Source organism: Bombus fervidus, chromosome 15 (genome assembly GCF_041682495.2).
Source record: "Bombus fervidus isolate BK054 chromosome 15, iyBomFerv1, whole genome shotgun sequence".
In the NCBI taxonomy this organism is placed as follows: domain Eukaryota; kingdom Metazoa; phylum Arthropoda; class Insecta; order Hymenoptera; family Apidae; genus Bombus; species Bombus fervidus.
In genome coordinates, this window is record NC_091531.1 from 3,037,764 (window position 1) to 3,540,754 (window position 502,991).

The 502,991-nt window shown below is 34.5% G+C and overlaps 36 protein-coding genes and 9 long non-coding RNA genes across 72 annotated transcripts; 25 read left to right on the forward strand and 20 right to left on the reverse strand.

Moving 5' to 3' along the window:
• Positions 1-5,287: 5,287 nt before the first annotated feature.
• Positions 5,288-10,063, forward strand: LOC139995201 (uncharacterized). Its single transcript, XM_072018427.1, has 5 exons — positions 5,288-5,658; positions 8,509-8,686; positions 8,758-8,912; positions 9,114-9,227; positions 9,525-10,063. Exons 1-5 carry the CDS (start codon positions 5,639-5,641, stop codon positions 9,694-9,696), a joined length of 639 nt encoding a protein of 212 aa, XP_071874528.1. The 5' UTR covers positions 5,288-5,638; the 3' UTR covers positions 9,697-10,063.
• Positions 10,064-11,164: 1,101 nt separating this feature from the next.
• Positions 11,165-14,170, forward strand: LOC139994820 (uncharacterized). Its single transcript, XR_011801765.1, has 3 exons — positions 11,165-13,639; positions 13,724-13,927; positions 13,992-14,170. It is a non-coding gene; the product is annotated as an uncharacterized lncRNA (long non-coding RNA).
• Positions 14,171-21,941: 7,771 nt separating this feature from the next.
• On the forward strand, positions 21,942-31,047 carry LOC139994631 (uncharacterized). 2 transcript variants are annotated; one of them, XM_072017475.1, is made up of 10 exons: positions 21,942-22,490; positions 25,647-25,714; positions 25,799-26,165; positions 26,347-26,527; positions 27,255-27,292; positions 27,383-27,577; positions 27,683-28,001; positions 28,152-28,738; positions 28,961-29,618; positions 30,569-31,047. In XM_072017475.1, exons 1-10 carry the CDS (start codon positions 22,468-22,470, stop codon positions 30,938-30,940), a joined length of 2,808 nt encoding a protein of 935 aa, XP_071873576.1. In that variant the 5' UTR covers positions 21,942-22,467; the 3' UTR covers positions 30,941-31,047. The 2 variants fall into 2 exon arrangements, with proteins under 2 accessions (XP_071873576.1, XP_071873575.1); XM_072017474.1 differs by having other exon boundaries at positions 27,255-27,577.
• Positions 31,048-33,401: 2,354 nt separating this feature from the next.
• On the forward strand, positions 33,402-34,254 carry LOC139994723 (uncharacterized). The gene is made up of 2 exons (XR_011801703.1): positions 33,402-33,493; positions 33,899-34,254. It is a non-coding gene; the product is annotated as an uncharacterized lncRNA (long non-coding RNA).
• A 1,502-nt stretch (positions 34,255-35,756) lies between these two features.
• On the forward strand, positions 35,757-40,463 carry Atg9 (autophagy-related protein 9). 4 transcript variants are annotated; one of them, XM_072017592.1, is made up of 9 exons: positions 35,757-36,070; positions 36,757-36,865; positions 37,071-37,390; positions 37,472-37,932; positions 38,014-38,198; positions 38,297-39,250; positions 39,319-39,690; positions 39,895-40,219; positions 40,255-40,463. In XM_072017592.1, the coding sequence occupies exons 2-8, from the start codon at positions 36,812-36,814 to the stop codon at positions 40,078-40,080; spliced, it is 2,532 nt and encodes an 843-aa protein (XP_071873693.1). In that variant the 5' UTR covers positions 35,757-36,070; positions 36,757-36,811; the 3' UTR covers positions 40,081-40,219; positions 40,255-40,463. The 4 variants fall into 4 exon arrangements, with proteins under 4 accessions (XP_071873693.1, XP_071873694.1, XP_071873696.1 ...); XM_072017593.1 differs by having other exon boundaries at positions 35,757-35,969; XM_072017595.1 differs by lacking the exon at positions 36,757-36,865.
• Positions 40,464-41,216: 753 nt separating this feature from the next.
• Positions 41,217-50,413, forward strand: LOC139994708 (uncharacterized). The gene is made up of 4 exons (XM_072017615.1): positions 41,217-41,437; positions 42,590-42,721; positions 43,017-43,200; positions 50,088-50,413. Exons 1-4 carry the CDS (start codon positions 41,339-41,341, stop codon positions 50,174-50,176), a joined length of 504 nt encoding a protein of 167 aa, XP_071873716.1. The 5' UTR covers positions 41,217-41,338; the 3' UTR covers positions 50,177-50,413.
• Positions 43,468-62,544, reverse strand: LOC139994697 (sodium-independent sulfate anion transporter). Of its 3 annotated transcripts, XM_072017598.1 has the most exons (12): positions 50,287-50,343; positions 50,119-50,200; positions 49,003-49,184; positions 48,296-48,491; positions 47,787-48,007; positions 47,446-47,590; positions 47,182-47,334; positions 44,740-44,901; positions 44,414-44,554; positions 44,201-44,346; positions 43,819-43,980; positions 43,548-43,689 (listed from the first exon to the last, which is right to left on the reverse strand). In XM_072017598.1, coding segments are annotated over exons 2-12 (1,620 nt in total). In that variant the 5' UTR covers positions 50,120-50,200; positions 50,287-50,343; the 3' UTR covers positions 43,548-43,578. The 3 variants fall into 3 exon arrangements, with proteins under 3 accessions (XP_071873698.1, XP_071873699.1, XP_071873700.1); XM_072017597.1 differs by lacking the exons at positions 50,119-50,200; positions 50,287-50,343 and adding an exon at positions 49,355-49,550 and having other exon boundaries at positions 43,468-43,689; XM_072017599.1 differs by lacking the exons at positions 50,119-50,200; positions 50,287-50,343 and adding an exon at positions 62,529-62,544.
• Positions 50,499-66,269, forward strand: LOC139994702 (trissin receptor-like). 3 transcript variants are annotated; one of them, XM_072017608.1, is made up of 5 exons: positions 50,499-50,621; positions 50,915-51,126; positions 60,909-61,095; positions 62,046-62,697; positions 64,159-66,269. In XM_072017608.1, the coding sequence occupies exons 3-5, from the start codon at positions 60,921-60,923 to the stop codon at positions 64,580-64,582; spliced, it is 1,251 nt and encodes a 416-aa protein (XP_071873709.1). In that variant the 5' UTR covers positions 50,499-50,621; positions 50,915-51,126; positions 60,909-60,920; the 3' UTR covers positions 64,583-66,269. The 3 variants fall into 3 exon arrangements, with proteins under 3 accessions (XP_071873709.1, XP_071873708.1, XP_071873707.1); XM_072017607.1 differs by lacking the exon at positions 50,499-50,621 and having other exon boundaries at positions 50,719-51,126; XM_072017606.1 differs by lacking the exons at positions 50,499-50,621; positions 50,915-51,126 and adding an exon at positions 60,447-60,555.
• A 1,263-nt stretch (positions 66,270-67,532) lies between these two features.
• Positions 67,533-76,475, forward strand: LOC139994699 (D-3-phosphoglycerate dehydrogenase). Its single transcript, XM_072017600.1, has 7 exons — positions 67,533-67,645; positions 69,367-69,507; positions 73,846-73,997; positions 74,801-75,153; positions 75,268-75,486; positions 75,576-76,013; positions 76,119-76,475. Exons 2-7 carry the CDS (start codon positions 69,373-69,375, stop codon positions 76,361-76,363), a joined length of 1,542 nt encoding a protein of 513 aa, XP_071873701.1. The 5' UTR covers positions 67,533-67,645; positions 69,367-69,372; the 3' UTR covers positions 76,364-76,475.
• Positions 76,476-76,598: 123 nt separating this feature from the next.
• Positions 76,599-78,735, reverse strand: LOC139994706 (cation-dependent mannose-6-phosphate receptor). The gene is made up of 5 exons (XM_072017613.1): positions 78,050-78,735; positions 77,865-77,973; positions 77,468-77,668; positions 77,182-77,391; positions 76,599-77,105 (listed from the first exon to the last, which is right to left on the reverse strand). Exons 1-5 carry the CDS (start codon positions 78,199-78,201, stop codon positions 77,049-77,051), a joined length of 729 nt encoding a protein of 242 aa, XP_071873714.1. The 5' UTR covers positions 78,202-78,735; the 3' UTR covers positions 76,599-77,048.
• An 8,797-nt stretch (positions 78,736-87,532) lies between these two features.
• LOC139994709 (uncharacterized) lies at positions 87,533-89,409 on the forward strand. The gene is made up of 2 exons (XR_011801698.1): positions 87,533-88,524; positions 88,938-89,409. It is a non-coding gene; the product is annotated as an uncharacterized lncRNA (long non-coding RNA).
• Positions 89,410-106,483: 17,074 nt separating this feature from the next.
• Positions 106,484-130,516, reverse strand: Gw (trinucleotide repeat containing adaptor protein gawky). 7 transcript variants are annotated; one of them, XM_072017586.1, is made up of 18 exons: positions 129,947-130,510; positions 124,922-125,115; positions 123,438-123,487; positions 122,944-123,056; positions 120,853-121,027; positions 115,524-117,551; positions 115,027-115,394; positions 114,565-114,898; positions 113,727-114,251; positions 113,205-113,581; positions 112,700-112,897; positions 112,056-112,211; positions 111,470-111,946; positions 111,193-111,292; positions 110,957-111,117; positions 109,986-110,215; positions 109,453-109,816; positions 106,484-108,695 (listed from the first exon to the last, which is right to left on the reverse strand). In XM_072017586.1, exons 4-18 carry the CDS (start codon positions 123,010-123,012, stop codon positions 108,354-108,356), a joined length of 5,904 nt encoding a protein of 1,967 aa, XP_071873687.1. In that variant the 5' UTR covers positions 123,013-123,056; positions 123,438-123,487; positions 124,922-125,115; positions 129,947-130,510; the 3' UTR covers positions 106,484-108,353. The 7 variants fall into 7 exon arrangements, with proteins under 7 accessions (XP_071873687.1, XP_071873686.1, XP_071873684.1 ...); XM_072017585.1 differs by having other exon boundaries at positions 110,957-111,292; positions 115,027-115,343; positions 129,947-130,512; XM_072017583.1 differs by having other exon boundaries at positions 110,957-111,292; positions 114,565-114,895; positions 129,947-130,511.
• Positions 130,517-131,032: 516 nt separating this feature from the next.
• Positions 131,033-135,630, reverse strand: LOC139994701 (ubiquitin carboxyl-terminal hydrolase MINDY-3 homolog). 2 transcript variants are annotated; one of them, XM_072017604.1, is made up of 7 exons: positions 135,576-135,630; positions 135,390-135,469; positions 133,901-134,167; positions 133,289-133,718; positions 132,749-133,017; positions 132,186-132,483; positions 131,033-132,113 (listed from the first exon to the last, which is right to left on the reverse strand). In XM_072017604.1, exons 3-7 carry the CDS (start codon positions 134,004-134,006, stop codon positions 131,807-131,809), a joined length of 1,410 nt encoding a protein of 469 aa, XP_071873705.1. In that variant the 5' UTR covers positions 134,007-134,167; positions 135,390-135,469; positions 135,576-135,630; the 3' UTR covers positions 131,033-131,806. The 2 variants fall into 2 exon arrangements, with proteins under 2 accessions (XP_071873705.1, XP_071873706.1); XM_072017605.1 differs by lacking the exons at positions 135,390-135,469; positions 135,576-135,630 and adding an exon at positions 134,254-134,409.
• Positions 134,893-140,546, forward strand: Micu1 (Mitochondrial calcium uptake 1). Of its 2 annotated transcripts, none has more exons than XM_072017603.1 (11): positions 134,893-135,478; positions 135,607-135,760; positions 137,691-137,850; positions 138,246-138,283; positions 138,608-138,722; positions 138,803-138,963; positions 139,260-139,376; positions 139,438-139,562; positions 139,767-139,894; positions 139,996-140,085; positions 140,375-140,546. In XM_072017603.1, the coding sequence occupies exons 1-11, from the start codon at positions 135,255-135,257 to the stop codon at positions 140,527-140,529; spliced, it is 1,467 nt and encodes a 488-aa protein (XP_071873704.1). In that variant the 5' UTR covers positions 134,893-135,254; the 3' UTR covers positions 140,530-140,546. The 2 variants fall into 2 exon arrangements, with proteins under 2 accessions (XP_071873704.1, XP_071873702.1); XM_072017601.1 differs by lacking the exon at positions 137,691-137,850 and adding an exon at positions 136,522-136,681 and having other exon boundaries at positions 134,894-135,478.
• Positions 140,547-140,817: 271 nt separating this feature from the next.
• On the reverse strand, positions 140,818-152,514 carry Sec24ab (Protein transport protein Sec24AB). Of its 3 annotated transcripts, none has more exons than XM_072017590.1 (17): positions 152,356-152,514; positions 151,849-151,984; positions 149,754-149,900; positions 148,708-148,857; positions 148,413-148,528; positions 148,129-148,231; positions 147,923-148,049; positions 147,681-147,790; positions 147,198-147,429; positions 146,921-147,078; positions 146,465-146,690; positions 145,885-146,214; positions 145,496-145,606; positions 145,047-145,219; positions 144,445-144,780; positions 144,190-144,293; positions 140,818-144,113 (listed from the first exon to the last, which is right to left on the reverse strand). In XM_072017590.1, exons 2-17 carry the CDS (start codon positions 151,966-151,968, stop codon positions 144,002-144,004), a joined length of 2,655 nt encoding a protein of 884 aa, XP_071873691.1. In that variant the 5' UTR covers positions 151,969-151,984; positions 152,356-152,514; the 3' UTR covers positions 140,818-144,001. The 3 variants fall into 3 exon arrangements, with proteins under 3 accessions (XP_071873691.1, XP_071873689.1, XP_071873692.1); XM_072017588.1 differs by having other exon boundaries at positions 151,849-151,992; positions 152,356-152,513; XM_072017591.1 differs by lacking the exons at positions 151,849-151,984; positions 152,356-152,514 and adding an exon at positions 150,419-150,573.
• A 497-nt stretch (positions 152,515-153,011) lies between these two features.
• Tbcb (tubulin-binding cofactor B) lies at positions 153,012-155,183 on the forward strand. Its single transcript, XM_072017612.1, has 6 exons — positions 153,012-153,485; positions 153,566-153,709; positions 153,796-153,883; positions 154,185-154,376; positions 154,446-154,518; positions 154,602-155,183. Exons 1-6 carry the CDS (start codon positions 153,366-153,368, stop codon positions 154,717-154,719), a joined length of 735 nt encoding a protein of 244 aa, XP_071873713.1. The 5' UTR covers positions 153,012-153,365; the 3' UTR covers positions 154,720-155,183.
• On the reverse strand, positions 154,809-156,986 carry Tango4 (transport and golgi organization 4). Its single transcript, XM_072017610.1, is given in 10 exon segments — positions 154,809-155,364; positions 155,433-155,462; positions 155,464-155,549; positions 155,636-155,813; positions 155,815-155,951; positions 156,088-156,155; positions 156,158-156,361; positions 156,439-156,566; positions 156,632-156,757; positions 156,862-156,986. Coding segments are annotated over 7 exon segments (786 nt in total). The 5' UTR covers positions 156,285-156,361; positions 156,439-156,566; positions 156,632-156,757; positions 156,862-156,986; the 3' UTR covers positions 154,809-155,204.
• Positions 156,987-157,038: 52 nt separating this feature from the next.
• Positions 157,039-158,613, forward strand: LOC139994703 (ribosome biogenesis protein NOP53). The gene is made up of 3 exons (XM_072017609.1): positions 157,039-157,621; positions 157,681-158,186; positions 158,427-158,613. The coding sequence occupies exons 1-3, from the start codon at positions 157,283-157,285 to the stop codon at positions 158,497-158,499; spliced, it is 918 nt and encodes a 305-aa protein (XP_071873710.1). The 5' UTR covers positions 157,039-157,282; the 3' UTR covers positions 158,500-158,613.
• Positions 158,614-158,841: 228 nt separating this feature from the next.
• Positions 158,842-161,558, reverse strand: LOC139994707 (cilia- and flagella-associated protein 157). Its single transcript, XM_072017614.1, has 8 exons — positions 161,195-161,558; positions 160,780-161,051; positions 160,519-160,672; positions 160,224-160,403; positions 159,607-159,979; positions 159,357-159,469; positions 159,116-159,239; positions 158,842-159,040 (listed from the first exon to the last, which is right to left on the reverse strand). Exons 1-8 carry the CDS (start codon positions 161,383-161,385, stop codon positions 158,921-158,923), a joined length of 1,527 nt encoding a protein of 508 aa, XP_071873715.1. The 5' UTR covers positions 161,386-161,558; the 3' UTR covers positions 158,842-158,920.
• A 290-nt stretch (positions 161,559-161,848) lies between these two features.
• On the forward strand, positions 161,849-166,259 carry Hrd3 (HMG-coA reductase degradation 3). Its single transcript, XM_072017596.1, has 7 exons — positions 161,849-162,450; positions 162,804-163,291; positions 163,400-163,638; positions 164,296-164,775; positions 164,903-165,131; positions 165,216-165,622; positions 165,733-166,259. The coding sequence occupies exons 2-7, from the start codon at positions 162,847-162,849 to the stop codon at positions 166,156-166,158; spliced, it is 2,226 nt and encodes a 741-aa protein (XP_071873697.1). The 5' UTR covers positions 161,849-162,450; positions 162,804-162,846; the 3' UTR covers positions 166,159-166,259.
• A 1,040-nt stretch (positions 166,260-167,299) lies between these two features.
• On the forward strand, positions 167,300-170,864 carry LOC139995250 (cilia- and flagella-associated protein 157). The gene is made up of 7 exons (XM_072018525.1): positions 167,300-167,629; positions 168,417-168,688; positions 168,896-169,049; positions 169,554-169,842; positions 169,994-170,257; positions 170,359-170,484; positions 170,595-170,864. The coding sequence occupies exons 1-7, from the start codon at positions 167,505-167,507 to the stop codon at positions 170,790-170,792; spliced, it is 1,428 nt and encodes a 475-aa protein (XP_071874626.1). The 5' UTR covers positions 167,300-167,504; the 3' UTR covers positions 170,793-170,864.
• A 550-nt stretch (positions 170,865-171,414) lies between these two features.
• LOC139995254 (uncharacterized) lies at positions 171,415-173,606 on the forward strand. The gene is made up of 4 exons (XM_072018532.1): positions 171,415-171,535; positions 172,030-172,312; positions 172,405-172,633; positions 172,719-173,606. Exons 1-4 carry the CDS (start codon positions 171,513-171,515, stop codon positions 172,799-172,801), a joined length of 618 nt encoding a protein of 205 aa, XP_071874633.1. The 5' UTR covers positions 171,415-171,512; the 3' UTR covers positions 172,802-173,606.
• Positions 173,249-177,428, reverse strand: LOC139995253 (mitochondrial 2-oxodicarboxylate carrier). 2 transcript variants are annotated; one of them, XM_072018531.1, is made up of 7 exons: positions 177,256-177,428; positions 175,020-175,248; positions 174,787-174,893; positions 174,601-174,657; positions 173,910-174,209; positions 173,640-173,785; positions 173,249-173,429 (listed from the first exon to the last, which is right to left on the reverse strand). In XM_072018531.1, the coding sequence occupies exons 2-7, from the start codon at positions 175,198-175,200 to the stop codon at positions 173,309-173,311; spliced, it is 912 nt and encodes a 303-aa protein (XP_071874632.1). In that variant the 5' UTR covers positions 175,201-175,248; positions 177,256-177,428; the 3' UTR covers positions 173,249-173,308. The 2 variants fall into 2 exon arrangements, with proteins under 2 accessions (XP_071874632.1, XP_071874631.1); XM_072018530.1 differs by lacking the exon at positions 177,256-177,428 and adding an exon at positions 175,937-176,237.
• Positions 177,429-177,620: 192 nt separating this feature from the next.
• Ntpase (ectonucleoside triphosphate diphosphohydrolase NTPase) lies at positions 177,621-183,599 on the forward strand. Of its 2 annotated transcripts, none has more exons than XM_072018526.1 (7): positions 177,621-177,782; positions 179,601-179,731; positions 179,928-180,336; positions 181,127-181,300; positions 181,709-182,137; positions 182,216-182,392; positions 182,568-183,599. In XM_072018526.1, the coding sequence occupies exons 1-7, from the start codon at positions 177,762-177,764 to the stop codon at positions 182,643-182,645; spliced, it is 1,419 nt and encodes a 472-aa protein (XP_071874627.1). In that variant the 5' UTR covers positions 177,621-177,761; the 3' UTR covers positions 182,646-183,599. The 2 variants fall into 2 exon arrangements, with proteins under 2 accessions (XP_071874627.1, XP_071874629.1); XM_072018528.1 differs by lacking the exon at positions 177,621-177,782 and adding an exon at positions 178,824-178,953.
• A 7,426-nt stretch (positions 183,600-191,025) lies between these two features.
• On the reverse strand, positions 191,026-194,051 carry Twdlt (TweedleT). The gene is made up of 3 exons (XM_072018529.1): positions 193,911-194,051; positions 192,375-193,034; positions 191,026-191,823 (listed from the first exon to the last, which is right to left on the reverse strand). The coding sequence occupies exons 1-3, from the start codon at positions 193,923-193,925 to the stop codon at positions 191,548-191,550; spliced, it is 951 nt and encodes a 316-aa protein (XP_071874630.1). The 5' UTR covers positions 193,926-194,051; the 3' UTR covers positions 191,026-191,547.
• A 2,818-nt stretch (positions 194,052-196,869) lies between these two features.
• Positions 196,870-199,595, forward strand: LOC139994781 (uncharacterized). 3 transcript variants are annotated; one of them, XR_011801731.1, is made up of 3 exons: positions 196,879-198,079; positions 198,142-199,375; positions 199,510-199,595. It is a non-coding gene; the product is annotated as an uncharacterized lncRNA (long non-coding RNA). The 3 variants fall into 3 exon arrangements; XR_011801730.1 differs by having other exon boundaries at positions 196,870-198,079; positions 198,142-199,595; XR_011801732.1 differs by having other exon boundaries at positions 196,870-197,432; positions 198,142-199,595.
• Positions 199,596-201,008: 1,413 nt separating this feature from the next.
• On the forward strand, positions 201,009-202,762 carry Tyrrs-m (Tyrosine--tRNA ligase, mitochondrial). The gene is made up of 3 exons (XM_072017568.1): positions 201,009-201,332; positions 201,407-202,302; positions 202,391-202,762. The coding sequence occupies exons 1-3, from the start codon at positions 201,208-201,210 to the stop codon at positions 202,738-202,740; spliced, it is 1,371 nt and encodes a 456-aa protein (XP_071873669.1). The 5' UTR covers positions 201,009-201,207; the 3' UTR covers positions 202,741-202,762.
• A 102-nt stretch (positions 202,763-202,864) lies between these two features.
• Positions 202,865-204,113, reverse strand: LOC139994685 (60S ribosome subunit biogenesis protein NIP7 homolog). The gene is made up of 4 exons (XM_072017569.1): positions 203,941-204,113; positions 203,573-203,798; positions 203,193-203,333; positions 202,865-203,086 (listed from the first exon to the last, which is right to left on the reverse strand). The coding sequence occupies exons 1-4, from the start codon at positions 203,994-203,996 to the stop codon at positions 202,967-202,969; spliced, it is 543 nt and encodes a 180-aa protein (XP_071873670.1). The 5' UTR covers positions 203,997-204,113; the 3' UTR covers positions 202,865-202,966.
• Positions 204,114-205,308: 1,195 nt separating this feature from the next.
• On the forward strand, positions 205,309-227,613 carry LOC139994970 (very long chain fatty acid elongase 6-like). Its single transcript, XM_072018068.1, has 3 exons — positions 205,309-205,586; positions 225,510-225,915; positions 226,182-227,613. The coding sequence occupies exons 2-3, from the start codon at positions 225,590-225,592 to the stop codon at positions 226,726-226,728; spliced, it is 873 nt and encodes a 290-aa protein (XP_071874169.1). The 5' UTR covers positions 205,309-205,586; positions 225,510-225,589; the 3' UTR covers positions 226,729-227,613.
• On the reverse strand, positions 225,756-226,185 carry LOC139994977 (uncharacterized). The gene is made up of 2 exons (XR_011801839.1): positions 226,047-226,185; positions 225,756-225,939 (listed from the first exon to the last, which is right to left on the reverse strand). It is a non-coding gene; the product is annotated as an uncharacterized lncRNA (long non-coding RNA).
• A 721-nt stretch (positions 227,614-228,334) lies between the features above and the next one.
• Positions 228,335-235,526, reverse strand: LOC139994972 (uncharacterized). 2 transcript variants are annotated; one of them, XM_072018070.1, is made up of 2 exons: positions 233,667-235,526; positions 228,335-233,143 (listed from the first exon to the last, which is right to left on the reverse strand). In XM_072018070.1, the coding sequence occupies exons 1-2, from the start codon at positions 233,803-233,805 to the stop codon at positions 232,455-232,457; spliced, it is 828 nt and encodes a 275-aa protein (XP_071874171.1). In that variant the 5' UTR covers positions 233,806-235,526; the 3' UTR covers positions 228,335-232,454. The 2 variants fall into 2 exon arrangements, with proteins under 2 accessions (XP_071874171.1, XP_071874172.1); XM_072018071.1 differs by having other exon boundaries at positions 228,335-233,408.
• Positions 235,527-235,607: 81 nt separating this feature from the next.
• On the reverse strand, positions 235,608-236,819 carry LOC139994976 (transmembrane protein 242). Its single transcript, XM_072018075.1, has 2 exons — positions 236,352-236,819; positions 235,608-236,004 (listed from the first exon to the last, which is right to left on the reverse strand). The coding sequence occupies exons 1-2, from the start codon at positions 236,392-236,394 to the stop codon at positions 235,628-235,630; spliced, it is 420 nt and encodes a 139-aa protein (XP_071874176.1). The 5' UTR covers positions 236,395-236,819; the 3' UTR covers positions 235,608-235,627.
• A 276-nt stretch (positions 236,820-237,095) lies between these two features.
• Positions 237,096-241,411, forward strand: Vimar (visceral mesodermal armadillo-repeats). The gene is made up of 10 exons (XM_072018067.1): positions 237,096-237,253; positions 237,721-237,849; positions 238,059-238,292; positions 238,649-238,815; positions 238,992-239,223; positions 239,308-239,454; positions 239,532-239,927; positions 240,067-240,199; positions 240,311-240,576; positions 240,673-241,411. Exons 1-10 carry the CDS (start codon positions 237,244-237,246, stop codon positions 240,792-240,794), a joined length of 1,836 nt encoding a protein of 611 aa, XP_071874168.1. The 5' UTR covers positions 237,096-237,243; the 3' UTR covers positions 240,795-241,411.
• A 1,125-nt stretch (positions 241,412-242,536) lies between these two features.
• Positions 242,537-284,201, forward strand: LOC139994967 (protein qui-1). The gene is made up of 20 exons (XM_072018064.1): positions 242,537-242,773; positions 265,746-266,751; positions 267,396-267,574; positions 272,120-272,199; positions 273,248-273,370; positions 273,565-273,710; positions 274,952-275,109; positions 277,090-277,482; positions 278,128-278,538; positions 278,691-279,037; positions 279,177-279,707; positions 279,847-280,087; positions 280,719-280,902; positions 281,106-281,580; positions 281,782-282,088; positions 282,361-282,586; positions 282,823-283,018; positions 283,111-283,639; positions 283,700-283,966; positions 284,086-284,201. Exons 3-20 carry the CDS (start codon positions 267,466-267,468, stop codon positions 284,097-284,099), a joined length of 4,737 nt encoding a protein of 1,578 aa, XP_071874165.1. The 5' UTR covers positions 242,537-242,773; positions 265,746-266,751; positions 267,396-267,465; the 3' UTR covers positions 284,100-284,201.
• On the forward strand, positions 264,213-264,693 carry LOC139995120 (uncharacterized). Its single transcript, XR_011801874.1, has 2 exons — positions 264,213-264,307; positions 264,649-264,693. It is a non-coding gene; the product is annotated as an uncharacterized lncRNA (long non-coding RNA).
• Positions 284,202-284,320: 119 nt separating the features above from the next.
• On the reverse strand, positions 284,321-293,000 carry LOC139994968 (bifunctional 3'-phosphoadenosine 5'-phosphosulfate synthase 2). 2 transcript variants are annotated; one of them, XM_072018066.1, is made up of 10 exons: positions 292,441-293,000; positions 287,964-288,134; positions 287,281-287,806; positions 286,781-286,881; positions 286,421-286,608; positions 286,089-286,335; positions 285,645-285,851; positions 285,411-285,516; positions 285,047-285,223; positions 284,321-284,713 (listed from the first exon to the last, which is right to left on the reverse strand). In XM_072018066.1, the coding sequence occupies exons 1-10, from the start codon at positions 292,486-292,488 to the stop codon at positions 284,616-284,618; spliced, it is 1,869 nt and encodes a 622-aa protein (XP_071874167.1). In that variant the 5' UTR covers positions 292,489-293,000; the 3' UTR covers positions 284,321-284,615. The 2 variants fall into 2 exon arrangements, with proteins under 2 accessions (XP_071874167.1, XP_071874166.1); XM_072018065.1 differs by lacking the exon at positions 292,441-293,000 and adding an exon at positions 288,331-288,621.
• A 96-nt stretch (positions 293,001-293,096) lies between these two features.
• On the forward strand, positions 293,097-300,556 carry Eaf6 (chromatin modification-related protein EAF6/MEAF6). The gene is made up of 4 exons (XM_072018072.1): positions 293,097-296,066; positions 297,038-297,241; positions 297,503-297,539; positions 299,223-300,556. The coding sequence occupies exons 1-4, from the start codon at positions 295,995-295,997 to the stop codon at positions 299,555-299,557; spliced, it is 648 nt and encodes a 215-aa protein (XP_071874173.1). The 5' UTR covers positions 293,097-295,994; the 3' UTR covers positions 299,558-300,556.
• Positions 300,557-301,151: 595 nt separating this feature from the next.
• Positions 301,152-304,715, reverse strand: LOC139994974 (uncharacterized). Its single transcript, XM_072018073.1, has 4 exons — positions 303,576-304,715; positions 302,381-302,433; positions 302,023-302,272; positions 301,152-301,467 (listed from the first exon to the last, which is right to left on the reverse strand). The coding sequence occupies exons 1-4, from the start codon at positions 303,609-303,611 to the stop codon at positions 301,198-301,200; spliced, it is 609 nt and encodes a 202-aa protein (XP_071874174.1). The 5' UTR covers positions 303,612-304,715; the 3' UTR covers positions 301,152-301,197.
• A 237-nt stretch (positions 304,716-304,952) lies between these two features.
• Bonsai (28S ribosomal protein S15, mitochondrial) lies at positions 304,953-306,347 on the reverse strand. Its single transcript, XM_072018069.1, has 4 exons — positions 305,977-306,347; positions 305,643-305,776; positions 305,309-305,504; positions 304,953-305,235 (listed from the first exon to the last, which is right to left on the reverse strand). The coding sequence occupies exons 1-4, from the start codon at positions 306,213-306,215 to the stop codon at positions 304,977-304,979; spliced, it is 828 nt and encodes a 275-aa protein (XP_071874170.1). The 5' UTR covers positions 306,216-306,347; the 3' UTR covers positions 304,953-304,976.
• Positions 306,348-307,733: 1,386 nt separating this feature from the next.
• Positions 307,734-436,635, reverse strand: LOC139995286 (midasin). The gene is made up of 27 exons (XM_072018616.1): positions 436,314-436,635; positions 435,729-435,955; positions 434,938-435,177; positions 433,708-434,732; positions 432,168-433,582; positions 431,713-431,980; positions 431,434-431,615; positions 431,177-431,363; positions 430,454-431,098; positions 429,916-430,357; positions 429,419-429,782; positions 428,847-429,164; positions 428,359-428,658; positions 427,960-428,184; positions 427,661-427,789; positions 326,216-326,363; positions 324,691-324,920; positions 322,712-322,923; positions 320,017-320,487; positions 318,656-319,065; positions 315,844-317,048; positions 311,469-315,682; positions 310,102-311,354; positions 309,586-309,942; positions 308,605-309,394; positions 308,305-308,545; positions 307,734-308,092 (listed from the first exon to the last, which is right to left on the reverse strand). The coding sequence occupies exons 1-27, from the start codon at positions 436,392-436,394 to the stop codon at positions 307,910-307,912; spliced, it is 15,762 nt and encodes a 5,253-aa protein (XP_071874717.1). The 5' UTR covers positions 436,395-436,635; the 3' UTR covers positions 307,734-307,909.
• Positions 348,002-400,270, forward strand: LOC139995314 (uncharacterized). Of its 2 annotated transcripts, XM_074112099.1 has the most exons (4): positions 348,002-348,091; positions 348,424-348,693; positions 399,151-399,352; positions 399,864-400,268. In XM_074112099.1, the coding sequence occupies exons 3-4, from the start codon at positions 399,159-399,161 to the stop codon at positions 400,150-400,152; spliced, it is 483 nt and encodes a 160-aa protein (XP_073968200.1). In that variant the 5' UTR covers positions 348,002-348,091; positions 348,424-348,693; positions 399,151-399,158; the 3' UTR covers positions 400,153-400,268. The 2 variants fall into 2 exon arrangements, with proteins under 2 accessions (XP_073968200.1, XP_073968201.1); XM_074112100.1 differs by lacking the exons at positions 348,002-348,091; positions 348,424-348,693 and adding an exon at positions 398,863-399,020 and having other exon boundaries at positions 399,864-400,270.
• Positions 378,223-383,704, reverse strand: LOC139995315 (uncharacterized). Its single transcript, XR_011801941.1, has 2 exons — positions 379,649-383,704; positions 378,223-379,555 (listed from the first exon to the last, which is right to left on the reverse strand). It is a non-coding gene; the product is annotated as an uncharacterized lncRNA (long non-coding RNA).
• LOC139995306 (uncharacterized) lies at positions 405,033-423,990 on the forward strand. Of its 3 annotated transcripts, none has more exons than XM_072018661.2 (5): positions 405,033-406,530; positions 411,646-411,750; positions 414,136-414,318; positions 417,714-418,013; positions 420,531-420,700. In XM_072018661.2, the coding sequence occupies exons 1-5, from the start codon at positions 406,297-406,299 to the stop codon at positions 420,537-420,539; spliced, it is 831 nt and encodes a 276-aa protein (XP_071874762.1). In that variant the 5' UTR covers positions 405,033-406,296; the 3' UTR covers positions 420,540-420,700. The 3 variants fall into 3 exon arrangements, with proteins under 3 accessions (XP_071874762.1, XP_071874760.1, XP_071874761.1); XM_072018659.1 differs by having other exon boundaries at positions 405,038-406,530; positions 420,571-423,990; XM_072018660.1 differs by lacking the exon at positions 411,646-411,750 and having other exon boundaries at positions 405,039-406,530; positions 420,571-423,990.
• A 35,512-nt stretch (positions 436,636-472,147) lies between the features above and the next one.
• LOC139994818 (uncharacterized) lies at positions 472,148-473,036 on the reverse strand. Its single transcript, XR_011801763.1, has 2 exons — positions 472,916-473,036; positions 472,148-472,813 (listed from the first exon to the last, which is right to left on the reverse strand). It is a non-coding gene; the product is annotated as an uncharacterized lncRNA (long non-coding RNA).
• A 3,090-nt stretch (positions 473,037-476,126) lies between these two features.
• LOC139994837 (uncharacterized) lies at positions 476,127-478,230 on the reverse strand. The gene is made up of 2 exons (XR_011801769.1): positions 476,896-478,230; positions 476,127-476,793 (listed from the first exon to the last, which is right to left on the reverse strand). It is a non-coding gene; the product is annotated as an uncharacterized lncRNA (long non-coding RNA).
• Between the last annotated feature and the right edge of the window lie 24,761 nt (positions 478,231-502,991).

The following is a 502,991-nucleotide window of genomic DNA, read 5'->3' on the forward strand; positions in this document are numbered from 1 at the left end:
CCGCATACAGGAAGAGCGCTGTAAGAAGAACGAGACAGAGAAATAGAGGGAGGGAGCTGTGATTCAAGTGTCGGAGGCTTAAATCCGCCGTAGTCGTCGTGATCGTTCTCGTTTCGTACCGGGGGAATACCGTGTCTTCGACCGTTGTGTTTATACCTACTCGTAGCTTCTGCTTTCTCTGTTGTGCCAGAGGAACGTCTCGGTTCTTTGAAATCAAGAGGATAGGAATGGCTGGCTGCAGGGAGCTGCGAAGGAAAGCAAAGTATGCGGAGGAGCAGATGGTCGTTGAAGATGTGGGATTAGGACGAATCACGTGAAACCACACCGCCATCCCCTCATACGCGTTCAACCGTTCTTAGTTACAGGTATTCGGCGAAAATTTTCCGAATTGCCTTCCCACATTTTTTTCTTCGAAAATTTACTGTTGGTTTCATAGAATTCGAACGCAGCATTCGAATTCAAAGAGTTAGTTGAAAAAGAAAATCTTAGAGCGCGAAATGTAGTTAGTTGCGGTAGTATTGTCGGACGTTGATTATTTCCGTAAATGTAGTTTTTCCTTTAGAAATCTGAAAATCTACACGGAAACTGCGTGCTGCGAGCATCAACGCAATAATATTTTTTTTTTATTTATTTATTTGGATTTTTTTACAATTTGTCCAGAAGGACATTTGGTAAAGTATTATATCTAGGTGGAAGTGAATAAAAAATAAAATATAGCATGTGGGTGGCTACCCCCAGCGGGGTACCATCGTCGTGTTTGCTAGGTTATATCCTTTGTGAACGCAATAATATGCACAAAAATCCGCAGTCTAATCTAACAAATAAGACGCGAGCGAAAAACTGATGCAGCAACCGCTTCGACGAAAGTTGCAATGGAGGTTGCCGTGGGTCAGCGAGATTGCTGCACTCGTGCGGTGTGCACGGAGAAACGAAAAATCATTGCATATATATACCGCGCATATCTATGTAGCTATATACACACGTAGGTAGGTATACCGCGCGTACGTGAAACTGGACGCTGACAGCTGGAAACTGGTTTCTAGAGAACGGCCGTACTCGAGTTGCTTGCGAGAATGAGACGAAACAGGAGGAGTAGGAGGCAAAGAGAGAAACAGAAATAGATGGAAGAGAGAAAGAGCGGAGAAATGGACGTAGTACAGCGTCCATCGTGTTCCGAGTACAGAGGTATCGGACCAGGAAACAAAGGAACGACCCAAAGAGCAACGCTGAACAGCAGATATAGGGGCACACGAGTTAAACATTCACGAAGTTCAACGAAACACGTTCGATACACATACATACGTGTTATAGATGTAGAGGAGAACTCGAGTTTCTCAGTTCGCGAGATTTCTATCTTTCCGATCGAATCGAGCTAAGCGTGAATTATTTGAGACAGAGGAGATAGAAGAGGAAGAGACGATTTAAGATAAAGCGTGCATGCGTGATCACACCTAACTTTACGCAGCCATTGTGCCCCCTTCTCTCGAAGGAGCAACGAGATTCGTCGTGAATACGAACAACCTGCCGTATACCTCTGGCACATTCTTTCACCTTTCACCTGCGCGAGTATACTTAGTGAATCAGAAAAGTAAACTTTTTAAAATAGACCTCCTATCAACGAAGATATCCAAGTTATCGATAACAATCGCTCGTGTCGTTTGAATATTACGAGTTACGCGCCAACGTGGATCGAATTAAAGTAAAAGCAATATATACACAGTCGAATGTAAAAGAAATAAATCTACGAAAAAGAAAAAAATAAGAAATAAGAAAAATGAAAAAAGAAATAATAATAAATCTACATATATATATGTATAGTAGGAGGTATTTTCGTCTGTTCTATCAACGTAGATCGTTTACTCACCATGATGAAGGAAAATGATACACTGGTGCGAGAGCAGCAAACTTCGACAAACATCCAAGGATACGCGAGATGAAAAAAAAACACGCGACACTGACAAGTAGCTGATTGAAAAAGGTTCTGATGAATAACTGGCACGGTTATCGAAAGACAAATACGGCGATTCGGCGTGAACTATGATAGGGAAAAGAAAAGAACGTGGGAGATAAAAAATCACGAGAGTGTACCGGTAAAGGCACGCCGGGCCCGGAGCGGACGAACGTCAGGCCGACGGCGATGCAACAAGTGACAGACAAGAGCCTCGACTCTTTTAGTTCGCGTTGCGGCTACTTTACCGGATGGCGCTACTGCTCGGCCCAAGCCGAATACGAAATTCAATGGCACTCGTTTTTTGCCGCCATTTCCTTCGTCCTTCCGAAATTCTTTTCGACGAGATTGGAAAGTATTCCAACACTTGTATAAACATCTTTACGAATACATTATAAGCGTTGTACGAAACACTTTGAAATTTCATTGATACGGTTACGCACGAAATTCGATTACGAAGTAGAAGTTCATAGATCACCTATTTTGAAAATAACGTATACAAATGCATTGCAAAATTTTTTGCAAGAATATATCGTTAATATTTATATGCAATTTATAAGTTCAATCTTGAAATATTCGTTTGTTTTGATCGATCGAAATCTCGTTGATCATCGATGGAGTTGATGTACGATCGTTCATTTAGAAAGTGGTGTAATTGGGAACAGGTGGTTGCCTGTAATTCGCAGAAGCACTCCATGTACAATTTTGTCGTAAAACGGAGGAGAACAAATTTGGAACTTCAGATTTATCATCGATCGATCCGGGGAAATTGCAAAAATTTGAGAACATCGCGTTAACACCTTCACATGGTAATAACATTAAACCGATTACACGTGGGAAATATGAGGATACGATACGTTTATTACCTTACGTAACATCGAAATAAAAAATAGAATGTACTTAACATTAACCTTACAAGCATTCTGTTACGGTAAATAAGTAAATGTTGAAACGAAGCAACAGCATTTTGTTCTTTCTGTTCTTATTTATAAGCGAAAGTGGATTAAAGCATAAAACGTAAATTTCAGCAATCAAAATTTTATGAATTGTACGATACAGTCATTTTGAAGATGGCGTAAATTCATTCATGATCATGGAAAAAGATATAGTTAATTCTCAATAAATCTATTCGAAGCTATGATGAATTTATTTGGATTTGACAATCGACGGAGTTGCAAATATCTCGATATCTCGAATCAAAGGAAACTGGATTTACATCGTTTTCAAAATAAACGTACAGGTTACAAAATATTTATTCGGTGGGATTATTTAATACTTATCACATTTAAGTAATACATCAACTGGTTGTTCATACTGTGTAATATGTACAAAACGATATAATATTTGGCAAGAATGTCATGGTACAAAATATCTCAATATATCCTTGTTTTGGGGGCAAATGTACGAAAATGTATAAAATTCGCGTGGCAGTGATCGTGCAGAAAACAACGAAATGAAGTAACCGAGCGCACAATCGATTCGGTTCGATAGTTTGATCGATCTTAAAAAGATGGTAAATCCTTGGATCGTAAAATCCTTTCGAACGCTGCTAAACATCGCCGAGAGGTGACAGCACGAGTTTTACCAACGATACGAGTCGGTCGGCTCGACATACAGCCAACCGATTTCTAGGAGAGGACGCGTTCGCTTCGATTTTGTTTACGGAACGTTGAACGAATAAAATTCAGGTGTACCAAAATATTGAAAAAATATTAAATTAAAGAAAGACGCGACAGAATTCTGCCTTTACACAAAAAATCGCGTAACCGCGAAAGCGAAAAAATATAGCGACACGTAATAGCGCGATAGTCGCCCCGCCGCGATACGTCGTGAAAGTGTTAAAAAATTAAGAATCTAACTTGGTAAAGAACGTGAATCGTTTCACCTTGGTATGCTAATTGTACGGATTAAGAGAATTACGGTAGCTCGATGTACATACTCGTATACATAGTATCGAATGCCAACTGAAATGTGGAACGCGCAATTGTACTTGCCGCAATACACCTCTTGACATTTACACACGGAAGATCCTGAATATTTTTCCAACCGCGACGACGCCGAGAGGAGTTCGAACAGCGACCTGTCTGGAATTGATTTTATCGGTAAACAAAGCGATTCACGATCCGAATCGAAGGAAGGCCGATATGATGCTACCTTTCGTAGATGCCGATTGTTCCTTCTAGAATTATTAGGTTAGGTTATAAATACAGATTCGCGAAAATACTCGAAATTTTTATGAGCATATTATTTGCGTTATAGGACACATTTTGAAATTTCGTTGGCATTGTAACAGGATAGAACTATAGCGACTATAATGTGTAGAACTAATTATAATATAGTAACACTAACGTATATCGCATGGACAGGACGGTTAATAGGTTAGTAAATTTCCAGAGTTACATGCAAAATCGAAAGAGACTCTAAAAGTCAAACGAAAAAATCGTGTTCTTTATATGTTTTGCAATAACCAAGCGAACTAAACAGCGTCGAGCTTCCTGCCGTTAATAATTTCTCTGTCAGATAACTTTATCCTCTACGGACGACACGGTGGAATTTCAAGGATAATCGTCGTGTCTAGCCAACAAGACCATGGAGGCTTTCTTTAGCCTCTTGGAAATTTACGACCTCTCACCATATTCTCGAATGAATTTCCGTCGATTCCACACAAAGGATTATGTGGAATCAAGTTAAAAATAGCACGCTGTCTTTCCAATCTTTCGCCTTTGTTACCCAACGTTTCTCTCAATTTCGTTCAGAACGATATGTACTTGAAACGCGTTACAACAATGAAAGAACGTATTCGATGGAGGCAAGCGCCATGACAAACGATTGCAAGTAATAGTAAATAGTAGAAGTTTCTTCGACGAACAATAATAAGTTGATAATCGTAAAAGGGAAACAAAGTCAGGACTCAGGGGACGATAGCAGGATATCTGGCATTCTTGCCTATGGACAGGTACGAGGTCCGTGTCGTTCACTTTCACTGCTTACGCTCGATCTAACTATAAAACACGTCCTAAGCGGATCGATTCGTTCGTTTCGGGGAACGATCGATTCGATCGCCGCTCAATCGTTCGCTCAGTCGGCTTCGTGTTACCAAACTGTGATTCACTAGCCCTGGAAAAGCAATTTTCCAGCGAGACGTTACTCGATCAACGTTCCAAGTTCGCGCTTTGAAAGCGTGAGAGTTCGATTCTTCTACGAGACTCTGCTCGCGTAAAGTATCGAATTTTTGAAAAATGTCGAATTTATCGGCGAGGAAGGGTCGGAGGAGAAGCTCGTGTAAATCGAAGAAAGATTCTAACCGAAATTGGACGAGCGCGTGGGCAATGGCGTGGATATCGCGTGGATATCGCGTGTTTCGCTGGCTCAGGATATACCAAAGTCGCATGCACGATAGGTGGATGTGGATGGGTTCGGCCACGGGTGGTTGGTGCCAGAGTGAGAGTGAGAGAGTCATATATATATAGAGAGAAGGGGAAACTAGACTCGGCACTCCAAAGTATACAGCCTCCGCGATTGCAGTGGTGTGCTTTCGGTTCCCTCTACACGATATTCATTCTTCGCGGCTTCGCGCCCGTGGTAACAGTCCGATCCACGTTTCCACGTTGCACGCGTTGCAGCAGGGCAGCTTCCGGAACCAGCTTTTCGTTCGTTCATCATCATTTCGTCGACCTACCAACCACTACCATGAAGCTCGCGATTTTCGCGTAAGTATTCCATCCGCGATCCAATATAACGCGAATAGCTCACTCTTGCCTTTTACTTTGCTCGCGCGAATCTTTGCACTTTCCCCGTGACCAGTGCTACGATTCCACGCAGAATAATACGAGTATTTTCTCAAATTTCCTGTTCTCTCGAGCAGTGATTTCTCCAAATTTTCATATTTTCTTTCGGTCGTCGTGTCACGTTCCTTTTTCCGAGTAGTAGCTTGGCTTGAAATTTGCGCAAGACGTTGCAAATGTTTGGATACAGCGACATTTACGGATTACGGGTATTTACGATAGACAGTGATTGAATCGGTGATCCTTTCGACTTGCAGTTTGTATCAAGGCCTTCGAAAGGTGTAGTTAAACGAGCTACACGTTTCAAGCCCTCTGGTATTCGGTATCTGTCGCAAGTGATCATTGAAATCAGGCTCGAGCGAATTTCCATCGCCACGCGAGTGCAAGCAGAGCGAGCGAGTAATAAATAAAAGAATAGAGAAATGCGTTATGCAAACGCTGATAGGCCGTTCGATCCTGTTCTCAACCAGGAAATCAATTAGAAAACACAGCCATCTAACACGTAGTAATAATAATAATAATCGATCAACGAATCAGAATTGCAAACATCGTGCAACGTGTCTCGCACGGTTATTCTCGATTCCCAGTTACCGTTGCTTTCCCTTGACATTATCTACGCTCATCGTCTATCGCTACATTGGCAAGACCAGTTAGAAGACGAGTTACCTTACGCAACGGTTTTTGAAAGCCATCGAAATTTTGATTGCGTGTAATTTCTCGCCGTACGTGACGAAAGAACGTGCACTAACGCCGTTCTTTCATATTTTTCTCCAAGTAACCACGAAAACGAACAACCGTAACGTTATGTCACAACCGCGATCACGGTTGCTGGAGCGAGCAATAGAGTTGCGTCAGGATAAGGCCGGACACGAGAAAGCACGAAACACCTAATGCTTTGACCGTGGAATCACGTTTTACTCGGTTGATCCGAGAAAAGTTGAAATTTCTCGGCTGCTTTGAAATCGTGTTACGAAAAGCCATTGTTTTATATTCTTCAGCCAACTTGGCCCAAGTTTTCCAAGAAGCTTTACGGAGGCGTATTTTCTTCTGTTTCATAAGGAATCACCTCGTGCCCGATTCCTACGTGCTATTCGTTATTCGGTCGGACCCTGTATACATATGTATGTAGAGGCGATCGAGTTTCACCGATTTTTCGGTGAATGTTATTTTAGAGGCAGAGGCGGGCCACGGGTTTCGGCTAGTTCCCGTGACATTTGTCAGCCGTCTCACGTACTCGCGTGATTCGTACTCGAAACGGGGCGACAAATGCTGGGAGTAGCGCGAGTTGCACGAGCCAAGCCAGAGAAAGTGAGTTTCGTACGTGAATGTCACAGGTCACGATCCAGCTGGTTTATACGCGGATCTACAACGACAAGCGTGCGAGTATCGTGCTCTCCGGCGCACGCCGGTTTTGTCCACCGATCGTACGTTACGATCCCCGTGCACACACCAGATTCCCCTCCTTCGGGAGGACGAGCAACGTCCTCGGATTCTATTTTCGATCCTTGGCGAAAGTTGTACGACCGACGAGTCCGATATCCTGCGAGGGACGCGTTAACGCGCCGCAGAACCAACCTGATTCCTTTCGGGAATAAAACTTTTATTAAAACACGCTCAACAAGCTTCTCTTTCTTGTTCGATCGAACCATCCTATTAGATCGGTTTCGGTATGAAACGTTAGAACGTTTATATATAGATACGAATTTCTACAAATGTTCCGATAAGAATTTGCTGAAATATTCGACTAATAAAAGGTTGCATAAATATCCATAGTTTGGTAAGAAGAAATTTGCACGTTCGCGTGCAACTGTTCGATTCTCGATGGTCGAAAACACAGAGAGCGTCACCGACTAGGAAGTGAACGAGAGCAGCTGCGATCGATTATTCAGTTCGTTGGCGTTCGTCAGGAACGAAAGCGTTTCCTAGCCCTGAGCTATCCTCCGTGTGCACGATCATCGCGCTTCCTTTCACTATCGCTCAACATCTTCGCTTTTCAACTTGGCAAGATTCTGCACTTGCAGTGTACAGTTATCGTGGTAACTAGGCCAAGCTGGCGTTAAAATATAATCGTTTGCTCGGCAAGCGGCAAATTCTTAACTCTACCTAATCAATTCGCCTGTAAAATATCTGTGAACACGTATCGACTCGTTGAATCGGCCATTCTATGCAATGGACCAATGCCATTCGACGATCGTATCCGTACAACACGCGACAACACTGAACAAACGAATTTCCGCTGATACGAGCGAATAAAAAACGTTGGAATGTCGTTTAGATCGACGTTAACACTTTACCGACCGCTAGCGTACGTCCGACGGGCAACTCAGGCATTAGATTCTTCCTGGCGCTGGCTTTCTTTCGGTTTCTTTTCGTTCATTGCGAACGGTAAGTTTTTCAAATTGGTATAAAACTGTGGCAGTTTACAGAGCAACGCAATCGACGCAACTGAGCAAGGTACCTTAGTACTAAATAGCAAATTACTGCTCAAATAATGAGAAAGATTGTCGCCGATAAAAAGCCGATTAATAGGTTAGGGGTCGGTAAGCGTCGACGACAAAAAGCTGATTAATAAACTATCGGTCGGTAAACGTCGGCGACAAAAATCCGATTAATCGGCTATCGATCGGTAAAGTGTTAACGACCATCTGTAAAATCTATCATCGTTTCAGTTATGCTGTTCGCTGTACAGTAATTTTCATCATTGACGAGTTCATTTTACACTGGCAAGCAGGTTCCAGTAACAACTGTTGTATTTACAACGCGTTTGCTTTGTAGATTGGTGGTGGTCAGCTGTCTGATAGCCGTGGTCAGATCGGCGGAAGAGGAATACGATTACGAGGAAGAGCCGGCAGCTCCGGTGACCCCTGCACCGGCTAGATCGAATTCCGGCCGACTGGGTGGACTATTGTCTTCGCGAGGACGAGTAAACGTTGGAAGGAAATCGTCAGCGCCGGTGAGTTGCGATTCGTTTGGAACGAACCATCGAACCGAACCGATAAACGCGCTCTGTCTCTCTCGTTCCAGGCGCAATCGACCACCGCCAAAGCGGTGGAGCAGCCGGTGGAAGCGGAGGAAGAGGGCGACGAGGAATTCGACGATAATCAAGATCAGCAGGAAGAAATTCCCACCACGACCACCGAATCCTCGAAGAAAGTTCGCGGCGGTGTCAGACCTTTCAGGTAATCGCAACTTCCATTGTCTAGAATTTCGAGCGTGTTATGGTGGAATAGCGCGGAATCTCGATTGCTCGAACATCGATCAATAGATTAGAATTCGCGGATGGTTTCTGGCGAGATAGAAATTTTGAAATCTTCCATCGATTCGGACAACGAATATACTGTTCGAATAAGATAACGAAAAAGGATCGCTTTGGTTTCAAGGTCGAACCAGGATCTCTTAGCCGCGTTAAAGAGAAGAAGAGCTCAAGTAGGACCCTCGCATAAAGAAACGTCTGGTACGCAAGCCGCCTCCGAATCGACAACACCAAAATCCAAGTAACTATGACGCAGAATTTTTAATAGTCTTTCTAATGTAGCACACTTTATTCCACATACGAGTAAATAACGGTGGGGGGAGGGGGAAAGGCAATGATATTTAAGACAGCAGTCACGCCATCTTGAATGTTTAAGGTTATTACGGTTCGTCCAGGACAGCTTTTTCGAAATGAAAAAATTAACAAAGTTATAGAAATATAAAATATCAAATTTTGCTTATGGCTATTTGGTATGGGACGAGGAGCAGGGAGATGGTTGTTCCGTGGGTTACGAATAACGAAATGTTCTGATTTCTAGAGCGACCACGCACAGCCGCAGCAAAAGCACCGCCAGCGGTGCGAACGAAGCGAAATCATCGGGACGCGGCAGGTTCGGAGGATCCAGGGGAAGCAAACCTTTGCAAGAAGAGGTGGAGGAAACCCAACGAGAGGAGGTGCAAGTGAAACCGAAACCTTATCGCAGAGGATAAATCGATAGCAGAAAGGGGTGCGAGTTTCCAGCTTTGTTTGACTTGAACGCGGAACGAAACAATTAAAAGGATTGCAGCGACCAACGTCGATCTGTTCGAAGCGGCGTGAACTTTTTCCCTTCTTTCGGACGAACACGCGAAACTTGCAACGAAAGTCTCTCTTTTATAATCCGCGTTTGAAAAATTAGAACGCGACAAATGAACGCGTGGCAAAAGAAAAGCGCCAGATACTCGTGTAACATTTGCGTACTAAAAGTACATTTCGAAAACTATGATATGTATATAGAAGAAGGCTGCCATTCACCGAATACTCAAGGTACTTACTGTATAAATGTAAATTAATAACAATAAAATTTCTAGAAACAAACACTTGGAAACTACGTACATAATTTATTAATTAACGGGTGTAACGTGATGGATTTCGAATTGGAATTTTCGAGATCTGCTAAGCGTTACAATGCGACTAACCTTGACGAGTCTAGGAATCGACGACTAACGCCACGATCTTTATCTCGTAAGTTACTTTCCTTCGGGCGTATTTACATAGCCGCGAGAATGGTGTGGGATGTAAGCAGGAGAAATTCCAACCACCGACTTTGGAATGTCGAGGGCGTGCTCCATCTGCACTCTCGCATTCTCATCTTTTATACATCTCGCGCGTACACCACTCCCAAACTTTGAAATCTTGCCGCTAGCAACCGACAGCCTTACAACCATCATGTTTGTAGAACACACTTGGCATCGACAATTCGTCTTCGTCGCATCATTTTGCCGCTTCTACTTCTATCGGTCTTCCCCTTTAATATGTTTGTTAATTTAGCCATGCTCACGCAGGCGCTATGACCCGAAAGAATGATGACCTTTTGCAGCGTGAAGTACGCATAAGGTAAGATTCTTGAAAGCAAACGGGATATACCGTCGAAAAATACAAAGGAGCTAGAAAATCAAACGTATTGGTAGAAAGACGACTAGAACATGAGAAATGGAAAGGAAGTGGATGGAATGGGAGAAGAAGAAGACGAAAAGAAGGAAAAGAGGAGAGGGCGAAAGGCGAACTCGACCAGGCTCTGTTGTGTATACGCGAGAGGTAGGAAAGTGAGAGGTAGTATCTCGTCGGCCTTGAAGCCTTTGCGAGAAGCATTTCACTCGCAAAGACCATCCGAGTCGCGTCACCGGTCTGATAACACGGGAGGACGTTGAGAAGCGAACTCGAGAAATCGAGAAATCGAAAAATGTCATCGGGAGAAGCCGGGAGAAGTTGTTTTTCTTAAAACGTACTTCATACAATTATTTGCCAATTATTTGAATAAAATATCTGAAAAATGATTGTTTCAATGACATATCGTTTTATCAGTGACAAACTTCTCTACGGTGTCTTACGTACACAATTACACTTGAACGCGTATTATTATTCGAAAATAATCGATAATATTGTCTTTTAATTTACGGTTTAATATGCCGTAAGAAATATCTTGCAAACGCGAGAAAATAAGAAATGTTTTCGACCTCTGGAATACCCCAGCGAAATATTTAGAAAGTTTGCTTATATTCGGAACGTAATGTGTAGTGTTTATGTTCGAATAACTACGAGTGTTCTAATTTTAGTTGCTACTGTCGCTTACGTACACTGTTACGTTATTAAGCTAAAAATTTGTCTTTCGTTGATGAACGCTATTTAGAGAAATAAAAAATTAGATGTATCTTCGAGTTGATGGCATTTAATTAAGAATTGCGAATGATAGATGTCCTATTCACCGGTAATCCTTGACTGGGACTACATTCCGTTAAGAATTTCCCGTTTCACTCGACCTCTACCACGGTACACGACCGATATAGACAAACCACGACCGTTTCCATTGTTACATTAACCTCTGGAAACGTATCACTACAATACAGTAAAGTCTTCGACGTGTGAAAACTGTTGTTAGGTTAATTGAATTTCTCGTATAATAAAACAACCAGTTTTCTAATTACAAAGTGTCGAATTTATTCAGAGCGTCAAAAATATTCAACCGGGAGTGGAGAAAATTGCCAATTTATTTTAATATTTAAAAGCTTTTTACCCTGGCAAAACTACGCTAGGAGGAAAGTAATCGTGTTTGGCCTCGATGTATGTTCATCGTTTGGCCCTGCAACTTCAAAACGACTTAACCAACTTCAACTTTGTAGGTCTCGATCGATTCCTGTCACGGCAGTGTTGCAGGTTATGTAACGTATGCGCCTAAATCGGCGAATTCCGAAACTGAATCTGTCTATTTTCTTCTTCGTTTACACAGCGCGTTTATTTATAGGTTTCGCAATGATTATAAAAATCGTCACAACGACGATCAATTCTTTTTTTGTTTCACGTATCGTTCGTTTTAACGTTTTCTTTTTCAATTGCTAGTTTTAACTGTCACGTACTGCGAGAGATATTTGGCAGGCGCATTTTCCCTTCCATCGATTACCAATTACCGAGATAAACAGCTATTATAAAATCGAATATATTACACGTCTACGTGACCCAAGAGCCTACTTGGCGCATCACGTGCAAGTGACTTTTAAAAGTGCACCTCACCATGCATATATTCGTGATTCGTGTCCAGAGACGACCAGTGCTACGTTGACCTTTCGATAATGTCGTCGAAGTCGGCGGCTGCAGCTGCGGCAGATGCAACGCTAATAACGATCGTGCTTCTCATCTGTGTACGTGGCGCCTTCTCCTAAGCCAGTGGTTCTTAACCTTTTGTCTACCACGGACCCCCTTTAGATAATTTCTCTGTCGTCACGAGCCACCAACATCTAACTCGAACTTGAAATCCTCGAAAATTAAACGTTGTAACGTTAGTACCCGTATAGTGTCCAACTTTTTGGACAAAACGATGCGAGCAAGGACCTCGTGACAGGTTAAGAATCGCTGTTCCGAGCCATTTTAACGCCACTGCGCTTTCTAACGCGATCGAGAAGATGTATGCAAAAGCGTAGAACGTCGATAAGTTATCAGTCCCGAACCTTTCTGTTCGATCGACTACGACATAGTCGAGGACGATCGAAAGTAAGGCTATTGCCGGAAGGAAATTGCGTAAACGTTTCTCGAGCTTGCCCGAACGTTAGAAAGTTTCAAATATCTCGTGTCACCAGTCGTTCCGAAAAGTTATTCACTGCAACTTCTCTAGCTAGGGATTTTCACGTGTCGATTATATCGATCCTTCATAGCATAATCGATATACTTTATTCGTCGCGGCAAATATTTATCCTGTCAGGAATTCTTTTCAGGACAAATGTATTTTTCGAAGCAATTAGTAATAATTAGTCTATCACGTCTATCACGGTCTTTGTAACATAAACGCGTGGATTATTGAAAAAGCGAAAAGAAAGAAAATAACCTACAGAAATGTAATACCAACGAAGTCACGCAGAACGTATTCTCGGTGGTTTTTAGTTACTTTGCAAAGATTATCGATCTCTTTTCGTTCCTAGGCGTTTTTAGTGCGTTCTATCGCGTACGAAATGGTCGATTTCGTTCGATAGAATCTATTAACAAAGGGTGTTGTTAAATAAGACTTGTCAGACGTTGGCTGAACGCTTCACATTTAACCAAACACAGCGTGATCGTTGTTTCGTCGATCGTTTTATCGAATTACAAATGGACATGGAAATCTTCGTAAAACTTGAAGTTTGAAGGCAGCGCGACAAAAATCGTAAAATCGATAGGGATTTTTAAAAAACCATAGACTAAGAGAAGAGAGAAGCTGCTGTGGACGTGAAAAACGAAGAATGGAAACATGAAAGTAAGAAATTGGAAGGAAGCCACCTTAGGACACCGCACCTTAGTGCGCTAAGAACTAAAAGAGAGCATAAATTGTATTCTCAGGAGAACAACAGGAGAAGACAGTGAACAACGGTTCGTGTCGTAAAACGGAAAGTTGTTGCGAAACGAGGAAACGATTATAGAAATGCAACGGTATTATTTCTCATTATATTGCACAAAACTGTAACGCGGCGTGCTCGGTTGTTCGTTATGAGCTGTATAGTGCATTTCCCCCAGGCAAATATACGTCTGCGCGACGAGAATAACTCGTAATTGTACTTCATTTAGACGAGCTCGTCAGCTCTTGTGCTCACCTGCTTGAAAGGCACGTATAATCGGATTTATCGTTCTTTTCGATGTTCTTGAAAACGTTTCGAACGCGACGCCTCTTACAACACAGGGCGGAAAAGGCATCGAGTCGTTGAAGAAAGATCAACGATGGTAAGTAGAGAAAGGAGTGGAAAGAACGCGTAAAAAAAATACACCGTCAGCTTTACTTTTGTAGGGTAAGCGAAGAAGCGAGATTCTATGGCTTAGAATAACACGAAAGTGAAGAATAATAGAATTAAGTTGCAGACTTGCTTACTTATCTCAGGCTGATGGTCAAGTAATTCAACTTGGCTTTACTTGCTATACACAGAAACGAAGTTAGAACCGATTAAAACTGAACATAATACAGCTGTATCGATTCTTTGGTTATTCTCCCTCTTTGTCTCTAAATATCTCCCTATACAAATTCTACTCGTTACACTTTATTCATTCCACTTATCCTTTGTCTATGTGTTGTTTTACCTACGCGTCAGTTGCTGATTGCTGAGAGTAGATTGTTGAGTTAGTACCGATTAAAATTGAACATAATACAGCTGTATCGATTCTTTGGTTATTCTCCCTCTTTGTCTCTAAATATCTCCCTATACAAATTCTACTCGTTACACTTTATTCATTCCACTTATCCTTTGTCTATGTGTTGTTTTACCTACGCGTCAGTTGCTGATTGCTGAGAGTAGATTGTTGAGTTAGTACCGATTAAAATTGAACATAATACAGCGGTATCGATTCTTTGGTTATTCTCCCTCTTTGTCTCTAAATATCTCCCTATACAAATTCTACTCGTTACACTTTATTCATTCTGCTTATCTTTTGTCTATGTGTTGTTTTACCTACGTGTCAGTTTCTGATTGCTGAGAGTAGATTGTTGAGTTAGTTCCGATTAAAACTGAACATAATACAGCTGTATCGATTCTTTGGTTATTCTACCTCTTTGTCTCTAAATATCTCCCTATACAAATTCTACTCGTTACACTTTATTCATTCCGCTTATCCTTTGTCTATGTGTTGTTTTACCTACGTGTCAGTTGCTGATTGCTGAGAGTAGATTGTTGAGTTAGTACCGATTAAAATTGAACATAATACAGCTGTATCGATTCTTTGGTTATTCTCCCTCTTTGTCTCTAAATATCTCCCTATACAAATTCTACTCGTTACACTTTATTCGTTCCGCTTATCCTTTGTCTATGTGTTGTTTTACCAATGCGTCAGTTGCTGATTGCTGAGGTCGACTGATGGAATAACGAGTGGATGAATTTGTAATAAAAAAATATATTAAAATAAATAAAAGTATAAATATAAGTGTAGCGTATACTGATTCAGATCCTCACTCTTACAGTGTTACAGTACAATAGAAGAAGCTATGACAGGGAGCACGTTTATATATTTATTGCTAAAAAGTTAGCCCTGTAGTTCTAGCTTGAAGGCTACAAGAAACAGCAATAGAAATCTACTTATAGTTCTTTTATTTCTAGACCTTGTAACTCAAAACATAATTTATATTTAAGGTTCACAAATCTTCACCCTTGGTTTCCGCTCTTGAGCTTCTCCGTTTGTGATTTTCCTCCTTTTCCTCCGTTTCTTCTCTATTTTTAACCAGCTTGTACATCTTCATTTCTTCGACACTCAAATTCATTCCATGTATCATTTCACGTTCCTCCTCGCAGTATCTCCACGAGTTTCCCCCTTTTCCGAGCAACATATATTTTTTCTCCTCCTCTTTCAACTAGAACTTTTTTGCCTCTTCGACATCCACCGCATCTTTCATCTCCCGTAGATGATTCGCCAGATCCGCCGTGCTTCATTTTCACACACTTCGGACGATCTCCTCGACTTCGTTCGTTGCGCGAATTCACAGGTCACGCTGTGTAATGGCGTGCAAATGCGTTGTTTACGACCTGTGAACACGAACATGACGCGCGATGACTATGATTTAGAATAAGACGAAAGCGAAGAATAAGAAACTTGCGTCCGAGACTTCCTCATTTCCAGATATGTTACGGAATCCTCTTCACTCGGCCCGTGGCGTGAATTTAGGGCCCACGGCATATAAACGTGTTGTTTACGATCTCTGAACACGAGCATTACGTCTCGCGCGATAATACGGCCGACGGCCCAGAATAAAACGAAGCATTGCTCGATGGAGAGGAAGAGGAAAGGACTTTCTCCAAGCGGAGATCCTTGTTCGCTTTCCCTGATATCGTATCCGTGCGCGTTTCTGCATCCCAAAGGTTCGACGTAAGGGCGTTGCGATATAAAGTTGCAAACGTACGATCCGCGTCCTAATTTTCAGCGTATCGATCCATTAAAAGACAACTTACATTTTACAACGTTTCGTAACGCGATTACTCTACGACGCGCATGTGTGCTCAACTTTAATTACTTTCGAGTTGGTTTCTGCCGGTTTGCCAAAAATACCGAAAGGCAAAGTCGCCTTCTTCTTGCAGCATCCTGTTCAATTTCTATCTACAACGTGACTCATTAAGAACCATGGAGAATCATGAAAGAGTTAAGAAATCTTATGAGGTTTTCCAAGATCGATATCGTTCGATGCACGGACTACAACGCCTACCTGCCACCGTATAGCAATATACACGCCAATGTTAAGGTCGTGCCATCTGCGGTGGCCGCGTAACAAAACGTAATGGAAATTGGCGATCGTCAACGCGAAATCTAGGTCAAGTTGATGTCCGGTTCTGCGAAACCGGAATATGTATCAGTAAAATCTTCCCTGATGCTAGTCCCTTACAACGATTCAACGCATTCAAACTTGCAAGAGCAAAGTGGCGCGTTGAAAGTTTTCTTAGTTCGTGAAATTCGCCTTATTTTAATCATCTTGAAAAATTGGAAAAAAAGAAACACGACTCGCCGATCGCCACGCTGCTGACTAAAAACAATGCATCGAACAATGGGAAATGTACCGAGACGCATTCCTTATCGTAAATAGTCAAGAGTAGACGAAAGAAGAGTAGAGTGTTTGGTTGGCGGTAAAAGATGTACGAGTAATCAAGACGACATCGTCTTACGTAATAAAATAACGACTATTCAACGAATCGTAGAAAAATATACGCACACGACCACTTTCACGGATGCTTCGCCATGGTGAATGGTGTGGCGAACGGTTGGCTTTACCACGCTGTTTTACGATGGTCGGGAATAGAGGAAACCGTATGACGCAAATATGGCCCTGGCGTTACTGTTCTCACCTCTACTATGCAAATGCCACGACTCGTCGATCATTTGGCCGTACTCGTTCGCCAAAAGGTGAAAAAGGATGAAAAGAGAAAAAGAAAGAAAAGAAAAACGAAGGCATCCGGACCGGTCGACCGGTGGGAGGTAGAATCGATGACGATGGAAGGCACTTTCCATGAAATTCCTGAAGGCGCCTCTCGGCAGGTTTCATCATCGCGCTTACCCAAAGAAATCGAAAACTATCAACCACGCCGAACGCATTGTTGCGGCCGAATATTCGTAAGCCGCCTGGAAGATGCAAAATGGCGCCTATTGTATTGGAGAGCGAAAGTCATCCACGATATTCACACGTGTCTTAGATTCCGGTTCTTGGCTGTCCTTAACATTGAACGGGCTGGTCGTGTTCGACCTTACGTCGAGAGGATGTTTTGCAACTTGCAGATTTCACTTCGATACCCTGCATTCTCACCGATCCAATGGCCAATCCAATCGCGTCCATCGCGTCCATCTGCTATTACCATCGAGACGGAGCATAGTACTCGGCTATGGAATTAGAATCGCAGATAGAAATTTCATTTCTCTGGGATACAGCAGCTGTCGGCGAACATGCATCACATTTTAAGAGAAGACACGAGCTGTATCGAAGGCTCTGATCAGCAAGCGTAGATAATACGAAACGGTATCGTAGACATCGAGCAAGAATCGCCGATATCCTCGATCTCGACCACATCCTGGCGATACTCGAAGCGTCGGACACACCCGTGACCAGAGAAAGTGAATTTTGTAAAAGCAAATCCCAAGTAGAAACGAAATGTATCGGTGCCTTTTTCTCGCTTCGGACACGCTCTTTTTCAACGCACGTGTTGTTTCTTCGCGTTGCAGGATATCGCGATGTAATAAAATTGGAAGAGCGTCGATTTATTTCTAACATAATTTACATCGATGTTGGGACACGGCGTTGTCTCCGCGCCGAGAAATTGAAGTTGTCCTCAGGTAGGTTGCTACAACGTTATACCGTGCAAGGAACGCAAGCATCGCAGTCTGTTTGCTATCCCAACATCGCGAACCTATGGCGAAAACTGGAGAAAAGATCGGTCGTCCGCGTCATACCTAAACGAGTAGAATTTCGAAATAGTTGCTCACCGCTATAACGAGCCAGTGGCAAACTTGAACCAACGTATATTCGATTTCTGCAATCGCGTTCTTCCACCGTACCGTATACACGGTGCGCTTTCGATCTTGGCTTGTCATCCAACTTAATTTCGATTAGGATGACGCACGAGGTGCGGCGTTCGATGAGCCACGCTCGTGTTCACGAACTTTGTAGTTACATATGCTACCTAGAACGCAAACACGGAGAAAGTGAATCCGGCATCGCCACGTTGTAAATCGCCGATCGAAAAGGCGTGGGCTTTTAGCGTTAAAGCATCATCCGTGTTCAGAATTTCCTTGGAAACGCGTATTTCAACGTTGGTTCACGTGCATAAGACGAGCGGATAGTGTGCAACTGCCTCGATGTCCTCTGGAACTTTGTAACGTTGCTGCGGAAATTTCCTTATAGATAACTTTTGAAAAAATTCCACGAACAAACGTCTCTCGAAAGTGTATCGAGAAATCGCGCGAATCGCGAAGGTCCATTGAAATGCAGGCCGAGTTCCGCGAAAGTGCAGTCAAGGTTCTCGAGTCGTTCGCGAGTATCCCGTACACGCGTGCATCGATACGTTATGCCGCGTATGTATCTCGTACGAACCGTCGTGATTTCATCGATAGATTTCACGGTCAACCTGGATATCCCGTCGATACCGTTGTTCGAGCTTCAAACAAAAAATTTGAAAAATATCCATCCTCGTATTGTTGGCGGCATTAGACGACGAAACTTTTCGACTGCTTCGCGACACAGAGCGCTTACCATCAAAGCGTAAGGCCGACATACTCAATCTACTATCGATATCTCTATGGTCCTTTTGCCGAATATTCGGAAGAATGCATATGTGACAGCCGTCACGGACGTCTAACAAACGCGTGCGTAGTGGGGATGTCGAGGGACAACAAAGAAAAGGATCTGTTCGGTTTTGAACAAAAGATTCGTTCCGTTTCAAACAGCAAAGTGCAAAGGGTCCGGCGTAACAGCGAAGCAAACAGTTGATTGTTGATTGTTGACTGTTGACTGTCGAATGTTGAGTTTGAATGTCGATTGTTGATTGTTGATTGTTGACTGTCGAATGTTGAGTTTGAATGTCGAGTGTTGATTGTTGATTGTTGATTGTTGATTGTTGATTGTTGATTGTTGATTGTTGATTGTTGATTGTTGATTGTTGATTGTTGATTGTTGATTGTTGATTGTTGATTGTTGATTGTTGATTGTTGATTGTTGATTGTTGATTGTTGATTGTTGATTGTTGATTGTTGATTGTTGATTGTTGATTGTTGATTGTTGATTGTTTAATAAACTTGAATATCGGGAGTATTCCTTTACATCTAACACCACCTCATATTAATTTCTTCAGCTTCTCTTACTCGATGCGTTCCGCAAAACGAAACCTATACGATGATGTGGCTTCTTCCTTGCAGATTCGACTATTCGATCGTTCGCTTTGGACACCACGCGAACCATAGAGAAACGTGTCATACAACAGGATCACGGTTACTATCTGCCTACGCGAACATTCTTTCGTGCAAAAAGCGTGCCTACGTAAAGCTGTTTGCTTGATGCGTCATACACAGTTGCATCCGCTGCTACTTGATTCATTTTGCAAGCGTTTTGCGTAGCAGAGATTCGAGTAAAATACGAATATCCTTGCGAAACGCTGTTGGCGATGATCGCGAGTTAGGGGAAGAAAAAAAAATGAAGGCAAAAACGAAGGTAATAGCTCGGTTGAAACGAGAGAGCGTCCTTCTGGCCGGAGAATGCCGGTCGTAATTTCTGGTATACGACGCACCTGTGTTCACGGGCGCGTACAGTCAATGGCCGACCGTATTTAGCCTTCGATTTGTACGCAGAAGGTCCGAGGTGCAGCGGATATAGTAAGCGCCAGGTTGAATGGTAATCGAGCGTGGCTAATTCATCCATCATCCATATACGACCAGGCGAATTCGTAACTGCCGTTTGACTTTACTTGCACAAGTCGTATTCGCTAGCCTCGATCGAGGAACAAGCCTAACTTGACTCGGGTTGGGTCGCATTGTAGTGTAATAACGCACGAGAGAAGACATTGTTCTCTGTCGCTTCGCGTGCTTGCTCGGTAAAGGGGCGCGCACGAGTGCTCTCCTTGTCGAGAGAAAGTCTCGTAGCTATACATATTCGTAGCAGTTTCTGTCGCTTCGTGTATCAACCACGGTTTATTTACTTCTTTATTTGCTCATTTAAAGTTAGATTCCCCGTGTATCTACGTTACGACACGTAATCACGCTGCATGTAATAAACGCATCGTTTAACTTTCAATTACATCGGATGGAAGAGAAGCGAGTGATCAAATATCCAAATATCCGACTTTCGGTCTAATCTTATCCCATCCTCCTTCAACAGACACCAAACCTCCACTTTCGATTCCAATCTCTTTCGCAACACATTGCTAAACGATCCAACGTGTACATTCCAACCTTGATCCAGGTGTCTAAAATAGTCTCAAGCGGCAAGGTTGCACATGTTCTTCGTCTACCATGGATTTATCGATTATTGAAATTTCTAATACCTTCAAATAGTCTACAACAGCGTTGCAAAGTTTCGTGCAGGATTCGAGTGACGAGTTTACGTAGAAGAATGATTAGAAACGTAAACGAAAAGGGGTGGGGGGAAGAAAGATGATAAAGAAACGATGTCAATGCGAATGTTGGGTATAGTTGATCGCGGATTATCGTGGCATGGCCTGGCCTGGCCTGGTCCTAATGGATCGACATTCTTCTTGCGCAACGAGACGTAAAGACCTTTAACGCGGCACCTACCTTCTGGTTCTCGTCGCTGTGCCTCGATACTTTGTATGTGTAGGATTACGGAACTCGCAGGCTCTACCGGGCCTTGACACCTACGATACCGATCGCGAAGCTCTGGAAACGCGATCGACTAATCGTTGTCGACCTTTCGTTCGATGGAAAAGGCGGAAAATTTCGCGCAACAAACCACGAAGATACTATAGATACAGGTAGCGGTACACGATGAAAGTAAGAGCGATGTTAGTCGAATCCTTGAAACGTGGAATCCTCGAAGCGAGGCGAAAGAAAAGCAGCCGGTTGCTGGGAGGAAGACCGAGCATTTTCACTTTGTCAACGTTCTAGCTGCGTCTGTGTTCGATAATCTTCGCTCGTCTGCCGCGAGCAGTGCCTTTCAACACCGCCATATGATTCACGCGATTCGTGAAAGCGGTTACGCCGAACAAAAACCGAGTCGACACCTCCTTGGAATTCCCGTGATTCCTCCAACACCCGAGAAAACGAATCTCCGTTGCGAACGAAAGGGAAAACGAAGAAAGCGTCCGATGATCTTTGCAAAGGTCGTCGGGAGAAGCAAAAAAGCAAGAAAGGAAGACGAAGAAGAGGACGACTGATCTCTACAATGATAAAAAAGAGCAAAGATCGATACAAACAAAGAGGTGAAAAAGAAAAGAGAAAGAACAGCGAAACACAAAGATTCACATAAACGTGGAAACGGTAGATGCAAGAAGACGGAGGACGAATGATACGATACAAAGCAAACTGGATCTGTCTGAGAATAAAACTGAGAGTTCTGCGACGGAATAGACGGTTAACTAGGTAAACCAGCAGCTAACTCGCTCGCCGCGATTCCAGTGAGTAACCAACCAAATAGTCAGGATCTGTTGAGTCTCGTTCTCGAGTGGCGTACATCGAGTCGAGTTCGACTACGTGGTGTCCAGTTTTCATGGGCTGGTGGGGTGTACTCCAGGTGGCCGTGGTGGGTGGCGTATAAGTAGAGGCCTGCATTCGCCGCCGTTCTCATACCCTCACCACGTCCTTCGACTACCTCTTACTTTTATATATACATACACCGGTGGTCTTTTTCCGCTTCTCTTTCTCTCCTTTTCCATATCCGTATCTCTCTTCTCGTAGTTTCGTACAACATAGTCGGACAGTCCTCTGCGTGTCACGTCGGGTTAAAAAGAGGGAGAGAGAGAGAGATAGAGTGAAAGAAAGAGAGAGAGAGAGAGTGAGAGAGAGAACGCGTGAAACGTATCGAAGGTACAGGTCGTGGCGTTCGTCGGAGAGACACGGCTCGTTTCTCGGATCGTCGCAGCTGGAAGACGAGTGTCGTCGAGAAGAAAGGGCAACGATGATCGCGAGTGTCCGGTGACAAAACGTGTTGCCAGTATTCTACGGTCGTTTCTTCCGTTACGATAGTATTCGCTGGTGCGAAGTTTCGAAGGTTGCTCGACCAACGTGCACCACCACATCTTCTACTTTACATCGTCGAGGAACTAGCGAGAGCAAGAAGAAGTGCAGAATAAGTCAACATGTGGATCAAATTCGCTCTTTTGTAAGTACAATTGTATATCGTGTTTCTTCGACTTTGAACATCCTTGAACTTTAAAGTTCGAAGGAATATGTTTTTATGGAAATGTCGACGTCGATGGTAAATCACGGATCGACACGGTGCAGCATTGGAAATTATTTCGCAAGCCGTCGCGCTCGAAAGCGCGGCTAATGGGGCGCAGTGACATTATCGCGCTGCTGTTTTCATTTTCGGCAAGTTTTCGTCCGCGCTGCTAACGACGTCTGCCGAGAATGGTGATTAACCGGTAACGTAGTCTGGAAAAAACAGTCCGCGTGGCTTTCTTCTCTCGGCTCTTTCAGCTGCTCGTGTTTCCCTTTTCCGGCATATCTCGCAAATTTTGCTGAACAATCAGTATATCTCGCGTATGTGGAGAAATTTTCATGGCAAGAGGAAGGTAGAATTTCGTGCTAACAGCCGATTCCACTGTCGTTGCAGCGTCCGTATTCGTGGGAAAAGTATCGACGAATGTAAAAATTCAATGCGACGAGAATTTCTGTATTCTACGAAATTGACGTGAACGAAATTTCTCTGATCGACGAATCTCGATGGGAGAAAGATTAATTATCGAAAAAGTCGTATTAAATATATAGGGAAATGTGGTTTCCTTTTTTTCTTCTCGTTGCTCCAACATCTCCATGCGATTTGCGCAACAGTGGAAAACAGGTTAAATAGAAAGTTCTCTCGATTACATCCTCGAACGTTTGCAAAGCTGTTTAACGCGCGATTCATAAAATTACGTTGCATCGGTGGGACAAAAAATATTTGCCGATTTTCAAATAGGCTTTCGCGGTAATGTTGTGAGTTACGTAACGCGAGTGTCTCGTGCCACTGCAGATACCGCGTATACACGTTGTATGCTTACGTAGATAGTGGCTTGTGAGCGAGACAGCTTTCTCCATATGGAAACACGCTAAATTCTATCGCTGTGCTTGCGTCCCGAGCTCAACCTTTCCATCTCTCTCGTAAAACTTCGTCTTAAAATCTTCTCTGTTTCTTCGTAGTCCGCATACCATCTTCTTCTAAATCTGATTTAATTAAATCTCGATAAACCTACTAAGATGATGCAAGCAGATAGGAGATTTTTTTCCGCCAGGCTCTCGCTTGGTAAAATGAAAGTGTTTAAATCGATAGGTCGGTAACCAGGCGAAAATAAAAATCTGATTTTTCCCACAACAATTTGTTCAATTACGATAATATTTATTTATCTAAAGGTAGGATCAGCGTTCGATCGATCGATCGATCGTACACGCAAGAGACAGGATATACATATATCGTTGCTTTCGATCGTGTTCGCAAATGTCGCGGTACAACTGTTCGAAGCCATCGACTTTCTATCGAACGGAAACACAGCGAAGCGCATACAATGGAAAAGGATCTCGAATATTTCGCACGACTATTATTTTTTTTTGTTTAACGAGAACAGCAAACCATGTATTCTTCGCATTATTAATCTGCTAAAACAATTACTTTGCCAGAGAGCGATAAACTTTCGGATGCCGAGTAAAAGTTCATTGTAAAATCGGATATTACAATTGCACGTGTAAAACAAGCTTGCAAACGTATCTCGCGTCCGGCGAAATATTTCTAGGTGTTTCGTTCGTCCTAATATTGGGTTGGTAACTAAATGATTGCAGAGTTTGTCAATAGATGGTATTGCCAACCCAATAGATACAATTTTTATCCGAGCAAATCTTCTACGATCAAGCGATCCGATAAAATTTTCATCGAGATAAATTGTCTCACGAATTATCAGTGGAAGATGTGGATTTTTCTGGCTGACTGTACGTAAAAATCCGTTGCTTTATTACACTGTCAGAGGGTTAATTTTACAGTAGCGGCTCTCCTTCATCGACAGAGGTAATCGATCGTAACCGATCGACCTTGTGGATAACTCGTTTCCTTGTAGCTGCTCCATCTTTTCTTTTTCTTTTTTCTCCCTCTTCTCGTGGGATTCTCGTCTCGTCTCGCCAAATCGGCCGACGTATGTGCATCATCAAATTACCCTTTTGAATCGACGCTTTTACAAATTTGCTTCTCGTTCGATCAGCGACAAGATCGTCTAACGATAAGAGCGGATCGATGGATGTCGATATCGTATGAAATTTTCGGACCTTTGCGTGAATCCGTGCAAACAACCTTGAGCCAAAGGAGGACGAGGTCGCGCTCGTATTCTCAGCCACGCTACTAGACGACCTTGACTTTTTCTTTCAATTAAATTATTCGCGCGTCAGAAAAATTCATCCTTTCGCGAACCAAAATCGATTACCAAAATGATTTCTCCCATCATTTCGCATTCATTGGCAATATTTTCTCGCGAATCATTAATTCACTCGTACAATTACTTTTTTTTTTCCAACTTTCAAAGGTCATCATAGGTGAAAGTTTTGAGTAGCTCGTCCTTTTTAAATTAAAAAATTAGACAATCGCGGATATCGAGTTTCTCTGCCCAATGTCGTTTAGTATTTTATTTAGTAATTCCACTTGTTCATTGGGAAACATAATAAAAGAATAATTGCAATTTATTGGATGATGAACAAAGTCCAATTGTACTGAGAAATAATCTCGGAATATATAGTTTCTAATTGTTTAAATAAAAAAAAAAAAAAAAGAGTAGAGAAATGATCGCATACAAACGCTACACATTTACTATTTGTTTAAATTAAATCCGCCATTTGCTATCATTTATCTGAATGAAATTATGGACACAAATGATCCGTCAATCGTGCATTTTCCCGCAATTAAATTGACAAAACTGATAAATTTGCGGTTGAACTTTAAGTCTAAGGGAGCTTATCGGTAGTTTTAGAGATCGAGTACGAGTTGAAAAAGGACAAGCCAAGTTGGTTGCAGCTTCCAGCTCACCGGCCAGGCACGAACTTTCACCATACCGAGCGTTGTCTCGTGGTAGAATCTGTACGGGTTTCTCGGAGATAATGCGTTTGATTTCGCTACGATCTTAACCCATTGCACGCTACCAAATTAATTTGCTAGCTGCCTGGTTTAGAATTATTTTTTTTTTTTTTATTAATTAGCAATTAAGCGTTCGAATACTTTCGTAAGCCAACTTTCACGATAGTCTTCAAGGGTTAAGCAAACGAATTGAGAATGGTAATAAAAGTGGAATTCTTGTTAATTCAGGATATCCTGTACCATCGCAAATACACTGGCAGACAATGGACCTCGAAGTAAAGCGGTGTCCATCGAAGGTAATACGTCTTTTCTTATTTTCCACTGCGTTCGATTATTCGAGCAACGTCTCTCACGTTGCTTTCTTTTCCTAACGTTGGTAGAATTCGTAACCTCGCACAAAGTGCCGGAGAACATCGCACGGCCGTCGGATTACGACGAGGACGACGACGACGTGGTCGACGTGGAAAGAAAAACGATCTCGAAGCACGGGAAACACACTAAGAAGGTTATACCAAAGTTCGAGAGTTTCGATAAGAAACTGGGCGATCTGGATCCAGTCAGACGTTTCGATTTCGTCGACGAAGACAAAGCGACTAACGGTAACAACGCGAAACGGCAGGTTCGCGTTGAATTGGAAAACTTCGGCGACACCGGAGTCCTTCAGGAAGATGGTATTCGAAGATCGGATACGCACAGATCGCGGCTACAGAGTAACAAAGACTCCGTCATTCCTGGAGTGCACGTCAGGTAAAGACATTTGCTGTTTCAACGATTTACAATTACACCGATTTGCCAACTCACTTGAACAATTATCGTAAAAAAAAAAAACTTGGATAAATATGTGAAAGTCGTAGCAGTGGTTTGAAATGTTAAAGTTGAGTCTGCATAAATTTGACCATCGAATTTCGTTTTCGAAATCGAATTTCAGCGACGAGTATCCGACTACCATGATGCCGGTTCTCACGACGCCACGCGAGGCGCGTGCTTTCGATTTCGTCCCGGTGAACATCATCCGTGACGATGGTAAAGAAACGTCGTTCCACGAACGCAACTTTGGCGACTTCAGCGACGTCAGTTTAGTGCCCGCTGGAACGAATTCGCGTATCCAGGTGACAATCCCTCTCCATTTTAACGCGTTCTTACGTCCAGTAGCCGGTTATTTCTCGCGCTGACCAACCGATAAAAGTCATAGGTCGAAGAAACTTTTCTCGTTTAGATTGTCCGAAAAGTTTATTTCATTTTATAAGGAAATAATAGACGCACAATTTTTTGTTTTATATCTGAGGTGATATTGGGTGTAGTACGTTAAATAATCACTCGGTGTTTAGGTCAACAATATATTTACTAACAAGTGTTTTTTTTTTTTTTTTTATCGCGTCGCGTATCGCTCTCGGTTTCGCTAGTCAATCTCGCTGCCCGGTTACAGTTCGACTTTTTCGCTTCCTGGTTCGAACCTAACTGTCGATCGGATTCGATTCTTTTCTTTTTGTCACCCCCTTAGTATTCCCACCATCCACGCGTCCGTTAGGCGTTCGCGATCGTTGCCACGCGCGCCTCCTTCTCGAATATTCGACGGAAGGACCGTTGGGATATTGATGACTCATTAGGCACTTCGCTTCGGCGATGTACATTGTTGCCGAGTGCTGCCACATATCAGTTTATTGAATTATGCGCGAACATAGTAATAGAAATAGAACGAAATGGATCATACCTAATTCAGTAAAATAATATACAACAGAAATTATTGTTCATCTATTATCACCTTGTGAAACGAAAGAAACTTTTCGGACAACCTAATATCTATACAGAATTAACGCAAATCTGTGGCTACAACAGGTAAAGAAAGGACCGAACGGAAAGGACTACGAATACGAGTACGTATACTATTACTATGACGAGGAGGACGAGAACAAAGCGGGTACAGCGGACTCTGCTGTCACCAATTCTTACGACGTTCCTTCTAGAACTACGTCCGCTCCTAGACGCGGAGGATCCTCCGCCAACAGAAGCAAGTACAGTAACGTGGAAAGGTCCAGCACGGTGGAACCTGCCAGCAACGAAGTGATACCAAATCGCAATAACAACAGAGGCAGGCAATTGGTCGATGCGGAAGATGTCTCCGAAGAAAGGTTACCAACGAACACTAGATTTCCACCTAGGTGCGTGTTTCGTGCGAAACCTTAACCATCGTCCCTTTCCTTTCCATTTTTCCTTCGCGCTGCTATTCGAGTAATAAATATAGCTACAAACTCGTACGACAACAGATCACGATCGAATCACAACACGGCGACCACGGAGCCTTCTAGAACCCGTGGGAATCGTCCTAGACCTGGTCTAGACCTCGTTGACTCGAGCAGTTTTCGAACGCATCAAGAGGGTCCAGAGTTTCCTCAGGTTCTACCTAAGGGACCCGTCAGATTTCTCGGTGTTACTCCGAACGAGGACAATGGAGAAGAGAGAGCGACAGCTAGAGGACGCGGCAGACCACAAAGGGTCCAAGAACCTGCTCCTGTAGAAGAGCTGGTCGAGGACGTGCCCGCTCCCACGACTAGGAGGAGACCGATCACCACAATGTCGCCTCAAGTAATTATCACACCGTTTCATTTATTTTTACTTTTTTTCGTGTATTTTTCTTTTATATTAATGCTACAACTCGTATAACTAAAGATAGAATTCATAGCAATTATCCGTTGAGCGTATCCCAAACAGCTGTGTAATTATATTTCCTTGCAGACCGAAGGCGAAGCAGTCAGAGGATCCTCGCACGGCAGCGAAGAGAAAGAAGAACAAACGGAAGAAACGTCTTCGTCAACAGAGAAGAGCAGAGACAAACAACCATCCTTGGAGAAGCAAGAATACGAAGACTCGGATTCCTCTTCAACGACCTCGGCAAGCACCGCTTCAACTGCCACGGAAGATCCAACCACAGAGTATCCGTCTTCGATGGACAAAGTGGCGCTCGACTTGTACGCTTTCGTGCAACAGGGTCAAAATAATTTGGTGGACGCGTCTAGCAGCGAAGCTACCGACTCTTCGTCAGACGAATCGACGATCTCTAACGAGGAAGCTACTACCGATCTGTCAGCTGTGACGGATATGTCCGCCACCACGGTGACCCTGGAACCCACGACGATCACCACTGCGGCGTCACCCACCGAACCGATGACTACTACGGCTGCTACAACTACTACTGTTAGTACCACCACGACTACTACGACTACGACGACCGAACCTCCTACTACTACAACTACTCAGGCACCTGCTGGCAGGGGAAAGTTCAGGAGGCCAGGAATAGGGGGAACTACAGGTTCCAGAAATAGGTAGGAAAAGATTTTAAACAAAGGATTCTTGTACGACGATCTGATTCCTTAACGTTGCGATTTTGACATTGGGAAAAATCGTCGAATATGAATATAGTCGTCTTTGAATATTAATAGAAATTAAGATGTGAAATTTATGGTACCGTGCGCGAGTCACTCGCAAGCGGAAGACAATTTTCTTTGCTAGATTCAGATTCAACAGCGTCTTATTTCCTTCTCCAGATTCAAATCCAACGGAGGCGGAAGTACGACAACCACCGAAGCTCCGGCGGAACCAACGCAGCGTACGCGAAACCGCTTCGGAGGAAACGGTTCGAACGGCGGTGGTTTCAAGAGAAACCGTCCTGGACAAAAACAAGCGTCCGTGGAAGAGGACGCGGTGCAGAAAGAGAGTTCCAGCTCGGTGCACGCGGAACGTCCTTCCTCCAGTACTCGTAGCAGATTCCGTGGCACTGGATCCACGAGATCCGTCTCGTCGACGACACCAGCCACGTCGAATGGTGGGTCGACCGCCGCCTCCAATGGACCGTCAGGAATATCAAGACCGTCTTTCAATAAATTAAACATCAATCGGCGACGTGGAAGACCGACTACGAATGCTCCAAACGCTAGCGAGGAGAGCCAGGAGTCGACTCGCTCGGAAACAGCGAAGGAAACCGCGCAGGAATCTGTTACAACCGCGCCAAAGTCTACTGTTCGTGGGCGACTTCCGGCCACAGGAGTCAGACCAGTCATTAAACCTGGAGCGAGGATAAATCTGAGAAGCAAACCGGGTCATTCGACGACCACTACGACTACCACGCCGCTGCCTGCGGATAAAGAGGAAGAATCGTCTATCGATGAGCCAGCGGGAGAGGGGACCGAAGAGGAGACTCATGAGGTGAGTTTTAAGGGTCCTACACACGATCGATGATACACAGCGCAGCAGCAGAAACATCCAACGGTTTTTAAGTCTCCCTCCGTCTGCAACCTTCTCTTTACTGGCGTCGCCTGCATACGACGGTAGTTTAAATCCTTAGGTAGTTTATTTTAAGTTCTCGTGTTTCGAGGGATCACCCAAAATTCTTAAACACTCTCCCAATAGTCTGAAGTTTCATAATAAAACGCAGAAATAAAACAGTTGTTTTTATCGCTACGTTTTTATAGTACAGAAAAAAGTAAGAAAAATACGGACAAACCGGTGTATGCAGGCGGAGAGTTAAAACGAAGAAGCATTGTACCCAGAAGGAAACGCGAAGATTTATCGTTTCATGGCGGTACACAATGCCGATTCCGTGAAAAATTAACAAAACTTATATTTGGGATATATTCATACAGTGTCTTGAACAGTTTGGTAGACAGAAGATACTATACATTTTCTATAGTACTCTGTAATATTGGATTATGCTGCTGTTGGCGAGAAAATCGTAAGATACCTTGTAAACACTGTTCGTAAACACGTTTGCTAGTAAATACGGCGTCTGAATGTCCCTCGGTCAAACTTCTCTGCATTTCGCTTTCACTAAATGCCCTTTCGCAAAATGTCACATGCCGTGCATACTTTGACACTAATTCGCGTCTGTTTCTCGTCTTTCGTGTGCCAGTTGCGTACGACGAATGCCTTGCATGGTTCTTGTCGTCAATTTCAGTCAGTCAATTTCACGTTCAATTATTCTTGCATGTTGGAAAAGTTGCACGGGCATCGGTGTGTAATTCAACAGTCGATACACGATACACCATGAAAATGTTGGTTATGGCTATGAAAATACAGCGGTTCGTGAAAATCTTCCAACGCTTGTGCGTTGTACTATTAACAATTTCTCCATTCGCTCAAAATATTTCTTTATCCAGGCACCGGCAGAGACCAGCCCGCCGCCAACGCGTTCCACCACTGTGAATCCACTAAACAAACTGCGAAATCGAAACAGACTACAAGTACATCCGAAAACAACTACCAGAGCACCAGTGTCGCTAGCATCGAGAAGATCGCCATTGTTGCCACGTCGCAAGGTAACCGAGGCACCAGTTGCCCAATCTAGCCAGGAGGAAGCGTCCGAGGAAGCAGACAGTTCCAGCGAAACAGAGGCGACCGAAGCCATATCGGCTGAAACGAGCACAGCAGCGAGCACAAAACACGAGGAAACCAGAGGACTCGGTGGACTTTTGGCGCCTAGGCGCAGGATAACGCCGCGACGACCTGGTCAAATCATCTCGCGGGAGTAACAGTGAATAATTAAACGAACGATCCTATCTATCCATCGAGCCGTTTCTATTCCTCGTCGTAGTCGGAATCGAGAAGGATCAAAGTTACTTGAAAACGCGATCAATTACGAATCTGAGGGGAGGCCGACAGAGAAGCTCTTATCGCGAAAATTGACGCGAGAATTCGAGAAGAAAAGGCTTAAGATAGTAAAGATCGCATCGTTCCTGAATCTTCAGTATTCGTGTCATTTTTCAGCTCGAATTTTGTAGGAGAAAAGGGAAATTCTGTCGCGTTAGTTTATCTCGATCGAACGACAATCTCGAAAACTGCTGACGAGGCGAGGGGCCATCCCTCGGGTGTAAATCGCAAATTTTGAGAAAAATTATGTATGATGTCGTAGTTATGGAAAAAATATTTGACATGTTTTTTTTGTCATGCGTATAGAGCGAACGTATGAATTAGACGGTGGATGTAAGTACGTACATGATGAAAACCGTTTCCGGTTTTCACTGAGAGAATTTTCATTGAATGTGCGCGCACGAATATCATGCGACCGCTATTGAAGATAATAACGCGATTTCTTATCTTTATTTAATAAATAAACGCGATTCTCGTAGAAAGATATCGTCAGATGCACTTTGCTAAAGCGATACGTGGTCGCATTCGACTCCACACTTTTAGAACGATATACAACTCGCGTCGTATCGTAAGACAATGTTTCTGTAATTACAATGTTCCATGATACGCTGTAAATATGATATTGCAATTAAAGATATGTAAACTCAGATATATCGTCACTCTGTTTCCCTTTTAATTTTCATCGTAAGTTCTCTGAAAAAAGATTTAAGGACAACTGTTAAGGACAGTCAAAGGCCCACGTACCGTAATTCAGACGCTCAATAAACCTAAGGAACCACCATAAACAGAATCTTTTTAACGAAATCTGCAATCCTGTAAGTATGTTCTGTTTGTGACTGGTACTTAAAACAGTTCTTGGGATTATTATTCGCTCTTAAAAATCACGGAGAAAGCGGGTATTACCTAACGGGAAAAGCGAGTATTTGTCTAACGGAAAAGCTGGTTGTTCCCATGAACAATGTCACGCACGAGTCACGTTGGTAGGAGACTTCCTCCCCCTATCTTCATTCTTTAACGTGGATCATCACCAAATAGGCATCGCAGATCGTTACGCTCACTTTCCTGACGAAAAGTGTGAACAACGAATCCGCGTTCTTCGTTCAAAGGGCACACCCATACTGAGCTTTCCTTCGTAATAACATACAGTAGCGGACAAAAGTTTAAGATGATGATTTGTAAACCGGATTACAAACATCTTATACGCATATTGTTCTTCTATTCGGTTTGTCTCTTTGGAACAACATAGCTGTATGTTTTGACCTTCGTAACCTCAGACCGTCAAGTTGTTTAATACAAACAATGTAGGAGTTACAACAGTTAGTTACCGCTTAGCACTTGTAAACAGTGGACATTAGTTTAAGACGATCTATGTAAAACGTAAATATGAGTACAGTTTTTTGAACATTTTGATTCTGGAATGTCAAAATCGTTGTTTAGTGTACCTTTTATTGCTTAAAATTCATTTAGGTAGGAACAGGCTATGGGTAAATCAAAGAATTGACTTGAAAACGAAAGGGAAGAAATTGTAAGGCTGTGAAAGCAAAGTAAAACCTTCACCGAAATAGCAAATATAGTGAACAGGTCAGAAACTGCTTGTAAGCAAGCTTGGTATAAATATTTAAAGGTAAGCGTGTATTACGATCAACTGAAAAACGGAAGACCACGAAAAACAACGCTGAAAATGGATCGCCGGGTTTATCGATTGAGCGAAAAGGATCTGTGGATCCTTGTGAGCATCGCAAGGCCCGTGGTGTTCTTCAGTCGTCGGTCTTGTATCCTGTGTGTCACCTGCTTTGTGCGTTGATCGGAGGTGAGGCGTCGAGAGTTTGCCGAAGATGGAAGGGCCCGTTCCGTGTTCGTCGTAATGGTGTAAGGTCCAAGCTTGCCACAGCCGTAGGGATTCGTGATGATGGAAGTATATCTCTCTATGGTAGCGCGCTATCACGGTCGCACAACCTACACACCCTTTTCGCTGTCGATCACGTCGGGGTCACCAATTATGTGGCGGACTAGGCCCGTGATAGTTGTATAATTGGCTGTAGATGTCGCTCGCTGCTGGGGGGTCTATGGTATTTACTTCCTAATTATTGTATAGAATTGGAAGAAAAATATCGGACTACGGGCACCGGGATTTGAACCTGGGTACCGAACGTTCATAACTTAAGCCGTTAATCACTGCGCTATTGTTGTTCGGTGCTAGCTAATGTCTAGTGGCGGTATTTGTTGTCGAATGCCGCTACAGATCGTTTTCGTAGTGCAAATAATATTTCTGCGCAGATAAACTATAAAAACAATACACAAATTAGTGCTGTAACTGTTAGGAGAAGATTAGAGCACTAACTTGAGAGGACAAAGACCCCAAAAGAAACCACTACTGAGCTCTAGGAATCGAAAAAGACGACTTGCATTTGCTAAAGCTCATAAGCACTAAACAAGTGAAGATTGGCAAAAGGTGTTGTTTTAGGACAAATCGAAATTCAATCGCGTCTCTTCTGACGGGATACGGTATGTTAGACGTGGAATTGGTAAAAGTTTGAAAGCACAGTGCGTTTCAAAAACTCTTAAACATGGTGGTGGAAACGTTATGGTGTGGGCGTGTTTTTCTCGAGGCGGCCCTGGTCCGATATGTCGTATCAATGGAATTATGGACCGTTTTCAATACATGGACATACTCAAGAACACGATGTTGCCTTTTGCACGCAACAATATGAGTGATGATTTTATTTTTCAAAATGATAATGATCCGAAGCACACGGCTCGGGTTGTGAAACTGTTTTGAAGAAGAAAATATTACCGTGCTGCCGTGGCCGTTGCAATCACCAGACATTAAATTAATCCAGAATTTGTGGAGCATCATAAAAAAGACAGTACAAGGTTATAAAGCAAAAAATTAAAATGAACTTTACAATTGAAACAGCTTGGAGTAATATTACGGTAGATCAATGTGAAAAATTAATAGATTCTATGCCAAGAAAATGTACCAAAGTGATAAGAAATAACGGATATTGGACAAAATATTGAATTTAAACAAAAATTGTGTATATTTTCTTACCAAAAATTAATATTTTTTGTGTAATCTTACACTTTTGACCGACGAAATATTATACAGATTTCCTTCCTTTTTTATAACTTATCTACTGAGCAAAATATCAAAATGAAATTTTTTTTGTAAGTGTACAAACAAATGTCTAATTAGTTAATGCCAAAAATACAACACTGTATTTATATTTTTTATGGAAAATAAATCAATTATTTATTTCTTCCATTTTGTCTTAAACTTTTGTCCGCTACTGTAAGAGCGAATAGTTAGTTAACACCATCTCGAGTTAAAATACAGTTCGAGGAATAGAAGGAGTCAGAAGTCAAGTCATCACATTCGCCAAGTCGAAGACAGTCGATCGACAGAAGATACATCATCACAGTCGCCAACACGAAAGGAGTCTCAGACGTAACATTGTATCACATTGAAGTTGTTGGATTTTTAAAATATATATTATAACCTGTTAATATCAGCGTTATACTTACTCAACCACCCTTATTATCCCAAAAGAAATAAGAGATCGATCGATTCATGGCGTCGATTATTCAAATCGTAACGGAAATTTACGACTCCTGTTGGCGCTTCTTCGAAATAGCGTCTCCCCGCGAACGTTCGAAAGTTCAACAACCAAACTTGAAAATGCAATTTACATCAAATCTTAAACCATCAGCTCGATGCATATGAAACGACGTTTAGTCGAGATTTGTCACTGTTCACATCTCAAGTTTCAAATTTTCAAACGTAAATTTGTTACGTAACGTAATATATATTTTTACATGTACGTATAATAATAGAAAATAACAAATAAACAATCTCAGCGGCTTTTAGAATGTGTTGCATATGTGTGATGCGATAGGGTGATATGATAGGGTTAATATGTAAGTATTAAAATATAAGTACACATCTGGTTTGTGCCCCCAACGTCTATGTATATGTCGGAGATGAAAGAATATCTTTCTTTCGGAATGTTTGGGAAGGTCCCCAATACTTTAGTCCAGACATTTTATTATAGCTGTATTTAAATAATAAAACTGAGAAATAGTTGTTTATGATTTCATCTGAGTATGAGTAACGGGTCGCTGAACGTAGCCACGGTCACGATAGGGACGCATACCTAACAGAAGTATGGAGTAATTAAATAGCTCTCCTTAAAAACAAAGATTGACCCGAGGGGTACAGAGAGGTACGGAGAGGGGTATATAAGGGCAGTTCTACTTGGACTGAGATTTAGTCAGATAAATTCTACTTATACTGTGGACAAGTACGTTGAGTCACACCCGAATCGTGGATCAGTAAGTTGAGTTCGTTTTAGACTGTGGAATAAATCGTATTCGTCATCCCGTTGACTGTGGATTCGTTATTGAGTCTAAGATCATTGCCATTCACATCCCGAGTATCTAATTACCACAAAATTCTGTCACAATCGTAATTATACTAGTAAATATCTTCGCTCTTGCTAACAACAATGTCTAATCTAAAGAAAGATTCATTAAACGATCTTAACCCTAATGTTAACCCGACATATACATTCTATGGCTAAATATGAAAACTAAAACAGAATCGATAAGTGTTAATATAGAAATCGTTTTTATCAACTGTTCAACTGGAAATAGCGTAAGTAATGCTTTCTAGAATCAACGCGTGGTTCGTGACCAGCAGAACAAGGTGGACTACAAATAGAAGGAAAATTGAGTAAAGATGGTGACAAACGGGGAAGTGGTCGAATGTTTCGAACAGTTAGATATCTAAATTAGCAGTAAATAATCGTTCGTGCTCCGGTCAACATGTGAGTGGAGATTCATGAGTTTGCAGACAATAGTAATAAACACGTGTCAATTTGGAAAGAGGGATAAAAGTCGGCAAAAACGAAGGTACGACAGGATGCTTTGTTTATGGAGATCAGCTGTGTTACCAAACATTCCTATCGCTTTCGCTGCAGCGTCTACGACGCTTCTATTTTCGTCGAATAAAGGTCAGCCAAAAGCATAGACAAAAGCGATGCTTGATGCACAAACAATACATCGTAATTCAACCACATTGTTGATAATCTCGCAAAATCGGACCTTGAATTTCATTTTTAAAAAATATTGAAAAAATCGAATGCATCCTCTTATCGGAAAATGAATCGAGTTTTCTATTGCGCGTTCACTGATCGTTCAATTTTTCATTTTTCTTAGTCCAAAAAACTAAACTGTTATTGTTACATATGTATGTATGCGTCACGTTTTTAATTTCTCAATATCATCAATCACGCGAATAATATTTTAATAATTTAACACAATGTTAACTTCGATTGTATACTTGCAAAGAACTTAAACCGAAATGTAATGGTTAAGGATGCATCTTGGAAAATATTCACTTTGTGCTTATACTTGCAAAGAAATTGCATGAGAGCATAGTGGTTAAAAAATATCTTTTTATGTGTTAACATATTCTTTGACACAAAGGATGACCAATTGATTGAGAAACATTGATGCAATCTTCAGATAAGAGTATAATTGTTAAAATGTAGACAAAGAAACTTCGTTCCTTTTGATATTTATATATATATATATATGTAATAATAGAAATGAAATACAATAAGGAAATTAATAGGCTAATATAAACGCAGTTTCTATCGCATTAACAAGTTCATTTGGTGGGTGGCTTACATTTTAGATGCTTGTGAAGCAACCGTTGACCGGTAGTTAATTATTCTTAATGACATGTGAGAATGAAACGAGAAACTGTCATTACCTGTGTAGAGCCAAACCGACGAGCAAAAACGGTAAGGCTGTAACATTTAGGTAATTAATAATCCATTATCCATTGTTTCTATTCCTATCCTCTCAAAACCATAAGAGAATACATTACAATCAATGTATTTTCTGTATTAAATACAAATTTTCGATTAATTCTATGTGTACTAGTCTTCTTATAAAATTGAATTAATTTATTGAAAAAATAAATCTGTATGTACCACGTTTTTCTAGATGACGACGGTATTGGATGGCAGCTACCAACGTATGGAGCCATACGATGGGGAAGAAGAGGATGGAGAAGACGATGATGAACATGAGGAAACACCTCAGGAATCTGGTGTTATGATACACGTAGTACCAGAAGGAAATAAGGCTAGATGGAATCATATTGAAGATTTAGATTCTTTTTTTACAAGAATGTACCACTACCATCAAAAACATGGATTCGCTTGTATGATACTCCAAGAAGCACTTGAACTAGGACAGTTCATTTTCGTAGTTACTTTTTCAACTTTTCTCTTTCATTGCGTCGATTACTCCGTATTGTTCAAGTGAGATTTGCTTAACAATATTAATACGATAAATAGCAACATAAGTGAAAAACTCGACTAATAGATTTGATATATTTCCAGGAACAAGCCCCAAACATCGCACAAAACGTCGATAAGCGACGTGATTTTACCAACGAGCGAATGTGTAGCATCTATGGGTCTGGTTACTTGGATCTGTATTTTAGTAGCCGCGATTTTTTGGATTTTACGATTAGTAAAAGTTTTGTATCATTGCACGCAGTTTTGGGACATAAAGTTATTCTTTAATACCGCGTTGAAAATCGAAGACTGCGATTTGGACAATCTCACCTGGCACGAGGTACAAAAGCGAGTTAGAGAAGTGCAAAAGGAGCAGGAAATGTGCATCCACAAAAGAGAGCTTACGGAATTAGATATATACCATAGAATATTAAGATTTAAAAATTATATGGTGGCTATGATCAATAAATCCTTGTTACCTGTTCGACTCAAAATCCCTGTTATAGGAGAAATTATTTTCATGACAAGAGGATTGAAATACAATATGGAGCTATTGTTGTTTTGTAAGATTCTATATTCTTGGATATTTATTAATTAAAAATAATATATGTATAAGAATAAAAATATAAATTGTTTCCACACAGGGGGACCATGGTCTCCGTTTGAAAACAATTGGCACCTCAAGGAAGACTATAAAAAGTTAAACAAAAGACAAGAACTTGCAAGAGCACTATCTAAACATATTTTATGGGTTGGAATAGTGAATTTTCTACTTTGCCCGTTAATTTTACTCTGGCAGATACTCTATTCGTTTTTTAACTACGGCGAGGTGAGTACACGGTTTGATTCAAGATAAATTTCTTGCTCGATATATATATTTCGTCTCTTAGGAATAATCTTATTGGAAAATATTTCTGTTCCGAACAGATCATCAAGCGAGAGCCAGGAACTTTAGGTACAAGAATGTGGTCTTTATACGGCCGGTTATACCTCCGTCATTTCAACGAACTTGATCACGAATTGAATGCCCGTCTAAATCGCGCATACCGTCCAGCTTCGAAATACATGAGCATATTTACATCCCCCATTATGACTGTTATCGCGAAAAACGTTGCTTTCGTAGCTGGAAGTATATTAGCAGTTTTATTAATATTAACCGTATACGACGAGGACGTACTTACGGTGGAACACGTGTTGACTACCATGACCATATTGGGTGCTATGGTCGCAGGAGCAAGAGCGTTTATACCGGATGAGAATTTAGTTTGGTGTCCAGAGACTCTTTTAACCGCTGTCTTAGCGCATACACATTATAGACCGGATAGTTGGCGAGGTCATGCTCATACTCAAACCACGAGAGCAGAAGTAGCACAACTATTTCAATATCGTGCAGTTCATCTCTTAGAAGAATTAATTTCCCCTCTGCTTACACCATTTATTCTGTGCTTTCGGATGAGACAAAGAGCTTTAGATATTGTAGACTTCTATCGTAACTTCACGATCGAAGTTACAGGCGTCGGAGACGTTTGCAGTTTTGCACAAATGGACGTGCGTAAACATGGCAATCCAACGTGGCAAACGGTGACTAGAAGTCCTGTCATAGATCAGACTGGTAGATACGATGCTAACCAGTACGTCATGGATCCGGAGAAACTTCAAATTCCTGTATCAGATCAATATACGCAAGCAGAAGACGGGAAAACCGAATTGTCCCTTATTCATTTTACCTTAACGAACCCCGAGTGGAAACCACCGAGTCACGCTGAGAATTTCGTCGCAGCTTTACGAGAAAGAGTGAAGAAAGAAGTGCAAGGTGGTATACACGGTGAAATTAATCCCCTTTTGACAAGCTTGAACAGTTTATCTAGTTTGGAACCGGGTGTAAGTGTTTAATGCATCTCTATTCGAAATTAAAACGATGTAGAATTTAATTTGTCCAATCGTTTCAGTACAATGATATAGTATCGAACATAATTCGGAGCACAATGGTAAATCAGCCCGGTGGGCTAAGCACGAGTAATATGTTCGTGAACCAACCTGGTACCTCAACGGTTTCTGCCGCTGGAGATGAATTGTTGAATGTGAAATCGGACATTTTACCGCATGCCGTTCAACGTGGTTTAAGCAAAGCCGAAGGACCTGTACACAATGAAAAAGGATTTCTGTATGGTTTGCAACAAGGTATCTCGAATCAGTCTCTAGGGGCCTCTGTTTTTGTATCGAGCCACGAGTTATCTACCGATCTATCTGTACCGGTGGAGTTAATCGCTGCCGATATGTCTCTGTCTACATTGTACCTGCATGAACTTCATCACAGACAAGTATGTTTTCCAGCTGTATTTTTAAATGGCACCAGTGATCGATTGAAATAAACATTGCTGAATCATTGGTGTCATTCGTTATTAGAATAAAATGCTTTGCAAGAAACATTAAATATCAACATTAATATATACATGTACATTCATGTATGAACTATATTTATATAGAAAAATTAAGTGCCGGATTAAATAATCTATCAACTACAGGTTCGGAGGAGGGGCTATCAAGAAATGGCTGCTAGAAGCGTATGGCAACGAAGCCCTGTTCAAGAGCTTGCTACGCTTCCTGAAGTTAGACAAGAGAGAGCACCCTTGCTCTTACATCAAGATTCTTCTATAAGAAACAATAGAGAATTTAAATATAACATGAACACTCATTTAGATAGCATCTGAATCATTCGTGCAGTGATATCGCCACTTTTAACAGAATAAAATATTTTCATTCGCTTAACGATGCGATGTCCTCGTGATTTATTTTATAGCAAGAGAATAGCTAGAACGTTTAAGAATCTGTGTTATCGATGTAAATACAGTATCGAAATATTCCTTGACTAGACTCTCGTTTAGAAAGTGAAACGATCTCGAATGCCTATTTTAATATATTCGAAGGCCTACGCGTGTGTACATTTTGCGCATCAAATTACGAATAAAACGCTCCCCAAAATTGTGCTAGGTTGTTACGTTATACAACATGAAGAACCAATTGGGTTTCCCACGAAGAAATTTTTGTGAAAAAAATTCATTACTTGTATACATATTGCAACAGACAGAAAAAGCTATTAATCTCTTTTTCCTTTTTTTGTTTTTTAAGTAAATGCAATTATAAAGATACGAATCTTCTGTATGTATGCGTGTGTGCGCGCGCGCATGTGTGTGTCTGTGTGTGGTAAGATCAGCTCTAGTTTTCAATGCCACGATTCTCTAGTCATATGAAATGAATCACACGCCATAGCATAAAGAATTATTTATTTCTTAAAATGTAGTTACTCGATAAACACGATGGCTGAACGTTAACGGCTACAGCATGCGAGAAATCGCTTATACACTGTATATATACTCGTATCCGAGCATCTCTTTAATACTGTCACAGAATGCAGCTAAAATACGAATACGTTTATGTTTCATAAACTGGCAGGTTATCACGAGGTATAAATTTAGAAGCGGCTTTAACTCGTGTTTATTCTTCGTTATGTGTAATGTATAGCAACTTATACGATACAAATTCTTATCGTAATTAAGACAACTATGATTTACGTATTTTAAGGATCTTTTAATTAAGTGACGCGTAATGAAAATAAATAAGAATCTTATCAGGATAAAGATCTTAATAGAGATACGGTTCTACGAATAAATTTTATAAAAAGCAAAAAGGATGATAATAATAATAATATCGAGATGATATTAATTTAAGGGTTCTTTGTAATTTATCATTATAATATACAACAAATAAATACATTACGTAATAAATTAGTTTTCGTAAAAACCTGCGAATATTTTTGTTCATGTGTGTCATATACAAGTCTATATATAAATGCGAATGTGGTGTAACAAACGAATGTTGAAAAATATGAATATCGAAAATATTGTAATAATTATGAAATATGAACGCTTACCATAGCTGCAAGATTTTATCAACGGATTAAGGGAAGCCATGAAGTACAATTTACGGTGTAACCGAAATATCAGCGAAAAGATGACGAAAAAAGACTTCGTATACGACATTCGTCCGCCAATTCAAAGTTCCAGAAAGGTAGGTTATTATAACTCGTATAACCAAATATCCTTTTCTCTTTCGATGCACACTAGCCTCACACGAATTATTGGTTTTCGTTTAATTCATAAATTCGAGATTTAGATTCGCGAATGCGAGAATTAGAAAAATCAGTATTTTATTAATGTGAATAATAAAACTTGAACGAGACACCAAGATTTTAAATCGAAGGTGACGCTACCGGTACAATAAACCAACATGGCGTATCATTTGCCCGCGCGAGAATATTCAAGGAATATTGAAACGATTGCCATGAAATATTAAATTATACTTCATACCGGTGTATTTGTAGTGAATTTAACGATATATTATAGTTTAACGATAGATAATTTACATTTTAGAACGTTATCTGTATCTTATATGATTGTTAAGAAACTGGAATATCAGGAACTTTTAATATTTTGAACTATGTTATTATATATATTGAAATGAATGAACGTGGCGTCGTGTTTGACTGCGTACAACTTTTTACGAATATTTTTATTTGTATTTCATCGAAACGTTATTGAAATTCACGATATTTTGAACTTGTAATCACTGAATACGCACAGTTCTCTTTATATTAGCAAACTACATATAATATGGAATAAACCATAAAAATTAACGGGAGTATTCAAAACGGTCAGCACGGTTAAAGCCATATTTGGTCTGACGTATCATGCGCATTGCGCAGTTTCTGTGTCATTTGAATACTCATGTTCAACATTCGTAAGAAGTTATGTTTATAAAAGCAATACTTGTGATAAAATTTCATGAAATGTAACTACCATTTTCGATTTTACGACTCTGCAATGATTTCAAGACGTTATTAGAAATATTTCCAAATGCTATAAAAGAATCGTTATTATAACAACTAGTAATGAAATAAATATAGCTACGGAAACTAAAGTATATACTTTAAAGCATATCGAACTGATGTGATCTTGATTTCAAATGAAAATAACGTAAACGATAATTGGCATTTAACGTTGCAATATTTAATCTTGTATATTTGAACGTTCCTAGATTTTCGTATACGTTTGTATGATATTCTATACGTTACTTTGACATCGGTAGTATCCTTTTGTAACTTTTGGGCGCCATTAGATGCTTGTCATAGATGCTCTTATAAAAAAAGAAATGTGTTTACAGCTGGAAGAAGGAAAATATCCAATCGTATTACCACTACAACTGCGAAAAAAGCATAGTACCGATTCGAAAATGCCCCAATACTCCGTTATTTCGGAAAAGAACGATTACAATCAAAATGACGAGGAAATGAATGTAAGTATGCAATTCTATCACTCAGTATGAAATTTATACCATTAATTGAACTATTATATACAGGATTTATTATACAATTTGTATAATTAATGTATCATTGTATTAATTGTTATTATATCCAATGTGTATTTCAGGAATATCTGCATATAGTATAAATATTATGTATATCTGCTTCGATTATTAATCGATCGATATTATCAATTGTCGATAATGTCAATCTAGTTCAGTATCGTATCGAACAACAATCGTATCGATATTTATCATTCAGAAAGGTATATAAATTTTTTACTCATAGCTTTCAGAGCAACGAGCCTTGAAATTCGAGTGCAATTTCTGCCATGAACAAATTGCTACACTTTTGTCTTTGTCCACTCACATTAAATTTCATCGACGCAGATATTGCAAGTATTGCTATTGGATACTACCAGAGAACGAAACGATGAAAGAGCATATCGAAAGTACTCATCGAATCGATCCAGGTATGAACACATATACATTGAATTTTTCTATATGAATAAATAGTCAATCACGACAAAATGTCAATATTGTAAAAGCGAAATTTGACAGCAAAACAAAAATGTTTCGTACGTTGTGTAAATGCGAACCTATATAAATTTCTATCATTGAGGTGTTGTATCTGCTTGATATTAATCTAGATTGCTATTACCTGGCATTTTGTCTGTTTTTGAATACGTAGCTTATAAAGAAGATTACAGAATCATAAACAGCGCTATGTTTTCAACAATGCTTTTATTATATTTTAATCGTTTATAATTAAAATACATCAGTTTTTTAACAAATCATATAGTATGTACAAGAAATATAAATATTATAGATTCGTCTATTAACATGTATATTTATTGATCTGGAATAACAGTCTTCAATATACTTTCAACATCATCTTGACAGTTTTCATAAATGATATTCTTTCCTTGCAGTCTTAAGTCGTTTGCCAATAGCTTAAGGTTCTACAAAATGGGAATTATTTGAATTAACGGATCAAGATATAATTTAATTATTTAATTATTATACATATTGGTAATTTTCTTCGTAAGTGATGGCCCTTTACAAGAAGAAGATTTTAATACATCATTTACCTTTGCAACCGTTACATCAGTCCTCTTCAAATTTCTACAATCAAGTACAACGTCGTATGAGTTTTCGTCTGAAAGCTTCATTATGTAAGCTCGAAAATGTTCCGCTGCTGGAAACGTGATACTCTCATCAGGAACAATGCGAATCACTGTTCTATCTTCTACCTACAGTTCAGGAATCACTTTACCACACACGATAATAAATTTTAGTCTATACGCAACGGTGCTAAGCTAACTGAAACTACTAAAGTACCTTAGTTAGCTTGGTACTATTACAGTTGACTGGAAACTTATTAGTAGCTAGTGCACAATGAGTTAAGAATGTTAGAATAACGTTAAATACTTAAATAGTTAAAATATCAGTTTAATAGTTCAATTAATTTACCTGTTCGATTTCGGTTTGAACCGAAGGTCGAGCCGAGAAATACAATAATATTGCAAGATTTAACGCTATACCGATAATGATTCCCCATTCCAGTTTAAGAAAAACGCAGAATAGTAAGGTAATCAACATGAGGAAAAAGTCGATCTCTGAAAAGAGGCGCAACCGTTAGGAATATGAAATTGAATCGCGTTTGTCACGATCCAATTTACTTACTTTTTGCGCGCCATAATAGAGCATACGTTTTGAAGTCGAGCATGTAGTACATAGAGCATATTATAACGCCAGCTAAAGTCGCTTTAGGAATAAAACGAAAAGTGGATGTGAGCAAGCCAGCAGCGAGTAATACGAGAGCGCCTGCAAGCAAGGAATTGTCACGATTAAGAAAAAAATTCAGGGGATTCATTCGTATGTTTTCCAACTATCTTTATATTGTATTTCATCTTTCTTTTCTCCTTTGATGATATATATTATAAGACATTGTAAGACATTTATAACGCTTGTTCGAGAAGTCATATGCACACACATACACACACACTTACCTGTGAATAAACCTCCAAAAGTAGTTTTCACTCCAGATGAGTTATTGACAGCAGTTCGTGTAAAAGAACCTGTAACTGGCATTGATCGAACAAGCGAACCACCTATGTTACACAATCCTAACGCGAACATTTCTTGCGTGCCGTCCAAAGATTTGCCCTTTGCTAGAAGTTCATAGTTCGCTCGAAATTATTCAAGTAATTTTAATTATTAAAATAATGTTCAAAATTGTACTGCCATTTAACGAATATACATATACGTTCATAATTGTTCGAACGACCTTGATAGCGGATGAACATTTGCTGAATAATTTAACACTAGAAATTTAAGAAGTTTAAGAGATAGCTATCTCTACCAAAACCAGTCAAACGACTGGTCTTTAAAAAATATGTAATAATGGAATATTTTTATACTTATTGATTTATTATTATTTTAGAAAAGGAACTACATGTTCTGAGATCATAAAAACTATATAATAACAACTATAATAATAATAAGTACAATATTGAAGAATATTTAGTAGCCAAATCTTTGGTAACAAGAATATTAAAATAAATTCCCATAATAGGCATAATAGAATAAATAAAATACAACTATAACTTAAATTGTTAGGTACAAAAGCTATCATTCGTAACATTTCTTACAAACGTTAACTTCCTTCTGCGTGCATTTTCCGCATACATACTTTTTACAAACATTGCAAATGGTGGTGGTCCTATTATTATTACAATACTCTATCTGACAACATTTGCGTGAATAAGGTGAGTTCTTTGACGTACTTTGAATCTCAGATGCTCTTTGTTTTATTCGTGATTTTTCATTTCAGTTTCATCTGCTAGTTGAAACATAAACTCTTTTCCAGATATCTGCTCACCTGTGGTTTCTTTATATAAAATCCAGGCATTTATGCCAGCTAAATTTAAAATATTAAAAAATACTTGAAGTGGCCATCTTCTTGATCCCCATTTCACGCTATATTTTTTAGCCATTTGGTCTGCTATATCTACTCCAAATTTTGTCTTGCTATAAAATTCGACCGCTTTAGGTAGGTCCTTTTCGCTTTTTTCTTAAATAAGGAAATCCATTTACAACATCAGATGCCAGCCAAAATTTAATTCCGAATTTGTCGGGTTTATTCGGTAAATATTGCGTAAACCTGCATCTGGCTTTGGTTGGGAAAAGTAGCTCGTCCATTGTAATGTTTGCGCCAGGTTTATAGCAATTCTGGCTGTTTTCAATAAACTTATCCCATACGGATGATATTAGTGCAAATCTGTCATTTTTCAAACGTTGACTTCTATCATCTTTTTTGTCAAATAAATATCGATATTTCAAAAAACTCGTTCCGACTCATTGTACTAGAAAAGAAGCTTGGTCCTCATTTTGTATTCCACAAATATGAAGGTTTCAAATTTTTCACTTCGTATGGCCCCATGCGTAGAATATTCCAAGGAATGCTTTCAATTTTGTTTCTGTAAGGGTCTGTTTTTTACCCAAAACTCGAGGCTTCTGATTCGGTGTAAGATATTATACGTTGCAACATATGGGTGTTAATTAGTAGGGAAAATGCGCTGATTACTTTATCTTTCATGATACTTTTTTAAATATCCTGTGAGGCTGAATGTGTCTTTGAATATATTGTGCAAGGGTAATCTCCCAGAAGCTGATTCTTCTTGAATTCTTTCCCACTTGGTTCCGTTTACGGCAATTTCATTTGGACTGGCTTGTACATTTTCAGTTTCACTTTCAGAACTTGAAAGTACCCGAGCACGTCTTCTTTTGCGTACATTCAGAATGTTCTCTGACTCACTTTCTGAGGACTCATCTTCTTTGTCACTAATGTCACTATTTTTGTTATCGCTACAAATTTCAATTTCTTTTTCCCCTGGTTCACTTCCTTCACACTCTGAGAATTCACTGTCCTCGATATCAGAACATTCCATTGGTATCCTTCTCAGTTTTGGCAACAATTCGGATGCTTCCAATTGTTTACATTTTCAAGGCTTGTAAGATATTGCCTTATAAAACGAGAAATCAGGTTTTATTCCAGCGACTGTGCTCTACAGAATGACCAGTCATTCGACTGGTACTGGCATAAGTAGCCATGACGCAAAATTACTTTCATTCTAAATGAATAAAACAAACTTAAAGTTTATTATATTATTCCTTTAGCTATCCCTGAAAAGATCATTACATCATCGCGGAGAAAAAATGTAACATGAAGTAGGAATTTTAAAACAAAGTTGCCAAACCAGTCATTTTCACTGGTGTGGTAGTTCTAGTGTTAATATGTTAACCGCGTCATTAGAAATCTGCATAATCATTATTTTTCACATTACAGGTTGACGAAAAGAAATTAGATCAGCTTCAGCTCCGAGCTTCGACCGTATAATACGTGAACCGTTCGAACGATTATGAATGATATTGTACATAATACAACGCACCAAACGCTTTTGCTATCGCCATATGTTCAATGGTAGATACAATCGGGACGGTGACAAGCGACATTCCCATAGCACCAGCAGTCGCAAGGAAATTATTGTTCACTATATTGAATTTCGGCAGACCAAACGGTGGCAATCCACGACCCATCGATCCTAGAAATCATTAATTTTTGCTCCCATTTTGTTTCTTCTTAGCGGTTTAACGAATGATCAAAGAACGGGTTTCTCGCGAGACGGATTTTCCAATTATCGTGTTGTTCTCACCGGTTAGATTAAAAGGATATACACCGTAGATGGAAAAGATATACGCCATCAAAGTTCCTACGATGACCACCAATGCGTTACGCGCGAGAATAGTGGCCCAAGCGATTTTCTGTGACCAAGTACCGGTTCGACGTCCAGGTAAATTCTTCGATAAAAAGCAATATGGAAATTAAGTTACGTTCGATGAAAACAGACCTCCTGCCAGATTTTTATATGTTATCGGAATAGAACTTTGTCCAACACTGAATCGAAGTATCGCAAACTAAAGAATAAAATGAACTGTAGAATTGTTTAATTTTGACCCGTTATCTTTGATCGAATTTCGCTACATATGACTGTACCTTTAATAAAACCAACGCCGCTATCGTTCCAATACCTAGCAACGTGTCTTGGTAGCGGATCATCCTCAGATTCGAGAACACCGAGATCAAAGAATCTACCAAGTCTTCGCTTCTACCGGGTATTCCTAACAACGGTTTGAACTGCGAAGTGGCTATGTTAATCGATGCAGCCGCGGTGAAGCCCGTAATTACGGGTAAGGAAATGAAGTCTAACAAGAAACCTGAAATTCGTGCGCAACTATTTTAATTGTTACGAAAGACAAAAAAACGTAAGAATGTTAAAGATGAAGGTCAGGTTTATAATTAAGGTTTTGTTAACAAATTCCATTTACAATTCTTCTCGTCAGAAGAAGAAATGTCACCTAAATCGGAATTTGTTTTACCTGCCAAATATTGTAACGAATACGTTATACGTACTGTAAATAATTTATATATTTTTGCATATCATCCGCAAGCTGTGCATTTTTGCATCTTCAAAAGAGACATGCAGCTGTAGTCAAATCACTCACCTAAATGAAAGAAGCCGAGCAACGCGATAATGCAGCCTTTCAGAAACGTAAGCAGAACCGCGATATCAGCACCGTATTTTGTTACCAAAGGTTGCACCATCGTTGCCATAATAGCAGTTGGACCGATAGTAATACTCGTACAGGAACCAAAAATAATGTACAGGAAAGATGCCATGAAAGACGCGTATAACCCATACTAAAGGAAAAAAGAGACAAAGTGGTGTGACATTTGAATTAAAAGACGTAGAAACTAATACGCTTCTATCGATGTTAGTCGAGGAGTTCACAGCAAAAACAACGCCGCAAGTGTAGAACTTTGCAACTCTAAAATCTATTGTCACATACAATTTTTGATCACAACAATCAACATTTGATACAATTTTTTGATCATGTTATTCAGGATCCTATTGCAATTTCTACGATTATATCACCAATTATGAAATCTTAGAAAATTTCAGGAAAAGTCAGAAATTTCCTCGCGATATCTTCTTTATGCAAAGAAGATGGTTCTAATTGAAAAATCTTCAGGCTCTGGCTTTGATATACTTCGTCTATTAAATCTATTAAATCGCAATTCCACTGATATTATTTCCAAGAAATCTATGAAAGTTTTACAATAGAAATTTGACTGTCGCTACTAATCTTGACGCACGTTCAGAAAAATTCCAATGCGCGAAGGAGAGTCTGTCGGAAAAGCATTAATTTACCTCGGGACTTAAATCAGCGACGATAGCGTAAGCGATGCCTTGAGGAATAGCCGTAAGGCCGACCGTGAAGCCGGCCAGTGCATCTTGAGCCAGCCACGTGAGTTTGTAATTGCTAACCCACGACAGAATCGGCAACCTCCTCTTCATGTACTTGTAGCAACAGTCCCTGCTGCATCGTGACACTTGAAACAATACAATGGCGTACGTGAATTTCATTTTAACTTCCAAGGTATTTCTCAACATCCACAAAAAAAAAATCCAGCAAATCGAATAACGTTGCCGCCTTTGAACATGGAAATGGAAACTTAATTTCCTTGATATCTCGCCAGCGACCTAAATTAGGTGAACTCACTTTTCTTGTAGACTATAGCCCTCGGTTTCTTCAACATGTTCAAAATCGTTCCAACACTTGAAACACTACACTATGAAACACTATATAAATAACTTGCTCTTACATTTAATTTCTATACGCACAACTGTATTTTTATATTCGCAATTTTACAATGTTCGATTTTTATTTTCATAATTATATATACTTCATATCTCCAAACGAGTTTCTCTCAAAGATTCTACCACGAGTACCATCGATAGAAGAACATCGTAGAGGAGATACTTTGCAAAGAATTCGTAGAGAATTGTCGTCAGAACAATTACGAGGCAAGAAAATATCGACGTAGGAGAGTACGACGCGTAAGCCTGTTGCAAGGCACAACGATACGCTCGATAGCGTCGTTGATTATAGCAGCAAACTGATTATAAGTATCGTTGCCTCGTACTCTCAAGAAGTCACACGAGTTACGACTGCTGATATTTATCACGATACTCCCACTTCCTTCAAACTTGCTGATTCACTGATTGTCACTGCGAACACGATCTCAACTATCTCATACTAAAGATGTTAGCTTTTGTACTACATGTTCTTCTCTTTTTTAATCGCTTCCTAACTCTCTCTCTCTCTCTCTCTATTTCTTTCTCTGCCACTCTGGGTAAGCTGAATCGTTCGTGTCGATCCTTAGACTATTCTAAGCTTCCAAAAATTCTGGTAGAGTCCTCGGATGTTCATTGAAATCTGTACTATGTTATAGAATCACTGTTTTGGGAGGAAGAAAAACTCACTTTGAAGAAACGTAGCAGCGAAGCTTCACTGGATGCGCAAGTAGCCCAGATTGTCTAAGGAGTTTGCTCAAGAGGATTCCACCTTTAAGAATTATTGCCTGGTTAGATTATTTCGTTGAGAATTATTAACCGTTGTTTTCAAGTCGTTTATCTTCCTGATTTCCTTACATTTTTTCGCCCAATAACGAAAGTAATAGAACGAGGGCGCAACGCCTGCGCGAAATCCAGGATTCTCGGCCAACTTACAGGCTAGTGGGTATGAATGAAAGCTCCGAGCTTCCAGTACCGCGCGAAATAGAGGCCTCGTCGTTCCTACGTTAGTTTTCATCCCGTGTAATGTCGTAATCAGTGCTATCGTCCGAGAGAAAGCAATTCGGTCACTTGACCCGTTTAATCCATCGATTATACGGCGCAAGACACGAATGATAAATCCCTAACGAGCCACCAACAACGAGGCTCCAATAATCTTTCGGTGATAGACATCGAGGAAATTAAAAGAGTCTGTAAGAGTTTCTTTCGTCAAAATTCTGCTGCAATATGCAGTGTCTCTGTATTTGTTACTTTGTATAAAAAGGGATGATTTAGATACGAAAGAAAAAATTGTTTACGTACGTAATTCCCAAGCTACGATAAGTAGCTGGTATTTTCGTAGAATTATTCGAATATTTATGTAACTGTAAATAAGAATTGCATTAGGCAAAGCGTTGCGTTAGTTTAGCTTTCGTTTGGTGATTTATAATAAATGTACTTGAAAAATTATCGAAGAATCGATGATGAAACTGACTGGTATTTATAGCGTCGATCGAGCGCGCGATGAAATGCCAACAAATTCGATTAATTTATCGCGACACGTGAGAGCAAGAAACTTCTTATTCGGTTCAAAAACTTTGGGAATCCCACAATATCTTTTCCCATCTTATCGGATCGAACGAAATATTGTAATACATCGTGGACGCTTCAAAGATTGTGTAATGAAGTTGATGTTCTTCATTTGGCAACGCATAATAGGTAAGATTTCGCATATTTATCTTTTCCAAGAGTTGCAGCTTCAGATCCACTATAAGTTGTTTCATTTCTCAACTGTATCGAATTAGGAAACTTGATTTTCGAAAATTAACCAAGATAGACTTATCAAGCGTTTTCTCTCTGGTGTTTAATGATTAAAAGCTTGAGGAGTTAGATATATATATCGCGTTTGAAAATTGTACGACGATAAAATTGAGATTATAGTATCGTAAGATAAATCAAGAATAATAAAAATCTCATTTTTACGTATAGTAAGATTTAATAATTCTCGTTCCTGTGGTATTTCAATTTGAAGGCCACGCGTGAGGAGTAACGTTCTCTCCCTTTTTTACATAGAAACATATTTGTAACATTCGATTCGCCGTCAACCAATTAAACGTTAAGACACATCGTATCGCATCATTTATGCCGATTTATTTATTTATACGAATTTAAGAAATCTATTAAATATGAGTTGACGAGTGAACATTCATAACGTTATAGATATACGAGCGCCAAAAATCGAATCGATCAACTTCAGTTTTTCTAAATTTCTCGATCTAGTCGTTTAATTGGCAATGCAATTAGTGTCCAATTCCCAAGGCATACAAATGTTTCAATCGCACAAATTCGCTTATCGCGAGGGAAGAACACGAATAACAAAAGGCCGGAAGATAAATTTAAGAGAATAATATTTGCGTCTTCTTTAAATTTCATTTATCGAGCGGATCATTGAAGCTTCTCAATGTACAATTGGCAAGATCCAATAGGTTTTTCCCGTCTCTAGATATCTCACACATTCAAATATTCCTTTTCGGTCGTACGACGTGAAAATAAAAACGTCGATCAAAATGTACTTGTCGTATTTTCTTCGCGACCTTCGTAACTGATCAGACACTTTTTAAAACAGAATAACTCGATCCAGACGACTGGAGTTCTCTTTCGGGAAGTTAGAATGATTAGTTTATCATACGTCGCGTGAAAAGTTTTCAGGGAAATTCAGTTGCTCGGAGTCGCGAAGAAAAAGATAAAGATCGTTTTTTTTTTACAACTTCTTTACCTGTAATGTAAACTCAAGGATTGTTTATTCGGTTATGCGACCAACTGTATGATATTCCCAATCGAATTTCTCTCGATTAATGCAACCGTAGCTTTTCCAATGTACTTCTACCCTTATCTTAAGATAACTATCTCAACTATATCTAAATTCTAAGATAAAAGTTATGTACTCGTAATTAATGATCGAAATCTTTGATCTTAATCGACGTTGTTCGCACGTTAAAATACGAACGAATATTAACAGTAAAATCGCGAATTAAACAAACCTGGCTTCTGTAAATTAGCAGCATCTTTACGAGAATATTAAACGCCTGTAATTAAAACGTTCACACGTCCGTTTAAACGTGTACTCGAATTAATACTCGAATATTATTAGAATCGACCGAACGATATCGTGTAAAGATATTTCCATAGCTGTTATCGTTGATAAAGTTAAACACGTAACGGATTAACATGTACGTAGAATGAAATATCGGCCGTTGAACAATGTAATTACGGATTAAGCACGAGTTTAGGTGTACTCATGCAGGCAAGACAACAATCTTATTGTTCGAAAAACATACCGATATTCATATGCATTATCTACGCAGGTGGCATTTTATGGGTGGCACGTTTGCCAACGAAAGTGCTAGACTAATTAAACTTACGTATATACAATGGCTCGCGCAGACATTCGAACATTCTTAACAACTTTTTATTTGTACAGAGTGCGGCCGAATAACATGTACAGGCGGACTTATGCTTTAAGACGATACTTTACGTAAAAATAAGAGGAAAATATAGAATAACATCTCTTCAGCCGCGGCTTAATTTTCCAGAAAGTCGAATTTGAATTGTTAAAGCGATACTATTTAACGTTTTATTAGATACAAAATTTATGGAGAACAAAATAACTATTCTATATTTAACATAATAATTTGAAGTATTTACGAACAGCGCTCTATTCTCTTGTACATGGAATTCGAACAGGAATAATTTTCATTCATTGCACATTCATTCATTGAACACATACGCGATGCGCTTGTCCTCATGGCGCTTTACTTTTGTCTTCCTCTACAGATACAAATCTACACGCATCTATTTTCTAACATGAATATTTATCGATTATAGTAAATAACCAGCGAGAGGTTGTTCTATATGCGAAAATCGGTTGAACATTTATCATACCTCTGTATTAGACTGATTCTTCATTGAACACGTACAAACTCTGTTTTCTTGAAAGTGGAGTCTTAAAGGGAACACATTTTTTGCTTCACCGATGGTATCCCCTTGGAGGTAGCCATCCACGTGTTATTTAGCAGTTAGAGAAATTTATAATTTAGTAATACATATAATTTAATTTAATAATAGAGAATAGAGAAAGTTAGAACAATTTACCAAATGTCCAGCTGGGCAAATTGTAAAGTACAAATTAGATAAAGAAAAGGAAACATTTTTTATTTATTTTGGCAAGTAAAATTAATGTTTCCTGATAGTTCGCTCATACCTAAGTGGTAATTACCCAAGTTCACGTGTAATTGACGAATCTTTCCACTCGGTTTTCTTGGAAACTAAGCAACAAATTTCGTTCTGTGTTCTCTTCTTATTTTCTCATCATTAACTTATACCCGTTTGTACATGTTATTCGGCCGCACCCTGCGTATTATACGAAACATTGTGACATCTCATTAACACTGTGAGTCTTGTCTACATTGACAGACAATCGTCGAAAATTCGCAGACAAAATTCAAGTGCAGAGACAGACAACGGATAAAAGTGCCTAGTACACACTGTCGGGCAAATGTTGGAAGAACGTGCAAACGCATGCAACACGCATCTTAGTTTAATCGTCTTTTCGCTAACAAGCTTCTTTTACTGAGACAAGTTTCTCTTTCTTTTTCCGAAAATTAAGAAATACACCATATACCCTATGAACAACGATAGCAACATTGTTCAAAGGCAAGAAATTACATTTCTTTTTCTTTTTTTATTTTATTCGTACAATTTGTCCAGCTGCATATCTGATAAATTTTTCTAACGTTATTGCTAAATGACACGAGGATACCATCTTCGAGTTTGTCTATTTTATTTTTTTAATGAGGTCAGAGATGTTTTCTTTGGATGTGTTGCCATTCTTTCCTTGTGTTTTTCTGCCTATGTGTCGATTTCTTCTTTGACCATTGTATTATATTATATATTACATAATAATTATATTAATTATATGTAGAGACTTAGAGACTCGGGCGTGGGAGAAATCGATCAGTGTTGGAGCGATCCGAGATCACGAGTAAACTACTAGACAAACGACATTGTTTACAGACAATCTGGGTATATTGTCCGCAGATAGCCACCAAGATATGTGCAGACAATGTCGTTTGTACACACATCGGGTATCCTGGTATTCCTCGATATGGATGAGTTGAGGATCTGTTGGAGATGGAACGGATCCTCCCACTCAAGCACGAAGGAGATTTCAAGCTTTTGAAATGCTGACTTTTGAATGATAAGCACACACGTCCACATGTGCAGTGGAATATCATCTAAATATAAATAATTAACGTTATCACGACGAAGAGATTTTCTCCTTGTTGATATTTACAGAAGCCCAGAATTTAATGATTTTATTCGTATTTTACGATCTTTCGAATTTTTCTAAAAATTTGTATACCGGTACTTTACCGACATAAGTATCAACGTAAATAATACGCTAATAACAGTTTGCAGAAAATGTGACGATAGATCGTATTAACACTTTACCGACCGCTAGCGATTCAACAGCATACGCACGTCCGACCGGCAGCTCAAGCGCAAACTCTCCCTGGCGGCGGCTCTGTTTCCGTTTAGACTCTCCAATATCATTCTTTTCGTTCATCGCGAACGGTACGTTTTTCAAATTGGTATAAAACTGTGGGAGCTTACTGTTGAAAATAGTGGATCTTTGAAGCCGAAATAATGTTATAGGAACGCTAAATTTATATTGAGGATTAATATTAAAATAATAATATATTTATTTCATGGACGATTTCTCATATATTCATCGATACATACTTGCACGCGTCTTAGCACTTTCTTCTATACCTGACTATTAACCGACTGAACAGTTTACATTCTTTTGTTTTCGAGACACACACATACTGATATTCACATACAAGTATCTCTTTTTTTTTTTTTTTTTTTTTTTTTTATCGTGGGGAAATCCTCATGGACACTCGGCGCTGCGTAGCAACGACCGTGTAGTGTCGGACTCTTACCGACTAAAACCCCACGGTGGTCATCCCGACGTTCAGAGGTGCACCCGGGGTCTCTTGCGAATCACTACCGAGTGATATCGTCGTCTATCTCCCTGCCGTTGTAGTTGTCTCGGGAGGCGTCCCGGCTTGAGTTGGAAAGCTAGGGGGTTAGGACAGAACTCCAGCGTGTGCTGTGGGCCTCCAGACGGGCGGCGATCACCCTCTCGAGGAGCTTCCCGATCTCGTCCAGCAGGCATATCGGCCTGTACGCCGACGGCGAGTCCGGCGGACGACCCTCCTTTCGCAGCAGGACGAATCTCGCCGTCCGCCACATCCGTGGGTAGATGCCCTCCCTCAGGAATCGGGTAAACAGATGCCGCACGCGGGGGGCCACCACCTCCATCGTCTCCGCCCAGACTCGGCCCGGAACTCCGTCCGGGCCCGGTGCCACGTCACGGGACGCCATCTTCTTAGTCGCCGCGAGAAACTCCTCCTGAGTGACCTGCAGCTCCTCGCTCCGCTTCGTCGACGTCACCGCCGCCGTTGCTGTTGACGACGTCTCGCCCCCGCCGGAGGAGAGGGACGATCCCGACCGCCCCGCGTCGCTGTCCTGACGCGGAAACAGCGTCCCGATGACCTTGGCCAGCAGTACCGGATCCATGTTGGCGGTCAGCGGGGGGGCCGCGGGTCGTAACTTCCTCGTTACCACCTTATACGGCCGCCCCCACGGGTCTGACTCAACCGCCTCGATCAGCTCCTTCCACTGTCGCGAGGGCGACCTTTCCCTCCCGAATGGTCTGGAGGAGCAGGTCATGCGCCCTTCTCGATCTGCCCAAGTTGCATTGGAGGAGACGGTTAAAATCACTCAATCACCTCCATGGCCTCCTCCCGGCCATCTACCGCTGGATGTTCGACGGTGCTCCCCTCTTGCGTTACCTCCGCGGTCGGTTCGCGGATCGGTGGCTTCCTCTGAGTTCTCGGCGGAGCACATGCCGCCCCGCACATCCTGTGGTTGGCTGGCGCCCCCAGCGACTCGCACAACGGGCACTTGGGCGCGGAGGCGGGACACCCCCTGGCACGATGCCCGCTACCGCCACACCTGTAGCACAGATGCCCGCGATCCACGTTGGACGTGCAGGTTACCCCCGCACGTGCTCCAGCTCCAGGCATTTAAAACACTGCAAGGGTCTCTTCGGGATAGCCGTGACCCTCGCCGTGGACCAGCCCAGAGCTACTTTCCCGTCCCGGGCTAATTTCTGGGCTCCGGCCACTGGGCACCTTACCCATGCAGTCCCAAGGCCGTATCTGGTGGTACGGATCTCTCCGACCTGCACCTCCGCACTGCCGCATCCCGCCGCTGAGGCCAGCGCCTGCCGCAGCTCCTCCTTAGCGACCGAGATATCTATCCCGGCCACCCTCAACTCCGCCGTCCTGTTCGGGACCGCTACTCTCACCGCGGCCGGGTCCAGCACCTCGGCCAGACGCGTCGCCAATCGCGACGCCTTTCCTCTGTCTCTGTCGCCGGGGAGCCGGATAATTATACCCCCGGTCATCGATTTCCTCATTCCGAGGGACTCGACGCCGATCTCCGCAAGCGAGACCTTCTGTCGCGCCGTCGCGAGAACTTCGGCGTACGAAGTCTTAACCCCCTCGTTGATAGTCAACGTCACCGCGGACGTATGCGGTGCGCGGGGGAGCCCGGCCGTTTTTGTCGCCTGCGCCGTTCCTCTCTTAGTCACTAGTGCGGCGCCCGTCTTCCGTGCGCCCGTTAGTCGTGACGAAGGAGCAGCAGGCATTCCTTCTTTCTTCTCCTCCTTCCTTGCGGCCCTTTTCTTCCGCTGCCGTCTTTCCACCACCCTCCATTCGCCACCCTCCTGTTCCCTCGGGAGCATTGTGGCTTGGGTGACGCGTGGGACAGCGGGTTGGTCCGCCTTGCGCCGAGGTTCGGGGCTGCACGGTCTTCGGCCCCCGAACCGTTCCTCGATGGCCCTCATGATGGAGGGACCGAGTTCGTCCATCTTTTTCTCTAGGGCGTCCAGACGCGCGCTTTCTTGTTTCCCCTCCCGCGGAGGATGGCCGGACTCAATAGCCCCACCGTTGCACCGCGGGCACTCGTGGGTGCGAGCGGCCAGCCTCGTTTTCTCTTTACGCAAGGCCGCGTTTTCCTCCTCCAACGCGGTCAGCCTTGCTTCCGTGAGCCTGGCGGCCGTGGAGCTACCGCTGTGGACCACCTCAGCCCTCTGCAGGTTAAACTCCCTCCATGCGGCGGTGATGTAGGTCGCCGCGTTCTGTAGGTCCTCGATGTTTTCTTCCTTCAGGTCCGCCGATACCGCCACCACCCGCAAGATGTTAGACACCTGCCTGGTGAACTCGGCGCTCACGTCGGCCGCCGAGCTCATCCGTATATCCAGCGCCAAATCCTCAGAAATTTCCGGGGTCAGCGTCATAATGCGCCTTCTCTTCCCCCCGGTCGATCCCAGGGATGATCGCGACGCGAAAGAGGCGACCGAATCCTCGTCATCGGACCTTATCCGCGTTTGTAGCTCCCATACCGGCGCGAGGCCCGTTACCGCGGCCGATGCGAGGAAGACGCCGTCCGTTCCGCCCGTGGTTCTCCGCGATGCTCTTGTCATTCTTCTCGGAGGTTCCTTGTGAATCTCCGTACTACTGCATCCCGTCTCGCCAGACGTGAAAACACATCCGGGGGCCTGGCGGTCCACCCCCGAACGGCCGTGGTCGTGAGATGACGACGCAGGTGAGCCCACTTGACTACCCACCGCTGCGCCGGTACTGGGGTATCCCTCCCCTGCACCGTAAACCGTTTTTCTTTTGTGGTCGTAATCCATAGTGAAATGTAATTTGTTGTCGCCGCGGTCATCAACAAAGTCCGTCCTGGTGCCACTCACTCTTTCGCACCCTGCCCCGGTCAAAGCCGGTGCAGGGTGTCGGGGAGCCCCACAAGAAGGTGAGGTGAGTGGTCTTGACAGGCATGGGCCCACCAACTTCTCCGAAACTCTCCGCATCGGATCGGCAAAATTGACGGGCGCCAGAGGCACTGATCAGCTGCCACCCGACTGTAAGAGAGCATCAGATCTATCGGGGTTTCCCGGAACGTGGTCCTACGGCCCGAAAACCCATGCCCGCCTCATGCTCCCCACATACAAGTATTTCTACTTAGGTTTAACTGGAATTTGGCTGGAATTCGATATTCGTAAAAGATTCCCATAACATTTTGTAGATGATCGTGTACAATTGATATTGGACTGGTCATAGTTTCGTTATTTCAATAGGCACACGAATAACGTTGCTAACAACGAAGAGGAAGAACACGTTCATGCAACAGCACGTTCTTCTGCTTGTACGGCCGTGACTGAGAAATTTCGAAGCCAAATAAACTAGTTTGAAATGATATGCAAAATAATGGAAATCAATTCAAATTTTCTAGCTGCATAGTTTAACGCTTAAGAACCAATTAACTTGTTACAATGCAAGTGGAAAACTTTTGCTTTCCTGCTTTCATAAAACTTGAAATTACCTCAGTTATCGATCGATTTTCAAATAAAAATCAAGATTAAAATAAAGGCTTTAAACTAAATGCAAGAAAATATACTTTTGAGTTGCGAGTGAAGTACATTTCGAAATTTGCTCTGACCAACAAGTGAAATTAGATTTATCCACCTTCGTTCACGGACACCTGCTAATTTTATATGAAAGCTGATAATTGGTCCACGTTGTTAAAACTACTGTGCGTGTTAATTTGGCTTTACAATTCGTATTTGTCTAAAATAATGGAAATCACTGTGCAGATGGAAATTATTTAACAGCAAATCGATGAATTCTCAAGCTGTTTACTAATTGTTTATAAATTACGTTTGATGAATTAAAAGGTGTATTTATCAAACGCTTTCATAATGAGCAGAAGATCAAACAAAAGGAATAAAACATAGTACTCAACTTGGTAATAAAACGAAGTTTCTCCGATTTTTCCGATAAAACTGTATACACGCGATATTGTCCCTGATCTAAGCTAACAATAATAAAATTGGAAATCGTCACGTTCTTCGAATCCGGTCGGCGCAGCTTTCATGTTCCCATTCACTGCATGTTATACGTTGTAGCCAATATTTGTTCAAGCGATTCGTCATATTTTTTGCCACAATACACGCAACAGTCATTTTCATTATTATTTCTTTCAGGTTTGCTTAAATTTTTCTATTCGTCGAGTTTTTTTTCTTTTCTAGAGTTTCTCGATATTTTCGCGGAGAAAATATCGCGTCTCGTGTATCTTTCGAAAAATATTTCGTATTAATAGACGTTGCACGTTTACGAATATCTCCTTGTGCCAATTCATTATTTCCTTCGATTTTAACCTGATACACGATTCCTACTAATTTCCATTATACATGTAACAACAAAGTACGTGCATGTGTGTGTTTATCGATTTTCTGTCCGACATTTTCCGTTCGCCACATAGAAATCGCGTGTAACGCTTAACACGAATCCCACGATTCCGCACGATTAAGTTTACACGATCCGATAGAACACAAAGTATTTAACACGCGCTACTAATCAAACTTCGTTTCAGTTACAAACATTTTAATAATATACATTGACCACGATACCAGCCACGTTTCCGTTCAAAGTATCTCATTTAGAGAAAATGAAATTACGAACGAAAGTCCAAACGAATAGTCCAAACGAATAGTTCAAACGAATAGGTTAAACGAATAGTCCAAATGTTTCAGTGGAACTTGGTTTATTTAAAAAAAAAGATACTGCAAGTTATTCGATCAAAGTATCGCCCGTTGCTTTCTACAACTTTAAGCCAAGTGATACATTTTTTTTTTTTTTATTTATTTAATTTTTACCTTGCAATTTGTCCAGCTGGACATTCGGTAAATTCGGTAAATGATAAATTCCATCATGGCAAAATATCGTGTCTTAGACAAGAACCAATTGTCGGAGGATCGATAAAGAAGAACATTCTGTGAAATTGCTACGTGACAGCGTTAGGTGCTTCTCCTAGAGAAAAGACACGACGAATCTTCACTAGGACGTCCCGCAGCAGCCAGCTTTTTCGCCAGACGTTGCTGCTTCGGAATGCTATTCGTCTCGATCGATGCAACGCGCCTTGTCCGATACCCACTTCCAGTTGATCGTTCAAGTACTAAAGTAATTCAACGACTGCATCTTGTCCAAAGAAGCAGCATTTCTTCGTAATAGAATTCATCAGTTGCCTGATAAATGGCTTAAAGTCGTAGAAAGCAAGGGGAAATACTTTGACCGAACATCTCGCTGTACTTTTCCCTTAGATAAACCTTTTGTTGCGAAACTGAGTTGGAAAATTTGGATTACTCATTCAGTAACAAGTAACTTGACTTAAACTCTCGTGAGTCATCTACGAATTGAGAATTAGGAGATTAATAAAGTTAAACTTTATATTGTATTATTTTTACTTGTATCTTCAACGAGTTACGCTTTCGATATTGCAGAGTAGTAATTTTATATTCCTTGTAGTCTCGTTTCAGAATGATCGACAACCGTGACGCCGTCTTTCGTAAAATTCGTGATAAAAAAAGCTTGATGGACAACGAAACTTCCTTGCACGATATAACTCTAAACGAGGAGTACATTCTTGACAGGACCGATGTTAGAGTAATTTTTATTACGCTCTATTCCATCGTCTTCGTTTTCTGCTTTATCGGTAAGTAGTCGTCTCGATCTAGATCAATCAAATTACCAATTGAGTGTCAAAACTAATTTGATCCGTATCCGTATCGCATGTTTTGAAACTTTCCATCGGCCTATCACAAGAAGAGAAACAGGAATATCGTGTAAAGCCATAAAAGCTTTGATAAAATTTGAAGCTTTCGTACTCATTTGTATTATAGATATTAATATACAACGACTCAAAAATATATGCAAGATACTCGCTTATCTTTGAAAAAAACTTAAAGATATATTTTATTTCGAAGATATTCTCTCTTGCGATAGATTTATGTAAATTCTGTTGATACGTTTAAAAATCAAACGTTAAAATATGTGAAAATGAAAGTATGGAGCCAGACAAAACGTTAATTGTTTCGTGACTTGTTTTCGCGAGAAATTCGTGGAACGCTTTCATCTAGGAAGGAATTTATCAATTTTAATGAGTTTGCACTAGGGTTCAAAGAATAAATTCCTTTTCATAATTATTCTTTCAAGTAATCGTCCAGGCAATTGTTCCAAAAATATTTTCAAACATTATAATCTATACTCTCATCGGTAAATCACGAAATACGTGATAACTTCGAACATAACCTTTCGATAAAATAGGTCTGTAAGAAATTCTTCAAAGCGCAGTACCTATAATTTAATTTTCCTTATAATACACGCGTCTTACAGACGTGTTCAATTTACAAGATTAATATTAGACATGAATTCTATATCGAAGAACATTTATGCCGAAAATATTTGATACTGAAAAATATTTCTTCCGGAATATATCTTTGCTCGATCGATTGTACGTAAGTTTGTAAAGCATTGCGTTAAGCGACGAATGATAAACGTAGAAAAGATTTGCGAAACGTTCGATTTCGATAGAATTAAGAGAAACATTCGTATGGAAGAAACGATATAAATTCAAGGTCGTATCCCTTTGAATTCTGCTTTCAGGTAACTCGATGGTAATCTTTGTGGTAACATTTTCACGACGATTACGGAGTATTACCAACTTCTTTTTGGCGAACCTAGCAGTAGCCGATTTCTGCGTCGGTATCTTTTGCGTGTATCAAACGTTGACAAATTACCTAATGAACAGTTGGCGACTCGGTGATTTTCTCTGCAAAGTATATATGTTCGTCCACGCGCTTTCCTACACAGCTAGCGTATTAATCCTAATGGTGGTTTGCATTGAACGATACTTGGCTATCGTTTATCCGATTAAGTGCAGATCGGTGCTGACAAGAAGCCGACTACAGCTGGTAATAGGAATAGTTTGGATCGTTGCCGCGATTTATGCTTTGCCGAGATTCTTCTATGTTGAGACCATGCAGAATCGTTTAATCACCGGCGACGTGGACATCATTTGCATAGCCAATATCCAGAAGCACAACAAAACTCTGTTGGACGTCGTAAATCTTGTCTTTCTTTACTTACTTCCGCTACTTCTGATGTGCTGCCTTTACACGAGAATCGCTGTCGGGTTATGGAGAAGCGGCACTACCCTCGGAGGACCGGGTTTGGCGACTAAAAGCAAAAATGATAGCCTCCATCGTGTTCACAGTTCCGGTAGGAATGTACTTCGCGCCAGACGTGGGGTAATAAGGTACGAGCTGTGTTTTATTAGTAGACTGCGGATATTTATGCACATTCGTATCTTTATGGATATAGCGTTTGAAATGTATTCCTCCTTCATAAAAGCAAAAAAGAAGATTGTTTTAACTAATCGATATTGAAAATATACCGATTCTTTGAATATTTCTATTTTGCGTGTTATGCTATGCGCGTTTCACGTACATTTCTATGCTCTCAAATTTCCAATAAACGTATAAAAACCCGCAGTTTAGAGATCAGTGATAAAATGAAATTAAATTGAAAATCCGAGGTAATTCTGGTCCTTGCAATGTCCCGATAATATCGGTCGAGATTTGACTCTCTATCGCCGAGGTAGAGTCTCGGAGACTTGGCTGATTCTATCTGTCTCGTTCTCTTCCATTCTGTTTAGAAATATATCTGATTTCGTCTGTCTTTCGCCAGTACTACTACATGTATACGCGTTCGCGTAAATACACTGAAATCTGTAAGAACGGTAAGTCGGTAAGAAAGATTGCCAGAAATCTGTCCTATATTCGTGTATAAGTTACCCGCAAGTTGAGCATCGTGTTTAGAAGACGGATATGCCATGGTATTTAGCGGAGAGAGGTACGTATTAAGAGGAATGTGCAAGATACGTGAAATGAATATAGGGAAGATGTACAGGCGTGGAAAGAATAAATGTAAGTACTGAAAAATGTTGCGATAGTGGTGGTTAGAATGATTTAGAAACGTAGATAGAGTAAAGAGGGAAAAAGATAAATAGAGAAGAGGAAAAATGGATACCAAAGAATAGATATGTGCAATAGAAGGACTAGTATACAGAGTCGAACAGCGATAGATAATGAGAAATGCATAGCGTTATCTGATTGTTATAGAGTAGAGTGGACAGAATTGAAAAATGTGGGAAAAGAATGTGGAAGGATGAGAATGTGCGACAGAGATACGTGTGTATGGTAATTAAGGAGAAATTGTAAGTCAAGTCTCATTTCTTGACTGCAAGGTCGAAGTTAAGTAAATAAATATATGCAGGATGCCCTGAATAACGCGACTCACTATTTTTCTGCCATTTGCGGCCATGTAACAAAAGATCTGTTGAACTGTGCTTTAACGGCGTCGTGTGTAGTACGAACGACTTTGTTTTTATAACGACAACGATAAGCCCAGTATCGAGTTAATAAAAATATGGTCCCATTTATCTTTCCCAAGTTACCTTGCTTTCGCTATGAAAATAAAGTATTTTCGAGATTTTTTTATCATTGTTCGTAGTACACTCGACACCCTTAAACAATAGTTCAAAACATTGTCTGTTACACGACCGCAGATAGCGATAAGAAATAGTGAGCGAGCACTCTGTATATTCATATACGTATATCTGCAAGTTCAGGAATCAGGAGTCACGTAGACTTCACCTCGAGCTTTACGCCGCAAGCATAGTACCTCGGGTTAAATTGAAACTAACGAAATTTTCTAGAATGCTAATCGCAGTGGTGATGATGTTCGCCATATGCAATCTGCCGCAACAAGCACGGATCGCCTGGCGCCACTGGAGCTCGAGTTATGATCGATCATCGAACTTCAGCACCCTCCTAACCTTATCCACTTTTTTAATTTCCTACACAAACTCTTGTCTGAATCCTTTTCTATATGCTTTCCTCTCGCGAAACTTTCAAAAAGGAATAAGAGAACTGCTGAACTGCGGAAAGGCAAGAAATCGAAGCAGCGTTTTGGTCATGGGACGTACTGCAAGAGAAACAGCAACGCAACAAGAAAACGACCAAGGGAACGTAAATGATTTTCGGCGAAGTTTACTGGTCTGTCTTAGTTCTGATCGAGACAGCTCTGTTGCAGTTCCACCGAGTACAGAGCAAACCATTTATGAAAAATCCAGTTACTAATTAGTTTTATTGGTGGAACTTTCAGCCGTACTCCATTCACCAAACCTTTCGAGATTAGGCTATTAAGAGTATTTTTTTTTAAACAGAGCCCGACGCAACTGAAACAAAGATCTTTCTGTCGAATGACTTTGTTCTTTCGCTAGTTCGAAACGAAATCGATCCTATTCGGCTATGTTCGTGCTCTTTCTCGTTGTATATATATATATATATATATATATATATATACTAGGTGTTCGGCTACTGATTTTACATAATTTAAAGGGTGATTCTTGACGTCGAAATAAGACGAAAATCAAGAATAAAAAGATTGCGTTTCTAGCTTTGTTTTTTAGTTATTGACAATTACAATGTTTGTATTAACAATTTTCTTCGTTCTCTTTTTACTGTTAATACGAGGGACGATAATAACGTCGTGATTTCACATGAGACAGGAATACAAACATACGAAAAAATACATCATAGTTTTCATATTATTTTTCAGAAGATCGATATAAAAGATCAGAAGGCAACGAATCATAAAAAAGAAAAATTTATAGTTTACAGCTTGTAAATTAGTAAACTACTGTGCAAGAGAATTCAGACGTAATGTAATATCTTTACAGAGTTGACCGACAATTTTCAGAATACTGAACCAATACTGCAGATTCACAGTTGCCGAGTTTTCCGATTACACGGAATTTGCATTAATCTAACTCGTATTTGACATTTGGCATCGGCATATGTGGTTTTAGCAGACCGACATACGGATCTTTATGAGATCATACATATTCGACGAGAATAGGGGACAAAAGAGATGAAAATTTCATTGAAATACAAGGCTCGTTAATAGAACTTCGGTTTGTTACATCGACTGTTGGTAATAGAAATGAAACAAAATAAAAAATAAAATTAACGAATGAATATCAGAAGCAAAATATGATAAGTATATTTTTATTAATACTCTGATTTTAATATTACTTCATGAATGTCGAGGATTATTAACGTAATGAACAATTAATTGTCTAAATACTTCTACAATCTCTGTGTAATACTTGCACTAAATGTCTTGTAATTTCTACATATATTTTCAGATTTGTTTCAAATTTTACTATCATTTATCGTGATAGTCGGCCTCATAACAGTACTAATGACGATTCAAAATACTTCGCCCAACACATATAATATATTCATAAAGTAAATCTGTAAGTGAATACTTTCATAAATAACTGTAGTAACATTTTGTTATTGTCCGAACACTTTTAGAAGTAATTAAATATATGTATCATATGGAGTTTCATTAAACGATTTCTTTCTTGTTTAAATTATCATCGTTCTTCCGCTCTCGTCTCTTTCCCTGCTTCTGTCGAATCATGTGAGCGTTATCTACATTTTTTCTTTCCTACGCTGTTTTGTTTTCCGCGTTATCTCGCCGGGGTCACGAGTTCACAGCCAAGTAACCGGTTAACTCCAGTCAATCGACTTCTCCGTACAGCTTTAACGTTTTATCGGATAATGGGCGATCCTCTTTCAATAAAGATACCTTCCAGCTTTGTTCTCATCCATTGATGATCGTGAAATTAGGAAATAATCTTAAGAAAAATTGTTTAATAGATCGCATATCTGTATGCAAATTCATATTTTCGGGCATATAATTAAAAGCGTAGAACCTCGGTAGAAATTTGTTTTATCTGCCAAGTATTATAGAAAGCTATGTGTATATATATATATATTTTTTTTGAATAGTTTATATATTCTTTCAAATTACGTGTATTCTGCGCGATTTTCCGCCTGAAAATGTCCTATAAATGCAGAAAAGTTTAAATGTAGTTTTCTGATTACAAATTGTCACTTTAGTCTCCTAGCGCATAAACTTTTTCTGTATTGGTGAAGGTTGGTTGCGTTTATGTAATCTGCGAGTGTTCGAACATCTTCGTGAATCATCGTGTGTTTTTTCACAATAGGTATCTACGAGCTTTCAAATTCTTTCGTAATCAAAGTTCGGCAAAGTTGTGAACAGGACGTTACACCGCGTGGATGCTCCGGGGCTACAATATGCTCGATTTATCTGTCGAAGGAGACGAACATATCAAGAAGAAATAAACGGGAGTTCGAACGAATCCAGAGTTGGCGATAGCAACGTAATAATTATTGCAAAATCAGACCCCCAGCAGGCGTTGCATCATGTAGCATTAGATGACCCCGGAATGGAAAATATATTTTGTATCATGCGCCTGTACGCAAAAATATTCTTCTTTCATTTTCAGAACGATATTAAAAGAGATAAACAATAAAATTTTCTTTCCCCATCGCATTTTCTGATCACTAGATTGCGAGTGTTTACATATTTTTGGATAACTTTAAGTAGATTTATGATTTGTACGCTAAATATTGTAATTTAAGTAATTTATACGTTTATAGAAAACCGTAAGTAGAGATTTGTTTTACTATTGTATATTACAAATATATTACTACTTTCGCTTCATATTTATATATATTTTTCTATATCATATGCATTTTGTATATTTTCACATATTTAAGATTCTACTTTTTAGGTTATGTTCACAAAAATGCGAAATATTTCCTGTTATTTCTATTACTTTTTATGTAAGTACTTTTTGTGGTTCTATTTCCTAGGTTATGTTTATAAAAATACAAAAATAATGTAATTGCCAAAAAATCTGAATAAATTTGTATAATACCTTTTACGAACGTACACAATAATCTTCAAAATAAGCCATTCATTCCTTTGATGAACCAAATATAATCCAAAATTCACTCGTGAATCACCAAAGTCATATTCAACTAAATGAACAATCCAAAAACAAATCGATAAAACACGAAATAGTTTTGCTATCTTTCCGACACAGTACTTGCCTTTTGATGCAGAGCAACAATCCGGTAAATAACAAGAGTAAGAGCGACGGTAGACGTTAGAGTTTCGAGCGAATGGGGAGTGGGGATACCACTATAAGAAGATAAAATCACTAAGGAACAGGCAGTTTACGGTTGAATCGTCAGACAGAAAGTTTACATTTTCAACGAATCTTCACACACATTGGAACACACTGAAAGACGTTCTACAAGGTATGTATCTGACAATCAAATCAACATTATACACTTTATTTACATGCAACGTCGATCATGCATGAAATGTATATATTTTTTTGTCAGATTCTAAACTTCATGTTCCTAGTACCAAATTTTTGTAATCATATAAAAGTGTAATACTACTAAATAATACGAAGATATTTCCACATAAACTTATTTTCCAATAGCACGATTTTTTATCGTTTTCATAATATACAACTTTTGTATTCATACGAAAATAGTATTAAATGACATGACATTTAATATACTTCAATTTAGTTAATTAGTATGTAAATGCTACAATAAATAAAACTATGTGTAAATATATTTTATAGCTACTGTTAATCATCCGTTTAAAGACGTTACGCTTATGGAACGATTCGATTCAAACATTTTTATGAGTTATCAAATACGGATGTTTATATTGTATAATGTAGCAACTAGTGTAAACACGTTACTTACAGAACATTACCGGTATCGACGTAATAAGATATTCAAACATGTATTTTAATTGTTTTAAACAAGATCTCGTTTTTACTATTACTAATGCCTAAGGCCTGTAGGTCATGTTTGCATCACGTAACGGTCCGTACCGTATAATATGAAACGACCTTTAATATTTACCTCTAATAATGCGTTTTATACTGATAGTTTTCGAATACATAATTTTCTATCTACACTTTCAACGCGGACGTTTACATGTAGTCACTCTCATAACTTCTTAAAACAGGATAACTTTCTTTAAAATGAACCAAAGTCTTGAGTCTTTTTGAGGCGTTAGAAAAATTAATTTACTAACGCCTCGATAACGATAACGTGCAAAAAACAACTGTTGGCAACTTTTTTCTTTGAGCCTGTAATGAGGATTTAAATAATATGTTTTGTAGATTTATGTAATTGTATTTGTATACGTGTTCAAAATGTTATCGAAATCTGTTAACGTTGCTATGATCTACAAATGGTTGAAACTAATGAAAAATCGCAGTTTTTCGCTACTTCCGGTCTATAATAAATTATAATGAGTCTTGATACATTTTTTTATATCTGTCGCTTGTTTCTGCATCAATCGATTTCTATATAAAACTGTATGTGACCGAGGTATGTGTACGAAACGTATCGTTTGAATTTTCATTACAAGCTCAGATAAAAAGTTCTAAATAGTGACTTTTACTATTTTCATACGTCGTCGAATAAACCAATTCTTCTAACTTGTCAAAAAATCTCAAGTCGTTCCGTCTAAACTTAAAAAAGTTTTTCTGTTTTAAAGAGTACGTAAGTAATAACTGTTGGTTAGTTCTCATTTCACGGGAATCAAATCCATCGCATTCAGTAACAAGTGGAATTTTACGGGTCTTTCGTAGCTCATGAACAATTTGAATGTAAAAGCGTATATTAATTGAAATAAAATAAATTTACACACTTTTGTCTGGCAACGTTATCTAAGTCATTCACATTGTTGAAAATTTTCTAGTCCATGAAGTGTATATTATTTTAATCGCACCTAAAAAATTTAGTAAAGAAGAAACATAGGTCATCGACGACTACCGTGATAGTGAACGCGTTGACGAGCTAAACGAGCACTATTGTACCGTTATTTTGTAATCACTCTGTATATTGAACACAAGCTATTGAAATCGTGGAGAACACGAACGTAGGTTAGCTATATCTAATGGAAATCTACGTGATAGAAACACACTCAGGGGTCCTGTTTGTTCAAGGATAACATGTTCAGCACACTCGGAAGTGTTCTCATAAGCGATCCTGTGGACGCGTGTTGCAGCGAACTGCTTGTTCGCCACGGCATTCCGGTCACCACTAAATACAAGCTATCAAAGGAGGAACTAATAAAAGAGCTTCAGGTATACACAATCTTTCATTAATCGAAACTTTCCTCCTTTCTCTTGTTTTCTTTACATAGACGCGATGTCACGATCGATCTACACACATACATTCTACTTACACTAATGCGTATAAATACTTAGCACCTGGTGCAATTCGATCAAAAAGTTGATATTTTCGACACAGGGTTACGAATACAGTCAAACACTCGTAGCCCCGTTTTGTGAATGTATTACGTGCGTTATATGAGACATTAAAAATTTTCTTAGCACTGTTATGAGGCAACTGTTCGCAGAACCAATTTTCATCCACCTTTGATTATATTATTGCTTTTTCGTAAATGCAAGTGCACGGTAATGTACATTTCTATCTTACTTAGAATGGAGAAACCGGTTTACACCATTTCGATTTAGTCTTAGCGACGATTAGGCTTAGCTGCACTTTCCCCCTATTCTGCGTACACAGTCGACTGCGCACGTTGCAATATGGAGACGCATGCATAGAGATTTCTCGTGATTCAGGTTGTAACAAGATGCGTAAACTAGTATTGATTCTGCTTTTCCTAATTAAAATGTTCTATCTAGTATGTTTTTGTTTTTCAACGTACACAAAATGGAAGAAATATGGTAAATATCAATATCTCAGCCACCTCACCGATTTCGATGATTATCGAATACAACAACTCTTTTTTACACATAAAACCGCCGCTCGGTCTTAGTTTCCGAGTTATTAATAAATAAACGAGTGGAAAAAATGACGCTTAATCCAAACCTGATCCTTGTGTTTTGTTTGTAGCTTATATAAACGGAAATTGAGCGAAGCGGCAAACGTATCGACTATGCTTGCGGTCGTGTCACAGATAGACACATTCTATGTTAGATTTGAGTTAGATGCTATTTTATCCGCCCACCGCGTCGTGTTGTAACGGGTGTACAATTAATTATAGGCAAAATATACTACATCCGTACGGGCAGTTTTTCGCAAATATCTCGGGAACTAAGGCCAAGGGTCGGTTTCAAGTGAAGAATAGAGTTGTTCAAAATGTTCATTTCTACAACATATTGAAAAATTTTCGAAATCGGAAAGGTGGGTTAGATAATTACCAAAAATATTTGTGCGTTATTGCTGCGTCGAACTTCTGATGGAATCTTCTCACATAAACTACATTTTGAAAGGCAGTAGAATGGAAACAAAGATTAATCAGAGATTAATCTGGTGGAAGTAGTACCGTGTAAAATTCTCGTCACAGTTAGATGCAGCTTATAAATTCCTTATTCATCGATAGATCTACACAGGGTAATTCTCTTCCTAATTAACTCAAAAAAGGTGTCAACGATTACACTCTGACGATAACCGATGTTACAAACACGATTGTTTATATGTGTAATTTGTCATCAAAGAGAGATATGGTTGCCGTACTCCGACGGTTGTATCTAAACAAGGGTGTGATTTACAACACGACTAACGAAATTGAATCACAGCAATAGCAAGAGAATCTTCCATCTTGATCAGCGAGCAAGGTCCCATACTGATGTAAAGAAGTTTCAAGTAGGCGTAAAACGTGACATTAATGTCGAATTTTCAGTCTTAAGAATCGAGCATCATAATATGTTTATTAGTAGACTACGAATGTTCATACATTTATGCGAAATTGAATAATAGCTCAACAGAGTTTAATAATAGCTTGCATTATTGATAATAGCAATAGTATTGGAATATAGGTATCAGATTACAAACTACGATGGAACTTCATTTATCCGAACCCGCCGGGAAACAAACATTCATATGCACAGCTAGAGTACGTAAACTCCGAGTTCACATTCAAATAACTGAATTTAATCGCCGAGAGTTTATATAACCTAGATATATCCATCCCTCTTCCAGAAGAACGATTCTCCCAAGTAATTGGTTTTTTCATACAGGAAGCTTGTGACTATTTTTTCAAAAATTGCATAGCTGTATGTATAATGGAAAAAATTGTGTTATTTTATCTAAGTTAAACAAGCCATAAGTAGTATTTGTAAGGTTTCGTTTCCATAGACTGATTGTGAGTTCCATTTTACGCGGTTTCATGAAACTCGAACGTCGATGTTATCGAACTATCGCAAACGTATTCCAGTGTGTGTAAACTGCTTTAATCTCGTTCTCGCGTCCCTTTTTCTTTTCTTTGATCTCGATCAATTGCCGCGTACATCGAAGTCGGGGCAACCGGCTAGATCCAGTTCGGTCGACAAACACGAATACCGGTTTAGCTACACGGGTCGTTGTACTTATCTGTCTCAGCCGAGTCCTCTCTCCTATTGTGCGCCCGTAGACGCGTAATTTCCGTGATAGCTCCCGACAGGCCATTATCAGTGACGAATCCCCAAGTGTAATAAAATATAAAAATGTCACATTCTCGACAACTTGCTAATTGATTTAATTACATAACGCGAATTTGATTATTTAAGTTATGGTATCAAAGATATCAAAATGTAAATTACAAGCAAATTTAGATCTCGTAGAGGAAGGTTGAAAAACATACTTGTGTACTTTTACGCATCCCGAGAAAGGCACCTGAATCCGCCACCGCTTATCATTATCAGGACGAGCGTGAAGAGCGCATTTACAGTAGTTCGCGAAAATATTCGAACGCTTGTCACAGAATTTCTTTTTTCATCGATATATCATGTGCATTATGGGAAATTTTTTGAAATTTCGTTAGCGCTATAACGAGACATAACTGTCGTGATTATAACAGCATAACACCAATTCTTGAGGAAATTAGGGAAGTTTGAAAATGTCAATTTTCTTATCGAAATTATTAAATGATGACATTTACGTTTTTACAGTAGAAGACAGGTACAGTCTGTCGTGTTTATTAATTTTCTTAGATTTTTCAAAATAGTAGCTTTTAGCTTTCCACGCACGTAACAGTGACCTGTGTACATATATTCATACAATTAATGTAACGTGCATATCGCACGAGTATTATATGCAATTCTAAATAGTTCTATTTTTATGAAATGAGTGAATTTTAAACTATCTTACTTTTTGTTAATCTTCATCGCTGTCTGATTTTATAATGCGTGCCATGTATCTAACGTGCGATAAACAATAGGTTATGGCAAAGATACATATGGAAGAAAAATGCCCTTTTATTCCCGAGCAGCCAATTGAGTTTGATATGTACTCTGTATAGAAGTTGTAGATTTTGCTGTGAATATGTCGGCATCTCGCTTGAAATTGTTTATATTGTTACTTTTCTTGAAATAACGATTTAAAAATCATTCTTACCGGGTCCTACCAAATATTTCAGGCAGTGCTATACTTGGCAGAAATAATGGATTCAGAAAGTAATATAAACTCGCGTTACTTGAAAAAACAAGATAATAATACATGGCTGTACGAGAATAAAAAAAACACTTTGCTGCGAATGTGCGGCAGTCGCGCTACCTATTGGGTGTTGCTGGCATTTCGCTATGCACACGTTATGAGGCCTGCTGAGATACTCGGCAAAATCTTCACCGTTCAGCTAATAGTTCAGCAAATAAATTTTAATTCGTTTAATAAAAATAAAGCTACTTGGAGTTGCATGCGATGATAATACTCAGACGATGTGCACGTTATATCAGTTATATAAATCTGTACATAGGTCACTGTTACATGCCCGGGAAAGTAAAAAAACGGTAATTTTAATTTTTGTTATGTATAACTCAGCATTTCGAAAAATCTGAAAAAATTATCAGTTAATAAAGATGATAGGCAGTTTCTACTGTAAAAACATAAGTATCGTAATTTAATAACTTGAATAAAAAATTTTCAGACGCAAGGTCTTGAAAAATTTCCAGATATTTAAAGATAAGTAACGCTGTACAGTAAAAGAAATCATATTTAGGTCAATAACTATCCTAATGATAGAAATAGAATTGTGTCAAAATGGTTTCCCTAGAAAGCTCCTCCCATCGACGTATCGTAAGTTTCATTTGATTTACCGATGCTTTTATCGTGCTTATTAGAAATTACTTACACGTAGCGAACAATTGGTAATCTTAAACGTACAATTAGCACTAACGATGGTCTCGCTATATATTGTGGCTTGTGGATATAGTGACAACAATTAACCATCCAAGTATTTTGACGGTATTTCCGGAATGTATGCTTTCAATACATTTCTTGTAACTTCTATTGTATACATTTTCAGATTCGTTCCAGATTTGACCAACAATTAAGATAGCGGTGTCTCGTTACAGTGCTAATGAAATTTCAAAATGTTTTATATAATAATATAATACGTAAAAAATGTCTAAATGTATACGAATATTTTTGCCAATCGTTATAAATAATGTACTATTCGCATAATTATACGTATGAAACAGAATCACGAAGGATTGATCGTGCGATCGGAGACAAAGGTGGTCAACGACGTGTTTGCTAGTTGTCCAAATCTTCGCGTGGTCGGCCGAGCTGGCACTGGCGTCGATAACATAGATCTTCAAGCTGCCACGAGAAAGGGAGTCATCGTGTTAAAGTATGTCCGCTTTCTCTCTGTTACTCTCTGTTACTCTCTGTTAACTCTCACGACAATTGAACGACGAAAACAATTATTTCAACCACGGACGTTAGTTTTTGCATAATAATCCAGACAAATTAGCCACAAGAAGGATCACATTGTGCTAAAGATGGTACATACCTGAAATTTTATTGCGCGAATTTGTTAAAATCATGTTAAGGAACAAAAACAGAAAGCTTCGAACAAGGCTTGCAGATATTGGAAATATCTATCGGAAGAAACGTTGCGCGTTAAGATGGGGGCATTTTTTGCCGAGCTAACATTAACACTGTAAGTAACACTTTGCAAAAATTAATAAATATTTAACGACGAAATTTGGCACATTTTTGAAGAATGACGTAAGCTAAATTTTCACCAACTCTCAACTTCGTAGATTTAATTTTACAAGAATAATTAACGATTGAAAAACGTTTCATTTCATAGACATTCTTTACATCTACGATATTATCTCTTTTATTCAAAACTTTTTGTCATCTGATTATTACGTTCGTTGAAATATGAAAAAAAACTGTTTTCAGCAACTTTGGAGATGCAGATAGCCAAACCTGTACAAGTGCAAAGTGATAAACATATATAGGATTTATTGTTGAACATGATTTTGGCAAATTCGTGCAATAAAATTTCAGGTGGCATATTATGTTGCGTCCAAGGCTAATTTGACTGGAAATATTAAATATTACAAATAAATATTATAAATATTACAAATCGCTTGGACAACGTTGTATTAAATAAAATGCTAAGCAATTATGCATTTTTTTCAGTACACCCGGTGGAAACAGCATCAGCGCTTGCGAGTTGACGTGCGCGTTAATCTCTAGTTTGGCACGTAACGTTCCTCAGGCGGTTCAGTCGTTGAAAGAAGGACGATGGGACAGAAAATTGTATTCCGGTTTCGAGTTATCTGGAAAAACACTTGCGGTGCTTGGAATGGGTCGAATCGGTCGCGAAGTGACTCGGAGGATGCAAACGTTTGGCATGCGTGTGATCGCCTTTGATCCTCTACTCACGTGCGAAATCGCAAACCAGATTGGTGTGGAGAAGCTCACTTTAGATGAGATATGGCCCATAGCTGATTACATCACCGTACATACGCCGCTTATTCCTCAGACAAAAAGTACTTTGAAATTTTTCTCAGTTATTTTCATTACAGTATCGGAACAAATATTTGGGAGAAATAACCCATTCGCATTCTATTAACTAATTTACAAATAGATACTCCTCGTTTCAGATCTGATCAACGCTACGACCTTGGCAAAGTGTAAAAAGGGAATACGTATTGTAAACGTGGCTCGCGGTGGTATCGTGGATGAAGAAGCATTGTTGAATGCATTGAAGTCGGAACACTGCGCTGGAGCAGCTTTGGACGTCTTTATTGAAGAACCACCGAAAAATCCTGTCACTCTTGAGTTAATCGCACATCCCAAAGTCATCGCTACTCCTCATTTAGGTAATAACCTTTTTCAATGATATTTTTCAAATAACTGTTATCTTTTATCTTTACCTGTAACTTCGTTGTAACTCAATGTTGACTTACAGGAGCAAGTACCGAGGAAGCTCAGCAGCGAGTGGCCGAAGAGATAGCCCAGCAGTTTCTAGCATTATCTGATAAATCGACAGAATATACAGTTACCGGAATCGTAAATGCACCGATGTTGCATGCTGCCATGTCAGAGGAGAACGCATCGTGGATCGAACTGTCGAAAAAGTTGGGTCAACTGATCGGTCGGTTCTTGAAAGGGAAACTGAATGTAACTGTAAATAGTCAAACAGTTGGTAATATCAGCATGCGAGAAAAGGTATTCGTCCACACAGCCGTTCTCGTTGGAATTTTATCAGGGCAAACAAAGAACGGTTTGAACTTAATAAGTGCACCTATATTAGCCAAGGACATAGGTATTGATGTTAAAGGAAGCCACAAAGAGTCGACTGATGGGGAAGCAATCGTTGTTGAAGCTGAAGGTCATCAGATCAAAGGTAAGATGAGAATAAAACACTTTTTCTCAATGTATTATCATTCCTGATGTTCACAGTATATTTATTTTGATGGTTTTGGTCCATTTCTCTCTCAATTTTATCCAGGAACGGTCCGTGACAATGAACCACTGTTGCTCTCGCTAAATGATGCACAATTCGGCAATGGAATCGCTCTAGGAAACTACGTCTCCTTGTATCAAACCAACAACGTCCAAGATCTGGCGAAAATTGTGAACGCTTTCTCCACAAAAGGCATCAATGTTTGCAACTTGAACGTCAGCGGAAGCTGGATGGTGATTCAAACCGATCAAGAAGTTTCCGTACGTGTTGACAGCATCGAATCCTTCTGAAGCCCATGTTGTTCAATTAAGAGAAAAGCGCAGTATTTTGAAACTTGGTACGATTCAGTTTCACGCAAATCGAGTTACATTTTTGTTACATCAATATGTAGATTAATTATATCTACGCAGATATAAGGGTAATACAATGTTCGACTCTGTTCGCATACGTATTATTTATTGCTCCAATCGAAAATGTAGGAAAAAGAAACACAAATGAGTTGTGTTTCTGGTGAATATACCTATATTATGATCACATGTAATTAAACATCTTTATAAATCTTACATACGTACACATGTATTGAAAACTAAAAATATACAAAAATATATATATATATGTATGTATGCGTGCGTACGTGCATGTGGGTATGTGTATACGTTATATGTATACGTACAAGTATTTATATTTTTATATTGCTAGTACTCGTTAATAAAATATTACATGTATCATAAAATTACCAGCATTTACAACAATCTCCGCGCGTATTATTTCTCATGCGATAAACACAATACATCCACACACACATGTGCCAAGAAGGCATGAGAAATGTATATACCTTAGAAAATACAGTCATTGACAATTCTACACCAGTAAACTAAAAAATTATTTACGCGTCCGTTTTCTAACTAAGCCAACTAAATACTTTCTCCAATAACATACTAAAAATATTAAAATATAATCGTAGAAAATGTAAATTTATATTCTTTCGTAGCTATCTAGACGACAACAGTTAAAAGTGAAGGAGATTCCATCCTGTAAATATAATATTAAATTGTTTGTGAGGGTAAACAAATAGAGAAAAACCTGAATTGTGTCTTAATTGACTTACTTTAACGAGTGAAGGAAGGCTTTGCCAGAAGCTATGATTGGGCATCATTTCCCAACCTGTTGCACCCCTCAAGAACTTCAAAGTTAGTGCTCCACCAATAAAGTATATTCCAGAAATCACAAAGAGATAAATGAGTAATGTAGAACCAATGGAAAGGCCCTTAGAATGCATCAATGTTTTACAAGCATAAATAGACGTTAAGAGTAGATGCTGAAACAGAAACGCAAAAGTTTAAGAGAATCAAGAGAAACATGTGTCTATTCCTTTTAAAATATTTGAAACTTACATATTCGTTACGAGATGTATTGAGAGATTCCACGTACAAGCGTGTTTCACATGAACTGCAACATGACAGGGCTATTTTTGTTGTATAGTTCTTATGATGAAACATGAAAACAGGTGGTTTCAAATCATCACCTTCGAAAACTATTTTTGTTTCCTCTGCTTTACCTAGCACAAAAGTAGTGTTGTTGAATGCGGCACACAACTGAAATCATGATAGTAGTGTGTCATTACATATTACAGTACCAATAAAATTTCACAATGTTTTGTACAATATGTTCATAAAAGCTTTGTAAAAATATTCGAATACTATCGTGAATCGTTATACGTTGAATGACATCGATAATAGAATTAGAGCAAATGAGAAAATTCCATAGCATATTAATTAAACATTTCCTTACAGAAGCACCATTTCCGCGGGAACATTCGCTCGTTACATTATCCGACAGTAGTTTATTTGTACAAGGATGGAAGAAAAAAGTGTAATTCTGTTCGGTACTATTTATAAATCTGAAAGAAAAGATTTCTTTTCGGATAAAAATTAACGAGCAAAATATGAAGAGGTTAGGATATTCGATCCACCGACCTTGAATTAACCAGCGGCATCAAACTGTACCCTTCCCAGTTTGAAAACATGCACGAGCAACTCGTTAATTGTCTACATTCCGAAGAAGTTTGCTTGCAAAAAATTATTAAAAGTGATCCAAACACAAACAAAATCTCATTTTTCCTGATCATTTTTGACAAGGCTGATCTACGCGTAACTGCACCGCTATTAGTCAAAACATTGCCACACTCGATGTCACTAACACTAACCTCTTCGTTTTATCTAATAATACAAAACGTATTTTAAACAAAATAAATGATTCCATGTATCATCCGATCGACTAATCTAGGAACAATTTGAATACAGGCGCGATGAGGACACTATTAATTTTCATACGCAATTCTAAAAGTATCTTTCCTCTTGGTGACATGTTCATAATTAGCAATTATTTCCGCACGATACAAGGATCATGATCATTTCGTTACAGGATTTCAAGGTCACCAATATTTTTTGTATGGAACCCTATATTTATTTTCCAATTTGTTTACATATCGTGAAGATACAAATTCAACGACCTTAATAACCTTAATAATGATCAATCGATAGGCGGTAAAATTAAAAAAGGAATGTAGCGAGGAATTAACTGAAATTAGTTTTATTTCTATGATTCTGAAGGAGAGATTAGTAGGGATATCGTCAGGCGAAATCCTGTCAAAAAATGTACACTGAGAATAAGGACCTCTCGTGGTCAACGGCTGCATTATCAGCACACCTCGTCTCCAGCGCTCTTGGTGGAAGAAACGCGTATAGGTTACATAAGAGGAAAAATGTGTGATCGTGCAATCCTGACAAGATTAGGGTATACTCTGCGACGAAGAAAGATATATAAATTAGTTCCACTTTTTCACTGCTCCTTATGCAATCGTATATCATCCTAATTAGATCCTGAACTTTGTTCCTATATTTCATTTAAACATCGAAAGGGATAAATAAACGTTTGCAAATTCTGTTCAGTAAATAAAACCACTAACGTGATACTTGTTAAATAATTTCAGTAATTTCTGTGGAGTCAAATAAATTTATTTGTTATTAATACTATTTAGAAAAGATTATAATACTCTTAGATTTAATTTATTATATTATAAGGCAGGTTAAAGTAATATTATCTTCTGTGTGTTACAGGATTGCTTTTGGTACATCAGGAATCTTCAACCTTTCTGAGAATTTTGAAGGGATTCAGTTATGTCTTATACTATTTTATTCTTTTAATACCTACCAATACTGAGCAATAACTTACCAATTTTCTCAAACTCTTCCGTCATTTTTGATAACTTATTCTTAAATTAATGAGAGTTGGAAAGTATTTTAGGATATGGATAATGGGAGGATTTTAAATTAACTAATGATTAAACACTTTGTCCATTTGCAAAATAAGGTCGTTTTATTCAATCGAATGTGCAAATTTACAATAATCGTACAACTTTACATACAATTCGTAATTTTCTGTATAATAATTTGTGTAACTGAGTAATTTTATTCACAACGTTTCATCGTCATGGTATCCTCAAGGGAGAGTGTTAATTATTTGTCTTTCAGGCGTTTCTTTTCGACGTGTAAGAATTCAAATTAAAGCATAATTAAATTTCAAATTATATCTTATATCTTAATTATAGATATCTCTAGGCAGGGTTACGAATAAATAACTGGTATGTTCACATGTAGGACAACCTTTATTATTTAATACAGTACTAATTATAACATAATACTACGCATTATTACAATATTAGTATTATTATATTGGTTGTAATCTGAGATTTTCTTCTTAATGGTGTTTTTTGCGGCGTGGGTGCGTGCGTGCCGTTGCGTGCATGCGTGTACGCGCGCGCACTTGTGTGTACGTATCTATATATGATAGTTTTCATACAAATAAACAAATAAATACATACGTATGTATCAATTATATATATGTACATATACATATACATATTTATTCGTTTATTCGTAATATCCCTACACTTAGTGCATTACATGTACACGTATGTATGTGTTTATATGTATACATATATGATATTTATTATACCCTTGTATTATTACGCGGTACATGAATTCATATCTTATCTCTTATAATCTTATAAATCTAATTCGAATACATATAGTGTATATAGATATATATATAGATATATATTTATATATCATCAGGATGGTATAAATAATATTGTATTTCATAAAAGCACTTTTTGTTGCTTATAATATTATTGTTTTTTTTTCTTCTTTAATTATCGCATCGCTTTTTCCCCCACATATTTCCCCTAACGCTCTTTCTTTCTTTCACTTCGTTTCTTTTTTTCTTCTACTATACGCGACATTCGTAAAGGAATTTTCTTGCTTTTTTTTACATTCTTAAAAGAGTTTTACGTCTTTCTTTCTTTCGGCTTTCTTACTAGCTTCGGAAGGAAAACTTAAGACACATTACGAACTACAGATATCGAGAATCTTCTTCTTTTTTTTCTTACATCTTCTTCCTCGTCTTCTCCTTTTTCTTTAAATACTAGACAATCGTTTTCGCGTTGTATGATCGCTCCTTTCTCATCAATCTCTTTCGAATATCGGTCGATATCACGCAAACCCCCGTTCCCGCCCCTGTCCCCACCCTCGCCCAAGATGTCGGTGAGAAATTCCTTTCGTGCAGTTCGCTAGTTCTAGCCATTGATTTCTTTTTTTGCTTTTTAATTTTTTTGTTATTTTATTCTTCGTTCATTCGCTCGCACGCACACACACAAACACACACACGTTACAGGCAGACGTGTGTGCGCGCGAGTCCAGCGCTATGCAAGTGTGGTACTTTGGAAGACTATCATATAACTCACAATGTTCTCCTAATCCATGACCATTTATTCTATTGCATTTTTAGAAACGACCGCATGCGTCATAGGGAAAGTTTGTTGCAATCGGGCTGCGAATATTTATAGAAATTTGTATTTCTATAAATAGAGCGAAAGGAATCTTGATGAAAGGAACTATAGGTGAAAAATTGTTTCTATTATGATATTGTTACACCGTAGTGTAATTTGTGTCGTAACGATAACCTATCCGGCAGAGACAAGCAAGTTAAGTGACTATAAATAAGCGTGTCTGTTCGATGTTGGGTTGTTGGGACGTTTGAAATATGCGTTTCTCAGACACATTTTAAAAGATTTTCTGAATTTTATGAACTGTCAACTAACTAACTTCCCATACGGACGCATGAAAACCCGCAGTCCAATTGCAACGTTTAACACGATAGAGGCGATAAAAGGAGGAAATGCGATAACATTGTGAAGAGTAAACCTAAACGCTATCGCGGAAAAAAGGAGAAGTGGTAGAGATAAAGAAGCGATAAGAAGATACAAAATGGACGAAATAGATTTGCACAATAGAAGAAGTGATCAGAGAGGTTAGAAGAAAATTGTTTGCTACGTATGACATCCTTCCAGGACACTACACCGGCATAGTAACGAGTACAGAGTGTCCTACAAGGTATGGCATATGCGGCAAATGAAAGATAGGAAATACGGTTTAATCGAAATAAGAAATACGAGCTTATCGATGCCCTTACCTAATCTCTACTATTATTAGTTTATTTTATTTGCTTGCTCTTCCTTTTATCGAATCAGTTTTTAATTTGCAAAAGTTTTGCTCCATGTTCGAATGGCCCGGGAGAATTACACGCGTTTTCCAATAAGTTACGCAGTTCTTTCGTTTTCGTTTTATTTTACTTTTTTTTCATTATCTTTTTTCTAGCAATTAATTGTACCGCCATTAAAAAATATCTGATATTTGTCTCTTAATGATTTATAAACTTTAAACCAGAGAATGCTCGTGTCACTTTAGAGTTAGTTTATAGAAATTACGTTCGCATTTTTTTTATATCCTTTGGATAGATATTAAACACTTTTTTTTTTTTTTTTTGTTCTTTCAGATACATCATACCTTATGAAACACATTTATGCTTTCGCCCTTACCCGCTTCAATAAATATCTCCGTATGTGTTACTCCCTCGCAATCGTCCTCCTCAATTGTTATTTTTTTTTTTTTTATTTATTTTTCTTTTTTGTTTGGCTGGTCCACTAACATTCCTAGAAAAAATACTCTCTGCAGTCCTCTATGTTTATAAGCTAAGATTTTTTTTTTGTTCCTCTATTTTCTGTTTTTGGTTTCCCGTCATTCTCCTATTTCGTTTTCCTTCGTTCCTTCGTCAAAACTGTCCATTCACTTATCTCTCGTTTTAGCTTTATCTTTCCCCGATTTTTAATACTTTTAAGAACACCTTCTCCCCGTTCTCCGTCTTACGTACATATAAAATCTCGCAATAGGTTCGTGCAAGCTACTTGCAACCACTTCAAACAAAGAACGTAACGCGATTACGGTACCTGAATTTTAATCGCTACCGTGCGATCGAATCACATTGATCGTTCGTATTTCCGCGATTTACACACGCGATACTGTGTATGTATATTGACGGTCATTATACATCGATACGGCGATTATACATCGTAATCGAGATACACGCGGTGAAACGTTAACTAACCTCGTACACGATTTGTCGTTCGACTAGTTTGCAAGAAAGCGAAGGGAGAAAAGCTTACAACTGATGGTTAGTTTGATTATAATAAGATTACAAATTATCTAGTATCACAAACATCGTTATAGATCGCGAAAATGCCCGTGGATAAACGAATCGAGCCGATTGGAAGGAAATAATCCAATTCGTCAAATGAACTCCTGCTTATACAGGCCGTTCCAGAACCTGCGAGCATAGCTTCACTGGTGGAACACCCTGTATGTATGTTTATACGACGTTTATAAACGTGTAGCTTTCTCGTATCGCGAGAGAGGAAGAAGGGAAGGAGGAAACATGAAATACAATATTTCTTCTATCGAGACGTTTTTATCTTGGAATCACACTCGCAGTTTACCCTTCGCGATGATTAATTACAGTTCCATTGCTTGAACGTTTAGATAGATCATTATACGATAGAACTTCATTTATCTCAAAGAGATTCTAATTAATGCGACTCATTAACTGGACTTTAGCTGCTCGAATTTACTTAGTCGAACGTGAGCTCCTGTTATGCGAACGGAAAATAACAAGTAGTTGGTGAGCTCTTGGTATTACGTCAACTTCAATTATACATATAAACTGCTGCTTGTCCTCCAAGTGCAAATAAATGGAGTTCTACTGTATATTGATTTGATGAGTGGAGGATCAGTGTTATAAATATAATATGGAATAATCAGAAATGGTTCGATTAAGCAAGAAAAGCCAGAGGAGTTGAATCCTATAATACTCGTAAATCGTGGATAAAATAATATTTATTTATTACTTGTTACTTCAATGAAACTTTCCTTTTCTCAATGAAATGTACATTGCCGTTAAAATGTCAAAACCGTATTTGGACATTTGGTTATCTTTCACAAGATGTATATTAATGATATTGAATTACCATATACATATGTATTTAAAGTTTATACTAGTAAAATTTACATTTTACAAATTTATATGGAATTCTACAGCATAAAATCTGATCTCTGCTGTCAATATTTTCGTTCATCGCTGTACACGGAAACAGCATATGTTACAGGAATATAATAATTTTCAAAGGGAATCGTATGAATTAAGGGAAACTTGACACAATTAGCGAGTAAGTTCCAATCAAATTGTGATAATTAAATAATTTAAGCGGGAATTATGTTTAATTGTATTCCTGTGATCATTCACTAACCTTGAATCCCTCAACCGTCTATTAATACAATACGAAAGAGAGAATTTTAGAAAAAAAATACTTATCTTAATTAAAATTCGAGTAAGCGTTTAAGATATGTTAGAAAAAACTATAGAACGTAGATTAATATTCGTCTGTGATAATCAAGATAAAGAGATCATTTTTCGTGTCTTTAATATTTTCAAATAATTTCTTACTTCAGAATAATATTTTAAAGAAAAGAGCGAATAAATAAATAAACATAACCTATCGTCGTAATAGCCTTTTGAAGTATCAAATCTTCTTTTTCCTTTTCAAACTCATTGGGATTCGTTGAAATATAAAAGTCAGGCAGTTAAACGAATGATTATTTTTATTCTATTTACCTCTAATCACGATCAGTATAATCGATATTAAAGCGATGATTGGAATCCTTAGACTTTAGAGTTCCGAACAAGCGAATGAAATGAAATTTCAAACAAGTATCAAGTACCCTGTACAATCGTTAGTCGTTAGTTACGTATAGATATTTAACGTTATCTCCAATGATACTGAAAGTCTTTTTTGATTCGTTAGCTTTCGAAAACGAATATATTCGGTAAAATCACGAAACAAACATCAAGGATCTTCGAATTCGAAAAAACAACTCATAGAATACATAGAATAAAACTGTAACTGTAATAGTTATCAGGGAAAAAGATAGCCCCCCCCCCCCTTGTCGAGAGCTACGAAATTTAACAAGGGACACGATTCTATTAATCGAACTGTGGTTTTCACCTCTTCATCAGAGAAATGCTGTCAAGCAGGAAAGTCTAAAAAAATATTTATATTCGCAGTTTATTATTAATCTGCTCTCAGTCAGTCTCAAATTTTGGAGATGAATTATTACCTCCACGACTATGGAAAAATATAATTGTAAATTCAATGATAAGTTCTTATTGTAAGAGATGTTTTTTCATAGCTAGACTGCGGATATTTTTGCGTTTATAGGAAATTTGTAAGTGCAAAATTGCACAGAATAAACGTGATATGAAAAAATATGTAAAATATTCAAAGTATAATATTTTCTATGATACTTGGTAGGTAAAATAATCTTCTACCGAGATTCTAATTTTTTAATTATATTCCCAAAATTGTGAATTTACGTAAAAATTCGCTATCTACTTATAGCCTTTTAATTGTTACGTAGTTTGATAATGACACATGGGTAAAAAAATTAAAAAAGACAAATTTTTCATCGACACCTTCGATACGTCAACTGTATGCTTCATAGAAAGAGCGTCTTTTTAGTTAAAAAAATAATGCATTCAGTCGATATTACGGCACTTCCGATGATTTTTCTATTATGTTCTAGTTTGATCTCGCGTGTGATTGTATTTAGAAATCGATAGTTCAACTGAGATACAGTTTTCGTTGAAACAAATTTCACACTCTTCCAAGAAGACGAGAATTTATTCGTTGGAAATAAGTATCATGGTAATTGTACTATTATTATAGTAAACGTATAATATTACTATATTAAAATTGAGTACATACACAGCTGTTCATAAATGTTAAGACATTTACAGAATATCAGATAAATATGGAAAGTTATTATTAAGAAATTATTGTTTTTTCATGTTCAATTAATTAATTATGTAACTAATACTATTATATTATTAATCGATCAAACAATAAATGTATTTCTTTCAAGTAAAACTGATCTTGAATTTTAGAGAATTACATGTTTCCTGTCATTATTATTGCTTGTGCATTTCGAGATACCTAACCTCCTAAAATGAACTATTTACGCTAGTTTGATGTCTTTTCGAAATTCCAAGATATCACACGATTTACGTCGATCGTAAATAAAAGTCACGACAAGTAGAAAAAACGTTCGCCGTTTTCTTCTTTTGATTATTATTGTTCCCTGCTATATTGGCACTTGATATATAGTCACAATAAAGAGTGTAAAATCACAGAAGGAAACAAATCGCGGGACAATGCGTTGTGATGAAGATCGTAAGGACGGTTCAACAGTTTGGGAAGAATTGAAATTTATGATGGATTAAGTCGAATCGTGTCCCTTGCCACTCTTTTAATACCTTACTTTGTATTGAAACACGCAGAGCAAATATACGTTTCTTTGATATTTTTCCCTCGATGTTGACAAAGCAAAATCTTCCTTGTTATTTTACGTTCTGATTGTTGCTCAAATGACGCCAAGTTACAATGAATGCTACCCACTTGGAAAAAATATTTAAATAGTATCGATTCTTTATGATTTTTCTAAAGTAAGGCCTAACGGTGTAGGTACAGTGGTCACAGACGCGCACACACTTTCAAATACCGTTTCACAAGCGGTATTTCTCCTCGTTTTCTCCTTTCTTTTTTAAATCGTTAACCGATTATCATCGAGTATTTCTGCATCGAATAATATTTTAAGTTACCTTCAAGTCACCGACAATCATTTCACAATATTTTCGATAATTTCGACGATGCTTTCATCGAATTTTTTCGGCACTCTATCTAGTCACGCGTTTAAATCATCGATCATATTTTCCACCAATACATTCATTTCTTTATGTAAGAAGTAATGAAATGATAATGAAAATAATAAAATATTATTATATCACACTTATACTGTCATGCCTCGTTTAAGTTATACTAAGTTACTAACCTTATATCATGACTTTATATTGTTAGTACAATATATATATTGAATTCTTAGACAATTATTATTATATATACTAAAGAATTATTATTAGAGGTATATACTATAATAAAGCTACTTGAATTGAAGCAACTTGAGACCACTTTATTAGTGTACTTATTATTTACTTAACTTGAAATATTTCTTTCAAATTTATGTGCTTACACTCATTAGTCAAACAATGGTTAAATATTATTTTTTTAACTTTCCATTCTTAGACCTTCAGATCCTTCTTTAATGATTTTGATGTTCTTCTAACATAGGACTGAATTATTCTGAGGATATTTTTGAAATATATGTGAAATATATTTGAAAATAATGCCGCATTAGACAAAATTAATATAAATTAAGAAAAATCGAAATAGAAAAATGATGATGATGATAAACCTATATTCATAAATATGAATTAAATGTCGATGATTTTAACGTGTGGGTATATACGCAAGGTTAACTCGCTTAAGCTGTCGATGAAATGATTGTCTGTAATCTAGAGGTAACCTAAATAATATACGCACATAATCGATCGCGTTGTATCTGTGAAAACGCGTCTTTTAGGCTTCGATTTCTAATTCGTCATTCGTGGAGTTGCTTGAAACGTAGCAAGGCTACAACAAAGCTTCGTACCATTTCATCTCTCTCTCTCTCTCTCTCGATTCCATTTTAGAATTGTCTCTAATCGATAAATCACATCTCTCGTCTCTTCGATTCGACAGTTTCTCTTAAGAGTATTTCTCTAAATAGAAATCTCTCGTGATCTCTTAAAACTAATCTGCCTGTTTAAATCTTATTCGCCTTATTTTAAATTTACCGCGGTTTTATACATATTTTTTGTCAATTTTTCATTTTTTTTTTTTTTTTCAACGTAAGTAAATACTCTTGGTTTACCATTTACGACATCCCACGATTACAATCTACAGTTCGTTATACTATAACCTATGTTTCGTAACTTCCAAGCGCGGTAAATTTCGATTTACGAACGTAATATTTTTTTTTCTCAAGAACATCTTTTTGGTGTCCCACCGAATGAAAGTCTCCTTTTACTTTGTTTTCAAGAGCGAGCAAGACTAGAATCTCTTATTAATATCACTGTTTATGTCTAACTAAAAAACGAAATGAAAATTTAAAATTAATCGAAGAAAAGGAGGAATAATTGTTAAATCTCATGTCAAGTTTCTTGATTATATGTACCTTGTTTATTTCGTTTTTACCCATTATCGAAAAGCTTTTTAAGAAACACTTCTCAGGGATTTTCCATCAAACGGTGACAATGACGTTACGTCCTACTTTGGAAACATTTTTGTTCTAATAAAAAGGATGTAAATAATGAAAATAGTTCATAATTGTACCCGTTTTTGTCGTTCCTAGGCCGTTTTTATACCGGTAATTGGAACATAAGCTGATTTGCATTGACAGAATAAATTTTTGAACCCTAGAAAATAATACTATAAAAAAAACTAAAAATATTCCAATGATTAAACAGAAACGATGTCGATTCGCGAAATTCATTGGATTGCAAATAAATGAGAGAAATGAAATGTAAAGATTATTATACACGTACATATGTGATGATAAACTTTGAAAAATTTACACACTAGTAACGAAGCAGCTTTTAATAGTCGCTAGTATCGATTGATATATCGTTTATCTAAATCTAGGGATATTCATTTCTTTTATGTTGCACCATTATATGAATGTATAGTATTACTACACTTTCCATTCGTACTTGTGTATTTCATCTTTGCGATTAAGTACACCGACTAAAATACTTTGTTGAAATACTTTTAACGGGAATATAGTTCGACGAAAAGAGAAATATATGCGTAGAGGGCACAAGTATAGTTATTTTTGTCTGCTATACTTCACGTGGCCTGTTTTTCTCCATTTCCTATTGCGCTTTTTTTGAGCAAATAATATCATGTTATAAATTATTCTTGATATTTCCTTTCTTCTCTAAACTATCAAGGAAACGATAAATATTTTCAAGGAACAAAATAAAAGAAGAATGAAAGAGAATATTCGGAGAGACGATGATATGGAACACTCTTAAATACATGTAATACTTCGGAAGTCTCGGAAATAAGGTAATTATCGTAAGCGTTCGATTCGATTTTGAACGTCATGGCGACGATAAGTCTTCTCTTATTTCATTTTTCCCGATCTTTCCAAACAAATAGATACGAGACTCGCTTTTATAAATACGGAGTCGTTAGATTATCACCAAATAGTTGCACATTATTATACACCGGTTTAGTCTTACACGCGTTCATCTCGACTTTTTCTAATGAAAAAGGACAACTAATGTTTTCTCTGCATTTATAGTCATCAATGCAGATATGTATGTCGATAAAAATGCGCATTCGTAACGTAACCAACAAATGTACAGAAAATCATTCACATTCGTAATAAATATTTGTTTGATTTAATAAAACTTTTATTCTTTTAAGTTTGAAATTTACCAACTTATATTCATTGTGCTATTTCTCTGTCATCACAGAACAAGAAACAATATAGACAGCATGCTGAAAACAAGGTTATATAAGGTATCTTTATAAAATTGATTGTCATACAAATATCGCAAGCGATATTGCCAAACTTGTGTCACGTTGCTCATTATAAGTTTGTCGGTAAAACACAGGTAAACGTTTAGAGTTTAGCACGAAACAGAAAAATAGGATATAACATTACATTTGGTGAGTAATAGCTGTTAATAAAATTATGTATCATCCGTTTCAGTAATGAAATTATTTATCATTTTCAAAGAAAATTATTAAGAGGCTTTAACGAAAGATGCGTATATCGGAAATATGTAGTAGAAATCTCGATAGCCAAATAAAAATTTTGCGGGACGGTTCACAGTGACATACTGTCTTGTTTCGACATCACATGTTAGCGCTTCGAAATGTTACGCTGATCACGTTATGTTCTTGCTAATTTGCAAAAAGCGAAGTTCTTGCTACTTTCCTATTCGGTTCGTTACGAAAAATGGCATGATCTCGGAATAAATTGCGTTAATGCACGTTCGTAGGGGGGTACCTTTTTATGAAAAATTTTAACAAATTGTTAGAGCACTAAGTTCAAAGTACATCGTTGAAATAATGTTCTCTACACGATAGCACCACCTGTTCACCCGCTTATCGTAATTTATGTACATACATACAGTGGCTACAAGAAGTATTCGTACGTACTTATTTTTAACTGAAAATTATTTGGTTGAATGCGAAACGAAGCATCCTGTTTATTAGCTTCTACATTTTAGATCTATATTTTTATAATCATATGAAATTATTATTAAATGGTACGAAATTTGCTATAGTTGGATAGAATTAATTGGTGTATAAATGCAATGTAATAAATACAGCGGTGTACAAATATTTTTTGCAGTCACTGTATAAGTCTTTTGACTAACAAAAACTATTTGTTCGTTAATATATCCATTACGCATAAGAAAATAGATATTTTATAAAAAAGTGATTTTGAAATTGTTGTTCAAAATTTCTAAAAGGAAAATTATACTAGCGATAAACCTAAATTATCGTATAGTTCGAAAATACCAAAAATTAAATTAATTCTTCATCGTTAACATTTAGTAGCAGTGGTAATTGATAATTAACCGTATTATTGCTTTATAACAGTGTATACGTAATACATTAACGCACGTTAATTCTACATATAAAGTATGGAGAAAAAACAGATATGTTAGAATTTTGTTTGATTTGCTATAAATATCGATATTAACTTTACACAAATATAAATAAATTATTACAAAACATATATCATTAACAAAAAATTCTTTCGAGCCGCTTCAAAAATTAGGATTACATTAATGTCGTACCAATTTTAGTACAATTGTGTATAAAAGATTGTTCTATATATTTTGCAGTAAAATTTTAACGACAAACTCAATGTTTTAATGAATATTTTCCGTTCCATTTATAGTAAAAAATACCATGAATTCTGAGATTTCAATAAATGCTATAAAACTCTTCTTTGTAAGTAAACATGTTAGCAAAATGGTACAATAAAAGAAGCTCAATCGTTGAACAATTTTTTACTTTTTCCTGGCTTACTGAATTGTAATCGTTCTGTTGTAAATTGGATCGGTTTAACGAAAACAAAAGGAAAAGAAAGGATACAGAACGTACAAAGTAACATAATTTTGTTCGAACAAAAATAAACTTGCACGCCGTTTCAATAGTGTGTTGACAAAAAGAATAAATTAAACAATAAATTCAACACGCATAGTAATGCGACAGAAATAAGGAAACCTGGGCCATTTACTTACGTTTTCTTAATAGACAAATAAATGATAGCGAGTGTTCCGTATAATGCTGTTTAGACGAATTGTTTAAAATAATTCGCGGTTACCTAGTAAAAGAAATGATTAAACTTTCAGACTGAAAAATGGTCCGGTCCTGCAACTGAAAAAGAATTGCGAAAACGAAGAATGCTGCAAAGAAAATGATAAATTATTGAAAGCCGGTTGAATTTGTATTAGGGAAATTGAAAAAAAAAAAGGAAAATGTTCAATTTGATTTTAAATAACTTTATTTCTATTTATCATTATAGCTATCAGAAAAAGACGAGAGAACACCCATGATCGTTTTAATCACTCGTTATTCGAATTCTCACTCAACGATTACATAATTAAGTAATTACGAAAGCAACCAAGAGATTTTTTTTTTTTCGAAATAAAGAAGAAAAAAGTAAACATCTTAATATAAACATATATTAAATTCATACAATTAATTAATATACATATGCATTTCATATATATATATATATATATATTTTTTATATATATAACATATATATTAATTAATACAATTAAATTCTACAGTTTCAGATTAAAAATAAATAATAAATGAAAAAGAAAGAAACATGTTAATTTATCTCCAGACTTTTCATATACGCGTGATATTTTTTTAATACCTCCAGAATGAATTAACTAATCCATTAATTAATTAATTAATTAATTAATTAATTAATTAATTAATTCGCTTATCGGTACGATTCTACAATAAATCAATTAATACCTTCGCAGTGATTATCTAAAAATCCTGAAAAAAGCGTACACAATTGGGTTACACATCTTTTTCATTCGGTTAAAAAGAGTCTGTACTTTTAGAGGAAAAAAAATATAATATTCGATAATGCAGGGTGATCAAAAAATAATGGTGCAAGAGACAATTTTAAGAAATCTTTTGAGTAGAAAATAAGACGATTTTCCGAACTGTCCCCGACACTGAATGAACGTATATATAGGTTAGGTACTAAACAATACTATAAAAAAGCCGTCATTAACCCTTAAAAAACGAGGTTCGATTTTAGGCGTAATTGGTCGCACATTCCACCGTCATTATATCATTTAGATTCAAGCCGATTATCCTCACAGTATATGGCGTCAGTTTCGAATTTCATTCGATAATAAGTTACTTTAACCTCAAAAATCATCAAATACGCGAAACGATAGAATAAATAATAAATGATAACGTCACAATAATAATAATAATAATAATAATAATAATAATAGTAAAAATAAAAATAACAACATAAGATAATGCCTAATGTATAATTACTCGGAATAAAATTTAAAAGAAGCGAAATAAAAAGCTAAAAAGAAATATTCGGTTCGGTGTACTGTGAGTAGCAACGAAGAGAGTTTTTTTTTTTATCATAATATCTGTAATAATAAAATATTTTGCGTTACATTTCGTTAATATTTGGTACAAGTACTTTCACACTGTTACCTCTATAATATAAAGGTTATTCAATTATTCGATAGTCCTTAATAAAGCATTCCTTATATATATATACATACAAATGTTATTACTTATCATAGTACGATATATGCGGTCACTAGCAATGCCTAACGATTTATTTGTCGAAAAGCAAAAAATGTATGAAAAAGATATGAAAAGGGACCGGGAAACTGAAAAGAGAGAATCATGTTATTTTCAACTCAAAAATGTTTCTCAGATTTTTGCAGCCACGGTACGTTGTTCACAATCTCTAGTAATAATTAGCCGCGCGAAACGTCATAGTCCGATAAAGAAAAATCACGATTAAGAATAATATTCCATTATATCTAGGAAGGCCGCAGTTTTCTCTTGTACTACAATCTTTAAAACACCCTGTATGTAGGAAAGTTTATTCTAAGTAATATTATATGTATACATGTGTACGTGTCACGTACGCGTATGAACACATAAGTACGAATGCATACATGCATACCCACGTGGCTGTGCAGGTATTTACACATGTACACACCTGGACGAACGTATACATATATGTACGCATACATATATAGGTATATAATACGTGTACGTATACATATTCACATACGATCGCACGCGTACACATATGTGCACATTATTCGTATATACGTGTAGACGTATATAGGGTGTGCAATAAAGCTGAAAGTGCGATATGTAAGATTCCCGGATTCAAATTACGCAAATTTCATTCGAGCTAAAAATTCTGTTATTTTTTCCAAATAAATCGTATCATCAGTGAATCGCTGAACTGCGGATACGTGTGCACGTTTTCTTTTTTCTTTTCAACTTTAATTGCTGTATTATTCAATTCAGTTCAAGATCGATTTTACTTGGAAACAATTTGTCCGCAAATATCATCCATATGTTTTTTCTAACTAAAAATGGAATTCGTTAATTAGTACAATAGTACAACGGCCTCTTGTTGTACCTTCCCAAACACCCTGTATAAGAACACGCGTAGTATAAAGAATTTGAAGAATACACTTAAGACGATAAGGAGGGCAACAAAGAAACAAAATATATGTTCACTTCAACCGTTTCGATGACCAGACTAATCTATGCTTTAAGGCTTTAAGGACCACCGTATTACATAGAGGGTGCTTAATATAGGAGGCGCTATAGTGTACAGAACTGTTTTGTCCGATATAAAACAGGCAATTATTTACGTTTACTCTTTTCATGTGCCTGTTTATTACTTTCTCCTCCACACTCGATCGACTATCATATTTTTTCTTTTTATCACTTATCCCTATTATTTTTAACTTTTTTTTGTCATTTTTCTTTTTTCAGAAAATCCATGTTAACTAAGTGCAGAGATAACGTTTCTCTTCTTCTCCGCCTGTTCTTTTTTGCTTTTTACGATTCACTTTGAAACCGGGACGATCTTAGAAGCAAAGTGGGATCAATTTCTCAAAATCATCTTATTTTTAGCAGAGGAATTGTAACTGCGCTCTTGTACTATCATTTATGTGACACCCTGTACATGTTGAATTGTTCTTTTTTTTTTTTTTTCCGTGTTTTTTCTTCGTTTAACAAGCATATTTAAATACGTACACACGATACGAGAGTGTATCTTCCACAAGAAAAATTATCGTCCTTCATCACAATCAACACACATACAGAGACGCAGGTAGAAAATGGGATTAGGTTCGTTCAGCGTGCATGAGCGTGAGCGCGAACCTTTTCTCGAGTAGAAAAAGTCGAGGCTTTTGAAAATTCACTTCTCCACACTAACCCGGCGCATTTATTTAAATTCTAATCTTTTATAGTAATGATTCATACCCTAAAACAGCTATATATTCAATATTTATTATCACAACAAATATCTTTCCGTTAGTTTGAGAAAGCTTTTCGCCCTTTGATTCGATTTGTGTGTCGTGTTCATGTGTGTATATATGTTTATATGTATGTGTGTTTCCTATGTGTGTGGGCGTGTGTGCGTGCTATATGGATGTAATGTGTGTACTTAAAACACGCGACATTCAATTATCCTATACATTTTCCACTTTGAATTCTTTCTGGCCTTTTTTCTCTTTCTGGCAAGAAACGAAGGACACACCATTTTCTAGATTATGTGGAACTATCAACTCGTATTGTGAATTTTCACGCGCCCAAAGCACTTTTGTGACATTGTTCGATTAAAATCGAGTAGAAAACCAATCTTCTTTTTCGATGTTCATCAGACTCTGATATGTGTAACATGACGCTTCTTTGAAAAAATGATGTCCAAAAAAATTAATTCGAAAATTTAAAAAAAAATATCTCTAGCGAAGTTTCGTAAGAAATGATGAATCTACTCGTCGACCGTCAACGTTCAACAATCGTTGTAAGAAAAAAAAGTCAAATATAAAAAGACTAAGAATAGAAGTATACATGTCACGTATTCTTCATCGTGAAATCGATCAAAATGTATTCTTAAATTAGAATAAAACGAACGAACAAACAAAGAAACAATTCGAGGAACATCACCGATCTTGAAACGCTGTTCACAGACTTCAACGCGCTATCGTAGTATTTCGTTATGAATAATTTCTAGTGGAAAACTGAAGGAAAGAAACAAAGAATAGAAGGAAATATAGTATTTTTAAAAAGCTTGCGCCCGCATAAACGTATTAGTTTCGCATTGTAATGTTATTGACGCTAATAACTTGGACGTAAAGAAAAGTTACTAGACGAAGAAAAAGGTACCAGAGAAAATTCATTGGTGAAAAATTCTTGAACAACATTTAAGTAGAAGGTAAACACAAAACTCCGCAGAACCATGTTCAACGTCATTGTCATCGTAAACGTCATTCGTCACTGTAATCGTTATTATACTCCATAACCTCCTACCCCCTCCCACGCATACAATATTCACCCGATCATTTGGAAATCTTACACTAAGCTTCACCATCAGAGTCGTTAGAATACTACGCTACTTGTGAATATATCTCTCAATACCGTTAGACAATGAAAATCGCAAAATTGTAATAACTAACATTTTATATCTATTATTTCGTACCGTTTCTTCTTCTCATCTCTATTTTTATATTATTGTTATTAGCATTATATCGCATCTTAATGAACATTACGATCATTATTACTGTTAATACCTAATATTTATTTCATTAATTATTAATTCATTATTGTTAGTTTATTATTAATCTATCTAAAATTAATTAATTTTTCATTATTGTTAGGAATAGAGGTTACTCGCGAATTAGTCCACTTTGTTGCATTAATCAGTAGTCATTTTTTTACAATAATTAATCACCTTATTAATTAGTACTCTCTTCAAAATGCTTTCTTATAATATATATTTATATATATATATATTATCGTAATATATAACTGTATGTGTGTGTTTGTGTGTGTGTGTGTGTGTGGGTTGGTGGGCGGGTGTCTGTGTGTACGTGTATACGTTTCTGTGGACGCGTAGGGTTATATTATCCACGGATATGCATACACATATACGTGTACGCAGCATGTAGTGTGTATACGTGTAGACAAACAATGTATACATAAATGTCTGTTCACTTTTTCTTTATCATTGATAAATCCTAAATTATTAATAAGTATGTATGTGTGTATGTGCGTGTGTCTTATGTGTGTATTGCGCGCGCGCTCGTACGTGCGTGCCTGCGTGTGTCCCAGTATTTACTATATTTACTATCCTTCTTTCCTATGTTGTTCACATGTTAATAGTTAAAAATGACAAGTTTAAACTTTACTCCTCGGACTTCGATTTTCACTTCGTTTTCTTTTTCTTTCCATTTAGAACCCCTTTCGGGATGCTGTTCTCTTTCGAAGCGTGTGCACAAGGGGTACTTCTCCTAAATCTAACAAATAACATGACACTAACTTTCTGTAATATCTTTAGAACCTTCCATGTTTGCTAATTACGAAATCAGTGCATGGCACTTCCATCTTCATTGAATGGTCCTAGGTTGCAAAACGCGCATTGCAGCCATTTTTTTATTTTTTTTATTTTTTTTACTTTTTCTCGCTCATTCATTTTTTACAACAGAGAAATTACTTCGTCTTCGACTTTTTCCTAATATCTTATGAAATCAGCGTTTTTCGTATATTTCTTCAATGTATATTTATATTATAGGTATATAATTAATTTAAAAAAACAGCATCTTACAAACACGTATTAAATTAACTTCATAACTAGATTAGACAATAAATGTGCGTAAAAGCTTCATTTAAAATTTCACATGCTTACATTCATAATAAGTGAAAATATCATCTATAGATTGTACATTAAATCTGAATTATTTGGCCCTGATCACTTCGTATGTACAAACATTTCAGTTTCCGTATGTTCAAAATTTAATTGGTCACGATTAACTAATAAATAATATTCACGGAAAAAGAATGGGAATCATACTTATTTATAATTCTTGGATATGTTAACCGCCGAATAACGACCAGATACATATCGTTAATTACTATTAGGCATCTAGACTTAGTTATATTTCTTTTTTAACTTTATAGGTTATTTGCCACATGTTCCAATTTCGATTATGTCTTTCCAAGAAACCCTTACGAAAGGTTCCGGAATTTTTCAAGTTCATTTCGATTTGCGAACACTCGAAAAATACTTTCGTTCTTTAAATTACTTTTCTGACTCGATTAGTTTAGGTTAAATTCCGGTTCGAAAATTGTGCGAAATATTTCGAGGAATTTTGCTCACTCTTTCCAAATTTATTTACATTCACCATCAATAATTTCGTATTTAGGCAACAAAAAAGAAATATGTCGTTTATCTCGAAACGATTTTGAAGTTTTCAAATTTATTCAAATACTTTTCTATTTTTCGAAATCTATTACAACAGAATTATAAAATTTAATATTCCGGTCTTCCGCATATTTAAAGTCATATATTTCCCTAATATTACAAGTGAAACGCTTTTCCTTATCTTTTTACGTTTTTTTTTTTCTTTCTTTGCTATTCGTATTATTTTGAATTTTCGAATAAAATTTCGAACAATTGTTTTAATCAAACTTGTTGGTACGAACGTTTCAAATCGCTACATATATATACAACTCTAAGTAATAATCACGACAACCAACGAAATCTTTGGGGAAGATTTATGAAAGGTTAGTTCTCGGAGTTCTCGCGTTTCAACATATCGAGAAAAAGCTATATTTCGATCATACTCAGCGAGGTGCGTAAGACGTAAAAGGAAAGAGAAAGATATTAACGTTTACCTTAACATTTAACATTTCAGATAAAAATAACAGTTGGCTTACATTTTCCGACATATATTAAAATCGATTTTCTATGCACATTTCGTTTATATTTCTTGCAGAAATACAAAGAACTGTAGAGTTCTGTTGGAGGAAGGGGAGAAAAGATGAAGAAGAATAATTAAAATTTGAACACACGCATTCACGACCTTTAAATAATACTGTATCACAATTAAAACAAATCAGACTATAGGGATATAATTATTACTAATAGATTGCAACGCAATGAGCATAGGTATGCGAAAGTTTAATCATTTAAAAGATTAATTAAAAGGAAAGGTTTTATAACGATGTTTAATAATATCATTTATCTCTGTTAATATTGCATTACACCTAATATTCTTTATATATTATAACAAAATTGTCGAACATAAAACTATTTATGTATGTATAACTGTTTATGTCAATTTCACCGGCATCGTTGGCTATTCGCCATATTGCGCCACTTTCTTGTATGACTATATAAAATATTTCTAAAACTTTGTTTACCATTAAATTTAGTGACTTGAGAAATCAAATTTACAATATAAGAACAATATTCATAGTAATACATTATTAAAACGTTATGCGTTAAAAATACAAAGAAACATATAAATTAACTATTTCAAATGTATTTTAATCGTTCTTTTCCTAAAATAAATTCAAGTATTTGTATCAATCTTTCCTCCGTAAAGACACATTCGTTAACAAGTTTCGAGTTATCAAGAGCCTTTTGTTTTGACTAAATTTATTCCGTTTGTAATAGTTATTGTGATTAGAATTTTTCCTTATCCACGTCACATGTTTATTTTTCTTTCCCGTCCTCTTGTTATTATCAAATTAATAAATGGCACATGCCCCAAATGCACACGCGTGTGTATTCAAGAAAAAGAGGGGAAAACGATTCATCCCGAAAGAGAAGAGTATGCGCATATGTGTACGTTTTCCTACTGGCGCGTGTGTACGCATGCGCTCGAAATACGTAAACTGACCACCGAGAAACCTCAACTAATTCACGCACCAATTAATTGTAACACGTATATACACTTGCATACACGGACGTAAAATATACTAGATACCCCTGTGACACCTGTGTGCACATCGATAGTATAGCACGCATGCGTACCGATACGTCGAATGCACGAAATAAAAACGCGGTATAACACGCATGCGCGTAAGCGTATTAGAAATTCGTATCATCGTAAACCACGAAGAGTGGTGCATATGCGTACAAGTATGCATACGCCTGTTATTGGCTGTATTCCTTTAAAACTTTTCCTCCCGGTTCTTTTTTTCTCTTTTTCTCCTTTTCTTTTTTTTTTTTTTCTTCTAAACGTTCATTCGATTTGTCTCGGACTAAATATAAATGCCTAACCTTTTAGACTTAACATTCAATATACCGCATGCTTCGCTAGACACAGCCAAGAATTTGAAATGTTTAAATAGACGTAAAATGGGTAATAATGTCGTCGCTAATAACTCCCTAAAGAAAGTTACATAGGTCAGAAACAATTACAATTTGGCGTTAATCGAACCGATTTGTTGCCATTATTTTATATTAGTCAAAAATATAATTTCACGAATTACATGGTTCTAAAGATGAATAATTAATCTTACGCAGAAGACTAATAAGTTCTCACGAAAATTACGAAAGTTTTTTCATTTTTTAAATTTCGAACTTGTTTTTCCCTTTCCTCTTTAAATTTAATCTAAATCATTAGTGTTAAATCGAATGGTATTTAATATCAATATCACATTAGAGTTTTAACAAGAAAAATAAATATAGACGAGATGGCGTCGCGATCTCGTGCGGTTTCAAAAGAACACAGACAATAAGTGCAATAAAGTACATACGCGTTTGTGTAATGAACAGAAAATTAAGCGGAGAAGGAGTAGGAGGTTGACGAGAAAAATAAAAGGAGAACAACAAATTAAATACAATTAGATCTACAGACAAAAAATAGTGAAAACAAAGAGATAAGAAGGGAAAAAGAATACGTAGTTTCAGCGCATGCGCACAAGAGATTGTAGTGTTACATAGCTGATTGGTCTTAAATATAGCATGCTAACTCTAATATTTTGAAATATGCCTTTTTATAAAATAATAATTAACGACACTGAGGTAAGTGGCTATTAGATTAAGCTTACTTGTTACTTATTTTCATTCACCTATTCACACATTTTTCTGGTGATATGTATCAGAAATCAATTCGTTTTTTTAAATATAACAAAACTAATCTTTTCTTTCTTCATTGTTTGAAACGTTTATAAGTAAATCACAAGATTTTTAGTTTTACAGATACATTCTGCATTATTGAAACGTATCTTATTTGTTCGAAAAGTACTTAAAAGGCAAAGCATGTTAGAATATTTACAAGCCTCGAAGGAAATAATACCAGCGATTTTATTCGATTGAATCATCAAATGTTTTATGAAAATAGACCATCATCTGTAATCGAATAATTGAAATGTTTTTTTCCTCGCATATCAAATGTAAAGTATTATAATATGACTATGTGTGTATATATATATATATATAAAGCAAAAGAAAATAGAACGAGAGATTATTAAGGCAATATAGGAATCTAATTAACGTTCTAAATTTTTAAATCTTTTAAATTAACAATACGACGACGAAAACACGACAGAGACGACAAATTAATAATACTAATCTATAATGCTTTGCTTCTAGGTCAATTGGTTAGCAACAGAATTGAAGAAAACTATACAAAGTCCAGCTATAACTTTTAAGTAAACTTATACGAGGAGATTGCAATAAAAAGACGACCGTTTAGGAAAGTGTCCAAATGTTTATAGCATAAAACTATAGAGATGCGTGTGTGTGTGTTTGTGTGTTTGTGTGTTTGTGTGTGTGTTTGTTTGTTTGTGTCGTATGTATATTATACGTATATAATTAATCCCCAGTGTCGTAAAAATCCCACACGTGTACCAGTATTATTTTATTTTAATTTAGTTTATCAAACGATTGCAAGCGTTTGTCGATCATGCTTGAAGTGTGCTGTCGCCTATCTTCAAGATAAAGGACAATGAATTGTTTCTTATGTTTTATCTCAAATGAAAAAGAGAAACCATTATCGTTGGAAGTACCAGCGCTCGTACAAATTTAGTTCCTGTCTCGTAATCTAAATTTACGTTCCATTCTGGAACAGCAAAAAAGGTACACTCATAATGTTCGAACGCCCTCAGACCTCTATTATTCGTAATATTATCAATAATGTTATCTATTATTCGTTACCATTAATATTATCACTAGCAATTCTTATATGACTGCTGCTTTCCTAAAAACATTACACTACTGCTGCCGTCATGATAATCCTTGTTAATTAGCAAGTATTACCACTGCCGCTTGTTAATATCACTACCACTAATATAAATTGCAATTACTTTAATACTCTAATATTTCATTACTATCGTTATTATCGTCTTCTTGATCATCACTCTATTATTATTGTTTTTACGGATTATTGATTAATGAATATCATAATCAGCAACAATTATGTTTTTGTTTATATTACATAAATCGCATTATCATTAACCCCTTATTATTACATCGTGATTAACTTTTTATTCCGTTCACGGTATCCTGACTACTGCGACAGGCGTTTCTCTATTATTAATATCGTGTACCACCACCACCACCACTAGGTATGATTTATCGTTACTGCTACTATTAACTGTGCAACGACAGTAACAGCGTCATGATAATAAGTAATGATAATGTTTAATAACTGTAACAAAAAGATTGGTGACAATACGATGGCAATGTTAATAATAATAATAGCAGAAATTAACAGCACCAACAGTTATCCTAGTACTCTTTAATATTAATCATCAGTAATAGTAGTTGTGTGTAACACTAACAATAGTTACGACCATAATAATAGTAACAATAATGGTAATGATCCGTTACTATACTATACTGAACAGTAGAAATAAGAATTGTATTACTGCCATAGAAAGCAGTAGAGAGTGGCAATAGTAGAAGCTGAAACAGCGATAGTAACCAGCGTTAGTAGTAGCAAAACGTAAGAGCAGCTAAATATAACGAGAAATAAGATTAGAATCGATAGTAGTAGACACAGCTGTAATAGAAATTAAACGAAATTAATGGCAGCAATAGCAGCAACAATAATCGCAAAAATGTTGATAATCAACACAGCGATAATATGATTACAAAGATGTCAATTGTAGTAGTAGCAAAGGCAGTAATAATAATAGTGGTAACATTATCATTACTCTATTATCACATTACACAATATTGCCGCTATTACTATCATTGTCGCGCCACTACTATCGTTGTAATTGCTAGAACTACGATTATCATTCCTTTCATTTGCAACCTCGTTGAAATTACAACTTACTTCTTTTAATACTGCTGTTAGAACTATTGTTGCCGCTGATACTATTACCACTTCGATTGCTATATTTGTTACACGATTGCTAGCGTTATCTTTATTTTTTTTTTCTTTTTTCATTTTTTTAACCATCATTATTTATTATCATCATAGCTATTGTTGTTGCTGTTATTAAGTGTTATAAATATTATTTATCATTTAGCATTACTATTATTATTACTGTTACTACTATTAATTCCACTACTATTGCTGCTACTGCTACTACTACCACTAACTGTACCTATTTAGTTCTACGAGACTACTTCTACTATTATTATTATTTATTATTATTGTTGTTACAATTCAGCGATTCCACCGTGGAACCTGAGTAATCTGGATAGAAGCTTAGTGTCAACTAATTTCGATGAATCGTAGAGGCAGCTTTTTCCAAGCATTAAGATATAAAATTTGTGAATTATACGTGTATTATTGAATCACCTGAAATCACACACACGGTATTCAGTTAAGCATATAGGTGAAATCTGAGTCGCGAAACTGAACGTAAGTCTTCGGATTGAATTGCCATAAATAGAAAGAGTCAACTAACGAAAATGCACTCTCACCCTTCTAGTATGTCAAAATAAGAAAGAAATCCTTTAGATCCATTGTTAACTACCTTCGTTGGAATAAGATAATAACAATTTCATTTTTTTACTTTCTTCTCCTTTTTTTTTTTTTTTTTTTTTAAGACGATTACGCGATGTTATATGTTTCAAGTTGTAGGGTCAACTATTCATCAACTTGTTTAAAAAATTGTCTAATAATTTATTTAATACGCGAATATTCTTATATTAACAGTGAATGTTAATTTAATAGAGAAATATCGATAAGCGTATTCGAAAATATTATAAAATGAACATAGAAGACATATTTTAATAAATTTCCACCCATTTTAGTTGCGTCAAAGTTAAATATATATGTAGTACATAGATGTTCGCGATGATTTTCGTAAAAAACGAAGACATCCTCTACTAATTATAAGCCAAATACTGTCCATCTCACTTAATAAAGCTATATTAAACAGAAAATTCGATTAAAAGAAGAAAAAAGGAAAACGAACTAAAATTTCATCGTTCGTGATCGAATATTATGAATGTTAGTCTACCATAATACCTAACCTCGGCTCGTAAAACGTTCGCTTTTTATTCCTAACGTCAGTAGTTAATTACAAACATTTCCTAACATCGATCCTCTTTGGTTTACCAAACATACTACTCGACATTTGTTTGTATGTATTTTAAGTAGTTCTCTACCTACTTACACACTTTATCGATAAACAGTGTGCAAATAAATTCATTAAGTCTTATAATTTTTTGAATAATCATAGAATTCTAACGTATCCATTCCTCGAATTTTTGATTTTTTCTTCTTTTTTTCCTTTTTTAATGAATTAAACCCTTAAACATTTCAGGTAGTCCCAAAACTAAATTTATTAGGACCCTTTTGATCCCTTCATTTGTTTCATTATTATACGAGAAACCTAACCTTCTGATTTAGGAAATCGATCTACGGATAGTTTGATTACTTATCATAGTTTTTAATGACTCGAATTCATTAACCTTTGAGGAATACTCGTTATGCATATATATGTATATATATATATATATCAATAAAACTTAGAACACACAGAATGACTTAAATATCTGTAACACGCAAAATGCTAAAAAGTCATGAAAAATAATCAAATCCCAGAAGATCAAGAAAATCTCACGTTAATTATTTGAAATGCATCGGCACTTGAGAGAGATTGACCTTTAAACCTTTATGTAGGTACACACGTTATGCGTATGTTCACGGCAAGATCTATTGATCTGCTCTTAACAGCAGACTCGAGAGAAAAAAAGAGAAAAGAACTTTTTCTTTAGTCTCGCGGCTGAACAAGACCGAGAAGATCTGAGGGCGTTGGATATATATTTCAGAGATATATCAGAATGTTGGAAAGAAAATATTGTGCAATGAATACTAAACACTCTTTTTCCCATCGGTATGGTTATCAGTCCATTCAGGTACCTTTGACGTTGAAAACATACACATACACACATGCGCGCTCGCTCGCTCGCTCATTCGCGCGCGCGCGCGCGCGCAATCACATTCCCTTGCACACGTAGGCATGCACGCATAAACTTCTCATGACACGCGCGTGCGCGCGCACGCAACGGAGGGGCACAGGGAATGAACTCAGTTTTACCCCTTCCTTTAACCGAACCTCCTCCCAATGGTCCAATCAGAACTTCAAAACATTATATTCATCAACGTCTGTTTTTGTTCTATCGAATTTTCGAGATTCACTTCTTGTTTAGGTGTGAGATATATAGTGACGAAGTAAAGTATCGATCGTGCTGGATCACGAACAACGAAAAATATTCAAACGGGCAAAACGAATGCCCGGTCAAATCATTTCCAAATTTAAATGCAATCTTTGTATTATATATGTACATACTGAAAAATTAAACTACATTTATATCTTTCTGTACCTTGTATATATAATTATTTGTAACATTGAAGAACAGAAATGAATATGTAATAAAGAGGAAAGTTAAAAGTGTAACAAACAAACAAATAAACAGAAAATTGTTACGACGCTCGTTCTATCCTTCCTTTTTTCAGAATCAACATCTTTCTGCTGTTTGTTTAAGCAGATATCTAGTATAGTAAGACTCATTAATTGCACAGAATTATTAACACAGTCCAGCAAATTAAGCTTTAGCGAGAATGGCGGAAACGCCCGCCATTGTAATTATAAGACAATCAAATGTTACACAAATGCGTTACATGTCCGCATGAAAGTTCCAGTTCCCTCACTTTTTGGATAATCTTTTATGAAGTCAGTAAAATTTAAATCATTCGCATCCATTTCATTCAGTCATTCGTAATTTATTTACAAATCATTCGTGAATCCTTTTTTAACATAGTCGCAAAGCCAAAATTGTCGAACTATATACGCAATCATCTGGCTTGCGATAAATTTCCTTTCGAAACTTGTACGATTTCGATTTATGTTTTAATTAATCCCAATCAAGAAAACCAACAGAGAATTGAATCTACAAAAACTAAATCCTACCACTTATCAAATGCGAAAAAAAAATATAAATAAAAATTGAAGTCTTCATAGTTTCCATTCTATCATAATAAAAGAAATGTTTAATAAATATCCAACATTTTTGTCATAAAAATAAATCATGTCCAGGAACTGTACTAACATTGTACTACAATGCTCAAACGATATTTGACTCCGATTATTTTCTAAATGATAATACCATTTACTAGTACTCTACAAACTTCAGCTTTGGGAGGAAATCTGAAGAGCCTAACAATGAATTTGATTACGAAATATAGAGCGATATAAAAATAAAGACGTATATAAATATAGTGTACGTATTATGTGGTGCTGGAAAGGTGACGTGCTCTGATGCTTTCAAAACTTTTAGATTCTTGGCGGCATTAGTAGTATTTTAGATCGTTTGGTGAAGTCTATTCTACACCAACGTTTTGAAGTTTGTCACGTTGCATACGTATTAAATATATGTCACTTAAATAGATGTCAAATAAAACACTAGTCAATAACGAAAATTCGTGTAGCCTGCCTTTGTGACTGCGCGTCATGACTAATCCAATCGCAATGCATCGCGCATTTCTTCTGCGCATCAACGTTCTAGCAGTACGCAATATAAGCACACGATAATCTCGAATCCATAAATAATTTTTCTGAGAATGTCCACACTAACCACATCCTAAATTAAATTATTTTATTTTTGTGTTTGCAAATATCATCAGTATGATAGAGAGCATTATTATTTAACTCAAAATAATTTGATCAAGGCCGATAAAAATAACACAAATTTTAAAAATTTCATTTTTTATGCAACGAAAACGATATCTAATTGCCCATTCGTTCAAAGTGTAAAAGAACTTAAAATATTTTTAGTATAAGTAATTGAAGAATATATATAGTAGATTTAACCCATGTGTAGAGCAATTAATGAGTCTCTATTGTACAATATAAAGTACTAGGTATGCTATTAATAATAGATTAATATTGTTACAATTTTTCTATGCCTTTTAATCGATGTTATTAAATATTATTTAGCACTTAAAATATCTTCTATTTTATATATATAAACACTGGAAAGAGAACTAATATTACACAATATGTTACTAGACTAAAAATCACGCATAAATACTACCGTATCGTTTGCTGAATTTAAACTGAAATAGATAGAAGAATAATATTTTCTGTCTGAAAAAAGTATTGAGACAGTGTAGTAAGATTATCATTGAAAAATTGTCTCAGATTGTCAAGTTACCAACTATAGATTCTATAGATAAAACTATAGATAGATAGTAAAAGAAGAACTCAAAATTTTTAAAATAGAAATTTTGCGTCACTGTATAATTGGAAATACCATTCACACTCGAAAATTCGAAGTCATTCTGAAAACTTTAATTAGGATTTCAGCTTTCTTAAATGCTTTTCCTTTTTGTTTCTTAATATTAACCAATGGGAAGTGGCATATTCTTCTCCTCAGTATCGTTCATTTTGCAGAGGGGAGTGAGAAAGAGAAGAGAGAAAGACAAAGACACACACAGATAGGCAGACAACAGACAAAGATAGCTAGAGAAAACATCGAATTACCATATTCGTTATAACTCTATAATTAGTAAATGGTAAAGAGACACGCTGGACATTGGCACGACGGGTGGCATTTAGATTTAATATATGTAGAATAAAATTTACGTTATTGCGATAACATTTGGTATCGTTTTTGTTGTCGTCGCAAGAACTCGGACCCCGATTTATCATCCCATTAAAAGTTTGTGGGCGTTTTACGATAGAGAATCGATTTTTAGCTAAAATAACGATCTCCGAATATCTCATAAAAGATCACGATATCTGCCAATACAATTCTTAGCTAGTGAAGCTATTGATTCAAATTTTTTATACTCAAACTTTTATTACAATATTATTCATATATTCTCGACTTGCTCGTTAGAACAATATATAAATAAAAGCAAATTACTAATCGTATTACTATCGTTAATTTTGTGGCAACAATAACCAAATTTTCTATATTGATAATTGTTGCCATGTGAAGGAAAAATTCACTAAAAATTCGATTCTATATCACCGTTGCTAATGGAAGAGGTATGTATAGCCCAAAGCATCGACGTGGATCCTCGCTTATTAATTTCTTTAAGAGGTAACGTTCCTCCTCCCTTTTTTTTTTCTTTTTTTTTCTATATTTTTTCTTTTCATTCATATCTTATTCATTCTTTCTGCTTGTTTTTGTTTTGATTAGATTGGTACAGTCTACGTTTGATACGCATGGCAGTCTCGATTAGAGGAAACTGTTCAGAGCAAAAAAGTGGAACACTCGTGAGACCATTGATCATAATTTACTTTCTTACACGCGCATCCTTAAGAAAGTGTTGGCGACGCCATTATCTAGAATTAGCCAATGTATCATTTTTTTCAAAGCTAATGGCTGCGGTGTATGCGCGTACCCTTTTAACTTTCCTACTGTTTTTTGTGCTCCGATCCTCAAAATATGTAACAGGAGCTAGAATTTATACTATTTTTCATAAAATTACCTACACAACGATGTTTTAATATATGATATATTGGTGCGCACCGTTCGCAAGTTATAAATTATTTCAATCAAAATAAATTTGTAACATGCGTCAATACTGAAAAAAATGAAATATAAATTATTGCTATACTCAAATATGAAAAAATATGAGAGCAATATAATTTATATTCATAAAAGTTTTCTTCTGTATTATATAATTTACGTATTCATAATGCAATGAATACATCGACCATGTACGCAATATTAAAAATATTAAAACATCGAAGAATGTAGCATAACAAAGATCAAATTAAATACCTTCAACATACTAATATATATTATTCTGAATGATATTCGATTGAAACGTTAATGAGAACACAACCTGAATGGGAAGAATACTAATTCAGTAATTGAAAGATGATGAAAAACGTGCCTATTAGAGATGGGTGCGCACTATGTATACACATACGCGCATATTATATCAGATGAAATTAATATTATTTTAAGATATCAAAATACCAAAATACCAAAATGAACTGCGACAGAAGCAATATCGTAACGTCAATACTAATTTAGTATTACGTCGTACGTACGTACTTAATGTGTAGTACGCGCGATAGAATAACAGCATTCTCTCGTGCCTATTATTAAATATAGTCGGCATTACACCAAACAATTAATAAAGCACGGCGCACGCCAAAAGCCTTGAAATTCATGATATACCCTCCCTTGCCCCCATTATCCCCGAATCCCAAATTGAAAAATCTTCTGTTGAAAAAATCAAATCAGATCCTTGTTGCTGCCGAAATTATACGCGGCACTGATTTAAGTAACTTCATCGCGAGAACCGGCCCATCTGACAATGCGGAATATAATTGACGTATCGTGAAGTAGAAGGCTTGGTCGTCGCACGAGTGATACCGCTCCTCCGTGCGGCACTCTACATCGACTCACCTCCCAGAAGGTCTCCGGGTAAGTACGAGTTCAGAGAACTGGGCGTAGCACGTTGTTGATCATTGCTGTCGATGCCAGCGCTGCTCCAAAGAGAATTGCTACTCGGTGGAGCGCCCCATAATTGGCTGGAACTACCGCCCCATGTGTCTGGTGGTGGACCAGTTTTGTTCGATGGTCGCAAGCCCCAACCTGCTCCTGTAGTAGCTCCAGCTTGCTGTTGACCTCCATGACTAAGTTGTTGCAACAAGCTGTGCACCTCGGTATCGGCTGGAGATTCTGCGAAAATTGTTGTGTTGCCCAGGACGCAATTGTTCAGAGCACCTTGTGCCTGTAAACATCATTAAACATTTCTCTTATTAATTTCTACTTTTGATAATTTCATAGTAGTAGATTTGTGATTTTTTAATCATTGTTTTATATAATATCTAAATGATAAAAATTGTACATTACACTCGTGTATATAATATATATGTATATATGTAAACAAACAAGATTTATACAATAGGATTTATTAAGTAAATCTACTAATTACTTGGGAAGAGTGCATATTCATTTACCAAAAACTGGAAATGGAAATGAACATGAAAATTGTGCACAAAAATTTGTAGATATATTCAGAATTTCAAAATCACGTAAAAAGTTACATAAGGACACATTTATACGATCTTCAATATACAAACTTCCTGGAGGACCTAACATTAATACAGTTCCAGTGCATAAAAATTTTAAATTTGTATTCTATAGATATATACGATGAATCATATATACAAATAAAAATATAGTAGGTAATACTCGACTCAACTAATTATTGGGTGGTTATCTAATACTCGACTCAACTAATTAATCTAAGTTTAAATTTTTGCGGTCTAAATTATACTACGCTGTATTTTTTAGATCTGAATCAACAGAATCAACTATACTTTAAGATTATTCATACATAAAAAGTAAATTTTAAAATAAATGAAAATCTAATATATTTAAATACTTTTAGTTAAAGTCACAGATGCTGAACTGTAAAAGGATATAAGACCGCTGAAGGTTAATGCAATTAATGCAATAACAAAAATATGTAAAAGACACTAAACCTTAATAGCCTCATCTCTTGATGAATATTTGGTTAAAGCAATTCCATGATTAAGGTATAATCGGAAGTCTTGAACAGGACCGTGTTGCATGCAGAGGGTTTTCAAAGTAGAACCATCGATTTGAGGCGTCAGATTCTTAAGTAGTAACCAGGTAGAAACCCAGGCAGCATTTGTGCTCGATTGAAAGCCCCATGAACTGGATCTGCTGACGGTGCCAAAACCTGCCCAGCCATTGCTCGTATTTCCCGTAGTTTTGCTGCTCAAGCCTGGTGGAGGGCCACGAACCTTACTCATTGGTGCTCCCCAGAGCTCTGAAGTAACCGCAGTCGGCGGTGGAGCAGATTCACCCCAAGTGTTCTTCGAGCTGTAAATTATATTTTGTATAATTGAGATAGTTGAATAAAAACATTATGTAGTTAGTTAACGAATCATATTAAATTAAAATTTAAAATATTAAATTATAATAAAGAAAGTAATAAAAATAAAGAATATATACGATAGGTAAAGTATTAAAATTTTAAAGCAATATTTACCTAGTAAATGCGTTTGGAGTAGTAGCAGGTGGATTGAACGTCCAAGTAGAATTACTTAAACTTGGTATTGATGTATCAGGATTGGTAGGTTGTTGTGGTGGCGGCGAAGTCTTACTACTTGAAGAAAAAATGGCATCTGGATCTTTGATCGTTGCTAAAGAAAGCGGTGAACGAACGATAGAGCCTGGAGTAATACTTGGATCATCCTCGATGCTCTTCATCTGGGTACCCTAAAATGAAATTAAATATAGGTGGACCCGAATAAACGTCATACGTAAGAATTTTTCGTTTTTGTGTTACTTATACGAAATCTGAATTACTAAATATAATTAACAGAAAAGAGTAATTCAAATATCCTAAATCAATTTTTATTACAATAATGAATACAATTTAAAAGAAAATGAAAAATTACTTTATTAAATTTTATTAGAATACTAATACATATTACCTAATCTATATATAGATAATACATATCATCTAATTTGTTTGTCTAATTAAAAAAAACCCTTCATTCTTTTACTATTTTTAAGAGGTCATTTCTTATTTTGGAATTTGATTACCAGCGCGTACTCTGTTTAACCCCTTTCGACGTCAGGCACTGCGAGACAAAAATTTCGTCATACAACCAAATTTCATGACAGCAATTCTACGATTAACAAACAAATAACAACTTTATTTTCTATTAACGTAAATGAAACAATACCTTAATAATGTTTCATTATTTCAACTTTCACAACATAAAATCTGAAGAAGATCTGAATAATTTTTATCATTTTGTGTAAACGGCATTCTATGCTTTTCATTTTATCTGCATAAATATATTTTAAATACAATTATTTCAAAGAAATCAAATGTTTCAATAATATCTTAAACTTACGTCATAAACAATCGATTCAAAATATTGAATAAGGTTTTTTTATACTGAAAAAGGTTTTCTTCACATCGGAAGTACGATATTGGAAATGGATTACCTTCCATGGCTTGCCAGGTTCAAATTCAGGTACAAGATCGGTGAAAGCAGCAGCACCAGCAGCTGCACCAGTTGGCTGCCAATCCTTTCCATCAGTGGAATCCGAGTTACCTGGGTCTGGCCATCCACTCTCTCCAAGTCTGGTGGACCATGTACCATCTCCTTGACCCAACAAAGGATTCATGTTAGGACTACTGTGTGATCGTGTTAAACCAGCCGGTGTAGCTGCTGGCTTACTGGTTGTTCCTGGTGCTCGCGAGAACTCGTTCGAAACTAACTCTCCATCCTTGTCCAAAGAAGGTAACTTCCACTGATTCAGTCTTGACTGTTGCTGACTCTATAATAAAAAATTAATTTTCACATCATAAATCTAACTATTACTCTCATTGTTTCTTTCTAATACAACAAAAATGAATTATTTCGTTCATTTTTTACGAGAAGAAATTAAAAACATTGTATATAAATTTTTCTATGAAGTATATATAACTTCTTACACAATAAAAAATGTACTTACAACAGGAGGTTCCTTATTCATTGTCAAATCTGTGAAACTATTTTGCAAAGCTGACATAGGATCATGTACTGAGCTCTTATAGTATTCTGAGCTTTGAGATGGTGGCACAGGGTGTTGTTGCTGCTGTTGTTGCTGCTGCTGCTGCTGTTGTTGTTGCTTCATGTAAGTAGCTTGTTGCACAGCAATTTGGTTTTGAAGGTTTGCTATTTGCTGTTTTGTTTTTGTAATTTGTACACTGATTTGAAGAACAGATTGGCCATTGCCCTTCATTGTACTTTGCACAGAATGTTGTTGATGAAGCTGTTGTAAGACTTTGATTTGTTGTAATAGTTGGTTCAAAAGTATTAGAGTTTGAGGTGCAAGTGGTTGATTTAAAATTTGATGGTTTAAGTAACCTTCCTGGACGGCTAGCTGAATCTGTTGTACTAACATACGCAGTTGTTGAGTACTGGGTTGATTCTGAGGAGCTCTGGAAGCCTAGAATTAAAAAAAAAAAAGAATAACTATTTGCTATAACAAATCTTAACAGGCAAATTTTAAATAATTATCTGAATATCTACCAATTAGCAATACTAACAACATTTACCTGATTGAAAGGTGGTTGAGGTGCATTACTACTAGGTTGTTGTTGTTGTAATGGAACAGCAGTTTGTTGCTGTTGTTGTTGTAATTTCAATAAACTTGCACTAGCAACCGATCCTCCCACACTACCAGTTGCATTTCCACTTGGCACTCCAGCACCCTATAATTAACAATTAGTACACATAAACTGTCACTTCATATGCAATATTACAGCTAATTCTAAATTTCAGTATATAAATGTCACTTAAGATATAAACATACTGGTGAGTAATGTCAATAAACACACATATTTATATACACATTGCTTAACATTTGATACATTAAAAATAACATTAAGAAGTGAAAATTTATTAAGATATAGAAAATGAGTTATACGACCATAGCATAAAATAGACCAATATGTAAGAATGTGCAAATCAAAAGTGTTTTATAACTGTGAGAAAATTTACAATTAATGCAAATTTAAATGTGCAAGACATTATGTTTATTGTGGCATATAAAAACACGTTAATATTTCAGGGATAACATAAATATGTTTGATCGTGCTTTACTACAATCAAAGTAAAAAGAAGGAGTAAACTAGTATTTAAATAATAATATGAACTGCTTTGGTTCAGAAAATTATCAAATAACTATATTAGTTTTTACCGGAGGAAAAGACATTTGCTGTGCGACGTGATTAAATCTAGGATATGCTGGCGCAGTTGTAGCTTGATTTGTCGGATCATAAGTGGAGTGTGCGTCATGTCTTCTCCATTGGTCTAAAGGCCGCACTTGACTTAGAAGTTCCAAAGCTTCCTCTCTATTCATTTCACGAGTTCTCAATGCTAATTCAACATCCTCTTTCTATAAACAAAAAATAATCATTAAGTGCATTAATTAAAAGAAGGCATTTGCTTAATCAAAACATAAATATAAGAAATAAATTTGTCAAATACACTAAATTGAACCAACAACAATGACTATATCGACAAGTATCGTATCACAATAAACATATTCAAAATTGTTAGATTTTTATACAATAATAAAATTATTATATCAATAATTATTATTGAAAATATTAGAATGGAGATCCTATATTTCTAGTGTTTTAGTATTCTCAATTATATTTTGAACATATTTTATTTAATCAATTTAAATAATTTATACGTACTTTGTATCCCATGTCACAAAGATATCTAAATTCCCTGCTATTCCATATAACTTCCTTTGTAAGAGTTGGTTTCGTAGGATGACCCCAACTAGGAGTAGGATCCATATCAGTATCAGCCCAGCTTCCAGTGGGCCCCATTGGTTTAGGTTTGTGCGCACTGGGTCCACCCCAAGTGCCAGGATTTAATTGAGCTTCGTTCCAGGTACTTGGTGTTTTTGGATCATCCCATGAACCTGTATCATGTGGTCCTTCGGCCCAACTACCATTTCGTCCACCAGCAGCACCAGGATGTCCCCACATTGGTCCACTAACATCTGGTTTCATTCCAGGTTGAGCTGGCATTCTATTCTGTGGCATGCCCGGAGGACATTGCATTCCTATAAGTTGCAAAAATGTAGTTTTATTAAATTCTTACAGTTTGCAAAAAAGTTCCCAACCGCGAATAAAATTCAAAAAGCATGAACAATATATATATTAATAATATATATATATTATATATATAAAGAAAGAAAACAAACAAACCTCCTCTCCCTATATTTGGCGTTGGGAGGTCCTTCCAATGAGAAACCTTACTACCAGGTATGGTCCTTTGATTAACTGCAGGATTTCCCCATAAACTTGTGCCATCGTCATAGTTTGGGACATTTCTTCTTTGCGTTGGTGGAGAAGGTTCTTCCCAACCTGATGGTTTCCCTGGCATAATATCCTTTGGTGGTGGTGCAGCCCACTGATTTATATTGGAAGGATTTAACATCTTTGTTGGAGGACCTGAAGGATGTTGATGTCCCATTTGGTGATGTGGAGGACCTGGTGGTTGACCCCACATTGCATCCGCATTGGCACCGTTTAACCTTCCAGAAATCCCACGGGGATCCCCACGCATGTCTGCCATCCTAGGATCACGAGCCATTGGATCCATGACACGTATGTGTTCTCGAGGATCCAAAGACATTCTGTGGTCACGGGGATCTCGCATCTCTCTAGGATCAACAGAACGGAGATCTCTAGGATCTCGATGATCGATCCTTGGATCACCCCAGTTGGATCCTATAAAATATATCATTCGTAATTTATTTTAGAATTAGATCTTCAATAACATGAAAAGTTTTAGGTAGAAGGTTTTTGTTTTCAATTAACTTTCTGAATATTGAAAAAATCTTAATATAATATATTCTTAAAAAGTTGACCATATAATAAAAGACATAAACTATCAGAAATTAAAGTATAATGCTTTTTTAATATTGTACAAATTGCAATCAAATAATAATATTTTTTGTAATCATATCTCGGTTTGCAAATTTTAATGTCCAAAACAGGAAATGGAGGAAAAAGAAAAGTATTTCAATATAATAATAATTACCTCCCCACATACCAGTTTGGTTACTGGTACCAGTCGTCCATTGGCCAGCTGCAGAATTTGGTTGGGAAGATGTGGGGGCACCAGTCCACATATTAGATGTATCTGCAGCTTCATCATCTTCACCCCAAGTTCCACCAATGTTTGTTGCTGGTGTATGACCCCAAGGTGTTTTAGCTTGTTGCTGAGGTGGAGGTTGACCACCATTTCTGAGATTAGCTTCCCATAATTCTGTGCCATTGTTTACTGGTGTCTTCCACATTGGAACTCCATCTTTTGACATACTAGGTTCTGGAGATGTTGGGACATCCCAGTTTGTGTCCTGATTCACATTCTGCTATAACAGAAATGCAAAATTCGATGTTAATATGTTACAGTACTCAAATATAAAATATAAGTATGCAAAATGATCAAAGACAGATTTATGCCTACCCTAATACATTATATGATAGCAGAGATACTCACACAACCCCAACCATCTTGACTAAAAAGTGCTTCCCTCACTGTATTTAACTGTTCTAATTGTTGCTTTGTTGAAGGATTATTGTTTGCAGGTGTATTACTACTGTTAACAGATCCCTGAGCCTGATTGTTTGACTGATTATTATTGTTACTGGAATTCGATTGTTGCTGCTGTTGTTGCTGTTGTTGGGCTGAAGTATTATTATTTTGAACAGAAGAGTTCTGACTTGATCCTCCAGGATTATTAGATTTTCCCTGTGACCATTGGTTGCTGTTTTGACCACCCTGACTTGTGCCACTTGATTGAGAAGTAGGTGGGCCTGATTGTTGATTTGATTGTTGATTTGGATTGCTCACTTTATTCACGTTGCCTAAGAAATAAATATCCATCCAAACATATTCTGCTATGAAAGTCATTCCATATATTCAATTTAATACTTAAACAGAAATTTAAAATTATTTAAGATAAGAACTTAACAAAACAAATACAAAATGCTTACCTGGGACATTTTGTCCACCTGGAGGTCCCTGATTTTGATTTGAATTTGGATTTCCAGCAACGGACCTGTTTACACTGTTTCCAGTCCAATTACCAGGTGCTCCGCTACTTCCGGAAGGATTCCCAGAGCTTCCTCCCCAACCCGATTGATTGTTGTTGTTGTTATTTGTAGTACTAGTTTGTGTAGAGCCCCAATTTGTAGTTCCACCGCTATTCAATGAATTTTCACCCCCGCCAGCCAATCTCAAAATGCCAGGAATTCCCCACCTTTTCTTATACCCCAAATTGAATTCATCAAGATCGCAAATCTGTCCAAAAAGGAGCGTTAACACGTGCTTAAGATCAGTTCTGTAAGCTTGTAAGATGTCTTTGGAAACTCCAATGGATGCTGCTATGAGATTCCTTGCACAATGTATAAGATAAGTTCGACTCACGCCATTTGCGTTATCGACTTCCTTTCTTCCCGAGAAACTAGAAATTGGATAATTTCTAGAGGATATTTCTTCCATTGGAGTAGAAACAGTTAAATTTCCATTTGTGGTTCGTTTATCCTTTGAACCAGGAGCAGCAGCTTTATATTTTTTAAACTGATTGCAATTATGTAAGTTTACTGCAATGGCATCGGTCTTCATTGCTTCATTAGAATTCTCACTGTCAATGAACTGGGCAGTTTGATACGTCGAACTGGTCAGACTGAATTGCTTAGAATTTACCAGACTTTCTGTGAAAATGTTCTCAACATTAAATCCGATAGCTTGGAGTACTTTGAATAACGTCTCTTTAGATTGGTATAAATCACAGAGATTTTCTGAAGAATATCTTCCATCGATCACACCAGTGAAAGCTTGATACTTTAGCTTCGTTCGTTTAAGTAAACTAGAGCACGACAAACTAATAGAAACATCTCTTTCTATCAACTCGTGCGAATTTTGGCAATCGTAGTTTCTCTCAAAACCGCAAAAACAGAATACTCCTGTCTGAGTATAATGCTCGTCATTGAAATAGACAACAGTTTGAGATCTGATCCTTTTTAGTTCGTTATCGTTAATCGTATTTTCACCAATGTTTCGGCATTGTATTTGTTCGTTAAAATTACCGAAACATTTCGAAGAATTATTTTCTTTTTCTTTTCCTTCTGGAAGAGAATCATTGTGATATTCCGTTAAACAGTTTGATAAACTGTCATAAAATTTGTGAGGAGTGTGCATTTGGTCGGGCCATAATATCTCGAAGTAGTTCGGCCGAGATCCAGGTACACCGATTATTCGGGATGCAGATTGGCGTGTAAGCGTCATCGTAGGCTTGCAGGTAGTCATAGTAGGAATGTAGAGAGCGAACTCGTCTTGGTTCTCCCCCTTAACCCTAAACCTATCCCCTATAGTAGACTTAGAAAGAGACTTAACAAACTCAGGGCCAAGACGCGTATACGACCCTGAGTACCTATAGCTCGCGAAATAAGTGCCCGAAGGCTCGTTAGACTTAACATTATCCTGAAATGAAAGAGCACCAACAGTAATTGTTGCCACGTCACTAATACCATTAATTACCCAGGACAACATCTCCACCGTCTTTTCTTTTAAGTTCAAAATTAATATTTTTGAGGTTCTTAGTCTCATTGCAATCGCACCACCGTCCATTTCAACGCGGAGGAAATAATGGTTACTGGTTGAGCTGAGCAATATCACAGACTTGTAGTTATCGTTATTATTACTTAGGAGGCTAGAATTAGACTTAATATTATTGTATTTGCCCGGATGAAGGCAGGATCCTAGTAAGGAGTAATTGTCAAGAGAGTCGAGAGAAAAGTGGCCTGACGAGGGGCGATCAGACTTGGGTATCCTAACTAGGCTAGGTACCCCTTCATCGATTGCGCACTTATCTCCTGTTAATCTTAGATTTACGCTTATACTTAGTACCCTAATGTTTAGTACGCTAAAGCTAGTTAGAAGATGATTTTTTGTTGGGTGTTTTGTGGTTGACGACGCCACTGACTGGCAGGTCGAGCTTCGACTGGTCAAGATAAACTTGCCTAAAACACAAAATAATATTACCTTAACAACAGCTCTTTGATATAATTAAAATGTTATATTAAAAAAATTTCTTAAATATTATAGTAACTACCAAAATATTCCATAATCAAATAGTTATTCATAGTATTACAAATATCGGGTAGTATATATGTAAACATTAGGTAGCTCAGTAGCTAGATACTAATTTAAAACTTTTAACGAAATATATATTAAATATATATAGGGTGTTTTGTTTACGTGGAAAAGTAGAATATCTCGCGAATATTAAAATTACCAAAAAAATCTTTTAATAAAAATTGTTTGATTCGAAGGGGAATATCATATGATGCAAATTATTTTTTTTTGCGGATAGAGTAGTGGGAGAGATTTTAAGGTCGACTTCATTTTTTAAAATGTAACCATATATTTTTTCCATCTAGAATTCATCTTGGGATTTGCTATAAAAAAACATTAGCCTATTTATGTCGAAAAACTATTAGTTTAGCAGGTGTTTTAGCTCTAATTTGTCAAATTTAACGTATGAAAAACAAAGAAAACGTAAATACAGGAGTACCGCTTCGCGTTTTCCCTTATCTTTCATATGTTAAATTTGACACATAAATAAGTTAATACTTCTTTATACGAAATGCCGAGATGGATCGATTAATGTATTAAAACATATATGACTCTATTTTAAAAAATGAAGTTGATTTTACAATCTCCTCTACTACTCTAACTACAAAAAAACAATTTATACCATATGATGTCCGCCTTCGAACCCAACAACTTTTATTAAAACATTTTAATGATAACATTAACCCGTCATGATTCATGAGATATTCTACTGTTTTAAATTAAACGAAATAGCCTATATTAAACATATTATCATTTGTTGCCATGGCGTAATAAATATTCCCTTTTAATATTGAAATATATTTATTTTAATAATGTTAAATGAAAACAGTTATTTTCTTCGAAGAAACAAATGATTTAATGTTAAATCTTGAGAAAAATAATTAAACTATAAAAAGACAAACTGTTGGTCCCGCTAAAGTTCCGATCTGTACCAAAATGGCTTCTTGTAACACTAGCGCCGCCTACTTCGCGTCAGAAAGGCTTTAAACAAGAGACATTAAATCATTGAAGCAAAATGTTGTAGTAGTTATGTAAAAAATTTCATACTATTGATTACTTTTCTCATACTATCGATAACGTTTTAATAGTATGTAGACATTAAAGTACAATCTACCGTAAAACAATCTCAATTTCTTATCAATATACTTATGATAATTATCTTACAGACTTTTATACCTATCATTGAAAATTTGAATACAAAGAGCATTATGATTTCTATTATATATTTCAAAATCATTCATTTATAACTTTAATGAAATCTTTCAAATTCTAAATAGTTCTTCTTTTTCATTATTTCTGCTACCTCATATATCATGTATGTATATGTATGATCGATGGAAACGATATAGTGAGATTGTAAAATAGAGAAATAAAAGATGACACCACCTAATTTAGCCCTACCTAGAGCCTATTTCACGGACAGACACACCCAAAATTTTTTAAATCAATTTGTATCAATTCAATAATGTGTCGAAGATTTCAGAATAGAGGTTAGAATAAATTATAATCTCTTTTTCTTTTAAAATAAGGATAAATATTTTTTAATACAGTAAAAAAAGAACAGTGATTCTGAGAACTGAAGTCAAGCTCTAAGTCTCAGGTTCTCAACCTGTGGACGCAAAAAGTATCGGATCAACCAAAATTCAGAGTAAAATTTGAGGAGTCAATAACTTTAATTAATTTGGTTAAAAAAAAAAAATGAATTCGCTTTTTGATAGTTTATGCAACCAGTAGTACGAAGCATAATACGAAATAGAAAGTGTTCGTAGACGTTTACATTTATTAAACGAGGAGGACAATGCAGAATACTAATAGATTGATTACATCATCGTACTAAAACTACATCGTAAAAAGAAATACTTATTCATACTTTACTTATAATTTAAAACAGTTTCTTTAGCCATAAATTATTTCAAACCCTATAATCTGCATTATTTATTGCTGTATATTTAATTATTCATATTCATAACTGCTTAGAATTATTAAAAAATGTTTCCATATGCAAAGTTTTAAAATTCTATTAATTAATACATTTAGATCGAATTGGAAACTTTCGCATTGTAAAGTTACTAAAACAAAGCACGAAGTTCATTGTTTAAATAGAATGAATGTAATATTGTTCTAAAAATATGGAAAAATTAATTAAAGCTGTATTAAAACTACAACTAATTAATTATAAATTAACATATAACTGACAAAGAGGTTTAAATTATCGCATTCATTGATCGCTATCATTGGATTCGAATCTCAACTTTCGTTGTTGAAATAATTCTGTCCTCCCAAAATTGTTCTAGCTTTTGACCTAGGATCACAGACGTTATTCAAATACATCTGGTGAAAAGCATGTCCACTTCCTTAAGTTTTTTGCTAAGGAGCGACTTCTCAAGTAATAATTGCTTACCTGAATATTCCTTACTTAGAACAGTTTTAGGAAAATAGAATCATTTCGACAATGGTAGCGATACGTTGAAGGTCTACCAACGCGACAAATTTAAATCCTTCTTTTAGTTACGTACTAGTTTGTAATTTTAATGTCGATTTAATCTATTTTGTTGTATTTCTTTTTCTTCTTTTTTTTTTTCTTGTTCTTTCATCTTTTATATCGTGCCTGTGCATTTGTATATGAACATCATACTGTGTAATAGTTATTTTTTAGTGACTTGTGTATATTCTCTGCATAGTAGTATCTGTTTTAAATTATGTGGGCAAATTCATGGACTGAAATAACATTAATCCTTCCCGTTTGAAAATTTCATAGCAAAGTGAAAGAATATCAATCTTCTTCTCTACAATTTGCATGAGGTAAGTCGCTACGTATGTATTGTTATGTTTGTATTACTAGTATAAAATAGAGAATATATTATTGTAAGAAAGAAGCTTCTTTCTATAAAAAATAAGAGATCATATTTTTTAAATGGCATCGTACATTTGTTTGTTTTAATCCGTATATTTAACCAAGAAATTTGATAACATATACTACTGCATAAAATAGTGATATACGAAAATATATTTTACGATACACATATATACTACTGAATAAGATTACCCGATGTAATTGCATATACTTCGTTTCCATTTTATAAGTTTAATTATTTTATTTTCATTTATGTATTGAAAAGAAATTTTTATATGTCATAATATTTAATGTATGCATACATATAAGCTATTATAAAAATATATATTTACCAGTTTGGTTCGACAGGACGGTTAAAAAGTCATTGGCGGCGGTATTTTCGCGATGGCTATTAGGTTTGGCCATCATGTTGTTTATGAACTCGATATCACAGTACCTATCATTCTCTGATTCTCTTCCCTCCCCAACCCTTATCGGACTGCTTTTCCCTAATACTACTACATCCCCCTGAAATCAAAAGTAACATTATCATAAAAATGCTTGCTTCTGTTAATCAGTCTAAACTTTTATGTGCTAAAATTTTTATCAATCATATACTTAAATCAACAAGAGTTGTTCATTAGAATACAAATAAGACTTATTTTACTTTCTAAATATAAAATTAAAAATACTTTTATTCAATTACAAATATGTAACAATTCATTGCGAATTAAACATAAATGTTAAAACACCTTTTTTATTTCTGTTCGCAATATAGTATTCTTTTTTTCTTCATCCATTCCACTGATCTTTGATTTTTCTTTTCATATTATGTATCACTTTTTGTTATAAACTAAATTGATTTGATCAGTATATATAAGTTGAAGAGTGATAAACGAAGAAGACACTAATAAAACCTTCTTTTATTTATAGCAATTACACAATATATGCTTATGTATGTAAGAAATGTACGTTAGAACTACTTCAAAATTTCACACTTCTCAGAAGTAAAATATCCAATGAAAATGTAATATAGCCAACTAATATAGTAAGATTCTAAAAATTTTTTCGAAATCACTAGATAATTTATGAAATATAAACATAATTCTAGCAATGTAAGTATGATAAGAGTAAAAGTATTTAAAATTCTGTAAAACCAATTCCATTTCTTTGTGGATAATGAAATAAATATATACTACTACTACTACTATAAATAAAATTCTAATTTTTTAAGTGGAAAATATGTTTATGCTTTCATAATCATCCAAGACACAATGAACATGATAACACGCGGTTATGTGACATTGAAACAACCTTCAATAGTGAGATTTTATCTCTGAAACCATATTCACATGTATATAATGTTAATATACCTTAAATAATGTCTGAAGAGGATTTATGATTATGATATATCTAGATAACAAATTGTGAATAATTGAATTTCAGTGTGACGTAAAAATTTATTGTGTTTGCGATGCAGGTAAACAACACTCTATACGTAATATTTGCTGTATAATAAGGTTATGTATACATATAATTTCAATTCGTTAGACTCTTTAATATTACAACGAAAATGATGGAACTATTATTAACTTTAGAATGTTCACACAAAATCACAGGAGCTGCTCCCTACAAATGTTTCTATAAGTTATTATAAATGTTAACATTACGCGACATGATTATGCGCAAATTCCGCACAATATTTTAATGACGAAAAAGGTTTCAATTGCAGGCGCATTCTCTACTTAAAAAGGTTTGCAAGCGAAACATAGCAAAAAATAATATTTTAACAAAAATACTATATTTCAATATAAGTACTGATCATTCTAAAAAATATATCCGACTTTAAATGCAAATACGATGTAACTTGGAACATATTAAAAAATCAAATTGCAAATCGTCCTATGTATATTGTTCATTGCGAAAAATGATATTCTAATAATGCACGTTGATTTTTATTAATATAAAATATATTTTTATAACAAAATTCTGCATATGGGAACTAAATCTAAAATAATAAATAAATATTCTTTTTACTGACAGGCATATTTATGTTTAAGAGGTGAATATTGATTTTTAATTTAAAACAAGAAAGGAATTATTTCACATTTTTTTTATATTATATACACATAGTGTTTAAATTTGTTTTCATATTTTTTGTAAATTAGATTGTATAATGTAATTCAGTAAACTTTGCCATTCATTTATATACTCGTATAAAGACTTAAAAATAGCATATATTTCATATATTAGATATTTTTTAGTATTTTGATTACAATATATATATATTTTTTTAAAATCTTTTTTGTTATACATACAAGTTACTATGTGATAAAAAGAAAAAACACATCAAAAATTCACTTTACAATATATTTCAAAACTAGTGTCAAAAAATATTAACAAATTAAAACAGAGCTATTAAAAACTGCAGAACTTATACTTACCATGGAATTTTGTACGAAGGCATTTGTTTCTGTAGAAATCTCATGTGAACTAGAATTGTGTGGAAACATTGGGCTCAGTTCTTCTTTGGCAGGCAATGCATAGAAACCAAGATCTAAGGAATAATTTTTTATGAATTTATAAATCATAACTATAACGTAACTCTAAATAAAGTAATTATTATGAATCATAATATTAATGTTTAAATTAAAGAAAATTTTCAGTTATTAGTTTTATTAAACCAATAATCTGTTTATTATTCCACATTGTAATAGTAATGAGTCTTCGATTCTACATGAGAAATTCAATTGTCTACAATTTAACATTATTGATGAGCAATAGGTACTACTTTATTATGATATAATGTAAAATGAAAAAATATATTGCGAATATTGAATAATAAATAAAAAGATAGTTGTGGCAATAACAATGTGAATGTATCAGTCTCTTTTAATTAATTTATTATATTATGAATACTACAAACTGAAGTACAAACCTTGTAGACTATCACTATCAGTGTGCTCCTAGCTCCATGCCAGTGGAGATCTGTAATAACATAATATTATTTTACTTTAAACAAAAAACAAATATAATTATCAAATATAATTACTTTAAATAAATATAAATCTTTGAGCGCTAGTAAAATGTTTGTTTGTAATATAAGTTCATTTTTTAATTCTCTACATGAGTAAATTTCCTTTCTAAACTATTAAGTACATAACTATACAGTACATGTTTTTAATTGCACCACATACAGTATAATATAATTACTAATGTTTACTATGAATGAAGCAGATAAAATAATTAAGATTGCCTTTCCCTATTTCTTGCAAATATAAATTTTTTACTACCTTATTACGCTATGAAACTATTAGTAGCAATTATTAATTTTTTCAATGTTTACTCCAAGTGACAATAATACATATCACATATTTCATGTAATACCTGACTATAACTCTATAATTGTTAGATATACATTATTGACAGTAAGCTAGAAGCTTTGTAAAAATACTAATGTTTCTATTTTATGACATTTCTCTCATTATGATAAATCCAAATATTTTCGAAGTATTATAAATTTATCAATGAGCAAGAGAAATACTGCAAAGTAATTTTGCTACTGAAACGTTGTAAATACACGTTGAACATCAAAACGAAAATCGTCGTTTCGATCGATTTTCCCCATTTCACCAATAGACATACAAGCCCTGGATACACTATCAAAACGCACAACTTACCAAATCTGTGCGTAATATAAGGTTAGATAACAAGTAGACGTATAAAATGAAGACGTAATTTGTACATTTCACGAATAATTACTACAGGCATATGTTATATATGTATACGCAAATATACATTCGAAATACAAAATATTCTACGCATTAAATATGGAAAAAAAATGTTTTTAACTTGTCTGAAATTCGTACACATCTATATAAAATACTAGTACATTTATAGATATTTCTAGCAATATAAGCACCATGTATTGTTCACAAGCACGTATAGATTCACGTAACATGTACGTGCATGTGTACATGCATATATATATATATATATATATATATGTACATGCACATTGACACGCTGTACGTGCATGTATTTGCGCGCGCGCACACACGCCCCTATGTGTGCAGTATATACAACAATTATATGTTCTTACGTGCATATACGTAAAACTATACATATGGATGCATATGCATATGTATATCAATGTATATAATCATCCGTATGCACATATATATACGCGTACCGTATATTTATCATTATACGCACCACTTATACGTAATACCGTAATACCATAAATATATTCACACGTATGTGACTTGTGCATGTGTATTGATAAAAGAACGTAAAATGTAAAATGTGAAGGATGAAGAACACAGGAGAGAAATTAGCTAGCCTCTCCTAAGATATCACAGGGAATTAAGTATCGTAATATTAGATAGAATGTTCGAGAATGAATGAAATTCAAGAACTTACTTTTTAGATTCGGTGCCCGAAGAAGATTTCAGTCTAGTGGAAGATATTTCGTTGGCGCACGAAACGGGCAGAGCGAGTACCGCTCCGCTGGTGGGCTATTCCCGCGAGTGGCGCTACTCCCCCGGATTTGGAGAGCTCGGTGTTGCTGATGCGCGCACCGAGACCCGATTCATAGTTGTACATGTGAAAAGACCCTTTCACATTTCAGAATGATCAGTAAACAGATTACTACTCGATATAAATAATATTCGATGCCATATAGTTAGTTTCAGTAGGATATAAAATAATTAATTTAACTGCAATTTATAGTTGAATTTATGGACAAATACGCTATATTTTACAAAAATATATGTATTACAAAACAGGGACTATATATAAATTTTGAAATATTCTTTTGCTATTCATTGAAACATTTTAATAATGTCAATAATAACACGTGAATTTAATATAAGTAATGAATGGGTTCATCAACAGTTATAATAAAAGATATGAAATAGTCATATTTCATTGATGTAACTTTTATATATATATATAATTTTATAAGAAAAGAAATAGTTTTGAAACTTAGAGAAATTTTTATGATACAATTAAAATAATTCTTTTGAATTTTTCTTTCTCGTTTCTTCGTTTAGATTCTCGTTTGATAGAATGAAAGTTAATGAAAAATAATAAAATATGCAAAACAATAAAAATTAAAAAATTATATAAATATAAAAATGTATTACATCAATAATGAATAGAGAAGCTTTGATTAGATAAGGATGACTCATACATATTAACTTCCATATACTTCTTGATAAAAAGAAAAATTATATTGAAACCTATAAAGATAAATACTTTTTTCTAACATATGTTTTATTTTCTTAGATAATTATACCTATATAAGCAATGCGAATTTTATTTTTTGTTAAAATATATAAAAAAGTTAAAAACATCGAATTAATAACATTCTATATTTGCAAAGTATATTTTTAATAATACTTAATTAATACAATTAATAAATACTCAAATAGAAAAAAAGAAAAATACACTTATGCTACCTTATACCTATACTTTTTTCATTGTCTCTTAATAAAATCATTTATAACAAGATTAGGTAATACGTTTTCAATCGTTATTTCGCAGATGATTACAAAATGATGTAAAAATCTGATTAAAGAAGGAATGTACCAAGATAAAATTATAGAATTTTAATTACGTAATTAAGAACATTGACATTAGTAATGTTACATAAAATATAACGTTGCAGAAATTTCATACTTTATGCATTGAATTTCGTTAAAATTTGTTCGTGAATAACTAAATGTGATTTGCGCGTGAATATACAATTAAATATAGGTTAAATGTTTTGGAATACTTTAATTTTAGTATATTAAAATAATAATAATTAAGTACTTATAAAATATATATATGTTTATTTTTTATGTTTATTATTTTGTGACGATGTAGCTAATATTTATACGCGAATCATTTATATTATACTAGACTAGATAATATTATACTAGTAAAATGCTTTCTATAAAATCATAAATTATTGAAGAAACAGTTTTGTTTATATAGTAAAAAGCAAAATTTTTTCTCAAGGTTATTCCTTTTAAAATCTCAAATTTATTCTCACACGCTTTTAATATTTTTAAATTATATCATTATTATCTGACCTTGAAAATTGAATATATCCTGTTATAAAAAAGATACATATTTGCACAATTATATCATTTTTATGCCATCTTGTATTACAAACATCGGTAACCTTGAAACTCAAAGGCGTGACTTTGAGAACAAAATTTTATATATTAGAAAGTTCGATTTTTCCAACCAAAATAATTTTATTTTTGATATTTTATGGTACCATGAGAATGAGCAAATACTTTAACCATTGATGTTAAAGGAAATATCCTGCATGAAATCCAATTGCACAGTTATGCAAAGTTACATGACGCTATCATCTAAAACTTGTAACAATTTTATGATCTATATAGGACCCTTCACTTTAATTTTATATAAAACATTACTACAAATCATGAAATAATTATAAGGAATAATAAAAATTCATCGTACTACCACATGCCTATACGTAAGATTTGGAAATTATCGACCCGTTAAAGGTGATACTCTACCTACGTAGATATATGTACACGTACAATCTTTACCTACAGAGTGTACTAATATCTATGCGTGTACAACGCGTGCTATTCTCTTGAGCGCACGTCTGCCCTTTTACTGCGACAACTTTCTCACTATTATAATTTACTATTACAGTTTTATTTATTTGCATACATACACTTATTGTATTTATGCACTCCTTACCTCCTCATACCTCTTGAAAACAAAAGTATAACAACCCTTCTTACTCACGCACACATATACGCACACGTATATGCATATGATGAAATGTTAATTATACTTATTTCTAACATTTATAGAATAGATATATTTTTCTATTTTTTAAACATACTTTATAGTCTATCATATTCTGAACTACGTAATATGATATTAATTTATTTCCAAAATAACAAAACTAATTTTGAATTAAATATTTATCGATTAAAAAATCATTGCTAATGTCTAGATACACATAAAATAGAATATATAAATATAAAAATATGATTTTTCCTAATTTATATTCAACTACATTGAAATGTTTGATATATATTTATTACTGCGTTGAATAAATGCACAATATACATGTAGATAAAGGTACGAATTAATTTTAAATTTTTGCATTAATTTTTGTTATTTATCGATCGTTTTTGATGCAAAATGTCTTTCCAGTTGAATATTTTTTTATCATAATGCTAGTACATAATATGTACTTAGATTGCATACACGTGAGCAAATTTGTAACGTAACAATTGCTTACTTCCGGTAGTATGGCTGTCATTTGAAATCAGAGAACGCAAGAGTAGAAAGTGGAGGAAGTGTTCTTTTCGATTCGTTCCTTTTTCATTCTATAGTAAAAAGCGTTGTAAGCATTATGAAATAAAACGAAATTTTATTTTTTAATTAATAATAATATAATAAAAGTAGAGTAAAATAAAACGAATTTATGACGGTATAGAAAATAAGAAAGAGAAATTTAATAAACTAATTTTAATATAGAATTAAATGAATTATATTGTCCATTTTTGCACCACTGCTTTTACAAAATTTTTTAGGGGATTCGCTTATATTTTAATACAAACAAACACTAATTTTATGAAAGGTTATGAAACTTACATTGCCTGACTATAAGATATTAAATATTCCCATTCTAATCATCTTAACTTCATTATTAATGCAAATATTGTTTGGTTTAAATATAAATATTGTGGATATAGTAATTTAACTTGAAGCTTCTAAAACTGTTTTCTAATATTATAAAAGAAAGGTTACTACTCATAAAAAGTAGAAGTAGAATTTTCTGAAATAGATTTTTTATCAAACTTCTACTATTTACCAGTGCTGTCTAATAATTCAATGAAATATATACAATTGTAGGAAACAATTCTGGAAATTTTGTATTTAAAAATAATTACTATGGCAAAACTTGTTTATGAGAAGCTTCTATCTTTCAATGCTTGATGTTAAATAAGTAAGTAATAAATTTTATCAAGATTGAATAAGGAAAATTACTTCAAAATTTATTCAACTATATTATATTATAAATTTTTAGATTTAAATTTGATATTTAACTTCTTCTTCTCCCTTGTAGCATTTTCATACAAAATGCAATGTATTTTATAGAATAATCATTTTATTTCACATAAGAAAAGGTTATGTTAACATTTACATACAAAGCTTTATATCTTAAAATAAGCAATTCCTACAATTACGATGTTTACAATACAATTATAATTCTAAGAATAAAAGGAAGAAAAAAGATTGTAAGATTTTTTGTAGTTATGTTTGTATTAACTTGCAATATTTTAAAAATATATTCAATACTACATTATCTAAAGATGATAATTTATAGATATATTTTCTTTATCTTATCTATAATTATAAACAATTGGTAAATGTTCTTTATTATATACAAGAAGATTTTTAGCAATCATTAAATGCACTTATTTATCAAATAATTTTTGGACTTATTCAATGTATATGGTACAAAAGATAATCAAAAAAGTCAAACGATTAAATTCAAATTGTATATTCTATCATAAAATTAGTATAACTATATACTATCAAAATATTTAATATAGCTGTAAATGTAATTTTTTAATAAAAAGAAAGATTAAAGAATTTACAACATTTTTCGTTTCAATTTTTAGTTACAAACAAATCAAATATATTAAAAACAAGTAATTATTTGTCTAAAAATTTGTTCCACAATTTTCATTCATTTGTGTACAAAGAATCACTTATATTTTGGAGTATAATGAAAATATGTGTTAATCTGATTTAATCAACTTTAAAATGCAAATTTTTTAAATATTATGGATCAATTCAGCAAATTTGCCTTTTTATATAAAATCACTTCCTCCTTAGTTGTACTGCCATGTATATAATACAAAGTATGGAAATACTATAGTATCTAACAGACAAGTGAATGTTCAATGATATTTTTGTGCAAAATGTTTTAAGCTTTAATATTTTATATTTAAATAAACAGGTCAATGGAGATATACAATTATATGATAAAAACACAGAAATACATTAATGCTATATTCTAACAATAACATTCTAATAAGCACTGACTATTTACAATTTATATTTTGATAACTTCATATAAGCATATATTGCAACTTCATAAATGTGTTATCTTTTACTAGTAACAAAAGGTTAAAATTCGTTTATTTTTTTAACAATAAGAAAATGTATCTATCAACTGTTTCGTAATATTTATATTTGTAAATAAGGTATTAACGACTTTATTTCAGTGAAAAATAAAATGTATTTCTCTCTTTTCCTCAATTTTATCAAAAATACTACTTCAAAATAAAAAAACTTTTACGTCTGAAGTATTATAAGGTTATATTTATATATACATATACATAGTATATATACGTATATTATATATAATAATAATAATAAAATGTAACTTACCAGAGCATATATCAATCATAGAAAGTTCTTAAAATTAGATTGATCACAACACTTTCTTCACACGCTTTCAAAAACACATTTCGTTGTGAGCACAATAGTTATTTTACCGAAAATACATCTCCATCGCTAGGCACGGAGTCTTGAAAACTGTACTGTTTTGTGAGCCACGTCATACAATACAGATTGAAACTTCCAACGAATATTTTCTCTTAGATAAGAACGACATCTTGCAAAGAAGAAGCAACAATATACTTGGCGGATAATTTAAATAAAATTTGCATTAACTGCGCAAAATGTAATATAAATTACTTTTAAATACTTTTTAAATACAATTAGATCCCCATTTTTTTCACATATTAATTTTTCAACTTTACAATCTTGCTGTGATATCATGCTGTTGAAGAAATCTCTGCAGAATTCTCTATGTGTTTCTTTGCTCTCGTTGTATGTTCACCATTTTATCTCGTATTGAATATTAGAACTAAGAAAATGTTTTAAATAGTAAAATCGAAATATTTAGTATAATAACTTCCTAAACACGTAGAACGCACTATTTTAGAACTTTAAAATATCCTTTTTGTATTTCAAAACAAACCTACTTGTTAAAAAAGAAATAGTTTTATCATTAGCAATTTGTAATAAAATTAACATATAATTAAATATAATTAAAATAAGATGTTTATAAAACATAAACACATTTTCGTTTTTGTTATTCTTTTATTTTTAATATTATTATTCGATTTATATATTCATAACATATCAGTTTTTAAAAGAAGAATTAGTTCATTTTAATCATTTTAATTACAATAAATATAATAATTATAATATATTTATGTCTGTGTAAACATATAATCATAAAAATATACGCATAAAAACAAGTTATATAAAGAAACAAATTCAAATACGAAAAATTTTGAAATGTAACTTAATTTAATTCCTCACTAATTTTGTTCGCTATCTGCAACTTCAGCTGTACTTATAAATACATTTCTAGCATGTAGGAAATTCAAATGCGTTCTTTTCATTTCATTCTGTATAGTGTGTCCTATTCGTTTAGAATGTTATTATACGCAACCTTTTGCAACATTTTGAGCGAAATCGGAAACACAATATAACGTGTTCCCTTTATTAAATGTAAAAAAGAAGGAAATAGTAAAAATATTATTAGAATGTCGATAAAATGACTAGATTATAACTTTGATCTACCTATGTATACATTTAGCCATGGATACGATTTACATAGATTTGTACATTGTCTACAATTTTATTTCCGCATTATTTTTTTAAATTGATTTTTTTCTTTACACTACTTTTTATTACTTTGTTTATCTGAATATTCACACTTTTTCTTACTACATCATTATTATTATTTTCTCCGTTACATTTCACTTGCAATTGTTATTGTTTATTACTAGCATTCGCATATCCTTTTCCTTTTGTTTATTAGTAAATTCGTTTTAATTTTTTTAACATCAACATCAAATAATTTTAAACTTCAACATATATGTTCTTGAAGTTTTTAATAGTACGATGAATAGTTATTTCTAAAACAATACTACATATTTAAATCTCATTTCATTTGTAAAAGAATGTTTTCTAATCTAAATAATTAGTAAAATTATTCAATTATTATAATTTATAAATAAAGTTCTATTTAACATAAAGTATATTAAACAATTTTTCTTTATTTAAATCTAATTCCTTCTCTAATGATTCTTGTTTAGAGTTCTCAAGCACGAAAACTTCCTTTGCAAATTTAAGTACTCCTCAAACTATTTTATAATTTTGTTACTTATTTCCTTGTACAACAACTTCAATGATATAGTTAAAAATAACTCATCAGAATGTGAGCAGAATTTATTAGTTAAGGCTCGGATTCTGCCCAATATCCCATTGAACTTCAATTCTGGGCCATTTTGTTTGAAGTACTGTTAACATAGGATTGCTTTCCATAATACCCTTGATAGTGCACTCCAGTAACACGGCTTGGCCTTTATGATATTTTACTTTATTTTCTGGATTGCTATGTTGGAGACTATTGTGATGGTATAATGGAAATGTATCTGGACAAGTTCGTGGTTCTTCAGGAAAGAACTCGTCCATAAAGTTAGTACGTAGAATAATTCCCAAATTTTCAGTATCCAATTTTTTCTGCATTACGTTGACACTGTAATAAAAATATATATGTTATAACACAACTTGATATATGTATAGTGTGAAATATATATTTTGTACTTACTAATCTGTGTCTGTAACCAGTCCAAGTTCAGCGAGAACATCTTGTAATAAATTGGCAGGGATAAAATCATTCCCTTCAGGATCGAATTTTCTAAAAATTCTTTTTGCTTGATCTGCAGGTGTTTCAGGGCTCACAAGTCTTTTTTCAGTAGAAAATAGCACAGTCAAATGAGTTTCTGAACCCAATACCCAAATAGGATATGATGGAGATTTTAAGAAAGTTCCAACTTCACAGTAACACAGATATTCAAGAAGTGCAAGGAATCCTATAGGATTTTGTTTATCTATCCCACGCAACTCTGAAATTTGTGAATTATTTTAATATTAACAATATAGACAGTTTATAATGTTAAATAGCACATTACAGAAGTAAGATATTTCATGCTTCTGTCCTTGATTGAAGGAAAAGGAGAGTTCACAAACAAAATTTATACATATCACACTATTTGCTAGCAAATAAGTATTAATTTATTTGCTATATAATCAACTTTGACAACATTTTGCAGTCAATAACAGCAACAAAAGTATTTTATCACAATTAACGTGTATTAGTTAATAGCTTACTCAGTCCTCCAACATCTTGATCATGATCCCATACATGGCTCACTGCTCTTCCTGTGAGCATCAAATTTATAAGACTCTGATTCCCATAACCATATGTTGAATCAATCATTGATTCTAAGGGATCCGACATTTCTGAACGAATTTCAGTGACACCTTTTGTAACAATTACACTATAAAGAAGCAATAGGATACCATATCTATCTTTTAACATCTCTAACCTTTCTAAAAAAAATTCTTCTACATGTTCAGAAGTATTTGTTGTAAATAACCTAAAATAAAATATTCTTTTTTATAATAAAAACCGGATTTTTAATCTAAATATAATAAAAATGAGTTTTAAAATGTTTTTAATTGAATTACTTTAAATTCAATAATAACATATCATAGCACATTCGTAGAAATGATTTCCTGAAAAATGTACTTTATTCAATTGTGCTGTTCTTGTGAGCCAATATGTATGTAAGTATATCTCAATTTATTCTTAAAGTTATTCTTAAAACCAGATAGATCATTATTATAATGCATGACAAATTTGTTTACCTCAATTGAGAATGAAAGAGGTCAGAATCTATGGCTCTGCATTCTTCATTCATATCCATCAGTAATATCTTTTTATTTGTTTCTCGATTTTCATTATTTGCTACGCTTATTTCTTCTTCACGATTTTCAATTTCTGGTATTTTTTCCACCCATTTAGCCTTCCTTCCATTATCTTCATTCGAAAATTTACAATCCATAAATACAATACAAAACTTTGGAACTTTCTCCCCAGCTGCTTGCTTTAAAATTTCTATAGAAGCTCGTACAAGGAGCTGGTAACATGTATCCAAATTGATATTTTTCCATGTTGAAACATCAGTCTCAGAGAGTAATTCTTTTAAAATAAAAGCTTGGACAGGAGCTATTACTGCACAAGGACCACCTTCTGTTTGTATCAATGCTGTTGGCTCATCAGGGCTGAAGTAAAATCCTGAAGTAATAAGAAATGTGTATTATACTAAGTAATAGATTATATACAGACAATTAATGACATTGATTAAACTTTTTTTTTTTTGGTGACAATAATTATGATTAATTTAATGTAAATAACCCAACCTCTATTATTAAACCTTTTATTACGAAAAAAAAAAACATTTAAGAATATAAAATTACCTTGAGCCCATCGTTTAAAAACATCTTTTTTAACAGTATTGCCCCAGAGTAATGTTTTGATGGAATGTACAAATTCGTCATCGCAGTGAACAACATTTTCAGCCATTATCCACGTTGTTATTTATTTTATTTTTTTTAATTATTAGAACATCAAGCAACGTTACACAAACACAAATTATTTGGACGTAATCATAATATTCTTTTGTATCTTTGCCAAATCGAATTATTTTGTTACAATTTCCGACTATTACAATTGTATCATATAACCTATATCATGAAAGAAACAATCATCCAGTACTTCGCCATTTTAGACATTGCATAGTTAATAAATACACGAGACATGTGAAACCTACTTTTCATATTTATTAGTAAAATCTTATTTTCATGATAAATTTTCTTTTCTCAACTGTTAATATCTCATAAATATGTATTTATATATAACATATATAATGAGCATTTCAATTAATCAACTATATACTAGCGGAAAATTATGAAACATAAACCTTTTGCTGTAGAATACTAAATGAATATATATTATATTTTACATCTGAAAATTTAAAAAATGTATTTTTAGTTTCTTTATTTAATATAGGTAGGTATTTTAATTATTTCGAAATTTCATGTATTATTTTATATACAGAATGGTACAGCTAAATGGAATCTTGCATTATTTATTGTTGTATAAAAGAATTCGGAAATTCTCAGAATTTGGTGTAATACTAACATACTGAAAAAAAATAAAAGTTAAACAAACTATTTTTCTCAAACTAAATAATATATGTTATAGTGATAGAATAATAAACGAACAAACAAATTTAAACTCAAACTTATTTATAAGACTATTTTCAAGCTTGCTTTTTTTATGAGATTTGTGATCACCATAAGAAATATTTAAAAAATTTACGTATACAAGATCATTTTAAAGTTCATTTCATAAATATATTTCCAGCGTCATTTTGTACGTAACGTAAATTACAAATTTCGAATCTTTTAGCACTGTAGCGAACAGTCTAAATAGTACAGTTGTATGAAGGTTCGATATATCTAAGCAGATATAAGTAAATTAGCTTCCGTATTAAACTATATTGTGTTCTACAATTTATTTTGGAATTCTTAGAGTGAGAGAATACGAACAGAATAATGTAAAGTAAATATAAAGGTTAAAACTGAAAAAACATGTATATAAATAAGTGTCGCTAAAGGTTATGTGCATAAAGATTAAACTCTGTTAGTACAATCTCTATTTGAAACGAAAATAATACTATCAAACAATATATACATATATTAAATTTTTCAATATATTCTACATTTCTCTATATATAATTATTCAAAATTTATTCAATAAGTATAAAACATGTTTACTGATAAGGTTAGATTTTTTATAAGACAAAGCGCTTCGTGTAACTATATTAACAAAACGTATAACCTTTTAATAATTGGTAATATTAATAATTCTGAAAAATGTTCAGTTCGAAACTATTTTACATACTTTTCGCGCGAAAGTGAGAAGATCAAGAAAAGCTATCGATTTTTATATGTCATCCCTTGTTTTGTCACCAGCCTTATTGCCTGGAAGAGGTAAGAAGAAATGCTTTAAATTTCTTTTTATAACAATAATTTCAGAGAATAGAATTCGATAATGCAAATTGATTCAAAGAAATTGCAAATAACATACCTTACAAATCTTCTATTAAATTCTATTTCAGCATAAGGCAAAAATATTTACCCACAGCTAATGCGGCTGAAATAATCATCAACGAAGAATCAAATGACAAAGATAAAAATGAGCAATTGGATGAAATACAAGAAGATAAAAAGAAAAAGAAGAAGAAGGAGAAAATTGGATTTCGTGATCGAAAGGTTAGTAAATATATAATTATTTACGTCCAACAAAATAGTTCATTATTAAGTCGAAATTGTTTAAAAAATGGATAATTAATGCATAGTTAAAATTTCAAAATGTTTGCGTATTAAAAATTTTCAAAATTGTTAACTATACAAAAACTTTTATATACATACAGTATAGTATAATATAGTATGAAATATATTGTGGCAGAACATTATAAATACAATGGATTTTGGTATAACATGAGGGATATGTTCCTCATTATAGAGATATGGGTTATATGAGGGGCGACTATTATCAAATGTATTATATATGTAATTAAATAAGATTATAGTACTTTAAGATTTAGTAGAAAATTTAATTATTTCAATCATGACAAAGCTATCGTATATTCAAGGTCCATATTTGCTTTTTTACATCATTTTAACTATCATGATTTTTTCATCCAAAATTATTAGAATATCATACACATTTGGAGTCCCTTCGTCGGCTGCAATAACAGAATGATAAAGATATATGTATTATTTAAAAAAATGTCGATGACTTTAAAAACTCAGGGAGGAGGTAGCCTTGAGGAAAAGAAAAGCATGAATAAAGAGAACTAAAGTTGAGAACTTTTATAATTTTATTGTTAGGCTCCATAAAATAAGTAATTACTGCTTTAGGAAAAAATGAAATATGAAACAAGTAATTTTTATTTAGTTAATATAAAACCAATAATTTAGTTATAAATATTTGTTATGTATTATCGTTTCCAAATAACGCATATTTGCAGATTATAGAATACGAAAATCGTTTGAGAACGTATTCTACGCCTGACAAAATTTTTCGTTACTTCGCGACCGTAAAAATGTCGAGTTTAGAAGGTAGCGAAGTTTATATGACTCCAGATGACTTCGTCAGATCAATTACTCCTGGCATGAAACAACCAGATGGTATTATAATTTTATTCCTAGTTTATCTTTCACAATAATTTCTTTTTACATCTTTTTATTACTTTTACTGTAACTTATCTATATTTATTTTCATTTTATCTTATTAAAGCCTGTCTTTTATGTTGAATGAATTCAACACTATAATAACACAGACTATAATTTTTGTACTCTTACTAATATCAAATCAGATTTCATTAGCCATTTCTTTATTTACTAACATTTTCATAATACGCTAACAATTTTAATTTTCCAAAACTGGAAGTTGCTTTTAAGAAAGCGAATTTGAAGCTAGTCGGCACGAATTTTTGTCAATAACAGAAATACAATGAATTGCTGCCAAAAGTATATCACAAACGATTGCGAACGTAGCATATTTCAAGTTGGTACACTATTAGTATCAAAGAGTTAATATTATACAGAGTTTCCAGTAATCATGATAGAATTGACAAGGGGCGATTCTACGTGAAGAAATAAGTTGAGAATGTAGAATAAAAATTTTTCATATGACTCTATTTTTAAGAAAATCGGGTTTGAAAATTTATTAACTATGTATACTTAAACGTGGATAATTTCGAAGTAGACAGAGAATAATGAAAATGAGGTTGTTCTACGTGTGAAAATAAGTCGAAAATGTAGAATACAATTTTTTCATCGGATGCTTCATTTCTGAAGAAATTAATGTGGAAAATTTATCAAGTGCATGTATATCAGATTTTATGCGATAAGTAATAAATACCATCGATAATTTTCATTATGTAAAACATACAATATAAATTAAAATAGAGTAGCTCAAAATTAAATAATATAATCCAAACTCTTTTTGAATTATCTGTGACCTTTTTAATTAAAGATTAGTAAAATGTTGCCAATGTTATATTGAATTGAATTTTACACCACCTCACCGAAATTTATTATTAATTAAACTATATTTCAAACTGAATGTTATAATCTTCATAATATTGTCACATTATATTCCTGTTAAATATATGAAAAATTATTTCTTACACAGATAATAGAGTACGAAAATCGTATAAGACACTATTCTACTCCTGACAAAGTATTTCGTTATTTTGCTACTCTGCAAGTGGTGAACAACGACATCCATGAAATCTTCATGACACCTGATGACTTTTTAAGATCAATAACGCCTGGTATCAAACAGCCGGACGGTAATTTTTCAACAGAATCGAATTATTGTATATGTATAAATGTCCGTAGAACACTCCATCTTCAATTTAGATGTTGGATACATTTTCTATTCAATAAATAGCCTTCCCGTTAGCCTACTCTGTTATGATGCTTTCTGCAAATTATTCCAAAGTACATACTACTAAATGATGCGAAATTTAATATACTTGGACCTTATTAATTAATATGTAAATGCTACAATAAATACAATAATGTACAAATGTCTTTTGTAGCCACTATATATAGGCATATTTATATATTAAATGCATGCAACAATATATCTTTCTATGTAATTTGTATCGTCATAAATGACTTCTTTCTATCTACAGACCCCATTTTTCAATCTAATGTATTTTAATGATATATTTATTTTCAGGACTTGGGTTGGACAAATATAAACGTTACGATCCTAAGGTAAGCGCAAATTCAGTTTTTCGGTAAAAAAAAGTTCGACAAAGAAAAGTAAATGTTAGTTTCTATTATTTCGAATATTGAATAAATTCTTTCATTTACTTATTCATTTTTATTTAAATTTTTTTCAAGTAAGATATAACTCCTACACTTACAATTGCTTATTGTGGTACAATATTTATTATTCTGATAATTCTACGATTTTTTCATTATTAGTTACTTAATATTTTAATATTTTTAATTGCAAATGATAGTTGATACTTAATATATATAATAAAATAAAATGTATTTAATATTATAATTACGAGTATGTATATATTTTTATAGAATATTCACACAAAGTTAGAACTGGCTTTAGATGAAGATAGCATCTTTTACAAACTTGGAAGTGCTGGTTTAATTAGTTTCTCCGATTATATATTCTTGCTCACCGTATTATCCAGTAAGTTATCGCTATTAATTTTATATTTTTACTTGAATATCAATTAATCAAATATTTTATATAAAGAAATGTTTCTTTAGCTTCTAGGAGACATTTCGAAATCGCCTTCAGAATGTTTGATTTTAATGGCGATGGTGACGTTGATTCTGAGGAATTTGGAAAAGTCGCAACTTTAATTCGACAACAAACCAGTATCGGAAATCGACATCGCGATCACGTTACTACTGGTAATATGTTTAAGGTACTAAAATTTATTATTGTCTTGATTATCTGTAATACTAGTGTAAGTTACTGTAATTATTTTCATGTCTTCCCTGAAAATGATTTTAGTAATTATACAAAACGAACAAAGTAATATAAAAACTTACAAGGAAAGTTACAAAATCCGGTAATACAAATTTATTTATATAGGATATTTCAGTAATCATAGTACAATTGGCAATAAGATGATCCTATGTGAAAAAAGAAATCGGAGACGATAATATTTATTTCAATTATAATTTTCTATCATATAACGAATACATCTACAATTTTCAGGGTGTTAATTCAGCATTGACCACATATTTCTTTGGTCAAAATATGAAAGGGAAGTTAACCATTGAGAAATTTTTAGAGTTTCAACAGCAATTGCAAACAGAAATACTTAGTTTAGAGGTCAGTTTTACAATATCTCATTATACATTATTTTATTTTGAAAAAGCATAAATTGTTATAGTTCGAGCGGAAAAATCCTGATGAAAACGGTCGAATAACTGAAGTAGATTTCACAGAATTGTTGCTTGCATATGCTGGATATCCTGACAAAAAAAAAGCGAAGATTAGGAAAACTGTAAAAAAACGGTATACACACACACACACACACACACACACACACACACACACACACACACACACACACACACACACACACACACACACACACACACACACACACACACACACACACACACACACACACACACACACACACACATTTATAATTAATGTAAATATAATATTTACATAAAAAGTGAAATATTTCAATAATGTATTTTATTTTTTCAGCTTTAAGGATAATCCAAAGGGAATAAGCAAAGACGAATATCTGAAGTTCTTTCATTTCTTAAATAATATCAATGATGTGGATACAGCACTGACATTCTATCATATTGCTGGAGCATCAATTGATCCAGGTCTTTCATAATATTAAAAAATAATATTTTTGTCATAAATTAAATTCTATTCTTTCTATTCTTTAAATTAAATCTCTTTAACTTTATAATATCTTTTACAGCTACCCTAAAACATGTAGCAAAAACAGTGGCTCATATTGATCTGAGTGACCATGTGATACAAGTGGTTTACATTATTTTTGACGAAAACAGTTAGTTGATTACAATATCTATAGTACTAAATAATTTAATGTTTGATATTTTACATACTGTTACTAAAATTTTATAAATCATATAAGTCTCTATATTTTAATATATAACAAATTTAGCTTTATATTGTCAGACATATTATGTGAAAGTTTCTATTTAGTAAGAAGTGATGTATGTTATGATATTTCTACGTAGATATTAACATTCTCCCTAATATAAAGTATAAAACAGTCTGTACATTATAAGATTGATTAATTTTGAAGTAATAATATTTTTTTTGTTTATTTCTAGTGGACGGCCAATTGAGTAACAAAGAGTTTGTTGCTGTAATGAAAAATAGGGTTCTAAGAGGATTAGAGAAGCCAAAAGATACTGGTTTTGTCAAGCTAATCGAATCAACGGTAAAATGTTTAAAAATTAATTATAATATGCGTTTTGATAATTAAAGCAAAATTACGAAGTTTTTGGCTTTTTTATGATATACGTTTGAAATGGAATTAAGTATTGATTTATCTCATTCAGAATTTATCATTACTAGTCACTATTTATTAGTAAGAAATAAGCATAATGTATGAGAAAGACTATTACGTATATACTTCTTTTAATATCTCCCATAATATCTTTTTTTATATATCTAATATGTCAAACAAATATATTACTTTATAGTAAACTAAAGTGTTTTGTTTAATTAGTTGCCTATATTAACTCATTAGGTCAGTCATTAAAAACAATGCTACAGTATTGAGAATTTTATTTCTTGCACCTTTCACAGCACAGTTTATATTCTCAAACGAGTTAGATCATCCTTCCACCCCAGTTTTCATCTCGTTGATTTATGATTCGTCTGAATCTACGAAAGTTGTTTAGATACTTATTTTCTTCTTTTGGCAGCATTGGTGGTAGGAGAAACGAAATTTAGAAATCTCCTGTTTTCCTAGACTTATCTCGAATTAACTAAGTGAGATATATTCATCCTTATACATACAATATACGTATATCCAACGATACGTATCATTACATAATGTACCGATCTTTGTACTTTCTGCAAAGATACTTACGTTGATACCATTTCATAGAACATGAGTTGCATTGTATGAATAGAGTTGATAGAGGGACATTTAAATTACATCTATTGTTATGCCATTTCGAATAATTAAAGTTAAGATATCTCCTAAACTAATGGTTTTTTTTATATAAATTGGCTCATATTTTTTTATACAGAATTGCGAGCTAGAAAGAAAACAAACTTGATCTGCATATGTCCTCAATGCATCTTGTTATAAAAAAAAAACTAATCACACCGAATTATACCTTCCTTGAAACCATTCAACTTTTACCTGAAACATTTTTCACTAAAATCATTACTTACGCAGTAATCGAAGCGATCCCAGTTATTTGTCCATACTGTGTATATAATGAGGAATTACTTTCATTTCAAAATTAGATACAATAAAAATTTATTTAGTTACATAAAACTAAATAAAGTTTGCAAATTAATTACATATATATCTAATTTTATTATAGTAATTATTATAGTAATTTATAACATTAATAAAAATTTTAGAACAAAGAGTTGTCTTATGGTTCTTAAATCTCGAATTTCCTATAATTTTCCACTATTTAGAAAAGGTCTTTGCACTTAAGATAGATGAAATATAGATTGCAAAAATTTCATTGTATAGTCATCTTATGATTTGTACTGGTATATATTATCTAAAGTAATTACTTTTGTGTATGATCTTGATATGCTCAAAACCTCTACTTTTCTAAAGGAATAAACAAATATTAAGGTAATATATAAAAATTGAAGTAATATCAAGTATTTAGGAATGATTGACAACTAATCTTTTTATGTAATGTGAAATTCCATTTCATTTTCATTGAATAGAATGTATTCATTTTGTTCTAAAATCATGTTCTATGAGTTACGTATATTCACATGAAATTTGTTTGTACATTTCTACAATTCGTAAAAAGAAATTATTCCCTTGTAAACAATGTGTCATTAGCTTTGTTAATTCAAGATTAGCCTATACATATACATATATACACGTACATCATACACGCATGTATACATACGTACGTACATTCATTCACAGTGCATCTCATTAAATATAAGTGCAACATTCTCTTATCAATAACACGAGAAAGAAATATGCTGGCAATTGCTAAATCATTCAGTTACATAACTAACATGTTACATTATGTATCGTGACTCGCGATAATGATAATTGAATAGAGAAATGCTATTTTTCCTTAATTAAATATTCTGAAATGTAATGTTTCATCTGAATTTAAAATTCTCGTACATCATTTTCCTCTGAACATTAAATGTGTTAAAAAAAACTATTAACGATTTCATAGAAAATTTATTTTAATTTAGAATAATAAAAAGTTAATGATTTAGAAAGATTTAACAAATTTCTAATTATTTATGAATACAAAAAATTAATTCTTATTTGCAAATTTTTTATATGGAATAGATATGAATGTTATATAGTAATTAGAAAAACAATTGTATCAACATCAATATGTAATTTTTTGTAAGAATAACAGAATAACTGTACTGCCATATATTTAGTGAGACATTCTGTACATAATATATTGCTTCATAAAGGGTGGTATATTCCAAAGATATAAAATTCTTGCATGAAAAATAAGATGATATTAAAAATAATGATAATATTTTTGTGGCCATTATCGATATATGGTCATTATGGAAATTACGTTTCTGTCGTAGTAATAATTGTAGCTCTACATTACAAGAGGCAAACAATTTATATACACACATGTATATAATATGTAAATTAATAATTTAATTTTTCTATTTTTATCATTTCAATGATAAGAGTTAGTAAAGGAAAAAAGAAATTAGAATTATCAACACACACTACCTTACTTGAAATCAATCCTTGTTATAGAAATAAAATAATGTAAGTATACCGTTACCATCATAAAAAAGTAACAGAGTTGGATTAAAAGAACCAAGATTCATCTTATTCTGAGCGTATGAATTTCTTGTTTTGGATACACCATACCTTATGAAATATATGTATATTATATTGCTTTATATTACGTAGATGATAAGTCATAATTCGTAATTTATTGTAAAATTTTTGCCCAAAATATGACGGTATTTACAAAATCATTCCGCACAAAGAGGAAATATTTTGCTAGCTAATTATTATGAAGAAAATATTACATTTAAAATATATAGGTCGCACAAGACACGATTCATTAAAAAACCAAATTTCACAAATTATATAGGCTTCAATACTAAATCAAAAAGTTTGCAAAATTTGGCATCTCATTGGAGATAGGTAAATGTGTGAAGAAAAAATAACTAAGCAAAGAATTTAGAATTACAAAATTTGGACAAGTTGAATTCTCAAAATGACTTTTAAAATATTGTAAAATCAAATAAATAAAAATTCTTAGGACAAAAGAAACACTAGAAGAACAAAATTTGTTTAAGTTAAGTTAACTGATCAATGCAAAAAGATACTGCAACTAACACGAATAACAATAATTATCATAATAATAATAAAATAATAATAATAATTACAATTGAATTATATTTAAATGCTTTAACATTTCTTAAAACAAGAATAACATTCATTCCTACAAACATATACGTACATATATGTATACATGTATATAATTACCAATATACATACATATATATGGACATATACACATGTATGTATATACATATATATATATATATGGTTTTTTATATCTCTAGGAGTTTCATTCTAATTAATCGATCAAACAATCGTTTTTAAGAGGTTCATATTTTTTGAACACAGTTCGCGATTGCTAAACACTTTCACTGTAATAAACAATGACTTCTGTGTGTTAAGATTTGTTTGTTTCTTCTTCTGTATTCATTTAACTCCAAAATAAATTCCTCTATTATTATTTCACTTGAGTCTTAAGATGTTGCAAGAATTCGTAATAACTCAAAGAATTCTCAAAACGATCTTCAACTAATCGTTCAATAAAAAGCGTCCTGAAGTGACTGTCATCCCTGAAATTAAAAAGTTACACATTTTAAATACATTCTATTGAGTTACATATTTTAAGACTAAAAATAAGTAACTTACCGAATAATTTGTATAGAAGCTGGATAGGGTTTCTCCTCTTGCAAACTAAATATAAAATTTCGTAACCTTTCGCTTTCTGGTGTCTCAATCTCTGGTAACTCATACTGAAAATGAAAGTATTTTCCTTTCTCTATGTTTTATATTTTCTATGTTAAATAATAACATAATATTAAAAAGGAGATTTAATATATAAAAGCTAAGTTTTGTCTAAACTAAATATTAAATTACTGATCAATTATGTAAGTATGAACTTACAAGTTCTTCCGGTATCGAGGGAAAAGCAGAGACTCCAAGAACATTACAACAAAACGAAGGATGAATATTTTTGCCGATTAAGATAAATATTCGATCACCAATGTCCATTAAGAAAGCACCCCGAGAATCAAGTTTTTCTGCAGAAAGATGCAGTCTAGGTGGTTGTGGGCATAATTTCCCATCGATATCTTTCGCATTTCGATCTTCAAGCGCGTGAACAGGATATAGATCTGGATAAATCATTTGAATTAATTGAAACAGTGGTAAAGTTTTCAACTGACACATTGCGAATACCCGGTCATCAAGTCTCGTGTTTGTTCCTGACCTGAAGGCAACCTAAAAAATTATTACTTTTTAATTATAAAGAAATGGAAAACAAAATATCACATGGTTATTATACATTATCAAAATGAATATTATAAGACATGAATTTCAAATTGTTTTATATAATACATAAAAGATATTAGTGAAAAATACTTTGTAGTAGCACAATTATTAAGACTATATATATATATGATGTATATAAAACATACACTTATGTTTTACTATGAAATGTATATATCATATAAAAAATATGATATATACATTTAAATAACACTTACACATTTGAGCAGAGCAATAATATAAAGAGGCAGTAGTTTTAAGCTTGCTGGAGCAAGAAGTCCACCGGAGGCCACTGACTGAGATAATTTATAGACTGATAAAACATCTATGGCGACATTTATCAGAGCGTCCCTTGCGTCAGATAAAGAGGACTGTTGAGATCTGTCTACAGCTATAAAAGCATAAATAATAAAAATACTATACAAAAAATATGTCAAAAAATTATGAGTACACATATAATAGTATAAAAATATAAACAATAAAAGAGATTATAACATTCTTGAAAGTATACTCATTTTTTGTATATATTTATATATTTTCTTGCCATAAAATGTAGTAAAGCTAATTTCAATCAACAAACAATCAATTTTTTAATATCTGTGCTATTTGATGAAGTACTATAAATACTATTTAAAAAAACTGTATATTACCAAGAAAGAAATCTTACCCATTTTAGAAAGTAGGCCCACTATGCATTGTTGATCAGCAGAATGCAGAACATCCGATAAAGTAGATACTACCGGTAGGCATAATGTGTGTACCCTAATTCTTCTTTCACCTAAAATACATTTTTTAAATTTTGTCATTTCTAGTTCTATCATAGGAGTGCTTTAATATATAAAATTTTAATATATATTCTCAAGAATTAAATAGAATATTGTAAATAATACAGGACCTTACAACATTATAGTTCTTTTTACAGTCGAAATAAACAAAATAGTTTTTGTTGCATGAAAGTAATGATAAATAATATAAATACTATACATGATATTTCTTAATATTTTCATCTTTTATCATAATAAAACTCTTTAAATAATAATACAAAAATATATCTACCTTTGCTTGAGGTATAAAGTAAAGCAGCCTGGAAACAGACGTTTTGCACATCTGAAAGATTCTCGTCTATACAGATTTGCATTCCAAAACCATCATCCGGATTGACGTTAGGCAAACTAAGGAGGTCAGTTGACCTTACAAAGAAATTTCCATGGAAAGTATGAATGCTCAGTCCTCGTGTACATCGTATTCTCATCACTGCTTCAAAACCAATCTTTCTGGTAATATAACGTCTCAGTATTCTATCGAGAGTTTCCGCGTGTTGTGGTTTCGAGCCCCGAAATAGAGGAAGATGGTATATACAACCTCCAGAGAATTTGCACATACCCGCTATAAAATAAAATTTGTATTTGTTTAACTTTTATTGTTTCTATTTTTTAGTATAGTTAACTTTAACCATCTTTTTAGTTATACAGACGTTTAATAAATTTATTAAATATTTAAAATTTATGATAAGAGAAGAAAAGAATTTCTATGCATAAATGATAAAAAACTCGATATATCTCCAATAGTTTTGCATTAATAATACATTGAAATATCACTAATTGATAAACAATACAGAGAATAAATTAATACATACAAAGAGTAGCTAGGTCACAGTATTGACAGTTTAATAGGAATAGATCGACTGCAATTTGCTGTCCGCTGCAATCTAGCGCCAACCTTTTATAAAAATCTGTAACTGGATTTAAATGTGGTACATCTTTACCCCCTCTATTATTTGGGTCCTCTCTTGCTTGCAATAATCCTGGACCTATATTTGGCAAGCAAGTTTGGAAGACAGTCACGCGTCCACCAGTTGGTGACTAAAATAGGAAAAAATAAGATTTTGATGATTGAGCTAAAAAATTTCACTTATTTTTTATATATTCTTTGTCTTCTACTTAGTAATACATTTATTGTTATTGGTTTATCTTTAATATTAGATCTTATTGTAAAGATTCTTTAAGATAATCTAACATACAGAATCTGTTTAAATTAAACAATCCAAAGTACTTAATTATACTTTGAATGGATAAATATACTTTTCGCGTACCATAAGTTTATACGCAGCTTGTAACGCCGCACCCAAAGCATTATTTGTATCATGAGATCCTTGAAATTTTGTGGGCAATTGAGCCAATAAATCTCTTACTAATTCTTCTCGTTCTTTTAAATTGACAATTAGATTTTCCGGACACGGAAGAAACACATCTGCATAAAGATTTCTTACAATTAGACACATATGTTAGTAGTTAAATATAACAGTTAAATATATACTTCAAACTCAATATGTAAAATAAGTTTAAAAAGTAAAATGAGTATGATTTTACCATCAATGTCAAGCATGATCATTTCCTGAGGTTGTGATACATTGTCAGGTATGCCAAAGAAGTGTATTGCAGAATCTACTGCTAAAAATCCAATTTGTGTCCTACTATCGCCAGGCAGCCTTGATAATTCTTCTGAAATTACGTTGCACACTATGGTCAAGTAACCGCTCTCAACTGCCAGTCTCGAAACGTCCAAAACAAATAGATACACAGCTGGCTGTGGTGGACGTAGCTTAAACATATGTATTACTTTAATTATTTACTTTTCCAAATTTTACATTATTTCCAACTTTTACTTTCAACTTTGGTTTCAAGAATAATTCAATAATAACTATGCAATTTCTATCATTATGAAATATATATTAAGAGAAAAATTTTTTTATGTAAATCATTTTTTTTTAAAATATCAACAAACAAATATTTGAATACTTGAATGAACGATATAATTGAATGAATTATATATTAATTTTTCAAATTTTTTACCATGTATTCACTAGGTGCAATAAACTCAATCGTACTAGTTTTTACTTCTGGTCTTCTTGACGGATCTCCGTATGATTTTGTTACGGGGTCGAACTGAAATTCGTCTGGTACTATAAAAATAATATTTGTATAAATTTCGAAACATGTATAATTTAATATTTTAACATAATAACAAAGTGAACGGAATATTAAAATATAACAATTGAATAAAAATAACTTAAAATACGCAAATTTATGCTTACATTCGTTTACTCTGTAACAAAGATTACACTTCCATCTTTTTGAGTCATTGAAGTATACAAATGGATTAATATATGTTCTGCAAGCACGACATCTAACTATTGTACTGCATTGTATCACTGGTAAATGCTGGAGGTACAACAATGCTTCGTTACGAATAAATTTATACACTATATGTTTAAATTAAACAAAAAAATGTTTTACTGACATTTAAATCTTTGAAGGGATGTATTAAAACTCCTAAAGGCAACCTAGATTTCTGCAATAAAGTATTTGACTCTGGAATCTTCGTGAGTGTGCAGCGGAAAATGCTGAAAAAGGAACAAAATCGTTAAAAAGTAAAATTAGAAAATTAACTAATCCTACTTGGTCATAATAAATTAGCTAACTGTTCATTAACTCGGTAATAAATTAAATACATAACGATAATAGAAATATTACTTATATTTAACAACTCAATCTGCCTAATAAATCATTGTAGAAAGTACTTACTCAGGACTACAATTAACACTGTCTAAAAACTCTTGGTAAAGTTTAATTTTTGGTGGTTCTAGTTTCTCTGTTGGGAGGACATTCCTACATTGCAAAAGATCAACAGTTTCCATTCCCTGAAAAACAAAGCAATAATAAGTAAAAAGAATACAATTATGGCTAAATTGCCTTAAAATAACGGATAATACTAATAACTATCTGACAAATATTATTATATGATTAGAATGAATAGACATTATATATAATTATTGATAAAATGTATAACTATTTAAACATTCTTTCTTGTATTACTTACCCAAAATTTATTGTACCCATGTTGCGTGACAGCCATCATATTCATTTGACTATTTAAGTGATTCATTTGATCAGGATATGTTTCTGAGTATCGCTTATTCATTGAATCTGGTGACATACTACTCATTGGATTTGGTGGTTGATTTGGATACTAAAAGAAAAATAGACACAAACTGTACATTAATTATCGTTGTAAATAGTATACATAAGAATGATTTTGTTTGATGTCAATTATTAAATTATGAAAATGTACAAATCAAATTAGTACTTTTAGTAATTTAAAAATTTTTTGTATAGTTATATTTCAAATCTGTCATTAAATAATAATTTATTATAAATAATGGAGAAACAGAGTTGCAGATACTTGGTAACAAGGATGAAAAACAAAGATATAAGACTGCTAGCAAAATACAGATGTGGAAACAAAACTAAAACTAAGGATTATTGGAAGGAGAGTGAAGAAAAAAAATACAGAATCCGTAAGAAGTGGAAGAAGACAATGAGATACATGTTACAAGTGTGTGAGGAAGACCAAAATTTGAAGAAGACCTGAAAATGATATTAGGAGAAATGGGACACGCAATAGAAATACTGAAGGGGATAGAGAGGGCAAGAGAAGGAAAAGGCATAAGAGAGAGAAAAAAAGCAAAGGAAGGAATTAAGGAAAACAATATGTAAATGTAGAAATCTTAGAATAATCCATAGGTAGAATATATAAAATGTATATATATAAATAAAAATGAAGATGAAAAAGGATGAATAAAAAGTATGTAAGTATGAGAGTTAATAGTACAAGATACAAGATATAAAGCCCCAAGTCGATACTATGTATAATAAATAAGTGAATAATAATAATAATTTATTATAATTATTTAAAAAGTCTATTATTACACGAGCCAAAATTAATGGAATGTTGAACAAGAACAGGAAGAATCATTTTTTATCAATTAAAATATTTTGTATTTTTGCATTTTATATTTAATGTCTAATTTTTATAATATACATATAAAATGACAAAATTACTTAAAAGCTCTTGTATTTACTTACCCATACTTTATTGTAGCCATGCTGTGGAAGAGGCATCGCGTTCATTTGACTATTTACGTGATTCATTTGATCAGGATATGGTTCTGAATATCGTTTATTCATTGAATCAGGTGGCATACTCATTGGATTTGGTGACTGACTTGGATACTAAAAGAAATGATTTTTATTAATTATAATTTTAGATATAAACTTTATACCTTACAGGAAAGGCTACTAACATACAGAAACTTGTTTCAATTAAAATACAAGATTTAAGAAATTACAATAAATACAAATCTTAAAGATAAAAAGATACTAAAAATAAAAATAGAAATAAAAGAATATATAATCTTAAGGTATGGAAAACAAATAAAAATGTTAAACATTTTTTGTATTTTTTTATTTTAATAAAAATAATATTCAAATAACATCTTTAAAATGTAATAACATTTAATAAAATTTAATTGTAATGTTCCTTAACAATTACATCTTTTACTAACTGAAAAACTAAGTTTATATCGTACTTGAATTTAATATCTTAATATCAATTTTCCGAAATTAAATTAATTGATTTTTAAAGATAAAGCGGTCAGGGAAATCAAAAGGTTAAAATGTCATGTCTAAGTGAAGATGCTGTGAAGCCTAAACTTTTCTTCAGTTTCTCTAGCATAGAGAACATTTCTCACCTTTTGGACAACTTTACTATAACGAATATGAAGAAAAATTTAGATCTCACTGCCACATGAGACGTGCATTGCACTTTTACAGTGTAATTCACCGTTAATTGTCGAACCGACAGTACGTCGTCGACGCGACACACAACACAACATTACGTGGCAGCTTACTTGACAGAAGCGCCATTTTCGCTCCGTGGAGTGTTCGCTAACCACAACACATATAATTCGATTTTAATAAAAACGAAGTAGCGTTTAAAAAATTTCATTTTATATTTTTGACATTTTTTACGTAGAAACCCTCTTACCGATTTTACCAGGATTATGAGATAGATGTGTGCATATACATATCTGTATTTCTTATGTTCGACTTACGTTTAAAAAGAGCGTACAAATTTTAAAAGGGTACAGAGTAATGACAATGTTCATTCCCACTTTAATATCTCTTAGTATAGATACAAGACGTCAAAAGAAACACATTTAGTATGATCTCATTGCGAGTGATCGAGTTTCGAGTATTAAAAATTCTTTAAACAAGTTAACAACGAGATTAGGGCGTGCGAAAGAGAGTGTTGCCACCCAAAGTTTACGTAGTCGAACGAGTCTTGGAAATGTCTAAATAATTTGTGTAATGTATATAAAGACAAATAAAAAAAGAAAAAATTTGCATTAGAATGTATATATTGCGTGAAAGATGCATGTCTGAATTAACTTTATAATAGTAATGTACGAGTTTAATTTTTGTATGATGCATTGTGTTGTACTGCCAAATAGTTTTATTTTGTATTGTATTAAAATCTATACTTTAAAATTATTACCAATATATTTGACGTTGAAATTATCTTATAATCTCAACTTTTCATATTTTCAAAGATAACGCAATACAAATTTCTATAATATTCCTATTCATTTTTTACTTAAAAAACAAGCGATGTATTAACCTAACCTAAAATCTACAAATATAATATATATACATATATATGTATCTGAATGAACCTAACCTTCCTGCGTTATTTAAATTATTTGATTACTTACAGTTATGCACACACCTTAAATCATTTAATATAAAATAAATATAAGCTATACCATAATTATGCAGTACTCTACTTTTGTATATTAAATGTAAATTAAGAATTAATAAATCCATGTTATATTTGACATTTTAATTATTATTGTCATAATAATACTCATCTTTTAATTACAAAATGTTTAACAAGTTTGTACCTCATATATCATTTTTGGACTGTGGATGTTAACGCATTATAATATACATGAATGTACAAAATATCGATAACAAAGTACTTGTTATAATATTAAAAGAACAAAATAAATTTCAATTTAGGTTTAGTTATAGTTATAAAAATTTCAATTTACACAAACATCTGCAACATAATTTTTAATCAAATGTAAAATTATTGAAAGATATCTTTTTTATTACTTACTAATAATTTGTTATAGCTGTGCTGCGGTGGTGGCATCATATTCATTTGATTCATTTGATGATTTATTTGATCAGGGTACGATTCTGAGTATCGTTTCATTGAATCTGGTGGCATACTCATTGGATTTGGTGACTAACTTTAATACTGAAAAAGAAGAGTAAATACTTTCTTTCAATTATCATTTCACATTTATTTGATCAAAAACAGTACTTCAAAAATATCTTCAACATATAATAACTTAATCGAATTCATAGGTAGAAATGTAATACAGTTTATCAATTACCACAGAATTTTGTACCATCTAAGAGACTAAATTTGCGACATACATTTTTTAATACAAGATGTAGATAACTGGTATCTCAATATTAATATTCAAAGATTAATTTAATTAATTAATTTTTGAAGATTGAGTCCAAGGAGATCAAGAGGTTAAAACGCTATATTGAAGTTGAAATACTATGAAATTTAAGCTTTTTCAGTTTTTATGGCATAGAAAAAGTTTCTTACCTTTTTGACGAGATTACCACAACGAATATGGAGAAAAATTTAAATCTCACTGCACTATGAGATGTGCATTGCACTTTTTACAGCATAAGTCGCCGTTAATTACCGAAGAGACGTACCCGATACCTCGTTGACGCGACACACAACATTACGTGGCAGCTCACTTGACAAAAGCGCCATTCTTACCTGCGGAGTGCGTGCGTACCACATACTTTAAATCATTCCTATGTAATCTTACATTTTATATTGAACAAAAAGTAGTCTATAATATGAAAAATCGAATATTTGAAGTCACAAAATATAAAGATAATACTAGTAGATAGATACTAGTTACTAACATCAGAGTTACTAACATTATAACTTTTGTTTTTCTCTAATTTAATAAACTGTAAATTTTATTAACTGCTATATGTTAAAATATTACATTTAGTTTATAATGAAAATAAAACAATCTCTTTAGCTCTTAATATTGCTTTTTTATTTCTTATTATTCCTTAATCATTTCACAATCATCTTTTAATTATCTTTAATGTTTTTTACCTAAAACAAATTGCTACTTAGGGATTTTGTTCACTGCATATAAATTCGGATCAGAAAAGTTAAAGGATCGCTTAATTTTCGTCTATACTAAACGTGTAATTAAAATTTTCTTAAATATTTTGTAATAAAAATTTTATTTTGATATTTACATAAGATCAAACTCGTAGTTGAAACGTCAAACTATTGATTTGACGATCTGTCAAACTATACTGTTTATCCGCATATATATACATGTTATGCAGAAGTGTCTCAGTCATTTTATTCAGAATTTATTATTTAATACATTCATAACATAAAAAGGATAGAAAATAATATTACATTTGTTATTAGATCTTGCAATTGTCATTAGTAAATAAATGAATCATTTTATGAAGTCTTAATTTCAGTACCATAATATATATAACCTATATAAAGTTTGCTGCTTGCAAGTTGATTTGATTATACTGTGATACATTCCCTTCTAATATAAAAACATGAGTGCTTATAACGTAATAACATCAGATTTTGTAAATGTATCCATTACTAACTCTGGTCACAACTCATATTGCATAGAACGGCGATTTCAAAAAGGAATAACAATTGATGAATTTAAAGTAAGAGTTTATTTTAATAGTTACTATATATTATTGTTTGATATATGCTATTATATATTCTTATTTTAATTATATTAAAGGGAAAATTGGAACTTCTTACTGGTGGTAATCCAACAACAATGAAAATTGAAGTATATGACAAAAATGATAAATTAATTTGCATATTAGATGATGGTCAACGTTTATTAGGATCATATCCTATTGACGATGGAATGCGAATACATGTAAGATATATTTATAATATAAACATAGTAACATAGCATAAAAATTCTTTTCAACTGCAATGGTATTATACATATAAAAATTTTAGGTGATAGATAATTTTTCTCGTACTGAGGAAAATTTAAATAATGTAGAGAAATTTGAAATATCTGAAGAAGAATATGCTAAAAGATCAGGTAAAGTAATTAATAATGTACAAATTATAATTATATAAATGTAAATTACAGAGAGGATTTAATCCATGCAAAAATATGCACTTCTATTTTAAAAAGTAATGTAATTATTGAATGCACATGCACAATTGCACTTATAAAAAGAAAATATTCCTATAAAAGCAATACTTTTTGAGCCAATTATCCCTTGACCTCTTTCTCTAATTGCAGAGTTAACTTTCTCTAATAACAGAGATATGATCTGAAAAAGTTACATAGACTATTTCGTATATTTGTACTAAATGTTAAATTTCTAATGTTTTAGATACCGTAAAAGCATTCTTGGAGAAAAATAAACTAGGAAAATATAATGAGGAAGAAATGAAAAGAAGAGCAGAAGAAAAGAAGCAAGAAGAAGAAGCAGAAATAGCAGCTGCACAGTTATGTAAAGTTGGTGATCGTTGTGAAGTTTGTGTACCAAATCAACCAAAACGAAGAGCTACAATAATGTATGTTGGTAAGTATAGCTACTCCTGTTTAAATTTATTGTTTGATTATATTATCTTTGTTTATGATTTGTCTGTAGGTAAAACTGAGTTTAAAGAAGGTTGGTGGATTGGAGTAAAATATGATGAACCACTTGGTAAAAATGATGGAACGTAAGATCATTATTATTTTATGCTTGCTATTTCTTATCATTATGCAGTTTATTTTTAATTTCTTGCATATTTTACTGTTATAGTGTCAACGGAAAAAGCTATTTCGAATGTTTACCGAAATATGGTGGGTTTGTAAAACCAATACATGTGAAAGTAGGAGATTTTCCTGAAGAAGAATTTGACTTGAATGAAGAACTATAAAACACAAACATGTTTTGCCAATCTGGTTTTCACTACAAATTATAACTGAAGGGAAATTTAAAATTAATAATATTTATTACATATATAAAAATGCTTAATATTTTCTGTGCTTTATTATATCCAACTCCCAGTTTACAGGATGTATCTCTTTAGTCTGAAAATAATAATAAAAAAGAAATTGTGTCCTTTTATATTAATTATTGGCACGATAACATTTAAAAAATAATTCTCTTATAGCAGTATCATTTTTATATACTTTTACTGTTTTGTCTCCTTCTCTTGTAATTATACGAGTACCAGATATATCGAATGTACTACTAAATATTCCAACTTCACTGTCCATTGAGCCTGGTTGAATTGATGCTTGTAAGCATTGGAAATTATACCTTAAAATATATCTATATAGATATCATAAACAATGCTGGAAATCAATTGAAAAAATACAATCTTTATATGAAGTATCATATTTGCCCTGTTCTTCAGTTCTAAAGATTTCCATTGTCTGCTCTAGAAACTAGTATGCCATCAGTATTAACAGCTAAACAATTAACTGTTGTATTATAGCCACATAAATTCTGAATGAATTTTCCTTTTGAACATTTCCATTGCTTGATGTTATCTGGAGATGCTGATGCGAACATATATCTAATGAATAACATAAATTAGATGAAGGAATTTATATATGTTGAACAATTTAAAGAAAGTACACATACAGTGATGGATGAAAAGTCAACTCTTTTATTTTTCTTGTGACTTCTTAAAGTAGCTCTAGATTTTTCAATATCTAAATCCCATAATCATACAGTACAATCGTGACTTCCCGTGATAAGCTAGTAAAGAAAATAAGTAAAAATATATATAGTTAAATATCTTTTTTAAGATATATAACATGACATGATTTGATGAATCTTGATACCTGTGGTTCAGTTATTTGATGAACTACACTAGCAACTGTGTTAGTGTGACCAACAAGTGTATGTACATTTATTTTGGTACACATGTTCCATACCCTTGCAGTAGAATCTCTACCTGCAGTTACTAATAGATTAGTATTAAAATCTAATGCCATGGAATATACAGCTGATAAATGACCATAATTCTTCTAACTTTACTTGCTGATCTTCTTCACAAGAAAATAGATATGGATGTCTTCGAGAAAATGCAAGTTCACGAACACTAATTATGTCACCAGTTAAACAAACTTTTAATTTTCCATTTGTGAAATCTAATATCTGAAATTTTTAATAAGATAAGGGTTACTATGATCTACAAAATTTATAGGTAAAATTAGTCCATGAAACTGTATAAAATGAAATTGCAATATATTATGTAATTTAACAAAAATATTAAATAAAACAATAATCTTACTTTAATTATTCTATCTGCAAATTCTGTTGCAAACCATACACTTCCTAGTTCAATAACCAAAATAATAAAAGATGATCACTAATAATCCTATATAATTTCCATGCTGTATGCCACTTAGGTTTTGTTATAGAAAGTGTCTTTTTTTGTAATATGAATGATGACATATTAATTGAAATTCCTCCTGAATTTGCTTGCATTTTTACTACTATATCATTGTTTTATATAAAATTGTAATAAACAAGTGCAGCATTATTATTTCTTTTAAAAGATTCATCTATAAATTACATCATTATTAATAAAGGGATAACATAAATATAATTGATATAATAAATATATATTTATAAATACTACCTGGTAGAAGTGGATATGTATTTTTATTTTTGTTTTCATTTTGTGCTTTCATTATATTGTTAGTTTTGATAAGCTCTAATACAGAACTATAACAATCTTTTTCTTTTATGGATTTTTTCAGTTTTCATCTGCAAAACATTATTTTATCACTTTCTTAATTTTCAATTAAATTGCAAATGCAAAATATACTTACAAGTTAAGATTCAGGTAGTAAAGCATCTTGATTTAATAAAAATATATTGTATGTTATCTTTAAGGATCAAAATACTTGAGTATGTATAAGAAAAAATTATAATGTAAGAGAATGCCTTTGTACATCCTATGGAGAAAAAAATAATTTGGCCATTTCTTATTTAAAAATCATTATTTAGTGTAATTTATTTTCTGTTTATTAACAAAATTACTTAATAATGTAATAATTACCTAATCTAAAAATGTGATCAATAATTATTTTAAAACAAAGTGCAGTGCTCACCATTTTTGTGATGTATTATATCAATATTGTTTCAATTAATACAAATTTAAAAATACTTTATAAGTACTCTAATCCTGTTATTGATACATTATGAATAAAGGTTATGATTTTAAATCTTTAACTATAGGCATTTTCATTTTAAAGTAATATAAATGGCACCACTAAACCAAGATGGTCGCCAATTCTATAAACTATTATGTATTCTATAAGACGGAGATTTCCTCTCTAGAATAGCTATAAGTTTAATGATTTATACATATTGCACACTCGCTTATAACCACAAAAAAGGGTTTTAAAACTAAAAGAATATAAAAATTATATTTAGAGGATTTTAAAATAAAAGAAAGATTGTATTTGAAAAACAAAATAATGGTAGTAAGGAAAACATTAAATAAACCGAAAAGAAATAAATTTAATGTTGATTTATGGAAAGACGAAACCACAAGAGATATTGATACCAATTGGATGTCTTCGGATACAATCAGACATACATTAACACATTTTGGAGTAAAGAAAAAGAGAATACCTATTTCTTTGCGCAAAAAACCATCTAATATACCAGCAGTTGAGCCACCACATCCAGGAATGTCTTATAATCCTTCGTTTGAAGATCATCAAAATTTATTACATGAAGTGGCACAAAAGGAAATACAGCTTATAAAAGAAGAAGAACATCTTAATAGAGTTACCACAAAAATGTTCAGAAAGGTACATCTATCTATATTCATACATCGAAAATAGCTTATTATATTAGAATTTTATTCCAGGTTTCACCTGAAGAAAAAGAGAATAACTTGATAAAAGAAATGTCAGAGGGTCTAAAATCAGAAAATGATAAAGATCCTAATGAAGATGAGGATGATGACCCAACAGTAAGGTTTGTAAATCCAGTTGTTAGAGATCAGAAGAAAACACGTGTGCAAAGGCGTAAACAAAAAGAACAGAAAGACTTGGCACATAGAAAAAGACAGGAAAAGGTAGAAAGAAAAAAAAGCTCAGATATATATAAATTGAAATTATTAAACAGTCAGTTGGCTGCTAAAGAAAGAAAACAAAAAATATTAAGAGAAAAGAGGTTAAAAAAGAAAGCACTTAAAGCAGCAGGTACTAAAACTCTTAGTAAAGTTAAATTTGAACCCTTAGAACATGATTTTAAATTATCTAATGAATTAACTGGAAACTTACGAAATACTGAGCCAGCTAATAGTCTGTTGAAAGACAGATTCAAGTCTCTTCAAAAAAGAAATATTGTTGCTCCTGCTAATATTAAATTGTAAGTATACAATACTTTTTTACATAAATATAAAAAAAATAGTACATTTTTGTTAGGTGAATGTGCTAAAAGATTAATTTTTACTAAATTTCTTTAGAATAATTTAAATATTTATAGTAGTTACATAAATTCTGTTTTCTTAAATATTAATTATATTTTCTTTTATATTTTATATCTTTGATACTTCCTTTTAATAAATTTATAGATTTTATTGATAATATCTACCTTTTATTATTACAGGAAACGAGACAAAGCTAAAGTGAAACGCTTTACAAAACCAGATCACAAAATTGATATGACAAAATTGACATAAAATAGTTTAAACATGAAGTTATAATTTGTGTAAAATTATGTATATAAATAAAAGCTAAGTAATAATTGCTGTTTATGTACAATATTAATAAATAGAAAACATTTTTTCACACAATTTATTGTCTATATAGAAAAACTAAATTACTATTTGAATTACATGTTTTGAAAACATTATATTATGACATGACTTATTATTTTTGTTAAGCATAAAAAGTTCTATCAAATAATTTAGGATATTAAACTTTTTAAGTATTATGCTAATAACAAGTAGATTTTGTATAAAAAATGATGTTTTCCAAAGAAATAATAATGCTGATAAATTAAAAAATAACTTTGCAAACAATTTTAAATAGTAGATTTTATTCTTCTATGATGTCAGATAATGATTCCTCTGCAAGCTCATAATTTGCATTTAATTTGTATTAATTTTCTACATGAAAATTAGCAGTATCATTGAGAATATCTTCAATGAATGGTTCTTGAGATTCCCTATCTTCAATAGATATTTCTTTTTGTTCCTCTACACCATCAATATATTTCATCTAATAAAATTGAATAATAAAAAATTCAAATATAATTAAATAATCCACATTATTAATTTGATAATATTTATTTACTTCATCCAAAGTTTCTTTACTTGATTCTTCTTTTATAAAGTTTGCTGTTATCTCAAAATCAATATTTTCAGAGATGTCCTCTATATGTGACACAGATTCTAATTCTTGTGGTATAGTTTCAGACCTCAATTTAATTTATGTTAATTTTTAAAAATTTTCTTATACAAAAATATTGCATTTTCGCAATATTTTGTAAAACTAAAAGTATAAAAAATAACATATAATTAATGTAGTTACTTACGATTTAATAATGTGACTTCGAAGTTTTAATTGTCTTTCAATAAGTAAATCTCTCAAGAATAAGAATGACTCAATACAACTTAATGTTATTAGATCCTTGCGACTAGAAGGACACTACAAAATATTCAGATATGCATACAATTAATGTAAAACAAAATTAGTCTTTTAAATAATTAAAATAGATATCGAAACTTTAACGTTATTTACGCAGTTAAAAACTGAAATTAATATACAAAAATATTTTAGCATACTTTTAGTAAACACATTGCATTATACTTCAAATCATAAATTGTTTCCAAAAATGCTCTTATTTTGCATTCTAATCTTTTTAAAATATATCTCGCAACGCTAATTTTCGTTCTTTCTTTATGAAGTAAAGCTTTCAGTGATGAGAAACGAAAATTAATGTCATTCTCTTCTCGACTGGCATTTTCTATCAATGTTAAATATTTCTGTTCTGTCTCAGGATCAAGAATATTAATAGATGAAAGATATCCTTTCGTATTGTAAAACTTCTTCTTTAATCGTTCCAGCACTTCATTCTGTACTTTCGCGGTTACTATATTTTCTCTTATAAAGGCAGTTCGTACACCCATTCTCTTTTTGTAATCAATTGCTGCATTTCTATACACAAAAAGAACATAATGTTACTAAACTTACATAAATATATATTATTACAAAATAATATACATAAAGTTAAATAATTATATATATATATTAATTTATTATTAATATACAATGCGTTGTTTGTTATACAGTTTTATGAAAAATTATTAATAAAAAGTATTCAATGTAAATATATTTAAAAAGAAGAAAAGAATATTTCAAATTATTGTAAGATAAAGAAAAATGAAATTTAAAATATTACTTAAGAATGATATTGGTGTCAATATTCGATGAAACTCTTGTAGAAATTTGTAATAATTCATTTTTTAACATAATATTTTCTCTCATTAATCTTTGATTTGGCAAATTTATATGTTTGTTAACTTCTTTCTGAAACTGTATCGCTAAATCATAAAGACAATCGTACATTTCATTTTTGACCCTGTATTGAAAAAAGTCCTGTAAATCATTTTTTAACGAAAAATTTTCTCCTCATTTTTTGTTCATGATAAGATAAATTTTTTCAATGAAACGTATAATGAATAGGATATTAATACATTTCCTTATCGAATTCAATCTTTCGATTAATAATTTCCATCGTTTCTTTTATCCTTTTTTCATTCTCCACCATTTGCATCTCGTTTGCTTGAAACTTTTCTTTCAGTACATCTTGCACTTTTTTAAAATCTTCCAAAACATTAATTCTCACATCTAGAAAAATGGTTGAACTTTTCTTTAGAAACATAATTCCTTACGAACAAATATCAAAGAACGGCAGAATGTAAAAAGAATAAGGAAAAGAAATTTTTATAAGTTACTTAAGACTTTGATCTGAGAAATTAATTCAACCTTCGTTTTTTTGTATTTTCGAGCAAACAGTTTTATTTTCTCTTCGTGTAATTTTTTACTTTCTATTCGGTCATTTTCTATGATGTCGATCTTTTCTTTTAAGCTTTCTACTAAATTATTTTGGGTTGAAAGTAGTTTGTTTAAATTTGCAATCTCTTCAGCCGTTTCTGCATCTACTATAGCTGTTTGTTCATTTGTAGTTTCGATTTCATTTAGCAATTCGTCGTTTCTTTCGTCAAACCTAGATATTAATTTTGATACTGATCTCTAATACTTTAAAAAATGTCCTAATTTTTATCTTCTATTATGCTATATAGTATTAAGATGTAGGAAAGCATAACGAAATTAGGAGATGTATTTATGAAGTTTAAATTCGATTTTAACCTGTTTATTCTATTTTCAATATCTGCAATTTTAATACTATAAAACGTTTTTTGTAAATTAATAATCGTTGGCAGCTTTTTTTGGTCTTCATCTTCATACGATTGTAATTGTGTTGGCAATGAAATATTTCCCTTATCTTTGCCGAATAAATCCACCATTTTTCGTAAAATAAAAGTTGAATACTCTTTCATATACCATATGCTAGTGTATATGAAAGAAAATAATATAAAAAAAGATTGTCAGTGAATGTTAATATTGTATATATTATTTATGTTATATTGTATATGTTATTCGATTGTTATAAACAAAAACGATATTATGTCAGATTTTTACAATTTGTTATCAAATATTGCATTATCCTTTTTTATTTTTTTAAATTTATTATTATTTATTTATTTATTTATTTTATTTATTATTATAAATTTATTATTATTTATTAGGTATTAGTAAGTTTTTCTAGATTTGTATTATCTTCTTTTCCTTATACACATGTAAATTTATTACTATAGCAATAAATTATTTTGTACTTATATAGTAATTGAAAAGAGGAAATAAAAGTTATATATATATAATATATAACTTATTATATATATATAATATGGTATATATTATAATGGTCGTTTATTAACTGACAACAGTGATTATTAATAATAATTGACTTCAGTTTCAGTTCAATGAACTGTATGTTTTTGATTTATAAATATATTTGGTCAATTTGTATATTTTCCTTTGTAAGCAAAATTTCAATGTCAAGAACAAATTATGTTGTTCATTTGTAGGTTATGTTACCAAGCTTCACGGTAAATTTATACGTATAAATACACAATTAGTTGTATATTATCATCAACAATGTAACTTTTTTTAGTTTCGAGTTTTTATTTTTCCAATTTTAGAAGCATATAGCCAATATTTGTACAATTTGGAGCTAACTTCAGTGATTCAATACAACAGAACAATATAACACGCAAAATTGTATAAAGCAGTGATGAAACAGCTGATCCATCGATTTTTAAGTGAATAACATATTTCGAAAGCCTAGTGATAATAAAACAATTGTAAAGCACTGTTTTTTTCGTATGAAAAAATAATATTTCTGAAAGTGATCATAAATACTCCTCTATGTGATAACCGAAAAGATGTGCGTTGACGTGTCTCAATGACGTAACTTTGTCTTTCTGCCACGAAAAGTCGAATCCAACGAAAGGATATTTTAAAATGAATTCAAGAATATCTTTATCAAGCTGTTTAAACTAAAAGTAAGAGTCTAAGTATAATTACTACAATGTAATTTCTTTCATATTTTACGGTGTATTCGTTGAAGTTTAGGTTATAGAATACAACAAAATAACATTTTTGTAAATATTGTATACAAAAAATGTTGATGTGTCAAACGTGATTTAAAAGTTGAAACTTTCCTATTATGATGGTTCAGTAATGAAATAAAAATTTTAATCTATAATACATTTGTATCATAAGGGATATCTGTAGATTATCACTAGAAACATTTTTATAATACATGTTCTTTCTACTAAAAGTTATTTATTGATAACTGATATTTATCTTATTGATATTGAATTGACAACTGAATTGATTTTATATTCACATCAAGGTCAGCTGATTAACAAATTACAATCAAAATATAATTTGGAAAAATGAAGCTAAGAAAAGAGTTAATTTTAATCTTGCTGGTGATGTCTGCTGCCTCAGAGTCAGATGTTTCCAAGAAACGATCAGATACTTCTGAGGAAGAAGCGGAAGAAGATGTTAGTTTAGAAGAAAATGAGTTTGAACATTTGCAAGAACTAAAGGCTTTGCATGACAGTATTTTGAAAATAGTACCAGCCAATGAACCATATCTTAATGATAAAATTACAAAGAAAAAAGAGGAAACAGAAAATGAACCAAAAACAAGGGATGAAAGTCCTGTAATAAAAAATGTCTGGATGAAAACAATGATAGCTCAAACTAAAAATATAGATTTACCAAATAATAATTTAAGAATTGAAGAAGAGGATAATGAAACATGGGGCGAAGAAGAGCAACTAGAACCTCTTAATGATGAGCCTCAAGAACCTCTTACTCCGGAGCAACAGGAAGGTATTTCAATTAAAGTTTATTGTAATTTTTATAATATAATTAATTTATATTTTTTGAATAAATGATTAATTTACTATTTAATTAAAATAAACGTTTTAACATTTTCAGCGGAATTAGTATTTAAGAAGGCACAGAGTCTCTTAAATGCAACACGCTCAAATAAAGAAGAAGCCTATAATTTATTAACTTCTGCAGCAATTCTGGGACATGGAGAAGCTTGGTCTATGTTAGCATGGGGTCAGTTGTTGGGTACACAATTTGGTTCAGCTTCTCCTGGTCAAGATATTTCAGCAGCTTATAACATTTTTAAGGGACTTGCTGAAACTGGTTCACCAACTGCTCATATGGTTTGTAAATTTTTTTATATGTATTTATATGTTTTTTTATTTACTATATTGTAGGATCTTACTACAATTAGTTTATTTAAAATGGATTAAACAGGTGTTGGTTAAACAGGAAACAATGGTTGTTTAACGTGAACTAAATACAATAACGTACTATAATTAAGACAACTAAATAGTTAATTTGCAACTCTCGTCACCACAGTTCTAGCGCTTTTTCTCACGCGGACCACACTCTTGACAACGCTAGTAACACCATTTCGACAACGCAATTCGCACTCTCTGACTTCTCGATTCACACTCTCTGACTTCTCGATTCACACTCTCTGACTTCTCAACTAACACTGACTATTAATTCGTTTTTCTCCCTTAGCATCCCTTTGTCTTTTCTCTTAGCCCCACCACGCACGTGTTCCGCAACCGCTCGTGGCCAGGTTCACGTAGGCCTCTTCCGCGTAACTATTTGATTGAAAGACCGACGATACATTGTTGGGCCTGTTGGCACTTAAGCTTTCTCGCGACATTGTTTATGATTCGCCCGGTATCTCTTAGGTCTTTCGTCCACGATACTACAATATGTTACGTTATTATTATATGTATAAATGAATTCTTAATAAATAGTAGTTTTAAGTTAATAAATACCTATGTGCAAATTATTTTCAGGGTATGGGCTTTCTATATGCAACTGGATTAGGTGGAGTACAAGCATCACAAGCAAAGGCACTGCTACATTACACAGTAGCAGCACTTGCTGGAGATACTCGTGCACAAATGGCCTTAGGCTATCGTCACTGGGCTGGAATTACAACTCCCGCTTCTTGTGAGAGAGCTTTAGATTTTTATCGTAAAGTAGCCAACAAGGTTGCAGAAGAGGTTTCCCTTAGCGGAGGACCAGTTGTTCAGAGAATTAGACTTATAGAGGAACAGGAGAATCCAGCATACAGCTCAGGAATCTTTGATCAAGATCTAATAGAATATTACCAATTGTTAGCAAAAAAAGGAGATATACAAGCTCAAGTGGGATTAGGGCAATTACATTATCAAGGTGGAAGAGGTGTACCACTGGATCATGAAAGAGCATTACAATATTTTCAACATGCTGCTAATGCTGGGAATCCCCTTGCTATGGCTTTTCTAGGAAAGGTAATAAATATTAAATTTTAAACTAAATAGTAACTTATTACTTTTTGTTATGCTACAGATATTTTTGGAAATTATATAATATTGATATTCATTAAATTATATTTAATAGTATATCGTATTTTTATAGATTTATTTAGAAGGCAGTGATATAGTTAAACAGGATAATGAAACAGCATACAAATACTTCAAAAGAGCTGCTGAGCTTGGAAATCCTGTTGGTCAGAGTGGATTAGGTCTTATGTATCTTTATGGAAGGGGAGTTGAAAGAGATACTGCAAAAGCTCTTCAGTACTTTAGCCAAGCTGCAGAGCAAGGATGGGTTGATGGACAACTTCAACTTGGCAATATGTATTTTAGTAAGATTAGAAAAATTCATTTTTTTACGTAATAAATTTTATACAATTTATTATAGTTATCCTAATAACACAATTGTCTAATAGGTGGTACAGGAGTAAGACGCGATTACAAATTAGCCAACAAGTATTTTAGTTTGGCTAGTCAGTCTGGTCATGTTTTGGCATTCTATAATTTAGCACAAATGCATGCTACTGGAACAGGCATGATGCGTAGTTGTCCAACTGCTGTCGAACTTCTAAAAAATGTTGCAGAAAGGGGCAAATGGAGCGACCAACTAATGGTTGCTCACACAGATTACAGAGAAGGTAGAATAAACGAGGCTTTCGTAAATTATGCTCTCCTTGCAGAAATGGGTTATGAGGTAGCACAGAGTAATGCTGCATTTATATTGGATAAAGGAGAAACTACAATATTATCAGAAGAAGAGGGATTAGTTAGGGCTCTTGTTTTATGGGCAAGAGCAGCTGCTCAAGGATATTCTACTGCTCAGGTATGTTATCTTCTGCGCAAATTAAGTAAGGAAAGTCATTTATCCGGAAACTATTGAATTATTATTAAAAATTTTATCCACTATTATTTGCAAAAAATTTATTATAACAGGTCAAATTAGGAGATGCTCATTACTACGGTCGTGGAACAAAAGTTGACTATGAGGCTGCAGCTACTCATTATCGATCAGCGTCTGAGCAACAACATAATGCGCAAGCAATGTTTAACTTGGGATACATGCATGAACGTGGCTTGGGTCTTGCAAAAGATTGGCATCTAGCCAAACGATGTTATGATCTAGCGGCTGAAGCTAGTCCAGATGCAAGAATTCCTGTAGCACTGGCTCTCATTAAACTTTCATTTCTCTTTGGACTGGAATATCTGCAAGAATTTAGCCTTGCTGATCATTTAAATAAGTGGGATCAGCTTTTGGGTCAGAACTGGGACTTATATCTTATTGGATTGCTCACTGGCATGCTCAGTTTAATTATTTATTTTCGCAGGCCACAACCACCACCTCCACCTAGAATTAACTAGTTCTTAATTATCTTTTTTCGAATCTATTTCTCTTTTCCTTTTAGATGAAGTAAACTTTGTTACTGATGGTTCATAAATACATGCACATGTGTGCATATCGATGTGTTGTTTTTATTAAGCCACCTTGTTTATGTTGAGATTGTTTGTATTTCAGAAGTTTGACAGTGTGTGAATATGTACAGATTTATGTATGTATTATTGATCTGTATTTATTATGTCAAATTCTGAAGTTGGTAGATTTGATAATGATTACGTAATATTTTAGATATCTTTAACTTCACTTATACATTGATTTTTGCTTTCTGTATATATACAAAACGAAATCAGATTTTAAAGAAATTTCAAATTTTGAACATTTGCCATTTGTTCAGTTTGTATGGATTTCTTTAAATTTGTAGATCATAAATTATTCATAAACTAATTTGGAATAGATTTTTATATTTAATATTTCCATACATATATGTATGTATATTTCGAAAAAATATAGAAATGATAATAGAATCACAAAAAAGAGTGTAAATGCTTACAAATAGAGTGAGTATAATGTTTAAGATAGAAAAAATATAAGATAGGAAACATCTTTTCATTATTATCGATTTATATACAACAGGTAATTTTGTAGGAAATATATTTTTATGATAATGTATAAAATGTATGTATAAATTAATAACATTAAAATTATGTTTTTTGATAAAGGTAAGATTTATGTAGAATACTTTATTTTACTTAAAATGATTTGTAAATTACATTTTCATATATTGACATGGGTATGTTGTGTTCTAAAAGATGTCTTTTGATTAAAATTATAAATATCTGTGAATGAAAATAAACCTTTCATGTATTAATGTATAAACATTCCTTCAGCGATTATGATGTTTACAAATGTATTTATTATTATACACTAATAAAATTTTATTACAATTCTTTGAAAGGATTAATAATATTATTTATTAGGTTTTTTTTTGACTGTATTGAGTAGACACGCAAAGATTGAAAAAAGTTTTGAATGATAATAATGAAAAGAGAGTTTAAGCATAATTCTAAAAGTTATTTGTACAGACAAAAAGCAAATTTAATTTTTTGCACAAAGTAATTTAGAATTTTCGAAAAGTAATTTAGAGATGTTATAATTAAATTACGTATATATGTTAAAATCTCTGAAGAAGATTCGAGAAGGCTTTGAAGATTAAACAGAAGAAATTATTTTATTATGAAATGATTTGTCAAATTCTTTCGTTACCGTGAAACTATAGAATTATCGATCTAACAAGAAATACCTTCGTATTGTTCCTTAATGTGACGTACAAAGGTTTAAATCGTTTATAATTGACATCTGATTGATAGAGATGCAACGGGCTAGAAAGAAAAAAAGCAAAAGTAAAAAAAAGAAAGTGAAAAAGAAATGTATCGACGAAAGAGAGACCCTGTCTTACGAACAAGAGATCTTAGATAACAACAGACAGTTGGCACGGTAAGTAAATCTAGGTACAAATGTAGTAGATTTCAGGCCATTTAGTTAAATCATGATAAATATTTCGATTAATCGAAAATTGAGTTTGATTTGATTTGATTTATTCTTAAATGTGTTATTACAAAATATCGTGTTTGATTTTTAAAAACTTATTACAGAATTTATGAATATACTGTATTTTATAATTTTTAATATACATATGTACAAACTATATAAATTATATTATATATATTTAGAAAGAAATCGTTTAAAGGCTAATAAGATGTCATGACGCTGTATTTTATGTATACAACAAAAATTAAACAATGAGCGATTTAATGATCGATAACACGATAATTTAAAAAAAAATAAATATACATTTTATGAACTTGAACATTGTTTAATCCATTTTAGCATTAAAATTATTTCATAACTAATAATTAATATTTGATGTACGATTGAAATTTTTTTCTTTTTTATTTACGATCGACATCCAAATATTTTCAGAAACAATTGTCGATACAATGTTTCCTTTATAAAATAAATGAACAATTTTTTGCTTGATATTTTTTTTATCAACGAAAATATGAAAATGGTAATAAGAATAAAAAATACATCAACAGGATATAAAACGGTACCTACAAAAACAGTTTCTTTTAAAAATAGTTTTTGTGCTACTAGAGCTAACGAGAATATTCAAAAAATATAAAAATAAGAAAATAAAAAGGGTGAATTAAAAAATTAAACAGTTGAAATGCAAATATAATGCAAACTCGAAAGAATGTTTGGATTAATGGAAATAAATTAGATTGAGAAGTCGAAATGAAGAACTGGAGGAACAAGCAGAACTTGCAAAAGAGAAGTTCCGGCAGTTGGAAGAAGATCGCTCGGATGTAATCGCACATTTAAAAAGAAGTTTAGAAGAAAAAACCGAGGAGTCAAAGGAGCTTTCTGAAAGACTCACCGCTTTGGAAGAGTTGCGCAAAGATGAACTGGCTGCTTATAAGAAGAAGGAAGAAGCGATGGATAACGAATATCGCACGATGGAGAATAATTTGAGCGCAGAAGTTAAATTAGCTGGTGAAATATAACAGTTAAATTAAGTTTAATTATTTACGATTGGTTTAATTAGCAACAATGTCGATATATTGATGATATGATATCATTTTCTTCGAAAATCTTTTTTTAGTATTAGTAACTGCTTTAGTGTAGTATTAGTAACTGCTTTAAGTGTATTGTAAGACAAACAAATTTTATTATGTAATATGATTCTTTTCTTTTGATTAGCTGGTAAATTAAATGCACTGGAAGATTGGCGATTAGCCCGACTTGATCTGTTACAAAAATTCGAGAAACAAGAACAGGAAATGGCTGAACAGGAAAAGCGACACGAGGAAGAACTTTACGAAGCTGAGAAGTCTGTGGTAGTCGGGAAATCAGTGTATGTTTTGTTAAAAGATTTGATTATGTTTAAAAAAGTAATTTCACCTATATTTACATTTAATATCCCATATTTTTATATTCAATTACTTCTAGTTCCATATATTTTTACAATGAACTAATAAATGATGAATGTTAATAATTCCAGAATATTTTATAAAAATGATTCATTCATCTAAAATATTTCGTATGAATAAATATGTCTAATTTTCTAAATATTTCGTAAAATATTTTGTGAAAAGACAAAATTCTATTTATGAACGAAGTTGTAATCTTTTAGAGGTTTTCAAATTATGTAGGATTGACTGCATTTTCCAACTTAATTACATACAGTGGCTTACGAAAGTATTTTGGATATTTACTATCCATGAAAGATGTCTGCAGATACTTTCTGAAATACTGTGAATCTGTGTATCTCGCTTGTGATCGTTAAATCTAGGAATATAGAAAAATTTACGAGCTGATGATTGCGGTAACTGTATGCAATCGCGATGAATGTGTGCAGGATGCAGAAAGAGATGAAAGAACATTTGCAAATTTTATCGGAGAGACTTCTAAAGGCGGTCACATTACGGATAACGGAAGTCATGAATCGTGCAATTCATGAAAACGTGGCATTGAATCGAGATCTTGATAAATTGCTGAAAACCAACAGGGAGCTCGATGCCATCAACATCGAACGCAAGAAAACGGAACAAACGTTAAGGCTGAAATGCGAATTGTTCGAAACCGAGACGCAGATAATATTGAATAAAACGCTGAAACAAAGGCATACGATTCATCAAGTCGTCGAGGTGATATTATTATTATCGTTAAAGTTAAAATGAAATTTAGCTACCTCTATCGTCTTCGTATCAACAAACTAATATAGTTTAACTAATAACGCATTTCACATAAAAATAGATATAAAGTACAAGTAGCAAGTGTATATAAATAATTCCACAGGAATATGAATCGTTGATTATGTATTATGGACAAGTACAGAGAAATAATGTTCGCCTGAAGCAATTGCAAAGTATCTTAGAAAATATAATTAAACGAAAAGATGCGCTCCTAGATAAGGAAATGAAACAATATGAAAAAAATATCTTGATGGCTAGGAATGAAAATAAACGATTAGTGAAATTAATTCAGAACAAAGAAAAAGAATTGGATGCACTTAAAACTATTTTGAATACTGCTACCATATTTCTTAACGAAGCTTTGCAGGTGGTTATGATTATTTAATTTCTCTCCCCCTTTTTTTTTTTTTTTTTTGACATTTAAATCTATTTTTCTATCAATTATTTTATATAAATAAATTTATATAGGTCACAGAAAAAGCTTACAATAACCAACAATGCCTTGGAAAAATGGCACCAAAACTATTGCAGTCTCTCATGGAAATATTGCAAACTGAGACCATAATTAGTGCTGTAGATTACTCAGCATCCGAGGTGCATATTTTAATATTGAACCTAACTAATAAAGAACCATAAATCGAAAAGTTAAATCGTACATAAAAAGTTTAATTATAATTTAAAAACAATATACTCATATTTTATAGATTGATAATATTGATTGTAAATATACATTGGGATGTTTGGGACTTATTGAACCCATTAAAGAAGGAAAGGTTGCTAAAAAGGAAAAGAAAGATATTCAAGAAGAAGTACAAGAAGAAGAATCATTGAAAGACTTGGAACGTATATCATCTTGCTTATTGAGTGATATTAGTTCTAGTGTTTCCTCTCCTAAAGAATAACCAGTTTTGTATTGTATATTTTAGTTGTGGTAATTGTTACATTGCCACATATATTAAATAATATAAAAATTATATTTGTAGAATAATATTTTCATTCGCAATATTTATGATTTTAAAACAATATTAACATTTTATTTATATTGGTAATTTAAAAAAGATGCACAATAATATTTCTGTTTATCTTTCCTATTTTTTAAATACAGAATTAAAAGCAATGCATTTTATTCGTTATACAATCGAGCATATTTCATTTACGAGACACTTAATGTTAAAAGTTCGTACAATGTACATATACATAGGTTTTTTGATTGAAATACTCTTTAAATTTTATACAGTCATATAGAAAAATATAATAAAAATAAATCAAGCTACCCATGGCATTTTAATTAATTAATTAAACGTATTAATATTTCACGTCATGAAATTGAATCGATCTATTAAATACTTTTTTTTTTTATTTATTTATTTGAATTTTTTTACAATTTGTCCAGAAGGACATTTGGTAAGGTATTATATCTAGGTGGAAGAGAAAAAAAAAAAATATAGCATGTAGGTGGCTACCCCTAGCGGGGTACCATCGTCGTGTTTGCTGGGTTATATCCTTTGTGTATTAAATATATAACATGTTTTCTTCAAAATGGCTTCCCAAATATTCTAGCAAAGTTAGTTCGTTTCTCTTCGCGAAACACGCTGCATCTATAAAAGGGGAAAATAGGAAAAATGCCTAAAAAGAAGCAAGGAAGGTTAGTGGTTATTTTAATAAATAATAATTTTAATAATTTATTTAACTATAACTTTTTAAATTATTATGCAGAAGAATATTTTATTACAAAAATTTATATTTCTTCATTTTATAATAATTAAACTGTATGTAACTTAATAAACGTTAATAACGTTAAAATATTTAAAAAAATGTCCAGAATTTTTATTTGTAAACATAAAGGTACAAAATGTGTAATTTATATAATAATACATTAAACGTTAAAAGAGGTTAAGTTATAAAATAAATGTTAGAGTTTCATTCTTATCAATGTTGAAATAATAACAGAATGGAAGATTAATATGAAATTCAGTTAAGTATCTATTAATATAAATGTAATTAAATTAAGAAATAACTATTTCTTCACTATTTTTTAATATTAGAAGAAGTATTATTCTTTTACATCTTTTTTTTTTAATTTAATTCCTTTTTTTTTAATTTTAATTCAAAAATAATATCTATTTTATATACATATAGAGGTAAAACAAAAAAAGAAAAGAAGGAAGTTAATGAAGACAAGGAAAAGCAATACTTCGAAGAAATCATTGATGTGGATGAAAATACTGCAAAGGATTTTGAATTTCTATCAAATGCTCCAATTTCTAAAAATGATGATTTTGTTTTTCAATCAGAAAAAAATTGGAATGTTGATGTTTTCAAATACTCTGATTTTTTTACACTTGATCTAAAAACGTTATCTGCAGCAATAGAAGCAATTTCATTTAATGAAAATGTTAATATTGATGCAAAGTATTTTACTGTAAGTTTAGTAATATATTAGACTAATTTAAACTTGATCGTGACTCTTTAAAAAATAAGTAGATATTACTGAAATGTTATTAACCATTACAGGATGACCAATTAACAGATATCTACAATACTGTGGAACGAGGTAAAGAAAATTATAATAAAATATTAAGTGATTCAGGAAAGATGATTGTAAATAATACAAAAGATGAAGACAAAAATCAGGATTCATTAGAAAATACAGCTGATGATTTAGATTTTTTATTGTCATGTCATGAACCTGTGACTGATCCTTTGACAATTGTGAAATCTGTATCTCTTTCTTCCAGCTCTGGTATATGTTTATGCATATTTAGAATAAAATACTTTATTTGAAAATGTTACTTTTAAAAGGCTAATGAAATACATATTTGTTACAGATTCAAAAATAACAAATAAACCTAATACGTCAACTAAATCTTTGGACTTAGAAAAATGGTTAGATTCTATTTTGGATGATTAACTGTGAATTATTGATTATATTGTTATCTCTGCAAAAATTTCAGAAAATCAAGGTAAATATTTTTTGATATTTGCATATGAACCAAAACAAAAAATTTATTTTCTTTAATAAACATTATTAAATAGGCAAAAGCATAACAAATAGATTAATAAAAATTAGAGTATATTCTTCTCTGTGATATATTTTAACTTTTTTTTTTACATAAACATTTCAAATTTTATAAAAGATATAGTTACACAATTTCCTTTTCAACAACATATTGTATAAATCTAACACATTTTTTATTTTATATTGTTGGATGACAGGATTACTTGTATAAAACATTTATTTGTAAGTTATTAATTTTTAAACACACTATCAATATCACTAAATCTAAGGCTAAATCACATTTCTAACTATAATCTCATACAAACAAATACATATCAAGGAACCATTTTTTTTTTAAATAATTCATTGGTAATGTAAGAAATGCATTGTCCAATCTGCTCTGTAGAGTAAAATTTTATTTTAATCACCAAACTGCATATTGAGAAATGCTGTCATTTTATCATAAACTATAATCATAATTGCACCACCTGGACCTAATCGTAAGATCTTTGGTAATAATCCTTTATACAAGGCTCTAAATCTAAAATAAAAATATTCACAAGCTATGAATATTAAAAAGCATTTCATTATGTACTTACTGGTTGTTAATCAGATGCAATGAGATAATGCAAATAAAAGAAGAAACACTACATGTATAAAATTATTAAAAATAATATGATTGTATAATAATAAAAAAAGTAATTCAGAATGTCTAGAATAAATAAAAGAATCTGAGTTAATAATTTTTTACCCTTCATTTTGATAAACTAAGTAAATAGTTTGCAGAGTACCCTTATACTGGATTGTTCCTTGTGGACCTTGAATACGACTTTTAGCAACATCAAAAGGTATGTTCATACAGGATGCCACCGTCCCAGATATAAAACCTATAGCAAACTAAAAAGATACATATTCTTTTTTTAATTACATACTGATATTTATAATAAATATATATCCTTTTTACTAAAATAATTGTAATTAATATAAATGAAATGCCTTACATTTTAAGACTGAAATATACCTTCAGAAACAGTTCTGGAACATATTCTTTTTGTTTATTCAGTCGAGGAATAATAGAACGATAAATCCCGAAATAAAAAGCATTGAAAACAGCATTTCTCATTATTGTAGCAGATAAACCTTTATTAAGACCATTTAGTCCAAAACCTTGGTTGTAAAGAATATGTCGAGTAACAGCAATAGTTGATGGACTATCATTGATATGTTTACGATTAGACTGCATTTGTACTTTAACTACTTCAAAAGGATTTACTAAAATTGCCTCTGTTACACCTGTTAAGAATCCAGCACAAAAAAATGCCTAAAAAAGGCATTATATAATTGTTAAAAATTTACATATTTAGTAACATGCTTTAAACATTATGTTATTTCATAATGTACATTACACATTGAAACATTCAGTTATAAAAGGTTTAAATATGTAAACAGGTATGGCTAGTTTACTTGAAAGAATGATACACTACTTATAATAATATAGCTAAGATATTAAAAAACTAATTAATTAATAAAATTAAATAAAAGATATATTTGTATCTTATCCAAGTAAATTGTAATATACCATAATAATCTTATAGCTATAATTATTTTTAAGAAGTAGATCACACTTGTTTGCCTACATATCTCATAAAACTTTCTCTAGACGTCTTTATTAATAGAAGTACATCAAAGAAATTTTCCAATGGAATACATACCATTGACTGTGACGTGTGATTATTAAAAAACTTCTTGTACTGTTCAAAGGAGAAAAACTAAAAAAATTAAAAGATATAGAAAAAATAGATATAATATTCATATTAAATCAGTAATCTTTGAACTAGATTTCATTTTAACAATTTACAATGAAAATAATGAAAAAAGAACTATTTCATATTACATACTTTCACAGCTCTTTTAGGAGTTTCCATGATAATTGGCGGTAATATACCTTTCCAAAATGCTGCAACTCCCTCATTGTTATACATTTTATTCATACAATCTCTAATTCCTATGATAGAAATATAAATAAAAAAATGTTTACAACTAATTAAAACAAGAAATTAAAATACATATCACAATAAAATAACAAAAGTAATGCCAAAATAAAAACATATACAAATAAACGATACAATGCCTGTATAATAAAGAGCATCTTGAGTTCCCATTTTAACTTGCAATTGGAAACGTGTTTTAATGAGATCCATGGGGTGCATTATACAAGCTTCTACAAAGCCTGCAGAACCACCTGCACCAATCTGAATGATAGCCTCCTTTATAAGACTTGATTTACGTTGGGTAATTTCTATATGTGCCATTTTGTTTCAGCCTTTTTTACTAGGTGCTTAATTCATTAATTTTCTTAGCTTTTTATGAAAGAGAAAACAATTTTCTTCTAGAGATTTTTCTTACACTTTATTTTAATATACATATATATTTAAAAAATGATATATATATACATATGTAATCAATATTATTCATTTATACAATTGATTCTTATAGTTTTACTTATTTAACATATTAAAAATATTAAACTATTTATGCAATTTAAATATTTTTTCATGTTGTGTTCTTTTATCTACTTATTAAATATTTTTATTTACTATTAAAAATATTATGAAATATAAGAGATCATGTAAGTAAAAATTTGAATAAATGAAGTTATAACAAAAATGTTTTGTAAGTAATCAAATTTAAATTAACTACTCTTTCTTATTGATCAAATTTCATTACCACTGCTACTATATTGCAATTATCTACTTCATAAGAAATTTTTTAAGAAAATATTTTTTGAGTATTTAAGTACTCAAGAGGAAATATTTTTTGATATAGAAAGTTTAGTAAAATTTACCAAATTGATCTATGTTGTAAATTTCCAAACATAAATAAACAAAAAATATGTTTTCGGTAAACACATGCTTATTTTAATTTTTATAAAAATATTGGGTTAATAAAAAAACATTATATAGAACAATTTTTTTTACAAAAATGAATTTTTTTCATGCAAAAGAAAAAATGTTGTTACAACACTAACGAAGAAAAAGAGATAATTACGTCTTTAATATACAGTTTTACAATGACTGCAACAAACTTATACTAAACCAAAGTACAGAAAATTATCAAAGCATGATAAGGCAATATCTTGTCATTCTCTTGAACAATATTACGTAATTACAATCTTTAAGTTAATTGTAAGTTAAGCCAGAATCTTAAAGCTGAAATGATTCGTATGCATTTCTATATGCGTTATTTTAAGTTAAAATTATGTATAAAATATTTAGCCAAAAACATTTTTTACTTTTCTGTGTATAATTATAGAAAATTATCATACAGCTGAATTTATATCAATTATATGAATGTACATTACGTATTTTCAAAATTATTTATTTTGAATTCAAATCGTCGATTTAAAACTAATTATCGAAAGTATTTATTAACCATTCAAAAAAAAAATCGAAGTTAATTAATAGATAAATGTAAATATTTATAATAAATATTATTTAATACAATTTATATATCACAGTTGAAAGAATAATTAATAATTCATCATTTATTAATTGGTATACAATCAAAATATTAAATTAGAAATTATTGTTTAATTTACTTAAATTCATTACATGCATTACAATTATAAAAATATTTTTGGTCATACAAATAATTTAATTTCTTAAACTAGCAGGAAGAAAAACTAGTTTATAAAAATACTAGTTTCTTTGTTCAATCAAGGATATTAAAATTGTGCAGCACTTCTGATACATTTTTCTTTTATTTTTCTCACATTTATATTAGAATATCTAATTATACATTATGATTTTTATAATCGAAGACTTAATTTTAATGTAGATATTTTTCATTATACCATTTTATGCAATAATATAAAAATTCCATATTTTTCGCATTCAAATAAGTAATGATAACTGTTATAATTAAAGGACAAATTTAAAGGATTTTATAAGTAAAATATACAATAAAGAATTTTGTATACTAAAAAATTGAATATTTCCATCTAATAAATTTAGTGCTTTACATTTTCATTTGACTTGACTTTTCAATTGAATATTTTTATTTTGGGATCAAACAAACACTTCGTTGCTTTATTACAGTATTAAAACACTCCAATTAATCCTTTTCTTAGCCACAAAAATATAAGGAATGTTAATAAATATCATTGTTATTTACAAAAAATATAAATTTAGAACAAACGCTGAATTGATTATATATTAATGTTTCAAAGCACGATAGTATAATTACATCGCTGTTAGTTTTTAATCGCATTCATTGTGATAAGATATTCTGATTAGGTAAATTAGTTGTATATACAGATACTTTTATCAGTTGTTGAAATAGCCTCAGATAATGAATTCTTTATTCACCTTCTTGATATTCCGTTTCGTTTAAGTAAACCGTATTTGCAACCTTGAATTATTATCGCTACCATTTTGTAGTTACAATAGTTCCTTGTTGATTGACCGTCAGCTTAATCAGTTTTTGAGGGAAATAATATGGAAAATATAGGAATCGCTCACAAAATGAATGCGAAAGTACAAATATTAAACATATTTGTCTATGAGGCACTGTGTTTTAGCCAGTTACTCACTTCACGAAGCTACTTGAAAACATCGGTAGGAATAAAGATAGTCAATAAACAAGGTAAAATTCTGGCCAGTTAACGCAGCACCACCACTACTTCTCTGTGGCATTACTTCTGCCGTTCTGCCTATCATCGTAATGTCATATCATAGTCGATAGTAGTATATACTTCTGACTACTGACAATCAAATAGCTAGTCACGAAACGTCACTTTAGCCATAGTTGCTTCTCTGAATCTTTTTTTATTTCTGTTATATTTTAATTTCTATACGGACGAAATTTCAATAATATGGACATTAGGCATAGAAAGGTTTGTTTCCAGCATTTTCTTCTTAGTAAAATTCGTATAGGGTATTTAAATAGGATTTTCTTTTCCTCATCGATTGTATATGTATTTCGTATTATTGTTTAAATTTGAAAAAAGGATTGTAATATAACCTAAATTCAAAGCAAATATACCTTTACATGTATATGAAAGTGTAAGTTATTAGTGACAATGTGTTTACAATAATTTAAATGGTGTAGATAATCTCGTAGATATAGATTAATATATCTTTTCTTTATTTAACTTTTCTTAATTAAGTTTGTTCTAATTAAAACGATTTTATGACGAAACATTTACAAAATGATTGATGAAGTAATGTCAATTAATAATCAAGAGTTTAGTTACGTAACTTTTGAAGTAAAATTCCATAAATGTAAAACATTTTAACATTTTGTGAAAACTTCTAACTTTATAACACATATATGTTTGTTGATATTACAAAAGTCTGCAAATCTTTACAAATTGTTGAGTAATTTTATATTAAGCTATGGTTAATTTTGAACTATAATACAAAAATCAAAGCGATTGCAGAGAATTTCATCATGTTGGTATTATATCAGTATAGTTTATGTTACTTCATTGTTTATGATATTATAGAGTTTATTTCAAATTAATTTTTACCCCGAATATCTTAACGTTTCAATAAAATAAAAATAGGCTTTATCTAATTAATATTTTTATTCATAAAACGAAAGAATGTATATTTTTGTAATGCTTTTTATATTTAAAAGAATAAAAATATTTCTAGTACTCAAAATTAATTATAATTTATATATACACACTTCTAAATTAATCATGAATTAATATATAGTAGATATATTTGTATTAAATCTCGCAAAATTTTCCACAAGAAATGTTCTAATATTAGTAATATTTTTTATTTAGCCTTAAGTTGTGAATATATTAAATAAATACATGGATTTTTCTAGTAAATCAGAAATCTGTGGTTTTAAATATTAATATTTAATAGAATGTCTTTTTTATATTCTACTATATTTTACCACTGTGCAGCATACGTAGAATTTTGAAAATTCCGTACATAGCGAGTATGTGATGGTTTTATTTTCTTTAACTATTTCTCCATATAAAGAAACCAAAACTACCTTCCTTGCCTACATCAGCTACTTGAATTGCATTTTAGATGCAATATATTCCAGTGAGTTTAAAATTCCCTGCAATTTTGTTTACTTAATTGTATATTGTAAACATTATCGATATGAAAATTATTAAATTTGAGGTTATCGAATATCTAATTTCATAATTATAAAAGTGTCATTGATCTCAACAGCTTTAAATATATTTACTTGTATACTGTATTCTGACCAAAATAAAAATGTTTTTGCATCTTTAAATTTATTTTGCATTTTTCTTGTTATAAAATGGTATAATAAAAATATTTAAACTCACTTTATAAGCTAAATCATGTTTTATGCCAATTATGAATGAGTCCTTATGAGAAGTAATCTTTATATACTTGAAATCAATATATTTATCTTTCTACAATAATTTTTAATATTTTTTTTAAATCATCGACTTTCATATGTTTTCAGTGGCAAAAAATATAGGTGATTGTTCAATCTGTTGATCAATGTTTAACATTGCAATTATCTTCATAAATTTTCCTTATAAAAATCCTTATAAAATTTTGTGTCTTTTTTATAGTTGAGATACAAGCAATTAATTTAGAAAAATCCTCAACAAAACTAATTCTAAAAGAAAACAAACTGTATGTAGTATAAAATGTTTCATTGGTTATATATTTGTTTAATGTATATGTAAAATAAATTCATATTGCATTTTCAGTTAAGAACAGAAAATGAAGATATTATTGAAGCAGATCCCAAACCTCGAATTAAGAAGGGTCATCCAGGCAAAAAATATTTTGTCGTTATTGCCTTATTGGGAATTCTCTTCCTAGGATATATAGCGATAGCGTATGTTTTATATTATATTATAATAGTTAGGACAATTTAATAAATATTAATATTTTTTAAAATTATTATTATTTTTCTATTGTTTTATAGTTTAATTGAGCAAAAAGTGATTCTTCATAAAAAATTAAGTAAAATATACTTTTTAAAATAGTAATCAGATAATAATAATTTGAACAATTTTACTTTGTTTTTTCAGATATGACTTAAAGCCAGTACATCTTGGGAGTAAAGCAATCGATACATTGGCTTTTTCCTTCAATCTACAAAAACCATTTTATGTTGTAGTAATTGATGCAGGCTCCACTGGTAGCCGTGCTCTGGCCTTTAGTTTCCATGAATCGATTCTTGGTGGCAATTTGGTTTTGGATGGTGAACTCTATACAGAAACAAAACCAGGCGTTAGTGCTTATGCTGAAAAACCTAAAGATGCGGCAAAATCTCTTACTGTATTATTAGATAAGGTGAAGGAAGTTGTTCCACAAGTAGAATGGCAACATACACCTCTCAACATGAAAGCTACAGCTGGTTTAAGACTTCTTCCTGGACATAAGGCTCAAGAAATACTCCAAGAATGTAGGAAAATGTTTGAAGAAAGTGGTTTCCAGGTATGTGCCTAATATTTATGAAACTAATAATGCATAATAAAATTTCTATTTTAAAGATGTCTTCTATACACACAATTTGTTTTAGGTTTAGATAATTACTCTTTGTTTCGACTTAAAATTTTCTAAGGATTTCAGCATGTCTTAGATTGCTTTAATTAGCATATTAAATGATTTTTATGTTTATGATCTTACAAAACAGAGATATATAAAATCTAGTAGATTCTGGACACATTACATAAAAGAAGGAAGTTATTTAGTATGCTAATTTAAAATTGCTTTTAATATCTAACAATAAATTAGAGTTATATATGTTTTCAAAATCCTTACATTTTCACTTTGTTGTAGTTTCATTGTTTTAAGTGTATTTTTCTCAGTGATAAAATATTTTTGTATTGTCTTCAGTAGGATTGCACACATATTTCTTCCTGAGGATGAAACTAGGTGGTGTATGTAATAGAGTATACAGCATGAATATCATATTAGAGAAATTAGGTGCTTGATTTGTATAAAGCTTAAAAATAATATGCAAAATAGCAAATACAAAATTATAACATTTTTGTACACAACATTTTTTAAAAGTATTATTTAATTATTTCATAAAATAAGTTTCCATACTTATATATTAGACATGTGTTTATATGTATATATAAACACGTATTTTTTACTTTAAAAATTTAAAGACTATATATATATATAGCAATAGCTGATTGTAAAATAAAAAGATGCTTTTTTGCTATTTAAGTTTTAACATTAAAATAGGCGTTAATTGTTTATTCTATGTGTATTTTAGATTTCTAAAAATTCGATTTCTATAATGGATGGAACAGACGAAGGAATATTTTCTTGGTTCACTGTAAATTTTCTATTGGAACGTTTTAATACGCACAATCCTGGTAGCACAGTTGCTGCACTAGACCTTGGTGGAGGTTCTACACAAGTGACTTTTTCACCTAATTCTATACAGGTATAATTAAATAAATATAATTTTAATATTTGAAAATATGGAATAATGAATAAGAACATGATAATAAATAATGAATAATCATGATATAGATTTGATCAAAGATATCAAATATATTTAATTAGAATCATATGAACTCCTAATAAAACAAAATAAAAAATGTATTTGATAAAAATTGTAATAGTATTATATTTATATATAGATATATTACTTATAACATTGATATTAGTATTTATAGGATTTTTAACTTTATGTACTTAAAAAATAATGACGTAAATACGAATTTTTACTTTTTTACATAACTAGAATTTAACTTAGGATTTATTTATTGCACAAAATGCAACTGTTTTTATTAATGATAAAAGAAAACAAATTTTTAATTTATTTAGAACATATTTAAAATTTGTTCAGGAAAAAGGGCTTGATGGACATACATACTCTGTCAATATCTTCAGTCATAACATGAGTGTTTACACACACAGCTACTTGGGTATGGGTCTTATGGCAGCAAGGAAAGAGATTCTGACATATGGAATGAACTTGGATAATGTAAACCCAAAAGATACAATAGAAGTACGATCAGAATGTGTAAATCCCATAGTTTCGACGGGATGGAGTTATGGCGGATTTAATTATATTATTAAAGGACCCGTGAATGCAACTCATAAACTAGTCAAAACACAGAACTTTGCTGGTGGAGAAGTGGACAGGCCAATTGTCAATTTTCCAGAATGCTCAAAAATTATTGAAAAATATGTTGGCAAGATAAAAAATAAACCAGAAGGTTTAAAAGATCATGAGATTTACGCGTTTTCTTATTATTTCGATCGTGCCACTGAGGTAAATTTTTAAATTTGAAGAAAAATGATAAGCTTTATAGAAAAGACAAATAGATGTACAGTTTTATTAATATTTCAGGTTGGTCTAGTTGACCCCTTTTCTGGTGGAGTTATCCAAGTAAATGCTTTTCAAAAACAAGCAAGGGATGCCTGTGATTATCCAAATACTGATCAACCTTTCATTTGTCTTGATTTGACATTTATCTATGTTCTCCTCCGTGATGGATTTGGTCTGGAACCTAATACAAAACTTTATGTAAGAATATAAATACATTTCTCTACTAAATTTTATATATTTTTATTTCAAATATAATTTTTTTATATGAAACAAACTATTAAAACTTAATTATTATAAGTTTTTAATGAAAGCTATATACTTAATTATTGAAGTAATATTTAATCTAATGCTTTTTATTTTGTTCTTTTATCAGCTTTATAAGAAGATCAATGGACATGAATTAAGTTGGGCTCTCGGCGCCGCCTTCAACATAATCCAAAACGGTTTTTAACGTATTCAAAATATAGGCGAAGGAATTGCAAATATTTTTACACAAAATTGAAGAAATTTTTTAAGTTTACAATGTATGTAAACATTTGATTTAGATAGAAAATATCAATCTATTTATACGTTTTTTATTCTTATTATAACATGTTCAGTTACTCAAATTTGGATATGCCAGTGATATGTTTATACTAGTGTTATGTATAATGTTTTATTATTTGTTTAAACATTCTATTTCAAGCAATTGCAGTATTAACTAAAAAATTAATATGTTAATTAAAGTAAGTCAGAGATTCTTAAGATTTCTTCATATCTTAATAATTTTAGAAAATGAAGTGACTTAATGCATATGTATCTATATACATAGATTATTGGAAGTTTTGTGGAATTAATTGTCTTTTCTGTTATACGTCATAATTTTTACATATATTATGCAAGGAAAAAATATAACATAATATATATATATATATATACACATATTTTCTTAGGAATTTCTGACGTAAATATTAAATTGTTTTTTATGTACATGAATCTTAAATTTTATTTTTGACTTCTTCTAGTACAATTTTTTACAGTGGCATAATAGATTATATTATTTTTTAAACTGCTCAAATTACATCTTGTTTTTTAAAAGGAAACTGTTTAGTGTTTTAAGCAAAATAGAGAAACTATAAAAGGGAATAAGGATTTTTTCAAAAAATAGAAATCCTTAATTATCGCATATTAGCGAATAAGATTCTTGCAGTGACCAAGTATATTGTGTGTTCAAAAAAGACAATTTTTATTCCAAGTGCATTAATCAGATTACTGCACAATTAGTAATTGTACAAAAATATAATGTTTTAACAAAATATTATAATTTTGGATTGTTCAACGAATATTTGTCTCAATGCATTTGTAAAATGGTTATTAGATTTTAAATATTTAATCTTTATATTAAAATGTCATTGAAGAATAACAATGTGATACATTTTTATTACCGAGAAATTTTTTATTTCGGCAATAACGGCTAATCTGAAGAACATCAACACCTAACAAAAGATGACAATAGACTATATATATATATGCTTTTTGCGATTGTCCATTTTAATCGACGCTTGGAGATACATTCGGCCGCTTTCAGCTATAGTCGACACTCGTACCGCGGAGATATTATATCAAATACAAATATTATATCACAATTCAAGAATAAACAAATTAGAATTAAAAGTTTTATCGTTATACAAATTAGTTTACATTCTATACAATGGAAACTGCTTGATGGATAATGGAAATTGTTTCTGTAAGTATTAATTATATAAGTAGTCTCTTCACCATCATCATAATACAAAAGACCAAGTTTTACAATACATCTACATATACATACATAGGTCCTCATTTCGTTATCGGATACGATAATATCACATATTATACGATTAATGCAATTAAGCGGAACCATATAACCTATTACAAAATTAAATTAGTTACAACTTACATAAAGAATGCAATCCTAATATTAATGCAATTGCATTTAAACCACATTTCTGGTTTTTTCGAATCATTGGTTAATAATAATATCTTCTTGCACAATTTTATTTAGAAATATTACATGGTTTAACAACACTTTGTTGTGCAATAAATAACGATCATGTTGCTGGCAACCACGAAACCGATAAGAATGATTAAACATGAGAGAGCATGGGCTAGCTTGATACAACGCGTGTGTGTATGCGAATAGTGAAACAAGGAAGAAGACCTAATTGAGTGAAAGCTAAGGTCAAAAGGCCAATAAACGTTCTCGGACGAGCCGATAAGCTGCATAATAGCAAAATACCAATTGCATTTCTCTACTTTTCCCTTTCTTATTCGATATCTACGATATCATGTTACCTGTACTAACAATCAGGGACATGGATTGATTTTCAATCGTAGAAATGCTTTAGGTTTATTGTTACGTGAATTTAAGTCTTTTTATTTCAAGGGATATTTAATGGAAAATGACGTTGACGAAAATGGTAAAATATGCGTGTGAAATATTAATTATAATTGAAATTATAGAAAAAGAACATAATATGTCTTTGATGGGAGGGTATAAGAGAAAAGTCTTTGTAATTAAATATGTATCAGATAAAAATAGCTACTAATTAAACTGGATATATCTGACAGGAAAATTCAATAAATGGGCTCCATAATTACTGTCCATTGTTTGAAATATTAATCGTAAGATGTGTGACTTTCAATGTATCATTTTCAATGATTCTTTAATCTAATTTGACATAGTTTCCATGTTTCATATTTGTTTCATCATTATAATTAGCGTTAGTATCTCATAATTGAATTTCGATGTATTTAATGACCAAACATTGAAGAAAGTATAAGAGAGTGATTTTTCTCGATTTCTATAATCTCTTTTTAATTATTTGAGAGATATAATAGAATATTGGAAAGTGTAGTATCCGCTAAAGTTCATGCTATTGCTAATTACATTTAAGTTTCTCTGTGTAATTTTTTGTTGTATCAATCAACTTCATTAGAAAAACAAAAATGTTTTAAATTAATATTTTATTGTGTCTTCGTTAAAAATTAAGTATTAAAACAATAATATTAAATAATAAAATGAAATATTATTACTGATACGATTCGTACGTTTAACATGGTCAATCGATGGTGATGATGCTGCGTATGACTTACGGTTACTCCCCACGCCGGTTGTGCGTATTTCAAAACGAGAATGAGTGCAAGACGAGGTCATGGAATGTGCAGTACTTATATATCTATTAGAAGCAATTCCAACTGTCTAGAATTTTCTTCGTCAATCTCGACACGTAGATTTTGCGAAATTTCGAGAGGAACAAGCGCATTAGAAATGGAACATCGAGCTTGATGTATGATTCAGTATATTTCAGTTCAATGAGGAAAAACTAGAAGAGGAAGTAATGGCCGTCTAAGATGTATGAGATTTAAATACATACGTATGGTGGAATTATTATTCAATGATGATCGACTATAATCTTTTTATTGTGAAACTAGTTACAACGATTTCTATTTTTCGAATTCAATTCTGGCAGTCGATTCGCTTAACTGTAAATTGTACTACTTTTTGGTGGTTTCGCAAATTGATAATAGATGAGAGCATGCGGTTATTTTTAGATAAAATTTACGTTTTTATATTCCAGATCGAGCATACGAACTTTCATAAACCTAAGTTTCAAGTCACGTTGTCGTTTCCATTGAAATGCGTTATTATCTAAGTTCCTATCTAAATTTGCTCATTCTGCTTCTTTAATTTTGGCTTATTTCATAAGCAAATTTTTCTTTGATTTTTTTCTCTGTTTCTTTCAATAATATACATTAAAATCACCATAATGGTAACTTTCTATTGTCTTTAATTGTATAGTTCTGTTTCAAAATTAAGATAAAATATTGGTAATAATTGTTTTTATGTTAATTACACATAACATTACTTAAATGATATAAGAACAATACAGAAAAGTACTATTTTTATTAATGATATAAAAATGCTACTTTAATTAATACAAATCTTTATTGACATCTAACTGAAGTTCTCTAAATCGTAATTAAATAACAATTAAATAATTAATAACAATAAAGTTCAATACCCCTAAAAACAAGAAAAGAAAAAAGAAAGGGAAAGAAACATTGTCAGTGACGAAGTCCAAGAAAACAGATAAGGAAGATCCCAGTTAATAAAATACAACCTCAAATTTGTTAAAAACACCAAATTGATGAACGTATGTCTCTCCAAATTAAATCATCACTTTCAAAAACAGATTCAATCAACACCTACCATTAGTCTAATAAAACCATTAAAAAGGAAGATCTATATAGTATTAAAAAGGAAATAAAAAGTAGAATTAACATTAAAAGAAATAAGAATAGGAGAAAAAGGATAACAAGTGACATGAACCGAGGGGAAAGCGGAATGCGTTAACGTCGTGAAAGGAAGAAGGAGGAAACGAAAGCGAGCTCTCTCTCACGTTCTTACGCAGCTGAGAAGATGCTCTCGTAAGAAATCTTACCTGTGAAACACTGGAAAACTATCGAGAAAGAGATAGGGGTGGGGAACAGAGGAGAGCAACGTCTATCAAAAGGCAACTTTCACATGGTCACCACGCGAAGCCCCTTTTCGGCTTCCTGGAACATCACGGGATTAAAAGTATCGTTGCTATACTGCGAAAAGAGAGGCACCAACACAAGCAATTTATCTGAAAGGTCATTCCTCGACCTCCTTTAAAAAAATCGGAACGAATTTCGATCTAACCTCTTTGTCTTTCCTTCTCCTTACTCTCGCTTCTTCTTTTATAGAAAGGTTCAGTTACCTCAGCGGTCAGGTAGATCTCTGATTTACCCTTGATTCCTTTTCCTTGTTTGCTATACATGGTGTCCTAGCAATCGTCGTATAATCGGGAATAGGGTGATTTTATATTTAAAAAATACAAATAATAACAAGTAGTAACAAAATGCAGAATAAAATTTTTTCGGACAATGCTTCGTTCTTGAGAAAATCGTGTTTAAAAATAATAAAATAAAATAAATAATGGTTTAGAATTGGTATATATTGCAATAAAAGTCTTGATATAGGACGAATGCTTTCCTTAGAAATCACTTCTTTCAAGGAAACCATTTTCTTTAAGGATACCTTATATTCAGGTTAGTCAGTATTTTGAAATAGAAAGTGAGTACTGCAATGAGTAATACTTAAAAAAAAGCTACTAAAGTGAAATTCCCAATTAAATATTGTATTAACTTGTGAGTAACTGGACACTTGAAGGTAATTATTTTAATAAAAACAGTTTTCGAGACTAATGACGTCACAAGTGTCGAAACCTGGATAAGCCAAGAAAGTAATTTATATATATATATATAAGTATTATTAATACGAAATGTGTATAATTATCTCCATTTTTTTATGATAATAATTAATCTCACATCCAGAAAAAGGAGCAACTTCGCTGTTTACTTTTAATATCTCAATTATAAACTAAATGATACATTGTCTTCTCATAATATAGCTTTCGATCATTTAACTCATTTTGCATCGAAGGTAGACAAATTTCAATCGCCGACTTTCTTCTACAGTGCTCATATTACATGGTCAAAGGTTCAATGCAATGGTTAATAGTGGTACCTCTCGGTGTTTCAAGATTTATCGCTGCACAGTTGCACTTTCTCTTTCTCAAAGACCGTTAAAACCATCAATTACACACACCCTTGGCCAGGTAACTCAAAGAGGAAAAAAAGCAGGTTAAACAGCAGCACTATCAAATATAGCAGCCGACTTAGAAAAAGCAAGCCGCGGAAAGGATCGATCGTCCATGTAAGAGGAAGGCATCGATTTCCGCGTCTTCTTCGAGAAAGGCGTCGTGACGCAAGCCGGCGAAACTTTCACTATTCTTAAACAACCACTAATCAAGATGAAGACGACTACCAGGTAGGTACGTTACTTTCCTCTCCTTTCTTCCCTTCTTTTTATCACTGAAAAACCGTACTCGATGAGCATCCTCGAGGTCAAGTCTTCTTGATTAATCTTTGCCGAGTTAAGTTTCGTAAAAAAAATCATTACTGGTGGTTGAACACTTCATCGATTGATAAAATCGCGATATTTGTCAAATAGTTACATTTTTTGCGAATTTTTAAGGTTATGATTGAATGATTTCGTGGATTTTTAGGAAGAATTAATTCTTTATGTACATTTTTGCTTAGATTTTGAGATAAATTAATTTTGTTTTAAAAAATAATTTATTTATATATTATTTTTCATTTTTCTATTCAATAATTAATGATTTTTATCTGTTATTTGTTATGTATGTAAGACAATATTAAAACATAATTATATACATAGTTATAATAATCCAAGTTACGTACTATATGAAGTACGTCTGACTAAAACAAATTCTACTGTCTATTTAGAGAGTTGATATTTATTCAGTTAACAATGAATATCTTATATCATTCTTGTATCAAAACGTTAATCACTTCGAGGCTAATACAGAATGTCATTACTTTATTTAACTACAGACATTAACTTAATTTACATAATTTAATAAAAATCTTATTAGTCTTTGTTCAGATTATACATCGAATATAGTTTAATTAAAAAAATAATTTATATAAAAAGGCGAAAGAAGTTAAATTTAACGTTGTAAAGAATGTTTATTAGATTGTGGATAGTAAGTTAACTAATATATGTACATATTTCTAGTATGATGGATTTGTGAGGTTACGTATATCAAAACATTTCTTTCTTTTAACAAGTTTCAGTATATATACGTACATGTATCTTGATTTCTAATGCAATCAATCATTTTATAACATGGGTAATCACATAATGATATTCGTATTTATACTTAAACATCTAAATATCTCTAACAGGATTAATTTATACGTGTTTATACATATACATTTAGAAAGACGACACACTTCCGTGTAATCAACCACTATTAAAATTCATTGGTTTATAAATCCTTAATTTCCATATTTCACATTTTTACATGATTCATAATAATAAGGTTAATTATTCGGAACGTTGAAAGTTTGAATACGGTTGATATAAATCTTTCGACGTGACGCGCGCACATGATGCAATAGTGACGCGTTCATGCGAATAAGCCGCGTTGGTGGACCACAGAGCACTTGGTTTCCCACACAGGGTGGCGTAGGCCAGGACTCTTCTTAGCTTGTATAATGTTTTAGACGAAGAATCATTGCACAATACAACGTTTATACTTTAGACGTTTTACCTCATCACACACAGGATTGAATGATACGAAACCGCGTGCTAGGATAGTTTCTCTTTATTTACGTGAACATGTTACTTCTAGATTCGAATGGAAATTATTTACCATATGATTAACGCAATTATGTATTTTTTTTAGCAAATGTATATAAGCATTTTCGAAATGTTGATTTGTAGATATCTTTTACCTGGCTAAGAGTGCGAATAAAAATGATTTAACGTGTTTTCTGTTTGTACCTAATTCACAGAATATGATGTCATTTATGTTGAAACTAATTTCTAGATACCATACCATACCAAACCATTGGTGGTTTTCCAATATTTATTCTTTCATAATATTTAATTTTAATATCACCGTAATTTCTTTTTGTTTTAATATTTGTTTATTTTCTTCTGTTATTCTTTCTGTTATTGTTATCAGCATGTTAATATTACTAATGTCGGTAAGGAAATTTTATAAATATTTCTCAGTAAAATTAAAGTTTAAATTTTATCTTATGCGAAATAAGAATCTCAGGGTCTAAAATTCACAGCGTTTACCAATCAACACTACTGTTGAATGCGGTCAGTTCTTGCAATATTTTAATGACTTCGTGCCAATTTAGACTTTCGTTACACGTGTTCCTGAGAATACGGAGAAATTAAAGTGAAACGTGATTTCATGCAGCTAAATTTTCGATTGCATTATTCTCATTCTGTAATTATTCCCATAATGATGACCTTGTATTATAAAGCGCCCTAGTATATAGCAGTATATATAATGAATGTTAAAATGACTTTTACACTTATAAAAATAGAAATTAGCTTGTTGCGTTTGGATTAGAATCTTTTTTTAATTGTTATTTTAAAATTAACTCTGGATGTCTCCTTTGTTTAAAAATTTTTTAATTTAATTCTAAATTTATATATATACATATATTTTTTTTTATTATTTTCCTAATTCTCCTTTCTACGTTTATACAGAGTTTTTCTATTATTTGTGAAGATTTGAAATTCACTTTAAAAGATATTCTTTCTTGTCATTTTTGATCCGTAAATTTACATTTAGAAATTTCCTACTATCAAGAATGACTGTTTCATTATTTATTATAGGCTATTTCTTATAATACTAGTAAATGTGACGTAATCCAGTATTTTGATTTTAGTTCTATTTTATTCGCCCGCTACCTGTTTTGCTTCTAATAGAAAGTTTATTTTGGCAAAGGGCGAGGATTTTTATTTTTTAAGGAAGTATGTTCTCGAAGGATGATTTCACAGACGACTTTCTCTGGCCCTCTTAAACAGGAGAAAAGGAGCACGAATAGAAATTGAAAGTTCACGACGCTCCATGTGGGAGATTGTAGTCGGAAGATCAATCGAACGTGCTTTCACGTTGCAATAATTTAGCAACGAAATAACTGATTCGGCTCATTGTTTTAAACGAAGACATACTCTATATAAAGTCGTTGTAGCAAATTTTGTAAATAGTATTAAACTATTTCACAACGTTATTTTGTTAACCAAATAATTAATTTGGATTCCCAGTCATCGATCTGTTATTTCAAAATTTTCTACATCCTTATCCGAAACTCAAACCTTCAATAAAAAACTCAACTGTAACTTAACTTATTTATCAATAAAAGGTCAAGGGATAATGCGAAAGAAGACATCATTGTTTTATGTAAAAATACATAAAAAAAGCTTTATTTCGCCACCGTTTTCTTGCAAAAAGTAACGTATAAAAAAACATTTAATCCTAATTGTCGTCGTCGTCGTCGTCTTGATTACCGTGTTTCTAACTTCCGTTAGAGCCACCATCGTCATCATCATCATCATCATCATGATCGTCGTCATTATCATCACCATTATCATCATCGTTATGATCGTCGTCATCATCCTGGTCATCACGGTCATCATCATGATCGTGGTCGTATTATTCTTACTAATCGTGTAACTCCGAATCGCGAGCAGGAGCCTCATGTTACTATCGACTGTCCATTCGATTGTCCTGTTCCTGCTCGTCGCCGCGGTCGTCCACGTGGGATCACAGTGTGTTGCGTCCAATAGGATCGCAGTTGAGCCGTGGCTGAAGCCGTGGCCGAAGCCGTGAATGCGTGCGTGTCGCGGAACGTAAAGATAGGTTCGATTACGGGTGGAGGAGGAGCTGCGGGGGTTCAACGGGCATTTTGAGTGACTAGTAAGGCCCTGAAGCGCCGGGAGCCCCGTAAGACGTACTGGGTCCGCTTGGTCCGCTACCGCCATGACCGTCAAGCCCTCCACCGACGCCTCCACCGACGCCTCCGCCGATGCCGCCGCCGATTCCTCCACCGATTCCTCCACCGATTCCTCCGCCGATTCCTCCGCCGATTCCTCCGCCGATTCCTCCGCCGATTCCTCCGCCGATTCCTCCGCCGATTCCTCCGCCGATTCCGCCACCGCCACCGCCGCCACCACCAGAGGTAACTTCCTTCTGTAATTCGTAGAATGCAGTCTGATCAGTTTTGATTAAGCACGAGATTTTTAGGTACACAGGGTCTGTATGCTGAATGAGAGTGATGAATACTGGAGGTTTGGATGGAGAGTTCATAAACGTATGAGGGTTTCTGTGTGAGTTTTACATATTCTATCAACTGCTTTGTTGAAGACGAAAATTGTGGTATATAATAACGGATTTATCATGGATATCCTTTCTTTAATTCAAGTAAGAGTTTAAGTATATAGTCCTAAGGCAGGGACTTATGTATGACGATTTTATATTTTTTTACAGACTTATTAGTATCTCTTAAACCTTGAAAAACATATGTAACTCTGCAAATTAGGAAAAGTTTCGTTACATAGATTAAGCTGAGAAACTAAATACCTTGAGTAAAGAACCTATACGAGCAATATAGCAATAACTTTAATACAAGAATGAAGAATGAAACGATTCCAATTACAAATGAAACAAAAGAAGATGAATATCTCCACGAAAAAACATTTTCAAATTTTATATCATAAAATTTCCTCCTATGGGTCGCTTACCTGGGTCTTGTACTTGATGAAGTAAACTTCTGGTTTGCTCGGTTGGGTCGGAGCAATAGTAGGCAGAGTGATTTCTGGAGCTTCTTCCGGTTTCTTCACCAACACGTAGATCAACGTCTTCTGTTCATCTTGTTGAGGAAGAGCAGGAATGACAGGAGCAGTGGGAGTTGGTGGAGTGGGTGCCTTGATGAAGATGATCTTGTAGTGTTTCTGGGGTGGAGCTGGTGGTAAAATGGGTCTGGCCGGTCTGTCTTCTGGGGCTTCTGGTGGTGGTACGTGTACGTAGATGTGTTTCTGGATGAGAGAACCACCTCCGAATCCACCACCGCCACCTCCACCGGCTCCTCCACCGATTCCACCACCGAAACCACCACCGAATCCACCGCCGCCACCGCCTCCGATGCCACCACCGAAGCCTCCACCAAATCCACCGCCGAGTCCACCGCCGAGTCCACCGCCGAGTCCACCGCCGAGTCCACCGCCAAGTCCACCGCCGAGTCCTCCGCCAAGTCCTCCGCCAAGTCCTCCTCCATGTCCGCCACCGAGTCCACCACCTATTCCGGTGGTTCCACCTCCCGGTGCTCCGTAACTGGAGCTAGGCTGAGAGTAAGAATAACCTGCTTCTGGCCGCGCCATCACCGAAGCGGCGAGCATCACGATCTAGGAACAGAGAGAGTAATACGGTTAGAGTGGTGAACTTAATGAAAACAACGGGCGAAGGAAGGGATTATAGGAAAGTGATTAATGAAACGTAAATTAAAGGAAATGGAACGAGGAATACGTGATTACATGGGATTAGAAAGTTTTCCTCGTGCTTTCATAATTGTGCATCTTAATATGATCATCAAATGTATTGACATCGAACGCAATTGCATCTGTATTGTCTTCTGGATCAGCAGAATCCCTACTCTTTTTTACTTTCTCTCATACCCTCTCCCTTTCAATGCTCCCCACAAATTCCCATGTTCTTTTTCTTTCTGTCTCTTTCGTCGCTACTTCTAATATCTAAATTCTTCGTATAATTCGAAATTTTGACAATTCCAGTTCAGTCATGTATTTCGATTCTCAAAAGCACAATTTGTTTATACCTTAGTACTTTAATTTTATAACTAACTAAGCTGTAACCTTATTTTTTACGGCGACGCGTTTTCATGACTCGAAAAAATATAATAAATTTTTTGATAACAATATAGGCAGAACTAGCAAGGAAAGTAGCAGTGGGTCGACTTATACTACTGTGATTCTCAACCCTCCACTTGGCCAGGATCCTAATAGGAAATTTCAAAGAAAATTCAAGGAGAAAAAGGAACGAGGGAATCCAATGTAAATATAATAAATGCACTATAATAAAAAAAAAATCAAAGAAGAAGGAAACAAAAAATTAGCGAAAAGAAGGAAGACATGAAATAAATGGACGATAATCCGGCAATGGCAAATGGACACTGTCTAGAACGTCACAAGACACTAGCTCCACTGGTCAGGAAGAGGATGTCGATCAAAAAGGGTCAGCGAGTAGACGAAAGAAATTCAACTCACCATGAATGCCCTCATGGTTGCTGCTGTTCCTTGGATTTGAGGACTGATGCTCCACAGATGCTACGGTTCCCCTTTTATACCAGCCCTGGCCCCACTCGTATCTCGACCCATCACCTATGCTGATGAGACCGCCTGGCGAATCTCTTTCTCTCTTTCCCTCTTTCTCCGCTGTCGCCGATCTTGCTGCAGCTCTTTTCCTTATACACTACGAACTTGACTCCCTCGGTACTCGTTGTTAACCCTTTTTTAATCGAAGATCGATTATTATCCTTGAACCTTTGTCCCTTTTAAAAATTCTGCATTCACGGGTGACAAACGTGTCAGCGCGAGGTGATGGGTTTTTTGGCCGGCAAGAGGATTGGCACTTTCTAAACTCACCTAATGCCTGCGAGTATGACTCCTGCTCAGCGTTTCAATATAGAGAATACGAATTTACGTAATGGAGACGTGATGGCGGAATTTTTCCTTTTTTTAAATTATGAGACTATTTTTAGGCTTCTTACGATAGCGAGTACATGAAAATGTATATCTTCGTATGTTTCATGTCGTTGGCCAGTAATATATATATATATATATATATATATTATAATAAATTTATAAATCCCTTAATATATATATATATATTCTTAATTTATTCTTATATTATATATATAATCTTATCTTAATCTAAACGCATATATATATATACACACATGTATATATATATATGTATGTATAAATATAATGGATTCTAATATTCTATTTAGGCCGTTGCTATCTTTTACGAAGGGCAAGTACAATAAGAACGTCCTGCGTTCCCTGCATAACCTACTGCGTTCTTTCGGTCAACCAAAACTCAACTCTTACGCGAATTAAAAGTATCCATCCAGTGTTCCTTTCATTTTTACTTATTTTATTTAATCTTTGCATTTCGGCTTTGAATGACTTCCAACTATCAAGTTTACAACCGTATGTAATCTCTACCCAATACAACAATACTATTTCTCTTTTCAGCGCTATAACACTTATTTCTCTAGCTCTTATTGTAGCTAACCTAATCTGTCTTATCCTACTATTCTGTCTCTTTCATGATGAGGATATTTTGAGGTTTCTTAGAGATACTTTTTTTTTTATAGTACGCGTTTGACAGAGAGATAGTGGAAAATGTGATGTTTAGAAAAAGTACAACCTAAATGAGATAAGTGAACTATAATCGAAGGAAGTCCAAGGAAAAGGGAAACGAAGGAAATCCGCTACAAGTGGAATAAGTGGACTGTAATCGAAGAACGCACGTATCGAGATTCGAGATTCGATAATCGAACACAGTGGCTGAGAGACGGTCATAAAAGAAAAAAGAAAGTATCGTGTTTGCGTACTCATGAAAAAAAATGATTTAGGTCAAATTCATTTTCGAGGTTCCCTTTCTCCGTTCGAGGACGGGACTTCCCTGCAGGAAGTGGAAAGACTTTCAGTTTCGTAATGTGGAGATACGCGCGGTACTTCGTCTCTTCTCCTGCGATTCGATGTAACCACCAGAGCCATCATTGCTTTTTTGTATTTTGTGGACCATCGAACAAAAACGTGGTGTTCATTATAACATGTAGTAAGTAATGGCGGAACCATCGTTTTAATTCTCAGCTGATATTGTTGGATTCTAAGGTGACTATGATACAATTACTCGTATTTTCATGCTATGACAGTGATTCATATTCTCTTAAAATAAGCAACATGATATCGTCCCTTTTATTCCAAAAGCCATTTTCATTATAGAAATAGATTGATTATCTCCATCTTTTTCTTCCATCTATATAGATTAAAAAAGTGAGTGTTATAACGAACATAGTACAACAATGTAACGATTATGCTTTAAACTTGATTCATTATCTCCAGAACCATCCAATAATTTTACATTCAATTGTAAATTCCTATAATCTGTCGAATTGCAGATTCGTGATACTGGCATAAGAGGGACGATATCTAAACCATTCATTTGTTGGAGTGACAAATAGTTTGTACAATTGAAATTCGTATAATAGCAGCTCACCAATTTTCCTCATTACCTATTATCTTTTGTTCACACAATAGGAGCTCACGTTCAGATAAATGAATTCAACCAGCAACAGAATAAACGCAGTTCGGATAAAGAGTTCTTCTGTACAGAGAGATGGTGCTGTGTTTCAATATTAATGCGAGTAACTGTCCATATCAAAACAATGTCGAACTATGTCAAACGACGTCAAGCAACATGAAACATCATCATGAACATGATGAAGACATCATCATCATGAAGACACATGAAGGGAACTGAAGCGTGAGAATGTCCTCGCATGAGAACCGCTGGCAATGAGGAATCGCTAGGAAGAGCGGACGATTTTAATCGTTGGCTTCAGGATGGGACATCGCAAACAGACATCATGAAGAGTAACAACGACCGAGCACGTAACCAACCGCGTAAGTCTGGTGAATGGGAAAAGGAGAAGCCCGTTGTGTATATGTCTGTATGTATTGGTATAAGCACGTGTCGTTGCGTTATATACGTGTGGACCAGTCAACGCCGGACGTCCCACTAAGAGTACGAAACGCTCGAAGGTAGAAAGGTTCGTAGATTCTTTCGTCCCGATCGAAATGCGGAACGTCCATGGGAACATGGAGTAGAATCCCAAAGCGAGTAAAAAGCGACAGTGCATTAGAAAGGGAATTTTCAGCAAATCGAAATTCTGCCGGGCATCAAGCGATGCGTGGAAACTGTTTCTTTTGTCATTCGTTTCTTTTTTTTTTCTTTCATAGACATTATATTTTTTATATACTGTATATTATATATTTGTGATTTTTTGGGTTTCAATCGTGTTATTAGTACGTCGCGCTTGTTCTGAGATTTCGTGAATATTCCAGTTCACGTTTTCAGGACAGATAGAAAATTCTTTAAAAATGATTTCCCAAGCTCTGAGAAATTTAAATCAGAGCTTGAAATAGAAATTTTGGTTTATAGAATTAGTTGAGATCGATACGAAGAGAGAGCTTTCTTTGTGTCTCATAAACGATTTAGGTTGAATTGGCAGTAAGCATTTTGATTTTAAAAGGTAAAAGTTTCGAACAGTGTGATTTATGGTGAAGTATACGTTAAGTAATAGGATTACTGCGAAATAGAATCTCTCTTTCTCATAAAATGAATCTCTTCTTTCTTGTTCTTTTATGATACATAAAGTTGGAAGTACACCGTGACAAATGGTAGAAATTGAAACACATATCCCTCTCTCCAATATAATTACTCTTTTTTCATTATCACTACTTTATTTCCTATGTAATATGAAATGACAAAACCATAAAACAACAAATGGATTTGAAAATTAAAAGAGAAAAGTGTAAGGAAAGAAGAAAAGGTTTAATGATTGGAGATTGTTTTATGGCTCGATGGATTTGAGAGTGAAACTTTTTCAAAGATGAACCATGAATAAGTGCAACTACGAAGAATGCATGTGAAACGGTCATGGGAACATGGAGTAGAATCTTAAAGACAATGAAAAGCGACAGTGTGTTAGAAAGGTAATTTGCAGTAAATCGAAATTCTAACAACTCTTGCGAATTGCGTTCAGACCACTTCCTTACAACTTTTCCTTTTTTTTTGTTATAAATATTAAAATTATTAATTGCTAATTTTACAAATGGTGCAAGTTTTCCTTAATTAAATAGTATTGATCGATGGAGGATAAGTAAATTGCGATTCTCTCTCTTCTTTTAAAGAGATACTAAACTTACAGTTAAAGCAGTAAAAGTAATGTGCTTTAACATTCCTCTTTATAATAAATATTATGTACACTCGGAAGCTTCTTCCGCTCTTTCTATTTCCTAAAACGAAACTGACACGAGATTTCACCTTTGTACGTGACTTCGTTCGTGTTCGCAATTGCAATTGCATTCATTATGTTCGCAGTGTACGGAGATTTATTTGACCGTGATTCCGTGCAGTTTATCTTCACCACACGTTTACTTATGTCCAAACAGCGATATTTCTTCTAACACACTTTATGGATGAACGTGCATCCTATAAGAATAATGTAGTTGTTAATGTTATAAGCGTTCAAATACTTTCATAAACCAGTGTAAAACTTCGACGCTTGAAAACATTCAAATCCTAAATCTTAAAAAATATCTATAAAAGAATAACGTCGCAGAGAAACAGAAACGCAGAGGTAAGCGCAATTGTAACGATGTCGAGACCACTCGACGGAATAAAACTTTTTTTTTTTATCAGATCTGTATGTGAAACGGAGTCATGGGAAAACAGGGCAGAATCTCAGAGAGTTAGAGTCGCCTTACAAAAGAGAGACATTGCAAGCGCGTTGGAAAGGAAGTTTTGTGGAATGAGGCTTGTCAGCGACGTTTTGCGGGCCAAATGGTGTTCTCTTATACGGTAAACATTCCAGGAAAAGTCCAGGGCAATGAAGGGATTTTTCTGCTGTTTAGAAGCTATTATGAAGGAAATTAAAGGTGTTTAGAATGATGGATGACGGTTCGAATACCTTATTGAATAGAATTGGCTGAAAGAATGGCGTGACAAAAACGGACAAAGTTTAGACACCTTTGGACACAGGAGAAAGGCAAATACTCTGAAAATCGGACTAATTACTTAAGTACAAAATGCTAAATTCTTTTAAATTTTACCATTATAACTTAAGAAACTCAAATACATTAACAACATGTCAGAGGTAAACGCTAAAACTAAAGTGAATTAATTAAATCCAGAAGAAAAGAAATTAATTAAATTCTGATTGAAAAAATTCCATTAAAACACGATTAAAAAATCAGTTCAAACTAACGAAGATCTAGTAATGCGCTTTCCTTCCCACGAAGGATCAATTATATCAACTAAATGCAACAAATCACTCAACAAATCATGACGTCAACTTAACGAGCCATCATAGCCGCAACAAATTCGGTTTCCACCGCAGACAGTCGTCCATTTATTAAACTGTACAAGCATAAATCCTTTTCCATAGTCTCAAATCTATTCATTCACTATCACGGCGATCATCGGTAATCAACCTGTCAAAAATATTGGGTCAAGTGGTCTAGGAAACCTATTCTTAGTTTTTTAGGTGTAGTCAGCTTTCAGCAAAAGTCCATAACAAACACTTGACTGTAATTAATCAAGATAGACATCAAAGTGCTAGTCAACAAATCTAATCAATAGATTCTATGATCAACAAAAGCAACTAAGTAATTACACTCGGTTAAAAAAATGAAAGAAATTCCAATATTGTGTAAATTACAAAATAACACAATCGGTTACAATATATCGTATAAATTAAAAATTAGCAATTTCATTGAAGTTACTGAACAGTATGTAGTATAGCTGAAGGCAAAATATTCGAACTCGAATTCGCCTATTGGTTTCGTATTAGCAAATAGAAAGGATGAACATCTGAAATAAGATCGAAAGTAGAATCGAGGCAATCAAGGTCAGACTACACGTCAAATCTTTTGAGGTCAGAATATCTTGCTTTTTTGTATTTCAGATGTTATTTATTTCTATCGCAAGTATGTTTCTATTATTATTATTATTATTTTATACAAGCGAAGGTTCATTAAATAATGTAATAATGCTTAATTTTGTACACAGGTATTTCCAAATTCAACCTAACCTACGAAAAATTTATAAACTAATTATTAAAAAATCAAAAGAACTTTGATATTATACAAAAAGAATATATATTAATAAGAATATATATACAAAAAGAAGGAGAAAGGAATAATTTCGAAACTTTTATTTTTAACAACCGATAGAAAGTATTTTTGTGCTCGAGAGTTCATTAGATAATTATTTAAGCGTGTCACGTAGCATGAAGAAAAATCACGGAAAACCGAGCGAGCTACACCATTCATTAGAGCAACCACCTGGCTACTGCATTATTAGAAACACGTATACGCGTTATAAAAAGCTGTTGCACTGGTCTGAGATTAACTTTTTAAAGGGACCGTTACGCACTATTACGAAATTAATGAAGTAACAAATATTTTTAAGAATTATACAATTAATTGTATAATTATTGGAAGATGATTTATTCTTTTAATTTAGATTAATCATACGTGTATATCAATAACTTTCATTACACTTTGTAGTAAAACGTTTGCTTCAACTTAAGTAAAATTAGTTATCTTATAAGCGAAGATCTATTTACAAATTTAAATAATGCCTAATTAGAACAAAGCCATTGAAAGACACCATTAACTTCTTCATAAAATATATAATATTTTCAGAGATATTAAATAAAAGAGTTTGTCTTATATACTGAACTGTCTATTTATTTTATACAATAATGGCAATACCTTTTAATTAAACTCTTCTTAGAACATCCAGGAACTAATTCCCCTCCGTTCTATTTATTTTACTAAGATGTTACGTCACTCATCTCTACTTTACTTTTTATTGTTAACGAAAGGTGGTGGTATTTTCTGTCTCGAGTAACCTAGAAAATCGACTTCCGTTCTCTCTTACAGATTAATGGTACAGAAAATGAATTTAGTAAAGAACCGATGATTACGTTGCAAATAAAAGCGAAATGAGGAAGTTTTAATTATTTCTTCTTCTCCTCTTGAGTTGCATAAACTAGGAAATATAAATTCATATTAATTATCATGATCTATTGAAAGAAATAATATCTTTTAACTGTGCAATTTGTTTAAACATTTTTTGGTAATTTTTCTTTGTCTCAAATGTAAATTTATGTTTAGGTTTATTGTTTTCTTCTTATACTCAAATATAATTTCTTTACCTATAAATAAGATGTGAAGATAAAGTGAAAATGCTTATTTCTCCTTTTTTTGTATGTATTTTAATTTCTTTTTTCGTGTACACTTGTTTGCTATCCTTGTTTAGAAACAATAGTAAAAATTTCATATATTTGCCTTTTAAAAAATGAAATGAGAATTTAGTGCAGCAAAAAATATATTTTTTTATCAATAGTAATATATAAGTTATAAAAGTAATATATAAGTATATATAATATAATATATATATATAATAGTAATATATAAGTATAAAAGAGTTATTAAAAATTATGAAAATATGTATGATGGATTACTTAGAAATCTGCTACATTATGTAAAATTTTATATTGCAACTGTATTGCCATCTGTCGATCCAAAGTTAGAAACCAGAAATTAATTATAAGATTATATTTCTCAATGTATACGCACATTTAATCAATTAAATAAAAATTTCATAATTAAAAATGTTGTAAGGAAGAATAGTTATATGGACTATTCATATTGCAATTAAATTGTACATATCCTTGTATATAGACAGAGTTAATTAAAGATGAATAACATATTGAGGTTACGTTCTATAACCAAGAGTTTTAATATTCGTCAATATTCTGCAAAATATATATTAGATGCCGAAAACAGACAATTGTATGAAGATATTTTCCCTGATACCTGCGTGTAAGTTTCATTAACACCTGTTTTAAATCTTCATATAAAACAAACAAGTTTTAAAAAATGAAATAAAATTTTAGGAATGACATAAAAAAGTTATGGAGAAATCCACCACAATGTATATACGCTGGATTCGATCCCACTGCGGACAGTTTGCATATAGGAAATTTGTTAGTTCTAATAAATCTTTTACATTGGCAACGTTGTGGTCATCAAGTGATCATCCTGTTAGGAGGTGCAACAGGCTTAATCGGTGACCCAAGTTTTAGAAAAACAGAACGCGTTGAAATGGAACATTTTATACTCAAGGACAACATAGAATGTATAAGAAATGATATCAAAAATATTATCAGGAATCATGCGAGATATTTTTGTAGAAACCATCAACATTTGACTCCCATAAAAATATTAAACAATATAGAATGGTATAAAGATATGAATTTCCTTTCATTTATTAGAGACATTGGAAAGTATTTCAGAATGGGTACAATGCTTGGTCGTGCATCTGTGCGAAGTAGATTAGAATCCGCAAGTGGAATGAGTTTTACAGAATTCACTTACCCCATTTTCCAAGCATATGATTGGCTTCACTTATACCGTAAATATAATTGCTTGTTTCAAGTTGGAGGTCAAGATCAAATGGGAAATATAGTATCTGGTTATGATTTAATCACTAAATATACCAAAAAGCAAGTTTATGGTTTAACGCTACCATTAGTCACAGCCCAAGGTGGACAAAAATTTGGAAAATCTACAGGCAATGCAGTTTGGCTCTCACCTACAAAATCTTCTAGCTTTCAATTGTATCAGTATTTTATTAGAGTAGAAGATGCAGATGTGGAAAAATTCCTTCATTTCTTCACATTTTTATCTGTACATAAAATTAAACAAATTGTAGAAGAGCATTTTAAAAGACCAGAACTGAGACAAGCACAAAAAATTCTAGCTGAGAAAGTTACAATATTAGTTCATGGAGGTAATCAAACAAGTTTTCCATCTAGGGATTAAAAACTATTAAATTATTTTCATTTCATGCAAGTTTAATTGTACATATTTTGTTGCAGAAGAAGGATTACTTGCAGCAAAGAGGGCATCTGCTGTTCTTTATGATAATTCTATTGATTCTTTAGCAAAAATGCAAGTGGATGATCTAGTACAGATATTAGATGGTGCTACTATAGTAGAACTTCTATCTGAACCAGGTATTAATGCTTATGACTTAGCTATGAAAGCAAACTGTTTTAAAACAGACCATGATGCAAGGAGAATTATAGCAGCTGGAGGTTTTTACATTAATTATCAAAAAATTACGAATTCAGCAGAACTCATTGTACCTGGAATACATATATTAAGTAATAATATATCATTACTTAGAGTTGGAAAAAAGACTTATCATGTTGTACGCTGGTTATAAAATAAACCATTTATAATTAAAATTTATGTAACTTTAATGCATTCAAAAGATGTCTACTGATACTGAAGTAGTAATTTCCTTCTGATTTTTTAAATATATACAGTAATCGTAATTTTCTTAACATTATAAAAAATATGTTTAATAAAAAAATTTTTATTTTTTATAATCTTGAGATATAACAATTTATTTGATAAAAAAAATTAAATATACGATTTTTTCTACATTGTTATATTAAAGAGTCTTCTGACCGAATATATTCTCCTACATCAGCTTGATGAAAACATACCGTTGCCATTGGGTCTGCATATTTACAATCCATTGTACTTTTAGCGGTGACACCAAAACCCTAAAATAGTAATTTTAGCAATTACAAATTTTTAATGAGATATAGATCAATCACAAGATATTGAAATTTTTCGAGAAATGAATTACAGTAAAAATACTTTAGTTACCAGTGGAATATCATTTGTGGAAAAAATAACAACTCCTTGATACTGAGGAGTATTTTCTGTAATTCGACTTATACCAGACTTAGAAATATGATGTCCATACAAAAACTGTTGTTCAGCTGATGATTTTACCCAAATTTTATGCTAGAAGAAGACATTATAATACACATATATATTCACACAGGTTTATAAATTATAATTTAAAATTGAATTGATATTAATAATAAAATTTAAATGATTGATTTATTTGTTTGGAGCAACGTGGAAAATATACTTGTAATGAATGTAAATGCTATATGTTCAATGCTTCAGTGATACATTATCAATGTTAGTAAAAAATAATATACCGAAATTTAACATTATAATAAAAATGACATAATTACTTGTGCATAAGGAGCCAGATGATATAAAGCAGTGATGTGAAGCCTAAATTTTCCAGATTTTGTAAATTTTCCAAAGCATGTTCCAAGACTTGCCAATTTTTCTGGATTTACCATACTTGCTAGTGACAAAATCTTTTCAGAAACGTAATATACTCTGCCTTTCTTTTCTCGAAAACAATAAACACCATCTGGTCGGTCAAGTAATAATTTTACGTTAGTCCCAATACTAGGAAAAGCATAAAAAATTAAAAGAGATTATAAAGGAGATTATAAATTAACATTTATTTTATTATATTTATATTATATATTTATTTATTTTTGAAATTATTTTACTTAATCTCAATACAAAGAAATTATTCGGAACTTACTATTTTGTTAATTTTTCCAAAACAAGTTTCGTCTTATCTTCAGTTAACCGCTTCATATTTTATGTATTCATAAATTACATAAACTTTTGTATTGCGAAATATTAAAATCGTCTATGACATTATTGAATTATTTTTGTTTAATCATTTATAATTCTTTTATTTATGAAATCTTCTAAAATAAACAAATCACGAATAAGGTTAAGTCAAGAAACATGTGTTTTTAATAAATTGCCTACGTCTATAATATTACAAGGCAGATAAGGTGTGCTCTTGCACAGCTCCTTTATTAACCAATCGCATGTCCCTCCATCTAGCGGTCATGTTTGTCTTGTTTACAAATTATATCTCGCACGAGTAGAGGAAAGTTTGAAAAGTATCACGCAGTAAAAAGTAATTTTTAATATTGAAATTCGAAAAAATTATGTACAAGAAAACCTTTAAGGACGATAACAAACCCAATGTACGAAAAGTATAAATTAATATAAATTGTGGGTAAGGTATTTTTCAAATGAAATAATTAGTTTTAGTAGTTTATGAGACATTTTTAAAATATATAAAAACACTTAATTTAATAATTGTGTTAATGATTTTTGTTAAATGAGAAATTTCTGGTTTTTAACTAATCTGCTTTTCTTGTTTTGCTATAAGATTCTCTTCCTTTCTTATTTAGTTTCCGGAGCCTTATATAAGACAAAGGATGGTTTCCGATGGGATTGTAACTTGTGAGATACTTAATTTTTTATTAAAATTTTCAGCGGCTTTCATAAAGCTATTTTTCAATGAGGTAAGCAAAGGCTTCGGAAGAGCACACTTTATCTACTTTTCAACGGGATATGCATATAATTACTTTTATTACTCCTGAAACATTATTCCTAGAAGGACAAAGAATAGTTACGTATTTTGTATTTTTATACTCTGTGAAAGAACAATTAAACCACTAATAAAAATATAAAATTGTGTAAAAATCCTCAGTGTACATTTTTGAATAAGATAAGTGGAAGTCAAGAACATATGAATGCTCATGCCAATCAATTGTTGTGCTCTGTGCAGTCCACTGATTGGTCGTTTTGACGGATAGAAGCCAATCTGGTGTCAAAGTAACATGGGAAATACCCTAAAAATACTCAATTTTATATTTTCATAACTTTTGAATCAATAGATTCCGCATCTTAAAACTTATAGTTTCAGATCTTACATGTTGAAAATTACAAGATTGTTAATAGTTAGACAATAATTCGTAGTCTTCTAAAGTAAAGTCTAGCCATCATATATATATCCAGGATCAATGTCTAGTAATTTTCTCAAGTTTCAGTCCAACAATCGACAGTATAGAATAGAAGCGCGGTAGAAACAGCGCTTGCGTGCCATCTACTAAAGATGGCGCCTTGCGGTATTCTACCATTTTAATCCTGCTGGGCCGGCAGCGTGTGTGAAAACTACTAGCACTGAAAGTCAGTCTTGTTTCATCGTCTTCAACGAATATGCCTACTTAAAGCAAGCAGCCGCGATTGTCCGCTTATTAGTGCGAGTCTCTGTCTTTTGGTGTGCACAAACAAAGTAATATAAACGAACCTTCGCGATCCACCTTGTGTCTTCTTCCTCCATCAATTTGTTCTCAAACCATCACTTCCTCGGCCCACTTTATGGTATGTATTCTTAATTTTCATCTTTTCTACAATTTTTTCGCCATTCGTTCCAAAATTTTGTCCTTTTCTACGAAGCTTATGTCATTCTTCCTGTGTAAAAGTATCCGTCCTGAATTTTAACTTCAGTGATTCAAAATCAGTTGTGAAAGTTCAAATCTGATGCATATCGTTTATTAAATATTTATTTCGCTGTTTTTCATATGTTTCTGTATAGTCTTGATTTTCGCTTGATATAGCTGATCTTAATTGTTTGTTTGTATGGTATTAAAATTTTTGATAGTGGTGGCGTGATACCTCATTCGATATTTTATCTTATCTCGCAATACCTTTTAGCTTATATTTTCTAGTTACACAAATATATGTATCTTAATTTTCATATTTACGTTGTTTAGGATTTTTACAGTAATTAAGTCTCATTGTATTTCAATATAATATTGCATTCCTGTTGGAACTATATTTGCGGTCATTAATTTCATCTTTTGTATAGTTTTCACTTATTTTTTAAAATTCTTACACTTTTCACAATTTTTTATGGTAAATATAATGTCTTATTTAAATGAGATCTAGAAAAATACTAATTTAAAAGTTAAACATTCTATTCATTACTTTCAAAGAATTTAAGAAATTAAAATTTAAGAATTTGTATCAATATTAACATTCAGTGTTGACTATGTAAATGTAAGCACATTATATCTGCGAAAACTCTTAAGGGGGGAAACTGCTAAGGAAATCCTGGAAATAACATCTTTTTTCCAACATTGTTATAAAGCAACGATACAGAATTTCATGCCGTGACATTGTCACGTCACGTTTGTTGAATGAAGATTTTTGCATTTTGCAAATTTTAGTACACGTTACTTTCGAGGAAAACATTTTTCGTATAACCGATGGATATTCAAGTTACTGAAAGCTGAATTCAGAATAGCGCGAAACTGTGAACATGAGAGTAGAGATTTAAAACACGTAACATCCATGAATTATTCCCATATCGTATAAAAAATTCTTTTACACTAATTTTTCATCAAATTTTTATTATCTTCTCCTTTTATATTCTATTAATTAAAAAATTGTAATTCTTTGAAATTCCCTCTAGTTTTTCGCATGTTGTATTAAATATTGAATTTTATTGTATGAATTTTTGTATCACAAAAAAAAAAAAAAAAAGAAGGATCGGAATTTCACTTTTTTCCTAAACGTAGGTTATTTATATACTCGTGCAAATCGCGTAATATAGATTCTTGTTTCGATTAACAAAGTTTAGAATTTATAAAAGTTTGTAGGACATGTGGTCTATTTTTATCTGGGAGACGTTTAAGTTTATGTTATGAAATCTTAATGTGACGTCGGTTCCTCGTAATTTGCACTTTCTTTTGCGCGCCTTGATTATTTCTGTTGCTAATGAGTTGATTTAGAGTCTCTTTGTGTGAAAACCAAAAAAATTTGTTAAATTTGAAATTCATTTAAATATATAATTTATCTCTTATCTCTTACATATCTATTTTATTAGCTCTATTAATTTCTACCTTTATTAAGTATTCGTGTTGTCGATTATATAATTTGTTTCGTATCTCTTACATATCTATTTTATTAGCTCTATTAATTTCTAACTTTATTAAGTATTTATATTGTCAACCGTTTTGTACATCATGTTTTATAGAAAATGTTTAGTCAGAATTAAAAAATACACGGAAATATTTAATACGAATGTTTTGTATTGTATTAAAATACCTATATAAATGTTCATTACTCGTTCTAAAAATCACCGATATACATCTATTGATCCTTAAACTTCTTTCTAGAGAAAATTAAGTAACGTACGTAAAAAAAAAAATTTTAACGATAATATAAAGAATAAACTTATGTTTAAACAAATAAATAAACCTACATATGTATGTAGGTTAACTTAAATAACAGAATGCGAGTAACTGAATTACATAGGATCAATTCGATAGTCCTTTATTATAGAAATTTGTAATTACCATTTCATGGAAATAGACAGACAATTTATAATACTCTTTGTATACTTTAAATTGTTAATTAGTGTATTTCTAGTGGATGACCATGTATTTCACATGTATTTTAAAAGTATCTCAAAATAATCCAATCTTGTGTTAGAGGAACATAAATATCGTCAAGGGGATGTTGCACGAATGAAAAATTACAAACATTTGATATTTGATCATCATTTCTTGGAGTTTATCTTTTTACCAACATTATGTGTTGAGTAAATAATTTTTTTTTACGTTTCCAAATATCTTTCGCTTTTCCTGGAGAACTTGTTTCCAATTGTGACACTTTTGCAATTCATATGCAATACGTATAATTGCCCTATATTTGAAACGTAATAAAAGAAATGATAGAGAAAGTTATCATGTATGATAGTAGTACAATATGTATACATACATATTCCATCGTGCACGCGTACATATATGTAACATCATGCAATGCGTGAATATAATGCTCCTTGGAATTCGAACATGTGTCTAACATACCTAGTTGCTTCAGAAAAAATAAAAAAAGAAAAAGAAAAGAAGTTGTTCGAATATTAATAGTTAATTTGTTCCTTCCACGAGTATCTTTTATCCATCAAAATTCTGAAATTTTTAAATCGAGCATAATTTTCCTTTCTTTTAAGTTAATTTCAACTTGCACTCTATACTAGTTTAAATTATACTAATATTTCTCTTTTGAATTTGCCTGCTGTAACATTCGTTAATTATATTTATATCAAAGCTAGGTTAATTACGTTTTCTTTACTTCGACGAGAAGCCTGAAATGCTTTCAAAATTTTCCCATTTTTTTGAATTACATTTTAATCTTAATCTAAAAAATGCTGTAGGAAATAATCACTTTCAGTAAATGGTGTTTCTTAATTCATACGTATTCTCCGATCCGTATTTTCATTAGCTATGCTATAGCTCTACTCAACCATAGTCGATTCAACCAAAACATGGTCATCCGTTACTCCGGTAAACGATGAGCTGATCTGCGCGCGCATTGATGTCTTTTGTCTCTGGGACCACACGGGCGTTGAAACAACGTCTGTCACAACGGACACTGTTTCTTGCCAATATACGTATACTTACACTGCGTTACATACGATCGTTGCGATGGACGTTATTTTGTAGCAGATACAATAAATGGTGGATCAAGAAGTTTTTCTTAGAGGGGGAGGGGCGAACGGTGCAAAAGTATATAAGTACATCGTTGAACGTTCTTTTATAAGATTTAAAATTTGCTTGTAATTTATATTTTAACATCTCTATCTGATGCTATAGCTTAAATAATTAAATTCACATTAATCGTGCATATACCCAACAAGTTTCGGGATGTGGCATTATAGGTTCAAATAAAAAGATCTTTTTCTTTTTAATGTGTACTTCGAAGTGCGCGAAAAACTATAAAATAATTTATTTGTATAAATATGCAACAAAGAAGTTTCTTGTAATAACAATAGTTCACAATAAACGAATCGAAAAATGTTTGTGAATTATCGGGAGAACGTTCTCTATAAAATATATATGTATATCACGCGTCTTATAAACTTCCGTACAACCTTTTCACGTGTGTAGAATGCAGAATATGCGTCAAAAAAATCCAACGTCTGTTCTACTATAAATATTTTGAGGAAGAAGTAACGTACATTCTTAGTGTGCAGCTTTCAATATATACGACAATATATTCTTATAACGGACATCACGCAACGGACATTGTTTCAACGCTCGTGTGGCCCTAGTCTTAACCTCTGAATCTTCGGTACACACTTATGTTTGATTATTAGATTATTCGAGTAATGTAACGGTTGAAACACATGTATAAAGCCATGGTAATCTCTAAATTTCGTATGTCTATACAAATTCCAGTCTGATACTATTTGGAAATGTTCGATTAATTTGTCATTTTGAGAAAGAATGAGATAAAATGCAAGAACTTCGTTGCGTCGTTTAGTCGATGCGGATCCTTGATTATCCTTTCGCTATGCTTTTTTACTTTCGTACATATGTAGAATAATTCAATAGCGTATCCCTCTCAGATGTCTTTGGAAAGTATAAATACACGGATGGATACACGTTAAAAATATAGAACCTAAACAAAGACTCGTTTCAGCCACTGAGTAGGCACTAAATATTATACATTGGATATTTAATACAGTAGGTTATGTACAATTGGAAATGTTTCGGACAAAAGTTATATGGTATTGAGAGGACATACTGTGCTTTTATCTATTTGACTTTGCGTTGATGGCCTTCAAACGGATATATCCAGTTCTTTTACTGTAGCTGACATTTAGACGTCTCGAAAACACAAAAGCTTGCGTCTTTAGTACCATCCGCTTCTGCTTACAAACATCCAAGTTTGATGGAGCGATGCAAGGAGTTAGGTTAAGTTAGGACTGTTATAGAAATACTAAGAAACTGCGGTCTTGTGTTTGGGCAATGGCGTAGCAGGAGTAATATTATGAAAAACATCTTTATGTGTTTCGGTGGAACATATCAGGTAACGAATTTGAAAGTTCATATCGATGGTTGATAGTCGATGGTGAGGAAGACACAAATTTGTAATGTTTTGAAGATATCTGATTTCGTCAATAAGAACGTATATCGAGAAACGAAGAAGTCCAAAGTCTTTAGAAGTCTCTCGTATTTTTTCAAATATTTGAGCGTTTAAAGTTAAATAGCACGTACTGTATATGTATGTGTATTCTGAGCATTTCTGCACTTTTGAGTTTCCCATAAATGCATGGGAACACATACACAGTTTGGTCATTTCATCATATTTCTGAAGAGTGGGAATTCTTAATTCTTTCTATCTATATAACAATAGCGATTAATAAAATTATAGTAAAAGTGGTTATTATATAGAAGTTATAAGCACACAATAATAGATAAGATGTATAGACAGGTGTTAATGAAACACGAAAACATTCTATTCCTAGTAAAGTTACAAAATACATCAATCAAAAATTAGCAAAATATTCGAAAAAATTATTTTAAAGAGAAATAGATTAATGTTTTATTTATAAAAAATATCCCAAGGATATTTCAAAACTGTATTAATTAATAAAAAAAAATTTGAAAATGTTCTATATAACTTTAGAACAGACTTGTACAATTTTTTAACGAGTTTTCGTGGAATTGTATCTCGTTTGAAATATAGCGTTTAAAGCTGTCGATTAAAATAATTGATTGAATATTAATAAATGCAAATATGTCTTACATTTAAATATTTTATATCCACAATGACGCAAATCCTTGCTTCAGCTGCTGTTAAATAATCATAAATTAAATTTCTAGTAAAAATAGAGTACATTTTTTGTGTACATGTATTGATATTCACTCAGTGTAACAATTTGTAATACTTGGAAATGTTTGTGTTTTGCGTATGTGATAAATTTGTGCTTTTTGTTCATTAATATGCAAGCAACATGGTAATTGTCTGAGGAAAAACATGCTATGTAAAAATTACATTTGAAATACAAATTTCTAACTACGACTCATTTACGTGTGCAAATCACTTTTTTCCACACAAAATTACAAATACTGATCTTCTTTGAATTCATAATCGTCGTATGTTACATTAGTACATATTAATTACGTAATTGACATGTTTTATAAATAAATCTTATTCCATATATCTTATTTATTATCACCTCTTATGCAGTAAAATATTACGCAACGTAAGATAGATTATTTTATAATCTCTATAATCTTTATTTTATAATATTTTATAATTTTATAACCTCTGAAAAATTAATAATTCTGACTTATACTCTTTTGTTCGCCCAGCAGAGGAATATACGGCAACCATTTAAAAAACATAATAGAACTTCTACAAAAGTTATCGTTTCAAATTGTGCTTCTCGATGTAAAATCCTATCTTAATTGCCCTGTCTTCCTCCGTTGTTTTCTTCGTTTCCCATGTTTCCTCTGTTTTATCAATAGTATTGAACTGGTTTGCGCATATACAAGTCATAACTTATTCGTACGTCAGAACCAGGCAACATTAACTTCTAAACATTGAATTCCATGCATCGCACGTTATCATTCTCGGAAAAATGTGACACAAACATATGCTGAAATTCCTGTGCTTCACGTATCCGAGGGCATCGATTCGCAATCACGATTGTACGTATATTTCCAATGAGCAATGAAAACATTTGGATAACGTGAGAATAACGTAGGAAATAATTCATCGTTTAAACATGGTATACACAATGGACTGCGATTTGTCGAAACAAACTGCACGTATACAATGGAACTCGATTTACTCGAACTCTATCTACCATGAATGAACATCGTCGGAATGCGTAATTTATCGAACTCGTTGCTGAGCTCCTGTTATTGCACTAACCCTTCGCGGCGTACCGCTTATCCGAACTAATGACATTCGTAAAACCAATCGTAATGCGTCTTCTGTTGACCCTTTTAGTGCCGAACAACGATATATCGTTGTTAGCAACGCTTGTGAAAAGTGCCAACGACGATGTATCGTTACGTATGCGATCCCGCTTTACTATTCACATCGCGAGACAACTTTATCTCAAACTAAATTTGTAAATCGTTATAAATGGTTGAATTTCTCTGCGGAAGTCCTGTGTGAGATATTCCATAAATTGAAAAAATTGCTTATAGGTTTAACTTTCTGTTATATTCCGCGATGGTTAATACCGAGAATGTGTATACGCCAGTGCCATAAGATAAAAATCCGATACGGGAGATTTGCTTGAGACCGTAGTTACAGGTTTCAGATAAGACTGTTTAGAACAGAATATCTCCTTATGTTTTACAAAATAATCTTGCATCGACAGGACGAGAGTAAAACTTTCGGCGGGCCTGTGCGAACATCGCGCACAATCTGTAATCTGTGCAATAAAGGATTACACGGTGTTTACATTAGTGATCATCAATGCTAAGTAAATTATTTGTGTGAGTAATAATAAGTAAATATTACACATTTTCAATAACCGGATGACTATAAATGTATATAATAACGTTAGAATGTTATTTCAGTGATGTTGTTCTAGCTCATTTGTTCTGAAGCAAGTAATCCTCACGCTTACTGCGCATCATGGGATTATCATTTAGTTTTGTATTTTAATATTAGGAATTGTGTTATATATAATTGAGAATACAGTATTTATGCTTTATACTCTACGTGTTCTACATCAAACTATGACCAAGCCATGATTCTTCTTATTTGCAAATACTGTGTTTATAAAAGAGAACTGATTTTTCCATTATTTCTAACGATTTTAAATAAGTATTATTAGTGTGATATTCAACAAATATTGAAATACAATTGGCATTAATTTATTCTCCCTTTATTTCGTAATATGTTCCGTTTTGAATTTTGTAAATATCATTCTTACATTTCTTTTATGATCTTTTTCTCAAAATTTACCAATTTACATTAAAGGTAAAGTACAATTATGTTATATATTATATAATATATAATAAAAAATATATAATATATATTACAATATACGCTTAAGTACAATTCCTTCTGTCGCCACTAAAAAGGTTAATGATCGAGAAACGGGATACGTTCTCCTTAACACGTTGACTGTCACGTCACCCGTATTCGGGTGACAGCAAAGTTTTTGTCGGGGCCGTGTCGCCAATATTCGGGAGACACCAAAAGTTTTTAGCGTACCACGTCGTCCATATTCAGGTGACAGTAAAGGTTCTGCTAAGACCGCGTCACCCACATTCGGGAGACACCAAAAGTTTTTGGTGTACCGCGTCACCCGCATTTGGGTGACAGCAAAGTTTCTGGTCGGGTCGTGTCACCCGTATTCGGGTGATGATTATTTGACTACCTGCGAAGGATCGTCGTAGGTATTTGAAAAGATACTCCACAGGAAGTAATCAAACTATTGAATTGTTATAAAAGTAATACGAGAATGGTTTATTCAGAAAATTATTTAGAATGTAAAACTTTGAAACATTCTATACAAAGCTAAGTTTGGTCGGGACAATTTGGACAATAAGTTGTTGTTTTCTTTAAATTCTCCCGTGTCTTTGATCGGTCCGTCTGACGTCTTTTATCTGCATAACATAGTTTGCATGCGCGTCTAATGCTTTCTTCCGGAATCATTTTTCCGAACGGCGATATTGTGCGGACTCCATCGAAGACAAGGATTTTTTGTATTTTCAGACAACCCTAATAATTTTGCAGCTAATAATTTTCTAAATCTTTTAATATTTACACCCTTCCTTGTGACAATTTTCTGATACAAGTAAGTTTATTATTCCGTCATCAACGAACAACTCAAACACATCATATGGATTGACATCGCCAGGTAATTGTCTAATGAGGCCGTCTGTCTCGGGGAAAGGAAATGACTTCTGCCGACCACTAAATTCATTCCATTCACCAAATTGAATTGCACTTTCCTCGGTGTCATCGGTTCTTCTTTCTTCCTCAATGACCAATTCTTGTAAAATCTCGTCAACAGTATCTTCGTTACATTCGATATCACTACGATTGCACTTATCAATATCCGAATCAGAATCAGACGATGTAATTCTATTTATATTTCGATTTCTAGGAAGTCTGGTTTCTTCCTCACGCTACTATCCGAATTTGTGTAAGCCTCGTAAAAGCTTTCTTTTTCACTGCTATTTGACTCGCTAAGAAATAAGTTTTCCATTTTTCTTTTCGACATTGTAACGAATTAGGGTATAGATTTTAAGTTATCTAAAATATCGGTGAGAGTACCTAGCAGAGTACGTTTGGTACAGCGGCACTCGCAGCCTGAAGGAGATTTCATTGAAAATACGCGCGGCAGTCAACGTGTTAAACTTATTGCTCCACCGCCTATGTATTCGAATAGGTGAGTATAAATTCAGTTATACAAACATTAGCTCCTATCACCTATACGAACGAAGAAACGATAGTGGAAAAGAGAGTTAGTGGACTCCCATTATCCGAACGACTCAGTTATCCGAATCGCCCTGCTTCTCCCGAACTGCGTTACTAGAAACAGGGACAAGTTCGTCCCTCAGGTTCCCCCACTGCCGTTCTATTCTCCTCATCGCGTCTACAGCTATCGTTGTAGATTGTATGCAGACTGTAGGCAAATGGAGGTGTGAGAGGGGAGACGGGTGTACAAATAACGTTGCGTTGTATAGATGCGACGCGAAGAGACGCAAGAGTGAGACATGCGACGTAGGGGTAGAGTGGCAATGGTAACGTCGAGGGACACTTGTCCCTCTTTCTGGTAACACTGTCATCGAACGGTTTTAATAACTGCCATTGTACTGGCATATAGTTTCACTCGTGTTAATATTCGAACACATAAATACGTAAATAATTTCTTCCTAAAAATAACGTATAATCGTACGATAGATTTTTACCGCAAAAATTATCTTGTTTTGAACTTTTATTTTCGTGTCGCAACAGCTTTATCATGTTCTTTATTTTTAATTATTTTTCATGTTTATTATTTTATCTGATAACAATTATTCGTAATATTTTTCGTCCTTACTTTCACAATGAGTATCTTTAAATTCTATTAGACACGTGTGAGATAGAAACAGAACATAAAATTATCCATCTATTCGTCTCGTCTCTTTTGTATTCTTTGACCTGTTTATTTCATTATTGTTATTACGAAACGATTTTAATACAGTTACATAAGATGAGATAAAAATCATGATGATTATCTTTATTATGGAACAGAACGTTGTTCCTTATGTAATAATGAAATGTTTTTTGTCGAAGTAAATTCTGTTTTCTTCTTCGTTAGATTTTATTTCTGAAGAAATGAATTCAGATTCGTTTTATAGATTAATAACGATATTACTCGGTAGTAGTGCTTTATATGTTTGTAATTTTTATATAGCAATCAAGAAAGAGTAATTTCACGATTTTAAGTAATTATATATCGCTTATTTACGTTACGTATCGAGCAATTCTTATTCTACAAAAATGAAATAATCTTATTTATTTATGTTTAATTTTTTATCTTTATATTTGGTCGAAAAATTTCTCAATGTTTTTAAATTCTTATAATTTGTTTTCTTCCATTAATATGATCTTATTCTTCTATTATTCTTCTATTAATATGATCTTATTATAAAGTTATTTTTGGAGATATTGATATCAAATTTAAGAGTAAAATTATGATACAAGAATTCACTATACAACAGAGTAAATTCTATAGTAACTGAATCTTCTGTTGCGTGTACGAAATAAATAATCGTTTAGTGATTATCACAATTATAATGCAATTATGATAACTCCATTTGTCAGTATGTAATTATCCATTTATATTATAAATGAATTAATTTTACACAGCGAAGTGAATCAAATACGTTATTTTACCTGTTCGCAATGGAAATGTCAGTTGTGCTGACATTATTCATTCTTTCTTCTTGCAAATCGGAATGTCAGTTGTGCTGACGCACTGTTTCGTGTCTCACAAACGTTACCCCGCTTTATGCGTCCGAAAATACCTTTCTTTTTTGCTAATGTAATCTACTCGACAGTGTAATAAAAATTATTTCATCGTAAAGTCAAACGAACCTCCCTTAATTTTCATTACAAGGATTATTCGTTTAAGTAATTATTAGTAAAACTGTATGTGAAGTTTGTCAAAATTAAAGAGGCTTAGTTGTTCGAAGTTGAATAATTGTCGAGAAAAAGTCGAAAATATGAATCGTATATTCGAAGCTACTAACGAGGTATATTTTCCACCCTATAGGTCCATGCTAATTACTCTGTAATTTTCAGAACGTGTTCGAAATATTTATATTATTAATTAATATTATATTATTTATTTTTTATATTTCTTTAAGTATTAAATATATCGAGCTTCTGGTTAACATTGCTCAACAAGCGACTTAATATTTTGAAAAAAAAAAAAAAAAAAAAAAAAAAAAAAAAAAAAAAAAAAAAAAAACTTTATCGAACCTGTGCCGAACATAACGCCTTTACGTACGTTGATATTGCTACGAAATGTGATAGCCAACAACGAATATTTCGATAACGGCATTGTTAACGGCCACCTAGTGGTCAGGGACGTGTCCTGAAAATTATGCAATTTTTGTAGTCGGAAGATGAGACGTTAGATCTTAGTGCGCGATTAGCAACGTATTTTGCAAATACAAATTCGCAGTTACGTCGTTATTACATTGGAATGGCGATATGTCTGAATCATAGATTATCTTTCTCATTACATGCGTCACACGTATACGACGCACTAGTTGCTTTCTACAGTCCTCAGCGTCACACGTATGTAAACTAAAAGCTCTAAAAACCGCTTGTATTCAAACATTTTCTTTTGTTATATATATAGAAATATATGACGTATTACGTAGCATATTGAGAACCTTTTTTTCTTTTTAGGTTAACGCAGTAAAATTGTATATTGATGGAAAGTTGAAATACCAATATGGCATTTTCTTTAATTGCAGTTACCAGTAACGGCTCAACTATAACTTCTTTTCGATAATTATAAATTATTCTTAATATTCATGAAGTTAAAAATTTAGGCCGCGGGCAGCGACTTTTTCCTTAACCCATTTGCATCATGACTCTGCTTAAGAGGACTGGTCCCTTCATCGCGCTTAGTCAGTCGTAGGTGTACTAAATGACATCCGAATTCCTCATAGAGTTTATCGAAAATTCACTGTTCAAAACGATTGGTAGACAATGTTACCTCGCAAACATCGCATCTTACATTCTTTATAACAAAGGAAAAAAGTAAAAATTATTTATTTAAAAAAAAATGATTTAGATTAAAATGGAAATAAAAAAAAGCGGATGCAAATGGGTTAAACGGCGATAGCGAATTTTTAAAATATTAATCTTCGATGCTTTCTCATAAATTCGGTTCTTAATTGTCGAGTTAGCAGTTGAGATTCAAATTAATTTATTCGGAAGTGTTCATAACTCCTGCAAGTTATGTAAAAGGTAATCAATTTTTCTGTAACTCTAGTTGCCAAAATTCTAAAAGTCTAAACCTAGATTATAGAAAAAAATATTATATAATTTTAGGAATCGTTGAATATTCACCGTCGTTTAATATTTTTGATGTTATCTTACGTACACTTCAATGTCATATGAACGTATATCAATCTTTATATGGGTTTTGTAACTCGTGCAAGCATGTCGGATATCAACACCGTAGTTTATATCCCTATCCTCCTTTTGTTCCTTTACCAGTTATAACAACGCTGGTTATTACATACAGTGGATTAAGAAAAAGAGATAATTTCTTGTGAATATATCTTCTTCTATAACTGTTCGAATAAATTAGTATTCGTAAATGGCTACTGTTTACGTGTATTCGCATTCGAAATTTGCCTGATTCAGCGAACCTATGCCTAGTTTAATCGTGATCTTGCAATCCAATATCAATGTCAAGTGAACGTACGATCGAAAAATGGAAGGGGAACGAGTCGCGTGAGAATCCCAACTTGTTGACATTCTTGTTGTTGATAATAGCCAGATGATACTTGCCAGATCGTTTAACCTCTTTGCCCTACGGCATCGCGTGAGACTCGCGATATGATTCACGGGTCAAGGAAAGAAGTTACGTTTGTAATTGATATATATTGTTCATTTGTTTCCACAATGACATTATTGAAAATTTGTAGTTGTTGAGTTAGTAACATACAGAGGAAAAAAAAGTTGTCATTGGTACTTTTTACGAGTCGAGTGCTGTAAGTGAGGTTATAGAACTTACCATACGAGGCGACTTGGATCGCTATCGCATTGTGGCGTTTCCAATTAATATGCGTATCTATCTTCGTATGCGATAAGCCTCTCGAAAATAATTTATAGTCATCGAGAAGAAGTTATAGTTGAGTCGTTACTTGCACCTGTAAAGCAAATAGCATATCGGTATTTTAACTTTCCAGCAATATACAATTTCATTGCGTTAACTTGCAACGAGGAAAGAGAGAGAGAGAAAACGAATTTTATTGGTCGGTTTAGCGCATTTGAACTCTCGTCGTACTTTCAATTGTCTCCGGCAGATATTTTCTATTTCCACATTAGCGCCAATTTGGAAACGTTATTTCTAACGATAGATAGTGAAACAAGCGTTACTCAAGGATAATTGATAACGGAATACGGTCATCAAATTGTTTCCAATTTTCAAAACGAATCCTTTTGAAAATGAGGCCTTCTTTGAATTAAATTCGTCCTTTGGAAGATACTATCTTTACGATAATAGTAGTATTTTTGTTATCAACTCGAGGCTGTCGTAAATTCTATTAAGTGTATACATATACATTAATGTAGATACATATATATTATCTATCTTATTAATAACGGATTTAACATATTTTGTAATAAATTATTTTATATGATAAGCAACTCATTTTCAAGTTTAACGTTCGCATTGAGATTGATAACATTCAGTTTTCGAAGCAATTTTGGAAATTTTTTAATTTTCACCTTTGTTCATATGCTGCTAGATTGTATGTTACATATTAGGATAAACCTAATTGGAACCTGTGTAATTGGCGCGTAATTGAAACCACTTCGATTACTGGTGGAGAAATATTTCAAATAAAAGTTTGATGGTTTCGAGGGGAACGTAATATGACGCGATTGATTTTTCTATAAGAGAATGGACAGAGGACATATGTAAATGTCAAATTTTTAAGTTGTTATTGCGTTATATATCACTGTTATTTTTCACATATAGATTCTTCTAATACATCAAACATATTACGAAATCTCATAAATCATTTTTGAAATACTTCATCTTAATTTCTTATTCACCTAGAATGTTTCAAAGAATCGGTAAATATAGTATGTATTCATAAATATGTAAAAGAAGATAGAGCACCATTTAAAGAAACGAACTTCACCTCTATATGACCTCTATGCATTCTCCGTCAAAAATACTCATAATACGTTAAATTATATCTCTTCGAAACTGTTCAACTTTCATTTAAAACATTCTTCAGTAAAGTCATAGTCTTAGAAATAACTTCCAATGTATTGATATCGAGGTTCACAATACAAGGTAATAAATTTAGAATGACGCACGATGAAAAGCAAGAATTCTGTGAACGGGCATTTATTTATATAAACAGATTTTTTTTTTATATAAACGGTTATTTGTAGAAACGTAATAAATATAGAAATAACAATAATTGTATGGATAAGTGAGCTGCATAAGAAGATGAAAACGAACTACGTGGCGCGATGTAGGTCATCGTTCAAAATGAATATTTTCTCTAGAGGTGGATAAAATTTTGAATGGGAAGTGCGAGAAAAGTGTGCCTGGATGTTTAAAGACTGTTAGCACAGTGTAAAAGAGAAAGGAGGCAAAGAGTGATTAGGAAAAGTCGGTCGTGGTGTGAAATATTAAATGAGGTATACCATGGAATACATTAAGATAATAATTGTAAACGAGCCTTTAAGCACATTGTCTTTAACAATACAGAGTTATCGTAATACAAAGCGTTGGTCTCATTTGTGAATTTGTATTACAATTTTTCAACGTTTATATCGACGATTATTATATCAACGGTTTTCAATATTTATATTATATATATATATTTATGTACAGTTTGTAATTAAAGATGTTACCGACAGAGATACAATTATTTATCGCTTGAAATTTTATCGGCGCTGCAGTGAGACCTTCCCTTGAAAAGTAAATTTTAAATGACTTTAAAGATCATTTAGAAAATCAAATTCCAATGAGTTTCTGCATATGCAAATTACTACCTATACTCTGAAAGATATATACAATACATATTCTTATTTTCCAATGACGTATTTTTTTTGTTTTTATCAGATTTGCCATCTTATTTTCATAGAGTATCAAATTCTTCCACTTCGAAAATGAGTTCTAAAAAAATTTTATTTGATATTACCTATCGGTGTAAATTAATGATTTCCCCCTTGGTATGATGAAACTAGAGTATATTCACCGAGGGGGAAACCTACTAGATATTAGACTCATAAATTTGTTTAAAATCTCCCACGTACTGTCAATTTGCTGTTCAGAACCTACATTGTATCTATTATATCTACATCTAATTATACATACATACATACATATATATATATATATACAACATCTAATTATATATATATATATAACAGCAAATTGACAGTACGTGGGAGATTGTATATATATATATATATATATACACACACACGTATACGTAAATAAATGAAAAATTGCATATGATTTATTTTTATATAATTCTGTGCAAAGATTAATTACGAAACTTTAGTTATTTCATTTGCTTGTTAGTTACTTTAACTAAGCTGAAAGAAAAGTTACTCGTAAGAAAAAGTAAAAGCGAACATTAACAAGTTACCACTTTAATAACATAATATCTATATCGAATATGATACACCGGACGCCAGTCATTCTAAGCCCCACGTTTCGTAAATAATTCCGCTCGATTTCTGAACGTTTTATTCGTCATTCCTGAGAGTATTATAACACCCTGCACAAATAACTTACAGCGTACTACAGAAAATATTCTTTAAATACATGTATAATATTTAGTCGTGTTGGTGTATAAAATGTATAAAATTCTTTGAATTTAAAAGTCAAAACTAATTTTTAATAGGTAAAAATTAAGCATTTTTAAAATTGTATAAACTGTGACATTAAAAAAGAAATAGTGAATTTATAACAAAATGCAAGATATATTTGTCACTATTACCATTATATATAAAACATTTCTCCGCATTTTCAATAATTAAAGAAATGATACAGCTGTATTATAAGAATTCATTGATAATCTCAGCCGAATCGTCGACAAAAAATAAGTATTATATCTGCAATATATTCTTACACGTGTTATTTTTACAAAGAAATATGTATTTCAATATATTTTTTAATACATGATGTGTACATAATTTATGATGATGCATCCTGTGAATACATTATTAGAAATAATAATGGGCTCTTGCTTAACGAGCTTAGTGATGCATCTCTTTATCGTTATTTATTATTGAAGAAAGCAAAAGAAGCAGATATTCTAATTTCTAATCGAGTTGAAAGCTAATTTCCTTTAAATTTCTTGAGAAGTGAGTTTACAACGCTTATTCCCGCCATTACTCGTTATTATAGAAAGTAAAAGAAGCAAGAACTCTGGGTTCTAAGTTAATTTCGTATTGTTTGAAAATCGCATTAGTGCAGATAATACCAATACTCTGATGCAATATTTTCGCGCTGGTAAATGTAGAGGAATAGTCATCCAAGCCATATGATAATAATAAGGAAAATAGAAAAGATTTCTATGACGCTAAGTCATATATGGCGCCTCCTACGAGACATCTGGCGATTTATAGTTGAACTTTCGAAGACTAGTGTGCCCGCGCTTTGATATGCACTGCCGATCATAAGTATTTCAATACTTCTAAATCATTATAAATATCATTTATTGTAGCTTGAAAGTACGTACAAAATTTCTTCATAATAATAACATTTAATTGTACGACAGATTTTTAACAAAAAATTATCTTATTTCGTTTGCGTTCCGCAAAACTTTGAAATAATTATAAGAAGCTTTATAACGATGATAATAAGTTATACTAGAATATATGGAACGATGGAGACAGAAATCTATACAGACACTGTGTAACGTCACTACCCGTCCAGAATGATATAAATGCTTTTAAAATATTAAAGAAATGTTAATACATTACAAAAGATGACAAGTAACAAATTTAATAACACTATAAATAAATATAATGATCTTACGAACACTACAGTTCAATAGAGGTCACTGTACAGCGGTATGCTTAATATGGATTTATGGATTATTTTATATATGAAATGAGTACCACGTATAATGTTGATCTTTAACCGAATAATCAAACTGTTCTTTAATTAAAAACTTTTACAATCGTGAAATTAAAAGATAATAAATGCAAACCAATTTTAAGTACCGATTGTAATTTTCTCAAAAATATATAAATATGACATAATTCATTATAGGAATTATATCATATGTGTGTATAGATAAATCGAATATCTCATACGTACGTATATCGAACTCTAGTCTCGAGGCAAGTGCTACAATCTTCGAATTGTGGAGAATTTGTCTTATTGCATTTTTCGAAGAACAAAAAGAAAAGACAAATTCAAATTTTAGAAATGAATTATTTACTATAAATCCTCCCATAACCAAACGAATAGTTAATCAGTTTGACTTCTAAAAAATGATGTATCAAACATAATGTAATTTATTATTACAATTTTTATTTTCCACCATACTTATACATAAGCAGTTGATTTTTCATTTAATTGAAAATTATAATTCATTCGAGTGATTATTTGACGTTGAAAAGGGATACCTGAATATGTAAATAAAATAATATCTGTTAATGTGCATTAATATGTTTTTATGAATATTCACTCATTTCATGGACTTTCAAGAGTCAAAGCTCACGCAACATACTTCTCTGTTTGCGTTTTTACCACATTTATCAACAATGTAATATTGCCTGATTATATTATTTATTATATTACTATTATTTCAATAGAATAAAACATTAGCATTTGTTATTAATTATTATGTCAAAATTAATAACATCGACGTATTTTAAATTTTCGCATAATTGTTTTAGAATTTGCACGATAAAACACATACTTGACAAATTGTCAAACGTCATTTTCTCAGAAGTGAACGATCCTATGAATAAATATTATTCTATGTTTCCGACTTGTTTTCACAGGGAGTGCAAATTTTATATTTTATATTTGTATGATGTATAACATACATGAAAAAAGGAAATAGTCCTGGATATTTTAATTTTATTATGATAAATTTATCACACAAATTTATTAAGTTCATATAATTTTCTAAAATGCAAAATATGATATAATGAGAGGATTTATAAATTGGACTACTTAGACTAGAATTAAAGACTTAGATAATTGATTGATATAACAAGTATTAAACTTTAACATTGTGACCAATTCTAAACCACTGAAATTGATTAATAGTAATACGTATATAATAAAATATATTGTGCATGGTTATTACTGCACACTTAATATTTGCAGTGTAATTGTATAGATTCTATGTAATAAGAATTACACAGGAATCTGCATACAAGTAAACTATAAAACATAAATATTCCACCAATTTCGTAATTGATTGTATGTTGGCCAATCGTTAATAAGTTGATGATTATTTAACCTATGGCAATATACATAAATGAACAGGCAAGGTGTTGTTCACATTATTAACTCTGTCTTTCTCTTATAGGTAATAAATTAGTGATAAATGTAGAATGCAATAAAATATTAATTAATTATTATTACGAGCTTGTATGATAAACGGATTATTAATATAAATAAGAAAGTAATAATATTTCTTTGATATAATGTTGGTTTTTACTATGCTTTCGAGCCAGTGTTATTCTTATCCTTATTACTACGTAGTAATTAGTGTCACATTTTTTAAACGATGGTATGCTGTTTCTGTGCAAATTGCTTTAATTTTCACTCCACTCTGTACAAACGCGAAATTTTTTTACATATTTTGTCGTTCGTACCTCTCACATATTTCATACACTTCTTCATCATCTATATATATATATATATAGTGATTCGTCATAAAATGTCCATTTTTAACGATTCCAATGTAAAATCGAATTTTTTTAAATATCAAGATTAGCGAAATGTAGGAATGAAATATCGGAAAGCTAGCATCGATATCAATTTAGTTCTACATTAATTCCCAGATTTCCAGACGTCTTTGCGATTATTATACTTCCATGAAAAGCGATAATTCTTAAATTAATCATCAATGGTATTTTTGTATTGTTTTTGAAAACTTTTATAAACTTTGTACCCTAGTCTTTCGACTCTTATCAAAGAATTACCCAACTATATCATCAACAGAATAATATATCTTATCAGACTCGAAGTATGTGCTGTACAACTGAATTTATCCCGTTGCGAAAACCGATCCATGGGTTTTTTGATCGAAACTTCGCAAAAGATTCCCTTGGCATCGACTATTACTAAGATGACCTTGAAAATGTCTTCGACCAAATATGTATTTCATCTCAGACTTATCTCAACCAAACCAAATTCCCTGAAAAATTGTATATACGATCCTTAAGTTCTCCGAATAAGCTCTCTAAGGAAAAAGAAGAAACGCTTTATCTTTTTGCGACATCATCGTGAACCTAACACGTGTTCTCAACAAGTGATTGCATAAGGGTTTCGACTTACGTAGAATAAGCTCCTGCCTGACTGTAACACTCACCTATTCTGGAACACTCTATATGTATATTTAACTAACAAAAATGTGCCGATGTCGGTTTGTTGTCCGACATTGCTGAAGAAGCGAGATAATTCTTGTTGATATGGCATATATAATAGTAGATATAATAATAGTAGCAACTATTGATACGCACAGATATGCTGGGCGATTCATTATGTAGAAAATTATATATACCAAGTCAGAGTTTCTTCTCATGCTCATGCCATATTGTGGATTTATGCTTTTATTCATTTATATATTTAGGCGTTTACCTTTTTCAACCCTCTTGTTTGCTGGCAAATACTCTTTGTCAACTCCTTTATTTGGTAACAAATACTCTTTTAGGCAATTGTTCTTTTGTTTGAAAAGAAATATTACTAAACGAAGGGAAAGAGAGATTCAAAAGACTCGCAATCGTCAGTTGGTAGCAGTTCTCAATCATTGTAGCGAAGGCGGAATGAAAACATGGGGGAAGAGTAGCCGATATTTCTTTGTATTTATTGTAGCATGTTTATACAGCTTGTTATAGTATTTCGATTTGAATCATGAAAATTGCTCGTTCTAACGTGGTTTGTTGTAGCATACCTTAATGTATCGTATTTGTAATTGTATAATTGTAATTGTAATTGTGTTTGCAAAATTTTTAATTTTTATTTTAATTTCCCACATTAATAAGATATCTTAAAGATTGTTTTCTTCTCTTTTCCAGTCAATAGGCGACGGAGGCAAGAGGAAGTGCAATTTCTTTAACTATTCTGCAGCCAGCAGATAGAAAAAAAATACTTCAAGATGAACAAAGTGGATTATATGGAGGTCACTGTACCTAACTATTCATATGTCTTCAACTTCGAAGAGACATTCATTCATATGGATACTAAGATATGGATGACGAAGAATTGGACAAACTGTTTTTACTATTGTGGCATTTACATGATCCTAATTTTTGGAGGACAGCATTACATGTCAAATAGACCAAAGTTTGAACTGAGAGGCATACTCGCACTATGGAACACACTGCTTGCAACATTCTCTATTATTGGATTTACTAGAACAGCACCAGAGTTGATTCACGTGTTAAGGCATTATGGGTTTTACCATAGTGTTTGCATACCTAGGTGATTTCATTTCTGTACCTTATTCTGTAAAGTATTCCTAATAATTAGAATATTACTTATTAGTTAGATATTATCATGGTACCATTTCTTATATTTGATATTCAAAGCTGTTGATATTTTAATAGTCTCACTCAGGTGTAGAATTCAATGCTTGAATGTGTATTTATTAGAAAATGTACTGCGGTCACGACACCCCTGATATACGAATATTTGAAAATTTTCAAAGCCGGACGGTTTGATCCAATGCTTGCATATTTTCTTTTCAGCTTTATCGAACAAGACTGTGTGTCTGGTTTCTGGACATGGATGTTTGTCTTGTCAAAGCTTCCAGAACTCGGCGACACAATCTTCATTGTGCTACGGAAACAACCACTAATCTTTTTGCATTGGTATCATCATATAACGGTTCTTCTCTACTCATGGTTCTCATACTCGGAATACACAGCATCAGCCAGGTGGTTTGTCGTAATGAATTACTTTGTTCACTCCATAATGTATACATATTATGCTTTGAAAGCAATGCGATATAGACCACCAAAGGGGATCGCCATGCTGATCACTACGCTACAATTAGCACAAATGGTTATTGGTTGCCTTATAAATATTTCGGCTCACCAGTACCTGGAAAGTGGCCAAATCGATTGCCACATTACGCGTGTCAACGTCAAACTTAGTTTGCTCATGTACTTCAGCTATTTTGTACTCTTCGCTAAATTTTTCCAGAAGAGTTATCTATCTAAATCTAATAACAAAGTAGGGAAGAAGATTTACGCTAATGGAACAGTGGAGTATGACAAGCTCAAGGCTAATTAAAGCACACTACAATTTTTGAAAACTTTTTCTATAGACCCTTTCCAGGAACATTCCTTGAAAACGCTTTTCAATAAGATTTCTTTCAAAGGCGTTATGAAAATGCATTTCAAGAAATGGCCCTTGAAAATTTTTTTTAGGAATCTTTGTTAATTCAAAGTCGTAAAAACTGGTTGCAGTAGGATAAAGGTGGTGAGAGATAGAGTGGAAATTACTTGAAGATATAGCACATTGAATTTTACAATAATATTAAATGTTGCACACTGAATTTAGTAATAAATTTCATAATAACTTGTTTAACGCGTGAGACGCGTTAAACACGTTATTACAGAATTAATGAAAGAAGAAGGAGCTTCTCCTTAGGGACGTCTTGAAACTTTTGTTTGTCTAGGAACGATTTCAAAATAAATTTCTTGATGAAATTTTTTCTTTACGCTTCTTTATGAAGTTAGCAAAAAATTTGGTAGAACGAGGATGGAGACATAATATTTAAAAACATAGTAAGAATGTATCATTTAATGATTGAACTATTTAATAATGAAGAAAGAATATTAGATTTGAACAAAATTCGTCAGCGAATAATTAATATATTCTTATTACATTTCATATGTTTGACATATTTATTGTTATGAAAATGTATAGATATGTTGAGATATCATAAAGAATATAACGATCTGCATATGTAAAGTATGATGGATAATATTAAAAAATATATATCCTGATCGATCTTTCGTAAGAACATCCGAAATCTTTTTTCACGTTGCTCGAAAAGAAAAGAAAACAAACACAAAGAATTGTTCCCAAATCTTGTTCTACCGAAATAACGATAAAAAAGAAAAGCGAATTACTTTTGAAGAAATCAGAAAGTATGGGGAAAGAAAAGCAGAAGTGAAATTTCATTAGGCCTACCTCCAGAACGAGCTAAGATATTCTTCGTAGAAAATAGTAAAACAAAACGATAGGTAATAATCGAAGACCGAAATCGCAATCCCAATTGATGACCATTTAAGAAATGAAAGAAAATAATAAAAGAAAAAAGAGGATTTATAATTACTATTTTCTATCGTGACTATTTTGTGCTGCTAGGAATAATAAAACGGGCAGCTTGCCGACGTCTTTTTACTTTCAAAGTGCAATCAGTCTTATAGAGAGTGTTTACTTTTTTGTTTATAAATATTTATATCGCATAATTTATTTTGTATGAAACTTTTGTACAAATTGTTATATATATTTATACTGGTTTATTTAAATCATTGCTAATAAAGGCACTTTTGGCATATCATAATGAACACAACAACTACAATTTTTATTCAAGTCATTGGATGTGATAAATCTTTAAATTATAAATTTAATCAAGACAAAGAAAGCAATAGTAATGGATTCTCTTTCACATAATTTTGTATCATTAACCGTCGTGGTACGGACAACCTGAGCCAATAACTAGAATTAATTCTAAAGTCAACCCACGCAAAGATTTCAAGAATTTTTATTATGTATCAAGTCTGTGGTATATGATATTGTTATGAAAAATATTAAGTGTTCTGTGCAATATACCTAGCTACCACTGAACTTTTTCGTTAATTATTGTAAAAGGGATGATTTTCAATTATTTATGTATACGATTGTTTATGTCTTAGACGAGTCAATAATCTGTAAGCAAGAAATGAATGGATACTTTCTGCAGGAATGGCTGTTCTTTGAAAGATGAATTGTTGTCCGATTCTAGTCGCATAGTCAGGATGAGAGCATTTTTTAGCTGGAATGGAAATTAAATTAATGAATTCAATTTTCAAAACGATCATTCACGCCGCTGATCGACGCGCACTTTCACATTTGACATCTTTTAAACGCTTTCCTTTTCCACATTTTGTATGATACTTGATTGGATGCAACGTTTTGTTCTTTCTGTGATTTATTACATTCTTTTTAATTCCTCCCAAATCGCACAAATATTGCCAATGAAAAATTCGGAACCTTTACTTTGACTGAAGTATAGGTTAATTAATTTAATGCAGAGACTTTAATTTAAAAATAAGCGTTTAACTTATACGAAGTGGTAATAATTATCCCAGTTTGTGTATGTTTCTTTTCTAATTGTTTGCTTATTTGGTTGAGAATGTTGGAGGGGAAAAACCAGTCCAACGAACAATATTTGATTTAACAGTAAATATCGCCAAAGTGTTCTTACGTTCGATTCAAATTTGCTTATTTATTTAACAGGATAATATTAAAACGACGACGATAATACTCGTCGAAAGGTGCGTGTTTCATTTGGTGGATAAAAAGAATTTAATTACTCGCGCGTTAGTTATTTATAAGTAAGTTATATTGTAAACGTGATTACGCGTGACGCAAGGTGAATAAAGACAAATACGCAAACTAATTTGTAAAAGATATTTGTAACAATTAAGAATTTTAATCAACCATAAAAATATATGTTGTAAACATATATAAAACATACGTATGATTAGATCCCATGTAAATTTTACATGTATGAAACATATTTTATTCACCTATGCAATGTTATTTTCATGTATAGAAAAGAAACGAACGAAGTTTAGGTTAATATTATATATTTAAAGAATTTGTTACGTGATTGTTGAATATTACAAAATATCGTTGAACAAAATTATTGCAAATACTTGCGTTAAAGAAACTTTCCTAGATATCGATCAAGCAGATGATCACTACTCTCTTGTGTCGATGCTGTAATCATAATCGATTGATGATTAAGATATTAGTTATTTGAGTGCTGCTTTTATTCACCGATAGCGCTGCAATCGGGTTAATTCTAAAGCTGACTTTCCCATAGATTTTACATAGGGGAATTATAGAGAGAAGTAAAATAACTAAAGCCTCAAATATTTATACAGGTAATATTAAAATTAAGCGTTACATTTACTACGTCGCAGGAAAACATTTGTAATTGCTCTGTTATCGCCGTTGATTGGCGGTAATCGCGTGTAACGTTTCAGCGAAATTTTTTTAAAGAGAATTGAAAAGAAATAGTTTTTTAAATCATTCAGAGCTAAATACACAGAGAAGTGTAAAGATAGATTCGACGACCGATTAATTAAGTAAACAGACAAACTTGGACTTTGAAACTTGAAACAAGAGTAAGATGATGCTTACGATTGGAACAAGTGAATGCCAGCGGAATGAAAGCAAAACTTTAAAAGAGGTTCGACGTCAACAACGAAGTACGAAATACAGAGAAACAAAAAGAGAATCTGTCTGCTTTGATATCTGTTTAAACGAATTCTAGAACCTTCAACTTCTCTCGTTGAGTTATAATTGAGGAATAAGGGGGAAAACAAAGAATGTCACAAAATAGCTTCCTTGAGAAAATAAAGTTTCCATATTTTAGCCCACTAGAAGGGGAACAATATTCGATCAATTTAACTGCATTATTCGTAAAATAAAGTATACGCCTTAATTAAATGTCATAAACGAAAATGATTAGTAAACTATTAATTATTTGTATTTGCCTTTCGCTCCAGTATCTACAGACATTATTCCCTGTTTTCAACGAATATATAAAATCTTTAACGTTATCTTATGGAGAGATTTTGAACGTTGCAAGCATTATGATTTGTTAGTACTGTAGTCCGAGTTCTCATACACAAAGTATGTTACAAAATGTAACATCACGAGATGAACATTCCTTGTTTTTCTTCTTCCTATTCGATGAGATCAACGGAAGATCAGTAAATCCATAGGAACAATCTAGGGAGAAAAATATTTTTTGACTCGATTCGATTTCCTTCTAATATAATTTAATGCGCAATGAGAGGTAAAAACTGAGGTCTCATTGAAGAAAAGAGGATGAAAGAGAGAAAAATTTGTATGTGTGTATGTGAGAAAGGAATAAAATGAGCGTGATACAAAAAAAATACCATTGTATGATTTCTTTTTTTCTAAATTGATGTTCGTATAATTTCATTCGTTATTATATATGCTTTTTCTTTACTATACATAAATATTGTATATGAATAATAATAATAATTTATGATGGAATGTGTGAAAAAGATGTTTATTTTTTAATTGTTGGATATTAAATTGAATTTTCTGATTCAATTTCTTGTCACTCCACCAAACTTAATATACTTGGACCTAATTAATTACTATATAAGTGTTATAGACAAAGATATCTTGAATGTTAACCAGTCGCAAATATGTAGTATTCGAATAGACCTTGTCGTACGACTCATCAATGTCGGTCCGATGGAATTCGAACTGGTTTGTTCCTTGTCGCATCACACGCACGGTGTTCGGACCTTTATTCACGCGCGCGAGGGAGGAAAATGCATTTGATGCATTTCCGGCAGCTTACTATCGGGTTATGTGGTTGTATGGCTCAGCTGTCTGACATGATGTATGACAAAACCTACTAAAACCCCCTCCTCGTTGCTGCCGCACGGCGGACTCAATGGCCACCTTTGCAGCACGGTATGAAATGTGCTGTAGACAGGCTCGTTTACCTGCATCGAACATTAATACTTGTCCTTCTTCTATTATTTCAGGTTTGTATCACACTGTTGTTACTTATTTTAGAAGCGCGTGTTAAGGACGGATCTTCGTCTTCTCCTTTAACTAATTTAAATCTCCTTTTCTTCCCACTCTCTATCTTTCATTACAATTATTACAGTCGCCTTGAAACGATCCCAAGAATGACTAGATTTACATACTTTTTCAAGAAAAATTTGCCAGACTCCATTTAGGATAGTATAAAATAAAATGTTCGAGTTTATCCAGCCTTTGTCCACAATCCCAGTACGTCTCACTTTACCTGACGTCTCAACTCTTTTCCTGAACGAATCGAATATTTCATGTCCTGTCAGAAGTTGCACGCAGTAGTAACCAATTTCTTACTTTATTTTTCCTAAAGAAGTATGCAACCTTGATAAACCTTCTTATCCAGTTGTCTCGCTTGTACTGCGTTCCGTTTCCATTGCCATTCATCTTCGACTTCGTTGTCAATTCTGTTCCTAATTTCAGACAGGCTGATTTCTTGATCTTCTGCTTCAGTGTGGAAGAACCATGCTGATGTGCGTTTCTAAATTCTTTCGTAAGCTCATCTTGCTTCTTTCTTATTTTCGCCTTACTATAAATGAGAATCGGTATCGGTAAAACCGAGACCATACGACCATTGGAACGACATCTGTTGCGTGATGCCCGTTGTAGAAATATGTACATATTATCGTATATCGGAATGACGCATGTTCCTAGTGAGAGGGCTACAAAGTATGACGATAATATATTTCTACAACAGATGTCATACAACGGACCTCGTTTCAATGATCGTATGGCCCCGGCTAAAGTACGTATAAACGACGTTAGGACCTAGCAACCGTTTTATAACAGGCTCCAAACATTAACCAGATCCCGAAAAGTCGAGAGAGTGATTAATATATATAATCGTGTTCGAGAGGTTCGCACAACAAAGCCGTAGATTGGGGTGTCGCATTCCAAAAGCGGTAAAAAGGGCTAAAATCCCTTGTTTATCCCTTATTTTTCATCCCATTCAGTTTTATGTTTGTGATCTTGTTGATACAGAATAATCAACGAAGTTTGTGTGGTTTTAACTGTGCTTATAAATAAGTTATTGGGGAATATACAGGACAAAGCTGAATACATATTTAAAATCGTATAAAATTTAATAGAATTATAAAATATTTCTTTAGGTTATTTCATAACTAATTATACACATTGTTATACTATTATATATATTACAGTGCCAAAGGATCGCCGGTAGATGTCCCAGCCTGCGAATCACTTGATAAACTCGAATTTTCATGAATTAACTCCTTAATTAACAAACTTTGAATTTTATTCCTAATTATTAATTTTCGAATAGGATCTAATCGTCTGAGGGACGGTACCAGCGACTTTGCAAAATGCATGTCTTCGTCATCTTGCTCGTGTCTCTCGCATAGGCCGTGTTCGACAAATGCCGGAAGTTTTTTCTTTTCCACCTCCAACATATTTCTTCCAAAGTCAGATAATGTCCTTTTTCTTCCCCTCGAATGGTGGTAGATTGGCGTATTATGGAGACGTGGAATTTCGAGAGATTCCTCAAATTTAGAGCTATGAGCATCGAAAGTCTCGAGATGACGCGGTGGCGTTATCCTTTCAGACGCTTCCGTTGTATCCGCAACTTGTTGCCCCAAATCTTCAGAATTCGTGTCCGTTTCGGAGTTCAATGTATCCGTACTGGGTACATTGTCGAAATTGCTCGTCAGTTTTGTTAGCACCATAGTGTCTTTTAAAAAAAAGAGCATTTCGAAAAACACCCACTTCCCTTTGTAATCGCTCACAGATATACTAGCAGACTCTCCAGAACGGAGCTTCTTTACTTTTTTCAGTTCTCTTTGGAACTGGTCCCTCAAATTTCGCCATTTCGATTTGGCTTCCACTTCTGAAATAAAATACCCTTTTGTCCATTTCAGACAAATTACCTCTTCGTTTGGAATATGACAAAGTGCTGTTTCAGCCATTGCTATTGAAATATGTCTTGCCATTTGGGCATAGCTTCTAGAGGCTTCTACAGACGAGTCGAATGAGTGGCGAGTGGCCAGAATCAGAAGTAACTACTCGTCTTTTTCCCGTCGCACTTCCGGAAGAAGTATGGGAGAGCGCGATGTCCTCCGTCTTGCACGACCCGTCTGTATGAGCCTTTGAAGCTATAGGAACCAATGTTGACAATGCGATTAATATTACACAGTGTTAAACAATACTTCAAATTACAATGATATAAAGAGAGATTATTTGGAATTAAGTGAATTATCAAATTACGGAAGAACCGATAGATTGATAGCAGCGTTAGGGATGAGAGAAAAATCGTCTACTTACATACTTTTTAAACAGTATTATGTACATAAAGAAGCAAACATATTTTTAAAATTTTCAAACTATCAGATAAGTACATTTAGACAACTTACTGTCTTTTTTTAATACTACTGCCACATTTTCCCATTCCTTGTCTACTAACACTCGGTTTTTGTAGTTTTCATCCCATCTATTCCATAAAACAGGCCTTTTTTGCACTTCAGAAATCAATAACTGTGCGAAAGTATGCATACTAGACGTCGTGCGTGCGATGCGACAAAGAACAAACTGGCCTGAATCGTCTAAATCTCAAACAGCGCAATAGCGCAACCGACAAATACGACCACGCTCGTGAATGCGACGTTGTCGCATTGCACGCGGCCGTAGAACGTGCTTCGTTTATGTATTGCCGTGTTGGTTGATCGTTCAGACGACAACAATATTTCACCGCTGTTAGCTGTGCGACATCAGTTAGTATGCGATTCAGTTAGGACGTACAGAGCTTCCAGTTACCGAAATTCAGTTCCATATGATTTATATTTTATATGTACATTAAAAGTTTGATATCTGATAAAATTAACTGCAATATTAAGGTATTTGTAGCGCGACAATATCCCTCAAAAGTAAAGCACGCTGAAACTCGAGAGCCCTACGCTCCGCGCATGCTTGAGATTCTCCCTCCACGAATAAATTTCTTTGTTGTCTGTACTTTCTTCGTACGCATACCAACAGGCCATTTAAAAAGGGATAGTGCGGCAACTTTGGCGCAATTTCCTAGCAACTTAGGGTATAATAGATATACGGCATGTTGGGCATCAAAAGTACCGATATAATATACTTCTATACATACAAAACTTTCATACGAAAACGCTGAGGTCCGAGTTGAATTTTTCTTTAATAAAGATTTTTCTAGCCATTTTACATAACATACTAGCCTTTTAACGACTTCGTAGGAACTATTTTTCCGCAATTAATCAAAAAGTCATTTTTGCAGTGGCTTCCTATAAAGATTATGTGTTAAAACTATCAATTTTAAAAGTCATTCTATTACCCATAAAAGAACAGCAAAATTTATGTTTCGAGATTTTGCCTCCTGTAATCTGACTAAAAAGTCACTATCTTTGTATCATAATCATGGCATAACATAGTCACGTTCTAGCCAATCTTCATTTAGGCAATGACTGTATTAGCAATAATCTTGCAATAAGGCTATAATCTTGTTTTTTCGCGCATAAATAAATGATTTTATAAAATTTGAAGTAATTGTTTTGATAAAATAATGTTCAATTCTTCCATTAATCCAAAGTGAGATCGAAAGGGTTAATAAAATATTTGTAAATATTCGGGATATATCAAGAATCAAAAGTTCTAAAACGCGTGATTTAAAAATTTCATGAGAGAACTTCGTGTTATTTCGTTTAAAATTACTTGTGGTCATTTTTTGACCTTGCAAAATTATGGTACACAAAAATGATGTTATCATATATCTAATCAGTGCGAAAAATTAATTGTATATCATTTTATTAATCTAAACAAAACTTATTATTTAAAATAAAATTGCAAATTTTATAAATGAATAAATACAGAATTAAAAAACATTTATTTTATACACGTATACTAACATAGCTATTAAACATAAAAACTCTTACGAACAAACATATGTTTAACTATTTGTCTTTTAAAAGAACCGCAATTAAAATAATATTTTACATTCCTTGAAGAAAATTTAATATGATCAAACTTTTAGGATTGTATATTAATGATGTACAAATATATATATATATACACTATATATACACAAATACAAAATGAAATATTACATTATAAATATCAGTTATTATATGACAAACCAGCAGTATAAGATTCTTAATTTATTTTACTGTACACATTTAAAACTATGCTTTTATGACTTGATGTCAAATAATTACTTTTGTGATTTTTGGTTTTTATAGTATTTCTTAGATCTTTACAGACTTCAGATTAAAAATATTTCTTAGATCTGTAAAACTCTAAAAAATACTTTAAATCTAGAGTCTTTTTTAAATTCTAGAGTCGAATTTATATATAAGTAAGACTATTTTTCTTTATCCCATTCTTCCGAGACATATCTCAGTAAATCTGTAAGGTTTTCAAATTCAGTTCTACTCTGAGGAGGATCATTTTTTGGTATTTTTGGTAAAATATTTCCAACTTTTAATCGAAACTCTTCAGCAGTTGAAGCTCCAGAAAGCTTCCAAATACCATAAAAAAGTATACCACAACCACCAACTGCCCAAGCAGAACCCCATAATAAAGCTCTTGTAGCAAGTGCTGCACCAGACTCAGGAAGACCTTTCCCTCCCATAAAACCAATATCAAAATTTTTACTGTCTTTTTTTTTAACTGATGCTAAAGCATTGAAAAAACCAGCCATAACAGATATTCCTGCTACTCCAGCCAGGAACAATGTTTCTGAAACATAAGTTGATAAAATTGGGAAAAATAAAACTAGGTTATGTATGATATTTCAAACTTTATCACATGGAAATGTAAAATTGTATAAATTTGAAATTGATCTATGTTTGAATTTATTACCAGCGAACCAAGCATAAATGTATTCTATATTATTTCCTTAAATTGTAAAAGATTAATATAAATTTTGTATTTTCATATATATCTAATAACCTTAAAATAATATAAAATGAAACAATACAAAAAAATGATACTTTTAAATTGTATTTAAATGTAGATCGCGTATCACTTTAACTAAAGAAGTATTAATATTTGAATTATCAAACAATCTAAATTTAAATACGTACCGTACAATTTATCTTCCCTCTTCTTTGGTGTTGTCTCTGACATGATTATTTTTATATCACTTTCTATTTATTGTCGTAACATATAATATTGAAATAGTAGAATTAAAAAGGTTTTTCACAAAATTTCGAAAGAAACACAAATAAAACAAGATGCAGAACCGACACAAAACTGTTTCTTTACCGGTTACTGCATAAATTATAATTTTGAATACACATAAATATATTTCGCATTAAATAAATGTATTACTATTGCATAAAATGCAAAATATACAAATGAAAATTTGGAACCTAAAGAATTAATTAAGTTTAATTTTATCTAAAAGGTCTAGCTAGTTTCTTGGAGCACTTGGCACCAACAGCACGTAATTGGTGGTTATAGTATTTCGTTGTCCATAGTTCATGGATTGAACGATTTTTAAAACTTGCTTATAACTAAAAATCAAGAAGAGTGTTTAGATAAAACTAATCTTAAATAATTCTTTACGTTTTAAACCTAAAGCCTTAGAAGACAAGATGTTCTGCCTAGGAGCCGAAAATATTTAGATCGTTTCATTTTGCCACCTGTCGATTGAACATAAATATTACACATACATATACACACTTCAGACGCAAATATTTCAATACAATATCAATTTAAATTTATATTATTTGTAACTAATCCTCTTTTTCTATATGATTATTCAATATCACAATATCACTTATTGGTAGCATGTGAAATTGCATTAAGATTCCTTTAGTTGCTACCCTATAGAAAAATGGCACTTTCTTATCTAATGATTCACAATTTATGGAAGTTTCTTTAAAAAGATGTTTCCTTCACATTAAGCAAATTGTTACTTACTTTATAAAAAAGTTCCATTTGTACAAAATTCGAAATTAAAATAAGAAAAATATGATGGAAGGTAGTGTAATAAAAACTATGTTAAATATCGTATAATCGGTGATGAATTTCCTTCTATTTTTAGCAATAATTTCAAGTCAGAGAAATATTTCATGTCAAACCTTATTGACAAGTTATTTTGTTGACTACTTAAATTGTTTTTTTTTTTTAGTGCTTTTATGAAATTAATGTTAAATTGATTTTATATATTCTATAGTGTCTACAACTTCAAGAAAATATAAACTATCTGTATTATAATTATAGCGTTATAATTTAAAGATAAAATATTGTAAATTAAATTTCCAAAGAAATACATTTTTTCCCTGTATACTTGACATTATTTCTATATATTATGTCTGTAATATATTAAATAAAATACTTATATAAATTTGGAGCTGTCTAATATGTATTTTATGTATTTAATATATATGATTTATATTGATTATATGTTTATGAATTATATTACTATATGTTCATAATTTTTTTTAGGTGAATTGAAGGACAATATTGATAAATTAGTTGAAGAACTGCGATTCGTTGTAAAATCTGAGAAAGAAATTGAAGATATTATCCAAGTGTTAGATTCTATTGTGAATGTTAGCAAAACTTCAATTGGAGGTATTAGCTGTTTTTTGTCTTCCAGTTTCAGTTTAGACTTAAATTAATATTTGGAAAATATATATAAAAATTACTAATTATTACAAAATATAATATTTATTACTTTTGTTCCAAATTATTAATATAAATTCATGAGAAATGCTGTCAACTTGGGTATTTTAGTCTATAATTTATACTTCTAATAACAGATAAATTTTATTTGTTTTTAGAGGCTACTGAATTTACAATAGATGATGTTTTCCTAACCTTATTGCGTCACGAATCTAAAGAAATTATTGCAAAGACTGCTAAAGCAATTGCTGAGATTGCTAAAAGTGAAAGGGGAAGAGAAAAATGTACTACCACAGATCTAGTAAATGCATTAATAGATCTATTAAAAGAAGATCGCGTTGATGTATTGACACAGACTTCCAGAGCCTTAGGAAATATTTGTTACGAGAATGGTAGGGAGCTTTAATCCCTAATGATCCAAATTTTGTTCATGTATGTAGTTAACATTAAAACCATCATTATTAATTTTTATCTATTGAATATACATTTTTAACTGCATGAAGTATCATTAAAATAATTCTCATAAAAAATAAAGTTCCAGAAATTAAACTTATAGCAACTTACAAGTTCAATTTATTAAAATTAAATCTATACAAAAGGAAAAACATATGTTATAGGTACTGTTAAAAAATAATTAATTTGTATATTAATAAACTAATTTGTAAATTAATATTATAATATCATTATTTTTCATTAAATCTAAGACTATATGGATATTATTATAACAATATTTATAAAATTATTATAGAAAATGGTAAAAAGTTTGTTGAGGACAAAAATGGGTTGATATCAATTTTGGCAGTATTGGAGAAAAGTATTACATTGCAAAATGTAGAAGGTGCACCATTTCTTCGCAATGTTGCTGCAGGACTGTTGCTAAACTTTCTTATTGACCGACCGTCTCTTCATACAGAGGTATAATATTTTTATTAATATTTCTCTTCTTTGCTGTATCGTTTTACGATTGTAGCTGTATTAGTATAATTTTCAAACAGTTTACCTTACATGCTCTCTGTATATTATATAGAATATAAAATTTTCATCTAGAATAATCTTATTTAAATATTAGTCTTTCTTTATTTTCTTCTTAGGCACTGAAACAAGAAGTAGTGCCAATTATCTGCAGTATTCTGGAAATCGATGGAATTACAGGTGGAGAGGCTGCAATGCATTCTCTTTTGATACTAGGAATACTGAATGATGCTAACATAATATTTTTAGATGAAAGGGTTATGAAAATTTTAATAAATATCTTATCCACTGATACATCATCAGAACTTTCTGAAATGTGTTTAGAACTTCTTCATGGACAAGCAGAAGATGGTATCATTTTACATATGTTTAATTTAATTATCTACAATAATAATGTAAAATGTTGAGTAGTATTAATTCATATTGATATTTTAGAGAATGCCAAATTGATCCTTGCTAAAGCAGGTGTTTGTGAGTTACTGTTAAAGTTGTTGGAAAAACATAGTCCGTACTGTACAGATGAAGAAACAAGATCTGTGTTGAAGATCGCTTGCAACTTAATTGTTCTTATATTAACTGGAGGTATGTTAACCAAAAGAGAAGTAATAAGTACTTTAACTGTATTTTATAAGTATATTATGTGTAACGTAATATTTTAGATGACAGTATGAATTATCTATATGGTGAAAGTAATGGTGTTGCATATAAAAAGCTAATTGAGTGGCTCGAAAGCGAAGATAAAGATTTACAAATTACAGCCGTCTTAGCAATGGGCAATTTTGCGCGTACCGATGCCCATTGCAAACTTATGGTTACGCAAGGTGTTCATTGCAATCTTCTGAAACTGCTGCAGAAAAATAATACAGATATAGCTGATATAAGATTTCAACATGCACTACTCAGCGCTTTGAGGAATCTTGTTATTCCCGTGGATAATAAGCCTGTAATATTAAAAGATGGGTTGATAAACATTTTGTATTCTATGTTGAATGTTTCATCTTATCCAGTTGTATTTAAGCTACTGGGCACTTTAAGGATTGTTATTGATGGCCAAAGTATGTTAACAGTAGTTCTTATAAACATTTTGTTAAATACATAGAAAAAATATATATTTAGCTATTAATATATATTTAATAAATATATATTAGCAGATAAGTATGATGTGAAGAATAGGTAGTTTACTTATTATTACAGGTGAGGCTGCCATAGAATTAGGAAAAAGGGATGGTTTAATAAAGAAAGTTGTTAATTGGTGCGAAGTCGAGGAACATCCTGGAGTTCAAGGCGAAGCAAATCGTTTAATCGCTTGGCTAATTAATAACAGCAGGTTAATTAGGTTTAATAAATACATATTTGTAAAATTTACATATCTTATGCATGAAGTTTATATATATTATATGTATGTATAATTATTAATATTTATGTTTTTTATCATTAGAAATAGAGAAATAGCACTTCTAGTAATGGAACATGGAGCTGTGAAGCACCTAGTCAAAATGTTAACAACACCACACGTTTTAATGCTAAATGAAGCTTTAATTAGCTTGATGATATTGACTACAACTTCCCTGATCGAATGTGAAAATCTTCTTCTTGAGGCTGATATAGGAGAAAAACTTTGCACACTTTTTACTACTTTAAACAGTTTGGAAGTACCAATTTTGCATAATGTTTTAAGTCTAATAGAAAATATTATTAATTTAGGTATTATTGAAATACAATATGAAATTTAATCACATAATTGAAGACACAAAGAACTGATGAAATTTTGCTAAAATTTCTCTTAAATTTAAATTTCAGATGCCTTAAGAGAACATCTGGGAAAAACTGAATTAATAACATTATGTCAAGGAACAAATTTAATCAAAGAAGAACCAAAACTTAATGAAAAATTGAAAAAAATTTGCGATAAAATTGTGTAATTAAGTAATTAAAGAAAGGAATATTGAAAACGTACAATCATATATATGATACAAACATCAAAAATATGAAACATTCTTTAATTGAAAAAAAATGATTCCTTTTTTGTTCCCGTTTAATGATTAAAGCGATGCCAATATAACGTATGCAGTTTATGAGCATATAGATCAGTCCCCAATTTAGATTTTATGTTGAAAAATTATAAGATGTCAGAATTTTTATTATGTATGTGAGTGTATGTGCGTGTGCGTGAGCAACCAAAAATTGTGAAAAGTAACAATAACAATCATATATGTGTAATATGGAAAGTTAGTCTTAAATTATTTTTAAAAATTAACTTTGCTATTAGTTGTAATGTGAAAAAAATTCATTAGTATATCAGCTAGTTTATAAAATAACTAACATAAATATTATTAATTGTTTGGTACACGTATCTATGTATTATACGTGGATTATTTCTTATTTAACTTAAATGTGATAATTCTCTTGTTAGAAAGAAAGAAAGAAGAAAAGAAATATTACAAGTTTTCAAACGTATATATCAATGTACATAGTTTTAAGAAATTGACCAAACAATATATTTTATGTGATTAATTAATAATAAATCTACAGACCATAATTTTTGATAATTATTTACTTTATTATAACCTTTACTGATTTGTTAAACATATTTCTTCTATATGCAATTATAATTATCTGCTCTGAGATTATTATAATTTGTTGACCGATACAAATTTCCCGCCATACAATATTTCAATTTTGCGCGCGGCTTCGAACGAATGAGGAACTGTTCTGCTCTAGCTAATCAGGAATCAGCTAGCTGAAGTTTCGGCGCGGAAAGTAATTATACTGTTGAAAAACGGTGTCAAGATGTATCGTCCTTTGACGCGCGTGATTTCAATTACGTAGTGTTCCTGTTACTATTCCATTGTTTTCCATTGATATCTATCAGATATGTGTAAACAATGCGTTCTTATATAGTAAAAGTTCTATAGCGAAATTTATATCGCTCGTTTGTTGTCGACTATCTATTTAAGTGTTAGTGTTATTAATTGCTTGTATTGCGTTTCTGAGACAGAATTTGAGTGTAATTATTGCTTTATTTTGATACAATTGGCTGAGTTTTATACATTTATTCTAAAATTTTGGGTATTTTTTGTGTAGATTATTGCTTGATTACGAAGATGACTCCGAAAGGGGAGAGACGTATAAATGTGGCAAGCAACGATGACAATTCGACATTTAATGCGTAACGTTTGGTAAGATTTGATTTATTTTAACAAAGATAGACGTAAATATGTATACGTTTATATTCTTTTTTAATTAATTCACGTGTGATAGGTATCCAATTAATACTCAATATGATTAAATTATAAATAACTATGTATAGTTTATTAACAGTGAACAACATAGGTCCATTCAGTTTTTATTATATCTACAGTATAAATCGAAGTAACTTTTATATTTTGGTACATTTTGATCATGGATTCTTTATATAAATATCATTGTTAAATCTGTATGGACACCTTTTATTATTTTTGTAAAAGATGAACAACGCGATCAGGCATGTTTCGATTTAGAGTTAGGCGTGACTTGTATGTGTGTTGTCATGACCGTCTTCGGTATGTCTACTTAACAAATTTGATTTCTTGTAAGCATTCTCAAATTTCTACACAGGCCTTGCTATCTGTTATGTAGTAGAAAGGTCTACTAGTTACTATTAGTTCTGCTCTTGCACGGACACGGTAAATGGATTGCAAACTTTCTTAGTGTTAAGGAATGATAAAGCGGTAAAGTTTTGCTCCATCAACCCCCCAGTAGATGGTGCTTTATCAACCTGTTCCCAGGTGAACGTTCGCAGGACGCGTGCGCGTCGACCTATCACTTTGGTCGTGCGGTGCTTAAGCTTTCGTTGTCAGTAGTGGTGCGGCGGCCACAGAGAGGGCTGGTTCTTTTCGTTGTATCCCGGACAACAATACCGGTAAGCGCCTTTTCATTCTCTTTTAGATTTCCGATTCGTCCTGTAGCTGCTTCGCTACATGCTCTTAACGTGTATTCTCTAATTTTTCTTTCCATCATTCACGTTTACAGTTTCCAAACTGTAATAAAATGTCGAAACTTTGGCGGGATAAGGATGCTGCGTGCACGATTGTTATGTTGAGGAATTCAGGATTGCTCTTTTTTTTGAGGCTCTCTTGGCTCAATAAACACCCCCCACCGCCATTTTGACTCGTCCTTACCGATCGATAGGAAGAAGATAATCGGCGGTATTACCGACACGATGATTGTTTCTTCCCCGCGACGAATTAAAAAAATAATTATCACCTATCGATGGACAGGTGGCGCTTAGGTTTTTTCGTCGTAAGTTGCATCGTCTCAACGGTTCTCCCTCGCGGTCTTATCTAAGATTTAAGTAGGATCTCTTTTGATTCCCGCTTCGGTAGCTGTTTTTTCCTTTTAATTACGCGATCAACTTTGGAGATATTAATACGTTGAATGTTAGAGTATTTGAATTGCGTAGAATCTCTGTTATTCTGGGAGATATGTTTTACTTAATCTTGCGAACAGACGATTTTTAAGTACTTTTTTCTAATGTTCTATGTTATGTTATTGAATTTTACATTGTATAATATTAATAGAAGATTTTTTAGACAATTTTTCGATATTAGTTCCAATGCATTGAATTTTTACTATAATTGAGATTAGAAATTTGTAGCTGGAGAAAACTTTAACGAGAAGTTATTAAACTTAAGAATTTTTTTGAGAGGGAAATCTTTGCGTTTTTTTTCGGCGTAATATTCATACTTAATGGGTTTGGCTTCTATATCTTTCTTATTGATTTTAATACATATATAGAACTAATTTGCTTATTAATGTGGGCTATTTTAGCAAAAAGGTAAGTTTCAGGTTCGTGCAGAGTATAAAAATGTCTTACGCTTCCAATAGCTTCTCTTTTGTATATAGTAATACTCTGTGACCAAATAATAATGTATAATGACGTAATGCAGAGTAATCTACGTTATATTACAATCTACTAAGAAGCTAGTATTTTAACCTGGAGCTTTTTGATAGCTATCGTGTCTATTAATATTTCAAGTTATTTTTAAATTATTAATCACTATATGTAGATTTATTATCTATTATCTCCTATACATATGTGCAGTATTATTGTACTTGTATTTTATTATTATTGTATTTTATTATTGTATTATATTATTATTGTATTGTTATTGTATTTTACAGTATTATTGTTTCAATTTGAAGTTACATACCGCTGGTAATGTAAATACAAGTTGTTTAGAATGTTACACGCGATTATTTTTAAATTTTGTTCCCTCTTGTTTGTCTCTTCAAACTGTTTTTGAAAAAAGAGCAAGACATACTTGTCGTTACTACTTTACACCATACACGAACGCGTCTTTTTTATTAAACAACAGTATAATTAACTTTTCTACTATAATAATTACAAGTTCGAATTTATTCACTTGATTATAAAAAACATATGTAATATACGTATATTACAAATAAAAAAATGTATGCAATATATATTACATATATTTTTATAATAATTATTAATTTAACATTATATAACATTAATTCAGTATAATATTACTATTAGTAATTATATTTTTTATGATATGTGTATTAAAAAAAATTATTTATAATATATGTGTGTGTATGTATCATTGTTGTCAATATTGGCAGACAACTTTTATTTTATTAAGGTCATAAAGGCATACAAATATGATGCAAGATTTATTGTTCAATATACTTTCTATCAATACGATGGTATAGTGGAAATTCCACGAGATTTATGTTCTATGTGTCTGTTCTATGTATGCACAGATTTTATGGTTTCGATTCTATCCTATCTCTAATACGTTCAATACCAACTATTTTATCTAATTTTTTCTTGTATTTTTTCGTTTTTCCTTCTTTTTTTGACTCAGTATTTATTTTCATAGAAATTTCCGTCTTGTTTCCTCTTTTAGTTAATCGATCTGCTTCGAACAAGTATCAGCGAAAATTTAATTATTTAATATGTCTATCTTATATAATGCACAAAGAAGCTCGGTAGATGGCACTCGGTATAGGGAAAAGAAAAATACCAACGAATTAACTCGTTTGACGTTTTTAATTTATTAATGGACATGAATAGAGTTTCACATCGGTTTGCCTGGTAACTGCGGTTTTCATTAGTTCGTTTGATTAATTGGTTATTTCAGAATCAATGCATTGCGTAATGGATCTCATTCAAGGCATATCTCCTTTACCAGTAATGAGATTCACTCCACAAGGTAATCACAATTTGTCAGTTGGTGATTTATAGCTTAAAGCCTCGCGGACGATAATCGTCGCTATGTGAATCACGCAATATCCAAGTTTCAAAAATGGCAGAACACGAAGAAATATTCGATTTTACAATTTTGTTACAATGTTAAAACACCCTGTATTTTATAAATACTCATGTGTTTGCAACTACGCTACAGTTTGCAAAATTGTATTGGCAGAAAATTGGAGGGAGAAACGAGAAACTTTATTTTCAAATTATAAAGGTAAATTCCATGCTCGAGCAATTGTTCGATTAACCGCCGTGTAATTCGAGAATGTTACAAACGCAGTTTAGGATGAATTTGCGTGAGCTTTTAAACTTCCTTCATTGCTTTGAACTTTCGATTGAAACAATTTTCCAACTATCTCCGATGCACGCAGAAAACGTTACGTTGACGTATAACGTGATTCATTCGTATGGTCACAACATCAGAAACGGGGAAGTGCGAAAGAGCGACGGGAGAGCATCAGTGAAATTGGATAGTTTATGGTCAGCCGCGTCCGAAACAAACACGCTAGAAACATTATCTCTCCAGAGAACTTCTTACAGGGTAACGACCTTAAAATAATATTATTACCTTAGAATAATAAATTAAAATACAAAATAAGAATTTGTTTGTTTGTCGTTTCGTTTTCTAGAAAATCAAGGACAGTCAAAATGTAGCAAATTTGTACCTCTTCGGGCATCTAAAATTCTAATAAGACACCATGTAAATGTCTTAGAGTATAGTAAAAAGCTAATTAAAACTTTTTAACTTCAAACAGAAATCCAAGCGCTATTTTATAAAGAAAAGTCGATATTTATATAGCGTGTAGAAGTGTGTTGCTGAAATTGTTAATTAATAACGATAAAACCCAATAAATTAGGATAAAGTATTACAATGCCAATCTTCCACGAAATAAGTCTCTAATTGTACTGTAATTTACTCTTAAAACAAGACGCAATGTATTTTAAGTATTTCACTTACATTTTCTACAACTTTCCCATTATATTTACCACAGATGATATTGCACTTACAGAGGAATGTTATATTAGAGTTTCAGGTGTGCAAAGAAGTGCAAATTTGGCATTCCCTCACCATCCTCCTTTGATATTGCCGATCGAGTTGCTTTTGTGCACAGTCTGTTCTTCAATCGGTCATACCACTTCACATCACAGCCACATCACTCATATATCTTAAACTCTCTACTGACAACGCATTGAAGAATTTTAAGAATTGCCTGTAACGAAAGTAACTGGCTTCTTCGATGATATTTCTCTTGCTCGCGCAAGCGAGCATTTTCAAATATCCATCCTACGATGATAACCGTGTTGTACGACTTTCATTAAAGGTGGCTGCTCGTCACTGGAAACTCGAGATTATTCCAAACTATGTATAACACGCTGTCAACCCCGTAATCCAGCCGTCCAACTTTCGTTGACAGTAAAATCGACGTGTCATAAACTCGTTTCAAACTGTTCCGTCTTAAGACAGCTCTAAGAACGAGGGCGGCGTTAGCTGAGGTAATGAAGCGGTGAAGTGCTTTTCCTCAAGCTCGAAAACTGAAAAGACATTTATCACGTTCTAGACGTTCGTTCTAGACGTTCACGCTGCATCGTGCTTCCCTTTAACAATAGTTCTATGTATCTACTGTATACTTCGCGAACAATACATTAGTTAGAGGGAAGATGGTACGGATTAATGAAAAGAACATTTAGTAATAGCGAGCAGTTTGCACGATATCGATACCGTTCTTCTTCCTCTCTATTGTTCAAACTTTAATACATTGCAAGAGGTTACTTAAAAAGCTTGAATATTGTAAAAAAAAATGTCGCAGACAATTATGGATATTATCGTATGAAAAAACTGCTCAGGACAAAGTTAAACCATTTCGAGTGGTACATGTATCGGTGGGAAGAATTTCTTTTTCAGGGTCATTTCTCCATGACGATTTTAGAGTCACCGGTATATTTTTTAATGGAACCCCATATTTCTTTATCGTATATATCAATACGTTTTCTTACCCTCTGAGTACAAAAGTATCGAGGTACTTGCTAGATTATTAAGTTTGAGGAATAACTTGCAGAATAATTCTTTGAAATTATGAGAACACACGGTGATACGGAATCAAGTTGCCGCTCGATCGACACGAGGCTCTCTGCAAATAGATGATTTTCCTTTTCTTTGTTAAATCGTTCCAAGTAAGGTCTCTTGGTTTACGATCATTCGGAATAAAAGACAATGCAAATTCGATAGCAGTATCGCGTTACAGTTAGTAGAAACTCGTGACGAGAACTGTGAAAACGGTATAGGACAATTTTAGCATGTTTCGTTTCACAGTTTCGTGCGTGCATCCGTCACGGTTGAAAATTGTTTAGAGTTTAGAAAACGTTGGCGCAGTGTTCTCGCGTGATTTTCGTGCCTTTGTCCCGAGCCGTTGTGATTTACAGGAAATCAGAAATCGGAAGCGGATAGGAGAGGAGCCATACTTTAAGATTTAGGAACCCTTTTTTCCAAACGATCACGTGCGTATACGCGGTACCCGGTGAAAAATGTCCAAACTCGTGAGAATTTGCCAGTACATCGTAAACGCTCCATTTGATCGAATAGAACGCTTGTCAGCCTGACGGGAATTGAACTTAGCTTTACGCATGTAACGGCGAACGTTTGTTTCCTCGATTACGCGAGTAAATTGGACATTTTTGACTGCGATGTTCAAGGTCAAATTTGGATTACGGGCATAAAAGTAGCGTGTAAGTAATTAGTATGGTTGTCCGACAACACTATTCTCAGTAACACGATACGGTTAATACGATCGATTTAATTGGTCTATGGATGATATACGATACGAAAAGGTACACGATGAGTACGATTTATTAATGAGGTGTCATCGAGTAACACACGTATGTATATTTGTTCACGTTTTAAATATCTTATAGCGGCGGACTTTATACCAGGTATTTAAATATGAAACCGGAATTTTTGGAAATTTTGGATTAAAAATATTTTATTCGAAGTATTGCCCATCGCTAGCTATACATTTTTCCCATCTGTCTGGCAATCGGTGGATGCCACGCCAAAAAAACTGTCGCTCTTTTGAGGCAAACCAGTCATCGAGCCATTTTCGTACATTTTCGTAAGAAGTGAAGTGCTGGTCAGAAAGTGCGTGTCCCATCGATGCAAATAAATAGTAATCGGACGGAGCCAAGTCTGGCGAGTAAGCCGCGTGCGAAAGTATTTCCCAACTGAACGCTTCAATCGTTTCCTTGACAGGTTTTGCTGTATGTGATGATGGTGCATTATCATGAAGCAAAATTACTTTGTGTTGCCTTTTTTGATATTCTGGTCGTTTTTCACGCAAAGCTTGATTCAAATCGATCATTTGTTGTCGGTAGCGCTCAGTATTAACGGTTTCGCCACGTTTTAACAGCTCATAATAGATCATACCCTTCTGATCCCACCAAACACAGAGCATTGTCTTCCGTCCATAACGATTTGGTCTTGTAGTCGATATCGGTGGTTCGCCTGGAGCTACCCATGATCTTTTACGCTTAGGATTCTCAAAATATATCCACTTTTCATCGCCAGTCACAATTCGGTGGAGAAATAACTTTCTTTTGTATCTGGCGAGCAGCATTTCGCAAGTGGTTTTTCGGTTTTCCTACTGTTTTTCATTCGGTTCATGTGGAACCCATTTTCCCACCTTCTGGATCTTTCCCATGGCTTTCAAACGTATGGAGACGGCTTCTCGTGTCACGTTTAATTGATCAGCGAGTTGTTGCGTTTGAGCGTCATCCCCATCCAACGATGCTTGCAATTCTCTGTCCTGAAACTTTTTCGGTGGTCTTCCACGTTCTTCGTTCCTCGCGTCAAAATTGCCACTTCTGAATTTTTAAACCACTCAAAGCACTGTGATTTACCAAGAGCATGCTCACTGTAAGCTTCGACAAACATTCGATGCGATTCTGCAGCAGTTTTCTTCAAATGGTAACAGAAAATCAACGCTGTCCGCAAATCGTAGTTTCCAGGCATAAAATTCGACATGTTCAACTCTATTACAAACTATGCTGTTGTATGAAACTTATATTGTTCTGAGTCGAAAATGTTTGTGAGATGTCAACAAAGACTTTTAGCATCAATGACGCAGTTTAGTGATAACTACATTATCAGCTAGGGCCATCTATAGGCAAATTCCGGTTTCATACTTACAGACCTGATATACGTGTAGCACGAATGTATTTTATACTTATGGAGGAAGTAATAATTGTTTATTATCGGACATAAATTCGCCTGTATCGTAACGAATACCAGACTTCGACGAAATTATGAGTTTCTACAATGTCTGCCTTCTGGCCACGTCTTTCCATTTTCCAAGATTGCTGGCAATTCGTAACAGGATAATAATAAAAATATGGTATTTTTATACCACAGGATTTTTAGAATGACGCCTTATTAGAATTTTAGGCGCCTCAAGGGACACAGATTTTACGTCTCTCCATCATCCTCCGTCATCAGGTATACTGCAACACTGTTAACTGTTATCCTAATTGTTATCAATCATACTACGACATACATTTCGAACTTTTCTGCCAGATATCTGTAAATTTTTCAGCGAGAGAGAGAGAGCAGCAACGAGGAACAACTTTTCTACGAGAAAAAGATTTTATCTTTATTCGTGGTAGCGTCTAGTAAGGTGGAATTCGTGCGGGTTCTCCCGCTTTGGTCCTATGTAGCTTCCCTATTGAATGTTTGATAAGAAAGCTGAGCAGCTTGCGACCATTTCAATACGTATATACACGTATCGGGGAAATACGTGAGAAATGGTTCTATTCAGCGTGGCAACGTCAGAGAAACGTGTTGCCAGTGTTTGAAAACGTGCACGATCCGGTTTCGAGGCGAGCAAAGGGGAAAATGGAATTTGGCGGAAACGAGAAGCGTTCGTGAGATCGGACGGAACGAAAAGGCGGCCAGAGTGGCGTGTTCTTCTTTCGATTTTCGATTTCAGAAGCTTCCACGTCCGCTGAAAGTTACTTCTCTAGGAGTTGTAAGACTCGACCAAGTTGTTCAATGGGGACAGAGTTTTATTGTTTGAGGTCTGAGATTGTTATTTGTTGGAAGGAAATGTGAAATAATGTCCTTTTCTTTTCATGCAATAAATTTGCCTGAAATTTCCCTAAAGAATAAATTACCACTGTTCGGTGGATTTCGCAGAAATTTCGGTGGATGAAATTAAGCAGAATTCCATAAATCATATAAGTAATTATAAAACACATAAGTAACTCTAGCGTATTTGTCGATTCCGACTAAAGAATCAATAAAATATAAACAATCGTTTGTTATACAGAGCGTCTCGGCTTAATGAGTCCCGACTAATTGTTTCATACGATCGTAAACAAGGCAGATATTTAACTGAACTCATCTAGCCGAGACACCCTGTACTTCAAAATCTCTTTGTACGTATAACATTAGGTCGTCCGAAAAGTTTCCTTTCTTTTATATTATTTTATCGAATTACGTATGATCTGTCATTTTGTTTCATCAAAATAAAGATCACAACGTTCGACAGATTAGGTTTCATGTTTGTATAAAGACGCGTCTGTAAAAGGAAGACACTTTACGGACAATCTGATAATCACGATGGCCAGGCTTCAACGCTCCAAAGCTGCTCTCCTACTTGTGCTTTCTTTCAATAAAGCACGAACATATCGGAAAGGATTGGAAACTCTTCAGTGCAGTGGTCCTACAGTTTAAAATCACTTGCGCCACGTTTGCAATCGTGTTCCCTTGATATCGGATAAAAATTTGGTCGATGCTCCAATTACGTAATTCTTTCGTCCTACGCGCGTTTCCATGGCGGAATGGTCGTTCATTTATTTATTCGAAAGCAATAATTAGAATCTAGTGGTTTCGCCTCGGATCGGTTTATGCGGACTTGTTACCTCGCACGAGTCTCCTGTATACGCGCTACACGTCGTATATACGTACTATATGTGCATATTGGTTTCTGGTTTGTCGGGTCAAAAGTTCAGAGGTTCACTTGCAGCTTGCATGTGTTGAATTAGTTGCAGTTGTTGCAACTATAAATACAGCCGGCAAGAAAAATGCTTGTAGCTTTTATTATTCCATTCTGTGCGCTACTTTCTCTTCGTTGCGCTTCTAGAAGAGTATTTTGTAAAGGAGAACGATAAAATCGTTCCACTCGAGATACAGCGGCTCTTATTAACATGGGGACACCAACGTGTCGCTCTTGGTCTACGATTATACGAACCATTTATCGTAGCTTGAAAACACGCGAACAATTTCTTCCTAACGATATCGTCCGACCCTATAACAGATTTTTAACATATTCCACTTGGCAAATATTTCGATGATTTTTCTTCGTTGATTTATTTCTCGTTAAAAACAGATTATACTCTTATGATTAAACGAGAGGTTTTTCAAACTTGCTTGTCTTTTTGTAAATTTAGTTAAACCGCCCAAATCAGATTATCTTCTTATTGTTAAACGAAACGTTTTTCGTGCTTCAATTAATAAATACTTCGTTGCCTTTTTATGTATCTACCTTGCGTTAAATCGTTAAAATTAAAAACCAGATTATCCTCGTTTTAAATGGATGGCTTTCTATAATCTTCTGTTTCGTTTATTCGCTCGTTGCAAACACATCATCGTTGTTACCATTTTTTTTCCTTCAATAGAAAACGTTTCTTCGGAATTAGTTTCCAGATATTTGCATTAAGTATCGATGTAACTTAAAAAGTAGCGATATAAAATTGTACAACTTTATTTTCCTCTCGAGTTTCCAAGCTGAAAAATCTTCTCCTCGTTAGAGTTCCCCCGTCACCGAAACATTTCCACCGGCGGAACTTATCTCATGGGAACGATGTTCTCGTAAAGACATCGCGCTAATTGCATACCATCGTTGCAGTTAACTGATGAAAAAGATTCGTTCTTTAAATTCTTCAACAGAGTTAAAGTGCTTTGAAGCTCGCTGTCGCCAATAGGAGGAATATTTCTGAAAACATTTCAAGCGTTCCATCACCGTGGACCCACAGAAACACAAAAATCCTTTTCTAATTGGAACGGTTTTGAAGATCAGACGAAGTTCACGCAGAAGTGTTTTCTCATTTTAACGAAATTTTCTCAGTGGAGAGTTCTACGTTTTAGCGGATTGTCAGTTAAAAATAACCAAAGACTATTCTGCGTAGATCTTAGCTATTCCAATAAACTTTCATCAGCCAAGAGTATTTGTAATAAAAGGTACACAGGTGAAATGAAAACCTACAACAGCGTTGAGACTGTGATTTTAAGGGATCATAAACTACTTTACGCAAATACGAAACGACAAAACATTTCTGTAAACGACACAGATATTAACACAGATATTGGAACACCCTTTCATCGTTCTATGTTCGTTAGACACGAAACGTGTAAACGCAACGTGGCACGAACTTACTTGCTGACCTAATATTGCCATATAGAATCTGTCAGTGATTTGTCAATCTTTGATCTGAACCTACGTCTGCAGTGTATTTTTATTATTCGACCAAGGATGATGGAATATTCGAGGAATGCTTCTACGAGATGAGCTCAGCCCTTGGACGGTCTAGAATCTCAAATTCCTGACAAAAATTATATCTTTTTATATTCTAGAATACTTTCGTTTATAATAAAATGTGTGAGAGAACATCTACCTTGGAATAATAGCGAATTTTCACCGACGCAGAGATTTTGTTTCATCGCAATTGCTGACAGCAATACAGAAAAGACATAAAATCTGAGTAGTGCAGTACAGCAGCGTATGGGGAGCAAATTGGAAACGATTTAAGATGAACTAATTAATTTCTGAATTAATTTCAATTATATATGTATATCTCACGGTAATTAAATTAAATTGTAGGTATTTCTGGAATTAATAAACAGCGGTTCTATTTCAATGACCAGCAACTGAAATTACTGTGTGAGACTTAGTCTGCTGGAATAGCTGAAGGAGAAACATAGAACGAACTTGTATATTCCATATTTCTGAGTTGCCGCTTGTAAAATGAATACGATCCCTCGGTAATTGAAAATTAGGAAAACGACAAGGTATTGGAGTCCGGATTGTAACGTGGAGTCGCGTAACCCGTGTTTCTAAATTTATCACGTACGGCGTAATTATTGAAAAAGCACTTCTGAAATATGTTTCATAAATCTCTTACCATGTGCTTAAGTATTTTAGAAAGCGAAAGATTATGTACGTATTTTTGACTGGAATTCGTAATTTTATTAGACTATAAAGTTAATACTTATATGCTAATACTGATAATATAAATAATAATACATTAGTATCACAAAAAAAAGAGACATAATCTGTAATGTATTATAAATTGAGAACATGAAAATATCTCTCTATATAGCAACATAAAGATAACTTGTACACTACAAAGAATCTGTAAACTTCATTCTAAACTCAGCGTTTTCTCCGCAAATAGCTCAGCTCTCGGATGAAATTCGTTTCAAGCAATTTTAAGATGCTTCTATACTTCGCCTCGGTTCTCGATCCATTTTCATCGATTCGGTAGTCTCTGAAAGCAGAAGAGCCCGTATCCTTTCACGGTTCGGCTTCCATAGACATTTCAATCAGGTTCAGTTTTATCCTGCTCAATTTTAATGGATTTCAAGTCCCGTGAAATGTTCCAAAGAACCCGGTTCAACGGATGTTCCGCAATGTTCGAGGGGTTCTTGTTGCTGACGTGAAGTGTTCGCCCTTGCGACGACCTGTTTCGTCCAATGCACCCCCGGGGAAAACGCTTATGTCAGCCTGGATATCATCGATAATTAAGGAATATTAAGTTTCTTGCGAGTATCGTGAAAACAGTGATTATACGGACGTTGTAGATGGGTTAAGTTTGGTCTCTTTAGAATCCCTTTTCTTGTTGTCTTACACAGTTACTCGCATTAATATTTAAGCTCTATCTCTGTATTTATTATTCGTACAAAAGACGATGATTTAAATATCGTATCGCGTATTTTAAAGATGAGAAAAGAAATTTTATTACTAGAATAATTAGTATACTCAAGTCAAGTAATATAATAATGAGTATAATATGATATGATTAAGAAATAGCCACTGTACTATATTACAAGTATTATAGTTTATGTTTATGCATATCACATTATTATTGTATATTATTCTCTATATACTGTATTATACTGTATATTATTACTGTATACTATATGCAATGTATGTTTTAAAGCCAAGGAACTTCCTTCTGATAGACGTAAAGTCTGATATATGATAAAGTATTATTACCATTTCTGTTACTATTTTATGAAAACATCAACCATTTATCGTAGCTTGGAAATATGTAAGTTTTCCAACAATAACATTTAATAGTACAGTAGATTTTTAACCAAGAAAAGGTTTCAACTAAAAGGCTCCTTCCGATCTTACCTTAAAACTCTCTTCTATTTCCCTTTTCTTCTTCTTCTTCCTCCTTACCCCTAATTGCGATACGGCCTTCTTCTTCATATAGGTGTACAGTAATGTCTCGATAATTGCTTGAAAATCGGGATCCACGCCCAGCAATTATCGCGTACAGGACTTGGTTCTAAGTATAGATACGGCCCGGTGTTTTGCCGAACGTAAAGAAGAATAGCGCGAGTGAAAGAGAAACAGGTCTGAGAGTCGGCTTGGTGAAGAGAAACATATCGTTTAAACAATACTTATTCAACGATGAGACATTTTATTTCTAACTTTTGTTGAATGAAACTTTTACCAATGCAATTGTGAGATTTTTCTGATTAAGGCAAAATCAAACACGATATAATTCGAAGTATATTTGCTTATTTAACCAGTTAGCTGTTTTTGACGAGTATACTCGTCACGAAGAAATGGCAATATTTTGTGTTATGACGAGTCTTGTCAGTAATAGAATTAAAAGATAAAACAGTCGTTTCATCATAACTTAATTCTGTGTTATAATAGTCACGCGTACTCCGTGTTTGACGAATATACTCGTCGTCGCTTTCTTTTAGCGACACATTTTAGGTACACGCTTTTCAATAAGTTGAAATAAAACCAAACTCTATATAATTCGAAGCATATTTGCTTATTTAACCAGGTAGCTGTTTTTGACGAGTATACTCGTCACGAAGAAATGGCAATATTTTGTGTTATGACGAGTCTTGTCAGTAATAAAATTAGAAGATAAAACAGTCGTTTCATCACAACTTAACTGTATATTATAGCAGCCACGCATACTCTGTGTTTAACGAGTATACTCGTTGTCGCTTTCTTTTAGCGACACATTTTAGGTACACGCTTTTCAATGAGTTGAAATAAAACCGAACACTATAATTTGAAGCATATTTGCTTATTTAACCAGTTAGCTGTTTTCGACGAATATACTCGTCTTTCTTTTAGCGACACATTTTAGGTACACGCTTTTTAACGAGGTCGCAACAACTAACTGGTTAATGACGCTGACTTATTTTCTTTCGCCTATTAAATATAGAGGTAAATGTGATTTAAAGTATATCGTGTTTGGTGTTATTTTAATCAGGAAAATCTCACAAAGACGTTGGTAAAAGCTTAATTTACAAAGTTTTGAAAATACAATATTTTCATGATTGGATTAATATCGTCTCGTGAGCGCTTGAATTCGTATTAAGTTATACTACTCGGTCCTCGAGTTTCGTGGTGTGTCAAAGGGAAGACTAGGGTTCCTTGAGGGACAATTCTCCTATAGCGATGGAGATGACAACCAGGTAATTGCGAGGAACATCGTGGCCAACAATTATCGAGATATTACTGTATTTTGTTTTGCTTAAATCTTGCTCCTGTTCCTTCGATCTTTACATCTTTCGTTGTGTATCGAACGACTTATGCGTATCTCGGGATTCTATTTTATTTCAGAAGCAAAATGTGAAAGACGGATACATAGACGATGGAAGATAAATATACCTTGGCGTATCATATAAATGACGTTTCGTGTTCACAAAGTTCAGCAAATATTTTTCATATACTTCACAGTTATCAGGAAATTTCCTGCGGATATTCCGCGATGTACGTACAAACGTTTCAACGTTGAAAGTTTCGTGCACTTTATCGTAATATCGTCGCAACAGCGATTAATAAATCATATCCCTTGCTATATTTCAACATTTTTGAAAATTTTATAACGCAGAACGTGGATAAAAGCGTTATACAGAAACCCATTAAACACTTTGCATTACATGTATTTTCAACGTAAGAGAAGCTTCTGAAAATATTGTAAAAATAGTTTAAGCGAACTGTATAAACGTTTATCTAACAAGATTTTAAACTAAAATTTATTTTTTCAATTTTCAGCTGTTAAATTTAAAATAATTCTAAACTTTTAAATCATAGTGTACATAGCTCATATACGATAGGAGATTATGTTTCTTACTTAACTACACGCTATCGATATGATTGGGCTATATATCATCAGATCTGTACGCTGCAGCCATATATCACGGAAGGTGTATACGTCGAGCGTAGATATCGCTGCAATTTCCACTTAACGAGTGCAGTGAAAAATATGCCATCATTATTTGAAACTTAAAAGGTGCTTTTAGCTTTTCATATCTCTCCGCGGAGACGAGGATAGCGAATGGCACGTTGGCTATAACATATGGAAAGTAAGCGACATGTAACTGATGGAAACAGGCTACGAGATGAAAGAAACACGTTCTCCGTTGAATTTTGTTGAAATTAATACGTAGATTGATCTGCCGCGTTCGCTGGGGAAATGTACGATATTTGGGTCACTGATTTCGTGCAGATCTGCCACGTGTTTACGAGTATGTTAATAGAGTCAGCTTTAAATTGTAACGAGTACACTGCGAATTTTTATGCATTTATGTTGAAATGTAAAATTCCACAAGCGGACCAACTATTCAATGTGGTCATTCGAGTTTGTTACATTCGGATTTATGAAAGTGAAAATTGTTGCATTAAAAATTCTGCAGTCTGCGTAGAAATATCAAACGACAGCATATGTAATTCGATTCTGAAACGTCAGATAAATTCTCTGCAGCAACGTATCGTTAAATGACTTGCGTGCTTGATTAAAATTCCAATTGAAACTTAAATATGTTACACGAGATTTCCACTGGTTGTTATAGTATTCTGCTCGGTAATATCAGGTCAGCTTTATTGATGTTAAGTGCACTATATGCAAGCCCGCTGCAATCCGATGTAGAAAACGCTCTTCAGCCTGGCAACGAATTTCTCGCGTTATCGATTGTGCCTTGAAATTAAAGCCTTTGTCCTGCATGGTGCGTCACGATGAAACCATAATTAAGTGAAATTGCGGCTTAGTGCGGGTGCGTGCCGTCATAATAAAAGAGCAAAAATACACAGTCAGTCACGAAACTCTATCCATCGCCAGGCAAGTCTCTACGTGCGTGTCATCCATCGAATTTTGCGTATCTGACTTATCAGAGAAATTAGAAACGCGCTTTCACACAAAATCATTTCTATCTATCTAAAGGTACGAACGAGTTAATCTCGCGTGACCAAACTTCATTCTTAAAAGAGGCGTTTGATTTTGTTGCGAGAAGGAACGAAAGGCTGGTTTATAGAGAATCATTGTACGTGTTGTATCATTGTTATTTCACGATTACCATCCTATTAAGGATAAGAGGCAATGAATTAGCAGAAACCATGCGTCGATAAATAAACAGTGAAACAAGTAGAGTCGTAGCATACGAAGATATCGTGAAAGACGTAACAAAAGTAAACAAAAGAAAAAAGAGAGAAACTCGATATGGAAAAAGGGAAAAGAAACGAACTTGGACAAAATCATGAGAAATGTAAATAAGAAAAGACAGAATCGTTTGTTCTCTTCTACCGAGAACACTTTTCTAACACGACTTCCAATAGGAATAACACACTTGTACTTAATGGAACAAAAGGATCCAGCAAGATGCGAAACTTGCCACAGTCCTGGCGATCGAACGTATAATTATCCAGTGCGGAAAATATAGAAATCACTGAGATGCCTAAAAAGGCAAACAAGATCAAGAACAAATCTAACAAATCAAATTTAACACTTTACCGATCGATATCCGATTAATCGGTTTATGTCGCCAACACTTACCGACCGATAGTTTATTAATCTGCTTTTTGTCGCCGACAATCTTTCTCATTATTTGAGCAGTAATTTGTTATTTAATACTAAGGTACCTTGCTCAGTTGTGTCAGTTGTGTTGCTTTGTAAGCTCGCACAGTTTTATATCAATTTGAAAAACATATCGTTCGCGATGAACGAAAAGAATGATATTGGTGTGTCTAAACCGAAACAGAGTTAGCGCCAGGGAGAATCTGCGCCTGAGCTACCGATCGGACGTGCGTATGCTGTTGAACCGTTAGCGGTCGGTAAAGTGTTAAAGTACCAAAGATGCGGATAATGATCATAAACAGTAGATGCGATTTAAATAGGCAGAAAAAAATGTTCATGTTGAAATAAAAGGGAAAAAATGAAACGAGAAGTAGGTTTCCAAATGATAGGATTATTTTGTCGATTGGAGAGAATAATTGACGTTATCTACGCCGGTTGATTGGCATCCGGTAACAAATTCCACTGACGACGAAAACAGCCTGGTTTTCAATAATTGACATGAAGAAACAAAAATAAAAGGCTGCTCGATCGATGATACTGTGATTCGTTGAAAAGAGAATGAAAGGGCGATCGAACGATCCGTGAATTAGCAGCGAAATGCTTGCACAACATTGCTATTCAGTGTGGTTCCAGCTTGTGCTCGATCGATTTATATTTCATTTGTAGCAACCTGCCGGAAAATGCGGTCTCTATTGAAAAACAGTTAGTGGAGAATACGCTCGTTTTTACCTTTTATCATCGCTTTCGTATTTCCATGCGCCGCGGCTAGATTGATCGAGGAAACTTTCAAGGGAAATTATACAGTATAATGGATAAATTGAGGGATAGATGGGTCTGGAATTCGATGGGAGGTAAAGTAGGTGACAACGATATGAGAGTTTAAATGGTGATCGATATTTTAAATCGACCATTTATACTGGCTCACGAAAGTACTTAAACGCTTACGATTAGGCTGCTAATTTTCATGCGTTTACGATAAAGATGCAACAATTCGCGGAATGTGATACGAGACATCTGATTTTAAAAGCTTTCCAGGAAGAACAACATGCTTTCTTTTCTTCGACGAGACTAACGTTGAAACGCGATAAAATCGGTAGACACCGTGCGTGTTAATAGACGACTATGCGAAAGATTAAACGTTTCGAGGTTATGGTAAAAAATGTAATGAACGTGCACCTGAAAAAATAGCGAAAGCAAAGAAATCTCAAGAATCTTTATTTTTACTACGACGAATGCATAGTTGTTTTGATAAAAAAAGGCCATGGTATTATGTTTATTTAAATGAAAAATAACAAAGAAATATTTCCTATCGTAATATATTAATTTTCTTTGTTTTCTACACGTTGAACGTGTGAATGATGCGCATAAAGCACATTCTTCGTGATCCCAAGGAAAACGACGAATACATCGGACACATTTTTTATTAATTGTCGTCACGATATATGTAGTTCTGTATGTTGCCAATAACAGCATCATCGATATGCTGTATATTGGTCAAACAAGTTACAATTGCATTAAGAAGGAAATAAATTTAACGGTACGTTTCTTTCGATCACTCAGAAACAAACACGTTTAACGATAATTCATGGAAATGTAATATTTCTCAATTTATCTTCGCTAGAATATTTCGCTATTTAAATATCGCTTATCGAAAACTTTTATAACCTTTCAGATACAACGATCGACTGCGTTCGACGACAGATTTCCAAGCAAAGCTGAAATGCAAATGTGCTTGTCCGTTCGTTTTAACGAAATATTTTATTCTGTCGTCGATTGAGTTTCTCACTTACTCGTTGAATTTCATATTAGGTGCAGCTATATGTGTTATATAAAAATATGTAAAATATCCAAATTCAAATAGTTATTAGTAGACTGTGAATTTTCATGGATTCATGGCAGATTTGAAATTGCGAAATTCCACGAAATGCACAGAATACGAAGAAATACGTAAAATATATCAAATATGAAGTATAGTGCTGTCTATAATACCTGGTAGGTGGAACAATTTTCTACCGAGGTCCGATTTTTTAAATCATTTTTTAAAATCATTTTTCTAAATCAGTCAAAAATATGAATTTGCATAAAAGTGTGCGGTGTAGTTATTAGCGAAACCAGTAACTTTTATCGATTCGCTAATGGGTCAAAATGACCAGACTGGTATTACTAGCGTTAATAAATGTAAACTAAAGTTTTGTTCGTTTCTTGCAAGCTTCGCTAATAAATCGACAAAGTGTTATTTTTTTACTCGTTTACACAATCGATGAAAATGCTGCAAAGATATAAATAGAAAGCCATGAACGAAGTATTTGAAACTTGGCTAAACTGTTGTCAAAGAAATGTATTGTTCGAAACTTCTATCTCACGCTTTTTGAAACTTTCTCCGATGTAGCTTGAAAAAATAAAAAGGAAGGAAGAAAGGAACGAAGTGGGAAGAAGAACAATGAGTCCAGCTAACGGTACTAAAGACACATTCTACTAAGTTTTCTTTACCCTCTATTTCACAGTTTCTTCACTTTTCACTAGTCGACACGCTTTTTATATGCCCCCTTTTGTAGTTGCTTCGTCTTTCTTCATACTTTTCTCATTATTGCAGATTTCTTGGATTTAATATTTATCTAAAATAAGGTGTTGCATCTTTTGTAATTTCTCAGACAAAAATTAATCAACGTTGCTTTATGGTATCTCTTTTAATCTATCTTCCTTTATTTCGGCAACTTGAATGGGAATTTTCAAATTCCGAAAGTCTCCTCCAAACGAATATTCGCTTTAGAAAAGAGATGGGTACTGTGTACCGTATAGGTGTAAATTGTCTGGAGTTTTTAACAGTCTTCGCGCAGCCGATTGCGAAAACATTTATTGCTTTCGAGTATTTATAGTTTCTGCTATAGATACGTTTGGTTTAATCAACTACGTGAAAAAAGCACGGCGCTACAAAACATCGAGCTACTAAAATTTTAATTGTTCCACGATATTCCAGGAATAGATCGCCGTCTCCTTTTTACAGTAAACGTAGTAATATTGTTAACAGACAATAAATAATAAATAAATAATGTTTACTAATTAATAATTAATTCCTCTCGTTCGTTCGTATCGCAGGCTGATAATACGTTGACTGCCACGCGTGTTTTCAACGAAATCTCCTTCAGGCCACGAGTGCCGCGTACCAAGCGTACTCTGCTAGACTCCCACCGATATTTTAGATAACTTAAAATCTCTGCCCTAATTCGTTAGAGTGTCGAAAAGAAAAATGGAAAACTTATTTCTTAGTGAGTCAAATAGCAGTGAAAAAGAAAGCTTTCACCAGGCTTACACAAATTCGGATAGTAGCGTGAGGAAGAAACCAGACTTTCTAGAAATAAATAAATAAATAAATAGAATTACATCGTCTGATTCTGACTCAGATATTGATAAGTGCAATCGTAGTGATACCGAATGTAACGAAGATACTGTTGACGAGATTTTACAAGAATTGGTCATTGAGGAAGAAAGAAGAACTGACGATACCGAGGAAAGTACAATTCAATTTGGTGAATGGAATGAATTTAGTGGTCGGCAGAAGTCATTTCCTTTTCCCGAGACAGACGGCCCATTAGACAATTATCTGGCGATGTCAATCCATATGATGTGTTTGAGCTGTTCGTTGATGACGAAATAATAAACTTTCTTGTATCAGAAAATTGTCACAAGGAAGGATGTAAATATTACAAGATTTAGAGAATTATTAGCTGCAAAATTATTAGGGTTGTCTGAAAATATAAAAAATTCTTGCATTCGACGGAGTCAACATAATATCGCTGTTCGGAAAAATGATTCCGGAAGAAGCATTAGACGCTCATGCAAACTATATTATGCAGATAAAAGACGTCAGACGGACCGATCAAAGACACGGGAGAATTTAAAGAAAACAACAACTTATTGTCCAAATTGTCCCAACCAAACTCAGCTTTGTATAGAATGCTTCAAAGTTTTACATTCTAAATAATTTTCTTAATAAACCATTCTCGTATTACTTTTATAACAATTCAATAGTTTGATTACTTCCTGTGGAGTATCTTTTCAAATACCTACGACGATCCTTCGCAAGTAGTCAAATAATCGTCACCCGAATACGGGTGACACGACCCGACCAGAAACCTTGCCGTCACCCAAATGCAAGTGGCGCGGCACACTAATAACTTTTGGTGTCTCCCTAATATGGATGACGCGGTCCCAGTAGAAATTTTGGTGTCACCCGAATATGGGCGACGCGGTACACTAAAAACTTTTGGTGTCTCCCGAATATTGGCGACACGGCCCCAACAAAAACCTTGTTGTCACCCGGATATGGATGACAGGGCCCAACAAAAACTTTGCTGTCACCCGAATATGGGCGACACGGCAGTCGGCGTGTTAAACTACATTGTCGATTAGTGGAGCGCACAGATATCTGTGCGGTAACTCAGTCGTGCAATTAAGCATCGATGAAACAACAAAGATATTACTGTTCTTTGAAATACTGCGAAGCACCAGGAATTTCCGTCTTAACGAGCTACTCGGATGTGAAACGACTCGTTTCCCTTTTTCTTCGTCGAATCTCGTTAATCAATGGATCTGATTAGAACGGATCGATTTAACCTGGTATAATTGTTCGCCAGAACTGCTCGTTAACCAAATTCCCCAGCAATCTTTCATCAGCACCTCGAGTATAATAGACCGCCGTCTCATCTGACCTGGATTTCCGATCTCAGCGTCACTCGTGTAATCTCTTGTACTCCTGACACTGAGATCTTCTGTCCACATTTCAATTATGCCGTGATAATCATGCTAATGTTCAATACGTACAAGGCACATCGTCACACGTCCAAGATTTATCGAAACTACCGCTTGATACGTAACGCATTCACAGACCAGAGAATTTTTCTTTTTTGCAAAATAAATTGAAATGTAGAATGAATTGAAAATGAAACACGCGAATCTTATTGCGTGTATGTTTAAAAAAATAAATAATGTACGCACGCTTTGCACGATCATAACGCTCCGCTGCAGGAATTTGTCACACCACGTACTCGTGACACGCTTAAGGGCGATTTTTTTATCTTCAACAAAATACTGCACCTCCCAGCTACGCTCGTGACGCAAAGGTCTATCGGCTCACGTTGTCTGAATCAGCACGACCATCAATTTGAGCACTAGCGTTAACTACAAAAATTCCATGCCTCTCCTCTTGAATTTTGCAGTTCGAACTTACTTCTACCTCAGTCAGTGCTAAATTTATCGCTCGGAGCGTGTATATACACTTGGTGTATACACTTTGGGACAGTCTGTATCAAATAGAATGACTGTTATCAATATTAGAGACCCACGGTACTTGGAAGAATACAGGTACCCACAGACTTTTCGGTGTAAATGTACTTTCTTAAACTTCTCTTGGAAGAAGATGTGGACACTTAGTTTTCATAGAATATGCGTTAGTTAAATATATTATATGACATGTCATTAGGTGGTATTGACAAAATCCGCAATCTATTAGTTGCCAACCCAATACATTACCCGGATTTTTATGCGCGCATAATAAAATTGAAAGCGTAGAATGTAACAATTTTCCACCGAATTTCTACTCCTTTAACTATATTCCAAAAGATATGAAGTTGTATTATGGGTATTACGTTTCCTACGTCTATCTATCTGCGCAGAATACTAAGAGCTTGTAGAGTCGTGTCTGCAACTAAGTGATTGCGGATTTTGTCAATGACAAAATCCGCAATTAGTTGCCAACTTAGTTGCCAACTCAATATATGCATGTATGTACATATATATATATTTATGTATGTATTTCGTTTTATGAGGAAATGATAGATGCACAACATTTTCTGTTTCAATCTGTCGTTCCCATAGAACAAAACGGATCACGCGTGATTCAATAAAATAGTCTAAAAGAGAAACTATTGCGCGTCTATTATTTCCTCATGAAACGAAAGAAACTTTTCGGACGACCTAATACTTATGAAGGTGTACTGAATTAGAATGTTCTAAAACAGCGTCTTCTATGATTTTTTTTAGAAGGGAAAGAAGGAAATGAAGTTATTGAATTTTGAGGTATGTTTTTATATATATTTAACGAATACAAAAAATTTTTTTTGAAGTAAAAAAAAGATTATAACAGACTTTCTAAACCTATTTCATGGGCGAAAGATTCACCTCGTGATTCTTGACTGAAACAAAAAACCAAAAAAGGGTTAAATTACTATATATTTTTCTTCTGGGTGAAGTAAACAACGGCAGAAAAAAATGTGAAATTGAAAATTTTGACGGAGTTAAAGAAAATAAACTTTAAGGTGCTATAACAATTATTTAAATAAATTTTCTTCTGCCGTTGTTTAGTTCACCCAGAAGAAAAATATATAATAATTTAATCCTTTTTTGATGTTTTGTTTCAGTCAAGAATTACGAGATGGATCTTCCCCGCCGATTGAAGACTGCAGCAACAAGACGCCCATGAAATAGGCTTAGAAATTTGTTATAATTTTTTTTTCTACTTTAAACGAAATTTTTTTGTATTCGTTAAATATATATAAAACTGTACCTCAAAATTCAATAACTTCATTTCTATCTTTCCCTTCTAAAAAAAATCACAAAAGAACGCTGTTTTAGGACATTCTAATTCAGGACACCCTCTTATAAACATGATGCGTCGAGTTTACGCCAAATACGACACGTGGTCAAAGAGCTGTTAAATCGTAGGTAATATGTTTAGCAGTAATAAATTTTCTTGCTAGAAAGTAAATTGTCCCTTAACCACGGCGTAAGCACGTTTCTAAAGTGATTAGTGTGGCTTGCTATGCGGCAAATGGCGAAATAAGGAGAAGCGTTTCTTGCAGTTTGTATTTCTTAAGGGTAGCATTGGCAATTTTTGTTCTCTTCTTCAAGATAAATATCGATGAAACCAGAGTTCCTTTCTACCTTTTACTTGCTCCTCTAATTTTACATTCAGTGGAATTTTCTGTTTTTCACGATCCGATAGCTTGGCGTTTACGTTGCCGCGTGTGGCAAATTCTATTCAGCATAGATAAATGGAAATTGAGTTTGCCAAGTGGATGAAAGAGATGCAGCGCGCATTGTTGACGTTATAAGTACAGACAGTATTATTATGGAAATTCATTTTGACCAAGTATTGCATATTAGCGTAAACTTGACTAGCAATGCATTTTGATAAACAATTCGAATGCATCGATGAATGCGGTTCCTATGAAACCGTATAATTACATCCGACCATGATTATCTAATTAATTAATAAATCAATTTACTATAGCAAGTAGTAATTTTATCCGTTTCGCTGTTTTCCGATATAATACAGCGAAAATTCATTATAACGAAGAGTATAACTGTACTAATAATAAATTGCAATTCAAAAGTCGAAGGATGGACGACTTATCTTTCCTTTGAGAGTTAATAGCATCCGGCTGTGCGTTTCAATTAATTTCACATTGAAATTCTAAATGAGGTCTGAGCAAGCTGCTTCGTTTCTCTGTTGCAGAATCACCCCAGAATAGCGAAAAAAGAGTAAAGAGATGGGTTCAACGTAATTAACGAGGAAAAGTCGAGCGAACAGGAGGAACATGAGTATGATATTCGTCATTTGACTAGGACCATAAATCAGCAATATAAATTCAGTACAAAGAGAAAGAGAGAGAGAGAGAAAAAAGAAAAGTTTAAAAATAAGCGAAAAAAAAAAATAATGAATGGATTAGAAGTTCAGGAAGTTTTAAACCTTTAAGAAGAAAAAGGAAACGAAATCAAAGGGAATCACTTCGAAGGAGAGTACAAGAAAGAGGAAGAAGATAAGCGAAGAGGAGCAAAGAACAAAGACAAAGCGAGGACAATCTAGAACAAAGTTACCTAATTAAATTACAAAACCGACATACATTGATTATTAATAGATTGAATCGATTGTACGTATTTCTATTGACGACTGAGAGTATATATATATAAATATGTCTTCATCTATATATATTATATATATTATATATTAAAGGTTAATACGAGAGATTATTATGAATCATTGTTAATGTTAAGGGATATTCGATGTTTTAAAATATTAACGAAGGTGAATTAGTACGAGCTATGAAAAGCGAATATTTCGATTTTATGGATTGTATCGTCGATTTAATATTTAATTGAAAACAAGCGAAAAAAATGAAATAATTTCCTAACGAAAAGGAGAAAGTATAAACAGAGGAATTATAAGCAGAATAAACGATAAACGATTAAACGGTGAAATAAAAGGAAGAAATTAATCAATTTATGGAGAAACGATATTATAGGCGAATATAATTCGTTGTACTTGAGAAATATATAATTATATATGTAGATGTTAAAAATATACTGTTGTATAGTTGTATAGTATCCATGGGGGTCCATGTTTAAAGAGATTATCGAACAGAAGAAAGTTTGTTTTTATTGTTATCACTGGAAATAGAAGAGAAATAATAGCAGAGAAAAGAGGAAATCTTGAAAAGGAAGAAGAATCTTTACAGATAGAGGTGATTATTTATTTAGTATAAAATATCTAATATTTTATACGATGCTTTTATACTTATTTATTGCATTATTTTATTGTTTATTGTAGACTTGATTGTATAATAGTGTCCTTTAAATTATTTTACTATTTGCAATTTTCCTGATAATTTTTTTACGATAATTTTGAATGAAAATTAATTGAATAATCGAGGCATCGTAATTCTTTTAATAAAGACTATTTTCTTCTCTCTTTAATTTTATTTTTGTTAAAACAAAGCTTCGTTTAAAACGATAAATTTATGATTGCCATTGTCTCAGTTGCAAATTTATAAATATGTTAAACGAGTAAAATTCAATATGTAAAATTCTTATACACATAATCGATAATTATGACTTGTGAAGAATAATTATATATATTTGAATTTTATTACTACGACGAATAATTACGAACAATTAATAAAATATGTATCGTGAAAATTCCTATTGTATTATTAACATTGAAATATTCTGTTGTCATAAACCTGGATTTCTCATCATTAAAAATTTATTCTCACGAAATATATGCCAAGATATGAAACTTGAAATATGATGGAATTGTGTCCACGTTAAAAGTTTACCCTGCCTCGTCATACGACAACTATTTAATCATTTAATCACTTTGCATCAGTCTGAGCTTTAGAATACCTTCACGAAGGGGAGAATGCTGCTCTGAATTGCGAGGCCAAGGCGACACCAAGATGAATTTGGAAGTGGAACTTATCGCAGGGGTGATTAGGGGTGGACCACCCCCTAAAAATTTGCCCGCACCGAGGCTCATTAAAATCTTCATCGCTGGAGAACGGAATGGTCTTATCTGCTAATCACATTTTTTTATCGATATTCTGACTTGCTTATGTCTGTTTCCCTTTAAATGACACGTTTTTCTTTAAATACAGTTGCTTACGTTTTAGTATCATCACACATCACTGTCTTTGTACTTGTTGCTTTAGACAATTTTCCCCTAACTCAAACATTTAATTTCAGATCAGAGATTTGCATTTGATAAATAATTTGAAGGAGAGCAAAGGATGAAAAGGTTTCTTTGAAAAAGCAGAATTAGTTTTCTTTAATTGTAAGATCAGAGATTTGCATTTGATAAATAATGTGAAGGAGAGCAAAGAATCGGGTGAAAAGATTTTCTTGAAAAAGCAGCAGCAGAAAAATGTGTCATTTAAGAGATGCGTTTACTTGTAACACGTGTATCCTCATCATGTTAATTCATCAGGCACCAATATTTAAAGGATAAATTACATTTATGTATTTATAAATAATGCTTCTTCCCTTTTAAAATTCCCATTTATTTGCTTAGTACAGAAATGAAACACTTTTGATTCATGGAATTTATTAATGGGTTTTTAAATGAGGAAAGAAGAAGAGAAAAACGTCCACAGGAACTCTGGTCGAGTTTAATTAACAATTTCGATCACGTTTCTAACAATCTTTTTTAATGGTTAATGTGGCTGCAAACAGTAAACGAGAAAGGTGGAAACAAGGGAATATGATTATTTCTGATTCTTTCTTTCCGATATTATATTAAACGAGAGAAGAGAAGCTAAATAGGAAAAGAAAAATGTTTGTTGGAAATATCTTTGGTGTCTGATGGGTTAAACCAATACAAAACGCTTCGTTTGTTAATTTATGAAATAAATCGTGCAATATATGTTGGCGTGTATATTTGTTTCTGTGAATCGATGTGACCAATTAATTATTTTCTCAGTTCGTGTGTTCGTCTTTTGATATGCTTGTGTAGCTGTCGATTTTTGTTCACAATTATTTATTGAACCTGTCTGTCGAAAGGGGCTACGTAAACCTTGGCAAGATAATAAAATACAAATTTTCATTCGAAATATTTAAGAATAAATAATCTAAACGTCATGACTTTTCACATCGAATTTCATCTAACGATAAAACTTAGAAATACTTAATATTTTCATTATAATTTATTTACTGCGTTCATTTTATTATATTTATTAAATTTTATTTATTAACTTATTATTATTATTATTGTGTGATTAAGACGATTAACAAAGTTAATATTTAATTCTTATGAAAATATAAAGATATCGAACCCATAGGTATACGTAGCCCATCAATTTGCTTGCGTTTTAGACGACGAATTCGTTTCTCTCTGTACATACACGTTATTTCCTTTCGATATCTGTATACTTGTCACGAATGTTGAATGTATTATACATATACGTACATGTATATACACTGGTGTGCAAAAGTATTTGGATAAACAAATTCATATCACCTTTCTGTTGAAAAGTCTGGAATCAAAGAAATTCCATATCATTCTTTTATTTACCAGGTATGTAAATATGAAACCGGAATTTTTGTATAGAAAATACACGTTTATTGTATGAAAATGATTAAAAATATTTTATTCGAAGTATTGCCCATCGCTAGCTATACATTTTTCCCACCTGTCTGGCAATTGGTGGATGCCACGCCAAAAAAACTGTCGCCCTTTTGAGGCAAACCAGTCATCGAGCCATTTTCGTACATTTTCGTAAGAAGTGAAGTGCTGGTCAGAAAGTGCGTGTCCCATCGATGCAAATAAATAGTAATCGGACGGAGCCAAGTCTGGCGAGTAAGCCGCGTGCGAAAGTATTTCCCAACTGAACGCTTCAATCGTTTCCTTGGCCGGTTTTGCTGTATGTGATGATGGTGCATTATCATGAAGTAAAATTACTTTGTGTTGCCTTTTTTGATATTCTGGTCGTTTTTCACGCAAAGCTTGATTCAAATCGATCATTTGTTGTCGGTAGCGCTCGGTATTAACGGTTTCGCCAGGTTTTAACAGCTCATAATAGATCATACCCTTCTGATCCCACCAAACACAGAGCATTGTCTTCCGTCCATAGCGATTTGGTCTTGTAGTCGATGTCGGTGGTTCGCCTGGAGCTACCCATGATCTTTTACGCTTAGGATTCTCAAAATATATCCACTTTTCATCGCCAGTCACAATTCGATGGAGAAATGACTTTTTTTTGTATCTGGCGAGCAGCATTTCGCAAGTGGTTTTTCGGTTTTCCTGCTGTCTTTCATTCGGTTCATGTGGAACCCATTTTCCCACCTTCTGGATCTTTCCCATGGCTTTCAAACGTATGGAGACGGCTTCTCGTGTCACGTTTAATTGATCAGCGAGTTGTTGTTGCGTTTGAGCGTCATCCTCATCCAACGATGCTTGCAATTCTCTGTCTTGAAACTTTTTCGATGGTCTTCCACGTTCTTCGTTCCTCGCGTCAAAATTGCCACTTCTGAATTTTTAAACCACTCAAAGCACTGTGATTTACCAAGAGCATGCTCACCGTAAGCTTCGACAAACATTCGATGCGATTCTGCAGCAGTTTTCTTCAAATGGTAACAGAAAATCAATGCTGTCTGCAAATCGTAGTTTCCAGGCACAAAATTCGACATGTTCAACGCTATTACAAACTATGCTGTTGTATGAAACTTGTATTGTTCTGAGTCGAAAATGTTTGTAAGATGTCAACAAAGATTTTTGACATACATAACACAGTTTAGTGATAACTACATTATCAGCTAGGGCCATTTATAGGCAAATTCCGGTTTCATACTTACAGACCTGATAAGCACGTCTTTTATAAAAGAAAACATTATACTGTTGTATTTAATAAATACTGTTTGTTATTACATGTGTATTGTACTCACAATATGTAAGGGTGCCCTCAGACAATTAACAATATTGCCAATGTTTCAAGGTTCTCACATCATTGTATAATATTGACGACACTGTATTAACAATACATATTGATCCTTTTAGTCGAGAGTCTTCAAATATTGACAATATACAGAGGGTTCACGGTATTAGTTCCCAGCGTTTTTCTTGTAAACGATAGGCATGAGGGGAAAGTGAAACCGAGCTGAGATGAGAGGTGAAACTGAGGAAAGATAAATGCTTGAAAGTGAACTACACACTCGCGGTAATATCTTTCTCTCAAATGCAAGAATGCACGTCTATCTTGCAGTTGCACTGCTCTTTTATAAATGAAAACTTTCCTCTTATTTTGCATACATGGAATCCTCTCGAGACTTCTGCGAGAAGAAGTCTCAGGGTAACCATGCTCGAGATGATTAGTGTGAAAGATATTTTATATATACATATAATACAGTATAATGAAATTATACAATACAATATACAGTTTAATGAAATTATACGATATAATACAATATAATGAAATTAGTAGTAGAATATTCTGAAAGACAAGGAAAGACATAACGCAATAGTACATTTTGTATTTATGTTTCCTTTGCCTCACGTATGATAAATTCCATCAAATTATAGTTAAAATATCTTTTTAACTAACCAGTTACCCTAAGGATTTCTTTCGTAGAACAATCAGATAATTCTATGTATGTAAAAAAGAAGAAAATTTCCATTTTAAAAATTTGCTTATTTCCTGAAATTTGCTTTTATTCAAATTAATAGCGTGACATGATCTATCCTGTATATCGATAGTCTGACGGCTCTCTAACATGTCAAAATGAAGTGTTGGAGAGAAAATGATGGAAAACTTTTGCACCACACTGTATATTCTGCTCGCATGAACCGGTGAAGGCAACGAGGGGAAATTAATAAACTTTGTTAATCGTTGAATAAACCAGTTTGTCGATCCGTTTATTTGTTTGTCCGTTTGTAAAATTGTCCATTTTTCCCTGCCAGTGCTTTCATTCGATGTTCCCACCTACTTTATTATCGTTTTATTTTATCGCACTCTTCCTTAGTTCTGTTATATGAGCTGAGCTACGAAAACTATTCTGTGCAAAGCTGTTTCAATAAACGTGGATCTGGAAGATGCTTCTTTAAAGAGTTATCGCCGGAGAATTCCCGGTTTTTCAGGATCGTTGAGCTTTTACGTGCGAAGAAAATGAAAGAACGATGTCCAGGAGTAAAGACCATAATGAAAAAATTCTGTTCTCTACCAGTGAAGAAATAAATCTCGAAGAGATATTCTCTTTGCTTTTGGTAAAAATTATCGCTACCAAAAAAATTGCCTTTTTCCATTTAATAAAGAAATTAAATTTATTGCACAAGGATAAAAGAGTCGCACAGTCTCGCAGATATTTTGCCTGATTTTTATATTAATTTACTTAGCTACACTTTTTATGTTCTTTGCGATTAGAATAAAATCATTTTCAGAATTAAAAGTCGAATATATCATCGGAGGGATATTTTCCATTTGGGGAGAACCGAAAGCTTCATCAAGTTGTTCCAAGTAAAAGTACACGCGCATATGCTTCTTATCGATATTTGTTGCACATCCTTTTTTTTCCTTTTTGGGTCACGCCGTTATAACACTTTTTCTTTGTTTCTAATATTTCCAGAATTTATCGAAGAAAGGAAGCAATTATTGGAACTTGTCGGGCCTGAACTGCAATCGATTTACGACGACATGGGAATCGAGGTACGAAAAACAGTGGAATTTCCTTAATGAATTTTCCTTTGTAGCCCGTTAAACTCTAAAATTTAATTCAGTCAACGTTCCTTTGTAGTTTTTACCACTTTATTTCCAACTGATAGTTTACAGCTGTTTTATTCAAAATTCCCTTAAAATCAGCGTTAATTTAATCTAAAATAAATCGTAACGAAACATATTATTTTCTGGAAAAATCCGCGTAGATTTCAAATAATACAAATTTTGTATTTCATAACGTTGAAGGTATTTCATTTTGAAATAAAGTTTATTATAATAGAATAGTAATAATAATGATATTTATTTATTTATTTATTTGTACATCCGATTTCACGTTTATGACAAGGAGTTTCTTATTTTAGGGATAGTTATTCTTCAGCTTTATAGCATATGCAAATGTAGTATAGTAGATAATAATAATATAATATACTTGTATATGCTTGAATATAATATCAATATACCATAAAGTAGTATAATATTCAATTGTTCTTGTGGATGTCGCTGGATATTTATTTCCTAACGGGGTGTCCTGAATTAGAATGTTCTAAAATAGCGTCTCTTTGTGATTTTTTTTTAGAAGGGAAAGATAGAAATGAAGTTATTGAATTTTGAGGTATGGTTTTATATACATTTAATAAATACAAAAAAATTTTTTTAAAGTAGAAAAAAAATTATAATAATTTAACCCTTTTTTGGTTCTTTGTTTCAGTCAAGAATCACGAGGTGAATCTTTCGCCCATGAAATACGTTTAGGAAGTCTGTTATAATCTTTTTTTTACTTCAAAAAAAATTTTTTTGTATTCGTTAAATATATATAAAAACATATCTCAAAATTCAATAACTTCATTTCTTTCTTTCCCTTCTAAAAAAAATCAGAAAAAGACGCTGTTTTAGAGCATTGCAATTCAGGACACTCCCTTAATATCATTATTATGAGATTCTTAATAAAATTAATTGAAGTCTTCGATCATCTTTCATTTATTTTCTGTTCTTTATTTGCATGTTCGAACGACTGGTTAAAATATCGAAACAACTATAGGTCCTGCTGGTGGATATGCAATACGCAACGAATGTGAATCCTGATAGAAATCCATATTTAGCTGAACACTTTTTCGACGAAATACACGCAGCTTATCAACACTCGAGAGGTTGTTTCTTATTGGTAAGCTTTTGTCAACGGATAACTTCCGAAGAAAAATTTCTTCATTTTTATTTGAGACAGAGTTATGGAAGAGTTATTATTTTCCTTTTTTTTTTTTCTTCTTTTCTACGAATTTAATCCCATCTAAGTAACATTTTCACATTGCAATTAATACCTTTTAAATGAAATTATAATAAATACCCTTTCGTTTGAAGCTACTAATCGGTGACGAGTACAACGTAGGATGGGTACCAACGAAGCTCACTTGCGAAACGTACGATGTTCTTTCCAGTCACTGCGATAATATGCAAGAGTACTACGAACGCGACAGCAATGATCGCTACGTTCTAAAGGCTGGCAGGCGAGTAGTTACTTTTTACTATACCGTTGCATTGAAGTGGAATGCGCGGATGGTGAAGGCGTGAGCGAGGACAATAAAAAAGAAAGCTGCTTTTATTACTGCGAGTTGACCCACAATTTCCACTGTCTTCATTCGCTTTCTTCTTTTCTTCTCCTTTTTCCCCTATTTCCTTATTTTTCGCCTTATGAGCTAATAAAACGAATAATAAATAGTAAGCTTCATTGGAAATGATTTTACTTGCAGAACATTCAACTATATTCGAGCAATAACAGAGAATAGAGAATAGAAGGTAACAGTTTTAGAATTAAAGGGAAGATTCTGATATTAACAGAAGCGATCTAACAGATGGAGGCGAAGCTCGATGAATCCAAGTTCCTATCACGCAAATCTGAAATCCTCTTTCACGTGTCAACAAACCTTCATCAACTCTATTCTGCGTGAAAGTTAGTTCGATAACTTCGTTTCTACTCCAACTGCCTCGTACTGATCACGATAATGTATCTGATACTATAGTTCAGAAAGTTAGGAACATCAGAGTTCAGGAACGATATATAGATTTGAGAATTTCATTTTTATTCGAATAGTTTGATGAAAATTCAGCGACCCCTTAAATTTGATGCTCAGCGTACGTTTATTATTTTATAATATTTATAGAATCACTTGACAAGTACAATTGCTATTACACGATTTTTATAAGGGTTTCGCCTTTTCCTTTTTATTCTCACCCTAACTAATTCTTTTTACCAAGCTCACCTCATACCTTCTCTTTTAATAGGCTTCACGTTCGCCTTTTGTCAGCCCAGTTTTCGCATCTGCTCGAGATTTCCCTGTCACCTTGAACTTACTTTTTCATCCGTTCCAATTTTCATCCTTCCCTTTCTTTCTTTTCTCTTTTTCCCCTAGTCGTTCCCTTCTCCGCTTTTCTAAAGCTTCCACAATTACTTTTGTCTCGGCTGTTCTTTCACTCAATTCCTGCCGCTTTCTGCTGGAAATAATACGCTCGTACCGTGGGCTTCAACCGGCGATTCCATGGAACAAACGAATAATTTTGATAGAGAAGAGTACAAAAGTTCACGCTAGTATTCTGTTCCACGTAGCCCCGTGATATCTTTCGCCAAGCTTGGGCAAATTTTATCCGAAACGCAGTTAGAAGATAGGAGCGTGAAATAGTAATGTAAAAAATAATTGAAAATTGAATATACTATGGAATATCGTCTACGTTGGAAAAAATGAATTCGCAGATTAGGAACAGCGGAAGACGATTGGCAGAATTCGGAACCAACGATAAGGCTGGCGTTGAAGAAGGCTGCGGAAGCTGCAATTTCGCAGCAATGTGACGACGAAGAAATTAAGAATATATTGAAGAGCACTGCGGAGAGACAGCTGGAGTACGCTTTGAGTAAGCTATTGCTAACGATATTTCCAAAATATTAACGCATATTTGTTTCTTTGAAATTCAGTTTATTAGAAAAGAAGAATACCGCAAATTGTTCGATCAAAGTGTTTATCGCTGCTCCCTATACACCTAAGTGTAGGACATCTGTTAGGCGAGTGTTGAATTCCATCAGGGAGAAATGTTGTATCTTCAAAGCCAGGCTCGATCGTCAGGACATTGACAAAGGAGAATGTGAAATTGCTGCCTGACAGCGTTACGCCACACGCTGCTTCTGCGACGAAACACGTCGTAACGAATGTTGCTTGGGATGTCCCATAGCACCAGCTTATTCACTAGACAAAATGACTCGATGATTGGATCTTGTCCTGAAACAGCATTTTCCCGTGATGGAATGCTTCACTTACCTGATAGATGGCTGAAAGGTATAGAGAGCAGTCATCGGACAACTTGCTGCATTTTTTAAAAATGAGACTTGAGTTTCATTGGAAAATTTGGATTATTCGTTTGCACATCTGATAGCTGTGAAGAACCGTGTATCTGTAGTTAGAATCTTAATTTATTTTAATAAAAATAGTTTGGCACGAGATAGTCTACTAAAACACCCACCTGCTGTTAACATACCAGGTCTGTAAGTATGAAACCGGAATTTGCCTATAAATGGCCCTGGCTGATAATGTAGTTATCACTAAACTGCGTCATTGATGTCAAAAGTCTTTGTTGACATCTTACAAACATTTTCGACTCAGAACAATACAAGTTTCATACAACAGCATAGTTTGTAATAGCGTTGAACATGTCGAATTTTGTGCCTGGAAATTACGATTTGCGGACAGCGTTGATTTTCTGTTACCATTTGAAGAAAACTGCTGCAGAATCGCATCGAATGCTTGTCGAAGCTTACGGTGAGCATGCTCTTTGTAAATCACAGTGCTTTGAGTGGTTTAAAAATTCAGAAGTGGCAATTTTGACGCGAGGAACGAAGAACGTGGAAGACCACCGAAAAAGTTTCAGGACAGAGAATTGCAAGCATCGTTGGATGAGGATGACGCTCAAACGCAACAACAACTCGCTGATCGATTAAACGTGACACGAGAAGCCGTCTCCATACGTTTGAAAGCCATGAGAAAAATCCAGAAGGTGGGAAAATGGGTTCCACATGAACCGAATGAAAGACAGTAGGAAAACCGAAAAACCACTTGCGAAATGCTGCTCGCCAGATACAAAAAAAAGTCATTTCTCCACCGAATTGTGACTGGCGATGAAAAGTGGATATATTTTGAGAATCCTAAGCGTAAAAGATCATGGGTAGCTCCAGGCGAACCACCGACATCGACTACAAGACCAAATCGCTATGGACGGAAGACAATGCTCTGTGTTTGGTGGGATCAGAAGCGTATGATCTATTATGAGCTGTTAAAACCTGGCGAAATCGTTAATACTGAGCGCTACCGACAACAAATGATCGATTTGAATCAAGCTTTGCGTGAAAAACGACCAGAATATCAAAAAAGGCAACACAAAGTAATTTTACTTCGTGATAATGCACCATCATCACATACAGCAAAACCGGCCAAGGAAACGATTGAAGCGTTCAGTTGGGAAATACTTTCGCACGCGGCTTACTCGCCAGACTTGGCTCCGTCCGATTACTATTTATTTGCATCGATGGGACACGCACTTTCTGACCAGCACTTCACTTCTTACGAAAATGTACGAAAATGGCTCGACGACTGGTTTGCCTCAAAAGAGCGACAGTTTTTTTGGCGTGGCATCCACCAATTGCCAGACAGGTGGGAAAAATGTATAGCTAGCGATGGGCAATACTTCGAATAAAATATTTTTAATCATTTTCATACAATAAACGTGTATTTTCTATGCACAAATTCCGGTTTCATATTTACATGTTGGTAATTTGTCAGAAAATACATCTCTACCAGATGATTCCTTTTCGATCCTCTGTCACCCTGGAACAATCTTTTCCAGAGCTGGACGAAACAGGCGATGGTGTAATAGCTGTGACACGTTCGTGGAAAGGCAAGAAAGCTGCCAGAGCAGTGTCTTCGTTGACGTCTTTAGTGAACAGTCGTCTCCCACCTGACAATATAATCAACGTTGAAGTAGATCAAAAACAAGGTGGAATTAATCCTGACAATAGGTCGCACAAAGGTTACCTGGCCCATCTTTGTCGCCTTGTGATGAATCGCGTGCAGAATTTGGTAAACGCCTCCATCGAGGCGGACCCGGAGATTAAAAGTAAGAAGAAAATGGTGCAGGAGATCTACGCGGAGAGTTTGATGCATTTGGCACTTCTCAGGCAAATTACACCTTGTGAGGATAACGAGAACGTGGAGAAGATCAAGGAGTTTTTGATAGCTGGTGAGATTAATAATAACAATTTTGATGTTTAATTATGAACAGTGGTTCATACGCATCCCAATTGGCTTTGATTTAATTTTAATATCATAGTTTTATTATTCGCTTAATGTTAGGCGAATTCGTTAAAACGATATTCAAATGTAATTCATTATCAGCGAATTAAGTTTTAATTTGTTCCACTATACCTGCGCAAGCCTTCTAAAGCGAAAGAATTTTTAACGCTGAACGCAATGGCAAAGATTTTAATTGAAACATTTAATTCCTCGTCTCACGCTATCCGGAGGCATAATCCTTTGAACGTTTGAGAATATTAGAGGCAGACGCACGTGCACAATTTCTCGGCAGAACACTTTGATGTCTGTTTATTAAGGCAACAGCTCCCCTAACACACTTTTCTGCCTATTAATTTCTATCTTACAAGGCAGTTTGCTTTGAACAGATTTCGTATCGTATTACTCGTCTATATTACAGTAGAAAAGGAAACAGCAAGAGGATTATATTTTATGTAGCTTGGCAAGTTGCTTGAATGAGAAAATTAATTGTTCAAAGGATGATCGTTCTAGCAACAGCAATGAAAAAATGTTTATTATGCTTTTCAAAGTGCATCTATTTACCTTTCACAAGCTATTTTTTTATATTTAACAGGTAAATCGCAGAAACACGGTCCGATATTAATAAAGGGTAGCAAGTATTCTGGAAAATCATCGTTATTGTCAAGAATCTACGCAGATGCCTCTTCCTGGTTGGATTGTACTACGTTTAAAGTGGTTCGACTCTGTGCTTCCACTCCTCGCTCAGCGTACAGTCTCGAGCTACTTCGAGTGCTCTGTCAACATGTAGGTTTTCTTTCTGGTTTATTGGATGGCAATCTTCCTAAAGACGCCTCGTTTGATCCGCTTTACCTGAACAATTGGCTGGGCCAAATCCTGAGGCGCATCGAAGAACAACCAATGACGGAGCAACTGGTGATTCTTCTCGACGATCTTCATCGATTGCATCCTCTTGACTGCGATATCGTCGCTGCTCTGTCTTGGTTGCCCTTGAATCTTCCACCAGGTAACTTGTAATTGCCATTTCAAATATCATGTCATTGCCAAATATATCATTATATAACGATAATACATATAGTATACAATATATAAATAAACAAGAAAGCAAACAAACATTACAAAGCATAAAACGAAACGTACCTTGTTCATCCACTTTAGGAGTGCATTTAATCGTGACTACGGCTCTTCCGCCGGAAGTGCTGCGTCTCACCCCAATACAAAAAGAAAGACTACGCAGCAATGAAATTTTAATCGAACTGCAAGACTCGGGTATAGATTTCCACGAGACAGAGAACGTTTTCGACACGTTAGAGAAACTGATAGGTGAAAACGCGGCTAATAGAATCGGTGCCATTTTGGCTTCCACGGAGTATGGTTTATCCGAAACGGAGATTCTTGAAATGATCATGCCAACCGGAGGCGACGAGCCACTATTTCTAAACGAAGGACTGTTCAATTTTGGCAGCTGGTGCTTGGTGAGGAGAACTTTCAACGAATATCTTAAGGTAAGTATCGTTTAAATTTCTCGGATAAAATTTAGAAAAGAAATCTTTTCAAACGTCTCGACTCGATAATCTTCAAAGATCTTGTTCTTATTTAGAAACCGACAGAAGAATTGACAAATCCATCATTCGCTGTTCACAGGTTCGTGTAATGGGCGGAAGGCTGCTTTTCTCCTGGCGTTATCCGATTCGCGACTTAGCCCGAAAAAGGTACTTCCCCAATCAAGAGACATTGAAAAGCTACCACGGTGAGTTGGCGAATCTCTTCTTCTCCGAAGATTTCGAAGACAAGGATGACAAATCATCCCCCGAAGAGGAAACTCCGAAGAAAGAAACGCCTTTCCAGAGCAGACCGAGGTCGCAAGACACAGCGTACAATATGAGACACGTGGAAGAAGCTTGGTTACATTTACTGAGAGCCGGAGACGTAGAAAAGTTAAAGAAATTGGCAGTCTGCGCGTTCGATTTCCTCTTAGCGAGCGTACAAATGATTTCTGTTAGTTACTTGAGGTGTGTTCTCGAGCATTCGAGGAAGTATCTGCTGGAGAGAGATTTGGAATTGGTTTATTATACAGTGAGAAAGTCCAGTGACATTTTGACGAGAGATCCTCTTCAACTTGGGGCGCAGCTAATCTGTTGGCTTAGACCTGTGGCTGAAGATGGCGGTGATTTGGTGAGAAATAGCTGATAATATAATTATGTACTTGAAGCCTCGATAAAATAACACCAAAATATTCTAATTCGAAATGGTAATAACGCTAATTACTGTAAAATTGTTTGATCATAAATAGAAGAAAATTGTGTGATTGAAGGTCAGCAGAATGGTTACGGCAGCGATGGCATGGTGCGATGGTTACACAGCGCCATTATTGGTGCCATTAAATGGGTGGCTCCAACCGCCTCTACCTCTTCAAATTCGCACTTTGTCTTGTCCGCAAGGTGTGAAACTCGTTGAAGCTGCTCCTTCGGGGCAACACGTTATCATTATCCCTTTCCAAGGAGACGCTCAATTATGGCACGTGATGTCTGGACAATTGGTTCATACTTTTAAAGGTAACATTCAATTACTGGTAGCTCGTGAAAATATTCGATTTCTTAGCACAGAATATTTTTGAAATTATTTCAATTATTTTATTTTATTTTCGTGTTAAGAATAACGTAGAGAAAGTAAATTCATAATTTTTTCTTTCAATTAATTCATTCAAAGAAAATAGCAAACAATTTACATTGTAACGTTAATTTGAACCCTTTGAAAGAGAATAAATTTGTTTTCCTTTAAGAAGATTAGCATAGCTTTCAAAGCTTAAAAGTTCTCGCGAGGAAAAAGGAGAAGCAACGATGAAAACTCGTCACTTTATATTCAGTTTGGTAATTTACTGTGAAAAAGCCTTCTTTGTACGTTGTCCCTGAATCTGTATTTGACGAGCATTTAAATAGCAGCGTCGCTTTAATTTGCAATTCAAAATAGGTCAGCTTTTGTAAGAATATAGTTGCATATAATCCAGCTAACGTATATGATACTTGAAGTGCCATTTTTAAGCACGCGATATTCCTATGGTATTTTCGCTTTTTCACAAAAGAACGAAGATGGAATTTAATACAAGTCTGATATATTGATCAAATATCAAAGAAACGAATTTTTATGCGCAACTTAATATTTTATGAGAAATATTTTTCATTTCAGGGCATTCAAATCCAATTTCATGTTTAGCCGTGACACAACATTCGCAATATCTGCTGACAGGCTCTGAAGACACTTCAATTATAGTGTGGGATATGAAAGAGCTGACCTTGAAGTTAAGAATCCAAGAACACATTGCCCCAGTTCTGTGCTTGACGTCCGCGCTCAAGAATTCAGTGATTGTCAGGTTCATAATTTTATCGTGTAGTGATGATAAGATAGCAAAAATGCTTTCTTCCTAATTTTGATTAAAGAAAGTAACTGGAAAAATAGGAAAAGATTTCAATTTTCTCCGAGTATTTCTTCTTATTCTTATTAATTATAGATTGTTTCATAAGTTATTTCATTTCATATTTATCAACTAACACCAAACCTTCCACTTTCCATTAGCGGTGGCGAAGACTCGAGAATAATCGTCACCAGTCTCCTAACCGGCGATGTTCTCATCAAAGTGGACCACCACAGAGGGCCAGTGAAATCCATTCGCGTCGATTCTGCGGGAGAAATTCTGGTTTCCGGTTCTTCCGACTGTACAGTCTGTTTATGGTGTCTAGAAAGATTCACATTGTTAAAAAGCATCGTTTTACCATCTCCCGTGACTGTGCTCGACGTATCGGCCGATTCGGTGTTCCTATTGGCAGCCTGCGAAGATCAGAAATTATATTTGAGATCCTTGGCCACGGGAACCGAGGTTCACACGTTGAGAGGTCATCAAGGTGAAGTGAAAAGTATCTGCTTGGCAAAAGATTGCAGAAGAGCTATTGCTGGAGGAGCCAAGGGCAAGGTTTCTGTCTTCGATATGCACAGTGGACGATTGACAAGAACGTTGCTGGCGAATCCTTCGGCGGATGTCACCGCTGTCAAGGTAAATTATAGATTTTGTATTTATAATTCTATATTAATAAAAAAAAAAGTAGAATCGAAAATAAGTAAACTTATTGAAATTGGAATTAATCGTCGTAGCAAATTACCTTCTCTATCTCCATAATAAATTACATAATAGTGAAGGATAAAAAAGAGGAACAGTGAAATATGTATAACTTTTCAATTCAATCTTCTCGAAAAGGTGACGGAGAAGGACGACTTCCTGATAACAGCTTCCGGTGATAGAGTGGCTTACTGGAGTTTCCGTGGCGAGGAGATACACGCTAAACCTCCAAAATTCGTGAAGGAGGTATCGTTGCATCCACACACTGCTCCCATATCTTGTTTGGATATATCCAGGGACGGAGCAATGGCAGTTACCGGTGGAGTCGATTCTCTCGTAAATCTGTGGCAATTGAATACTCACGAATTGCTTTCCACTTTCGAAGGACATATCGCTAGCGTCACCTGCATTGCATTCTCAGCTTCTGGTTTATTTGTTGCTTCTGGTAGGTCTGTAGATAAAGTACAGTAGAGCCTTCCATACATATACGTATATAGCAGATATTATAAAGAAATTTCATTTATTTCCTTTGTTTGTATGCTTTTTTTGCAATACTAGTTTTGCAAATACTACCATAATTTTGTATTGCCTCCAAAACCGAAGGAATCCATTTATTTTTTTAATCAAAATATAATAAAGTATAATAGTAACTAAATAACTAAGCAACAAACAATGAAATTGATACAGTACAGTAACAGGAAATTAAATTGGAAACAGGTTCTGAGGACAAAACAGTACGTGTATGGGGTCTGACCTTAGGTTTACTGGTATCGACATTTAGACACCAGGCACCTGTTACTGCGGTCACATCTATGTTTGACGGCCGAAGAATAGTGAGTTCTGATAGAGCTGGTACAATTCGAGTTTGGGCAGCTGATACTGGCACCCTAATCCAATCAGTATGTGGGCCTGGTCGCTGTTTCACTGTTTCATCCGATATGAGGTATGATATAGTGACTATAATTAATAAATTGAGATTACTGAAATTTGCTTTCTTGTATTAATTCTTAATATTTCTCCAGTCTTTTATAATACCAATAGCCTCTTTGTTCAAATTTTTCCTACAATGATTGTTATTTGAATAATTTCTTAATAATTAATGAGTGATTAATAATAATAATAAATTACCAATTGCGATATTTTTTAGATTTAATTGTTTCTTTGTTTTCTAAATTTCAGATACGCTGTATGCGGAACAGGAGACAATCAATTAAGAATAGTAAGTTTAGGTGTTGGTCCTGAAGAAAAGTACCAAGTGTCGCATTCTCAAGAAATTACTTGTCTAGTTGTTACTCCAGATTCTCAGTCACTGATTACGGGCTCCAGAGACATGAGTTTGAAGGTTTGGCAGCTCGCTGGAGGCAAATTATCTCAGGTTTATACATGTTATAATAATAACTTTAAATTCTTATACTTAATTTAGAGAAATCTTTAGAAATAAAGAAAGTACAACAAATTTTCATTCAGGTCCTCGTTGGTCACACGGATCACGTCACTTGCGTCGCAGTTTCTGTGCTCGACAAATCCATCGTAGTCTCTGGCTCCAAGGATGCGAACCTAATCGTCTGGGATATAAATACTGGCAGCGATTTGCATACTTTAAAAGGCCATTTAGGTTACGTAACCTGTGTAAAATTGTCGTGTGATGGAACTCTAGCAGCGTCTGGAAGCGAAGACAAGAGTTTGATCATTTGGGACACGAAGAAGGGCTGTTCACTGAGTAGCATAATGTTACACGTACCTGTGTTAGGTGTTGAGGTTGCCACGGATATGTCGAGACTCGCGTTGCATTTACTCGAACACAAATGCATGCCTATTCTATGTTTGCATAATACTCCAGCGCAATATGTGAAATTACCGGATTATGTAGCACCTTGGTGTGATACCAGAGATTTGAGGCCACCTGGACGGAAGAGACCCAATAAGAGATTATTGAAGAAAGAAGTGTCATTGGATAGCGATACGTGGCATAGGAAATATGGCCATCTCACTTCAGGTATTGTTGACGAAGATTACAGTGCATTATATTCAAAATTAAACTATTATGTAATTCCAGGAGTTTTAACGTCATCGGTAGAGGATGGATTACAACGACGATTCAGCGTAAGCGCTTCCATGGACGAGATCAGCAAAGTTGGATTAACAAGCAGTCCATCCGGTTTAGGACCGGAACAGGCTGCACTCGCCCAGTCGCAACACTTTGATCAACTCGAAGCACTTTGGAACAAACAGTCGCCACCTATTAGACCTCGTGCTCATGGTAGGACTTTGTCGAAGCAAAGTTCTTTGCAAGCTACACGAATATCAGATTCTGAGGAAGAAGGTGAGTTTAAAAGAATTATTTAATTTAATTAAGAAAAGTTTGATTACTTTTTGCTACACCGAGGATAAAGATAATAAAATGTGATTAGAAGCTGAAATTCCAATCTTATCTTTTCCCAGGTGTACCAGACTAAAGCGATACTTCGTTAGAAACTAAACGGACTAAATCCTAGTCGTCGTACTTTCTTCTTTTTTCCACTGTCTTTCTAAGTAACAGAGAAAAAAAAAAAATAGTAAGTAGGAAAAAAATACGAAAGGAAAACGTCTCTAAGGTAAAGCTCTAAATTACGAATTTCTCGTGTCTGACGCAATAAACGTAAATATATATATATATAAATATAGGTACACATATGTATATCATTATTAGAAGAGAAATAAATTCACTTTATTTATTTTCATCCCCCATCCCCAACCTTTTTAGAGATCATTTTTAACAAAGATTATAAATAAATTGCTTGGGTGTACCTTACTTGTATCCGACGAAATTATTGTCTTTTATAAATGAATAATGAGAATCAACCATTTTTTGTGCAGGACAGATGTTTGTATTTATCATTTTAATTATTAAATTTAATTTAAACAGAAAATATTTTGGTCCTTATAAATAATTATCCCCTAGTACAAGAATTGTGGCTAACGGTAATTTAAAATTAATTTTCCAGTTGTTTTTTATAATAATCCGAGACGATTTGCCATGCTTTTGGCGCCATGAATCCTTCTGGTGGATTTTCCCCGGATTTTGCTAAATCTGAAATAACGGTATATTAATGCTTAACAGTGCTGTTTTGTTTATTATTATTTGGATACTTCATATAAATGCTTTTATATGAATCTTGTATTTATTTTAATGCGATATTTTTAACGTAATTTACATTTATAGTTGGCAATTTAATTCATTTTTTTTAGATTTTTTTAAATATGAAGTGAAATAAGAAATTGTTTTTTAAAATAACTTCATTAATAACGATTCATTTCTAATGATTTCATTAATAAAATAAACAAGATAGGATATATAAATTAATTGCAGGAAGATTTAGAGGAAAAAGAAAAGAAACACGTACATGAAAAAAATATAACTCACTTCGCATTTTAGTTCCTGATATGAAAATAAAATCTTGCGATCGTTCTGGCTCGAAGAAGGCCATTTTTCTTTTTTTACTGTCGTAAGCTGCTACCCTAAACGGGATGATTTCGAGATTTTGAAGACCCGGTGCCATCGACAGTACCCTCGAGCCGTGCGTTCCATCGTACAGATTTCCTAATTTTACATTTAAAGCGACCACTGATTGATTTATCACGGTAATGAAATATCAGAATTCCTTCCATGTAACAATGAAATTACTTCGTACAATAAATCACGAATAAAAGCGTACGATTTTTAATTTTTTATGCGAGTAATCTTAAGAATCAAAAGACAAGTGAAATTCGTCTTATCGAAATATTACCGTCCGGGGTTTTAGATTTGTCAGGATGTGGCAAACCCGCGGGATCACGACCAACGATGAAAAAATTTGCCCCAGCCATCATTCTTCCTTTAGCGTGCCATTGCACCTAAAATAAAAATCGCAAATTTTAAACAATTCTCAAATTTAAAATATTTATATTTCTTCGAAATACTACGCTTCTCTTATTCCATCAATTTTAATTGTTCGTTAATTCTTTAGGGAAATAAATAATACCTCTGTAGGCCCAGCATAAAGCATCGGGCTTGGAAAAATAGCGAGGATGGTGTCTTTGTGCAATACACCCTCCTCGAGAACACTTTGGTGTTGGTTTATCCGAACTGACAATGGTACGTCGTCTTCTTTCGTCCATCCTCCCAGAGGATGCAGTAGAAGAACTGGTTTCTTACAACCACGTTCCTCCACGAGGTATCTTCTCGTATCCTGGTATCAATTTGAATAATAATTATATTAAAAAAGAAGAAGAATAGGATATTTTTGAGCAGGAAAAAGTAAATGTCGTAATTGATCGGATTTATTGGACTTTCTTTAACCCTCAACTAGGTTGTTATCAAAATGATAAAAACTTAATTAATTTTGCGAACCTCCTTTAAAGCAGACAATTTTATATTTTATATTATACTTGAAATTTGTTGTTTTCGATGAGAACTAATCAAAAACCTGCATTAAGAGTGCGTGGCCATTGTGGATTGGATTTCTCAACTGAAAGGCGAAAACAGCATCCGCTTCCATTTCTTTGCACTTTTTACGAATTTCGTTTGGCGTGAGCCTGTACTTGTCGAGACCATCGTTCCACCTAATCCTTTCCAGAACTTCTAATTCTCCTCCAACCAGCCAATCACCTGATTCGTGGATCATTCTGACGTAAGGATGTCCAAGGTCGTTTGTACCAAATTCTCTGCAACACCTGTTGCAATGTTTCCGATTTATTTTCAAATAACAACTGGAGAATCTTTGAGAAATAAAAATTTACTAGAAAAACATAATCGAACCTTTCTTCTTTTCGGTGAGCAAAAAATTCTGGTTTCCTCAGAATTGCGATATCTTGGCCTTTGTACTTCAAGGTCAGTGCCGGTGCATTGGTATAGCTTTCCTTTTGCTCTGTGCTAATCGGAAGCACGATAGGTATCGATTGGTTAATCACATCCCCATTTTGTTCGATAGTTTTGAAGTGTTGACACTTGAAAATAATACACATTCTATTTGTTATCTCATTAGAAAAATCTGCCTCTATCCTACCACTTTTTACCTTTACAAACTTAGTGTTTCATAATTAATATCGTCCAAAAATAGAACTCGTTTCTCAATGCTTAAATCTCATGCAATTCGTTAATCAAATTTTAATTACACACTTGTAAATATTGGTACTCCCTCATGAAACCTGTGAGCGGAGCAGCCCAACCTTCAGCGAGTACTTGAACCCATTGCAAATCGACCTTAGTGATGTGGATACCTTAAATTGAGCATATGGATTTGAGGAATTAGGGAATTATCAAGTACTATATATCAAATGGAAATTGTTTACATAAAAGCTTATCTCTCTGTCAATTGGAAACATCAATTTGGGAAAAAACTTCCTCTATCTTATCTGTGCGTATTGTGGCAATTAATCAATCTTTGACGTTTTACTTTCTATAAAACCTTCAAATCTTTACATTTTCGTAATTTTATAAGCAAATTACATGATGTCAGAAATAAAAAACCATCCGCGTGTTCTTCAGCCACAGCGTAGGAGCCACTTGCTTGTCCAATCAACAAAAATCAACAAAAAGTGGCAAACTTTGTAAACCAAGGCAAAAGATTAATTAAAATGCAAAATACAGAATTAAGTGAGAAAACACTTGCAACGTACTCGGAAGATTCTCCGCCTCTTTTCTCGCCTCCTCTATCCTCTTCTCCTCGACAAACAGTTCCTGAACCTGCTCTCGAGTCTTGGGAAGAATTGCCTGGGTTCTCAACAACTCGATCACCATTCTCGTCGAGGTCTGCAAATTATGAAGTTCCGTATCCACGACGAGATCAGGAGTTTCGGGCGTTTCATATTCCTGTCCGATGCCTGTGAAGCTTTTAATCATGCCTTTTCTAGCTTTCTCGTAGAGGCCCTTCACGTCTCTGGCTTCGCACGTCTCTACGGAAGCTTTCACGAAGATCTCGAAGAACTTCAAGTTAAAATCTTCGTGTATCTTCCTCGCCAGTCTTCTGTCCGCCTCGAAGGGCGAAACGAAGCTGCAAATGGTGATTACACCGCAATCAGAGAACAATTTTGCTACTTCAGCCGCTCTTCGCACGTTCTCCTCGCGATCTTCTTTCGAGAAGCCCAGGTTCCGGTTTAATCCGCGACGAAGATTATCGCCATCCAGGCTGTAGGCTGGCAGTCCCTGCAAAAGCAAGTTTATATGATACTGAAGCGTTTAAAAATTATGGTCCGATCGAGAGTCTGGCAATTTGCAAGTTTCGAGATATGGCAATTTGAAAATTTGAATATTCGCGGGTTTGTAACTTTAGAGGTTTGGCCGGATGAAACAAAAAGTTTACTTGAGAAACCAGGTAATTTTCCAGCTCGAACGAGATGGACGTCTTGCCAGCACCGGACAGTCCTGTCAACCAAATCGTACAGCCACGGAATTCTTTGAATTTCCCATAGGCTTCCCCTCGTCTCTGCCTCGACACGTAGTGTATTTGTTTGATCACATTCGTCGCGAAAACCTGCAAATATTTCAACGCGGGACGTTTCAAGGCGATGTATCTTTTATTTACTGTTTGAAATTTTCAAGTAAATTATTGGATCAATACACTTTATCCGATTTAGAGTGATCGAAATATTACTGAAAATAATTAATTCGACGGTTGATTATTTTACATACTACTGGATAAATTATTACAAATGCGTATGTTATTATACCCGATTATTCTTCTGTGTATTTCGATTTTCCATCGAAGATTTCGTATATATCCCCATTATACGCAATATTTGATCATTAAGTTTCGTGCAACGATAAGGATCTTATAAAATACTCGACGATTGGTTCCACTATTTTTAAATATCCACTGTGCAACGATCTATTCGACCAATTTGTTTCTCTGCGAACGAAATAAATTCAACTTGATAGCGAGATCTAAAAAAAGAGCCAATGGCGTCGTTCGAATGTTCGATTTTCTCACTCGATAAAGAGCACTATCGATTGCTATCTATCCACACGTGTAGTTCTGCATCGACTACGCGGCTATCGAGCATTTTTGTCCAGCGAGTTCCGTCAACGAGAAAGTGAAAAGGAAAGTTGGGTTGGGTGGGGATCGGAGAATTTCTCGCTCTATGTAAGATATTTCTCCGAGGAAATGAGCGTTTTAGGAAGCTCATCAAAGCTACATATTAGCTACATATTAAGGCAGGTATAACGTACACGTAATTCAAGTTTAAGGCAGTCTACGATATCGAGCCTCAAGGTTTCCACATTTAACAGGTAATCCTCTTCATTTATTATTTATTTATTTCTTATTTCTTATTTATTACTATATTTTGTCCGAAACCTAATATACGACGTGAAACTGTCAGGAATATTATATTGAAAAATGGCAAAAATGGCATAGGTAAAGAAGTACAAAGTACGTAATTCGATGAAATTCTGAATGAATGTAAGTATGCGTGCGCATAGATATGACGCTTCGTAGACGCGTGTCTATGTGTAAGAAACGGAGATAGCGCGTTCAGTTTACCCAAAAAGTTTTTTTCTTTTCCCGCACGTGCGCTCTCCGCGCATCCGTGTGCTATATTTTTGCCAGCGACTGTACTCGGAGAAATAGCTTGAAGAATATCGGAAATGAGAGATCGTGAAGGGAACTGAACTTTACGTAATACGCTTTACTGATGCTTGTCCGCTTTACTTGCTTACTGATACTTGTTGTTTGTATTTGTTCACAGTAGAGCGACTATTTGAGATTAAATTGCCCTTTAACAACTAGACCCTAATAAAATGACGCTTTCGTCCTTTTTATTAGCATTTGCGAAATTCTAAGAAGACTCGCGCAAAAAGAAGAGAGAATAACCTGTTCTTTTTTTTCCCTCGTTGATTTGGGAATTTAATATAATTTTTCCATTACGTAACACTTTCTTTGCGAACTTCGTCTACGTACAAGTATAACGTAACTGAAAAGAGAGACAACATTTCGGAAGTAATTGTATTATTACAATTGCAGATACCCGAAAGATAAAGCGAGTTATTTCACGAAATACGAGTCCACCTGTAAGATAAGAAGTACAATTGTCCAAGCAAACACAAGATTTACCAATTACGTAACGGTTATTAGTATCATTGTAAAAGACTGCAACACAGACTTTCTAAAACTACAATACTATGAATTATCTGTTACTTGAAATTAGACATCGTTAGTTATGTGATTCAAGGCGACGTCGCTGTTACCGTTGGCCATAATTTCACTTACCTATTAAATGACAAATAACAAATTAAAGAGATGTTTTAATATTTTAGTTCTGAGTGAAAAGACTAATATTTTGGCCGTGAATAACAATTTAATTTCTTATTTAAATAAAAGTCACCGTTTCGCTCAGATATCATTCGCGATTCGTTATACACGAAGTTTTATATACAAAGTCAAAATTTTTTCTCACGTTCGTCTTATATTCTAGATTTAGATATATATATATAATAATAATAATATAATAATAATAATATATATAATATATATTATTATATTAATAATAATGTAATAATAATAATATATTAATATATTATATATGTATTATTATATTATTATTGTTATTGTTATTTTATATTTTTTACATAATAATAATTACTATCATATATGTAATATAATTATATAATAATATATATTATATATATTATTATATATATTAAATATTATATATTATTATATTAATAATAATGTAGTAATAATAATATATTAATATATTATATATGTATTATTATATTATTATTATATTGTTATTGTTACTGTTATTTTATATTTTTTACATAATAATAATTACTATTATATATATAATATAATTATATAATAATTATAATATATTATAATATAATAATTATATTATATTATACATATAATAATAATTATTATTATTGTTATTAGGCTATCGTTAAAAGATTATTATACGTATCAACGTATAATTACGTGCATTAATCATGTCTACATCGCTTAAAGTAGATTAGACAACTTAGGCTATTGATTGAAATACAAAGGTGCTAGAAACGAGTTTACAAATCACCGATTCACGCGTAGGTTACACGTTCATTTTTCTTCGGAAATAGAAGAAAAAGAGAACGCGTGAAAAATAATTAGCGACTAGTTTCGCAATAATGTAATTAGCATATTTTCGTAAAATACGGTGAAAGAAAATTTCGAAAGCTTGCTACCGATTGAGCAATAAAAAAACAGGGTAAATAAGTTTGGAATATCTGTAAATGATTTAATTGCTAGAAATATCATTTTATTTCATTTTATTTATTTAATGTCAATGAGAACGTGACGATACAAATGCAATATATTCGGTGTACAAATTATTTCGTTTCTCCTGGAAAGGGAATAGCTTTGTGATCTATTTCTTGTTATTAATTTTTCTCATAATTAATTTGAGATGTTGCAACGAAAATTATGTTTGTTAAATTTATGATTTAACGAGAGAGAATTTAATGAGATTTCAATTATTTGAATTATATATAGTTGACGTTTATCCTAAATGCTTCAACGACTGTATTCCTTTTTTACAATTTGTCCAGAAGGACATTTGGTAAAGTATTATATCTAGATGGAGGTGAATAAAAAAAGAAAAACAAAATAAAATATAGCATAGTGGTGGCTACCCCCAGCGGGGTACCATCGCCGTGTTTGCTAGGTTATATCCTTTGTGATACTGTATTCTTGACAGAGCACCGTAAAATACATTGTTATCTACGTACCAGTAATCTTATTCGTCATACTAATCACGTTTATGTACTGTACTTATGTACTATGGAACGTGAATTACCTAATCAAACTACATATTATAACATGTTACGATGACTTTAAATTGCAAAATCCTACGATCAGCGGAATCGTGTAAGATGCATGACTTAAGGACAATGAAAAATTGCTGCCTACGAAAAGAAAATACAAACAAAACAACGCGTAATAAGCGAACAAAATCTTCAACAATCGCACTGAAAGATATAGAAAAAATGGCAAACTACTTTAGCTGCAATACATATTTCAGCAGAATGTCTCAACATTCTTTCGGCGAAACGTTTTGCCATTTAAAACTACATGTAAAATAAAAACAAAAACGCTACATAAACATAGACTGTTAAACGCATTATCAAAAAGTAACGATAACGAACTGGTGTATCATCGACGTAGTATAAGAATACATTTCCATATTCGCTCGTACAGACTTTGACTTGTTTACTTGTTGAGACCGTTGGTTTGATCGATCGTTCCAACAATCGTTAAACGATCATCGCGTCAATCAAAATGTCAAGCAAGAAATGTTAAATATCGGCAAATTATACGATAAGTCGAGCAGAATATATTGTTTGACATGCCGAGATCATCAGATATCACGTCAATGGACTTTTACTTGCGGGCAATTTATACTGGTTAGGAGTTAAAACAAAGGATAAAGAATATTAACGAATAAGAAAAAAGTAGCAACACTTTGAAATGCAATTATAACCTGTTAATCTATTCCTATGTAGTATCGAGCAAGAAAGCAGTCCCTTATCATTTCCTTTTTTTCATGTAATTTCTTGATAAAGCACAATTCAAGAGCCTATATTCATATAACGCTTCTTTCTTTCTATTTTTAAGTGAAGATAGAAAATGCTGGTTAAGCGTTGCGAGAAAAAACTGGGACCAAAACTGTGTATCAAATATTGTTTATTCCTTAATTCGTTTCCTTAAAACAATTCGCAAATCGTGAATATTAGAGACAATCCCAATTGCTCAGCAATTATCTAAATCCAAATACGAATAACTCGAACAAAAACTAATGAAAACTCACGCGATTAGTTTTCCCATTGCATCCTTTGACTTCATTTTTCTGATCCATTCTTGTCCAGAAAGCTCCTCTTCTATTACTACTATATATATATATATAAATATATATATAGTATTATTCGAATTCAACACGATATTAAAATCAAGTGAAACACCAAACTTTCATTCAGAAATCTCTTGGAAATGTAACAAATTAACGATAACGACTCGCGTGGGTGTACTGAGTACCTGGTGACACGTGTTCTTTCATATATCATCGGCAAGACGTCGTATATGTATCGCTCGTGAGAAGGGGGAAACGACACATTCATACTCTCTTGCTCTCCCGTTTTTTTTCTTCCACGACCCTGGATGAAGGAAAAACTCGCGCCACTGGAAAAACTCGAGGACAGCGAAATTTCTCATTTCGTAATTGAAATAGTTCAATGATGTCGGCGTCTAATTTTCAGTAGTCAGCGATGTCTAGAAGACAACTTGTAGGTTATCATAGAGAAAAGAGCGAAAGTTCTATAATGAATTGAAATTATTCTAATTTATATTGGGATACCAATAATTGGCGTTGATGAAACGTAAGGTCACAGTGTCTCTCGTTCTGTTCGTCAAGAAGTGGCGAATAAAGTTGCTCACAAATCTGTAATTGTTGTTCGAACTAGTTCGACGATCTACGACGCGATGCATTTGAGATTCTATCGAAGCTGGACCTGATCATTCTGAGGTGAATTTTTCTGAAGGTATGTAGCAAGCAAATATGTAGAAAATAAGCTGTAACTCGAAAACAAAGTCCTATGTTTATATGAATTCTTCTTATTTTATTGTGCTGAATCGTGCAATGTCGTTGTTACGAGACGAGCAACAGGTCCGGGCGTTTATTGAGTTTCGTTCGTAGAGACTCCATGTTAAAAATATTCTGATTCGGTGTAAACGCCGTGCCAGCGTTTCTCGAGATTGATAGTGATAATTGATCGCAACGAATTGGTCATACAGCGTTGTTATGAAACAATAATTATTGAATTGTTACAAAGTTTCCCTTTATTTTATGAATATGAAAGGAACAAATTTGTTAGTTTTAGGTTATTTACAATAGCTAGCAGGAAGATTTTGAATTCGTTACGGACGTACTATAGCTTCGAATCTTGTTTCTATTCCAGGTATTGCGGAATATTGATATTCCACGATTGGGCGTTGTTACACGTATAATTCGTGGCAGATTGTAGCAATTACAATTTTCTTTCATGGCTGTTCTGGGAACTGGATTGTGTGGTTACTTGCAATGTACGTTTTATGGTTCACATTAGTGCAAGTTTAAAACTCAGTTAATATTCCATATACATGATACTATATACACTGTATATATTAAAGTTTGTACTCACCTTTACGAGATTATATCTATTAAAATTACGTAATGCCTTTAACAAATAAGCCAAGCAAGGACAATGTCTATCTACTTCAGTTATTAATTAAGAAGACTTCTAAGTAGAGTTTTCCACTTACCATACTTTTTAATCTTCTTTAAATTTTTTATTTCATTAGTATCGATGATACCCTTCGTAAAAAAAGTATAAAGTTGCTTAAAACTTAAATTAAACATCGGAAGTAAATTTTTCTTTTTTATATTGATTATCGAAAAGCCACAACAATCAAGGTACCACAAGTAGCCAGCCGCATGGATCTTCTCAGAAATAATTATATAACGCAATAAAAAAATGAGATTATTTGTTATAAAATAATTATATCAAACTTACTTAAAAAGAGTCTCAATAAATTAGAATAGTTTAACAGCATTTTACAGTCTTGTTATTTACCTTTTCGCTGCCCAATCCCACAAAAGTTCACGAAAAGAAACTCTAAAAATCGAAGCCGCGAAAAAATTTTCGAACATTCCTAGAAATGACTTCATCTATGTCGACGAAATTTTGTCGAAATCTCAATTTCTCGAACTCCTGAATAATGACGTCATTTCCAAGAATTCCAAAAAGTTTCGTATACATCTTATGCTATTTTATTCGTCTTAGTACTTATTATATAGTTACCATATACTTACCTTAATACTTATCTTAATACTTGCCGATTTTCTCAAAGCTTTTCGTCATTGTTTATAAACTTGTTTCTTAGACCAGTGAGAATTGGAAAGGATTTAAGGACCGTGAATGGAAGGATTTTAAACGATTAAACGCTTTGTTCATTTGCAAAATAAGGTTAAGTTTTATTTAATTCAATTTAGAAATTTACGATAATTGTACAGTTTTACAATGAATTCATAGTTTTCTGTATAATACATAAATTGTATAATCTACTCTATAAATATACATAACAAAATTAGTCAAAATCTGCAACCTTTCATGTCATTCTTTTAGGCAATGTTGTTTTGTAACGCATCTAACTGGGAACGAACTTCACAGATGTGTATACTTCTATATGATATCTGCAATTCTTTTTCTAAATTTATTCGTGTTTATTGAAAAAGTGTTTGTTGTTCGACTATTTATTTCGTATTAAATATATAAACCAAAACGTCACAGAAGTTGAGTCTCCTAATTTCATTTTGCTTAGCTTTCTCAAGTTTTGATGGTTGGCCGTATCAAAAACTTGTCCAGGAAATGGGAGTTGTTCTTAGTAGGGGGGCGGGAGCGTCATAAGCGGTAAATAGGCGCAGCCGTCCTAGTTTTATAATAATTTAATTTCGTTGTCCGACCGATAAAATTATAACAACTCTTCTCATGCGAAAGTAACAACGAAAAATGTATGCGTGCTCGTGATGCACTGCTGCTTCGCATTTATTAAATAAAACAAAGTCTATAGGTTAATCTTTTAACAATAAGCTTTTCTTGAATTTAAATAGTTGTCTTCGATACAAAATGTTGCCAGTTGAGCTGCGACTTAATGTTTCCTGAATTATTATCCGCAATCTCGTTTAGATTTTTAGAAGTTTTGGAAAGTATAAATTGAATTTCAGATATTAATCTGATTTAAACATTCTAAGTTCCTTTTTTTTAATTTTGAATCGTAGAATAGATTAAGTTACTTCCGTAACTGGTCCTATAAAAAGAAGAAGATAAATTAACTTTATTAAAATAAATGCATATTCTGTGCGGGAAACGAAAGGTTTAACGAAAAAAATATTGTAAAATATTGTAATGTAGCTGGTCCGAGAATTCAATTCGATTCAATTTTTTGAATCTTCGCGCACTTCTACGAGCAGTGCGAGTTGGCGCTCTATGGGCACCAATCCACGTACTTTCTCCTTGAAAAAAACCTAAAATCAAAGGTAATAGCAAGTAACAGTAAATATTATATATATGTATATAATATTATAAATAAGAATATAATGTGAAAATAAAGTTATATAAGATAAATTAAATGTTCTAAGAAGTTTAATGTCATAAAGAAGGAAGAGATGAAGATGAAAATAAAACTAGATAACCAGTTAACGATAACTTCAAGTCGATGAAAAAAGTTTTTGTTTAGGTTGGTATTTGTTGAATCAGTTGAATGTAAAGACGTCATTTGCGCAAAGAAAGTTGGATTTGTTATTATTTTATCAATATATTTAAATACGTAATGTCGACGAAATCCTCTGTCGATTTGCGAGCAGAACTCGCTGAATTAGTGAAAAGGAAAGCAGAAATAGCTGTGAGTACTGAAGCAATTGTCAAACTATGTCTCCTGTAATGTATTTCTATTTTCTTATCAATTATATATTTGGTATAATTGAGATTATTGTTATTGTCACGAGATAGAACATTTTTATTTACACCCAATTACCAGCTTAAGCTTCTGCAATAAATTGTTTGTATTGTCCTTTAGATATTGTGAGGTTATGTTGACCCCTGATTTTTTCGTGTTAATAATTAATACTTTTACTTCCTGGTTTACTTATATTCCTAAACTATCACTAATGTAAAATATTAATTGCTTGTGAATTTCTAATTCAATTTTTAAAATGTACCTAACCTCGATAGTTAATTTTCATGTTAGTGAGTATATTCATTGTTTGTATTTAGTATGATTTAGCGCATTAGATGTTTTGTTTATTTATCTGATCTATTGAAAAATAGAATAATAGTTCTTTTTTATTTTATTTCATCTTCTGTTTAGTATTAAAGAGAATCTCTTTTGCTTGTGTAATATAACATACTTCTGTATTATTTAATAAATTTGCATATTGCTGATACTTCTACCATTGAATATATCTTTTAATGTTGTATAAAATAGTTCACACTGTGTTATATTAAAATATGAGTAATGCTAATGTTTTTGTTTAATGTTGTAAATGATATTTGTAATAATATATCAATCTCCTTGTTAATATTGCATAATATATTAAGAAAGAATTTGCCTAATTAGTAAATTAATGTTTTAAGTTCCTGATTCTTACCTATGTTATAGAAATCTATTGAACATGATTTAAATGAAAATAAAATAATATAGTTATTGCAATTATTGTGTAAATTGTTATCTTAACACGAAAGAGAAGCAAAGTTTAAATAAAATTTATATAAGCATAACTACTATCTTTTTTGGAACATTAATATTACACTTTTTAAATTAAATATTAATATTAATTTGTTTTGTGTCTTTCATAAGATATTAAAATTTTACAGGACACTCTTGCCAATTTAGAACGCCAAATCTATGCATTTGAAGGTAGTTATTTGGAAGATACACAATTGTATGGTAATATAATACGTGGCTGGGACAGATATTTAGCCAGTAATAAAAATACTAACAGTAAAGCAGATAAACGAAATAGGAAATTCAAAGAAGCTGAAAGACTATTCTCAAAATCTTCTATTACCTCTATGGCTGTTAGTAATCAATATTTTATTTTATATAGTGTTTTACTTTGTCAAAATAGACAGAAATGTATTGTTCAAATTATTAATAAGAGAAAATTGCTTAAAAGCTATAGTATCTTAATAAAAGTATATATTTATACACAGAAACTATTACATTTAATTTCACTGTTATAAAAATATGAGCTATAAAGAGAAACTAATCGCATGGGCATTTTTAAATATTTATATCGAATGTACTGTTGATAAATCAAAAGTATTACATTTTTACAGGCAGTCAGTGGACTCGTTGAAAACACCCAGGAAAAAAGTAAGGACCTCAATGGATATTCCTGAGATAGTTAATTCTTTAAAGAAAAAAAAAAAGAGTACAACTTATTTTTCATCCTATCCCTCCTTCCAACTTTTCTTTTTATCCTCTCCTTGATAATAATTCTTTTTAGTTTTTAAGTTATCCTTGATTGTATTTCTTTTTCTTTTCAATGTATCGATCAGACTGTCTTCCAAAAAAAAAGAAAAAAAAACGTAATAAATATCGATTGTTGCAAAGTGCAGTTTATTGCACTAACGAAGAAAGAAAATTCAAAACAGATTCATTATTGCTTTTAATTTTTGTGAACTTTTTTTTCTTGTGTATTTAAGTCACAAATAAATTTTAATTTATTTTCTCGATCTATTTTGATAATAGTTCATTTTTTAACTTTTCGAAAGTAACTTTTTATCATATGCACTTTACGTATTGATTTTTCTCTGTCTGGTTTCATCCATATTCATCTTTTTTCTGTATCTAATTATAAATAAATTTAATGTCTATTTCTCTTACCTGTTTCGAAGTTTTATAAGAAGTTATTCCTCGATTTAACAATTCTATCTGCTACCATTGTCTTGTTCTCCGTGTATGTCAGTAGAAAACTTGTAATTTGCTTTTCTCGTACGTGTCGAAAGTGTAGAAGAACGTTAGCTTGAGCATTGTTATCTTTATTTTCTATATTTATCTTTTCTCTGTATCTAAGCTTTAAATAAATCCGTGTTTTCTGTATTAATGTGGGTATAACAGAAACATTTCTTTTATACTCTCAATATACAAGATAATTTTTAAAAATAATTGTTCACAGTAATGCTTATGAAATCGATCAAAATATGGTAAAGCAACAATTATTTACATTTAAAGCGTGTTGTTTCTTTCACTTTTATGAGAACATCGTTCTTACATGGTATACTTTCATATTACATACTTGCTATATTTGCTTCTAGGTAGTCAATTGTTTAAAGTCGCAGAATGCTAAAGAATTCAAAAATGTATGTTTTGATCGATTAAACAATTTTACACTTTAATTTTAACTTATCGTCTTATTGTTAGTTTCTAGTTTTATTGGTATTTTACTGTTTCCTTGTTAGTGCTATAACTCTAGTGAATGTTAATTGCGATTCAATTTTATGACTTGTATGATACATATGGACGTTATATGAACGAAGAGTATTGGCACTATAAGTATCAATGGTAGTATAAGTGTGAAATTATAGTGCAGAACGATTCTTTAAATAAAAAACATGAAATAAAGATTTATTTCAAAAATAGTTAGAGAAATAATAGTAACATATGAATTAAAAATCCTATATCCTCGATATAACTCAGATATTATAAGTTACGAATCAACAACTACTTGAACCTAACTACTACTACTACTACTACTACCACATTTGTGTCTTCCAAATGTACCAATACTCTGTCTCTCACGCGTAGCCTTCGAAATTTCTCGATCTCTCCAATAGTTTAATCGATCAAGCGAAGGTATATTTTCATTAAACGTCACTCACGGTTAAACAATCCTTGACTGATTAATTGTTTGACGAATAATCGGTCAATCACTGCATCTGGATAAACTATGCACAACTGTCGATCGAATAATCAGCTAATTAATTCTTCAGTTCGGTCGATCGTGCCACGTGTCGATCGGGGATCGCGGTTTTCCCATTGTAAACTTGATTCCAGTTGACCGGTACAGTGAATCGGAGTCGCAGATCGGCAACAGCGGTAGCGAGGACAATTGCAGCCTCGTAAATTCTCATGGAACGGCCGCCAATAGCGGCAACAACAACGGTAATAAGGAGTCGTCCGGGAAAAACCACTCTGTAACTGGCCAATATAGCCAGAATGGATCTATCGCCTCTTCAACCGAGATTGCTAGACAATTTGCGAATGGGCACGCGAGCAATGGGAGCTTGGAGCACGTTTCCTTGAAGGAGAACACAGGAAAAGAGCCTTCGAAAAATAAGTCTGGGAACAGTGCGAAAAAGAATAGCAACAAGAGGTCCAGAAATAGGTAGAATAACCTCAAGCCGGTGTAATCTCTGGATAGTCCACGTGAGGACTATCAATGGAACATTCCTTCCTTTTATTCTCATTCGATTCTGTCGATGTACCAGATCTCACTGTTTTATACAATAAGTGCACCACGGAATACTGACTTTTTATGAGAGAGTGAACGTTACAGGCTTGTCGTTAATAAATACGAGCATTAGGATTAGTAAGTGGATAACAGTTTGGGTAACGAAGGGTGTCGTTTTACCATCCGGATAGGATTTCTATTTCTGTTTCCATAAAGACTATGATTGTAAGCCAACGTATATAGTATTGTACAAAGATAAATTTCAGGTTTAGAGATGAAATAATATCAATCGTCGTCTTATTCAGTTAGTTGAACAATATGTATTAAGCGTAAGAGATAATGTAGAATTGTGAAATCTTTAGTTTTTACTTGAGTTTTATTCCTTGTAATTCCGTCTTGTTTCGCGACAAATATCAAGTCTGTTACCATTAGTTAAGCTCAGTCAGATTTTGTCATCTCCACTATTTAAGCATTGTAAGAGATCCTAATAATTCATATTTTCTATCCTAATTTTAACGATCCGATAGTTTATGTTTTATAAAAGATTTGTGTTAGAAATAGTTGATACATTTTGTTACTTTTATAATATTTAAGGTTCCTCGAATGATTTTAATACGTATATAAAAAAATAGCATAATATTTGTAGCTGTAGTGAAAATAAAACTGATAATTGCACAAAGAAATGAAGTTGGATGATCAAAGTATTATTTGTAATAGTGTCGTGTTAATTTAAAGGTTCAAACTGTTTGTTTATTTTTCTAAGTCAATTTTATTTTTAATGATATTTTACGTAATATATGTTTATCTATCCTCTGAAAAATATGATTATTCACACTTGTAAAATTAAAATTTTAACAGAAAGTATAAAAAAATTGAGAAGTATTTTTTGTAACCACTGTATTTAAATAAAGCATTATTAATAAAGGATTTGAAAGTACCTAATTGAATCATACACCTGTAGCGTAGATTTTCATTTTATTTTTTTCGACACATTTTATTTTAATAATTTCAATTAATCAACGCTATATATTTTTATTGGTAAAATTACAAATTTCTATGTTCGTTTATTAATTAATTATTTATTTATAAAATCTTATACAACGGAGTATTTTCCTATATTTTTACTTTTTAAGTCTTGAAACGTCCATTTTCATTATCATTTATTATATTTTTCTTCCTTTTTATACGTTCGAAATATTTGCAAATATTAAGAATATTCCATCGTAATTAAGTGCAATTAAACAAAGGAAATAAACGCTTCGAAATTTCATCCTTATCAAATCAAATCTTATCAAATCAAGTATGAAATATCGTTTTATTACGATTTAGATAAAATGTATGTACATTACTCATTGGAAAATTTTTATCATTTTATCCGTTACTTTCGGGTTCTTTTTTAAATGCCTTTGTATTGAACAAAGAAAAAAAAAAACAATAATTTTCAACATGAATTTTTCTTAAGTATTTTAAGGTAATGTTTCTCATTAGAAAAATGTAATTGGATCAAAAATAATCGGAAGAACGCAGCGAGATAAAAACTAGATACAAATTTCTATTCGAAGAACGTTCAATTTACCTTTAATGAGGATTGGAAATAACAGTTACCGGTAAAAATGCTTTCAAATTACTATCTTTTTTCACGTTCTTCGGGGGTTCGTTTCTGGTTACGACTGCGTTGAAGCCATTGTGGTCATCAGCCGTGTAAGTGACTGTTCGAATTGAACCATCCGCTTCGACCACAGAATATTCACCCTTTACCGTGTCACCGTCCCTCTCTTCCCACGCTGACTTAGAATCGCCGGTATATCCATCCAGGACGCCATAATTAAACGAGTATCTTGGATGAGCCTGCAGAAAAATGAGATTCTATGTGAATAAATAGAATTATGCTTCTTGCATAAATAAGATTATACTTCCTACATAGTACTAAAACTTCTTATCCTGAAATAAAAAGGTTTCTTATTTTATAATATCATAAGTTTGTATGACAGTTATACAGAAAAGGGCACACTTTACCGAGTCCAATGATCGTCAAATATGTTACATTATAGAGGGCGACATTCAGAATAACTTTTGCCTATATATGTTACCACCGCTTGGCCTTCGTTTCCGAGATATTCATGAAAATCTTCAATTAAATTTAGTTTCCGTTATACTTCACTCTGGCATATAGCTGGCCAAATTTTTACATAGCCCAGCGTTAACACGACTTAATTTTTATTCTATACGATTTTGTAAGTGTATCGTAAATTCCAGTGTTAAACTCAGTGTTGATCTTGACAACATATTTCAAGCTCATTGGAATCGGTGATACGTGTCCTTCTCTGTATAATTGTCGTTTTTATCGTAATTCAAACAAATGTACTATAAATAACGTTGCTAAAAGTGTCCTTCACAAATTACCGTGAATTCTGCTTCTTTTTCATTTTTTGTATCGGTCGCCACAACGGCAGACGCCGTTTTAAAAATCGGTGGCGCAACGTACACCAACGATGACGTCTTCGGCAATGGTCTGTACGAGATCGGAGTGGAAACTTTCACATAAGTCGGAAGTATTGGTTCTACTTTGCCTCCGATTGATTTAAGGGCGCACGCCACTGGCACTGCTGCCCCACTCGCGGAGATTGCATCGATTGGCGCGCAAGGAAATCTTCTAAATATCAAACAACCGTTTCATTATATAAGATGATTCTAAAGCTTGATGCATTGCTAGCGGTAATAATGAAAATTTGTAAAACTGTGATGGATTATGAAATCTTACTGTTGTAGAACACCAGCAATGATCAGCTTCAGAAAACAACACAAAATCACGATCTGTAAGAGAAAAAAACAAATTGAAAGGAAAATTTGAACAGAAAAAATGGGAATATCTAAATATCTTTGTTATTTGCGTATATATGAAAAAGTTTCTGAGATGAAAGGAGTACGAAGGTTCGACGAAGTAAATATAATGCCAAAGAAAAAAAAGTTTTCTCACTATTACTTTTAAAAATTCTTTTTTAAGTATTCGTACAATAGTACGGTATTATAAAGTAAAATGAATTATAAAAATACACAAATTTTCAAATTCGATATGGCACGTTTCTTCGTTGTCCGATTGATCTGAAATTTTACACAGATACACAGAGAAAAACAATTCGTTGGTCGAAAAATAAGATTCATTCTAATATACATACATAATATTTGTAGGAGCGTTAAGGAGTTTAGAAAAGTTTAGAAAAAGGTTTAATATCTTGGAAGTATAAATATGCGCGAAGTTGCAGCGAAGACACCCGAGAATCTACCGCGCATGCGCAGATTAGATTCTCATTGCACAATGCTACTGCAGTCTTAAGGAGTGCCGCTATTCACATTCAGTGGTTCTCGAGCAACGTTTTGAAATAAAAAACAACCTAAATCCTAAACCTTCGAAACGATTGACATACCAGATGACTAATAAATCAAAAAAGCAATGTAAATGTTCCTTTAACTATAAGAACGCATATCATAGGTCGAAAGAAGTCGAGTCGAACGTGGGAATTGATATTTATATATGTTTCTTGCCAATTGTGAACCGCTACATTAAGCAACCGCACTTTCAACTAGCAACCGCGGGGCCACGAAATAAAAAGTGACCGATACATTTATAAAGATTTATGGAATCGAGTTTTTTTAAGGTAGAGGAATGCATTAAGATTACATAAGTGCGTCAAAAATTCTTTTTCATGCTCTATTATAATCCTTATTGTGACTTGTTTCTTTTTTTTTAAATTTGATAAACCAACTTTTATATCTTGTTATAAAAATATTTATGCATATTCCTTTAAAACGTTTTCTGCGCATCTCTTCTCAAATTTAAAACGATTAACATAAATTATTCGAAATATAATATGTAAAAGGTTTTATCGAAATAATTTAGTACTTAATATCTATTATTTTTTTTAAATTAATTGTATAAATAGTAATCTTCATTTTACCTTGTCGGTAACACTTTTCGAAAACTGCGACTGCATGTTTAGAGAACTATAAAATCAACGTTGTGTAATGAAATTTGCACCAGAGATATACTTCTTAGATTTCTTCTTGTTTTCCCATTAAAGATTATCAATAAATCACATTTTTCTTTTTTCGAAGAAAAAAATATTCTTGATAATTAATTAATTACATACACATAGAGTCTTCTCAAATATTCGCAAATATTTGTACATGTGTATACATTTATGAATAAAACTTAAACGAAATTTTAAGGTCTACTAAAACTTTCACGGCGGTCCTTCAAAGAATAGAACATCAGCATCCAGCTCATCTTTATATACGACTTATACAAGGTGTTAACAATGTTAAACGATTCTTTTCGATACAAAAGTATTTGGTATAATTTTTAATAATTGAAACAATATTTTCAAACAAATTTTGCTTTTTATGTAATTACATATACAATAATTGAATTGTTTTAATCACCCTATATACACGAGAATTTTTATCTATATTGTTCCAATCTTTATGTAAATAAGAAAGAAAATCTAGACAACACTAATAGGGAAAATGAAATTAGAAATTCGCATGATTTATTCTTTATTATGTACAAAATATGATAAATGAGAATTATAGATACTACGATTCTTATAATTTAATTATGTATATGATTAAATTATTTCAAACACCCGGTATGTACGAGAACGTTCACTTACATTGTTTGGGTCTCTCTTGATACAAGGGATGCGCAACATGCAACCGTGGGAACGTCATCACCTGTTGAAACTGATGTTCTTAAACTACCAATGCAATAGCAATAAAATATTTACGATCTCATAATAAATTTAAATTATTTTATATGTTTATCTTTACTCTTAAATATCTATTAATACTCAAGTTTCTACTTATAACTCATTATTCGAATTGCATAGAATAAAAATTTTTATTTGATTATTTATCAAACCAATATGTTAAATAATACCTTTTGGATAGAAAATAGATTTTCTTCTTCTAAAAAGAATTTTTAGAAGAAGTTATTTTTTACGATTATTCACGTAATGTCAAACTTCAAATTAAATAACTTTTTTAAAATTAAATAACTTCCCTCAATTATGTTTGATAATTAGATAATTCCCATTTGCATTCTGTAAATAATTTTGTATTATAAAATACCAAAGATAATATGGAGTAAAAATATTAATATTTTAGAAAAATTTCGGTTTTTTTTCAATTTTCTCAAGTATTTTTTCTATTTTTAAAAATACCATGTGCTTTACAAATTTAAAAGAATTTTCTGTATATCAGAAATAAATTTTTATATTTTTTATTATTTACCAGAAATCAGTTTAGCGAAGTCAGAAGTTAGATTAAAAAGATGATTAAGAAATGTAGGAAAAATTTATTTATTCAATCTCTTTTGATAATTCTTCTGCTCTCTGTCGTGCAGCATCAATTTGCTCTTGAGTTACAGTTGGTTCTAGGCCATACTTTTTTTCTTCTTCTAAAATATACTCCAAGTTTTTAACCTTTTGAGTGAAAAATACCTTTTGCCGTTCTCTTAATTCAGTTTTAAATACATCCAATTTCTGCTGAATAATACCATCGCAGTAATTTTTGGTCAGTTGCCTTAGTGCATTTTTTCTCGACACCGCGCCAAGAACTCTATAATCAATTAAAAGCTAAAGAATTCATATAATAAACAATTTATTATATACAAAAGTATACAATATCTTACTCTGGTTGAGCTACATAAATAAGATTCAAACGTTCAAGAAGCCATTCAAACCGTCTATAATCCCATTTTCGCAAATGTTTAAGCAATTTCCTTCTTTTATCAATTAATTCTTTTAGAAATACTTTGGTTTTTACATTTTTTGGATGCTTTTCCATATATTTTTGAAGGTATTGTATTTCACAAGTCATTGCAGCAACTGAAACAATTTATTTTGTTTGAATATATAACTGGAAAACATCTAGAAATTTTTATAAAATTGTATGTGGTCAATTATATATAAATCTAAATTAACATTAATACTTTCCAGAAATTTATAAAACAAAAGTATACTTACTTTTAACTTCTGTGGAACCTCGATCACAAATATGCCTCTTCACAAGTCCTATTATTCTTTCTCTTTCTAGATATTTAGATTCTTTTTTTGGTTGAAAATCCAAAGTGAATAGTTTCTTTACAATTTCATCTGCACTGCGTTAATAATTGAACAATGATTAATTATCTATATTAGTTGAACTCTTATTTTGAATAAGACACAAAAGATAGGCATAACTAAAGAATATGTATTTTTTAGGATACAAGAACTTTAATAAATGTATTTTTTATCCACTTTTGTGGGATAACAAATCATCTTCTATACAGAACAATAGAAATGTACAATTATTACTTACTCTTGTAGCTCTTTCGAATTCTGGTAATTGTTTTTAATATCTGTAGGTTTTACAGATACTTTTAGTCCCAAATCACCGGTTTGTCGTGGATCTATGCTCGGAATTTTGACTGGCCGTGTCCACTTAATTTTATAATCGTCGATGGTTTGAGCCATTCCACGGCTCAAATAACCTCCAAACATGTAGACATTATTCACTCTTGTGCTTAGTAATTTACAGCAGCTTATTAGCGAATTCATATTTATTTATAAACTATGTATTGCAAACAGTCAAATTAACTACAAATTATAATATATTAATAGATATAAGATATACAATTGTTCAAATGTTATCATTATAGACTATACGCAAATAGAACACATTGCGCATGAACATGATCATTAGCTAAAAGCAAGTTTCCAATCAAGAGTTCACATCTTACCGTGGTGTTCTAATTGAAGTTATTTTTTAAATTACAAAGAGGCTAGTTAGGCATTCGTATTTAAATTTACGAATAAAACTTTTAAAAATCTTTAATTATTTGCATAAATATTTTAAATTCATGAAACTATTACAAATATGTAGGTAGATATTCATTAAAATTCTTTTGAAAGATTTACATTTTTATAAAAAAAAAAAAATATTGAACTACTTGATTATACTAGTATTTTTTACAATTATCAATACATTACATTTTCAAATCTTTGTAATTATCTCTTATAGTTTTCATACCCTCGTTTTATATAAAATTTGAATTCCCGCTTTTAAAAACTGTGTGCTTTGCACATAAGCAGTAACAGTTAGTAAAAGTAAATATGTTTGCGCGCGTAAATGTGTTTAGTATTTATATTATTAATTATTTTATCAGTGATTAGTACAAATTTACATGAATTCATTTACTGTTACTATAAGTTACTGTATTTCCAGTTAAAATTTTATCCGAGGAGAATGCGTGAGACCAGTGGCGGTTCCAGTTGATCACTGAGGAAGGCGAACTTCGAGGCGTCGAGGCCGTCCTCCCAAGTTGAGAGGCATGGAGGAGCCGACGCGGTCTCCTGCTGTCCTTCAGGATTACCCAGGTGCTTACGGGACACGACGTGTTCGGGGAGTTCCTGAGGAAAATCGGACGCGAGACAACGGACATCTATCACCACTGCGGGGAGAGCAGGGACACAGCGCAGCACTCGCTGGAGTTTTGCCCGGCGTGGGAGCGGCCCCGCTCGCTGACCCCCTCGGCAATTATAGAAACGATGCTGAGCAAGCCGCAGAAATACGAGGCTGTCCGCCTCTTCTGCGAGCGAGTTATGCTTGCAAAGGAACGGGCAGGAAGGGAGAGAAAGAGAAACTCTCACCCTTGTAGGATAACGCGATGGAGGGGGATGACGGTCAGGCGATCCAGAGCCGCTCCACCACCGTCCTCAACGGGACGCGACTAGCAGGGGGATGGCGCCAGGGGCAATGGCCCCCACTGGTGCCAATTCATTAGGATCGGCTTGATTAAGGGAACGCGGGGAATGCACTGATAGTAATTCGCAAAGAACGAGACCACGGAGCATTCCTATCATACGCGCAGGCAGCCCATCGTGGAGTTTTAGTCGGTAAGAGTCCGACACTGCTCTGCTGCTGCCCGCAGCGGCGGAGTGTCCATGAGGATTTCTCCACGTGAAAAAAAAATTAAAATTTTATGAAAGTTTAATATATACAAAGGTATATAATTAAAAATTGAAAATACTATGTATTCTTCTAATTTATATGATGTGTATTAATACAAATCAATATATATTTTTCTATTTATTAAGCACTAAATATGAGTAATTTCTTTATATAAGTTGAGTTGTTGAGGGATTAAAAATAAAACGTAGTAAAAAAAATCACTATATTTACAACATCACTGTGTAATGAAAGTTTAATTACACATAAAAAATTAAAATAAAATTATTTACACAAATTACTTTTATATATCAATTCTGCCTACAATCTCAAACCATTGTCTTAATGCATCACTTAACACAACAGGTAATGTATCCAAATCTCTAAGAATAATATAAAATGGGAATGGGAAATTATCCATGTAGGAACTTATACCCAATAACTTGCCATTTTTGAAGATTGGCATCCTTATATCAAGTATTGAATCCTAGAAAAAATAATACAAGTGATAAAGACAGCAATTTTGAAAACTATTAGTATATAGCTATAAAAACAACATATAGATATTTGAAAAAGCTTATTTAATATTTTCAAAGTTAATGAATTATTCGTTGGATGTTTAATAGAATTTAAAGATTTTTCATTAAAAAGTTCAAATTATATCATTTTGTTTAATTATAAATTTTATTAAATGCTCACCTTATTGAAAGGATTATCAACTATTATGAAAACAAGGAAAATATTCAACAATTTAGCTTTCCTCACAGCTGCAGTTACTTTTTCTGACCCTTCTGAAAATATGCCTCTACCATCAGACAAGATGGTTACCAACTTCGCATTGTCAGAAGAACTGTCTTGAGATGCGAACATTTCCATTGTGAAATCAAGCAGTTCACCAATCATTGTCTTCTTCTGCTCAAATTTCATTTCTTGAATTAACCTAGAAGGATGTTTAACTTTAAATAATAATACATTTATTTAATTTCCTATTACACTTACCTAGCACCACTTTCCTCTGTAAAGTTTTCCCCAAAGGGATGAAGGATATTCACTCGTTCCCCGAAATTGATAACAGCAAGTTGGCCAACCTCCAAGTATGTCATAGCTTTGCCAATCAATGAAAGGGATTCAAACGCTAATTCCTTTGAATGATTATCAGCCATACTACTAGAATCATCGATAGCTAACACTATCTGATAATCTCTTTTTGATGGTTTTGTGCGTCTCAACCAAATTTTGTCTTTTCGAAATTCGCTGGCGATATAGGGAATTACTTTTCTCATGTTTATACGCTTGCCAGTTCTGTAGTCGCCTTTTAACCGGGAGGTTAGTGTGGGTTCTAGTACCAATCGCAATTTTTCTGATAATTCCCTAGCAGCTGATTCTGTTAGGGCACTTATTGAACTCCAAGCATTCGCTGCTTCTATCGAAGATGGTCCTTGAGACCACTGACCTAACATATTTTCGATTTCAGTCCTTCTTTGTACAATATCATCCGTGGAAAGATCATAGGATTCCGATTCCGGCAATTTTGTGTGAATAGTGGATTCATTTCCTCGTAAAACACGACTTGTTGCCACTGTTTCACCTTCAACTTCACCTCCTATTTCAATTTGTTCCATATCATCTGATTTTTCACCCTTGACATTTGTGGATTTGTCTTTTTTCCTTTCTGATACTTTCTGAGGCTGTTCTTTCTTTATTTCTTCTTCTTGATCTTTCGATTCCGGATCTCTATGCATCTCAATGTCATTGTCTTCCAATTTATCTTCCATCTGATCCTTTTCATCTAAATGTAATTAGGTAATTAGTTTAGACTATATACAGAATATTATCTTTAACTTATTGTTACATTAAGTAATATCAATTTTTGATTTCTTATAGTAAAATAAAATTAACTTCTAAAAATTAGGGAAATATTAAACAGCAAGTAAATAATGGAATTTTTTCAAAAATAAATAAGCTTGGGAAGAAATTTACCTTCTTCTAAATTCGACGCTTGTTTTTTAATTTGTTCTTCAGTTGCAGCATCAAAAGCGTAATCATCAAATTTCTCTGTATTCTTAATATGCTCATAAGTTTCACTCTCGCCACCACCTTCATTTTCCTCTTTTTCTTCTTGACTATCTAGATCTTGCTGCATTGCAGTGGTTTTTAATTTCTTCACTGAAGATCGGGTATCATTATCAAGCAAACTACGATTTTCATCGCTTTCACCTGGCTTTTTTCGTTTTGAAACAGGTTTGGGAGATTTCTCCTTGCCAGAGGTAGGAACATTTTGTTCTTGCTTAGATCCAGAATGTCCTTCACGTTCTTCCGTTTGTGATTGACCGGTTCCTTCAAAATAAAAAAACATAAATTAAAAATATATTGTGTATAAGATTTAAACAGTTGCAAACTTTAAATCTTTTGAAGTTTTTACAAATATTTTATTGAAATTAAAAATAGTTACCTATAATAATTACTTTAAAGTTTTAAAACATGTAACAAGATTACCTTTATCTTTTTTATCATCTGTACTATTTTCTGTAGGATCTATTTCCATTTGCTCATCATTTGACTGACTTTGTACTGCGTCTCTAGAGCCATCTTTCCTTGATTCAATTTCTTGCGAAGCATCAATTTCTTTGCTTCCCGTGTCAAAACTAGGTGGTGCCTTATCTTCCTCTGTTTGATTTTCCTCCATATTCTGTTCTTCTGTATCATCTCCTTTATCCTCTTCAGGATTTGTAACATTCTCATCCCTCTTTTTATTAGCATCTGCATTTGGATCTTCTTCTTCTTCTTCATTTTCTTCATCACTAGAATCTTGCTGATTGTCCTCTTCGGAACCATTTCTATTTTCAGATTCTTCATCTTCTTTCTCTTCTGGAATTTTAGATTCCTTCATCTGATCAATATCAAAAGGATCTTCTTCCTCGCCCTCAGGATTATCCTCTTTCATTTCTTCATCTAAATTAATATCTTCTGGAAGTTCGAAAGATTCTGGTTCTATTTCTGGTTGATTTTTTCCATGATAAGGATCAACCTGATCCTCGTTTACTTCAGGCTCTTCAAATTCGTTAATCTCTTTCTTTTGTTCTTCTTTCCTTTCACCATCAGGTTCTTTTTCTGCATTTCCATCTTCATTCTTGTTTTCATCAGTGTCTTTTGCGCTTAATTCTTCTTGTCCAGTTTTTTCACCAGTTCCTCTCTCTTCTTTCTCATTTTCTTTATCTTCATTTTCATTGTCTTCTTCTTCCTCTTCATCTTTCCAAATTTCTTCATCAAGTTTCTCTGCAGTTTCATCAGTTTCGCCCATTTCTTTGTCGAGATCATCGTCTTCTTTATTATTTTCCTCTTCTTCACGTTCTTCAAGATCTTGCATGTGGCCTTCAAAATTTTCTGACATCTCTATACCTTTTTCTTCTTCCTTTGTATCCTTTTTATCATTGTCCTTCTCTTCTTCGTTTGTGCCTCTAGTTTCTTCCAACTGATCCTCTGTTTCAATCCTCTCTGAAACATCTTTTTGACCTTCGCCTTCAGCCAATCCCATTCCTCCCTCGGCTGTACCACCATCTTCCTGATTATCTTCAGGTGCATCCATGTTTTCTGGTTGACAAAACCCATTTGTTGCTAAATCCAGAAAGACGTTTAATTGAAGATAAAGGAATTTGCATGTTAGGCGGAAAGATGCGACTTGTTCGTGAAGATAGTAGTGAAGAAACAAAGTATATTGTTCTAGAAGAGGTAGATGTTGCAAAAGCGATCTAGAAAAATAATACAAATCATTAAACTATTTTATTAAATCATTAAATTATTTTATTATTTACTTTTACCTTATAAAAATGTGGAAGGTCCACAAGCGTGATGATAAAACTTACCTTATGCAATTATTTGCAGAATTGACATCACATTCATAAATAATTTGTAATAATTCTCCAAGTATTTGTGATACAGTGTTCAACCGTAAATCTGGAACAATCTTCTTTAATGGTTCTATTAATCCTTTTGTCATTAGATCCTCTTCAAAATCATCTGTAGATTCTTTCTCAGGATCAGTTGTTTCTCTAATAGACTTCTGACTATCTTGAAGTTTCTTTTGAATGACAAGCAAAATTTGTGTAATCAATTTATCCAATTTAGCTCCATATTCTTCTAAATTTTCAGATTCAAAAGATTGTTTTATTGCTGAAGTAAATGTTGATTTGAATAATTCAATACTTTTTTCAATCTTTCGAACTAAGAAATCTAAATTTTCACTGAGTGGATGATCTAGCGTAAAAGTACACCTAAGATCAATTAATTTTCTTTTGATTTCATTGATCTCTTCGTAACTTGTTTGCAGAAAGTCAACATGCTTTTGATGAAACAAGAAGACTTGACTTGATTTCACAATCTTTTTTGAAGTTGCGATCCACGAATATAATTTATTTGCCATATTTTTTATTAAATTTAAGCTATGTTTCATAGAAGCAATTGAAGTTTTCGAAATATTAGCCTCTTTTAAAATAGGAACCGCAGTTTCATTTAGATCAAGAAGGTTTTCCTCTGCGAGAGATTCCATTGGACAACTCTCCAAGAAAATTACGATTTGTTTCATAGACATTTGTAATACTTCTAATAATTCCTGAAAATTGTTTATGATGATCTGTAAGTTCCTCTGTGCTGGAATATCAAGTTTTTCAAATTCTACGATTTTGGAAATATTTTCTTGCATGTCATTTTCATTTGAAGTCTTTTCTACCATGTCTTCTACCATTAGTGCAAGGTTTGACACTTGGATTCTAAATGGAAGAAATCGTTTGAAGAAATTTGCAATCGTTTCCTTTTGGCGATGAGCTAACAATACAAGGTGAACTGAAAGGCCGCGACAACGTTCAGCATTTTGGATATCTAGATTACTTTTTCCAGAACTTAATATACCATCAAGGAAATTCAATTTAATTAAAGATTCATAATAATACTTGTTACAATCAGACCATTGTTCAAGTAATCCTTTATCTACATTTACACTTTTGTTTTTGAATTCAAAGCACTGTATTTCTTGCAGATCTAGAGGCATAGATGTGAAGTTTGTAATTTCATTTTTTCTATTTTTCCAAGTCAAAATACCAATTCTATATGAAATTCCAAGTCGATTTAATGCTTTGAAATAATTTGTCAGTGCCAACTTCTTTTGTTGAAGCATGCTCTTTAACTGAGCTTGTTGCTTGCCTTTTGTCAAGCTTTTATCAACTTCCAAATTTCTCAGTCTTTTGCTTTCTTCGAGACTTTCTCCTATGAAAGTTTCAATATCCTTTCGAATTTGGGAATAATTGTTTCTTTCAATAATATTTTCACAGAACTGACGAGTTTTGTGAGTTAGTTTCTCAATCTTTTTTAGTTTTCTTGACTCCAAATTGATTAAGAAATCAGAAGGTCGGAGTTCTCTTCTGGAACCTGTTTCCTCTGTCTCTGCTTTTGTCTTCAAGGTCAAATAGGATGCAACATTTTGTCGTAAACCTTTTTGGAACTCTCTGACAAATTTGTGCAATGTTCTACGTGTTTTTTCAGCAGTGTTTTTCACAGACCAATAACTTATATCATTCCATCTTGTAATCTTGATGGTATCTTTCAATTTTTTAGCTATAGGTTCTTTTAAAACTTTTATCTTATTTTGAACATCATTAAGAAATTGGCTATAATATAAATAAATATTCCAGAAAATAGCTAATAATTCTTTCTGTTTTTTTGTTTCTTGGAGATGGTTAATATGTTGATAAAAAAGGTAAATTAATTGAAGTCTTGTTTCAAATTCAATCAAAGACGATTCTATCAAGAAACGTTCTAAACTTTCAATCACCTTTTCTTTTGAAACATTATCAGATTTACTTACATCTTCTAATTTCTCAGTTTCTTCTAACTGTTCAACATTCTCAATATCATCTGCAAGATACTGATCTATTAAATTGAACAAAAAGAACCACCACTTTGAAGCTCCAGTTTTCAAATCATCTTCAAGTACTTCCAATGAGTCTCTCCACCTTGAAATCTCAAGTTTCCGCCAACAAAGAATCTTTTCACCAAAAGATACGATAAATTCTGCTAAACTAACATCGAAACGAGCATTTTCTTCCCATTGCTTCATCTTTGTTAGCAATAATTCCACACCAACCAAAAATCTAGACAAGGAAGAATCGATGGAGAAACTGAGAAGTCTGTCAATTATTAGTTTGATCGAATTTAAAATGGGATTTTCAGGCCATTCTTTTAGAAATCCATTGACTCTTTCACAAAGTCTGTCAAAAAGTGGTTGACACTGCTCAATTTCTGGAATATTAGGGTCTTTATAGAAGTTATAGACTTCTCGATCATTATTTCTATTATCAAAATGGGATTTTTGTGAGATTAACACGTTTAAGCAGCATACTAATTGAGAAGACAAATTTTCAGACCAAGTTTTCACCGAGGATCCTAGCATTTCAAATCTTTGTATCAGAGGTTCAATGAAATTTGGTTCTACATTAGATTCAGAAGTTCCTAAATTATTTTTAGAACTTGGAGAAATATTCATTGAAAGAGTTCTTAAATTTCTTCCATCAGAAAAACTTTTCAAGATATTCCAGTGGATTTCTTGAATTCTTCTAGCATCCTTCATAGATATCAATTCAATAAAGGATTCCTTATCAGTAGAGATATTTTCTGGAAATTTTTGGAGTTCTGAAAGGTCCTGTTGGAAACCTGGGATTATTTCTACTAGCTCTAGGAACTCCTGTTGATGGCCTGGGAACATATTTTTAAAATCCAACTCCTCTTCTTCTTTCTCAGACATTGTTTTAAACAAACTTTCTTTTTCTTTCATCTCTTCTTCCCTTTGCTTCTCTTGCTCCTTCCACAAGATTCTTATTTTGAAAAATATTTTGTTTAATTCTTGCCACAGAGATTCTATATTATTTTTAACCAGAGACAAATTTTCAAGTTCCTTCAATGCAATTTTAGCCATCGTAAACCTGTCTCTCTGAATAGCCTTTGATTTTGACTGTTTTGTTAGAATTAACACTAGTTTTTCTGAAGAGCACAGCTTCACTAAGTTTATGTAATTCTCTTGACACAGACCAACTACAGGAAAACGCAGCAAGTTATAACAGATGTCACTATTTACGTTTTGAAATTGCATGTTTGAGAGTTCATGAATTAAAATTGATACACCATGATGTAAACTGAAAATTGCAGACATCATTGGTGAAACCAAGTCAGGAAAACCAACCAGGAAATTTTTTTCCAATTTATGAGAGAATCTTTCCAGTGATTTCTTCCAGATTATAGCTTCATGCAACTTTTCTTTATGTGAATCTTGCAATTCCCCTTTTTTAAGTTGTTTAGCAATGTCAGTCAATTGGTATTTTTGTTTTATTATCGATTCAAATGAACCTATATTGCTAGAAAAGTTCTCTATTTCTTCTCTCAAATTTTGGAAGCTTGACATAGGTCTCACTGCCTGAAAGTTTTCAAAGCTTTTTGCTTTGTTGGATGATATTTTCAAATGATTGATTCTTGATAATTGTTGGTCTTTCGACATGGAGGTTCCAAGGATAATAGATTGCAAATTTTCAATGCACATTAAATGTTCCAGTTCAGAAATATTTTTTTGTATGTATTTTGATTTCAAGGCAATTTTCTGAACTGGATCAATGGATCCTACATCACTGAAGAGAAATATTTGTAGATAGCCTAAGGTCAACCATCCGCTTCCTGTTGCAATGACATTGTTTCCATTTTCTAATTCTTCTTTGATTTGTTGCAGTGAAGTTAGTGCATAAGTTGGTTTAAAGGGCTTATATCCTAAATCATTTTGTTCTTCCATGACTTTTTCCATAACAGACAGGTAATAATTTATGAGAAATCGTAATAGGATAGAGTCGTTGTTGGACATATTGAATTCATCCAAGTTTAAAACCAAAGAATTTTTCCATAACAGTGTCTGTATCGTTTGCAAAAGTTTCTTTTGGTTCTTGTAATTTCCAAAATTGATCATTTCCCTTTTGCTTCCAGATTTTGAATTTAGAAATAGTTCAAAGATTAGGTTGCAGAGGGCTGATTTGTTGATGAAGTTTGTCTGAAAGTTGTATAGTAAAAATAATAGATCAAAAACTTAAAAATAGATTAATCAGGTAGATTACAATTTAATTTCAATTTAAGAGTTAAAATATATACATTTAAACGATTATAAGATATGAAAGAATTACCAAATAATTAAATAAAAAAAAAAAAAAATACCTGGGAAATATTAAAATCGTCTTCCGTCATATCTTCTTCGTTATCAAACCAATGTAAAAGAATATTTGAATTTTTAACAGCGAAAGATCTTTCCGCAAATTCCTCGACAGAGCAGAGCAGTTCAGGGAACAAAGAGATCCTTCGTTTAGTTAGCATCTCATTAGCATTCAGAGCCTTCATCAAACTGATCAAACGCGTCGGTATCGTTGGAACTTGCTCGAATTTTCTAAACACGCTTTCCTCGTAAATTCTCCCAAATCCTCCGCAAGCTGTCTCAACAAAATTTCTCGATTCTTCCAAGTCCATAAGATTCTCAGAAATTTCATTGCTCTCGTTCAAATTCTTTTCAAAACTTCGACGTATTTCCTCTCCAATATCTTGTGCAAATTCATCGCAAAATTTCCTCTGGAAACGATACGCGAAAAACAAAAAGAAAAATTCGTAAATTGGCCATATTTTGGCTTCCACGAAATTTTTATTCGTTCTAACATCACTCTCGTTGATTTCTTTAACTTCTATAATATTTTTGGCCATTTCTTCAATTTCTCCTATAGCGCTAATTGTATTTGCATCCTCTCGATTATTTGCGAAATTTTCGACACAAATTTCAGCGAATCTCTTTCTGAAGGCCAAATTTTCAGGGGATCCAATCGTGACGATCTTTAATTTCGTTTTCAACGAATCGATCAAGTCTTCTTCGGTGATTTCGAGCTTTCTCGATATGTACCGTAATTTTTCATGGAAAGTCATCGAATTTTCGGAAAAATGGGGCGATGGAATGCACAAAACCTGCCGGACTTTCTTCCGAATTTTCCCGAATTTATCTACGTCGATCAACGAGTCTAGATATTTCTTTGAAAAGTCTGACAGGTCTTCCTGTGTTTTTGAATCACATAATTTTGCATCGATCAGCGTAAATAGTTTCCTGATAAATTTCATCAGCCATTTATAATGGACTCTCAGGGACGAGGAGATTTCACGCAGATCGAAGAATGTTCCTTGTGATTTATCGATCAATTCTATCTTTCCCATGTCATGGAATCTTTGGTACCATTTTAAACCATCTCGCAATTCTACGTAGTCCTTGTCGTTTATCGATAAGTTTCCGTTCTGAAGTATCGTTTCGATGATCTTTATGGAATGTTCACAAATTTCTACGAATTTCGGTATTAGTAGCTCGTTCTTCAATGTAGTTGATATTCTTCCTATGAAGAGACAGAAAATATTTAATAAAATGGATTATTGGAAACTTATATGTACAGGATGATTTAAATATATTTCTTTATAAGTGAATTGAAGGGACTTAAATGTATCTCTTTATAAGAAATTTTATATATAAAATATAACATTTATATATTTATACTATATACAAATATATAATAGTATTATAATATTAATAATATTATAATGATATTATATATAATAATAATATTAAATAATATTATAATAATATTTTATATACAAAATATTAAATTTATATATTTATATGATATTTATATATGTAAACTCCCTAGAGTTCACGTGAGATAGGGACACTTTTTGTTTTACGGGTAGCACGACTTTCTTTGTTTCACGGACAGAGCGACCCTCTTATGTTTTACGGACAACCATTTTTGAGAGACACTCATTTCCCAAACGGACGGACAGAGGGCAACATCAGAGATAGACAAGATCACAGAATAATTATTGAAAATTTTGAAGATTGACGGAGAAAGATCGGTAGCTCAGGACATTGAAAATCGATTTGTAAGATCGTAAATCTCGATTTTCAGGCTTCAGAATCGATCACCTGAATTATCTCGAGATTTACGATCTTACATATATAATATATATGACATAAATATATTAAAATTTTTTAATAAATATAATATTTTAATAAGTATAATATAAATAAATTTAGAAATATTTATATTATATTTATGTATAACATAAATATATTTCTTTCAAATGAATGTAACGGTATCGCAATAAGTTATATTATAATACATATTACATAATAAATATTAGACATATGGAAATATTCGGAAAGCTTCTATCGACTAACTAAGTGCACAGCCAAGAGTGTCAGGAAAACTAGCAACTACACAACAATAACAGAAGCACAAGGTACAGAATAGAAGGAAATCTGCCATGTGGAGAACGCGATACAGAAACAACAGAAGACAGAAACCACGTATTAAGCAAGTGTGTCATAAAGAAATTGGACCAAGCATATTACAAGATAGGGAATGGCCAGAAATAGCAAAGATAAGAAGCATCGAGAAACAGGCATGAGAGCTGACAAATTTCATAAAAGGAAGTCTGAAGCTAAGAACATTATGTCTGGAAGAGTAGATCCAACTGCAACATCAGTAGTTTCAAAGAAACCACAAACTAGCAAAAATATTGCGATACTGAGATATATTGCAATATTAGGTATTATACTATATTACAATATTATATTTATACTGTTAATAGAAACATATAATTACACACACACAATATATATATATATATTCCATATAAATATTATAATTAAAAGTTGTGGTAATTCAAAGTACAAATATATCGCAATATAGATATACAAGTTACAAAAATTACATTGGAATAAACAAAATATAATTGCGATACATTTGGACACAAGTAACGCGTTAAAAAGCAAAAGAAATTCTACCAAACGCGCATTTGTATAAACAAAGCTCGTACCAGGCTTTAAGTCTCACAGCAACAAATAGTATATAAACAAAAATAGCAACAAAATAATATAACGTTAATCTTTTGCAATATGGAAAAAGCAATTCCAATAAGTTTTTTAATAAATATCTCGCTTCACCTGAGCGAACGGCAGCCGAATAATCCTCCAAGTACATCACATCATCCTTTTTCTCAAAATGTCTCTCCGTTTGGCAGTGCAAAGTTATCAATCGGAAGTACAACACGATAAGCAAATTATTGGAGGACGTGGGAGGTTCGACGAGATTCAGTGGGATTTCTAGAGCAGATTTCTTCCTGAATAAAAATCCCATATTTTCAACTTGCTTGTAAAGATGCTCATTTATCTTTGCCAACTTATGGAGTTTACTTTCCGAAAAAATATCCCAACTCCAGAGTCGTCGTATTTGCAGGTCATCCAGAGACGACCGTCCGTAAAAATCGAGTAAAATGTGCTCGAAGAACGCCATTGTGTCTGTGATGGGAGGTCGGTGGAAAAAATCTTGGAAATCAATTTCCCGCGGATCGCCACTGAAAATGGGGCAAGGAAGAAATGTTATATATATATATACTACGTCTGTGATATTGATTTTCACGCTTTTTGATTTTGTCTTTGATAAAGATATTCTTTTGTTAAATTGAAACTCATTTACAATTACACACACACGCTATCGCTCAAGAGTATTCGCAGACACTCGTGTCTTTTTTTTTTAGGAAACGTACACGTTTTAATGGCAAAACTACAGTCAAATAAAATTGCAACGATTTCGTTCTACGTAATTGCCATAGTTTCGTATGTTATAGTCCGATTAAATTGATTTTCGAAAATCGATACACGTGTAATCGCAGAACTGGTGTTTATAATTGTCTATTTCATTACTTGGCCATTTCTCTATCTAAGAGATTCTTATTAATTACATTAATATTTTGTATACAAATATTTATAATTAATTTGTTATAAATTAAATATAAAATTATATTTTAATTACAAGGCATATTAATATATAGGTTTTACACAGGTATTGTGTATTATATTTATTTTACTTTATTATTACTAGTTTATATATATTATATATAAATATTAATATATAATAAAAAAATAGGAAGACGTTAGTACAACCAGTGATATTCAAATAGTAAATGCATTAGTCAAGTATATCAGTATATACAGTAAACACTAAAATAAACTGTTGCAAATTTTAATATGTAATTTAGATTTGTATCCAATTGATTGCATAAAACGTTAGTTATAAGTATAGTTTTATAAAATTCACGCATAATTATGACAAGTGGATCAAAGTGTCTGGACACTTCTGAGCGATAGTGTATATACATATAAGAGCTTCTTTATTTGTCATTTATCTACACTTTGTTTTATTTATCAAGCGTAGATATCACATATAAAGTATTACTACGAGTGAAAACAATCAACTGTTTTACTCCTCCTAACGCGCATACGTCACATTCGTCGACGTTCCTTACCTGAGTTTCTCTAAAGTTAATTTCAAAAGGAATCCTTGTTGCTTGATCATCGCCAATCTTGCGTTCTTCCTAAGATCGCACATTCTCAAGGTCATTGGATTTAGTTCATAGCAGAGACCAGGTTCCTCGTCTCTAGCAGTCTCTGACAAGACCTGGTCGACTTTTCTCAAAGCTTCGTGCTTCGACCTTGCGTCAAACGTGCCACAAAGTTCACGATACGAGTTTCTCAACGACTGCTCGAAAGCAAATCCTTTGGACATTTGTTGGGCAGTGAACGATGCCACTTGCAACATTTCGTTTAGCTTGTACTGTTTATCGAACAGGCTTTCGTGAATTTTTAGCAGCAACCTTTGATGACTCACGTTTCCCAAACCGCAATTGTTTAACAAAGACATCACGTCTAAGGGATTGGTTAGTGCAAAGTGTTGAGGGGTCGGCACGCTGATTTCCACGCCTCTGTTTCTCATTGCTCTGTAACAACGCGCACAAAGATGCTTTTGTACTTGTTTTATATCGGGTGGTCGCAAAAGCTTTCTTTCTTCTATCGTTAGACATCTACTTTTCCAGAATTGCTATTTTCCAGTTTGCTCAGAAAATATCGTTCAAAGTGAATCTTCCATCTCATTTATTGAGTCGAAATTTTGTTAATGGAAGAAACGAATGATAATGATGCGGAGCAAAGTTTGCAGAGCACAAAGGACGAGGTAGAATATGCCAATCAAATTGCAACAGTTTGTTTTGAGCGGCTGAAGAAACGCGGTGCTTAGCGTTGGTGGAAAAGAACGCCCACGCGGCTTTGCTGTTTCCAACTGTTTAGGCGATTGCTATTTCAAGTTTACCTTAAGCTGGACAAATTGCAAAGTAGAAATTAAATAATTAAAATAGAAAAATAGAGAAATAGCTAGAATTCAAGTAAGTTCGTACTAGTTTGATTAAGAAAGTTTCCTCAAAAGCTCGACTCATTGGACGGTATAAAATCCCGGTTGATCAATATTTTCCGAGCAAAGCAGAGAAATTTCGGAAAAACAGCATCATAAGGCTTTGGAAGCGATGGAAGGGAGCGATAAATCAGAATGAAACATATATATTCGATAATACTGTAGAGGACATGAAATATCGTACACCTAATGTCCAACGATAAAACGACAAGAACTTTTGGGGCAACTCTTGACAGAACTTAACGTTTCTAGTGCCGAACAACGATATATCGTTGTTAGCAACACTTGTGAAAAGTGCAAACGACGATATTTCGCTGCGTATGCGACGGCGCCTTACTATTCGCATCGCGGGACAACTTTATCTCAAAATAAATTTGTAAAACGTTATAAATGGTTGAATTTCTCTGCGGAAGCCTCGTGTGAGATGTTTCACAAGTTGAAAAAATTGCTTATGGGTTTAACTTTTTGTTATATTCCACGATGGTTGATACCGAGACTGTGTATACGCCAATACCATAAGATAGAAATCCGATACGGGAGATTTGCTTGAGGCCGTAGCCATAGGTTTCAGATGACACTGTTTAGAACAGAATATCTCCTTATGTTTCACAAAATAATCTTGCATCGACAGGACGAGAGTAAAACTTACGGCGGGCCTGTGCGAACATCGCGCACAATCTGTAATCTGTGCAATAAAGAATTACACGGTGTTTACATTAGTGATCATTAATGCTAAGTAAATTATTTGTGTGAGTAATAATAAGTAAATATTACACATTTTCAATAGCCGGGTAACTATAAATGTTTATAATAACGTTAGAATGTTATTTCAGTGATGTTGTTCTAGCTCACTTGTTCTGAAGCAAGTAATCCTCACGCTTACTGCGCATCATGGGATTATCATTTAGTTTTGTATTTTAATATTAGGAATTGTGTTACATATAATTGAGAATACAGTATTTATGCTTTATACTCTACGTGTTCTGCATCAAACTATGACCAGACCATGATCTTCTTATTTGCAAGTACTGTGTTTATAAAAGAAGACTGATTTTTCCATTATTCCTAACGATTTTGGATAAGTATTATTAGTGTGATTTTCAACAAATATTGAAATACAATTGGCATTAATTTATTCTCCCTTTATTTCTAAGGAGAGAAGCGAACCTTCTCTCACAGATGGTGTTTCATACGGCGATTCCACATCAGCAGATAGAAGACATGACACGCAACTACCTATCGCTACTGGGGACCACCATGCTTGTGTCAAAATCGGCAGTACGACACAGGCTAAGTTGGCCATCTCATTAGGAAAAGGAGCCGCTACATGTGACTTTGACTGACTGTCTGTGACTAACATTCTCGAGCTTCTGCTCATTTCCCTTTATATAGGTTGTCCCCGAAAGAGAGTTTTCTTTCAGGATGGGGGAACGATTCCTTTTCTTATGGAAGGCCCTTGCGCATTTTTCCAAGTTCCAGGGTTTATTCTTCTACGACGTCCTGGCCAGGATTTTTTCTTTTACGACGTCCTGGCAGGGGATGTGGCCAATACATGCCCTTAACCCCTGGACCTTCTTTCAAGGCCATGTGCCGCTACATTTTGTGATATGTTCCTTTATGAATTTTCTAAATATCATTTTTATCTTCTTTTGGGATCTTTTTCTCAAAATTATAATTATCAAATTACATCAAATTGGTTCGGTATTCCTCGCTTAGGTACAGTTCTTTCGTTCGGAAATAAAAGGGTTATTACTTACCTGGATATTTCCCCGTGACGAGGATCCATAGCGAGGAACAACCTGAAGTTCTTATGTGCTCGCACGGTAAACACATTCCCATCTTCATCGACGCCTCTCTCGCCGATCGTTAGAGCGCCGTTTGGTTCTAGCAAGCCATTCAATCGGTCCAAAATTGCTGGGCTGCAGAGATTCACCTGGTCGAGCAGTAACCACGTGCCATTTTGCAGACACTGCAATGGAAAATGGAATTCCCTTATCGGTTTCCTTTGAAGCCCAACGCTTTGATAACAGATTTCATAGAAGCCAATCATTCGTCTTAATTTTCCATTCTTTAACGGATAAGATTATGAATAACAACAGAAAATTTGTGTTAAAAATAGATATAAAGCGATGAAACTATCGTTAGAAGCGAAAAGCCATAGAATATAAGAACAAATACAAATGGATATTATTTTATAATGTTTTTAGTGAATGCAACAAGTGTAACTTGGTAAATAGACGTTTTGTAAATAAATTACCTACAACATAAGTGCTCGATATAGTAAACGTAAATTTAATTAGGTCGATATAAATGAAAACTTTAATCGGCTACATATGTAAATTTATAGCTAGTTGGTAGTTTTCGAGGTTAGAAAACAAATCGTATATTACTACTACAGAATACTACACGTTATTATAAATAAAATATAAAATAATAAAATAAATGTCTCATTACGTATTATTGCATCGTTTAGAAATATACATAAGAAACTACAAGAAGACGATAAAAGCAGACCAACAAACTCTGCATACAGTGAGACATACGAAAGAATTTTGAATACCACAGCGATAAAACCAACAAACTACCTGACCTTAATGTATACCACTGTCGATAAAAAAAATTATTGCACAGATTAACCGGCAAACTAGGTTGAACAACAGCGATAAGACAATATAAATTGGAAGAGAACGTAACATGTCAGCTGTGCAACACCAGAGAAATAGAGACAGAGGATACAAAATATACTAAGCCATAGAAATGAGACCAATCACATTGAGAAACAAGAAATGAACGGAAACAATAACAAGAACGATCGAAAAACAAATAAAAACTGGCAAACTTCGTAAAGGAACGTACGAAGTCGAAGAACTTCTGCATGAACGAATAAAGAAACGAATGAAAAACGAACACAAACATAATACCAATGATTGACGCATAGAAGACACATAGTACACATACAGGTTTGTATCATAGTAAACTAAGATGTAAATGGGCGAAAGTAATTGTACAAACAATTAGGTAAATAGGCAGAACCTCCGTACAACGAAGGAATAAAATTCCTCATCGTTCTTTAACTTGTAGGAGCACAGAGGACGATGCGAATCGAGAGCGACTCATGTTGTTGTTTTGTCTTGCGACATTGACACCGTCTTGACGTACCAAACGTAGGGATAAACAAACTCTGGGCAAAACAATGTCGCCGCTACGTGCAATCGTCGATCGAAGTTTCTGGTACTCCCTCGACCAGTATAAATAACCTAGCGCGATCGGTAAGACAGTCAGTCTTTGGAGGAGTCAGTTATCAATTAGTTAATCAGTAGTCAGTTAGTGAATATCGAGCAATCTTAGAGCGATCATCATCGAGCGAACGATGACTAACTCTGTACGGCAAATGGTTTTAAATATATTGACTACACTAAGTATCAACTCATCTCGTTAATATATACACCAACACAATTAAACGTACTCCACAAACTATTGGCTTGAGAACTAAGTGATTGCGGATTTTGTCATTAGGTGGCATTGACAAAATTCGCAATCACTTAGTTGCCAACCCAATAGAAACTCGCAGGATAATTACGCGTTATTGAAATACAAAATTAAAGAAACAAAGAGAGAGGATGCGAATATGACTGTAGAATATGAATCTAACACAGTTTTCTGTGCTTTGGTGTCTAAATATCATCGTAAGACAGTGTATGAACGGAGAAAAATAAAAAAGAAAAGAAATGCTTACCTTTACCAACACGCTGTCAACCCACTCGAATTTTCCACCAGCGTTCAAGCATTTGTCCTTCTCTACAGCAATCGATAGATCGGTCAGCTTTTTCTCGATCTCGTGTAATTCCTGTTCGCAGGAAACCTCAAGTTCTTTCATCGCTGACACCAGCTTCGATAATTCTTTCGTTTTACGTAGAAACTGCTTGGTCTCCGTCGACATGGTCGTTTCCATTGTTTTCTCACCCCCTGAATCCAAACAAAACATTCGTAAACCGAAAATATTTCGTTGGAACGGAGTTTGGCAAAAAAGAAAAAAAAAAGAAAGAAAACGAGGGAAAAAAAGAAAAATAAAAGAAAGGAGGGCAGGAACAACGTGGTTCCGTTTCTAGAAACGAATTAACGATGGATATATGATCTAGCTATGCTTGGTAAATTCGCCTCTCGACTCATTAAAGGTGAGATTTCGATAAGCGAGTCTGGACAGCTAAAATCTCATAATGAAGTATCATGGTGAAAGTAAAAGGAGAACAGTGATTCATGAGACTAATTCCGCGAGCGCCGCGACGTTTTAAAGACGTTTACTGTTTAAAAGTTACCAACTTAAGCAGAAACTTAAATCCTCGCTTTCCTCGAGAGTGCGAGTAACGAGGAAATAAATTTACGCTTTATCAGTTTACTTGGTGGTGATGCGAAGCGAGTTTTGGATTAATATTATTCGCAGATTTTCGACTGATTATAAATTAAAAGGCGAGCAATTTATTAGCAGGAAGAAAGCAGAAAGTTAAACAGGAACAAATAGAGAAATTCTAAATTATTCGCTCGCCATTAAAATTCATCTGCAGCGAACGTAGAGACCATTGCTGCCAACTGTTAATTTCAACAACAATTTTACGCCACTTTCGTCACTACGCTGTGTTCTGCGACGAAAATGACAAACCAGTCGAAACGATTTAACGATATATTTAAAAATTGTTATCTTCGATCTTTACTCCGAATGAAATTTGCTTTAGTCGAATGAACGTATGTTATACACTTTAGTTAGTGTTAAAGTGTTGACACTTTACTGACCGCTAGCGGTTCAACACATACGCACGTCCGACCGGCAGCTCAGACACAGATTCCCCCTGGCGCCGGCTCTGTTTCGGTTTAGACTCCCCAATACCATTCTTTTCGTTCATCGCGAACGTTAAGTTTTTCAAATTAGTATAAAACTGTGGGAGCTTACAAAGCAACGCAATTGACGCAACTGAACAAGGTATCTTAGTACTATATAACAAATTATTGCTCAAATAATGAGAAAGATTGTCGACGACAAAAAGCCGATTAAATAGGCTATTGGTCGGTAAACGTCGGCGACAAAAAAACCGATTAATAAGGTATCGATCGGTAAACGTCGGCGACAAAAAACCGATTAATCGGCTATCAGTCGGTAAAATGTTAAAGTGTGAGGAAAATTTGTAGCGCTAACGTTTCCGCCACGTTTTATATTTAAAAGACGTCGGCGATTGCAAAGATTCGTACGAATGGATAAGAAGATTTACCTGTAGATAAATGTCGAACATTTTCCAAGAGAGCATGGTAACGGGCCACCTCGTTCAAATTCTCCTTCTTCAATTTCTTTCTTAAGATGCCGATCAAAAGTGTCTGCACACGTTCCAGTAATTCCTCCAAGTGTCTGTCGTAATCCGTCTGCAACAAACAAGTAACACGAAATGTATCGACTGGAACGATACCAAAGAAAATAATATCCGCTCCGACATACGAAATCGGTAAACGTTGCTACGAGCTGCGAAGTTCAAACGACGAAGATCGTAATTTTTCACCACCGTCGCAGCCTGTAACTGCAACGAATCTGCGTGTTTCGTGAATCGATGAAAGTCTCAGTGTGTGTACAATTCTGACGCTCGATATTCATTACAAACTCGGATAAAAATCTGATTGGCAAATCTGATTGGCAAATCTGATAGATAAAAATGTATTATCGATTGTAGATCTTTTAAAATTCTCTTTTAAAATTCTCTTTTAAAATTCGGTTTGGTAAACCGGTCATAATATAGGTTAGCGTAATATAGGTTAGGTTGCGGATTTTGTCGTTAGATGGTATTGACAAAACACGCAATCACTTAATTTCCAACCTAATAATCGAACTTGTCAAGAAACATCAAGTCGTTCGGTGTGATTTTGAAAAAGTTATATCGCTTTAACGGGTGTCTGGCGGATAATGCGAGCAACAGTAAGAAACAACACGAGCCAATAGATCAGCGGAAAGAATATACGAGCGGTTAAATATTATAACACGAAAGTAGTTTCCATTGGGCAGGATGAGGTACTTAAGGTAGAATGGTACCTTCCTTTACTCTCTAGAAATTGAAAAATGCTTCTCCGCTTCCTTCATTAATTTTCTCCGCTTGCAGCTAAGTGCCTCTCCTCTATAATTGTTTTCTTCCTTTTTGCCCAGGCCACTCATCTCCGATGAACGAAGAAATCAGGAGGGGACTCAACTTTCCATTAACATCTCTGGTCACGCGAAAGGCTAAACTCGTTTCCATATTCGTTTCGATATTCACGACGAAGCAACTTTTAATTCGCGTTGAAACAGAATATGCAAACGTTCCCTATTCTCGTCCATAATAAATCGCTCTCCTTATTTTCACGATTAATCAATTTTTACGTTTTTAACGAACGAACCGATTGCTTTCAAATCCTGCGAATTTTCTATTTCCTATTTTTTTGTCTACAGTATAAATGTTACATATATTTTACACATATTTGTACAATATTAACATATTAAAAATAGAAATATAACACAGGTAAATGCGTATGTATATTTTCTATTTATTTTTATATTTAGAGGAATATAGGAAGGAAAAATATGGCGTGTGAATAACATGAAATTTATTTATTTATTTCCAACGTTTTACCGAGCAATGTGAAATTCTTCCGATCAGGGGGCGTTAAAAAATTACCAGTCAAAGCTTTGCCTGATAGTAAATTAAATGCTGGTATAAATTGCGATATTAAATTTTCTTTGTTGCTACATTTATTCGTTACACGTTTTTCCTTTCTCTTTTTCTATTTTTTTCCAAAGTCTTCGTTTCTCTTATTCCCCACATACTTTCGCAATATGTTTCAATAAGGTTTTTTGGCCGCTAGTACACGCGAAAAGTTTTAATGGAACAACGAAAAAAAAAACGTTAACGTAAATTGTCATTAGAGGGAAATGTTAGCGCGGGACGTCACGCATTTCAACTTCTAACGTTGTTTTCCTCGTGCTTGTCTCTCTGCAGTGTCCACTGGAAACGGGATAAACAAGCAGTAGAACATCAGGGGGAAAAAGCAACGATAGGGGAAGGGAAAAACGACGGCTGTTCTATAACAGAAGAAGCAGCATGGAGAAATGGAAATGAAAGAATCAAGTCGGAACAAAGGTGGAGGGAATAAAAGAAATAAAAAAAATTGCCGTATTAAAAAATAACAGAGGAAAATATAATCTGGAATATTCTGCTCGAAGATATCCCAAATAAAACCGGAGGAAGCGTATTCTTTTCTTTTTTCAATTGTTCGTAGTCGCGGAATACAACTGTAATAAACAACCATCTGATTGTATAGAATTTTCAAGTTTTACAGATTTACGATAAGAATTGTTGGAAAATTAGTTTTTCACATAATCAACAGTATCTTTTATGTTGAGTCAGTGTTCGTAGTAGGTGGTGATATTTCTGCTGCTAATGACCATTTTATCAAATTAATGGCTCACAGAATCGTCTAAATCTGATTTGTATTACGATTTTACATACGCGTTCGACGAGTTTTTATTTGACAATTCTAACATCCCTCGGAAGGTCCAGCGTACATCAATAGGAACGTAATGATATCTGGTTTGTCATGCGGGCAAAAGGACGATCCTTGCAGCAAAAATGGACACGGAAAAATCCATACCATCGAGGTCGACCAGGACGCATCAATCACTTTGATTCGACCTCCTGAGGATAATACCGACGAACATCCACCCGGAAAGACACTCCCCGCTTCCCACGCTCTTCATTTCTTATATCTTCCCTTCGATTCCTTGAACAATCACTTGCGTTTTGTCTGTGACACGTGCCATTTCCATCGAATCACGTTTCGACTGATTTGAATTTGTTCCCTCGAAAGCTTGTCGCGTGAATTTTACGAAAATTTCGTCTTCGTTTTATTCATTTCAACTCGCATGCACCTGTGCGCGTTACGATTATACAAGGTGGTCTATACAATTTGCGTACTTGCAACTTTTTAAGGAGCGTTCAGACGATCGATGTTATCGTCGATTCGAAGTTTTCAACGTTGTCACGCGTAAGAGAATCTTTGCTTCGACTAGCTCGTTGACTGCCGCGTCACCCATATTCGGGCGACAGCAAAGATTCCGATCGGGTCGCGTCACCCACATTGGGGGTGACGACAAAGGTTTTTGGTCGGGTCGTGTCACCCATATTGGTGTGACAACAAAGATTCTGATCGGATCGCATCACCCATATTGGGGTGACGCTTATTTGACTACTTGAGAAGGATCGTCGTAAGTATTTGAGAGGATATTCTACAGGAAGTAATAAAACTATTGCATTGTTATAAAAGTAATACGAAAATGGTTTATTAAGAAAATTATTTAGAATGTAAAACTTTGAAACATTCTATACAAAGCTGAGTTTGGTCGGCACAATTTGGACAATAAGTTGTTGTTTTCTTTAAATTCTCCCGTGTCTTTGATCGGTCCGTTCGACGTCTTTTATCTGCATAACATAGTTTGCATGCGCGTCTAATGCTTCTTCCGGAATCATTTTTCCGAACGGCGATATCATGCTGACTCCGTTGAAGACAAGGATTTTTTGTATTTTCGGACAACCGTAATAATTTTGTAGCTAATGATTCTCTAAATCTTCTAATATTTACATCCTTCCTTGTTGCAATTTTCTGATACAAGAAAGTTTATTATTTCGTCATCAACGAACAGCTCAAACACATCATATGGACTAACATCGCCAGGTAATTGCCTAATGACGCCATCTGTCTCGGGAAAAAAATGACTTTTGCCGACCACTAAATTCATTCCATTCAGCAAATTGAATTGTACTTTCCTCGGTATCGTCAGTTCTTCTTTCTTGCTCAATGACCAATTCTTGTAAAATCTCGTCAACAGTATCTTCGTTACATTCGGTATCACTACGATTGCACTTATCAATATCCGAGTCAGAATCAGACGATGTAATTCTATTTATATTTCTATTTCTAGGAAGTCTGGTTTCTTCCTCACGCTACTATCCGAATTTGTGTAAGCCTGGTGAAAGTTTTCTTTTTTACTCCTATTTGACTCGCTAAGAAATAAGTTTCCCATTTTTCTTTTCGACGCTCTAACGAATTAGGGCAGAGATTTTAAGTTATCTAAAATATCGGTGGGAGTCTAGCAGAGGACGCTTGGTACGCGGCACTCGTGGCCTAAAGGAGATTTCGTTGAAAACACGCGCGGGAGTCAACGTGCTAATATGGCGTATATTGTCTCAATACGATGTTAAGAATCCTTGATATTGATAATGGTGTTGTATGGAGGAATTTTTTACACATTGTGCGGTATTTATTTGTATTTTTGTATTTTGTACATTTATAGAGTATTTTTTATACCGGTGGAGATTTCAAGATTAATTTTGCTATTTCAAATGGAATGCTATATCTTCTATGTGAAAATATGGAAAAATGTTGAATTCTGAGAAAACAGGTATTGACTTTTATTAGTCGTCAAGCTAATAACTGATGGAAAATGGGTAATATTAAGTTGCAGATTCAATTTCAACATTCGAAATGATATCAATTGATATTGCTAAATAGAATGATTAAATCTGTGGCAATTATTTAAAGAATTTTGAAGACACCTCGCCGATTTCGATGACTTTGAAATGTGTTTCTTCAAAGTGGTCAAAGTCGTCAAAATCGACGAGGTGTGTCCTGGTGTAAATAATTAGCGATATATTAACACTTAGCCAACCGAACGGGGAGATCTCCCTTTTTGACTTTAGCAACGCGTTTTCCTTTTTTTCTTTTCGTTATTATCAGTTATTGTCTAACTGGAATTGTTGCCAATTAATTGCGCCACTTTTTCTGCTTTTCTAAAGTACAATATATAATAAAATACAGCAATTTAGTAGTGTTAAAATTAATTAAAAAGTTACAGTATCAGTTATGACTAAATAAAGTTATAATCGAACGATACCACACTGTAAAAAAATATTAAAATGCATTATGAATTTTTAATTTCACCTTCAAGTCTTCTTATTTAATGTCATCTTTAATGTTTTTAATTTTACCTATATTTTTTTATACTTTTAATATATACTTTTAATTTCATGTTTTGTATAAACAATATGTGAAATCGTTAAATAAAATCATTCAACGAAGAAACTACACTCTGAACATTATTTTATCACTAACACCTTACATATATTTATTTTTACCATTAAATATACGTGTTTTTTTTCGAAAGAAACTGTCAAATTATTGTAGGAAATAACGCACGACATAACTTTTAAATAATAAAATAATCAATCGCATATTTTCATTTTTGTATGTAATATAAACAGGAGATGATAGTACAGATCATCCTCACTTTCAATTTGCTAATCTTCGGACGTAGAATTTCGTCCGTTTTAACATTTCTCGCTTTCGATTCGCTCGTTTTCAGACAGAATTTCGTCCATCTGAACACTCATCGTTTATATTTTCTATGTTTTTCAATAACTTTCTCACTGAACGCGTGCACAGATTCTGGGATAAAAGAAAATACAAAACCAACATGGCGAATATTATGAGATTTGTTCGCTCCTTGTCTTATTTCATTTCTCGTAGGCTTCGATCTGTACTCTGTGACTCTCAAAATGATACTGCCTTTAGATTTCATTTAGCTGTAGAGAACTCATCACGCAGCGAGTATATTCTCGAGAAATATTTCTCGAAAGTGTCCGACAACATTCGGTTGTGTTCATGCGTCACCTAGCAAGGACTCTGTCGGACTATTCAAACGCTTACGACGAAGTCACACACATACGGCGTTTAGATGTATACAACTATAGCTGGTTGGATGTTGCTCGAGTTCAGAGCTAAGGTCCCAGACAAAGAACTTTAGAAGAAGATGTAAATTTGTCGACCGGTCGCGGTAAACAAGCCAGGCGATGAATTTTCCTCGATAAAAAAGAAGTAAAAAGAAGAATAGAGAAATTGATTAATGAGATAACAGAAGAATTTACATAAAGTTAGACGAACGAAAGAAATAACAACGAACGTACAATTTGAAATGAAATTTTGAAACCGGGCCTGGTAAGATCACATGAAAATAAATTAAATATTTACGATAAAAATTGTACACCGATACAATTTTGTATGGTGACTAAAAATTTGATCGGGGAGTAGACGAAAGAACCTTATTTATTATTCTACGAGAGTTTACGGTAGCAGATTTTTCGGCAATGCTGAGCGGAATGTCACGGATTTTACGAAAATTGCTTTCGAAGGAATTTCCCTTTACGAAAGTTTGAATCACCTGGAATCCCCGGAGATCAAGCTATGAATCAGAAATCACGCGTCAAGAGACAAAGTAAATAGCCTGCTAGCATCGCCACCTTAAAACGTACAAATAGAACGGTGGAACATCCATTCTCGCGAAAATCTCGCGAAAACTGTATTAAAAGCTTTCCTTCCCCTCTGCAAAATCCTTCGAATTCTCTAGGATAACATATTCGAAATTCTTTGAATTTTAAATTGAACGATTAACGATACGTACGATTTTAAAAACGCCTAATTATGATATGCTGGAATACGAAGGTCACAAGAGAAAATAAATTATAATTCAATATATTCACTTATAATTATAATTCACCTACGAAGAATCACGCATTTATACAAAACAATGCAATAGAAAAGAAAATGTAAAATCGAAAATTCGTCCTGAGCCGATAGTCGAAGACTGCGTATAATAAAAAAGTAACAACTGGAAAAATTCGTAAGAAATATGCAAATTTGCACTTGCGTCATTATTCCACCGAATGAGTACCGATCATCGATCAAATGTCCATAAATGAATATTTTTCCCAATTTTTTTTTTTTTTTTTTCAATTAGATACAATCAACCGTTCAACGTATAATACTTTGAAAAAACAATTTCGACAATCACAGGGTAGGAAAATGGCGACTAAAATTAGTTCCATATGGCGCGACTTAATAAAGTTGAACAACTCTCATATAGCAGGAACGTGCCCATCACACAGTTTTGTTCGGCTTCGACAGTGCGCGAAACGAATTAACTGTGTTGTAGAGGGGGTTGACTGTTCAATGAAGCTGCATTTTCAATATAATATTTTACAATATTAAAGTTCAGCTGGATATCTCTCGACAGCTATTGTATCATATTGTCTATGGTCGACTCGCCACAATAAAAAATGTCATCGGGAACCGATCCTTGCGATAACGATCCAATAAAATTATAGCTCGTACGTTGGATCTAACGCTTTTAATATCTCTTTTTGCGCGGAATTTCGAGAGACAATGTTTTGTAAAATTGTTTGAAACGCGAGGAAACACGCGTCACGTTATTATCACCATTAAAACGAATATTATTTTGACGACGTATACAGCGGCTGCACAAAGTACAATATTTCCACGTGCTTTTATTTCTCAATGAAGCCTTTCTCTATCAGACTGGAAATACTTTGTTTGCATAATTTCTCTTTCGTTTTCAAAGTTTTCCAGTCGTGTGAAAATATTACAAAATGATACGAAATTTATTATACTTCGATCTCATTATTAGATCGGTGCATGTGAAATGTCGTTTTGTACAATAAAATTTTCATTACTTCGTTCGAAATATCGTATATTAATGAAGATATTAGGTTGTCCGAAAAATTTCCATTTTGTAGTAACAGAACAAAATGGATGATACGTAATTCGATAAAATAATATGAAAGAACAAATAAATATTATGGAACGAAAGAAACTTTCCAAATCGACGTTAGAATTCAACTAAAAATTACATTTATAAATCTGCTTGAAATAATGTACGCACGAGAAAGTTGCTTAGATGGAAACGTCTTTAACCTTCGTCTAAATGCTAATTTTATTTTTCCAGAATTTTTCGTGACACTTTTTCCAAATGTTGGAAATGTTTACGCAAGAAAATTACGTGGATATTCTGTTTAATGTCACAATAACGAGGTTTCATATTTTTATTCTAAATCTCTAAACATCGAACGTACCGATTCGTAATAAATTTCCTTTTATTTTATCTAATTGATACTTAACGATAGAACACGATTAAATGTGCGATATTAATGCGGCAAATTCAAGTTTCAAAGAAACGTTTCATATGCAGCTAATTGCATCTGAATACGATGTAACAAATACAATGGTGTTTCCATACTTTTTGTAGCCTCTATTGAATCGTTTATGAAGCGCTGCTACGTATTGGACATCCACTTTAATATGGCAACATGAATTTTCCACGAATATTCCGTTCGGAAGAAGGAATTTCTTCGTTATTTAGACATTTGCTTTTAGATTGCGCACGTTCATGCGCAAAACTGTATAAGAAAAATGCACGGAATGCGGACGCAAAAATATTCGAGATGTATTAGAGATATCGCGTAGTAATTATAATACATTTACAAAAATTGTCTATGAAACGTGCACATACGTGTAAACTTGTGGGGGCACTCGGCAACAATGTATATCGATACACCAAAACAAAGCGCCTAATGCGCCATCAATATCCTAACGGTCCTTCCACCGAATGTTCGAGAAGAAGGCGTGCGTGGCAACGGCGCGAACGTCTAACAAACGCATGGATAGTGGGGATATTGAGGGGTGACGGGAAGAAAAGAATCGAATCCGATCGACAGTTAGGTTCGAAATAGGAAGAGATAAAGTCGAGTTGCAACCGAGCAGCGAGATTGACTAGCGAAACCGAGAGCGATACGCAACCCGATTAAAAGAAGATACTTGTTAATAAATATATTGTTGACCTAAACACCGAGTGATTATTTAACGCACTGCACCCAATATCATCCCAAACTCTTTCGTCGTTAAATGAAACCGTTAAATATGAGCAAGTGCTACAGTATTTTCGAACTATAGAGATTAGGATGTGAAAGAACAACGTAGGACCAGCCAAAGTTTCGGCTGGACGTGACCCGAAGTGTCCTGGAAATTGCCGCGTAATTTGTCTATATCGTGCGAGGGAAGACAAAAAAAAGATAGAAAAATAGAAAAGGTGGAAATGCGAGCGAATGAAGTTATAAAATGGATCCAGTGAAGTATTCAAATTTTGTTTCGTATTAAACCCAAATGCCGAGTTTTGATTCGATGCCAAAGTTATTCAGTTGAGAAAAACAGATAAACGATAACCAAGTCGTTATAGAAATAGTTAGGAGTAGGAATAAAAAAAATTGCAGGAAACTAACGGGTACGGAGGAGCGTGACAATATGAACGAGACACGCAAGTAACAACATAGTCGTTATTTTTCATAATTATCCGGTAAAACGAATCTGTGGAAAACAAAAGTTGTGGAGCGTTAACGAGGAGGATTTTCAGTCGATCCAATGGATAATGACATTAGCTCTCTGTGCTGTCGCATTATTTTAATGGCAAATTCTTTATTTCGTTTCTCTTTCGCCGGTGTATTCAAGAGCTTTTTAAGATTTAACGAGGACGTGGCCGCTTTTCAATTTTACCGGTGCGAAAGCAGCAATTGAAAAGATACAAAATATCGCCCCTGACCATAATTCCCTCTTCTCTGTTGAGTCGTCGTCGTCGCCGAATTTTCCTACTGCTAAAAACCACTCAACAGAGTGCGCTGGATCCAAGTGGCGAATATTTTCGCAATTATTTTGCTGACTTTGCAACTACAGTGGCTTTTTATTTTTATTCTCAGTCCAAGACACTCAGGCGTGTCTGGTCAAATCTGGTTCTGTTTTGGTTTTCAGAAGAATGGCTTGAAATATAAAGTATTATACTCTCGGCTTTAATTAATAGAGACAGAACTTTCTCATTTAATATACTTTTGTACTGTCTATCTGGCATTTTGTGCCAGCGGCTACATTTTATGCCAAAGTTCAGATACGCCCATTTTACCGAACACGGCAGAGTTATTTTTTAAAAATTGTTAAGGTTCAGGTCTGAGTGAAAATTATGGGAACAACGAGTTTCGCAGATGTAAATAACATGGTATACTTGACATTCTAATTTTTTCGGTGGGGCGTGAGCTTCTCTGGCTGGAAATACGCGTTTCCCGCCCTTTTCCCTTCCCACCATTGATTTTCTACGGCACTGCGGAGACCGCATCTCTTTTATCTATAGCTCAGAGACAACATTCCTTCTTAATTTGTTCCGAATCACAGGATTCACGATCATCCGACATTTATCCTGCGCTATTCAGACACGGTTGTTAGCTTTTTTCTGTGTTTATCGAGGTTTTACGTGGGTAGTCCATTTAATTAAAGGAAATTAGTTTCCAGTAATTTTTTTGTTCGTTTATTTTATTATCTTCTCTATTTCTTTCTATTTTTTTTTTTTTTTTTTTTTTTTTTTTTTTTAATTTCAGGAAATGAATGATAATATTTTATTCCATGCCAAGTATATTTTGAACTATTTTTTTAAATGAAAAAGAAAAAAGGAAATAAAATAAAAAACATTAGGCAAGAGCTTGTAATTAAATTTCAAGAAAAATGTGAATGAAAATCAAAGTGCAGATCCAAGGGGAAAAAAATCAGAAAAGAAAAAAAAATCTCTTCGTGCACAAAGTGTTACATTGAAATGGATATTTTTAAACATCAAAAGCGTGAAACTCGAGATGCCGTTTCAACCATGTTAAGACAAATTAAATCCAAAAAAAAAGCGAAAAAAAGGGAGAAGCAGAAAGAGAATTGGTTTCTCTTCCTAAAGAGTTTAAGAAAACGGTAATTATACAGAAAAAGGCACATCCTTCCGATTTCAAAGGGTCTGAGATACGCTGTCAAGGACGACACTGTGAACTACTTTTTCCTATACACGCAGCTACAGCTCGGCCTTCGTTTCACCGAGACATTTCCAAAAAACTTCAATTAAATTTGAGTTCCATTACGCGTCATTCTGGCGTATAGATGGTCGTTCAGCTTTTGTATAGTTCAACCTAAGCTTAATTTATCGATGCTAATCACCTTCAATATAAATAAATAAAAAAAAAACAAATAGATAAATCAATAGGTTGTAGATTATTAAATTTTAATTTAGTTAAATGTTAGTTAAATGCTAGATTAATATATTGTACAACGTTGGCATGACTTGGTATTTATTTCATTCGCTTCTGTAAGTGTGTCGTAAAATCGACTACTATCATTTAGTATTATACGCTTCTGTCTATAAGGACATTTATAAACATCTGCTGACTCTAATTTATTAGCACGCGATGAACAGATATGTAAGACATAGTACAACATTTCATAGATGGATAGATTCACTGAAAATTATTGGATTGGCAACTAAGTGATCGCAGCTTTGACATTAGGTGGTAATATCAAAATCTGCAATCACTCAGTTGCCAACCCAATATTTCACGTTAGCATTATCTAGTAGCCTTCCCATTTTTCTCTCTTATCTATACAATATTTAAAATAGTTTTCTCTCTCATCTATACAATATTTAAAATAGTTTTCTCTCTCATCTATACAATATTTAAAATAGTTTTCTCTTTCTCTCATCAGTCAGTTAAGTTTACATTGGATTATGTAAGAATGCAGCCGCCTACTCGACGATCCGACGTAATCGTGACGTAAATTGTATCGAAGGTTTCCGCTGATACAGTTTTTCCTCGAAACAAGCAACTGGTTTCTCACTGGAAACAGACAACTCACTATCTTTCCATTTGAAGTTGTTTTTTATTTGATTTACCGACAGAGTAAGAGATCGCAGAATGAGTAAGCGATTCGTGAAAGAGAGAAGCCATCAATTTTTATGATCCAACGAACAGTGACTCGTTTCAGTAAAAGACCAATGGAATACGTACAATGTTTCCTGACTCTGGTTTAGCGATCCTCGCGTGTTACGTGCTGCTTAACCGATCGCTCTATACGATCCGCCGCTATCTCGAGTTCCTCGCTCGTTCTCCGTATTCTCGCTTGTCCCGTTCGAGAACAAAGTGAAGCCGAATAGCACGCCAGACTCGTAATGAGCATCTTGTCGATCCTGAGCGTGCGGCTTATTTCTAGACAAAATTGTATGTCGGAAACTAAGATCGCAAGCGGCGGTAACATATACAGTAGGACAAGTGCAAGTTCGAACGGTTCGATATTCGAACAATTTCAATTCGAACGAACGTGTCAGGGGAAATCCAGCTTCTGAACTCGAAGGAAAACTGGAAGTTGGAGGAAAGAGACGGACAGTCGCTTGTCGTTGTGTAAGCGTCACGCTGTCGCCTGATCTCTCTGCTCAGGCCCGAGTCGCAACAGCGAAATGCCGACTGAGAAGAAGAAAGAGAAACAAAGGGACGTTCGTCGTTTCTACGCTCGTTCTTGCAGTCGTCGAGTGTAGTTCTTTTGTGATTGTCTCAGCGAGCGTACTTAAAATTGTTATTTTACGATTTCTTAATACGAACTTTAGAGACAGGTACTTGCAATGCCTCATATTGAGAAAATGTCGCATGGGAGTGATCGATTCGATTTATGCTACTTCAAATGGGGCAATTTAATTCGATGTTCGAACAACTCGAAGCTCGAGCCGTCCAGCGTCCCTGGAACGGATAGTGTTCGATGTTTGTAGATGTTTTTACTGTATGTAGAGGAAAGTTTTTCGGAATGTTGAACTTAGTAAGAAATTCGTATCTGAAGATAACTGAAATCGATGAAGTGTGCCCTTTTCTCTATAATTATCAAGGAACGCCCGTGTAAAAGCAAAATTAATGTTAATAATATTTTATATTATATATTCTATATACTTTATTATTGGCATATATAATAAATATTATATATTCTATATATTTTATTATTGACATATATAATATATATTATATATTATATTTTTATATTTAATATATAAAATATATATTTTATATTTTAATATGTAATAATATTATATTATATATTTTATATACTTTATTATTGACATATATAATATATTTTATATATCATATTTTTGTATTTAATACATATGATATATTTTAATATAAAATATATATAATTAAATTACTATAATAAAATGCATAAGATATATTATATATTTTTATATTTAATATATATAAAATATATTTTAATATAAATATATTACATATATTGTATAAATATATATTCAATATTTTATATATATATTTAAATACATTATATAAATATACTTTAATTATATATAATATAATAATAAAACATATTATATAATTAAATTATAATAAAATTTATAAAATATATTATACATTTTATATATTTTAATATATAATAATATTTTCTCCTATGTTATTACACTATCTGTTACTTGATTTTATCTTATATTTCGTTATTTTTTCAGATTCTATATTATTCCATTGTTAATAAATATTTTCCAACCAAGTAACCAGTTGCAAGATAATCAATTTTATCCGATGGCTAGAAACTCAAGTCTATATTTCATCAGACATCATGATCTGTACCTATGTCACAAAAGAGCGAATTCTTGGCAGACAGTTTCGCGTCAACAGCACTCGCTGGGTACACGTGAGAAAATTTGTCAGGCTGATTCATCGTCTTTCGTTCTTACTCTGCTGCCAGCTATTGTAAGAAAGTGGCTCTTGTCTGTTGCCAAAATCCATTCTATCTATGTCCTCGATCTTATTATTATCCTCCTGTTTGATAACAATAACGTTATTATTTCATAGAAAATTTCCAACTTACAAACTTCCCTCCCAACTCGGTTTCTAAATTTAAAATATTTAAACAGTTTGCAATTTACAAAATGGTAACTGGATGTTCTCCTCCCGTTTAATACCAGAGTTGGTCGTCGTTCCAATTGTTTCGAATAAATATTTTCTTATGATAATTATCCTAGGGATAAATTCATATAGGCTGAATATTTTATCTGTGGAATAATTATTTCTTACCCATGTTATTAACAAATTATGTTCTATATTTATTCGAATAATTATAGGAATAATTTTGTACGAATATACACAGACACCAATACGATTCTTATTGTTAATTTACCAAGAAACAACAAGCTTACCAATTTGGTATCTGAAAAATGCCAATTATAAAAGCCAATGCTGCAACTAGACAATGAAGCTTGAAAATATATTTCCGTTACCAATTTTATCCCCGTTTATACACATATAATATATAATTTTGAAAAATGAAACTTTATTTTATTCTTTATCTTTATTCATCACTTGTTTTTGGAATAAAATTTTGTCTAATATTATTTAGCGTATACCAAAGTAGTATTTTTACTACAAAAAATTTACGGTTTATTGATTTTCCAGTTAAAACGACGCAGATGAAATTTTCAAGAATTCGTCGTTAAATGTTGCTGATCAAGGTGCAGCGTTAATAGCCCATTTTAGGAAGATTAATGGACTATGTAAATTGCTACGCCATTAGACATCGGTTAGCTAAATGTGATTAATTTTATAACAATTTAATATATAATTTATTTTAATTTAAAAACGCCGGTAGAATTTTTGTAATTTTGATCCCGATACTCTTTTGCTTCTGATTTACGATGACTACAAATCGTCGTTAATTCGGATAACACAACGCGATGAACGCTCGATCGGAAAAAAGTAGAAAATTCGTTTCCAATTGGAGAAGTCGCGAGCGAAGAGCAAAAGGTAATCTACCGATGCGTAGAATTGAAAAACGCGAACTACCGGCCGAGTAACAAGGCAAACAGGAAAACGGAAACGAACTCTCGAAAACCTCATTTCCTCCGGAATGAAAATTAATTAATATCTGGCTCTTCCGCGTAACAAGATCTCCATTATCGTCTAAATACAAGTGGCTGAGGAAACTCGATCGTCTTCACGGTTCTCGTTGATCGCGCTTTAATTATTGTCAATTTGTGCGACGCTTCAGCGTGTCGATTACTTTGCTATATTTTCACCATATTACATGTATATACGAAGATCCTATAAAATTCAAACTACCCGCCAGTCGACATTTTTACTTTTGCTTGATTTTACCGACGGTCATTTGCGAAATAGAGTACTGGGTTGGCAACTAAGTTATTGCGGATTTTGTCATTAGGTGGTATTGACAAAGCCCGCAATCACTTAGTTGCCAATCCAATACATCACGAGAGAAGATCAGTAATTTAGGACTAATTTAGGACAGATAAAATTTCTAGTAGATTTGTCATTAACTGTTATTGTATTTAACTTCATTATTCCTAAAACAAACTCGATTTTCCAGAATTTACGTTATTACATATGTATATATATATACATACAAATAAATAATTCATATTTTTCAGGAAAATTCAAGATTTATTTAAAGAGAAAGTCAAACAGACTTTTTATTCAGAATAACTTTGTTTAAAAATCACTTTAAATTTTCTGTCGATAAGTGCCAGTACATTTGAACGCTATGGACAACTGAAGGTATTTCGTATTTCATTGTTATCTTCTCAATAATTTTTGTTGAACGAAAACTGAAATATTTATAAGCTAATAGTATGCATATATAATAATATTTTATAATAATAATAATAATAATAATAATAATTTTCGACCCTGTTTTTTTCAATGATCCCTGCGACTCAAACGTCATCATTCAGGCAGCTAAGGAAGTACCGTGAAATGGATACACCGGATGATACTGCGTAGCTTCCCATCTAAGACTCGTTATGATATCTGATTAGTATGAGAAGCAATTTCACGCCACATTTCCTCCTTTTTGCATCTTTCTCGTCTTATGCAGATGATTTGAAACGGTTTCTTGCGTTAGCCCAGGCTGCTCCTCGAGTTGTTCTCGAGTTTGTGCCGAATTGTCAGCTGGTTCTGGGCCTCCGGAGCGTCGCTCGGCGATCAAACCGAAGCCGTTTAAAAGCGAAATGCGCACGCATCGTACGATAACGATACCTTCACCGAGAACACGAAAAATCCACTCGCGCGTTCTTTTCCTCGTAAAGAATACGGTTATGCACTGTGTTCGTTGCCATTATTGATTTACGAATTGATTATTTTATTGGAATTACGTTGCACTGATCTTCGCCAAACAAAATGTCGTTTATAACAGCAAAACGTGTGAACGATACATGAGCGAACATAGGTTAGGTTTATTTGAATTGCTCATTTGTACGTCTGATAATTATTTTCGTTGAGGTTATTAGAATTGAGGTTATGTGAATACAAAGAATCGCGTGGATAAATTGTAAGGTTGAAAATATATATTTTAAAATACTGAAGTGTAAATGTAAAGTTCGGAATATAATTAAGGTGATCCAGGTCCGCACGCGAGCAGTGTTACCACATGACTGAAAACCCTGAAGCCAACGTTGCCTGTGTACAGTTTATGGTTTGCCTTCGACGCAGTCTTTTGTCTATAGGCTGTCGATGGCTTCAGTGCTTGAGAAAACTAAAGACCAGATGTAGAGTTTTCTTAGGTTTAGAAGCGATGACCACTTCAACAATTTCAAAAAGGATATAGAAATCACAACGCATGTAATGATAAAAAAGGACACGCGAAACAGTTGTCGATTAAATTGAAAATAATTTATCTTCGGTTGGTTAAAATATTCATATAATGGGCCAGATAATAGCGAAACGTGATACAACGTACAGGACACGTATAATAATAAAGTAAAGCCGAGCACGTACAGTATTTGGTATTTTTATTTCGATCCGCTGAATGAATGTACGCGGTGTACCAAAAATCATTGGCTCATTGCACGCGATGTATTCGCGTGTAAATGAACGAGATAATAAACAGCGAAGGGAAATTGTGCTCGTATATTTTCTTCCTACGCTCTTTTCGCTTCATTCCATCTTCTTCATCCATTACAACAGCTAATTTATATCAGTCCATTATTTTATTCCATTATTATTCACTTTGTTCACTCTGAAATTATCGCTGAAATTCCGCATTATTCTGTATCTCTATCGAAATTTACGTTTATTTTCAAATAACATTATTTATCTTGAAATTACGCTGTTTATTATCGCATTTGTATCGATAAATTGAATATACAAGATGGACGATATGAAACTGACCGATTCTAATTGTCACCAGCTAATTATAACTTTTAAACAAAACGAAACACAGTGTTTTAAATAGAAGCCACTAATTAATATTTGGAAATTACGTATGCAACATAATATCAGACAGATGTTCGCTTTCAGACGCTGTACAAAGTGCAGCCATTTCAATCGCATTTTTCGCTACGTTTCACAACTTACGTTGGCTATTGTTTCTCCAATAGCAACTTTCAACTGCCCCGTAGTGTTCCCTTTATCCTTCGCGTTTAAGGAAACGCCATAAAAAAAAGCGATCGAGATGGCCAACGTCACCATGTCGATCACCGTCGTCCACGGATTGCTTTGACGCAATGTTCGATGCAATGGTTGCGTAAAAGCGGAACAAGAGATAACGTAACGTAGAGTAGCGGAACTTTGAGGTCAGTCAGTTACATATCGTCCACCCTGTACATTATATTCGAAGCCCAAAAACAAATAAGACTGGCAGGAAGAGAAGAATGGCAAAGCAGTAGAACCAGCGAAGTATCGCGATATATAAATGAAGAAGAACTATGCCAAGTATGCGACAGGAAAAAGTCAGAATCGATCGAACACATCCCAAAAGGCTGTGCAACGTATAGTGAACCGACACTAAAAATACACCGACATAAAGTCAGCAGGCAAATTATAACAGCGAACACGTGAAAAGATCACGCTACTTCACACTGGCAATTAGTGCAATTTGCTTAGAACGTTGAGACTCGGTTCGAGTTCGATGCGATATAATAAATTTTAATAATAATTTAACTAACGATTTTACTTTTCACCTCACATTTCGTCTCTGAACCGGAAATGCTTCAGAATACTGCGAACTAGACCAAAGTTTCTAGACAACTGCACATTGCGATAAGAGTGGTATCAATATATTTTCCTATCGATTCGCCAAAAACCAAAGGTAGTCGCCAGCGTTGCGGGTTAAAAGTACGGAAGGAAGGTTCTATTGAAAATCTGCGTCTAAGGTACCTGTTTCTCCACGTAAATTGTTCTTGAAATTTCCAGCATTTTAGCAGAAATGAGAAAAAGTTTGAATAATTTTTTAATAATAAATCTATCACTTGGTGGCGGATGGCTCGTCGACTGTCAGGCAGATTACATTTTGAAAATTGGAGAAATGATTTCCCCTCGTCGTCGTTAAAATAATACAAGTCAACTTCCAATAGCTGGCTACAAGTTTCAGAAGCTATCGTTTGACTTAAAAATGTTGTCATTCTGAAGCTTTTCGCGCGTGATAAGTATCTTTGCAGATTGTTGAAGATACAATAAAAGTATCGACGTTTCCATTGAACCGCACCAAGTGTCTCTTAATCTTCGTTTATGACCACAGACGATTTATATTTAACACGACGTTCGTGGTAATAATTTGTTTTTGCTGCGAGGATCGATTGAATGTTAAATTTTGATTTTAAGAGTATTAATAAGTATTAATAATATAAAACAAATTCTACGATGATTTATTAATTAATTAAATTTATATATTTATATAAAATGATTTAATATTAAATATTAATAATAATTTAATAATTAGATGTAGCAAATTAATGAAAGTTAAATTTAGGAAATAATTTTAATAAAGATAAACTTAGTGCCAGCAATAGCGATTAAACTTAATTTGTAAATTAATTTTGTTAATTAATATTTATTTATTGTATATAAATTTAATTAAATCCCCAACGTAAGAGCAGTGCCAAGTTTCGTATTCCGATGTACGAGCAAAGCTCCATGGCGAATGACACGCACAGATACGCGAAATCTACGACTGACATTTGAAACAGATGTTCCGCGCGAAATTACCGTTTTACCATACAAATACGCGCCATAGTTCCATCGGTTTCTTTATTCGCCTAATATCTTTTGCTAATAATCTATGCACGAATTCCCAACCATTAATATCGTTTTCCTTTAGTTATTAGTATCAAGTAGGTCAACGATAAATTGTTTGAGCAAATGCTACAAATGATATTCCCCGTTTTACCATTTCTTCCGTAACGCTCGCGATAAAGTCTCCTCCCTCGATGATTAATTTACGGCTATTAGGTAAATTTTGTCCTTCGAATAAATTGTTATTATTGCGCGCAGAAGGCAACAATTGTGGTGTAATTATTTTACCTACACTCTATGTATATTTAATGTAAAATTGGCAAATATCATTTACAGTGCATGGTATTAGCCGAGTTTCGTATTATTCGAGGCTTAACCTGTTATGATAGGATTTAGCACGCGGCTTATGCTTATGGCGTAGGATTATGAGAACATCAGCGCCCTGCCATTAAATGCGTTAATTTTCGCGCCAAAATGATTCCATCGACTAATTTAACGAGTATTATATTTTACTATCATAGTTAAAAAAATGAAGTTATCATTTCTAGGTCGTATGATCTTTCAGTTTTTAACGAAAATCGAAAACTGTATCGTTCAATGGATACAGAAAAATATCGAGCAAGTTTATCCGTGAATTATTGCAAATCTCTCATAATTTCGTAATTAAAGTTAACGTAATGGCGAATAACTGTTACTGCAAAGCTGCCCTAATTTTGTCATAAGTTGTATCCATAAATCGAAACTACATACACAGAAAACAAGCAGATAATATCCATGTTATCCAGGACATAGAATAGATGTTGCGACGTCGTTTCTACGCAAGTTCGCGTACAGTTAAGCAGGATACAATGTTCAGCAGAAACTGCATACTGAGGCTCTTGCTTGTATACACAGTTTCAGCTGCTGGCCTGCCTGTTCTAGATAATGTAGATACTGCGGCCAGATTCTATTATTGGTTTGCTATAACATAAACCAACGAGTAGCCTCGTATATTGCATCGAACAAAATCGTCCTTTAACCTGTTAGCTGGACCATTTCTTACTCGTAAACTACTCCTGACACGTGATTTACCATTCGAGGATTTAGAGTGTCGAACGAGGTACCGCGAGACACAGTCACCATAATTATGTTACCGTAGAATCATAAACATTCGTTTCATTGTTATTAATTTATTGTTATTCCATCAGGAGATCTTTAAATATCTGGTATCATGGCGGAGGAAGGACTTGTTAATCGTCAACACGCGGCAAACCTAACCTACTTTACGTGGTTTTATTTTAACTTGTTCGCGAATATTCAGAATCGGTAGAATGTGCGAAATAGCCCTTTTCTTCCAATGTTAAACGGATATTTAAAATGTATGGATGAAGTGGGCCACCCGGTATATGGGAGGTGTGCAATTATTTTAACTTGTTCGGAATCGGTAGAATGCGCAAATTAGCCCTGTTCTTTCAACGTTAAACAGATATTTAAGGTGTAGAAGTGAAATGGGCCACCCGGTATATGGGAGGTGTACAATTATTTTAATTTGTTCGCGAATACTCGGAATCGGTAGAATGCGCGAAATAGCCCCGTTCTTTCAACGTTAAACAGATATTTAAGGTGTAGAAGTGAAATGGGCCACCCGGTATATGGGAGGTGTTCAATTATTTTAATTTGTTCGCGAACACTCGGAATCGGTAGGATGCGCGAAATAGCCCTGTTATTCAAATGTTAAATGGATATTTAAGGTGTAGAAGTGAAGTGGGCCACCCGGTATATGAGAGGCGTGCAATTTTAATCAATGCACTCAAATATCCCCGAAACTAAGCGAGATCCGCTTCGTTTTTCTTCTCGCCGTGTTTTACTGTTTCAAGCGAAATCGATACCAATGTCATGTGCATTTAGTCGATGAAAGGAATCTCAAGTTAGAAAAACATGCGAACAAAATTTTGAATACGGAACAGCTCCAGAGTGTATAGATCTTTTAATTAGTTAGAAGAATTAGTTAGTTGCATATAGAAAGGCCGAGGACGATGCTGCGTCTAAGACAGTTTCAGGCCGATGTCGGTGCGTTCTTCGACTGCCGATGAAGCTAACTGTTGGCGAAACGTGAGGAAATCTCTTTCTATTGGATGCGGCCTGGAAGCCTGAAAAGCCCGGTATTAGACGCAGCGTGGAGCGTCCTGAGTTGCGAAAGTTCGCTAATAACGTTAGAGGAATTACAGCGAAACAGGAGGACCGAGATCGCGACTTGGCCCGAGAACTTGATTAATTCTTCATTTTTGCTCGGTGAATCGTGGTCGTCGTGAACGTTGACCCCAGAGCCTACAGTCTAATAATAAGACGTTCCAGATGCCTGTCCCGCTGAAAAATATCTCTCGTGCGCTGGTATCTTACGTGCAGTTAATTTTTCACGTCGACCGAGCTAAGACGAATATTTCGAGCCGCGAGCCTTCATTCTGATTCACTTCGTGCCGTTTCCACCTCTTTCGGGACAATCAGAGACCCCAGTAGAAAGTACGATCCCCTCGGCGGAAGTAACGCCGCTGGCATGTGGAACTGCGCGCGATGGATCAAGTCGATTGCTCTGATAGCTTCCGCTTGGGCTTCTTCAAAATCCACGTACAGAAATTCTCCCAACCAACTGAACTATACAGCGCACATGGAAATTTTCTCTGATAATTGCTCCAACACTTCCACATGTATTACGTCCTGGCCTACAACTTTGTCTGTTCTACGCATCGGAAATTTACTCAACGCCTAAGGAAGTTACAAATCGACGTACAAAAATATTCTTACCACATCAAACAATGTCTGTGTGCGAAGCGTTGCTATATAAAATTGTAGAACGTCTTATATAACGCGCGTACTACGTACGTACATGGAAATTTTCTCTGCTAACTGTTCAAATATTTCCACGGGCCACTGCGAACCAAGTCGACGAGGAACGGCGAAAGCACGCAGCCCGAAAATCGCTCACCTTCACCCTCGTACGTATTCACGCCGCGGTATCCTTAACAAAAGCGGATCGGCTATAACCGAAGGCGTCAGAATTTCTGGCGCAGGACGACGTCGGGTTCGAGGCCCCGAGTGCCACTCGACGAACCATCGGTATCCCTCTGCCAACCCCACTTTCCCACCCCTAAAACGCGCTCGCGAAACAACACCGAGAACACGCTCGAAATACGCGCGCGCGTCGATTCCACCGAGCGGACGCTTCCGTCGTCCCAACATCCCTCTCTCTCTCTCTCTCTCTCTCACGGCCTGTGCACCCTCAGTATCAGGGGCTCCATCCACTCGGAACTCAGTGCTCTCTCGCACCCCGAGCCGAGAGTACCGCAGGAGGTCAGAATCGCGATCTCTCGCTCTCTCTGCATCCTCGTTCGTGTCTATTTTCTTTCTCCTTACCCTCTTACACACCCTCGCATTTACATACTCACCTTCCCACACCTTCGTATCTCTTACGTTATCGTATAATCAATTATACATGTAAATATATATATATATATATATACATGAGCCGTTTAGTTAGGAAATCGGTTAACTCCGCGAGGAAACAAATGGAATTGTATGAGATAAGCATCCTTCATGCACCAGTGATTTGCCATTAAAATGTAAAAAGTTTGAGAAAGAGGAGTTAACCACTTTGACCTGCGGGCGGCTCGTATAAATATATATATATACATACATACACATATGTACATGTTGTACAGATGACACACGGAGACAAAAGTTTCATTGACCAGTGAGAAACGTGGTGGCGGTGGTGAAGACCGGTAGTGGTGGCAAGAAAAGTGGTAGTGGTTGTGAAAGTGGTGGTGGTTGGTAGGGGGTGGTGATACTTGTCGTAGTAAATATGGTGAATTTTCACGGAGACACACCCCCGGAGAAGACGTGACACTAGGGGGATGAGAGGACCGGTGATCAGGCTCGCGGTTGGATTTAAGTCCCGCAGCAAGCGACTGGTTCTTAGACTGGACCGGGTGAGGATCCCTAAGAGAACGAGTTTCGTCGCTTCTTCTCTTTCCAGCAAGATGCCAGATTGCGTGGTTATCTGGGTTAATGCTTTATTAGCGTTTTTTCTTTTTCGTTCAGGTTGCGTAGCGCCTTGTTAATTGGGACGATCAAACGCCCATCCTCCCATTTTGCAGCTGGTGCTCGCTTTTAGGCGCCGAGTGTTTCTATGGGATTCCATGCACGCGTTAATGGTTCACACGTTCACTCGCCTTTTCCTACGTCTTTTACCATGATTCGTAGAATATACTTTTTCATGGACTAGGAAATTTTCAAAGGCGCGGATAACTTGGTAGAATCAGGTAGAAAACTGAACGTTCTATGGTGAAATAGGTCTCGATCTATCGCGGTTTATTTCCGCAGTATTTCCGCCGAAAATACGTACAATTTTCAAGATGGTCAACGTTATCAGTCGTTTTCGGCTGGTTCAACCTTCACTGTCAGCTTCTTTTGTTTACCCTTTGATTTGGGTGGCGTTTTATGCGACTCCACGCACGCGCCAAGATCCAAGGGAGTCGGTTGTTGACGGCTAATTTCATTTATTCTTAATTTTCCGTATTTTGCTCCAGGCTCAATTTGGATGCTCTTGGTACTTCTGATCATTCCAGGGGAACCGTTTACCATATTTTGAGAAACATAGAGTGACGGGATGATAGATGTTGGGCTATTTAAATGTAGAGCATGGAATATTGAAATACGAGGATGTGGAAATTTAACACATGTCTCTGATTTATCGTGGCTTATATCGTAGATCTGCTAGTACGACGCCACTTTCAAGAATAGTCAGTTTTATACTACTTTTACGAACAATGCTCATAAACGATACAATTGAATTATTTTACGAAAATGTTTGATATGCAAATTCTTTCAATTTCAACGATAAGTATCCGAGTCTTTTTTCTTCTCGTTTGAAAGAATAAATCACAGACTAAGGCCACAAATTACTGTTGTTTGTAAAGTTGACCGTAATACGAGATTTTGTTTGCTCGAGAGAATGTTGAAAAATGTCGGTTCGTTAGGTGTTTCGTATTAATTGTAAATCCTTTCTCTTCGGCTGTGATAATAAAATACCCGGTTGATTACAGCCTCTTACAAACTGTAACCGGATTTTGGAAAATCAAGCTTCGCTGCTGTTTCGAACGCCGACTGCAGCAACGGCGTTTCTACTTTAATAGAATTTTCTATGAAAGAATTTCCACTGAAAAGAAGGATGACAGACGATCAGCGTTTTTCACTCTGCCACGAGAAACGTAATCGAATTTTTCCCTTTTCCGTGAATATAAATCATGGTTGATTGGTGTTCCATGTTGTAGGAGATTTCCTTTTTTAAGTTAATTCTCTGCAACAACGTTGATCGTTATGATTTGTAGAATTAGCAACTTAGCCAAAGTCATTGCTCGAGTTCTATAATTTAAAAAAAAAAAATATTGCTTTGTTTGGAGAAAGATAAACCTTGGAAGAAAAATTTGAAAGAAATCTTCGACAATTTCACGATATGAAATAGCGAAGAATTTGTAACGTTGTTACAATTGGAATTTTGTAATTTTTGTAACTGGAAAATGTAATTACTCGTTGTTATATAATGTAATTATTCATTTCTAATTGTTCTACTTTTCCTTTTCATAGCAAAAATAATACTTTTAGTCAGCTTTCTTGCTACCCAGCTTTCTGTATGTAAAAGTAAATTTCTGTTCTCATTCTGGTTATCTGACTGTGATACTGTTCCTCATTTAGATAGCAGAGATGGAAAGTCTAACGGTATATATTTCTAGGTAAAATGAAACGCTGCCTCTTTCATCTTGATCACGATTCTTTCTTCAACTGTCGAATGCTTGACACGGTTTTCAATATTAAACCTACTGAATATTGGAAAATTCTCTCCCATCGACCATACAAAATTTCCTTAAACGATCGATCAAACATTGTTCTAACTAAAACGTGTTACGCTTGCTTCGCAAGATTAAAAGAATTTCATTTTTTCGGCCGCGAAGAACGAAGAAAAGGAACGAGATTGAATTGCCTTTGGCAAAAACTAAAAGCTCCTATTTAAGGGGCAAATACCAAGGAAAGAGTCTTACGTTTCATAAATGGAAAAGAAGAATGGAATAAGTCGATTTACCGAGTCTTACGTCTGCAGTAAGAAAAAAGAATTTATGCATTTAGAATGAAGATAGTATACGCCATTGTTTCGAATTCCTGTGGAAATTCCTTTTGTTACGATGGACCATCATGGGTTATTGACTTTACCAAATGAATTCCCACGAAATACATATTAATCCATATTAATTAGAGATCGGAATATATCGTTATGTACATTGCAGGCAGTGGCAAGCTGCGGCTCTTCTTCTTGTTAAATTAAATTTATCATCGGCCAAATATAATTAATAAAATTCTAAAAACTGATATTTCCTTTGAAAATTATTTTACATTCTTCGAAACGAACATAAATACGAACATTATCGCGGTACTAATAGATCGAAACGAAAGTACTAACGCACGAAGGTAGAGTTTAGTGCTCGCAAGGAAAATTAATTATACAAAACCTATCATCACTAATTCATTTATACTGTTCGCTGTATTAATTTGTAATCGACGTTGAAACAACTGTCTGCCTTATTTGATACTACGGAGCAAAAAAAAAAAAAAATGCATAAATCCGATTACGAGTAATGGAAATGGAGGATTTGAGAAACGCCTGGATTCGCAAATGGGCCCGTTATCCTTTTTCTTATTTGCATTTCAAAGTATTCAACGCCATACAGAGTTGGACCAACGTTCGATTGGTTTTTGACTTGGGAAAGTGTGTCATCGTAGGTTGAAACGCAGCTTCAGACCTTTGAAACAATTTTCCAGGCCCGCCACAAATTCGATTGCAAGAGCACTCTGCGCTAATTAGCCTTCAAATCGAAGTTAAGAGAGCGAGCACGCGTTTGTCATAATTAACCCTTAACTAATAATCGTGGCGGCATTAAGCCATTAGGTCGTTGCCACTCGATATCTCCGAGCTTCAGCCATTGTGTGTTGTTTGAAGGAAGTCGAGGAAATTTGATGGGCCGACCCCATCTTTCTTGTCTATCTTCTTGTGAAAGTGTTCTACACGTATTGAATAATTCAAGAATTTATTTCCAGAAATTTTCTGCCATTATAGAATTATACAATTACTGTAAAACATTAGTTTACATTGGTTGACGTAGAACGATTAATTTCTTGTTTCAAAGAAATTGATAGAATTTGATGGACCAGGGATATCTTGATCGATGGACGCTGATATTTTATTATTTTTTAGTAATTAGAAAGCCAAAATAAGTTTAAAAGAGGCTAATCGAAATGTAATTGAATGTATAAAAATATCGATCGTATAATTCGAAATGTGTGCAAAAGAATTTGAAATAGGCAGGCGCGTCAGAAATGCACTTTAAAATTGGAATTAAAATAAAACGGTGAAACTTCCGCAATTTATTTGAAAGTTTTAAGTGCCCAGCCAACCCTATACCCTTTTACGCAAGTTTTCATTTTAAGTGAATTAATTCAGCAAGCCGAAAGCTTTGCATTATTTCTAGTAAAACAGAGTACGTAAAAGCGCTAACGCTCGAGTACATATTTCGCGAAATACGTTTCCATGAAAAGCAAAAGGCTATCGAAACGCAAAACTTTCGAATTTTCCGATAATCAAGTGACTCTTTAGATTTTGCTAGTTGCTTCTAACCCCAACATAACCTAACCTAACCTCATCTAATCTAACCTAACTTAACCTAACCAAAACTCATGTAATCTAATCTAACCTTACCTAACCTAACCTAACTTAACCTAACCTAAACTCATGTAATCTAATCTAACCTTACCTAACCTAACTTAACTTAACCTAAACCCATCTAATGTAACCTAACCTCATCTAATCTAATCTAACTTAATCTAACCTAACCTAATGACAAAATTCGCAATCACTTAGTTGACAACCCAATACATCATCGTCCATAAGTATAAGTATAAGTATAAGTTGGGACTAAGTATCAAAAGATTTAAGTCTAGTTTAAATCTAAACAATCGCTAAGAAATTATTCTGAGAATCTTAAGAATTATCATCTCGTTCGAGTTATTACAACAATAATTGTCAACTTCTGTTTCGATAGTAAAATTGATTTTTTCCTATCCATTATCTGTTTCGATTAATTTTGGCATTCATTTTATCATTTCATTTGTTGTTATTCAAGTTCCATGCACGCTATGAACAATTTTACGATACAGACTTAGATTTTTAGCAATTTCTTGCAATTTTCTTATCAAATTCATTTTACACTTTTGATAATTAAACAATTCTCGGGAACAATATATAATTACTGTAGTTTATCACATTACTGAAATTCCTATAAATGTGTTGCACTTTTTCTATGTACAGATATGTTGGATTGTAACTATATTTTATTTATTTGCTTTTGATCATTTGGGCTAATCGTTGCGTTCTACGTTTCTTACGTCGATGCATATTAAACGTCGTTAAAATTAAACTCTACAAATCGTCCAACTTTTTCAAGGATTACTTTGTTTCGTTATTCTAACCTCGCAAGACAGGATTTTAAAATTCGAGAGTATAAAACGGAGCTATTACGATCCCTATGTTTATAAATCTCTTGAAGACAATTTACGCGTGAAGAAACTGCTCAAGTGGATTAGGTCTTTAATCTTCCCCAAATGCTAATTTTACGTTTCCAGGAAGCTTCGTCGCGCTTCTTCCAAGTTGAAGTTCGCGTAATATTCCGATTGTACGTGAACGTCGTGGCAACCAAGTTTCACGTTGCTATCAAAAATCTTCTGAACATCCAATGTACCGATTCGTAGTAAATTTCCTCGTACTTAAAAAACAACCTAAAAAACAAACTCAAAAAAAAGGACGATATTTCGTATGTAGCGATCTAATGTACGAAACCTGAGAAATGACCTAATAGTGGCTATAATAAAAGAAACTTATGAGACTGTACATGGAAGATATAAATGGGAAATCGTTTCCCATTTGATCCATAGTTTGTCAATCAAACGAACCAAGTATGACGAGCTCGTTAAATAAAAACTAGTTAAATAAGGAAAAGTTTATCTCGCCGGTTGATTAAGTTCTTTCTGCCGAAAAAGTTTCTCACTTAGATGTGTTCATCACTGGGAAAACGAAGGCGAACTCAGCGAAATTGAAGGAACGATAGGATTCTTTACAGCCCGTGGGTCTAATAAGCGAGGAACGCCATCAGATGGAGCTGGAGGGCGCAGTCGAGTGGCAAGAATGTGATCTTGTCTCCTATGGCGTAGAATATAGCGCGGAATTGCTCTTTTCCATGCATAATTAAGCCGTCGCTGTTAGCGATTTTCCACAGTTTCCGCGTGTATTTTGACTTTAACATCGGTCGGTACACAATGCACGTTCATCTAAACGTTTGTATTTTTGCAGAGGCAAACGAGCAGATGCAACTTGAACAAAGAATTACTTCACCGTGGAAATGTCGTAAGCAGACTGCGGATATTCATGCAAATTCGCGATTGACAAAATAGAATCTCTGGGACCTGTTACGACGAGCAGTATTTTTTAATTTCAACGTAATTTGTTTATGACATACTAAATTCTATTTCAGCAAATATACGAAACGTAATATCAGGAGATTTATGTATTGTTCTATTACTAGAAAATTCCATTATCTGGATATTTATTGTTTTTCTAAAATTTTAATAATATTCTGTAACACGGAGTTTTAGTTTTGTAGCTAACATTCTCAAGATCGTCCACGAGGAAAAATAACTCTCCGTTAAAAAGTAATCTGATATTTCACCGACGACTATCAGGTTCGGCGATTAACGAAACCGAAAAAAAAAGGGGGGAAACAACAGGAAGGTTTAACGGTTTATAGACGACGTTAGATAACACGGACAGGAACGAAACGCAGTTAGCCATGGAAATAACCGAGCCATTCGAAATTCAGAGCGAAGACGCAGCGAAATTTATGGGACGAGAATTACAACCTTGTTAGATTTAACGTTGCCGCTTTTACTGTCGCCGTTTCGCCAAACATTTCCACTTGCACCAATGTTCCAGCGCATTAGAACGCTTTAATCGATTTGTAGTAACGCTATTTCGATTTTAACGAATCGTACAAATTAGTTTAACGAATTAATTAATAAAGTAGAGGCAGTAATTACTATCTTTGAACCGAATCATTTGCTTACATTATGTTTCAATTATTTAGTTTTCATAATTATAATATCTTTAATACAGTTCAGGATAGACGCAACATCTTTCTTTCTAAAGTTTCTTCACATTATCTGCTTGATATTAGAAATATTCTACAAAATTTACATTATATTTTAATTATATAATGATATATATATATATATAATAATATATTATATAATCAATTATATAAGTTTTCATAATTATAATATTTTTAATACAGTTCAGGATAGACGCACCATCTTTTTTTCTAAGGTTTCTTCACATTATCTGCTTGATATTAGAAATATTTTACAAAATTTACATTATATTTCAATTATAAAATGATATATATAATAATATATTATATAAGTTTTCATAATTATAATATTTTTAATACAGTTCAGGATAGACGCAACATCTTTCTTTCTAAGGTTTCTTCACATTATCTGCTTGATATTAGAAATATTCTACAAAATTTACATTATATTTCAATTATTTAGTCTTCATAATTATAATACTTTTAATACAGTTCAGGATAGACGCAACATCTTTCTTTCTAAAGTTTCTTCACATTATCTGCTTGATATCAGAGATATTCTACAAAATTTACATTATATTTCAACTATATAATGATATATATACATATAATAATATATTATATAATCAATTATATAAGTTTTCATAATTATAATATTTTTAATCCAGTTTAAGATAGACGTAACGTCTTTCTTTCTAAAGTTTTTTCAAATCTACTTGATATTATTCCACAAAATTTCTTCAAATTTCCTCAAATCTTCCTCAAATTTTCTTCATTCACAAATTCTTCAAATTTTGTCAAACGCGTCTCTTTTCATGGAGAAAAGATGTTTTCGACGGTGTATTACGTTACGTATTCTATTGTATCACATTACAATCTAAATCGATCGATTGAATATAACTTTCGCACGAGACGAATATTATCAAAGATAACATTTCAACTGAACGATAAAACTTAATCTAACAATGTCGTTGACACTGCAGATCCTCGTCGTATATATATGTATACTATATATACCAAACAAATAACGATATTCTACCAACCTGCCTGTCTCTTTATTCACCGCGTTCCTGTTCATCGTCGTTGCAATGATTTTTCCGGTTTTCGTTTCAAGCCGGATCATGACGCCGAGAAAAAAAACAAGACAGAGAGAAAAATTCGTGAAAAGGGAAAAACGAAGCACACGAAAAACGAGATCGCGGTTTATTGCGGCAGCTTTCACATTGCGGCGCGTTAATACGTCGTGGAAATAACAACTTGGCAAGGTGAACGACAGAAGCAAACTAACGTTTCTCTCGTTAATACGACACGGAGCCATTAATTCGTGGAAAAGCGTTTCGCGTAATTTATGCCAGGCCCGTTTGTTTATTTTCCGATGATTTGATGGGAAGCTGCCGTGTTCGGTGAAATTTAGTTCGCAGTTTCGTCGTGTAGTTCGTCATTATTATACTTCCACCGCTGTCTCTTTTCTTCTTTTTTCTTCTTTTTTTTTTCGAATTATTCATTGGGAAGTATTATGTGTCTGCTCTGTGATTTTTCAATTGATCTGCTCTTTACGGTTTTTGTGACATTTGGTAAATATAATTCGCGACATTAATTGAGCGGATGACACTCGTGACAATGTTGTATTATTACAACAATTGCTGTACTTTTGCTTCTAACGTGTTTTATGTTTTAAGAGCCATGTAAATTCACCTCCTAAACTTTTAATTTGCATTTGCGAAGGAAAATTTCGCGGACACTTCCCTCCGTTTTAGTGTTTTCATTCATCTATCACGTTCATAAATTTCCTCGGACTTTTTAACAGAGTTGGTTCACTGAAAGGTCTGGTCTAGCAGTCTACTGACGTCATTTCGCTGGATATATGCTTTACTTATATTTTTTTACAGCTTCTAGAATATCTAACGCCTCAGATTTCGTCTTGAAATTCCCTCCATTCGTTCTCTCTAACGCCATTCAAATTATGTCACATGTTAAATCTTTTACCAGGTACCTTTGAAGTTCCTATTGTGTAATTGTTCTCACAGGTATGGAATAAAGTAGAATTAAACAGTTGTATCTCTATAAAGAGATATTATATATAAAAGCTTCTTATGTTATATATAATATACTATACAATAAATATTATATTGTATAGTATATAGAATATACTATGCAGTATATATTATATTGTATAGTATATATACTATACTATACGGTATATATTATATTGTATGGTATATATACTATACACACTACTATATATACCATATATACTGTAAGATATAATATATATTATATTGTATAATATATTATATAATAATATCTCTAACGTTAACGATAGCTGATAGATGACATTGTAATAAATATTATATTGTATAGTATACATACTATACATACTACTATATATACTATGAATACTATACAATGTATATTGTATATTACGTATATTATAGTATACAATATAATATATATTATATTGTATTGTGTAATATATTATAAAGTGATATCTCTAACGTTTACGACAGTTTACAGGTGAAATTGCAATAAATATTATATTGTATAATATACATTCCATACATACTACTATACGATATAATATATATTGCATTATATTGTATATTATATTGTATGCTATATATACTATACATACTAATATATATACTATGTATACTATACGATATAATACATATTATATTATATTGTATATTATATTGTATTGTGTAATATATTATAAAGTAATATCTCTAACGTTTACGACAGTTTATAGATGAAATTGCAATAAATATTATATTGTATGCTATATATACTATACATACTACTATATATATTATGCACACTATCCGATATGATATATATTGTATTATATTGTATATTGTTATATTATATGTATATAATATATATTATATTGTACAGTATATTATATAATAATATAGCTGATAGGTGACATTGCTATAAATATTATATTGTGTAGTATACATACTACTATATATGCTATGTATACTATACGGTATTGTATACTACATATTCTATTGTATATTACATATATTACACTATACAATATAATATTATATCATATTGTATATTGGTATATGATATGTATATAATATACATTACATTGTGTATTGTGCTATATTATATAGTAATATCCAACGTTGGCGATAATTGAAGAATGACGATATGTGAGAGAACGACGTGTCGGCCACGTGGTAACAAAATAAAAATATGAAATGAATACTTTTTTTTTATATAAAACATAATATATATGACGTTAAGCACAACGTAAGCGGTAATTTATTTATTATCTTCCTCCATGTATAGAACCAACCATGTACGTTTCCTCTAGCTCGAATATTTTTGACGGGAAGCAGTCATAAACGGAGGATTTAATTTGCGGTTTGGATTGATGGCGTCGGAATTATTAAAACTGCGGCGTTTTTTCTCTCATTTCGTTTTTTCCATGTTTTTTTTTTAAATCCAATACCAGCCCATTAGCCCGTCGTTTTAATTCGTTTTTCGTTTACCCGTTTAATTGGTTTTTCGTTTACCCATTTAATCTGTTCATAATGTCCAGTAATAAAATTTTTGGACGAAGTAACTACTATACACGATAAATTTAATTTGCGGCTTAGTAGCTAATAACGGCGTTATTCGAACTGTTGCTTCCTCTCTCCTTTTGTAAATTTACTCTGTTCATTTCCTTGTCCCCTTTACGTCATCTAAAATTGTATTAATCCACTTGCGTCATATTTCATACAATTCGTCGAATTTCGTACGTATCCGGGTTCTCTGCAATTCCTCGAATTATACCGTTGGTGTTAGAAAGTTTCCAAGCCACGTTCGAAATATTCGCTGGAAATTGTGGCAACTTCTTCGCAAAAAACAGCATTCAAGCAACTTCGATTGGCAATCGTGGCTCTCTGGAAATTCGGTGTGCGGTTGAAATTGTTTGCAGACTCTGTAACGAAATTACAGGGGATTCGAAAGACGCGCATGCTCGCGTGCAGAACAGCGGAACCGGAAATGCAGCGAAGAGAAAGCGCGTCCGATCCGCCGGGGAATTGTCGGTGATTCGATCGCGTGGGAGCTGGTAAAAGTCGTTGGTGAAACGTTTATCGCGTCGTGTAGCATCGTTACTCGCGACAAAGAGGTCTCTTTCGTAGTTGAAAATATCCTAAGCCATGGGATTCCACGGAAGGGAATAAATGGAAATACTTTTCAACGTTCCCCTTTCAGCCAGCTTTATTCTGCTCTCTTACCGAGCGCAAAACACGAAGAAACGTATTTCCAAATGTATTTTAGATTTTAGATTTCGGAGTATAGCGTTTCAAAGGAATCTCGAATATCGCTTTAAATTCTGAAGAATTTGAACGTTTTATCGGTAGGCTATTATTAAAATATTATTAAATATTATAATTATACAATATTATTAAAATAGATATTATTAAAATTAACGATAGAAAAAAATAGAAATTCCACTATATTGGCGTGACAAATTCAAATTGGAAAGAAAAGACGTCTCCTGTGCACCGATCTGGTAACCAAAAGTTTATTATAAAATATTTTCGTAAAAATTTTTCATAAAAGAAATCACACGCAGGCTTACGAATTATTACCCATGAAATAGGTTTGCGTTTATGACAATTGTATTTTCCACTACCACCGCTCAATTTCTTCGATTGTCCGCGCCATCCATCCTTCTCCATTAACACAAATAAGCCAACCACTCGACCACAACCCCTAGCCAATTTCAATTTACCACAATAACAACAGGTGTGATAATCGTGATTCAGCCTATTGTAGGAAATTTGGCCGCGTAATATACATGGGATTACTGGCAATTATTATTTATAGCTGTTACAGACAACGTCATCGAAATTCGTTAACACTTTGACTGCCATGTTGGTCATTGGTGACCGGAGCGCTTCAACTTTTTACAATTGTAAAAATTGTATTTTTGAATATAACCGATAAATAGAAGATACTTTGAACTAAAAAGCGCCCCATTGAACGATTAAAACATTTTTATTAAAACGTCAATAAAAAAAAAAAAATGAGAACAAATCTTGCATCTAACGGTGCACTGTGTTTGCATCCATATCTTTGAGGGTTAATCTACGAATGTTATTATAAACACACTGCTACGCCCCGAGGCTCACTATAAGCCTTGTTCCTAACCTTCTCCCTTGGTACTATAGTGTCGCAGACAGATCGTCTTACATGACCGTCGAGATATACACAAAGTAGCGATAAACGCATAGTTGTTGTCAAGCAGCGAGTTCTAGAAACATCGATTCGCCTTCGGTCCGTTATTTTATCTACACAAAAAAGGTGGCATACGTGATCATAGGCGCGAACGGTTGCGGGACCCGAGCATGGTGGGGGTCGTCTCCCGAGAAAACAAAGGACAAAATCGAAGGGCAGTCAGTGGCAAATGAAAATTCGAACCGAATGCATCGAGAGGTTCGGAGGAATAAAATCGAGATCGCTTAGTCAAACGAATATATCGAGAAATATCATAAAGTCGAGTGGAATTATAATAACAAACTAATTGTACCATCGTTAAATCATTTGTGGCGTGTTCATTATAATTTTAAATATTGTTAAAAATACAAGTTTATATTAACACTGTTAATTCAGTGTTACAATCTTTTGAACTACCTCTATTATCCTAATCGAAACAGGGGAACGACTGATTCGCGGCGTCGATTATCAGAATCGTAGCGAGAATTTACGCCTCTCGCTGATGAGTCGCGATCGCGTCTCTCCGCGAACGGTCGTAACACACACCTTAAAAAATAATCGTAAATGCTGTTTTATAATCATATAATTGAAGTTAGAAGTGTGAACATACCTTACTAATATCTTCTACACGTTTCAACAATATATTCTGCACGTTTTGCTCACGATGAAATAACGAAAACGAATGGTTTGTTGAAATAAACGAAACCTTGTTATAATACGTCGTTATCAACTGTTACCAAGGCGCCATGATGGTCACCCGTGACCACCAATAAGATAAACGGTCCATTGGGGAAGAATGTTGTCTTACATCATCAATTTATTATTATTTTGCCATTATATGCTTTTGTTGAAAATTGTGGATCTTAATCGGTGAAATAAAAGTAAAGAAACACTAAGTTTACACTTAGAATTCATATTTCATATCACAGAATTATATCCATATTTATCGGGTATGGCATTATTATCGCGCGACTAACTACAGCTTGGTTAGTTTTCTCATAAAATATTCTTCGTTTATTGTTGAGAATTGTGGATCTTAATCGCCGAAATAAAAGTAAAGGAACACTAAGGTTACGCTTAGAATTCATATTAAAACAGTTTTAGACTTACTTAATAAAGGATTTCCAGGATCTTCGTCGATACACATTTACACGCGTCTCAGCACTTTCTTTGTCTCACCATTCTCCATATTGCCAACGGAACAGTTGCATTCATCTGTTTTTCGAGACGCTGTGCACACACATACTTGCATTCACTCATATTCACATACATATGTCACTACTACGAGGCTAATCTAGTCTAGCACACAAAGTTATACATATCTCAATAGTTTTGAATAATAAAAATACTCCCGTGGCGCCCTCAGCGAAACATGATTTCCGCGTGGCACTCAAAGTGTTAAACTATTTGCTCAATTATATCGTAATTATTACATCTTGCTGGTTATATCTTCAAAACTCTAAAATATCTTTAAAATTTGAACACCTAACGTAATAACATTTTAACCACGAAACTTAACGGTTGACCTGTTTGAGACGTAAAATTTCTACGGGAGAACAAGCTTTGTTCCGTCTCTGAGAGAATGAAGGAAGCACAGGGTAAAAAGTCTGCGTGAGATAGTTGTATTAAATTAAGTGCCGGTAGAGTGGTGGGCAAAATTAAGCCAGGGAAAATTAAAATGAGTAAGCAGCCGGCAAGATGAGGCGAGCGAAAAATTCCATTCGCCACTTTATTGCCGCTGTGCTTTGTTCAACAAACCGGCTCTCTTATTACGCTGTAACGCCGCTTCAAACGGCAATCCGGACGACAAATACGCGTGGGAATTAAAAATAGCACGCGAAGCCTACGAAAATCGATTGGCTTTGTAAATTATTGTTTTGTATCGTAAAACGTAGCGAATCTCCTTCGAAACGGACGAAACTCGGTTCCTTTGAAATTGAAATTTGCCGCGCCAGTATCAGACATTCGATTTTTCCCCAAAAAGAAGAAGAAGAAGAACATCGCTGTAAATTGGCATTACATGTCAAGATTTGTGTTAAAAGTAACAAAACTTCGTTATACGTAGGATTTTCTGACGCATACTTTAATCTGGAAGCAGAAACGCCACGAAGCTTTCTGCAAAGGTCAAATTAGCATTTAGGGGATGTTAAAGACATCCAACTTGTCCAGCAAATTGTTTCAAAGAGTTTTATAAACTAAGATTCTATTAATTAATGAATTTGTATGAACGTGAGGAACAGACGGATAATACACGGTGCCATATTTGATATATCGATAGATTTATTGGAAATTATTTCACGCCAGCATTGCCGGATACTGTTCCAGTGCAACCCATAACCCTCTTATTTGCCTTTTTTATTTACACAAAATTAAAAATGGTTTAGGACGCGCTGTATAAAAATGCAGTCGCCTACCGCAAAACGAACAAAAAGCAACATTACGCTGGCTACACAGTTGAATTTTTATTTCGTCGCTGTTTCAACTATGATAGCCGCATAACTACGTTTCTCTGTATTACAGCCGAAATGTCCTCAATAAACGAATAAAAATACACCATAAAATGTCGTACGAATGTCGCATTTCAACGTATCGTTTAATACGAGACTAGCCGAAATTCAGAAGCGAATTTCAGGATATGAAAATTATTTTTGTATGATATTGGATCGTCCGGCAAGTTCGTTCCGACTTTTCAGCAATTTGATCGACACGAAAGACGATACGGAGAAGCTTCTCGCGAAAAAACCTGAGAGGTTCTGGAAGGATGAAACATTCAAGTTGCGTGAAAGATGGAGAAAATTGTGCAAGAATTTTCCGGGCGTCCCAATATCTCAGAAATTAAAACCGACCAGTGGCAACGTGCAACAACAGGAAAAAAGAAATGTCGTCCTCTGTGACATATTTGAAGCTCATTGAAATCTACTAAAAAATATAAATTTTTCTAAAAAAATTTCCTAAAAAATTTCCTAAAAAATTTCCTAAAAATTTCTGTATAATTAACAAAAGTAACATTTATAGCGCAGTAAAGGCAGCACGCAAACGCAAGTGAGCGCAAACATGCACAAACGAAGGCAAACAAACGAAGCAACACAGGGAATATCCGAATAGTATCGTTAACTCGAAGAACCAGGCGATTTCGTTTATTAGTTAACAGCAATTCCGATTCAAACATACCGCTAAACCACAGTAACGCGTGCTAGCCGGTGCTATCGTCACTCTATCGTCTCCCCCTCCCTCTCCTTCTCCTCCCCTCTCTCTCTCTCTGTCATCGTTTATTTCACCCAAGGGAGAGCCAATGCAATCATCCCTCCAAACAAGCCGCCACTTTTCTCGTGCGTTCCTCCGGATTGCCTAATGAATTATCGAGCCACGAGCTTTCAGCCTCCATTGTTTCGATGTCCTGGTTTCACAGAGGTTATTCTCGGCTGTTCCTCTAAAACCGCGATGATTTAAGGGATTTGCTTTGTCCATGATTTCTCCACAATGCCGACGCAGTTTATGGAGTAACGGTTTTGCAACGGATAAAAAGCAAGTTGTTTGCCAGCAGGAATATCCGCAGTTTGTCGCAACTAACGCAGGTTTTTCCAATTTTAATACATATAAATTGCCGATTCTTTAGATTTGCGTTCATAATGTGTCAGTGTTTTCAATTTCATTTGAACAATATCTGTATCGAGCCAGGATATTACTGGCTTATCACAGCGAGCTTTCTCATTGTCGATCATTCTATGTTTCTACATTTCCAACTGTTTCCTTCTTTTCTTGCTCAAATCTACTACGTATACACATAAATACATATTGAAAACCAAGTATTTGTTGTAACACGTCATAGGTGAAATTTATAAAAATTTACCGAATGTCCATCTGGACAAATTATAAAGTACAAATCAAATAATAAAAGTGTTTATTGTAACACGTCATAGATAAAATTTATAAAAATTTACCAAATGTCCATCTGGACAAATTGTAAAATACAAATTAAATAATAAAAAAGTGTTTGTTGTAACACGTCATAGATAAAATTTAGAAAAATTTACCAAATGTCGATCTGGACAAATTGTAAAGTAAAAGTTAAATAATAAAAAAGGAAAAAAAATAGGTAAAATAAGTATTCGCGTTCATCATCCCATTTCGTTAGCTGCACACAATGAAAATATAAAATTGCGCGAGAATTCAATTTAGTTATGACGTTCGATCGAAATTGAGAATCCGCTTGAAGAATAAGCCGCCTATTCAAGTTAAATCTAAGACTAAGCAACGAGTTTGAAATTTCCATTTCTCTAGAGCAAGTTCCTGATGGACACGATCGGTGGATTCTTATCTTATGGCCCTTGACCGTCCATCGATCGCGCAGCCAGTCGCCACCATCCTCTTTCTCTCCCTCTCGCTGTCTTAGCACGTTATCTCATTGCAAGGGATGCAGAGGGAGACCTATCGTCGTAAATTGGCGAGGGGAATATCCGTAAAGGTGTGGATCTTCGTCAAGAGATGCTTTGACCTTGTTACCCTGTGCCCTGTGTTTGCAGCTTCCCTTGCGAATTGCCTTTCTCTTCGTGGCATAAATTGTCGGTCGTAAATATTAGCTTGTCCGAAAAGTTTCTTTTCTTTTACAAGCAAATAACAGATAGACCACATTTTTCGTTTGACATTACTTTACTGAATTATGTCTGATCCATTTTGTAGCGATGGAAGAAAATAATGTAAAACGAGAAATGTCGTGCATCTGTCATTTCCTTGTAGAACGAAGGAAGAAACTTTTTGGACAACCTAACACTTTACCGACCGCTAACTGTTCAACAGCATACGCACGTCCGACCGACAGCTCAGGCACAGATTCTCCCTGGCGCTGGCACTGTTTCGGTTTAGACTTTCCAATACTATTTTTTTTCGTTCATCACGAACGGTAAGTTTTTCAAATTGGTATAAAACTGTGGGAGCTTGCAAAGCAACGCAACTGGCGCAACTGAGCAAAGTACCTTGGTACTAAATAACAAATTACTGCTCAAATAATGAGAAAGATTGTGGACGACAAAAAGCCGATTAATAGGCTATCGGTCGGTAAACGTCGGCGACAAAACCGATTAATCTTCTATCGGTCGGTAAAGTGTTAATACACGCGTAGATAGCTGCACTTACCTAGGACACCACTTAGACACACAACTTACATGGAAGCAACATAGTAGGATAGAAATAAGACAAATGTACTGGTTGACTAGTCGAAATTCTAAACTCAGCATAGAAAATGAATGAATAATGTACAGGACGATAATAAAAGCAATTTGGACGCACAGAATGCCATTACGGACGACAGCAGCAATGAATCACATAAACTACAATCGAAAATACTCAGGATAGTCAACGCCCCATGGTATGTCAGAAACACGCAACATAGGACATACGCAAAGACGTAAAAATACGTCAAAGAAGAAATCGGCAGATTAGCAAAAAAAAATACAAGGAAATGAAATAAAAAGAATAAAAAGAAAACATTCCATTCACCTCACTAAAGAAATAAAATAGACAAACTCGAAGATGGTATCCACACGTTATTTAGCAATAAAGTTAGAAAAATTTACCAAATGTCCAGTTGGACAAATTGTAAAGTACAAATTAAATAAATAAAGAAAAATTGTAATTCGTAAAAAAAAAAAAAAAAAAGGAAGGAAAATATTTGTAGAACTAACAAAAGCAATAAATACTTGATGGTGTATCGTCTTAGGAATCAACGAATACAGCGGTTCACGAAAGTATTTGAATATTTATAAGCAGTTTCTTCGCGAATATATAACGCGTGTTATATGAAATATTAAAAAATTTCATTGCCACTAAAACGGGTCTTAACTGTTATGATCGAGATGCTGAAGTTCGAGACAAACGAACCTGAAAATCTTCACAGAAACTACAAAATACTCGATGCTACTATGAAGATCATACGTAGATTTTACAAAGATCATAAACGTATTTAAACTGCCAATTGTTCATTGCATCAACAAGCCTTCGTATCTTCAGTGAGACGATCTTTCAAGGTTCTCGTGTCCAAATACTCTCGTGATCCAGTGTAAGTAGTATAAAGGAGCGTATGAGGGAACAAGTAGTATAGATAGACGTCGTACGACAAAAGTAGTATAAATGGATGTATAAAGAAACCGGTAGCGTTTATCAGGATTTATAGCTAAATATAGCAACAAACAATATATAGTACGAACATCACGCGTGAGTTTCACCGCGCCACGTCCTTCTGCGTTAAAAAATATCTAGTCAACCATGAAAGTCTCTTACAAACAATGAAAAAACACTTCCCGGAACAAATCCACCAGTTACTCAAATCAAACCTAAGCAACAGAACTTTTGTGGTAAAAATAAAGGATGTATATTCTGAAGCAAAAGATATCAAGGCAGGGGCACCGCAAGGAAGCGTCTTAAGATCAACATTATTATACACACTATACACGGCCGGTATACCAACTACCAACAGCAAAATACTGATATTCGCGGACGACAGGGCTGTACTAGTCAGGCGCACTAATCCAGAAACAGCAGTCACATCAGAAAAATAGAAAAATGGCTACGAGATAAAAGAATAAAAGCAAAGCCCGGTAAATGCAACCATATTACATTTACACTAAGAAAACGGAAACCACAAAATATCCAATTTATATGGCACGCACATAACACAAACAAGGCAAGTTAAATACCTAGAACTCCACTTAGACACACAACTTACATGGAAACAACATACTAAATCAATTATAGACAAAATACGAATAAAAAGAAGATAAATGTACTGGCTAACTAGTCGAAACTCTAAACTCAGCATTGAAAATAAAGAGGAAATATACAAAACGATAATAAAACCATGTTGGACGTACGGAATAACGCAATGAGCTACATAAATAAACTAGAGTCGCTATAATCGAAGATACTGAGAACGACAGTGAACGCCCCATGGTATGTGAGAAACGAGGATATACGCAAAGACTTAAAAATACCAACAGTCAAAGAAGAAATCGGCAAATACACAGAAAAATACAAAGAAAGAACGGCAACGCATGCAAACCGGGTGGCTGCTGAAGCGAGCAGAACTCTTATAGAAAGAAGACTCAAAAGAAAACACCCCACTAACCTCACTGAAGAAATAGAATAGTCAAACTCGAAGATGGTATCCCGCTGGGGGTAGCCATCCACATGTTCTTTTTTTTTTTTTTTTTTTTTAAGTAGTTTGCAATCAATTCTTATTGAGAATTATAAATAAATTATTCTGGCGTGGCACTATAACGTAAATAATAAATGATTATTGTATGTTTGGTTCTAGCTAAATCTAATGTTTAAATCTAGAGGGTAATGTCTTTTTAGCCTGCGGATCTGATCCGTCGTGTCAAGTAATTGAGTAACTAGTGGGTTTTGGTGGTTCTTAATTCTTATGTTATATTTATTACTGAATTTGGATATTTCTTCTTTAACTGTAGGTATGTTAAGTTCGCGATGAAGTTGATTGGAATCGTTGAAGAATTTCTATGTTGGAATTACTCGCTGTTCCCCATAGTTGGATCCCATAGGTACAAACAGGTTTTAATATGGCTTTATATAGCATTATTGTAGGATCTTATACTACAATTAGTCTATTAATAATAATGGATTTTACAGACGTTGATTCAACAGGAAACGATGGTTGTTTAACGTGAATTAAATACAACAATGTACTATAATTAAGACAACTAGATAGCTAATTTGTAACTCTCGTCACCATGGATCAAACACTTTCTCACGCGGACCACACTCTCTCGACAACGCAGTTCGCACTCCCTGACTTCTCAACTAATACTGACTGTTAATTCGTCTTTCTCCCTTAGCGTCCTTTTGTCCTTTGTCTTAGCCCCACCACGCACGTGTTCCGCAACCGCTCGTGGCCAGAGTCACGTAGGTCTCTTTCGCGAAACTATTCGATTGCAGGACCGACGACACACTTCGGCATTCTCGCGACATTGTTTATGGTTCACTCGATATCTCTTAGGCCTTTTGTCCACGATACTACATTATTTTACTCTGCACGTTTAAGTTCGAATTTGTTTAATTTTAATTTAATCCACATGTTATTTAGCAATTAAGTTAAAAAAATTTACCAAATGTCCAGTTGGATAAATTGTAAAGTACAAATTAAATAATAATAAAAAGAAAATCTCACGTGTCCAAAGAAAACAAGAAAAGTTTGTTATCGGTTTTGTTCGAACCAATAGGATGACAGTCGTGTCTCGCTAAATTTCCTCTTATTTGTCAAAATGAAAAGAAGTATTGGAATATAACAATTCGAAACTCTCGGCACGTATATATTATGTCACAATTCAAATATTCAAATCAAGATCATTCTATTAAAACAAAAGGAAAAAGGAGGATGTTTCGTACTCTGTCTCCTCTCTAATCAGTCTTGGAACTTCATCCTTTAACCCATCCTTTTGACGAGCAAATTGACGAAGGATTAACTCGACGCTCCTTTCGTGTGTTAATCCCGAGGGATCGGTCGTTTGCGAGGTTCGCTTTAATTATTTTTCGCGCGTCCCGCTGCGCTCACTTTAAATTAGCAGCGCGGCAACCACTTTTGCCATCACACAGTTTTTACTTCCCCCTCTCTGTCTGTCTCTCTCGCTCTTCTGCTTCTGTTTTCCACATCGTCAACATTTTCCCTCGTGAGTGTACACATTTTTAAAGTGAAAAGCCTGTTTGCAGAATTCCAACATTTCCTCGTCGCCTCGGCTTCTCTCTATCCCCTTTCAGCCTCGTGTTTTCGGCGCACCGTTAATTAATTAAAATTGAGCCGGAATCAGTGGCAGAATTAGTCGTTGATGACAGTAAAACCTATGCATCTTATCTTTCCCTTTTTCACCGCATAGTTACATGTGGAATTTCCTTTTTTCATCAATATTTAGTTTTACCCTCTTCACGATGTTTCTCGTTTTCTTCTTTCTCTTCTTCTTCGTTTTAGAAAAGAGAAAGTAGACATGAATTTGGGAAAAACGGCACGAAGGCTTGCGGAAACGTGAATCTAACGTTAAATATTCGTTGTATCTTGTTATTTTTATGATTTATTGTTCATTCGTTCAATTATTTTCAGGAGAATTTTTATTCGCGAAAGAAATTACGAAGAAGAGATGATGAAGATATAAAATATAGAAATAGAATAATTCTAATGGAGAAAAATAAAGGAAGAAATAAATAGATGTAGAATAATAAAAATTATGGAAGAAGAAAGAAGAAATATGTCAAACAAATAAATATATGAAGAAATTCAGGGGCGAACGAAAAGTGGGAAAGAGGACAGTTTTCGTCCATCTTCTTCTCGTTATTTCCGTCGATTCAATTTAAAAACTGACTGGTTTTTTTATGCGACTCCACGCCGCGAAATGATCGATGCCACGCGAGCTGTGGACGCGAGCAATTGATACGCAAACAGGTGTTGAAATTGTCAGCTACTCGTCCCTGTACAAATTTCATCGAAATGATTGCGAAAGAGCGTTAAAAACAATTGTACTGTGATTTTTATTCTCCTCTTCGAGAGATATCGCGAAAATGAACATACACTTTCGTCGATTAGTATTAACAGCCGCGAATTTCGTCGTTATAATTCAATTTAAGAGACCGTATTAAGCCAGCGACAAGCCAAAACTATACTACTACTGGACTACTCTTTACGAGAACTATTGGGCTGGCAGCTAAGAGATTGCGGATTTTGTCAGTACCACCTAACGACAAAATTCGCAATCACTTATTTGCTAACCCAATAATACCATGTTAAACTGTCTTCGTGTAACTATCGTTTGAAACTGCGCTTCGCGTTACCTAACTGTGGTCGAATCAGCTAGGCACTGAAAACAGTTATGATGACATGGACTGCGGTTTTTGAAACGGTTATCGACGATCATTATCCTAAATAACAGTTACCATAAACCCAAATTTCCCGTCGATATCGTTCTCGCAAATGCCGCTAGCAACGATATGTCGTTTGCATTTTTAATGTTTCACTTAACCCGAGACTAGCCGAAATTTAGAAGCGAATATGTCGTTGTTATCGACATTAAAATGGTTAACACTTTACCGACCGCTAGCGGTTTAACAGCATACGCACGTCCGACCGGCAGCTCAGGTGCAGATTCTCCCCGGCGTCGGCTCTGTTGCGGTTTAGACTCTCCAATACCATTCTTTTCGTTCATCGCGAGCGGTAAGTTTTTCAAATTGGTGTAAAACTGTGGGAGCTTACAAAGCAATGCAACTGATGCAACTACTAAATACTAAAGTATTACTAAGTACTAAATAACAAATTACTGCTCAAATAATGAGAAAGATTGTCGGTGACAAAAAGCCGATTAATAGGCTATCGGTCAGTAAGCGTCAGCGCCAAAACCGATTAATCGGATATCGGTCGGTAAAGTATTAAGTGTTACATTTAGCACCGTTTTAAGCTCCGTGGCAGCAGAATCAGCCAACGGTTGTCTGTCGACTGACTCGAAGTGCTTAGGTCGAACAGCAACCAAACACAGGGCCGCGAAAACAAAGAGCGAGCCGAAGTGTCGTGCAGATTTTATCGCTGGAAAATTCCAACACACAGGAAGAAACAATTTACGTATTCTCGAGCTATGGAGTAGAAGAAGCAACGCGATATGCAAATAGGCAAGAAACAGGTAGAGAGTGTTGTTACTGTGCGGAATATTAATGGCATTGTATTTAGGTGATGCCGTTTGGCTAAGATATCTGTACCACCCTGTATATCTGTAGCACGGAAGAAACGCTGAAAATTCAGCAGGAAGAAAGCTACTTTCAAGTGGAAAGTTTAAACGCCGAGTAGCGGCCGAAGACGCCGTCGATAAGACCGGTTGCTATCTGCAACTGTCCAGTCGTCGTGAAAGTTCACGGCTATGCATAGAAGGAGACTTTTCCGCGGAAACTTCGCTATTTTTCATCCTCCCAATTCAGGAATAATTCGACGAAAGTTCAGCTATTCGCAAGCACTTGCTACACTTCCGTTGAATCTTCTCGCGCGTCGTGAAAACCATGCGCGCCGTCACAGAAGGAAAGTTGAAGAAATCCTTATTATCGTTTATCTTCGAGTTATTGAGTTCGATCGTACGAAAGCAAGAACCTTATAATCCCATGATATTGAGAATCCGGATGCTGGCAAATCATCGATTCGTCACGCTCAGTAATTTTGATAGAGAATTAAATAAATCAAAATATTCCTCCCTTATTAGACGTTAAAATTCTTTCTCGTCTTTTCAGTTCGCGATAGACAGACGTTTGAAATTCTAAAGCTATTCTCACGCCGCTTCTTTGCCAACGTTTAAAACGATGCTGTACCGAAGCACCAATGAAAATGGTTACACGGCTTGCTGGTAAAAAGGAAAGGAGATACGTAAGAGACGGGAATATACTGGTCTTGCGATAGAACACAGGCTTAATTACTTCACCGTGAAGGAATAGACTGCTTCTTATTTCATTTCAACGCTTGAATCAACGTTTCACTACGGCCAGGATAAGTAAGTTTTTCCTCGACCAAACGAAGATTATTTTTCTTACAGAACGTGGCCGAGACTCGGGTGATTAGGGTGAATTCAGCAGGAATTCGAAACTGCCCGCTTCCACTGAAGATAAACGAGAGCCAACTCCGTTCCCATTATTATCCAACTTGGCCTGAAAGTGTCGGTTTCCTTCTGCTTCCTTCGTTTGCCCTCTAGGGGTTACGAAAATAGCCACTGTCGGCCGATGAGTCTTGGGCAAACGGGCCAACTGTAGCCCGATGACCTCTACAAGTCAAACACCACGAGTTCAGCTTCCAAACGAACGATCGGTAGGATTTTGGCTAATGACGGCATCGGGTTGGACACATTTTTGGCCAGCGACGTGCCATCGTTAACGAGAATATTCCAATTCTGATTATTATAGAATCTCCTTTTGCGAATATATATCGGTAGATATGCAAAAAAATACAAGAAAATGATGCAAACCAGCTGGCTACTGAAACCAGCAAAACGCATATAAAAAGAAGACTAAAAAGAAAACACCTCACTGAAGAGATACAATTGACAAACTCAAAGATGGTATTCACATGTTATTTAGCAATAAAGTTAAACAAATTTATCAGATGTTCAAATTGTAATTGATAAGTACAAATTGTAAAGTACAAATTATATGAATAAAAAAGAAGAGGAATATGTTAGGAGTAATTCAAATTTGTAAGAAAAGCTTAAAGATGATTTACAAAAAAAAGAAGAAGATACCACAAGATGTTCAACCAAAGTATTCCTCGTTGCTTCCTATAATTTGAAGACAAAATGTAGATAAAATTCAATCGCCGGGACACTGACAAAGGAGAACCTCGCTAAAACACACATTGTTCCTGTTGAAGTTGATTGACTGAAGAATGTGTGGATAAATTTTTTATTAAAAATTATATTGAAATAATTAAAGGTATAAGTATAAATATAAGTTTATGCTGATTCAGATCCTTACTCTCTTAGTGTTACTAGACAATGCAATGATAGGCAGCACGTTCATATATTTATAGCAAAAGGACATTACCAAAAAAGTTAGCCTAATAGCTTTGGCTAGAGGCTACAGGAAACATAAATAGGAATCTGTTTATTAGTTCCTTTGTTCCTAGACCTTGCAATCCAAAACATAATGCATACTCAAGGGTACAATAATATGCACAGCTCTTTATTTAAAATATTTCTGCGTAATAGCAGTCTCCAGGTCACAAATGTACATAAATAAAGATGTAGAGTTTTTCTTGAAGTAGTTACTTCAACAGTTCCTGAGTGTTGCAGCTGCTACCGTACTTGCCTTATCCGATACCAATGAGATACTAAAGTAATTCGACGATCTTGTCTGAAGACGCAGCATTTTCCTAATATGAAATCAATCAGTTAGCTGATAGATGGCTTAAAGTTAGTTAGAAACCAGCGGCACGTACTTTGATCGCTGTATTTTCTTTAAAAATAAGCTTTCAGTTTCGCTGAAAAACCGAAGCTCGGTAGACACGCTCCTGCGTATAATTTTGAAAATATCAGACTGACAAAAAACGAATGAAATCTACAGATTCGCAACTGGCACAGATCACACAGCTTTCGAACATCTTTGAACATTTTTTCTTTTTTACAACGTGGTCCCATCTGTTCCGGAATAAAAATAACATTATACGCGTTAGACGAAACTTTTTGAAATCTGGTTGGTATCGATACGACTATCGTGATTAGGATTTTCGTAGGCCGCAGTATACTTTTTGCGTCTCATGATTCCATTCTGCCGTTTCGATAAGCTCGTCATTATCAGCATGGTTAATCGATTAACGCTCGATTCACCTCATTTCAATCGGAAAGCGTGGCATCCTTTGTTTGAACACGTGTACTACTCTGTTCGACGTGCACACTTGTGCACACCGGCCACAGTCGCTGAGCATAATGTTGTTTTTACTTGACCTGAATCCCCTAACGAGTAAACGTTTCGAGCAGAGACCGAGCGTGAAAATTGAATTGATCCTGGAACGGGACGGTTCCGTATTGCTCCTGTTGAGAATCGTGGATCTTAATCGCAGAAATAAAAGTAAAGGAACACTAAGGATACGTTTAGAATTCATATTAAAACAGTTCTAGATTTACTTAATAAAGGATTTCCAGGATCTTCGTCGATATACATTTGCACGCGTTTCAGTACTTTCTTTGTCTCGCCATCTTCCATATTGCCAACGGAACAGTTGCATTCATCTGTTTTTCGAGACGCTGCGCACACATATGCTTCCATACACTCATACTCACATACGTGTGTCACTACTACGCAGTTAATCTAGTCCAACACACAAAGTTATATATATATGGCGGCACTCGGCAACAATGTACATATATCGCCGAAGCGAAATGCCTAATGAGTCATCAATGTTCCAACGATCCTTCCACCGAATGTTCGAGAAGGCGTGCGTGGTAACGGTCGCGGACGCCTAACAAACGCGTGGATAGTGGGGATATTGAGGGGCGACAAAAAGAAAAGAATCGAATCCGATCGACAGTTTGGTTCGAACAAGGAAGCGATAAAGTCGAGTTGTAACCGGGCAACGAGATTGAATAGTGAAACCGAAAGCGATGCGCGACGCGATCAAAAGAAGACTTGTGAATAAATATATTGTTGACCTAAACACCGAGTGATTATTTAACGCACTACACCCAATAACACCTCATATATCTCAGTAGCTCCATAAGATTGTTGATTTTCTATGACTTCGGAGAGCGTTTCCTGGTCGCACGACTATTTTCATAACGACATTTCTCTACAATTTCTATCATTCACCGTGAACGTTCGTGATTGACTGTGGAATAAAATTTGTTCGACAGCAAGTTGTCGAACACGAAAAATGAAAACCTTCGATGGATGTTTATTCTTGCGACACGCTTGGCTCGCTAGCGCGAGAAAAAGTGCAGAGTTCTTTTTCCTACTATACTATACTAGTGATTTCATGAATTAACGATCGAATAACAGCAAAATGTGAAGTGTCGTCGAAAAGCCAAAAACGTTTAGAGATCAAAATAGAAAAAAGGAATCTTAAACTGGAGGAACAGTAAAAAGAAGGAGCGGTGAAGGTAAAATTCAACCTGGTCCGTTTCAGCGGTTTTAAAATAAATATACAGAGAAAAGCTTTGTAAAAGAGGGAACCTGTGTCCTGAGATTCCTTTTTCATGAACAATTTCACCCGATATGAGCAAGCGTAGAGACAAGGACAATTTTTGTCTGACGATTTTTTTCACAAAGCACCGAGGAAATTGAACTGCGAGAGGCCGTCTTGAATTTCTGTGTACCGGCTTCAAAAAGGATCCGATATCTTCCTGCTCTTAAGGTCTTTTCAGAGTCCTTCAAAAGGACCATAATCGATTCCAGCTCGTTCTTTTTCCCCGGTCGTTGCATACGACCGGTAACTTTCCGCGATCTTAGATCGTTCGTGTTTAAGCCGATTTCCAATTTACCAGTACAGTTATCATTTACATAGTCGTACATAATAACAATTTTTTATAATAACTATGTATAGGTCCCATTTATGTTACCCAAGCTGAGTCTGGTTTCGCGAGGAAAATTAAGTATTTCCGGAATTCTTTCATCGTCGGTTGTAGTTCAGTTCGAAACATTTTGTCTTGCATGGCCGCAAATAACAGAAGAATAGTGGGTCGCGTTATGCAGGACACCCTGTATATGGATAGTGTAGTGTCTAGAAGATGGTTCCTTACGCACAATAATGTCGAGAAACCGAAGCATCGTCGATAATAGGATCGAAAAATGCATATTTTAAATGCAAATGTACATTGCTCAACGCGAAAGTTAGGGAAACGTTGTTGAGGTAAATTAGGAATCTGTAAATTTTTCATTGCGAACATTACGGAAAGCAAATAATTGGCAAACACTGAAAATGTTAAATTAGACTACAGGTAAATAAAAAGATGTTATTGGCTCGGGAAATGGCGAATGACAAAAGGTAACTATTTCTGAATGTTGTCTTAAACAATATAAGGTAACGAAGAAAAGATCGTATGAAGGCGTAAAAGTTTCAGAGTATCGAAACTACGGCTCGATTTCTCCAAGCCATGGAGACTCAGGGTTGCAGCAAGTTCGCAAGATTGGAAAATTCTGTCAGTCGCGAAATTGCATACTTCGACGAAAGTACAGCGCAACTTTCTGTTCCAATGCATTTTCTTCGCTCGCTTCGTTCTGAAAAGAGTTTATTACGATATTTATTTTGCGCCAACTGTACTTTCCAGTGTTGACGAATTTTACGAGATGAAAAGGGATCATCGGTACCGACCGTCGACTCTAAACAAACGTCGCGATTTCTGGCTATTACCGGTTTATTTATCTCTTTGTTTACTATCTAAGATCCTACTGTATTTCTAATTTTCTTAACACTTTGACTGCCATACTGAAATCACATGTTTCGCTGAGGACGCCACGGGAGTATTTTTATTATTCAAAGCATATAATGGCAAAATAATAAATTCATGATGTAAAACAACATTCGTAAGCAAAACGTGCAGAATATATTGTTGAAACGTGTAGAAGATGTTGGTAAACAGTATTATGATTATTTTTATGATTTCGATGAAACATTCGCCTGGAATGGTAGAGGTCCGCAAAAAAATTATGTTTGTGATAAACCAATGGTAGTGGTAGATTACAAGAGAGAAAAATGTGCTGTAGATTTATCAGATCAAATGATGGCATATTCTGCACCACATAGAAGAACCCTCGAGTGGTATATAAAATTAGCTTTAGAGTTATTGTTAAATACATCAATTTCAAACGCGATGATACTCTCTAAACAAGCAACAAAAACAAAAATCAAGGTATCAGATTTTAGAATGGCACTGGCAATGCACCTCACACAGTGCTATTCACCAGAGCCGTCAAATATACTTATTCGACAAAGATGGCGACACGAAATGCGGAAGAAAGAGGGGCATGCGTACCTGGCACGAAAATTTTGCAAAGAGTGGTATAAAAAAATGTTAAACAATTAGGATCAAAAATTGCTAAGAATCGGTGGAATAAGTCCTATTTTCACACTTATGTTTAAAGTCTTTTAACACAGTGGACCGTTAGATGCAAGATTTTTTCGCATTTTTTTTATTGATGTTCTAATAAAAATGTTTAATCGTTCAATAGGGCACTTTTCATTTCAAAATATCTTCTATTTGTCGGTTATATTCAAAATGCCCTAACTGACAATTTTCGTTTAATTTTTACAATTGTAAGAAGTTGAAACGCTCCGGTCACCAATGACCACCATGGCGTTACAGGAGAAACCGTAACGGGTCATATATGACCCACGTGTCAGTCAAAGTGTTAACACTAGAACTACCGATAGTCAACACGAAGCTATTTCTAGCAAACCAGTGAAAATGACTGGTCTTTAAAAAATACCTAATAATAGAATATTTTTATATTTATTGATTTATTACTTTCTTACAGAAGGAATTCCATGTTATGATGTAATACATTTTTGGTATTATTAATCCATCTGCGACCATGGTCCCTAAACGAGGGTTGGCACATTTATAAAATTGTAAAAAAATTCATTTTGACTGATGCGATACTTTTAGTGTTAGCAACTAGCGATTTAGCGATCGATCCGGAATTTTCCTGATAACTGATATCGTCATATCGAATGATACGCAGTAAAAATTTGAAGAGCGTGTGGCAAGTTGTAGAAAACGAGGAAACTGGTTAACTGGAGTTCGATAAACAGATTGCAGCAGCATCTTACACTTTGACAAGTACCAGTCATTTTCACTGGTATTGGTATAAGTAGCCTTGATACAAAATTATTTTCAGTTTGAATACATAAAAAACAATAAAATTCATTATATTATATTACTCTTTTGGTTATCGTTGCAAAAGTCATTACATCATTGCGGAAAAAGATATAACATGAAGTAGGAATTTGAAAATAAAATCGTAAGACGAGTCAATTTGACTGGTGTGGTAGTTCTAATGTTAACAAAATTAAATTTATATTTATATTCGACGTAAAAGCCCAGTTCTTAAGGAACGAAGCACTCAATTTCAAGGAAAGTTTGTTCAAGTTTACACAGAGAAATAAATCCGCAGAGCGGTCGACGACCGTCACGAGTAGACGTGTGGCCTTTTCCCATCGTCACGAGAGCTGTCTCAGTCGCCCTGGGCGTAAACTCTCGCACCGCCCTAGCTGTTTTGCTTCCGATTTAGATGTTTCTGCCTGTGAATACGGAAACTAAAGAGAAAGCCCCGTAAACGTTACCCTATGTCGTTACTCATGAAACGATGGCAGCTAATGGGAAGCCTTGTACAAAAAAAAAAAAGAAAAAAAAAACAAAAAGAAAAGGAAGCTTGTGCCAGAGTAGACAGACGATGGAATAAATTACTATAGCGATAACTAGGCTATTTTTTTTTTTTTTTTTTTTATTTATGCATCTATGGGAAATTTGAAAATATATGTATCAGGTTATCCCAAAAGCTTCTTTCATTTCGTAAGGGAATGATAGATGCGCAATATTTCTTGTTTTATATTATTTTATTGAATTGTGTACGATCCATTTCGTTCTATTAAGACGAAGACCATAACCTTTGACACATTAGGTTTCGCGTATGTGTAAGGACATATTGTTGCAAAAGACACGAAGTAAAATGTAAAAGAAGATTTATAGCAAAAATGTCCAATATTATCGCCTACTATATTTCATTTAATTTAAAAATGCCTTGGCTACTTTCAATACCTTTTTACATTTCCATTTGCCTTAAGTGACTTCTCGTACGAGTTAGAATTTGAAAAAAGGTTATGGAAGCTGGTGGAACCGTAAGTTTGACACTTGGGGAAGGTTAAAGACTTTCGTTTCGCCTGGACAATTTTTCAGTGCGTAAATTATTCAAAAAATTTCAGAAAAATAGATCAAGAACAAGGAGAATGGAAGAAGAAATACTCAGCGAAAGTAGATTGAATCCTCAAGCAGAAAGAAAACTTTGTCCGCGTTGACTTACCATTTTATTAATTCATCTGCTTACGGTTCACGCACGACGATTTATCAGGCCGCGATCCTGTTTAGTTTATCTTCGACAGACGTTGGTGGGTAAACTAACCGCGGCGTCTCCTCTAATTTACATTTCATTTATTCCACGAACGTGGACAATTAACCGTCTGCCGCGTGATTTACTCGAAGCAAGTTTGTTATACCTTGTCCTAATGAATTGTCCTGAACGAGACAATTTCAAAAAATACTATCACCGTTGTCACTCCACGGATTCTTATGCATTTTGCGTCATTATATATTACACAATGCATATAAGACATAATTAGCGTCATTTTATAGATTTCTCATTACGTACTACAGCAACGAAAAAGAAGAGAAGAAGACGAAGAATGGTATTTTATTCTGAAATATCTTCACGGAAATTCGTCTACTTTGCAAAAGTTAGATTCATAGAAATACACGCGACGATAAAAGTAGCGAATAAGCAAATGGAAGTTCGATGACAAACCTCGGCATTTACCAATGATCTGGCGTGTGTCACACCATCTATAACCGCAATTGGAGCGTGCAATGTCACCGCGTATCCGGTAATTTGCTCTGGGACATGGCGTAACGTAAATTTTTTAGCATCTCGGCGCATAAAGCGGGTCATTCTACGTCCTTCGTTACACACTGACCGCGATTATGGCTCTTACATCAAAGATCATGGATCAATCATCGTCATGGAAACACACAGTAGCAAGTAACATTATATTTCTTTTTTAGAATAATAAGAAATCTCATCGAATTTCGCTCGATATTGAAATTCCATAAAATTCATTTAACTTCTCCATTCAAGTTCCGTTTCGTTAGATAAAAATCTAAAAATGCATAGAAATCGCCAGTCCATTAACGAAAGTGTTACAATTTCCATGCATTCGACAATGCAAACAATCGCTTTGCGAACACTATACCTGCGCGATAAAACACACCGTTTACGTTCCCATGCATCTCATTGGAATGTGTAAATATTTAAATTCCGTTTGTTGCATATTTCTTCTGCATTTTATCGATTCTTGTCCGACAATCCACTTTACAGAAATTTTCAACGACCGATTCTAAGCGTGTTTTTCACTCTGTCGTTAGATGGCAGTATGGATTTGCTGAACAGTCATCAAGGATAACTCACAGAGCACTTTAAAGCAGATTTCGTTTAATTCATTGTCTCATATTGCTAATTAAAATTGATGGAATATTCAAATCATGCGACCAAGTCTCCTACGAAATTCCTTTTGCATTAGGATCTTGATTACGCGAGCTAATTATGACACACACTGTTTGAATACTAATCGGATAACCTTGTTTCGCGTTAATTAAAATCGTAGCATAGTCTTCAAAATGTTGAAGGTTCACTGATGCAAAAATTTCACTGCAACTTTCCAAAGAAACTGCGAATAAAATATTGCGTTAACGCAACGCTGCTCTTCCACGGGTCGATCGTGAGATCGATTAAACATTGAAGATCTACGTTCAGGATAATAAAGTCTCGCGTTGAGGGAACGCTGTTAGTACTTTGCTGTTTGTAGTATTTTTGCATTTCCTATAGAAGGAAAAAACGGGAAATGTAAAAGATACGGCGAATTTGAATGGCCGAAATAATGTACATTGAAGTAATTTTCTTAGACAAGCAGATGTGAATAGGAAGATGGAAGTCTTAAGATTATGTCAGTAAAATTTGAAAAGGATTCAACAACGTAGGTAGGAGTTATGATATTTACTAGAAACACGCATTGTAAGTGATTGACGAAAGTATTTGAACGCTACATATATTATTAAATTATTTAATATTAATATTTTGTTAGACCATTTTTAGCAGCAATAATGTTCCATACTGTAAACCAATAATTTTGTAAAACTACACTCAACGGAGTTCAATATTTCTATAATTTTATCTTTCAATACTTGCTTTCAGATTATCTGAAATTTATTTCATCTTTTTCCCACTTCGGCCCATAAATTTTCAATCGGATTTATGTCTCAACTTTGCTGTGGAGTTATTAACATCTGTGATATGTTATATACGATCCATTCTTTCAATAATAGCAATATGCTTAGAATCATTATCTTGTTGGAAGCGGAAATCTTGCAATAATCCTAATTTACGGTCACTTTCTCTAAGGTTATTTTTAAAAATATTTAAATACTTATATTTATCAGGTATTGTATCAATAAATATCAAATTTCCGGTGCCACTGGCAGCCATGCACCCACACACCATGACCGATCCACCGCCATGTTTCTTTGTTTGATGTAAATGTCGGATTTCCAATTCCGTATTTGGTTTTCTTCACACATAATGTAGGATCTTATACTACAATTAGTTTATTTACAATAAATGGATCGTATAGATGTTGATTGAACAGGAAACGATGATTGTTTAACGTGAATTAAATACAACAACGTACTATAATTAAGACAACTAAATAGTTAATTTGCTTTGACTCTCGTCACTATGGTTCTAACGCTCTTTCTCTCACGCGGACCACACTCTCTCAACACGCAGTCCGCACTCCCTGACTTCTCAACTAATACTGACTGTTAATTCGTCTTTCCCCCTTAGCGTCCTTTTGTCCTTTGTCTTAGCCCCACCACGCACGTGAGCAACCGTTCGTGGACAGAGTCACGTAGGCCTTTTTCGCGAAATTATTCGATCGAAGGACCGACGGCTTTGTCCCAAAAAGAATTATCTTTATTAATACAGATTTTTGCAAAAGTCAATCTTTTTTTATGATTTACCACATTAATATATGGCTTGTTTCGCGGTACTCTGCCAAGAAAATCATTATTTTGTAAGATTCGTCGACATAATTCCGGGTGAACTTTTTTATAAAACATATCAGCTACTATACTTGCGAGTTAAGGAGCGGATGTAGTAGGAATTTTTTCATTCGCCAATGATAACTTCTTTAGTCGACCTGATCGAGCTTTGTTTCCAAGTGTTTCCTCATTCTTTCACTTTTTTATGATATAATGTATCGTGCATTTACTTCTGTTCACGATTCCGGCAATCTCGTTTATGATTTATATGATCCTCGTGTAATCGGAATATTATTTCTCTTTCACACTTTTTGGTATTTGTTTTAAATACTATTGTGCACAGTTTTACGTTACTGTTACTGAAACGATATCCTAACGTCAAGCGAACGTACCAATATTTTCATTTAGCAATGATGTTTACATTCGGTGCAAAGGAAGACAAAAAACTATCAACAGTGTTACAGCGCTGGAATACGTTTGTGAGTGTGAATGTTTCTAGTAAATGTATCATAACTCCTGTCTATATTATTGAATCGTTTTCAAATTTTACTCGTGTAATCTTGAGACGTTTCCGTCACTATAGATACTAAATTGTTTTAGCAAATTAGTTCAGTACACCTCATTTTATTAATTGAAATTTGTAAGTGTAAGTGTTCGAATACTTTCGTGAGCCACTGTATGTATGGCGCAGATGGCAAGACAATTTTTTAAATCTGTTTTCGGAATTTTCTCGCGTTATTCATTTCAAGATGCGAGTTTCGCATCTAAAAAAGCGTGTTATTTGTCGTTTCGACGAATTTAGTAACGCGATACCCAAAAGAGACACGATGCTTGTTGGTTCGCGCGCTCCATTTCTATTCAGCCAAATTATCGATTTCATACTTTTCTCCTTTTCTATCGTCGTCCGTCTTGATATTTTTATCTTTGCTTACTTTTTATCACTGAAGAGTCACGTTATATTTTACTTCGTACGAGAAATACAGTTTAGGAAGAATCTTACTTTCTGCAGGTTCTTCCACGCTTTCTATTTTGCTATTGCACTCTGCTGTTTCATTTTTCTATATCTTTCTCTTTTCTTTCTTTCTTTCTTTCTTTCTTTGTAGTTCACTCTTTCATCCAATGGATTAATCTTTATAGTCTTTCATGCAGATATCTTGCTTCATCTCTTGTATCTACTTCCTCTGTTTCCTCTTATTAGTTTCTTTGCTGCTTTAATTAAATTTTATATCCTGCTTCCGCTTGTCTCGTTCCCATCTACCGCTCTATATTATTCGCGTTTCCTTCTCTTCTCTTCTCTTCGACTTCTCAATCCAAACTGTTACTTTCCTTCCTTATTGTACAGAACATAGAGATATTGTCAGAAATATCGTCTTTTCTGTGTTAGTTGGCAAGTTCCCTAAGATACAACCACCTACCACTGAAACTGTTATTCTCTTTCAGTAAAAATTCACTCACCTAGCAGCTCTAACTTCAATTTAACTTTGTAATTATTATCCAAAATATTGGACGTTTAATATTGGTTTGGCAGCTAAGTGATTGCGGATTTTGTCAATACCACCCAATGACAAACCCAATATTTTAATATAATTATATCTTATATATCTTAATTAATATATATATATCTTTTTTTTATATAATTTCCATTTTATATTTTGTATTATTATATAATTACGTGAACATGGGAATTGAATATTTTTAACCTCATATACACGGCGTTAACATTAACAATGAATTACAAATATATGAATTTATCGTGGACACATAATTCACAAAAATGTGTCGCACCGTTATCAGACGAAGAAACCGAAGTTTGTTGGACAAAGTTCAGAATTTTCACTTCTTCTGACCTGAATAGTCAGCAAACATAAATCTAACTGTTTTTGGGCAACACAGAAATTAGTTTCTAACTACTGTGGCAGCACCGTCGGTTCTTCCTCGACAATCTTCAACGACGCAGTGCAAAAAGCAATATCGTATTACTGTTTATCGAGAAAATCTCACGACTTACAACAGTTTGCACAGAAAAACAGCATACGGTGTTTTGGTCATTCAAATTCGATCGAATCGTGGCACAGAGTAAACACGACTGTTAAAAGTACCATTTTCCAACCGTCGGTTTTTCAGCTCTCCACACGGTTATGGATGAGTATTTTTACAAGAAATTTCTTGTTATTTGTAGAATATAACACTTTAGAATAATCTTTATCCTTTTTTTCATTAGAGTAGATGGATTTCTATTCTATATATATTGCGAAGATCATCAAAATGAAGATAAATATTGTTATTAGCTTGTTTACATCTAATTTTATTATCCAATATTTATATATTAAAATTTCTACTATACAGAATTAATTTGAAATAGATTTAAAAAACGTAGAGTTACTTGGATAATTATTTGGAATAGAAATTTCGTAGGAAGATATGTCTGTACACATTATCGGTACTTGGGTAGTTGTAACTAAATTTAAATACCAAAAAGTCATGAACTAAATTTAAATACCAAAAAGTCATGAACTAAATTTAAATACCAAAAAGTCATGAACTAAATTTAAATACCAAAAAGTCATGTTTTTTATTTGGAACGATTTCGAAGAAGAATTTTGGCAAATTTTGTTATACTCGTTCTGAGACACCCTATATAAGCTTACGAGCTGTGTTAGACCTGGCACTGGCACGGGATAGAGCAAAGGAATTCGGAAGAACGATCGAACAGTGCAGTGAGGAAGTTAGCGATAGCCTTGAACATCCAGAACACGTGCTATCCACTTTAGTTAATCAAAAAGTTTCGCAGCGATCGGTAAACGACAACTCATCAGCGTTACCGAGCGTACTCATTTTTTAGTTAGAAATACTCGAAGCCCTAACTAGACTTTTGCGTATCTTTCTCATTAGCACAGTCATATTATCTCTGGGATTATCCGATCGTTTTGTTTATTAAATCACTGTACACCGTAAGAAATAAAAGTTGTTAGATCGGCGCATATGAGTTTCTTTGAAATTTAAATTTGCCGCACCAATTATCAACTGTATTAAAGAAGAAGAAATTTACCATAAATCGGTAAAAACACGAACCTTCATTATCGCAACATCAACGTATAACTGGAATATCCGTGTGATTTTCATACGAATCGTTTCACATAATTTCTTTCTTAATATCGTTAGAAGGCAACATAAATTTCCAATCAAGCTGATGGAAACTAAGTATAGCCGGTAATAATAATCACGTGGTTGGAACCTGTTAACAGGAATCTAACCTTCCAGTTAATAGTAAATCAGTCTTAGAACCAGTCAAGCCTTTAACAGTCGCTTAACTAGCAAGCACCTGGGTTTCAGTCGGATTAGAGACTGATCAGGTTAGCGATATACACACAGCCAGATAATTATTAATTTCCCGTTGCCACCTGTGCTCTCTGTTTATTCAATTTCCCTCTATTCCTAAAATATTTACAAAAACTAACGAATATATGTATCAGAAGAGAATTGAGAACATTTAAACCATTCTAAATTCTACAAACTTAAAGTTTTGTCACACTCGATAAGAGTAATTTGATATTAACGTTTCTTTTTCAATTATTTCTTTTTTTCACACAAAATATAAATATCGAAATAGTATTCACACGCTTAATTTGCTACAATTACCTTACCTATGGCTATTAATTGATGACAATTATTTATTTAATTTAGTATTAATTAAAAATAATTAGATAATTAATATAGCTGCGTATACTTTTACAGGCCATGCGAAAGATCTGTTTCTCTTGGGAAACTTTCTTTCTCTTTTTTTCTGAGTTTTTTATCGTGTGTTCTACTACTAATTAGAAATTTTTTTTTTATTATTTAATATGTACTTTACAATTTGTCCAGCTGGATATTTGGTAAATTTTTCTAACTTAATTACTAAAGAACATATGGATGGCTACCCCCAGCGGGATACCATCTTCAAGTTTGACTATTTTACTAAATAGAAATGACTATACATTGTCAGTTATTTTTAAGACACATCTTGTGTCTTGTGATTTGACGCAGTAGCAAAAGTAGACGTACCATGGTGTTGCAATTTTCACAGACAGCTACCATCGGTAACCTTGGACGTAGTTTTAACAAAGATGATTTCTTATTAAATTATTATTATTATTCAAAAAATACCCCGATACTCCTGTGTGGTATATTAAAGTAGAAACTTACGGGACATCCTATATATATTCCAAACAAACTTTGGGTAAACAGAACGGGTAGAATCACAGAAGCATGAAGTTCGTGGAGTGCACGACAAAGTTGCAGCTAAGTCGTCACACCTCAGTTTCGAGAAACTACTCTTAGCGAACGCTACGTATATAGCGCCATAGATGTCTCTGGTTATTGCATCCTCCACGGAGATGTGATAATTAAATAATAAATTGTTTTATCGTCTAACCAACGAGTCTGATACGCAATGAATCAGAAAACTTCTCGAAGATATGTCACAGTGGAATATAGAAAGCACGTCGTATAAAACTTTCTGATATTTCATTAATTAAGATCGTAATAAGATATCACGAATTTCTGTCTAAATCACATTTATATAAATTCGCATAAATATCCGCTACTTGTAATATTTTTCTACAAATTTCCCATTTACACCTGTTGTGTAAAAAAAATCGTGTGTTTTGCGCACATTGTTATATCTTCCGCGTTTTAACGCAGTTCATCGCAATACGTAAACGTCTTTAAAAGCTTTTGTACAGAAAAATATTACACTCTCTGCTGTTATCTTTCATAGAAAGAAGACTAAAAAGAAAATACCCCACTGACCTCACTAAAGAAATAAAACAATCAACCTCAAAGATAGTATCCCGCTGGGGGTAGCCATTCACATGTTATTTAGCAATTAATGCTTTACCGACTGATAGCCAATTAATCTTTTTTTGTCGCCGACGCTTACCGACCGATACTCCATTAATCGGCATTTTGTCGCCGATAATTTTTCTCATTATTTGAGCAGTAATTTGTTACTTTGTACTAAGATACCTTGCTCAGTTGCATTGCTTTGTAAACTCCCACAGTTTTATACCAATTTGAAAAACGTACCGTTCGCAATGAACAAAAAGAATGGTATTGGAGAGTCTAAACCGAAACAGAGCCGGCGCCGGGGAGAATCTGCGCTTGAACTACCGGTCGAACGTGCGTATGCTGTTGAACCACTAGCGGTCGGTAAAGTGTTAAATAGTTTGAAGACTATCGATGAAGAGATCAAAGGTGTAGTTACGAGCGCTAGAACGATTTCGATAGAAAATCGTTGGGATTGGTCGCGGAACAGAGATGCGGCGAACGAGCGAGAAAGGCGCCACTAACGCGAAACAAGCCACAACAATTAGATGCTGAAGAATAACTGACATGAATAACTATAGTGGATAGGATAGAAACCGCCTTTTGAATAGCTGGACAATGAGATGTGGCGCGTGCAATAGGGACAAACCAGTGGACGACAATCCGTGCGGCTTTTGTACAAATAAATGAAATATTCATGGTGAGATGCACGTGAAAGCCAACGTGTCGTACAGCGTGGCGCAAAAGAGAATTTATGATGTGTTTTCTTAAAGCGAGCGAAACGTTTAATTCGGACAATGGTACAGCGGATTTGTTGTATAAATCGATTCTGGATTAACCAATACTTCGTTAATAACTTGAAACCGTTTGCATACATTGAAATTCCGATAATCGAAATTGATTATTAAAATAAGCTTACGCGCAAGAGTTGTCGATAATAACGTTAATTTCATTGTAACCTGGCAAACTTTATTTAATGAAAACGCTCAAATATTTCATGATAACGAAAAATACCAAGTAATATAGATAAATGGATGAATAAATAAAACAATAGAACGTATGTTAGAATATTTATAAGAAAAGAAAAAAAAGTGAAAAGAAGAGGAAGAGGTCAAAAGTTCACAGCATAGGCAAAATGTAGAAATTGGGAAATTCAGGACAGACACTAGGAAATATAATATAACAGAACAGATCCGGCAATCGAAAGCACTTAACAGGGGACAGGGAAACCGAAAGAAGCGTCAGGTTGGCGATGAGTGGAAGCTAGAGAATAGGAAGATCGTGGAGTGGCTGGAGAAGCTGGAAGAGAGAAGAAAAGCCAGGCTATCAGCAGACCAAAGACAGCTTTAAAGGAAACGAAAGGGTGCGATAAGTAGGGTAATTAGTCAGCAGAGTAAGACAGAGTGTGAATGAGGAGGAGTAGCTTTGGAAATATAGGTTTTTGCAAACCATGTGCAATTCTTGACTGTCAGGATGAATAAACATATTCTATACTACTAGATATCCCATTTTTCTTCTTTCCCAATTTATCTTCCCTTTTTACCCTTTTCGTCGACAGTCTGACTTATAACTAACAGCCCCTTCTGATTCCCACATTCTCTTGCCACGTACTCGAAATTTCCTTATTTGTCCTCTATCGATTCGCACCTCACTCGTGTCGATAAAGATACACATCTAGCAACGTAACTAAATTAGTTAATAATAACAAAGTCGTTTGGCTTATTTAGAACGACGAACAGGTAGATTGACAAATGTTTAGTAACCGCTTTAAGGGGTATACCAGACGTTAATAAATACAGAAATATATTTATTTCGACGGTGAAAAACAAGAAAAGAGAAAGAGAGCAGAGGACAGAAACAAAGTAAGGCAGAAAAATAGGTGCAGGCTGATAGTAAATATGAACGTCCGATATCATTGGCGGAGGAACTACTAAATTTAGAGAAGCTGCAGCATCTGTTTGGATTTTTCTGGGCAAAAAGTACTGGCTGGAAGCTGGAACATGGCCAGAAATCGCGATCGTACAGAGGTACCGGTTTAAACCGATTTCTTGTCGCAGCCAATCCAATTTTCATTCGTCCGCCAGAAGTTAAACGTGTGTACGCGTGTATTTTTAAGATCCGCTCTAAATGGATGAGAATCGAGTTTACTTTTTAATTAACAGGGTATCTTTGGGTTGTTGCTCCAATTACAAAGCGTTTCAAGTTTTAATTATTCTCATCGATCCTCTCTCCGAGGTTATTCCACTTTATGTAAAGGAATACAGCGAATTTAAACCATTGACCGTTTGCTTTTCGCGTGTTACGTTTTAATGTGAAAATTATTCATATTTTAATATGAAGATTATTCATTATTTAGATTCATGAGATAGTAATATTTTAATATGAAATTAATATTAATACATTCGAAGAATGATGGAAGAACGAAGAAAATTTTGAGAAACAAAATTTCACTACCGCAAAATATTATTTCTTTTCACGATAGCATCACAAATCTTGCAGATTACATTCGCTATTTTCTCCACGAACGTGACTTCCTATCTGGCAAAACGGTTCTATCGAATCTAAATCGAAATCTGATGCACGCCCATGTAAACTACAGGAAAACAAGTGCGCGTATAAAAAGTTCACCAAGTATATTTCGCGTTCTAAGTAAACCGACGCTTAACCCGTGCAATTTTACCAGCTATCGTTAGAAATGTTCTCCCCGTACGAATATCAGCGACACATTCGGTAATAACACACGAAGGTCATAAAATCAGTCAGATGCAACGAAGCATTTGCAACTACGCGTTCCCACGTTCCAAATGCAGAAACTTCTGCTCGTCGTTTATTTTACGAGCCCCCATATCATTGTCATTCGGTAAACTTTTCCACGTATTTGTCTATTCTATGCATTTGCTCCTGTCACTTGGCCACATCTGCATCGCCGCATCCTATTAATATTGATAAGACAGATCTACATTTTATCCATCTATGTGTATCCGATGTGTAGTTTCGAATTACCAGCCCCTGATAACAATGCATACATTTGCATGACATAAACTATACTAATAGCTGTCACATACCGATTAGTCCTTCATTACAGCTGGCGTTCGTAACTTGCTCATGATCCAAGTGTTCTACCAACTTGCTATTCAAGTAATGAGAAACATACGAAATTATAGAAAGGACATCCAACGATAAAAGATACGTAAACGAGAGGTATGGTTCGGTTAACACAAGGTTTATGTAGCGAAAAGTTCGGTTAACACAAGGTTTATGTAGCGAAACGTTCGGACAATAGAACATCCGGATAATAAGTCTTCGAATATTTCACTTCGCTTCCAAATGATATGAAACCTATTCAACACGTTGAATGCCATGGGGGTCACCGGTGACCGACACTCAACTCGGCCGTGGGGGTCACCGGTGACCGGCACTCGACTTGGCCGCGGCGCCGTGGGGGTCACCGGTGACCGGCACTCAACCTGGTCACGGCGCTATGCGGTGTCACCGGTGACCGGCAATCAACCTACTCGTGGCGCCGTGGGGGTCACCGGTGACCGGCACCCGACTTGGCCGCTGCGCCGTGGGGGTCGCCGGTGACCGACACTCAGCTTGATCGCGGTGCCGTGGGGGTCACCGGTGACCGGCACACAACCTGGTCACGGCGCTGTGCGGTGTCACCGGTGACCGGCAATCAACCTAGTCGTGGTGCCGTGGGGGTCACCGGTGACCGGCACTCGACTTGGCCGTGGCGCCGTAGGGGTCACGGGTGACCGGCGCACCAAGACTAGTAGAAATACATAATTTGAACAAATGTCAATAGTTATAAATTTGGTATTATTACCGTTGTTACCATAATGGTGTGACGAAATTAACGCAGTATAAAACATAGAAAAATAGTTTTATTTATACATGAAATATAAATCTATTATTTGCGCCCCCTACCAGTGGCTGTCGAACATGGGAAAAACCCGCTTTTCTCGTGTTTTACATTAACGAAGAATAACCGTAAGAAACGTTTCGACTTGAAAGACGTCTGATGGCAATTAAGGGGCTTGACAGTAAAGTAAAAAATGCTAAATCTTGTAACGGTTCTTTAGAATTATTGCGGGTTCGCATAAGTATGACCGAGGGAACAGATTATGGTTTATGGTGTATGCCGAGACGTAACAACATAGGACAGTTATTTAGCAACGCGAAGAAACAATATGAGATAATTGATAATCGCAAAAAATAAGTGAATCAAGCGAAATTGCAGTACAGCGCCATGGGGGTCACCGGTGACCTCGGTGAGATAAATTCATTAACGATGATTATACACCGTAGTATATCTCTCGTAGCTAATATTTCAACATTATATGTATCGGATAATAAAAAATTCATCGTGGCGTCACGGTCAAAGCTTGTAAAACTGACGTGGCATTCAACGTGTTAAAAATTGAAAAATGATACGAATCTTAATTTGACCTAATTAATCCGCGCACGAATACCGTGATACATAGAATAGCGTAGGAACGCTTTTGGCAGCCACTGTGTATAGGTAGGAAAGTAAAATTCTTCACGAGGTTGCAATTTGATTCACTCGGAGATTGCATGCTTGCGAATATTAATACGAGTAAGCTGTATAAATTTTGGACACGGCGGTGATTCAAAATTAGACGGTGACATTCGATGAATCGAAAAGAGGGCGTGGTGAAGCCGAGGGAAAGGTTCATTGTCTATTTCGGCAAAGGAACTGACGGAACTGGAGCTATTTAAAATTTTAAAGAGAGCAGCCCACTTTCGCCGGCCAAGTGCCATTTTAAACTTCCCACTTTACTTTCCACGGAATTCCTCTTCCTGGCTCGCCGCTTTCTTGCCCTTTTCCACGGCGAAAAAAACGCCCTATATAAACCGGGAATTTTCTTCCCCTCGCCAAGCGGAAATTTCTTCCTTTCTCGCGGTTACAACCAGCTCTCAAATAAGCTAAGTTCGTCAATGTTTTTCAAAGCGTTCAAAGCACCAGGAATTCTTTTGTTAAACGAGACATGCCATGTATACAATGGCTGCGCAAGCTATTGACACACCACTGCGTTTAATACGACATTTACATACTAATTAATTACGGTATATGCATCTAATTACAGTAGAACTTGTCATTATGAGAATATTTCAAGATTCGAAGTTTCAAAAATCGCAAGATTCGAAGTTTCAAAAATCGCAAGATTCGAGAATTTTATTGGGTTGGCAACTAAGTGATTGCGCGTTTTGTCAGTATCACCCAATGATAATTATTATTGCCAACCCAATAATAATTCTACAGTTCTTAGATAGCAAAATTCTGCAATCGCATTAACATGAAATGGAAGAGCGTAATTGTTGTTAGCTGATGGACAATTAAACGATAAATCTACGATAGATAGTATTAAATATACAGTGTATTATGATGTACACGATACATGTATATGTTTAAAAACACGAATATAACAGGGTTATATACACAGTGAACATTATTGACATGTAAATTCCAGTGAAATTCAATTTCAACTGCGAAATCGTGAATCGCGCATGAGAAATAAATTTTCAAAAATTAACGCGCCCCTCCTCCATCCGCATCATTTATCGTCATCCGTAATTTATTTCCCTTTCCCCTTCACCGTTCATTGTTTATCGTTCCCTGTTCCCGCTGTCATATCATCTTTTATTATTTATAACATTTGATTAGTTAAAACATTAAAAACTTCTGTTTGAACAGCGCGATAATTTTTTTCACAGGAAATAATAATCTCTTTAATCTAACAGAGCAATAGAAACGCAGGAATCATCGTGTAAAAATAGAAATCGAATTTCCTGTGAATAGAAATTATTAGATCCCACTTTTATCCTCTTCTTTTATTCATTTCTACGACAAGGTGGCTTTATAAAACGTCTGAAGGGCACTAGAAGGGCTTAAATTCATTCACCATCATTCTAAAATTATGGAAGCCATACGACAGTATCCATTCAATTATGCGGTTATCGAATAAAGCAGTCGATCTACGAGATGCACTCCATTTCCATCGTCATCCTTCTACGAAAATCTCATCTGAAACGTACAAGGTGTCTGAAAATGAATGTAAAAATCTAATGATACAAGATAACCTTGGAAAATCTAGTTTGTCAAAAATCTAAACGTGATTTACATGATGGTGTATAAAATTTCTTCAAACTTCTTCAAAGGAAACAGAGAGACTTATGGTCAGTTTACTGACGAGGAATTCTCCTGATTATTAAATACGATGTACGCGTTTTTTATACAATTAAAAAAATGTAAATTTACACAATTTGGGGACGAAAAAATATGCTGTTGGATGACCAGCTCCTTATTCATACCGCAACAAACATCATAGACTTGTGCCGCAACAAGCAGCCTAATCTCTGTTTGTTTCTCCTTCCTAGATCATCCCGAACATTGACACTGTTTTTCCTGTCATTCTTCCTCACCAGGTCCTCATCCCTCACCACCAGGCTACAAGAACCACTTCTCCATGGAGAATTGTCCAAGGAGAATTTCCGTACCTTTGAATAAATCCCCTAATTTCGTTGTTAAATCCCCATCATCCGGAATGCAACAATGGGCTCCTTAGAAGTCAAACCAAACGAACGGAGGACGATGAGAAAGGTAGCTCTTCAAACACCTAAGATTCTAATAAAACGTCATTCCATAAGTTTGCCATCAAATGTGCCACGAACAACTTTAACTTCAACACCTTAGGACTTATAGAACCGATGGTGAGAATTTTAAGAATATTAATACAGAATATGATAAAACCGACGGAATATGATACAAATGTGGCACTTGATGAGTTCATAGTCATTTGAACATGCACCTTAGATGCCAAACTAAACCGAACGGAAGACGATGAGAAGGTATCTCTTCAGACACCTAAGATTCTAATAAAACGTCATTCCATAAGTTTCCCATCAGATGAGCTACGAACAATTTTACTTCAACACCTTAGGTGGTGAGGTGGATAGTCGTGGATAGGTACTGTTGGTGTATCAGATTTTTGTCTTCATTCAGGTTGCCTTTTCTCAGTTAGCAATTATATAAAAAACCGAACTGTGAATGCCGGGATTCGAACTTGGGTATTGAACGTTTGTAACTAGTTACGCTAACCACAGCGCTGCCGTCGCCTAGCGAAGGATAGGGTCTTTGTGTAGCAAGCCATGGGACAGAATCCATTGGAAAGTTTTGCTGTTCAATGCCGCTACAGGACTTATAGAACGATCGTGAGAATTTTAAGAATACAGAATATGATAAAAAGGAAGGAATATGACACAACTTGATGAGTTCACGGTCATTCAAACATGCTCCTTCAATACGAGGAAAATGATCTAACGTTCGAAAACGATCTATGATTCTATTATTATGCGAAAAGTTAATGATATGAAAATTTAACATTGCGAAAATGAAAGGTGGAATCTGGTGAAGAGGCGCTTCATTGGACGCAGCAGCGTGTGTACGGATACTTTTCCTGTGTAGCTGGTGTAAGGATTTGTTTGTCGTAGACTCGATGGAAGGTAGACGATGTAAGAGCTCTAGAGACAAGAGGAGGAAAATCCTGGTATACGGGAATTTTCATGGCTAGCTGTAAAAGCTAGTTGAGACTGTGCATCAGAGAATAGACTCGTAAAAGAGATATCGAAGGTGAAAGACCCGCGTGTGCTGCTGCGATGCATTTTTCTTTTATGCATGAAAGACGAAAACTCGCAGATGGCACAAGTTTCGAGAAATTCGCGATGCAAGCTGCAAGCTGCGACTCGAAATGATCGGCAACGGGACAACTACGCATTTCTATTTCTGTTTCGTCTATTTGCCATGGTAGCCACGCTCCATGTTTTATCCTAACAATTCATTGATTCCTACAAATTATTAAATAAAATAATTTCCATCGACAAAGTAGTTTGTCAATGCATAAACGTAATACAAATAATGTAATATACGAAATAAAGAGGAAATTTGTAATAAATAACATAATTAATCCTGAGCCATAAATAATGTAAAATACCAAACAAAAGAAGACAAAACCTTTTTGTAATAAATATTCATTATTTGTAATTTGTAATAAACAATATAATTCATCCTCACCCATAAATAATGTAAAATACCAAACAAAAGAAGACAGAACTTTTTTGTAATAGATATTCATTATTTGTAATTTGTAATAAACAATATAATTCATTCTCACCCATAAATAATGTAAAATACCAAACAAAAGAAGACAAAACCTTTTTGTAATAAATATTCATTATTTGTAATTTATAGTAAATAATATAATTCATCCTCAGCCATAAATAATGTAAAATACCAAACAAAAGAAGACAGAACCTTTTTGTAATAAATATTCATTATTTGTAGTTTGTAATAAATAACATAATTCATCCTCACCCATAAATAATGTAAAATACCAAACAAAAGAAGACAAAACCTTTTTGTAATAAATATTCATTATTTGTAATTTGTAATAAATAACATAATTAATCCTGAGCCATAAATAATGTAAAATACCAAACAAAAGAAGATAGAACCTTTTTGTAATAAATATTCATTACTTGTAATTTGTAATAAATAACATAATTCATCCTCAACCATAAATAATGTGAAATACCAAACAAAAGAAGACAAAACCTTTTTGTAATAAATATTCATTATTTGTAGTTTGTAATAAATAACATAATTCATCCTCAGCCATAAATAATGTAAAATACCAAATAAAAGAAGACAAAAGCTTTCGATAAATGTATAACGTTTTACACAATTTGTTAAACTATTTGGCACCATCTAGACGTTTCGGTACTTTCAATCGAAACATGGAACACGTACAATATAAATAGAAAAAAGAGAACGAGCGAATAAACGAATGAAAGAAATAAATCAAAGGAAGGCGCGAACGAGCAGACGAATAAATAAAAATTGCTATCTGGCAGCGAGCATCGGTCGCAGCTGCATGCGAATATACTCGCGTTAATCGAAGCATTCCGGCTACCTATCGAAGAAGTAATAATCCCACGAACATTCGTCGAACATAACACAGAGATTCTATCTCCGCCTTATCACTGGACCGCGTTCTGTGGCTAAATGTCGAGGTCGACTGATAGAGGAACGAGTGGACGAATTTGTAATAGAAAAATATACTGAAATAAATGTAGGTATAGCGTATGCCGATCCAGATCCTCACTCTTACAGTATTACAGTGTAATAGCAAGAAGAAGATATGATAGAAAGCACGTTCATATATTTATAACAAAGGACATAATCAAAAAGTTTGTAATAACCTTGGCGTGTAGTTCTATCTGAAGATTACAAGAAACAGCAATAGAAATCTACTTACAGCTTTTTTGTTCCTAGACCTTGTAATTGAAAAGAAAATTGACCACTATGCACCTCTCCTTATTTGGATCTTATCACTAAATTCTATTCTCTTCGTAACAGCTGTCTCCAGGTCAATTACAAAAGAAAAGGTGTAGAGTTTTTCCTGAAGTAATCACTTCAACGTTAAATATCGTTTCACAACGAGAAGGTGAATCCTGGATTTATTGAAACTACCATTGATAATAACAGCATGTTAGTAGTCATAGTAGTAGCGTGGTTTATTTTCAGCCATAAAAGCAACTAGATTCGCAATTATTTTCCCTCACTGCCTAATGTCTATTGTTGGAATACAACGATATTTCACTCTTACACAGATACCCACACAGGCATTTGAACAAGACAGGTCATACTCATTACTGTATAGAGAGTGGAGTTCAAAATATTTAAGGGATCATGAGTCACATCCTAAGTCTAGTCTGAGAGTAACTGGCCAACAATCAACAATTCTTCCATACGTTGTTAATTATATCACCCGCTTATATACATTTGGTTCTACAATTCTGTTTAATAAATATCACTGAATATTATTTTAACATAAACATTGTGTCTTCCACAGATTATTAATCCTAACTCTAAGATTATATTCTAACATCTATCCAATAGTTAGCAAAGGAGGGATGAAAAATAATTGCAAATTGTCCGCAATTTGTTCTGCACTACAGAGCTCATAGAGGTGAATCACGCGAGAGATGAACGAGATACAAATACGAAGCGCTTTGTGCTCGCAAAATTCTTTCCGTTCAAACGAGAAGCTGCGAGAATGTAACGATCAGAAGGGCGCAAGAAATTTAATCAAAGTAACCGAGACACGCCTTGGCGAGAAATAGAAACCTTAAGAAAGTTTCGTTCGCGGGCAAACTTCTTTTCCAAGTCGTTAACGCAGCCGCTGATTTCCATTGAGAAGGTGCACACCTTGTTGCAAGCTTAAACACCTTTACATTGAACAGTAATTTATGGCGCGGTACAGAAAGCACGCAGCAGTTGGAAATTAATGATATTCTTTCTTATTTCACCTTATTTCATCAAAGTAAGCTTCTTCAATGGAAACATCTTTTTGCATGATAAATACGGTTTACGAGATGACTGCGTGTACCACATGGAATGGGTCTGTTGCAAGGGAAAATTATAAGAAGAATCTCGTTCGTAGAAATGCTTCCTCAGGTTGAACATTCATTCGACGACGTGAAAAGCCGAATCTCGAGCAATTTGCCGGATTTTGCGCATGACTCGGAAATTCTGCAGGTGCTCGGGCCAAGGACGATGCACGTGTCCTTAATTTGCTAGAACCGCAATCCTAAATTATGGTTGGACAGGCTCCCTTGGGTTTATGCCTTTGCTACGGCCATTTATGTCATTGCCATGGTCGCGTTACAACGAAAGTGATCTCCGGATCTCTCAACTGGCTAATTAGGCTTTCGTCTTCTCGTCGACTTTAGGACGAGAAAATTGCAAGATGTAACACGTATACTGGCGTTTATCTGGTCTACAGGGATTTTTCCTACGGAATTTTTGAAATCACGAAACTCTGAAATTTAGAAACTTGAGAGAACAGAGATTTGAATATTTGAGATTTTCGAGATCGTGGAATTTCTGGGATTTCAGAGTTTTACGGTCGCAGGTCCTCAGAAACTGAGAATCTTTCGACTTCTTGGAACATGGGAATTCTACAAACTTATTATTATTTTATTATATTTCATTCATTCTACTTCCAAACGTTTGTCTTATTTTTCAGAAAGTATTGACTTTCCTAGGAAAGTTAGTCTTCGAATGAAACATGCGGTTCTATCGTAACAGCGAACCACGTTTCAGCAAGAATTTCCTTGTACAGAGCACGGTACAACGAAGTTTAAAGGCTGAATCGTTGAATATGTAACACTAAGCGCGACTGCCGTGCAACTTGACGTGTTCTCGTCTTCGAATAGATGTCGGATGTCGACTACAGCTTCCGTCAGGAATTTCTGAAAAAGCGATTGCTACGTGAAGAGAAGATGAATAATTGACTTAATCCTGCGATGATATCGCTGACCGAATAGAGCAACGACGCGACTGCAAATTTCAAAATACCAAATTCTTCCACTGTAAAAGTTTAACGCGTTGGTCGCCCAGCGTAATTCGGCTAAGTTTCCGAGGAATCTCATGGCAGATCATTCCAGATCTTTCATTAGTCATAGTCGAGAAGCATACTTCTTGTGAGACGCACATCAGTGAGTTCCTCATCCTGAAAATGTTCACTAAACAGCGTGAAAATAAATAAAAGAAATAGAATAATGGAAAAACTGGTATCGACAGAAGTGGCCAGATGGTCTCATATGCCACTAGGATACGGAAAGGCATCGAGTGGTATCCGAAATTAGCACTACATTTACTCTTAGGAACAACTATAGTAAATGCTCATATTGTATACCAAACAGCCACAAACAAAAAAATACAGATAAGAAAATTCCGGGAAATTCTCGTTTCCGAATGGTGCGATGTGTCCTCAGAAAATACTGCGCCTGACAACCATCGGAAGAAAACGAAGAAGACGTCCCACGATTTGGAGATTCGTAAGAATCAGCAGGGCAAACTTATAAGAATGATGTGCACCCTGTGTTACGAGAAGAAGAGGCAAATTGTCGCACGCCAAAAAGCGAGGGAAAACGTAAAAAGAATTAAAACATATTGTTAGAAGTGTTTGCAATGTTTTAACAAATACCATAAGACGGCATAATGTAATATTTTATCCAGAATATAAATTAATAAAAAGTATGGTATAATGTGTTTTTAATATTTTTATGTTCTATATCCTATATATAATATGCTATATTTAATTAACTGGAACAAGAAGAGCGTCACCCATATTTGGGTTGCGGGACCCCCACGGAAGCATTCCCGTCACATAGATATGGGTGACGCGGCGACCATCACGTGTTAACGAAACTTTTACGGTGTCGTGGAAACACGTGCGAAGAAGGCGACACGTTTGTTTAGACGCGGCGTTAAAAGTGATGTTGGCTGAGCAAGTGCACGTCGTAATAAATAATTCATAATGATTTATACAAGTAAATCCATTGCTATTGTACGATATAAATATTTATAGGAGAAGGAGAACGTGTCGTTGCGATGGAATTCAAATACTGTAAATTATTACAACGCAGAGATTGGCTGTACCTGCTCTCTAATTATTCTGTTTACGCTTCTCGATGATTGCACAGCCGCAACCACATCACACGTCAGCTTACGTTCGCATCGCTATCATCCATGCGAAGCAAATTTAATTACTTTCAATCGTATTAATCATGCGCAAATAAACTAATCCCTGATCGCATAGGATATTAGTAGTTGGTGGAATTCGGAATCATTGGGTGCGTGAATTCTCATATTCTTCTTGCACAACTTGCGATAATTTTCTCAAATTTACAGTTTTCTTCAGCTTCTAAGAAAAATCAAATCTGAACAATTGCTAGCTCTGCTTACTGAAAATTCGTGAAACAGGTTAACTGATGGCGATGATCGGGGCCAATCTAAGATTCGGCATCGGCGCGTCGGGAAACGGGTCGTCGAACGCGACCAAGGTGTTCCAGTGTCATCCAGGTGGTGCAACCGAGGCCACTCTCATCTTCAGCCTCGGCGCCCTCGGCATGGGCGCCAACTTCCTGCTGATGGCGCTGATCCTGGCCAAACGCCAGTTGCGCAGGTAAATCCGATAACGCTAAGAGCAAACTTTCTAAAAACTTGATGAAAATACGTTTACTCGCGCAACAAAACAGACGTTTAACGAGGAAAGAACGCGCGGTCGAGGTGCAGCTCCGTCATCAAGTTGCCACGCGTTGAGTGGAGAAAAACGTTCTCTCTTTTGTAATTAAGCAATGTTTACAAAGAAGGAAAGAGGCGCGCGTGATACACCGTGGTTGCTAATATTAATATTTGGATGACGTTATCTGTGTAATTTGTTGCTTTGCATTGGAGAAGATGATTTGTGCTGTTTACTCTACGAGAATGTGCAGCATTCGTCGTAGCTTGAAAATACACCAGCAATTGCTTCCTGCGGGAGTTCATCATCTCGACAAATTAATATTTGGACGCTGATATTTGCTGCCACTTGTGCAAATGTAGGGACAGCGACAGGTTGAATATCGATGTTAATAAACGTACGTCTAGTCGATGTGGGAAAAACAGAGGAGACGAAAATGTTTCATGCGTTTCAGATGGTCACAGGGGTTGCTGTTCCACCAAGCGATGGTGGATTGCGCTCGAGCTGCGATTTTATTGCCCCTCGGATCGAGCATACTCAACTGTCAGCCGATGACCAAGTGTTCCCTGGTGGAGACAGCGTTTCTGCTGCTGGTGACAGTCTCGACGGTGAATATGTTGACGACAGTACTGAACGACAGTCCGATTTTCCCGGAAACCGACGAGGAGGCAGACCTAGCGGCTCCTTTGCTCATGGATTCGCCTCAGGCAAGTGTTCTTCGACCCTTTTACGCACACGCTTAACTATACATCGTCTAAATTATTATGCATAGGATACTGTTTGCTTTGAATAACAACGTCACAGTTTGCGATCTTCCATTTTCTACATTTTGCATTCGCAAATCTACATTCGAACGTAATCGTACGTAAAGTTGTACAATTTGGACAATTCAAATTGCCAGGTGCAGAATACTCGAAGCTCCTAAATCTCGATGAATGATAATTAGCACTTAAGTGCTAAGAACGTAGCGAAATTCTGGAAAACGTTAATTTCACTTTCAAACTTTCCCTGATTAGAACACTTTACCGACCGATAGCCAATTAATCGGCTTTTTGTCATCCACGCTTACCGACCGAGAGCCCGCCGACAATCTTTCTCATTATTTGAGCAGTAATTTGTTATTTAGTACTAAGGTACCTTGCTCAGTTGCGTCAGTTGCGTTGCTTTGTAAGCTTCCACAGTTTTATACCAATTTGAAAAACTTAACGTTCGTGATGAACGAAAAGAATGCCGGTCGGACGTGCGTATGCTGTTGAACCGTTAGCGGTCGGTAAAGTGTTAAACTACAAGCTAGAAAAGAGCATACAGTAACAGAGGATGAGAAAGAAACGTTGGAGAAAACGATAGCAAGGAAAACAGGTGTCTTGTAATTACGAAGCAATTTGTTGAACGATAAAAGAGGTTCGATGGTAGGAAATTGCCGGCGGAAATTCCGATGCAAAGGCACGCGCTCTCGTAATGAAGAAACTTCTGTTGGACAAGTACATTCCAGCGAGGGAAGATTTACAATAGAACGATCATCCGTGGTAATCGGATGACGCGCCGCGCACCCACGCTCCATCGATCGTATCGTTGGCCAAACAATCGCAGCGTAGCCGAATCTGTGAATTATTCTACTTGAACGTACGTATCGGTTACTTGTGAATTCAACGCTTCATTTCGAAGCAGTCGAGTTACTTAGATATAAGAAATATATATGTTCGTTATTAAAAATTAAAAAATTAATTGCAAAAAGAATTAAATGACTACGAAAAAGAAATTACCGTTTAACGATAAAGCGATCGATTGCAAACGAACAAGGGAGATCTCCAACTGGGAAATTCCAAGAATTACAAGTCTTATTACGCAATATTTTTTGGGGTTGTTCAAATTCACCCCAAGGGGGAGAAATCGACACTTGACAAATCGCTATAGCGTGGATACATTTTTTTCATCAAAAGTACCTTTGGCCTGAAAACTCTTTTTCTGTCTCTTAGAGTCGAGGAATTTTAACGGAAAATCAGAAAATAGACGGATTTTCAGAGATCAACGCCTGTATATCGTCTACGATCTCTATAGTTCTATGATTCTCAAAGTTGTATAATTTTTTAAATTTAGCTATTTTTCCTTACAAATGAATATTTAATAAAAGCAGGTAAATTGATATTAATAAAATATGTTGGTAATATCGCTGACAACGTGGCTGATTTCCTAATGACCGAAGCGCAACGCGACATACGTTGAGTCATCATCCTTTAAACTAGTTTAGGAGTTGTGCAAACTTGGAAACCATGTAATCTCTGGTCTACGTTATCTTCACAGGGGACGCTACTAATACGAGTATTTAAACGAGTTTACAAATCTCCACCAATAATTGGAACGAAGCTTGAAATTTAGATTAATATCTGGGTAGTTGAACGAAACTTTCAATCTCTCCCTTCCTTTGCATTTGCACAAATTCGCACAAATTGCTGATTTTGTTTGATGGATATTTCGTGCATCACTAGAAACGTAACAAAAGACTAAGAATGCTAAAAATTTCTAAAAATTAGGAATTAAGAATACAAATTATTATTAAAGAATAAATAGGAAAGAATAAAGTGGAAACGTTACCAAAAGTACAAAAGGCTTGCAATTTCCACATTTCGAGTTTCCAAACTCGCTGTTATGCCCCGAGGCTTACTATAGGCCGTGTTCCTAACCTTCTCCCTTGGTACTATAGTGTCGCAGACAGATCGTCTTACATGACCGTCGAGATATACACAAAGTAGCGATAAACGCATAGTTGTCGTCAAGCAGCGAGTTCTAGAAACATCGATTCGCCCTCAGTCAGTTATTTTATCTACACAAAAAAAAGTGGCATACGTGATCATAGGCGCGAACGGCTGCGAGACCCGAGCGTAGTGGGGGTCGTTTCTAAGAGAAGACAAAGAAAAAACCGAAGGGCAGTCAGTAGCATTTAAGGATTCAAACCGAATGCATCGAGAGGTTCAGAGAAATAAAATCCAGATCGCTTAGTCAAACGAATACGTCGAGAAATATCATAAAGTCGAGTGGAATTATAATAATAAACTAATTGTACCATCGTTAAATCATTTGTGACGTGTTCATTATAATTTTAAATATTGTTAAAAATAGTAGCATATTAATCCTATTAATTCAGTGTTACAATCATTTGAATTACCTCTGTTATCCTAATCGAAACAGCGATAATTTACGCCTCTCGCTGACGCGTTTCTTCGCGAACAGTCGCAATACTCGCAAATATCTCAATATCCAAATTGTCGAGTGATTAAATCTCTAAATGCGCACCTAAACTGCTGAACAAGCTCTAATAGAATTATTCCAATAGAATAAATAAAAATTCCAAATTTCCAAACATCTAAACGATCAAGTATAGTGAAGTTGGCAAATCTCCACATTGCGAAACTCCCGGATTCGTAAACACTTGAACAAGTTGCGGAATACCCTTGAGATACAACAGAATCCTTACACGTGTCTCGACGCGTTTTCACCTGAAGCCATTCGATAGAGCGAAGCACGAAGTTCAAAGAGCTTTTTTTCCTACGGCCCGCAAAATCGAATTCCGCGGATCTTTGGAAGAATTACGCGTTTTCCCATGTGCATTTTCACAGTCGTGTCTGGTTTAACTCGATCATGGCCTTAAGTGACGACCGGCTGCCTTTGAGGCGGCTTCAAGTTTCTGATCGATTTTAACGAGCGCATATAATACGTAGGGAAGAGTGTAGAACGCGGTTCTCACCATCGAACTTGAAAGCACTGTGACAAAGTGGCACTGGAAAAATTATTTATAGATTTCTGAGTGGATTCTGTCGCGTTTAACGATTAAAAACCCTGCGAATTTATTTGCTAGAGCGTGAAATGAAAAAATCCAGTCAATCTCGGTCTCTGTATTTCTTCTCTCGGAAACAATTGCCAATTTGATTGTGCATATCGAAAAATATTGCTCTTTTAGTTGCGTTTTGTTTTATCGCCACCGCACTTGTGTACAGCGCTAGTCGCAGACATACAGACGATTTTCACACTTTCACGCTTGCTTTTTCTAACTTTTATACACGATGTCCCACGTAACTGGGGCAAGTTTAGCTTCGAGACGAAAAAAGATAGAAGTGTTCTTCCTATAAAATAATTAATTTAATTTCACGCTATAAAAGAGCTGGATATGTATTAGAAAAAATATACAGAGCGTCTCAACTGAATATCTGGCTTACGTATCGTTGCATGAAAAAGTTTCTCAAGACAAAGTTACGTCGTTTCAAGCGACATACGTGTGTCTAGCAGTGGAAAGAATCTTTTCTCCATTTTGTTTTCTCTACGAGTATCTCGGTATTTTTCTTAAATAGAACTTTATATATTTTTATACCAATCGATGTGATTTTTTATCCTCTGTACAAAGATATTACGGTATTTATGCCGTCCGTTTCTTGCCTTTCATACACCAAGCTTTGCAAAATGAAGATCAAAATGTCTTAGAAACTAAACATTTTCAGACACGGGCGCCATGATACTTTTGTATAAAGAAGACAAGATCGATGGATATTAAAATACAAACTTAGGTTTAAATTAATATGACTTTGAAATCTCGTGAAAAGGTGGCCACGAGAAAAAATTCTTTCCATCGTGACACGTGCCCTTCGAAATAGTCGTCCCGAGAAGCTTTTCCGTACAATCGTCGATAAGGCAAATATTTAGGTAGTCTCATTTGATCGAGTCACCCTGTACATTTTGCAAAGAACAACGACGATCGCACCTGAAGCCTTGACAGAAATTTAAAAATCAACAATTTAGAATAAGCTTAGCATTTTTGTTATATATATAGGACCTGCTCTTGACATTAAAGTCGATTATGCAAAGTTCGTAATTAAGAAACGAGGTCGAAACGATAACGATAACGAGCGATCGGAATCAATGGCTACGGGATATTGGAATAATTAAAAGTTTGATTAATAGGAGCGATCGTCGGGTCGAATCGGGTTAATCGAGGCGTCGCACGTCGGTAAAAGCTCGCCTCGAATAAACGAGACACGTGGCGATTAATCCCGACACGGCAGCATTCCGTTGCGGACAGTTTACACCGCACTTGTCCGCTGGTTAATTCGTTCTAACAATACGTGTCACGGTTCTATTATATTCTCGGGAACCTTCGTCTTTCTGTGTGTACGAGCCTCTTCCTATTTGCGCTTCCACTCGTTAAATAAGAATCGTTCGATCATGCACAATCTCGTTCGATAGCCTCGGGATATCATCGCTTTACAATATATTGGGTCGCCCGGAAAGTTCGTTCCGATCTACATTACCATTCGATATACATATACCGAATTATATAGGTGCCATTTTTGCTTCATTTTTCACACAACTTGAATATTCCATCCTTCCGTAATCTCTCAGGTTCTTCTGTCAAGAACTTTCCAATATGATTTTTTATGTCAGTTAAAGAGTTAAAAATTGGAATGAACTTTCCGAGCACCATTTGACAAGAATAATATTTTATTAAAAATCGACAAGAATATTTCAACATACTTCTAGTAGCGTTTTTTAGTGCCATACGTTTGAAAACAACTTTGTTAATGGAGAGGTACAGAGCGAAATTTATTATTTTATTAAATTCCTGAAAAATAGGAACAAACTTTCCGAGCACCGTTTGACAAGAATAATATTTTATTAAAAATCGACAAGAATATTTCAAGATGCTCCTAGTAACGTTTTTTAGTGCCATACGTTTGAAAACAACTTTGTTAATGGAGAGGTACAAAGCGAAATTTATTATTTTATTAAATTCTTGAAAAATAGGAACGAACTTTCCGAGCACCGTTTGACAAGAATAATATTTTATTAAAAATCGACAAGAATATTTCAAGATGCTCCTAGTAACGTTTTTTAGTGCGATACACTTGAAAACAACTTTCCTAATGGAGAGGTACAAAGCAAAATTTATTGTTTTATTAAATTCTCCAAAAATCGGAACGAACTTTCCGAGCATCGTTTAACACGAGTAATATTTTGCTAAAAATCGACGAACATGTTTGAAGATGCTTCTAGTAACGTTTTTCAGTGTCATACGTTTGAAAACAACTTTGTTAATAGAGATGTACAAAACAAAATCTGTTGTTTTATTAAAGTCTGCAAAAATCGGAACGAATTTTTCGAGCGACCCAATAGATGCTATTTTAGTTGACCAATCATTCATGGAAACAAAAAATGTCATGAAAGAAGCGCTACGTGTCATTTTAACAATAGATGCAGCGAGCACAGTTTTATTTAATCGAACCTCGTAGAAATCACATACGACGAACGCAGATTATTTTCAACTTTCTAGTCGCGTTTATGAATAAAATCTAGTTTTTAAACCATTGGAATTTCTATTTCTATTCTCTACTTTTCAGCTAATTTTCAAATAAAATAACTTCTCAATCAAATTCACTTAACTCATAATTATTGTCGTTACACAACGCTCTTGAACGTCTCTTGGCTACTTTAATGAACTATCTGGGACGTGCTACAGAATTTAATAACGCGTTTTTAATATAGCAATATTAGCTTCTAACATAAAACGCGAAATTTAATAAGACAAAGTGTGTTAGATTGTTCTGCGCGCAGAATTGTTCTGGAATTCCACTCGAAACCTATGCATACAAAGAGGAAAATTTGAAATAAACCAAGTCGATCTTACGTTCATCTTCCTTTCATATCCTAACAATTGTCTTCCCATTGATTTCTTTCTTTCTCATTCAACACGAGTCTTGCTACAAAGTTCGAAGAAAACCGGCGACAAGTAGAAGCGTGTGAAAAATCGCACGCCACATTTCACAGCTTCCAACAGACGTATCGAGTAGCACAAAGCCTCGTAAAGACGCACTCTGTTTCAGTGCGTGTTATTCGGCACGTTCATGATATGGTTCGCGAGCATCACCATCAACCTGGGTCCGACATTTTTAAGCGGAGCGCTAGCCGCGAATACGGAATCGGGCCACAATGCACCGAGCTGCCCCCTGGTACATGGGCCATTCCGCCATTACATCCTAAACGTTCTGTGGATCGCCATCAATTTGATTTGCGTCGCTCTCACCCTCATCCATCTTCGAAAACTACACAAAGACCTGACCAAGGCGAACGTTGAAGCGGTACGTATCACTTTTTGCGTTTATTCTTCCAAATAAATGAGCTACTTCCACGCATGTTTCATCCCTTTTGCTCGCTAAATCGCTGCACGAGATCACGAGTTCGCCATTTTCGCGAATTATTGCGATTACACCGGAGAATCGGGTCAAAGTGTTCCTCGGGGAATTATGGTGTTTCGCAGATTCGTTTCAAGTATAAAGAGAGAGATTATATTGCTTTACATCTTTATATCGGGGTTTCGATTATGGTTATACAGGGTGACTCGCAAGTACATGTTCATACTCTGGGGAATAGTGCGTGAAGGTTATTAAAACATTTTGACTGCCACGCCGAAATCACATGTTTCGCTGAGGGCGCCACGGGAGTATTTTTATTATTCAAAGCATATAATAACAAAATAATAATAAATTGAATTAATTAAATGAATTAATTGAATAAATTAAAATACTTCCCCAATGGACCGTTTATCTTATTAGTGGTCACTGGTGGCCACCGTGGCACCTTGGTAACAGTTGATAACGACATATTATAACAAGGCTTCGTTTATTTCAACAAACTATTCGCTTTCGTTATTTCGTCGTGAGCAAAACGTGCAGAATATATCGCTGAAACGTGTAGAGGATATTAGTAAACAGTATTATGATTATTTTTATGATTTCGACAAAACATTCGGCTGAAATGGTAGAGGTCCGTAAAGAAAATTATGTTTGTGATAAACCAATGGTAGTGGTAGATTACAAGAGAGGAAAATGTGCTGTAGATTTATCAGATCAAACGATAGCATATTCTATACCACATAGAAGAACCCTCAAGTGGTATATAAAATTAGCTTTAGAGTTATTGTTAAATACATCAATTTCAAACGCGATGATACTCTCTAAACAAGCAACAAAAACAAAAATCAAGGTATCAGATTTTAGAATAGCACTGGCAATGCACCTCACACAGTGCTATTCACCAGAGCCGTCAAATATACTTATTCGACAAAGATGGCGACACGAAATGCGGAAGAAAGAAGGGCAAGCGTACCTGGCACGAAAATTTTGCAGAGAGTAGTATAAAAAAATGTTAAACAATTAGGATTAAAAATTGCTAAGAATCGGAGGAAAAAGTCCTATTGTCACATTTATGTTTAAAGTGTTTTAACGCAGTGGACCGTAAGATGCAAGATTTTTTCGCATTTTTTTTATTGATGTTCTAATAAAAATGTTTAATTGTTCAATAGGGCACTTTTCATTTCAAAATATCTTCTATTTGTCGGTTATATTCAAAATACCCTAACTGTCAATTTTTGTTCAATTCTTACAATTGTAAGAAGTTGAAGCACTCCGGTCACCAAGGACCACCGTGGCGTCACAAGAGAAACCGTGACGGGTCATATATGACCCACGTGGCAGTCAAAGTGTTAAAATGTAGAAATCAGGAAACGAATCGGCGATACATTGATAACTTGCTGAAGGTGCGAACAATTACCGCATGATGTCCAGGTGATGCATAGTGAAGATCATTTTTCGAATACAAGAGAGAAATCCAAACGGCACAATCTTCTCCACAGCACTTTACTACGAAGGATAAATGGAATTCTGATTTTTTCCTAACACCGTCTATTCTTCATTTTGAATATTTGTGTTAACACTTAGCCAACCGAATAGGCAGATCTCCTCTCTGTGAAGAACATTTTTTTACTTTAACAACGCATTTTCCTTTTTTTTTTTTGTTGTTATTATCAGTTATTGTTTACCTGAAATTATTGCCAATTAATTGCGCCACTTTTTCTATTTTTATAAAGTACAGTATATAATAAAATACACCACTTTAGTGGAGTTAAAATTAATTAAAAAGTTACGCTACCAGCTATTCTAAATAAAGTTATAATCGAACGATACCACACTGTAAAAAAATACTAAATTCATTATGAATTTTTATTTTTATGTCCTGTTATTTATCTTTAGTCACCTTTAATGTTTTTAATTTTACCTATATTTTTTTATACTTTTGGTTTGATGTTTTGTATAAACAATATGTGAAATCGTTAAATAAAATCATTACCGTAAAATATAATTAACACTTAAATAATTTTTAGACTTTTTTGTTTTTCAAGTAGTAAATATTAGTCTTCGATGCTTAGAAAAATACGCGATGGACAGCGTCGCATAGGTTAGCTTGTCCGAGCGTGGTACAAACGTATAGGTCGGTGTGGCACGCGCGATTGGCCAAGTGTTAACACTTAGCATTTCAAAACATATCAAATTGTATCGTTTTTGGTAAACGACTAGAACAAATGTGACAAGTAAACGCTTCATCGAGAGACAAGAGCTTGCACAGATACCTTTTTTTCGTAGCCGCTTTAAGCGAACGATTTGAAAGAATAGCGTACGCTTTTGTTGCTTGGAAAATAATCCATCGATATAACATGTGTGTTACAGAAGTATTACGATAACACAAGTAGAGAATTTGACGTATTGAGCGCAATCCATGTCTGACTACAGAGAGACCAAGCTAGCGCCGTTCGTCAGTTCCTCTCTCTCTCTCTCTCCTTCTCTTTCACTTCCCGTCGTTAATTTCGCGTATCTGCCTCGTAAAGGAACGATACGAAGCGTTACGTACGCGTTGATTTCGGCGCAGCTTTGGTTCACCGATCGCAAAGCAAAAAATATTCGAACGATTCTTTATCGTAAGTGAATACGTGGCTAAAAACGATACTGCGGATGAAAATGTTTGATAATAGCCCAGAGCAATGTATTTCATTCGATTTTCATGAGTTTCTAAATTCGTTCGTTCCCAAACTTCGTAATCCTCAAATATCAAAATTTCGAAGTTGCTCGATTCCGCACGATTTACGTCTATAAATTCCCATAACGTGGAAAGCCCGTATAAAATCGTGAAGGGCAGAATAAAACCGTAAATCACGTATTATATAAAAATTGCAATATTTTACAATTTAGTCGGATTTACCTGCAATCTTTTCCAACTTCGATATACTGGAGAGGACCATTAAAAAAAAAAAAAAAAAGGTAAAACGCCATAAAAAAAAAAGTGTCACAAACGATTCTAGGTGCATATTATTAAGTTGTTCGAAAAGTTTTTTTCGTTTCATAAGGTGATAATAGATGAACAACAATTTCTGTTTTATATTATTTTATTGAATTAGGTATGATCCATTTCCTTATAAATATTATTATTATTTCCTTCCTAGTCTATTATTTCCTTATAAAACGAAAGAAACTTCTCGGACAACCTAATATATCTTAATAAAACTTGTATTGGATTTTCTCATTTTTATGTAGAAACTCGTTTACGATGCGAGCAAGTACTTTCACGCTTGAATCAAAGTTTAGTTTTAATATAAAATTAGAAGTACAGAAGCGACGCTCTGTTTGATGGCATTTTACCTTCTTAACATTTTACCGACCGATAGTCCATTAATCGACTTTTTGTCGCCGACGCTTACCGACCGATAATTATTTGAGCAGTAATTTGTTATTTAGTACAAAGGAACCTTGCTCAGTTGCGTCAGTTTGCGTTGATTTGTAAGCTCTCATAGTTTTATACCAATTTGAAAAACTTACCGCTCGCGATGAACGAAAAGAATGGTATTGGAAAGTCTAAACCGAAACAGCCGGCGCCAGGGAGAATCTGCGCCTGAGCTACCGGTTGGACGTGCGTATGCTGTTGAACCGTTAGCGGTCGGTAAAGTATTAAATAGCTCTTCTCGATATGTTGGAGTTTGAAAACAATCGAAGATATACAGCGTTACCTGACAATTCTTCCAGAATGACGAGAATTCCTGCATTTATTTCTGACTCGCGCGCTTTCTTTTCATCTTCCGTTACATTTACCATGACCCGGGAGAAATATTTTTACACTGGTTCATGAAGTTTAATAAATTTTATCGATAGGAATCTATTAGGCGCTGTAGAACGCTGATAAAATTTCAAAACGTTCTGTATAATACGTAGAATACCTTCGCGAGACAGTGTACATGCTAAGTTCTACGAAACGTTGACTCAGAGCAAACACAAAGAATATTACGCCCTCTATAACTGAAACACGGTTTCCTGGCGATTTAACAGGTAGTTCGCTTTTATTAACGCAAACGTCAGACACGGTGGCAACTGATTAGGCTGTAATTAGTAGCCACCGATTTCATTTTGTTCAGCAAATTTGCCAATCCGCTTACCAGTTGAGGAAGTTGTAAGTCAATATTAATGGAAATGAGCGTTCGTTAAAACAACGAGAATTTAATGCTACAATGAACAGCGATGACTTGAAGCTGACAGTGTGGCTTGAAAAGCTAGAATTTTTATTCTCTTCGGTGCAATGTCAACGGAATTTTTTTCTTATTATCATCATTATTATTTTTTTATTTTCGTTTTATTTCAGTGTAGTAGTTCTTAAGCGTAATTTTTAAATTCAATTAGATTTACTGTAATGATTAATTTAGCATTTTTCTTATAGTTAGTAAAGTAGGTAAAGAGGGAGTAATTAAGTTAGTAATTAGATTTTCTATAATTTGAAATTTTTGGCTTTAACTTGCTGTCGAAGTAGAATCGTTCTAGCGGAACCACAGCAATTCAAAGCATAACTTTCCTTTTCTCTTGCGGTTTTCATAATTCGCATTTTTTTTTTAATTTTGCGACGAGGAAAGAGTAGTCATTTTTTTTTCACCATGGAATTTTATTTTTCATCCTCTTAGTATTAAATATGAAGGTCGTTTTAGCGTGTACATTAGAATTTTTTACGTAGTTATTAAATTCTTTTATACAGCATGACATAGCGTGTATAGTATACTAAAGTGTTTAAGTATAATTTGTTCGTACAATTTGAACGATTAAATTACAATCTTTTTTTTATGTAACTAACAATCGTAGTAGAATTTTTTCTTCGTTCTTTTACGAATGAACATATCTCTCGAAGTTCTTAACTTTTTTCTCATAATCAATACGATTAATCCTCGTTTATTATTAACAATTTTCATAAATTATTCAAAGTTTGATCGCACTGTGTACAAATATATTTCAGGGATTTGAGATAGAAAACACAAGGATTTTTGCTATCAATCGCACCAACGTAATTTTTCTTCATTTTCTACTGAAAATAATCGATTTTTGTATCAGGTAAAGGTAGCACTACTAACGATTCTCGTGAATACAACGGGTAACCAACAAACGAACGCGGTTCCTGAAAATTCTGCCGCATCTACGAACGGTGGCACGCCCAAGGTAATAACGAACAATAAATCACTCGCTATGAATCTGCTTCTCTTTAAAACAAAAACAAAAAAAAAAAAAAAAACGCTGTTATTACGTGTCTCTTCGTAAAACCGTTCCTTAAAAATATGGACTTGCGTATTCAAGATACCATTCGTTGAAGATTCAATTATTTCGAAGAAATTTCTGTTCAGAATGTTTCTTTGCGAATTATCTAGCGTACGATTTTCTCTCTTGTAGAAAGCTTGCAGCATTGAAAATTCTAGGAAAAAACCAAAACAATCATACGCTATCCGTTTCTCAAAATGCTATATGAACGTTTGAAAGAAACAACACATAACCTCACATATTCTGGAAATAAAGAACAAACAGAGAAACACGATCGACAATTTTATTCTCCAGCCGATTGAAAATTCCAAACACGCCACATTTCGATAGATCCGGCATCTCCGACATGTAGCACAACATTTAAGAAAAGAGAGGATCTTACGATCGTATTCTCTACAAATCAAAGTGATAAAGAACAAAACAAAAATAAAAAAAGAAAAATAAAAATAAAAGCAACACCATGCAGAATATTATTTTTGCTTAGATTAAAACCCTGACACCCAGTGCTGTACACACGGCCGGTTCATTTCTCCTGGTAACCTCATTTGCATTGTTCAATCGCGTCACCTCATTATCACAGACAGCCTCTGCAATACGTCTAACAATCGCGAGATACGCACGAGCCGCTCAAAAGGCAGCTAACCTGAGGATGGCCACAGACGGGTCGACCGACAAGAAATTTTACCAAGTCGCTTCGTCTAGCTCCTATCGATTTACAGTCGACTAGCTTAATCGACTAATTGTAAGCGGTGGTCCGGCAAGCAGCGCCATGCGAAGAATCCGAAACGAGCGGCAAATCGAAAAAGTTCAGTTCGCTGGTCGAACCTGCGCCATTAAACCACCAGATGTCCGGTCAAACGACCATTTTCAAAATCTAATTCGAAGTTGTACGTTCACTGACGTTTCTTTCGCTCGTCTAACTTTACATTATATCAATTTCTTAATTTTTCTTAACACGTTGGCTGCCGCGTCACCCGTATTCGGGTGACAGCAAAGTTTCCAGTAGGGTCGCGTATTCCGTAATGCTTATTTGACTACTTGCGAAGGATCGTCGTAGGTATTTGAAAAGATGTTCCACAGGAAGTAATAAAACTATTGAATTGTTATAAAAGTAACACGAAAATGGTTTATTAAGAAAATTATTTAGAATGTAAAACTTTGAAGCATTCTATACAAAGCTGAGTTTGGTCGGCACAATTTGGACAATAAGTTGTTGTTTTCTTTAAATTCTCCCGTGTCTTTTATCGGTCCGTTCGACGTCTTTTATCTGCATAACATAGTTTGCATGCGCGTCTAATGCTTCTTCCGGAATCATTTTTCCGAACGGCGATATTATGCTGACCCCGTCGAAGACAAGGATTTTTTGTATTTTCGGACAACCCTAATAATTTTGCAGCTAATGATTCTCTAAATCTTCTAATATTTACATCCTTCCTTGTTGCAATTTTCTGATACAAGAAAGTTTATTATTTCGTCATCAACGAACAGCTCAAACACATCATATGGACTAACATCGCCAGGTAATTGCCTAATGACGCCGTCTGTCTCGGGAAAAAAATGACTTCTGCCGACCACTAAATTCATTCCATTCACCAAATTGAATTGTACTTTCCTCGGTATCGTCAGTTCTTCTTTCTTTCTCAATGACCAATTCTTGTAAAATCTCGTCAACAGTATCTTCGTTACATTCGGTATCACTGCGATTGCACTTATCAATATCCGAATCAGAATCAGGCGATGTAATTCTATTTATATCTCTATTTCTAGGAAATCTGATTTCCTCCTCATCGCTACTATCCGAATTTGTGTAAGCCTCGTAAAAGCTTTCTTTTTCACTGCTATTTGACTCGCTAAGAAATAAGTTTCCCATTTTTCTTTTCGACATTCTAACGAATTAGGGCAGAGATTTTAAGTTATCTATAATATCGATGATAGTACCTAGCAGAGTGCGCTTGATACAGCGGCACTCGTGGCCTGAAGGAGGGAGATTTCATTGAAAACACGCGAGGCAGTCAACGTGTTAATGTAAGAATTTACATGCATATATGTATATATACATATATACATATATGTGCGTGTGCGTGTTGATATGTTGATGACCGAGCTACTCAACGCCAAATTTCCATTGACACGAGGCGACTCGCTAAATATTCTCACCGGTTTAACACCTGAGTCGACCCCTCTGCGGCCGCCCTGGAAGAGGAACAGCGTCGACCAAACGACAAAATGCTCTCCTAACGTCAGCGCATCTGGTTGCGTCGATCCGCTAAAAGGGAAGTATTGCTTCAGAGGAGCGGAGCGGCGGAGGAGCACCGGAAAATGAGGAATTACTTAAAGAGGATGGAGAGGGAGGGCGTGCAGAGGGTGAAGATGTTTCTGGTGGTCACCGCCGCGTACGTTATCTTTTGGGGACCACTGTTCTTCGTCACTCTGGTGAATCATCCTATCATCGGGAATCCAACTGGTTACGAGGTAATTGCGAAATCGTTCGCTAAATGACAGTTTTATGAACATTCACGCCAACAAGTTCAAAGGACGAAAACAGGTAGAACTGACTCTATTGGTGTTGTTGCGTGACTCTTCACGCTCTCTCCGTTCAGTCAGTTAAACCTCGTTTACATTAGACTACTACTTTTAGTTGAAACGATGAGATCATCCAATCGATCGAATCCAGCTGTGTAAATGACAATTTGAAACGACTTTTGCACGTTGAACCAGAAATAGCCGATTCTTCTATTTCTGGTCGAACGATCAGAACGTTAATTCTTCCGATGTAACGCGCTTTTTTTCGCCTTTTTTCCGACATTTCTATCTTTTCACTGGTTTCTCTTATCTCTCAAAGTCGCCGAGATTAAAGAAACATTACGTTGCTTTTAGTATTAGGATCGTCTACTTATATCCGAGTGTGTTATGTCGCGGATTTATGACACCGTGTAGGTGGTTTACTTAAGATTTTAGTTTTGCTTTTAGTTTTATGTTAGCTTCGAGGACGCTCGAGTACTATGCGACTCCCCCTTCTTTGCTGTTCTAAAACTGAAGATATCGAGGTTACGAAGGCTCATTGAATTGGCTGGCAGAAGCGGCGTAACGTTCTAAACAACGACATTACTTGCAATCTACAGCGTCCTTTTTTCTTATATCCAGACGAAATTCAAATTTTTTAAGCGTCGTCCACGGTAGATAAATAAAGGTATATATTGGGTTGGCAATACCACCTAATGACAAAATCCGCAGTCACTTCGTTGCCAAGCCAATAATTCGATACAGTACTACTGTACACGTTGTAGCTGTTTGCTTAAATGGAACTTCGCGAGAAAGCAAAGATTAAGACAATTTATGGATTCTGATTTAACGTCGAAGTCGTGTTTTCATAATTAAATGGATTCAAGTTGGACGAATTTCTAGAGGAACAAGGGCCTCGTTAATTCAACACAGCTGCAATTAAGGCCACCTGACGGTATATCGAATCGCCAAGATTCAACATCTTTAATTGCCGATGATTCTTTGCCTTCGATACGAAATATCCAATTTTTCTTAACGGTTCTTCTCGCTAACAATTAACACCTTCCACTCTAATTTCTATTTGCACACGCGGACTAACCGAACGTATAGGAAACGGGTACATTGGAAAACCAGATTTTTCAAAGAATTGGACAAGGGATCGTTTCACAAAGCTACGTAGAATTTAACCGAAGAATCTAATTTCTTGTTGATCACTTTTAGGTAGCCAAGAGCAGACGAAATTTGATTTCAGAATTAGAAGAAAAATTACTGAAAAATCCTCCGACTCGAACAATGCCACAACATCGTTCTACTACACTTTTCCTGTGTTTTACGCGAGCAAGCGTCAGTTTCTTTCAAACATCGACGCACAAGCTTTTCTAACGTGACAACCATTCACGAGCAACGGATACGCGCTGTCATTTCGCTTCCTGGATGCACAATACGAATTCAAGTTCCACCTTCTCGCTCTTCTCTTCCAGTCACAAAGACTTCCATCTTCTTCTTCCTCTTTTTCTCGCGCGTTTCTCGTCTTTCTACAACGAGATGCGAGAATAAGTTCGCCAGACCAAAGGAATTGATTAATAGCAAGCGCGAATGCAGTCAAAGTGGGAGATTATTCGTTGATCGTTAACTGTATCGAAAAAGAGGAAATCTACTGTAAATCGGGCGTATTCGAGCTAAAGTAGATTTACGATAAAAATAAATAAAAAAAAAAAGAATTTCTAAGAACAAAGAAGTAACATTGCACAAGAATTCAAAACTGCCATAAGTCAGGACAACGTCGTCCGCGTTATTTCAGTAATACCCCGTTAAGTGTCTTCTTTCCTCTTTCGAGTATTTTTATTCAAAAGCAAGTCGTTTGATCAGTTTTTCTATCAGTTTCCAGTCTTAGTATCGTCGTTTGTACAAAACACTGATGAACTGCTCTCACATTAATTCCAGTTCTTTCCTCGAATCCAAGATATTCTTAATACGAGACACCCGAGCAAAGACGAAAGAAACTTACGAGCATTTGTAAGAGAAGACAGTGCTGAATGTCTCTTTGAGACAATTTACCGGTGAACAATGAGCTGAATGCATCAAGCGACAGATGAATATGGTCGATGAAATTGTCTCAAACAGCCTAAATTGTCTCAAACAGCCTAAATTGTCTCAAACAGGCCAAATTCAACTGCCCAAATTGTCTCAAACAGGCCAAATCGATCTGCCCAAATTGTCTCAAACAGGCCAAATTCATCTGCCCAAATTGTCTCAAACAGGCCAAATTCAACTGCCCAAATTGTCTCAAACAGGCCAAATTCAACTGCCCAAATTGTCTCAAACAGGCCAAATTCATCTGCCCAAATTGTCTCAAACAGGCCAAATTCATCTGCCAAGTTTTTTGTCTCAAACAGGCCAAATTCATCTGCCAAGTTTTTTGTCTCAAACAGGCCAAATTCATCTGCCAAGTTTTTTGTCTCAAACAGGCCAAATTGATCTGCCCAAATTGTCTCAAACAGACCAAATTGATCTGCCCAAATTGTCTCAAACAGACCAAATTCATCTGCCCAAATTGTCTCAAACAGACCAAATTGGTCTGCCCAAATTGTCTCAAACAGGCCAAATTCATCTGCCCAAATTGTCTCAAACAGGCCAAATTCATCTGCCCAAATTGTCTCAAACAGGCAAAATTCATCTGCCCAAATTGTCTCAAACAGACCAAATTCATCTACCCAAATTGTCTCAAACAGACCAAATTCATCTGCCCAAATTGTCTCAAACAGACCAAATTCATCTGCCCAAATTGTCTCAAACAGCAAAATTGGTCTGCCCAAATTGTCTCAAACAGGCCAAATTGATCTGCCCAAATTGACTCAAACAGACCAAATTCATCTACCCAAATTGTCTCAAACAGGCCAAATTCATCTGCCCAAATTGTCTCAAACAGGCAAAAATACAAGTTTCTCTAGTCTTCTGACAAATAACACTTCTCCTTCGACTTTCTCACACCACAAAAACATTGAGCTTCTCCCCATCCCATTAGTCGATGAATGGCACCTCACATTCGCTGACGTACTCTAACGTCTAACGTCTAACGTCTAACGTCTAACGTCTAACGTCTACGTAATTAGAATATTCGAGTGATCTCCTCGTACGAGCTTAAGTTTGGAGACAGTTTCACGAAGCTTTCCGGGAATATAAATTCAGCAAAAGTTTTAGAAAAACTTTCAATTTGTTTACCGATCCACCTAACGAATCCTCGACGGGTCATTTATAGCTTAAAGATATTTGTAAACGCGCAAGTTAGAGCAGTTGCGTTCTAAGATCATGCGAGTTGATAGAAATCGATCGTTTTTACAAACGTGGGCTAACGAAAATTCCAGGTGACTCTACATATCGCGTACATCCACGCATTCGTGAACCCGGTGCTCTTCCTCAGCCTGCATCGCGGCCTACGTCAAGGCCTGTCGGAGTTCTTCTGCGGCTGCTGCGAGGTGATCGCCAGCTGGATTCTGGGTCCAAGTATCCCCGTGGAAAGCGTGCAGCCACCACGATACCACGAACCCATGGAGGCGGTGCCATCGCCGCCGGAACCACCGCTGGTGCAACCCGATGCGTGTCCGGACCTAACCGACGTGGCACTGCTCAAACCACCTTTGCCACCCACTGGCAAACATTTACTGGTATTTCAAAGAAACGCTTTCTCGCCACTTTCTACGTTTTCTATGACAGTCATCGTAGAATAGCATCGCAGAAAGAAGGTCGCGTTGCTTTACGAGCTGCTGATACAACTTTGTTGCCTACGAAACGATCAAACGGCTGGCTGCTATGGGAAAATGGCTTGTAGCTTTTCGCTTGTTAGAGAAACTTCCCACTCGTTTCCTCTGCTTATTTGCGTAGGCCACCGAGGATTTTCATCTGTTCGTGGGAAATTCGTTGATGCAAAAGTACGCGCAAAATGTCGAAAGTATTCGTAATATTCGCATAATTCGGTCAGCTTGCACGACGTTTCGTTTCTGTTGGTCTATTGGGTTGGCAACTAAGTGATTGCGGATTTTCTCATTAGGTGGTACTGACAAATGCCGCAATCACTTAGTTGCCAACCTAGTAAATATGAGTTTGCGCAAAGGAAAATTCAAATTTCCTTTATTTCTTATCTTTGTGTCAAATGATTAAAAGTTCCCATTTATTATCGCGTATTAGGTGCACAAACAGACGATTGCAAGCTTCCAGCGAAACTGGAAGTTTATTTAAAAGAAAATACAGCAAGTTCTTCTCGATCAAAGTATTCGCCATTGGTTTCTTCCCTAACTTCGAACCATCCATCAGCCAAGTGATGGATTTCATATCGGAGAAATGCTGCGTCTTCCGGCTGAGATCCAATCGTCGAATTACTCTATCCGATCCATTAATTGGAAATGGAATGGGTATCTGATAAGGAGAGTAACGTCTGGCGACTAAAGTAGCTACTGCAACGCGTCTCAAACAACATTCATTGCGATTCAACGTTGTTACGATTTATTGGATTGGCAACTTTACCACCTAATGACAAAATCCGCAATCATTTAGTTGCCAATACAATAACAGACGGTTTAAAGTTATAGAAAACGACAAACAAATACTTTGATCGAACGATTTGCGGTATGTTTTTTTTTTTTAATAAACTTTGAGTTTCACTGAAAATACTTGGATTGTTCATTCGTATAGCTAATAAATGATTTTTCAAAAAGAATTTCGTAGTACAGCAATCGTTTAAGAAGAAACAATATTAGAAAAAAGTAGCGATAGTAGCAAGATATGAACACTCCTCGCGAAAAAGATGGCCCAGGTGTGCTATCTTTAATTTCTCAATGACGCGTGTCAAGTTTTTCGTGTCAACATTATGAGCTGAAAATATGCGGTTCGTTGAAAATAATTAAAAATATTATGAGGTTTAGTGTGTAACAAAAAAATTGTTTTATTTTGTGGCGGCACTCGACAATAAATACCGCCACTAGACATTATCTAGTACCGGACGATGATAGCGCAGTGATTAACGCCTTTGGTTACGAACGTTCAGGACTCAGGTTCGAATCCCCGGTGCCCGTAGTCCGATATTTTTCTTCCACGACACAATCATTAGGAAGTAAATATAAAATAGACCTCCAGCAGCGACACATCTACAGCCAACTACAACAACAACCTATCACGGGCCTAGTCCGCCACAATTTTAAGAACGAAATGACAGCACACTCTGTTAATACGTTTAGAAATTGCTCAGTAGTTCATGATCTATCAACGACTAAAAGATTACAGTGCAATATTATACAAATTTGTAAGTATGGGACGCGGAAAAAAATTAAACGAGTCTGAAAAAAGCAAATTTTGAACTAAAACAGCATCAGTTATCAGTGGCAGAAATATCGAAAGTAATAAGAAGAAGTCGTGTAAAGCAATACAGAATTTCTTTAAAAATGTTGAAGATTATGGCAAAAAGAAAAATAATTGTCAGCCGTCATCGTTATCCGATCGAGATAAACGAGCAATTTTTGAGTGTAGCTTCCAACTCGCAGTTAACAACGAAGCAAATAATGGAAAAATCTAGCGTTAGTGTCAGTGTTTCGAGTGTTCGTCGGGTTCTACTATCCTGCAAAGATATTAAGAGGCTAAAATTGAAAAAGGGAACCTTCGTTAACAACGAAACACGAAGTTAGAACGTTTACGCTTTGCGAAAGAAACAGTGCATTGGAAAAATAAACGGAGAAGGGTACTATTTTCAGACGAAAAAAGATTCAACTTGGATGGCCCTGATGGGTTGCAATATTATTTTCATGACACAAGAAAAGAGACAATGTCAGCAATTCGACGACAAATGGGAGGTAGCGTGATGGTTTGGTCGGGCATCGGTTATTTCGCCAAGACGAGTATCAAGTTCATCAATGGCAGAATGAGTAGTATCCGATACATAAATTTAATCAAAGAACAAATAAATAATCACGCGGAACGCATTTCTGGACCTGATTATCTGAGCTCGTAATGTTTTCGTATTATACGTTACAGACGAAAAACTTGACACGCGTCGTTGAGAAATTAAAGATAGCACACCCGGTGTATCTCTTGTATGCACAATTGCAAGCACAAAAACAGCATGCAAAGCAAACCGGTGATTCTATGATGTTCGTCATTAATAAAGGTGTCCTTCTCTACACTTTCTGTTTAAGATTAACTAATCGTAATTAATCGCGGAATTAAACCGTACAGGACGACGTTATGATCGTACCGCCGGATCCGTGGACTCTGGTTTCAAGGTCGAAAAGCACGTCAAGCGTTTACGAGGAAGACGTTAGTAGAAGATCGAGCATTTTGTTACCGCCGGCCCCGAAAATAAGCGACTCGGAAGTGAACGTCAGCCCAACTAGCAGCGATCTACCTAGTGAATAAACTTTCTTAACATGTTTCCTTAAACCAGCAAAATTCAATTACAGAATTCCCTTTCTTTCGCCAACTTGGTACATTGCTTCGCTTATTATGCATATCATTTGGAAAGTTCCAACGAGAAAATTTCGAAACAATTTCATTACGAATTACGTAAACGTTCGTCCATAGCTTGTACGTTATTTTATTTTATAAAGCAGAAAATTCCTGTTAGATGGAAAAAGACAAATTTTCCTTGTAGTTGTTTCAAACTATACTACGAAGTTTTTCAACGATTTCCGTGGAAAATCTGATCAAATTATATTGGAAATAGGAATACGATATTTTTGAGGCTTGAGAGAAAATACGTTAAAAATTGTTTAACAAATGCTTCTTCCAAGAGAGAACAAAGTGTAACACGTTAACAATTCGAAGATTTTAGAACGACAAGAAGAAGAATGTTTTCAGAATATTATGTCAATTCTTGTTTCAATTATCCTTAAACCTAATCGAGGATAGATTGTGCGTGATGTTGATATTATATTAAAAATTAATTAATAATTAATTTTTCAAAGTTAAAATGTTCGGAAAAAACTCTGTAAATTTGTGTAAAAAAGTCTTCGGTTAGAGTTGATCCGTCGCATGCTACACTACGCACGCAGAATTGCGCGATCGATTGTCGCGAGATCAGTGTTTAACAAATCTCTAATTTATAAATTTCTCGCGTTACAAAATTAATAATAACACAAGTATCGATCAAAAATCAATAATTAAACGGAAGAAAAGAAAAATTTGTATGTCGCTAGTTGCATTGTCGTAAAATCTCTTCGATCGAATTATTCAATTCTTATTGTCGTGACTACACTTGGCGTACCTTTAGTCGTACGAGTAATATAATCGTTAAAAAATCAAGAAACACTATACAGTAGATATTAAATGTCAGTTAGATGAAAAATAAATATTTGGTGTATAAGGAGACGATGGAAAAAATTTTTACCAATTTTCAGAAGATACTTGTCATTCGTTTTTAGTCGATGGTATTGCGAGATAATTTTGTAAAATGATCATATTCATCAGCGATGATGAATTTGATGAAAGAGCAATTTAATGTTTGTAATGTACGAAAAGCTGCAATAAACGTTCAATTCGTCCTTCGAAAGAAATATCGAAAAAATGCTGAATAGTATACGTTTAATATAAAAAAGATACTTAGAATTTCTATGAATTCTCCGAAGCCGTTCCAAAAACGACCAAAGATATTTCCAAAACGAGATTTGTCCAATTTACTAAAGAGATATGCACGCATGCGCGATATCTTCGCAGCGCTGAAGAGTAGAACTCGATGATGTCGATCGACTGACAGAAGATTGCAAATGGACGACAAGAACCGAGAAACTGAGTTGTCCGCTTGCAAATTCCGCTTCGTAGACTAGGAATCCTCTTCGAAACACGTAAACTTTCCAAGACTCGCGCGAAAATGAAAAGCAGAGAAAGAAGACAAATCCGCGGGACGTTCACTTTCCGGTCGTAACAAGCAACGTGGTTCTCGTAACGAGATACAGGCACAAAGAAACAAGCGGAGAGATGGAAAAACAAAGGAAAATCGTTGCCAAAGAGGTTCTGTAAAGAACCGTCTAAACAATAATCTTCGAAGATTGCCAAAACTCGCGAGGAAGAGATAGGAGAATGATCGTTTCGCCAACGTTAAGCACGTTTCCATGTAAAACTTCGCTTTCTAGACAACTCTGTTTAGATAACGCTATATTCAATGAAACTAAAAAATCAATGAAAATAAAGTAAAACGAAGTAATGTAAAGTAAAATGAAACGAAGCAGAAGCGGAAGCGACGCGAAGAAACAAGCTAGAGATTATTTAAGAAAAGTAGAAAAGCGCAGAATGTCACCGACAAAACATAAATAGTTCCTTAAATTGTGAATCGAACAGAGCATTAGCTGCACCAATTAGCGATCAATTAAGCGATTAATTAGGGATATGTTAGATAGTCTGCACCTTCGAATGAGCTTTCCATTAAACTGGGGACTCAAAGTGATCGAGATTTTGCCTCGATTATTACTATTATTATTATATATATATATTATTTACTATTACGATTATCTTTATTATACACGTATTATACAGATAATTATATACAGAAGCGGAGTCGCATGTGCGCATATACAGGGTGTTCGATAATTAAACGCTCTCGGTGTCGAGCGTGAAATTGTTCGATATACGATGTATAATGGTGGAACTGTAACATAACTTTTGTTGTAATTAGACTCTTCATTTAACGGATATTTGATATATATATATATATATTGTAAGATCTTATACTACAATTAGTTTATTTATAATAAATGGATTAAACAGATGTTGATTAAAAAGGAAACGATAGTTGTTTAACATGAACTAATCACAATAACGTATTATAATTAAGACAGTTAGATAGTTAATTGCAACACTCATCACAACGGATCCAACGATCTCTCACTCACGCGAATCACACTCTCTCGACAACGCAGCTCGCACTCCCTGACTTCTCAACTAATACTGACTGTTAATTCGTCTTTCTCCCTTAGCGTCCTTTTGTCCTTTGTCTTAGCCCCACCACGCACATATTTCGCAACCGTTCGTGGCCAGCATCACGTAGGCCTTTTCTACGAAACTATTCGATTGGTCGACAACACGCTTCGACTTTCTCGCGACATTGTTTATAGTTCGCCCGATATCCTTAGGCTTCTCGTCCACGATATATATACTGTACTCTGTTTTCGTTTGAAATATTCTTCAGCCACGAATAAATGTTTAATTCGTGAATAATGGAATTATGTATTCGAATAAAAGACTGTACGATTCTGTATTGATAACTTCTCATTTACTTCTCTCAGTGGTAAGAAATTAACACGTTCGTGACTGTCGAGAATATAATGATGACAGAAATTCGAAATAAAAATTTCATTTCACGGTATATCGAAATCTATTTATCAAATGAAATTTATGAAAATTAGTAAAATTTCAGATTTGTCAAATATGTGGAAGAAACGGCACGTTTCGAGAAATGTTGTCAAAGCGAACGTAACGAAACGTGTTGTCAAAGTGAAGACGTAACGAGAATAAACTAGTCACTCTGTATATGTGTATATGCAGATAAATATATACCTATACATATATATGTATGTATATGTATTTATATATTTTCTATGCAAAAATTTAGGGATTTCCGGACGTCTGTTCTCTGAGCTACTTTTTCTTAAGCAAAAAAGCAAAAAGAAAAAAAAAAAAAAATAAGAATACACGTTTTAACGCACGAGCTTCTCGTTTGTGCTTAAAGATATCTTTTTTTCACTTTTCTCCATTAAATAAAAATGACTGGAGTTTGCTGGGAAGGAAATAGAAAAACAGCGGTGGTTTTAATTTGCCAGATATTTGCACGCGAGATCTAAACAATTTCCATCGAAAATGAGAACAAAGCGTTTCATTGGCTTGGCAACTAAGTGATTGCGGATTTTGTCAATACCACCTAATGACAACATCCGCAATCACTTAGTTGCCAACCCAATATTTGGTTTACGACCTCGCGTAACATGTCCGAGAATTTTGTAGATTTGTATTATATTTAATTTTATATCAATTGTACTGTAATTGAATTTTATAGAAATATTATGGTCGACGTTTTTTCCATTTTTTAACCTTGCCAAACGTATATTTCTTACTTCTAATAAACAGTTGAGACAAAACCAACTGTATTTTCCCTTATTTGCTGTATTATTCATACCAGGAGCAACTAAATCTTTGGTAACTGACGCTGATCGAAGTTATTAACGACGACCGATCGACGAAAATTTAAACAAACCTTCATCCAATCGCTGCAAATTCTAATTTGAAAAAAAAAAAAAAAAAAAAAGAATAAATCTTGGAACAGAACAAGCCACATATTTCTCGGTACAATTAACAGGATAAGCGCATAAAATACCTTTTTGATCGAAATTTTCCAAAGTACTCAAAATATACAAAACTTTAAAAGCATACGAAAATCAGCAACATCGGTTCATCCTAAAAAAATTAGAAAAATCAACGATCAATTTCTACGATACAAAAATCACGAGAGCTTCTCATTCTGCACGAATAATTTCCGTAGATGATTTTAAGAATTTGCATAAATTGTATCGCAAGAGCCACCTAACCGCCAGGAAATAAATAAATCGTTGAAATGTCTACGAATTGCGATAACGGAGGAACAGTAGAACACGACATCGAATATTTCGTTATTGCGATTATTATTTTATAAATTATATATATTATATATAATAAATTATTTATAATTTAGCAATATTTACGTGGCCAACTGCTAAGGCCTCTTACGATGTAAACTGCGAAAAATCAGCGTCATTCGGAACGCAATTCTAGCAATTGCGCGTCATCGCGTTGAATATTTCGATAATGGATCGAACGTAATACAGAATTCATAATATAATTACCACGCAATGCTGAGAATCTGTGCATTCGATCTATAAATGCAAACTGCGATAACTAGAACATTTATCGGTCGAAATCCTCGAATATAAACTTCATCTGCGATAGAGTCTTCACATTTCGTATACACAACAGTGTCGATGTTAACAAGAGAAAGAGAGAAGAGAATTGCACAACTTGTGACAGTTGTAGACCTCTGGCGGGATAATTTCTCACCTAACTATAGCAATAGATCGAGAAATCGTGGCTTGCAGATTATATCACGCGAGTAGAACAATTACAGAAAGGAACTGGTTTCGGTGAGAATAGTTTGCAATTTCGATCGAAATCTTCAGCCGTTCTTTCGTTTGTGGTAGAGAAAGAAGAAAAGAAATAAAAGTGAAAGTGAAAACCGTAGTATTTGTTGGGAAAGTTTGTAGGATGAAAATTTCTTTATTATCCGCTCTATTTCTCTATTTCCATAATCCGTCACGTAGTTCGTGCTTTAGAAAGAAATTTTCCTTTTTTTCTTTTTTTTCGTCGATGCTGTCGATCGATACGCGTGGAAGAAAATTTAAAAGCGAGAAACGTTGGAAATACGCGAGCTGAAGCGTAATCCAGCAACATTCGAGAGATGAAAGAAATAAAGTCCGGAAAATCCCTGAAACAATGTCAATTTCTCTGGAAAGACTTTCGTAGGGGAAGGCGGAGTAAACTTACGAACATTACTCGTAAAGTATGTCTTTTAAAAGTTATTAGAACGTGAATGTTAGCCAGAACGACGATAGCGTTAAGGGTAATTAGTTTAAGTTGATGGATAAACGGTGCCTGGCAAATCGATAGATATTACGCGAAGATCGTGCGAAAATATTGATTGCGATATTTGTATCGTTAATTATACAACAATTATTTGCGTTTATAATATTACAATATCACAACATCGATGTTACTAAGCGTGTAAATAAAGATAGATTATCTTTGACAATGGTAATATTTTTTAACCTTCCTCCATTTTAGAAATTTCACAAAGGCTGTGATGGTATTGGTGGAACAAAATAATTGTTTAAAAATAGTTATTTCATTAATATATGATGTTGCTTGCGCTAGTTGCACACGTAATTTTGATATTTCCTTGGATTTAAATAGAAGAGGCCCGAGTGGCAATGAGCAACAGGAAAAGTTGCCCGAAGCGAGACTAAAAGCTAGAAGCACTTCAAGTCGTCGGGTACAGAGGTTATATTCCAGCTTCTGCGAAAGAAATCTCATTGATCCTTTGGTGGCGTGCGATTATCTGGCCTCTCGAGTCTGACAATGGTGCTCGTCCATCAACTTATAACAGTAAAGACTCCCTCTGGGGCGTTTAATTTCAGTTCTTCAAGAATAACATTGGTTATACGACGAATAGAAAGAAAATAGTACGTCAGATACAGAGCCAATGAAAGAATAGAACTGAGATGAAACGACTAAGCAAATGGTACAAGCGAATCGAGTAGAACGTTAACGATGATAAGAAGATAAATGATAAAGGAAATAAAGAAACAGAGTAAACAAATATTCTCAATGCGATTGTAATAAATTTGAGCGCCTAAGCAAATTAATTCAAAAAATTCAAACACGCCGTTTGAATATTTATTAGAGGATGTAACGTGAAATGGATTGTAAATTAAATTAAATTCTTCCACGACTATATTATACTCCGTCATTCGTAAAATCGTGTTGAAAAATCGATTTGTACGAAAAAGTAGCAATTTCAGTTTTGACTCAAAGGGAAAAGTTCCATTACACTACTGCGGACGAATCGATGCACCCATAAAAAAAATCCTGTCAGCGGAGAACGGAACTCATTAAACCATGCAAATTTTCCCTCTTTTGTTTTAACCTTACTTTTATTCGGAACGGAGCTGATCCGATTGCTAGGATCGCTCTGTACATAAACGAGTTTAGAATATTTCGGCCAGATCGCTACTACTTCTACTTAATCAAGATTGCTGCAACAAATTTGTAAGGAAGAAACTTACTTGATTTAATTAAAAATTTCAATGTTATCGCTTGATACATTTCCCCTCCTTATACGTAGTAAGTGAATAGTTTTGTCTTTTTTAAAAATGATATAGTTTGAATAAACTTTATGTCACATTAATTGTAAAATTATTAGGCAATAAAAAGCAATGAAACCTGAATATGATATATGTCATAAATTTACTTCATGATTGCGCATGAAGTAATGTAAATGTCGAGAGGCCATTTATTTTAATTATCTTGTATACCAGAGCTGAATTTACTGAATGTTAGTTTATTAGTTATACAGCATTGCTATTTAACATCTACGCTGGAAGCAATGTTGCTCCTCTTCCTAACATTACTAATTAAATTTCAAAATATTTTCTCATACCGTATTTGCATCGTTACGATTAATCGACAGAATTTTCTGTCTTACGGGAGATATATTAAACGTGCAATCAGAAACTTTTATAAAATGACTTACTTGTTCGAAGCCGCCTAAAATTTCCGTAGTATCCATCGCAGAATTGACGACGATCGATTTCAGCTTCTGTCCGGTCAGCTTTGCAAGAAGATGTACGAGACTGGTCTTTCCGGTTCCAGATCCACCGATCTGTTACAGAATTGATACATATATTAGTTAAGAAAATGGTATATAATTAATATTTGTAGCATTACTTAATTATATAAGTTGTATAAGAATTATTTAAAAGAGCAGATAAAACGCAAATAATTACTCGACAGTTTGTTCGTGGAAGTTAAACCAGTTTGCAAACTACTTACAAGAATGGCCATCCAATTCATGTTAACACACTGCGCAAGTCCCTTGAGGACAGTTTTCTGCTCCCTCAAGAGCAACAAATCATCGTTTTCGTACACTGCAGAATCGCTGCGATCCAATATTTCGTCTCCCAAAAAGACCTTTTCTCTCGTCAAGTGAACTAAGTACTCTGGATCTGGTAAAGGCCAATCATTTTGTAAGAAAATCTTATTGTATATCTCGATCACCTGTAATTAAAAAACATTTAAAAGTTAGAGAGAAGTTTACTTCATTATATATTGTAAGAAATACATTGTAGGATTGTAAAGACATGAAATTTAATTACATAGCAAATAGTATTCTCGTGAATTAAAATTATTAATATTATAAATATTAAAAACATTACGTTATATATGTCTTACATTTCTTTTATCTTCATTTGTCCTCATTCTATCAACGTAAATCAATTGGGCGCCATTTCCGGGATTGAAAATCTTTTTTGAACTCTTTTTGAAAGCTGCCATGGTTATTTCACACCACCTAGTGACATCTCTAAGGTTCATTTCCCAAGGTGATCCCGAATGGCCCCAAGTAGTTCCAACTTGAGAGCTCAGTTCTTCATTAAACTGAATCATCTTATAGAGTAAATCTTCTGGTAGCTCCGGAAATTGAACATTTAAAATGAATTTTAGATCCCTCTGTTCCAGAGCATCCACAAAAACCTAAAACAGCAAAAGAAGCAAAATCATGAACTGACATGTCCGATAACTCTACCTTTAATGATCAAGAAAAGATGGATCATTGTATTTTTATACGACTTTTTCCTAATATTATTTATTATCATCCCCTTATTATAGCAATATATGTGTTCTTCTATTAATCTTTTGTTTTAAATATAAAAAGAACTTACTTGTGTGAAACGGTTCAAGAATGACTTTGGAAGCCCCCTTCTAGCTCCACCTTGACGAAGAGGATTTTGACAACCAAATAATCGAGTTCCTGGCTTTACGATAAAAGACATTCCTAATTCCGGGATGTAAACTTCACCACGATGATCGAGACAGGCGTTTAATCCTTCGAGAACCGACTGGGATGCAAGATTCAATTCATCCAGAAGAATCCAATCCCCATTCTTTAGAGCTCTTAAGAAAGGACCATCCCTCCATGAGAATTCACCAGGCTTCCCTCTTTCCACTGGTAAATCCGCTCCAAATAAATCCGAAATATCCTACGTAATATTTAAAAATTTTATAATAATATGTTTTAACATTTTGGTTCAATTGAATTCTTTTCTTCTTTTTTTACAAAGGACTCATAAAAGACATTTTAAGTCTTATAAAATAAATGCAATACATTAAAACTGATAATGCTATAGAATTGCAAACTTAATATTACAGTATATAAAAGTAGCAAATCATCTTATTTCATTTACTTGAATTACTTAATAAATTATATAATAAAGAAAGAAGAAGGGATAGTTACCGTTTGATCGCTTAAATTTAATCTAAGAAGACGATGTCCAGATGCTCTGGCAAGTGCAGAAACTAAACTAGTTTTGCCAACTCCTGGACTACCTTCCAATAGAATTGGTTTCTTTAATTGCAAAGCACGTAAAACTTTCAGAGTATTCATTTTTGTTGTTGGGCTTGCAAAAGCAAATCCTACGTTGCTTGGAATTTGCACATTTCCCTTCTTAATATAAAATGAATGTATTCCAAATTTATCCTCATAATTGTTGACATCAAATTCTTCATTGTTCAATATTAATTCAGATTTTAATATAGTCTGTATTTGCTCTTTAATAAATTTCAACGCAGAATCCTTAAAACTTTTCAACTTCTTTGAACTAAAATAATTTGAAATATTTCGGTAAAAAACTAATAAATATAATTATAATTAACTTAATTAATATGATTCATTAAAATAGAATTTGATTAAAATTTTATAAAACCCAATTGATAACAATTCATAGCACTTACTTTTCTGCTGCAGTTAAACCAGATCCAAGCCCATCGATATAGCTTAAAGCTGCACCATGGAAAAAAGCATCCCCTATGCTTAAATCTTCACAAGAATTAAGAAAATTCACCCATGTAAGGATATCTCTGACACTAACGACAAGCTTTTTTCCTATTTCTGTAGTTTGTATCCACTTTATGAATCCTATTATTGCTGCAGGAACAGTTTCCTTGTATTCTTTACGTAGATTGTGTACCATAATACACTTGAGATCGTCCAATGAAACACAACCTTCGCACCAAATTTCCGTGAACCTATTCCTAAGAGCTGGTGAAAGTTCTTTTTTGCCATAATCACCACCAGGATTCATTGTACCAACGAAAATGAAATTTTCATGTGCAGTAACTGTTGCATTTTCTTCAGTTGACGGCTTTTCAGCAATTAAAAGTTTACGTTCAGGTTCTAGAAAAAATTAATTAATTTTAATATTATTTAAATAAAACAATCTTAATTAAATACCTGTTATGTGATTAAAAATAATTCAAGATAATAAATTACCTAGAAGAGAGTTTAGTCTTTCAAGTACGCTATCGTCCGCCAAAGAGATTTCATCTACTAAAAAGAAGCCTCCATCTTTCATGGATTTTACTAAAGGACCATCAACCCATTCGAACAATTTCTGATTTTCTCTATGTTCTCTAACTGGACGGAGACTTCCAAGAAAATCAGAAGCTTCTGTATGCATATGACAGTTGACAATACTAAGTTCTTGTTGTCTAATTACAGACAATAGTTGACAAACTGTAGTTTTTCCACCTCCTGTTTCACCAATTAAAAGAACTGGTTCTTTAAAGTCACAGGCTTTCGAGAGAAGTACTGCCATTTTGCACATTTGATATGTCCAGACTACATGTTCAAATTCTGGAATCTTCTTTGACAAAAGAGATTCCAAGATTGACTTAGTCACAGTAGAAGTTTTTTCAGAAAGTGAAAATAGAGCATCTGGACTAACATCTCTTTTTAAATGTTTCTTTAGCACTTCTATGATTTCTAAACATTCTTCTGAATGACGAACTTTTGAAGAGAGAACCAAATATCCTTCGTCCGCTAAATGTTGACTCCAATCATACAAAGTGCCTACAATATCGGGTGCCAGATGATATCTCTCAGCCCAGCGAAACAAATCTCTAAGGGTTATGAACCCTACAAAAAATGGGAAAATTACCTTCTTAAATGACAAAAATATTTACTAATAAATAATGCGTTAAGAAAATAATATACCTCTTTTTCCTGCAAAAGTTGCAGTACCCTTTCTTCGTACTTGAAGTTCTGTCATTACACTGATTACTTGCTTGCAATATGTTTCTGGCATCTTACACCTTTTATGTAGAATTATTTGGAGCTCTTTAGGTGGAATTTCATCAAAATGTAACTCGACAAATCGATTTCTAAATGCACGTGATAACACCTAGTAACAAATAGGAATAAAAAAATCATATGAAATACTAATAAGAAATTATTTGTTTATAAAATATTACCTTTCTTCCACCATATAAACCTGGAGGATTTTGCGTAGCGAAAAGCATGAAATTATCATGTGCTTTTACAATTTGTTGAGTTTCAGGAATAAACAACTCTCTATTATCATCAAGAACTCTATTCAAAGCTTCTAAAACATCGCTAGGTGCTAAATTTAACTCGTCCAAAATTATCCAATATCCTGAAGAATATTAAATTATTTTAGAGGTATAAAAATAGATAATTGAAACATGTAATAGTATAATAAAAAGGATAATCAAAAATTAAATTCATCATACCTTTCCGCATAGCGTCTACTAGAATACCCTCCTTAAAAACTAACTTTCCTGAAGAATCAGCTACATAGGTACCAACGTATTCCTGCAGGTCTGTGTGTTCGTGATTATTAATTCGTACACAGGTATGTCCAGAAGCCTTCGCTAAGTATGTTATCAAACTGGTCTTTCCTACTGAAGTATCCCCTTGGAGTAATACAGGCATTTTACCAATAGATACTACTCGCACTAAGTCTTTCAAATTTTGCTTCACTGTTTCTGTGAGGATATACTAAAATCAAAGAAAATATAAAAGTTTTATTTATTTTACCTTTATCTTACTTTGCCTACAAGATCTGTTTTTTTTTTATATATACATATTTAATACACTGCTTAATTTTTATAGCATTTATATCATATATAACGAAAGCTAAAAACTGCCTACTAGTAAAATTCTCTTTAAAAGAATACAAACTTACATTTTCTGGAATTTGTGGCTCAAGATCGCCTCTAGAGATCCAATAGCCCTCAAAGCATATAAAACTCTCAGCATGACCACGTGGCCTTGGAATTGGAGTTCCAATAACAGCACTGGCAGCTTTTTCTCCTATGATAGCCTTTACAATCATTCTTTGTACTATTGGGTAAGATTTACTATCTAACTGTGTTAGAAAACTTAAACAAAATGCTTCATATAAGGATCTCATTATATTTCCACAAGGATTCTGTGCAGACACACTTAGAGCACGACATAGTGTTCTCAAACTGTAATGTGGCTTATGCCCAATTCCATCAAGAAGACTGGTTTCTGCTTCTTTCCTGACACTTAAGTAAAATTTGACAATATTTTCAATTTTTTCTGGTGACAGATTTAAGTCATTCAGATATGAACTAACTAGAAGTTGTAAATCTGATTTTTCCGTGAGTTCATCAACAAAGAATTCTGTAAATCTATTCCTCAGACCCATGGGAAGATCTTTTTTCCCAACATCTGTTGCAGGATTCATACAAGCAAAAATTGCAAAGTCTTTGTGCCTTTTAATTGGTTCTTTGTCTCCACGCTCTAACAAAGATAGAGATCCGCAAGATCCTTCTAATAAACCAGAAAGACATTCTAATGTTTCTGCAGTAGCTAAATTTATCTCATCTAACAAAACCCAGTCTCCATTTTTCAGTGCTTTGACTAAACTACCCTCTACAAATGAAAATGCTAAAGAAAATTGACTCTGCACCTGAGACTGAAGTTTTTCTAATTTCTCTGCTAGCTTCTCCCATTTCTTTAAAACTTCTATCTCATTTTGATTTTTTGTAGACGTCTTCAGTCTTTTCAAAGCAGCACTAGTGCTATGAATCATTAAAGTAATCAACATCTTCCACTTTCTTCCTTCAAAGCAATGCCCAATATGATTCAAATATTTTAAATTTGGTTCAATTGCAAAATAAGATCGAAACAAAATCTCGAATTCTTCGCGAATTGGAAGAATCAAAAGTTTAAGATCTACCGGTTTGTAGCCACCAAGTAGATCTGTACTTTCACTCTGTTGGTTCATATTTATTACTATCAACTTATGGCCTGTTATCTGTGCAAGGTATTGTACGCAACTTGTTTTCCCTGTGCCAGTTTCTCCAACTAGAAGAACTGGCTCTTTCTGTACAATACAACTAGCTATTCTTTCCAAAAGACATACAGATGGTCTTGTATAAGAAAAATTGGAACTTTTAGATTCTATTTTAACTCTATCAGCTATTTTTATCTCTAATTTTGCTCTACCAACAATAAGACATTCTTTGTGGAGATTTACAGATGGCTTATGTACTTGAGAAAAAAATTCTGCTTTTGTTTTTACAATACCTAATTTGTGTGCCACAGCTATTGCCAAATTTAAACGTTGTACTGAAATAAAAAGATAACAACATGATTCATCACTTATGAAATTTCTTTATAAGAACATTTAATTGCAGTATTATAAAAAATCATTCAGCAATAATAGATATTTTTATAAAGTATATTTTACATACCGGGATTAGGCACAGAGCAGCAAAAGACATCTAAAGCATCTTGAAAGATCTTCAGTCCTGAAGCAGGTGAGGATACATCAAAATCAACTATAGCTCTAAAGCACCACTTAATCAAATCCCTGGTAGAAATTTGTCTAGTATTCCTTACACTATTCACAATGTCATCTTCATGATTTCCAGCAGAAAACAATAAAAACACATCAACCATTTTTACAGCTACTGTATGCAATATTGGAAATAAGGTTTGGACAATTGTAACGAGTTCTTTTTTTGATAAGGACTCTATGTTAACACAAGACCACTGTTTTTGCATTGGCATTTGGAATGATTTTTGTGTTCCTCCAGAACTCAATCTTCTAGTAACAAACAATTGAAACCCACTTTTCACGTGTATCAAGTCTCTGTATCCAGGGACTGATAATGTATTAGTTTCTATAAGTTGTCCAATAACACTAATAACATCTGTTGCAGCACAGTCAATATCTTCTAAAAGCAGCCATTTGCCAGATGATACAGCTTCAGTCAATATTCCTGGTTGCCATAAAAATTCTCCAGGAATATCAGTACATCTGTACATTCCTAACAACATTTTAGAATCTGTTTCATCACCTAATTGCACTTTTGCAAATTTCTGTGCATTGTGACCAGTAGCTTGAGCTAAGAACTCTATTAATGCAGTCTTTCCAGAACCAACTGCACCTTGTAAACATACACATTTATTGGAAGAGACTGCTAAAGCTAAATTCCGTAAATTTTGTCGCGTAGATGGTACAGGAATTAGATTCAATTCATTTCTACTTGCAGGTTTCTCAAATATTGGAAGCAAAATTCCTCCAATGGAAACTACAGAAGGTACATTAGGAATTCCGTCGATTTCTTTGGTATCTTCACATGTTATATTATTTCGATTAATTTCTTTACTTTTAACAAAGTACTCTTGATCGTTAGAAATAAAATCATTCACATGAGATAGATAGCAAGATTCTGACATTTCTAATACAATAGCAATACAATTCATTGCTACCCTGAAAGATAATTAAAAATTGTTCTTGTATATTTTGTTTTGACTTAAGACACTTTTTTATTTTACTTATTTAAAACGGAATTTTAACAAATTTATTCCCAAACAATTACTCTATTTAATAAAAATTATTGGATTAAAATCTTTTCCTATTAGTAATTTTATTTAAAATATTAAAAGGAGATATATTTTTTAATTTTATATCTTACCATCTAACACCTCCATCGTCATGAGTCAGATATTTATAAAATTCAGACCAATTCCATGCATATTTAAAGTGCATTGGTGCACTACATAAAATATCATAACAAGCAGTTACTAAATCATAATCAGATATTTTTTTGGCAGATATTACTCTTTGCCTATTGCGTCTCTTTAAAGGAGGACTATGATCAACTTCTATAAATTCAAATGGAGCTGGATTTACATCAAAATAATGTAGAACAAATCTGTAACAAAACAATATTGATTTACAAATCATTTTCAAATTTTATATCATTTAAATATATACAAATTTACATACTACTAAACATAAACGACTATGCTTATATATTTCTTAAATAAGAAAAAGATTACTTGTATATGTCTGCACTAAATTAATAATACAACTAAGAAAACAGAACAGAATACTGTGTTACAAAGACCTTTAATTTTTTTTAAATATATTTTACATTTATTACATATTTCATCAATTGATAATTCTAAATTTAAGTAATAAAAAAAGTATAATACATAGAGTATTAGAAAAATATTGTTTGTATCCTTGTAGGATATTCTCCAATCTGAAACATTCAACCTAAAATGTTATGGAACATGAAAGAATTATAATGCTGAATAAAGTATTATTCAACCTAAAATATATTACCTATAAGTAAGAGAACATAATTTCATGATGATACTTTCGCTATTAATAATCACATATTAGGGTAACAAAAATATATATATACATACAAAATAACATAAAATATAAAGTATTCTATATAACATTAAAAATACATACGCTAGTATATCCCGATTCTTTGAAAGTAATTTGGCCAAAATAACTGAATTTAATTTATGAATCAAATCTTCGTCATCAATGGAAATTGTATCCATAGAAATGCTGTTCATAATTAATGCTGGCAATAACTGTGGGAAACATTCTGCAACATCCTCTGTGGATTCTGGATTCATTAAGAATTCACATAAAATATCTACAATTTGATTATGTTCATCCTCGCTTGGTTCCTACAATAAAATTACACAATGTTATGAAACAAGATTAATGAAATATATTTTGAAGAATATAACATTATTAAATAATGAAAAAGTAAGACATGTGGTACATTTTAATCAAAACTCAATTTAAAAATAAACAGTAATTAAAGCATTAGAAAAAGTTTTGCATTTTCTATAAATTTTGTCATGTTTATTCCGCGTATTAAATTAAATGAATTACTAACAATAACCTACAAAAGAATGTGAAATTTATACAATAAGAAATAGTAATAGCAGAGAAAAATAACAACAGAGATATTGATAATTGTGATGTTAACAAACGAAAAGAGGATATTTAAAATATTCCAAAAAGATTTTTCTTACTTACTTTGTCAGTTCTAAAAAATGAGAGTTTCTGCATATACTTTTCGTCTCGTTTAATAAATATCGACAAACTTCGTGAAAACATGTTTGAAAAACTAAAAATCAAGTTACAGGTGTAATGCCGGATAAATATTGAGATCAATTCGTAAGTAACCACGTGCTTAAGATTAGTAGCCAATGTTCGGATGTTCCTTTTTAAGGCGTACAATTCCTCGACTCCTAACAAAATAATTCCCTAGATTACTTGCGGTTTCTTAAAACTAAAAACCTACCTATCATAAGTTTGCTATCATTATGAAATGTAAGATTAAGAAATGTAGTTTAAATTTGAAGCTAAAAAATAATTGCAACGATTTTATTCGTAAATTACGTATTATTAATATAATTTGGTACAGGTAAAAATAATTTCATATAAGCAGACATTAAGAATTTCATGATTTATAAATTACCAATGAAAAATTAAATATTAACTTTATTTCCAAAATTCAAATAATATACATTTTTTAAATAAATGTTTTTTCATATGTCTTTATTGTAAAAGAAGGAAAAATGTCTATCAAGTTGCATATAATGCTATGTTATAGGTGGTTTTGAGTATTATTTTGTCATAGTATTTAAAATAAGTGCCATTATCATTATGTATTTGATATATGAAAAGTGTCAATTTTAATTAATTTAGTTTTTCTAATAAACTTGGCATGTTTTGTTATAATATTATAATATAAATATTGTCATCATATATATGTAACATTGTTATAATGCAATTAATATTTTAAACTGATAGATCATCTTCAGACTATGTTACAAGAATTATGCATAACTATTTGAAACAATTATATGGAACAATGATAACAGATAATAATATGTAATCTTTTAACCACTTGCAATGAAATTGTTTTTATATATATATATATTGGCAATTTAGACGATAAAATTCAAATTAATTCTTTTATCATATGATAAAATGTAAAATCACTTTATTTGCAAGAATAAATATCTGTTTCTGTGAAGTTTTAAAACCACACTTAGTACTTATTATGCAATTTAAAATTTAAGATACTTAAAATAAATAAGAATACCTATTTTATATATAAATCAAGTTTAATACGAAATATACAAGCCTTAACTGTAAACACATGTTTTGGACAGTACAAAAGTTGTACTTTTAGAATGTCTCTGTACAACTTAATAATATAAATCAGAAAATCTCAGGATGTGAGTTAAATTCATCTCGCAACCTCCTCTCAATTGCAGGTAGAGATAGGTTATCAACCTGAACGTTAAAGCTGACATAAACAGCTATTGAAAGTTTCTTTGAAAGTCTCTTGGCAAGACTGGTTGAAAATTCATTGGCAATTGATCCCATAATCTTCGTTGTAAGTGGTTCCTTTTCATATGGTGATTTGATTGCGAATGACAAATCATTCATGGCATTCTCATTATAATCACCTACCCACAGATAGAGGGAATTTTCCATTTTAATTACATGACATGAGATTGACAAGTCACCGACTTTTGCCACAAAATCATGAAACTTAACGTCACAATCGTTATTCGTTATTTCTTCTACTTCTAACTGATTTTCCATGTTTTAACTGTTGTTCAGCTCGTTTGTTTTTGATTTCAGATCTGCTGACTACGAGTCTATTTACTCTACAGGCGAATCAGTGGAACTAACACAAAGTACAATTTTCAACCGATAGATAACGCTACCATGTCCAAAATAGTGCATTTTAAATTAAACGAATGTAATTAATTAATTAAGTAAGTAATTAGAACAAAATATATACATATTTTCACACTGTATACGTAAAAGACTTTTCCATAACGGGGACATACTTTGAAGAATTTTCCCTGTTATTAATTGAATAAAAAAGTTAGAATTAAAAGTTAAATTAATTAAATTTTACCAGCGACAACTACTTTAACAATTATATCTTACTCGTTAATTTATAGTTTAATTTGTGATTCTTTTTAGATATAGACACATACGTCTTTTTGCTATATGAAAAATTGAAAAATTAACAGGGTTTCAGAATTGAAGTAAAAATAATATCTCATTTCTATAGCAGTTTACGCTCGGTATAATAAAAAAGTTAACGATTATGATAATTACAATAAATACGCAAGAATTAATTCTAAAACTAATTCTAAACTATGATTTTAAAATGTTTTCCTTTATGTTCGTACCATAAGACAGAAGACATAACAGGTGAGTGTTTTTAAGTCACCCGTTATATCTAGCGAAGCTTATTGATATACCTGCAGCAGAATCACCTGCATGTGCAGTGAGCTGTATACCTAAGCCTCTAAACGGTCGCGGCGCGTATAATTTATGAATTATTATTTTGTACTATAATGTTGGCCCCACTGTACGCGCGGCTGTTTCAAGCCGCACCAATGGGGAGTCCCATCTTGTTGGAAACTGAGATAAAAAGCACCGCCATTGGCGTAATCTCTTCAAAAAGCAGAAGTTTAGAATAAATCTACTAAAACGATACATCTTTACCTTGAAATTGAATTTGTTTTTGCCAAATATATACATTGTTTTAAATGTTATACGAATATTATAATTATTCTGATTTCCGGTATTTTCGTTTATTTTATTTAGTAGAAAATAATTGCCCTATTCTTTGTTTCAGTATCTTTTCATAACATGGATATTTCTTCGCTTCTCAGTAAAAAGGAAGGATCTATGCTTGCGAAATAATTCTTATATTCAACAAGATACGAAGTTCTGTTTAAATCCTCTACTATAATCATCCATCACGAACAATGTGATGTCCAATTAATTCTGAATTAATTAAACAGTCGCACGTTTCAACCGATATAACTAATTCACGATTTCAGTAATTGATTTTGAGTTTATTAATAACCTCGAGGATCGTGTTTAATTAGAAATGTATTATGTAAATTGACTCAGCAGAAGTAATCTCTAATTTATTACGTATTTTACATGAAATAGACTCTACATTGTGTTATATAAATTGCATATAATTACGGTAATCTTATCTAATTATCCAAGATCCATAAAGTTGTTTATTCGTATCACGACGAAGGAACTAGGGAGAAGGAGATTGTAAAACACAGCAGGAAAGAAAGGAAATTATTATTTATTTGAATTCCCCTTTTTTTTTTTTTTTTGTCATTTCTACGAGGTGATTTCAGATATAAAATTTGCACAAAATTCATAGCTTCCATATGAAATCCGTATGAAATGTATCTGCATAACAGAAAACTTTTATTTTCCTTATAACAGTAAATTTCGTATTATATTTTATTTCGAAGTAAGAAATCAATGATCATTAACACTTTTACCTTTGGATATTATGCTTTTAATACGAATGGTATTCGATTTTATTTATCGACGTAAGTTACAGGTAATTTAATTAATATCTTTGCCTTTATATCTTATACATGGCAGAATCAAAGTATTGATTTAAAAAGATATTCATGCTTGTTACGTCGTACAATTAATTTCCTTATTGCTCTTGTTAACTGGTAATTTTCGATGTTCCACGGTGTTTCCCTTTATTATTAGTAGACATAAAACGTTAGCGTCGATAGAACATAGAAGCTCAAAGCAAATAATTATCTACGTGGGATACATATAATTACATATATGTATTCTACTTTCTTTTTTATGTATACTTCCTTACTGCGTTTTTTTTACCTGCTAACTTTTTCCCATTGAAGATAGATGGTCTCCCGAACATTTCTACTTTTTTCCTTATCTTTGTTCTACAAGGCCTGTATTTATGGAAATGGGAAGTGCTATATCAGATCTTTACAAGTGCTATGCTTTCGTATCTTTATATCCTTTATATTGTCATTGAAAGAAACGAAATAATTCTCCAATAAATAATAATAATTAATAATATATATTTTTTCATAGTTAATTATGTTCTATCCATATTTTATGAAACATATGTACACGTATATGTAGACATTTATAACTATATTTTCTGGCACTGGGAAAGCCAATAAAATCGATTAAAATTATTTTCATTCAACTTAACACTTATCTTAAGTTTTATCGAACTGTGTCCTCGTTTTTCTAAAAAAAAACACATAACTTGTGCCAACGCCGAAAGCGCGCTGAAAATGCTGGTTTTCATCCGATCGCCAGGTTAAGCAGCGCGTGGCACGGAGAAGTACTAAGATGGGTGATCGCTCCTTGGGAATTCTGTGCGTCGTTGGCACCACCCAACCTTTTATTTCTTTTTAGCAGATATTAGAAAATGTAAACGAAGAAGATCCACGAAAGACCTCCTTTTTTATTGAAACTCTCGTACGATCAAGCTTTATCGTTAAAAATCGTTCGCGTATTTTCAAGCTACGTAAGTGATTCATATCATAAACAACGCGCTATTCGAATTACTCTCTGTTGCAGCGAGTTGTCGGCTCTTCAAATTTCAACTATTCTAACCTGTTTTCTCACCTACGTACATAATCTACGCACATCGCATCCTCGCCTTCGTTTCGATAACGAGAGCAACGTTTGTTTAACGAAGAACTTGGAACTGTGCGTATCAAGAGAATTAAATAGCAATAAGTCGTTCGTAGTTCGCTTCCTTGCTCATGTTCTCTCTAACTGCAACATTCCGTCAGCTCCCTCTCCAAGTGTCTAAACAAAACACCCTCTTGCAGAAACCAATAAACTGACTGTCTTAGAGAGTTCTTCATAGAGTGTGTATATCAAGGCGAGCAACAGCATATCGCTTCTGACCCAAGCCAAGTGGTTGTCTGAAGATAGAGAGGAGGATGGTCCCTCGCGCTGCTCGTTGCCCCACCCGTGGATATTCCGGTCTAACCAAACAAGTATCGCCTCTGTCGGTCGGTATCTCGGCCCGTAGATCGGATCGCGATCGATAGTTACGCCAATGGGTTGAAACGAGGCAGCAGAGAGAGAAAGAGAAAGGAGAAGAAGAGAGGAGAGCGGCGGCCGATGGTGCGGCAGGTAGAGGCGAGGGTCTCGGCCCGTGTATACTATAATTACGAGTAACTCAGCCACATTTGCGTTGATCCGACACCTTAAAGATAACATTTAGCGGCCCCTTTTATCTCCGCGGCAAACAAACCAATTTATACCTCAGCTCGCTTTGTGCCTCGCTCTGTCTCCGTTTCGCCAACGCTCAGCCTCGCTCTCCTCCTCTCTATCACCGAAAAAAACCCCGCCCCGAACTACGAATTAGGAGCATCCTTCTCCTCCTTTTACCATCTTGCTTGCTCTCGTGCTTCTCCTTTGCTTCCCTTTGTGCTGCTTCTTTCCTTGCATCTTCCTCCTCTTCGTCTTCGCCTGTTTCTTCCTCCGCTATTTTCCTCTTCTTCTTGTTCTTCGCTGATTTTCGTCTTCTTCTTCGCCGGCTATTTTGCTCGTGTCCTTGATCCTATTCTGGGGTCTTCGTCGCCTTCTCGCGCTGCTGCCTTGGCCGCTCGTTCGTCCTGGTTTGTCGGTGGTCGTTAGATTTTGGTACGAGCGTCTTGATGTAACTCTTGATGTCCCGCTGCTCTTCTGTTTTTTTCTTTTTTTTTTTTCTGGTATTTCGCGGAGGAATTTCAATTTTGGCAGCAATTACGGCGGAGTTTCTTTCAACCGGTCTTTATGCGACCTCAACTGGATGAATGAATGACCGGTTAATCCAAGGATACGCGTATATATTCCAGATATCATACGCGTCAGATGACACATGGAAGAAAAGGCGCTCAAACACAGTCTTCTTTCGCTTCCTAAACACCGTAAGTATTACGTTGACATGCCGTAGAAATATTTTTCACAACTTCTACACATTGATGCACACGATCAAACTCTCCAGTGAAAATTCGCAAGTACACGAACATCGGTATCTCGTTGATTTTTTAATCGTCTCAATAACGTTTACGTATACCGTTGCCAGAGAAGAAGAAGAAGAAGAAGAAGAAGAAGAAGAAGAAGAAGAAGAAGAAGAATAAGAAGCGAAATTTGTACGAAGGAAACCGATAGAGTGGCAGATTGTACGGAGAGGCGTGCAGCGGAAGATTGAAATTAATCAGCTCTTGGACGGATCATTATTTCTATTATCCTGCGTTTCGCTCTCAGCAAGTTTCACAGCGAAGGACAGCGGACTTTCTCAAATTTCACGTGTATTATTTACTCAATTGGTCACGGTTCTTCCCTCTCGCTAGCCTTCTTAATAGACGGCCAGATGGAGTTAGTCAATGCCTAATGAATTACTTATCGCTGAGGGAGGATCGGGGCAGCGAGAAAAGGGCGAGGGAGATTTGATTAATGATTATAGTTGTTCGGTTAACATCTGAGATTCCGCTTTTTTCTCCCCTGCTGTATTATTGGCTTCTACTGTAAACTTATTAACCTTACGTTTTCATCCGTCCTTCCTTTTGTATGTTTTCTTTGTGAATGATTATATATGGGAGGCAGGCTCGGGTAAATTTGATTTCTAATACAAATAAAAAATAACTACTCGAAAGAGGGGATCGTTTGTTGCTTTTAACTGAAGAAACGACAGAGGGAAAAATATCAATCGTTTTATAGCGAGCTATTTAATAGCGACATAATTATAGAAGCAAAAGCAAGAGCAACATGAACAGGCAAATTTATATAAGCGAAAATTTATCGTGGCTTTTTTTTAACAAGAAGATGCATAATTTATACTGATTATGTAGTTTGATGCTGCACACAGAAGGATAAGGAAGAGGAAGGAGGAAAAATTAAAGAGCCGATCGAGGTCGTTAGAGATACAATCTCCGGAATTGCCGATCAAAAGCTTGAAATCAGATCCCACGGTTGTGATTATGGCGTCATGAGCGGTAATGGGATCGTATCAACCTGAAATTTTATTACTTTCAATATTTGCCACGTCCGCAATCCCACGTATCCCAATTTCCCATTTATTTTCATCTTTCGTGCATATTTTCCATTTTTAAGATACACGTCGCTGCCTTTCCAATTCCACGATATTCCAAAATATTCGTAAGATAAAACGACGCTATAATAATAAACACGGAGTGTTGTAACGCGTTCCCTTCCTGTCGTGACATAAAACGATAATAAAATGGAAGATAGTTTATCGATCGACAGGTTGGCGCTTCTTAGATGCCCATCTCTTCGCTGCCCTTCAACAACAAATGTTATCTCGCGATATACCGCGATAGGATTCTCATGCTGAGCCTTCCTACTTCCAATTTTCTAACTGATTTGTATTCCGTGAAAAACAATTAAGTGGCCGCATATTTCTCAACGACAACCGTAAGTTTCAACACGTCGCTACGAGCATAGATGGCTACACAGTTTTGTACCCCATGTTCGTTGTTGCAGTAGATACGCAGAGTATATTTAGCTGCGCGTCGCAAGTTACCCGTTTAATGTGAAGAAATATCAATTACCACCACCTAATGACAAAATCCGCAATCACTTAGTTGTCAATCGAATATAAATACGTAGGACGCGATCTGTACGAGTCAGGCGGACAAAAAGAAACGGAAGCTCTGGCGTATTATCATGGAGCGCTACAGCTTCCTAAACCCTCGCCAAAGAAACGAGCGAAGGAGGAAACGCAGAGCGTGGCAGTAGGCAGAAAAACCTTCGAAACGAGGAGTGAAACAGGTGCCAAGAAAACACGTTCGCTCGTGCGCTCGCGCGTGCAGACATTAGTCGCCACTGTCGGCAGTCGCGCGCCCTCGTGAAGGTGCGTTTTCACCGACTTCTGCGGACGCCCTTTTTCCCTCCGCTTCGCGAATATTCAAGCGCGGACGAGCGTCGTTTTGTTGCTCGGCGATCGCACGTCGAACCGGAAATCGAACGTCCGAGTGCTGTAAAGGCTGGTTCACACACAGCCACAGGTTTAATCGAGCAAAGCGGGCGAGCGGAACTGAATTTACGCCGTTGATTCGCGGAAAAGTAACGTTTTCGTCTTCGTCCACGGTGATCCTGCAACGCGAACAGCGTCGATTCGGTTTTGTTGCTTGAACTTACTTAAACTACTGGCCGTGTGTGAACCAGCCTTAAGGGCGCTGCGATCGTGCGCTTAGGGACCAGACCGAGTTTAGATGACTTTGGAATCCTTGTAGACGAGTTTGCGAACAGATTCCTGAAATTCGATAACTGTTTACGGTATAACGCTATCGCCGCTTTGGTGTAAACTCGGCCTGAGAAGCCTTCGGATGTGGAGAAGTCGTTGAAACGCAGCAACGAACTGCTAGACGTAGCGAGAAACACGTCGATGAACCATCGAAAACAGTGTTCTCCTCTTATGTGATCCAAGCTCGAACGAACGAAAGCAAATGAAAAAGACAAAAAGCGAGCAAGAAGAGAAGAAAAAAGAGAAGAGATATATAAGAACCTTCGAAGAGACTGAAGAGTAGAGCGAACAGATAGAAACAGAGTAAATGCTACAGCTTAGAGCGAAGAAGGATAGGACGAGGCCAAGGGATAAAAAAAGAAAAGGGAAGAGCGTGTTTTCGAGCGGAGAAAAGGATCAAAGGAGGCTGAGAAGAGAGCAAGAGGCGAGAGACTGGAGGATCGAAGGTGTTTTTCGGGGCGTGGCGAGGGCCGCGTGATTACCAGGAGGATCGGTTAGCGCGGTGAGAGTTCAAAGCATCAAAGAGGCCCGACCAGCGAGAAATTGCTTAGGATTCATCTGCCGGCACGGGACCCTCCGGACGCGTTTCGTTCTCTTCTCTTCTCTTCTCTTCTCGTTCTCTATCTGTTCTGCGGCCGGGGTATTGTGTGCGTACCAGGCGTCGGGGGAACCTTCCCCTGCGCCTCTCTGCACCTTTAACGGATTGCCCTTTAACTAACGATCGAATGCCTTTGCAGGAATACTCCTGGCACCTTGGACCGCGATCCGACTCTGCTCGAGAGCACGACTCCTTCACCGTGATGGGACTCGCAGCACTCGCGGCGGCAATATTTTTGGAGATCGCTGGATGGATGGACGGAGTTTGCATAGACCGTCGATATTGCCACTTGGCTCGCTTAGGGACGATCGTTAAGTAAGACGAGATGACGGTTCGTCTCGTGACATTTTGCGGACGCGATTCTTGGTGAGAAACGCAGATTCAGGAAAAGGATGGTTCGAGATGAAGTTGACTCGATGAGTGATGAAGGATTTTAAAGGCAGAGAATAAGTATTACAACGTTGTGAAGCTTTCGATGGAATTGCACCAGGTGGTCAACCAACCCAGATGTTGCAACTTATTGTTCAGAGAGCGTAGGTTAGCTAGGAATTAGAAAATATTCTTCAAGTGTTCTTATAAATACGAAAACGTGGCCGTTCATTAGCAGCGCCATCCAGCGGCTAATTTTATGAAACTGCGTAGACAAAATAATAAGAGCATTGAAAATATTGCAAGATTCAATACTAACTCTAATTCTATAATTCTTGTAATTGTCACAAAAGTACATGATAAATTACAATTTATCCATTAAACTGTCATAGGTTATGGTAGGTATGAAGAGATACTGTTTGGACATCAATGGGAAACTTCTACACGTAAACATGCGCACAGAGCTGGCAATATGCGAAAATACAATGTTCATTGAAAGTTACAAAATACAAAACCAAAGTATAGTACTTTTTACGATACAAGAACATTTCGATACAGCGACTATTCTCGTCGCAGGGAATACGAGTACCACACGACCGCATTCTCAAGTTGAAAAATTACGACACATCAAACGGAAGCTGCACGCTAAGCGCTCGTAACTGACGAAGAGTGTCATCTCGACATCGAAATGAAAGAAATTCGTTTCAGCGTTAATGTCGGAAGGTTCATTCCGAATTTGGCGTGGAATGCATGGAGTCTGTTACAACGCTAAATTAGCGGATTATTAGGAGATAGCTACGCTTTAAATTAGAAAAAAAAACAGGTTGCAAGAAAAGTTTCGGGCGTTTTAATTTTTCAATTTTCCAGTCATACCAGGGCGATGAAAACTGCGACGAAAATAATTCGACGATTTCTGGCGATTATCGCCATCAAATTATCCTCAACTGCGTTACTTCCGGTCGCCGGAACACGCTGATTCGCCTCAGCCAAAATCTGTCGATCGGAATTTTCTCAACCATTTTTGTGACACATACGAATCTTCTCCATATGCTTTACAAATGTTTTCCACTGTTCCCGTACCTGTAATTCCCCCACGACACTTTCAAAGCAGCGGCGCGTGACGAACACGTGTCTTATTGATAGACATTTTCGTTTTTAGCAATGGTTTTAACAACGAAGATACGCAAACGGTGCGCTTGAAATTTACCTATGTGTCGCGAGTACGACACATGTACTAAATAAAGTTATAAAGAACGAGAGACTAACCAAGTAAGAATTATGAGCGAAACGACAGAGACATCTCTCGAAAAACGCACGAATTTTCTATTCAACGCGATATACGTAAATGGATTGTTCAAAGAATTGTGAAACGCTTGTTTGCGTAAATGCAGACAAACAGTTTCTACAAAGACTAATTTTCTTACACGTAACGATCAATAATTTTTCCACTGTTCGAATCTCTAAGAATCTTGACAACTTTTCGACGATTGTTTTACATCAACTGAAGTTTCTAAAAATTTTCACGACAGCCAAACACTTGTGCACGAATGTGCGCTAAAAGAGGGCGCTGTTTCGTTTCGAGGATCACTGGGATTTCGGTCGAAATCTGCTGTATGCCAGAGGATGCTCACTTATTAGGTGCTTTATATTCTCGCGAGGATTTGCCGACGTGCTTTAAAACGGTAATCAAATTTCATTATTGGCTTCTTTACGTTGCCTGTTTTATTTTCGGACGGCTACTCTTTAGGCTACGTGGAAACTGGCAATAATAGGACTTTGCTGGTGGAATGGAATCTTCCATTGCTTGATCTCTGATTTATTTTATTGTTCGTAGAAATGTTTGAAGAAGCGAACTTTTTATGGAAATGGACGAACCGTAATTGAAAATTAGAATGTCTAACGGTATAACAAAATTCTTACGTTTATTTTTTCCTCCAACTCTTTATGTTCCTTTATTTTTCTCGCGTCTTTTATTGATCTTAAATTAACGAAGAATTGATCGATAGAATTCTCTCGTTTGCTTCGAACATTTTTCATACGACGTGGTACATTCAGCCAGAGAAATCGATTCTTGGAATATAAACGATTTCGAAATTAAAGATACGCGTTAAACAAAATAGCGTCATTTATTCTTCTTACAAGGTAGACGTTTCAAAAGAATAACCTACGATTAATATGAATATTTGAGAAGTTTTATTGATTTCATATTTCGCGAATGTGCTGAAACGATAAGAAAGAAGGCTGGAATTCTCAGGGTATTAATTACATTCAATTAAGCCCGAGGATTCATTACTTTGTTGCATTCACACGACAGATTCTAATTACGTGAAACTTTTCCCAATTTAATTGCTCGAGCAGGAGCTGGCCTCTTCTTTAAACACCTTGTAATTATATACCGAAAATAAAATCTAAAAATCGTTCGTTAATTATCGTCATACCACTTGAAAGTGTTTTTAGCGACATGACAGTTACGTAATTAATACGATTAATTAAATATCAAGACGAACGTTTTCTTAATTATACCTTTGATACCGTACGACCACGATCAAATATTTTCTCTTTAATTTCTCTTATTCGTATCCTCCGAGTAAAGGACGAAATTAGAATTCCTAAATTTCAAGTAACTCGACGTTCTCTGTGTGTGTGTTTACTTTCAGAGTTTCAATGTACTTCATCAAAGTTATAAAACTACACTTGTACCTGACAGGTTTTCAAATTCGATTTTCCCGAAACTGAGACTGCAATTGGAACAAATTTTCTGCCACGTTCTCCACTCGTTTCAATCTCACAAGTTTAAAAAAACAGAAAACAAAAAACGTTTCTGTTGTTATTTCTTTATTTAGCTTTTCAGTACTTAAACTCGCCCCGCTCGACATTTCTATATTCTTTCGATAATTGTATTATCACGTAAGCGTTTATTATATATTTGATAAAACCTTTATGATATTCAACACTGAATCATCGATTACGCTTTTTTTTTTTTATTTTTAGGTTATCTTCTGCGCCCCTCAATATTATTACTATTAATATTTTCAATAAAATAATAACTTTTTATTGTACCTGGACCCATAACTTGTTGTTATTTCTGTATTTAGAGGTAGGATCACAATAGCTATTAGTTTATTCTTCGGATAAATCTATCACACCGTTCTGAGCTGAATAACCTTTATTGCACATTCTTACATGGACTAGGGATAAAAAGAAAAGAATATCTTAAACCTATCGATTAAATCTATCGATTATATTTAGAACTATCTTCTAGTTACTATTTATTGTAACTAGCGCATCTGCATATAGATGGCGAGCACGAAATCACGTTGTCATTTTCAACAGTTTCTCATGCAATCGACGAATCTGTGTCGCACGATCGAGCTGTTATTGGGTTGGCAACTAAGTGATTGCGGATTTTATCATACCACCTAGCGACAAAATCCGCAATCACTTAGTTGCCAATCCAATATTATCGCGTTACGTAAAATTGCATCCGTGCTTTGACTTTCTATTTACGATAATTCGTACGTATTATTTTCTTGCCTGATTTTTAATAGATTGATATCGATACACTGAAAATACTCTGTAACATGGTATTTGGAATAGCAATAACAGATAGACACGCTGCTCGAGTTGATTGATTTATTCATTGGAAAGAATCGGTTTACAGAAGCAAGTGTTAATTTGGAAAACATCAGCGTGACGTTGACACGCTATAAAACATTTTATAGTTGAGGAAGCTCGAAAGTCGTGAGTAACGGTGAATTGCAAGAGCCGGCTGAGTTTAATTCACGTCACAGTTTTCACGACTTTAAATAACCTACCTTGCAGCCTGAAACCTCACAACCTACCGTCTGACGTCGTGTAAGTTGGACCGAGCAAACGAGAAAATCAAACAAACCGATACTCATGGAAATATTTTCTCTGCTTGTGTAAATCTAAAATAACGTGTACATTTATTTCAGAAAGATTAATCACAGTTGTGGACATTTTAAAAAATAGAATAATTCTTTTCAAATTGGACCAAACGACCGATATTTTTCTGGAAGCTACGAGGATCAATTTACTGGATAACGCATAGGAAGAAATATTCTGAGAAAATTACGATCGATCGAATCGTGAAGATCGTTCTTTATTTTAAAATGTAAGCAACGCGTTTTCCACAATTATGTCGCGATTCGCGGATTACAAATCGATCGGCGGATGATTCTCTTTCGATCGAATTTTTAAAGAATAAGATGGAAAGAATTTTCGACTTATTCTCGCGCGCGGTTTTACCTCCTGTCGATTAATTGCTCCTGTTCGATTCGCAATTAGCCAAGTTTCAAGTATATTCGTTACATGTTCAAGTTCGATTTTCTCGTCCTACGAAAAAATTGTTTTCTCTTTTTTCGACTCATTTTTACGTCATCAGTCGCGACATAATTCTTGAAAATGCGTTGTTTAAATTTTCCTTATAGGTTAGAAAAGTTGTAAAGAAAATTGTTCCTCGCTTTTCTCTGCCATTTCGATCAATCGGAATTTTCTGAAAATTATTTTATCCAGTAAAGCAATTGTCCTAACTTCTGAAAAACAGCAAATCGTTTGAACTTTCTTATTTATTTTTGTCATCTTAAAAAGGTATAATACAATATCTTAATTCTGTGCCATGAAATCTTGTCAAATTCAATCACCGTGCGCACTGAACATTTGTTTAAATTAAATGCATGTGTTTTCGTTAATTAGACGAGTGCACGTTATCTGGTTATCAGCGTCCGGTAGCCATCGCCCGGGATCCTCGCGTCGAATTTAAATGGCCGGTTCTCTTCTTTCAAGCGTCTGTTTACGGCTGTTGTACGCGGCTCGTGCTCACCAGATGAAAAACCGATAGATCTAGCGGTAAACGAGCGAGGAAAAAACGGAATACATACAAACACACAGTACATGGATATCTGTTTTGAAAATCAAAGAACGCAGCTAACGATTCGTTGTTCCTCGACTTCCTGTTTGTTTGTTTGCCCGTTCCGCGTGCCTGTTTGTCTAATTAATATTAATAAGTTCTTATCTTTCTTTTTTCTTGATTCTCTAGCGATAGCTATATTTAGAACACAGGAGTTTTGTTCCAAGTTAAAATGTAAGGTATTACGTGGGAAGAATATTTAACATGTACACTGTGTATATATAGACATCTCGGAATAGCGTTATCTGTTAAATTACTTAACTTTAATCATTTTTCATCATCCATAATTCATCGAATTTCTCGAAACGTATTCTACCGCCTAAGAATTGTTATTTCAGTTTCTACGTCAAAGATTTTTCTAATTTTTCCTGGCTATATATAACATCTGTTTCTTCACGGTCTCTGAACATTTAGGACGATATTGCGATGCTCTTATTAAGTCTGTGTTAAATGGATTTCTTCGCACTGCACTCGGGTTAAGAACAGCTATTTATGTGATATAATTGAAAAGAACGATAGTTTGATGTCGTGTTGTATACTGTGATTTCTTCCGATACCAGCGCGATCTTATGTACACACGCATTAACTTACGAAACGATCATTGTAATCGGGAAACAATCAACTCTGCTCATGCTAACTGGTAAATCATAGAAAATTTTATTGTTTGGTTTTTCATTTTTATCGTTTCTACGCAAACTATTGTAAGTCGCGAGATTATCTCGGTAAACAGTAATACGATATTGCTTTTCGCATTGCGTCGTTGAAAATTGTCGAGGAAGAACCGACGGTGCTGCCACAGTAGTTGGAAACTAATTTCTGTGTTGTCCAAAAACAGTTAGATTTATGTTTGCTGACTATTCAGGTCAGATGAAGTGAAAATTCTGAACTTTGTCCAACAAACTTCGGTTGTTTCGTTTGTTAACGGTGCGCCATATTTTTCTGAATTATGTGGCCATGATAAATTCATATATTTGTAATTTATTGTTAATGTTAACGCCGTGTATATGAGGTTAAAAATATTCAATTCTCATGTTCACGTAATTATATAATAATACAAAATATAAAATGGAAATTATATAACTTAAAAAGATATATATATTAAGTAAGATATGTAAGATACAATTATATTAAAGTATTAGGTTAGAAACTAAGTGATTGCGGTTTTTGTCAATGCCACCCAATGACAAAATCCGCAATCACTTAGTTGCCAAGCCAATATTAAACGTCAAATATTTTGGATAATAATTACAAAGTGAACATTCTGAACTTTGTCCAACAAACTTCGGTTTCTTCGTTTGTTAACGGTGCGCCATATTTTTCTGAATTATGTGGCCATGATAAATTCATGTATTTGTAATTTATTGTTAATGTTAACGCCGTGTATATGAGGTTAAAAATATTCAATTCTCATGTTCACGTAATTATATAATAATACAAAATATAAAATGGAAATTATATAACTTAAAAAGATATATATATTAAGTAAGATATGTAAGATACAATTATATTAAAGTATTAGGTTAGAAACTAAGTGATTGCGGTTTTTGTCAATGCCACCCAATGACAAAATCCGCAATCACTTAGTTGCCAAGCCAATATTAAACGTCAAATATTTTGGATAATAATTACAAAGTGAAAATTCTGAAATTGTCCAACAAACTCCGGTTGTTTCGTTTGTTAACGGTGCGCCATATTGTTCTGAATTATGTGGCCATGATAAATTCATATATTTGCAATTTATTGTTAATGTTAACGCGCTGTATATGCGTTTAGAAATATTAAATTTCTGTATTCAATTAATTATATAATAATACAAAATATAAAGTGAAAATTATATAACTTAAAAAGATATATATATTAATTAAGATATGTAAGATACAATTATATTAAAATATTAGGTTAGAAACTAAGTGATTGCGGTTTTTATCAATGCCACCCAATGACAAAATCCGCAATCACTTAGTTGTCAAGCCAATATTAAATGTCGGATATTTTGGATAATAATTACAAAGTGAAAATTCTTAACTTTGTCCAACAAACTCCGGTTTTTTCGTTTGTTAACGGTGCGTCATATTGTTCTGAATTATGTGGCCATGATAAATTCATATATTTGCAATTTATTGTTAATGTTAACGCCCTGTATATGCGTTTAGAAATATTAAATTTCTGTATTCAATTAATTATATAATAATACAAAATATAAAGTGAAAATTATATAACTTAAAAAGATATATATATTAAGTAAGATATGTAAGATACAATTATATTAAAATATTAGGTTAGAAACTAAGTGATTGCGGCTTTTGCTAATACCACCCAATGACAAAATCCGCAATCACTTAGTTGCCAAACGAATACAACGAGTTCGACGTAGAGAACAACGTACAGCGATTATGAATGTACGCCTGATCTATCAAACGATCGATTTCATATTGTGCACTTGGAAGTTTCGATGAGAAGTAGATCGTGCGGAGGCGTATTTTTATAGAAAGTTGATAGCAAGGTAGAGTCTAATTACAGAGAAATTTGTTTCCGATTTAAGAAGATGTTAAATATTTACCTTTTGCTATCTCGCCTGCCGAGCAAATTATCTTCAAGCGCGCAGTAAATTATATTCTCCGTTTGCGACTTCTTTTTTCATGTTTCTTATCTCGAGAAGCCTCATAACGAAAGAGCGTTAGCTGCGAGGCAAACTGACGAACAGGATGGCCGATGGTCAGTTACCAAGGCAATGAACGCCGTCTGCAAACATAGCAAAGTAAGTGCATATATTTATTTAATAAAAAAAAAAAAAAGATCGACGCGTCTAAATGTACGACGAGCGTTAAAAAATAATAATAAAAAAATCTGCAACTCTTGGATACTCTTTGTACTTAGAAGAAAATCGAAAAATATTGGAATAAGATCGAGATGCTGATAATCGTGGAAATTTAATTTAATTTAAAAAATTAATTTAAAAAACTAAAGCAGCAAATTATCAGAGTCGAAAGATTTGTACAAATGTTTTGTACAAATTTCTACTTGACAAGTACTGTCGCATCTCGATGTGTAGACACTCGGCTAATCGCGTTCTCGCTACCAATAAACCACAAATTCATTGAAACGTTAGAATCAATAACAGCTGTGGATAACGTTTTATACGCGCGTTATCGTATGCGCTTTGCATATTTTTCCGTATTTTACGTGCACGAATATCGCATGTATCGCGTGCATAAGCATTTACGATCTAATGGTAACAAGGATATCGACGTAATTCGTATGTTTCGTTATGAGCCAGCCCTTGTTCCCAACCGTCGGTCTTTTCTTTCCTCTTTACAGCTCCACGTGAATATACGTACGTCGAGTACCGAACCATCGATAACGAGAATAAAACAAATATCGGAAACGAGCATGTTTATTTTAGCTTATTATTCCTAATAATCGAAGCCAGTTTCCTGACTGGAACTCCTCGAAGCTTTTGTTTTAATTAGAGTTTCGCGTTTTCATTTCTGTATCTTATTTCTAATATTCTAATGTTTTTTACTGAATTTATATTTTGTTATTATTTGTTGTTATTATTATTGCGTTAACTAAGGAATAAGCGGTAGTACAAAAGCATAGATAAGACGTATTATAGTAATCTTTCTTTGATATAGTGTTGATTCGTATTATTTGTACTATTTCTTTGAGTCTCACTGCTAGCAATTTACGTTACATTGTCCCAAACGAAAACACGCTATCTCAGTTCTCTCGACAAATTACCCCAATTCTCACTGCGCTCTATACGAACCAGTGTTTTTACATCTTTTTTCAACTTTGCTCTCGTGATTTTCTATTTTTCCTATTTTTATTTCTATGTATTTTTGGTCCAGGTTTGCTATACAGTGTTTTATTCTGAATTTTTCCTGTCACATATTTGCCACAGTTTTTCTTCATCTGTTTATTTGTCTATTTATTCATTTTGCTAATTTTCATTGCTCCAATTGTCATTGCACTCTGTGCTAAATGGTACAGTCTATCTACCTGTTATTTTTACCATAATTTGCCTGTTATTTTTATTTCTATGTATTTTTGGTACAGGTTTGCTATACAGTGTTTTATTCTGAATTTTTCCTGTCACATATTTGCCACAGTCCTTCTTTATCTGTCCATTTGTCTACTTATTCATTCTGCTGATTTTCATTGCTCCAATTGTCATTGCACTCTGTGCTAAGTGGTGCAGTCTATTTACCACAATTTCTCTGTTATTTTTGTTTCCACATATCTTTGGTCCAGACTAGCTATACAACGTTTTCTTCTGAATTTTGTCTGTCACATATTTGCCACAGTCCTTCTTTATCTGTCCATTTGTCTACTTATTCATTCTGTTGATTTTCATTGCTTCAATTGTCATTGCACTCTGTGCTAAGTGGTGCAGTCTATTTACCATAATTTGTCTGTTATTTTTGTTTACACATCTTTAGTCCAGGTTTGCTATACAGTGTTTTATTCTGAATTTTTCCTGTTACATATTTGCCATAGTTCTTCTTTATCTGTGTATTTGTCTACCTTATTCATTTTGCTAATTTTCATTGCTGCAATTGTCATTGCACTCTGAGCCAAGTGGTGCAGTCTATTTACCTGATATTTTTACCACAATTTGCTTGTTATTTTTATTTCTACATATCTTTGTTCTAGACTAGCTATACAGTGTTTTTTTCTGAATTTTCCCTGTTACATATTTGCCATAGTTCTTCTTCATCTGTGTATTTGTCTACCTTATTCATTTTGCTAATTTCCATTGTTCCAATTGTCATTGCATTCTGAGCCAAGTGGTGCAGTCTATTTACCTGCTATTTTTACCACAATTTGTCTGTTATTTTTATTTCCACATATCTTTGGTCCAGACTAGCTATACAGTGTTTTCTTCTGAATTTTCCCTGTCACATATTTGCCACAGTTCTTCTTCATCTGTCTATTTGTCTACCTTATTCTTTTTGCTGATTTTCATTGCTTCAATTGTCATTGCACTCTGTGCTAAGAGGTACAGTCTATTTACCACAATTTGTTTGTTGTTTTTGTTTCCACATATCTTTGGTCCAGACTAGTTGTACAGTGTTTTATTCTGAATTTTTCCTGTCACATGTTTGCCACAGTTCTTCTTCATCTGTGTATTTTTCTACCTTATTTATTCTGTTGATCTTCCATTGCTATTTTCTTAGCTTCTCAGCGTCATTGTGTAATATTGGCAATGTTATATCCACAAGACATATCGTTTCTAGTTGAGAAGCTTGAAATATCGACAATCCAAAGGTATCCTTATTCGTTCTTTCTGTTGCATTTATTGGGTTGGCAACTAAGTGATTGCGGACTTTGTCAATACCACCTAATGACAAAATCCGCAATCACTTAGTTGCCAAGCCAAAGCATACAGTTGAGTATCATCGATCATCAGGCTTGCAAAATGATCGAGAAAGGAAGGAATCATTTCGACTATGTTGTAATCTTCATTTTATCAGAACAATACGTTACAGAAAGTCATTTCATAGAAATGCAATACATTGTCGATGAAATAAATTAACACGGAGCGAGACCAATGGAATATTTTCACGATGTCGGCGATCGAATTCTCCATCCGTCGGACTCCATTTCTTATCGTGACAACCAACAAAGTGTAACAAATCTCTTTACTGTAAAAAGTACTCGTGTCGTAATAAATCACGTGAAAAGTTTTTCGAAAAATATTCGACGCTGTCGCCGAGTAAGACGATCGTAAGTTTAACAAAAATAATAGTCAACTCGTGGAATTTTCTTGTCCGACGGCTGCTTTCACCGCGATATCGTTGCGTAAGCGAAGAAATGAAATTTCTTTCAAAGGAATAGTCGTAATACGACAAGAAATATTCGATAAATCGATGCTCAGTCGATTAAAATGATTTTAATTTTCTGCACTTACTTCGTTACATCGACGTTACAAACATATTTTCACGTTTTGCAAAGCTTCCCTCGAACAAATAACCATCGCTACGTTTACTTTCCATTGAATTTCTGTTCGTTTAACTTTATGCAAATTTGAAAATAATTACTTTCGTCTAACATGTTAATCAAGATTATCATTAAGTACAATTAATGGTTTTAATTTTTCATTACAGCGTCGCGTTATTTTTATATAATTATCATACGTTTATATGTTATTTATAAATGTATTGTTTATAAATTCTACATTTATAATTTATTTCTTTTCCTTCGTATAACTCTACACTGTGAACTTTTTCTCCCTCGTACAATATTCTAACGATGAAAAAATAATTTTTCATTAGATTAAAAAATATTTCTTGCAAATATTGCCAAGCAAAATGTAAGCCAAATAAAGCAAGTAACAAGTATAAAATTTCAAGCCGAACGAAAATGTATGAAATATAAAATAGCGAAATGAGAATAGGAAGCTTCTAAATAAAACGACAAGTTCGAACAAAAAGTCGTCGTCTTATTTTTAAAAAGAAAATACGAGTAAGAGGAAATAATCATCTTGGAATATTCAAACTAAGGTTCCGCGATAAAGCCATAGAATTATAAAGAATAAATAATTCTAGTGGAAGAAATCCTCTTGGAACATTAGAGTTCCTAGCACATTATAATATTATATTTAGAATGATCAATATAATGTAGAAACTATATAAAATAACAGTGTGCGATGAGAAACGATACAAAAATCGTCGATTTCATTGGAAAATTCACCCCTTTAGAATATTGCTATTTCTCACGTGATTAACAAGTTTCTCTCGCAGAAATATTTTTATCGCGACTAATTACACCACCTGGTACAAAAAAAAAAAAAAGGGAAAATGAGTATGGTAAATGTTTATTACGATAAGTTTAGCGATATCTACAGTTTTCCTTTAGTTTCCTTTTTCAAGCCGACGATTCAAGCGACTGGTTATCCAACACACAAGGTGTCTCGTCCTTAGAAACTAAGCTCTGATAACACGCAGCTTACGTACGTTATCAGTCGACGATCTGTGGACGCTTACTTACTTCTCACCGCGTATAAATCGATTAGAAAATTAGGAATTAGGAGAAGCGAGGATTTTCCTTACGTCAGCTATCGTAGAATATCACGATACGATCAAATTTCCTTTCGAAAGTTCACTTTCCGTGGCCAGATGTGTCTCTTTGTATTTACAAAGCGCGTTGCGCTAAGAAATTAAAGTATTTAACACTAGAACTACCGATAGTTAACACGAAGCTATTTTTAACAAAAGCAGTGAAAATGACTGGTCTTTAAAAAATACCTAATAATAGAATATTTTTATATTTATTGATTTATTAATTCCTTACAGAAGGAATTCCATGTTATGTAGTATATTTTTGGTATTATTAATACATCTGGGACCATCATCCCTAAACGAGGGTTGGAACGTTTATAAAATTGTAGAAACAGTCATTGTGACTGCTGTGGTATTTCTAGTGTTAACATCTAGCAATCCAGCGATCGATCCGGAATTTTCCTGATAACTGACATCGTCATATCGAATGAATCGCAGTAGAAATTCTAAAAACGTGTGGTAAGTTGTAGAAAATGAGGAAACTGGTTAATTGGGGTTCGATAAACAGATTGCAGCACCCTTTTACACTTTGACAAGTACCAGTCATCTTCAATGGTATTGGTATAAGTAGCCTGTTATATTTATTTCTATGCATCTTTGGTCCAGGTTTGCTATACAGTGTTTTACTCTGAATTTTTCCTGTCACATGTTTGCTACAGTTCTTCTTCATCTGTCTATTTGTCTACTTATTCATTCTGCTAATTTCCATTGCTCCAATTGTCATTGCACTCTGTGCCAAGTGGTGCAGTCTATTTACCACAATTTGCCTGTTATTTTTATTTCTATGTATCTTTGGTCCAGGTTTGCTATACAGTGTTTTACTCTGAATTTTTCCTGTCACATATTTGCCACAGTTCTTCTTCATCTGTCTATTTGTCTACCTTATTCATTTTGCTGATTTTCATTGTCCCAATTGTCATTGCACTCTGAGCCAAGTGGTGCAGTCTATTTACCTGCTATTTTTACCACAATAATTTGCCTGTTATTTCTATTTCCACATATCTTTGTTCCAGACTAGCTATACAATGTTTTCTTCTGAATTTTTCCTGTCACATATTTGTCACAGTTCTTCTTTATCTGTGCATTTGTCTACCTTATTCATTTTGCTGGTTTTCATTGCTTCAATTGTCATTGCACTCTGTGCTAAGAGGTACAGTCTATTTACCACAATTTGTTTGTTATTTTTGTTTCCACATATCTTTGTTCCAGACTAGCTATACAATGTTTTCTTCTGAATTTTTCCTGTCACATATTTGTCACAGTTCTTCTTTATCTGTGCATTTGTCTACCTTATTCATTTTGCTGGTTTTCATTGCTTCAATTGTCATTGCACTCTGTGCTAAGTGGTGCAGTCTATTTACCACAATTTGTCTGTTATTTTTATTTCCACATATCTTTGTTCCAGACTAGCTGTACAATGTTTTCTTCTGAATTTTTCCTGTCACATATTTGTCACAGTTCTTCTTCATCTGTCTATTTGTCCACTTTTTCATTCTGCTGATTTTCATTGCTCCAATTGTCATTGCACTCTGTGCTAAGTGGTGCAGTCTATTTACCACAATTTGCCTGTTATTTTTGTTTCCACATATCTTTGTTCCAGACTAGCTATACAATGTTTTCTTCTGAATTTTTCCTGTCACATATTTGTCACAGTTCTTCTTCATCTGTCTATTTGTCTACCTTATTCATTTTGCTGATTTTCATTGCTTCAATTCTCATTGCACTCTGTGCTAAGTGGTGCAGTCTATTTACCACAATTTGCCTGTTATTTTTATTTCCACATATCTTTGTTCCAGACTAGCTATACAATGTTTTCTTCTGAATTTTTCCTGTCACATATTTGTCACAGTTCTTCTTTATATGTGCATTTGTCTACCTTATTCATTTTGCTGGTTTTCATTGCTTCAATTGTCATTGCACTCTGTGCTAAGTGGTGCAGTCTATTTACCTGCTATTTTTACCACAATTTGTCTGTTATTTTTATTTCCACATATCTTTGGTCCAGACTAGCTATACAGTATTTTCTTCTGAATTTTTCCTGTCACATATTTGTCATAGTTCTTCTTCATGTCTGTATTTGTCTGCCTTATTCATTATGCTGGTTTTCATTGCTCCAATTGTCATTTCAATTGTCAAGTACAATTGTCAAGTTGTAGAAAACGAAGAAACTGGTTAATTGGGGTTCGATAAACAAATTGCAGCACCCTTTTACACTTTGATAAATACCATTTTCAACAAGTATCATTTTCAATGGTATTGCTAAAAGTAGCCTTGATACAAAATTATTTTCAGTTTGAATACATAAAAAACAAAATAGAATTCGTTATATTATTCCTTTAGTTATCGTTGCAAAGATCATTACATCATTGTAATTGGAAAAAAATATAACATGAAGTAGGAATTTTAAAATAAAATTGTAAAATCAGCCAATTTGACTGACGTGGGAGTTCTAGTGTTAATCTTCGTGAATCGATGAAAGATTGCTGAAAATATTCGCGTTGCTGCGCATAGAAAAAGGAACTGCTATTTTCTAAAACACCTACAGGGCGTCACAGAAGAGGCGATACGTTTTTCTTTCACCGCCGTTTCTTTTCATCGAAGTTGCATCGATCATCGATTAACAGACGTGCAATGTGACCATAAAATTTTACTATGGCTCGTTCCACGCCTCAACAACGTGTGGCGAAAGTGTATTATCAGAGTCGGTTATTCGTTGCTGAAACAGAAACAGGCTGGCGAGAAATTTTCGGTCGAAGACGACCATTTTCCTCGCGATTGAAAATTTACAACTAGTTTTACCGTAGCTAATGTACCAAAGAATTTTCGTGGTAAGGTCTCTGAGAAATAATTCGAAAATGTCAGGGGAAAATGTTTCGAATGAGCGGGCATCTTTAAAGCAGCCAGAGCATTTCATTTGCTCCATGTGATATTCCGTAGAAAATTTAAAAAAAAGACTCGAGAAATTGTTAACGAAAAGTATATCTGTATGCTACTTTCACGACACCCTTTATAACGTGCAATATATGCTGCACATTTCAAATATATTCTACGCTTCGTATAATTCGAAATTCTTGTCCCGCTCTATGTTTCGTCCCATTTCCAACCATTAGCTAAGCAAGTTAAAGAAGAAACAGTTGGCTATAAATCACGCTTATCGAACGATTAATCGGAACACGTGCGTGATTTTCTTATAGGAGTTTCAGTTTGCGAAAGACCCGACGTGAAAATCACCTAAGAACCGGCAAATATAAATTTCAATAGCGACCAGCTAAGTCTCCTAACGTTTCGTACAAATTGGATGCTCCTTTCCCACTTACTTTTCCACCGCGTGTTATCTCATTCGCGTTACGTGTATTTTATAACGCAAAATACTAATCGAAGCAGAATTTGAATCTTTCAATAAAAATAAAGAGAAAATCTGCTAATACTCGGGATCAGTAAAAATCCTTCCAAATGTGACTGACTGATAACGTGATAAAACATTGCTTGTGCTCGAATGCGAGTACTTGGTAATCGACACGACGTGGCGAGATCGAATGCTCCCGGAAACTCTAAGCGAAAGTTAAAAAGTAAATTAAAGAGTTGGTTTTGCAAGGTACGCGGGATGGAAAATTCGAAGAGCGAGTAGCGGCAAGTCGAAAACCGACGTTTCTTGCAGCGACTTCCGGTGCAATTTGTTTTGCCACGTTTCGTTGGCCCTTCGATGGCAACAAATGTTACACCCTGTTCTCGGCGAAAAAACCGTGTTGAGCTTAAATCAGGCGAGCAGGGTGGCCGCTTTACACGAAGCCATTTATTTCGATACGTTTCTTACGGGCAAATTCGTCCTAATTGGTAAGTTATGAAGCGTACTTTGCAGAAGAACGGAGGAAGAAGCGCGCCGGAAGCGGTGGTTTTATATCAAATGGAATAAGAACCTGACGTTTCTTTAGCCCCGTGAAACCTTATGATCAAATCATACGCGAATCGTAGGAAACATTACGTGCACATAGCTCGTACTCGTCAAAGTATTGCAACAACAACTCGTGGAAACATTTTACGAGTATATTACGTGTTTTATGCGAAACGTTTTGAAATTTCATTAGCACAGCGATCGGACACGACTAATAAGATTTGAAAGCGATCTGAAAATCTATACGCGTACAAGTTACGAGACGTTTATGGCGAACGTACGCTTGTCGTTGGTGAAAAATTAATATACGCTATGAATAATAGTCTTAAACACGTAATTAGCGTGGAAGATGGTCTTGCTAAATTTTATGGCTTATCGATATGGCGAGTAGTTGACTGTTCAAATACGTCGGTGATGCTTGCCGAGTGTACATTGCTAATACGTACAATAATGGTAATTATAAGTATGTAAATAATAATGGTAATGGTAATGGTACAATTTGATAATACTTTTACGTACAATATCAAATCAGTTGCAAGTTTCATTGTAATTGTTGCAATACAACGATATTACACGCATAGGTACAAATACTCTTACACAGACACCCACACAGGCATTTGAATAGGACACTTACACAGGTCATACTCATTACTGTATAGAGAGTGGGGTTCAAAATATTTAAGAGATCATGGGTCATTACCTAAGTCTAGTCTGAGAGTAACTGGCCAACAATCAACAATTCTTCCATACGTTGTTAATTATATCACTCGCTTTTATACATTTGGTTCTGTAGTTCTGTTTAATAAATATCACTGAATATTATTTTAACATGAACATTGTGTCTTCCACAGATTATTAATCTTAACTTTAAGATTAAATTCTAACAGTAATAATCGCGTGTCTCGTTGCAGCGTTAGTGAGATTTCCAAGCGTTTCGCGTAACAAACCTGATTACACACGAAAGTTCTCCGTGTTTTAGCGAGAAATAAAAATCGAATTTTTGTATATTGCGTTGGCAACTAAGTGATTGCGGATTTTGTCATTAGGAAGTATTGGCAAAATCCGCAATCACTTAGTTGCCAATGAGATAAATATAACTTGGGTCTTAGAAATTGATAAATAAATTAATAGAAATTGCTGAAGATTGGAAGTTTAAAGGAAAGCTGAGATTTGCGTTTGAACGTGTTTCACGTTTGTACCGATCTATTGCGTTAATAATTAATTAAAAAATCACTTAGTTGCCAACGCGATAAATATAACTTGGATCTTAGAAATTGATAAATAAATTAACAGAAATTGCTGAAGATTCGAAGTTTAAAGGAAAGTTGAGATTTGCGTTTGAACGTGTTTCACGTTTGTACCGAACTATTGCGTTAATAACTAATTAAAAAATCACTTAGTTGCCAACGCGATAAATATAACTTGGGTCTTAGGAATTGATAAATAAATTAACAGAAATTGCTAAAGATTCGAAGTTTAAAGGAAAGTTGAGATTTGCGTTTGAACGTGTTTTACGTTTATACCGAACTATTGCGTTAATAATTAATTAAAAAATTACTTAGTTGCCAACGCGATAAATATAACTTGGATCTTAGAAATTGATAAATAAATTAACAGAAATTGCTAAAGATTCGAAGTTTAAAGGAAAGTTGAGATTTGCGTTTGAACGTGTTTCACGTTTGTACCGAACTATTGCGTTAATAATTAATTAAAAAATCACTTAGTTGCCAACGCGATAAATATAACTTGGATCTTAGAAATTGATAAATAAATTAACAGAAATTGCTGAAGATTCGAAGTTTAAAGGAAAGCTGAGATTTGCGTTTGAACGTGTTTCACGTTTGTACCGAACTATTGCGTTAAGAAAGTTCAAGTCGATAGACAGCGTTCGAAGTGAATTTTTGAAATGTATTCTCAGCTAATTTGTTTATTTGCCAGATTGTATAACCTAGTTGTCTGGAAGTTAATGCTTCGTGCCACCGTTCTCTTTACACGTCACGCATAAGAATCAGAAACTTTTCTTTCTTGTTCTGTTGCCGGTATAAAGGTGCTCCTATAGGCTCATCAATTATTTGCCTGTGTAGAAATCTTCAACAAAGGGGCGAAAGATTTATGCGTGATTTAAAAGGAACGTTTGGTCTCGTCCACGATAGCGTATTGTAAGCACAGCTTTAATGTATTCTACCACTGTATAATTTTCATTTCGCGGCTTTGTTACTTCCTTTTCTATGAGAATATTTAACTTTGTTGAAGCTTCGTTGCATCCACGCATAATGTGTTTTTCCTTCACAAAACACGATGCTTGGAAAATATCAGAATATTATTTCACGTATAATACGACGAATTTGACGATATCGATTTATTTCGAAAATTTCAATTTAGCAATTGAAAATATTTTATATGGATAAAAAAAAAATTTACTTGAATTATTCTCGAATTTGAAATTACGTCAGGCTTCGAAAGTATCAAGACGAATAGATAAGCTTTGACGATATCGATCTATTTCGAAAATTTCAATTTAGCAATTGAAAATATTTCATATGGATAAAAAAAATTTACTTGAATTTTTCTCGAATTTAAAATTATGTCAGGTTTTGAAAGTATCAAGACGAATAGATAAGCTTTGACGATATCGATCTATTTCGAAAATTTCAATTTAGCAATTGAAAATATTTCATATGGATAAAAAAAAAAAATGTATTTGAATTATTCTCGAATTTAAAATTACATCAGGCTTCGAAAGTATCAAGTGGAGTTGATAAGCTTTGACGATATCGATCTATTTCGAAAATTTCAATTTAGCAATTGAAAATATTTCATATGGATAAAAAAAATTTACTTGAATTTTTCTCGAATTTAAAAGTACGTCAGGCTTCGAAAGTATCAAGACGAACAGATAAGCTTTGACGATATCGATCTATTTCGAAAATTTCAATTTAGCAATTGAAAATATTTCATATGGATAAAAAAAATTTACTTGAATTATTCTCGAATTTGAAATTACGTCAGGCTTCGAAAGTATCAAGTGGAGTTGATAAGCTTTGACGATATCGATCTATTTCGAAAATTTCAATTTAGCAATTGAAAATATTTCATATGGATAAAAAAAATTTACTTGAATTTTTCTCGAATTTGAAATTATGTCAGGCTTCGAAAGTATCAAGTAGATAAGCTCTGACAACCTTTAAATGCTTCGCGTTTTATTTTTTAATACGTGCGTTACCGCTCAACTAACTGTAGCCACGTACAACCTGTTAATTAAGGACAGCGTTGGACAATTCTTCCAGCGATCACGATCTCTAGCTTTGACGTCGGTAGATTACTTCCTACGAAGCACAATGAAACAACCAAGCGTATTGCGAGTGACGACAGCAGCAGCGATGAAAAATCGAACGGTAGAAACTTGCAACATTTGCCGCAGAAACAATTGCATTTGCTGCTATTAGCAATTAACAGTTTGCGCAATTACACGAAAGTCAACATACACGATTTTCATTGTTCATTGTGTTTTATATTTATATATATATATAAATAAAATAGAAATAGAATAAAATAGAATACAATAGAGAAAAGATATATATAAATAGAATAGAAATAGGTTAGAAACAGAATAGAATAGAATAGAAAAAGAAATATATATATAAATAAAATAGAAATAGAATAAAATAGAATACAATAGAAAAAAGATATATATATAAATAGAATAGAAATAGAATTGAAATAGAATAGAATAGAAAAATATATATATCTAAATAAAATAGAAATAGAATAGAATAGAAAAAATATATATATATATAAATAAAATAGAAATAGAATAAAATAGAATACAATAAAAAAAGATATATATAACTAGAATAGAAATAGAATAGAACAGTAAAATATATATATATAGAATACAAATAGAATAAAAATAGAATAAAAGAGAACAGAATATATATATATATAGAATAGAATAGAAATAGAATAGAAAAAAGATATATATAAATAGAATAGAAATAGAATAGAATAAAATAAAAAAAGATATATATATCTTAAATATCTAAAACACAATGAGCAATAAACATCGTATATGTTGACTTATATATAAATATACAATATACATCACATTAGTACATTCGATCATCTCTAAGCTGGTCAATTCTACTTCCAATAAATTTCTCCATCTAATTATACAGGTTCAGAATTAAGGTTTTGTATTCAGTTATACTGTTCGCTGTAAAAATGTTGTTCAACCGTTTCTTTTATTCCCACACGCGTTTCTTCAAGAGCCATACTACGGTGGAATTGCGTTTGTTCAAACTTGTCGGGGAACAAACAGTTTCTAGTAGAACGTGGCTTCTACCAACCCATACACAAGTTTGTGATGTAAGCAGAGATACAAGGTGTCCTGATCAGCAATGATTTTTCGTTCAGTTGGTAGGAATTCGTATAAGAGGTTCGCACGAAACATTTGTTCTTAAATACGTAACAAGTAATGTTTCGAAGTTGTATCGATCGCGAAGCGTGACAGCGTGTCCCTGCTGTTTGCGTCTTATTGTTAGACTTGTTCGAGCACCTAAATAGATCTACTCTCGGCGACGGTTCAGATAATGCCAGCTCGCCTAAAGTTCATTTGATCGCTGCAAAAAATTTCGTTCGTGTAAACGCAGTTACGCCCCATATAGTAATCGCAGTTGATGTAATAGAAACTGACCAATTATCGCTGTTACCCGATATGTTTCGTTCGTACGAAAGCAGCTAAGGTTCGGGCTAACGACTCGAAGCAAAAAAAGTTCGCCCGATCGGAAGTCGACTGACGTGTCGTTTGGGTAAAGCGAGTTCGCGTAGGCAAACGAAGTTCTAACGTGGCCTGGAAATACGCGTACACTGTTTACTTTCGCCATTTGCCACCGCGAATTGCAGCGCATCGATCGATAACTTGGAATTCCATTGCCATCGATTCGGCTAGCAAACCGCCATATTCGAGACGTTGCGCTGCTCATCTTCACGTGACAACGTCCGCTCCGTTCGACATCCGTGACATCGAGTTGCCTGGCGTCAAGAAACCTGTAATTCTCGTGTATAAGCGATGAAACCCATGTGCAACAGAAGGAAACGGGGCAGAACGTGGCCGAGTGCGTATCCTGACGGGTTGAATGGTATTTCACGACCGTTGAAAGAAGCCGATGACATTCCTTGAGCAAATAAGGGGCTAATAACAACATTTCAAGCGTCGCGTGTTTCTCGGCCGACCGGAAGTCGGCCATTATTCGGTCGCTCGGCAATCACGTAATACGAACCGTCCAAGAAGTTTCAATTCGAAGAGAACCGACGCGCGGCTCTCCAGCTGTTGGGAACTGTTGAGGTTAAGGTTGACTAATTGAAGAACGAATGGATGAATTTGTAATAGAAAAGTATATTGAAATAATTAAAGCTATAAGTATAAGTATAATGTATAAGTTTATACTGATTCAGATCTTTTTCTCTCTTAGTGTTAGTAGACAATGGAACGATTGGGAGCACGTTCATATATTTATAGCAAAAGGACATTACCAAAAAAGTTAAGCTTATAGCTTTGGCTAGAGACTACAGGGAACATAAATAGAAATCTGTTTATCAATTCCTTTGTTCCTAGACCTTGCAACCCAAAACATAATGTATACTCAAGGGTACGATAATATACACCGCTCCTAATTTAGAATATTTCTGCGTAATAGCAGTCTGCAGGTCACGGATATACATAAATAAAGATGTAGAGTTTTTCTTGAAGTGTTTACTTCAACAGAAACGAGTCGCGATTGCCAGATCCATGTGTCGAAATTATTACGAAATATACGAGGAACGTGGCTATTGTACGATAGTAGAGATCGAAGCAGCATTAAAAGGCAACTTAACGACTTTAAAATACGCAGATCACAGACAGAAACGCCATAAATATCTGCGTATCGTCGGTGCATCGCGATAACAACGTAACTGGAAATTTGCGAATTTTTAGATAAATGCGTCGTTAGTCTCGGACGTATCCAATCTCCTCGTTGTAAAGAATTTCGTAATTTTCACAACAACGTAACGTTTTTGTGGAAATTGTATCGGTTGTTGGCTATGGCGTTTAATGTCAGTAGTTTACTTATATTTTTACTTGCGTAATATAAGCTAATTAATAAACTGATAGTTATAGTCAGGGCCGGCGCAAGGTAGGTCCAGCGTTAATTACCCAATTAAAAAACACTGATTATGATTAACTTTTTACAGAACGATGATACCATTAACATTTTTTTAGTAGCGATGATTCGGTTTAAAGGAGCGACAAAAATCATCAAAGTTCAGTGTAACTCCATAAAGTCCTCATATCCTGGAAACTACTTTGGATAAAAAATATCCAGACGCTTTCAGAGAAATGTACTTTTTAGAGAAATTAAACTACATGAATAGTTTTTTGCAAAGGTCATACATGATTACAGATTTTATACTTTTATTGAATTTTTCCCCCTTGAAAAAGAATTACGGATGCGGAAAAATTTTATTTGGATTTGTTTAAAAAACTGTTTATATAAAATACATAATATGTAACAGCATTTGTAAATACATAATTCCTCGTTGTAGAATTTAAATAAAAATTTCAGTAAACTTTAAGTAATGTTTGAATAAAAATTTTGGCTTTGAATGTGTATTCAGGCCCTGCAAAAGGTCACGCCGGCCTTGATTATAGTATATATATACTAATATAAATTAATATCTAACTACAGTATATATTAGTTTAGTATGTATATTATTATTTTTAATTGTAATTATTATTTTACTTCTATTTATATATATTTATATTATATTATTTACATTATATATTATTATTTGTAATTACAATTATTATTTTATTTTTATTTATACATATTTACATTATATTATTATCATAATATATATTATATTTATATTATATTCTTTACATTATATATTATTATTTATAATTACAATTAGTATTTTATTTTTATTTATACATATTTACATTATATTATTATCATAATATATATTATATTTATATTATATTATTTACATTATATATTATTATTTGTAATTACACTTATTATTTTATTTTTATTTATACATATTTATATTATATTATCATCATAATATATATTATATTTATATTATATTATTTACATTATATATTATTATTTGTAATTACAATTATTATTTTATTTTTATTTATACATATTTATATTATATTATCATCATAATATATATTATATTTATATTATATTATTTACATTATATATTATTATTTGTAATTACAATTATTATTTTATTTTTATTTATACATATTTATATTATATTATCATCATAATATATATTATATTTATATTATATTATTTATATTATATATATTATTATTTTTAATTATAATTAGTAGCAATAACGACGCAACTGTTAGCGGCGTCGCAGACGAGCTTGAAAATACCTGGAGAATGCAAACAACGTTGTCTGTCCCAACGCGTTCTCTTCCTAATTTAATTAAACTAAGATTCGCCACATGAAACTCCTTCATCTTCTCCTTTTCACAACACACCTTTTCACAGTTGCGTCGATGTATTTCCATCGTTTAACTAAGCACGATAATTGGAAGAACTTGGAGGAAGACTTAGAATACTTGCAAGCTTTCAATGAATCATAGACATTCGTCTGATTGCCAGATTTCGACGTAAGAGACACGACACCGAAAAGTGTTTTCAGGAACTGAAGGATCACAGGATAGAGACATCGAATACGATGACAAATTATTAAAACTCCGGTCGAAATGGTTCGTATCCTGCGCATCTCCGCAGCTTTTTAAATTTCCCACGAGTCCGTGAAGATGCCACGCAAGAGAAAATTGAAGCGAACCAGCGAAAAGAGAAGATCTCGTCCAACAGGACAATTAAGGAGGACCATTAGCCGAAAAAACAATTAGCAAAATAACCGTTGCACCGTGTAGCTCTGATTCGAGAAACGACATTTCGTGGTGCGTCACGTTGCTAAGTTTAATTTGGTGGTCGGCGACGTGGCGTGGAGAGCAGCCAGCTCGCTATTAAGGCTGAAAAACAAAGAAAGACAGAGATAAAGGTAGAGAGGGTGAAAAGGGTCAAAGGAAGGGGGAACCATAACGAGTCTTATTATTTACGCGGATCATTATTGTGACGGCGCTGATCGGTCATCGTCCATCACTTTCCTTAATCCTTTCCAGCTCCTTCCGGCCTTTTATTATCCTTAAAGTTTCGATAAGTGCCGTGGCCGATATCATAAATCAGACCTGCTCTTGTGGAACAAAGAAAAAACGGGGCCCCGCAGTTATTAATTATGCCAAGCCTGATCTAATTACCCCATCTACGTGCTTTCGTTCCAATTTCTACCCCTACGCTTTTTTCACCCTCTCTAAGTACCATCACGCCTCTAGTTCCCTCGATATTTCGACCATCAACCTTTGCGACTAATATTAACTCTGCTTAGAGATTTTAAAAACGCGATGTTTAAATATAGAAATGGAGATAGCAAATACGATGATACTTTGCCACATCTTTCATCATCTACCTTCTATGTTATGCGACCCATAAACCTTGCGATACGTACCAACTGATAAATACCATAAGAAATGAACTTGTAGGTTGGAAGCGGCGTGTATGCATAATCTATATAAATGCGTAAAATCCGCTTGTAAATCAGCGGCTGGTTTGTTAATACGTAACAAAATCAGCTGGTCATTTGACAATAAATATCATAAATAACGGTTACACCATGACATGTTGCGAGAATCGGCCCGTACAATTTACAGTAATTACGCTTTATGCAGCAATTTGAATCGGCCGATTTATCGCTTCGGGCCTGCAACTTTAATTATGGCGTTATAAATTGTGTATTTATATGCCGTAATAAACAAGCCGTTTCGCAAAAGTATATTTTAGTCTCGTGTTTATCAGCTACGTGTTTTACGCTCTCGCATCTGCCCAACGATACGCTGTAATTTAGTTAAATCTGCCCGCCTGTTTAAACATCCCGCGCAAATTAACCGCCAATATTTCAAATATTTCACGCTAAGAACGAACCTCTCTGTACAATTGCATTTCCATGGAAAATACGAATCGCAGGGTCGAAGGTCGATCTTCCGATTCTCGTATCTCAGATCGTCGCGACCGACTGTGGCAAAATTTCTATCCTACGATTTTGCAACCCAATCTTGTGCCCAATGCTACATCTTTTTCGTCGCTACAAATTACCAAGTTACGTCGACAGTTATTGGATTGGAAACTAAGTGATTGCGGATTTTGTCACTACGTGGTATTGACAAAGTCCGCAATCACTTAGTTGCCAACTCAGTAGTTTCTGGGATGTAGGAAGCTGATAAAGCGAAATTTGATTTAACGCAATTTTCGCATCAGTTTGATAATTTTGCCGACTGCTAACGACGAATTGGAGCGTGGGTTTTGAAAATTCACCATGGCAGATTCATCTTGGTGGATGTTACATCTAAAAACTCGCCTCTCAGCGACATTTATTTTTCTCGATTTTTATCTGTTAGATATGAAATCTAATCCCAAGAATCTGACCATATCCAAAGAAGCTGACAATTGTCGTAACGCGAATGCAACAGCCAACAGTTGCAGCGATATCCTGCGATTGATTGTCATCCAGTTTCAACCTCCTCGACAAGTACAAAAGTGCGGTGATTATTTTATCCACGGTGATAAAATAATAATCGTTAAACAAAATAAATTAATATCCATGAAAACGGTGACAAATGTCAAGTACTTTAGTTCTGAAAATTCACATTTTAGTTTTCGCTTTATCTGTTACTATGCGTTAGGAACATTAAACCAAAATTTCGTTCGCCAGGTTGAAATTCGCGAAGCTTCTGGCGACAATTTCGTCAAATTCGATTCGAAATTGTCTCGTCACGAGGAAGATCAAAAACGTGCGATTTTCTGCGCCACTCTTCTTTACGCGAACAATCTCGATTATTATGGTCGTTCGTATCTCGACGATTGAAATTCAGACCCGACTCCTTATTTCCCTATTTTATCTTCCTGTTTGCACAATTTTGTCGCGCAAGGGGGGAAACACGCGGGAAAAAAGTTACGTGAACCAGGGAGGAATAAAAGGGAAGCAAAGAAAGATAGAAAGAAGGAGGGAAATTTGTAAGAAACGCGTTATTATATGGGAGTCGCGCAGAAAGAGGAAGCCAGCGTAGAAACGTGGCGTCTTACCCACGGTTCAGGCCAGATCCTCGACCCGGCCCATCAAATGCCAATAATTAATGCCGAAGGTAGGAAGCAAGGGACCGCTTATTTCGCGGTTCCAGGTCGTTTCAGCCGCGCATTACTGAAATTAATGCGCCGCGATATGCCATTCCGATGCAATTGCGCGTGCACTTTTCGCCAGGGAACCGTACCACCTCCTCCTCCTCTTACTGTGCTTACGTACTTCTGCATCGTTTTCTTCTTATTCTTGTTCTTCGTTTGTTGCTTTGGTTGGTCGAGCAGCTACCGCGGGACAACGCATTGTTCCTCCCAGAACTCTTCTTCCTCTATGGCTGTGCCCTGTGATGGCTCTGAACGCTTGTTTCTAGGCTACACTTGCAGACAAAAGGATAATGCACGTGCTAGAAACTTAACGTCTCTGCCATTTGCGCGTAATAAATGCATCTAACTTTAGCGATTAACAGCTTTTATTGTACAGTCAGGTCTGCTATGGTAAAAAATTGAACAGGAGAGAGTCTTAACGCTTTGACTGCCACGTGGGTCATATGTGACCCGTCACGGTTTCTCCTGTGACGTCACGCTGGTCATTGGTGATCGGAACGCTTCAACTTTTTACAATTTGTAAAAATTGAATGAAAATTGATAGTTAGGCAATTTTCAATATTACCGATGAACAGAAGATACTTTGAAATGAAAAGTGCCCCATTGAACGATTAAACATTTTTATTAGGACATCAATAAAAAAAATGAGAAGAAATCTTGCAGCTAACGGTGCATTGTGTTAAAACACTTTGAACATAAACGTGGCTCATCGATACAATCTGGACAATAGGTGGCCACCTTTTTCCTTCGATTCTTAGCAATTTTTGATCCTAATTGTTTAACATTTTTTTATGCCACTCTCTGCAAAATTTTCGTGCCAGGTACGCTTGCCCTTCTTTCTTCTGCATTTCGTGTGGCGATCTTTGTCGAATAAGTATATTTGACTGTTCTGGTGAATGGCACTGTGTAAGGTGCATTGCCAGTGCCATTCTAAAATCTGATACCTTGATTTTTGTTTTTGTTGTTTGTTTAGAGAGTATCATCGCGTTTGAAATTGATGTATTTAACAATAACTCTGAAGCTATTTTTATATACCACTTTAGGGTTCTTCTACGTGGTGCAGAATATGCCATCATTTGATGTGATAAATGTACAGCACATTTTCCTCTGTTGTAATCTACCACTACCATTGGTTTATCATAAACATAATTTTCTTTGGGACCTCTACCATTTCAGCCGAATGTTTCGTCGAAATCATAAAAATAATTATAACACTGTTTACTAATATCTTCCACACGTTTCAACAATATATTCTGCACGTTTTGCTCACTACGAAATAACGAAGACGAATGGTTTGTTGAAATAAACGAAGCCTTGTTACAATATGTCGCTATCAACTGTTACCAAGGTGTCACGGTGGTCACCCGTGACCACCAATAAGATAAACGGTCCATTGAGGAAGAATGTTGTCTTACATCATCAATTTATTATTATTTTCCCACGATATGCTTTTGTTGAAAATTGTGGATCTTAATCGGCGAAATAAAAGTAAAGGAACACTACGTTTACACTTGGAATTCATATTTCATATCATAGAATTATATCCATATTTATCTGGAATAGCATTATCATCGCACGACTATCTACAGCTTGGTTAGTTTTCTCATAAAGTATTCTTCGTTTATTGTTGAGAATTGTGGATCTTAATCGCCGAAATAAAAGTAAAGGAACACTAAGGTTACGCTTAGAATTCATATTAAAACAGTTTTAGATTTACTTAATAAAGGATTTTCAGGATATTCGTCGATACACATTTGCACGCGTCTCAGCACTTTCTTTGTCTCACCATCTTCCATATTGCCAACGGAACAGTTGCATTCATCTGTTTTTCGAGACGCTGCGCACACACATACTTCCATACACTCATATTCACATACGCGTGTCACTACTACGCGGCTAATCTAGTCTAGCACACAAAGTTATACATATCTCAATAGCTTTGAATAATAAAAATACTCCCGTGGCGCCCTCAGCGAAACACGTGATTTCGGCGTAGCAGTCAAAGTGTTAACAAAAGCAATCGGAAATCGATAGCTTCCTATACATTGCGCAGAACAAAGTTGCTGGGAAGCTTCCGTGTGTTCGAGTTACTTTTGTTCAACAATCACTGCACGCGAATTTTAGCTCGGTTTTCATCGCATTCTAAGAGCATTTCTCAAGTAGGGTTCAGGTTTGGTGAAACATGAAGTTGTGGCGAAAGGAAGCAAAAGTGGAAAGTACGAGCCAGAGACAGTTTACAGATAAAGACAGTTTTTCGTTTCTTTTGGAATCGCTGCCGCGAACGATGTCTTTCCCTTTTTGGCGCGTGGCATGTCACAGGCTTTATGACTTCGTGGCGCAACAATCGATGTTGTTCCACGGACTACGCAACGTCTATCGAGCGAATAGAAACTCACAAAACCGTCAGCCGTGTTATTGCGAGAGACGATAGGGCAAGGACCGCTATATCAGCGAATTACAGAAATATAGCCCATCTTAGAAACTTAATGTTTCTGCAATTTGTGGTAATAGATGCATCCTATTTTAACGACCAATGATTTTCGTTATAATGTAGCGCAGTCTATCATCGTAAACAGTCGAGCGAAAGAGACTTGCCATTTAAGCGCATTACAAAGTAACCGAAAATCAATATAACAGAAATATAGCACATTTTAGAAATTTGATATTTCTGTAATTTATGTCTAATAGATGCATCCAATTTTAATGACCAATGATTTTTGTTACAATATAGCGCAGTCTATTATCGAAAAAAAGTCGAGCGAAACAGTTCTTGTTATTTAACCCTTTGCACTGCGAATTTTATTTCAATTTCGTTAGCAGCAACTCGCAATGCTTTTAAGTGTTTTATGTGAAATTTATTTAAACTAAAAAATAAGACAATTTAAATAAATAAAGGGAGAACGGAATTCACTTAAATTTCAGTTTTATTCACACTATTGTTGTATTTTCTAATTTTTAAGTGTATGATATATCTTGAAACAATTTTCAGGATGCACTTCTGCTTTTCTTTCACAAAAAAACGTGGGACTCGACAAAGTAACTGCTGAGATAAAAACTGATGTCGAGTCACACGAGTGCGAAAGGTTAAGCATACGACAAAACCAAATTCCAAGTTGTCAAATTCTCAAATACCCAAACCTGTGAATCCCAAAATTCCTCAGCCGCTAAATTCTTCCATCCAACTGCCAAATTTCTAACCTAACTCTCAGCTATTTCTATCTATTGGCAACTAAGTGATTGCGGGTATTATCATTACCATCTAATGACAAAATCCGCAACCACTTAGTTTCCAACCCAACATATACAGTCTATCTATTCTTTCCAAATACAACGCTGCAATAAACGTTTGAAATCTGGCAAAAAGTAGAAATTTATTATTCAGAAAGTGTAAAGTACAGTTGCTGGAATTAACGTTCGAACGCAGCACGATCTCGATATTTGTTGCTTTCTACAAGACGATCGAAATATCGCGCCATTTGACGCACGTCACTGAACAGACGTCTAGATAAATATCTACGTACAGATGTATGGTCGAAAAGGAAGAAATAAAAAGAAACGAACCAACATTAACGCTTTCCATCGCGATACCGACAGCCGAACAGATTTACCGACAGATCGGTAATTAGTCTACCGATGTAGAAGTTGGATCACTCGCGGCAGTCAATTAGCTAGACGCATATTAAAATCGCACACGTGGTATTTTCACGAGAAACGGCGCGTTATTAAGTGAAAGTGAAAACACTGCCCTTAGGAAACGCAACTTACAATGGGGTTAGGTTTATTGATAAATGGCGTACGCACTTGGACAAATAGAGGACTTTGGTTTAAAGAGAGAAACCGAACGTTATCGAAAGAAACTGGAAGTAACGGTGGTTAACAAGGTTTTTGCGACGGTGAATATTTGCATTGACCAGTTATCTTCGATCTAACTACGCTTTTACTGACTTTTTATCTTCGTATTAATTAACGAAACGAGTTTTTCTACGATCGCGTGTTTTAATATTTAACACCGCACCGATCTTTCCACCTTCACGTTTCAATCTTGTTCTCGCTTCAGCAAAAACGAACAACTTTCTGATCCACTTATTACGTACGTTTTTTCCCCTCTGATATATACAGGGTGTATCGTAATATATGGCATCCATCCGACCCTCTTTCAAATTTATAGCCATTTCGGTATTTCGATAATCCACTCGTCAAGTGGATACCACGTATTACGATACACTTTGTATGTATGTTTATTTACTTATTTCTTGGCTTCAGAAAAGTACTTGGTTTGCGTACTTGTAATTGCCACTCGTTAAGTTTGACTGACAGTCAGTTGGCTATCTATTCTTGCGCCTTTTCTTCGAAACTCTTAATCAGCTTACCACCGCTTCGCTCATCCTACCTTCTTAACGCTTTGACTGCCACGTGGGTCATATGTGACCCGTCACGGTTTCTCCTGTGACGTCACGCTGGTCATTGGTGATCGGAACGCTTCAACTTTTTACAATTTGTAAAAATTGAATGAAAATTGATAGTTAGGCAATTTTCGATATTACCGATGAATAGAAGATACTTTGAAATGAAAAGTGCCCCATTGAACGATTAAACATTTTTATTAGAACATCAATAAAAAAATATGAGAAGAAATCTTGCAGCTAACGGTGCATTGTGTTAAAACACTTTGAACATAAACGTGGCTCATCGATACAATCTGGACAATAGGTGGCCACCTTTTTCCTCCGATTCTTAGCAATTTTCGATCCTAATCGTTTAACATTTTTTTATACCACTCTCTGTAAAATTTTCGTGCCAGGTACGCTTGCCCTTCTTTCTTTTGCATTTCGTGTGGCAATCTTTGTCGAATAAGTACATTTGACTGCTCTGGTAAATGACACCGTGTAAGGTGCATTGCCAGTGCCATTCTAAAATCTGATACCTTGATTTTTGTTTTTGTTGCTTGTTTAGAGAGTATCATCGCGTTTGAAATTGATGTATTTAACAATAACTCTGAAGCTAATTTTATATACTACTTTAGGGTTCTTCTATGTGGTGCAGAATATGCCATCATTTGATGTGATAAATGTACAGCACATTTTCCTCTGTTGTAATCTACCACTACCATTGGTTTATCATAAACATAATTTTCTTTGGGACCTCTACCATTTCAGCCGAATGTTTCGTCGAAATCATAAAAATAATCATAACACTGTTTACTAATATCTTCTACACGTTTCAATAATATATTCTGCACGTTTTGCTCACTACGAAATAACGAAGACGAATGGTTTGTTGAAATAAACGAAGCCTTGTTACAATATGTCGCTATCAACTGTTACCAAGGTGTCACGGTGGTCACCAGTGACCACGAATAAGATAAACGGTCCATTGTGGTAGAATGTTGTCTTACATCATCAATTTATTATTATTTTGCCATGATATGCTTTTGTTGAAAATTGTGTATCTTAACCGGCGAAATAAAAGTAAAGGAACACTAAGGTTACACTTAGAATTCATATTTCATGTCATAGAATTATATTCATATTTATCGGGAATCGCATTGTTATCGTGCGACTATCTACAGCTTGGTTAGCTTTCTCATAAAATATTCTCCGTTTATTGTTGAGAATTGTGGATGTTAATCGTCGAAATAAAAGTAAAGGAACACTAAGGTTACGCTTAGAATTCATATTAAAATAGTTTTAGATTTATTTAATTAACGATTTCCCGGATCTTCGTCGATACACATTTGCACGCGTCTCAACACTTTCTTTGTCTCGCCATTTTCTATATCACATTGCCAACGGAACAGTCGCATTCATCTGTTTTTCGAGGCGCTGCGCACGCATATATTTCCATACACTCATACTCATATACGTGTGTCACTACTACGCGGCTAATCTATTCTAACACACAAAGTTATACATATCTCAATAGCTTTGAATAATAAAAATACTCCCGTGGCGCCCTCAGCGAAACACGTGATTTCGGCGTAACAGTCAAAGTGTTAACGCGTTACAATCGTATCGCTTGTTTCGCCTGTTTTCTCCTTACGCGATATTCGTCCTGGTTCACCTGAAGCAGCCTGACGCATTTCTAAAGCGTAGCAGCCTAACGTTACCAATTCACGATAGCTTCGCGTAGAATCTAGAAACGTAGAATTGCAAAAGTGTGACACGGTGACGCGTCTCGAATCGACCGATCCAACTGAAAGCAAAGCAGAGAAACGGAAGATGATAGAGAGGAAAGAAAGAAGAAGAGAGAAAATTGGACAAAAGAGAAGTGAAAAGTTTTCCGTGAAACCGATCGAGAAATCGGTGGCTGTGCTCGGTTGGATGGCATTCACGGCGATTATCTGTATAATAGCTGGCAGAGAAGGTTCGGTGGCCCTTCTGCTTCGTTGTTGGGCCAACAAGATCGCAGCTTTCCTCCAGCAGAAATGATTCACGGTCTGGCCGTCGACAAAGCGCCAACTCGGCGGTTCGCAAGAAAAACGAGCCACGGGCAATTTATTTTAAATATAACCGCCCGATTCGCCGGCTACGATTTGTTCTGGGCATTAAAGGGCCGCCTGCCTCCCCAATGTACAACGTTACCCCCGAAAACACGTCTGTAATTCGAATATAATGCACTACGGCTCGCGCCCTTCTCTTTCCATTATTCCCATTCTTCACCCTACGACGTCGCTCTAAGGGTGGCTAGACGTGTGTTTGGGGTTGATAGGCAGCGCGATGGAACGCTATCACGGCGTTCGTCAACATTTTGCTAGTTTTCCTATTTATAGTGACTGCAGAAACTATCGGCTTTTATCTTTCGGTTTACTTTCTTATGCCAAATTATCGTAATCGTCGCGAGGCCATTCAACCATAATTAATATAATTCGTCTGTTAATTAATAATACGAGGAATAAAATTGCATAAAATTTGTATAAATTGTGTAAATAAAATAAATTGTATAGAAAATATCCAGATTTCTTAATTTTACATTTTATACTACGTTTCGCCTGCACGAGATAAATATTAAATCTATCGGTTAAGAAGAGAAATATTTTATCGATTTCTAGCCGCAAGGTTTACGCGTTGTAGCATTTTACAAACGATAAGCTTCAATTGTTCGAACGTTGTCTCTTCTTTGATGAATTAAAATATTAAGTTGGCAACCGAGTGACTGGTCTGATTTTGTCGTCATTACCACCTAATGACAAAATCCGCAATCACTTAGTTGCCAAGCCAATATTAATTTCCTCGTTTCGTCTTTCTTTCTCTTCGTAACACGAAGATTATGTAAATCGCTTGGATAATACAGATGATTTTGTACGGAGGCAAATGGAATCCGAGGCTGAGGATTTCAATAAACGCGAATGGATAGTAAGCGGCGCGGTTATGGTTGATAAAAACGCAGAAGGTTGGAAGGAAGAAAGGACAAGGATAATCCAACTCCATTATTCTCAAATTATAGGCTCGTTTGAAGATAATAGCGCAGCAACCGCACAGTCTTATCGAGATGTTCGCGCCTCGTGCGTTATACGATTGCTCTGATTCCGATTCCTTTCTGTTCTGAATCGTTTCCCTTACACTGCTTCACAGGGAAATCCTCTGCCACCATTATTTTCCTATTTTCTTACACGTCCATCCTTCTTGTTTCTTGCTCGACTATTTCCATCGATTTTATCCCACTCCATCGAATTATTCCTATTTACGAACAATAATTCCTATTTCATTTTCTATTAATTATATTGCAAAATACGTTTTCTTTCTGACAATGATCGGACAACAGACTTTTGATAACAAAAAAGAAAAAAAAATGAAGATCATGTCTACTGCATTATCTTCAAGAAGTAGTTTATGGTTTTCATCCCTCTTAATGTGTTCTGTGGTCTACGAACGCGCATTTCTCGCAGTGTCGTTTCGACTTTACGATCGTTGGCCATTTACGAGGGTATTGCTAGACGTCGCAGATAGAATAAGCGAATGCTTGATAAATCTCACTGTTTATGATTTAATAAAGACTAACTGAAAACATTTCCCCAGCTCGTACTTTGTCATTTGATGTTCCAACGATTCCACGTTTACGACTGCTTTCGATCGACCAAGCTTCGCAATTCACAGCTTTACGTCGTCTTGCAAATGTTGCGTCTCGGAAACGGGACGATGTCTCTTTGTTTCATAGTTTCACGTACATCGCGTGTCGTCCGCATCCATTTGGTAGCCTCGCGCAGCCACTGTAATTGTCGCAGTCCTTTTGTATCTGCCATTGTTTATCGCGTCACGTACAACGAGAGGAAGAAGCAGAATCGAAGACACGAGAGAACACAGAGTGTACGTAATACGAGAAAGAAGAAACAGCGTGAAATACGCGAAATAGAACATTCGTTTGCGATATTTCGTTAGCGAGGTACATCGCCACTTAGCGAGGCATCTCTTCCAGCTGTGAAATCGCGCGAATGTCTATCGCAGTAAGTTGCAAGCTTTTCTAGGTTTGTTTGAAACAAAAGCAGAAACAAACAGAGCACACGAACTTTCATTCTTCGTTAACCAAACACGTCTCGAAGCGAATTCCTTTCACGTGTCTTTCAACTTCACGCGTGTTCGTGCGCTACGCAGGCTGCTCCTTATGGCTGGCAGCAAGCGGCAAATTGGATCACTCAAAATATCGGGGAGATTCTCCACGGTCGAGCGAAGCCCGCAGTTTGAAAAATATCGTCCTAAAAGGGCGTCACTTTTTTCTCAGTTGACGGGATTTCGTGACGCGGCGGCCAACTCCGGAGAACGTCGTGTGAACGACTTTGAACAGTCGTCAAGCGATGGCATCGGGGAATCAATGTTAACGTACTTCTACGCGTTTAAAATTAGCATAAATTTATTATCACAAATGAAAATAAAAAATTACAAATTAAGTTAAATATGGTAGTCGTTAAGGTAGCATAAGAGGAGCGCTAATTTTATTGGGAAATAAATTTGAAATAAAACAAGCTACATACAGGGTGTGACCGAATAACGTACAACTGAGCACGAGACGATTTCTTGCGACAAAATAAGAACAAATTTGTTCATCGAAGAATTATTTTTCGAGAAAATCGAGTTTGAAAATTCATCAAGTATACTCGAACTAGTCTAAAACCAAAGATAAGTGGAAAATAAGATTTTTCCATTTGTTCCAACGAGTTTAGCTAAAAACGTGTTTCATGGATTTTCAAATGTATTTTTCTCGGAAACAAAGCGTCTTGAGAGAAAATTGTATTCTACGTTTTCCACTTATTTTCACACGTACCACGACCTCCTGTCGATTATTTAGTCCCGTCTAGTCCGGAATTAACAATCTTCCACGTACTTGAAAAATTTTCAAACTCGGTTTCCTCGAAAACCGAGCTTCAATGAACAAAATTCCTTGTTATTTTCATACAAATAAGAAATTAGCTCAGTCACCTGCACCCTTCCATCAACCGTTTATCGATCATCTTTTCAATTTTAATTCTACGTTACAATAGCTACACGTAATCTGTGTCTGACGAGTATACTCGTCGTCGCTTACTTTTCCTCGCGCACCTTAGGCGCACACTTTCCAAAATTCTGAAAGAGATCGCGACAGCTAATTGGTGCGACGAGCGAGTTCAGAAAATTCTCAAAAATTTGCTCTTTCTATTTACTTCGATCGGATGACCGACTTTGATGATAATTTTGTTGTTGGTGCGTCGAACGATCATAATAAAATTGTGACCGTTGATCACAATGGTCCATATAACCTCAGGAAAAAGAAAAAGTGGAAGCAAAAGGTAGCGCTGGTTCGATGACACCCTGTAGCGTTTTGCGAGCGGCACGATTTTCTGCTTTAGGTTGCAGCTCTTCGGTTGTGCTGCTGAAACATCTTCAGCCTATCGACGATCAATTTCTCGTTATATTTTGTACAATAAACGCGTTGTAATTATCGTTTCGCTTCTACAAAGTGCTGGCGGTGGTTTGGAAAATCTGAACGATCGCGTTACGGTTCCACCCTGTATAGAGAAAGCAGGGAAGGTCAGCGAGGGAAGGAAAAAGAAGCGGAGGAGCAAGCCGGATCCTAATTTAGCGAAAGAGCTTGTAAAAGGGTCCGGCCACGTGCCGCCTGGAATGTCGATGATTTAATGAATTCAGCAAAGAACAACGTTGGTCGCGGTTCCACGTGAAAGGGGGTGGCACGGGGTGGCAGGCCCGTGACAAGCTTACGCTCTTAGTGCACAGCCAGGCCACACGCTGAATTAATAACAATGGCCCCGAAATAATAAAGCCAGAGGGCTTTAGTCACCGCCAATTTCGTTTCACTCCACTTGCTTTTGCTACTGTGGTTCGACAAGGTCGACTCGCTGTCTCCGCGTACAAACAGACTCTTTTCTTTGCTTCTTCGATCCCTTAGCGCGCCATTCTTCTCCGCTCCAAAGGTTTCTGACATCTCAGTCAAAATAAATTCCGCCCATTTGCATATTATTCGCAATTTTATCGCAGCAGATGAAACGAACGAATATTCACTTGGCAACTAAGTGATTGCGGCTTTGTCAATACTTCCTTATGACAAAATCCGCAACCACTTAGTTGCCAAGTGAATATTCGTTCGTTTCATCTTTCAATCACTTGGCAACTAAGTGATTGCGGCTTTGTCAATACTTCCTTATGACAAAATCCGCAACCACTTAGTTGCCAATCCGATAGAATACAACGCTGCTTGCATTAGGTCGTCCGGAAAGTTTCTTTCCTTTCATAAGGAAATAGCAGATAGACACAATGTTCTCTGTTTTAGAAATAGAAATTTTGCTTTTCTTTTAATTATTTGCGTTTATTTTGCAATCAATTCTCGTCAGAGAATTTTAAGTAAATTTATCTGGCGTGGTACTATGACGTGGTTAATAAGTGTTTGTAGTATGTTTGATTCTATTTGAATCTAGTGCTTAGGTCTAAGTAAGAAGCGAGGGAAACGATCCGCGATGTCTATTGGTTATAGCCAACGTTAATAAATGAAAATATGAGGAGGAAGTCTCCTGACAACGTGATTCATGGATGTCCTTGTTTATGGGAAAACCTGCTTTTCCGTCAGGCAAACATCCGCTTTCTTCGTAATTTGTAAGAGCGTGCAATAAACCTAAGGACTGTTTCAAGGACCATCCATAAACCGAAAATACTTGCATGAATAAAGATTTTTTTTTTTTATTTGCGTTTAGTTTACAATCAATTCTCGTTGGAGAATTTTAAGTAAATTTGTCTGACGAATATCTATGACATGATTAACAAGTGTTTACAATATGTTTGATCCTATTTGAATCTAATGCTTAGGTCTAAGGTGTAATGTCTTTTTAGCCTGCGGATCTGTTCCGACGTGTCGAGTAGCTGAGTAATTAGAGGGTTTTGGTGGTTGTTAACTCTTGTGCTATGTCTATTGCTGAATTTTGATATTTCTTCTTTGACTGTGGGTATCTTGAGGTCGTGATGTATCGTTTCGTTGCTGACGTACCAAGGTGCATCTATTAGGGATCTTAAGGTTTTCGGTTGGAATCGTTGAAGAATTTCTATGTTGGAATTACTCGCTGTTCCCCATAGTTGGATTCCATAGGTCCAAACAGGTTTTAATATGGCTTTGTATAGTGTAATTTTACTTTGCGTGTTTAAGTTGGAACGTCGGCCGATGAGCCAGTAGAATTTTTAAAATTTTCCTTTGAGTTGTTTGGTTTTATCTAAGATACGTTGTTTCCATGCCAATCTTCTGTGCAGAATCATGCCCAGATATCTGACCGACTCTTTATTTAGAAATAGAAATAGAACGAAATTCGTAGCTAATTCGATAAAATAATATAAAACAGAAATTGTTCATCTATTATCACCTCGTGGAACTTCTCTTTGAAAAGAATCTTTTCGGACAACCTGATAAAAGACAGCTGCTGTTGGCTCAGCCATGTAACCAGCAACCGACGAAGGCTACCAGAAGAAAGAGACGAGTTTTTGGAATAAAATCAATGCGGAACGGTGGAGGCAGTAAGATCGTAATCCGCCAGAAACAGGAAAGAATAACGCGGACCGATGAATGTGCAGTATTCATCCTTGTTATATCGCGTGCATCGGGTTTCAATAATTTATGAAGCACGTTAACCGTGCGAAATGGCCAAAGATGGCCATGGAAAACAATGAAAAATGATTCTATCGTCGGTCTAGAAATTCAATAACGTGAGAAGCGTTTCTAAGTATCGGTCAGTTCGCAAGTTCTTCATAGCAACCAGGTTCTAACTCGATCGAAGCTTGCAAAGTTTAAACAAAGTGTAGCGGCACTCGACAGTAAACTTTCCAACGGTTTCTGTCCCGTGGCTCGCTACACAAAGACCCTATTCTTCGGATGAGATGATTGCCAGATGTCGATACATCCTCACGGAATATTTTCAGCTAGCCTAAGGACCTGCAGAAAATCTTAGGATTTAGATAGCCAAGGTTCTCCAAAGAGACAAACAGTCTTCCTCTTAGCAGTCCCTAAACCTATCACCTCCTACGGGAAGATACGAGAAATCTGCTTTCCTCGCGTACGATGCTTCCCGCTAGCGACGTTCTTTCAAGGGCAATTAGCATCCTTTTCCAACCACCGACACAAAAATTAGCCAATTAGCAACGACGTCCATTTCCCCCATTTTCCGAACCAAGGCTTCCCTTAACGAATCCGATGATCTCGCATCCTAAGACACACCCCAACATAGTTTTCCTTCGCGACATCATCGTGACGGAAAGTCAGTCGCTACATATCGGTCCGAAGCAATAATTGGCAGTTCATAGGAATTGTTCAGAGTTTCTCGGCATCTTAGGCAATCATCATCCGAACTTATATCGCGCAGCAAAACGAAAACAAGTCGAACTTACAATCGCGAACCGCTAATTTAATGATCGCGAGTCCTACGCTAAGTGTACACCTTGATTATATTATAATAAATTTCTTTGTTAAATATACTCGAGTGTTTGCTCCTCTCACTATCACGATCCATCAGCTTAAAAGAATCGAAGCAACTGGAAGACTACTCGTCCAGGAAAGCTTATTCGCTGCTCCTTTCTAGATTGTTAATTTAGATTGCGTATGAAAAGATAGAAGATTCGCTGACGAAAGCGAATACGAACACGTAGCTACGTGTACGACAGTAAGAAAGCAAGAGGCGAAGAAAGAGAGAAGTCGAGGGGTGGCTCGACAAAATGGCCTCTCCAACTGGCTCCTAATGGCCGGCACGGGCCGTTTGCGCCGCCATGTTACATAACTCTGCCACGGAGAGCGTAAATACGCTCGGTTAAGGAGCGTTACGAGGCGTGCTGGCTCGCTTCGTGCTGCATTACGCTACGAGCACCGCGTACGCTTTTACGAGCGCCGCTAATGCGCCCTTTGCCGACCAGTGCCTTCCTTGCTGCACCCTCTTCGTCTCGGCCACCTTCTACTCCGGCTCCATCGATGGTCTTTCTCACTTTTCCATCATCGATTTCGATCCCAACGATTGGAGAACAATAGACGGCGAACCGAGACACAGTCGCGTTATATCGCGCGGTTTTTCATAGTCGCGCGTGGTATTGGGTTGTGGAAACGTGGAGGCAGGTGAATGAGAGGAGATGAGAGGAGGGGAGAGATTTTTGTCGAGTAATTTTATTAATTGGTCGAGAGAAGTTACTTTTGAGAGAATGTATTTTGATAAAAGTAGATTAGGACAGTTAGGATACCTAATTGCGCATAGTAAGAGACACTTGATTTGATAGAAGAAGTTTCTGGAAAAGAGAAATGTGTTTGTTGAAACGAGGAAGTTAATGTTAAAATTAATGATAAATTAGGTATTAGTGTTACTGATAGTTGAGTATGAAAGAGTTTAAACGAGTTTGGAAAATGTTGATATGGAAGAAATGGAAGAAATTTGTAAAGAAATCTGAAAAACTTAACTTTTATTGTGAAAAATACGTGTTTAGTTAAATAAGGAAGATGAATAAAAAAATATCTTCCACTTTTCAACTTGTATTATGTTCATTAATACTCTTCTTCTTCTACGTCTACGTTGATTATGAAAATGACAAAAAGAACTCAATTTTTATTGTGAAAAATACATATTTAATTAAATAAAGAAGAAAAGTGGACAAACATTTTCCACTTTTCAACTTGTATCATGTTCCATTAATGAATACGAGAATGACAAAAACAATTCAATTTTTATTCTGAAAAATACACACTTAGTTAAATAAAGAAGAAAAGTTGACAAACATCTTCCACTTTTCAACTTGTATCATGTTCCATTAATGAACACGAAAATGACAAAAAACAATACAATTTTTATTCTGAAAAATACACACTTAGTTAAATAAAGAAGAAAAGTTGACAAACATCTTCCACTTTTCAACTTGTATCATGTTCCATTAATGAATACGAGAATAACAAAAACAATTCAATTTTTATTCTGAAAAATACACACTTAGTTCAATAAAGAAGAAAAGTTGACAAACATCTTCCACTTTTCAACTTGTATTATCTTCATTAATTTTCTTCCTCTGCTACGTCTACGTTGAACACGAAAATGACAAAAAAACTCAACTTTTATTGTGACAAATATACACTTAATTAAATAAAGAAGAAAAGTGGACAAACATCTCCCATTTTTTAACTCGTATTATGTTTCATTAATTTTCTTCCTCTTCTACGTCTACGTTGAATACGAGAATGATAAAAAATACAACTTTCACTGTAAAAAATACACACTTAGTTAAATAAAGAAGAAAAGTGGACAAACATCTCCCATTTTTTAACTCGTATTATGTTTCATTAATTTTCTTCCTCTTCTACGTCTACGTTGAACACGAGAATGATAAAAAAAACTCAACTTTTACTGTAAAAAATACACACTTAATTAAATAAAGAAGAAAAGTGGACAAGCATCTTCCATTTTTTAACTCGTATTATGTTTCATTAATTTTCTTCCTCTGCTACGTCTACGTTGAACACGAGAATGACAAAAAAGCTCAACTTTTACTGTAAAAAATACACACTTAGTTAAATAAAGAAAACAAGTAAAGAAACATCTCCCACTTTTCAACTTGCATTACGTTCCATTAATTTTCTTCTTCTTCTACGTCTACGTTAAACACAAGAATGATAAAAGAACTCAACTTTTATTGTGAGAACTACATATTTAGTTAAATAAAGAAGAGAAGTGGACAAACATCTTCCACTTTTCAACTTGTATCATGTTCCATTAATGAACACGAAAATGACAAAAAACAATACAATTTTTATTCTGAAAAATACACACTAAGTTAAATAAAGAAGAAAAGTGGACAAACATCTTCCACTTTTCAACTTGTATTATTTTTATTAATTTTCTTCCTCTTCTACGTCTACGTTGATTATGAAAATGACAAAAAAATCCAATTTTTGCTATGAAAAATACACACTTAGTTAAATACAGAAGACGAATAAAAAAACATCTCCCACTTTTCAATTTGCATTACGTTCGATTAATTTTCTTCTTCTTCTGCGTCTACGTTGAACACGACAAAGACGCGTGTGAAGCAAGGAATCTTAAAAAGTCAGTTTTTACTGTGACAAATAAACGAATAAAAAACATCTTCCACTTTCCAACTCGTATTATGTTCCATTAATTTTCACGCTCTTCGATGTCAACGAAAACAGCGAATGAATTTTTAGTATCGTTCAAAATGAATACGATTGCGTATCATCGTCGCCAGTATCTCTCATCACTGGCATGTTCCATACCGCGTACGTTCAACGTGCGCCATACTTGGTACACGCGTACGTAATAATTACACTAATTGTAAGAAGGAAATCAATCTAACGGTAAATTTCATTGGAACGCTGGAACGGTGTTTAATCGTTTCGAAAATAAATCATGCGAAAGCGATACTTTTTCATAACTCTCCTCTCAAACACTCTTTTTATACATTTTTAAACGCAACAACTCAGCAACAGATCAGCTACGTTCGACGACAGATCGCCAAGCGAAGTTAAAATCTCAATATACTTGCGATTTTCCTTTAACGAAATATTCGATTCTCTTGCCGATTGATTTTCTCAGCCACTTGCCGAGATATATCGCAACGTTTCTCATCAGCCACAGCTTCGCCGTGGCAGAAATTTCAAAAGCTACAGTACAAGCATAACGTAATTAACAAGCACCTCTCGGTTCGAACGATTTCGATCGGCAACAAGCTGACCGCGAATAAATTATTACGCTCGGACGATGTTGCGGATGACACGTTATTTCTCGCTTAACGCGTTAAGAAGTTGAGAAATCTGAAGATCGGATACGTTAAGCGGTTTCTCGAGTCGCGCGTAATTCACCGGATTTTTTCCATCGGCATCTTTACGAACCGATCTTTATCCGTTCCACTGAGACGAAAGAAACACGCATTGTGTGATAATGAAGCGCAAGCCTTCGAGCTATCGATGAATCAGCAAGGCACGCGTGCACGCGCCCGTCTATCCATTAAAATCTGAATTCAATCGTAAACGAATCTGCTTGCGTCGATTTACCATGACGAAACAACACTCGCACGAATTTTTTCTATTTTAACACGCTCGATATTTTCCCGTCGTATCCAACATATACATTCGACGATAACAGGTTTCTTGCTTTCGTCGTTCCGCCTCCGCCTTATTCTCAATGTTCGGATTCTCCGTAGAAAATCTTCTGCGCGATATATTGCATCGGCAACTAAGTGATTGCGAATTTTGTCATTAGGTGGTAATGACAAAATCAAAACCCAATACAAGGTACAGTATGCTCTTCCATCGTTCTTAGCACGTGCAGTGCGATCAGCTGGCGAGGCGAATCGCACGTGTTCTTTTACATCCTGTCACACTGTATACGATCGTTACACCACGTGGAAAATCGTAAATCTTGACAATAATATCGATGAATCGTTTTTATATTAATTTGGTTGAAGAACAATCGTAGAGAAAACACTGGTTACGCGATTTTCATGGCTGCGGTGAAATAATTATAATAATATGGTGTACTTATAATTTTAATAATATAAATTAGCGCGTAAGATACGCGTACAGGAGGTCGGGAAAAATGACGAAACACCAGTGTTCCTTCATTTACATGCTCATCAAGCTTGCAAGATCGTATCTCGGGGATGTTTTTTCTTGAACGTAAGAGCAAACGGGGTTAAGTTTTAGTGGCATCGTGAAGATTAATAACCCGAGGAATATCGCAACGATTAGATCGCTGCGACGTGTGAAAATAATTCACGCGCCTCTCATATATTGTACATATAATTCAATTAGCAATCGGAATTAATCGAACATCTGGCGCGATATCAATTCGTCGATTACTTTGAAGGAAAAATTTCTCGAGTTGGAAACTATCGCGAGATCAATGCGTTCCAACGTCTTTTGAACCGATCTACCTTCGATGATTTTTTTACGGAGAATACGAAATTCCATCGATTCGATTGTACGTACGAAAATTCGAAATTTCTGTTGCGAGATATTCGAAACACCACTTTTTGAGGTATTAGGTTTTTTTGCAACGACATCTATATACAAACATGAAACCTAACCTAATCTATCGAACGTTGTGATCTTTATTTCGATAGAACAAAATGGACCATACGGAATTCGATAGAATAATATAAAACGAAAAATGTTAACGAAAAACATAAAACGAAAGAAACTAGCCCAGGTGTGCTATCTTTAATTTCTCAACGACGCGTGTCAAGTTTTTCGTCTGTAACGTATAATACGAAAACATTACGAGCTCAGGTAATCAGGTCCAGAAATGCGTTCCGCGTGATTATTTATTTGTTCTTTGATTAAATTTATGTATCGGATACTACTCATTCTGCCATTGATGAACTTGATACTCGTCTTGGCGAAATAACCGATGCCCGACCAAACCATCACGCTACCTCCCATTTGTCATCGAATTGCTGACATTGTCTCTTTTCTTGTGTCATGAAAATAATATTGCAACCCATCAGGGCCATCCAAGTTGAATCTTTTTTCGTCTGAAAATAGTACCCTTCTCCGTTTATTTTTCCAATGCACTGTTTCTTTTGCAAAGCGTAAACGTTCTAACTTCGTGTTTCGTTGTTAACGAAGGTTCCCTTTTTCAATTTTAGCCTCTTAATATCTTTGCAGGATAGTAGAACCCGACGAACACTCGAAACACTGGCACTAACGCTAGATTTTTCCATTATTTGCTTCGTTGTTAACTGCGGGTTGGAAGCTACACTCAAAAATTGCTCGCTTATCTCGATCGGATAACGATGACGGCTGACCATTATTTTTCTTTTTGCCATAATCTTCAACATTTTTAAAGAAATTCTGTATTGCTGTACACGACTTCTTCTTATTACTTTCGATATTTCTGCCACTGATAACTGATGTTGTTTTAGTTCAAAATTTGCTTTTTTCAGACTCGTTTAATTTTTTTCAGCGTCTCATACTTACAAATTTGTATAATATTGTACTGTAATCTTTTAGTCGTTGATAGATCATGAACTACTGAGCAATTTCTAAACGTATTAACAGAGTGTGCTGTCATTTCGTTCTTAAAATTGTGGCGGACTAGGCCCGTGATAGTTGTTTGTAGTTGGGCTGTAGATGTCGCTGCTGGGGGGGGTCTATTGTATTTACTTCCTAATTATTATGTCGTGGAAGAAAAACATCGGACTACGGGCACCGGGGATTCGAACCTAAGTCCTGAACGTTCGTAACCAAAGGCGCTAATCACTGCGCTATCGTCGTCCGGTACTAGATAATGTCTAGTGGCGGTATTTGTTGTCGAGTGCCGCCACAAAATAAAACAGTTTTTTTGTTACACACTAAACCTCATAATATTTTTAATTATTTTCAACGAACCGCATATTCTCAGCTCATAATGTTGACACGAAAAACTTGACACGCGTCATTGAGAAATTAAAGATAGCACACCTGGGCTATCCTTTTGGCGAGGAGTGTACACTGGATGGTAGTACGTCGTTCGAAATGTAATGAAATTCTTTTCTATGTTCTAGCCATAACTTGTGCCGGTTGCGTGGGATTCGGATCACGAAAGTACTTAAACAGCCAATTATCCATTATGTTATTAGACCTGAGCCATTCAGTGGAAGCGTATTTAACACTTACACCGTAGGTCATAATTCTATCAACGTAGCTCGTATTCCTTAACAAACACGAACGCGGTCGCTAGAGTGCGCTGAAACTGGCTCAGAATATCGATATATATATCGTCAATATATCAAGGTTGTCTCAACTAAAGCGATCAATATTTATCACCGATACGATACTGCGGATATTTATCAACATAGCGCACTTTCCTCGTACGTTCGATAAATTTGTTGACAAAGCGGTCAGTTTCCACTTAGCGTTCGTTCGACCACGTCGAGTAGAAAGAAAGTTCGTTTGGCTATTATTAGGTTATCCGAAAAGTTTCTTTCGTTTTATAATAGACGCACAATGTTTCTCGTTTTATATTAGTTCATTGAATTATGCAAGAATATAATAATAGAAATAGAACGAAATGAACGATACTTAATTTAATAAAATAATATAAAACAGAAATTGTTGTTCGTCTATCATCACCTTATGAAACGAAAAGAACTTTTCGGACAACCTAATATTTTAGCATCGTCGTCAACGAAGAAACCGTGCAACTGAGGGAAATGGCTGTTAAGAAAACATACGTTTTCACGCATAACCCGGCTTATACCTCTGTTCGAACGCATAGAATACGAGAGATGAAAACGTTTAGGTCCTCGTCGACCCACGTAAACATTCGAAATATCGTCAACAGGTCGATCTGTTCCCTCTCCATATCGACGAGAGTTTCTTTATAACGTACAACGATGCGGAAAATTTTGAAGTATCGACCGTGCACATCGATAGGATTGTACGAGATCAGTGTAAAGTGTGAAACATCGTCTTAGAAAAGGATCACCGTAAGATCCTAAGTGCCCATAGAACCGAAAGTAAACAGTAGTAGCGAAGCTACTAATCCGAATATACGTGTCACAGCCAGAAAGAAGCTATTAACGTGTCCCGTGGCGACGCGAGAAGTCAAAGCGCGATTATCTTGGTCGATAAGTCCGCCTACTCACAAAGGCCAATCCTCTACACGTTAGGGTCAAAACGATTACTTTCTAACACGTGTTTCGAGGTTAATGCGACGAGAATATTAGATCGTCGAGGGTGAAGCCTCTCGATACGAGGGATGAAACGCAGATGCTCGTCCATAGACTCGTTTCTCCCCTTTTCTGCGTTCCACGTGGTCGCTAAGTACGTAAGTGGTTGAAGTTTATTAACACTTTACCGACCGATAGTCGGTTAATCGGATTTTTGTCACCGACAATCTTTCTTATTATTTGAGCAGTAGTTTGTTATTTAGTACTAAGGTACCTATCTCAGTTGCGTCAGTTGCGTTGCTTTGTAAGCTTCCAACAGTTTTATACCAATTTGAAAAACATACCGTTCGCGATGAACAAAAAGAATGGTATTGGAGAGTCTAAACCGAAACAGAGCCGGTGCCAGGGAGAATCTGCGCCTGAGATGCCGGTCGGACGTGCGTATGCTGTTGAATCGCTAGCGGTCGGTAAAGTGTTAACACTAGAACTACCGATAGTTAACACGAAGCTATTTCTACTAAAACCAGTCAAATTACTGGTCTTTAAAAAATACCCAATGTAATATTGTGCACAAAAGGCCTAAGAGATATCGGGTGGACCATAAACAATGTCGCGAGAAAGCCTAAGTGCCGACAGGCCCATCAATGTATCGTCGGTCCTTCGATCGAACAGTTTCGCGGAAAAGGCATACGTGACCCTGGCCACGAGCGGTTGCGGAATACGTGCGTAGTGGGGCTAAAAGAAAAGACAAAATGATGCTAAGGGAGAAAGACGAATTAACACAGAGTATGAAGAGAGAGAGAGAGAGTGTTGCCAGTGTCACACACTCAAGAAGGTCACACGCTCAGAAACAGTAATACGATAGCGTAAACATGCTGCATGCCACAGCTATCGAAACAACCAAATAGTAACGAAATAGCCGCCTCTGATTTACACACGACGATAACCCCTCCAGAAGGACTAAAACCTCAGTATAAAAACCCTCCCAAATTAGCGCTCGATACCATTCTGTTGTAACACTTTGAACCATCACTCTGTTGGATTCGCATAATAAATTATATTACCATACACAAAGTTCAATTTCTTCACCTTATTTGTGAAACGTTCGAACTGCGACACGAGGAGGTCACCGACGATCTGTCATTTTCGTGATTTCTTGTGTTTCCTAGGTGACACTAGCGCTGTCGAAAGAGTGTGGTCCGCATGAGAAACAGCGTTAGAATCATGGTGACGAGAGTCAAAGCAAATTAACTATCTAGTTGTCTTAATTATAGTATGTTATTGTATTTAGTTCACGTTAAACAACCATCGTTTCCTGTTTAACCAACACTTATTTAATCCATTTATAATAAATAAAGTAATTGTAGTAAAAACCTACACTAATAATAAAATATTTTTAGATTTATTGATTTATTAATTTCTTACATAAGGAATTCCACGTTATGTAGTATATTTTTGGTATTATTAATGCATCTGGGACCATAATCCCTAAACGAGGGTTGACACGTTTATAAAATTGTGGAGCCAGCCATTTTGACTTTGTGTTTCGAGGTGTTTCAATCGACGTAAGCTAAGGTTTGTCCTGTAATTTGACAAATTCGATTTTTGTCATGAAAAAAGTAAACGTTTATTCGAAAAGAAGAATATTTTTTGGACGTGGCGACCAATCCAACCCCTTTCGAACAACGTAGTCGATTAACCGGTGGCGGAGGAATCGCCGACGCGGCGGATTTTCATTCCGCTCGGCGGATTATTAAAAGCACGCTCCATTTTCGAGAATTATAAGGGGCCGTCGGCTATAAATCCGACACGCTCGTGACAATACTCGCGAAATTCAATTTATGAAACTAATACGACGAGGGATACGCGTTGTAAATTAAACGACAAACGATTAGCCCTTTGCGTTACTCGCGTTTCTGACGTTTCTACTCACATTCAAAGGGAGAAATTTGTTAACACATTGTTGACCGGGTTAACTCGTGTTTTTATAGCCAAACGTTGTCAACCAATCACGAGTTAACTCGTAATGCGATTTTTTCTCGCATCAACGTCGTTTAACTTTAAAGTGGTGGAAAAAATTAGCATTTTTTCTGATAAACCGCAGCTTGTTCAATGCATATAAAATGTACTCTACCTATTCGCTAGAAAATAAAACAAGATACAACAAATTTCTACTGGAAGTAGCTAGAGAGTGGATAACTCTGGATTCCAAAGAATGCAGCATTGCACCTGACACTTTTGGAATTTCTAAAACAGCTGCTTATAATGATGCACCCTAAGAGACCAGGTCTTAGAGAAAATATTCACTGGCAGAAAAACAAATTCGACTAGAGCGTGTAGAGTATGCTGTTCAAAAGGAAAACACAGCGAAACCAGATACATTTGCAGAAGCTATTGTGTAGCATTACACGTAGATGACTGTTACACTGTTTATCATAGGAAAAAGAAATATTGAAAGTTGAATAATAAATAAAACTTATAAAAGTTTATTTATATTGTTTTAATATTAAGTTGCAAATTCAATTTCAATATTCGAAATGATATCAATTGATATTGCTAAATACAATGATTAAATCTGTGGCAATTATTTAAAGAATTATGAAGACACTTCGCCGATTTCGATGACTTTGAAATGTGTTTCTTCAAAGTGGTCAAAGTCGTCAAAATCGACGAGGTGTGTCCTGGTGTAAATAATTAGCGATATATTAACACTTAGCCAACCGAACGGGGAGATTTCCCTTTTTGACTTTAGCAACGCGTTTTCCTTTTTTTCTTTTTGTTATTATCAGTTACTGTCTAACTTGAATTGTTGCCAATTAATTGCGCCACTTTTTCTGCTTTTATAAAGTACAATATATAATAAAATACAGCAATCTAGTAGTGTTAAAATTAATTAAAAAGTTACAGTATCAGTTATGACTAAATAAAGTTATAATCGAGCGATATCACACAGTAAAGAAATATTAAAATGCATTTATGAATTTTTAATTTCATCTTCAAACCGCCTTATTTATCTTCAGTCATCTTTAACGTTTTTAATTTTACCTATATTTTGTTATACTTTCAATGTATAATTTTAATTTGACGTTTTGTATAAACAATATGTGAAATGGTTAAATAAAATCATCCAACGAGAAAACTACACTCTGATTATTTTAACACTAGCACTTCACATATATTTATTTTTACCATTAAATATACGTTTTTTTTTTTTTCGAAAGAAACTGTCAATTTATTGTAGGAAATAACGCACGACATAACTTTTAAATAATAAAATAATCAATCGCATATTTTCATTTTTGTATGTAATATAACTAGGAGATGATAGTACAGATCATCCTCACTTTCAATTTGCTAATTTTCGGACGTAGAATTTCGTCCGTTTTAACATTTCTCGTTTTCGATTCGCTCGTTTTTAGACAGAATTTCGTCCGTCTGAACACTCCTCGTTTATATTTTCTATGTTTTTCAATAACTTTCTCACTGAACGCGTGCACAGATTCTGGGATAAAAGAAAATACAAAACCAACATGGCGAATATTATGAGATTTGTTCGCTCCTTGTCTTATTTCATTTCTCGTAGGCTTCGATCTGTACTCTGTGACTCTCAAAATGATACTGCTTTTAGATTTCGTTTAGCTGTAGAGAACTCATCACGCAGCGAGTATATTCTCGAGAAATATTTCTCGAGAGTGTCCGACAACACTCGATTGTGTTCATGCGTCACCTCACAAGGACTCTGTCGGACTATTCAAGCGCTTACGACGAAGCCAAACACATACCGCGTTTAAATGTGTACAACTATAGCTGGTTGGATGTTGCTCGAGTTCAGAGCTAAGGTCCCAGGCAGAGAACTTTAGAAGAAGATGTACATTTGTCGATCGGTCGCGGTAAACAAGCCAGGCGATGCATTTTCCTCGGTAAAAAAGAAGCAAGAAGAAGAATTGAGAAATTGATTATCAGATAACAGAAGAATTTATATAAAGTTAAACGAACGAAAGAAATAACAACGAACGTACAATTTGAAATGAAATTTTGAAACCGGGCCTGGTAAGGTCAGTGTTAACGTCGACAGCTGCAAATGTCAAAATGCATGCGATAATACGTAAGATGTCCAAGAAACAAATTTCTATTAGCAATTCCGTTTCTTTAGTTTAGTCTGCGATTGGGTAAATAAATAAAATAAATGAAAGAAGAAAAATGAAAGCGCAACGAAAAAAGAAAAGAAAATAAAATGAAGAAGCGAGAGATACGTAGAATGAAAGAGAAAAGTAGGTGGAAAAAGGAAGGAAAGGAGAAACGAAAAATTGAAAAACAAAAGAAAAACAAGGCTGCTGCGAGGAAAAGGAAGGTTAAAAAAAGATGGAAATAAAAGGGAAGATAAAACAAGCGGCGAGCAAAGGTGTAAGGAAAGAAAGGCGATGGAATGCGGAGGGTGCAATTTGGCAAAGCACCGTGACGGAAAAATCGTATCAACGATCCGCGCGAGCAGCCTGCCCGAAGGCGTAATAACCGCTGCGAAAGCTGGGAATTTCGGCGGGTTTTGATTACTAGGCGGCGAACAGGCCGAGGCCCGGGCTCCTACAAATAAAAAGCCATCCCTGCCTGTCTAAATGCCGACACGCCGAAAATCATTTATTTATTTATTCGCCGCGGCAACTCTTTCTCCCTTTTTACAAACCACGTGGGATGAGAGCCTCGTTTCTTTCCAACACACGTTGCGCTTACAGCCGATTTTTTCCCTTGTGTTTACTATTTTGCTCGTTCGTTTGTTTGCTTCGTTTAACTTTGTTATTAAACACGAAGCACAAGCTTCCCTTAATTTCGTCGCTCGTTCGATATAAAATTTCACTTGTTCAAACACGCATTAACATTGATCGATAGATTCTTCGAATGTTTATGCGTCCCATAGCTCTTTGGCCACTAACACAGGTATTTCTTTCGGTGTAAGTAATATAATATTAGAGTCACATTCTTCGTTCTTTTCCGTCGTTCGTCGTACAAAATCGTCGATGTTATCGTCTTCGTCGTAACGAAGCCATTTCGTTGCGTCGATACATTTGATGTATCCGATGCTGTTGTCAGTTTGTTTGTTCCAGATGATTTTTAATATAAATGTGTTTCAATATGTTTTTGTTCTTCAGTGTCTGTGATCGTAGTTTTTCCCTTTTCCAACGCCATATACTTTTGCTGATCTTCAGAAGTCTCATTTTTTTTTTTTTTTTATATCATTATCACTGTTATGGAACGAGATCTCTGTTATTGAAAGAAGCTGCTTTTGACGATTCTTAAATTAATTTGCCGCATTTCAATAATGTTCTCCCTTTTCTGACTCGTAATTTTTTCCCTAAAAATGCAACCAACGCCTTTCCGCGAGCATCGTATCTGCCCGATATGGCTCCCTATGACTTTTCCTAACTTCCTCGGCTAAAATTATCGCTTCATGCACGCGGTTTTCAGTCGATATACGCGATAAATGAGAATATGCTACGCGTTCCAAAAGCCGTACGTTCGGTCTATTATATTGGGTTGGCAACTAAGTGATTGCGGCTTTTGTCAATACTACCTAATGACAAAATCCGCAATCACATAGTTACCAACCCAATAAAAGGTGGTCGAAGGAAAAATACAAAAACCTGGTTGGCGCAAACGCATTGCAATAAATTCACAGTGTACATTTTATCGGACCAGTCGCTGTATCGGCACTTTCTGGCCGCGTTAGTAGAAAAACACGTCTCTTGCAGAATGAAACCCGATCGTGACACAAATCGCATCGAAGCTTGTTGCGAATATCTCGGAAACTAAGGCCGAGCGTCGGTGATCTGTACAGGAAAGAGGTGCTCGGGATGTTGACCTTGAGACGAAATATTTCAAGCTCGTTAAAATCGGCCAGTTACGCTCTTTTCTAATGATCATCTCTAAACTCCGTATTATATACACAAAGACGATGGATCGTGAAAATTCAATTCGTTTTATCACCTACAAATTGCAGAAACATCGGATTTCTATCGCGCTCCACCTTTTTGTCTTGCCAAGTGTAAACGCAAAACCGAGACGAGCTACCGTTTCGAAAACAGGTTCCACCGAGTGCACGCGATTTGCATGGCGTTCCGTTTTTCGACCGTGCCGCCGTCCACGACACGCACCATAGGTCCCTCTTACCATAGGTTCCGGTCTCCAACAACGCAACACTCTCGTCTTCTTCTTCTCCTTCTTCTTCTTCTTCTTCTACTTCTTCTTCTTCTTCTTTCTCCTCCTCCTCCTCCTCTTCTTCTTCTTCTTTTTCTTCGACTTCTCACAACGACTCGTAACCGCTCGATGAGTTATCGCGGTTTAAAGCCGCGAGCAGCGGGAAAGATGAAATTTGCCGTCGGCTGAATAGGCGGTTCATTACGAGAGCCAGAGGGAACGATACTCTGTGCTGTACGCGGTCTCGGGTGTTCTCGAAGAAATTCGGTGCCACACACGAGACCCTTCGCTCTAATCCATCATGTCGACGATTCGTTCGTCTTCGTCGGTTAAGGGAAGGAGGGGGGAGGGGGTGGAACAAGAGATCCGAGCTGTTGGATCATTTGTCGAATTTACGCATGGTTTAATTTATTAGCGCAAGGATCAAGACCGCTACTACGATTTTTATATTTCAATTTTGCCCCGGTTTCAGCGAACAGCAGGAATTTGTAATGTTGTAAGAAGATGCGTGACACGTGCACCGAAACGTTCATCATCATCATCAGTGTGCTATATCTTTGGGGATAATTGAAACGCAAGGATGAAGGACAGTGTGAGGGAAACGCTGATTCTTGCACCTGCTTAACACTAGAACTACTGATAGTTGACACGAAGCTATTTCTACCAAAACCAGTGAAAATGACTGATCTTTAAAAAATATCTAGTAATAGAATATTCTTATATTTATTGATTTATTATTTTCTTATTTTCTTATACTTGTTATGTAGTATATTTTTGGTATTATCAATCCATCTGTTTATAAAACGTTTATAAAATTGTAGAAACAGTCATTTTGATTGCTGTGGTATTTCTAGTGTCAGCATCTAGCGATCCGGAATTTTTCTGATAGTTGACATCATCATATTAAATGATACGCGGTAGAAATTCTAAAAACGTGTGGGAAGTTGTAAAAAACGGGGAAACTGGTTAATTGGGGTTTACACTTTGACAAGTACCAGTCATTTTCACTGGTATTGGTATAAGTAGCCTTGATACAAAATTATTTTTAGTTTGAATACATAAAAAACAAAATAAAATTCGTTATATTATTCTTTTAGTTATCGTTGCGAATGTCATTACATTGTGGCGACACTCGACAGCAAAAATACCACCAGTCGACAGTAACTAGAATTGGACGACGGCAGCGTAGTGGTAGCGCTTTAGGTTACGAACGTTCGGAACTCGGGTTCAAATCCCCGCGTTCGGAGTTTTCTAATTTTTCTTCCACGCATCTAAATTAAAAGAAAAATACAGCAGTACCCCCCAGCAAACTACATCTACGCACTAGCAACATTAGCAACTACAACTCTCGACAACTATCACGGCCTATTCACCTCAATATCATTCTAATTGGAAAAAAATATAACATGAAGTAGGAATTTTAAAATAAAATTGTAGAACCAGTTAATTTGAATGGTGTTTTGGTAGTTCTAGTGTTAAGGATGAGGAAATTCAGCAGTATATCTCGGGGAAAAAAAAGAAAGATACATATGTATTTAACTAATTAAAATGAATTGAGTACGTTGCACTGATATAATTAAAATGTCCTGTTTGCGTATTCGTCGGCGAAAGTGGAATCGGAGCGCGAGTCATGAGATTTTACGCAGAAAATTGGTGCGAATCTGCTGTTGATTGCTGGTTCGTACGGTAATTTGGATTTGTTCGATTTCAAATCGATTCGTCCGATTTACCAGAATTTTTCCAAAGCGTCGTTTTGTAAATGGGCCACTATGAGAAAAAGACGAAAACTAAGTGTTAACGAATGGGGTGTTTAGGTTTGATCGCTGCCATTTTTTCTCGTCCTTGCAAACATCTTCTTTAACACTTTCGTTAATTATGGTATTTAATTGTATTTATATAAACATCATATAAATGCTAATTGCTCCTCGAGAAATGCTGTTCAAATATCTCGGAAGAATTTTTCGTTCGCCAGTGGGTCCAAAAGTGGCCATTTCTTAACGTCCTCCTTTCATAAACTATGAGATAGAAATTGTAAAAGATAGGATGGCTCCTGTGCATCTGAAATATGCGATGGAGCATAGTAAACGGGCACAGGGCAAATCACATACAATAAAGGTGAAATCGTATATCTGCTTCGTATTAGTAGTCAGAGAAACACGTACATACGACGCTTGAAATAACGTTGCACGATCAATTCCAATTCGTGAGCCGAGATCCTCAGATTAAGAGAGAAAGGAATAATTCGTCAAATACGAGGAAAATCGTAGAGAAATTTAGTCGAAAGTGGTGAATCCATAGGTCATGGTGTTTTGCCAATTCAAACTGATAAAGTGCAAGATGGGACACTTAACAACGATTATGAACCGAAAGCTTGAAGAAAGTGTTCCAACAATTGTGGACACATGTACAGTACAGACACAAATGTGGCAGAATATTGTAAAGAAATTTAGTCGAAAGTGGTGAATCCATAGGTCATGGTGTTTTACCAATCCAAATTGACAAAGTGCGAAATAAAACATTTAACAACAATTATGAACCGAAAGCTTGAAGAAAGTGTTCCAACAATCATAGACACGCTTATATGACATGGCAATATATTATGCGGATTAGACGAAACATTTGGAATTCCATGAAATTTGCAGGACTCCTGTGAGACTAGGTAAAACGAATGTTGGCTCAGGACGCGCTCTGTACCTGTCTATTTATAAAAATATCAATGTGCATAAACGTCGGGGTTCTATTTATTACACCATATCGTTATCGTATTGTTGTATCGTATTAACAGCGGGTCAAAATCGACCCATCGCTTCGACAGCCTAAAACCACGCTCCACTCAAACCCACACGCTCGAACGCGAACGCACGTTCGATAGAATAAAGAGAATAAGAGAAGGAATAAAGAGAGAGAGACAAAGGACAAAAGATATGGAACAAAATGGTTATCGGAGATCATTGTCGATGATCCTGAAGGAAAGAAGTTAGAAGGGTGGTATGGCTGGACGAAAAGAGAGTAGAACGATCCACGAGACGAACAGAGGAGAGGAGAGGGTGGTGATGTTCCCATGATGGTAGGTGTGCGGGTTCTGGTTCCCTCGGTCGAAGATGAAAAGATGAAAGGCATCCCGGCGGTGAAGCCACCGCTCTGCTTCTACCTCCCCTAACCCACCAACTGGACCTAACCATCCTGTCTGGTCATCAACACCTGACCATCTTGCAACATCGTACGACGTCTTCTCCTTCTTCAACGCCTATTACCTTTCTTCGTCTCCCTGCCATACTGTCACTCGTCACTATACGTGGCCACGTTTCGGTCCATTGTTAACACAACGTCTGTTTGTTAGGATATACATTAGGATTGTTAGGATTTAGTATGTTCCTCTAGAAGACAATCGTATGAAATTTAAATCATTTATTTACAATCCCATGGATGATGTGTCGTACGTTCAAGCGAGATACGATGCTTCTAAATATTGTGATTCGTATCGATCGAGATAGTCTGACGATCGATTTGCAAGATCATTTTCTATCTTATTTGCATATATTAGCTTGACAACCGATAGCGAACTCATTGGACAAAAATAGTGAGCATCCACCTCACAATGCTTGACGCTTAGAGTTATAGACGCCAATAATTTCCAACATTTGAAAATAGATTCTATCGCGTGATTTTGCGATAGCTGTGACAGAGGATAAATTCATTCGGAATTCTCCTACGTATTTGTAAGCATGTAATTTCTTTAAATTCCACTTATATTCTGTCGAAGGTAACTGAGTGTCCAGTTATGTGTTCGAGCGGTAGCATATACGTCAATATACCAACAGATTGTTCAAACTTTTCCACGTATAAAATAAAATGATCGCTCGTAACGTTCAATTGTTGTGGCAAAGTTGTGCAATTAATTTCGTTTCGAGACTTGATTATACCCGCTACGTTGGAAAGGAAGTGTCCGTATTCGAATATTATGGTATTCGCGTAACTCGATCTCTTACAATTAGCTATCCCCGCAAAAGAAACATCACTTAATTACCAAAGTTCGCACGATTAACAAGGTGATCAATCTAACATGAAATCAGCTCTGTTCCGTACGTTGCGCCCCATTATATCCAAAAAACCCTCGTAAGCCTGCAGAGGCCTGGATAAAAACACGATTTCAAAAGGAAACAAAATATCAACAGGCAGATATTAATCATCGAGAACAATTAAAAGAAGCAATTTAAGGGCTGCATGTACACTTTTCTGACTCTCTGTATGTATACACACAACACGCTTTTCGTTAGTCAAATCAATCATCATACGTTGTATAAGCTTCTACTTTCGCCATTTACCCTCGACCTTACGTTTCGCTTCGCCATTAAACTGTAAAATATGTCTATTAATTAAAAAATAGAGGGATTTAGGGCAGATGGGCAAGTTAATGGATATTTAGCGATGACTTGCAAGCTTTCCACGCGTTCCAACATGCTTTTCAAGATCGGTAGACCCCGGATGTTTATACGCGTGTGAACAATTTATCTAAGGGTGGAAAATAACAATATGCAAATATAGTAATTTCCTATTTTTAATGAAATTAATTTACTGTCCGTAAACCGAGGAAAGAATCTAATCTATGTGTACGCGTACGCATATTTTAGGTTTGCATATTACGTGCATATTCATATATTTTACTTTCTTATTTCAGGTATTTTATTTGCAAGTTTCGGCATATTTTAACTACGCAAACATCCGCGCTGTATCTAATTACCTATTCATTATTCCTATTTTATCGGCCATTCCTGTATTTAATTATCGATTATCAGTAACTACGTTTAATTAGAAATAACAGTAATTACATTTGCTTTAGATTAATTGAACAATCGAAAGTGGTAGAGCAAATTCAAGCGTGAGTTACATACATCGCGTGATTTATTCAAACTGATACATATCTGATAAGCTTCTTTATAATCGTCGTATGAATATTCTATCGAATCGCAAGATCATATATAGGGTGTAACATAAAGAAACACCGATATCCGAAAGACATTAGCTTGCGTGCGTGATAAATTTCCAAATGTATTTTTTTCTCTTTTTTCGCCACAATTTATCGATCGTTCGCTTCTTATCCGCAATTACCTACGTCAAAGTACACGTGCTTAATAAATTCTTCAAGTACATTTTCTCGAAAA

Bases quoted from the DNA above. Each gene is read 5' to 3' on its own strand.
- Tyrrs-m (XM_072017568.1), top strand. From the start codon at position 201,208: ATGAATAACATATTGAGGTTACGTTCTATAACCAAGAGTTTTAATATT. The intron at 201,333-201,406 runs GTAAGTTTCATT...ATAAAATTTTAG, and splicing joins ATTTTCCCTGATACCTGCGT to GAATGACATAAAAAAGTTAT. The intron at 202,303-202,390 runs GTAATCAAACAA...ATTTTGTTGCAG, and splicing joins TACAATATTAGTTCATGGAG to AAGAAGGATTACTTGCAGCA.
- LOC139995314 (XM_074112099.1), top strand. From the start codon at position 399,159: ATGGCGATGATCGGGGCCAATCTAAGATTCGGCATCGGCGCGTCGGGA. The intron at 399,353-399,863 runs GTAAATCCGATA...CATGCGTTTCAG, and splicing joins GCCAAACGCCAGTTGCGCAG to ATGGTCACAGGGGTTGCTGT.
- LOC139995201 (XM_072018427.1), top strand. From the start codon at position 5,639: ATGAAGCTCGCGATTTTCGC. The intron at 5,659-8,508 runs GTAAGTATTCCA...TTTGCTTTGTAG, and splicing joins ATGAAGCTCGCGATTTTCGC to ATTGGTGGTGGTCAGCTGTC. The intron at 8,687-8,757 runs GTGAGTTGCGAT...CTCTCGTTCCAG, and splicing joins GAAGGAAATCGTCAGCGCCG to GCGCAATCGACCACCGCCAA.
- Sec24ab (XM_072017590.1), bottom strand. From the start codon at position 151,968: ATGAGTATGCCACCAGATTCAATGAAACGATACTCAGAATCGTACCCT. The intron at 149,901-151,848 runs GTAAGTAATAAA...CATTTCTTTTAG, and splicing joins ACAGCTATAACAAATTATTA to TATCCAAGTCAGTCACCAAA. The intron at 147,079-147,197 runs GTAAAATCATAC...ATCTTTATGCAG, and splicing joins GATCATGCTTGACATTGATG to ATGTGTTTCTTCCGTGTCCG.
- LOC139994703 (XM_072017609.1), top strand. From the start codon at position 157,283: ATGGTAGTAAGGAAAACATTAAATAAACCGAAAAGAAATAAATTTAAT. The intron at 157,622-157,680 runs GTACATCTATCT...ATTTTATTCCAG, and splicing joins CCACAAAAATGTTCAGAAAG to GTTTCACCTGAAGAAAAAGA. The intron at 158,187-158,426 runs GTAAGTATACAA...TTATTATTACAG, and splicing joins GCTCCTGCTAATATTAAATT to GAAACGAGACAAAGCTAAAG.
- LOC139994699 (XM_072017600.1), top strand. From the start codon at position 69,373: ATGTTCAGCACACTCGGAAGTGTTCTCATAAGCGATCCTGTGGACGCG. The intron at 73,998-74,800 runs GTATGTCCGCTT...CATTTTTTTCAG, and splicing joins AAGGGAGTCATCGTGTTAAA to TACACCCGGTGGAAACAGCA. The intron at 75,487-75,575 runs GTAATAACCTTT...GTTGACTTACAG, and splicing joins CATCGCTACTCCTCATTTAG to GAGCAAGTACCGAGGAAGCT.
- LOC139994631 (XM_072017474.1), top strand. From the start codon at position 22,468: ATGTGGATCAAATTCGCTCTTTT. The intron at 25,715-25,798 runs GTAATACGTCTT...TAACGTTGGTAG, and splicing joins TAAAGCGGTGTCCATCGAAG to AATTCGTAACCTCGCACAAA. The intron at 28,739-28,960 runs GTAGGAAAAGAT...TTCCTTCTCCAG, and splicing joins ACTACAGGTTCCAGAAATAG to ATTCAAATCCAACGGAGGCG.
- LOC139995306 (XM_072018659.1), top strand. From the start codon at position 406,297: ATGATATGGTTCGCGAGCATCACCATCAACCTGGGTCCGACATTTTTA. The intron at 414,319-417,713 runs GTAATTGCGAAA...CGAAAATTCCAG, and splicing joins GGAATCCAACTGGTTACGAG to GTGACTCTACATATCGCGTA. The intron at 418,014-420,570 runs GTATTTCAAAGA...TAAACCGTACAG, and splicing joins CCACTGGCAAACATTTACTG to GACGACGTTATGATCGTACC.
- Vimar (XM_072018067.1), top strand. The intron at 239,224-239,307 runs GTATCATTTTAC...TTGATATTTTAG, and splicing joins TCATGGACAAGCAGAAGATG to AGAATGCCAAATTGATCCTT. The intron at 239,928-240,066 runs GTATGTTAACAG...TTATTATTACAG, and splicing joins GATTGTTATTGATGGCCAAA to GTGAGGCTGCCATAGAATTA.
- LOC139995286 (XM_072018616.1), bottom strand. From the start codon at position 436,394: ATGTTTTCACGAAGTTTGTCGATATTTATTAAACGAGACGAAAAGTAT. The intron at 434,733-434,937 runs GTAAGATATAAA...ATTATCTTTCAG, and splicing joins GACGATGGAGGTGTTAGATG to GGTAGCAATGAATTGTATTG. The intron at 429,783-429,915 runs GTAAGTGCTATG...AAATTATTTTAG, and splicing joins GGTTTAACTGCAGCAGAAAA to TTCAAAGAAGTTGAAAAGTT.
- LOC139994708 (XM_072017615.1), top strand. From the start codon at position 41,339: ATGAAGTACAATTTACGGTGTAACCGAAATATCAGCGAAAAGATGACG. The intron at 42,722-43,016 runs GTAAGTATGCAA...TTTTACTCATAG, and splicing joins AAAATGACGAGGAAATGAAT to CTTTCAGAGCAACGAGCCTT. The intron at 43,201-50,087 runs GTATGAACACAT...ACTATGTTATAG, and splicing joins TACTCATCGAATCGATCCAG to AATCACTGTTTTGGGAGGAA.
- LOC139994968 (XM_072018065.1), bottom strand. From the start codon at position 288,387: ATGGGGATATATACGAAATCTTCGATGGAAAATCGAAATACACAGAAG. The intron at 285,852-286,088 runs GTTTTTGATTAG...AATTGATACCAG, and splicing joins GCCACGCACTCTTAATGCAG to GATACGAGAAGATACCTCGT. The intron at 285,517-285,644 runs GTATTATTTATT...TTTTTATTTTAG, and splicing joins TTTATGCTGGGCCTACAGAG to GTGCAATGGCACGCTAAAGG.
- LOC139995253 (XM_072018531.1), bottom strand. From the start codon at position 175,200: ATGGCACATATAGAAATTACCCAACGTAAATCAAGTCTTATAAAGGAG. The intron at 174,210-174,600 runs GTATGTATTCCA...TGCCTTTTTTAG, and splicing joins ATCACACGTCACAGTCAATG to GCATTTTTTTGTGCTGGATT. The intron at 173,786-173,909 runs GTATATTTCAGT...GTATCTTTTTAG, and splicing joins TTCCAGAACTGTTTCTGAAG to TTTGCTATAGGTTTTATATC.
- LOC139994976 (XM_072018075.1), bottom strand. From the start codon at position 236,394: ATGTCAGAGACAACACCAAAGAAGAGGGAAGATAAATTGTACG. The intron at 236,005-236,351 runs GTACGTATTTAA...CTTATGTTTCAG, and splicing joins GAGGGAAGATAAATTGTACG to AAACATTGTTCCTGGCTGGA.
- LOC139994707 (XM_072017614.1), bottom strand. From the start codon at position 161,385: ATGAAAGAGTATTCAACTTTTATTTTACGAAAAATGGTGGATTTATTC. The intron at 161,052-161,194 runs GTTAAAATCGAA...ATTAATATCTAG, and splicing joins ATTGAAAATAGAATAAACAG to GTTTGACGAAAGAAACGACG. The intron at 160,673-160,779 runs GTAACTTATAAA...CCATTTTTCTAG, and splicing joins TTCTCAGATCAAAGTCTTAA to ATGTGAGAATTAATGTTTTG.
- Atg9 (XM_072017592.1), top strand. From the start codon at position 36,812: ATGAAACGAGAAACTGTCATTACCTGTGTAGAGCCAAACCGACGAGCA. The intron at 36,866-37,070 runs GTAAGGCTGTAA...ACGTTTTTCTAG, and splicing joins CAAACCGACGAGCAAAAACG to ATGACGACGGTATTGGATGG. The intron at 39,251-39,318 runs GTAAGTGTTTAA...CAATCGTTTCAG, and splicing joins TATCTAGTTTGGAACCGGGT to TACAATGATATAGTATCGAA.
- LOC139994697 (XM_072017597.1), bottom strand. From the start codon at position 49,391: ATGTTGAAGAAACCGAGGGCTATAGTCTACAAGAAAA. The intron at 49,185-49,354 runs GTGAGTTCACCT...TATTGTTTCAAG, and splicing joins GGCTATAGTCTACAAGAAAA to TGTCACGATGCAGCAGGGAC. The intron at 47,335-47,445 runs GTGAGAACAACA...AATGATTTCTAG, and splicing joins ATATCCTTTTAATCTAACCG to GATCGATGGGTCGTGGATTG.
- Bonsai (XM_072018069.1), bottom strand. From the start codon at position 306,215: ATGAATTCGCTAATAAGCTGCTGTAAATTACTAAGCACAAGAGTGAAT. The intron at 305,777-305,976 runs GTAAGTAATAAT...TTATTAACGCAG, and splicing joins AATTCGAAAGAGCTACAAGA to TGCAGATGAAATTGTAAAGA. The intron at 305,236-305,308 runs GTAAGATATTGT...AATTGATTATAG, and splicing joins ATTTATGTAGCTCAACCAGA to AGTTCTTGGCGCGGTGTCGA.
- LOC139994685 (XM_072017569.1), bottom strand. From the start codon at position 203,996: ATGAAGCGGTTAACTGAAGATAAGACGAAACTTGTTTTGGAAAAATTA. The intron at 203,799-203,940 runs GTAAGTTCCGAA...TGCTTTTCCTAG, and splicing joins TTGGAAAAATTAACAAAATA to TATTGGGACTAACGTAAAAT. The intron at 203,334-203,572 runs GTAATTATGTCA...GTCTTCTTCTAG, and splicing joins ATCTGGCTCCTTATGCACAA to CATAAAATTTGGGTAAAATC.
- LOC139994702 (XM_072017606.1), top strand. From the start codon at position 60,511: ATGCAACGCGCCTTGTCCGATACCCACTTCCAGTTGATCGTTCAA. The intron at 60,556-60,908 runs GTACTAAAGTAA...TATTCCTTGTAG, and splicing joins ACTTCCAGTTGATCGTTCAA to TCTCGTTTCAGAATGATCGA. The intron at 61,096-62,045 runs GTAAGTAGTCGT...TTCTGCTTTCAG, and splicing joins CTTCGTTTTCTGCTTTATCG to GTAACTCGATGGTAATCTTT.
- LOC139994972 (XM_072018070.1), bottom strand. From the start codon at position 233,805: ATGCATACTTTCGCACAGTTATTGATTTCTGAAGTGCAAAAAAGGCCT. The intron at 233,144-233,666 runs GTAAGTTGTCTA...ATTTTATTTCAG, and splicing joins AGTAGTATTAAAAAAAGACA to AAGTGGAAGCCAAATCGAAA.
- LOC139995254 (XM_072018532.1), top strand. From the start codon at position 171,513: ATGCCTAAAAAGAAGCAAGGAAG. The intron at 171,536-172,029 runs GTTAGTGGTTAT...ATATACATATAG, and splicing joins CCTAAAAAGAAGCAAGGAAG to AGGTAAAACAAAAAAAGAAA. The intron at 172,634-172,718 runs GTATATGTTTAT...TATTTGTTACAG, and splicing joins ATCTCTTTCTTCCAGCTCTG to ATTCAAAAATAACAAATAAA.
- Ntpase (XM_072018526.1), top strand. From the start codon at position 177,762: ATGGACATTAGGCATAGAAAG. The intron at 179,732-179,927 runs GTATGTTTTATA...TTGTTTTTTCAG, and splicing joins CTAGGATATATAGCGATAGC to ATATGACTTAAAGCCAGTAC. The intron at 181,301-181,708 runs GTATAATTAAAT...AAATTTGTTCAG, and splicing joins TTTCACCTAATTCTATACAG to GAAAAAGGGCTTGATGGACA.
- Eaf6 (XM_072018072.1), top strand. From the start codon at position 295,995: ATGTCGACGAAATCCTCTGTCGATTTGCGAGCAGAACTCGCTGAATTA. The intron at 296,067-297,037 runs GTGAGTACTGAA...AAAATTTTACAG, and splicing joins AAAGGAAAGCAGAAATAGCT to GACACTCTTGCCAATTTAGA. The intron at 297,540-299,222 runs GTAAGGACCTCA...ACTTGATTCCAG, and splicing joins TGAAAACACCCAGGAAAAAA to TTGACCGGTACAGTGAATCG.
- LOC139994706 (XM_072017613.1), bottom strand. From the start codon at position 78,201: ATGATCAGGAAAAATGAGATTTTGTTTGTGTTTGGATCACTTTTAATA. The intron at 77,974-78,049 runs GTCGGTGGATCG...CTTTTCTTTCAG, and splicing joins ATGCCGCTGGTTAATTCAAG to ATTTATAAATAGTACCGAAC. The intron at 77,669-77,864 runs GTAAGGAAATGT...TCATGATTTCAG, and splicing joins CCCGCGGAAATGGTGCTTCT to TTGTGTGCCGCATTCAACAA.
- Tbcb (XM_072017612.1), top strand. From the start codon at position 153,366: ATGAGTGCTTATAACGTAATAACATCAGATTTTGTAAATGTATCCATT. The intron at 153,486-153,565 runs GTAAGAGTTTAT...ATTATATTAAAG, and splicing joins TAACAATTGATGAATTTAAA to GGAAAATTGGAACTTCTTAC. The intron at 154,519-154,601 runs GTAAGATCATTA...TTACTGTTATAG, and splicing joins CTTGGTAAAAATGATGGAAC to TGTCAACGGAAAAAGCTATT.
- Gw (XM_072017582.1), bottom strand. From the start codon at position 123,012: ATGTTTCCACACAATTCTAGTTCACATGAGATTTCTACAGAAACAAAT. The intron at 114,252-114,564 runs GTAATTATTATT...TATATTTTATAG, and splicing joins CCAAACTGGTATGTGGGGAG to GATCCAACTGGGGTGATCCA. The intron at 111,947-112,055 runs GTAAATGTTGTT...TTTTAATTCTAG, and splicing joins CTCAACCACCTTTCAATCAG to GCTTCCAGAGCTCCTCAGAA.
- Twdlt (XM_072018529.1), bottom strand. The intron at 191,824-192,374 runs GTAAGCGACCCA...TACGAATTACAG, and splicing joins TCATCAAGTACAAGACCCAG to AAGGAAGTTACCTCTGGTGG.
- LOC139994701 (XM_072017604.1), bottom strand. From the start codon at position 134,006: ATGGCTGAAAATGTTGTTCACTGCGATGACGAATTTGTACATTCCATC. The intron at 133,719-133,900 runs GTAATTTTATAT...TTATTACTTCAG, and splicing joins TTTTAAACGATGGGCTCAAG to GATTTTACTTCAGCCCTGAT. The intron at 132,114-132,185 runs GTAAGTACAAAA...TTTTTATTACAG, and splicing joins CTGGTTACAGACACAGATTA to TGTCAACGTAATGCAGAAAA.
- Micu1 (XM_072017603.1), top strand. From the start codon at position 135,255: ATGTTTACTGATAAGGTTAGATTTTTTATAAGACAAAGCGCTTCGTGT. The intron at 135,761-137,690 runs GTTAGTAAATAT...TTTCTTACACAG, and splicing joins TTGGATTTCGTGATCGAAAG to ATAATAGAGTACGAAAATCG. The intron at 140,086-140,374 runs GTTAGTTGATTA...GTTTATTTCTAG, and splicing joins CATTATTTTTGACGAAAACA to TGGACGGCCAATTGAGTAAC.
- Hrd3 (XM_072017596.1), top strand. From the start codon at position 162,847: ATGAAGCTAAGAAAAGAGTTAATTTTAATCTTGCTGGTGATGTCTGCT. The intron at 163,639-164,295 runs GTTTGTAAATTT...AATTATTTTCAG, and splicing joins GTTCACCAACTGCTCATATG to GGTATGGGCTTTCTATATGC. The intron at 165,623-165,732 runs GTATGTTATCTT...TTATTATAACAG, and splicing joins AAGGATATTCTACTGCTCAG to GTCAAATTAGGAGATGCTCA.
- LOC139995250 (XM_072018525.1), top strand. From the start codon at position 167,505: ATGCAACGGGCTAGAAAGAAAAAAAGCAAAAGTAAAAAAAAGAAAGTG. The intron at 167,630-168,416 runs GTAAGTAAATCT...GAAATAAATTAG, and splicing joins AACAACAGACAGTTGGCACG to ATTGAGAAGTCGAAATGAAG. The intron at 170,485-170,594 runs GTGCATATTTTA...CATATTTTATAG, and splicing joins TAGATTACTCAGCATCCGAG to ATTGATAATATTGATTGTAA.
- LOC139994967 (XM_072018064.1), top strand. From the start codon at position 267,466: ATGAATTTGGAAGTGGAACTTATCGCAGGGGTGATTAGGGGTGGACCA. The intron at 278,539-278,690 runs GTAACTTGTAAT...CATCCACTTTAG, and splicing joins GCCCTTGAATCTTCCACCAG to GAGTGCATTTAATCGTGACT. The intron at 282,089-282,360 runs GTAGGTCTGTAG...AATTGGAAACAG, and splicing joins TGGTTTATTTGTTGCTTCTG to GTTCTGAGGACAAAACAGTA.
- LOC139994970 (XM_072018068.1), top strand. From the start codon at position 225,590: ATGAACAAAGTGGATTATATGGAGGTCACTGTACCTAACTATTCATAT. The intron at 225,916-226,181 runs GTGATTTCATTT...TTTTCTTTTCAG, and splicing joins CATAGTGTTTGCATACCTAG to CTTTATCGAACAAGACTGTG.
- LOC139994974 (XM_072018073.1), bottom strand. From the start codon at position 303,611: ATGCAGTCGCAGTTTTCGAAAAGTGTTACCGACAAG. The intron at 302,434-303,575 runs GTAAAATGAAGA...TTTCTCTTACAG, and splicing joins CGAAAAGTGTTACCGACAAG to ATCGTGATTTTGTGTTGTTT. The intron at 301,468-302,022 runs GTAATTTGTGAA...ATTTTTCTGCAG, and splicing joins AAAAAGAAGCAGAATTCACG to GCTCATCCAAGATACTCGTT.